The sequence below is a fragment of the Podarcis muralis genome, chromosome 11 (assembly GCF_964188315.1).
Source record: "Podarcis muralis chromosome 11, rPodMur119.hap1.1, whole genome shotgun sequence".
NCBI classification, from domain to species: Eukaryota; Metazoa; Chordata; class Lepidosauria; order Squamata; family Lacertidae; genus Podarcis; species Podarcis muralis.
Genome location: NC_135665.1, coordinates 14354495 through 14856501, shown reverse-complemented (window position 1 = coordinate 14856501; position 502007 = coordinate 14354495). Strand labels below are relative to the sequence as shown.

General features: G+C 42.6%; 6 protein-coding genes and 1 non-coding gene across 27 annotated transcripts; 3 read left to right on the top strand and 4 right to left on the bottom strand.

The window, feature by feature from the left end:
* The first annotated feature begins 31883 nt into the window (after positions 1–31883).
* LOC114606444 (procathepsin L) lies at positions 31884–40192 on the top strand. 2 transcript variants are annotated; one of them, XM_028748698.2, is made up of 8 exons: positions 31884–32042; positions 33703–33840; positions 34786–34908; positions 34991–35146; positions 35879–36103; positions 37683–37851; positions 39151–39268; positions 39670–40192. In XM_028748698.2, the coding sequence occupies exons 2-8, from the start codon at positions 33715–33717 to the stop codon at positions 39767–39769; spliced, it is 1017 nt and encodes a 338-aa protein (XP_028604531.1). In that variant the 5' UTR covers positions 31884–32042; positions 33703–33714; the 3' UTR covers positions 39770–40192. The 2 variants fall into 2 exon arrangements, with proteins under 2 accessions (XP_028604531.1, XP_028604530.2); XM_028748697.2 differs by lacking the exon at positions 31884–32042 and adding an exon at positions 32842–32970.
* Positions 40193–48831: 8639 nt separating this feature from the next.
* Positions 48832–69419, bottom strand: LOC114606778 (fructose-1,6-bisphosphatase isozyme 2). Its single transcript, XM_028749331.2, has 7 exons — positions 69109–69419; positions 63722–63884; positions 63170–63262; positions 61618–61758; positions 60415–60552; positions 53347–53466; positions 48832–49236 (listed from the first exon to the last, which is right to left on the bottom strand). Exons 1-7 carry the CDS (start codon positions 69279–69281, stop codon positions 49039–49041), a joined length of 1026 nt encoding a protein of 341 aa, XP_028605164.1. The 5' UTR covers positions 69282–69419; the 3' UTR covers positions 48832–49038.
* Positions 69420–75113: 5694 nt separating this feature from the next.
* Positions 75114–91545, bottom strand: LOC114606603 (fructose-1,6-bisphosphatase 1-like). Its single transcript, XM_028749033.2, has 7 exons — positions 91273–91545; positions 88108–88270; positions 86015–86107; positions 83866–84006; positions 80523–80660; positions 79129–79248; positions 75114–75482 (listed from the first exon to the last, which is right to left on the bottom strand). The coding sequence occupies exons 1-7, from the start codon at positions 91440–91442 to the stop codon at positions 75291–75293; spliced, it is 1017 nt and encodes a 338-aa protein (XP_028604866.2). The 5' UTR covers positions 91443–91545; the 3' UTR covers positions 75114–75290.
* Positions 91546–119194: 27649 nt separating this feature from the next.
* On the top strand, positions 119195–119266 carry TRNAC-GCA (transfer RNA cysteine (anticodon GCA)). The gene has a single exon. It is a non-coding gene; the product is annotated as a tRNA-Cys (tRNA).
* Positions 119267–121852: 2586 nt separating this feature from the next.
* On the top strand, positions 121853–302514 carry AOPEP (aminopeptidase O (putative)). Of its 10 annotated transcripts, none has more exons than XM_077936063.1 (18): positions 121861–122210; positions 128247–128375; positions 129489–130469; positions 137213–137379; positions 142039–142195; positions 145060–145308; positions 181730–181919; positions 184030–184136; positions 188608–188710; positions 188809–188916; positions 197426–197469; positions 204148–204208; positions 219031–219093; positions 219792–219875; positions 268943–269059; positions 293855–293941; positions 297789–297933; positions 301770–302514. In XM_077936063.1, the coding sequence occupies exons 3-17, from the start codon at positions 129661–129663 to the stop codon at positions 297927–297929; spliced, it is 2487 nt and encodes an 828-aa protein (XP_077792189.1). In that variant the 5' UTR covers positions 121861–122210; positions 128247–128375; positions 129489–129660; the 3' UTR covers positions 297930–297933; positions 301770–302514. The 10 variants fall into 10 exon arrangements, 3 of the variants coding, with proteins under 3 accessions (XP_077792190.1, XP_077792191.1, XP_077792189.1); XR_013394621.1 differs by having other exon boundaries at positions 121862–122210; positions 297789–297991; positions 300623–302514; XR_013394625.1 differs by having other exon boundaries at positions 121863–122210; positions 297789–297991.
* On the bottom strand, positions 299815–371842 carry FANCC (FA complementation group C). Of its 9 annotated transcripts, none has more exons than XR_013394629.1 (18): positions 371720–371841; positions 367940–368032; positions 353817–354023; positions 351413–351497; positions 349302–349396; positions 333554–333673; positions 332510–332574; positions 331011–331172; positions 326181–326337; positions 320488–320540; positions 318616–318715; positions 316707–316782; positions 316460–316541; positions 312231–312402; positions 308882–309082; positions 306885–307104; positions 304161–304280; positions 299815–302913 (listed from the first exon to the last, which is right to left on the bottom strand). XR_013394629.1 is itself a non-coding variant. In XM_077936069.1 (16 exons), exons 2-16 carry the CDS (start codon positions 367961–367963, stop codon positions 306961–306963), a joined length of 1695 nt encoding a protein of 564 aa, XP_077792195.1. In that variant the 5' UTR covers positions 367964–368032; positions 371720–371842; the 3' UTR covers positions 306609–306960. The 9 variants fall into 9 exon arrangements, 6 of the variants coding, with proteins under 6 accessions (XP_077792195.1, XP_077792193.1, XP_077792194.1 ...); XR_013394630.1 differs by having other exon boundaries at positions 299815–302808; XR_013394628.1 differs by having other exon boundaries at positions 299815–304280.
* Positions 371843–389098: 17256 nt separating this feature from the next.
* Positions 389099–501391, bottom strand: PTCH1 (patched 1). 3 transcript variants are annotated; one of them, XM_028748954.2, is made up of 24 exons: positions 501196–501391; positions 487256–487448; positions 446022–446211; positions 444159–444225; positions 443955–444046; positions 441548–441746; positions 438719–438840; positions 437016–437163; positions 435292–435423; positions 433465–433620; positions 432892–432990; positions 432302–432427; positions 422036–422154; positions 420150–420552; positions 418973–419282; positions 416149–416291; positions 410656–410839; positions 407283–407563; positions 405277–405414; positions 403052–403194; positions 398905–399004; positions 395286–395540; positions 393366–393897; positions 389099–391955 (listed from the first exon to the last, which is right to left on the bottom strand). In XM_028748954.2, exons 1-23 carry the CDS (start codon positions 501256–501258, stop codon positions 393367–393369), a joined length of 4194 nt encoding a protein of 1397 aa, XP_028604787.2. In that variant the 5' UTR covers positions 501259–501391; the 3' UTR covers positions 389099–391955; position 393366. The 3 variants fall into 3 exon arrangements, with proteins under 3 accessions (XP_028604787.2, XP_028604786.2, XP_028604788.2); XM_028748953.2 differs by lacking the exon at positions 501196–501391 and adding an exon at positions 489138–490068; XM_028748955.2 differs by lacking the exon at positions 487256–487448 and having other exon boundaries at positions 501196–501281.
* Positions 501392–502007: the final 616 nt, after the last annotated feature.

Here is a 502007-nt window from a genome sequence, read left to right as displayed (position 1 = left end):
GCCGGGAGCCAGCGCTGTCCGCAGACACTTCCGGGTCACGTGGCCAGCGTGACAAGCTGCATCTGGCGAGCCAGCGCAGCACGCGGAACGCCGTTTACCTTCCCGCTGGTAAGTGGTCCCTATTTATCTACTTGCACCCGGGGGTGCTTTCGAACTGCTAGGTTGGCAGGCGCTGGGACCGAACGACGGGAGCGCACCCCGCCGCGGGGATTCGAACCACCGACCATGCGATCGGCAAGTCCTAGGCACTGAGGTTTTACCCACAGCGCCACCCCCGTCCCTGACATTTCCACATAGCTTAGCTCTAATTGTTTTTTAACCTTTGAACTGAGAAAAGTTCAACTGCACGCAGCCACACAGCAAGGGAATGTGCAAATCGAACTATGACAGATTTCATCATGAGGACCTTGTAATGCCTGCCAAGAAATACCATTTTCAATCAAAAGACCATTGTTGCGGTGGCAATCATTTATAATAGCTTCCTATTTGTTAGTGAGAACTACCTTTTAAATAATAGGTAGTTCCATGAAAATGGCAAACCTACAGAACCGTTTTTAATTTGCATATTCTATATCATAGGAACCAACTCCTAGGGGCTGAGATCCCTTTGGTTCCCTCAATAAAATATTTGAGGTGGCTGCCCCCCCCCCCAGTTGATGAGCATTGCTATTCAAATGGGGTGCTGTATTGTGATTATGTGGGGCAGGGGCCTACCTGGGCCCCCCAACATTTTATTCAAGTTGGTACTCCTGTTCTATATCATTTTAAAGATAATTTTCCAGCAACAGTTTTTCAAAGTGGCATTTTAAAAATGAGTAAAGCGACCAGAAGTGTGATGTACAAAATGGCTCAGGATTTCTCTTAAAATTTTTTTTGTGAAGTTCAGTTAAAGACCTTTCCAGAAAAACAGATGATAGGTGAACGATCCTTTATTGTATTCATAGTTTTGCTTTCTCATTTTGTGAATGAAGAAATTATATATTGGGCAATAAATAAATAAATGATGAGCTTAGGACAATAAAACTTACTTCACTGAGGGTGTTACGTTGGTGATATTAGCAAATACCGCTCCCCTCAAAAAATGGAAAGAAAATCCTTGTTTCAACTTCCTTCTCTTTTTGAGGATTTTAAAGGTAAAGGTAAAGGACCCCTGACAGTTAAGTTCAGTCGTGAACAACTCTGGGGTTATGGCGCTCATCTCGCTTTACTGGCCAAGGGAGCTGGCATTTGTCTGCAGGCAGTTTTTCCGGGTCATGTGGTCAGCATGACTAAGCCGCTTCCGAAACAGAGCAGAGCACGGAAACACTGTTTACCTTCCCATCAGAGCAGAACCTATTTATCTACTTGCACTGGTGTGCTTTCGACCTGCTGGGTTGGCAGGAGCTGGGACCGAACAACGGGAGCTCACCCCGTTGCAGGGATTTGAACCGCCGATCTTCTGATTGGCAAGCCCAAGAGGCTCAGTGGTGTGGACAACAGCGCCACCCCGTCCTTTGAGGATCTTAGCATTAGGGAAGTATGTTTAGATGTTACCAGGAATATGTTTTACACGTAACGTTTATTGTAGTCTTATTGTGGCCAATGTGCAACTTAAGTAGAATCAATGTGTGTATCATTTAAACCTCTCTTTATGACTGTCATAATTCCTTCCCTGAGAATGTAATAATTATTAGGCCTATATTTACACCATACCATGAATGTGGGGCATTGTGGAGGGGTTTTATTTGTAAAAGCCAGGTGCCTGTTCTCAAGAAGCTTACAATCTGAAAGAATGTGAAGAATAGCAAGTATGACTTGTGCAACAATCAATCATGTGACTGAAATGTGAGGTTTAGTGTTTTTCTTTCCCAACTGTCCTGCTGAGGAACGACAAAAAGGAGCAAGGGACTGACATAGATAGTGCTGATCTTGTTAAGGTTGCAGTTTCCATCTTCTGACTCACAGCTACAACACGTCACAGTCAAACATCTTGTTTGTGCTGCTGCTTGTACTTCAGCTAACATAAAGTAGAAGGGAAGACTGATCTCTTCATTTTGTTCATTCCCTACTTCATACCCTCCAACATTTCTCCAATGAAAATAGGGGTATCCAAAGGAAGTGCCTGGCGTGCTCTAGTCCATGGGGTCACGAAGACTCGGACACGACTAAACGACTAAACAACAGCAAAGAAAAGCAGGACATTGCAGGATCAAATCGGAAACCAGGATGGCTTCTGTAAATCTGGAACTGTCCTTGGAAAATAGGGACACTTGGAGGGTCTGCTACTTTTATATGCTGAACTGTTAGGAAATTAATGTAATCTACACTGAACATAAGGAACGCGGGTAGCGCTGTGGTCTAAACCACAGAGCCTAGGACTTGCCGATCAGAAGGTCAGCGGTTTGAATCCCCGCGACTGGGTGAGCTCCCGTTGCTCAGTCCCTGCTCCTGCCCACCTAGCAGTTCGAAAGCACATCAAAGTGCAAGTAGATAAATAGGTAGTGCTCTGGCAGGAAGGTAAACGGCGTTCCTGTGTGCTGCTCTGGTTCGCCAGAAGTGGCTTAGTCATGCTGGCCACATGACCTGGAAGCTGTACGCCGGCTCCCTCGGCCAATAAAGTGAGATGAACGCCGCAACCCCAGAGTCGTCCATGACTGGACCTAGTGGTCAGGGGTTCCTTTACCTTTACCTTTTTACACTGAACATATATAAAAACACTCTTCAAACCTTCTCTAATCCACTTCCTGTTTTTCTTTTCCTACCCTTCCAGCAATCATTGACTCCAATTACATCCAGTGAATAAAAAAAACTGCTTTTCAAATCCAATGTTGCTGAAGGCCTAGTGACAACATCTACCAGGCAACTGGATCTGTGAGCCACCATGTCTCACAATGCTGCCAACGTGTTGCTTTTGCGAATTGTGGCACATTTAAAATGGCGGCTCATAACTGACCACGGCTGCTGCCCACTAAGTGTGAGTGACTGACAGGGTTCTGAAGAACTTTCCATTTGAGATATAATTTAGTACACAACCCATAGAGTGATTTCTGAACCATTGTAGAGTTTTGTTTTCTTCTCCGCCTGTAATTTATTCTGTTCTCTAGAAAACCACTAATTTTCATAATGTGGCAAATGGTAGCCAAATCAGCTTCTTGTAGATAGGGTGTGTCATTCTGCCCAGACAGATAAAAACCAGTAGCAATGCTTTCTGCTCTTTTTAAGACAATCATGTGCCGGAGCAGTTCTAAATGGATCATGAAGTAGTTTGTGACTGCTACTCAGTACTTGCCTCAACAGCTGAGAACCTGTGGCCCTTCAAATTTTGTTGTAGATCATCTCTCGTCATCCCTATTAGCCGTTCTGGCTTGGGCTGGTGGGAGTTGAAATCAAGCAACAGCTGGAGAGCTACAGCTTTACCAACCTTCTATAAAGTGTGTGTATGCATTTTGTGTGTGTGTGTGTGTGTTTATTAAAGACTCTTGCCTTTACTTTAAAAATAAGAGCAGTTTGATGCTACAACAGCAGCAAGAATACTTATTGCAAAGTATTGGAAGACACAAGATCTACCCACCCTGGAAGAATGGCAGATGAAGGTGATGGACTATATGGAACTGGCGGAAATGACCGGCAGAATCTGAGACCAGGGAGCAGAGTCGGTGGAAGAAGATTGGAAGAAATTTAAAAACTATTTACAGAAATACTGCAAAATTAATGAATATTAGAATGATGTCGGAATGAAGTTAAGTGGTTTTTAGCAGCAATGTTATAAAGGAATATGTAAAAATGGATTAACAGGTGATAATCTAAGGTTATAATATATTATGATAAAGGATTAAGATAAACAAAGAGGGAAAGGATTTGCTGAATTAACTAATTGGACTGGAATACAAAAAAGGGAGGTGTGAGGAGGTCAGGGAAACAAGCAAACGAAAGACAAGATATGGAAAGATTGATTTGTTTTTAACTGTTTTTATTTTTCTGTACTTTGTATTTTCTTTTCTTTTTTTCTTTTTCTTATTTTTGTAACATTTTGAAACTTTAATAAATATCTTAAAAAAAAAAAAATAAGAGCAGTTTGGCAGGTGGAGAAGGCACATTGCTCCTGCGTTGTGATCCCCAACACCACAACTCATCTGCTATTCACTTGGGCAGCTCCAATACAATTACACTCACCTCCACATTTGTTGTTGTTGTTTAGTCGTGTCCGACTCTTCGTGACCCCATGAACCGGAGCACGCCATGCACTTCTGTCTTCCACTGCCTCCCGCAGTTTGGTCAAACTCATGCTGGTAGCTTCAAGAACACTGTCCCACCATCTCGTCCTCTGTCGTCCTCTTCTCCTTGCGCCCTCCATCTTTCCCAACATCAGGGTCTTTTCCAGGGAGTCTTCTCTTCTCATGAGGTGGCCAAAGTACTGGAGCCTCAGCTTCAGGATCTGACCTTCCAGTGAGCACTCAGGGCTGATTTCCTTCAGAATGGATAGGTTTGATCTTCTTGCAGTCCATGGGACTCTCAAGAGTCTCCTCCAGAACCATAATTCAAAAGCATCAATTCTTCGGCGATCAGCCTTCTTTATGGTCCAGCTCTCACTTCCGTACATCACTACTGGGAAACACCTCCACATACTGTAGCCCTTATCCTAATTCACCTTCCTACCACCCTGCTCCCCAAAGGCTGTTGTTCTCAAAGTAAAATTTAAAAATGCCTCAAATGCTTTTGTGCGTTCAACATACTGTCTTGTGTGGCCCTGGCTCTCATTCCTTTGTCGGTGTAACAAACACTATTGGGATGAACAACCAGTTTAGTTTCCTCCTATTTCCATTCCATGTGGGCCCTTCCTTCGGACCATTCCACCACGTTTCTGCACAAGTGTTAAATGTGCGTGTGCGTGTGTTTAAATCCACATACACACTCCAAATGTTCACCCTACTTAGATCAGATCAGAAGAATCTTTATTTGCCTCAGCCACTGGCCATAGCAATAAAATAAATTGTACTGAAGATAGAGGTAGAAACTTAACTATACAAAATACATTTTGAAGGTTTACATCAGTAATCAAATAATAGATCTTATTCTAATTGCCCCCGCTAAAAACCTTTGCAGTTTTTGCTGTCACCCGATCAACTTGATCTGCCTGAAGAAAGGAAACAGTAGCGATGGTTGAGCGACCCGGCATGGATAATAGTAGAGGGGTAATAACCTCACTCCTCAAATCTTTATACTGCCATCTCCACAGGGACATACCAGTAATCGTTTTTCGAGCGTAATTTTTTGAAATCGACCCTCAAGTACAGCCAGAGGCAGTATATTGAATCTTGCGAAATTGAAAGCACGTCTGTATTTGGGAATTGTAAAATTTTGCAAATAGGGTACCAATTCAACCTACTTAAATTATTATGGACTGCCTTTTACATTCTTTTTTTCTTCCAGCAGTTGTTGTTGCTTAATTTGGCTGAAGCAGAGCCACAAGTGAGCAGGCTATCATGTCCTGCCTCCCCCAATGCCCATTACAATCCATGCAATAATAGCCACACTTCTAGCAGCCCTAATTTACCAGTATGGACAAAATAAAGCTGTAAATGACAAAAGGGAGCCCTCTCTCACCACCTTGTAGAACGTCACGTGAGTTGGGTGTGGATTCTGAGGAGAAACGCAACGGACCTGCGCACTAATCTGTCACCTCAAAGTACAGAGCTCCCTCCCTAAAATAATTATCCAGCTTCACTAGCTGTTAACGATGTTTCATATGTCTTCAGGCATCGATTCTATACCTCTAAAGCGGCATGCATATCCAAGCTGTGTTTTATTTACCTATATTACTCTCCTATGTGTTACTTATTCGCTGTGAATGTAAGCAGAGTATGGGATTTCCAAACACACTTTAAGCTTTCTGGAAAATAAGTATCTGTCAAGCTGTGGAGATGTTTAATGATTTTATCTGTAAGCCGCCTTGAGTCCCTGTCAGGGAAAAAGGTGGGATATAAATAGGTACGGTAAAGGGACCCCTGACCATTAGGTCCAGTCGGGACCGACTCTGGGGTTGCTGCGCTCATCTCGCTTTATTGGCTGAGGGAGCCGACGTTTGTCCACAGACAGCCTCCAGGTCATGTGGCCAGCATGACTAAGCCGCTTCTGGCGAACCAGAGCAGCACACAGAAACACCGTTTACCTTCCCGCAGGAGTGGTACCTATTTATCTACTTGCACTTTGACGTGCTTTCAAACTGCTATGTTGGCAGGAGCAGGGACCGAGCAACAGGAGCTCACCCCATCGCAGGGATTCGAACCTCCGACCTTCTGATCAGCAAGCCCTAGGCTCTGTGGTTTAGACCACAGCGCCACCTACATCCCCTGGGATATAAATAGATACATTTATGATAGTGATTTAGGGATGCGGGTGGCGCTGTGGGTTAAATCCCCGTGACGGGGTGAGCTCCCGTTGCTCGGTCCTTGCTCCTGCCAACCTAGCAGTTCGAAAGCACGTCAAGTGCAAGTAGATAAATAGGTACCGCTCCGGCGGGAAGGTAAACGCAGTCTCCGTGTGCTGCTCTGGTTCGCCAGAAGCGGCTTAGTCATGCTGGCCACATGACCCGGAAGCTGTATGCCAGCTCCCTTGGCTGATAAAGTGAGATGAGTGCCGCAACCCCAGAGTCGACCACAACTGGACCTAATGGTCAGGGGTCCCTTTACCTTTACCTAGTGATGGTGATGATGATGGAGATAAATTCTGAAATCAAACACAAATGAAAAAGCAGCTGTAGAAGTGCAGTTTCAGGAGAAAACAAGGGTTAAACCCCACCCCCCAATCCCTTTTATATCACCTCTTTCCAAAAGTACTTGATAATGCTGGAAGTGTTATTACACATGGCTGAAGTATACTACGTGGTTTTATCAAATGCAGCATGTTTGCATCACTGCTTTACATTGGTATAATGGCTGCAGGAGTGTATCGGAAAATCCAGTGGTGATGTGTTATTAATAGCAGGTATGACTGAACTCTGAATGCTCTATTATGTAGGTGTGGAGGAGATAAATTCCTAGCAGGCTGCATCCTATTTTAAAAAACTGACTCACGTTTGAGGAAGTACTTCCTCTGGTTCTTCAAGGTGAAAGAGACTTGAAGTTATTTTGCAGTTGTTTGCTTAATCAAGTTAGGCCTCCTAGAGAAGGATGTTGTTTTATATGTAGATTTACACACACACACACACACACTGCACATAGAAGCCACAGAATATACAGACTTTAGCAACGGGTGCCTCATTTTCAAGTTTCCTAACCATTTATTGCAAGAGGTAACATTAGCCATCACATAACATTTCTATCTTACAACATATTAGTCCATAGAGAGTCTTTAGTTCAAAGTGCTCACATCAGTGACCTACATGACTTAGACCCCAAATATCTGAAATTATGTCTCCTTCCATACAGACCCTCTCAAGTATTAAGATCAGTGAAGTGGGGGCAGCTTGGTAGTTGCACCACCCGCAGAAATGGGGGGGGGGAGGGAAGAGGCTAGTGAGAGATCATTCTTTGTGATAGCCCCTAGGTCAGGCATAGGCAAACTTGGCCCTCCAGATGTTTTGGGACTACAACTCCCATCATCCCTAGCTAACAAGACCAGTGGTCAGGGATGATGGGAGTTGTAGTCCCAAAACAACTGGAGGGCTGAGTGTGCCTATGCCTGCCCTAGGTGGTGGAATTTCCTTCCCCTCAGAGGTGTGGCTGGCACCTCCATTGTACAGCTTTTGTTGTATGCTAAAGACACACCTCTTGACCCTGGCCTTTGACCTCTGAGATGTGTTTTGGGGATCCACTCTATTCCCATGACTCTGATTTGTTTTAACATTGAATTTTAGACTGTTGTAACCTTACCTGGAACTGTTGGTGAAGGATGCTTAATAAATGTATAACAATAACAATAGCAATAATAATATCCAGAGGGTTGGAGGAAAACCCAGAACAGATTGGGGAGAGCTGCAGGGAGAAATGCCCATTGTGTGGACTTGAAGTCCTTGTTTTGTTGAATACTGCCCATAGAGCCAGTGTGGTGTAGTGGTTAAGAGCGATAGACTCGTAATCTGGGGAACCGGGTTCGCGTCTCCACTCTTCCACATGCAGCTGCTGGGTGACCTTGGGCTAGTCACACTTCTCTGAAGTCTCTCAGCCCCACTCACCTCACAGAGTGTTTGTTGTGGGGGAGGAAGGGAAAGGAGAATGTGAGCTGCTTTGAGACTCCTTAGGGTAGTGATAAAGCGGGATATCAAATCCAAATCCAATCCAATGTCGAGAGGTTCCTCAAAACTACTCTAATCCAAACCCCTGCTAAAGCAGGAGATCTACTTTTACAACATCCCTGATAGGTGGTCACCCGTCTTCTACTTCAAAACTTCTACTGAGACCACCACCACATGAGGAAAGCTGTTCCACTGTCAAACAGCTAGCAACTTCCGGATCCTCGGTCTTAATGTTCTATCAAAATCCTCTTTTAATTTAAACCTGTTTGTTCAGGCCTTACATTCTGGAACAACAGCAAATAAACTTGCTCCGTCCTCCACGTGAGACAGCCTTTCCAATATTCTTGACGCCATTCATACAGCGCTACCAATGATCTACAGATCCACTACCTTCACAAGCAAGACGAACAGGTTTTGTTGTGCCTCAAATTGGGATTTATTCTATTTCCATTTGGGCCTTAAAATTCTTACTTGGCTTTTAATGTGGTTGTTCACAATCGCAAGTGACTTAGGAAAAGCCTACACGTTCCTTCTTTCACGTAATGTATTATTTCGCTCCATGTTGGGGTTCTTGCCACACGGAGTAAATTGGTTGCAGATCTCTTTTATTGATCCCTGGTGGAACTGGAGAAGACATAGCTGTCAACTTTTCCCTTTTCTTGCGAGGAACCCTATTTGGAATAAGGGAATTTCCCTTTAAAAAAGGGAAACGTTGACAGCTATGGGAGAAGAATATCTGGTCCGTATGCTGGAGACCACAATAGAACATGATTGATTGTAAACCAGCCTTGGCTTTGTCTTGTTGACAATAGGAAAAAAAGGTGATGCTTCTTCTATTTCAAAATGATGCATGAGGTGAAATTGTTTTGCCAAGCTGGTTGAGCTCCTTAAGTAGCAGATTCTACTGGTTTGACTAAGCATATTCAGGCTCTTTGGTGACTCAGCAGGAACCACACCTCCGGGATTGCGCACACAGCAGTGTTTTCTCTCAGCAGGCTTGGTGGAAATGAGAAACAGACCCTCATGTATACAAAACACTTCCCCTGAGGTAATGTGCTTTTATCCATTTCCCCCCCCTCCCCAGAAACGTTATTATTAATGTAGAACAGAAGCCAGCTACTTCAAAACAAACCACCTATCTTCAGTAGCAATGTTTCCATTTGCAATCCCATAATATTAACACATTCCACCTTAAAGGCCCCAAGGGGCTTTGTTGTGGAGTGAAATGAAATACTCTGAAGAAATGTTTATCCTGCCTTTGGGGAGAAAAGTCATATAATAGATTAGCTGGCCATAGCTTGAGCATAAAATGTAAAGTCAAAATTGTCTTTACAATTGACGGAATATATTCTTCAAAAGTTCCTATTTTCCAGGGACATCCCTGATTTTGAGAAGCCGTCCCGGTTTCTGATTTGATCTTGGAATGTCTCACTTTTCCTTTGGATGTCCCTATTTGCACTGGAGATATGTTGGAGGGTATGCAGTTATTCTGCCAAATCCCAAGCCATTCGAAGGCAATCTTTTATAGGGATTTTTAAAAAAATGTTTGATGCTTTATTATGTTTTATATATGCTGGGAGCTGCCCAGAGTGTCTGGGGCAACCCAGTAAGATGTGTGGGATATAAATAGTAAAATTATCATTATGGAATGGGACGTCCCTATTTTCATGGGAGAAACGTTGGAGGGTATGGACCATGTTGCCCTCCAGATGTTGTTGGACAATAACTCTGACTACTGCCTATGCTAGTGGGACTGCTGGAAGTGGCTGTCCAACAATATCTGGAGGGGACACAGATTCCCTACTCTTGAGCCCCTAGTCTATACCCACCCTACCTAGTGCAGGTGTAAGCTGACATGACTGAATACAACTCCATACAAAATTTACCAGACTCGTGTTGTACCTGACATCTAGTTTTTGGAGATTTTCTATGTGCATTCAGTGATGTGAAGCTCTGAAGTGGTACAGCCTCAGACACACGTAACACTAAACCATGGTTTGTTTACCAAATTCTATAAAGAGCAGGGAGTCAGCCAGAGATTGTAGCCCACTGGCTATGAACATGTATATTATGAAAATCTTTGGGCACTAAAATTAGGAGTGTATATAATATAGTGGTACCTCGGGTTACATACGCTTCAGGTTACATAACGCTTCGGTGTACAAACTCCTCTAACCCAGAAATAGTACCTTGGGTTAAGAACTTTGCTTCAGGATGAGAACAGAAATCGTGCTCCGGCGGCAAGGCAGCAGCAGGAGGTCCCATTAGCTAAAGTGGTGCTTCAGGTTAAGAACAGTTTCAGGTTAAGAACGGACCTCCGGAACCAATTAAGTACTTAACCCGAGGTACCACTGTACTCAATAACCATTTTTCAAAAAGACTTTGCAGAATAAAATGAAAATAAGTTAATATATCTGAGACTCCACCTTGATCTAGGCAGCCTCTGGCAGGCTGCCCTTCTGCTATCTAAACTGCATTTTCAAATCATTTCTGGAATGTTCTCTTGCATCTCCTTTTATTTGTGTTCACAGTAAATAGTTTTTAATTATTCATGCATTCAAAGCATCTCAACATTTCTAGTTGGTTAACTGTGAAGACGGTAGCAAGTTGTAGTACAGAATAAAAGGTATCTCTGAGCTGTTTGAACTCTGCTGCATACTGCACAAAATTGGCGTAACAGTCTCGCCTGCCGTTTTATACATATTTGAGATCGTTGCGTGAAGATAAATTGCTGAGGGAGTCATAGTGTGGGATACTCTCTGCCAGTTTAGCAACCAACTAATACTGTAGGCGACAGTGCAAACTCTAGATTTATTTTATTTTATTTTATATGTCCTCCAAAGAGCTCAGGCTGGCTTACATATTTATGTGCGTATGGCGTACATATTCCCCTCGCTATTTTATTCTCACAACAACTCTGGTGTGTTAGGATGCCTCTTGCTTGCATAGATGGATAATAAAGAAGGTTGTGTCTAGAAATTAGACAACTGTACAAGGGCAATACACGGGTGGCGCTGTGAGTTAAACCACAGAGCCTAGGGCTTGCTGATCAGAAGGTCAGCAGTTCGAATCCCCGCGACGGGGTGAGCTCCCGTTGCTCGGTCCCTGCTCCTGCCAACCTAGCAGTTCAAAAGCACGTCAAAGGGCAAGTAGATAAATAGGTACTGCTCTGGTGGGAAGGTAAACAGCATTTCCGTGCGCTGCTCTGGTTCGCCAGAAGCGGCTTAGTCATGCTGGCCACATGACCCGGAAGCTGTACACTGGCTCCTTCGGCCAATAAAGCGAGATGAGCGCCGCAACCCCAGAGTCGGTCACGACTGGACCTAATGGTCAGGGGTCCCTTTACCTTTACCTTTACAAGGGCAATATGTGCCGTTGTTGCTTTACTCACTTTTGTCTCTGGCTGTTTGAAGGTTGTCCAGAAGGGAGCACGAATCTCATGATTTCAGCAGACTGGTAAATAATAAGCACAGACATGTGGTGATAATTTCGGGGATACCTGAAGATATCTTTCCCCCACATGCACTTAACTATCTTGAACTGTGGCCCTGGGTCTCATCGAAAGGATTACCGACAATGGTGACTTGAGGATGGGTAATCACAAGTAATATACAGGCGTCTCCACATTTACGTATGATCAACTCGCGTGTGACCACATAGAAGCTCTGCGCCATGAAATAAAAGAATAAAAAAATCAAACCTGAAAATGGCGGGAGAGAACCAAAAAGTCATCGTGGCTTGTGAAGAGACTCTCCCCAAAGCCCAAAGAGGGTGTCAGCGAGGGCAGAGGAAGCCCTGTGAAGACCAGCCCTGTAAATACCGGAGGGCTTTGGTTAGGCTACTCGGCCTCCCTGCCTAGCAGCTGACATGTGCGGTAGCGCAGCCAGTCAGCCTCCAGCCAGCCCCTGAGCTTAAACTTTAGTTGAAGACATAGTTCTGTGGATGGAGAGCAGGGAAAAAACAAGCATTTAGAGGCTTATTAGAGGGTGATCCCCACTAATGCAACCTACACTTATGAATGTGGGGGCCTGGAACATAACCCCCGTGTAAATGCCAGTATACGTTTCCTAACTGAGACTGATGAAATAGTGCAATAACCTATAATAAATAGCAAATGTTCTCAATGGTTCCAGGTTTTTAGAAAAAACACTTCTCTTTTGCTAAAGTTTGTATATATCAAATATTTATTCAGACTCTTTGAAACTAGCAAAATGACTATGTACCCATGCATTACCAACAGCAGAACATGTGTATTACCTGAGTCTCTTAGTCATTCTTTGACATTTTGTGCTTCACTTAACAAAACTATTTCAGGTACTCTTAAAATACTTACAGGTGAACAAATATTTGTCTAATGGGAAGTTAAGTGGGGCTGAAATCTTAGTGAACAGGGAGGATGGGAGAGGTGCTAGTTTTAAGAAGTTAGTTTTAAAAAGCGATTGCAATATTGCGTTCTTTAGTTGCAGGAAAATAACAGATTTATCTCCTGTTGGCTGAGCTGGTAAATAACTGACTGGTCAAACAAAAGGCAAGCACTTTAGGGAAGGGCAGATGGCATGTGACATCTCTGAAGGGAGAGAGAAAGAGCAAAGATCTGAATGGCAAAGGTATGACAAACACTCAGGAATGTAGACTGATTGACCAATCTTAACCCTAGTCACTTGATTTGTGTCTTCAGAAAGATTGCAATCTGTCATACATATTGGTAGTTCCTACAGAATATTTCAGCTGGTGTACATCAAGAAGGCAGTGGAAAGTTCATTTCTCCAGTTACTATCCTTTTGTATTCATCGTAGCCTACAAAAGTGGGTTTTCTTGTGCAAGTGTACACTGGTACACTAATACCCTATTTTCAAAATAATCCTTATAACCAAGAGGTTTATACTGTGTGTGAGAGAGAGAGAGAAGAGAGAGAGATTTTAAAACTGCTATTCACATAGCAGGGGTTGGGGTAGCAGAGGTCTGTGATAAAAAGATTTGCAAATCTGCTAAGAAGGCTTGAATATGAAAAGTCGCATGTGCCTATGTTCAGCCTAAGTGATCTGCAAAGCCAATCAATGGTAATAGAGTTGCTATGTCAAGTTTCTTTTTTCCAAGCAAGAATTGCAGTGGGTTGCCTCCTTACTCTCCTTCCACCTGCTCCAGAAGATTCCCCAAGTTAAATTTGAGAGCTTGGGTGCAAGGTGTAGGAAAGGTTTGTTATGCAAGCAGAAAACTGTTCCATTGATAGATATACCTTCCTCCCCGCGGAGTTTTCTTTTAACTTGGTCTGCACTGGAGAACGGTACTTTAAAGACTTTGTTTGAGGTTTTATATATAAGATGTTGTACTTCTGGCTTCTGTATTCTTATATAATCGCACTGGCTACTGGCCTTCTATCTCCATAAAAAGCTTGCTTTTCTCTGTTTATTTACGAAGAAGACAGCCAAGTACTAACAGTCACTGAAGAGTAGAACACTTTTAGAAATGCAAACACTCTCAGAAATGGAAGCAGGCCAGGGAAGTACTGTACAGGAAAGGCGGTGACATGCGATGTCAAGACCTTACCAACTGTCTCAAGAGTTACCAAGGCCAGGATAACTGGAAGGCACAAAAGGGTGTGTAAGAGGGAGTTTCTTCTAGAAGCTCTATAAAGAGGCGTGATCCCAAAACTCATGGGGGGACGGACACACCTGTGAAAAAGTGAGGCTACAATTATTCACAAGACTAATTCATGAACAATTTTCATAGGCATTCAATAACAGGCTTGAAAGTTGTCATACTTCTGCCAAAAGGTTTCAGCTGGAGACTACGAGAGGAAACTGGTTTATGGTTTCCATTGCTGGATGAATGCCTTGCCTCCAGTACCTTTTGTGATAATGACTTCTATCCCAGGTGAGGTCCTGGCCTGGAAAAGAAACCTGGCTGTTATCTAAATTCTACCATTTATCAATTTCTAACATTCACTAACTCTAGCAGAAATTGGTGCTCTTGTACCCCGCAAACTCTGTTACCCCAGATCTGTAAAAATATATATGAAAGCAAGGTTGGCAATCATGAATCCTAGCAATACAATGCTATATGTATTATACTGCACAAACAAGATGCTTGTATATTAATATTTCAACTGTCATTGACTGTGGTGAATTTCTCGAGGGTATGTGGACTGCTACTGCAGTGAAAGCACAGTCTGTGTTTCCATAGCTTTTTATTCTCTCAGCAGCAAGGATGACTAATTGGTGCTTCGTTATGGCAGGGAGCTGTTTCCCAGGCTGGCAATTGTGGCTGATGGCTGAAAAGTATTGCGCTATTAATGTCAAGCCAAATTCGACAGTGATATTATTATTTTTAACAAAAAGACCAGCTGAGGGCTTGAAATGTAAACAGGCTTCTTGGTGCAGAATAGGTGGAAAGGTAAAATAATGTTGCAAGGTGTTTTGTTTTGTTTAAAACTACTTTAGGAGCTTTAAAAATGAATATTTTTAAAAAGGTTAAAAAGTTTGCTGAATGATCTGAGGGTTGGAATATTCACCTAGAGCAGGGATGGGGAACCTGCCGCCCTGCATGTGGTGTCAATCCCAGCAGCCCCACTGAGCATAGCTTATGGTCAAGGGTGATGTGAGTGGTTTTCAACATCTGGAGGGCCACAAGGTCCAATTCCTTGCTCTCGGTTTTTTTTCAATGTTAGTCACAGAATTACAGAATCATACAATTGTAGGGTTGGAAGGCTCATTTAATCTGCAATGAAGAAATCTCTGCTACAGCATCATATTCAGAGCAGTCCCACTGAGAGTAAAGGTCATGACTAACGTAGGCAGAAATACAAGTAACCATCAGTTTTAAAAACTTAGGTTACGGTAGGGTGAGCCAACATAATACCTTCTGTGTATTTTGGACTACAATGCCCATCAGCCCCAACCATCAGAGTTGTAGTCCCAAACATATAGAGGTCACTGCTTTGGCTACCCTTGGCCTATAGGGCTGAGCTGATCTGCACTCAATTCTGACGCTCTGGACAAAATTTTATGAACTAAAGCTTCAACATTGTATTGATTCTTACCAGAAGTAGTTTCCATAGGTAAAAATTTAAATGCAGAGTAAATGCAATAATAGCTGTTGTGGAACCAGCTAGTCACTTGAAACACTGGAAATCTTTCAAGTACAGTGGTACCTCAGGTTAAGTACTTAATTCGTTCTGGAGGTCCGTTCTTAACCTGAAACTGTTCTTAACCTGAAGCACCACTTTAGCTAATGGGGCCTCCTGCTGCCGCCACACCGCCGAAGCATGATTTCTGTTCTCATCCTGAAGCAAAGTTCTTAACCTGAAGCACTATTTCTGGGTTAGCGGAGTCTGTAACCTGAAGCGTATGTAACCTGAAGCGTATGTAACCCGAGGTACCACTGTAGTACCAAGCTTTTCTTTTTTCTTTCTTTCTTTTTTTGCCTTTAATAAATTTTTAAAAAATAATTTCTAAGGCACCTTTCTACACCAAAGTGTATCCATGGTGGTTTCCCATAAAATGGCAACAGATGGTAAAAATCTGAATCGTAAATATAAGCCAACCATTGCGTCAGTCATCCAGTCAAATTTGCTAACAACCATTGGTTATCGCAAAATTGCAAACTGTCAAGTTGAGCGATGGGTTTTAACAGCAACAGCAAGAAAAAACAGGAAAAGCGTCAAAAAAGCCACTTTAGAACACTTTCAGGAATGAATCTTAGGGGTTCAGTGCAATGATACAACTGTGCTGGTGTCAACGTTGCTGAGTCTGCAGATATTAGAACAAAAGGAAAGGAAAAGGATAAGATTACAAACACTCAGGTCATGCCTAGAAGCTTCTGTTTTCACAGACCTCATGCAAGTACTGTGTGCCCCAGAGGTGTGCTTAGTTTATACTAGAAACTGGGCTTTTGGCATTGTAGCTCCAGCCCTCTGGGGGATTTTCCAGCTGAAATGACTTACAGTTTGTTATTAAGAAAGCTTTCCGTGAAGCATGACCCATTTATTCAGTGTACATCTGTGGGGATTATTTTATGGGGTTTCTTAATAGTTTGCAGAAATGGTTTAAACTATTTTTAGAATTTCTATTTTCTTAATCTCGTTGTACACTGCTTTGATGCCGTGGCAGAATGAGAAAAAAATTATGGGAAGGTAAAGGAAATTTCTAGGTAGGGGAGAAAGGAAAATAACAGCATATGTTGATGACAGGAGTTCAGCAATGGGAGGCAAGTGGGGAAGTGAGCTGCTTGTTGGGGGGGCTTGCCCCTCCTGCATGCTCCCTCCCCCCCCCCCCCATCATCTATACTTTGATCCCCTAAAGCCAGTGGTGTCCAAACTTTTTTCAAAGAGGGCCAGATTTGATGAAGTGAAGGGCCATGGGGGATTGAAGTTGTTAAAGGTTTTTTAGGATGTTACCCCAGGAAATAAACTGCCACAGGGGCCAGATTAAACTGACTGGCGGGCCGGATTAGGCCCCCAAAACGGACTTTGGACATGCCTGCCTTAGGCTCTGAAGCAGTTTATAACTTTGTAAAGCAAATAAATAAATGTTTTTGTTTGTTTGTTTAGTCGTTTAGTCGTGTCCGACTCTTCGTGACCCCCTGGACCAGAGCACGCCAGGCACCTCTGTCCTCCACTACCTCCCGCAGTTTGGTCAAACTCATGCTGGTAACCTCGAAAACACTATCCAACCATCTCGTCCTCTGTCGTCCCCTTCTCCTTGTGCCCTCCATCTTTCCCAACATCAGTGTCCTCCCCTTCATGGATCACTGCCTTGCCGTACCCCTTCATGGAAGGGGCTTGAAGAACTCAGAGAAGCTATGAACTATGCCGAGCAGGGCACACAAGATGAACAGGTCATAGTGGAGAGTTTTGACCAAACGTGATCCACCTGGAGGAGGAACTGGCAAGCCACTCCAGTATCCTTGCCAAGAAAACTCCATGGACAAAGACAACAGGCATATAAAAATAAATAAATACGTTTAATAAATAAAAAGACAATAAAATAATAAAAAGACAAGGACCTGGGCAGGTAGTAAGAAGGTTTTGCTGTTTCCCAACCAGTCTACTTCTATGAGAGACTCTACCGTTCTTCCCCACCCCCCTCATGCAAGACAAGCATTTAATTTCATCACTCCAGCGATTGTTTGTCGACCTAAACTTGTGACCAGAAGGGCCGGTTGATATGCAAAAAGGGAAGGATTACTGACAAGTTGAAAGGGTGCCTCCCATTCCAAGGGCATCTTTTTCAAGATAAGGTTACAATGGAATTTCTCAATGCGGAGCAGTGTGTCTCCAGGCCACCTTAACCAATTTTTGTAGACCATTTTTTGTACTGTGTAGTTCAAATGTAAAAGGTACCTTCCCATCTGGCGTAAAATTAGCCTCGCCTTCCACTTTCTATAAAAGGTCCCTGTTCTTTTCTGAGGCAGATGCTTAATTCCTGAAATTGATGAAAATTGAATTAAAATGACGAGTAAAGTCCAGTAAGAACCATGCGTTCAACAGCTAACTAGGACATCCATGCCAAAGAAGTTTAAATTGTTGTGTTTTAAGATATATATAATGGATACTGCCAATTAGAATTAATCATTCGCCACATCTTAACTTGTGGGGCACACAGAGAAGCGCACATGACAAGGATTTTAAGGATTAGTTAAGTAAATACAGGTAACCTAGTCCCAACCAGTTCAGGGTGTTAAAGGCTAAAGCTAGCACTTTAAATTTGGCCCAGAAATCAAGAGCAGCTGCTGGCATATGAGCCAACTCCTAGGGCCTAAGTTCTCTTCGTCGTCGTCCCAATAAAATATTGGAAGGACTGAGGCTCCCCCAAAGTTGATGGTGTGTGTTAGTGTGCGTGCTACATCTTGTGATCAGTTATGTGGGTTGGAGCTTACCTGCCTCCCCCCAATATTTTACTTAAGCTGGCACCCCTGGTGGGGTCAGTGCCATGGACCTGCCCTCACCCACCCAACAGCAGTGTTGCAGACGCATACAGGGATGCTGGCATGGCAGTTGTGCCACTGTCAGGTGTCCACTCTTGCCAGAAACAGACTTGAGAGTCGGTACAATGACTGGCGGAAATGACTGACAGAATCCGAGACCAGGGAGAAGAGTCGGTGGAAGAAGACTGGAAGAAATTTAAAGACTATTTACAGAAATATTGTAAAATTAATGAATGTTAGAATGATGTTGGATTGAAATTAAGTGGTTTCTAGCTGTAATGGTATAAAAGAACATTTTTTATAAGTAAAAATTTAATGTTATAATAACTTAAGATTAAAGATCTGGGTAGAATAAAGAGGGAAAGAAACTGCTAAGTTAATAAATTGAACTGGAATACAAAAAAGGGAGGTACGAGGAGGTCCGGGAAACAAGTTAATGAAAAATAATGTGATGAAAAGATTGATCGTTTTTAACTATTTTTATTTTGTATTTTTTCTTTTTTCTTTTTCTATTTTGTAATGCAAAAACCCTAATAAAAATTTTATTTAAAAAAAAGAGAGAGAGTCGGTACAACTTACAGAGCACAGGCATAATGTGGTCTCGCAGTCTTATTTTGGAGCAACTGTGATTTCCAGGCCATCTTCAAAGACAGCCGCACATAATACGAATTGTGCATCGTGCACGACTAGCAAAATAAGTTTGGGCCCCATATTTCCGCTGAGATCTGCCCCCTCCATAGATCTAAAGACAGCTGCTAAAAAGAATATGCATAACAGTAATAGTTTTTAAGGACCCATACAAATTAGGGGGAGGGAATGTTTTCCCCAAAACCACAGCGCTAGCATCTGGGAAGTGAGTAAACTGAAGGTCCCATGATCTCTGCAATTAGTTTTGTATTGTGCAACATTAGAACCCAAAGAAGGCAAGTTTCCATTGAGAGAGAGAACTGATTGATATCTGCATGTTGTTTCATTGTTGAAGATGCCATGCCAGACGCAGTTCCAGCCCCAGCTGCTGCCTGCTTAACTATTTATTTTTAGCCGCTGTGTAACCACGGCCTATTTTAATGTGCAAAGTACGCATTCATCTTTATCCAGCCAGGTGCCAGAAGACTATTGCAGTTCCCATTTTGCAGATGAGGAACTGAGGTTAAAATATGCCTCCAGGTGAATCCAATGTGACGAAACAGAGATTTGAGAAGAGCAGGCAGTTGTCTGTTGATATGGCAATAGTTATGAGCATGGCCGTAAAAATAAATAAATGAAAGCACTTCATAAGTAATGGCAGAGGAAAGGAGAGTTGCAGAAAGTGTTGGCTGATCAACCTACCACAAAACATTTGCGGTCCCAAGTGAAGTGGTTTGGAGATTTCCCTCAGTTTATCGGATTATCCCTATATTGGGTAAACCCAGTGCTTTTTTTCTGGGGGTATGTAGGGGTACGCATACCCCTAAACATTTTGTGAATCTTTGTACTTTTTTCCATTTACAGTATTTATTTTTCCTGATTTGAACTATAAAATGGTGGTTTCAAAATGAGAGTACCCCTAAACATTTTTGTAGGGAAAAAAGCACAAGGTAAACCCAAATTTACAGGGGGGGGGAACATTGAAACGAGTGCTGTTTGGTGGTAATATCATGTGGACTAAGTACCTGTACAGTGGTACCTCGGGTTACAGACGCTTCAGGTTACAGACTCCACTAACCCAGAAATAGTACTTCGGGTTAATAACTTTGCTTCAGGATGAGAACAGAAATCGTGCTCCGGCGGAGCGGTGGCAGCAGGAAGCCCCATTAGCTAAAGTGGTGCTTCAGGTTAAGAACAGTTTCAGGTTAAGAACGGACCTCCAGAACGAATTAAGTACGCAACCAGAGGTACCACTGTACATTAAATGAGAATGCAAACCTCTGCAAATACACTATCAATTCCAGTGTGGACAGGCCCTTAATAGCATATAGCCGGGGTCAGCAAAGTTTTTGTGGCTTGGGCTGGTTCACTGTCCCACAGATGCCGTGGTGGGCCGGTGTGTGTGTTCGCGCACACACACATGCATGCGCAAACACTATTTCTGGCACTCCTTTCAGCGCAGAAGAGGCATGCGCAGCTTCCCATTGGCTGTAGGAGCTTCCTGCAGCCAATGGGAAACTGGCCAGCATCGCGGAAGGTGGTCCCCGCTCTGCTCAGCACCGGTTTAGCATGGCGCATGGGAGCCAACCGAGAGGGCAACGTGGGTCCATGGGCTGGTTAAACGACCCCTATTGTAGCACCCTGCTTGTGGTTAACGCTTAGCTGGAATGAAATATTCAACGCAGCAATAGAGAAATTAAAATAATAATTTATTTGTCAGACAAATAAATGAGAGGCACAGTGGTATATGGTTACCAAGCTCTGGCCTGCCCTCCTGCCATTATGGCCAGCACTTATATTTCCTTAATCCAGCCCCCTTTGCTCCTCCTTGGGCTGCCTCTGTTCAATCAGCCTGGTTGGATTTCCTATTGGCTGATTGCTATAACTAATCACAAAAGATACACCCATATCCTCCTGTCCTTATAAGGGAGACAAAGAGCTATATTGTTACATCTATAAATGACAAATAAGTAGTAATATATCTTACATGTGTCTCAACAAGGAATCTTAATTACCAGCTCTCTTGCCCTCCTTGCCCTATTGCCTTCTAAAACAAATGGTTAATCTTAAATTTTTATCTTGAACAGATGTCAGAGACCTTGGGTTCATATTCTCATGCATCATCAATGAAATATCTCCTTTTGGAGGTCTTTAAACAAAGGCCTGACAACCATTTGTCATGAGCGCTCGCTGGCGTCTTCCTGTCCTGCAGGGGAGCTGGGCTGCTTTGCCCCTCTGGTCTCACAGCAATATGACTCTATGAAATAAGAATTTAGCATTTCTTAAATCCTTTGCATAATTACATCTATGCCAATATACTTAATACACAACACAGGTAGCCTCTTAAAAGGAATAAGGCCTTTTTAAAGTAGAAAAAGGATCTCAATAAAAAGCAGCTTCAAAAAGAAGCCTCTCCAGTCTACACCCCCCCTTCAGCCAGTTGTTTTCTCTTCCTTTCTCTTCTCTTGGCCTTTTGTCCTGTGGCTCAAGTTTAACGGTTTTATTTTACTATTTACCAATTCTTAATTATGTTTGGTCTATGTAACCTTGCTCTTGACCTGTAATTCCAGCTTTTACGACTTTGAGAATTGTTTTCTGCTATAAATCAAGGGGGCCCCTTGTCTTAGGAGAATGGCCAAGGTTTTCTCTGCCTGGCATGAAACATTTGTGAATTCAAGCCCTTTTTAGACTTTTTGAACCTGATCAAGATATAAGCCAATATAAGTCTTGATTAAAAATGCAGTCTATATTCAGATGCCACATTCCCCCCTTTCAAGCTCAAGGACCTTGCTTACCAAGCGTCCTTGATAGCTTGATCTTCATCATATTCCTGAGGTAAAGCTCTGTATAGGGCCATGATATGAGGTAGAGTTTCATTTGAAACCATCTTGCTAATTGTACTTCTAAAACATGAGATGATACATGGCACCATACATAAAACCATTATCACTACTGTCAAGAAAAACAAGCAAGACAATAGTATCCCTTTGAGTCCTGTGACATTAGGTAACCAATTGGTGAGCTATCCCATATCCCATCCTTCCCATGTTTGTACTGGGACATGTGCTATATTCTCCATCTTTGTAGCCAACACACGGATTGCCTCACCATTATCAGAAATGTTAAAGCAACAGGCATTCCCTGTCAAGTTCAAGACTCCACATAGGCCTCCCTGCCTGGCAAGTACATAATCCATTCCCATTTTCAGCTGCAAAATAGCGGCTCTACTTTCATCCAACTGTTGTGCAATAAGTCTCAAACTCTGGGCCGTTGCATTGGTTACAAGTTCCACTACTGCTTGCAATCGAATTATTCTGTTTAGATTATAAATAGGATCCCGTGCCCCTTGTATGAGCTCACCAGGATTCCAGGAGGCAGGATCATAATAGGCTATAATGCGCTCTGGCGGCCAATCATCAGTACCGCTCCAACTTTGGGTACTTCCTCCTGCTATACGAGAAATATCAGCATTCCTTCGTGTTCGCTTAGCTGAACTAGTGGGCATATCCACATTGGTGGTAATACCCATCCCAGGAAACAAGTCCCACTCCATTTGGAAGGGAGTTTCTTGTATGCCCATTCTCCACATATCCACCACAACCATCGGGTCTGAGGTTTTTGGTACGTGGAGTACAGAAGGCGAAATATCAAAAGAGGTAGAGAGTTCACAGTGCAGTATGTTAGATTGCCTTTTTCTGTCACAGTTATGTTCCATACCACTTTCCATGCATGAATAAAAGGAGGTGCACAGGGCAAGGTATTCCGAGTTCGATAGGTAGTACCGTGTGCCCAGGTATGACTATTCTTAATATAATCCCAAGTATAGTGACAATGAGAAGAGCCTATCATGGTAGAATCAGCTGCATCTGATGATTTATGTACACAGAATTCCCCTTGTACAGGTATAACTCGTAATGTTTTAGTTGAGTTCCATCCGGGGAAATTCTGTATTTCTGTTTGGTGTGGCATTTCGCTTACCATACCAATGGCATCTAATGGTATCGGTAATAAGGGCATACCTCCCTCTGAATCATCTGGCCCAAGAGAGCAAACAAGGCAATTGGTCCTATTTGCAACATTGGCTACCATTTCAGCTAAACCTACCCACATATTGTGGTCATGGCTGAATCCATATTTAGCAAATTTGGTCAGATTCAAGGACCCTTCCCCTTCCCAAGGGATCAGGATTAATAATAAAATCATGTTGATGTCTAGCATATGCATTCCTTCCACAAAAGATTACCTTATTGTGATAGCATAAAACTATTAGCCCCAATATAATTCCCCCAGTGACAGAAATGGGGAACCACCAAGACCAAAACATATATCCCGAGGATCCCCAATGAGTAATATCTCTGATAATTGTTCCACAAGGGGGCAGTCAATCAATTGTATAAGAGAATCTTCCCTTTCACAATCGCTGGTTCAGATGCTCCTCAAGCTTCAGGCGTGCGCAGGTCAGCCAGCTTCCAAGTTGTGGCTGCAGCAGGCCGGTCGTCTGATGTTGCCCGTGACCTAGCCCGTTCCCCGTAGGGCTAGATACAGGGGTTTTTGGAGAGAGTTAGTTTTAAAGGATTAGAGGGGTCACCTTTGCACGTCCAACTGCCTTCGGACTTCTTCAAACGGGAGTGATGAATCCAGGGGGTCACCTCAGCTACCTTCACCGCTGTTAGAATAGAGAGCAGGACGGTGTAAGGTCCATGCCACTTAGGTGCAAGTGGATCACGTTTCCACTCTTTCACCCATATGCTATGCCAGCCTGGAGCTGATGAATCGGCACGGCAATGCTGCACGGCGTGTGCTTGAGGGCCCACCTGTTAAGGAAAAAAAAAAAAACAAACAAACACAGGAGAGAGACACAAACACGGGAGAGATTGCACTTGTCCCTGTGTCACATGGTCTCCTATTTGTTTGAGGTCAGTTGGAATATCCTGAACAAAGGAGGGCGGCCTCCTATACAGGAGCTCAAAAGGTGACAACTTAAGTCTTTTTGTGGGTGCACACCGAACACGAAACAGTGTTATGGGTAACACATCTACCCTCCTGAGACTTTAGACCACGGGTGTCAAGCACAAGGCCCGCCAGACCTCGTCATGTGGCCCGTGTAGCCAGCAATTCCTGGTGTCCGTAAGGGCCGCCCCCGCTTCCCCCGCAAGCCCTTTTATCAATGACAAAGGCAGGAACGCTCCTTCCGCGCCTGTCCGGCTCTGCAAAAGGCAACCCTTTCACACGCTTGATTTGCAACCCAACCCAGCCGCGCGGTGCCCTTTCGGGTTTCTCCCTCTCCTCCTCTCCTCCCAGAAAGGCAGGCTGGATGCGGGACGGTCCCTGCACCTTTAAAGTCCTGCACATTTTCTGCAGTGCGTACAAACACCGAGGTCTAGCTGCAAAGTTAGCAAGCCTAGGCCCTTGTTAAGGTGGGCTTGAGGAGGGTTGGCTCGGAAAGCCGCTCGGGTCGCTCTGTGCGCGCCCCCCTCCAAGCAACCCACGTGCAACGGGTGCTGGCTGAGCAAGGTCGCTGCTGCAAAAAATAAATAAAGAGAGCACGAAAGCAAAACCCGCGCACCAGGGGAAGCTTGGCCGGAGGAAGCCGAGCAGCGTCGGCGTCGGCGCCTTGCTCTGCTGGAGAGATGGCGGCCGAAGTTGTGTCACCTGCTGCTGCTGCTGGCCCGTGCCACCTTAAGGGCCGGTTGTTGGTGCTGTGGAGTGGGAGGTTGTCAGCAAGCACATGGGGATATTAAAGCAGCCTGTGCTTTTCCTTTGCAGGCTTGGCACAGCCCGGCCTGGTCCCTGGGGTGCAGGGCCATAAGAGATGGAGGCAGGCTGGGCCCTCTCCCTCCTGGGTGAAGCACCTGCCGGAAGCCTCGTGGCAATCATCCCCCCCCCCGGGGCACACGCAACAGACACTGGGGCCAATGGAGCGTGGTGGGTTAGGGTGGCAAATGCCTCTCTGAGCTCCGCAGAAAAGCTGAACTTGCACCAGAGCCGCCTCTGACCCACATAATGGGCTATTGCCAGCTTGTATTTTAGGGAGCTGGTTTCTTGTTTTCAGCCTTGCAGCAGCAGTACCCGACTGCACACACTTAATGTGATCTCACAACAATCCTAGGAGGTAGGCCATGGTTATTCCCATTGTAGAAGAGAGGAGAAACGGAGTGATATAATGCCAGCAGTAGTATAAATATGTCCCCATACATGCACTGTAGATGGAGTTCTACTGGGACTCACAGATGGAATAACCACTTCTGCTTGGGCTTCATTATAGGACTCCAATGCCTCCTGAAGATATTTATCATAATCTATCAAGGAATCAAGCTCTGTGACTCCACCCCCATTATTCGTTCCACTTTCTTGCCTTGGGGTTACAACTGGTGGAGGGTTTGGATTAGGCTCCCTTCGATGTGGAGCATAGGGTGGAGGTGAAAGCACCTCTTCCTCTGGTCCCTCAAAAATGGGTTTGAGTTTATTTGGCAAGATTCCTTTCCTAGCTTCGGCTTTTACAGCCAATAATTTGCATCGTTGGACTTTGCATTCCCTTATCCATGGAGGATTTTTATTTAATGTGCTCAGCCAGGAATCTATATATGAAAATTGTTCTGGGCACCCTCCAGTTTCTTTGGTGATGTTAGACCAAAGTTTGCTTACTAAATTTATATCAAAGGTTCCCTGAGATGGCCATCCAGTATTTTCTTTTGGCTATTCTAGTTCACATAACGTTCTCAAGCGCTCTGGCGTCATTTTGACTCCATATGCCCCTGAGAAGGCTTTCTTAAAATTATTTAACATACATTCAAGAGGTGTATTTCCCCCCTTTGAACCCCCAACTCCCATTGTATGGCCCTGTGAAGTATCCACTCAGCCACTCACACACACACCTTACTGGGAAACGAAGTAGTACTCACTCCACACTTAGGTCAGCTACACATTGTACTTTCTCACACATGCAATGCGCTAGATACTTCAACCACACTCTACCTCCCAATCTTCCCTTTTCCCTACACCAGATCACCATCTGATGTACCCAGCCACCTAGCGTACTCAGTTCCCCTTTACTGAGACGCAGAAGTTTGATCAGGACTTCTCTTCCTCCCAATTAATTGGAGGGCCAAAACCCCTTAGTGCACTTACCCTTAGCTGGTTGCCTGTTTATTTCTCTGGTCCCCCCCGGTCCGTCGCCGTCAGTGGGCAGGGTATCAGACAGACGAGACTTCTGCGTTCCCCCTGGAAAAATTTACCAGTGCGCGCTGGGAAGCAGTTTAGAGATCCTCTCTCTTGTACCCTGTCCAATAGGGCGAAGGGGCTGCGTTCCAGCAGACCACTTATCCGAGTCACAGGAGCACCATAAAATGTAGCACCCTGCTTGTGGTTAACGCTTAGCTGGAATGAAATATTCAACGCAGCAATAGAGAAATTAAAATAATAATTTATTTGTCAGACAAATAAATGAGAGGCACAGTGGTATATGGTTACCAAGCTCTGGCCTGCCCTCCTGCCATTATGGCCAGCACTTATATTTCCTTAATCCAGCCCCCTTTGCTCCTCCTTGGGCTGCCTCTGTTCAATCAGCCTGGTTGGATTTCCTATTGGCTGATTGCTATAACTAATCACAAAAGATACACCCATATCCTCCTGTCCTTATAAGGGAGACAAAGAGCTATATTGTTACATCTATAAATGACAAATAAGTAGTAATATATCTTACATGTGTCTCAACAAGGAATCTTAATTACCAGCTCTCTTGCCCTCCTTGCCCTATTGCCTTCTAAAACAAATGGTTAATCTTAAATTTTTATCTTGAACAGATGTCAGAGACCTTGGGTTCATATTCTCATGCATCATCAATGAAATATCTCCTTTTGGAGGTCTTTAAACAAAGGCCTGACAACCATTTGTCATGAGCGCTCGCTGGCGTCTTCCTGTCCTGCAGGGGAGCTGGGCTGCTTTGCCCCTCTGGTCTCACAGCAATATGACTCTATGAAATAAGAATTTAGCATTTCTTAAATCCTTTGCATAATTACATCTATGCCAATATACTTAATACACAACACAGGTAGCCTCTTAAAAGGAATAAGGCCTTTTTAAAGTAGAAAAAGGATCTCAATAAAAAGCAGCTTCAAAAAGAAGCCTCTCCAGTCTACACCCCCCCTTCAGCCAGTTGTTTTCTCTTCCTTTCTCTTCTCTTGGCCTTTTGTCCTGTGGCTCAAGTTTAACGGTTTTATTTTACTATTTACCAATTCTTAATTATGTTTGGTCTATGTAACCTTGCTCTTGACCTGTAATTCCAGCTTTTACGACTTTGAGAATTGTTTTCTGCTATAAATCAAGGGGGCCCCTTGTCTTAGGAGAATGGCCAAGGTTTTCTCTGCCTGGCATGAAACATTTGTGAATTCAAGCCCTTTTTAGACTTTTTGAACCTGATCAAGATATAAGCCAATATAAGTCTTGATTAAAAATGCAGTCTATATTCAGATGCCACACTATGGGCTGCTTATGGCCCATGGGCCTTAGGTTGCCGACCCCTGGCATATAGGCTGCTATTTGAATCCAAGATCCTTCAAAACCATATTGCACTGGCATTATTAAAAGAATGAAAGTGGGATTTGCTTTGCTGCCGTTATATGCTGCCTCTACATTATGTTTGTTAAGTATGTATAGCACCTGCCAACATAATTCTGTAGAACAGTCAGCATGGCTTTAAATGCCTTCTGCTAAGTAGGTTTACTCAGAATTAAATTCCACTTAGTTAAGTGGTAATTGTTTCATGAAATGTATGCTAAGGATCCTATACATATTCACTAGGAAATAAGTAATACTTAGTTTGAAAGGACTTGTCTAAAATACTATCTTAACCATGTAGCTAGATCTTCCTATTCCTGCTTATGGGGATGTAAAGTCCAATTTCATTCAATAGGTTCCAAAAAAAAGTGGACAGAGAAGAGGCAGTGCAGTGTAGTGGTTAGTATCCAACTGGGACCTGGGAGACCAGGGTTCAAATCTCCACTCAGCCAGAAAACTCACTGGGTGACTTTGAGCCAGTTTTCTCAGTCTAACCATGAAGAAAAAGTTGGAGTATAAATGCAATACATAAATTATTTTGGCCTTGGTGGGTTAACTGGTCTTTCATTATGAAGGGTGAAGGAGTGGTTTTCTGTGGAGTGTGTGTCTGCTATGTGTGTGTACCCTAAAATTTAGTAACAATTCCATATGCTTGGCTAGCTAACAAGCCATTTTGCCAATTCAATGAGAGCCAATCCTTTTTACATATGTCCTACTACAATCATCACTGCTGTTGTGGAAATTTACACAAAAAATTCCCAGTTCAAAGGACCTTTGGTTTTCAGCTCAGACTATACAGACTAACTACGCTACTGTTTAACTTTTAATTAAAAGAAAATGTGCTTTGAAGCTTTTCAGTTTAGTTTAGGGTGAAAATCCAATCATTTCAAAGACCAGCTGAAATCCTCACATGACTTCAGAAATCATGTGCTTTTTAACATAAGAGTGGCTGAATGCTGCCAGAGCTTAAAGGTAAATGATATCTATTTGTCCCACCCACTTTGTCAACACGAAAACTTCAATTTTGGACAACTGGTAATTACTAAATAAATAATTGGACTTATTTGCCTGATATAAATAACAATAATTACCTGATGAATCTCCTGAATGTTGTTTAAAGTTTGTAAAAGTCCAAATACAAAAGAAGCAAAGGATTGGAAACTTTATATAATGTGAACCTATCTAAGGGGACCCCCTTACACTTACACTGATATAGTCTTATTGGTTTCAAAAATAATATCTGAACTTAAATGCAACTTAGTCATTTGTGGTTATTATAATTTCACTGTCAAACTTTAAATTGTGTGGTTTTTTACTATTGTTTGCACAACTGGATTATTAATGCATATTAAAGTTACACATGTGAAAGCAAATCTGTTACAGTCTCACGTTTCTACCCACTTGCAACTGTCACTAAATTTATTGAGATTTACACTAATGTTCTACAATGGTTAAGTAAAATATATGTCTGTAAAAGTAAAAAGTAAATATGTAAAATATGTAAAAAGTAAGCCTACTGAGAACTAGAGGCTGATATGTGCACATGTATAGATGTGTTTAGATTTCGGGTTTTGTGCAACGTTAAACCTTTGCATGGTTGTACACTGGTCCATGGGGTCACGAAGAGTCGGACACGACTAAACGACTAAACAACAACAACACACTGAAATTACTTCTCAACAGAAATGCTATTTTCAGTGTAATACTAATTGTATTTATCAAATGCATTGGATTACAGTTAAGCAACATCCTAATTCTTTGTGTGCCTAGTCAAAAATAAGACCCAAGGGAAGGATTGCAGAATTACAGCAAAATCCCATTGAGCATTTCCATTGAATCCAGTGATACTTGCTTCCAAGTAAACCTGCACAGGATAGTACTTTTAGAACACCAGACAGAGAGTATTATGATGTTTACCTCAAAATTTTATGCATTCATTTAAGGAAATTAAAATGCTACAATAACTTCCAAATTGTGTTTTGGAGTTTTTTGTTTGAGTACTATGTTATGCTTGAAAGCACAAAGAAATGAACATTGAGATCTCTGCTTGGCTATGAAGCTCTTTGGGTGATAATGGGCAAAAGAAAATCTCCCAGCCTCAGAGGGCTGTTTTAATATATACAATATTAATCTGCATCTGAGCTGCTTTAAGGAAGGTGAGAGACCAATGGAATTATGTAAAAAAATATGTGTGTGTACCTGTTTTGTGAGTTCTGAAGGTATTGAAAAATCTGTATCAAAACCAGTAAGTTTAAAGACGAATAAAGAATTTGATAATGAGTGAAGGACAGCCCATGACAGATGACATTATTTGCATTTTAAGGTCTCGGAGCCCCTAGCAACTTCAGCCTGAGTAGACAATACTAGACCACAGAGTCTGACGCAGGTTAAATTTAGTTATCATCACTCTGTTACTTTTATTTCATTAAAATAAATAAAGAAAATGTTTCCCTCTGTGAGGGAAAGGCACAGATGTCAATGAAAATGTTTTCTAAGACTATCATTCTACATATCAACTGCTTAGCAGTAAAATCAAGGAGAATTTTGGGCTGCACAACTCAAAATTTTATTTATTTTGAGTGTTTGCACCTCGCCCTTCAGCCAAAAAGGCTCCCAGAGTGGTTTCCATACAATCATTTTTTATTTATTTGCTACGGGGCATTAAAAAATGTTTCAGGCCTTGAGCTTGTTTGCAGGTTCTAGCAGGGGAGCGTTCGAGGAACTTCAGTAATAGTTGCAAGGTAGATATAAGAAATTAGATTTAATGAGAATAAGTTTAATTATGAAAAAAAAGTGTATTGGCAATAAGTAATATGAATTTGAAGTATGGAATAGACGGGAGGTTGGGTCTTTAGTGTTAAGACCAATAGATGTTTTATTGTTTGCTAAGAATATTAAGTGTCGATGGTTATTTTTGTAATTTGTGTGTAATTTGGTATTTGTTTGTTTGTTTTTCTTGTTGTATAAATAAAAAACTTTAAAAAAAATGTTTCAGGCCTGATCTGTAGCCAGCAGAGCTCAGAGCCCGTAGGTCAGGGGCATGGAATAAAGTCCTGGGTTCAACTTCTGCCATCTGGGGTTTCGGATAGCAAACTTGAGAATGACACCTGAGATCTTTAGGTGCTGCAGCCAGCCAGCCTGAGCAGTACTTGTTTTCTCAAAGCAACTTCTGATATCATTAACTGAGCAGGCCTAGTTCATATTGTCCTGAGTATGATGATGGGATGTGACATAAACAGGAATGGGAAGTAGGCTCTGCCTTTCTGACGGACAGTTGGGTTTTGTACAAACACCTAGACATGGAGAAAAATGGAGCCACCATTGCTACAATGCAGAGATTACCTGCCCGTGTCATTATTGTTGTGCCCATGGTGGGGGCCAACCATTGGCAGAGGGCAGCTGCCCCCCTTCAAGTTAAACAATAAAAATACTGTACAGTACTTAACTTACTGACCAATGACGTCAGTTCTGCCCCCTCCTCAACAAAAGTCCTGTCCCCCCCAAGCAAAAATCCTGTCTACACCAATTGGGCCAATCTAACCAACCCCTAGACAAACCTAGACAGCATCTTAAAAAGCAGAGACACCCCCTTGCCAACAAAGGTCCGTATAGTTAAAGCTATGGTTTTCCCAGTAGTGAGAGCTGGACCATAAAGAAGGCTGATCGCCGAAGAATTGATGCTTTTGAATTATGGTTCTGGAGGAGACTCTTGAGAGTCCCATGGACTGCAAGAAGATCAAACATGTCCATTCTTAAGGAAATCAGCCCTGAGTGCTCACTGGAAGGACAGATCCTGAAGCTGAGGCTCCAATACTTTGGCCACCTCATGAGAAGAGAAGACTCCCTGGAAAAGACCCTGATGCTGGGAAAGATGGAGGGCACAAGGAGAAGGGAACAACAGAGGATGAGATGGTTGGACAGTGTTCTTGAAGCTACCAGCATGAGTTTGACCAAACTGCGGGAGGCAGTGGAAGACAGGAGTGCCTGGCGTGCTCTGGTCCAGGGGGTCATGAAGTGTCGGACACAACTAAACGACTAAAGAACAACAACACCCTAGATGCGCCCCTGGAGACATGCATAGCAGAAAACATAAAGAAACCCGAGTTCATCTGCATTTAATTTAGTTGTAGTCCGATGTCTTGTAAACCACCGTCACGTCTGCTGCTTTGTTTTTGCGCTTTGCAGGCGGCGAGGGCTTTTGAGTTGGACGAAGAGAACCACGCCTTGTCTTGCGAGGTAAAATGGCCTGAATGCGCCTTGGCTGCGCTTCGGGGCATTGGGATCATATCTGCTTGCAACGTCTCCTTTTCCCCCCGGCATTGTTTTGAAACAGGATTTCCCTCGCCTTGCTGATTATCTTATTATAACTGCATTACATATCGAACAGCTTGTGCCTCTATCATTTCCCAGCAAACGCCACAACCGAGCCAGGGCACGGGTCCTTGTCCTCGGCCGCCCCACTGCTTCCCATAAAAACAAAACAGCACCCCCTCCCGCTCGTCCATCACGGAACAGGTCCGGGCACCGCTTCGGATCACGGGATCGGGAGTCACGAACTTCGGCAGGATTAGCCCTCGCTCCGCCTCGGCGCCGGGCAGCCAATCGAAGCGCAACAGGGGCCGGGCTTCGGCAAGCCGGGCACATTTAGAGCAAAGCCCCCGGCCCGAAACAGGCCAGAGCAGGGGCGAGCCGAGGAGGGTGTTCTGTTCCCGGGGCCGACAAGGTGGGTTTGCAAGCGCCGGCAGGTCGCCAAGAGCCTCCATTTCGCTCCTCTCCGCGGGCTATTTTTGTGTAATGGCTGAGCGCTGGGTCTCCAGCATCCCTCGCCGCCGCTAACGGGGGCCTGGGGAGAAGAAGGGGGCTCCCTTGGCTGCCCCATTGATGCTCGGAGCCACTCGGGCTCCTTCTCCCCGGTGGAGAAAGGAATCCGGGAGGCGTCGCTGCCCGTTTAACGGGGTGTTTTTGTGTGTATCCTTATCGGCGAGCGAAGGGCAAGGAGGCGCCTGGGTGCTCGGCTGAGCTTAGGTATTTTTCCCTGGGTGGGCAGCGCTCCGATGAGCCCCCTTGCCCATCTTTTGGAAGTGGGAGTAGCGGGGATTTGGGGCGCGCCCGATTTGCCTGTGCGCGTTTTTTTAGGGCGCACCCAACTGGGGTGGGTCCCAGACCCTTCCTTCCCAGCTGGCTGCTGCGCGGGTCCTTCTCTCCCTTCCAGGCAGCCCAGCGCTGGGATTTCTCATCTTCTCCTGGCTTGAGGGATTTCCCCCTTGTCCTCTTCTGAACTAGACCGCCGCGCGCTCCTGCTCCAGCGCCGTCCTCCCCCAAAGCGATTTGGCTCCGGATCAGGAGCCAAACGGGCTTGTTTACACTGGGCCTGAGCGCCCTCCCCCCTCGGCCGCCTATCATGTGAGGGGCGCTCGCGTGTCTGTTTACTGGAGCGGGGTCACGTGCTGGGTTTGGGCTTTTTTTTTTTGCACCCCCCCCCCTTGGTACTCCGCCCCAGACTGGGATGTCGGGAGAGCGGAAGTGATTCCTGGAAAATGCCTGATTACTCATATCGGTATCCAGGGAGGCTTCTGAAAGCGCCAGCTATTAAAATGCTTTTACAGACCCCTCCTGTTTTTCTTCAGCCTTCGACAAGGGCTTTGAGAAAAGTACATTTGGGGAGGGGTGGGGGGAAAGGTCGCTGTCTTAGTTATCTAACCTGCAAAGGAAAAATCGGTTTGTAAAGCAGCCAATCTAATTCACTCCGATTGAATATTTGTGCGGTGGGTGGGGGCTGTAATAATAAAGTATAGGATTGTTAGAGATGTGATTTGTGGACATCTGGCAGGATTGGGGAACCTAGGCTTAGTAGTTGCTTGAACAGGCCTTTCATATACAGTGGTACCTCGGCTTAAGTACTTAATTCTTTCTGGAGGTCCGTTTTTAACCTGAAACGGTTCTTAACCTGAAGCGCCACTTTAGCTAATGGGGCCTCCTGCTGCTGTCATGCCACCGGAGCACGATTTCTGTTCTCATCCTGAAGCAAAGTTCTTAACCTGAAGCACTATTTCTGGGTTAGCGGAGTCTGTAACCTGAAGCGTATGTAACCTGAGGTACCACTGTATCTCATTTAGTTAGTTTCTGGTGCTCGTTTTTCACTTGCCGCAGAACCACAATCTGAAACACGTTGTATATACATACTAGATGCCTTGTGTGGTAGCGCTGTTGTGCATTTATACCAAAACTTTAAACAAGTAATTTATTCTCACTTCAATGAATTTCATTTCTGTGTAGTTTGCATGGCCTCATCAGTGGGGGATTAAACTGTTTCTGTCTATTGGTTCCTCACTGAAAGTGAAGGAGAGATTCCTGTCTAATCAGATCTTTTTCTTGCCCTATAGAGAGGTTTCACCATGAAGTTCTATCTGTGCGTTTTGGCCCTAAGTTTGGAGGCGTGCTTTGCTGCCCCAGGCCTGGACCCTGCTTTGGATGATCACTGGGGCATGTGGAAATCGTGGCATAACAAGAAGTACCATGAGGTGAGTGTCACTACATAACTCTCATTGTGCATGGGCAAAAGGTGTTCAGAAAACGTGCGGTAGCAAAAGTTGTATGAATGGTTCATGTATCTGTTGGTGAAACCATCTGCCAGCCTAGGTATTTGGGTATAATTGCCACCTTAGGGGACACAGACAACACTTCAATAATCTGAGAGTTACTGGTATAGCAGATTATAGTTAAGAACATAATGAACACCTTTTTAGTCCAGTATCCTGGTCCCTCAGTGACCAACCAGATTCCTTTGAGAAGCAGGCAAGCAGGATCTGAAGTACTGTTCTCCCCAGTTGTGATTCAGAGGCATACAGCAAGCAGACAATTTGTACAGGTAGACTCAAGTGCTCTAGATACTTTATTATCAGATACAAAAAGAATTTCTCAATATTATTTTGCTGCTTGAATAAGTCTCATCTTGGGAACAAAAAAAATGTAGCTTCCTTTTATATGGGAATACCAAGCTAGCAAGAGTAGTCATGTTAAGTAGGAACTACTCAAATATTAGGGCTAATGTTTGAAATGTTTTTCATAGCAATGGTAAGCTGCTTAGAGCAGCAAAGAAAAGCTAGGCATGCTTTTCATTGCTCAATTCAGATGTCATTGCAAACCACATTTAAGAAGTCTGGCTTGGCATGATGCCTGGATGGACAAATCATGATTTGTAATGAGCCAGTAAACCAGAACTGGATACCATGATTTGGTGTGGTGCGTGACTTTACAAACCATAGCTGCTGCAGCAGCCTATGGCAGTTGGAGCCGTAGCTATACCAAATAGATTGGGAAACCAAAACAGAGGCAACCATGGTTTGCAGAGGTTCCAACCATGGTTTGTCACAAACTATGGTCTGATGTCTGAACTGAGCCTATGTCTTTAGCTGTTAGAGGCTGTTGGGTGCTCAGTTCTCCTTGTTGCTTTCTTCCCCTTTTAGAAGGAGGAAGGCTGGAGAAGAATGATCTGGGAGAAGAACCTGAAGATGATTGAATTGCACAATCTGGACCACAGCCTGGGCAAGCACAGCTACAGACTGGGAATGAATCATTTTGGAGACATGGTACGTAAATGTCAAGTTGCACAGCTAGCATCTCCTGAGTAACTGCTTAGATGGCATGCTGACTTATTTCCTCTTTCTTCAGACTAATGAAGAATTTAGGCAAGTCATGAATGGATTTAAACGCTCGAAAACAGAAAGGAAGTTTTCAGGATCACAGTTCCTTGAACCAAATTTCTTGGAGGTGCCAAGATCTGTTGACTGGAGAGATAGAGGATATGTCACACCAGTAAAGGATCAAGTATGTATCTGATCTTCTGGGTTTTTTCTTTTCCTTTGCCTAACACAAGCAGCTTAGTCTGTGGTTGGATTTCTAAGTGGTACTTCAGCTTCTGTAGGACTTAACAGCCAAAACATAGCTACGTTGCCAAGAAAAAATAGCTCCTTTACCTTACTTTAGTTATGGGAGGTAGCTGAAGAACCCGAGGACAATAAGAGCCTGTTGGATCAAGCTCCTAGGGAACTATCCCAATCTCAGAGTGACCAGCTAAATGCCTGACCACAGCAGCACTTTCTCTGTCCCCAGTGTAGAGCTGTCATTCAATGAGTATCCCTTGAGAATTGGTTGAGGGATGCTTGGCAATGGGGTCAAAAATACAAAGTGCCTTTTTCTTATTTGATGCTAGTGAAATTGAGTTGCCTTTGCTAAAGCACAGGGGATGGGGACACTCAGGCCCTGCTTTGCACCTTCCTTTGGTGTCTTTTGCCCAACTGGAATGCGTTGTACTTGAATAATGTCTCTAGAATCTAGATTATATGTTTTCTGTCTAGGGTAGCCTTAGCTCCCACCTGGCTCTCTCCTATTGTTGGACTGCAACTCCCATCAGTCCCATCCATTAAATACTAAATTGAGAAGAGTAGTGACACTGCCAAAGCAGCATTTTCTCCCGCTGCTTTACTAGAAGCATTACAGTAGCATGGGCTGAACTTCTTTCTTCTTTAAACCAATGCATTTCTCCCCATTTGCCCTCAGGGTCAGTGTGGCTCTTGTTGGGCATTCAGTACCACCGGAGCCCTGGAAGGACAGCACTTTCGCAAAACTGGCAAGCTGGTCTCTCTGAGTGAACAGAACCTTGTGGATTGCTCTCGGCCCGAAGGGAACCAGGGCTGCAATGGGGGCCTCATGGACCAGGCTTTCCAGTACATAAAGGACAACGGCGGCATTGATTCTGAGGACTCCTACCCATACATTGGAAAGGTGAAATGGCTTCCTGACTGACAGCTTCTTCCTTGTCTGTTCTCTTGTCAGATCTACCAGGTCAACATACCTCCCAGGAAAAGAAATTCCAAAAGTTGTGTTGGAATAGCTTGAACCCAAGCATACATGGGGGTTTTACTGAGTTGTTGGCAGCCCAGCAGATGAAAATGGCAACTAGGCCTCCCCCCCCCCCCCGCCCCTTCATCATTGGCCTGAATTGGTTTGAAAGCCTTGAGCAATGATAGTGTTGTGGTTAATTTAACTAGGTTGCACATGCTAGATAACCCTTTAAAGCTCTACTTGCGCAATGCAAGTTAAAAATAATAACGACAGGTTGTTGACACATCAGTGAGTTGCTGCTGGCTAATTATCTCCAAGGACTTGATAGGATTCTTAAACAGCTGAGTGTTCTGCAGATACCTGTAAAACTATATAGCTTTGAGAGTTACACTACTGAAACCATTCTTCCACAACTTCTTAATGGAACATTCTGTTTTATTTTTCTACTTGCCTCTAATACCACTTGTTGGGTGGCAGATCAGATGTAATACAACATTAAATTGCTGTTAGCTTGTTAAATTGAAGTTTTAACTTCAAGGCCCACCTATGACTTGGGCAGCAAAGAAATAAAATTCTTAACACTTTGGAAAGGGAGAAGCTGTGGCCATCGAGATACTGTCACCCCCTGACCCTCCACCATGCTGGCTGAATCTGTTAGTCTAGCATTCTCCGGGGAGCTCTCGTTTTCCCATCTCTGCTGTATATTGAATTGCTTCAGAAAGTATTTCTTGAATTCAGGAGTGCCTTTCCAATACTGCTCACCTCTGGTGCTGTTTCATTGTGGAGATGAAAGGACAGTTCTGTTCGGATAAGAACTCTGTCTCTGCTAACGTTTCCCTGTTATCCACAGTTCCTTCCTGGCATCATAACTCTGTTTTGCCTGGGCAGACGTTGCATGCATTGTAGAGATTCCTAGGGGTGGAATGTGAGACTTGTCAGAAGTGCTGTGGTGGGGAATTGATAGATGGATGGGGATTCTGTGGTCCTTCAGGTGCTGGACTACAACTCCCATCCTCTGACTATTCACCCTGTTGCCTGGGGCTGATGGGAGTTGGAATCCAGCGATATCTGGAGGGACATGGGTTTTTCCACCCATGATGTATGTGAATCAGAGTTGGAAGGGACATCAAAGGTAATGTAGTCCAACACCCTGCTGATTCAAGAAATCAACTATTCTAGCGCCCCCTGATTTAGTCTTTGTTGAAGTAATGACATCTGGGAGGAGGATGGTTTGGTCCAATATATCTTCTGCAAGTTGAAGAGCATTGTGTGTGCATGTTAAAATTGGCACCTCTTTCACATATGAAATATCTTTGGGTTTGGGAACAAGAAGTACATAGATGGGAAGACCTAGTCACAAGCTCAGATGTGATATTTTCTTGTTGGGGCACATACTTCTTGTGTCATTTGTGGTTATTTACATTTGGGTGCGTATTTATTTTTATTTGGGGTTTTCTTTTGCGTTCACCGACTTTCTGAATTCTGAACCACAACCAACATGATTGTTGTTGTTTCCAAGGATGACGAAGATTGCTTGTACAAGTCTGAATACAACTCTGCTAACGACACCGGCTTTGTGGACATCCCTGAAGGGCGGGAAAGGGCCCTCATGAAGGCCGTCGCTGCAGTAGGACCAGTCTCTGTGGCGATCGATGCAGGACACACCTCCTTCCAGTTTTATGAGTCAGGTGAGCATTAGTCTAAGGGTCTGAAAATGATTTGTAATGGACTTGGCTGAATGGAGTATTGCACAGTTTGATTTCAGTGTGGGCAACAATATTCTGGTGCGCGCTAGTCTTGCACATCCTTAGGCCATTTTATCTATGAGGTGTAGTGGGGTTCTGGGTCTTGTTCCAATATGCATGGATGGTTTTTGCAGAAGCATTGCAAGGCTTTTGCTACTTCTGCATAAAGATAAGACAAACCCCATTCCTCGTATTCTTAGTGAGTTCATGCAGAGGTTTGGCGGGGAGATAGTTGCCTTGCGCAAGCTGCCAAGGCTTATAGAGCCCTGTGTCAGTTTCTTCCACTGGGCAAAACTAGCTTAGTGCTAACACTTTCTGGACAAGGGGCACCCATCAACTGAGAGGGCAAGGACTTGGAATTCAGTGGTGGCACTGTGGTCTAAACCACTGAGCCTCTTGGGCTTGCTGATTGGAAGGTCGGCCGTTCAAATCCCTGCAACAGAGTGAGCTCCTGTTGCTCTGTTCCAGCTCCTGCCAACCTAGCAGTTTGAAAGCATGCCAGTGCAAGTAGATAAATAGGTACCACTGCAGGGGGGAAGGTAAACGGCGTTTCTGTGTGCTCTGGCACTCGTCACGGTCCTCCGTGCGCCAGTAGCAGTTTAGTCATGCTGGCCACATGACCCGGAAAACTGTCTGTGGAGAAAATCTGGCTCTCTCGGCCTTAAAGCCAGTGTGGTGTAGTGGTTAAGAGCGGTAGTCTCGTAATCTGGGGAACCGGGTTCGCGTCTCTACTCCTCCACATGCAGCTGCTGGGTGACCTTGGGCCAGTCACAATTCTTTGAAGTCTCTCAGCCCCACTCACCTCACAGAGTGTTTGTTGTGGGGAAGGAAGGGAAAGGAGAATCTTAGCCGCTTTGAGACTCCTTAAAGGGAGTGAAAGGCGGGATATCAAATCCAAACTACTCCTCCTCTTCTTCTTCTTCTTCTTCTTCTTCTTCTTCTTCTTCTTCTTCTTCTTCTTCTTCTTCTTAAGTGAGATGAGCGCTGCAACCCCAGAGTTGCCTTTGACTGGACTTAACCGTCCAGGGATCCTTTACCTTTATAGTTCTGTGGTACAGAGACTTCTCTCTGAAAAGCCTGGGCAAGCTGCCTGCAGTCAGGATAAGACATTACCAAGCTACATAGGCCCCTGGCAGTTCCTATGACTGAGCATTCAGATGGATAACTTTGGACCTAGTAGACGAGGAAAGGTTGCTGTTCTTCTGGAAGCTGATCCACTGTTTTTGACTCCTTCCTTTCTAGGTATTTATTACGAGCCGGAGTGTAGCAGTGAAGAGCTGGATCATGGTGTTCTTGTCGTTGGCTACGGCTTTGAGGGTGCAGATGAAGATGGCAAGAAATACTGGATTGTGAAAAACAGGTACTGAGACTTCTTTAATATTTTGATCTCTGGCAGACTTAACTGTTTCTATATACAAGTTTGGTTTTCTTCTGGCTGAGGTTTGGGGACATCCAGGCACCCATACTTCCCACCTGAGTCTTGAAGTTGTACAAACCAAGAACAGCTTTTCGGTTTGAAATCCGCTGAATGTATAAACTGTCCCAAAAACAGATACGCAGGGCACTAAATATTCCTACGGGCCTAATAATTTCTAGGCTGACCAAACACTTTTGGCTAGTGGTATTGCTTTCAGCCAGAGAAGGAGCCCATCTGTTATGCATTCTGTGCAAAACTACAGCGGGGTGTGTGTGTGTGGAGGTACAAAAGTAAATCCTGTAACAAGAGGCAAAGTTGTAATGTTGTGTTTTTGTTTTTTCCAGCTGGAGCGAGAAGTGGGGCCAAAAAGGCTATATCTACATGGCTAAAGATCGGAAAAACCACTGTGGAATTGCTACAGCAGCTAGCTATCCCCTAGTATAATTTTGCAGAAAAAGGAGCCACTGGAACAGCCACAGCCGTTAACTTGAGGAAATATGAACCACTGGAATAAGCTTTCCAGCTTGTTGGTCGCCAGACATCTTCTGAGGCCACCAAGCATTCCAACTTCAGAAAGACTTTAAACTGACTAGTATCTGTTTCTTCCAAGATTGTTGTTTGGGTTGTTGTTTTTTTAACCTTGAACCTCTCTGATGTTTACTTGATGGCAACATGTGCCCCTCTTTTTTCCATTTTTTTTTTTTTATTACTTGATGTAAATGTTGCTTATGTGCACAAGCTTGTAATATTGATAGCTCGCAGACTGGCTAAACCATGTAGATTTTCTTTTTTTAATTTTATTTTTTAGGCAACAACTTGCACAGAACGTTACAGCTTTTAAAATAAAACACCAAACATTTCAATGTACCTAAATGGATTTTGTGTGCTTTCTTTTGTACATGAACTTCACCCTGTATCCCCCTTCTCATTCAAATCAATTAGTTTTGGACCAATTTGTTTTCTGATGTGGTAGTAAAAGCTGCAAAATAACAGAACAGCAGTGCAAAGCATGTAATGCAATGTTTTGTATATGGGATTGGAGTTGAGGTTCTCCATCTTCAATGAGTACCTTAAAAGATTCCTAGCAAAAGTCATTACAATGCAAACCGGCTTACACCGCAATATATTTGTTAGTCTTGAACGTTCCACAAAGCTCCTTGGTAGCCTTTGCTGCAACAGACGTCAAATGATTTCACAATAGGACTATACAATTTAATGCCAGGGACCTGCCCTCTCTGCTATGCAGCTATATGAAAAAAAGTTTTCCTTTGGGTGACAGTTGAATAGGGTATCTTTTCCATCTGCTAAAATGACACCTGCTCTGCAAGCGCAGCAGAGTGAACTGTACCAGCTCAGTCTGTTGGTGAGTTATAAAAAAAAATTGAATGCTCTGCAAGCAAAGTGATATGCAGTCAGTAAACCAGTAGAGCTGGAAATCTAAAGCTAAAGAAAGCTACTGTGCAGTTTTCTGTCTTAGGAAAAATTGTTGTGTTAACTTGGGGAAAACAGTAAAGTTGAAATCTTACCCACATTATGAACTGATGTAGAATGCAGAAACAAGTAAAGAACTCCACAGTGGTGTAGTATTTTGTTTATGAATCTTGTGAAATAAAAATAAGCCCCGATTGTAATAAAACCTCAAAGCTTTTTCCAAAAAGAAAAAAATAGGTTTTTAAAAAAAACAACTCTTTAAATATTAAAATCAACAATTTTTACCCTTTTCAATATGGGGGGGGCAGTAGTGATCTTGCCTCTACAGAGCTGTCTTGAAGATTGTCTTCTAAGCAGTTTGCACAGTGAAAAGTGTTAATAAAAATGGTTGTAGCATTCTGTGACCAATAAGGCCCCCTTCTTGATGGACTGAGAACCTAATGCTGTATTATAAAAGCCTCTATGTAGTAGACAAGGTAAACTGCTGAAATGTGACAGCTCCTGTTTTTGTAGCTTTGTGTTATGCTGTCATGAAAAAAGAAGCGCTGGGTACAGTGCAAAGGAAGGCCTTCCTGCCTTTATGGATTGGGCCAAAATCCCTTTAGTTTTGGTGCTTTGCCTTTTTCTATTTGAAATTTTCTTCCTGTTCTTCATTCACTGCCCCGTGGAGATTCCCAATGAAATGGAGAGAGAGTTTGTGTATTTTCTATAGGGTGGATTATTTGGTATCACCAAAGAAAAGTGCACAGATATTGTATAAACTAATGTGTTTATGCAAATTTAGAAATAATAAAAAGTAAACCGAAATACAATTCATAGCTCCATAGTGGAGAAAACTTGCTATGTTAGCTGTGTGCCTGCTCAGTTTTTCAGTGTGCTCTCCGGGTGCTAATTGTTGATGGGTGACTTTGACGCCCCTGCTTTCCCTTATTTATAAACCAGATCTCGACTGGGCACAGAACACCCACAAGTAGGAGTGTTCTGTAAAGGAGAGCACTTGAAGTCTGCATATGCATTTACCCCAACTTTTCTCAACTATAGCATAACTCATGGGTAGCCAATGTGATCCAACAACTAGCCCAGATAGGACCTGGACCTTGTGATCATCATCTGTGGTCCTCCTTTGTGTGCCGCCTCCATGAGAGGTCCAGAGGGTGGAATGCTCTTCCCAAGGCGGCTCTCTTGGCACCTTCATTATACATCTTTAGACGCCAGGCAAAAACCTTCCTCTTCAGCCAGGCCTTAGGCTGATTAACATCTTATGTCCTTTTAAATGTGTTTGTGGTGGTGAAGGGGTTATTGGCTTGTTTGTGTTTTATGTATTTTGCATTCGCATTTGGTGTTTCTATGCTGTGAAGTGCCCTCAGATCTTCAGGCGAAGGGTGGCATTCAAATTTAATCAATACATAAAAGAATAAATAGTCGCCGGTGCTCATGACAGACAGCCATTGCAAAACTGGAAAAAAAGAGTGGCTTTACAATGGATAGCAGAGATGCAGCAATGGAGAAAGACCTTTCATTATTTTCCTGCCCCAAACTGCACACCTTCAGCATTTTAAACCCTGCAAAGGGAAGATCAGCAGCAGACTGAAGTAGATTTTAAACCAACTCAATGGGGAGATGCTGCCCTGGGCTCCTTTGGGAGGAAGGGCATGATATAAATAGCAAAATAAATTTGCATTTGATGTGTCCATTAGAGTGTCCAGTTATGCAGCCCATGTTAACATAAGGAGGGTCTGCATCACCCCAAAGAGAGCAGTTATTTGCATATGGCAATGATATATATAGAAGCAAATGTAGAAATAATTACTATAAATAGTAATAGAACTTCACCCGGGGGTGGGGGTGGAGACGCCAGGTGATTTGTATGCCTACTCAGTCTGCTAGCATCAAACTGCTCTCTCTCTTTATGGTTCCTTCTCTTAAGACAAGACTTGGACTGGTCAGCATTGAAATACAAGACACCTTCAAATACAGCTCTTCAAAACAGTAAAATAAAGTAGGTCACATGACTACCCAGCTCTCCAAAATACCTTGGCTGGTCGGCTCATAGCTTACCATTTAAATCTAGATCAACAAGGTTTCCACCGTCCTCACCTAACCAGGTGATAAGTACATTGGCGATTGAACTCTCTGTTCCTGCAAAGCCGTCTAGCCTGATCAGATGCATGTTTACTCAGAACACAGTTACCAAGAACTAAGGAGGACTTAGTTCTTAGCACATGTGATGAAGGTTGCAGCATTACTTGTACCAAGTTTTGTTTTTGTTTTGTTGGAACTTATGTTTGAGGTTTTCCAACCACCTTTTCACATCAATGAGACTAGTTTTTTTAAAAGCCCACACGCGAACGTTGATGACAGGAAAGCGAGTTATTTCTCACTAAGACAGTGGGGCTGGGGATGACCCAAAAGGTTTGACCGGAACAGGAAGTGGAACAAAGAAGACATCCTCCTACACTAGGTTTGCTTTTGTATCAGTGGATATTAAGAAAGAGAGAGCAGCTGTTGGAGGGGAAGCCTATAAATTGCTGCTGTTGGGTTTTTCAAGTAAACTGGCATGTGTCTTTCTGGAGCCTCTGCTGATAATGCATTTTTGAATTTCGCTTTGAATCAATGGGGCATAGCAAGCAGTTCTGCCCTGGGCTGGGATTAGGCTGCTCAGTGTGTTTGTTATTGAACAGCCCACGACTGAGTGAGCAGTTGATCCGGGGATATGATCTCTTTCTCAGCAGTGAGCAAACTGTTCCACTTTTGATCAGTACAGGAACCAAGCAAGAAGATTTTCGCTTGGCTTCGGTTCTAAGGTTTCATGGCCCAGCGAAGAGCACCCCATCTTTGAAAATTTAATAATTTTCATTCTTGTTCAGACGGGTTGTTGCATTTGAAACCTAAAAGAAAATGTTGAAGATTGCAGACTGAGACTGATACCAGAAGAAGAAGAAGAAGAAGAAGAAGAAGAAGAAGAAGAAGAAGAAGAAGAAGAAGAAGAAGAAGAAGAAGAAGAAGAAGAACAACAACAACAACAACAACAACAACAACAACAACAACAACAACACGAAACGAAAAAACCTGGTCTCACCTTAACCTTTTAGGGGTCAGCAAGCTTTTTCAGCAGGGGGCCAGTCCACTGTTCCTCAGACCTTGTGGGGGGGCCGGACTATATTTTGGGAGGGAAATGAATGAATTCCTATGCCCCACAAATAACCCAGAGACGCATTTTAAATAAAAGGACACATTCTACTCATGTAATCTGTGGGCCGGATTTAGAAGGCGATTGGGCCGCATCCGGCCCCCGGGTCTTAGTTTGCCTACCCATGCCTTATACCATACATACCAAATGAGCAGAAAGTACGAGGAAAAGGGTAAACAGAAATAATGTTTAATTTTTAAAAGGGCTCTGCAATGTCATGGCCCACTCATGTCCCAAGACCTACCCTTCTAGTTCTTCCCTATGGATTGCATAGAGAGATGGGATTGGGACAGAGAGCCCAAGTCACGTACAATGGATTGGGTCCAAAATATTCTGTTGGCACCCCATAGCTCAGAGTAAACCCTGACAGCAGGAGTTTGTCACCTGCCCCCGGCCCCCTGCATATTGAAATATGCCCAGTGGGCATATGGAAATTTGTGCCATGGACTTGTGCCCCACGCGCAGTAATGCCCTTGATCAGATTACCCCCTCCAACATCCAACAGAGCTCAGGTCCTACCTCCTTCCCCTAAAGGGCAAACCATATCCTTATCACTATCCATGGCATATCTTTGAACCATAGTATGGAGAAGAGATATTTTCAGTCCCATTGAGATAACACAAATGGCAGCAGCTAGGCTTCATTCATTTTCTATCAGGCAGCGCACAGCAGGAAGAAAACCTTGCCTATGTACACCTTAGTATCTTGAAATTAGCTGTGCATGAAGCTGTGCATGAAGTCACAAAACAGGGGTCCGCCAAGTTTTTCAGCAGGGGGCCGGTCCACTGTCCATCAGACCTTGTGGGGGGCCAGACTATAAGCCACCGCCCACTGACTCTCCCCTCCCTTCTCCACAGCACTGGACAAGCCCCGGTGGCTGCTTACCTGTGTCTTGCAAGCGGCAGGGGCTGGCAGCAGCGGCAGGACGATGAGCGGCGCACGAAAGGGCTCCCGAGAGGGGCTGCTTAAAATGGCGGCCATTTGAGTGCTGCTGCTGCTGGCACCAACAAAGCCCAGCCCCCTTCCTCCTCTAGTCAGGGCAGGGAGAAGCCAGGAGGAGGGAGGGAGGAGGCGCTGGCGCCACCGCCAAGGGAGGGAGAGGGAAAGAGTGTGCGCGCTGGCGATCCACGCAGTGATTCCCAGACCGTCTGTGGGCTGGATCCAGAAGGCAGTTGGGCCTGATCCGCCCTGCGGGCCCTAGTTTGCCGACCCATGCTGTACACACTAGAGAGAGTGTGTGGATGTGTCTTCTCCTGATGCGCATTACCTGATTTGTTTCTGTGTCTGTAATCCCCACACCCCTGAACTCTGATTCAATGAAGCGGTCATGTACAATGGCTGTTTGAAATGTAGGCATTTCAGTTTAACAGTTGCATCTCTGTTGGAATTGGATGGAGCTGGTTTGAGGGAAAGTACACAAACAGCACAAATTTTATTTTTTAAAAAATGCAGCGTACATGTCGATTGTGCCTAACACCATGTGCACTCAGGTTCAAACACCAGTGGTGGGCATGTGCTGGAGCCACCCTAAACTGTAATGTCTACACAGCACTGGGCTGTGCCAAAGTTCCACCGCCTGAATTTGTGTTCTGTATGAGGAATGGCAGTGTGCACTGTGGAAGCTGCCTTCAGAATAAAAATCAAGCTACATCCAAAAATTATGCGTGAGCCAATTGTGTGAATATTTTCTGCATTTGTTCTCCCCTGTGGCCATAATTTATTTTAGCCTTTTGGCTTTACATTCCTAATTCATTTTAAGGAAGTGGTTTCATATTGCCTTAATCTCATTTCCTAAACTGAAGTTAGGCCTTCAGCTTAGAATTTCAGGTCCTCTTTTATTTATTTAGGATATTTCTGACCCACTTCCTGATCCAAACAGAACCACAAAGCATCTTACACTCCGAGGGGGGAAATCACGAAGAGCCACGAAGCAGCTAGAAGTGAGTGATTCACACAACACTCCCCCCCCCAAAAAAATGTGCATTTTGACCCCCCCAAAAGTTGGTACCCTCCCACCTCGAATGCATACAATGCATATTACTGCCTAAAGAGCAGTCAGACCACAGAGTCAGAAATTACCTGACTGCACCACAGCAATCCTGGAAACGTGTGCAGCTGTTTCACCCAATTAATTGGATTTCAAAAGCAAATTCAGTTAGATTAATCGAAATGCATAGAAGCTGTTTTGCAAAAAGAAATAAATCTAGGTGCTTAGGATGAGATACATCATGCAATGCACCCACACGAAAGGCACTGATATCATGTCTGAGTCAAACATGCTTAAGACACATTTGTTAATCATGTTAGGATGCTCCATGAGAAGCAGTCTGTTAATTAAACCAATCAATTGTGATGGCCTGGGAATCCGATTCAGAGAGTGAACCGGAGGAATCCCAGCCGGCACAGGAGTCCCCGCCTCCAGGGCCGGCTGAACTGGGGCAGGGCCTTGATTCTGAGGAGCCTGCACCTGTGCTGGATCGTCAGGAGCAGGCACCAGGTGAATCCATTCTGCCTCCAGAGGTGGTTGAGGACTCAGTGCCTACAGGTGAGTCTCCCCCTGGGCCCAGTAACCCTTCAGCCTCTCCTGAACTGCAGAGGCTTAGGGCAGAGAGGCGAAGGGAACTGGTTTCTCCCAGGAGGAGTGCTCGCCTTAAGGCCAGGAGAGGCGGGGCTCCTGGGGGCCGGGACTGCCCCTGGCCTCAGAGAAGATAAAGGCCAGTCAGCCCGGTCCCAGGTTGTGGGAGCAACGTCGTTGTTGAGTACCTGTTCCTTCCCGGACCCAGACCTGACCCTCCAGTGTTCCTGTCCCCGCTCGGCTTCCTGCTTCGGACCTCGCCCCACTCCTTGTGAACTGTTTCCAGGCTAGTGACCCAGGACCGGACTTTGACTACGCCAACGGTAACCTTTCCCCCGGGACCAGCACATCAATAAATCAAGGAGCACAGTTGCCTTGACAATGAAGTAAAATAGCACATTCATCATATACTCTTTCATTCCATATAATGTTGCCAACTTTGCCTTCTTCCAAGCCTCTCAATCGTTTTTTACTTTCTGCAAGTTTGGGCTGGAAGGACTCGTGCTGCAAACAGTGGTTTCGCGTCAAAAGTTTAACCTTTACACTTGACGAAGTAGAGCTTCAGGCTTCAGTCAAACTCAGTCATCTTGGTGGTATGCTAATTGGGGCCAGCGAGGCAGAGATAATCATCTCAAGCATTCCAAAGAAGACTTGTTTGCATGCTAATGTTTTGCTGGGACTCTTGTTGGACTCTTCAGATGTTCCAGCAGATATATCTATGCATTTCCTCAGAGCATGTGCACATGTTGCTATGTTTCAAGTTCAGCTGGGCATGTGCTGGGCATAGGTTTATTCTTTTCTCACCAGCTATGGTGAGGAACGGTCCACTCTGAAATCCATTTGACACATAATGATGTGAGGAGAGTTATTCTTAAGGCGTTTGTGTGTATTAGGACTGCATCAAGCATGTACTATATTCACATACACATAGATGATATACCCAAACCCATTGTCAGAGGACCAAGGGTGCTTTCAGACTATTGCCATTTTGGGGAGAGATTCAATCACATACCATCAAATATGTTTTTAGTAGCTCTCATTTTTACATGAGACAGAACTCATGTAAAAATGAGAACTACTAAAAAACAGGGGGAAAGGGGGGTGTATATATAAATAAACAACAACAACAACATTCAGGTTATGCAATTAAATTGATTGGGGGGTCTTGTGTAACAAACCCACTCCCCCCATTTATAACTGCTGTACTTATATTATTATTCCAGCTATATACTTTATGAATTTAAGAAGAGTTTGGATTTGATATCCCGCTTTATCACTACCCGAAGGAGTCTCAAAGCGGCTAACATTCTCTTTTCCTTCCTCCCTCACAACAAACACTCTGTGAGGTGAGTGAGGCTGAGAGACTTCAGAGAAGTGTGACTGGCCCAAGGTCACCCAGCAGCTGCATGTGGAGGAGCGGGGAATCAAACCCAGTTCACCAGATTACGAGACTACCGCTCTTAACCACTACACCACACTGGTTCTCAATTTAACACTTGTAGTAAGAGGCCCAGCATTCCAATTAAGTCCAAACTGAATGAAAATGAATTTGTGAACAACTCTTAGTTAAACAATTCTATATTGGAGCCTTCCTCTGAAATATTTCTTGTTAACTTTGAGGTTGATCTGTATATATTACTGGCTGAAAGAACAGCTAGGTAGTCATTTTTCTCAATCTGGATCAAAGCTGGGTTGGGTGGGGTGGGTGTGTGCATCAAAATACAGGATGTATAAGAAACAAGAAGATAAATAGAGGCTAGATATTTGTGACTCACACCATGTGTATACAGCTTCTCAAACTAGTGGTTCGGAGTACACTGGATGTGGAATTAACGGGGTTTTATCCAAGAGTTTTAATGACTTTTGAACCAAACAGACCAACATGGCCTCTTCTTTGGAGGGAAAACACAGGGGAAGGTTGATATACAGAAGTGATCTATGTTAGCTAGCTGGAGAGAAAATCCATGCTTAGAGATATGATGCTTTTAATAAGCATAAATAAGCTACCAAACTGGAAAACAAAGAGGGGCCATCTTTATCAGAACAATGTGGGGTCATGTTGGTTATGCAAAAGTCCAGTCGTTGCGGCCTGGCAGCCAAGGACAGTTGCCTTCCGATTTTGATCAGCTGCCCCACCGTAAAATTGGGGAAATAAACATGTTACCCCACAGGTCACAAGACTAAGGGTAGTCTCATGTGGCGGAATGGAAAACAAACACCTGCAGCAGACTGATTAGCTGAACTGATGGTTTGAACATTGACAAATGTTTTATCTGAGTAAAGGAGGAAGATGGCAAATGACTCACTTGGTTCACTAATCGCCATTCAGCAGGCTGCACTTTTATTTGTGTATCACAGAAACGGAGGTGAGGAGTGTCATATTTTGCATTAGCAGAAAATAAACCATTTTATTAAAAAAACACACAAAAACGGCTTTTTCTATTGCTTGTCAGCAGGGTGGAATTTTTTCACTCTTAAGCATCACCCTTTTCCCAGTGCGCAGTGAAAAGCAGAAGATCACGAGGTGCTCTTTGCGTGTTTCTGCACGAAGCTCAGGTATTCTTGAACATCATCCGGAGAACCAACAACAAAAGGGACTCTTTGGTGAATGGACTCTGGCTTCACATCCAGCACAGCTTCTGTCCCGGTGGTAGCTACTCCTCCAGCCTGCTCTATGATGAAAGCGATGGGGTTGCACTCATAAAGAAGTCGGAGCTGTGGCGGAAGAGAAAAACCTTTATTCAGTTTAGGTGGTTGGTGGTAGTTTAGAAAGCAACCAGGGAACTTACTGTCAACTAAAACCGTTTTTCAAATTATAGACACTCTGTATATTACAATATCATAATCCTTATTATTATTATTTAAAAATACTACAATCCAGGCAACGTTAAGTACTAAGTCCCATTTATTTCTGTTGGAGAAGAAAGAATTTGCCAAAATCACTTCCCTTATCTTGTCACTACCACACCAAGGCTGGAATGGAGATTGGCCGCTCTCCTACTAGCTAGGAGCCTTAGGGTGGAAAAATTCCCATTGGAGACTTTTTTCTAAAGCTCCCAGCTCCACCAGAGTGGAATTTACATACTATTAGGTTATTTTTGGAAGGGACACGGGTGGCGCTGTGGGTTAAACCACAGAGCCTAGGACTTGCCGATCAGAAGGTCGGCGGTTCAAATCCCTGTGACGGGGTGAGCTCCCATTGCTCAGTCCCTGCTCCTGCCAACCTAGCAGTTCGAAAGCACTCAAAGTGCAAGTAGATAAATAGGTACCACTGTGGTGGGAAGGTAAACGGCGTTTCCGTGTGCTGCTTTGGTTCGCCAGAAGCAGCTTAGTCATCCTGGCCACATGACCCGGAAGCTGTACGCCGGCTCCCTCGGCCAATAAAGCGACCCCAGAGTCCGCCACGACTGGACCTAATGGTCAGGGGTCCCTTTACCTTTATCTAGGTTATTTTTTCCATATGGAATGCATTCTACCCTGGCATCCCAGCTTATTTATCCATTCTCGGACTCTTCCAAACTACTGTAACTTCTTGTTGCTAACTTAACAATGGCTCCTGCAGCTCTCTTAACTGCCCAGGAATCTGAAACCGCTTGTGTTCTCTCCAGGAATAGGTGGGCAAAAGGCCATGTTCCATCATGTACTGTTTCCCTTTGTACTCTGCATTATTTGACAAAGCAGTTTGCAGAGGTTAAAGGCATGTGACACAAACATGCGTCTGTGCCCAGAAATGTACAATACGGACTGCATTTCATAGTACAAGAGTACAGCCGGTCAAGTCATTCTCTGCCAGTTCAACCATGGCATCCTTCCTCTCCCTCCCGGCCACAAAACATTTTGTGCACTAAACAATTGTTTCTTACAGAGTTGCTAATCTTGTTTAACCCTAATTCAGTCCACAACGAATAAAATTTCTTAGTGCTGAGCATTCTGCTACTGAAATTCCATCAGTGGAACTAACAATTCCAACCACTATTTCGGAATGAGAAAACCGTTGAATTCATCGCTGCGAGAAGTGAGGTTACAGGGAACCAGGCAGAGGGCCTTCTCGGTAGTGGCGCCTGCCCTGTGGAACGCCCTCCCAGCAGATGTCAAGGCAAAAAGCAACTACTGTATTTTTCGCCCTATAGAGCGCACCGGCCCATAGGGCGCACCTAGGGGGTTTTGGGGGGGGGGGGAATAAAGAAAAAAAATTCCCCCCAGGCGCGGGGAAGCCCAAGCTTCCCCCGACCCCAGCCCCCAGAACAGGCTGCTATCCGCAAGCCTGGGGAGCCCGGCGGGAACTCCCGCCGGACTTCCCAGGCTTGTGGATATCTGCCCAAAGCCCGGGGCGCGCTCCACTGTGCTCCCCAGGGTTCGGGCTGCAGGCTGCTGTCCACAAGCCTTGGGAGCCCAGCGGGAAGTTGCGCCGGGCTCCCAAGGCTTGCGGAGAGCTGCCCGAAGCCCGGGGTGCGCTCTGCTGTGCTCCCCGGGTTTTGGGCTGCAGGCTGCTGTCCGCAAGCCTTGGGATAGCTGCAGGCTGCTGTCCCAAGGCTTGCGGATAGCTTCCTGAAGCCTGGAGAGCGAGAGGGGTCGGCACCAACCCCTCTCGCTCTCCAGGCTTCAGCGAAAGCCTGCATTCGCCCCATAGGACGCACACACATTTCCCCTTCACTTTTGGAGTGGAAAAAGTGCGTCCTATAGGGCAAAAAATACAGTATTTTACTTTTAAAAGACAACTGTTTAATGTCTGATGCTGTATTGTTTTTAATATTCGGTTGGAAGCCGCCCAGAGTGGGGAATAATTATTATAATTATTATTATTATTCATTGGGGCTTTGCTGTGGTTGTGGAACACACACAGCAGGCTGGCTGGGGTTACAGGCTGGGGTGCAATTTTTTAGGCTTAGGCAAAGTAATTTCCAGCAAAGAAATGAGAGCCAGTGTGGTGTAGTGGTTAAGAGCGGTAGACTCGTAATCTGGTGAACCGGGTTCGCTTCCCCGCTCCTCCACATGCAGCTGCTGGGTGACCTGGGGCTAGTCACACTTCTCTGAAGTCTCTCAGCCCCACTCACCTCACAGAGTGTTTGTTGTGGGGGAGGAAGGGAAAGGATAATGTTAGCTGCTTTGAGACTCTTTAGGGTAGTGATAAAGCATGATATCAAATCCAAACTCCTCTTCCTTGTAATTTTGCTCACTAATGAACTGCATGGCAGGGCTAAAATATTTGGTGGGGAGGGCAAACTTTACCAGGGCCCACCCTCTTACAATGCCAGGGAGAAGTGAACTGATGCTAAATTGGATATTCTACTTAAGGATATTAATGGAAATATTTATGTGCTGTATTTATGTGCCTATTTTCCAGATCTTGTGAGATTCACTGGAGCCAATCAGAAGCTCTGTTAGAGCAGAACCAGCAGTATTCTAAACAGTGCGCTGATGGCCTTTCTCAAGAACACAGCGATCATACTAATAGTCTGAGAGAGATCGAGTTGGGCTTCCCTAAGCAGTGACATGATCTCTCAGGAACTACCAGTCCCAGAACTCTTTGTACAGAGACAAGAGGAAGGGATGTCTGAAGCCAGGGGTAGACATTAATCAAGGACATTGATCCCAGGGACACAGTGAGACAATGCTACTGGTAGGATTTAACGGCACAAAATATATGTGAGTAAATCACTAGTTCACACATATGCAGCAAAAACAGTTAAGCCACCTAGCTATTTTATTCATCAAATGCTATCTGAAAGAGAAGTTTACTTTTTGGAGAGAATTAATGATTTTGCAATGGAAAAGTCTGTAATAAAAACAAAGATTTACAGTGATTTGGTCTATTTATAAAATGTTTGCAGCTGCATTGATCCATCAGATTTTTTAAAAACCCTTGAAGATAAAACCAACTCTAAAATTACAAAGTACTCAGGAAGCTCTATAGAACTATTCTTCAAACCAGATGTAAAAAATAATAATGGGAGAGCATGGTAGAAAAGCCCCAGTGGGCATCATGTTGTAATTTCAGAATGTAGAAAATTGTAGCACTAAAAAATAAACCTTTATTGCATAACACATAAGATTGTATGAATGGTATTGCTATATATGCAGTGGCGTAGCGTGGGGGGTGCAGGGGGGGCCGGCCGCACCGGGCGCAACATCTGGGGTTAGGGCAAATCCACAGGTTAGGGGGCGCAAATCCACGGGTTAGGGGGCGCAAATTACTTGCCTTGCCCCGGGTGCTGACAACCCACGCTACGCCACTGTATATATGCATTGGAAAGGGCCCATATTACAACTTTGTATCAGGTCCCCAAAAATGACGCATGAGCCCTTATTATGTCAATGCAATACGATCAAATGTATGTTTACTCAGAGGTACGGTCCATGTATGTTTAAGTTTGTGTATTTGCTCTGTTTTTCACCAGAGGAAAACCCTACGATCATTCAGCAGATAAGCCAATAGGATTTCCTGAGCAGAAATACTTGTGGTTGAATCTGCATTGCCAACCCTGACATATTTTTAAAGCTGAGGACTCGGAGAAAGTGTTCTGCGATCAAATGAAATAGGCTCACAAATATATAATTTTGCCTATTTTCTTAATCCCTTTGGGATTGTGTGAGAGATCTGTGGGCAACACAGTCAGGTGGGCGGCATATAAATTAAATAATATAATATAATATAATATAATATAATATAATATAATATAATAATTACTATTATTGACAAAAGCTCACACCATGACGCCATGATGCCATGATGCCATCATAAATGTGTTATTCTTTGAGGTGCCACAAAATTCTTTTATTGTTTCAATATAATTACACACCGAGTATGGGATGAGAAAAAGTTACCTTTCCTTTTGGACTCTTCTGGTTAGCTGGATACAAAAAGATCCCACCATACACCAGGGTACGATGAACATCAGCCACCATGGAGCCCACATATCTGGCTCCATAAGGAGAAACACCTTCCTATGAAAAAGAGGGATAGATATATTGGCCAGTGTCTGCACACATTGATTTGCAATGGAACAGGTGAAACTAGGTGGAGAAAACCATGCAAGGAACACCCGTCCATAAGAATACTATTGCTCACATGAAATGATGATTTGGGCTTAAAGTATAAAAGATTGGTTAGATATTAAGGATTGCTAAATCCTAGATCAAATATGGGACTTTTGCTTTTAACACCAACAATGACACTGCCCTGTTGTGGGAAACCTTTGGCCTCCACATGCTGCTGAACTTTCACCATCTTTGGCCATTGACCATCCTTGCTGGACTGATGGGATTTGTAGTTCAGCAACACTTGGAGGGCCAGGGGTTCCCCACACCTGATATAGTTGTTGCTCTTTCACCAGTTAATCTCATGTTATCCCCGTCTGCTGTAGGACAGAAATATAATCTTGTAGGCAAAGGCTGTGGGTGGATAACAATATCAGTGGAGGATCAGGATAGAAGGCAAATGGACATGTTGCATCAATTTCCCTTTCAGATGACAAAGGGAATTGATGCTAGCTGACAAACTTGGAAGGATTCAGTGTTCGTTTCCTGAAAAAGCAATAGTGTGAATTGTCATAATTGGCATAGTAACTTGTCTCCTTCTGCTTGGAATCCGAGAAGTGTATTGTTCTCTGTGATGCCACTCAATCAAACATTTCCTAAGTGCTCCTACCCCATTTTGTGGGGTAGACTCCGCAACATGAGAAAGCTTCTTGGCTCCATCTGTTGTGCTCTCGCTTAAAACCAAGAAAGTTACTTGTTCTCAGCTTTTAAGTTCCCTGGCTTTGCACCTGCATTTTAAGGAGGAAGTACCAGCCATAAAACTCAAAAGAAATGATTCTGCAGTGAGCAGCATAGCAGCATGTTCCGCTTCCCTTCATAGATACCAGTCTCCTATAAGCCAGCAACATACACAGCTGTTACAAGAGGCTTCAAAAGTTATTTGAGATATTGGGGTTACAGGGACATCTGATTGAGTTTCAATTCCTTTAATGGCTTCTTGCATAGGAAACATTCTTTTTTGGCACCTGGGAACCATTTTTACTTTTAAAAGATGAAACTCTTACAATGTGGGGCCAAGAGAGCAGCCAGGAATTTAAAGAATTTCAAAACTCAGCTCGGTGGCTTTCAGGCAGTGAATCCAGTAATTGTGATTCAATGACCTCCTGCTTTTAAACAATTCATTAGCTTCGAGTACAGATTAATTACTTAAGCTGGACTGTGTTCTTGACACAGGGAAGATGGAAAATTCAGCCATGTGGCATGAAATTTTCAAGAAGTCCCAGAATTTTACATGATGCTAGCCCCAATGAGCGGGACGCGGGTGGCACTGTGGGTTAAACCACAGAGCCTAGGACTTGCTGATCAGAAGGTCGGCGGTTCGAATCCCCGCAACGGGGTGAAAGCACATCAAAGTGCAAGTAGATAAATAGGTACTGCTCCAGCGGGAAGAGAAACGGCGTTTCCGTGCGCTGCTCTGGTTCGCCAGAAGCAGCTTAGTCATGCTGGCCACATGACCCGGAAGCTGTACACCGGCTCCCTCGGCCAATAAAGCGAGATGAGCGCCGCAACCCCAGAGTCGGCCACAACTGGACCTAATGGTCAGGGGTCCCTTTACCTTTATCTTTAGCCCCAATAACTAACTGGGAGATGATTCTCTCCCCTCCGCCCCGCCCCAGTGATTGACGCTTGAGCTGTTTGCAGCTCTAACGAAAACCAAGCATCTGATCACTATTAACAGGAAGCCCTGTGATCATGATGATTGTGGAACAAGGAGAGTTGCCACCTGGTTTCATGACCAAAGTTCTACAATAACTTTGCAATGAAATGTCTGGGAGAGCTGCATCTGTTTAATTCTGACATACTATGACTTACTGGGAGACGGGTGGTGGCAAGGACGAGAGAAGGTACCAACCCAATTGGCTACTTAGAGATTTTAAGATTCTAACATTTCAAATAAATGCTTTCTCATGTAGCACAAATTCGAAATAGCACCATCTTAAACTGGTTTGTACAGGGTGTGCTTACATCTAGGTAAAGAAACCCGTGAACATTAGGTCCAGTCGTGACTGACTCTGGGGTTGCAGTGCTCATCTCGCTTTATTGGCCGAGGGAGCCGGCGTACAGCTTTCGGGTCATGTGGCCAGAATGACTAAGCCGCTTCTGGCGAACCAGAGCAGCACACAGAAACACTGTTTACCTTCCCGCCGGAGTGGTACCTATTTATCTACTTGCACTTTGACGTGCTTTCGAACTGCTAGGTTGGCAGGAGCAGGGACCGAGCAACGGGAGCTCACCCCGTCATGGGGATTCGAACCGCCGACCTTAGGTCGGCAAGTCCTAGGCTCTGTGGTTTAACCCACAGCGCCACCCGCATCCCGTGTTTACGTCTACCTGCTTCATTTTGTTACTGGATATGAATGACGGTAGTTGAACTGATATTCATGAGAGCAAGTTATGGAACACAACTGAACTACCATCGGATTCCGCAGTATGATTCTGTGTTTGAAATATAGGTAGCATGATGACAGAGTGATGTCACTTCCTTGACTTGTTTTGTGCTTGCTCTTTTTGTTTCTTACAAATTGCACAAGCAGTCGGTTTTAAATGTCAGGTTTTCAGGTCATGTTCTGACGAATGTACCCGGAGTTTACAAAAATAAGACAGGGTAAAACAGAAGTGCCTGTATCCTACTCAACTGCTTACTTTTTGAAACCTGTGCCAAGCAATTCGGCTTTCTACAAAATCAAACCCACTTCTCTGTTTCCAAGAAGCTGCAAGTTACTGTAATGCATTACAGCACAAACAATATCCTTTCCAGTCTAAAGAGTGCTTATACATTTTGCATAAGGCTAATTTTACCTCAATCCATTCAGCTAGCAATGAAATCATTATGATCTCACTAAGAGGGATGATGCAAGGAATTTATTGAAAGGGATATCCTCAGATTAGAATAAAAAGAACACCAAATTTACAAGGGCAATTGGAGGTCATGGTCTTGGAACCCCAATGACAGGTTCGGAGGTAAAGCTAAGCTATGGTTTAAGAAGTGTTTTGTGTGTGAGTCACAGTGCAACTCACGCTTGTGTGTTTCTCAGTTCTTTGCACTGCTCTGGTGTATGCCAGAAGAGGAAAATGGAAACATCTACTTTTTAAACTTTTAAAATAACCAGAAATCTCATTTAAGTCCAAACTTGGGGAACCTATATATTCTCAAGTTTGGACATGAGGCACTCTGGTTATTTTAAAACTTCAAAAGAAGCTTTTGATCTCCTCTGTCATGAGAAAAAGGAGTGGGGAGTAAATTAATGATTTTTATTTTTATTTTTATTAGGCCATGGACTATAGCAGGAAGGAAGGGAGAGTTCACAATTCTAAAGCTCATAATGTAAAAGGAAACTATGGTTTTGCATTACATCTGTCTTGACGACAGCAAACCCAGGTATGCTTAACTTACTTGGAGGAAACCCAATTAAAAAATGTGAGACTTGCTTTCAAGTAAATATACTTAAGAGTTGGTTGTGTAAATTGACAATCCTATAGGAGAATCCTGCCCATTGTTAAGTCCTGCTTTATGCTTGTTGATAGACAAGCATAGTGTTATTTTAATAGCTTTTTGATTTTTCATGCTTTATTACTGACTTGTTAACCAGCCTGGGATCTATGTGAGTGGAGGGCCATTAAGAAATCTAATGAACAAATAAATAAATAAATACATATTCAGTGTGACAAGCTTAGAAAATTGTTAGCATATAGCTTTACTTGGTCATTTTTGTGATGTCGTTACCCAGTACAGAGTACCAACACCTCTTTATTTTTCTTTTATTTGTTGCACTGGCTTTAACACAATAGGTTATTTCATAAGCGGAATCAGGTAATACCTGTATTGAGTTTAGAGCACTCCAAAGAAAATATAGATGCAAAGAGCAGGAAGGGTGTCGTTGCTTCAGTACTTAGCCATTACAGTACTAGCAGGAAGTTTTCTACCATAGATCTTGAGTTATTTTTGTATGACACATAAATATTATGTTAGTATTTGCTAGAGCAACACCAACATACCATTGATACTTGATACTAAGGAAATGCTGCTTAGTTCTTTTCTACCTAAAATTCTTTTTAAAATTGTGGTTCTTTAAGCACAGAGACAGCTCTGGGGTTTTGTTTTGTTTTTGCTGGGGGAGGGGCTGCTCCATAAAAATCAGGGCTGCCCCTTGAGAACACTTGGGCTGCAGTCACATGTCATGAAAATGAAATAAACTGCTATTTGCCTAACTGTTAATTTCTGCATGATATTTGAGCTTTCATATGATGTAAAAGCCAAAGCTGGAACTATAGTGGAATAGAATGCACGTTTAGTACTGGTATCCAGTGCTTTTCTTCTACAAAAATGTTTAGGTGAACTCCCATTTTGACTCAAGAAAATCACCATTTTATAGTTCAAATTGGGAAAAATAAATACAGTCAATGGACAAAAGTGCAAAGATTCACAAAATGTTTAGGGGTATGCGTACCCCTGCGTACCCCCCCAGAAAAAAAAGCACTGCTGATATCTACCGTATATTATTTACAAACAGGTTTTTTTCTCTGAAAGCAAATAACATGGAAGTGAGTCCTAAACTTGCACTACATCCCACTATAGTTCCAGAAGCAGTTTTTGCATGCGGTTGAAGCTCAAATCAAAGGGACACGGGTGACGATATGGGTTAAACCACAGAGCCTAGGACTTGCCGATCAGAAGGTCGGCGGTTTGAATCCCCGCAACAGGGTGAGCTCCCGCTGCTCGGTCCCTGCTCCTGCCCACCTAGCAGTTCAAAAGCACATCAAAGTGCAAGTAGATAAATAGGTACTGCTCCGGTGGGAAGGTAAACGGCGTTTCCATGCGCTTCTCTGGTTCACCAGAAAGAAGCGGCTTAGTCATGCTGGCCACATGACCCAGAAGCTGTATGCTGGCTCCCTCGGCCAATAAAGAGAGATGAGTGCTGCAACCCCAGAGTAGGTCACAACTGGACCTAATGGTCAGGGGTCCCTTTACCTTTAAAGCTCAAATATAATGCAGAACTTAACAGTTAGGGGAAAGCTGTGAATAAACTGCCATGTGAATGCAGACTTCCTGAGTACAGGCAGTTAACATTTTGCGCAGGGTTCTGTTCCTGGCTCTCACACATGTTGGCAGAGCGAGCATAAGCCCGTTCTGCCCTCTTCTGGGTTCAAAAGGACCTGCACATCGACAGTCATGTGTCAATTGGACACACACATAACAGTCACCATTTGTACTGGTATTTTCAGTGGCTTGAAGGCTGTGACTGTTTTGCTGCCTCAGTCCTTTCCAGCTGAAGCTAAGTGAAGCTGCCTTTGTATAGGAATGTTTTAATCTCCACTAAGCACCTTACTCTTTCCTTTGCCTGCCCTTATCTGTCACATGTTGTCATGGGTCTTCATTTGCAGACACATTTTAAGAACTCTCAGATCAACAAATATGACAACATTGACTTTTGTTCCCTTCTATTTAAAGTAGATTTGAGTGCAAATAACTGAAGCTTCTGATGCAGACTTCTTATGTTGCAAGCATCTTGCAATTTGCCCATACCAAAGGGAACAACCAATGTTCTGACCTCTCTTGCTGCGATCCAGTTTGTCCCCAGTTAAAGTGCACCCTTTTAGCGTCAGTGAGAGATAAGGGAAGAGAATATGGTCCTCTGGGAGAGATAGGAACCACAAGTGTGCAATTATTTTGCATAGATTGAGGAGCTTCGTATGTCTGAACTGAGTCTAATAGCCATAGCTGTCAACATTTCCCTTTTTTTAAGGGAAATTCCCTTATTCCGAATAGGAAAAGAAAAGGGAAAAGTTGACAGCTATGCTAATAGCATATACAGCTATTTCACCTGCAAAGTGAGTGCACTTTCTGCATTTTCATATTTCAAGGCTCTGACTTTGCAATTTAAATACACATGGTTCTATATTCGCTTCTGTGGTTTGGTGTCAAATTTGACCTGAATGTTTGACTCACCTAGTTCCCAAGGATAGGGAAATGTAACAACCTAGGTTACAGGAAGAGGAAGGGAACTGCTGGGAAGTGCCTGAGAAGTGCCTTTATCTTGCCTGGGCTGGATCAGTCCCGCGGAGATCCCTCCGTGGGCCAAATCACATGTGTGTGTGAGCGCCCCCCCCCCCCCCCGATTTCCGGCGTCTGCACAGACACAATTTTCGGCGTCTGCGCAGACGTGATTTTCGGCACCGCGGAAGCGAGTCCCCACGCTGCGCTGGTTTAGCGCAGCACACAAGCGGGCAACTCAGTTCAGGGGCAGCTCATGGGTTGGTAAAATGACCTCCACAGGCTGCTTCCGGTCCACGGGCCTTAGGTTGCCGACCCCTGGTATAGCCAGATAGAGCAGAAGCAGGCAAGACAGATGATACATTAAATTCATATGTGCATTTAATGTATCTTGCATTTTTGCTTTAAAAATAACAGCCATGGAGGATCTAAATCAAGATTGCAACCTCCTCCTGAATAATCCTCACCCCCAAGCTTCCATTGGCACCATGCCACATTCCCTCTCAAAGGAAATAGCAATTGTCACGGTGTAGGATTTCCATGGTACCGGAAGACATATCCGGGGGCGGGGGGCGGAGCTGTATTTAAAATACTAAATTAATTAACTGAGGTTCTGCCCCCCCCTCAGCAGAAGCCCCCCCCCCGGTAATGTCCTGTTACCCATTATCTCCCCCAAAAAAGCTCAACAACTTTTGGGGGCGATCTGCCAAAAAAAGCTTAACAACAGTCAACCAAAAAACTAGCTATGCCCACGTAAAATGTATCCCAGCGTAAACTGTGGTTTATGTACAATGATGATATTTGCCCAGTTTCACAGACAGTAGTAGCACCCACGATAGAGTTTCAATAAAACGGTATATTACCTCAGGAAATTTCTTCTTTTGTAAATACTCTGTCACTGAAGGATCAAAGTACTTGGCATAGCCCTCATTGAGGCTGTAGATTTTCCCTTTCTTCTTTATTTTTACGTCTTTTTCCACCAGAATGAACTCGCCGAGAGCCTGCAGAATAGTTAAAGCATGTCACGAGTAATAAATGCCATGCGTTTACTTCCTTGACATTCTGAGGCTTGTCCAGTTACGACCCGAATATACAGTTACATGCTCCCTACTCTTTCAAAGAGTAACAAGGCTTGGTTGCAAACCTAAATATACCTGCCAGGGTACGAGACCAATGGAACACCCTTCCGAATAAACATGCATGGGATTGCAATATGAGTTCCTTTTCAAAAAGAGAGTCCAGGGAACTTATGGCGCATTTGTAATATTTGATTTTTTGCTGTGGAAAAAGAGGGCTTTAAAGGGCGCTCAGATATCTCCTGACCCTTTCTGTTACTTTTTTTGCTGCTTGTTTGAAGCTTGTTTGAGACTTGAGCAGCATTTCTCCACCGTATTCTTCCTTCTCGCTGGTGACATAATTTAGTTGTTCTTTTAGCTACCTAACAAGGGATCGCACTCCTGCTACGATGATATCGTGATGCAAAGTGAGGGCAGGAAGAAATGCAATCACTCAAAATGAGTGGCCAGGAAGGGAGCTACACTCTACATGCTGAAAGGGTGGGGTGAATTTCATATGAATACGAGAGGGTGGCAGAAAATACTATTAGTAATGAATGTTTGCTGAAGGCTGAATGTCAGCCGAAGGCTGATCGCCGAAGAATGGATGCTTTTGAATTATGGTGCTGGAGGAGACTCTTGAGAGTCCCATGGACTGCAAGAAGATCAAACCTATCCATTCTGAAGGAAATCAGCCCTGAGTGCTCACTGGAAGGACAGATCCTGAAGCTGAGACTCCAATACTTTGGCCACCTCATGAGAAGAGAAGACTCCCTGGAAAAGACCCTGATGAAAGATGGAGGGCACAAGGAGAAGGGGACGACAGAGGACGAGATGGTTGGACAGTGTTCTCGAAGCTACAAACATGAGTCTGACCAAACTGCGGGAGGCAGTGGAAGACAGGAGTGCCTGGCGTGCTCTGGTCCATGGGGTCACGAAGAGTCGGACACGACTAAACGACTAAACAACAACAACAACAATAACAACAACAATGAATGTTTGCACAGGTACCGGATCCAGCATGAAGCAGTCCACTCCTTGCCCCGTGGAAAGGGCTACCAAGGTTGCACTCCCGTACAAAGCATAGCCGGCTGCGACGATGTTGCGCCCAGGCTGCAAGGCATCTTTCTCGGAAGGCTCGTCTTCTGATGTCTAAGGGGAAAGTGATGGTTGCACTCAAATCTCAAGTATTTTGCTGTTATTATTAAAACGCATTTGAAGAAGAAGAAAAATAAAACCACAAGTTCAAATAGGACTCTCTCCCAGTTATGGCGCGCATTGTGCAACAGGCCCTTGTGAAAGGTTTGTATCGACACCCGATATAACGAGATAGATAAATGGGGGCATTTTTGTAAGAGGATCTCTAGTGATAATTTCAGTGACAAACTGCAAATAGAGAACCACAGGAGGAGCACATCCAGCAGTAGTTATAAAATGGCAGTAAACGGACAGTGTTATTTTTATCTATCTATTTATTTCACTCACCTCACCAATTGCTTCCCATGAATCATCCCACAGCGATTTAATAATAATTAAAAAAAGGAGCAAGGAAAGCCATTTCAAATCCAATATGTAGATAGGCTGGGATAAAAGACTTGTTGGAAAAGGAAGGCTTTCAATAGGTGCTAAAAAGAGTAAAGAGCATGCCTGTCTGCTATGCAGTGGGAGGGAGTTCCAAAGGCTAGGTGCCACCACACTAAAGGCCCAATTCTTGCATTGTACAGAATGGATTGGCTGCTGTATGGGGTTTTGTACAGCAGTACTAACACCTTGAACTGAGCCAGTGTCTAACTGGCAGCTAGTGGCAATAGAATATTCATCTAATGAAGCACTCTTGGAAACAATTCACAACGCTTCTGTACATGTTAAAATATTGTTGTTGCTGTTCAAACTTCAGAATATTGTTAATAGTTCTAGCATTTTCCAGGGCACCTTAACTTCCAATCTTGCCACATGGCAAGCCCATTTTCTCACCTAATCATCTTGTGGTGATTTTTTCTGAATCTTAGGAAATTAATATACGATCTGGAGCAGGTCACTGCCTCTCAGCCAAACCAACCTCATAGGGTTGTTGTTGGGATTCAAGTTCTAGGGGTAATTTTCTGCATCATTAGCATGGAGTTAGCAAGTATATGTATGGCATTTGCAAGGGAAACTATTTATTTGGATACCCACAACATAGAGAAGATATAAAAATAAAAAATGCTGCCAAGTTACTAATGTCCTTAACAAATAATAATTAGAGAATCACCATATTTTTACATTCCATACCCCTATTAAGAATGTTGTAGTATTGCTTTGAGACTTAAAGCTGCAATCCCATACCCACTTTCTGGGAATAAATTCTCCCAAACTCCCATTTCTTAAAAATAGTTTTTATTCATTTTTGTGTGTGTTACAAAACAAATAAAGAAGTACATCCCTTGTCTCCACTTTCAATTCATAGTTTGTTTCACACTTTGCTTGCATTTAGTGATACACACTTTTGTCATAGAGATCATGCATTTAGGGGGGTGGGGAGAAAGAGGGCTGAGCCCCCATTTTGTTCCATTTCTCAACTCACCTTCTTGTAAATAGCAAATATAGTTCCTATCGAAGCTAAGCAGTCTATGTTGGAAGAGCCATCGAGTGGATCAAAACACACGACATATTTACCCTGAAAGAGGAGGAACGAATCAAATGAAAAGCAAATAAATAAAAATGTTATCTCTCTCTTAATCTTTCAAATCTGGCTGGGGTACTACCCACTGAAACAATTTTGTATTATACTAAAATACACTGGTATAACTTTCACGGCTTCACCACCCTCCCCAGAACCCTGTGAGTTATAGTTTTCTGAGAGGCAGAGAACACTGCCTCAGAACTACCTCCACAAAACTTCAGTTCCCATGATTTCATGTACTTATCACTTCATTCAGTTTAGTAATCACACAGACCCCCATTGCTCAGTTTCCATGTATTAAATCTGTCTCCCTTTCTGGTATGCAGTTGTGTTTAGCATCTTTCAGGTAATCAGGCAAACGACTTCTTTTCTCTTCAGAAATACAATTGTGCCATCTGCTGCTAAAAGGAGAGAACAGCCCCTCTTCCCGGTCAAATCTGAATGTGTACCGACCCTTTTATCTTTTGGAGTAATAATAGCTTCTTTATTCTCCTCTGAGACCAGGACACATGTGCTGTAGGAGGACTGTAGCATGTTAATAACCAGAGAATTAGATAAAACATCAAGCTTCTTCTGTTCATCCCCAGTCACATTCACAGTGCCAGCTATTCCGAACCTATAGGAAAGGGCTTCGTTATTATAATAAGGGAACACCGAAAAGTACACATTATACTGCAATACAGTTTTACATTATTTCCTTACTATTCCCTTTTACTTGACTTTCACACTGACATGACTCAAACTGTCCCTCATGTAATTGTCTCAGACTTCCCAAACCTTTTACTAGTGATAAATACCAATTAAAACCTGTGTTGGAACTCATCTGTTCAGAAAACTCAACTGGATGCTAGTTATAGCAATACACTATAGTTTTATTTTGCTTGACAGCCTGATGATAATCTCCACGATACATGGGCGATCCTAATCTGTATTTGCACAACACCGTCAAGAGAGAATTACAATCATGATGCAATGGCTGTATGGACCTAATAGCACATGAATCAACTATCAGTGATAAAATATTCTCCTCATACCGCAGAAGAAAGCTTAAATAGAAGTTTCTATGCCCTTTCCTATGCACTCAGAGGACAGCCTTATTGATTTGATTTCGGGTAAGCATGCTTAGGACGTGAAGATTGACACATCACCATTGATTCAATGAGCTGGACCTGAGACTCTAAACACGATAGCAATAGTTTGTGTGTGAGTGAGCAGAGACAATGCAATCTTAACAGATAAAAAAAATATTGTGGGAGAGAAATGGAAGCCTCTTTCCTGGAAATTAAAAACAGAAAATATGGAGTAATAACAACAGCACAATAACAATTTGGCTGCATGACCGATTAGTCTTCAACATGTATTCATTTCTCACTAGAGGTATCTATTTCCTTTCACAAGCTTCCAGCTTATGACTTCACTCTGCTCTAGTGTTTTCATGTGCATATTTTATTGGGGTTTTTTTAATTGTGAAATATGTTGTACCCTGCCCTGGAATAAAATTTTGAAGGGCAGCATACAGATTTCTAAAAACAAATAGATAATACTACTTCATTTGGAAGTGTTCATAATATTTTAGAGACAAGGAAGGGGTGGGCAAACACCATTATAAATGTATGGCAGGGAACGTGGATTCACACATGACTTGTTCACTTGAATGTCCCTAGCATATACAACTGTACAACTCTCTGAACTTTTGCAAACCCTGGGGAAATAGAGGTCACGATCACATGAAGTAAGCCCTGCAGGTGTTGGCTTTATGGCATCAAGTTTATGCAGGCATTCAACTCAACGTGCACACCTGTGTTGAGTTAGGTTTTAGCAATCCTGCTTCTCTCTTCACAAGGACTTATTTTACTCCGTCTTTGCTCTTCTACTGTAAGCTGCAAGCAAAATTGCCACTGACAATCCACAGTACTGAGTTCCTGTGTGTACATTCTACTTATGCTATGGATGGGGCAATTTAAAGCTCATCACACATTCACTACAAACCCTGAGGTAGGTGCTGCTTTATTTATTTCATTGAATTTTTAATTATTACTAAACACCTCTGGCACACAGACTGATGACTACTGTATAGCCAGAAAAGTGTGTTAGCCATAATTAAAAAGTTGCTTTTAAAATTTGGCTCATAAAATGGCTCCCATTGCAAATGTCATATCGATATTTTAAAAAATAGAGAGCCGGGGTGGTGTGCAAACAAATCTGCAAGAGAGTTAAAATATAATTAAAAACAATGCAGAACAATGACGTCAGGCTCATCCTAAAAGCTTAAACCACTGTTTACAAATAATGAATATGTGTGGCTGATCTGCGATAGGTTCACTTTCCTGATACACCGGTGCCCATGTAAAAAATAACCACCCTTTTAAAAAGACAGAAGTCATGCTAAAGGTATGTAAACTTCTGGAGATTCTTCTACTATTTCAATTCCTCGGGGGTGGGGGGTGTCTCAGATATTTTGCTGTCTGGTAAAAAATGAACCAGACTCCCCATAGGTCCAGAATCTTGAGGAGCAGACAGAGCCCCCTAAATCCAGTGCTCTGGATCCCCCTGAGGGACCTCTAAGTCATTACCAGACAAGGAACCCCTGGAGCTGTCAAAAGTGGAGGTAGAATAGTCTCCGGGCCTTGAAAGCACCGTGTCAACAACTTCAGGTAAAGGCCAAAGAGCACAGTGTAATGTCTACAGACCCAGAATTGCCAGTCTACCCCTGAGTATGGGGTCTACTCAAGAGCAAGAAGTGCCTGATGGTCCTTCACTGCCAGCAGCTGTGGCTAGAGAGAGTGGTTTAGGAAGCCAGAGTATTTAAGGCCTCCTTCTGGAGTCTTCCTTTTGCTGGAAACAATGCAGGTTTCTGGTTCTTTATTTCTGCTTACGGTTCCCCTGCCTGGCTGAGCTCCCTGTGAGACAGAGATGGGAAGTTTTCTGACCTTGCTTCCGGATAATGTTTTGGCCCTAGACTGATGCTCTGTGCTTGAGTTTGGCTTGTTTTTTAAGATTTATTTTTATTGAAGATTTTCTTGGTTTACAAAAGCTCATGCCTTTTTTCAGGTGGTACAGTCTTTCTTACAAATACAGTGGTACCTCGGGTTACATACGCTTCAGGTTACAGACGCCGCTAACCCAGAAATAGTACCTCGGGTTAAGAACTTTGCTTCAGGATGAGAACAGAACTCGGGCTCCGGCAGCGCAGCAGCAGCAGGAGGCCCCATTAGCTAAAGTGGTGCTTCAGGTTAAGAACAGTTTCAGGTAAAGAACGGACCTCCGGAACGAATTAAGTACTTAACCCGAGGTACCACTGTACAGTGGACACTCGGATTGCGAATGTGATCTGTGCGGGATGCACGCTCACAATCTGCAGCTGCCTGTCTGCACAGGCGGGGGTTGCAATTTGGTGCTTCTGCACATGCACAAAGTGCAATTTAGCGCTTCTGCGCATGCGTGACCGCTAAAACCCGGGAGTAAACCGTTCTGGTACTTCCGGGTTTCAGCAGTCCGTAACACAAAAAAACCGCAAACTGAAGTGTCAGCAACCCAAGGTATGACTGTAGTGAGACATTAGTGTTGAGTACAGTATAAGGTTGGGGGAAGAAGAGGGGGTGAGGCTTATATCCTTTTCTATAGTGTATGTTTGGGGTTTTGTGTCAGTGTCAACCAGGTAGGTTCTCTTTCTATTCATTTATTACATTTCCTTGGTAGTGAGAGGGATTGGGGGGCAGGGTGTGGTTGGCTGCAATGGGGTTTCTTTGCATGGGGGGGGAGAGCTTGTTGGGTCAGGTAAGCCAGATTGATTCGTATGCTGTCAGTGGATTCTTCTTGTTGTCTTGATGGGCTGTATGTGACAAAGGGGAGCTGTACTGGGGTGAAGGTGTCCTCTTCTATTTGTCCCTGTGTCAATTTCAGTTTATTGGTTAGCTTTTCTAGCAAGGTCATTTCCCAGACAGTTATGGTTCAGGCTTACTTCTGACAGGTGTCACGAATGTCTGGCTATGAGGCTGCTGAGAGTAGGTGGTTATAAGCTCTGTATAATGTGAGTGGTCATTATGATCTTGGAAGATGTTCAGTAGGGCCAGTTCTGGGGTGAGTTCTAATACCTGTTTAGTTATTTTGCATATCTCTTGTAGGACTGCTGTCCAGAAGGGTTGGATTTTAGGGCATTCCCGCCACATGTGGAGGTATGTTCATGTGGAAGTGCAGCCTCCCCAACATCTTGGTGAGGTTCCTGGGTGTATCAGCTCCAGTTTCTGTGGTGTTAAGTACCATCTGTAGGTGAGTTTCAGAGTGAGTTCCCTTGAGTTTGGCTTGCTGAGATCATGCTGCATCTTGAATTCTTGGATATTTTTGTAAAAAGCTTTGTCCTCTTTGGACTGAGACCCTAGCTCCAGAGCAGGGGTCGGCAAAGTTTTTGTGGCTTGTGCCGGTTAACGGTCCTGCAGACGCTGCGGTGAACCAGAGTGTGCACACACACACACACACATGCGCAAGCGCTATTTCCAGCACTCCTTCTGGTGCAGAGAAGGCGTGCACAGCTTCCCATTGGTTGAAGGAACTTCCTGCAACCAATGGAAAGCCAACCAGCATCATGGAAGGCGATCCTTGTTCTGTTCCACGCCGGTTTAGCGCAGAGCATGGGAGCCGACCAAGCGGGCGGCAGGGGTCCATGGGTCGGTTAAACGACCCCCATGGGCCACTTGTGGCCCCTGGGCCTTAGGTTGCCGACCCCTGCTCTAGAGCATGACAGATGGAAGAATCACAGCTAAAACACAGGATCACAATGATGGGATAGGGTTCCCCTGGAATAAACAAAGGATGACAATTCCACACAAAATTCCTAGTGGGGAAATTTCCATATATAATTTTTGCTGAACAAAAGTAAGGAACAGTTAAAATTACTGTGTAACAAAGATTCTCCTTGGTGGTATTTTTCCAGCCTAATGGAAGAGCCAACCAAACAAAACTAATAATCAGAGTATACTCTCTGAAAGCTGTTTTTATACTAGCTTACATTTAATATTGTCATAATGTTAATTATAACTCTTTAACCAGAAGGGATATCCTTCAGATGTTGTTGGACTACAGCTCACGTCAGCACCAGCCAATGGTAATTGCAATGATAGGAACTGTAATCTAGCAACTGGAGTTAAGTACCACTGAACATAATAGGATATGCTTCTGAATAAAGATGCGTAATAACTGCATGTTTTGTATACTATTCTCTGAGGTTCTCACATTTTGTATAGTGCCAGTTAGAGTTGTGTTGACAATTTCTTTTTTAAAATTTATGCATGAGATGAAGAAATGAGTCACTCGTTTTAATATGAATTTTATAAGAGTGGGTTTCTATGCAATGGCCAACGTGTATGTCCATGCTGAATGAAGACAGTGCCATTCCAATCACTTCAGACTGTGTAAATTCTGACTGCACCTTAAGCCAAATTAAGTGCTTGACCTTCTTGTTTGACCTTGATGGCAATAGAATTGGGGCACACAAGAAAAGCAGCCTATTCCCATTTTTTTAAAAGTAAATAGTAATACAGGTAATTGCAGGTGCTGCCACTCCCATTATTAAAGCAGTCAGTAGTTAGCTGCAGTAGTTATTCTTAAAACTTTAGCCAAACTAAAATCAGTGACCATTTGATTGTGGAGTTTCTGTAATTTAACATGACTGCGATACTAGCCTTCTTTCATTCCAGGCACATGGAATTCCCATACTGCTATTCTGGCCATGCCATTTAGTTTAAAAGCTTCATGCTGTGTTTAAAATAAGGAATTCCCAATGCTCACACACCCCCTATTATATTTAAAACAATTCTTATCCTCCCCAATTCTGTGCAACTCACATATGAGCAAGGCCTGCCTTCCGAACCGCCGAAGAGATGGCCTTTATGGCAGTGAGCATCGAGTTCAGCAGCTGGGTCAGTTCTCCTGTGGCCCCTTTAACCCGCCGTCCTTTCTCCATGACATATCGGTTAAGGGTTAACATGTCTGTTTCAAAGGGGCTTCTGTCCGACATCTTGGCTGGTGAAAAGGCTCTGTTTTCTTCCCTAGAATTTAGCAGTTCCTTTGCACCCGCAGTGTTGCTGCTCTTCAGTGGCCGTTTTATTTTAAGAAGAAGCAGTTGGCTTGCATGCGAGAAGCGGTTTAGTGAAAGGTTCCTTAGCCCATGTGACTTACAGGCTTGGAACAGATGGGCAGTGCAACTCCTCTGAATTTTCCAGTCTGTAAGAGATCCTATTAATCTTAATCTTAACCTTCAATGCCAGCTAAAAAAAAAAGTTGGTTTGGCAAGCCTACCCAAATGTATATGTAATCATGTACATTTGTTTTTCAAACTTATTTTAACTATATTTTGATAATTTTTTGTTTAGTGTTTTGTTGCATTTTTATTTGTATTTTAACGAATATTTTATACCACTTTATGTGAACTGCTTTGAATTCCCCCCTGCTTGCTGTCCCCCTTCCCTTTAGTTTTTTTTTCTAGATGATTTTTGTAAAAATTAAAATTCTCAGAACAATAATTGTCCTGATGGGAAAATGGACCTCTGGGGTTGCGGTGCTCATCTCACTTTCAGGCCGAGGGAGCCAGTGTTTATCCACAGACAGCTTTCCAGGTCATGTGGCCAGCATGACTAAACCGCCTCTAGCGCAACAGAACACTATGATGGAAACCAGAGCGCACGGAAACACGGGTTACCTTATTTTTCGCTCTATAAGACGCACCCGACCACAAGACGCACCTAGTTTTTGGAGGAGGAAAACAAGAAAAAAAATATTGTGAATCTCAGAAGCCGGAACAGCAAGAGGGATCGCTGCGCAGTGAAAGCAGCAATCCCTCTTGCTGTTCTGGCTTCTGTGATAGCTGCGCAGCCTGCATTTGCTCCATAAGACGCACACACATTTCCCCTTACTTTTTAGGAGGGAAAAAGTGAGTCTTATAGAGCAAAAAATACGGTACCTTCCTGCTGCAGCGGTACCTATTTATCTATTTGCACTGGCCTGCTTTCAAACTGCTAGGTTGGCAGGAGTTGGGACAGAGCAACAGGAGCTCACCCCACCGCAGGGATTTGAACCACCAGCCTTCTGATTGGCAAGCCCAAGAGGCTCAGAGGCTTAGATTACAGCGCCACCCACATCTTTACCTGATAAGCAGTATATGTGATGCAAGTTAGCTATGTGAACAAGGACGATCTGTCCACAGAATACAAGTGGCATTTATTGCCAATAAGACCATTGCCAAGCACATGCTCACCAACTAGTTTGGCTGGTTTACCAGCTGCCCGGATGACTTGGTCTCTTTCCTGGAGAAAATCAACCTGGCCTCAGTTACTCATGCCCTACTTATATCCTGCAAGTAAGCTGCACTACCGCAATACATTTATGTGGGTGTGTCTTTAAAGACAATTTGGAAACTGCAATTGGTAGAAAAGGTGGGTGTCAGAATTAGGGTTGGAGTCTGATAATTGGAGCGCATCATACTAATGTTCTGTTATCCCTTACCCCAGTATTGTTTGTTTGCAGTGAGTCATTAGATTCGAAGGCTGCATCCAGAAGTGGCTAACCCTCTTTCGGGCCATGTGACATCGCATGACTGAAACTTCAAGCTGCAGCTTGAAGCACTGAATTAAAGTTCAGCCTGCAAAGGAAGAATCTTATGGCAACTGGTGAGTGACACCTGGACAGCTCTGTCTGCCAGAGTGACCCACAGAGGGTCACTACTTTCCCACTCATGAAATGTTATATATGAAATATATAATGAGAACACAACCCATATTATCTAAAGTGGCACAGTAGGCACCTGTCTTTAAGGTGCCAAATTCAGTAAGTGCCAAATTTGAGCCACAGCTACAAAGCAATTGCAGCTATGGGTTGAGTTCCCTTTTTGAATTGTTCCAGCTTGAACTTTCCTGTGCCTGGAATTATATTGTTTCACAGAGCAGTGTGAGGTTCCAGGTCGTTACCCAGAGTTCGTATTTCCTTTTCGAATGAGGCACAGTGGAGTCTGTGGTGTCTTTATGGTTTATTTACACATATGTACAAACAGAGCACAGGTGGTGCTGTGGTCTAAACCACTGAGTCTAGGGCTTGCCGATCGGAAGGTCGGTGGTTCAAATCCCCAGGGTGATCTCCCGTTGCTCGGTCCCAGCTCCTGCCAACCTAGCAGTTCGAAAGCATGCCAAAAAGTGCAAGTAGATAAATAGGTAGCGCTCTGGCGGGAAGGTAAATGGCGTATCCATGGGCTGCTCTGGTTTCATGTTGGCCATATGACCCGGAAAAACTGTCTGCGGACAAACGTCGGCTCCCTCGGCCAGTAAAGCGAGATGAGCGCTGCAACCCCAGAGTCGTTCGCGACTGGACTTAACTGTCAGGGGTCCTTTACCTTTACAACCAGAGTCTACATCTCAAAAAGGTATTGCTTCTTCCATAGCCACAGCCTTGGATTCAAACAGACCACAAACATTGCTCTCAAGTGTTGCTCTGACATTCCAGCTTGCTGCTGCTTGTGGCCCTGATCACTGCAACTTTCAACTCTAAACTCAGGCTTTGGCTTTCTCACTATCTCACATACAGACTACTCCTCTGCCAAAAAACACACACACCCTCATAACACTGTGATGTCAAGTGCAGAAAAGGTGGGTGTGGTTCAGCCAAAATGGACTGGCAGGCCAGGCTCACAAGGGCTGGTGGGTCTAATTTGTCTTGTGGACTGATGGGTTGCTCACCACTGATTTACAGAATTGCGTTCTGCTTTTACAAGTATATTTTGGTCCTGAGAATCAGGATATAAATTAAATGAACCAGATAAAATATGTTGCATGTGTTTTGCCTTGTTTCATTGGCTAGCAAAATGAATAGAATATCCAGGGCAGGATTAAAGCATTAGCCTGAGAATGGAGTCAGCAGCAGCAGTGTAAAAAGGGCAGGATGGCAAATGAAGAGCTTTCGCAGAGTCTTGAAACTGGCCCAAAGCAATTCTAATTTTAGCTCAGCAAGAGGAAAGTTGTGCCTGTGATGATTTAGCAATATCCAAAAGCACCTAAGGAGGATCTACTACAGACTTGTAGATCCTGGAGTGCTCTTGCTTTTCATTATGGTTTCTGTTCCCCTTCTCTTAGGACACTGAAGTATCTTTTTAACAAAACAGCATTATTGTAGAATGGTAGCAATGATGTTACAAACTGGACACCCATTTCTGTGTTGATGCCAATCTGGTGGCGCTTGAACTCTGCAAACTGAGTGATTCAATTTATTTTGTCACCCATGGTAAGAATCGTCTTCCAGTTGGAACCCAATAGTGAAATGTGACCAAAGCACACCACAAAGTCTTTAAAAGCTTGGGGGTACCTTGGTGTAGTAGCTTGCAAAGCTGAATTGTAAGAATAAAGAAGGATGCTTACCTTGTATGTATGTTGGCATATACTATAGAAGTGCAGCGATATGTTTGGCATTTCCCAACTAGAACATTTTTCAGCCATATTTTATGTTTACTTAGAAGTAATTCCTGTTTGTTGCAGATTATTATGGTTCAGATATGCGGTTTAATGTGCAGTCAAATCCTGCAGTTCTCAAGGAACTTATTAAACCAACAAAAACCAACAACACTAAACTCTATGGAACAATTAAATAGAATATGGATTAAGACTGCATCCTTGTCTCATATTTGCACCAATGTATCTACCAGCATTTGGGTGGTGCTTTTGTGTAGTCAGCCATGAGAAGCTGAGGGCCTACTGAGTTTTAAGACTGGTCCATATATGCAATTTTCTGATAAGGTCCATTTTTTATCTGCAGCCTTCCCATTATTTACTTCATGAAAATGCTATGGAAAATATATTAAGAATGAAAACTGCTTAACATCGTTCAATTCTATTATTCTTTCCTAAGGCCAGAGAAGAGTGGGCTTTGAAAACATGGCCCAGTTCTTCCTTAATGCCTAGTCACACATGAAGTTCCCTTTACCACTGGCCCACATTCTTCTCATTCACATTGAGGCACACCCATGTTCCTACATACACACATGTGGGTGGCATGGCTGTACTGCAGAAATGGAGGAGCCCCAGAGAATGTGGGACACCAGGAACCCATGGAGGTTGGGGGTCTCTCTCTTTGATGCATATCATGGATTTATATACTGTATTCCACCTGTATAGAATACAAGTCATTACTTATTTCTGTTATCCAAGCTAAAGCAGCTCCTACGAGATGCTATTTTCTTCCAAGTGAATGCAGATGCAAGTAGTCCGTGTTACTGACACCATCTGTAATGAGAGACACTGACCTTTCACCAAATGCCAAAGTTCTTTAGTCACTTGGAAGGACAGTAACCGGTGTGGTAAATGCTGCTCTAGGTGATCATTTGTTTTGAAATTTCCTTTGAGGAGGAGTTTCTTATGGTTTCCTCTCTACAGAAAGCAAAGGAGAAACTAAAATGTGTGCTGATTTCTGTGTGGCTTGTAGAGATTAACAGATTTCTCCATTTCTTTTATTGTTTTATGGGCACTACTGCCTATCTAGAGCTACCCGTCTTCTGGTTTGACTGATTTTGTGAGTTTGAAGTAGCTTTCAGTTACCTGTACTTATGCACACTGATCAGATCACAGCACAAAAGAGGAATTTTGATGTGACCATGCAGTTGGGAGAAACTGTACAGACCAGTGGCCTGAACAAAGTCTAGATATCAGCAACGAATGCAGTTCACCATTTAACACATTTATCTAACTCTCATGCTAAAAGGTAAAGGTAAAGGTACCCCTGCCCGTACGGGCCAGTTGTGACTGACTCTGGGGTTGCGTGTTCATCTTGCTCTAGAGGCCGTGAGCCGGCGCCGTCTGAAGACACTTCCGGGTCACGTGGCCAGCGTGATGAAGCTGCAGCTGGCGAGCCAGCACCAGCGCAGCACACAGAAACGCCGTTTACCTTCCCGCTATAAAGCGGTACCTATTTATCTATTTGCACTTAAGAGTGCTTTCGAACTGCTAGGTGGGCAAGAGCTGGGACCGAACGACGGGAGCTCACCCCGCCGCGGGGATTCGAACCGCCGACCATACGATCGGCAAGTCCTAGGCACTGAGGTTTTACCCACAGCGCCACCCGCGTCCCTAACTCTCATGCTGTTGAGCCTTAAATTGTGAACTGCCATAACTGCTGGAATGAAAACTACATTAGTTAACTTGTTTTATTATCATTTGTATGACTAGGGTTTTATTGTTTTCCATTGTGTTCTATATTCTGTTTATTGCCTTTGGCTAATATAGAAATGAAACTGAATTGTAACTGTGGCTGACATATCCAATTAAACAGATGAATCAACTTTTTCATTTGGGATCTACCACTAAATTCCAACTATCGAACTAGGAGTAATATTGACCATAGATATTTCATGACCAGGATCCTCTGTCTTATTACCTCCCTTTGGCAATTGCTGCCATAAAGGAACAATGTGTGTGCACATATGAATACAGCCATGATCCTTCATCCAGGAACCCACATGGTCACACTAAGCCATGATTTGGCTTTGTGTTATGTGTAAACTGAACCAGTGTTTAGGGCAATTGAAATAATTGGTCGTACAGAATAGGGTAGCTCTATCCCAGTTGCCTAAGGGTGGGCTATGACTTTAGCTGTAGCAGTATAATCCTGTGCTTGTTCTCCCAAAGCTGGAAATGACTACTGTTAACTGTGCTGCATGTGAGCTGAAAAAAAAGAGGCCATAACAGTTTCTGCCCATGTTCTGGATTAACCCATCACTCACATCATAAACATTCTAGTTTTTTCAGACTACCCATGTATCCCTCTGATTTGCCCTGAAATTGCAAGCTTAAGTGGATTGTGTAAGTTACAAATGAAATAGCTTTTTAGATTTGTTTTTAATGGCACAGCAAAACGCATTGAGTTTGCTTTTTATGCATAATGAAGTTATGGCTCTTTTGCATTCTATAAATTTGCTTCAGTCCGTAGTTTTGCACAGTTATGGTCTTTGGTCCAGTTGAGAGGCATTCCAATGGCATATGCAGCCGCCCTCTTCTCATTTAGTTGAATGCTTCTTGACCATGGCTAGGTATTCCTGCACATCGTCTGGAGACCCCAAGACAATAGGCACACGCTGGTGAATGTTTTCAGGCACTATGTCCAAGACAGCCTCCTTGCCTGTTGTTGCAAGACCTCCAGCCTTCTCGATGATAAAAGCCATGGGGTTGCATTCATAGAGGAGCCTCAACTGGAATTACACATGTTAAAAATAACAGATCAGGCATCAGCACTGCACTTGAGCCAAATGCTATACTCAAAAGAAGAGTGTGCTACAGTTGTATAGTGCTCTCTGCACAGGTTTTCTACATTGCAAATGTCCACATGATTACTCAGAAATAAGTTTCATTGTGTCCAAAGGGGATTGCTCACAAACAAGCATGCTTCTAATGGCAGTATTGGTGCAGGTAGGAAACTGAGGTTCTCATTCCATGTTTATGCTTAGAGAGGCAGTGTGATATCATAGTTACATCCCCTCCAACATTTCTCCGATGAGTATAGGGACATCCTATTCTACATTTGGAAGCTTCTCCCAAGTTTGATTTCACCGTACACATAGACACATCAGTCACCTTGAGCCAATTGCAACCTCTCTGCCTCACCTATGTCACAGGATTGGTGTAAAGAAAAAATGTGAGGGAAGGGATCATGTACAACACCTTCCACAGATAAAGGGAATGATATAAAATTTTAGCGGTAAGCTGCCTTGAGTCCCTATCAAGGAAAAAGGTGGGATGATAATGATGATAGAAACTGAGAATGATTAGGAACATACCAGAGAGTAAATCCTATGGAACTCAATGGGACTTAGTTCTGAGTCAAAATGCTTCAGATGGCCGTGTAAGGCTGCCCAGTCTTGACCCAGTTACCTGGGAGTAAGCTCCATTGAATACAGTGGGGCTTCCTTCTGAGTAGACAGTGTCAGATTCCATTTGCAATAAAGGATTTGACACTCCCTGTGTTTCCTAAGAAATGTCTGGTTGCAGAAGCATTGCGATGAAAGACTTTTAAAGTGGATTGGTGACCTTTTCCTTCATTTGGTGCAGGGATTTTATTTTCCATTTCTGCACTTGCACTTACCGCTTTTAATTGTCCCCTGAGACGTGGAGGATAAAGGAAACGTGGGACATTCTGGGATCAAGTCAGAAACCAGGACTGCTTTTGTAATAATGGGGTCAGTTGGAAGGGCTGAAGTTACAGTAGGAATGGAGAAGCTGCAGCCAGTTCTTGTCAGACTTGTTGACGGCACAGCATGGCCAATGGTCAGGGATTATGGTAGTTCTGGTCCAACAGCATCTGAAGGGCCATAACTTCCATATTTCTGAGTTAGTTGGTTGGATCAGAACTGCAGAGAGAGCCAGGTTAGAGTCCTCACTCAGCCATGAGGTTCAATTGATGATATTTATTTAGTCATCTCTCAGGCTAACTGAATTCACAGGGATATTATTATAAGGATAAAAATTGGGTTGGGAGAGTGGAGAGAAGGGTGGGAACGATGTATATCAGCGTGAGTTCTTGGGGGAAAGGTACACAGGTAAATGCACAACTGGTCAACCAAACTATGCAAGAGGACAAAGCCTATTAACAGAAGTAGTACTGCCTTGCTCATAAGTTGAGGAAAAGGTCCTGTTTGTGACATTCTGTGTAAATGAGTAACTGCCTCTTATCTACAGGCTGGAGCAAGCATTGAAATGTAGTTCAGATCAGTTTTTGACTGAATAAACACAGGTCCTTCCCTTGCCCAGTTAAGAGTTGGGAAAGAGTTTGCCGTAGAAACCACTGCACTTTCTTCTCAGTTGTTGGAAGTCTGAGATTATACTTGAATGCCATGTTAGAGAAAAAAACTGTGAAAACCGAATGCAACTCAATAATGGTTGCTCTTTTGTGGAGCAGGATATTCTGCTCCTTATACAGTGGTACCTCAGGGTACAGACGCTTCAGGTTACAGACTCTGCTAACCCAGAAATAGTACCTCGGGTTAAGAACTTTGCTTCAGGATGAGAACAGAAATTGTGCTCCGGTGGCGCGGCGGCAGCAGGAGGCCCCATTAGCTAAAGTGGTGCTTCAGGTTAAGAACAGTTTCAGGTTAAGAATGGACCTCCGGAACGAATTAAGTACTTAACCCGAGGTACCACTGTAATGATACTAGATATCAAAACTGGCAATTCAACAATTAAGCAGTTTAGTCTTGCTGCGGTCTCATATGTCAGATAGATAGTCTTTTCCAAATTTCCCAGTTTTAGTTTATCCAGAATGAAGTGGTAGAAGCCTGAGCGGTGGTGTGGACTGTACCACTTCAGGTTGCAGGCAGGGGATGCCATTTTTTATTTATTCTCTCATGTACCAAGTTTCCTGCAAAACTAAAAGAACTAGCACATCAGGACAAAGATTCCAGCTCGCTCCCTGGTGTGCTAGTTTACTGATTGCAGAGTATGTTTAACACCGGGGGGGGGGGCACTATAAGCACTTTTATTTTTAAATTTTGTTTATTAAATTCCTGCAGGAAACTTGGTACATCCAAGGATCACAGGGTGGTTTACAATATAAAAAAACAAATATATATATAACATACTAGCAAATGAAAACAAGAACTCTCCCCCAATAGGATACCCCTATTCATGTATCTAGTGTGTCATATCTAGTTTAGCCCCCGTTTCAAGTTGTAAGCTCATAAAATTTTAGCTTTTAAGTTCCCCGAACCCAGGGGACAGGGAAAGCTCTGTATGTCGCAGGTGATTTAGGACAGGGTGTGAGAGAGAAATAAAGCTGAGTGCCTAAAGGAGTGATGCCATAAAGTATTGCAGCCAGTATTAACATAATTAGCAAGGGGAAAGGAATCCAGTTGGTGCTTATAGATAACAGCCTAGCCCAAGCGTATTTCATTCAGGAGCCTCTGATCCAGTACACAAAGAGGCAGAGATTTCCCCCAAGGATTGCTGACATTTTACCTACCACTTATTTCAGTAAATCTTTGCCTGGAAAAGGGTAACATAATGATCCACCGAGCCCCATTTTGTGCCTTTTAGAATGGGTGCTCTACTTATGTGATAAGCCCCTTACTACAGTGGTGCCTCGCAAGACGAAATTAATCCGTTCCGCAAGTCTCTTCATCTTGCAGTTTTTTCGTCTTGCGAAGCACGGCTATTAGCAGCTTAGCGGCTATTAGCGGCTTAGTGGCTTAGCGGCTATTAACGGCTTAGCGGCTTAGCGGCTATTAACAGCTTAGCGGCTTAGCGGCTTTAAGAAAAAGGAAACAAACTCGCAAGAACTTGCAAGACGTTTCGTCTTGCGAAGCAAGCCCATAGGGAAATTCGTCTTGCGGAACGACTCAAAAAACGGAAAACCCTTTCGTCTAGCGAGTTTTTCGTCTTGCGAGGCATTCGTCTTGCGGGGCACCACTGTATTTACTTTTTGTCCAGGTGCACTTTTGATTTATTGATTTATTTAATTTCTATACCTGGAGGTCTCAGAACAGTTCACTTCCCCAGAACTCCCTGCACTTTTGGTTGGGAGCATCACCCAGTTCCTTGGATGTTACACCATCACAGCGCTGCTCGATGGTGTCTTATCTTGCATAGCAGAGACGCCAGATACGTACCGGGGGAAGCCAAATGAACACAGATAGTCCTCCCGCTCAACTTACAAAGGGAAAGCATGAGTTCTCCCTGCCTTTTGTTAAATATAACAGTGCCTTTCTATGACCTTGACCAGAGTGCCCAGACTTTGATAACTAAACATGTAGTTTAGAAGGGCATTCAGTTGTAAAACATGAAGAAAATAGCAGCATCACATGATGAATTCTTGTAAAAAAATTAGGCATGTGCTAGCTATGTTACCTTTCCCTTGGGGCTCTTTGAATTGGCTGGATATAGGAAGATTCCTCCATACACCAGGGTACGATGCACATCAGCAACCATGGAACCTATGTATCTGCTGCCATAGGGAGCGCTACCATCCTAGAACAGAAGATTGGTGAAATATTGTATAAGTGGTCTGAAGTTCTACATTCCCCAGACTGATGCGAAATGGATAGCAGCTGCCTCTGTCCCAGGCTGGGTCCAGATGGCAGCTTCCTGGTTGGGTGCTGTAGCATTAAATGAGAAGGTCAGGAGGTGTTCCCAATAAATGGAAGAAGCCCTTTTGCCCAGGCCATCGCTAGGCTCGCTATAGGAAAGCCAGCCATGCAAATGTCAGTCATGCCTCTAAGTCACACAGGAAGACAAGGAATCAGTAAATGCTGAAGCACGCCATCTGAGCAGATTGCAACAAATTACAACGTTCCTAAGCTGTAGGAAGCCAGTCAGTCTGTGCAATGATCACTCATGTGCCTGTTGTATTGTGTTTACTACTGCCCATCAGAAATTCCCAGACAGTACAGTGGTAACGTGGTTGTCAAACTTAATCCATTCTGGGAGTCTGTTCGACTCACGGAACCGTTCAAAAAACAAGGTGCGCCTTCCGATTGGCTGCAGGAGCTTCCTGCGCTCAATCGGAAGCCGCAGAAGTCGGACCTTCGGCTTCCGAAAAATGTTCGCAAACCGGAACACTTACTTCCAGGTTTGCAGCATTCGGGAGCCGATTTGTTCAGGAGTCAAGCCATTCAACAACCAAAGTACCACTGTACAGTGGTACCTCGGGTTACATATGCTTCAAGTTACATATGCTTCATGTTACAGACTCCGCTAACCCTGAAATATTACCTCGGGTTAAGAACTTTGCTTCAGGATGAGAACAGAAATAGTGCTCTGGCGGCGCAGCAGCAGCAGGAGGCCCCATTAGCTAAAGTGGTGCTTAAGGTTAAGAACAGTTTCAGGTTAAGAACGGACCTCTGGAACAAATTAAGTACTTAACCTGAGGTACCACTGTACTTATAAATGGTGTGAAGCTGAGTACTGTGTGCAGGTAACAATTCACACACCTTCCCATCCATTTCCCTAAGAAGAGTTTTCACACCAGGAAACTTCTAATGTTCGAACCAAGTCTTAGGGTTCTCTGGACATGCCACGATGGCCATGGTTCACTTTGTACCCACAAAATTGTTTCTAAGATTTGTACAAAAAAGATTGGGTTGGATCCAGAGGAGCCTCTTTTGTTGGAGAAAGTGCTTTTGACCCAACGCACAGGTGAGGGTCCCACTGTGAAGTTATATAAAGCAAATATATATGTACTAAAATAAATGTCTTCCGGAATATCTTGATAGCAAATTTCTTTGCAGGATGTGAAAGCTCACCTGTGGAAATTTCTTATTCTTGAGATATTCTGTGACAGCAGGGTCAAAGTATGCAGCATATCCCTCGTTGAGGCTGAAGATATTTCCCTTTTTCTTTATTTTTACATCCCTGTTGACCAAAATGAATTCCCCAATGGCCTAGCATAAGAAAAAAAAACAAGCATTATCATTTGTACAGCATACACTTTATTCCTGAGTAAATTGCATTCGTCATTTACAAGACAAAACAAAAAATACCGCCATGTGAATCAGTGTCGGACAAGTTAATACAGGCAAAATAGTGCATGTCTACAAATGAGGACCAACCAGAGCATATTTACCAAGTGCATCCAGTTCACTGCAATTCCCTTGTGAAGGTATTAACGAGAGTCCTGTGTGAAGGAGTGTGAGGTTTTAATTGGGTTTGGTGGAGTCACAGATTAAATTTGCTTTTTGTCTCTTAGCGTGTTAGGCTGCCAGGGTTGTAGTATGGACTGTTGGGATCTGTAATTGTTGAGCGTGAGAGCTGTGTGTGTTGCAAGGTTGGTGAATATGCACAGGTTGACTTGAACTACAGGTTAGTTAGCGAATGTGGAATTTGTGTGCGTAGAGTGGAAAGTGGTTTTATGGATTTTGATGTTTTGTCCATTTTGTATGCTATATTGTTTAATTTTGTTTTCTCTTGTAAACTGCCTTGTGTTCCTTTCTGATAAAAGCAGTATATAAATTTTTGGGTGGGAAACTTCAAGCACTTAAGAATACCTTTTCCAATATCCTGTTTACTAGGGCAAGGCCTCAAAGCAGTTTGCAGCAACCTTTATCAATCTTGCCCTGTTGAAACTAGAATGCTCATGAAACCATTTGTAGGCAATGACCACAATGTCATTTCTTCACAGTTGTTTGAAGGAAAAAATGCTACTACATACATAGAACGTAACAGTCTAGCTGCTAAAAAAGAAACAAAAATAAAGTAAAGGACATGCAACTACTTGAGATATACATATTGGAGAATGCCGGGCTCTAACAATAGAAAATAAACTCCAGTTCTTTTAAAACTGAACAAACATGGAAAAACCCAAGCAAGGCTATGCAACCTTGCTTCATCTAGAAAGCAGTTTTAATTGAAGCTGCATGGCATCAGCTATGTTGAAACATGCTTTCTATTGTAGAAGCACAAAGATGAAAAGATTCTAGGGTGTTTAAGGTGCCTCTCTTTCTGACACACACGCACACACACACAAACGTGAACACCCCACTTACTCTTTAAGACATCAGATGCAATCTGAAAGTGTACAAGAACATCTGTTAACATGGTTTTGTTGAGATGTAGATGAACAGAAGATAGTAGCCATTTCAAAACAAGGCTGAGGGAAACACGCTGCCTTAAATTCCAAGCTCCTTAAATGTGTGGTTAGCCAGTGGCTCTCCAGATGTTGTTGGGTTCCATCTCGCATCTGCCCAATCTCACGTGGCCAATTATCAGGAATGATGGGAGGCGAGTCCAGCAACACCTGGAGCATCGTGATTAGCCATCCTACACACTAGTGCTAAAACGAAAGGCAGCCTTCATGTACCAAAAGGGTTTAAATTTCCTGGAAGTCTTAATTCGAATATGATGCATAATCACTTTTCAGAATCGCTTGCATTCTGTGGGGATAATGACCTCTGTTTTCTATGCTGCTGTGTCTCATTAAACAACCTGCAGGACATGCAAAGCTTATATTGTATAATTGGGGGTAGGGAGTTAGTCAACTCTTTCCCCTTTCTTTTAGTCCTTATGAGAGCAGTTCAAGTTTGGGATATTTTAAGGAACCAAGACAGTGCAAGCACCAGCTCTTTAATGAAGCTGCACACAAAGTGTACACTGGGTTTGCACTCAGTAGGCCACTATGATGGAATCCAGCGCCCCCTAGTGGCACCTGCAAGTAACAGGCTGGCTGGCACCTTGTTCTTCCTATCTGCTCTTCAGAGCTTTAAAATAATAATTGTACCCCACCCATCTGACTGGGTTGCCCCAGCCACTCTGGGTGGCTTCCATCATATATAAAAACATAACAAAGCATTAAACATTAAAAAGCTTCCCTATACAGGGCGAGGGACACGGGTGGCGCTGTGGGTTAAACCACATAACCTAGGACTTGCTGATCAGAATCCCCTGTGAGGGGGTGAGCTCCCGTTCCTCGGTCCCTGCTCCTGCCAACCTAGCAGTTCGAAAGCACGCCAAAGTGCAAGTAGATAAATAGGTACCGCTCCGGCGGGAAGGTAAACGGCATTTCCGTGCGCTGCTCTGGTTTGCCAGAAGCTGCTTAGTCATGCTGGCCACATGACCCGGAAGCTGTACACCGGCTCCCTCGGCCAATAAAGTGAGATGAGCGTCGCAACCCCAGAGTCGGTCACGACTGGACCTAATGGTCAGCGGTCCCTTTACCTTTACCTATACAGGGCTGCCTTCTAAAGGTTATATAGTTACTCATCTCTGTGACATGCTCCACAGAGTGGGTGCCACTACCAAAAGGCCCCCTGCCTGGTTCCCTGTAGCTTCACTTCTCGTGCCAGAAGGCCCTTGGTGCTGGATCTCAGTGTCCAGGCTGAATGATATCACATCTGAATATGGAATGTCTAGCTATCCTGGCTGATAGCTATCCATGGGTGGAGCTGAAGTAGAAGAGACTGAAGGAGCTCTGCATGAATGGAGATGAGCAATGGTGGCAGTGACTTGGCAGGGCAAATAGGATATGTAGCACCCCTGGAAGGAAGCTGCCCAGAGTGGCTGGGGAAACCCAATCAGATGGGCAAGGTATAAATAATAAAATTGTTGTTGTTGTTGTTCTTTTCTAGAGGAGAGTTGGGTAATCTTTGGTCCTCCAGATGTTGTTGGCCTATGACTTCCATCATCTCTGACCATTTGCTATGGTGGCTGTGACTGATGGGAGTTTGAAACCTACATCTGGAGGACCACTGGTTAGCAACTTGTGTTTCAGAGACACCAACTGCTTCCAATTATTATGTTGAAAATTCTGTACAATTTTTATCTTGTTTGTCCTACAACAACCCTGTATTTTTTTAATTTTCATTTTACTTAAAAGAAAATAGGGATTGAAAGATTCCAAGTATTTGCAACCCCTCCATTTGTTTGATGCACAGATGCATGTTTTAGTCCTTAAAAAGTATTACTTCACTTGACATTTTTTACGGTGGAATAAGCTCTATTAATTTCCCTTAGAATAAACTCATTTCCCATTTGTATAAAACGATAAAAATATATGAAAATTTCCCATTTGTATAAAATGATAAGAATATTTTTTTTAAAAAAAGCTTGACAACAAACAATAATATTTTCATAGGCCATAACAGCATTCCTTACCGGATCAAGCATGAAACAGTTGACACCACATTCGAGAGCGAGAACAAGCATGGTGGCACTGCCATAGAGGGCATAACCAGATGCCACAAGGTTGCGCCCAGGTTGCAGAGCATCCTTCTCAGACGGTGCACCAGGAGAAGTCTTGAATAAGAGAAGAACATAGGAGGCTTCTTCATGCAGAGAAAGGCCATTGGTCCATCGAGCTTTGGCAGGGGCTTCCCAGTGTTTCAGACAGGCGTTATTCCCAGCTCTGCGTGGAGATTCTGGGGACTGAACCCGGGATCTGCATGCGGAGCAACTGCTCTACCACTTGAGCTGTGACCCTTTCCCCAAGAACCTTAAAATCTGGACATTAAAAGCTTTTAACTTTAAGCTGTTGTTCTCTTCCCATTAAGCATCAAATACGGAGATGGTTAAAGAAAGAGGAAGAGTCATTGTCAGGAGCTAAAACAGAATTCTATGAGGCTGGCACAAGTTTAACGGCTCCATTTAGTGCTGGAGAGGAGTGAGGGCTCTGTGGGACACTTGCCTTTCCTCATCACTGTAGCAAACTATTACAGTGGTACCTCGGGTTACATACACTTCAGGTTACAGACTCCACTAACCCAGAAATAGTACCTTGGGTTAAGAACTTGGCTTCAGGAAGAGAACAGAAATCGTGCTCCGGCGGCGTGGCAGCAGCAGGAGGCCCCATTAGCTAAAGTGGTGCTTCAGGTTAAGAACAGTTTCAGGTTAAGAACGGACCTCCGGAACAAATTAAGTACTTAACCCGAGGTACCACTGTAATCTGAAGTATCTCATTAGGACTTCTGCTTGGCTTGCAAACAACTTCAATATTGGTTTGTGTGACTGTTTTATCTTTTCAAATTAGGTTGAGTAAGGAATCACGTGACTGCCAGCCTCACGTATGGCCCTGCTTGTGGGTTTAAAAGTCATGCTGCTTGCAGTTGCCATATCCACTAGCGTTCTGTCTCAGAATCCCTGGAGGTGGGCACTGGATTCAGGGAACATGTGGTACAAGGCCCAATTCCCTCCCCTTTCCTTTTTAAAGTTCTGGAGCTTGGAGGTGGTATGTTGTACCTCGGGATGCGAATGGGATTCGTCTGCACGTGCGCGGGTCGCCGCTTCCGCGCATGTGTGTGACGTCATTTTGACCGTCTGCGCATGCGCGCACGGCTTAACCCGGAAGTAACGTGCTCCATTACTTCTGGATCACCGCGGACGCAACCCCAAAATACTTAACTTGAAGCACATTTATCCCGAGGTATGACTGTACTCACAATTGTTTTTTACAAGAGTAAGGGGTCCCCAACAAAAGGTAGAGACTCCTGCCCACATTATCCACCTTTCAATTTCAGCTCCAAGTGCATCCCTGATTGGCATACCCATATGTGAGTGAAAATGGAAAAGTTACATGAATTATTAAGCCAATTGTATACATGCCAAAGTTGCAATGGAGGGATATTTGAGAGTCAAGAATGACAGCACTGAGCTGGATAGGCCACTGGAAGCTCCTTTTGACCCTTATATAGTAAATAAGCATAAAATAGATAAGACCTGGCTGTCAATACACTATCTTATTTTGCTGTTTGGCTGAGGTTAGTTTTTAAGTTCCAGAGTATATGATTCAAAGACATCTTATTCTAGAAGCTAAACAATTAAAATGGGGTGTGTGCCTTAGACACAATCAGCTTGCTTATTTAAAAACATGTTAGTCCAGAACTTCAGGTCTCTTTAAACAGTTTAACTGCCTGTCAAAATAAGGTACAAGTAATATCCTCTCTGGAGTTAACAGAACTCTTACAAACACAAGTGCTTTGAGGGTTACATAGCAAGTTTGCAGGTTATGCTGCAAGATCATTGCCCTGTGTGAAAAGTCAGTTTACACCGTTAAAACCCATGGAACAGATTCCATTAAACCAGCTAACCTCAATCCACTTCAACAAAAGAAAATCTGATATAATTTTATTTTTGTTTCACACATAACATTCACTCTGTTCAGTTAACCCTTGTCCCTACTGACTGACCCTGAGAACGAAAAATGTTCAATATTAATATAAGAAGAAACCCAGTCCTCAAAGCAGTGTATTTTCATCATTTCTTCCTATTACCTCACTACTTCCGTAAGCAACCATTAAATATATCCTACCTTTCTGTAGATAGCAAAAATGGTCCCAATAGAAACAAGGCAGTCAATGTTAGATGAGCCATCAAGTGGATCCATGCAGACTATGTATTTGCCCTAGAAGATAGAAACATTCAAATATTCTTAAAATAAACTAGATATGTATAGTGCTTGTTTCACTGCTAAAATACTCCGACTGAATAATGCTTGTGAGGGTGATTTTAGGCAACTTTCACACTAATGATGGCTCAATTGCCAATGGCTCTTATGTAGATGAGGATTAAGTGAGAAAGGAGAATCGTGTTAAATATGCGTTAGGTACCCACAGCCTTTTTTTAAACGTATTTTTTATTAAAGATTTCTTGGTTTACAAAAGTATGTGCAATGTCTCTTTTTTCAAGTTACATTTTCTACAGATCAGTTTCATTTGTTGAGACATTACTGTAACATTAGGAAGAAAAGGGGGAAAGGTGGAAGGGGCCGTGGTGAGTGGGGGTGGAGTCGGGTGGCGATGTTTCTATTTTACTCAATGCATGTGTGGGGTTTTGTGTCAGTGTCGTTTGTGCAGGTTCTCTTTACTATTCGCTTGTGTGACACGGGGAAAAAATGGAAGAAGATGCCTTCACCCCTGGTATGGCTCCCCTTTATCACATACACAGCCCAACAAGACAACGACAAGATCGATAGCATACAAATCAATATGGCTAACCTGATTCAAAAACACCCAGCTACCCCACTCACACATGAAACCAAAGTTCACCACAGCCAATCACAAACGAACAACCACACCCTAGACCAAGAGGCAAGGGCTGTTGTACAAAACCGATTACTTAAACTTTTGTTAATCTGATGAAAACTGTTGAGGGCATGGATAGCCAAAGTAGTGCCCCCAATATGTTGGTCAGTTCCAAATCCCATCAGCCGCAGCCATCATGGCTCCTTGTCTTCCTCCCTGTGCTTTTTTCTGCTACCATCACACTCTCCCAAATCTACCTCCCATCTTATCAGTCCCTCACACACATTAGTAGCACATGCACAGCTTTATTGCGCTCCATAGACCCAAAATACACAGTACAACAACAGCATATATCAACAGTTATAAAGGTGTACGATCGGCCTTGCTAGCCAATAGAGGAGCTTTAGCCTGTACGTACTGATTTCTGCTGGACTCCAACTCCCAACAGCCCCAGGCATGCATGGTCACTGGTCAGGGCTGATGGGAGTTGTAGTCCAGTAACACGGGGAGGACCTCAGGCCCTGCTGTGCAGCAGTTGTGGGGTGTGGCCCTGCCACTTCTATCCTCCCAAGAAATGTGTGCCTCCTACATCAGTAACAGGATACTTTTTGAATATCTCAACCAACTGGTGATTTTACATATAGTGCTATGTGTTCGCTGAAGAGTCCATGCTGGCATATAGAAGATGGCAAGGAAAACCAGTCCTGTATTTGGTCCCATCAAAGGAAGTTGAAGTCAGGTCCATCCCGGTGGGGCTGGGTGCTGATAAGCAGACTTGCCTCAACATACCTTCTTCAAAACTTTCCCAGATAATCCAAATTAATGAATTTGCTGTAGCTCAGGCAACAGGGAGTAAGAGTTTAGAGTGAACATCATCTAGTTTAGCCCCGACAGGAGTTATCAGGAAACATGGAATACCAATCCCACATTTGACAAGATAACGGGAATCAGAGGCTGGGCAGGGCTTAGCATGGAGAAACAGGTGGATGGAAAGGGTATTTACTCTCTCTGTTCATCAATTATCTTCTGCAAAATGCCTTTTTCTGGCTGTTTTTTCTGCAGTTGGGCTCACTTCCAGCCTTGAAAAACTTGGGAGAATCAACAGGCACTGAAAGGCTTATACACACCCCTTTTGCCTACCAGTTCTCCCCACCAATGCCCTCCCTACCATTTATCAACACAAGAAGGGAGCCATTTCGCTCACAATGTCTAGCGCCACAGGTAACAGAGCAGAGCCTGCTTACGTTTTCTGACCTCAGAAGGGCACTGCCCTTTGTCCTGTTTTCTGTATCTTAGGTTAATTTTTACATGTTTGAAGAGACAGCTGTTGCTCAATGCCAACGGGAAAGCAAGCATTGGGATAGTTTTGAGAGGTACTGACTTGTTTATCTTCTTCCACTATGAGGGCATCTTTGTTTTCTTCAGAGACAATCACACAAGTTGTGAAAGATGACTTCAGCATGTTGATCACCATGTCATTGGAAAGGACATCCAGTTTCTTGACTTGGTCTCCTGTGACGTTGGTAGAACCAGCAATTCCATATCTGAACAGGGAAGAATAGATGACCAGTAAAAGATTTGTGTGTGTGTGTGTGTGTTTAAATAAGTAGGGCGCATGTCCCGGCCACTCTTGTATCAAATATGATTTAGATCCCCAAATAATTTGGTTCCACCAGGTCTTGTTATCCTCAGTGAGGGTTGCACCCTTTCTTTCAATAATTAGTTAAGAGTTCTATATTGAGACAGGGAGGCAAGAAACAATTAGACAAGTATCTTGACTTATTCATATATATTTCCAAGATGATGTTTCTTTTGTAACTCTCAAAAGAGATCACACCACCCTTCTTAATTTTCATTTTAATTCTTAAAATCTTAATACACTAGTATGTTCTCTTACATCTCTGCTAAAAACTCCAACAGTGTAAATAAAAATATTCTCACAGCGCCTGATATTTCTACAACAAATTAAAAAATAGCTGCAAAAGATGCTAGTAGTGTTATTTCCACTCCCTGAAAGAGAATTGCCTGAAGAGAGTCAACATCTAGAAGCCTCCCCCAATGTGATCCAAGCAGTTAAGCACTTTTAAATCTCACTGATTTGAACCAACAAAACTTTAATTCATGGTTAACTTTCCATCTGAAATAGATGGGACTTAAAATGGCTTATTTTTAAACTGCCAAATATATACGTATTTTTAAAAAAACGGGGGACAAACTAATTATTTTGTTGTCCTTTAAAGCCATGTCAAGGCTGAATTGAGCAAGGGAACTCATGTGTGATTGAAGCAAGCACTCGTATATGAAAAAAAAAGCGTACCTTGAACTGTAAATATTACCTTGCTCCAATGCAACAAAGCTGTCCAGATTATAATCAAATGGGGCAAAGGCTAAAGCTTGCTTCTGTATTTCCCTGAAATTCTTTTAATGCTACTATTTTGCTTATGTAACCTTGTCTTTTAAATGTTTAATATCCTATAATTGTAATGAATTCATGCCATAATAAAATAATACAGATAAAATGTGAATATCACCTAGGACCACGTAGTAAGAAATTCTGCTGAAATGTTGTCTGAGTAACACATTAACAATTATGCAGATAAGAGAGTCACAGTGTATCAATAGCACCATAAACGGCTACTGTTCAACTTTGCTTTATATTAGCTATATATTGCAATTGAGGAAAGACCAACATAACCGCCTGATAAAGAGTTTTAACGAAATATGTGCAAACAGATGTACACATGGAGAGTGACAACATCAGTGTCTCTGTGCTTCCTCTTTCCATGGAGATGGAATTACAAAAGGTTGCACTTTCATCATGACTTGCTCATGAAAGAGTAAACATAGTAAAATGGCAATCGCGCTCAGGTTTCATTGTGAGATCTGTACTTCAAGACTTTTTCGGGTTTTGGAAGGGAGGAAAAAATGCATTTATATTGTGTTCCAAAAGGCGGAGAAATATGGGACTAAACCAAAGCTTCCTAAGCAAGGGCGCTTTTCCTCTTTCCTGTAGTGCTCTGAAATACTGTCAACAAACTTTTATATCCAGTTTACTTTATGTTCAGTTCATTAATATGTGTTTCCATGGAGAGGGAAAAGCTAAACAGGAGTAAGCCACCAACACCAACAGCTTTAAAATGAGATTTAAAAATCATAGACTGTTGGTGACTTCTGGTCATTATGACTGCATGCCTCTCAATACTAGTTGGCTGGGGAACAGAAGTGGAGAGCCTAGATGTCAACTTTGCGGGTTTCCCACAGACGTTTGGTTGACCACTTTGAAAACAGGATGCTGGACTAGGCAGACCTGTGATCTGATCCAGCAGAGCTGCTCTTACGTTATGTTGTGCATACAGGTTATGAAGAAATAGTGCGTCATGTGAAGTAACCTTCATACTGGTATGCACCACCAGATTAAAATGCAGCACCAAGATTTCTATTAGACAGGATGTGAAATATTCTAGTGCATGTCGTAAATACGGATATGGTATTAGATAGTTAGCAAATGAAACTTCATTGCCAAGATGAAGTATGTGATAGAAAGAAAGAAACCCAGGGCTTGGGAGTTAATACTTGATAGATGCCAATTTAAGGAGATTTTGAAGGCAAATGGCATCATAAACACTGGACTGGGCCCTAGAGAGACGCAGATAAAGATAGGAGTGGGTATTCAACTTAAGTTTTACTCAGGAGTAGACCTATTAAAGAGGGACGCGGGTGGCGCTGTGGGTTAAACCACAGAGCCTAGGACTTGCCAATCAGAAGGTCGGCGGTTCAAATCCCCACGATGGGGTGAGCTCCCGTTACTCCTGCCAACCTAGCAGTTTGAAAGCACGTGCAAGTAGATAAATAGGTACCGCTCCAGCGGGAAGGTAAATGGTGTTTCTGTGCACTGCTCTGGTTCGCCAGAAGTGGCTTAGTCATGCTGGCCACATGACCCGGAAGCTGTACGCCAGCTCCCTCGGCCAATAAAGTGAGATAAGTGCCGCAACCCCAGAGACGGCCACGACTGGACCTAATGGTCATGACTAAGCAAGCTCATTAATGTCAACAGGTCTACTCTAAGAAAACCTTAGTTGAATACCACCCAGGGAGTATACAGAGAGCACCCGGCCCATGCAGATATTTGGGCCCTGGACTCAAGGCTGATCTCTTTCTCAAGCAAAGACAACATTTGCTGGCATCTTGGTGGATCCTGGGCTGCTTCAGAGTCCCAAGCAGAAACCTCAGGAAAGAAGATATAATATAGGGGAAGACCACTTCCAGGTTATTATGGGGGGGCGGGGGGAGCAGACTTTTCTGGACTACAGCTCTCATCATTTTTACCTATTGATTATGCTGGTCAGGCTTATGGGCGTTGGAGGACAACAACCAAGGGAACCACGCCTTCCCCTGCGCTAGGGCCCTGGGCTGCTGACCCGGGACACTTGGCGGAAGATCTGGGGTGGGGGGGCTGAGGAAGGCAAACCGAAGCGCGCCCCCCCCCCCCGCTTAGGGAGGAGCAGCGACGGGCGAATTCAAGGATGCAGGTATTCGGCGGACTCACAGGTTAGCGATGCCCGCCTTGCGCACGGCGGTGGAGATGGCCTTGACAGCCGTGCATAGCGAGTTCAGGAGCTGCGTGAGCTCCCCGGTGCCCCGGGCTTTCCTGCCTTCCTCCATCACGAACCGAGTCAGGGTGGTCACGTTCGTGTCGAAGGTGGATCGGTCCGTCATGGTGACTGGCACCCAAAGCAGCAGCGGCGGCGACGAGAGGGTTGCTGTAGCTGCGCTCTGGAGACGACAGCTTTCTCTGGAGCCCGGAACTACAGTATCTACCACTCCGGGGCGGGAAAAGTGGGTGGAAGGAAAGAGGCGTCGACCTTCCCTCGCTCAGCGGACCAATCCTGCCAGGGGGCGGGGTGGGGGCGGCCCTATCCCGGCTCAGGGGCGGGGGAAGGAACTTAGGCACCTCCTTGCGCATCCAGGTGTTGCAACGTTCCATCGCTGGACCACTCCGACGCTGCTGGAGATGCTGGGGGGAGATGCTGGAATGGGGCTGCGCTCGCGTGGAAGGGAGAGGCGGAGGAGGGGGAAAAGAGAAGCGGGAAGCAGAGAAGAGGAGGGCGGGCCGGGGAAGTGGCCAGCGAGGCGGTGGGGAGGGAGAGCCGGAGGTTGGCTCTCTGCAGCGGCGCTGGACGTATTTTTGTGCCGCCTTCTGTTTGCTTAGCGCTGGGCGGGGAACTTCCTTGACCTCGTGATAATAAGTGGCAATTTAGGCGGAACTTGGCATAGGGATCCTCTTGGGGACTTCGTTCAAGCCCTTCAAAGGCGAAAATAGAAATAAAAAGAGTGGTAAGAAAACTAAATAGGATTCGTGGGGGCTTCAGAATGTTGCAACCACTGGAGCGTCATGTATTCCCGCCTTATTCCTTCAGGAGCAACAACGTTTGAGTCGGCTGGTAGCTTCTGCATCCTAGTGGATTCAGCTACCTTTTCACAATACAGTACAGTATTCTAATTTTCTGAGATTGTTAATTTGGGGTTTTCATCAGCTGTACGCCATAATCATCACAATTATAGCAAATAAAGGCTTGGCATATCTCGCTTTGCATGTCATGAGTCTATCTCATATATTAGTTTCACCTTACTGAATTACTGAAATAAATGAACTTTTCCATGATATTCTCATTTTTCGAGTTTCACCTGTAGATCGGTAAAGAAAAAGCGTTTTGTATGCGATATAACACTGTGACGGCAGATGGCGCTGTGGAATTCCGTTTTTGCCAACAGCGATTTCTCGTTACAGTATAAAGGTTACAACGCGTTTTTCTGAAACACTCTTTGGATGCGTCTAGAACCAGCCTGTGACAGTTGCTATTACTATTAATGACTACTAGGAATACCTTCCAAAGGAAGAAGCCTTTTTACTTTCGAAGTAGGTGCCTTCCTGTGCCGAAGATCCATGGTGTTGGAAGGGCCATAGAATTGCAGGATGCAACTCTCTAAGACAGGGGTCAGCAGACCTTTTCAGCAGGGGGCTGGTCCACTGTCCCTCAGACCTTGGGGGGGCGGACTATATTTTGAAGAAGAAAAATGAACGAATTCCTATGTCCCACAAATAACCCAGAGGTGCATTTTAAATAAAAGCACACATTCTACTCATGTAAAAACACACTGATTGTGGGACCGTCCGCGGGCTGGATTTAGAAGGCGATTGGGCCAGATTCGGCCCCCAGGCCTTAGTTTGCCTACCCATGCTCTAAGATGTGGCTGTAAAGCAAAGGAGAGCCCCCCCCCCACATGGTCCCCCAAGGCAACTGTTCTGCTGTCAAACAGCTCTTTCCCTTAAATACCCCCACATCCTCCCAAAGGCCATCTCTCACTTTCATACAGCTTTTATCATTAGGACGTTCATCCTGATGTTTAGCTGAAATCAACTTGCCTGTCATTTTCACCAGAGAACATAGGAGCCAACTCCTAGGGGCTGAGGTCCCTTTGTGAGCCCCCCCCCATTAAAAATTTGAAGGGGTCAGCCCCCCCCCCAACAGTTCTTGGGCATTGTCATTCAAAGTGTTTGTGCACACAATGACTTGTGATTGATTATTCAGGGCAGAGCTTTTGTGGGCCTCCTCAATATTTTATTTAAGTTGGCCAGAGAACGAGCTGGTCTTCATGCTTTTCATGATGACAGCCCTTCAGATAGATGAAGTCTACTGTCATCATGTTTCCCCTTAATCTTCTCTTCTTGAGGCTAAGCATACGAGCCTGCAGGAACAGGTCAATGGGTGCGTCCAGTCCTGCATCCTCTTCTCCCAGTGCCAACCTGCAGGAAACCCACAGGTGGGACATGAGCACAGGAAGAGAAGAAGAAGAAGAAGAAGAAGAAGAAGAAGAAGAAGAAGAAGAAGAGGAGGAGGAGGAGGAGGAGGAGGAGGAGGAGTTTGGAAATGGGACTCCATGGAAGGGGTGGAGGGAAGTCCTGAGATTCTGGGGAAATCTCTGTATATGGATATAGATTTGGTTTTTTATAAGTTTGTACAGTCATACCTCAGGTTACAGATGATTCAGGTTGTGTTTTTTTGGGTTACGGATGCGCCGAAACCCGGAAGTACCAAAACGGGTTACTTCTGGGTTTCAGCGGTCATGCATGCGCAGAAGCGCTAAATTGCTCTTTGCGCATGCACAGAAGTGCCGAATCGCAACCTGTACGTGAGCAGGTGCGGTGCTGCAGGTTGTGAATGCTGCGGGTTTCGAACATGCCTCCCGCACGGATCATGTTCGCAACCCGAGCATCCACTGTATTGGTAAAATCAAATAAAAATGATTTAAAAAAAATAATAATGAAATGTCTAGGTGCAAAGTATAGGTTCAACTGTTATTTACTGCATGTAAAAGAAAGAGGAAGGAAGGATAAAAAGGCAGAACATTTCAGAAAAAAGAAAAGCACACAGCAGCAGCTTATTTCAGTTCCTAGCTGCCATGGGCGTAGCCAAGGGGGGAGCAGGGAGGGGCAGCTGCAGTTCTGCCCCTCCTAACAAAAATCCTCGCTATGCCCATGCTAGCTGCAAGCTCTTTTCTATTTATACAATGTAAATAAAAAAAGTTTTACAACTAGAAACTCCAGTAAACTCCCGGGACCGTAGCTGGGCAGTCTTGCCCCATTTACTAAGCTTAGCATAACACAGCAGCAGTGCCACCCCAACTCACTGAGTACCCTTGTTAATTTAAACAGCCGGCTGGAGTGTAAAACTATTGGTCAGAGGCTTGAACAGCAGCATAACTTGCCAAAACCGCTTTTTAGCTTCATATACAGCTAATTAAGGTGGTGTGGTTGTTTGCAGCCTGCATTTTAATGTATTGCAAATGCTGTAGAAATTAAATGAAGAAAAAAAATAATTGCAAATCTCCACACACTCCTTGTTTGCTCAATACTAGCTTTCATCAGTGCTGTTTTTCCCGGAAAAAGAGGTTTCGGAACTCACCAAGATCGCCTCTCCTTTGTTCTCTTAGAATGGCAATTTCACCCACCTGAGAAGTGCCAGAACTGAGCTCCCACTGAAAATAAGGCCTGGCTTTCATTTCATTATTTTCCCATTTGCAATCTTACATAGTTAATATAGTTAAATTTAGTAACCTCTCTCACATACATGGTTTTGTCAATTATGCCACGTATATACTACTGCCAAGATCACTATACCTTAACAAAAAGTTGGATGAAACTTCGCAAAGTTTAACACAGATGCAGCTTTCTAGTAATAGACTACATCAGTTAAACCTGATCCCATATAACACCATGGGTAGGCAAACTAAGGCCCGGGGGCCAGATCTGGCCCAATCACCTTCTGAATCTGGCCCGTGGACTGTCTGGGAATCAGCGTGTTTTTACATGAGTAGAATGTGTCCTTTTATTTAAAATGCATCTCTAGGTCATTTGTGGGGCATAGGAATTTGTTCATTATTATTATTTTTCAAAATATAGTCTGGGCCCCCACATGGTCTGAGGGACAGTGGACCGGCCCCCTGCTGAATAAGTTTGCTGACCCCTGTAATAACACAATGAGGATAAGCATTCATTTGCCTTTACGGTCTTCCATTTGGAAAGGTGGAATTGCCTGCATTACACAAGATTAGCAGCAGGAGGCATTGCTTTTTCATTGTATGAATCTCAAAACCTCACACCCACAGTCCTTTTCCTGACATGCCAGATACTGCTCTCAGCAGCCCACTTGTCAGAAGAGTTATTAAACCCAGAATGCTGCATGCGAGATGGGCCAAGCAAGGGGAACACTCCATGCACATTCTTTTAAAAGGTTAGGTCCTCTGTGTGTATTTCATTACAGTAAGAGACTACAGCAGCTTGCCATGTGGATGAGAGACACCAAGTGATACGCAGCAGATTTGCAGCCGCCTTGCTAATCTGAAAGTGTTTCAGCCTGTTTGCTAGAGTGACTGAGAACTGCTAGCAGAAGGACAGGAAGGTGAAGCTAAACAGCAGAAATAGTACCTTGGGTTAAGAACTTTGCTTCAAGATGAGAACAGAAATCGTGCTCTGGCGGCGCGGCGGCAGCGGGAGGCCCCATTAGCTAAAGTGGTACCTCAGGTTAAGAACAATTTCAGGTTAAGAACGGACCTCCAGAACGAATTAAGTTCTTAACCCGAGGTACCACTGTATTTTAGATTCAGGTAGGTACCCGCGCTGGTCTGTCGTAGTCATAATAAATAACAAGGTGAAAGATTTTTTAAAATTATTTATTTAAAGATGATCCAAAAAGAACTCCCTTAAGAGAATCAAGTCTTTTTGTCTTAAGAGAGTCTTGAAAAGAATCTTTCATAAACAAACAAACAAACAAACAAATAAACTATTTATTTTAGGTTAGACATCAGTATGTAAAACCAAGGCAAGTTTCATCACAGAAGGATATTGAGAAATCCTATCTGCCTTTGGTTACACTAGGCATAACAACTGACAGCTTCCCCAACTGCTATTCCAGTGCAGCAAGCCTTAGGAAAAAGGGAGACGAATAACCTTAAGAAATGAGGATAGGGCAGGGTTAGAAAATCCATAACCGAGGCTATTTATAGTGCAGCCCTCTTCAAGTCTACAGCCCCGTTGGCTTCGGTGGGGCTTAGTTGCAGGTAAGTGCCTATATAGGATGGGTAGCCTTATGCTGTGCTGGGCTGACAGAGTAGAAAATGCCAGGCAGGAAACAACAGGACCGTCCCACCAAAATAAAAAGATGTGGGTGAGCCAGTACCACATTCAGAGTCCCGCCAGCTTGCTCTGGTGAGGGCAGAGTTCTCTGTGTGTCACTTTATTTTAAAGAAAAAATAACCAGCAGTCCCTATTTTTACTATTTTCCCTCCCAATGGGAGGGAGCTCCAGACTGGCATAGATGGGAGACCTGAACTGGGTGGCAGTTGGGATATGAGGTGATCCAGTGGATCCAAGGCTTCAGGGTCTGCCACCTGCAGAAACTCCACCTGCAGAGCTCCAGATCAGCCTGAAGGCACTTTCACACTATCTTAGTTCCCTCAGCTTCCCTTCAGTTGGGGTTGGAATTTATCTGAAGGAGAGGGAGCGAAAAGATAATAATAAAAAGCAGTGCTTTTTTCTAAAAAAAATGTTTAGGGGTACTCTCATTTTGACTCAAGAAAATCAGCATTTTATAGTTCAAAAAATAAAAATAAATACAGTGGTACCTCGGGTTAAGAACTTAATTCATTCTGGAGGTCCGTTCTTAACCTGAAACTGTACTTAATCTGAAGCACCACTTTAGCTAATGGGGCCTCCTGCTGCCACCGCGCCGCCGGAGCTCGATTTCTGTTCTCATCCTGAAGCAAAGTTCTTAACCCGAGGTACTATTTCTGGGTTAGTGGAGTCTGTAACCTGAAGCGTCTGTAACCTGAAGTGTATGTAACCCAAGGTACCACTGTACAGTAAATGGACAAAAGTACAAAGATACACAAAATGGTTAGGGTTAGGGTTAGGCAGGCATAGGCAAACTTGGCCCTCCAGATGTTTTGGGACTTCAGCTCCCATCATCCCTGACCACTGGTCCTGTTAGATGATGGGAGTTGTAGTCCCAAAACATCTGGAGGGCCAAGTTTGCCTTTGCCTGGTTTAGGGGTATGCATACCCCTGCGTACCCACAGAAAAAAGCACTGATAAAAAGAATCCCACTACAACTGCCACATCATACCTGTTCCACATTTGTAAGAATTCCGTTGTTTAGTGTGGCAGCCCCTGCACTTTGGAACTCCCTGCCTATGGAGATCAAGCTTTCATTGTACTATTTTGGCGCCTGTTAAAAACATTCCTGTTTAGACAAGCCTACCCAGATGCTTATATAATTGTAGAGTTGCAGGACTTTTTTGCCCAGTGGGACTCAAACACATGACCTTGAGATTACGAGTCTCATGCTCTACTGACTGAGCTAAAGAAAGTTTGAAAGTTGAGGTAACTTTAATCTGCCTTACTATTTGAACTTATGTATCTTTTAAAGTAGGGACGCGGGTGGCGCTGTGGGTTAAAGCCTCAGCGCCTAGGACTTGCTGATCGAAAGGTCGGCGGTTCGAATCCCCGCGGCGGGGTGCGCTCCCGTTGCTCGGTCCCAGCGCCTGCCAACCTAGCAGTTCGAAAGCACCCCCGGGTGCAAGTAGATAAATAGGGACCGCTTACCAGCGGGAAGGTAAACGGCGTTCCGTGTGCTGCGCTGGCTCGCCAGATGCAGCTTGTCACGCTGGCCACGTGACCCGGAAGTGTCTGCGGACAGCGCTGGCCCCCGGCCTATAGAGTGAGATGGGCGCACAACCCTAGAGTCTGGCAAGACTGGCCCGTACGGGCAGGGGTACCTTTACCTTTACCTATGTTTTAAAGTAGGGTTGTATTTTTTAGTTAGTTAGTTAGTTAGTTAGTTAGTTAGTTAGTAAACTGCTTTGAGGTGTTTAACAACCATACGGTGCATAACTTTTATGAAAGGAATAAAGTAACAATTTTTAATTTGATCTTAGCCTCAGCTTGCAGCTGATGAATGATAATATCGACCCACCTTACGGGGGGGGGAGGGTTTGTAAAAATGGCAAGATAACATATGTACGATGTTTCAAACATTTGGAAGCACTATATAAAAATGGTCAGCCTTATTGTTACGTGCACAGGTTCAGCTTTGTGGCTGGAATCACTCTTGGTCTATGATTCAGAACTCGCGGGTTCATCAGGTGCAAACATAGTTGCTTTAGTACATTTGTAATGGCTGAGAGCGGGTGATTTTCAAACTGAATCTTCAAAATAAATCTAGTTAAACTACCAGCTTAATACAAGCATGATTTGAAAACTGAGAGCAGGGGCAGGGAAATAAATAGTACAAATGGTTGATAAAGCATTCTGGCCTCCTAGTATTCTCCCTAAGGACTATAACTGCAAACACACACACACACACACACACACACACGGGGAACAGAGGGGATGAAAAGCTCCACTGAGTGCTTTTTTGGCCACCTGCCATTCCCAGAATGCCTAATGATATTCTCAAAACAAAATAGAGCAAAATACAATTCTCGCACTGAGCTGTATCTTTTGTTTCTTTTAAAAACTGATCTGGTCTTGTTGTTTCCAAATGCTTGTTTTGGAAACTAGAAAGATCCCCTCCCGGATTTTTATTTCACCAAATGCCTCTTTATCTATAACTCAGCAAGCAAGAAAATCTCTTTTAACTATTAACAGCAGACTCTTCAAATGAAACTTCAGCACGAAAGCCAGAATGAATTAGTACAAAATTCTTGCATAGGTGTGGTCTGTGGTTTTCGCTGTGGTGCATCCCAGTTCTATGGATTAGAGGCACTACCGGGAAATTAGTCTACTTGTCAGCAAATTTGGGTGACCTAGCATTCCATACATTACCCAAATACTTAGCATGTGTTTTCTTGATCTTCACTGTATCACTTTTGTTGGATGGTTTTTGTTTACTCTGGGGAAGAACCAGTAATGGATTTTTATGAGTGAAAGGGGAAAGGGTGTGTGGGGGTGTGTGTGTGTGTGTGTGTGTGTGTGTGTGTGAGAGAGAGAGAGAGAGAGAGAGAGAGAGAGAGAGAGAGAGAGAGAGAGAGATGCAGACAGAAGAGGAAGGGAGGAGAGCATACAGAGGTGTAGCCTTCCTAAACTGGAAGATTTTCAGTGACACCAATTCTCCCTTTGCTTTATCATAAAAATCTCACAGCAAAGTGCTCATCATTACAACTGGCAGAGCACGTACATGTATGGAAGAAGGGTTTCTGCATATTGCAGCAAAAGCAGCCAAGAGACTTGGGGCATTTTAAAGACTACCATTTTTACTGCGGCATATTGTTAGGGTGGGTATCAGGGGCAGGCCAGCAAGGTGCAAGCGAAGTTAACTCTTTATTCAAAGAAACAAAACAACTCAGGCCTAGTGACACAGCAACTCTTCCCAGTAGGTCTTGCCCCAATGAGGCAGCTGTGAGGACTGAAGGTTTCTGCTTCCTGACAGCTCTCTTAAGTCAGAGGTGCCATCCACGGGGGGTGTGGGGGTCAGGGGCTGTCCCCCAAATCCAATTCAATCCTTAAAAGGACGCACCAAGCCAAATATGCTTTGCCTTGCTGCCTCCTTTTGAGGATCACCAGGGGTGCACAGGGTGAAGCGTGTTCACCCCACGTATCTCTTTCAAAAAGGTAAGGCATTTGGCAGTGAGTGGGTGGGAGATGTCAGGCCAAGTCGGTGTGGCCAGGTCAGGGAGTGGGTATCGTGCGTGTGATGTCATGCATGTGCAATAGCCCCCCCCCCCCAATGTTGGGCACAACTCAATGACACTGCTCTTAAGTCTCCTCCTCCTCTGGTTCCTTCCCTAGCAATCTAAGACTCCTTCATCTTGCCTGTCTTTGCTCTACCCTCTTCATACCTCTGTGGGTTCTGCGAGAAAAGGGGAGGGGCAGGAGAGCTGGTCATAGCAGGAGCGGGAGACTCCTTAGCTTCCTCAGCAGCCTGTCTCATCTCCGTCTCTTGGCCCCACTCCTCTCCAGCCTCAGTTTCTGCCTCTGATTCCGGATTGCTCTCTTCCACAGCCTCTTCCTGCTCACCAAACCTTTTTGCCTCTTTAGTTTCCAACACCTCCTCCTCCCTCTTCTCTACTCCCTCTGACCACTCAGCACTGTCCAGCCACCAATCCATGGACTCTGAGTCTTTTCTCCTTGGGGGTTCTCAGCTGGTGCCTCCCACCACTTCTCTGCTTCCAGCCAGTCCATGACACATATGCTTTGTGTCTCTCTCTGTGTGTGAACAGACAGTGAGGTTAGAGAGAAGTTAATTACAGTAAACAACAGTTACCAACAGTGGCCATTTAGAAAGTACTACTGGAGATAATTGGCAAGCGAATTAACACATGTAGTGTGATTTGTTGTTGTTTAGTCGTTTAGTCGTATCCGACTCTTCGTGACCCCATGGACCAGAGCATGCCAGGCACCTCTGTCTTTCACTGCCTCCCACAGTTTGGTCAGACTCATGTTTGTAGCTTCAAGAACACTGTCCAACCATCTTGTCCCCTGTCATCCCCTTCTCCTTGTGCCCTCCATCTTTCCCAACATCAGGGTCTTTTCCAGGGAGTCTTCTCTTCTCATGAGGTGGCCAAAGTATTGGAGCCTCAGCTTCAGGATCTGTCCTTCCAGTGAGCACTCAGGACTGATTTCCTTCAGAATGGATAGGTTTGATCTTCTTGCAGTCCATGGGACTCTCAAGAGTCTCCTCCAGCACCATAATTCAAAAGCATCAATTCTTCGGTGATCAGCCTTCTTTATGGTCCAGCTTTCACTTCCATACATCACTACTGGGAAAACCATGGCTTTAACTATACAGACCTTTGTTGGTAAGGTAAGGTAGTGTGATAATAAACAGTTATCCCAATTCCTGCCACAGGCAGTAAACCGAACCTTTTGATAAACTATAATTCAGCTTTTGAAGTTCCTTTGTTTTGAGAACACCTTTCTTGAAGTCTGTGCAGAGGTGCTGCTGGGGTCCCTGTGTGAGGGGGCCCATCTGTGATGCCTGTGTTCAGCTTCAGTAGCATTGCATATTGTAATGAGTATGGGATTGCTCGTGCGTAAGCTGCCGCCTCTCCAGGCCAAATTGCCTTGTTAAACCTTTCTGTCTGGACAGCCCTTCTCTTCGTGGCTGCCTCAGTCGCTAGCAGAATCCGTCAGTGGGCGTTTCCTAAACCTTTTCCAACATAAAAGTTGTTTGACGCCCAGTCTCCTCCTCCTCTCACTGCGCGGGAGCCTTATGTGCAGGGAGGGCGTGGGTAGCGGAGGACCTGTGCTCTCCCCGCTGGTGTCCAGTGAAGAGTCCTGGAGCCCTCTCACCGATTCCCCCATCTGCCCCCCTTTATCCCTGGTGTTGCGCTGATTTGCTTCCCCCTCTGCTGAGCTGCCTCTCTCCCTGCTGGGTCCTTCTCCAGCATCATTTAAGAGCCTTCCCTCCGCCTCTAGCTCCGATGTCAGTTCCCTGACACATATGTTGGGGTAGAATTGCCCTTCTGGCATTGCCACTGCTTACCTAGACGGGGCTGGGGCAGGTCAGCAGCATGGCTAGGCCACACAAGTCCACCGCTCTAATTAATCTGATCCTGCCAGTGAACCCACATGACCCCAGTCTTGCCACTGCCTTGCCCCAGCCCTGTCCAGGCAAGCAGCACTGATGACACTGTCAGGAGGGTGGCTCTGTGATTCCACACCACCACACACATGTGACTATTCCGCTTGCCGTACTTCTCATAACTCTGGGGAAATGCTTTCAATTTGAATGGCGGCACAACACTTCACTTCCTACTGCTTCACAATCTGCCACTGTTGCCGCCTCATTTGGGGGCCCTGACTGCATGGGCCTTGGATATAGTCCCCACAATCTGGCCCTCACACTGGTCCAGTGACAGAGTATGCTGGGAGACTGAAATGTTCCCTGCTTTTTTTTTTTTAATGAATATATTGCCAGTTCTGAGGTCAGATTTACAGCTATTTTTTATCTGGCGTAGACTGGCTTCTTTCTCCTGTGTAGAATGTAGAAGGAAATCACTGGCAGAACAAATTTCCGGATGTCTGTGTGCTCACAGATGCCATTTTGGGAATGTTCACTGTTAATAATGGAAGAGCTCTGCCCACACACATCCCTTCACACACATCAGTGTAGCACCCCAACACTGGCAGGTAGAACTAGACTTTGTGGCCCCAGAGATTCATCCACATGTTATTTCAACCTGTGGAGGGGTTTGTGTGTAGGCCCCTCCACTGTAGAGATATATAAATTAGTTGGCAGAGTTGTGTTCAATGTAAACTGGTTTCGAAAAGCATTACTGATAGGTTTTCAGCCACTGCTAGTCTTGTGCTTTGCATTAACAGGCAGTAAATGGGGGGGGGGGGGAGAGACACAAGAAGCAAAGTTGGGAAGTTTGTGGGGAGGGGGAATAGCAGCTTGATGTCATTGGTGATTTCCCTCTCCTCCATGTGATTTGGCCTGTCTCCAATTCTGTCCCACAAGAGTCCATTAGGGAAAAGCTCACTTGATTAATTTCACCCCTGCTATTAACATGCCATGAATGTGTCTGGTGATTAAAGAGCTGTGTGGCTAAATCTACCAGGTGAATTTGAAGTGCTTTATAATTGAATCGTGGCTGTTTGATTTTGTCATTTGTCCCTGTCCAAAGTGTGCTATGAAAATGATGACAGCTCAAGCTTAGTTTGGTATAGGAAGGTCAGGACCACGCTTCCAGGATCAGAGGCCCCGCTCCTTTGAGTACCAGTAAGTGGGGAACAGCAGTGGGTGCAAGCCATTGCGCACATGTTCTGCTGGTGAGCTTCCCATAGATTCACTACTGTGGGAAACAGTGTGCTGAATTAGATATGCCCTTGGTCTGATGCAGGAGGCTCCTTATGCTCATAGAGTAGTAGCTCTTATGGCCTATGCTTGAAGCAACAGCAACATTAATTAAGAAGGTTGAAATTGAGGCTTGATCTTAATAGGAGGTGATAGCATGTGCCACTTTATTCTGCAGCACATTGTTAATCAATCAATCTCCTTTATTGGCACAGAAAAAGTGCATTGTGTACATGGATCAGAATCACATTGTTAATCCTCCCTTAGGTAAAAACCTTATTTGTAAGCAAGGAGAGGGCTGGACTAACACTTTTGCTCTGAGATGCTTGTTGTTTTATTTGTACAACGGTTTGTTTTGATTTGTTTAAATATAGGGAAGTGGTAAAGTCCACTCTACCACCTCAGGTTTCAATACAGTGTACCTCTGGTTATGTACTTAATTCGTTCCGGAGGTCTGTTCTTAACCTGAAGCACCACCTGAAGCACCTCCTGCTGCTGCGCCACCGCTGCGCGATTTCTGTTCTTATCCTGAAGCAAAGTTCTTAACCTGAGGTACTATTTCTGGGTTAGCAGAGTCTGTAACCTGAAGTGTATGTAACCTGAAATGTATGTAACCCGAGGTACCACTGTATGCTAATTTGGCTGCTTATTTAACCCAGGCGATCATCCGCCGTCCTGATTGTGCAAATTATCTGTCGCCAACAGTTTTGTGAACTTTCAAATGGTATCCTTGCCCAAGTTTTGTGAATTGCAAAGGCTAACTGGTTTACTCAGAGGCATGCCTAGGGGTTGGCGGAAACCAGCCCCTGCTGGGGGTGCAGCCCCCCCCCCAAAATCGCTTATAAGACTATGGAGTGCATGAGGCATATGTGTCTGCCATCACAATGCTGCTACAGTGGTGAGATCAAATGCGGGAGAAGCTTCCCATCCTTCTTACACCACAACACAAAGCTGCATGAATTTTTTTGCTCTTCCTCAATGTTATATACTGAGTTGAATAGGCTCCAAAAGGCAGCAGTCTGATTGGTCCTAGAACAATAGGATTCAGAATGCAGCAGTCTGATTGGTCCACAGGAGCCCCTCAATCCAGCTCCATGTGGAAGTGAATCCGCAACCTGATTGGCCTACAGGAGAATCCTGGAATTAGCCAATCACGTGGGGCCCATTGTGTAAATAATGTATATAAAGCAGACATTCTGGGAGAACTTCCATTCCTCCTCACCACTATGAGCTGAATAAAGAGCATGAAATCCACTCTTGACTCCGAGTATGTTTCACTCAACTTGCTTTCAATCTAGATGTTTTGAGTACCTTTCTAATGTGGCTATTGCAGAAAATTGATTTCTTCCTTTTTGGAGGGGTGCTGATACACAGCTTCTTGCCAAAGGCGCAAGGGACCCTAGGCACACCTCTGGGTTTGCTTTCCGGTGCTGGAAAATTTGCAAGTAGTAAACAAAACATACTTTGTGAAAGAACTGGTTGAAGGTTACTCTTTGTTCTAAGTACAAGCACTGAGCATTTTAAGATGTTCACATCTTTCAAAATGGTACTTTAATCTTCCATTGATTAGAAAAGACTGGGAGTAAAAGATAAAAGAAGCATATGGAAAATGGCAGAGAACATTCTCTGCCTGTCAGGAGCATGAAATTTACACGTCCCAAACATCAATATCCCAGCCAACAGTTATTATGCTATATTTAGATTTTTAGCCCTTTCTCCATCTCTCAGAGCGTATCCTTAAAACATTCAAAAGTTAACATTTCATCCTAATCTTTCCCCCTTCTTCACTAGTTTAGCCCTTCTTGCTGTGTCTCTAGAAACTATTTGGAATGAAAAGAGTTTACAATGGTTCTGGAAAAAATATGCAGGATTGCGCATTCGCCCATGGTGAAATACATTGTTTTCCAAATGAAAGGACACACAGGATGAATCCTACCAACTCCAGTTATTTATTTATTTTAAAAAAGTAATTTAGAAATATTTATGTAGATTACGTACTTAAACACAAAACTCTCTTAAGAGGTATAAAAATGTATGGTGAACCCCAGTGTTCCATCTACAGAAATTGACCAGGCCTGCAGTTACATACTGTTGAATACTAGATAACAGGATAGTGTCCTCTTTCACGCCTGATGGCAGCAGATGAATAATGGGAGAGCAGGGCAGGCTGTGTGCCCTGCTCTCCCATAACACAGCTCTGCCCTTCAACAGAAAAGTGCAGCCGGGGTGTCAGGATATATCCAGCCAATGAACATTTGCCGACTGAGGCAGTTGCTTCATTCTGCCTAATGATGGGACTGACTCTGGAAGCACAGCTGGAGATGTCTCTATCCCAGACCTTGGAGAGCCACAGCCAGGACAGGGCAGAAAGATAAAAAATACTGACTGCTCAGTGATGCAAGTATGATATGAATCTGGCTGTTGCAGTAACATGTATACAGTCAATGTAGCTCATGCCCCTTTTTCTGGAGTTCTGTCTATAATGGTAGCCATTAACAAATGGCAGCATTTCAGGTTTATTAAACGGAGGCCTGAATGTCTTTTTTCCAGGCTGCCTAGAATGTAGCTGGAAGCTGTATGTACCTCGAGGGATGAGAATTATAAGCATTTCCATCTCTCATTAAGGGTCCATTGTCCATTGCTCGCTGCTTGTGGTGGCTGCAAAAAGCCAGGGCCAGTGTTTCTCATGACTATTTATTTATTTATTAGAAACATTTTCAAACTGTCATTCATCCTTATTGATCATTCCCAGGGCAATTTACAAAGGGCATGAGTCGCTTACTCATACACTCTTTGGCAGTGGTCTACAAATGCTTCAGTTTTGACTAACACATACAGCAATGGCATTTAGATATTACTTTCTCGTTGTGTGGATTATGGGCACAGAGATTTACCACCACCACCAAAACCCTGGGAGTGAGTGATCAGACTTCAAGAGTTGGTTCTTCCCATCCTGTGGTGATTGGGATCAGACCAGGGGTTATCTAGCTATCTACCGTATTTTTCGCTCTATAACACGCACCTGACCATAACACGCACATAGTTTTTAGAGGAGGAAAACAAGAAAAAAATTCTGAATGAAACAGTGGATGTATGATTTTTGTGCTTCATGCTGTGGCCACAGACATGTGATTTGACGGTGAGTTTGGGGTAGCCCAATGCAAAAATCCTGAGAATCCATGTGGATCTGTGCTTTGTAACCATGTTTTTGCACCATTGTGGCCCCAGGCAACAGTGGGTGCGTGATTTTTTTGGTGCAGGCTGTAGCCATGGACATGCTATGTGATCTGATGGTGAATTTGGGGTGACCCTGAGGCAGAATGCAGGAAAGCAGCAGCCTCCTCTACAGCTTTCCCTCCTCCGTGACGCAGGATCTGATTTTTGCCTGATTTTTGCCTCTGCACTCGGACCAGTCTGCTCCAGGGACCACACATTCGCTCAATAACACGCACAGACATTTCCCCTTACTTTTTAGGAGAAAAAATGTGAGTGTTATAGAAAGAAAAATACGGTATCTATATCTATCTATCTATCTATCTATCTATCTATCTATCTATCTATCATCTATCATCTATCTATCTATCATCTATCTGTCATCTCTATCTAATATTGCACTGTTGGCATCCATCTGTCTTGAGAGACAATGGAATGCACCTCTGGGAATGAAGTCAAACGGCTGCATTAGCTGCACCGAAGTCACCTTTCCAGGTCACAAAACTGGGTACTGTGTATGTTGGTCCTGGGCTGCCTAGATGGCAAGACCCTCCTCTCAGCCTCGCTGATGTGGTCCAAAGGAAAGCAGAGCAATATGTTTGGCGCCAGCTTGGCTTAGCAGTTGTCAGAAGGAGGCGTGTGAGGTGCCATGCAACCATCTTAGGGACTCCACTCTGGATTTATGTAGGCTTTACTGCTTAGCCTTTTCTTCTCTTGAAGATATCCCACAAGGCAGTGGAGGTTTAGGGTTAGAGTTTTCCTTCTCCTAGATCGGCTACCTTCCCAGGTTGCTCTTTTTTGAAAAGGCCGACAGCAAAGTGCCTTTTCGAGGTTGGAACTGACCTTTTTGGTTGAGCATTTACTTGCCATTCCATAGTTCCTGTTTGGACCAACCAGAAGAAGAGTCACGCATCAGAGATTGAAATCCTGTTACCTCATTGTTGGAGTTCCATCAGAATTGCACCAGCAACAAGTATACAAATAGAGAGTTATTCTCTTGGATTTATTGCAGAAGAGTTTGGATTTGAATTTGATACCCCACTTTATCACTACCCGAAGGAGTCTCAAAGCGGTTAACATTCTCCTTTCCCTTCCTCCCCCACAACAAACACTCTGTGAGGTGAGTGGGGCTGAGAGACTTCAGAGAAGTGTGACTAGCCCAAGGTCACCCAGCAGCTGCATGTGGAGGAGCGGAGACACGAACCTGGTTCCCCAGATTACGAGTCTATCGCTCTGAACCACTACACCACACTGGCTCTCTATTGCAGGAATATTTGGCCTGTTTGGCTTTGAGATACTGAGTTGTGTATGTCATTCTTATTTTGGCACTGTACATATCATTTAAAACTAAGTATTCGAAGGTGTTGTACAGTACTGTCAATGAATTTTTGTAAACCACAGAGAGTTATTTGGTTTGCTGAAGGGAAAAGGCTCCAAGTCTTACTGGGTCCCAAGCCTTTGGAAGCATCAAAAGTAGCTCTTCTGATCTGGCCTATTTAGGTCCCCACTGGTCGGTTTCCCAATGGGAACTAAATGCCTGACTTGAGCACTCTACCAGCTAAGGAATGGAGGACACCAAAAGTCTAACAGAAAGACATAAGAGGCAGGGGCATAGGAAGGGGGGGTGCAGGGGTTGCGCCTTGCCCAGGGTGTTATCCCTGGGGGGGGGGTGACAAAATGGCACAATGTGGGGGGCGGACAGCACTTACTGTAGGGCCTGGCCTGGGAGTGATGAAGTGGCTCGGGGCCCCACGCTGCCTGAAACAGCAGCGTGGGGCTTGCGTCCACCAGGCAGACTCCGTGGGCAGCTCACCGCAGCACCCTCTGGACGGATCGCCCCACCCCCTCCGCTCTGGGTGCTGGAGCAGCTAGCTACGCCCCAGTAAGAAGGCTCCTTTGGGACAGGGTGGGGTACAAATTTAATAGAGAAAGAAATCTTAAAGATTTCCAGAGTCTGTTAAAGAGGGTTAGGCATTTGTTTGCGTTGTTGTTTTGCTTTCCTTAATGACAGCCAACCCTTAATGTCAGCCAGTGAAATTAATTGGTGGTGAAAAGCTCTCTCAGTGGCTGGAGAACAAAATGGGGGGGGGGGGTTGTCTTTAGATTGCAGCATGATTGCAGCCCGGGGTATTTCTGAGTGGCTGGTTTCACGGTGGGGGTGAGGGGAAAGAGAGTGCGTGTGAAGTGAGACAACAATTAGGTAAAACCTGCCAGTCTGTGATGCTGGTACAGTTTTTCTTTCATCTTGTACCATTATGATAGCTAAAGGTCAGGATATTAAATGCCAAGAACAGCCCCCTACCTAGCTGATCTGTGTTCATCCTGGGATTGCATCTTCGAGACTGCATTGGCAATCATAAAATTTTAAAGAGCTACGGTAAATCTCTTTGCAAATATTGCCTTTGTTTTTACAGTAAAGCAGCAGATGAAATGCAGGAGGCTTGTGTATTGTTTGGAGCCTGTTAACCCTTAACAGAGCATCATGATTTATCCTCCAGTGCTTGGTGCCTTCGTGCCTTTATAATAGCCTTTATAACAAGAGGAAGCAGTGCTGGAAGGGTTAAAATCAGATCACAAGCCATTAGCCAAATTTAGTTCCCATCACCACCGGATGAGTAATTGAATTGTTCTTGAGTCAAAACATTTATCTGAAGCCCTCTGGTTGCAGCTGTCTAACATGCCAGTTTGACATTGTTCAGAGTCGTCTTTCCAAGGCTCAATTCCATTCATGCGGCAGTTGATCAGAAATTATAATCATGTGGCAAACAGGAAGTGTAGCTTCTCTAAGCAATGAAACCAAATAAATGGAAAATTAGAGATATCAATTCATCATTACTGTGCCTCTGTCTGGATTATAACTGGCAGCCAGGGAGCCCTTGTTTAAGCTATGCCTGATGCTTCAATTCTACAGAAGGCATGAGGAATCTGTGGCCCAACAAATGCTGCTAGGCTCCCCTTCGTTAGCACCAGCCAACATGGTCAATGGTCAGGGATGCAACATATGTGACTCTTACCATTGTACATCAGGCTGCATTCCATCTGCACAGAAGTCGGAGCTTTGTACACCTATACACTCAAACATACCCAGTTCTCCATCCTGGCCAATAAGAGGCATCATTACAGTTCAGGACGCTCCAGCCAGACAAAGAACACTCAAGGAAGCTCAATGAGGGGTGGCCTGGTGAGAGTTCTGTGTGCTAGAGAGAGAGGCCTTGAGGCGTTGGTCCTTGGGTCTCCTGCATAAGATGGAAGAGGCAAGAGACTATGGAACTCCCAAGGTGTAAAATGTGTGTCGGACCCACTACCCTCCAAATGTTGCTGAACTACAACTCCCATTGGCACCAGCAAGCATGGCCAATGGTCAGGGATGATGGGAGTCGTAGCAATTTCCCAGCCCCAAGCTCTAGTGGTATGGCAAAATTTGATTTGGATTTCTTAGGATCTACTACTACCATGTTGAAGGCTGTTTCGTTTTCTGCTTGAGGGATAACAAACCATAGAAGGTGCACTTATAACCTGTCTCACTGGTAACCACAAATCCAGACTGGGAAAACTCCCTAAAACTAAAGAAGCATGTGGCCTCTTACTCAAACATGCCTCAAAGCTCCAGGCACCAAAAGAACAAGTTCCTTAAGCAACGGCCTTAGTAGCTGCACAAAGCCAGGTTCCCTTGCACAAAATCTAGACTTACACAATCAGAAGCAACTCCTTTTATTAGCCAGTGGTGTTTTTTAAACGGAACTTTTTGTTTAGAGAGATGAGAGGGAAACACACCTTTGTGAGGTGGGACTTAGAAAAATAATAACCTACTTTTGTATTGGGATGTTTTCTTCCCATATTCCATGGTAGGGCACCTCAGTCATCAATATAATTGTAAGAAGCTTTTGTGCACTTTTTATCCCAGTACTATGAGCTTTTCCCTCACACTACTGTACCTATTCATTCATTCACTCATCCATTCAAATAGTTTTTGTTGGATTTTCAATTGCAAGTATAAGTCTTACAAAGACAGATGTTATGGAAATAAAAACAATGTAAAAATACCGTACACATCAGACTAGAACAATAATGCATGCAACCACAAAACCGGAGTAGAATACCTCAAAGCTTGAAACAAAGTAAGAAGAAAAAGTGTTGTCCCATTCAAGAAAGATTACAACACATTATTCTGTGTGGTGTTATTTCTTGGAAGAATCAGAGCTCTCGAAAGTGAAAACTGAGTGACCAGAGGATTTAGTTATGCCTGCTTTCTCACATAACTTAGGAAAGGGAACCCAACCACTTCAAAAATTATCCCTTTTTGAGGTGCCTCAGATAATTCTATCATGATAGGTAAGATGCTCAGAAAGCACAATTGACCAGATTCTGTCATAATTGAAAAGCCTGCCCGAGTCTTTCAGCATAATACAATCTCAGAACATACTGTTGCAAGAAGCAAAGCTACTAGTCATTTAGGGATTTAGATCACCTCCAAGCGATAGTAGAGCAAGGCCTGGATCACTGATGTCAGATAGTGTGGCAAAAACCCAGGAGTTTTCCACGTTTGTGACTCCACCACATATGAAAGAGAGATCGCCATTCTCTACATCCTTCCCAGCCTAATGAAGATATCAAGGGGTTAATCTGGTGCTGTACCTATGTATTGTGTCAAGTATTGAAGGGAACACATCACAAACAAAAATAATGTTGACTCCTTAAAAATCAACACTCAGGGCTGTTCCTCATTATTTATTCATCTGTTCTCGTTAAAATGTTTGCTCATCAAGTATAGCTATTGGCTTCCTTGTCTAGCCTTGCAATGGTCACAAATTCAGTACTATACAATACACCCTGCTTCACTTTTGTTGCTATTCCTCATTTTAATTAGCTAGCATAAACATCTTCCCCACCCCAAGATTTGCTTTTTTAGCGGCTCCTGTCTAATCTTGGAACAAGCCAGTCTCATAAATTTCAAAGCTGTTTGACTTAGCTGATTTCAAATCAGAATCAGCCCTTTTGGGGGGGAGTGGAATTGTGTCATATTATAATTTGTCACAGCTGACTGTGCTACACATGTGGAGGGAGTTGTAAATTTTGATGTAGTGCAGCTGTACAAATGGTTATGCAAGTGTCAGATTTTAACTGGAGGGCTGAGTATTCTTGTGTTCTCATTCCGGCTGAGTGCTAGATTATGCTGCAGTGACATATAGTATTCTAAAACTCAATTGTTTAAGCCTTTATATATGCACAGAGTAGGTATGAATATATTCATTATCTAGACTATACAAGTTTATTTATTTAATAAATTCCTATACCTCCCTTGACATTTCACATAAAATACCATAGATTTTAAAAAAACTTGTAGGAAAACAATTTCATAATGCAATCCTATATTATTATAACTGTCAGGGGTTCAGGAGCAGAGGGACAGGAAAGGGGGGGAATTGGAGACCGAGGGAGAGGAATCCGAGGGAGAGGTCAGCGATGATAGCCATCCGAGGTCTCTAAGTCTCTCCAGCGAATCAGAGGATTCACAGAAAGGGGCTCCCGTGGTCAGAGCTAGGGGGTTGCCAGAGGGAACACCCCAGGAAGGAGGGGCCAGAGGGGACTCAGAGAGCAGCAGCTGGAAATCGGGACCAGCTTCCCCACCGGAGAGCAGTAAGGGGGAGGAGTCCCAAGCATCGGCAGCAGGCAGCTTTCCGTCAGCGGAAGGACATGAGTCAGGGTTAGCCACGCCTGCATCAGAGAGCGAGGAAACGGTCAAAAGGAAGGTCAGGGGCAGCGCGCGCGCGCCAAGTTCAAATGTACAAGAGGGGGGCGCAATGAGCAGCCCGGAGAGGGAGCCGGGTCCTAAAGCCCGGCGAAGAGAGGGGGAGGAGTCCGAAGGGTCCGCTTCCGAGGCGTCCAGGAAGGAAGGCACCCAGGGGGGTAGTAGGACCCAGAGGAGGAAGGAGAAACGTAGAAGGTGGAGTAAGGCTAGAGTCTTAAACTGGTGTACAGGGGGCGGAGACTCAGACGAGGCTTCGCTGGTCTAGGGTCTAGACGTAGAGACGCACGCTAGGGTTTGAAAATGGGAACTAAACTTCAATAAAGACTTTGTACAGTTCTGCTGGCTAGCGTTGGTCTTCTGTGAGCTGAGACCTGGGGGCCGTCTCTGACAGTAAGCCTCGTCTCACAGTTTCATCGGTTTTCTTCGCCTCAAGCATCGCTGCGGGAGCGAGGCAGGGAGGGCAGAAGACTGGTGCCTTGCGAGCTCACAAGAGTCAGGCGAGATGACTACAGAACAGAAAATAGCTTCCCTGGAAGAAGCGGTGACACAACTCAGCGCTGAAATAATCGCATCCAGGAAGAGAGAGGAAGAAGCGGCAGCTGCCTGCAGAGATCTTCAAGCCAGGTTGGAAGGGCTTGTGAAGCAGGGGCTACCGGGACCCAGATCCGAGGGAATTGGGCTGGGGAAGAGAGGAGGCAGCATTGTATCTCATTTTGATGGGAATTTGCAGCAGTACCCCAATTTCCGAGCAGATGTGCTGTTTGCGCTGCAGCTGCTGGATAGAGACTTTAGAGATGAGCGGGAGAAAGTGGGGTTTATTTTGTCTCATCTGCATGGGGACGCGAAAGCATGGCTGCGCAATCTGTGGAGGGATAATGATCCAGCGCTCCAAAGCGCAGATGCATTCATTAAAGCAATGGACTCCTGTTTCTTATCCAACATAGACATTGACATTGCCCGGAAAGACATATTTGGGCTAAGACAAGGGAAAGCCAGCGTAAGGCAGTATCATTCCCGGTTTTTTGCATTGGTCAACGCGCTGAATTGGGATAAGGATTCTCCGCCAGTTAGAGACCTTTTTTTGGAGGGATTGAACCCACAAATCAAGGATGAGATGGCACGGGGAGAGAGACCCACAACCACTCAGCAAGTGGTTGAAAGAGCGCTGTCGATTGGGGTGAGGCAGGAGGAACGCCCATGGAGCAAAGAAGAAGGGCGTTGGGGACGCACATCAGCGAGAGTGCCCTCCTTCTTGCCTAGAGAGGCAGCGCGTGCGCAGTCCACGCCTCCACAGGGAGGGGGCGACGAGCAGATGGAGATTGGCGGTGCTAGGGCTCACTCAGCTACCAGAGCCTTAACACCGGGAGCAGTAAAACCGAAGCTGCCTAGAAGGAACAGGAAGTGCTATATATGTGAGAGTGAAGAGCACATGGCGAAAGAGTGTCCCCAGAGGATCCACAAGCACACTGCAGCTTCAGTGACAGTATTGGAAACAACTCAGCAGAGAGAAACACAGCAGGGAAACGACCAAGTCTGGCTGGAAACGGAGGCACTGGGGCCCAGCCAGACGAGTCAGTGAAGAAGTCCCCAGAGATTTTACAGCCCACAGACCCCCTCCCGCCCAAACCAGTGGTGCAGCTCACCGCATCGCTCCAGCTGCCCAATGGACTCACCTTAGAAGTGCCTATTACAATTGACTCTGGCAGTAATGCAGACTTTATAGGACTGGAGTTCATTCAACAACACAACGTAGCGTTACTGCCAGCCACGCTGCCCCTGAGGGTTGTCACGGTGGATGGCAGGGAACTGCTAGGGGGGCAGGTGGTGCAGCAGACGCCGCCGATGGTGATGCAAATTGGGAATCACCGGGAGGTCATCAGCTTCAATGTCACCCAACTGTCGGACACGCCTGTAGTATTAGGCATGAGTTGGCTGCACAGGCACAGCCCAGCATTGGCTTGGTACCAGCGCCAACTGACTTTTGGCTCCTCCTACTGTGCAGAACACTGCATTATACCCAGCCCAGAAGGGGAAGAGGAGGACCCGCAGTTACAGTTGGGCACGCTGCAAGCAGTACCCCTCAAGTATGCGGAGTTTTTGGAGGTATTCTGCGAGAAGGAGGCGGACAAGCTACCCCCTCACAGACCCTATGATTGCAAGATTGACCTCCTGCCGGGGGCGACGCTGCCAACTGGGAAACTGTACTCCATGTCTGAGGATGAACTGCAGGAACTCAGGGAGTTCATAGATCATAATTTGAAGCGTGGGTTCATCCGGGAGTCAAAAGCGGTGGGAGGCAGCCCAGTATTCTTTGTGAAGAAGCGGGACACGCCCCAACGGAGGCTGGTGGTGGACTTTAGAATTTTAAACTCGAAAACCAAGCCCTCAGCTTTCCCCATGCCCAAGATAGACGACCTGCTCGCGACGGTGCGGAAAGGACGCGTTTTCACCAAGTTGGATCTACGTGGGGCGTACAACCTGATTCGCATGCGCGACGGCGACGAGTGGAAGACGGCCATGTTCACGCCACTGGGCACCTACGAATACAGAGTTATGCCCTTCGGATTACAAAATGGCTCTCACACTTTCCAAGCCTTTATGCATCACGTGCTGGCGGGGCTCCTTTACAAGAAGTGCGTATGCTTCCTGGACGACATCCTGATTTTTTCAGAATCGCGAGAGGCGCACGAGAGGGATGTCAGGGAAGTTCTGCAGAGACTGAAGGAGCACAGGCTGTACGCCAAGCTGGAGAAGTGCCAGTTCGACGTGACGGAGGTGGATTTCCTGGGCTACAAGTTGTCGGACAAGGGGCTCACCATGGACAGCGCCAAGGTTCGCGCAGTTTTGGACTGGAAAAGCCCACGCAATCGGAAGGAAGTCCAGCGGTTTGTCGGCTTTGCCAACTTTTACCGCAAGTTCATCAAGGGATTTGCCATGCAGACAGCGGCCATCACCGACACGCTCAGCTCCAAGAAGAAGAAATTCATCTGGACGGAGCAAGCGGAGCAGTCCTTTCAGAAACTCAAGCGTCTCTTCGCGTCCGAAGAGCAGCTGCTGCATGTGAATCCCAGCAGACCCATGAGGGTGGAGACAGATGCCTCAGACAGAGCCGTGGGAGCTGTCCTGTTGCAACAAGACCAGCAGGGGGACTGGAGGCCGTGCGCCTTCTACTCGAGGAAGCTCAGCAAGTCGGAGCAGAATTACACTATCTGGGACAGGGAGTTGCTAGCCATACATGCAGCATTCAAGGCATGGAGGCACTTCCTCATCGGAGCCAGACATACAGTGCAGGTCCACACGGACCACAAGAATCTGGAGTACTGGCGCACGGCTAGGTTCCTCAACCAGAGACACATTAGATGGGCAGAGTTCTTCGCGGACTTCGACTTCAAGATAGAGTACATCCCAGGCGACAACAACGTGATGGCGGATGCATTGTCCAGAAAGCCGCAATACCTTGAGGAGGCGGCACCGTCGGCGGCCAAGCACATTTTCGCACTGGAAGCGTGGGCATGCGCATCGGCAACCGTGGACCTGGACGCCGTACGTCGCGCGCTGCGGGAAGACCCCTTCGCACAGGCCAAGATGGAGGAGGTGCACAGGGGCACAGCGAGGGCCGACGAGTTCCAGATACGCGATGGGTTGCTCCTCCACAAGGGAGCACTCTACGTGCCGGGAGACGACCTCCACGCAAGGGTCCTGCAGCAGCTACACGACACTCCCACCGCCGGGCACTTTGGCAAAGAAAAGACTGTCGAACTCGTAGCCAGAGACTTTTGGTGGCCCAAGATGCGGGGGAAGTAGCGGATTATGTCTCGAGATGTGACACCTGCCAAAGGGCCAAGTCAGTTCACAAACCGCCGGCGGGACTGCTGGAACCGCTGCAGACACCGTCTGAACCGTGGGAGAGGGTGGCCCTGGACTTCGTCACGGATCTGCCCAGCTCGAGGGGAAAGACAGCAGTGCTAGTGGTGGTGGACATGTTTACTAAGATGGCACACTTCATTCCGTGTGCGAAGGTAGCCACGGCAGAGCAGACCGCCAAACTGTTCATAGACCACGTGTTCAAAGTCCACGGTCTGCCACGGTCTATTCTCTCCGACCGGGGGCGACAGTTCATCTCGAACTTCTGGCAGAAGCTGATGGGCATTCTGAACGTCAAAGTCAATTTGGCGTCGGCGAGACACCCACAGACCAACGGGCAAGCGGAGAGGGTCAACGCCATCATGCAGCAGTACCTGAGATGCTACGCCAATCAGCAGCCCACGACATGGGTGGACTACCTGCCACTCGCCGAGTTCGCTTACAACAATACGAAGCACGTGTCGACGGGGGTGACGCCGTTCTTTGCCAACAACGGGAGGCATCCCAGAACCTTCCCGGGTTTAGAGAGAGTGGGGGAGGGGGAGCCACAGGCAGCGGAAGCCTTAGCGTCGGAGTTGCAGGAAGTCCACGAACAACTCAGGAGGCAGTTAGAACTAGCAAAGCACGCATACAAGGTGCAGGCTGACAGACACAGAAGAGTTGGGGAAGACATACAGGTGGGAGACTGGGTCTGGTTAGCAGCGCAAGCAGTGCCGACCAGATCGTTAGCGAAGAAGAAGCTAGGGCATAAGCAGCTAGGACCTTACCAAGTCCAGGCACAGGTCAATCCAGTGGCCTTCCGGTTGGCTCTTCCGGAAGGTTCCAGAATGCATCCGGTGTTCCATAGATCGGTGCTCACGCCCTACAAAGCACCTCATAGATTTCAGGAGCCAGACACAGCACCAGACCCGCTCAGAGAAGGGCCCAGAAAGGGGGGGTCGCCTAGGAGGGGGCACATCAACGAGGTCACAGAGATTTTAGACTCGAGATGGGGGGAAGAGGGAGTAGAATATCTCCTAGCCAGAGAGGGTACCCCGGCCAGTGCCAACAGCTGGGTACCGGACTATGCCTTGGAGGAGCCTCTGCTCAAAGAGGAGTTTCATGCCATCTTCCCGCACAGGCCCATGCCAGCAGAGTATTTCGACGACTGGCTCTTCACACCCACTCTTTCAGCCAGCACATTCCAGGGGTTCGCCTCGGACGAGGAACAGGCACCAGTCCCGAGCTCCCAGGTGGGTTCGCCACCAGGGTCTGCCTCAGACCACTCGTATTGGTGGGACGATCAACCAGAGGAGCAGTGGCGCAGGAAGTGGCTGCGGGGTCCTTGGCTGGGACCACCCGAAGAGGGGGAGGGGGGCGAGACGGACATGGACGTGTTGGGGGACAACGTGGGGTTCGAGCACGGAGACAGAGAGATGGAGGCAGAGGAGAGCGAGGTCGACGAGTACATGGGGGACGAACTGTATCCTGCACGCACCCCCGCTACGACGGAGCACCCAGTACCCACACCGGAAGGAGGGGAGGGGGGAAGGGGGGGCTTCGAGGGGGGGATGGATGTCAGGGGTTCAGGAGCAGAGGGACAGGAAAGGGGGGGATTGGAGACCGAGGGAGAGGAATCCGAGGGAGAGGTCAGCGATGATAGCCATCCGAGGTCTCTAAGTCTCTCCAGCGAATCAGAGGATTCACAGAAAGGGGCTCCCGTGGTCAGAGCTAGGGGGTTGCCAGAGGGAACACCCCAGGAAGGAGGGGCCAGAGGGGACTCAGAGAGCAGCAGCTGGAAATCGGGACCAGCTTCCCCACCGGAGAGCAGTAAGGGGGAGGAGTCCCAAGCATCGGCAGCAGGCAGCTTTCCGTCAGCGGAAGGACATGAGTCAGGGTTAGCCACGCCTGCATCAGAGAGCGAGGAAACGGTCAAAAGGAAGGTCAGGGGCAGCGCGCGCGCGCCAAGTTCAAATGTACAAGAGGGGGGCGCAATGAGCAGCCCGGAGAGGGAGCCGGGTCCTAAAGCCCGGCGAAGAGAGGGGGAGGAGTCCGAAGGGTCCGCTTCCGAGGCGTCCAGGAAGGAAGGCACCCAGGGGGGTAGTAGGACCCAGAGGAGGAAGGAGAAACGTAGAAGGTGGAGTAAGGCTAGAGTCTTAAACTGGTGTACAGGGGGCGGAGACTCAGACGAGGCTTCGCTGGTCTAGGGTCTAGACGTAGAGACGCACGCTAGGGTTTGAAAATGGGAACTAAACTTCAATAAAGACTTTGTACAGTTCTGCTGGCTAGCGTTGGTCTTCTGTGAGCTGAGACCTGGGGGCTGTCTCTGACAATAACTAACAATCCAATATTAAAAATGGAGCATAAAATAGTAACCAAGACCTGGCCACACAATCAGATACCCAGCCACAATTATTTTCTGCAAGCCAAGGTTTATCCAGGGATGGGTCCTGCCTAATAATGCTTGGGTATTTCACAATTTTGGGGCCACCACTGAAAAGCCAGCGCCCATGTGCTTGCCAGCCGCATATGGAAAAGTAAACCTATTCATGTGTAGATTTTGTATATAATGGCTCAGTTCACATCATGTAAAACCATGAATAAGGAATGTTAAATATGGCTGTTTTCATAAGTGCTAGTATTGTTTTAATCATTTTAATTATTATTCTGCACTATATCAGTGATTCATTGTGTACACATTATTGTACACTGCCCTCACATTTTATGAGATGACGGTAAATAAATACCTTTATAAATATTACATATATGAGCCTTAGGCTGACATACTCCTTGCCTTCTCCATCCCCCTCTTCCTGTTTGTGTGCTGAGAATCCTGGAAGAGGGCATGTCTGGCTAGAACCCTGAACAGAAACAGGCCACCTCACTACTGTACAACATTTTGCACTTTTGTTTTTTGTTGTATTGGTTACTGAATTCAGCTGCCTGAGAATCTCAGCTGTCATTTAAAAAAAAAAAAGGGAAAAGGGGGGGGGGAAGGAAGTTCCTGTCTGCTATATTATCAAATACAAATTTGTGTGTATGTTGGCTGATGAGATATCAGGAGGTTAGTAGGTGGGGACTTCACTGCCAGGACAGCCCATCATTCTTTCCCAATGATGTAAAATCGGGTAGTTTGTATTTTTAGTCTACCCTACTCCATAAATCACTGAAGGATTTAGAGAAATGTAAGTGAAACAATTAATTTTAAAGTGATGCAAATGAATCATAGTGTACTTTCTGCAAATGTCAGGCAATAGTTCTGATGCAAGGGAAATGACTTAGCTTTACAGAGCAGAACTAAAGGAGCAGGGGGTATAGCTCAGTGGTAGAGCATTTGACTGCAGATCAAGAGGTCCCTGGTTCAAATCCAAGTGCCCCCTTTTTTAATGGAAATAAAAGCAATACTCTGTTTATTTGAAATATCTGAAGCATGCTAATTTTGATCATTGCAAATGCAGTTTTAGGTTCACATGTTATTTTCTTCTTAGAGACACACATAAGCACTGTTGCATTAACGGTCACTGTTGCCTTTTCTTTCTGTTAAGCTATGAATATTTAAAGTATAAATTCAGAACAATTTCTGATGTTTGCTGAGAAGTTCCACCCTGCTGGTTAAAGACATCTTCTATTTTCAGGCGCTGAAATCACTTTACGCTATGTGTATATGCCCCAACTGTGAAATGAAAAGGGAGACTGATGAAAAGAAATATATAAAACATTCTTAGGCAGAAAGCATTACCCACCCTGATCCTTGTATGAAAACTGTATTTTAACATACTCTTTTTGCAGATCTGTTAACATTAGTATACAGGCATGTCCATTATTTCCATACAACTGCAAGGAGGAAGACAAGAGAGGAAACACCATGAGCCCGATTCTGGTTTTATTCTCAGTTTCCTTTGGATCAAACTACTGAGATTTACAGTGGCATAGGTGCAATTGTGCAAACAGTAGTTGTTTTTAATACTAAAGGCTTGTATTCTGAGAGGAGGAAACATGGATGTCTATAGAAAGCATAGTGTCAGAAAAGCAAGGAACAGAAGATAATTTTTCATGTGGTTTCTATTTGACGCTGGCGATCTGAACAGTAACCCTTATCTGAAAGATTGTTTGTATGTGTAACCAAAAGCTAAAGGCTGACTTTCAGCCTGAGCTTGCTAAAGCTCTATCTTTTTTACCAGCTGGGACCTATACAATCAGTGACTACAGTATCATATGAGCACTGATCCAGATAATATATTCTACAGCGTTTATATCTGCTTACCATACATGTAAGATTGGCTTGTTAAGAAATTGAACTGCAGCCTTCTCATATTAATTCTTACAAGACTGGCTGATGAAGAATTGATCAAGACCGGCGATATTTGGTGACAGATAGATAGATAGATAGATAGATAGATAAATTTATTGTCATTGTCCGTATATACACAGTATACACAACAACGAAAATCAAACACCCACCCAAAGACCGGGTTCACATACACATTTGCACGTATCTCCAACACTCTCATCCTATTCAGACATAATCTATAAAAACATAACATAATCCAGAATATAACATAACCTATTAAAGGCATAACATAACCTAAAACCTATCTCATTCCTTCCTACTCCCTGCTTGCTATTTCTTGCAACTGGCCCTGAGATCATTATTTAGTGCAATCAGAGCTCTTGGATAGAAACTATTCAGAAGGCGTGTGGTTCGTGTTTTCATTGTCCTATATCTTCTGCCCGAAGGCAGCAGTTCAAAGAAGTTGTGAGCAGGATGGGTGGGATCTCTCAGGATATTGTGTGACTTCTTCAAAGTGCGAGACGTGAAGATCTCATCCAGGGTTGGTAGTTGGAGCCCAATAACATTCTGGGCAATTTTAATTATTCTCTGTAAAGCTTTTTTATCCGTTTCAGAGCTGCTCCCATACCACGATAATATACTATAGGTTAAGACACTCTCGATGGTACTGTGATAATAGGACAGAAGTAGGTGCTGAGATAGATTCAGTCCCCTGAGCATTCTCAGGAAATACAACCTCCCCTGCACCTTCCTCACAACCATATTAATATTTGCAGTCCATGAGAGGTCCTCAGAGATATAAATGCCCAGGTATTTAAAACTACCAACCCTCTCCACCTCCTCGCCATTTATGTGCAATGGTAAAAATACACTTTTCTTTCTCCTAAAGTCAATTATGAGTTCTTTGGTTTTTTTGGTGCTAAGCATAAGATTGTTTTCTTTACACCATTGAATTAACCCCTGTACTTCTTTCCTATAAGCAGTCTCATCGTTCTCACTAATGAGCCCCACCACTGTTGTATCATCCGCAAATTTGATGATTGTGTTGGACTTATACAGTGGGGTGCAATCAAATGTGTACAGGGAATAGAGAAAGGGGCTTAGCACACATCCCTGAGGGGCTCCTGTGCTTAATACTAGAGCAGAAGAATAGTAAGGTCCCATTCTCACTGTCTGCGGCCTATCAGTCAGGAAATTCCTTACCCACAGACAGATTATGTATATATCAAACTTTTGAATTATTCTACTGCAACTGGTGAAAGGAGACTTTGGTTGTAATTTCTGATCATTTGTATTAGTTTATAAATACAGTGGTACCTCGGGTTAAGTACTTAATTCGTTCCGGAGGTCCGTTCTTAACCTGAAACTGTTCTTAACCTGAAGCACTAATGGGGCCTCCTGCTGCCGCTGCGCTGCCGGAGCACGATTTCTGTTCTCATCCTGAAGCAAAGTTCTTAACCTGAAGCACTATTTCTGGGTTAGCGGAGTCTGTAACCTGAAGCGTATGTAACCCGAAGTGTATGTAACCTGAGGTACCACTGTAGTGTTTAGTGCCATCGTTATTGGCCATCGTGTTGTGTTATATTTTTCAGCCTATCTTTTTCACCAGCTGGGACCTATACAATCAGGACCTATACTTCCATAGTATTGCAGTCGCGCTGATCCCAAGTAAACGGGCATTTTTTAGGTCATGTTGTGTGTGCATAATAAACGGATCAGCACAGCTGCCTGCATTTTCGGACTCCCCTGCGAGGCGTGGCTGTCACGGGGAGCTTCCTAACCGACTCCTGCACCACAGCTGGACGTAAGCAAAGCTCCCCGGACGGAATAAGGGCCGCCTTGTGGTGCCGGGGCAGGCAAGCGGGCGGGAGGCCGGGCCTACTCCCGCGAAACAGGCAAGAGGTGAGCCCGGGCCCCGGAGCCGCTCTGTGCCCTCAGCCAGCCGGGCCCGCGCCGATGACGTCATCGGGCGCCGCCTCTCGCCGTCGCGGCCGGGGTGGGAAAAACAAACACAGAACTCGGCGGTGCGTCAGGTAAACAACAGGCACGCGCTCTGAGGGGCGCGGGGCCCTCGCTGCCATGGCATGTACCACTTTCGGCGGGGGAGCGGGGGGGGGTGGGGAAGGAAAGGCGGAGAAACTAGCGGGGTCGGGCGGGGAGGTAGCTGCTGCCGCCGCCGCCACCACCCCCCTCGCTCCAGCCGCGACTTCCCCCCTCCCGAACCCGCTAGTTCGGACCGCGTTCCCGCCTCTTCTCTCCAGAGCCCTGAGGGGAGCCGCTCGAGCCGGGTGCCCTCGGGTGAGGCGACTTTCCGGCTCCCTTCGTGAGGCAGGCGGCGGCGGCGACTCGCTCCCTTTTTGCCGTGTGGCTCCTCGGGCGCTTTCGCGAGGCTGCCGTTTCCTCACGGCTTCTTCCCTTATCTGGAAGTACACGCACAACTTCCCACGGTTCTAATACCACCCAGGACATCAACAGGGGGATGAAGAGAGTCGTAGTCCCACAGCATAGAGGGCCACAAGGGTCCCACAATTGCCTTGTTGTAGCACCAAGTGGCTTCGGGACTGCAGCCTAAGGCAGTGCCGGATTTACGTATAAGCTAAACAAGCTACAGTGGTACCTCAGGTTAAGTACTTAATTCGTTCCGGAGGTCCGTTCTTAACCTGAAACTGTTCTTAACCTGAAGCACCACTTTAGCTAATGGGGCCTCCTGCTGCTGCCGCGCTGCCAGAGCACGAATTCTGTTCTCTTCCTGAAGCAAAGTTCTTAACCTGAAGCACTATTTCTGGGTTAGAGGAGTGTGTAACCTGAAGCGTATGTAACCTGAGGTACCACTGTATAGCTTAGGACCCCACTATACTTCCTCTTAATTGTGTTTCAGTTCAACAATTACTTTGATTATATATATATGTGTGTGTGAGCACACGCGTGCGCAAATGGCTTTATTAGGTCCAGAAATTACCATATAGCATATATGCAACACAAAAAATAGTGACAATTTGTTGTTGACAAAGGACAGCTGGACATATAAAGGGCCCCATTATCTTCAGTAGCTTAGGGCCTCATCAACCCTAAATCCAGCCCTGGCCTAAGGATACAACCCTAGTGTAGGCGCATGACCTAGGGCAGGGGTGGCCAACTCCCAAGAGACTGTGATCTACTCACAGAGTTAAAAACTGGCAGTGATCTACCTCCTTTTTGGGGGTTCAGGTCAAAGTTGTTGAGTTTTTCCAGGGAGGAGGTAAAATGTTGAGTTTTTTAGGGGAGCCACAGTTGTTCAGCTTCTTTGGGGGGAGCCAATGATCTACCAGTGATCTACTGCAGATGTCCAGTGATCTACTGGTAGATCACAATCTACCTGTTGGACATGCCTGACCTAGGGGTAAGGTTCAGGGAAGGGCCTTCTGAGTAAACATGCATAGCATTGCGCCAGTACCCCACCCTGTCATACAGTTAAACATGTCACGTCTTTTCAGTGTGTACAAAGCACCCATCCCTTTTTATCCCCCCTGCTGTATACATGAAATTTCTAATGCTTGTTGGGAAACCCCCCCCCTCCTTTTCACCCATGAGTGTGCATTGAAAATATGAGGTCAAATTATGAATTATTTTATCACTGTTTCAAGTCTTTTGATTGTGGAGATATCAGGATGATTATTCATCTGTGTTCTTGTGTATATAGTATTGCTGGCATCGTTTAAATTAGTATACACAAAAATGCATTGAGCATGTGGGAAATTCTCTTTTAATGACAGTGAGTTCAACAGAAGTGGTTAATGGGATGTTAAGTGCTTTAGTGCTTTGCTTTGTTGTGATTTTATGGATTTTCTTCTGCATGATCTAAGAAGCTTGAAGGCCTCCATTGGAATGGAAAGGTGCGGTAAAAATATTGAAATGAATAATTAATATCTAATCTGTTTTAAGGCTGCAAACCTGTAACCTCTTGCCTAGGAGTAAATCCTATTGAACTCAGTAGGACATACTTCTGAAGGAACGTGCCTGGTTTCTATCCATCACTCAAAGCCAAACTATGGCATGGCACAAATGTGAGGGTTCAAAAACAGCCACTTTGCTACTCTCTGATCCTTTTTGGTGCCACAGCACACTGAGCTAAGCCAAGGTTTGACTTAGCATGTCATCTGAACCTGGGCTCGTGGTTAAGTTCCCTTCAGGCTAACCACAAGCTATAACCAAGAACAAACAAAATGTTGGTATAGCATGATGTGCAAACCAGGCTCTTGAGTATGCATCTTAGAGTTGGTTCAGAAATGACTGTGTCGGCACACAATCTTGGTAATTGTGTTGTGTGATTTTTTTAATAAGCAGTGACTTGAGAAATGCTACCAGTGAGTGAGGTTTGGTGGCTGCATATACCACATCTACCTGAAGGTGGCCCATGCATATTAACAGTGCTACCAGCAGCAACCTCACATGTACTCAAGATGATTGTACAGTGGTGCCTCGCAAGACGAAATTAATTCGTTCTGCGAGTTTTTTCGTCTTGCGAATTTTTCATCTTGCGAAGCACGGTTTCGGAAAAGTTTTGGAAAAGCTTCAAAAATCACCAAAGTCTTCAAAAACCTCAAAAAAGGCTACCACACCGGGTGCTATGAGTTGCTCCTCGAAGTCAAGTTGCAACTGTATTAACGGTTTTAAGAAAAAGGAAACAAACTTGCAAGACGTTTTCGTCTTGCGCAGCAAGCCCATAGGGAAATTTGTCTTGCGAAGCAACTAAAAAAACCAAAAACCCTTTCGTCCTGCGAGTTTTTCGTCTTGTGAGGCATTCGTCTTGCGAGGTACCACTGTATAGGTATTGACTATAGCAGTGTTTCCCAACCTTTTTTGGGCAAAGGCACACTTGTTTCATGAAAAAAATCTCGAGGCACACCACCATTACAGCCCCGTGACGTCAGCGCGCAGCGTCACGCCGGGAGGGACGCACGAAAGTGTAAGATTCAATTTTCCCCCCTCCCCCTTGCCTTCCTTCTGTGCCAACCGCCAAAAAGCCAAGAATCGCGGGACCGCCGGCGGAGGGGGGGAGGGCGAGCGGAGGCAGCGGCGAGCCCCGTTCCTCCCCATCCGCCCCATTCCGTGCAAGGAGCGCGAACAGGTGTGAGAAGGGGGTCAAACCTGCGGGTCGGCGCCGGGGAACCTCCAAGCTTTGGGGGTGGGGGGGGGGGAGGCAGCAAAGCGAGGCAGGAAGGAGAGCGCGGCTTGGCGAAGTACTCGGCGGCGAAGGCCAGCAGGTCCGGCGGCCGGTGCCGCAGCACCTCCACCGTGTAGCCCTGCAGCAGCTCAGTCAGACCCGGCGGGATCTCGATGCTCATCTTGTAGCCGAGGCGCGCGGGAGACTCAACGGATGGGCCCGGGAGAGAGAGAGAGAGAGACACGACGGAGAGAGAGCGGGAGTCCCTGCTCGCCGTCGCCACCGCTACAACTACTGTGGCGGTTGGTCGTGGTTGTCGCTGCCGCCGCCGCCGCCCACCTCTATCTATCTCTCCCCCTCAGCTTTCTACGCGGGCCTCGAGCCGGAGGTGGGGGGTGGCCGCCGCCGCTTTCTCCACCTCCACGTCCTGCCTCCTCCTCCTCGAGCCCTCCGTCAGCCCTGAGGGAACCGCCGCGCTCGCGCCGCCGCTCTCTGACACGCGAGAAAGAGAAAGGAACGGAGCGGCGGGGTAGTCGGGGGAAGGAGGGGCCGGAATGGAAGCGCGAGGCGAGCTGCGCATGCCCAGCAGGAAGCGGCGGAGAGCACCACAGAGAGAGAGAGAGAAGCAAGGGAGGGCGGGGAGTGGGCGGGAACACGCTTCATGCGTCACAATAACGGACAAGAGGCGCTCGAGGGATAGATTAGGACCTAATTTGACTTTTACCAAAAAAAAAAAAAATCTTTCGAATTTTCCCCACGGCACACCAGGCAACATCTCGCGGCACACTAGTGTGCCGCGGAACAGTGGTTGGGAAACACTGGACTATAGAGTGTATTTATTATACAGTGTCTTTGTCTCTACCTTCTCTGTCTTCACTTTCCACACCTTCACTCTTGTTCTTTATGCTTTGTTACCTGTCAACTTGTTATACTTGTGATACTTTATAACACTATTCCAGTCTATACTACATTCATATTTTTTAACTCACACATTCTCAAAGGGTCCAGTTATGACCCACCAGAACCTGGTAGGAATCTTGTGTATGAGTCACCATCTTGGTAGTGCTCAGGACTAGCACACTGAATACTGGTAACTTTGTCATAGGACTGGAACTAATAGCTCCAAAACAAAAGTTTTTTTTACACAATAAATACTTTTCTTACTACATCATTGCCTATAATTCTGAATGGGTTCCTGTAAAATTTTAGTATTTAGGTTTTGTCCTTTTTGAAATGATATTTTATATTGGTGCATTATTAATTAAACTATCTATTAATCTCTTTATCTGTTTTTCTCTTATACCAGCAAAGTATCATTGCTTTTTGTAACAAGTTCCAATGACCATGTGCTTTGAAAGTGTTTTAAATAGAGTTTTAAATTACCAACAGTAGTAATTTGAGTGCTCAGCAATAGGAAGGTTATATCCCTTCTGGGTATGATATGGAGACAATATACAATACATTGTTATTGATAAGGATATGTAGAACATTGCACGAATACTAAAATATGGTTGGGACCTATGGTTGGGATTCATACATGCACAATCCCTAAAGGTAAAGGTACCCCTGCCCGTACGGGCCAGTCGTGTCCGACTCTAGGGTTGTGCACCCATCTCACTCAAGAGGCCGGGGGCCAGCGCTGTCCGAAGACACTTCCGGGTCACGTGGCCAGCGTGACATCGCTGCTCTGGCGAGCCAGAGCCGCACACGGAAACGCCGTTTGCCTTCCCGCTAGTAAGCGGTCCCTATTTATCTACTTGCACCCAGGGGTGCTTTCGAAATGCTAGGTTGGCAGGCGCTGGGACCGAGCAACGGGAGCGCACCCTGCCGCAGGGATTCAAACCGCCGACCTGACGATCGGCAAGTCCTAGGCGCTGAGGCTTTTACCCACAGCGCCACCCGCGTCCCGCACAATCCCATATGGCCCCTGAAAAGCAGTTCCATTCTGTCTAATGCCAGATAGCATCAACAGGGCAACAAACAATATCAACATAGTAACTTGGCTGTCTGTGGCATAACTAGGACATAGTTGCTGTAATTTGGGAATAAGCAACAGTATAATGTAACAAACAACCTTACTATGTGACTATGAAATCTAAAGTGTAGCATGCATCCTTACAGAACATTTTCCAAGGTCTCAATTCATGGTTTCATAGCTAACCCATTTGTAATGTTTGGGTTAAACATACTTTAATTTTGTTTATTGTTTTGTATATTTGTAAGCTGGTTTCAATTTCTGGTTGCCAAAAGTGATTGAAAACAAATCCATGGGTGCTCATTTTTCAATGCTGAACTATAAATTAATTACATAGAGCCACCCTTTTGCATTTCTCAAGAATTTCAGCTCATTTTTTGGTTTCCCTGTACTTAAAAAAGTTCCAAAGTCAGTCCCCCCCCTTTTTATAACTCTGCTCCTACATTGTCCATTTTAACTGTCAATTTGCTTCCCTTGTCCTCTCTGCTTCTCTTATTTCTTTTCTACATTCAGATTAGCTATTTGCTGTTCACATAGGTACGCATATGTAATAGGTATACTTGTGAGAAGTACCATTTCTAATGCGTAGATATCATGTTCAGGGCAGAAAAACAAATATGTACCTAGTAATATGAGACCGTGCTTTTTGCTGCTCATAACTGTATAAACATTTCTAATTATCTTAATTAGAGTAATAAACAGCATGTAGCAATGTCTAAAACCATCTTATTGATTTGTATACTGTACTAAGTGCCTGTGCTTTGTAAAACCAGCTTGCTAGAGAATACAGTTTTCTTGTGCTTCTGAATTTGGTTAATGCCTCTAATTATTACATTAGAGTCTAGTATAATGACAAAACATGAACAGACGCCATAGCTGCTTTAAAATATTGTGAATCAAAGAATAAAGGCATGGGGATATACTGACAGCAATTCCTTTCTTTGTTTTTAGATCCATTTAACAAAATCATGTTGTCTGAAAATCAACTGCCAGTGGATTTGTTTTCATGGAATGAGTAGTATCGTTATTTTAACTCTAAATGGGTCTTGTTTTGTATCATCCATATTTACATAGAAGAAGGTAATAGCAAAGAAAACTGATCTAATTGTGGAAGGGAAACACTGTTCATGCACAATGTCCTTGCCTTGGAAGGCTGTCACCAAGACTTTCAAACTTGAGGGTTTATGATGTGTGTGTTAGTTTATGCCTTATTAAAACAACTATATTGTTCTTTCATACTACCTTAGAAAATAGAAAAAAGAATGCAGTACTGTATTGATTAGAAGATAATGAAAAAACAACAAGCTCAGTAATGGTGTGCAATTTTTAATTTACTGTGTGAAGGGTAATAAATATATGTTTTGTACAATCATGAAAAACTGCTTTCTATCTCAACTGGTGTTGGTGAATTTTATTTTATGTTTACTTCAGTGTGAAGGTATTTGAATATGAATGGTAGTCTTTTGTTTGCTGTGAGAAGTCTCTGATTCAGAATGTTAATGGATTTTTTAGCTATTAAGATGTAATTATATACCTGGAGTATTTAAGTATGAAGTTGAAAAATCTCCATGAGCAATCTCAAAAGAATATTTATAATGCGCTACTTGTAAATTGACTGACTTTCTTGTAATTTACCAGAAGTGCTGATATGAGTGCAGCCCTAATGTGAAAAGTACATTAATCCCTGGAGTTACATTGTATGTATTAAATTATTGCTCTCTTGAGGTATGAGACACGTGACGCCATTTAGCTTTCAGTCATGCTTGTTACTTAGATTCATAGCATAATAATAAGCAATGCCATTCTGAGATGAGAAATTAGACATGATACATTTCACTTCTTGAAAAGGGAAAAGCAATAATACTTTCAACTTTTCTGTAGGTTTGTAGCAATAAGATCATGTTAGTGCTGCTATATTGTTGAGGCTTCTTATATTCAGTTGACATGATATTGCACTCTGTTTCACTTTTTGTTCCCCAATTGTTATGCAGATGATTTTTCCTTTTAATTTTCTTCACTGAACTCAATTCTTCTGCAGATTGCATGGTTGGTATATATCATATGAATAGCAAACTTTAATATCTGTTCTTTAAATATTTATTATTTAGCAATAACCTTCAGTGTGGTCTGGTTCCATTTTTATAGCTCTTGTTTAAATTGACACCTGACAGTTGATTGCTTTCTTCTTCACAGGGTAAAATACAAGTTGTTATGGTTCCATTCGTCGTATAAAGAACACATTATTTGAAATAATAGCCGTTTGTGACACCTGGAAAACGTAGCATACTGGCGTTCGGGAAGATAATTTAAGAAAAAACAAGGATTACAAAAGAGAAGTGACTGTGGCTGTATAGAAGTCTGGCATATGAAGATGGAGCTTGACATTACCAAAGATGATTTGCCCTTAATGGCAAATACTAGCCACATGCTGGTAAGGCATTATGTGTTGGATCTGGATGTGGACTTAAAAAGCCATGCAATTGGTGGCACTATAGTTCTGTTCTTTGACACTGACAGCAGATGCAGAAAAGGAGACAGTGAACAGGTGGAAGAAGCTTGCCATTCTCAGTCAGATGGAACCTGCTGTATTCAGGCACCTGAAGCCTGCTACGTTCCTGTGCCAAATGCAAGTGCTTGCTCAACTAAAAGTGGATGTAATGATTTTGCTGTCTGTGGTAAAGGTGAAAATGATACTTCTGATAAAAACGGTAGTCATGGCAACAAGGAACTGGCTTCTGGGATTTCTAGTTCAAAGAACTGCTGTGACATTGAGATTCATGGGAGTGAAGATTTTTTGCTGGTCCTGGACTGCTGTGATTTATCTGTGTTAAAGGTCGAAGAGGTAGATGTTGCTGTAGTTCCAGGCATTGAGAAATTTACCAGCTCTGCCAAGTTAATGGATGCTTCCAAGGATCCAAGGGATCTTAGAAATCAGATTGTGCATAAACTTGTGACATTACCTGCAGATCATTGGAAGGAGCAGCTTCAGTTTTACAGACTGTGCAGCCAGGCACCTGCTTGTGGAGAGCTTCTGTTTGTTACTGGCGCTTGGAGCTTGGAGATCAGGAAAGCAGGTGTCCAGCTGCCAAAAGACTTCCCTCGTGCCATCAGGATATGTTACAAAACAAAGCCAGAAGGAAAATCACTGAGCTGGACTACAGACCAATGTGACAGGTATGCATCAGTTTTTGGTGTACTTGTGTTCTGTGTACTTGCTATACTTGTGTTCTGTGCCTGATGGGGCAGAGTTGAATTATAAATAACAATCTCATTTTGAGGCTGAATTCAGACAGATAGGTAGCAAAGCAGGCAGAGTTCAGTGCTCATGAAAGTGTAGCAGGATTATATCACTTTAAGTCTGGAACAAGTGAATGCATTTCTTTAAGTCTAACTATTTAAATCAGGGAACAATTGATTGATGCATTTTGGATAAAAGGTATTGGAGAGAAACATATTCTGTAAAGCATTTTCACTTTACTATATATTTTATTATATATTTCTTCAATTACCTAGAGTTAAGAGGTCATATAACAAATCCTTTTGTAGTGAGGGCAAGATATGTTTTGTTAATAGTAAGTTAAAATGTTCTGGATGTGGTAGGTTTGTAAGTTTCTTTAACATGAAAAAAAACTTATTTTAATTTATCTGTTAGAATCTGAACATGGCTTAGCAGAAGCCAAACAGCGATTTTATCTTTCTATGCATATATAAACAATATAATAATATTAACATTAATAATATCATATATTATTTAGTAGTACTAAAAGCCTAAAGTTGTAAAAATCTGAAATATTTAAGAAATTAAACAGCTTAAATATATGTAGTATATCATTTTCCTGGACCACACACCTTGTCTACTTCTCTGTTGTCATTTGGCTCACCTTATCTAATGGCAGCTTTTGAGCTCTTGGCTGTTTTGTCAATCTAATGTAGATTACAAGAGACAAGCCTTTTATTTTTGTATTTTTTCATCCCTTGACACCTGGGCTATTAAATAAATGTTTGCTTAAGTAGAAAAAAATCCTTTATCAAGAGTGCAACTGGGCAAGCCCGAGGTAAATCTATGACCATATTTTTAAAAGGATACATGCATGTAGGATAAGCACTGGGGGAAGGGCAAACTTAATCTCCCTCTCCTGGGGCCATTTCCCTAATTCCTATTCTCCTGAAGCTGCTATTTCCCTTGGTACAAAACATATAAGCACCTGTATGTTTTGTCCCATGGACAAGCAGCAACTTCAGAAAAGGATGGGGCAATTTAGCTTGGAAAAATTGTATAAGAAAAATAGTTAATGCCCCTTTCTTCAGCCGTGATCCAAATTGCTTCCCTGTGGTTGCCCTTGCCATTTTGAAAACCCATGGAGAGATAACTCATGAGTCCTACTGTCTAGTTTGACTATACAGTAGTACTCGGGTTATAGACACTTTAGGTTACAGACTCCGTTAACCCATAAATAGTACCTCATATAAAGAACTTTGCTTCAGGATGAGAACAGAAATTGCGTGGTGGCGGCAGCGGGAGGCCCCATTAGCTAAAGTGGTACCTCAGGTTAAGAACAGTTTCAGGTTAAGAACAGACCTCCAGAATGAATTAAGTTCTTAACCCGAGATACCACTGTAACATGTAAATGAGCATACTATAGTGGTAACTTCATTTACTGATAAATTCTATGCTAGGAAGCACTTATCTCTTCTGAGATGTGCTCAGTACTACCCACATATACTTTGTGGCAAGCTGGGTTTGTCCTGGAATTCTAATGGGAGCAGATTGTTACAGACCTCTGTTATGTCTTGCTCGCTTTTTATTAAAAAATCCTATGCTAATATTGGCCAGTAGTGTTTCTGCAATAACAAGAGAGAAAAGCTTCCTTTCTCCTAGACTGTGCTTGTATTAGTTCTCTGAATTATGCCACACTACACAGTGAAAGAAACCGTCCTCAAATCTGTATTTTGCCTATAAAGCTCAGAGTGCAACTTACACCTGTGGCTGTATTCACCTATCTGCACACTGTAACTATATTTTCGTTGCCTTCTTCCTGGTTCCTTCCATGTCAGTGGGGGTCAACCACTTTGTCCCTGTCTGAACTGCCAAGCACCTCAAGCTTGGATGTACGGAGGAGACAAGCACTATTTTGTTCCATTCTCATACTCTTGTTTCTGGAGCAAGAAATTTTGTCCACTACTTTTACATCCTCCCTTACGGATTATGAGTTGCTACAGCTAGTAGTGAAGTCTCTCTCTCTCTCTCTCTCTCTCTCTCTCTCTCTCTCTCTCTCTGTGTGTGTGTGTGTGTGGCAGAAACTCAGAAAATCTTTGTAAATAGTGATGTGAGTCCCTTGCCTGTTAAGGTGAGTTGCTGTTGAGTGAGAGTGAAACTTTTTACAGTAATGCTTTCAACATAGGTTGTTTTTAAGTCACATCCAATGATTCCTGCCCAGTTGCCCAGTGAATTTCTACATATGCATTGGATTTTTTCTTCTCTCCTCTGCAGCTCTCAATGCATCCTCAAAGCCCGTTCTAAAGGGTCATCTAATCTTTCAGAGAGGATTTTGGGGGTGCGTGGAGAGCTGCAGTGAGGAGGAGAGGAAGACACAAGGTGAAATTCAACTTCACACTAAGGAGATCATTCTGTCAGCGAAAGGATTTTTTGACTGCCTGACATAAGAATTTCCTCTCTTCTGCTGCCTGCTGTACTCTGCTCTGTAGTTTTTCCTGAGCTTCCCAAGCAGATTTGGGGATGGTGGGGGGCATACAGGGAAGAAAGTGGGGGAGTCCCATTATGCTACTAGGATTAGTGCAGCTTAGTTGAATCTGGCCCAAAGTCCTGTGGCACAAGCACACAAATCCATTTATGTGATATTGGATGTCACCTATTGCTTTTACAATAAAGCTCCCACTTAGGTACCACTAAAGTATCAGTCATAAGCATTTTTATTGTTTAGGGAGGCATTGTGGCTGAAAAGTGGTTTAAATTAAAACCAACAACCATAAAGGCAACAACATGGTAAATTATTTTTAAAGCAGCAATAACAATTAATAATTAATTAATTCATAATTTTACATTTGGATGACTATATTCCAAACTATGGCTGTGTACACACTCCATGGAATTTTCCCATTAGGACCTGGGGATGATTCAAAAGTTTGTATATCTGGAGCCACTTTAAGGATTTTCTAGCACAGAGGGTCTGCCAAACTAGAAATTAATGTTGTACTGTGTGGGAATGTATTAATATGTGGTCCCTGAAGTGCTGTTTTAAAAAAAGACTAGGCTGGTTTTCCTTTGCATTGTAAAGTTGCCTTTGAGTTCTACCACTTCATATTTCTGGAAGAAGCTCATATGACTGAATGAACTTCCAGTAAATGAAAATACATGCACATAGAAAACTTGCATACCAATAGGGGCTCTTTTAATGTGGATTTGTGAGGGCGATCTAGGAAGATACAGAAGTAGCATTGTATATAGCAAAATCATAAAGTTATATCATAACACTTTTTGACTCTGGTAGGATAATAGGGTGAAGTCTGCTGGAGTAAAGCTCATTGATGTGGGTTTTCCAGGAAAAAAACTGAATTAGGGTAATCTGCATAAGTTAATTTGCATGGGAAAATTTTCAGTTTGGCATTGGAACCTTTTCTGAGGGTGATTTAATCCAGCATGTTTATTTTACATGTGTTTAGTAAAAGTTAAAAGTAATGAAACTGCCAAGCTTGCTTAATATGGCATTTGCGGTTGGCATCCATTCATAATTGCTAATGAATAGGTATTAGCAGAAAAATAAAGCACTGGAAAGTTTTCTGCCCTACATCACTGGTAAAGTTGGAAAGTTGTTTGACTGTATGGTTTTTTGGGACCCCCAGCACTGGCAGGAAATGTGCGAAGCAGGGTTTTTGTTTTGTTTTGTTTTGTTTTGTTTTTGTTCATCTGCTCCTGGACTGCATTTACTGCTGCTCTCCGTACAAGGAGAGGAGAGCTGCAGGATGTTCCTTGAAAAACCAACCCCAGCGGATTTGCAACCACTGGTCTTGATGCCAAGACTTCAAAGTGGGGTGGGGAGATAAATTTCTGGGCTTACGTGACTGTTATTATTCTTTATTAAATTTATATACTGCCCTTCATCACAAGATCTCAGGGCAGTTCACAGAATAAAAACAAGGTTAAAAACACAAGTAAATAGCTAAAACAGAAAAAACCCCAATAACCACCCTTCCCAGAAACACATTTAAAAGGCTGTAGAATATTAATCAGCCAAAGGCTTGGTTGGAGAGTAACATTTTTGACTGTCACCTACAAATATAAAATGAAGGTGCCAGGTGAACCTCCCTGGGAAGAGCATTCCACAAATGGGGAGCCACTGCAGAAAAGGCCCATGCTTGCGTTGCCACCCTCTGGACCTCACATGGAGGAGGCACATGAAGAAGGGCCTCAGATGATGAATGCAGAGTCTGGGACTGTTTGTATGGCAGAGGCTATCCTTGAGATCCTGAACCATTTAAGGATTTTTAGGTCAAAACCAGCACTTTGAATTGGGCCTGGAAACTAATTGGCAGCCAGTGCAGTTGGGCCAGGTTCGGTGTAATATGTTCAAACCGTCTTCCCCATCTTCAGAGGCAGCCCTACATATAATGTGTTGCAGTAATCAAACCTAGAGGTCACTGGAGCGTTAGGCTATCCATGTCCAGATAGGGGCACAGCTGAGCCACAAGCCAAAGCTGATAGAAGGCACTCCATGACACTGAGGCCACCTGCGCCTCAAGCTACACCAGATGAGTGAAGAGTACTCCCAAGCTACGCACCCGCTCCTTCAGAGGAATTGTAACCCCATCAAGAGCAGGCAACCTCCCATCCATTCGGTCTAGGGAACCACCCTCTAACAGTGCCTCAGTTTTATCTGGATTGAGCTTCAGTTTGTTTTCCATCTTTTTGGTTTTTCTGGAGTGTTTGTACTTTGTGTTAGGCTAATGAGACAGATTGGGGATACTGTTGGTGTACTGCCCACTCTACTGCCCAACCGTCTCCCTACCTGAGCTGACACATATGATATCTGACATTGCATTAAGAGGTCCTAAGACTGTTAATGTCAACCATCACACAGAGGGGCTGTGTGGGACTTCATGCTCACCATGACAACCATGGATCTGTCTAAACATGTTATTGGGTAACTTACCCAGGCACTCTGAGGTCCTTCTCTGGATTCCTCTTCTGAGGGTGATAATAAGGGAGAGGGCCTTTTCAGTTGTCTCCTACCTATGGAATGTCCTACCCAGTGAGGTCTAATGCCTTTGTTGACATGTTTTCAGTGCCAGGTAAATACTTAGCTTTTTTCACAGACTTCTGATGGACTGGGATGATTTTGGCCTACTGTTAGTGTGCTGCCAAAGCTTCTTATGGCTGTTATGAGGTGTGAGTGTAATGAATTGTAGGCGATGTTTGAAAATGTTAATGTTTTATATGATTTTGAAGCAAGATGCTGTATATTTATGTTTTTAAAGGTAGGTTGCTTGGAGACCTTTTAGTTAACAAGTGACTTAACAAGTCTAATATTTCTGTTCCATGAATTAACAGTTCATTAAATCACTGCCTAATGTAGTGTAGTCTGGTGAATAGGTGGACGTTTCCCACTAGAGTTTGTGAGGATTTAAAAAAGAGAAGAGTGGCAGTCAGTTCCATAAAGGCATTCTTATGAATATTTTTAGCTCTAGCGTTAAAGTCTCTCTGTGTGGAAGGATAACAGCATGCATCAGGTAACAGGTGGTCTGGCTGTGCTTCCTCTCCCTTCAGTGAATATCATGATAAAAGAGTGGGCCCTGCTGGGCTACTGCAGTAAAAGTCTTGAGAAGACAGAAATAAAAGGTCACTGGGCCGTGCAGCTTCCTAACTATTTCATTTAAAATTTTGTACTTAATATGTGAAAGTTTGAAAATTTGAATAGACTTTCTGTATCTCTGTAAAGAAGTGTAACCTGAATAAATTAATTAGATTGTAAACTACTCATTTCAGAGAATTAACAACATTCTAGCTGTCATATGTACAAAAACCGAATCCTGTGTCTGATCTGTTAGTCAACCACGCTTTGTTTAATCCGGACTGGCATGCTGATGAAAATTCTGAATCCAGACTAGTGCCATACAGGTGGACCTATGCTGATAGAAAGGTGGCAAAACCTGCCCCAGTTCAGACCATGAAATGGCCAGAGGCTAGTTCAGGGTAAGCCCCCATTCCAAACAACTCCTTGAATACAACCTTTGTCTATTTTCTACATATGTGAGTGGCTGCCATTCACTAGTGTGGGGAAAGCAAAGCACTGGACTTGGGAAACCATTGTGGACCCAGCCTGCCTTCCCTCACTAATACTGGGTGACCTGACCCTCAGCGACAGGGATTCTGCAGGAAGCTGCAGTGTCACTGTGTGTGGACTGCCCTGATAGTCATTGTGCTCCCACGCTGGAGAACTGCAATTACAGCAGCCAGACCATCCTTTCACACAGCCAGTCAAACCTACCTTAATGGCAGGCATTTTCTTGTTATAAAATATTTGATCAATTTATGGATATTTCCATAATATCTGTGATATTTGATCATATATATCTGATATTTGATCAGTTTGTGGATATTTCCGTACTATGAGATGATTCTAAGTAGTGAAAAAGTGTTCTTCTTTTGTAGCAAATATGTCTTGTGTTTCTGTCCTTCCTTATGGTTGCCAAGAAATGAAAGAGCAACCCAGACGTTTTTTAAATTGCATTTAAAGATGCATTTTAAAAAATCCAGTGTTTTTATTCTTTCTTCTGAGGACAGAAGGAGATGAGATGCACTGTGGGTATTGATACTTTTAATTTCCATTCCTACTGGGAACTCGGTTTTCTGCAGTTATGGTGTACATTACTTCACTCTTATCTTTTTTTCTTCCCTATAGGCCATGTGTTTATACAGCGGGGTCTCCAATAAACAACAGGGCCCTTTTTCCATGCCAAGAACCGCCTGTTGCCATGTCAACATGGCAAGCTACAGTCCGAGCAGATGCATGCTTTGTTGTTTTAATGAGTGGTGAAAATGTAGCGGAACCAACAGAATCTGAAGAAGGTACAGCATGTATTTGCCATCTGAATGTATGCTACAAAATGACATTTAATAAGTGTTTTATATCAGAACAGAGCTTCTGCTACATACAGTAGTCCTTTAACTGTACAGTGGTACCTCGGGTTACATACGCTTCAGGTTACATATGCTTCAGGTTACAAACTCCACTAACCCAGAAATAGTACCTCAGGTTAAGAACTTTGCTTCAGGATGAGAACAGAAATTGTGCTCCAGCGGCGCGGCAGCAGCAGGAGGCCCCATTAGCTAAAGTGGTGCTTCGGGTTAAGAACAGTTTCAGGTTAAGAACGGACCTCTGGAACGGATTAAGTACTTAACCCGAGGTACCACTGTATATTCGTTTTATATGTGATATAACACTGTGACACCAGATGGCACTGTGGAATCCCATCTTTCCCTATTGGATTTCCCTGTATGACTTTACAACACATTTAACTGAATCGCTTCTCTGACATGTCTAGATCTAGCCTATGTGCTTAACTGTTCTTATCCTGATTATATGCATGCTACTCAGAAGTAAATCCCACTAAGTTCATTTTGGACATTTTCCACATATAGATGTTTATAACTGGAATCTTAGAACCTTCCTCATACCCTTTAAGATATATGGTGACAATGTATGTGAATGATTTCTGTAACTGAAATAATGTTTATGAAATGCTACATATTTTAGCAGTTTAACCAATTCTGACATTATTTTGCTAATAATTTGGTAAAAAAAAGTTCTATGCAAATCAGTGCTAATTTCAGTGTCAGATTAATATATTTTAGTGGATTTTTTTTTAAAAAAAATTCAATATTATTCTGAAGGCAGGGAGCAACAACCCAAACTTAAACCAAAGACAGCAATATTATTAATTGAAGGGGATGATAAGTGGCGGGGAAACATATACAAGAACCGTTAAAATAAATCAAATCTATTTCAATGTGTTTTCGATGAGAATAAGTGATGTAAAATATATTATTATCAATCCTAAAACAATTTAAATTGCAATAATATACGTAGAATGCTATTTTCACATATAGCACTATTGTTCCAAATGTAGAAATAATGTTGCTTCAAATAATATATTTCTGCATAGCTTGTGAACAGATTGGAATCTTCCACCAGCTATTTACATGCAAAGTTTTGTTTAAAACGTGCTGTAGGAACTGCAGGAAACTTGAGTCACAGTTCAAAGTCTTGCCAGTGTTTCTGCATACCAGTTGGACCATTTCAGTGCCACATGGAAATTTGCATTGCTTCCATGAATATTTCTTTCATTTCCACCCTAGGTGGTGCTGTGTCCAAGGGAGCCACACAAGGGCATACTCTTGAGACAATAGCACCAAAAATACTAGAGGAAGATGAGAATTTAACATTAAGGGCAGAAAGGCAAAGAAAAGAGAAAAGCTGCATCAAGAACAGAGAAGAAGACAATCAAGTTTAGTTAGTTAATTTTTTTAAAGTTCAGTGAGTTCTTCGAAACAATAAAAGGAGGAATAATAAGAATTAAAATGAGAGATTAATGAGACTGCAAAAGAAAATAGGCAAATGACTGAATCCTTTGTAGTTTCAAGAAATATCGTGCACAATAGGAATACAACATAGGTATGACAAACCTAGACAGCATCTTAAAAAGCAGAGACATCACCTTGCCAACAAAGGTCCGTATAGTAAAAGCTATGGTTTTCCCAGTAGTGATGTATGGAAGTGAAAGCTGGACCATAAAGAAGGCTGATTGCTGAAGAATTGATGCTTTTGAATTCTGGTGCTGGAGGAGACTCTTGAGAGTCCCATGGACTGCAAGAAGATCAAACCTATCCATTCTGAAGGAAATCAGCCCTGAGTGCTCACTGGAAGGACAGATCGTGAAGCTGAGGCTCCAATACTTTGGCCACCTCATGAGAAGAGAAGACTCCCTGGAAAAGACCCTGATGCTGGGAAAGATGGAGGGCACAAGGAGAAGGGGACGACAGAGGACGGGATGGCTGGATAGTGTTCTCGAAGCTACCAGCATGAGTTTGACCAAACTACGGGAGGCAGTGGAAGCCAGAAGTGCCTGGCGTGCTCTGGTCCATGGGGCCAAGAAGAGTTGGACACAACTAAATGACTAAACAACAATGTGAACACAGTTTCAGAATTTCTAGCTGTGGTGAGGACTACAGCTGCTACAATCCACGAATCCTGTAGAACCGTGATAATAATAAACTATAGCTTGGATCATAGCAAGGCTTCTGTAAATGGAAGGGCTGGGTTCAGAAGAGGACTTCGTTCATGAAGGGATCAAGATCCAGTGAAGGATCACACTGCTTGAAGGGAAGGGGGAGTGTCAGTTTTTACTGACTTCCCCCTGTGCCTCCTCTCATGCTGTCCTGCAGATTCCCCCAATCCTGCAGAGCAAATTTTCCAGTGGCCCAGGGGGCTGAAGGGAGAGAGGGAATTAGGAAGGGTCACACCCACCCTTTCATTGAGGGGAGAATCACATGAATCAAGGTTTGCTCAGGGCACTCCTACTAGTGTGAACAAACTCAAGATCCCAGTCTATGTGTCAATAGGAATGGTCCTAAAATCGTAGTTATCATTTCATAACTTTAAAGTGTTCACAACAGTTCATATGCATTTTCTTAGTAATCCTTACTGAGATGAACATTAACATAATTAAGCAACAATTATCACCATACAGTGGTACCTCCGGTTAAGAACTTAATTCGTTCTGGAGGTTCATTCTTAACCTGAAACTGTTCTTAACCTGAGGTACCACTTTAGCTAATGGGGGCTGCCGCACTGCTGCCGTGCAATTTCTGTTCTCATCCTGAAGCAAAGTTCTTAACCCGAGGTACTATTTCTGGGTTAGCAGAGTCTGTAACCTGAAGTGTCTGTAACCTGAAGCATCTGTAACCCAAGGTACCACTGTATTTCAGAAGAAAAATTGAGGGTGAGAAATAGTGATATACCCAAGAGTCAAACTCAGCATGATGGGAGAATCCACATTTATTTAGCTATCAATTTACATCTAGAATTGGGGGAAGCTGTCTCTTATATGCAGAAAATGTTGTGCACACATGTGAATATAGGGACATTTCTCCATTTTACGTCACTGTGTGCTTTGGCCCTAAGGCAGCCTAGTAATTTATAATAGATGAACAATTTGAACCAGGGACTTCCTGGTTCACAGCTCTGTCTCTAAGCCACAATGATAGAGTAGTGCATAGCAGATGTGGTGGTGGTATGCAGTATGTAAGCAGCTTTTCTCTGGAATCTCTTCGTGAGGAGAGAGAAAAAGATAAAAAGAGAAACAGCTGTTTTATGAAACTTCACATGTTGCAATTTCACTCCTGATTAATGTTGCTGGTGCTGCCTGCAACCTAGGTGTTTTATCCTATTTAACTGTTTTCATTACACTGTAGTGCAGGATTGGTAAAAATATCCTGTTCTTTTAACACTGTTTGCAAAGCTGTGTACTTAAACCACTGTTTAAGTACTAAACCCCCTGTTTGTGTATCCCTATTTTTTGTTTTCTTTATACTGTTTTCTCCCTTGTCATCTTTTTTGTTTGGGATCAATGACTCTCAGTTTGGATGATTTTTCTTCAATTATTATCCCTCATATAATTTCAGTTTACTGTTTGACTTGAAAATTGCCACTGTGGCCACTTCCAGGCAACCCACTGAGCATTCATCATGATTTGTTTGTATGGAGATTAGATTACATTGGCTATTTAATGAGGGTTTATTTTTGTTTGTGGAGAGGTTAGTTGACATTGTTTTATTCCAATTTCTAGGACATTTTCTCATCACATTCCTTATTTCAAGAAGTCAAATCTTTTTGAGAAATGATTTTGTTTTGCTAGACAATTAAATTGTAATTAATTGTAATTAAATTCAATTCACATGTGCACTTATAAGTTGATTGCACAATATACTGATTGTGTTTGAAAATCACTGTGTGATTTGAAACCCCTGTCTGTAGTGTTGGTTGGATCTGTGATAGCTGCTTCAGGTGTGCAAGTCTTCATTTGGTATTTCAGTCATCGCAGTCATGCATTTGTGAACTAGGACATCAGGCTTCAAGGACAACAGAGCTGACCTGTCAGCATTCAGAGACTAAGAACTACTTTGGTTCCTCCCAGTTTACTGGATCTCAAGATTAAGAAAAAATCCATACTCCCTTTCATCTGTTATGTACAAAGACAAGTTTCAAAGAGCAATCCAGTTCCCCATACCTGAGTTAGATGATGCTTGAGAAATAGTTACATCTGATGTTTAAAATTCAACCATACTATAGAAAGGAAGCTATTAGAGGGTCCTTCTTGATTCAACCCTTAGTATCAAATTGAGTGTATTGGATTATTTCTATAGATCCAAAGCTATTAAAATGGAAACAGGTCTGATTGTGGAGATGTGAACGCTACCGTGACACTTTTGCCTGATATTTTCATGAAGTGAAAGGCTTACTTTTTCACTGTTGTACTAGATAGTAGAAAAAATAACTTCTATATAGTCATAAAGTATGATCTTTTAAAAACAGTATGGTTGAATAATAAAATAACAACAAGAAATCTAACCTTTAGGCTTGGTGGGAAGTCGAATCAGAGAACAATGTGTTGGATTTAGCAGCTCAAGTGCCAATGCAGAGCATAACTTGTGCTCTTTTTTTCATAGGTGTATTAAATTGGTTTTATTATGTGACCATGCCAATGCCAGCATCTACATTCACTATTGCTGCAGGATGCTGGGCAGAAGTTAAAAGAAAAACTTGCGCAACTGATGTTCAGAGGAATGATGGGCTCTTTCCACTGTTGTCAAAGGCGGATGTCAGGTCGGTGATTACAGTTGAAAAATATGTACTTTAGAGAGCATTCCATTTTTTTCTGTTATACAAGAAAATGAGTCATCATAGTCAAGGAACAATAGCAGAACATGTTTAATCAAAGCAAAGGGAAACCATATAAGAGAAATTACTCCAATGGGCAAGGATGAGCAAAGGCATGTTGCTTATGTTGAAAAAAAAGAGAGCATTCTTTGAGTAATAGAATTTGTTTCTACATGGATTCGCTGAAGTATGTGAAAAGTGAACTCCTAAACTATGAACTATTCTTTTGTCTTCATTATAATCCATTATAATCTTGTTTTTAAATCACTTAAGTTGCTTTTGTTCAAAACAAAACACTGCAGTTAACATCTGTATGGTTGCAAATGTTCTATTTGCATTCATAATACTAAGGAGGTGCTCCTTAAGTGGACATCCTTTCGTTCAGTAGCAGTCTACTTTCTGAGACTCTAACTCTGGATTTTTTAAAATTCATAGAGAAGCAGTACTGTGTCTTTCTACCCATGTTTTCCATCCTTTTTCCAATTCAGCTATGTCTTAAGTATCCTGTTTCTAATAGTTGCTGTTTGTTCACATATTTGTAGTATGATAGGCTCACAGACAAACATATTGCAGTTGTGATACATTTGTTTTTAATGTTTTTGAGTCTGTAACAGATCATCAATTTCATGGCAAGATTTTGTTCAAAGGATTTTGAAATACATTGCTTTTAATATGTTCTGACTGTATACTATTCAAGATTAGAAACATCATTCAGAACATCTTCACGCAATAAGAATTTATTATCCAATATTCTACAGATGATAAACAGGTTAAGAGTCAGGAGTGAGCTCTGCACTCTCTTTCCTTTCTCATGTCTGGTTTAGCTATGCCTTACTGTTCTAATTGCATCAGTGCTGACCAGAATTCTCATCTTAACAACAGCTTTAAATGGATTTGTGAACCCTGGTTAAGATGGTTTATGTTTAGCGTATTCATGTTCTCTTCAGAGCATGGAGGTATTGGCAATAATAAAGAAGAACCACCCTCCTTTTCTGATAAATGAGCAATTATAAGGTAAAGGTACCCCTGCCCGTACGGGCCAGTCTTGCCAGACTCTGGGGTTGTGCGCCCATCTCACTCAAGAGGCCGGGGGCCAGCGTTGTCCAGAGACACTTCCGGGTCACGTGGCCAGCGTGACATCGCTGCTCTGGCGAGCCAGCGCAGCACACGGAAACGCCATTTACCTTCCTGCCAGTAAGCGGTCCCTATTTATCTACTTGCACCCGGGGGTGCTTTCGAACTGCTAGGTTGGCAGGCGCTGGGACCGAGCAACAGGAGCGCACCCCGCCGCGGGGATTCAAACCGCCGACCTTTCGATCGGCAAGCCCTAGGCGCTGAGGCTTTTACCCACAGCACCACCCGCGTCCCCCTAATAGGGTGCTGTTAAAGTTGTAAATATGGGAAGGAAAGATGTGTAGTTTAAATTCTGTAGCCCTGGAACAGAAGTACATCATAATTTTTACCTATAGGGTAGGTCTTAAAAAATCTAGAAGTTATGTTTGGATTGAAGAGGAACAATCCTAGAAACAGAAATATGTATCCATGTAGTCAGTTAGAGCAATAATGTCCCTTTTGTGATACAAATGAAGGAAGAAGCTAAGAAAAGAAGTGCAACAGTGATACATATGGATTAACTTTCAGGAGAAGCTTTCTGCTTAGAAGGATATGGAAACAAGGCATTAGCCTGTGATAAGCAGCAAATGAATCAACGTGAAAGACATAAACCTAGAAAACACCATCATGGTCAGTTGTGCAACAATTTACATTGGACTATAAAATATTAGACATGGTTCTCATGGGATGCCTCAGTCTCAAATATGCCGTGCATCTGACTGGATTGCCCCAGCCACTCTGGGCAACTTCCAGCAAATTATAAAATCACACTAAAACATCAGCCATTAAAAACTTCCCTATAAAGGGCTGCTTTCAGATGTCTTCTAAATGTCAGATAGTTTCTTATTTCCTTGACATCTGATGGGAGGGAGTTTCACAGGGCGGGCACCACTATCAAGAAGGTCCTCTGCCTTGTTCCCTAAAACCTCACTTTTTGCATTGAGGGAACTGCTGTAAAGGCCTCAGAGCTGGATCTCAGCTTTTACAAAAGTACGTAACTCAAAAGCAATTTATATTCAAGCCTACATTACATTAGTACCTAATGAGCCTGAAGAACTAGGAATTAGGAATTCTTGTAGTATGTGAAGGATGTCATTCCAACTGATTAAAGTAAACATCAGTTTTCTTCTTAGGATCTTGGTTTTTTCTTATATATGCCTGATTTTTTTGCTTCATCTATTTTTTCTCTTGTATTATTCTTTATCAACTATACCTGTGTGAGAACCAACATGGATCAGTGGATGGCATATTAATTTCAGGTCTTCAAATATTAATTTAGACTTGAACCCCTTTAATTACATTGAGCATTGTTTTGTTTTGTTTTTTTAATCACTACTAAAACATATTCTCAAGGTTGTGGGATATATAATAGTTGGAAAGTGGCTGTACAGCAGAGACATTCCTACAGACCTGCAGACTCAAGCAAGTCAGCCAAGCCACATGTCACTAGACCAACTTGATGTGTAAGGGAATATTTCAGCAGAAACCCTGAATATCAGCAAAAGGTTAATCTTTATATTGAATCTTCTTAAGAGCAGCATATTTCCATGCCATCCAATTTTCTATCAATAGTTGTGGCAGTCCCATTTTTGGGTCTTCCTAATGCAGCAGGCCACTTCTGGTTATCCGTAGCTGCATTACCTAAGTATGCTCAGAACTTTACTTACTAGAAATAAGATATTATTTTTCAATTTCAGGTTGTTAGAACAGACTTGTGGTCATCTGCCATATCCTTGCCGCTTCCAAGATCCTGCTGCCACTTCTCAGGTGGTCATTCCTCATCGTGTCTTTGCTCCTCAGTGCCTTAAGAAATCCTGCGAAGAGGTTCTACTGCAACTGATTCCTCAGTGTCTCTCAGCTGCTTATGATCTCCTGGGTACCCATCCCTTTTCTAGGCTTGATGTCTTGATTGTTCCACCCAACTTTTCCAGTCTTGGAATGGCCAGGTATTGACATTTTTCTATTTTTCCATGCATGTTTACTCATCTGCTAATTCTTCTCGGAATCTACCTTGCTCTGTTGTCCTTACCAGGCAGAAGAGCATTGTTTAAAATCCTACCTATATTTGTCATACCTTCTGTACTTCAGGAGATGCAAGACCAGTAGTAGTAAATCATAGCTCAGCTGTAGCTATTTGGAAATTTAAAATGTGTTTTTGAAAATTATGACTGTGTTAAGATAAAGAGAACCAGTGGAGATAGCAAGGACCATGTCTACTACCTTTTGGCTGTTGGAGGCTAATTAATGGCCAGATAAGATAAAAGGTGGGATATAAATGTAATAATAGGCATATAAATAATGACTATATCAACTGTTTAACTGCAGTGTAAATTACTATATTTGAAATATCTTCCTTCAACATATGTATCAGAAGGAGAGCAATGATAGATACCAATTATTCCACTGGTGTTAGCAGTGTGCTGTGCTAGCTGATTTATGGGAACAAATATAAAACATAAGGCCACAAATGACACCCTTAAAATATAGGCGTGTAGTCTGGAGGTAGTGAGTCTCTTAAGTGAAAGAGATCCTGTTCTGATTTTGAGCACCCTGAAGGAATCTAGTTAATGGATGGTACAAATGATTCACATAGACCATCAGTTATGTTTCTTGGGCTCTGCAGACACAAAAGAGCTATTCAGGGAATTCTGAAAAGGGAGCACAAAATAGACCTTCCCATCGGAGCTGTTACGAGGACAGAAAGGATATGTGGAAGCATTGTTTATATACTTACCAAAGAGATTCCGAGATTCTAATACTGGTAGCTGGTGGCAGTATTGGGTTATTTGAAATGTTATGTCCTAATAAGCACTTGGGTTTTTCCATATTTTGACAGAACTACTAATAGCACTGTATTGTAAACAAGGAGATTCCCCTTCATATGATGATTTATATGTTATTTCCATTTATAGACTGCACTGAAAGATCTCGAAGAGGTTTACAACAGATAAATGCATATATATTGTACCTAGAAAGTACAATAAAACCGTGTCAAATGATTCATAACAAAATGCAGAAACAATACCATGTACATAAACATAATACCAAAATAAATAAAGCTACAGCACCTGCAAGGCAATATAATACCAAATTTCAATCAATGCAACATACATAACGGTCACTAAATCTCACTCAGCACCTATTTCACACAACCACTACAATCATTCATTACCTCCATCAACAACTCATACATAATTACTGACATGTAGCCATATTACAACCCACATACAAAGGTCCGCTGCTGAGCTTGATCTCTGAAGCACTTATAAACTCATGCTCCTAATATTAGGAGTGCTAATAAATAATACTCCTCTCCTATCTCTCACCTGTGAGGGGCCCATATCTACGAGAGCAAGCTCTTGCTCTGGTGGGTATAGAACAGGGGTCAGCAACCTTTTTCAGCCATGGGCTGGTCCACCGTCCCTCGGAACATATATTTTTTTTTTTGGGGGGGAATGAATGAATTCCTATGCCCCATAAATAACCCAGAGATGCATTTTAAATAAAAGCACACATTCTACTCATGTAAAAATACCAGGCAGGCCCCACAAATAACCCAGAGATGCATTTTAAATTAAAAGAACACATTCTACTCATGTAAAAACACGCTGATTCCCGGACCATCCGTGGGCCGGATTGAGAAGGCGATTGGGCCGCATTCGGCCCATGGGCCTTAGGTTGCCTACCACTGATATAGAACTACAGTACTTCTATCCACTTCCAGGTTCCAACTATATAATCATAACATACATAGTACTGCACAACCTCAGCACCTGATAATCAGTGCTGGTAGCAGACACAAACATCAGCTTCTCACTCAAGGTGGCCCTGAAGGTCACCATAAACTCAGATTGTTGGGTTTTTTCATATTTTGACATTGATCATCGGTTTGACTATAGTACAGACTATGGGAACCATGGTAAAATTGACTTATGTCATTACACACTTGGGAAAACAAGGTTAATGTTCTGAACAGGCAAACCGTTGTTAATGCATTTGTTTCCTTTTGGGATAGTAAGACTGTTTAACTACTTGTGGCTCATAGGTCTTTGTATATAGTATTTGTTCAAGATAATACAGTGCATGTTCAGATAAAATAACAGGTGAATTCCCAGCATGCTGGTAGGATATAGTGCAAGTGGGGAGTAATTGCATCAGAAATGAGTTCATGAATGAAACCAGAGCAAAGTAATTATGATGGAAGTAAAACCTGATTAAATTTAGAGTAAAGTGCTACATGTGAATGTGTCTTTGTGCATAAGGAAATATTTTTGTGGTTATTCTAATAATTCCAATTTTTTAATGTCTCAATTACAAGCAGGAAGTGAAAAGAAGGGCACTTTTCCATGTTTCTTGTGCTGTTACATACCGTATTTTTCACTCTAAAGGACGCACCCGACCATAGGACGCACCTTGTTTTAGAGGGGGAGAACAAGAAAAAAAAACTCCCCCTCTCTGCGCAGCGCCCCTTCAGCGAAGCGGCAGGAGAAACGGAGCCCCTTCCATTTCTCCTCCCGCTTAGCTGAAGGGGCACTGCATCTTAGCTGAAGGGGCACCTACCCTTCAGCGAAAGGAACCCGAAGCCTACGGAGGCTTCAGGCAGCTATCTTTGAAGCCTGGAGAGCGAGAGGGGTTGGTGTGCACCGACCCCTCTTGCTCTCCAGGCTTCAGCAAAAGCAACGCAAAGCCTCCGGAGCGTGGCGGGAGCGCTCCCACTGCGCTTCGGAGGCCTCGCGTTGCTATCGCTGAAGCCAAGGAGCCTGCATTTGCTCCACACACATTCCCCCTTAATTTTTGGAGGGGAAAATGTGTGTCTTATAGAGCGAAAAATACGGTAAGTGTAAGATGCTTACATATCTGACTACTTTTTGACACCTAAAAGTGTGTGTGTGTTTGTGATACACACACACACACACACACACACACACACACACACACACATGAAATTTATAACATGTTCTTCTGGTTGATGGTGCAAGATATTCTGTACATCTAATTCCTGTCAGTCCTTACTGTAACAATGCAATGACATCAGTTCAGACACGCTCCTGTATTCCAGCGCTCCTTTACTACTTTATGTATTATTTTGATGCAGAAAGGTTGCTGCGCTGTGTATTTATTTAATCATCTAGCTGGCCTATCTGCAGTAGTATAAACATAACGCAGCCTGCTGGCACAAAGGATCTGCTTTTCTGAGAATTCTAATTGTACTCCAGCCTGCCAGAGAAGGAAAGAGCCATAAATTTTCAGTCATTATCTTTAGATTTGGGATATTGTATGTGTGTGTCCATGTACGTCGGCAAGTCTGTTCCTCATTAGCCTTGTAGCTACTTCATTTTTAATGCACAAAAGTAGTACCATCTCTTATTTGAGGGGGATGGTTATCTCACATTTCAGAGTAGGAAGAAATGATGGTGCTTCTTCCGCAGAAGAGCTTAATTAGAGGCTTGAGGTTGTATTTTCCAGCGGCCACCACAGCAGATTCAGCAGCATTTTCCTCCAAGACCTGCCGACGCCTTTTAAAGGAAAATCTTCCTTTGAAACCTTACTTATATGTCTTGCATGTATCATCACCTTATGTTTTTAATTTGCTATGGACTTTTATATGGTAAGAGAAACCTGATTACTTATTTAAAAAAAATAATTAGAGGCAGCCCCGCCTGCTTCTAGATCTTAAATAGAAACTTAGGGGTGGGTTTTTTGTTTTGTTTGACAATGCCTAGGTTCTTATTGCCATCATCCAGTGGTTCCTTTCAAGTCAACAGAACAGTGAATTGAAATTCCACAGTTGCTGTTTCCAGCATTAGCCCTGTTCTCTTGCTCTGCATCACACTTCCTATTTTCAGAGGCTCCTGGTATCCACTGGTGCCTATCACAAGCAAATTTTTAGATGTGCTCTTTATGAAGCTGCAGGAAAGTGTCACAGTTAAAAAATAATAGTGTAAACCTATTTTCCTTCTCTGAATCCTGAGATTTATTGAGTTTTGAGCTTTGATTGTTTCAGCAACATTTAACTAACTAACTAACTAACTAACTAACTAACTAACCACCTTTATCTTCCAAGTATCTCAAGATGGTGTACATGGTTCTCATCCACCCCATTTCATCCTCACAACAACCCTGTGAGGTTAGGCTAGGCTAAGAGATGGTCTAAGGTCCCTCAGTGAACTTCATAGCTGAATGGGGAATTGAATCCTGGTGTCCCAGGTCCCAGTCCAACACTCTGACCATTATGTGTTTTTCTGTAGAGCAGTGATCATTTGAGTTGTAACCAATTGTCTATGTAAGATGCTAAAGCTGTTGCTACGTGCTCTGGTTACCTGCAGTGTTTTCTCTAGATGGGGCAATAGCAGTGCAGCCCTGTAGCAGCTGTTCATGCACTCCTCCTAGTGGCGCAGGAATAAAACTTCTAGCACATTTGCAAAACTAAACAGAGTCCAGTATGGTTTGACTCTCCCACTCCCTTGAAAGCGAGGAGAGAAAAGGAGATCGAAAAAAGATATACTGTATGCAGTTCTTGTCGAACACAAACTGGTTTTTTCCTGGAAAGAGCAACATTGGCTTATCCATGTGGTCTTTCCAGGCTTTCAGGTGTGGGTTAAACTACAGAGCCTAGGACTTGCCGGTCAGAAGGTCGGTGGTTCGAATCCCTGTGACGGGGTGAGCTCCTGTTGCTGGGCCCCTGCTCCTGCCAACCTAGCAGTTCGAAAGCACGTCAAAGTGCAAGTAGATAAATAGGCACCGCACAGGCGGGAAGGTAAACGGCGTTTCCGTGCGCTGCTCTGGTTTGCCAGAAGCGGCTTAGTCATGCTGGCCACATGACCCGGAAGCTGTCTGCGGACAAACGCCGGCTCCCTTGGCCTATAGAGTGAGATGAGTGCCACAACGCCAGAGTCAGTCACGACTGGACCTAATGGTCAGGGGTCCCCTTTACCTTTACCCTATAGCATTAAATTGATGGCAAGAGTGGGGAGGAGGGGAGCGTTGACAAGTGTCTGCCAAGTTTTATACATCTCTACATTTAGTAATGGCTAGAAGTAATTAATTAGACATAAGGTAGGAACGTCCCAGAAAGATAACAGCAGCTGACTGTCAGTATAATGTAGGGATAAATAGTAAGTACTATTCTTGAAGCATTCATTATATATTAGTAGCAAACGAAAAGCTATCATAGGCCCTTTGTTGTATCAATCATATGAAAATGCAGTCAGTATCTAGTTAGGACATTAACTCCAGTGTATTCCAGATGCTGGCTTAGTTTTTTAAAAGGCTTGCCTAGAGGCAGGCTTTAGCGTTCTTATTTTGGCTTTATACTGTGATATTGTTCTTCATCAAACATACAAAAATGGTTTAACTGCCATTAAAACTAGTTTGAGATGTTTAGTACTCAGCATATTCTCTGCTACTCATATAACTGTCTCAAACAGAGGGTGCCTTCAGATATAGAGAAATGATGACAGAATGCCTGATTAACATGGCGTTAATTGTTTGTGCTTCCTGAATCAAGTATACTGTTGATGAAGTCAGTTTTCTGAATGCTGGATCTTATGTACTACGCATGCATAAGAGGAGATTTATCAGCAGACTAGGGGGACCCTAGGAAATTAGGAAAATAATCCTAGTTGGGGAGAGTGGTAAAGTCCAATACAGCCTTATGAAGATTAAGCATGTTCAGCTGCCACAAAACATTGGCCAACTATCGAGGAGAGGAAGAGAAATGGAAAACTTGCTGGGAGAAGAATGGAATGGAGTATCCTCAACAGGCGCACTCCACACTTCAACATTTTGGAGTATACAAATTGAGAACTTGTACATTGCTGCATGGTACCTGAATATGGGAAGTATGAAGCAACAGGGAAGATATGCTCTTTCATATAAAAGGCAGGAGAACTAGAGTGATTGGGAAGAGTTGTATGGTCTTAAAATTGGGGTTTGGAGTAGAATTTCACTAGGGAGATACCACAGTGTAGAGTGGAATGAATTTGGGAAATAATCCTTCAAGGGGAAGGATGTCCCCTTGATTAGAGGCACAGAATCCTCCCTATCTCAAATATTCAGGGTAAGAAACACATTAAACACTTCAGCAAAATAGAAGTAACATTCCATTGCATTATAATATAACCATTATAAGTTGTCCAACATCTGATGACCACTTAAAAGCCAGTCGCAAAGAGGTTGACCTTTTGAAAAGGCTTCAAGCTTCGGATCTGCTTAGGGAGGATCTGTAACGTGGTGAGGAAGGCAGCCCCTGAGAATGCACCTTCTCAAACTTTTGCTATGTGGACCTCATACATAGGGGAAGGGGCACTAGTTAGCATGGTTTACATGCTGAAGATCCCAACTTCAGTTTCTGGCATCTCCAGTCAAGTCTGGGACACACTACTACCTGGAAACCTTGGAGAACTGCTGCTAGTCATTGGGGACCTCTCATATTAATGATAGGATAAAATTGAAATGGCTTTAGGGTGATTGTTGCGGTCAACATGTAGATAAGGGTTTTGGTTCCTTCTCTTCTCTTCTCTTCTCTTCTCTTCTCTTCTCTTCTCTTCTCTTCTTTTCCCTTCCCTTCCCTTCCCTTCCCTGTTTTTATTTTTACATAGTATTTCTAGTATCTGCTTATACCACATTTCTTCAGAAATGTGACTACTTTGGGTCTTCAGTTGTATGAAGTCTCCACCTACTGCCTGCAAATCTAGCTCATTATCTTTCCATTCTCATGTCAATTCCTGTTCAGAATCTTTTTGTTTTCTGCTTTAGAAATGCCAGAACATGTTTCAGAAGCTTAAGACTTAGATTTTTTTTAATAAACTAATATTACGGGGGGGCTCAACTGCATTATGAATACCTTTTAATTAGTGGAATTTTCTTGTTTCCCATTTACATAATCTCTCTACTTTTACATAATATGTAACTGATACCTAATGCTGTACTGTACTGTGTTTTTAATATTCAATTGGGAGCCGCCCAGAGTGGTTGGGGAAACACAGCCAGATGGGTAGGGTATAAATAAATTATTATTATTATTATTTTATTTACTGTTCTAGGACACAATTTTTTAGTCATTTTTTAATTGTGTGTGAATCACAGCTGGTTGGTTGCTGCGGACTTTTATTTGCTGACTGTCCAATCATTAGCTTGACTCTTTAAACATTCTGCAGGTCATGGATTAAGTCCAGAAGTCCTTTTTTGGGACAGTCACATTCATGTGGTAAACTGTTTTTAAAGATTACTATGACAAAGCGTTTCAAGTGATAAAAGTGATGATTTTAGGCATGCCTACTCATATTATCTGTAGGAGCATTATGAGAAAATGTTCTACCTCTTAGCTAAACCTAAAGTCAAATTTGCTACCTCTTTGGAAATGGCCCTCCACTCAGTTGTCAATTGGGGATCAAAACAAGATTTGGAGTACATCAAACACACAATATTTCCTTACCAGCATGCTGAACCACTTAGCCCATAAATGTGTAACAGATGTGTTTTGAGTCCAAGTCTATCATAGGGTGGAACACACAGTAATTACCTTCTGGTGGAGCTAAAAGAAAGATGTAGGAAAATGAGGCTGTTATGATTGAACTCAAGTTGTGAGATCATTGCAGTGATGCTTCTAATTGGATTTCAATTTTTTTATTCAAGTATTTCCAAAACTTCAACTTTTTTAAAAAAAATCTTCAAAAACAATAATATGTAGTCCCCGAAACACATTTGAACTAAATCTAGTTAATGGATAGAACAGAAATTTTTGCAGGTTTTCTCATTTCATACCCCATTATTTTTAAGAGAGAACCTCAGTTTAAATTAGAACTTTTTGAACAACTGAAATCTGTGGAAACTGCTAATTATAACCCTGTTAATGTGGATCAGAGAATTGAACAAATAACCCTATTGGATGCCATGGCAAAATGGAAAAGATCAGTTATTTTCAGTGTGTCTCACTTTCAAACAATTGACTGTCCTTTTAACTAAAAATATTTTTCTTTTCTCCCTCATGTTAAGTGGGCGGTCATAATTTATAGTCTTATAGGGAGCAGAGAAGATTAAAATATCAACAAAATATGGATTGCACTAAGATCCACATTGCTTGTCAGTGTGCAACTACACAGTCTCCCACCTAAAATAATTTCTGTGTGTTGCTTGATAAAGTTGGTGGAAAATGACTACAGTTGTTAACTTCACGTATCACTGGAGATTCCAAGTTCTGAGATTGTGAACATCTTTCGGGATTTGTTGAAATCTGAATTGGGGTTAGAAAAAAAAGTGGACAATGACATGTCTTCTTCATCTCAGACACATATTATGTCCCATTCAGATAAATCTTGTAGCTCTAGGTATCCTGCGTTTTTCAAAAGTAATTAATCTGTTAAGATAGATTTATAGACCACTTAATCACAAAACTGTTGAAGCAGTGTGCAGTACATAGTTGCTATTTGTACCTTTGGATGTGATTGCCTAACCAGGAAAAGCTTCAGCACAAGTAACACTTGGAGTGAGGGGAATACAAAGGTATAACTTGCAATCCAGAAAGATGGGTATTCACGTGTCTACTGACCACCTCACTTCTTGAAGCAGCAGACACTCATTCCACAAAGTATGAGATGCGGTTTTTGAGATTTCCTTAAGATAGGGTGGGGGTTGAGAGATAGGACTTCTGTTTGACCAGCACAAATCGAAAGGCTTTTTCTTTTGATTTTTGGGTGACATTGTGTAGTTAAGTATAAATATGCTTACTCAGCAGTAAATTCCATTGAATTCAGTGCACCTTCTGAGTCAATTTGCATAGGATTGGGTTGTACTATTTAGTGGTATATATGTTGCATTAATATCAAATGAACTGTAGAATTATTGCTTTTTAACAGGCATTTCCATTGCCTCTGAGAACCTTTTTGTAGTGTCAAAACATCCTATGAACATTACACAGACTCTTGGTTACACTTTACTTGATTATATCCCCTACCATCAGTTCCTTATATCTTCTTTTAAAGGTGTCAAAGCCTTTACTTGTTTATGGGAGCGTATGAACACTACATACTTTGGAGTGGACCTTCATAGTCTCTAAAGATCTCTTTCAGAACAAGAAATGTTCTTTCTCCCTGCCTGAATTGTAGAAAATGTGCTGAGATTGTAAATAGGGACCTTTGTGGTACTACTCTAGAATAATGGTTGTAGTCTGTTGCAATTTGAGGCTGGAATTATAGTGGTGTCTGCTAGGATCATTACAATTAACATTGTACAAGTGTTTTAAATATTTGAACTTTTATTTCAGTCAAAATTGATAAATTTTATCATGAATGAAAATCCTATTGAATATACACATATTTTTAAATTGATAGAAACTCATCTCTTAAAAAATATGAAATCTACATTGTGAATTAGTTTATGAATTATTCTAGAATATAGCAGCATGGCTAATATGTATATATGTGCAATCTTACGAAGTTCATACTAACGCTTTGCTGGTTCTGATCCTTCAAGAGGAACTGTCAATATGTTACTATTCTTTCACCAGCTTCAAGAGTAGGACAGTTATTTTAGTCTGTAGACTAGGGGTGTGAATATGGGGTGATCATTACCATCTGGGGCGAATAAACAAAGCTTCTTGTTTAAAAAAAGCATGTGTCACTACAATAGTAAGATTATCAGCCATGTTGTTGATGATAATGAGTGGTTCCAACAAAAACAAAACAAAACAATGAGGAAAATTTTGGTATATAAGTATGAAGATGACAGCTCACACCTTGGCCTTGATGAACAGTTTTATCCATAAGGGAAATCTGAAAAATTAGATTTTTCCTCATAATATTTAGAGCTGTATCTCTTTTATTATTTCAATACATTATGGATCTTTTCAGGTCAGTTTTTACCCTCTTGAGTCCAAATAGAGCAAATGTTGTGAAATGTCTAGCCCCAAACTAGGTGGCACGTATTTTTGACTTTTGTAGGGATGGGGGGCGGAGAAGGTTGTTGTGTGTGAAAACTATGAATTAGTGGTAGAGATGAAAGGATCTGCCAATTTTACTTACGGCAATTTTTAATTTTTCCATTCTTCACTTCAGTTCTCTACATTTCTGCAGCAATTTGTGACCCCCTCCCAAAAAAAATCACCATGAAAAATATTTAGCATTTTAGTGCTAGGCCACTTTCTCTCATATACATACTTTAGCAAACATTGATTGGAGAACTACATAACAAAATTTTAAAAGTGTGAATTTCAAACAGTGACTGTGTTTTAGTTCTCATATTGTTTCAAAAAGTGTAAATTTGAGATGTTCAGCTTTAAATATGAACTCAGTTGAGTTTTCCCCCCATCCCTAACTGATGGCCAGAATGGCTGATTATTTTCCTAGGGAACAGGAAAAGCTACCTCATTTATTCACTCCAGATATTAATGATCACCCCTTCTGGCCAATAAACTATCTATTAAAGCTCAGTTCTCAGGTTCTTGTGGCAGCTGGTTTCTGTATTAGGGGCCATATTCCATGATCCACAAGACAGTCTCTGTGTAGAGGCCAAGATGCCCTGTGCATTATTATCCATGCCTTGAATCCTTGTTCCCAAATCTAGCAGCTTCATGAAAAACACCTTCCATGTAGTTAGGTTCTTCTGTTTAATTTTTTGCTTTCATTCTCAGCAATATATTGCAGCATTCATTTCATGGTTTTTCTCATGGGAACAGTGCAGTTTTTAGCCTGTTTCAGTTGGCACTTATCACAGCGGCCAACTAGAAGCTGTGCAAGCACAGAACTGCTGCTGCTTGTCTTTCATTTTAGTCCCTGTTCTAGTAAGAAACGAAAGGGGGGGGGGAGAGAGAAGCTAAATTTAAAGTTAGAAGAATACAATTGGAGCAGCAGCAGATTTCAGGATATGGAAGGAAAGCAGCACTGCCACATTGTTACTCACAAACAGGTGCATTTTCTATAAGTGGGGTAACAGTTATGCACTTTGTATGTAGTTAAAGGGATGCGGGTGGCGCTGTGGTGTAAACCACTGAGCCTTGGGCTTGCCGATCGGCGGTTCGAATCCCTGCAACAGGGTGAGTTCCTGTTGTTCGGTCCCTGCTTCTGCCAACCTAGCAGTTTGAAAGCACGTCAAAGTGCAAGTAGATAAATAGGTACCACTCTGGCGGGAAGGTAAACAGCGTTTCCGTGTGCTGCTCTGGTTTCACCAGAAGTGGTTTGGTCATGCTGGCCACATGACCTGGAAAAACTGCCGACAAACATCGGCTCCCTCGGCCAGTAAAGCGAAATGAGCACTGCTACCTCAGAGTCGTTCGCGACTGGACTTAACTGTCAGGGGTCCTTTATGTAGTAAAAGGAAATTTTGCAAATATATCAAAATTGAAAATGCACACACACAAACATAGAAGAGGGACATAGCAGAGGTATTTATGATAGCAATACTTGAGTTAATAATAATCTGATAAAAACTGTTTTGAAATTGTAACTGTGACCAGAGCAAAGAAGGCAGCTGATACATAATTATAGAACAGAACTGTAGTGTTGAAGGGACCCCAAGGGTCATCTGTTCCAACCCCATATAATGCAGGAATCTCAACTAGATCATACATGACAAATGACCATCAAACCTCTGCTTAAAACCCTCAAAGGAAGTTGGAATCTAGCAATATTGGAAGGGCCACAGGTTCCCCATCCCTGCTTTGCATGATATGATTGAAATAACAGGCTAAATATGTCCTGGCACTCCCTTTGAAAGGTTTCCCATCATATGTATCAGCCTGCCTGGCCACTCATTTGCTATCAAGTGTTAAATAGAGCAACAATTTATACTCCTGTTGGTTAAGGCTAGAACTTGCACTACTGTTACTATTTTGAATGCTAATATATGATGTTACAATAACCAAGTATTTGGAAAGCTTCATTCTTTGGAGGCTAGTAAGATGGTACAGTCTATACTGTGAAATGTCTATTGCAGATCTCTCATTTGACTGTATTGTTCTTTGGGTTGGATTATAAAGCAGATAATTCTGCAATATAGTCTTATGCCCTGAGCCAGTGATCAGATTCAGAAGTAGAATTCAGACATTAATGGAATACCACAGTTCTGTAATGGCTTCCTCATTAAGTCCAATGGAGGGAGCCATCTTGGTTATGTCTCTCTCTGGGTTCTGCAAACTAAAAATTACAAAGTTAAAATTATAACTTTTTACATGTATGCATGGTGCCAGCATATCAGCTAAATTCTGTTTTGTGTTAAGCATTAGTGATGAAAATACAGACCCACTGGACTGAAGTCAGTGGATTCATTCTTGATTTATATCTCGAGTAGGAAACGGAAATGAAATGTAGCCAAAGATTTCTTAGCAGGACTGCTAACATATAGGATTTGTTTAAATTGGATGGTTTTAAGCTTTAACCGTGTTTATATATTGATGTATGTTTATATTCATTAAAGCATTCACTTCTATCCTGGACTTCAGTGCACACAATGTTAATGCATATTTTCAGGAGTAAGTAAACATTTGACATCCATTAAAAGGATGGTAATGCTTATAACAGGACATCTTTATCAAGAAACAATTTATGGAACATATAAAAAACATTGGTGTGTAAACTTCGTATACTAGATGTCTATGTGGACAATATATATATAAATATATTCTATTTTATTTACGTTTCAGTTTTAAAAGTGTTATTCTAGTTCTTTCATAATCATATTGTTTTTGGAACATTTTACTTCCTTTTCTTTCATGGTTACTTCTTTGGCAGGCTTGACTGTGTTTATGCTAGGTAATAAATGCAGGCTTCCTTTTATTCTGCCAGCCCAATAGCTCCCATTGCAAGAGTCAACAGCCAATGACCTTGTGTCAGTTACTGCTCTGCACTGTCTCTCAGGTGCCAGCCTAAAGTCATTTTCTGTTTTCCTCCATGTTTCTTGAAACAACTTGTCAAATTTGTGGAGAGGGGAACAGGAAATCTTTTCATTTCACCTTTCTCCTGTCTAGCACACCCTCTTTTTTGCAAACATACTTGAAGCTAGTGCTAGTCAGTGTTATTACTTGTGTTGGTCTGTTGCCCTCCACTTCTCAATTTGGTTTTTAGGAAAAATGATGTACTGATCATAGCTCTTTAGCCTGAGATGTGTACAGTGTTTTCTTATCGTTATCTGATATATTGGTTTCTAATCATGTAGATTAAAAAAAGAAAAGCATTGCACATAACTGTAATTCAGTGATTATGGATATATGTATATATGTATATGGATAAGTTGATTATGGAACCTCTGAAAAGGTTTGGTTGGGAGAGATGTTTACATAAAAATGATACCTAAAGAGATTCAGATATGTTTTTGCACTTGGAAGTTATCCTTCTGCATCTGAATTCTGAAATCCAAATGGAAAAATACTTATCAAAGTTATGGGGGAGAAAAACTTTTGACTTGTGACAGCTGCATTTGTTTATAGATTTCTATCTGTAAAATCCCAGTGTAATTTGATCGCATATGGACAGCTGTTTGAATTCTCATATAAAACCATACTCCAAACAGTTTGCCTCCCGCTTGACAAGAATATGATATATGTCAGAGCAAACATTTTTCTTCACAGTAATAATTACTTTGATAGCAGAAAACAGGCTTGCTAGTCTTAAAAGCATTATTTCGTATTATTATGTTCTGATGTCATTGTAACACTTGGTCCACTTTCTTGTTTGTATTCCAGCACACTTAGCAATAATTTTAAAAATTAGTGTGGATCATATTATGATTATAGCCATAGGTATAATCATATAAAGGTAGGTAACCTTCCGTAGGGGTAATAACTGACTGCATTGCTATTTTTGTATTCCCAAAATTCTTCATTCAGTGGAATCCTTTGAATTCCAGTTTTATTTTAGATATATAACAGGTTTATAGCCCATAAAGTTGCAGGTATCTGTATGCTTAAAAGGTAAATATGAGGGTTGCAGTTGGTTCCTAAATCACAGCAGAATCAGAACAGGTGACCTAGAATAATGCAGAAACTCCTGGTGATGATAGCAGTTAATACATTCCAGCTGTGTGAGCAGTTTGTAGTGATGAGGCAGGAACAGAAGCAAGTGGCAGGCAGTTGAGAAAGTATGTCGGTGAGTAGTCTGATCCAACTAAGAGTGGGGAGTTGCTCTGAGTAAATAGCTGGAGAATGTTCTGAGAGCTTATAGTGGAAAGTGAAGCACCACTGGTTCCTTAAATCTTTTGGTAGACAGAGATCAAGTTTGCAGTACTTACAGAAGTTCCTTCTGGCTAGCTGCCAGGGTATTCGAGAGGGTGGAAGTCCCAGGGCTAGCAGAGAACCCAGACTCTGGGCTTTCTTTTTCTTTTAAAGTAAATCTCTAACACTTGTAGAATGGAAGCTTATGAAGCAAAATGTGTCGGGCAGCTAATTACAGGGTGTGCTTGGGAGAAGGATAGGGGAACTCTGTTGGGGCTGGCACACTGTCCTTGTGTACAGCTTCCTCTGATGGGGCTGGTTAGGTGAAACCCACCCTGTATTTTTTACTAGATTCAGACAATATACATGGAGCTTCCAGGTTTTTTGGGAAGGTGCTTTCTGGCTCACTTTGAAGCAGTTTTTTAAAATCTTTCCTTGTGGAAAAGTGAGTGTTGCCCAGTGAAATAAATTAGAAATCCAGGATTTTTCTTCAGGTATCACTATGGAAGCCTCAATGGTAACAAGAGTGCAGCTTCTGAGAGTTCCTTGCTACTGCCCTCAGCTTTCTCTCTGCCTGTTCCAACTTGCAACTTCCTCTCCATCATTTCCATTCCCTGATGGAAGAGGGTTATTCCTCACTCTCTTATCCCTCAACAGATTCTCAAAGATAGGTCTTCACTATATTATATCATACCATTTAATGCAATTTGTAGATTGCAATATAATTCATTTCCAGATTTGCATTGCATACATTCCTGCGAATGGACATCCCACCTTTAATTTCATTAAGTGACCAAATTCTTGTTAAATTTTCATCTAGTGCTGATGTTATCCCCAAAGAAAAAGAATTTGATAGGGGGCCACTAGGGGCGCATCGGAACATCTCTCTGACCCACATGAGGTAATTAGGAGGCTGTGATGGGAGTAAATAGCCTCCCTACCCCCCCAAGGTTGTGGGGGGCTGCCCTTGCCTGCTGTGCCCTATACCACCCCCGAATTTGTGGGGGTGGGGGCACTAGGCAGAAAGCCCTTGCACGGATCTCGGCGCTCCTAGACACTGTCTCTGATCCACACCTCTAGCTGCAATAACTTCAAAAGAAACAATTAGGAGGAAGCGAATGCACATATTTCAAGGAAGGAGGGGGAGTAAAGACTGCTAACTGAAGAGATCTCTGATAAACAAGACGGGTCGGAGGAACAAGAATAAATCATGAGAAGACCCACCAAGGCTCGGTATGGCAAAGGGACTGGATGGGGGAGGGGAAAAAACTTTCCTTTCTCCCCCCCCCCACAAGTCAGAAATGCCGTTTTAATGGCTTAAGCTGCGGATTTATGTCTGTGTGGAGATAATTTTCTAACCAAAGCATGTTTCAAGAAGATCGTGGAAAGTATAAGAGCTTTGGAATGACGCAGTTAAAAATACTGTCACCATGTTGGCAAGTTCTGTTGGAGGACTTAAGTCTGGGAGGAGGAACAGAGCTGTTTTTATATTATGGGTAAGACTCCTCAGAGGGACTTAAGAGTGACAGATCTCTAAGATTAATGATGGAAAGAGCGATGTTATTTATGAAAGCGATGATACATGGAAACCATCTTGATATGAGGACTGGACGAACGGAAAAATTCACACAGGATTATAATTGGTGTTTATCTGCTTAAGGAGATTATCAGAAGAGATCATAAAGAAAAAAAGGGAAAATATACGAACAAGATGAGAGGTGGAAACAGCAAGATAAGATTGGATAGAATTATGAACATTATTTGGATTGATTTGGATATTAACGCAGTAGCAAGAAGATGATCGGAATCCCCCTTCGGAACTTGAAATATGGGTCCCCTCAACAAAAATTTAAAATTTGGCTTTGTAATTTGGAATTTATGTGATGTGATTTGATTTGATTTGACTGGTCGGCTAATAAAAATTATTTAAAAAAGAAAAGAATAGAAAAAGAATTTGATAAAAAAATTAACAGCCTGGATTTTTTTTAAATCCCAAAACATTTGCACAATTTACCTGTAACAGTTGCTGTTTATGCTTAACATCTTAAACTGTCCTTGATTTTGCAACATTGGAGAGAGAGAGAGACAGGAGAATTTGTTCTTACTCCTATTTCTTTGTATGCATGTCACCAGAGCCAAACATTGATTATCCAACTCAGAATATAATACTGTGCACTGTAATCTTGTTGTAAAGTTAATGATGTAATACTACATTAGAAAAATGGTCATTAGATTATGGGCTTTATTTAGTCTGCTAGCAGGTTCTTCGATATTTCTTATTAAATTTTGTCTCAGACATTCAGATAAAAGACAATAAATCCATTTTTGTATTATATTTAATTTTTTGAACATTTTATTGGCCAGAAGGGCACGTTATTTTTTTTTAAAAAAAATATTCAAATATATTGAACTATTTTATCAAGGTACATTAATTTTTCACTAAAATCTACCCTGCTCCATGTGTGTGTTTGTTTGTGTGCATGTCTTATAGCAGTTCCTCATAGAGACTAACAAGCTGTTTGTGCACAGTAGTGTCTCAGATATTCCTGTGTCTGGGGAATAGGTGGTTGGTCTTGAAATGTAAATGTTTTTGGTGTTTTGTGAATATTTGTTCATGTCACAATATCACAAAAAAAATATAGTGTTAACTACAGAACTGGGAACAGGTAGTTGGGGCTAGAAAGTACAGACTGCACTGCTCACATGAAAAATTAAGACATGAAATGCAGCCTCCCCTTGAGAACAGAACCCAGATAGTCAAATTATTTTTGGGAGACGCAACTTGTCAATGGACAGGAATACCTATATCTTTATTAAACATTCTAAAGCTGGAGAATTAAGAATCTGCAAAATGGACCACATCAGTAAAATTTGACTTATCCCATTCACATGATCTTATGACAATTTACTTTCACTCAGATCAATGCAAATGTGTTGACTTAACTAATAAGGTATTGTAGTGTGATTGATTTTGGCCTGCTTAGCATAGTTTGGATAGCTTTAAAAGGAGATTAGATACATTAATGGAGGGTAAGGCTATAACTGCCACTAGCCATGATGGCTCTATTGTCAAAGGCAATATGTCTCTGATTGCCAGTTGCTTCACAAGTGGAGACAGTTCTGTTGTGCTCAGTTCCTGCTTTCAGGCTTCCCATAGGCATATGGTTGGCCCCTGTGAAGACAGGATGCTAGAAGAGCCATTGGCCTTATCCAGCAGCTCTTCTTATCTTCTTACTGCCTTTATAAAGTTTACAAATTCAATTTGGGATGTGCATAGCTAGTTTGGTGTGTATTGCTATGTCTGTCACCCAGGCAACAACTGGAGAAAACTCGTCAGACTTCCCTGAAAAGGTGTCAGGCAGAAATTCTATCTTTCCTTTTCTAAGTAATGGAAATAATCCTTTATTAGCATGAGGAATAGAAACAGAATAAATTTCCCTGATTGGCTTTTTTTCCTTGCATGCCTTCTAGTCATCTATAAGGATTTGTAATGTAGTGATTCGTTCATGTAACAAAGACTGGGTGGAACCCTTTCCCCAGTGCTGAAACATTTAGGATTTTAAAAGAAGTTGATCCAGTAGATCGTACACTCTTCGATGCTCATTCAGGTCTGGCTGGAGTGTCCAGAGACTATTCATCTATTCTATAACAAATTTGGATGTCTTGAAATGGCCTGAACAAGGAGTGTTCAAGTGTGTAGATGAGTGCACCAACAATTTCAGAGACTTTCTATCAGATATCCTTTTGGTTAGAAGAAAGACTATCCTATTCCTTAGGATTTTTGTACAAAATATGTTTTATACATTTATTGTGCCCTCAAAGAAGAAATAGTCCAAAACATGCCGGGCCTGAAATAAATCTTGATTTGAGTGCATAGAGGTTTTTCCCACCTTTTTTTCATTGCAGGAATCGGGAATATCCATTTGGGGTGGTGCTACAGTAATACCTGTTTAGGGAGAATCCTATTTATTTGGAGGCTGTTGTGGGCTAAGGGGTGGCAGGTAGCACCATTAGGACTATAGCTGGATGGAAGGTGAATACCAACTTGAGTATCCCCTGTTGTTCTGTTGTTCTGTTCTCATGTACTCATGTCTTCACCTACAAACCACTCTTGATCTCATAATTTTCAGGCTTTTTGACACTTGAATGTGATGCATGCACACAATTCTTAATAGTGGGTGATTGTAATATTCACATTTAGAATAAATCTGCCACAAACCCCAAACAATGTCAAACACATCTTGATATTTTTAACCCCCTTTTACTCATCTGAGTGATCACTTGATTTAAAATTATAAATTAGCACCCATTGTTATTGCTAGTATCTACTGTGGTACCTCGTGTTACGTACTGTCCCCCTTATGAATGCTTCGGGTTACTCGCTCCGCTAACCCGGAAGTAGATGCCTCTTGTTGGAAACTTTGCCCCGGGATGCAAGAGGAAGTCGTGCTCCGGCAGCGCGGCAGCTGCGGGAGGCGCCATTAGCGAAAGCACGCCTCATGTTACGAGCAGTTTCTGGTTATCAACGGGCCTCCGGAACGGATGAAGTTTGTAACCGGAAGTATCACTGTAGTTGTCAAGCCATTGTTCCAATGCACTTTGCCACACTGCAAGATTTTTTGTAAGTACCACTTGTTCCCTCTTACACCCAACGTAGGTGGTGGCCATATTTGGGGGACACCTTAGGTATAGAGAAGGATATTGGTTTGTAATTTAAAATAAAAACTCAAGAATTAGCAGCTTCTAGAACCTGTTTATGTTTAGGGTGTCAGCTGGTGCAGTGTGAGGTATGAAGGATAATGGAAAGGGAGAGAGAAAATTGGTTGCTTTGATACCAGGCTTGCTTGTTGAGCACACTGCTTTATGGAAGTGAGTCGTGGGCAACTTACAACCACCAGGAGCAATCCCTCAACACCTTCCACATTCTATGCATCAGGAGGATTTTGGGTATCACATTCACATTCCTGTCTGAGCTATGTCTATGCTGGCTTGGCCATGTCCACAAATGGAAGATGGCAGGATCTCCAAGGACATATTCTATGGGGAGCTGGCTTCAGACACCAGGCCCGTTTGCAGAAAATACGTCTGCAACGAATGAAGGCTGGCAACATCAACTCTGCCATGTGGAATACCTTGCAGACCTTACCCCCAAAACATGCTCCTTTTGAAGCTGAGGACACATTGCAGTGTTTTGTTGCAGATTTTTAAACCAGTTGCAATGATGTCACATTTTTTTGTAGAGGCCACTGAAACAGGTGAGCTTTGCCCACAACAATTCTAATGAGTAACTTGATCTTACGTAGTCGTAAGGTTAATCACTTCAGTGGCGCTGGAGTAATTGGGAGATTTAAACCTTAGTAAGTGACCCAAAATGGGACACGTGTGGCGCTGTGGGTAAAAGCCTCAGCGCCTAGGGCTTGCCGATCGAAAGGTCGGCAGTTCGAATCCCCGCGGCAGGGTGCGCTCCCATCGCTCGGTCCCAGCGCCTGCCAACCTAGCAGTTCGAAAGCACCCCCGGGTGCAAGTAGATAAATAGGGACCGCTTTCTAGCGGGAAGGTAAACGGCGTTTCCGTGTGCTGCGCTGGCTCACCAGATGCAGCTTTGTCACGCTGGCCACGTGACCCGGAAGTGTCTGCGGACAGCTCTGGCCCCCGGCCTCTTAAGTGAGATGGGCGCACAACCCTAGAGTCTGTCAAGACTGGCCCATACGGGCAGGGGTACCTTTACCTTTACCTTTAAGTGACCCAAAACTCTCTGGAAATGCATGCATTCTTCAGTATGCCTAGAGAGTGACTCTACTGAAGAAGAAAAAAATCCTTACAAGAAGTTGTTACCTACAATACACAGGATGACTCTTTAGTCTTGCATCATATGGTAAACCAGATTTTCAATGTACAGTTGATGTTGGACCTTTCATTTATGATATCATTTAACCTTATTTCCCTTCTAGTTTAATAAATGAGGCTATTCCAAATGAATTTATGGCTCTGTATTTCTGAAAATCATGTAGTAAATATTTTTTAAAGACCTCGGTTGTTTAACTTATGTGGGGCTATTAACCCCCACACAATTTTGTTCAGAAAAAAATTGTTTTCTGGCCTTAGTTGCTCCACAGCTCTGTTTAGAATTGCATAATCTGTGGGTTGCCGTAAAGTTGTTACAAATTGGAGGGCTGATATAATATGAAATGAGGCACCTCGCCTGAATGTTGCTTTTGTTTCCTCTTCAACAAATTAGCATGTTGACATTTGTCACTGATGGATTTTATTATTTGCTGAAAGGGTTTTAGGAGAGTTTGACAGCATGAATGGTTTGTCCTACAGACTTCGAGAATCGATAAAGGCATCTTTGTTCTTTGTGCAAAACACACAACAGATATCTTATTGACTGACACGCATAAAAAGGAAGGCTTGTATAGCTGTTGCACAAAATAAGCTAAGAAAATAATTTTGAAGTCATTGCTTATTCTGTGTTCTCTCTCCCTATGTGTCTTTCTTTTTGTTAACATGTATCTCATTAATCAAAATAATGAGAATTGGTGGATGCTCAGTTGGTAAATGGAAGACATTCTATTTTATACCCTGAGCAGTGTGCATACGGTTTGCGGAAGCTGATAAAAGCAAAACACAAGCAGCATTCAATAGTATGATTGGTTTATTATGAAAAGTATCTTTACCAATGGAGATCTAAGATAGGTGTTCTAAAACTAGTTGAATGTATAAGGCAAAGATATAACAAACTAACTGTGTGGATGGAGAGAATCTTTGTATGTTAAGATGGAGTTAGACAACATTTGAGTCATGCTGCTTTGTTACTTGTTTCTTGCAGAAGAAAAGGGGAAGACAGTTTATTAGTTCCTGATGTCTTCATTGCTTGAAACTGTGCAGGATATTCAGTAAGACTATGCAGATATTGCATGCAAATCAGGCAGTTTGAAGACTTCATAATTCTATTTACTTATTGAAATGTTCTGTGGCATGGAAAGTTTAACTGGATATGATGTGATCTAGTAAAGGAAAACTATTCTTGGTAAACAGAAATTACTGCCTGATTCTCAAGACATACTAACTGAAGTGTATAAATGTAGGTGCTGGTAATGCTTTTCTTCATTGCCCCAACCCCAATTTTCTGCTAGAAAAACCCGTTGCTAAGCAGTTGAATGTTTTTTTTTTTAATTGCTTATAACAAAGAAAGCAATTCTTTTTTTTCTTTGGTTTGTGTGACTAGGCACTGAATTTTTAACAATATTTTTAAACATAACATGGGTTAGCACAAAAGGTATCTGGTAATTTAAAATTTCCCTGAATACATTTGATGTATCCCTTCAATCAGATTTCATGTCCTTTATTTCTTTTTTGTCATCTTACTAGCTAGCTTGACAGAAATAGATTCAGGTAGGTAGCTGTGTTGGTCTGATGCAGTTGAAATAAAAAAAAAAAATTCCAGTAGCACCTTAGAGACCAACTAAGTTGGTTCTGAGTATAAGAGGTGTGCATGCACATGAATTTTTATTTATTTATTTTGACAGAAGTAGACTTCACAGTTAATAAAGGTCCACTGAATCTCCCCCCTGCCCCTTTTTAAATGGCGATTCAAAGGTACATGATTTTCCTCCTGGCCTGAAGAAACGGCATCGTCTTCTTTTTATTCTCAACTTGAATAGATTCTCCCTCTCTGCTCCCTTAGATTTCTGCCTGATCTGTTTTAAGAGCTTTCCCAACATATATCAGTAATATTAACATCCATGTATGGTCAACCATAATTATTAATGTTGGTAAAGGTTAAAGCCTCAGCACCTAGGACTTGCCGATCGAAAGGTCGGCAGTTCGAATCCCTGCGGCGGGGTGCGCTCCTGTCGTTCGGTCCCAGCGCCTGCCAACCTAGCAGTTGGAAAGCACCTTCGGGTGCAAGTAGATAAATAGGGACCGCTTACTAGCGGGAAGGTAAACGGTGTTCCGTGTGCTGCGCTGGCTTGCCAGAGCAGCGATGTCACGCTGGCCACGTGACCCGGAAGTGTCTGCGGACAGCACTGGCTCCCGGCCTATAGAGTGAGATGAGCGCACAACCCTAGAGTCTGGCAAGACTGGCCCGTACGGGCAGGGGTACCTTTACCTTTTTATGGTCAACCAGTGGCGCTGTGGGTAAAAGCCTCAGCGCCTAGGGCTTGCCGATTGAAAGGTCGGCGGTTCGAATCCCCGTGGCGGGGTGCGCTCCCGTTGCTCGGTCCCAGCGCCTGCCAACCTAGCAGTTCGAAAGCACCCCCGGGTGCAAGTAGATAAATAGGGACCGCTTACCAGCGGGAAGGTAAACGGTGTTTCCGTGTGCGGCTGTGGCTCGCCAGAGCAGCGATGTCACGCTGGCCACGTGACCCGGAAGTGTCTCCGGACAGCGCTGGCCCCTGGCCTCTAGAGTGAGATGGGCGCACAACCCTAGAGTCTGTCAAGACTGGCCCGTACGGGCAGGGGTACCTTTACCTTTTATGGTCAACCAGTACTATTATTGTCAAGCAGATCCTGAGAGTTTTCCTAATGTCACCCCATCAGACTTCCATCTGATGTTCTTCACACCACACCGGCTCTCTCACAAGCTGTACACAAGCCAGATTTAAAAGTTGATTCTGCTTTATTAATGTTGGTAAAGGGATCAGTACTATGAAAATAATCGCAACATGGGTAACAACTTTTAAAGCAGCCATGGTATGTTTCCATTGTTTACCTCCCCTCTTGGGGAAAGGGGTTGGCCATAATTTAAGAGGTTAGCCCTCACGAAAGTCAGTCCAGAGCTTCCAGCAATAGCTATGATGGAAAGCTGCAAAGCACAAAATCCATCCGGAGACAAATAATAACATTCATCAGTGACAAATGTGACAAATGTCAGACTGAAACAAAAAGCCCTGTTAGGGATTATTTATCATGTTTATCAATTTAGTAAAAGTACTCGGAGGCTTACAAGGACAATGTACATTTTGATCAAAAGGCTTTAGATTGGGTTGTTGTATGTTTGTAATACCATAAATAGGAGCAATGGCAAAGATACTCCTCTTCCGTTAATCAAAAGACAGGGCTTCTATTCACCTTTAGAACAGGATCAGAGAAGTGGCAGATGTCCTTTCTGGTTAATTACTTCAGTGTCTTTTACCATATTAAACTGAAACAACCCATTTAAGTTGTGTAAGCCTCCTATGCAATAAAGGGCAGTAGTTTGGTGGTAGGGCAAACACTTTAAATGCAGTTGGTCCCAGGTGGGGCAGTGAAATACTCCTCCTGAAATCTTGAAGTGAAATGACTTACTGCAGTCATTACTGAACTAGGTGGATCAATGGGCTGACACTATATAAAGGAGGCTCCTAAGTGATGCAGCAGCAGTCCTTGTGAACTTAACCCATGAAAATACATATTAATTGTATGAACTAAGAAGCCCCAGTGCACTTTGGTATTTAATTAACTGGTTGCTACTGTAATTCCCAGTTCAACCAAAGAAATACAGGGAAGAGTAAAACTCTTTTTGGTAACCACAGAATGGTTGGAAGGTCATTTCAGATTCCTGTGTAACTGGGAGAATGCCTAAGGGCACTGACTCTGTCCTCTACCCCTCTGTAGTATGAACAAGGTTTCCTCGTGAAACTGCTGAAGTAAACTACTCCCCGGGTGACCTTGTCTACATGATATTACATATATCAAATAATTCAGATCCTAGGCATAACAATGTGAAGGAAGTAGATCAATTGTGATCATGCACTTCTATCCACAGCGAGCTTCTGCGTAGTCAGTAACTTATACTTTAAGCTTGGCCAGGCAATGTAGTGTGTAACCAGGAATGTGTGTGTGCTTCTACATACCAGTTGCTGGGAATCACAAGTGGAGAGAGTGCTGCTACAGTCAGAACCATTTTGTGGGCTTCCTGTAGGCATCTGGCTGAGCTCTGTGAGAACAGGATCCTGGACTAGATGGGCCTTTGGCCTGATCCAGCAGGGCTCTTCTTATGTTATTGTATGAGTTTGATGGGAAGAGGCAAGTAGTGTACCTGGAGCAACCTCTGACCCTGTTCAACATCAGGAAACCAGCCATAGTAGGAATGCATAGAGCATACAGCCTTTTTTTGCTGGTAGAAAACTAGGACAGGCTGCGCAGCATTGCCTGTGTAGACTGAATATCAGATGTGCTGAAATAAATAGATAAGTGATAAGCTGGTCCTGAAGCTGACAAGCGATAAGAGGAGAATTGTTATCTGTATTCTCAAGGGAGGGAATTGTAATGTGCAGAATCCGTAGAGACTGCTTTCAAAACAAAAATAGGTTTGTCTGTAGTCTCTTGCCGACTGGAATCGAAGTCCGGACTTAAAAGGCTTAGAGCTAAAATTTCAAAGACATCTGTGGGCTTTACCCACATGACTTCCTTTAACTTTGAAGTGAGTCATATGCCTAAAATCATGGTTTTGTGAATTTACTTTTTAATTCAGTACACTGAATTACTCTTCATTGTTTGGGGGGAAAGTTTCCTGTTGCTATCTAAATGTAGTGTATTAAATAAAGGGGTTAGCTGGACATTTCAGCAATGTATTCACAGTTACAAAATGTTCTCATACAGAGTCTTTCTCATATTATTTATATGCTTATGGGTGAAGTAGAGATTCTAGACCACATTGGTAACTGTGAATAAATAGAAAGGTTTGCTGTGGCACAGAGTACATTGGTGTTGCTTTGCTCATATAACATTAAATTTACAGTTCTCAATCATTTGAGTTCAGTGGGCTTCTTGGGGAGGAAGAACGGGATGTGAATTCAATCGATTAATCAGTACATACATACATACATACATACATACATACATACAAACATACATACTCCTAGGTATGTATAGGATTACAACCTAATTCACCCATATTGAATCCAACTTGTTTTGAAGGGAGGCAAACTTGAAAAAGACCAAATGTGCCATAAAATGTATTTAGGTTCATTTGTGTATTATCATGGAGCTTTTAGAGCATTTTCAGAGCATATAATGAAGGTCAAGAAGAAAGGCTGGGACTCCACAGTGAGGTTTTGCTTGTGTTTGTTTGTCTATTATATTTCCAGACTACTCTTTATCCAAAAGATCACAGAGTGGTTTATAATAGCCATATGAAAATAACAATAAAAGAGTCATAAGACAATAATTAACTTAATTAATACAATCAACTACTTAAAAATTGATTTTCTAGATCCGTTTCAATGGGGTTTAGGCCTGGTTTTGGCACAGAAACTGCTTTGGTCACCCTGTATAATGTCATTTGTTGGGAGAGAGAAAGGGGAAATGTGTCCCTGTTAATTTTCCTTGACCTCTCAGCAGCTTTTGATGCCATTGAACATGGTATCTTTCTGGACTGCCTTAGTGGGTGGGTAGCAGTGCTGTGTGGTGGTTCTAGTCCTACTTGGGTGGTTGTTCCTGGAGGATGTTGGTTGGGGCGTGTTTTTCAGCCCTGTGGAGCCTTCAATGTCAGGTTCCGCAGGGTATGATTCTATCCCCTATGCAGTTTAACATCTACATGAAACTGCTGGGTGGGATTATCCAGAGGTTTGGAGTATGTTGTCAGCAATATGCTGACGACACAGCTCTTTACATCTGCAGGTGAGGCAGTGGATGTGCAGGACCGTTGTCTTGCCTTGATGATGGACTAGATGAGAGCCAACAAACTGAAGCTTAATCCAGATAAGACTGAGGCACTGTTAGTGCGTGGTTCCCTAGACCGGATGGCTGGGAGGTTGCCTGCTCTTGATGGGGTTACACTCCCTCTGAAGGGAGTACATAGCTTGGGGAGTACTCCTGGATCATCTGCTGTAGCTTGAGGCTCAGGTGGCCTCAGTGGCGTGGAGTGCTTTCCATCAGCTTTGGCTGGTGGCTTTATCTGGACAGGTCTTTATCTGGACAGGGAAAACCTAGCTACTGTTGTCTATGCTCAGGTAACCTCTAGGTTAGATTACTGCATGATGCTATACGTGGGCTTGTCTCTGATGATGGTGAAAGAGCAGATTATTGGTTTGCTTTTGTATTTATTATGTATTCTGTGTTTTTTATATTGTGGTTCTATGTTGTGAACCACCCTGAGATCTACAGGTATACGACGATATAATAATAATAATAATAATAATAATACAATTACAACTGTCCAGCAAAAAGAGCATTTCTGTTCACCTGGTCTCATCAAACAAGTAAGATCTATATCCTCCCAAAGGAGGGCCAATGTTAATGTACCATTAATTTAAGTGTAACAGTGAAGCAGAGGTTTAAATAATGTTACATTGAAATCAGCAGAACAGGCAAATGTTTAACATTTATCCAATATGTACATGTCTATCTGTAGGATAGCTCCAGATTAAAACCACTCTTCCCAGCTAGTATTTGTTTTGCAAACAGTAATTAATTTGCTATGGCGCAGTCAATTGCAAATCCGTTTTGGGGATAGAAAACTACAATAATGAAGTTGTTCTATGAACATGGCCAATTCCTGTAGCAAAACAGTTTTGACCCTGCAACAGACCAATGATTTTTTGCATATTCAAGTTCCATTTACACAGAATGTGATCTGAATCTACTATTACACAGTGTTACAACTCTTCCTACCTCACCGACCTTCATGAGAGCAGCCTTTTCTCATTTGCTCCTGGGAATGTGCTACCTTTGAGGGGTCACTACATTCAGTGCTCCAGAACTATGTTGCCTCTTATGCATATAATGCAGAAAACATTACCTTCTGGTACTCTAAAAAGACTAAATAATATGAGCCTTGTGCTTTGTATATGCCAATTGATAGCTATCTAATTTATAAAGGGGTGTCTTTATTTCATTAATAATATGTAACTTGTTTGGATTCAGTCACTTTTAATTGATAAAAATGTATTTGTTTGCACAGAGTCATTTTGGTTGTGTGACAAGTATGATTACCTCAGTGTGTTAAAATTCACTGTTGTGAATTTTATCCCTAATCATACCTGTTTTGGTTTTAAGAACATGAATCAAGTATGTTAGGAAAACCTTTTGTCCTTGTGTGCAGTCTCTGTTTTTTGTTTTTTACCAAAGAGCTTCATTAAACTTTAAGCATATACACTAAATTAAGCTAACGTGTCTATGATGTTTTTGTTGATTAAGTAGTACACGAGAATGATCTAATGTTTTCCCCCTGTGGCTAATTTTCAAATTGGCACCTGTTACTCTCATTAGTATTGAAGCCGAGCTGTATAGACTTGCTGACAGAGAGCTGAGTCTCATGCTGGTTAAACCATGGTTTGGATTTCAGTTGCTTTTAAAGAGTTTGTTAAGGAAATCTAAGAAGTTACATCTTTAGATCTTCAATAAATAAGAAAGATTTGAGCTTGGTGGAAGAAAGTGCATTTACATTTGTGGTGGTGGTAGGAGTGGTTCCTGTGTATTCCATGAAATGGTTTGGTCTTGTGGATCAAAATTAATACATATGGTGGATTTAGAGGATTCTCATCTCATTTTATATCTTAGCTAAAAAAAGAGAATCACACTGAGAGTTCTCAGGTTCTCTTGTAATATATTCTGTTGGGTGAGATTTCATAAGATTGCCTTTTCAACTGAATGATGTGAAAAATAAACATTAGATTTGATCACTATAATGCCCCTTTTATTGAAAGATGTACCCAAGAGTGCACATGTAGAAAACAAGCTATTAATTTGTTTTCTATAGGGGTATTGGGAGCCACTCCAACTTTCTGGGAGGGATTGCTAATTTTTTGTTAACTGGGTGCGGTTTTCAGTCCTTTTTACTCCACCCATGAACCTGTTCTAGCCTGCTTTTGAAGTTGCCTGCAACTTGGGTTCATGCTGTGTTATAAATTGAAAGCATAGCACCCTGAGGCTCTCCATAATATAGGAAGACTTGGTCAAATTGTAATCTTTCTTTCTTTTGACTTCGACCAGAGAAACAAGTTAATTTTCCCTAACTGTTACTCATTATATTCACAACTTCATTGTTAAAAGGAAGTTTCAGTTTGATGCATAAAAGAACTTTGGGAGAGGACAGCTCCGAAAACCATCAAGAAAACACATTTATCAAGTCACATTTGCTTGGTGAATCTGCCTAACTGCAGCAAAATACAAGAAGTTTCAATGGTATTCTCCCATGAAAACCTGGCAATTCCACAGTGTGAATGAGTGTCAGTGAAAACACTTAAAGAGCACTGCTGGGATTTGAGATTATATAAATTAAAGGTAAAGGTAAAGGTACCCCTGCCCGTACGGGCCAGTCTTGACAGACTCTGGGGTTGTGCGCCCATCTCACTCAAGAGGCCGGGGGCCAGCGCTGTCCGGAGACACTTCCGGGTCACGTGGCCAGCGTGACAAAGCTGCATCTGGCGAGCCAGCACAGCACACGGAACGCCGTTTACCTTCCCGCTGGTAAGCGGTCCCTATTTATCTACTTGCACCCGGGGGTGCTTTCGAACTGCTAGGTTGGCAGGCGCTGGGACCAAGCAGCGGGAGCGCACCCCGCCGCGGGGATTCGAACTGCCGACCTTTCGATCGGCAAGCCCTAGGCACTGAGGCTTTGGTTAACGTTGCAACAAGAAGCATCAACTGAACAAGCTACATCAGTCCACCGCTATAAGGCTATATAAATCAAAATCCCAGCACCACCCTGTGGAGTAGTTTCACAAGTGTCTTTGCTACTGTTTTTTTGCCATGTATGAGGTCTTGGCTTCATATAACTTTCTTACCAAATGCCAGGCAAGTCAAACCTGGAGGCCGATCTGGTCTGCTTCACTGAGACTTGGGTGGATGCACAGAGTGAAGTTGGTCTCACCTAGCTGTGCCAACCTGGGTGCAACATCAGGGCAGACTTGAGGGCCAGGGAGGGGGAGTTGCTGTAGTCTCTAGAGATTCCATCTGTCTCAACAGGCTATCTGTCCAGTTGAGGGGGTGGGGATCTAGAGTTTGTGTTCCTGGCACTGAGCAACTGGGATTCTGCTTGTTTACCACCCATCTTGTTGAGCAGCAGTCACTGTGCCTGAGCTGGTTTTGGAGGTGGTGTTGAAAATCCCAGACTGCTGGTTGTGGGGGGACTTCAACATCCATGCCAAGGAAACTGGTTCTTGGGTGGTTCAGGACTTCATTTCTGCCATGACACACTGGACCTTGTTTTCTCAACTGGGCAGTAAGTGGGGGAGTTGAAAGTGGAGGGTAGTGAAATCAGTCCCTTGTCATGGCCAGATCCCTTTCGGCAGATTAACCATAACTTTTAAATGTGTTTGAGGAGGGGGTTATTGGTTTGTTTTGGTTTTTGATTTATTATGTATTTTGTGTTCTCATTTTGTATTATTATGTTGTGAACCACCCTGTGATCTTCAGATGAAGGGTGGTATACAGTGGTACCTCGGGTTACAGACGCTTCAGGTTACAGACGCTTTAGGTTACAGACTCCGCTAACCCAGAAATAGTATCTCAGGTTAAGAACTTTGCTTCAGGATAAGAACAGAAATTGTTCGAAGGCGGCATGGCAGCAGCGGGAGGCCCCATTAGCTAAAGTGGTACCTCAGGTACCAAGTGGTTTCAGATGAAGAACGGACCTCCAGAACAAATTAAGTTCTTAACCCAAGGTACCACTGTAGTAGTAGTAATAATAATAATAATAATAATAATAATAATAATAATAATAATAGCAGCATTGGATACTAGGGAATCTGTATGCTCTTCTTATGGTGTTCTGTGTTGCCCACACTGATGTGTTGTGGGTATTTGTATGGACATTGTTATGGTGCCCAAGACCTGTGGCCAGGGAAACCATACTTATGATGTAAATATTTTTGTGAAGTGCTAAACACATGCACTGTTCTTCCACTCTCCACGCAAATGGCAAGCTTTGAAAATCAATTCAGGATTCATGTGGTATACAGAAAATCCAACACATGTGGATCTCATCTTAGATTGTGGGGGGGGGGGGGAATCACCTTGTGACAGAATGGTAGCTGCAGGACAACCACAATTCCCCTGGTTGGAGGAGGGGTTGGCACATGACACAGTCACTAACTGCCCCCTTCTCAGCCTGCCCCACCCTACTCCCCACTCCTTCACCAGAGCTACTGTGATTGGCACCAGCCCTGCTCTCCCCAGCTCCTCTCTTCCCAGACACATCTTAGGTCCTTTGAGAAACAAAAAGAACCCCAAATTTAAAAACACAGGTTAAAAAACTGTTACAAATAATTCAAAACATTTTAAACAATTAGGGCAATAATAACAGCAAATAACAGCCCTACCCTAAACCATGCCCCAACCCAAGAGTCAGTTCAGCAGCCTCAGCAGACCCACCTTTCCAGGCTAGGTGGAAAAGGCCAACAAAGCAGTGAACAGGCGTCCCAGGGCTCACAGCCAATATTGTCTCTGGCCTCTTCAAAAACCTCAGCCTTTTGTAGCTGGAGTCAGTCAAGCCCCTGCCCTCCCAGGCCAGGTAGAAAAGGCCTGCAAAGAGCAATAGAGCAAACATACATTGTATCTATAATCAGTGTATCTATACAATCATTGTATCTATAAGTAAAAAAATAAAATAAAAAAATCCCATCAGATGTCAAGGAAATAAACAACTATCTGACTTTTAGAAGACATCTGAAGGCAGCCCTGTTTAGGGAAGTTTTTAATGGTTTGATTCTATTTTTTATATTCTGTTGGGAGCCTCCATGAATGGCTGGGGAAACCCAGCCAGATGGGCAGGGTATAAATAAATTACTACTACTACACTACTACTGCAGTTATTTTAAAAGGCAACTTAACTTCACAGGGTTTCCTAATATATTTCTGTTTTACATGCTAACTATATTTAAAACCAAGCATATGAGATTTCTTTTAAGTAGTATTTTTTTCTTAATTTCAAAGTATGTATTAAATTATTAGTATGGTGATATGAACTCCCAGGCTGGAGCAGAGACTTGATGTTTATATGTATACCGCCCTGAGACCTCTGGGTATAGGGCGGTATATAAATTCAATAACAAGAAGGAGGAGGAGGAGGAGGAGGAGGAGGTTGAAAAGTGGTGTTAGGATGGTCAGACTTAGCAAGAAGCAAACCTTTTTTTAAAGAAGTCATAATGAAAAGGAGTGATAATAAAATATAATGGATAGAATACGATGGGGTTTGATCTCCTGATCAAACACATTCATCAAAATATCTGGAAAAGGTAACTCAGGGTGATTCCCTTTGCTCTGTGTCCCCTCCTCATCTGTGCAAGAGAGTTAGGGTGGTGCTTGGGAAAGAAGAATTATCCCAGACTCCCTTTCCTGCTTCCGCCGATGGATGCGTTCCATCAGTGAAGCAACACCAACTGGATTCTATCTAGTATACATAACTAAACATAAAAAGCAACGACCAAAAGGAAGCCCACATGGACTGCAGCTAAAAATATGCATGCACATGAACCCCGCAAAATCAAAAGCTCTACTGAGGCAGCAGTTTGTTATGTGGGTCTTTTGTGTCCTGGGTGTGAAATCACACCAGGCCATTCAGAATCCTTGCCAAGAACAATTGGCACTGGAAGTAATATAGAACTAATATGTCCAGCTCTTTAGACAATTTATGTCAAAGTTAACAATTACCTTCTGCTGCCCTGTAGTGACACCTAATTCAGAAGTGTCTTTGATAAGTGGCTGAGGATATTGGGCTGGAGAGGCAGCTTGCATGCCTTTGGTGAGAGAAATAAAGAGGAACTTTTGAGGCTTGAGTGGGAATAAAGCCCAAGTAATCCTTTCCAAACCCCAGAGGAAGTGCTTTAAAATGAAATTCTGTTCCTGCTGACCTGCTTGCAGTGCAGTTCACATATGTTTATGTACATGCGTGCAATCTTGTTTCTTTCGCCTTCTCATAAGAGGGACATTTTTCAGCATGTGACCTTTCTATTACTTAAGCGAGTGAATCAAAAATAGGTACTTGAAAACATAATCTCTGCCTTATTTCTTCATATAAATACAACAGATGCTTAAAATGCAAACCCCTTCTGCGTGTCTGTTTATAAGGCCTGAAGTTACTTTTGTTTTGTTTCAGCCAAATGGCCAAAAGGCTGCCAGCAGTATGTCTGGAATGTTATTTACTTGGTACATTTCTAGGCTCTTTCTTTGTAGCATTGCATACACCACAGCTAGGGGTCATTTACTTAAAAATGACCAATGCAGTACCCCCAAGCTGCACAGTTATTCTTCTCAATGGGGGCTTTGTAATAAAAGGGAGTGTCTCATTATGTACTGTAGCTTCTGTGCTCCCCCCCCATCCTCACTGCCTTTTTCGTTCTTAATAATTTGATTTGGTTTGGGTGGAGGTTTGGGGAGGTGCTGTTTATTCTTGCTCTTTGTTCTCTTTGACTCTCTTTCTTTGCTAGGGCTTCAGTGTCTTGTGGTATCTTTTGTGATACTAGCTGACTTAACTCCATTTGACCTGCTTTTCTGAATTTTCATTTTAAGACGCTTACTTATAAATGTGCGAGTGTGTTTTTCCTCCAGCAGAAACCACTCTTAAAAACACTGCTCTGCAGACAGATCCAGACAGATAAACTTCTTTCAAGAGAAGTGTGGGTGTTCATACATTTTTGAGGGAAGGGTTGGGCTGCATAATAGAGGTTCTTTGGAACATGGATTAGTACATCTTGAAACTGTCTTCAGGCCATATCTGCACTTTACACACATGGGAAGAAGACTGTACCTTTTCAGTTATGCCATAATCAAGGTGTAGCCCTTGATATGCCATGCCCCTTTTAGCTATATAGTTTTTGAGCTGACCTGTGCATTATGTTACATCAAACTACAGGGACAGCTTTGTAAAACATGAGAGCCAGGATGGTTAGAGTGTTGGACTAGGATCATAGAATCATAGAATCATAGCGTTGGAATAGACCACAAGGGCCATCGAGTCCAACCCCCTGCCAAGAGACCAGGTGTCACGGTCCAGTCTATGGTTGATCAAAGTCCCAACTGGGGACGTCAGGATTGTAGGCAAGATGGAGGGGTGGGAGCAGGAACGAGAGTCCAGAAGCCAGGGGTCCGAGGGTCAGGAAGCAAGGAGTCACAAAGTCGAGGGTCTGAGGGTTGAGAAGGAGGGAGTCAGGAAGCCGAGGTCCGAGGATCAGGAAGCAAGAAGCCAAACGCAGCAAGGCAGGAAACGTGTTGCTGTGGCAAAGATCCGAAGGGAAATGCTGACCTTATATCCTTTCCCAGCTCTTGCCACCAGGTGCAGTGAGTTACCAAGCAGCCTCACTTGTGCGGCCATGCCTTGCCTCTCCAGAACAAACTTAGGAAGGCCCCAGTCCTGCGAAGCCCTACTGGTCACAGGGCCTGGCTCCTGCACACACTCCTGACACCAGGGTTCAATCCCCCTTCAGCCATGAAGCCTACTGGGTGACCTTGGGCCAGTCACTGCCTCTCTCAGCCTAACTTATCTCACAGGTTTGCTGTGGGAATTAAATGGGGGGGGGGGGACAACGTATGCCTCCTAGAACTCTTTGGACAAAAAGGTGGGGTAAAAATGCAATAAAAGAAATAATAAAGTATAGCTAGGTGAAGAAGCAGCTACTTGACGTAAGAGGCCACTCAGTAAGATACATTTGAGAAGCAGAAACCATGTGTCCTGTGATATCGGAACTCCTTTAGTTAAAATGTCATAATGGCAGGGCATATGACTTCCATTTTGACTGCTGAATATGTTTAGCTTTATTCAGGAAGGTGGCTGTCACGCTGCCTGACTACCAGTGGAGAAGAAGTTGAGAAAAACTTCGGGATGGGAATAAAATTTACAAAAGAACACCATGTCATACACAAGCTTATGAAATTTTATACTCGTAACAGCCTTTTGAGGCAGTGTAGGTAAGAGATAGTGGCTTCTACCTGTGACCTTAACTGATGTGCTGGTATTTTAACCCAGATCTTCCTGGCCCATGTCCATCATTCTTCAGATTTTTTACTTTACGTGTTCTCCCAGATTACAAGACAATAAAATTTTATCAATAAGCAATCAATGGATCAAATACATATAATGTGGGAGGGGAGGTTATTGGTTTGTTTTTGTTTTATTATGTATTTTGTATAAAAATATTATGTATTTTTGTATGTGAACCAACTTGTGATCTTTGGATAGAAGGCTGTATACAAATTTAATAAATGATAACAATAATGCAACCATATATCAGTATATATATAGAAGCAATAAAATTACATGCTTCCTTCAAATTTTCTTGTAAGCTTGTCAAAAAAAGAAGCTTTTATAGTTGTTTCACTATAGCTCAGCAAAGATGTGCACTGTATGTTCTTGTGGTAACTCAGTGATTAATTTCCTGCTCTGTGTGTGTTAGAATGTTGGGGAAGGAGTTTATTCTTGTGCAAAGGTTGTGTTAGCTTTGTACTTTGAAACTTCCTTGTAGTTTCAGTCCATTTTGCAGTTGTTCTTCACAGGGAAGTGCAATCCAGAGTTTGGGGGCCACTTCAGAAAAGAACCTGCTCTGTCTTGCAGCTGAGAGAACACAAGGCAGATTAAGGTCAACCTCACTTTATGAAATATTTAGGTTTATCTCCAGCCCTGACTTGTGAATTGAAGAATTATAGCACTCTGCTAATCCTGGTTTTGTATTGAAAATTTTGCTGGTGTGGTTTCAGTCAAGAACTGCATTTTCAATCATTTTTATGTGAGCAAAAAAGATCTCCCATGCATGCAACTTTAATGAAATAATCCCATTGTAGAATAAATGTACTGATTAAAATAAGCAAGAGTTATATAACATTGACTAGGTGGTGTTTGGAAATAACATCCTGGGTAGGAACAACCTATAAATAATGCAACAAGTTTTAGCCCCCCCCCCCGAAGATTTATCTGCCCTTTACACCCCAAATCCTGCAAATTTTGTAAATAATTCCAGAAGCACACTCACCATTCAGTTGTCTTTGAGGGAAATGTTACACCAGCAATTGGTCCTGCTTTTAAGTGTTGCATTTCATTAGTAAGATTTTAAAAGAATCTGAAATGTATTTCAGAGCGTGAAAAAAGTCCATGGTTTACAAATTCCAGCTAGCTATATTATTTATTCAACTCCATATAATGACTTGTATTAGATATTGGAAAGTGGCAAAGCAATGACTTCATTAGGCTACACAACAAAAGTGGCATGCGTAACAAAAATGATATCCTCTGTGTTCACATACACATAGCTGATCAGCCATCTTAGTAGTTCCTGATAGAAGCTGAAATGGGGAAGACATGTTCATTGTTATTGGAACTGAGCTTTTTAAGAGAAGAAAAAAGTCACAGATGCAACAATAAATAATATTAACTGAGTTGTAGGCAACCTTTCTGTATTTCAACTGCCATTTCCACAGTCGTCCTCAGATATTTTGCAGAATTGCCTATGACGTTTCTTTGGGCATCCAAAGTCTTAATTCCCAAAACCTGTATCATGCAAAAGGAGGCATTGGGTGATTTATAGAAATGGCCATATTAATTTTATCCCAGAGAGAAGCCTATAGCTTGAAACAGGGATCATTCATCATTCATTCATTTTTCCTGTGGTACTTTGCTATAGCTGTTCCCCTACCCCAATTTCTGTAACATGTTAGAACAAAATCCATGTGCACTCAGGAATTGACACCTACTCTTGCACGTAGAATGCTGTGCAGATCTAAGAACCCACTCATCGACAACTGACAACAGACACCCCCTCAACACCAATGCCTATTTTAGCTTCATTAGGTGCTCACTTTCCCACACTTTTTGTCCTAAAAGCTTAGAGTTTTCAACATTTACAATGTTCCTTTTTGAACGAGAGCCTCTCTCTCTCTTTTCTCTCTCTCTCTTTGTTTTCCCTGGTTGCTTTGATCATTTAGCCGAAAATACCTATGGTCTGTATTCACACCTGCCCTTCTTTTATTATCTTGGCTTAGGCATAAATGCTTCCACTGAAATAAATCAGCCTTGTAATTTGAAAAATATAAAACTTTGGTTTAAGTTACTTATTACAGGTAATAGCTGTTTGATGGTTGAATGTGAAACAAATGCTTGGCAGAATATTTAGCTTGAATCTCTGCCAGAAAACAATAAAGTGCAACCTAATTCCTAAAAATGTCTGAGCTATAAACTAACTGTCATGACATAGCATGCATACAGTAATAACAGGCTGACAAGGCTAATAAAGTCTACATATTGCTATAGCCGGGCAATGCATGCTGTAACAGGTTCATAATGTATTTTGTCCTTCATTCATATTATGCAGCCCACACATCATCTTCATGTCACAGAGCACATTATCTGGAGGGAGCCATCTCTGTGGAACACGCCTGTGCCATGAAATTGCTCATGCCTGGTTTGGCTTGGCTATTGGTGCACGTGACTGGACTGAAGAGTGGCTAAGTGAAGGATTTGCCACTCACCTAGAAGATGCATTTTGGTCAGCCGCACAACAGGTATGGCTCGAATAGTCGTTTTCATAATGTAGAAATAAGGATAACCTTCAGTTTACACATTTACAAAAAGAGCAAATAGGCTCCCTGTTCAAGGATGTAAGTATTGCTATGCTGGATCAGAACAAACATTTATCTAGTCCAGCACTGTGACTATTTCTGACAGCAGCTGTCCAGACCCCAGGGAATTTCACTAATAGGGTAGTAGGGATAACCTTACGCCCTTGGAATCTAGTAAACAGAGGTATACTGCCTCTGAGCAGGAGGAATCTGTTTGCAACTGTCTTAGGTAATGTCTTATCTAATCTCCTTAAATTTATCATGCCCTTGGCCATGAGCTTGGCTTGATTAACTTCCATATGTAGAGAAATCTGTTAGATGGAATTGTAATTGGTGGTACCTGAAATAATTTGCAACACTATCAAATGTTTCTGTTCTCCCTTTTATCTCTAATGCATTGGTAATGTTGTTGTTATGCACTAATTTGGCTATGTAGATGCATCCTGGCAGGTGAAGTATAAATAATGGTGTGAAAACATTCTTTATCATAAGTAGAAAATCAGTTGTTCGCTGATGAACTGGTAAATTGGTATATAATTCATTCTTCAAGACAACACTGTAATTATTCTTGTGGGTTGTGGGACAGGTATGTTATCAAAGAGAAGACAGAAAGATTTAGGGCAAAAAAATATTCTGACTTTCAAGGTTGTGACTAGCAGTATTATTATACTGAAATAATATGTCAACTGTTTTAACTGAATATTCAGTTAATTTTTCCCAGTCTGGTGTTCATATTCTTTAACATGTTATGTAGGAGTTGGAGAACCACACTTTGTAGGATGGGAACATGTAAGGCTGCCCTATACTGTCAGACCATTGATCCATCTAGCTCCTTGTTAACTGTGCAGGCAAGGACTCCAATGTTTAACTTAGTATTTAATCAAATAATTTATTTGATTGATTGATTAAAAAATGTAATCAATAAAAATGTCTCACAGATTCATTGGACAGATTTTTCTTTAGAGGGTGATTTCTAATACAAGAATATATGAGATACAAAAATATAAGAGCAAGAATGCATTCCCCCTTCTTCCAGTGCACACCATTGCACACACAGGGTGTTTGCCTCTTTTAAGATGAGGCCTATGATGACCTGTGTGAATAATATAAAAACAAATAATTGGTGCTTCTCACTTCAGCACTTATTTTCAAATCGAATTGGTTACTTAATGGATTAAATATCATAAGAATTAATTGACTAAGACGTCTTTAGCCAAATAACAGCTCCACTGAGAACCTTTTTTTGCACTCTGTTCAGTGCTGGTGCAATTATGCTTTAAAGCCTTAGATCATGGCCACCATCTTGCAGGGAAAAACACAAATGGCAAAAAACCCAGTGCCCAGTTCCACTGTTTTATGCCTTTGACCTAGTGGTTCAACTCCCTCATTTGAGCTGTATGCCCCCATGTCATATAGCAGGTGAAGGGACCTTTTGAAGTAGCACCCACAGAAGTCCAAGGGCTGGCACCGCAAGCAAATTATGTATTGATGCATGTTTAGAAGTGCTTTCCATTGCACACATACCATATAGTTCCTCTCTTCTACACAGCGTTTGGATAAGGGCATAGCTTGGTGATAGAGCAACTGCTTTGCATGCAGAAGGTCTCTGGTTGAATCCCTGGCGTATTTAATTGGGGCTGGAAATGTTCTCTGACTGAAAAGCTGGAGAGCCACTGCCGGTCAGTACTAAGCTAGATGAGGTCTAGGGTCTGCCTTGGTATAAAGCAGCTTTCTATGGATGGAATTCACCTAATGTACCCCATCTGTGAAAGATTTCTGTTTATGCAAGAGGATTTCTGCCTCTGCTCTTCTTCCCCTGCGCACCCTACGCTACCTGAAATTGTCTATGTGGGGGTCAGGAGATCTCCCAAAACAAAATATATAGTAATAATAATTTTTATTGGTCATGGTAGTAGGAGATAGGTTAGGTGCCTGCTCTTGGCTCCTCTAAAGGGTGACAGGGCTTTCTCTAAGCTGATGGGATTTCCATTAAAAACTACTGAGAAACTGAAGAAGCCTCTAACAATAACCTGAATATTTGTGTCCCAAGTAGCTGTCAGCTGATGAAGCGAAAGAGCAGCAAGATCTGAAAGCTGTACTGCGCTGGCAACGCCTTAGAGATGAGGTGCAGAACTCTGAAGGAGATCTGCAAGTGTTAAGGTACAGAAAAAGCTGCTCACTTATTGTTTCTTCTCTCCTTATCACATTTTCCCTCTCCAAAAGAAGGATATTGGAGTGTTTTGATTAAATTATTACATCTTCCAAAGGGTTTGTAAAGCAAATTCATATATTAATTAGAATATTTGTGTACCACAGTTTCATTAAAAAAAAATCAAAGAGGTTTACAACACTTAAAATACAATACAAAAATTAAAACAGCTCACTATTACAGAAAAAGTTTTTCTTTAATTGTCTGCATAATCCTGGTGGCAAATAGAAGTATATGGCAAAGGTTTGAAAATTAGAACAGAAGGTGTCTGCCCCGAATGGAAGAACACTCCACAGGAGCAGGCCAATAACACAGAAGGCTGGGTTAAGTGTTGCTGTCAGATGAGCCTCGCCAGCTGAAATGTAGAAAGAGAAGACTGGACAAAATCAAATGGGTTGAGGTTGGAAAGAGGATAAGGAAAAACAACCTAGGTTGCAATCCTATGCACAGTCCCGAGAGTAAGCTTTACTGAATTCAGTAGAATTCAACATCCTTAGGGTTGCACTGTAAGTTGCAAGCTACTTGACTTTTAAAAAATGAGGAGGAAGTCTTAAATATTGATTCCAATAAAAAAATCTTTTCTCAGAAATTACTGCTCAATGGAACATATCCAAAGAAATGGTTGAGGGGCTAAGTTTTATGAAGTTGAAGGCACTGGGTATATTTAGGCTGAAGAAGATAAAATAAATTAAAAATTAAATAAGATGTTTACTGAAGAAGAGATAATGTGATAGCCATTTTTAAATTTGTTTTAAGGCTGTCAGATAATGGAGCAAATTTGTTTCTGCATATCCCAGAGCAAGAGTGGGGCAGCCTGAAACCCAAGAGTTGCCTGCAGATTCCACCTCTGAGGGTGGGGAGCTCAGAGGTAGAAGTCAAGGTGGGTAGGAGTGGAATGGGAGCAACCAAAACAGATGGACGAGAAAGTGGTACTTGTGATTAGTTCTCACTTCTGATATTTTCCTCCCCTGGCAACCTGCTGGTTGGATAGAAGGAGAAGTGGGTGATTCTGTCTGTTTCAGTGTCCAGCCTCGCCCACTGCTGGCTTCAGCCCCACCCATCACTGGCATGGTGACTGGTTGCCCTGAAGGAATGGAGCCCTTGACAAAAAAGAGAGAAAGGTTCCCCACCCCTGCCCTAGAGAATAGGACATGAACACACAGGTTAAACTCAAAGGAGATTTCAGCTAAACATTGGGGAGAACTTCCTGATACTGTGGGTTGACAGTGGGACAGACTGCCTCGGAAGGTGGTGAAGTGTCCCTCTTTAGAGGTTTTCCAGCAGTCGCTGGATGGTTACCTCTGAGAAATGCTGCAGTAGCTAGGGCTAGGTGGCTTTTGAGGTCAACTCTTTGAAATTAATCCACTCAATCATAGACTCAGTCTATCTTTTGCAACCTGAAATTCGGCTTGTCTGTGGCTGCAGAGCAATCTGCTTACCACATCATATTAGGCTACACCACCCCATAGACTTGTGGGTGTAGAATGCTTAAGCATGGGGCTAATTTAATTTAAACCATGTTTTAGTGAGGAAATTCGTCTTTGTTTTAATCATGATTTTCATTATTTTTGTTTAATGTTCCTTTTTTATATGTGAATTTCATTCATTGGTTCTAAGCATACTAAAACATGTTGCATTGATTATTTTACAATTAAATACAGCCTTTAAGCTAGATTTTATACTATGTTTATAGACAATGTATTAAGAATAAATTCCAGTATATAAAGTTGTACGGCAAAAAGTTGAGTTGACTATTAGCTTTCAGTTTTGTTGTTTCATAAAATGTCTGCAACCCACCAATCCGGTGCATAATTATGCATGGAATTCAGTGAGACTTGTTTATAGTGTTATCCATGTATTTATGTGTAATCCTATGCACAGGATTGCAGCCTGAATCTATAATCCAGGGACCTGGGCGGGGGGCGGGGGGACTATGAGCAGAGCACAGCATCTTTTTTTAAAAAACAGTATTCCCTTATGCTGCGTTCTATGTTAATTTCTAAAGTATCCCAGTATGAAAAAAAAGTTTGTAATGCAGTTCAGGGGACTCACCTGATTGTTGTAACCCCGGCCTCATGCAACAAGCTAAACACTACACAGAGAGTACTGACCCTAATACAGAATATTTTCCTGGCTGATACAGACCCAGTAGGCAACGCCACGTGCACTTGAACTTTTTCTTGTTTTCTTATTTCTTATCCTGCTATTTCCCCAAAGATTTTAAGACAGTGTGCATGTTTGCCCCCTCATCCCACTTTTGTATTTATAAAATCCCATGTTGGGCAGGTTAGTCCAAGAGATAGTGGCTCGCCCAATATCATCAAGTAAGCTTTGTGGCTTATTAGAGATTTGAATAAACATGCTCCTGGAAAAGTAGCTGCTCGTGGAATACATGTAGTTCTAAAAGCCTTCCACGGTGGCCCGGCCCAGTGTCCATCTCCTGAGCCTTCCCTCTACATCAAGTTCTCACATTACTGTAGTTGTGTTATAAGCTACTTTCATTAATATTTATTCGTGTTATTGTATATATGCTAAATCAGACAAGTCATACGTTTGCAAGTGTGTAGCTTGACAATAGGTGCAGATAGAGGAAACAGCCTTATCGCTAGCTGCAGCCAACACAGCTGCTGATTGGCAGGATGGCTGGTTTTTTTGTGTATTTTGTTTTGTTCCATTTTTTAAAAAAATGTGAACATGGCTTGCTCTGATAGGAGGCTTATCTGGACATTAGCTTTCCTACTTCAATTGCTAAGGTATCACATGGGTTTTATAGTGCATTCATTTTACAACAGAGACTGTTTAAAAAACCTATCTTAAAAGTATATAATAAAATTACATTTAACCAGCAACATATCAGAGCAGCTAACAATAGTTTAAAAACACACTAAAACTACATAAAAATAGTAGAGCCGTAAATATAAAACATGGGAAGTTAATATTCCAACAGGTTAAAATAACAAATGTAATTTATTTAAATCTAAAATGTGTGGGCAAATTAAAAGGTATGTCTTGGTGCCACAAAGGCACTAGAATCTGCCATGCCAGACTCCCTGGGGATACATCTAAAAATGAGAAGCCATCACTGTAAATACTCTATCTTGGCTCACCAACAGCTTCATCTCTGAAGGCAGAGGGGCTTGAAAAAGGTATTCAGATTAAGATCTTAATACGAGGGAGAAGGACATGGATTACTGGACATGAGGGAGAAGGACATGGATTACATCACTCCAGCCTCATTTGATTCCTGCCACAGGTGCCACTTAGACATTTATACACAAGGCTGGAGCTAAAAGAGTTCCTGAGCTGTGAATCTGATATTTAAGGGGAGTTGCAACCTTATCCAGAACAGGCTGAGTACCACCTACCAACAATACCTTCATCCTGTCAGGATTATGTTGTAGTTTATTGGCCCTTATCCACCCTGATCCCAGATACTCATTTAGTACTACTGCTCACCCCAGATCTCCATATGACCTCAGTCAACACTTACATGTAGATGCACTAAAGCACACCACAATATAAACACCAGCTTTTGTTGGACATAACCTGGGGAAAATAGCTAGTGCAAGCATCCCTTAGCTACTTACTCTGTTACAACAGGCTCTACCTGAGAGAATAAGGTTGCACATTTCCCCCCTCCCAACTCTGTGATTTAAACTAAAGAGGTCAGGCACTAGTAAGCAATAGTTTTCTGACACAAATTTGGAAACTGGACAACCATTGATGAAGAATTCACACAGTTTGAATTTGTTCTGGATATTGTCCTCATGGGTGATAATTCAGTGGGCTGAATGTTTCAAGCTTTGTTTTCAAAAACTCTGGCTGCTTTTCTTTGACGTGCATGGAAAATTGCAAACTAAAGAAAAATAAAGAGAAAGCTTAAGTCCTTTTTTCAGCGTATTGGGCATAGATGAAAGAGCCCATTCATCCTTCCAGGTGTAGTCTTGTGAGCTGCTAAGCCTATGTTCAGGTAAGAGCAGCCAAAATATGTTACTGGATGTAATGAATTCAATATCCTTCCTTGCCGTTTCCCTCCATCTAAAGTGTCTCCATCTCTTCTAATTTCCCTTTGCGCATAGTGTGACACTCCTGCCTGTGTAGCATGTCTTAGCAGAATGCCATGTGATATGATGTCATGTCTGGGAGAAGAGTTAAGTCGCTTCACACCAGCTTAGAATTGGCTACTAGTTTAAACTTCAGCTGCTTGTGTAGCCATATATAAAGTTACATTAGAAAAATGCATTGCTGTACTACTTTTCCCACGAACGAAGTTACCTGAGTAAGTATGAAACCTCCTATATAGCAGACAATGCCTGAAGTAAAACAGAACCTTGTAATTAAGTGTTTTAATTGTGAGACTTTTTTTTAAACATCCTCATTGTATCTGTTTATCCAGATCTTGAATTATTTGTGCCCTTTTAGGCCCAAGAAAGAGAACACTGGCAAAGCAAGTGAATCTGGAGCATCTGTAATCAAACATGGCCTGAATGCAGAAAAAGTGTTCATGCAGGTTCATTACCTGAAGGTCAGAATGCTAAAGCCGGTACTCTCAATATGACAAATCAGCATTTTGTACACATAAGAAAGGAATAACATCTTGTATGTCTGGTTCGCTTCTTCCAGGGTTATTTCCTTCTGCGGTCTTTTGCAGGGAAGGCTGGAGAAGCTGCATATTTCGCCTTTTTAAAGAACTTTGTGCGGGCTTTTCATGGACAGCTGATACTCTCTCAGGTACTTGCATCTTTAACTTAAGTCAAAATAATCCAGGAGTTGAAGAACCTTTCTTATGAGGACAAGCTAAGCATTTATGTTTTAGAAGCTTGGAGGTGGGGGAGCGTGCAGCAAAGTGAGCAGAGCCCATTTTTAATCTCCTTTTCATAACACTAGAACTTTCCTGGTGAAGTTGTAGGCAGTCGATTCATAGCAGAAAAGGGAAAGTACTTATTCACACATTGCAGGATGTGGCGATGACCACAGGCAGGCAGAACTATTCAACTCCCTGATCCTCTGTGGAGGTGGCCATCTGCCCATGGGACTGGGCCAGCATAGGGTCTGCTGAATTCTGTGTGGAGTATGCTGCAGTCGTGTGGTGCCAATGTGCTTGAACCAGTTCTCTTGCTTGCAAACTAGAGCCGTGAAAGGATTCCTTTTCCACCCCTCAGCCAACCAGCATAAGCACCAGGTGTTGTGATTGCAGTGTTGGCTGTGCCACTCCATCAAGCACCAGTGTTGCCTGAGGATTGCATCTTTAAAAGGGGACTAAATAAATTCATCAAGGACAGCTCCATTGGTTGGTAACCGTCATGACAAGCGGAACCTGCAATGAAATGTCACAGTATATCCCCACCCCCTAAGAGGAATGGGCCCATTCAGAGTTCCAGCCAGCCATGTCCTCCTTCAGCATACTATAAATTGTAAGCAGCTCAGGAAGGACAATTTATTCGCTCCCCTGGTTTTCCAGTTTTCCATTCCAAGTGGTGCCTGACATTATATGGCTCCTGGAGGCCTCTGAGAGTGTTTTTTCTTGCTTTTTTATCCTCCCCCCTTTGTGTTTTTACGTTCTTCTGGATACTGGGGTTAGTTCGTTTATCAGTTGCCCCATTGTGGCTCTAAACCACCTGAGTTTATTTTTAGAGAGAACGATAGCTAAGTGCAACCTATACAGTGGTACCTCGGGTTACATACGCTTCAGGTTACAGACTCCGCTAACCCAGAAATAGTACCTCAGATTAAGAACTTTGCTTCAGGATGAGAACAGAAATCGTGCGGCGGCAGCAGGAGGCCCCATTAGCTAAAGTGGTCCTTCAGGTTAAGAACAGTTTCAGGTTAAGAACGGACCTCCAGAAAGAATTAAGTACGTAATCAGAGGTACCACTGTAGAGGCAACCTATTCCTCTCGGTATCAGTTACTAGAAGTGAAGGGCAAAGAGAATTGGAGGGCTGTTACCTTCATGCCCTGGTGGTTGGCCAGTGCTGGAAATGGGATATTGGGGTACATGGATCCTGGGTTTACTCCCACGGGGCTTATGTGCTTAACACTAAGGTGGGTGTTCCATTGTTGCTGTTGTTCTTACCTTAAGATTTTAAGAAAACTTCAGGCATAGAAAATACATTTGTCAGGGTATGCAAGATGTGTGCTCCCCAGAACTGGTGTATGAAGTATGTTATGGATGCTATGATTTAATCTAATTGATCTATCAAGGGCTTCTAATCATGATGTTAAAATGGAATCTTTTTGCTCAAATGCAGTATAGAATCATAAAATTGTAGAGTTTGAAGGTACCCCAAGGGTCTTCTAGTCCAACCCCTGCATTGTAGGAATCTCAACTAAAGCATCCATGACAGAGTAAATCCCAGATATCTTAATGCCATTCTCATGAGCCTCCAAGGATCTTCTAACTGCTCTTGGAAACAGAATGCTGAACTAGATTGACCTTCTTCTGATACAGAGTAGTTATTATGTTTCCAACTTTCCCCTTGTAAATCATCCTTAGTTATATTAACACAACCTCTATTGAATATTTCAAAAACTAAACTTTGGTTTGAATATAAGAATGAACGTACAAAAATGAATTGTAGCAACAGAAGCGGATAATCTTTTTTGCCTGCTGCTTCTATCCAGGATGGCTTTGTTAAATTCTTATGGAAACACATTTCAGTCATGCTTTGTTACTCAAGGTTGCTATTCTTTATAGAGAGAAATTGCTTCTGGAGTATTAAAAGGGTCAAGTGGAGGCTCACAGAAGCCTCTCTTTTCATAAGGTATCTTAATGTAAGGTTAAAAATTCAATCTTGGTTTACAGCATGCCATATTGTGAACAACTGCACTGTGTTGAAAGAGAACTTCTGCATGTCATGAGACACATCACCATCAGATAATGGATATTTTCATTTAGACCAAATTAAACGGACTTAGATTTTTAAAAAATCATTGCTTTCTTTCTGATATTGACATTAAGCCTATGAAATAAGAATGCCAGCATGCATTCACAATATTTTTGTGGTGACCTGCTTAAAAACATGAAAATAAGATAAAATACAACTAGGTTTCAAGCTGAACAAAATATTTCCCTGTTGTTACAAAACAGAAAAATTCTTTTTACTTCCATCCTTGACTGTAAAGATAATTGAGTCAAGATGCACTGCTGAGTGTAGAAAAGCCATATTCAAGATGAACACACACACACACACACACACACACACACACACACTTACACACTTTTTTCAAAAGACACCTAAACTGTTCCTACATGTTCTTTATCATTTATTTATTTATTTGTTGGTTAGTTTTAATTTTAACTAACTCTTGCTCCATGGAGCAGAGAGACCTACACATGTCTCCTACGTGGTCTGCTATCTAGGTACAGCTCTATATGGAGCCCACTTCACTTCAGCAGTTGAATTGTGTGCCTTTAGGCCATTTTTAAAGAATCTTTAGATTATTTTCTTGCAGTGGCTTCCATAAATAAATGCTGTCTTGGGTGGATTGGTATGTTTGTCCCTGATTTCATAAACTATGATTTACATTATGACCACCTACTTCTCTGTTGTCCCTCCTCTCTGCTTGTATGCCAGCTTTCACATTGAGATGCTTGCTTGCATTAAACCAATGTTCTCAATTTTGTCCAAAGGGCTGCATCCAACTAAATCAATGTGCACACAGAACAGCATCTGTAAAAGCAATGGAATGTGCCCTCCCTCAACCCCATGTACTCCCCAAATATGTTATGGGGGTTCCTGTAACCCACTGGAACAGATTTAATGGAAGTGCTGGGATATGTGGAGGAAGGAGACAGTGGAAGTTTCCCTGCACTCACAGAAGTTGTTCCAAGCATTCAGATTTAGATGGATACAACTGCGGAACTTTGGTGTAATTTTAGTTAACAAATCAGGTCAATAACCCAGAATTTGTCAATGTCTGCTTTCTGACTTACATGCCTTTTTCTCATAACATATAACTTGCCCTAGTTCAGCTCTGTGAGAATTATGGCTAAATTGGGATTTCAGCTTGCATCTCCTTAATCTTAAATCAAAGCTTTTTTCATTGCATGATACTCAATTCAAAGAGGGTGCTCAGACAGACCCTAAAGGATCAGACCAAAACATGGCAACATAAAACCAAAAGGAGAGATGATAAAGGCTTGGGGGGGGGGGAGCAAAGAAAGCAAATTACTTTCTAAAGATAAAATGTTAAAGTTAGAGTTCCACAGTGGGATGTAAGTGGAAATACCACAGAGAGGATGTTTTATAATTGTTCAAAAATAATAATTCAGCTTGGTAGTTAGAAATATTACTTGAATCAATGTAGAGAAATGTGGATAGGAAATGAATGAAATAAAATCAACACTTTCCCCAGTACAGTATGGCTTCCAACATTATGCATAAAAGTTTTTCAGGAGAGAAATGCAGTGAGGCTCTCTGTGTGGAATTTGTAGAAGCACATTGCCTTCCCATCTACTCATTCTCAGGCCTAGGAAGAAGGGGAGGACTCTTGTACTGCCATCAGCTAAGTAAGGATAGAAGGGAGAATCATATCAAGATGACAATAGCCTCATTATCATGATAGATTTTTCTTAGCTATGGTTACCAAAGCTGGTAATGTTTAGATTCTCTCTGAGCTCAGTAGACTTACTTCCTACCAAATATTATTCAGATTGGAGCCTTAGAAACCTATGGTCTCTAGCTGTTGGTTGAAAACAAGGCAGCAAAATGCATTATTTCAGTTGCACAGAAAGTATTAGATAGGGTAGGAGACTTGAATTTGTTTCAGATAAATCTGCAGGCTTGATGCGAAATCAATTTGCTTAGCAAATTACACAAATATTGCAAAATGTTGGAAGATCTCTGCTCATAAGGCTATTAGTCATCATTGTAAGATCATATTACGATAGAGTTGCTAATCCACCAGTCGTTTTCTTTTGCGCCCCAGCAGCCTGCTGTGAAATGTGGGTTTATAAACTGTCCAGCTGTTGTGACCAGATGAAACTTTTCAAACATGCTCCTAACCCTGAGGCAAATGTTTACTAATCAAGAGTTTGAAAAATTGTCGTCTATTTTTTTATAGCCATTGTAGATGTGGCAGAAAGCCCCTGCTTAATTTTACATTTGGTTTTTCATGCTCGGTTCCAAAAAATATGTTTAATGAGAGGTGGGGATTGTTGCATAGGGTGCTGGTGTCCCAGGATCCCCATACTGGTGTTGTGATGAGCACCAGAACAAAGGAAAGGAAAGAAGAAAAAGATACAAAAGCATTTCTTTTGTTGCCCTTTCCCAGCATTGCATCCAACTGTGCTGCAGCGGGCTGCATTTTTAACCTTTTGATTTATAGTGTTTCCTGACAGTAACGCTGTAGCATAATTCATTTAGTAAGCATGCAATCTGTGTATCTCTGGGGGGAAAGAGCATGCATTTCTTGCAGTGATGCTGGGATATAGTTCAATAACGCAAGACGAGATGGGAGCTCAAGGTACCCTTTAGATTGACAAGATCTGAGGAGGGTCTGTCGAGGATGAAATGGAATCAGAGACAGGAGGAAAAGGATTACACTAAGTTCTATATCTTCATTGAATTTTATTTTATCAGCTTTGGCATTATTTGAACCAGAATCAACTAAAGCCAGTGGAAATTTTCTACCCTGACCTTCACATTTAGGAATCTATTACTTGAGGATAAAATGCAGCCAAGTCCAGGGCTTTTTTTCTAGAAAAAGAGGTACCGGAACTTGTTGACCTTTTTTTAGGGGGGAGCCCAGCCCAGCCCAACTTGTTGATCTTTTTATGACACAAATTGCTGGGCTGCAACACCAGAACTTGCCAAAGAACTCACCAAAAAGCCCTGGCTAAATCCATATTTGGTCTCCCACAAATCTGTGGTGAGAATTGTTTGGGCATTCTCAAGTGCCATTTTGTGATATAACATCTTGGTTATGCCATGGGAAAATTATAGTCAATTTTGAGCTCATTGTACAGAGATTCTGAATGGTAGATTTGCTTATTTGGCCTGCATAGCTCTGTACAGGCAATATATATATATGCACATCTAGACAAATGTGGCTGCAAATGCAGATTTTTACGGGTTACCTAGCATAAATATGAATAAGAATCTTTAACCAAACATCAGATACAGAATAAATAACAGTTTTAAAAGGTTTTAATGTTTAGTATTCCTCTACACCATAAAAAATAATGGGATGGATTCCCAGCATTTAAAACTATGAAGAACAGAGTATAACATCTAAAGTATAAATAATTGCTTGCATTCTGAATACTAGCCTTGTTTCTAGTGGCATTTGTAGTATTTTTCCTAGATCTGAGCCACAGGTGCAAGGAAATGACTTCACATGTGAAACATTAATCAGTTTGCTTTTTTCTCCTTCATTTTGACTGCATGCTCGGTATGTTTTTAATAGTAGTTTTTGTTTATTTTAGTTGAGTAGCAAGAAAGTCTGGAATTTTAGGGCAGGATTTTTTAAAAGTCCATTCTGGTTTCTGTGAGAGAATCCATTGACTAACACCTTTCGATGAAATTTGTGTAATGAATGGAGTGTTGGTAACTATAAATAAATAGAAATGAGTATGAGTTGTTGATTCCACTAGCGCAGTTAAGGTTGATGTTTAGTTTGGTGATGAAAAATGAATATCTTGGGGATAAAATACTTCACAGATTTTAATTTTCTCATTGTAACATCTGCTTCAACAAGTAACCAGCTGTAATACTGATTCATTTGCTGAGATCATAATTTTGCATCTTATTATTAGTTCAGTCTTATTAATATGCATGCTAAAATATCTAAGCTTTTCTTTTGTGTGTGAAAGTGTTCTACAAGTTCCATTTTAACTGATCCTTATCTTCATGGAAAGTATTTTGCTAGCTACATAGAGTTTTCATAATTCGGTTAAAGTAGATATACAAGCATGAAAATGAATGTGTCTTCTTTGTTCCAAGAAAGCATACTAAGTATTGTTCCAGTTCTATTCTTTTAGAACTCAGCAACTGCAGAGTTGATTGAAGCTTTTTCTATGACTAAAACTTCATCAGGCAGACAGAAATATTTGCTCCATTGGATCATTGCTTTTGCATTTTAATATTTAGACAACTTGGGATTATTATTGTTTGGCTAGTTAGGATCAAATTTGTTTGTATTCAGTGTCTCCATCTGTCTGCCAACAGGAAGGCATATTGTACTGGTGCATTTTGATAATAAAGACTACCCGGATACATTTGACTCGGCTGGAACAAAAAGAAATGAGAACGTGTGCAACAACATTTTGTCCTTAGCAATTGTTTTATCTAGATGTGCCTTACAGAGATAAAACATTTTCATCATGGTATGCATCCCAATGATTAGCCCATCCTTTAAATGAATCAAATATGATTACTGTACAATTTAATAATATGCCAGTTCCAAACATTCCATTCTGTGTTCCAAAGTTTAGGACACACTTTAATGTGACCCTCAAAAAAACAAGTCAAAATTTGGCTATGTATATGAAGGGCTCTGCAGATAGAAGACTTACCTCCAACTGCTCTAATAGCACCCCAAAGTTCACCCATTTACTTGCTTCCATAAAAAGTGAAAAAGTTGGCATGTACCACACGTAGGAACATTGTGGTAGGGAAAACAAAAGTACCCCTCCGGAGTTCTGTAACCCCTTGGGTCCTTGCAAACACTCTCTTTAATGCTTCATAATTCCTCCAGAATCCTATCACATGATCTCCTGCACTGTCCCAAAGAGCCCTTCAAACCTGCCCCCCAGCTAATTTGGAGGGGCAGGGGCTGCAGATGAAGAGGAAATATTCAAAAATCATGTTCCTTGCCTATTCCACTGATGAATGCCACTGAATCAAAGAGCCTTCCATCACTGAGCAGCAGCACTGATCCAGCCCAATAACAATACAATAAACAAATTGCATATTTGACTACATAATAAGAATAGGCAGATTGCATCCTTTTGTGGTGGTGATGGTGAAATTGTGTTTGTCTAGATATAAATATTTCTTTTGGATAGTGCAATTTTGAATATGCACACAAAATATAAATATAGTAATATACAGTAGGTGGTTTTGTAATTGTTCTCTGTGTTTGTTAAAGGATGCTCCTCATGAAGCCAGAGGAACATCGTCTGGCTGTGAGTGCTGAACGCCGCTCCCTGCAAGGCCCTTTCCACCTGGCCTAGGGGGCAGGGCCCAGACTCACCAGCCCTACTATGTTAAATATGTATTTTGTAGTTGACCTCCTTTGTAATGTTTTATTTTGAAATCTTTAAGATAATATTTTAGTTTTCTGTTATGTTGCTTTGACTATATACCGTATTTTTCGCTCTATAACACGCACCCGACCATAACACGCACATAGTTTTTAGAGGAGGAAAATCCATAGGCATGCCACCCGTAGGCATTCCCTCCATAACACGCACAGACATTTCCCCTTACTTTTTAGGAGGAAACAGTGAGTGTTATGGTGCAAAAAATACGGTACGCTATATTTGACTTTCTTCAGATTTTTTTATTTATGTTTTATTGATTTAATATGCTGTAAACGGCTTTGATATGTTTCTTAAAAACATAAAGCGGTATAGATTATAAAATAAATAAATAAATAAATAAATAAATAAAATATTGATACTTAAGCCTTTGAAATGTAAATTATTTGTACAAGTGGGACTTGCAACAAAATGTTGCATTGTGGTGTGTTTCTGCTTCAGGTAGTAGCAATTTATCATGTCCCTCTGCTAAGTCACTACATCCCTCTCTGAAATCCTAAATTCTACATTTTCTTACCCTTCAGCAGTCAGAAATCGAAGGCTGCTGAGCACACCGAGTCCTCACTGGGCTGTTTTGGGATTTTGTCTTTTTTAAATATATATATCAAATCATGATGTTAAATAGGTATACAAATCATGGTGTTTCCCCAAACCAACTTGGTGCTGTAGTGGCTGCAGAAGGATAGGCACCCACACCTGAACTTTGGAAATAGAGGGGATGATCCACCCAGCACAAGTATGTTTGTTTATAAATTTCTTAGTTATGACTTCATATTATGTTCCTGCATTTCGTCGTCTTAATTTTCTAGTTTCCATTGCTAGCGTTCTGATTTCTTGTCATCGCTGTCTGTAAGCCTTGACATTATATTCACATGTCTATTTTAAATGTTATAAAACGGAATAAACAGTTCAAGTATTGTTAAGTGTGTATTTTTAAATTCACGTTATTAAATTGTGGTCTTTGGTTACTCTTCCAGGACTTTCTTCATTTATTACTGAGGGACATCCCACAGCTAAAACGGTAGGTCGGAATCAGCCTGAGAAAGACCATAATGGGTATATATTCAAAATGGGTTTTGCCTCCAGAATCTCTGCAGATGAAAAGCTTGTATATAAATCTTCCATCAACTTATACACAGACAACAAAATTTAATGGGTGGAATTCAGCGCCATGCTATTACAGATAGCATGCACAGACATATAAGCATATCAGTTTGCCAAATGGAACAATGACCCACCCCTTGTGCTTTTTTGCCCCTGAGCCAATTTTGGGGGAGGGAGAGAGGAGTCCCTGCTGGGCAAGTAGAAGCCCTGAAGGGGTTTGTTAGGTGAATTCTGCCCTATGTGTTTGCCATGCCTCCTATCTAATAAAATAAACAAGGGCAATTAATTAATTAATTAATTAATTAGTATACTGCCCTTCACCTGCAGATCACATCCATAGCCCCTCCCAATAGCTTACAGTGAACTGCACAAACATTGTGGGTGCAGTCCTATACAGGTTTACTTAGGAGTAAAGCTATGGGACTTACTTCTGAGAAGACATGTATAGGATTTCACTATAAGCTTAATTAGTATCATTTGTTTTATAGGCAAAGAGAAATCATGGAAAGCGTTGGATATTCTAAAACTGGAATTAGTTTGTAGGTCTTTGATTTTAAAACACTTTCACAGTTCTATGGAAACATCCAGCCTCACTGACTTACATAAGCAGGATACCACCGTGATATCAGCTAATTATTTTCATTAGGAAATCCTTTTCATATTCTTTATAACATAACTGTTATTCAATAGTTTGATTTAACCATTTTATCATAAAGCAGACTGCTGGATCACCAACAGTCATGTGTGATATAAAATTTTATTCTACTCTTAATTTGTTTCTGCTAGGATGTTTGACTATATTGTGGAAGCTTTTGTTGTGAAGCCTTGGTTTATAAAATAAACATTTTGTGAAAAACCTAAATTATTGAAATAATATGGATTTCTAACCCCCAATATTTGGGGGGAAATCGAGATACCTAGTTAATTAAATTAGTATGTTTTGATTTTATTAATATTCTTAGATCTTTGAATAAAATTGATTCTCTCATTTCTTATTTGTACCAATTTTGATTTGAAATTGGAGGCCAGGTTGGGATCTAAGAATGTGCCAGGGACATTTTAATTTTAAATAAGAAGGTTGTAATAGCTGTTTATTCAACTTCTCCCTTAAGAAAGTATGGAGAAGCTTTTAGTTTTATGATAATTTACTGTATAGCCGTGAATATACTATGCTGCCAGCTTTATATATGGTAAATAGTTACAGTGTGATGCCAAGAGCAACAGAACATGATGTTTATCTAAAACCACACTTTCACCTGCTCCCTGTAGTGGCAACCATATTTTCCCACTCATTGCTCAACACATTTCATTTGCTAGTATAATATGGGAGAAGAGTTACACTTTGTCCATCTGAAATGAAGTATGTGCATAATGACCAAATATTGTCGTTTACTGGAATGTATTCACATATTTAAAAATATTGGTCAGGATTCAAAAAGCCATGCAACTGGTTCTGTGAGCCAAAGGGAACTTTGGGCTTGGGGTTCTTGTTTTGTTTGTTTGTTTTTGGTGACACCAAGCCATTATGCTTCATGGCAGGCTTCTTCTGAAATCAAGGGGTGTTTCAAAACCAGCTTGTGATAGATGCTGCATTGGCGGCCGTTGTTCAAAGGAAAATGTCAAAAATTCCACTGGACTGGTGTGAAATTTTTGTATGAGCTTAAGCAGTTTTTGGGATCCTAGCCAGTATATTTATTCAGTCTTTTCCAATACTGAAGCTAGGAAATGTGTTTTTCTTGGAAGGGACAACACATTCCCAGTTTCCTTTCTTTTTTCAATATGCATCTGCGATCATTTTGAATCATATTCCTAAGATGACCATGAATTTTGGCAAACCTTGTCCTAAATTCAACAGTTCACCATTATTGTGGTCCCCAGCAATCACATTCTGTGTTGTAAGTATAAGGGAAATATCTAGACCACTTAATGTTTATACAAGGAATGCTGCTGCATCGTGCTGATCTGCTTGCAATAATTATGCTGGGCACGCTAATTATTTCATGTGGCTTATTCTTTCGGCATAAAGTCATTCTTCTAATATTGGATATCTGAATCCATAAAGTGAAACCAAAGAGATTATATAGAGCCATACACCAACTGCCGTCATTTTTGTATTGTTGGCTTGCACTGAATTGGCAGCATTCAAGTGCAGTGAAACTACATATATATATCTTCATATTGTTGTTGTTGTTGTTTAGTCGTTTAGTCGTGTCCGACTCTTCGTGACCCCATGGACCAGAGCACGCCAGGCACCTCTGTCCTCCACTACTTCCCGCAGTTTGGTCAAACTCATGCTGGTAACCTCGAAAACACTATCCAACCATCTCGTCCTCTGTCATCCCCTTCTCCTTGTGCCCTCCATCTTTCCCAGCATCAGGGTCTTTTCCAGGGAGTCTTCTCTTCTCATGAGGTGGCCAAAGTACTGGAGCCTCAGCTTCACGATCTGTCCTTCCAGTGAGCACTCAGGGCTGATTTCCTTAAGAATGGATGCGTTTGATCTTCTTGCAGTCCATGGGACTCTCAAGAGTCTTCTCCAGCACCATAATTCAAAAGCATCAATTCTTCGGCGATCAGCCTTCTTTATGATCTTCATATACCTATATGCTTATATACATTTAGCAAGGGTTGCTGATCCTTGACAAGGGTGCTGATCCATGCACTGGCAACTGTGAACCAGTGGTACCTATGCTCTGCAGCACTGTCCCAGCCCCGGAACACAGCACAATCTCAGTATTGGCTGCAACCAGCTGATAGAGAATGTGGAGCTGCATTGGCTGGATCCCGGGTGCAGAGGGATGTTGGGTGGCATGTCTTTGGCTGCACCAGGCCTGGGGACTTACGCCAATGTAGCCTGTCTGTGCTGGGCACCTTCAGGCTCTATGGATTCACTGGGTGCTATGCTGCTCATTTCGGTAGATCTTACCCCTTTAGTTGCTTATCTTCATTTTTAGGGGAGGAAATAATGTTTACAACTTGTGTAGCTTGTTAGTTTCACTTTCAATCTAACACCTGCTCTTGGCAAAAATGGTAAACAACTCTTTGCACACTAGTGCCAAAGGGTTTTTAACTAGTAGTGTCAAGTTATTATTTTTAACTTCGAAATCTTACCTTCAGATTATGTTCTTATTGCTCAGAATAACTGTAAAATGGGCACCTCAAGGTATCAGTATTTAACGAAAGCCATTTCAAAATATGTTGCACATACAAATACCATATATTTCCTGCATAAAAGGTATCATGAGACTTGTGTTAAAAATTCTACACCTAAAGCAACTAATAATGAAAGATAATTAAGTGCTCTGTGTAAATATGGAAGGAAAGTTTTCTGCCTTGTGAGAAATTTTCTAAAAGGTGGAATATAAAACAACAACAACAATTGTTTAATTAAATTTGTATACCGCCCTTCATCCAAAGATCCCATGGTGATTCACAACAGAAAAACATAAAATGCAAATGCAAATAAAGTTCGATCTATGTGCTTACATTCATCTTTAAATGAAATATTTTCCATAGCAATCAGACATGTGTGGTTGTAGTTTCCTGACATTTTTGTATTCTGAGGATGCCTAAGTGTTTTTTCTAGGATACTTTAAGGCACATGATCTGATGGGGAAAGGCTAGTGTTGAAAGAAGACTCTATAACTGAGGCGACCAGTGTTCTTAGTCAGTGGGTTGCCTCCATGGTTCAGCTGAAGTTCATTCACCTCACTAGACATTACTGAGCCATTTCTGCCTTTGCATGAAAATGCCTTGAAATAAAACTTTTTGCACTGCCTATGAATTTCACTTTTGTATTTTCAGAATTTTATCACAACAGTGGATGGGTGTAGTTGCTCTTCTCTTCCCATTCTCTCTATTCAAAGCATTTGTTTTAGCTATTAATAAAGTATGACTCTTGATCATCTTGTCTGTTTTCTAAGTTATGAAACATAACATGCTATGCCAATATTGAACTATTTTCTGCTTGTAAACCAGCACTTGTCTATTTGGCTATATTTCTCTATCAGTCTTAGGATGGCTTAGTGTCATAACTTATTCAAAGCAACTATGGCAATTATTGTTTTTTGTGGATTTTCAGAATCTTTAGACACCACAGGGCTGTAATTTTAATGCAATCCTGGAAAACCTACAAAATGGTTTATTTTTTCCATGTAGATACAGCCTTTATATAGGAATTATGGCTCCATTTTTTCAAGGCTTTGCAGTTCTTGGCTGCTTCCTTTCATGCAAGTTGGGACACTCAGTTTTTTGTCAAATCCTCTTACCTAATACAGCCCTCTGTGCCACATCCCATTATTTTCTGAAGCATCACCCAACCCTTGGGCAGCAGTTTTCAGGGTGAGCAGTAGACTTTAGTGAGTAGGGGGGATTGGTGACAATCCTTGACTAGTGTGAGCAAAAGTGCTTTCCTTTAAGTCAAAGCCACTATTGGATATAACACTTTGTATTTGGCACATTGGTTGGATCCAGGGGGAGCTTCTTCCATTTGAGGAATGTGATTTCTCTGTCTCAGTTGTACAAAACACACAAATTCATTATTCTTTGTTAACAGAGCCTTCTTCAGAGGCTTGCTTAAATTAGTCTACGAAGTACTATGTTCATGGATGGCACAGTATGAATCACAATCATACTCATAATTAACAATATTAAAGGGAAAGGCACACTTTAAAAAAATGAAAATAAATCCATTCTTTGTTTAAAATCTTTGTCCTAAGTTGTGTTACTCTGGTTGCATCTGGTTAATGGACAATCTAAGTGTCTGGGAAAGTGCTGGGTTTATAAGCAAATGCTAAATTACAGCTCCTTTGACATTCCAGGAAATGCTTTTTACTTTTAGCTTGCCTTCTTATCTAAATATTTATGAGGAGACAAGGTATTCCATGGACTGAAAAATCTTAAGAGAAGAGATACAGAACCAAGTTGCCCTGGATGTTGGCTGCCTCTTTAACTTGGTCCGTGTCATCTCCCTTGCGGATGTATCACTTACCCTGAACTTCCCTTTCCTTGTGGGCCTCTGCATTATTCCCATCTTTAGGTGTAAAAAGTCCTACGCTACCTTATAACGTAGCTTGGTGAAGCTAAAAGCAACACATGAAAACATGTTTTTACAGGTTCAATTGTCATAGTGTCTACTTTGTGGCAAACATGGGTTTGTTGCTATATGACAGTGATGCCAAACTTGGTCTTCCAGCTGTTTTGGGACTACAACTCCCATCATCCCTAGCTAACGGGACCAGTGGTCAGGGATGATGGGAATTGTAGTCCCAAAACAGCTGGAGGGCCAAATTTGACCATCACTGCTATATGATGTGTGAAGAGTGGAAGGAACATTGAAAGCTAATTACAGTTTTTAAATTCTGTAAATTAATCTCTTCATTGCTTCCCTTGCCTGCTTTTGTCCAATCTGCAGGGGACATGTATCTAGGAAATGCAGTTGAGGGACAGGAGTGCATGGAAGAAGCAGGGGAGAAGTTAAGCACCACTTACCCATCACTGCCATACCCTCCCCACCATTTTTTAGATGTTCAGCAGAGAGCTAGGTTCCCTGGCTTTGGCCTTTTGTCAAACGCCTAATTCAACCCAAAGTCTTCCGTTTTTCCTGCTATTTCAGCTCCTTACCCACGTATCTTAGAAGGCAATGGAAGGATGAAATTAACTAAAACAGGAGCTTCTGGTCTAGTCAGTTCCCATCCAGTGAACTTATCCCTTTAAGAACTAAAAACATATTGCAAAAAACATATTTTTTTCGGTGAGGTGTGCTACTCATTGTGGACAATATTCAGTACCCACGGTACAGCAAAATGAAAACATTTGCTAATCATATGTCTCAGAACTTATTTCTGCTTTTCTGCAGCACAGCTAGAAATATTATGAAAAACCGGGGGGGGGGGGGGGGTTTGATCACACAATGGTGGAGAAGGCAAAATGAATATATGCATATATGCCTATGATAGCTTTACAATATCAGCAGTTATTTCTAATCTGTTATCTGAACCTATTTTTATTCCCACTGAGTGTAAATATGGAAGCCTTTGCCATTTTCAGGCTGTTATGCTTCAGAAGTGCATTCTTCGTATGTTTGGAATGATTGATGTGATATAGGGGTGTTTTTGGCCAGCACACAAGATTATTATTTTAGATTCTAAAGCTAAAGCTATTGAGGTTATATTAATTAGTCTCAGGCAGTTTTTTTACTGCCCATTTCTGATTTTCACTTAAACAGATCCTCATTCCTTTCCACTGTTCTTGCAAGCTGAAGACGAAAAGCCACACAAAAAGAACACAAAAAGGACTGCAGAACACCTGTCCATTCTTTCCAAATGTTTCATCAGTGCATTTGAGCTTCTTAAACATATGTTGTCAGCTTCCATAACCATTGAATTCATCACTCGTTTTTACATGTACAGTCCAATCTGCTTTTCATTTTCAGGTGTCATGATCTCAGACATTAGTAATTAGAAAGGACAAAACCAGGCTCAAATCAGTTTGAGATATCACTGTTTAGATTGCAAACCTCGTTTCTAACAAAGTGTTGTTTAACGACATCTTTTATGTATGTTCCATGAATAAGGTTAATTTTTAATTTTCTTGGAAGGTATGGCCTGTCAGTTGAAAACATTTTCCAGAAGTGGCTTGACTGCACAGGAATCCCAAAGGTAAATGCAAAATATCTGTTCTGAATAGGATCCAGATTATGAATTTGTTGAGCATGTTTTTCAAATTACTGCTTGTATGGTAACAGGTATGGAATAAAATAAAAACCCAGGTTTAATGATATCCACTCTTTAGGCTGCACACATATGGGAATCCATTTTTATCAGTTGCAGATTTCATTTTCTGTCTTCCTCAAAGAGATCCCGCCAAGAGGAAAATCTCTTAAACCTTATTTTATTACTAAACATACTGTTCACTGGAAACTGTTCTATTGCAGTATTGTAGTGATGCTTCACATCTTGTTTTAAAAAGAGGAAGGTATCAGTTTTGTGGATTACTTTTGCCAAAGAGGGGGGAAATTAAATATTTGTTAAATTTTAAATTTATTGACTGTTTCGTCTGTAGTGAGGGTTGTTAAATGGTGTGCAACCTTTCTGAACATTGTACTAAGTACAGAAAGTTTTGTGTAAGTCTCCAAAATTCTTATTAGAAAATTGACTTAATTCTCAAGCACTATGTGGTAGTAAGATATCAATTATATACAGGATACCCAACCACCTATCCTCTGCTAGATGAGAAATTGCTTATGCGAATGGATGTTGTGCTTATGGTTCCTGATTTTAACTCCCTTATCCAGCACCAGATGCTCTTTATGTGGTTCCCATTGCTGGACTGGGAATTCCATACACACCCTTTAGCAGATTTCTGACATTGTCAGCTTTGACAGAACCAGTCAAAGAACTGAAACCGCTGAACAAGTGATTGACAATGTCTCATCTGACAGCGTCAGTCAGCTGTTGGGTGGGTAGGTATATATAGATCAGTTTTGGAACTGAACTATCTCTGAGCTCTTTCAAACAGGTCTTACAATACTAATTTCTTTATTGTGTCCTTTGGGGGCAGAGGATGCTGGGTGTTGGGCTGTAATTATAAATAGGCTATTTAGTCTTATACTGTGTATATATATGTAATTTGATACTTGCTTGTTTTATATACCACAGACTAAAGTATCTAGGCAGTGAACCTAACGCATCCATAAAACAGCATAAAAGTACTTAACATTTGGACAGCGAGCCACAATAATGTGTGTATTAAGCTATACATCAGAAAAGGCTCGTGTAAACAGAAGGGCCTTAAAAAGGCATTCAGAACAAAGTACAGATGGTGCTTGCTTAATATTGTATTGTATTGTTTGTTTGTTTCTCAGGTTTCTCACCTGCCCTTCAACATAAGGTCCCAGGGCAGGTTACAATAATAGGATGTACAGCTACAAAACCACTGCAATGATAAAATCTCTAAAACCATTCCAAATGGAACAAGAACGATTAATAGTCAAGGATTTCCACAACTGGTTACTTTTATATTTCTAGCTACATACTTGTAGATCCTACATAATGCATAGATCCTGCTTTGTGTGCAATGGTCCCAGGTGCATTTTTCTGGTCCCAGCCTCACAAAGAGTCTCAAGACTAGTGTTGCGTTGGCGGTGATGGCTGGTGTGGCAAACCACGCCACACTGCTGGTTGAGGGGGCAAAGAAGGAGAGAAGACCATAACCTGAAGAGGAGGAAGGGTGCAGAGTTCAGAGGCCTCACTTTAATCCCTCCATCACCTAATGAAGAGTCTCCCTTCAAAAATTGCTCAGTTTGTTTTGTCTTCAATGTAAGCAAGCACCATCAAAACTCCTCACAACCATCCAGTATATGGGACCATTTAATATTCTGTAAATACTAGGTGTTACAGCATTAGCAAATCTAAGTAGCATCAGTAACATGGATGGAAACACTGAGAGCCCCGTGTAAGAGCAGTTTGGGTAATCAATGGTTTTTTGTTTTTGTTTTTAAAGAAACTCATCACCCAATATAAAAGAGTCTTTTCCCACATAAACTATATTCTGGCCTCACGCTTGATGGTGCAAATCTTGAATAATATTTTGCTAAAAATAAAGCCTGCTGTCATGAATTAGGGAAGGTGCTGTTTTGTTAAACCTTTCCCACTGCATTTTGAAGGTTTCTTCTACAAATTTGGACATGTTGTACTGGTCTCCCCCCCATACAGCAGCAAGTTTGTCTAGTGACTGGGTCACAGCAAGGTTTTCCTGTGCATCACATTATATGCATGTGCTGAAAAACAAGCAATTGTGTGAGACACAGAAGATTTCAGGAGGGCCTTTTCCTGAAACCTGCTGGGCCTGGGTTAAATAAGGTCAACTACATTGTGTTGTTGAATTTGCTGTTTATCAGATCAGGATGTACTGCAACCTCACGAAGTGACTCACCACAAGAGTAGCTTTTCATCCTCCACTAGCCTAATAATGACTTAATGCCAGCAATTCTGGTCTGTGAGTGTAATTGACATGGAGTAGTTCAGAAACAGCTGATTTTAGAGCTGGAAAGAACCTATTAAGCAATGGTGCAGCCTTACATTCCCCAACACTCCTGAAATCAACCATTCCAGTTTTTTGTTCTTGTTCTCCTGTTTGCTCTTAAACATTTCAAGAGCTGTGGTTTCTTTGCATTCTTTGAAACACACTAGAACAAGCCTTAATCATTGAACAAAGTTGTTCCCCCCCCCCATTCAACATACATTTTCTCTTCTGTCATCTGTTTACTAGTGCACCACCCAAAGTAATGGATGATGTTAAACTATGCACAAACAATGGCCATGCCCACTTTAAGCATCTCTCAGTTGTTCAAACAAGTCACAACCAACCCAGCCCTATAATCAGTTCATATAGTTGACTAAACCTCTTTGGTTGGCCTATGTTTTCTTCTGTCTCTGCTGGAAATGCTGGTGGTTTTTTGTTTTGAAAAAGACATGAGTATGTTTGCTCTTTTTTGTTTTTGTGATCATTAATAATAATAATAATAATAATAATAATAATACCCCACACATCTGGCTGGGTTTCCCCAGCCACTCTGGGCGGCTTACAGCATATATCAACACATAATAAAACATCAAACATTAAAAACTTCCTGATACAGGGCTGCCTATTAAATAATGTCTCTTCAAATGAGGGGAAACATTTATCTTCCTCATGCATCCACGCCAGCTCCTTTCTCTTGAATTGCAATCCTTTCCCACTTTTTGCAGAGTTTCACATTGCGACTTTTCAGTTTAGAAAAAAAGGTAAGGGGGACATGATAGAGGTTTATAAAATTATGCATGGTGTGCAGAAAGTGGATATAGATAGCACCCCCCCCAATAATACTAGAACACAACGTTATCCAATGAAGCTTTACACTTGCTTACGTCAAATCACGTTTTCCATTTTAATGATCATACACCTAGTTCAGAATGATCTTTTTGTAGTTCCTCATAATCCCCCCCCCCTTTTTGTTACCCCCATGAAGAACTTGATGTCATCTGCATATCTGGCCACCTCCTGGCTCAGCCATAGCTCCTGATCATTATACATAACTTAATACTGAGACTTGGGGGAATACCCAACTGAACACCCATCCATTCTAAATACTCCATTTATTCATGTTCTCTGCTTTCTGTCCCCTGACCAATTACTGATCCTTAAGTGGATTTCTCCTATTCCATGACTGCTAGGTTTACTCAGGAATCTTTGATGAGGGACTTCATTGACAGCTTTTTGAAATCCTGAGTACACAGCTAAGTACACTTGATTAATTGTATTTATAGGCTTATTGTCATTTTAACAGGTTAGTTAGGCTAGACATATCTTTACAAAATCTATGCTACCTCTTCAGCAAGACTTGTTCTTCTATGCCAGGGGTCAGTAACCTTTTTCAGCAGGGGGCCGGTCCACTGTCCCTCAGACCTTGTGGGGGGCCGGACTATATTTTGAAAAATAATAATGAACGAATTCCTATGCCCCACAAATAACCCAGAGATGTATTTTAAATAAAAGCACACTTTCTACTCATGTAAAAACACCAGGCAGGCCCCACATATAACCCAGAGATGCATTTTTAATAAAAAGACACATTCTACTCATGTAAAAACACGCTGATTCCCGGCCCGTGGACGGTTTAGTCATGTCTGACTCTTCGTGACCCCATGGACCAGAGCACGCCAGGCACTCCTGTCTTCCACTGCCTCCCACAGTTTGGTCAAACTCATGCTGGTAGCTTCGAGAACACTATCCAGCCATCCCGTCCTCTGTCGTCCCCTTCTCCTTGTGTCCTCCATCTTTCCCAACATCAGGGAGTGTTCTCTTCTCATGAGGTGGCCAAAGTATTAGAGTCTCCGCTTCAGGATCTGTCCTTCCAGTGAGCACTCAGGGCTGATTTCCTTCAGAATGGATAGGTTTGATCTTCTTGCAGTCCATGGGACTCTCAAGTTTGCCTACCCATGTTCTATGCGCTTGGTAACCATATCTTTAAAAATGCATTTTACTATTTTTCCTGGAGCAGACATCACATGAACTAGTCTGTAATTTCTTGAATCTCCCAGGCTTCCTTTTTTTAAACAGTATTACACTGGCCAGTTTCCAGTCCTTAAATATGGAAGCTAATCTTAGGGACAAGTTACATATTTTTGTTAGAAGATCACTGGTTTCACATTTGAGTTCTTTAAGAACTCTTGGGTGGGTGCCATTGGACCCAGTAACTTGTTTGTTTTAACTTGTCAATAGCCTCTGATTTGTCTTTTGAATTGTCTCTCTAAATTGCCCCTATTTAGGTTTATCTTCCCATGGAAGGGGAAGATTTTAACTATTTTTCCTTTCATTCTTTATATTATTTTTAATAACAAAGTAAAGACACCTTATATAGCAAAATAGTGCAATTGTAAATAAATAAATAAGTCAATAATTAAAACCTGCCAGTGGAAAAGAAACTGGCACTGAGAGAAATTAAAGAGGCTATTAGCCACTAATCCTTCAGTTTTGGCCAACAGGAAGCCATAAAATGAGCTGAACCTGCAAATGGGAAGCTTTAAATTAGAATTAGAAGGGACTTTTGCTACACTGACTTACTTGGGAATAGAATGATCTTTGCCATGATAAAATACATTCATTGTTGTATAATAGTGGTATATTAAGTACGCCAGCCCAATATACTTTACTGCCTGAGATAGAACAGCAAATGACACTCTCCCCAAGTCAAGTTATCCAAGACTGGCCAAGTTATTTTGCTACCTGAGGCAGAAAATCCTACAAGCACATCTAATCAATTAAATAATCAACCATTTGTCACCCTTTCATGACATCCCAGACCAGCTGTTTGGGGATAACTCTTCATTCTGCCTAATAGTAGCATCAGCTCTACACTGTTTATAGTTCACTTGCAACAAATTATGAATATTCACTAGTATATGAAGGCTCTAATCTAAAGCTGTATATGAAGGCTCTAATCTAAAGACTTCTGTCACCATTTTTTAATGAATGAAGCATAGGTAAATGGCATTCTTCCAAATATCAGGCCCAAACATTTCCCTACTGATGCTCACAATGATCTTTATGTTCTCTGTTAATGGGAATCTATAATCGGGCTGCAGTAACTGGTTACAGATCTTTTTAGCAAATCTCTGGTTTTGTTTGGGCCTCTTGGACATTTCAGCATGAGTAGGAAACTGAGTTAGCACTGAGGTATAATCAGCTATTATTGTCTAATTATGGTTATTAGAAATCTGTCCTCCAGACTTTAGGGAATGCATTTACCGAGTAAGGAAAATTCTTAAATTTTTAAAACGCCCAGTTAATTCAAGGTATATTTTTTTGCTGGAACATATACAGTTCATTTTATATTTTTTACTTTGAAAGTTTCAACATAATATAAGTGATGTTGAAAAATATTTCTTGAATTGCTCATAACCTTGGCTGTTTCCTAGTCTGAGAGAATGCCTAATGAATGCATTTTGAGAATGTCAGTACAATCCTTTACATGTGTCTATTCAGAAATAAGTCTTATTGAGTTCAGTTGGGTTTACTGTCAGGTAAATAGGCATAGCGTGGGACACGGGTGGCGCTGTGGTCTAAACCACAGAGCCTAGGGCTTGCTGATCAGAAAGTCGGTGGTTCGAATCCCTGTGACGGGGAGAGCTCCCTTTGCTCAGTCCCTGCTCCTGCTAACCTAGCAGTTCAAAAGCAAGTAGATAATAGGTACCACTCCGGCAGGAAGGTAAACAGTGTTTTCGTGCGCTGCCCTGGTTTTGCCAGAAGCGGCTTAGTCATGCTGGCCACATGACCCAGAAAAACTGTCTGAGGACAAATGTTGGCTCCCTCTGCCAGTAAAGCGAGATGAGTGCCGCAACCCCAGAGTCGTTCGCGACTGGACTTAACTGTAGCTCAAAAGCATATTTTCACAATATATAAGTTATATTTCAAAGTTGTTGGGGGTTTTCTTTGTTTAGTTAAAATTGTGAGATGTATTCAGCAGAGAAGTAAAAGCCATTCTGGATCACCACTCTTGCTCAGATTTAATGTTTGCTATTTCTTCTCATTCTTTCTCGTGCCTTTCAGAGACTTTGGTTTTGAGCATGATTTATCTGCACACAATGAGGACAGTTAAACTGAAGCAACCATCTAAAAACTTCATTATCTGTGTAGGTCAGGTACATTTCCCCAAAACGGGTAATACAGATTTTCTGCCTAGTAAGCATATTTTATAACCCATCGTTTGGAGACTGTTTCCCTTTTTTCTTCTCTACTGAAGCTTAACAGTTAGTCTACCCAGCGCCTTAATTTTGAAACTTAAACTCACCTACACTTAATTTTTGCACCACTACACTGTGGATTTATACACTGAAGGTTACATCCACTGGTTCCATGGCCAGAAGGCAGCTTGTGCACACAATCTTTCTCTTCCTCCTCTACAGCTCCTGTAGCCGCAACACCTCTCCAGAGGGTTGGGGACCCTCCTGACTGCTTTGAGAATTTTCTGATACCAGGCAGAGGAATCTTGCAGACAGCAGAATACTTCTTCTACAAGGTTCTTCTGCCCGATTTCAGGAGATCCTGCCTTCCCTGCTGCTCAGGAGGGGCCCCAATCTTCTGGAGAGCCTTTGGGGGGGGGGCTCAAGAATGGCGAATCTAGTCCAGCATTCCGTTTTCACAGGGACCAACCAGATACATATAGGCAACTGGTTTTTAGACTTCTTACTGCCTGCAACTATAAAGGCAGAGCATAGCTCTGAATTAAGCTACTTTCCAGCATCCCACTCCTGGATCCCTTTTTAAAAACCAGTGTTACAATGGCTGATTTCCAGTCCTCAGGTTGAGTTCTTTGAGAACTCTTGGGTGGCTGCTATGTGGACTTTGTGGTTTGTCAGCTTTTGTTTTGTCTAACAGACTTGTCAATTAGGTCACCACAATCTGCCTCAGACTGCCCTCCTGCAAAAGTTAGCTCAGGCACTGGGATCTGCCCTATATCGTCTGTTATGAAGTCAGGTTCAAATAATTCATTCAGCTTCTCTGCTGAATCTCTTATCCTCCTTTAGTACACCTTTGACTCCTTTGTCATCCAAGGGTCAAACTGCCTCCCTAGATGTTCTCCTGCTGTTAATATATTTAAGGAATGCCTTGTTGTTCTGAATGTTTTTAACAATGCGCTCCCCCCCAAAAGTTTTTGTATCCCTTACTGTCTGCTTGCACTTTTTCTTTTTGCCTAAGTTTGTGCTCCTTTCCCCCCTCTTTACTTAGACAAGACTTCAGTTTTTTTGAAAGAAGCCTTCTTGCTCATAACTCATTGGGCTCTGCTTGTTAACCATGCTGGCATCTTCTTGTTCCTCACCTTTCTTGATCTACAGCATACACTCCAGTTGATCTTCTAATGCCATGCTTTTAAAGAACTTCCAACTTACAAGTGCTTTGAAGTGCTTTAACCCTCTTACCTTCAACTTGCTTTTTACCAATATCCTCTGCTTACTTCATGGTGGGTTCATTGTTGCTTTTGAAACCAAATGTGACCATACTGGATTTTTCTGGGCAATTGATCATTTACATGTGTATTTAATTTAAGAGCATTCTAGTCACTGCTCCCACTTAGCTCAAACTTCCATCGCACACCAGGTCCTGGAACACCACTCAAGATTAAGTCCAGGGTCACTGATCCTCTGGTCGGTTCCATGACAAACTCTTCCAGGGCACAGCCATTTAGGGTATCTAGAAATTTTACTTCTTTGTCATGACTGGAACACATACTTAACCAGTCTATGTGGGGGTAGTTGAATCATCCAGTACTACAACATTTCCACTATGGGATGTTTACTTGATTTCATTCTTCATTTTAAGGTCTCACTTCCTGTATATCCTTCCCTATTCTTCCTCTGAAGCTCATATCCAGATATACCCATGTTGCACCACGTCTCCCTGTTCCAGCAGGTTTCTGTTAATGCCCACTATATCAAAGCCATCGTCTAAGACCAAGTCCTCCAGTTTACCCTTCTAAGTTCTCTGGCACTTAGGTTATCACCTGTAGTGTGTGGGCCTCTCTGAATTGCTATTCTATGTCCCTGCACTCAAAATGCCTAGCTCTACAGCTTCCCCATTTACATTTTCATCAATGTTATCTTCATCACAAGGGAGACTGGACCCTCCTCAGCTCCTCTCAGCTTCCCCCCTGCAATCAGAGGGAGGAGAAGAGGGAAAAGATCAGTTGTGCAAATTGCTTTCCATTTGTACAATCATTGGGTACAATCCAGAATTTAGATTTAGCACACTGAAGCAGAAAATCTAGTTATGAAAACTTATTGTTCCTCCCCCCATAAAACAATGAGGTCCAGGAATAAAGGTATAGTACACCTGAGGCAGCATTACTCACAAGAGCCCGAAATGGGAACATGTCTTCTCTTTCCTGAATAAGCCTATGAACTGGATCCCTAAGGTGTTTATGGTAGCTTTAATAAAGCTTGAATATTCTTTGTGGTTCGCCTTTTCCTGTTAATCACACTGCTAAGCACAAAAGCTATGTTATGTGCAGAATGGTTGAGTTTATCCCTAGTAGAAAGGAAATATGTTTGGTATCTACAGAACAATAAGAGTTTGCTGCCTGGCTGGTCAATGCTGGATCAAGTTCACATTCCCAAGCTCCCTCTCTCCCACCTACATATGCAAGGGGTGGAAACACAGAGGAGGGAGGAAAGGTCCGTTCTTGCACAGGGATGCGAGCTGAGACTTTCCTAATATGGACACAGCTGAGCCTGCATTATATTAAAAGCCTATTTTAATCTGGGCCTTGCAAAAACATCCCAAGAAAAGCAAAGAGATTAGCTACCAATTAACTCTTGCACTGTTTTCTTTGGCCATCCAAAACAATTCAAGGAGAAGAGAAATATGCTGCCCCTTAACTGCTTTTATTTTAGAACACTTCAGCAGTCATGTTCTTCCTCGTTTACTGAAGTTCTCACACAAATATTCAGTGTGGACATTTTCCTCTGTATACAGTAATAAACAGTAAAAAACACACACGTAAAAAAACAGTAAAAAAAAAAAAGGAACAATAAATTTCAGCCACTTGGCTGATGATTTATAAAGTATATAAGGTGGCTGTAGAATTTAATGTGGTGGCGAATAGCCACTCCAGGCTCCTAGCTTCTGTTCTCATTGTCCTAAGAAGCCAGAAAATACCTCCCAGGATTCAAGCAATATAGCTCCACAGGGCAATGCATGTCTGCTCATTTCAGAGAAACTCTTATGATGGCCATTTACAGTAAATACTTACACTCCACCCCTTTCTAGCTCTTTGCCAAGATTTTCAGTCTCTGGAGACTTCTGTCATGCCAATAAAAGAGGGCAGCTGAGTTCACTTCAGACAGCGTGACCTTCCTCAGCACTGACTGTTTTCAGCATCAAAGATCCTTGATAGATTGAAGTGGAGATGGTGCGGTTGCAAATACAATAGGTATAAAGAGATGCCTGCCAATGATAGCCTTCTATTGATTCTAGAGATGTTCGTTAGCAAGCATGGCCACAAGCACTTCAAAACACTTCTGTAGTTGTAATACAAATCTATTATTTCCAAATTATAAAATACAGGCATTTGGGTTTTTATTATTTAGTTGGGATTGGCTAATAACAGTAAATGACGCTGGTCATATGTGACCCTGTTTAGATGGCCACCATGCTACAACCAAATGTTTATACAAGCTTAACTCTTATTTCTAAGCGTGATTCTTGAGTATGTTTGTGGGAGATCATAGGCACATACAGAAAATGTTGTTGGAATTGTTATTTTATTTAAATCATTTTCATGCTGCCTTTCTACCTAAAGAGCACGCAAGTCAGCTTACAAATTATGTACAACAGTAAAGGGGGCATTTAAAATTACACTGAGTGACATGTGTTTTGCTTTTTATATGTAGAGCACTTAAACCGAGTACTTTGAAGGGAGGCAAGGCTCAGAGTCCAATTATAACTGAGATGCAAATGGGAAAGGGAGCTGGAAAACTACGGTATGTGATGTGCTGTATTCCAGCCACTCACAGTTTACTGCATACTCCTCAAAGAAAGAGCTACATGTGGACTCAGGCCTGGCTGATGACAGATACTACCCAACAAATCCTTGGGGAAAAGCCATACCTTCATGGCATAGCATGTGTTTTGCATGCTGAAAACCCCAGGTTGAGTCCCAGTTAAAAGGATCAGGTTGCAGGTGGTGTGAAGATGATGATAATAATATTACTTATATCCTGTCCATCTGGCTGGGTTGCCCCAACCACACTGGGTGGCTTCCAACAGAATATAAAAAACATAATGAAACATCAAACTTTAAAAACCTTCCAATGCAGGGCTGCCTTCAGATGTCTTCTGAAAGTCATATAGTTGTTTATCTCTTTCACATCTGATGGAAGGGCGTTCTACAGGGAGGGCACCACAATTTCAAATTGATATTTTATGGTACATTTCAAGACTGTTTGGCATTCAAATAATTTTCACTTTTTCTTAAGACTAAGAATATAAAAAATAGGCATGCCATCTGTGCTCTTCACTTTGAGGTGCTGTATCTTCATGCGATGCTAACACACATCCCCGTTTAATGTGATTACCCATCTCATTCACTGCCACTGTTCAGTATAAACTGGTGATCTTCCCAGAGCCACCTGTTTGGCTGCTATTGAGAACAGGATGCCACACTAGATGGACTGTGTGGTCTAGAAGGGCAGCTCTTATTATTGGTGCGTCGTCATAGCCGATCTAGAATTCATATCTCCTTTTAGAAACAGCCTTTTCCTTGCTGCAAGGCTATTCCCATTGCTTTGATTCATACGCATATCCAGTTATGTCTGAATAATAACCACACTGTTATCACATATTGGGCCAGAACTGAGACAGTGAAATGCAAAAGGACTGTAGTAACCCTAAGGATCAGGTTGTGAGGCTTTAAACCTGCTGGGCCACAGGAAGCTGCCTTATATGGAGACCGTTTCTGGCATGCAGTTTTTCCATGTCCTACCTGCAGAGCCTGGGACCTTCTGCACGCAAAGCATGCTCATATAACCTCTGCCCTCTGAGCAGTTCCTAGCACTAAATAAAGAAATGTTAACAGTTCGTTTCCCAGTACGTTTCCGAGAACAATTCAAAGTGTTGGTGCTGACCTTTAAAGCCCTAAACGGCCTCGGTCCAGTATACCTGAAGGAGCGTCTCCACCCCCATCATTCTGCCCGGACGCTGAGGTCCAGCGCCGAGGGCCTTCTGGCGGTTCCCTCATTGCGAGAAGCAAAGCTACAGGGAACCAGGCAGAGGGCCTTCTTGGTAGTGGCGCCCGCCCTGTGGAACGCCCTTCCAGCAGATGTCAAAGCGATAAACAACTACCTGACATTCAGAAGACATCTTAAGGCAGCCCTGTTCAGGGAAGTTTTTAACGTGTGATATTTTAATGTATTTTTGGTTTTTATGGAAGCCGCCCAGAGTGGCTGGGGAGGCCCAGCCAGATGGGCGGGGTATAAATAATAAATTAGTAGTAGTAGTAGTAGTAGTAGTAATGTATGTAACTTTTCTGTAGCATTTATAAGATAGAAAGTGATTCACACCACTGATTTGCATAATTTGAACATGTTGCATTTGTCTGAATAAGGGAAACCTAGAAACTGCTTGTTCATGAAGCTTACCAGTCACTCTGGGGCCACATTATGCGAACTGTGCGAAAACTACTTTTTCTACAAGCATTTTGAGTACAAATGTGGTAATAATTAAAAGACCAAACTATAGGGGTGGGGGCTAATCACATGAATTCCAATTAAGTGGTTAAGACCAATTTTAGGTGGGTCACGTCAGAAAAGTAGTTTCCATTTAGCACAGGTAAAGATGTATAAAGAGCACCCTCCAGTTAGTGAGGTTGGGTTAACTTACTCAAATCTGCTCAGTGAGCTTCATGCTGGAAAGGTTCTTCAGCATCCAAATGCAGCACTTTAGCAAACTGTGTAGCTAGAATATTCAAAGTGGGACTTGGTTCATGATGGGTTCTTTGTTGTTTTGGGACCTGAAAGCATTGGTAAATCGTGTACCAAACATATGCTTTTCAACACCCTTTCCTTTGATTACTGCCTTTTTTCCTATTACGTAGCTTTTGCCCATGAAACGGCATAATCGTTAACAAGTAGCAGCTTTCAGTTACTACTTGTATCCTATTATATGTAAAAATAAAAAGCTGAAATAAGATTTTCTACTGTGATATCTCCATTAAGTCATTCTTCTTTGAATAATATATTTCACGGTAGTGTTGCTTCTATTTAAAGCAAGGAGTTTGATCTTGGCTTTGATCTAAAGCTTTTGATCTTGAAAGGTTATTGTGGTAATAAAGAAAAGGGCAGGACAGTATCTTTTTAAAAACTAAAAGCAGTAAAGTTAAAGAGGTGGTCAAGATTTAGTGTGCTCTCATTTGACATACATTTATGTTGTGACATCTGTTTGTAAATGCATCTGAATTCTATGTAGGAGAAAGTCTGCTTTGCCTGACTTTTCAGAAGTACAGATTTCTTTTTTGACCTTTCAGGGAATTCCTAAATGCACATGTAATTTAAGTGTGCCAAGTATAATTATTCCAGAGTTATGTTCTTCTTTGCACATAGAACGGGAAAATATGAAAGCACAGCCCTAAATGTGAAGTTTAAAAAGTCCAGCTCTTCGTTGCCAGTGACTTCCAGTGGTTTGAAGTTTTCCTTGAAGTCATCAGTTTAGCAAGCAAAGAACCCTGAGTTTTCATGAGTATCATGAGTCTAGACATGTTTACTTGGTAATGCAAAGTTCAGTTGCATTTACTCCCAAGTAAGTGTGCACAGTATAGGGTTGCAGCTTTAAAGCAAAGCACTGGCTTTGCTGATCTGAGGCCTGATGGAGGAGTCAGCTGTGGAATGCCCATGACTAATAGAAATGGCAGGATTCCAGTTGCAAAAAGCAAACTTAATGCTTGCTTTTAAGATGCACTTCAGAGTCTCCATGGGATTCATCTGATACAGTTCTGGATTCCACAGAGGTCAAGGAGGTATCTGGAGAGGGGAGTTTTGAATTATTATTTGCATTGCAATGTATTTTCAACAGTAAGAAAGTTAGAAAGTTTGTTAAAATACTTCTGGTTGGAATTAGGGCTGATAGCAGCTGCCTGATGATGGCAAATAACGCATTACAACAAGCATTCTAATGCAAAATTGAATGGTATAATATGAAATACGTAGCTCTTGCTTTTCTCTCCTCCCTCTACTTCTGCAGCCTCTCTTTTTCCAATCTGTATTTTCAGCTTGTATCCGAAACATATTTATCTGTATACTTTATAGCAGGAAATGATTGTTATTTTTCTCCAGCAATGTGAGATTAATTGAGCCGAGCTCAAGCGAGAAACCGTATTTTCCCTTTATGGGCGGAGAGCTGAAGTTGAGAGAGAGAGATTTGCCCCTGGTTAGCAGCGCTTGCTCACTGTTCGGGGATTTCTCTCTGTAGTTCGGCCTGGACCGCACAATTGTATTCCAGGCTGATCGCATTGACTCTGCTCAATCCTCGTGTGCATGCAAGACCCGACAACCTGTCGTCTGCACGCAGTTTTAGGGAAACTTCGGAGGGAAGGGGGGGGGCAGTTTGCTGGCAGTGAACGATTTCAAACCGAGCGTTTTACGCAAGGCAAGTGGAGCTGGGCGTAGAGGAGACAGACAGACGGACGCTATAACATTTGAATAGTGACGTGAGCCGCGACTGCCGAGCTAGCTGCTCGAGAGTAAGTCCCCCCCACCCCTGTACCTTTTGGCGACGGGTTGAACAAAGCCGATCGGTCTCTGTATACCCTTAAGGCAAGCTCCTCCTCTCCTCTGATCTCGGAGGCTGGAACACGAAGCGGGAGGGGGGGATCCCTCCTTCTCTCGTAGGTGTTTCGTTTCCTAAGGAGGTCCCTTGTGCTGCGTTGCAAAAAGAGGCACGGCGGCACTTCGCTCTTTGCAGCCCGCGCATGCAATCGGGAAGGGGCGTCCATAGCCATCCCTTAAACCAAGCGAGAATTCTGCGCCCAGGGCGAACGCGAGCAGATCCCAAACCGCGCGTGCAAATAGGAGGAAGGCGCACCAAACGGAGCGCGGGGAAGTTGCTGGTCGAGTCAAGGTAGTGCTTTCTTGCGCGCCCGCCTCTCCCTCGTAGCGAAAAAGAAACGAGAAAGAGGTGGGCCAGGCTAGGACTTGGGAAATCTCTAGGTGAGAGGGACTAACTAGCCCGATCCCCGAGCTCTTTTGGTTTGCTGCGCGGAGGTAAATCAAGAAGCGGAGCGGTGAAAGTTTTTGCGCCAGATCTGGGAGCCTTCTAAAAGAATCTGTGCATCCGATCTCGGGGGATTTGGAGGCGAGGGGCAAGGAGAGAGCGGATCGCAACCCCCCCCCCAAGCGAGCTGCCACCTAGAAAACCTCAGTAAACTTGCACTCTATTTGTCTTTCCCATCTAGCCTTTGCTGGAAGAGAGTCAGGCTTGGCAGGATTGTCGGCTAGCCCAGCAAGTGAACGAAGAGGTAACACGCTTATTTTGGTTAATAACAGCGTTTTCTAGGCTTACTGTTGTTTTTCCTATCCGTGCCTGCCTTGAGTCTTTGCTCTGTAATGTTCCCTTCAATTTATATAAAGAAGAGCGTCACTTTAAAATCTGCTGTTCCTTTATATTAACTCTGATAATACAAGTATGCCTTAGCATACTTCACATAATAGGTTATATTATGTGCAGCTGAAGGTGTGAGAAATGGGCAGCATTTTTTAATTTTTTGAAAAAGTGCAGCCAGACCCATAGACGCTACTTGGAAAGAAAGTCCCATTAAGTCAGTGGTACTTGTTTTTAGAATGCTCTTAGAATTTTGTGGCTATACAACAAACTGTTTTGATATAGCCTGGTCTTTTCTTTATGTTTTGAGTAAGAGTGCTACTGCTCTTGTCTGCATTTGAGCAACACACACAATTTACTGCATTAAGATGGGGGGGGGGCGGCGGTTGGAATCCCTTTAGACGAGGCACAAATTACTAAATGGATTATCCAAGAGCATGATATTGCAGACTGGAAAAGTGCTTTTCACCCCCCTCCCTCCATTTTCCTCTTCTTTTCCTTTTCCGGTGAAGCAATGGAAAAATGTGTCTTGAGTCTGTTTATAGTTTCTTACTCATGCTGAATAGTTGTACTCAGGTTGCCTCTTAAGAAAAGCTCTATGATTTTGACCCGTAGGTTGTAAAATGGATTCAAGTAAATCAGAGAGCCAGAAAAAGCAGCAAAAGGAAAAGGCGATGCGAAGAAGTTGGTTTCCAAAAGGTATGGGCTCCAAGCGGGCATCTCTTCTATATAATAACCCAAGAAGTTAAAGACAGAAACTTTTAAACGAAACGGAAACAGTACAACATAAACCATAAGTCTGTGTAAGCATTTGCTGAATGAAGTATCATTTTGTCTAGCAAGATTTCTATAGAATACTGTTTGATACACTGCATTCATACTCATTGTGCTGTCCTGATGGAATGGAGAGCGTTTGAGATAGTGTTTAGAGAAAATGAGCACCTTCTCAGTAATTTGGTATTGGCTCTTTATACACCCAGATAAAATGTTTCTGCCTTTGAGAACAAGTCTGGTCGATGTCTTAGAGATACAGAAATGAAGAATATAGCAAATAGGTATATTGCAGGTTTCAAAATAGACAGAAATAATTTTTTGGTGGCTGCAGGTATAGCTTTAAGGTGTTCAACAGGTTTGGTGCAACCCAGTCCTGCTTCTATGTAAGTCCATATTAAAAAATAAAAATAATACAACTATTGTAAGCAGTTCTTAGCAGATTGTATTAGGAAAGCATGAAAGTTTTGCCTGGTGGGTACTTTATTACTATTGTTTAGTTTGAATAACATTTCGTATTTCAGCAAATAGTATTGCCACAAATACGTTGAGTTGTGCTATATGTTTGCCAGGATATTAGTTATGGATGGCCTAGTCCATGACTAGTTAAGCTGAAATATTTGGATTTAAGGTGGTTTGCAGCACAATCTTGTGCATGTTTTACTCAGACGTAACCCCACCTTTTAGTGGGATTTACTCCCTAGTCCAAGCGCCATTGAAGTAAATGTAGCTGGCAGCCCCCTCCTAGACACATTTACACGTAAGTCTTACTGATTTTTCTGTGCACAGAATATGCCTCTGCCTGATTTTCAGCAAACCCCATGTCCTCTGCAGACACCTGCACCATGGCCCAACTCACCCCATTCTGTAGGGTTCTCTGACCCTCAGGAGAAGCTGTTTTTTGGAGGGGGGCGGAGGCTGCCAGGGAAGGAGGGTCGAGAAAGACACTTCCTACTCACCCCTTCTGCCATTAGTTTTTTGGACCCAAGCCAAAGACTGTGACTTAACTGTTTTGTGAATTGGACTATTGTTGTACAGTGTAGATTGATGAGTAAGTATCTTGTCGTGTGTTGAATGCCTTAAAACAAAACTGCTTCTCAGAACACTTAGCAGTAAAAATCCAATGTTGGAACACGCTAGAACTTCTGTAAAACTATTTTTTCTCTTTTAGAAAAGGGCTTTAGGGTTTTCTTTCTTTCTTTCTTTCTTTCTTTCTTTCTTTCTTTCTTTCTTTCCTCCTTCCTTCCTTCCTTCCTTCCTTATTATTTTGGAAGGATTAAAAAGGCAATGTGTTACTTTGCAGCCTGATGATTCATTGCTGGTTTTGTAGCCAAGTTCTTGCTGATAGTATGGCTGCCAACTCCTGGGTTATATTGCCTTAGTATGGGCATTACTGTATTCGACAAATGTTTGCGGATCGTACAGCTCCTTGTGGTGTAGTGGTGGGAGATGGACAATGGAACAACTGAGGAAATGGATGATTATAGTTCAGTTTCATTTTTGTGAGAAAAGGTGTGAGGGAATGATCCTCTGATTCTCAAGCAATTTGCTAATATTAAATTGCAGTCTGCCAGGATATTACAGATTTAGCATGTACGCAGAAATGGATTCGTATTTCCAAGGTATAATTGCTTCAGCTGAAGGTTGCTTCTGCCTGCTGTCACTGTAAACAAGTTTGTTTCCTAAGATACTGGAGCATTTTTTGTACAGATAAAATTAGTAAAATATTATAATTATTGCAGCGAATACTAACAAGAAGCAACTAATGCTTCGTCAAGTTCCAGAATCATTAATGTTACAGGTGATACTTCAACGCGCTGTTGACTAATGGATATGCTCTTCTTTGTCACAAGAAAATTAAATGAAAAGTTCAGATTTTTTTGGATGCTGGAATTCACACCAAATACCTGCTGCTGTTTTTAATGTTTGCATGCTTGAAGTGACTTTGGAACCTACACTTCGCAAACTCCAAGAACTGATGTGCATTGATACTCAGACCCAGGAACAACCTTCCTGCTTCATTTAGGCGACAATCCTAAACCATCTTAACGTAGAAAAAGGCCCGTTTAATTCCGTGGGACTTAATTCCCAGTAGATATTATTGCAATTGCAACCTAAGGCATTCAGGTATTCCATGTGATTTGGTTGCCATTTTGTAAGCCAACTGTTTGAAATAGAAGGGTTTTTTAAATGGAATAATTTGTATTACAGACCAAGCACTGAGATTAAGGCGTATGCTCTCTCAACTTATTGTTGGGTGGCAATGCAGCATGATCTTTATTTCTTTATATAATATTATTTATCCTGCTTTTCTCTCTGAAAACAGAGATGACAAAAATAGTTCTTGGATTTGTTTGTTTGTTTGTGTTTTTTAAAAAGCATTACACTACTACTAAAAAGAATCCATTGATTTGGGGGGTGGGAATTAGAAGAAAAATGGCAGCAGAATATTAAAATTAATGTTCAAAGAAGAGCCATGACTAAGTGAAACAAATGAAATAGCAGACAAATCAAAGACTCACTGGAAAGGAAAAGTCTTCAGGCAGTGATGGGACACTGGCAAAGTTCGGACACAAACTAATTTCCCCGTATATGGAATTCCACATGCTGGGTGCCGCAGTCATAAAGGTCCCACTCTCCCTGGCACATGCTGCTTTAAAACTCTTCCAGATTTGTAGTGTGTAAAGGCAGTCATTTTTTGTGGGGGGTGCAGACAAGAAGCAGGTCATAAAAATAGATTCAGGGCATTCAAAAAAAGATATTAGCAGTTAATCTGGGCTCAACACAAATATAGCTGAAAGACTGAACAGTCCTGGCCGTTTTTGCTGTGAAAGTCCTTTGTATTCTCTCTGACTTAACGCTCCCCATCATGTGTCGTTCCTTTATAATCACAACAACATAATCACATTACTTTTGCCGTTACAGTGGTACCTCGGGTTAAGTACTTAATTCGTTCCGGAGGCCCGTACTTAACCTGAAACTGTTCTTAACCTGAAGCACCACTTTAGCTAATGGGGCCTCCTGCTGCTGCCACGCCGCCGCAGCACGATTTCTGTTCCTAACCTGAAGCACTATTTCTGGGTTAGCGGAGTCTGTAACCTGAAGCGTATGTAACCTGAAGCGTATGTAACCCGAGGTACCACTGTACTAACCTGTGTGAGACACCATGAAATCAAAGTTGCCACTGATGCGCCTTGAGCATGAAGCCTCTTTATGTCAGGTAACTTTTCTTTCCGTGGAGCAAAAGGTATTCCATTATGGAGATAGTTTTGCAACAACTAGGTAAATTATGCTTTTCAACCATCAAAGTTCACTTTTGGATTTAAAACAAAGCCCTGAAGATATCAACCATTGGGCAGTGTCTCCCTAAATAGATGCAAAACCATGTAATGAACTGCTGAAAATAGAGACAATTTTTGGATAATTAGCTTGTTTACACCTCTTTATTTTGCTTCCTTATGCTTCATTCCACTCAAAGTCCTGCCCCAGGATTTTGCTTATTTTTACCTCTCACACATAACTACTTAAATTCCCCTCCTTTTACTTTCCCATTTCATTTGACTCCCCCCCCCCCCATTATTTTTAAAAACTTTCTTATATTTGTTGTGCCTTTTCCTTGCTTTTACTTCTCTAATCTAATACAGTGGTACCTCGGGTTAAGTACTTAATTCGTGCCGGAGGTCCGTCTTTAACCTGAAACTGTTCTTAACCTGAAGCACCACTTCAGCTAATGGGGCCTGCTGTTGCTGCCGCGCCGCCGGAGCACAATTTATGTTCTCATCCTGAAGCAAAGTTCTTAACCTGAAGCAATATTTCTGGGTTAGCGGAGTCTGTAACCTGAAGCGTATGTAACCTGAAGCGTATGTAACCCGAGGTACCACTGTATCACTGTTTCTGCTTATTAGTTCCCTTCCCCATCCTCTTTTGTCTCTTTAATTTTTTTCATACATAGCCTGCTACTTCTGTCCTTCGCCCTTTAAATTTCTCTCCACAACTCGTCATAGAGAAAAGTCTAGTACAGCTCTGAGGGCCTGTGTAGGCTGAGGAGGCAGCTTATAAAATTAATAGGTACATTTTTTAAAAAAATTAATCTGAAAATGCCAAGGGAGGAGCAAAAATTGAAATCAAATAAATGGTTGACAAATATATTTAAAACCCTCAGCGGTCAAATAAATTACCCATGTACAAAAGAGCTGTTATTAATGAATGTAAGGAAAGCATTCTAGGAAAGGGCTAATGGGTATATTATAAGATTAATGACCCTTGAAAGAACAACAAAGCTGTTTGGAACATGGAGGACTTCTTAATTTGTGCATTTAGTTGTCCTTTGACTTCACGAACAGTGGGATACGTGATTAGCCATCATATTAAAGAGGTTAACAAAATAAAAGGTATTTTCTCTGTGTGTAGAAATATGAAAGAAAAAGAATAAGAAGAATTAATATGCTATATATTTGATAGATATTGCATGTTACAGAGTCTCCACATTCTGCACTGAACGCAGTAGATTTTAAGGCATTTTACATCTAATCCATGTGGCATTTTGGTATACCATATTTACTTGAGTCTAATGTGCCATCGAATCTAATGCACACCTCAACTTTCAGAACCTTGAAATCAAAAAAAGTGTTTGCTGGCAAATGTACGGTAAATGTGCCATCAAATCTAATGTGCACCTTGATTTTTGCAACGTAATTTAGCCAAAACAGGTGAGAATTAGATTAGAGAAAATGCGGTATTTCTTTTTTTAGACTAATAGTCTAATTATTGCATGCATGTGATGCTGGTTAAATGTGTTGGCATTCAATAGTTCGTGTTTTGAAAAGCACACTGTTTTTGGCTCATTAGTAAAATTATAGCATGTAATAAAGCTGTTCAGAAACCCTTGGAGGAGAAGCTTATAGCAGATACCTCAGTCATAGTTCAGAGCTACCACTTGGCATAGTCATCTTCTCAGGCTTACCTAGGGGTTGGTGAAACGGGCCTTTGACAGGGACACAGGCCTGTATGTGTGTGTACCTGTGTGTGTGCCTGTGCAGAATCAGCTATCAGACTATGAAGTACGATGTGTTTGTGAGTGGCGATGTGCTGCTGCTGTCGCAGCAAGAGCAAATACAGGAGACATTTCCCGTTCTTCTCAAACCTCAGCACAAAGGCGTTCATTTGTTGTTGCCTTCTTCCTCGCCTTGCCCTCACTTCACCCTCGCTTCAAGTCTTTGGACCTCATAAAATTAGCAATTTCTAATGTGGCTATTGCAATAAGCTGATTTTTTTCTGGAGGGCTGATACAGCTGTTTACCGAGGGTACAAGGGAGCATAGTTATTCCTCTGGTCATCTTGACACCGTATCTGTTCAGAATGCATTTCATGGCATGCTAAGTGCAGTTTCTTTCCCCTCTGCTTAACAACAACAAACTTCTCTTCAGATCAGATAAAAGTCAAGGCTAAAGAGAGCCAGGGTGGTGAACTAACCCTGCCCCCTAGGTCATTGGTGGTGAACATTGGGCACCAGTGTGATGTAGTGGTTAAGAGCGGTAGACTCGTAATCTGGTGAACCGGGTTCGCATCTCCGCTCCTCCACATGCAGCTGCTGGGTGACCTTGGGCTAGTCATACTTCCTTGAATTCTCTCAGCCTCACTCACCTCACAGAGTGTTTGTTGTGGAGGAGGAAGGGAAAGGGGATTGTTAGCCGCTTTGAGATTCCTTCGGGTAGTGATAAAGCGGGATATCAAATCCAAACTCCTCCTCCTCCTCCTCCTCTTCTTCCTGATATGGCAACTTCCCATAGGTAGAGAGATTTTGACAAGGGGAAGCATTCAAAGATGCATCTCCTCATCTGTATTCTGAAGATGTAGCCCTTTGGGGCATGTTCTAGGTTACATACACTGTGGTGTGTAGGTTGGTTCTGAGTTGCCCTTGGTTCCTTCACAGTTACTCTGATCAAATGAATGTGGAAGAACAAGGTGCTGTGTAAGTGTGTACATGAATAAAAGACTTAACACCAGGTTCACAATATGGATGGATCTATAAGATTAAACGTAGGTGTTGTTTTTTGGTTCACTTCGTTTTAACTGTACCTGACTTTCTGTTGCAATTCAAGGTACATCGCACGGTTATAGCTCTTAAGAAAACCAGTCCCAAATTTATGTTGCACCTAATGGCATCATCAGCGAAACAATTTTGAACACCCTTTGGGGTATTATTGAAATACTTAGCTATTATATGTCCACATGCATGTATGTGCATACCTACATAAACACATAAATCTGAGATGGCCATTTTTAAAATTCAGAAAATACAAACCAGCATGGCCATGTGTTGGAAGTAGCTTGGAAGTTTACATAGAATTGCATCACTTAATTAGTGTGGTTTGTTGCCAGCAGCCATTTCCCTCCTGCAAAGTGAAAGATTAAGGCCACCTAATGCAAAACACAAGTTTTCCAAAGAAATAAAGACAACAGAAGTGCTGTGTCTTTTATTTGAAGGAAAAATTAGCCTCACTGCTACAGTACATCCTTTTTATTTGGTGGTTCCTCTCTTTGGAGACATTTTAATGAGTTACATTTATATAAGAACATGAACAACTATTAATCTTATGCATGATTGTGCCTTAATACTATTACATATAAGTATGTTTCATATATGCAAATAGCTGTTCTAGGAGACCTAGTTTAGGGTAATGCTTTTAAGTCTAGAAGCACATTTGTTCTTTATAAAACTTCTGAGATGTTGCTGCTGGTGTAGAGTTTCAAGTAAGTGGAGAAAAATAGAGAAGATGCCAGGACTGGGAAAGAACCACACATGGCCTCTGCAGAGGTCTTTAATTGGTCCTATAAGCTGCAAAGGTGAGAGAATGTGTTGCTAGCAGTGGGAAATTAATTCAGCCCAGCCATGAGTAGGACATTGCAGGCCATTCTGTAGGTAGGTTTGCCAGTACTGAGGCTATTCCAGAATTTTAGATTAAGTATGATTCTTCCTGTCTTAGCAAGACAGTATGAGATCAGGGCAGCCTTTCTCAGCCTGTGGGTCCCCAGATGTTGTTGAACTACAACTCCCATCACCCCTAGCTAGCAAGGCCAGAGCTCAGGGATGATGGGAGTTCTAGTCCAACAACATCTGAGGACCCACAAGTTGAGAACCGCTGGTTCAGGGCAACATGGTGCCTGTGGTCTTTAGGACCAGGCTTTATGGCTGATGTTCATGTCTCATCCATTACAATGCTCTTGAACTTACTTCAACAGGACTGCTATGATAGTGTGCAAATTATGTCCATACAGTGTCTGGAAGCAAGCTCAGTGTTATGAGCTGTATTCATGCTTCCTAATTTTTGTAACAACAACACAACAACAACAACTCCTTAAGTCTTTTATTTAGTTGTATTCCAGTTTTAACCAAATGGCACTTTAGGAAGAGTAGCTTAAGATTAATTTCTACTGATACTTCCACGCTATTTTGATGTTGAATTTCCACTAAAAAGCAAATGAAAATTGATCAGAGGTACCTGCTGAAACATAGGACATTAGAAAGCTTACAGTGAGAACAAAGTAGTAAGCAGACCATTAAAAGCCTTAGTTTGGAATCATCCATAGTTTTCATGTAAAACCTGGACACGTTCCTGAATCCATACACCAGTTCTTAGGAGATTTATCTACTTCTGGGTATGAAGACCTTTAGGCCAGTGGAAAATCAGAGTTTTTGCTTTAAGCCAGAGATGGGTAACATGTGGCTCTCCAAATGTTATTGGACTACACCTGCTATCACTCCAGCCCATTGGCCCTGCTGACTGGGCCTGATGAAAGTTGAAGTTCAACAGTATCTGGAAAGCCACAAGGGTCTCCATCCTTGCTCTAAGAAATAGTGCCAAATTGAGGCCAGAATAGATGCTATCAAGAGAATAGATGATAAGGGCAAAGGTCGAGTGGCAATTTTTGGAGAAAGGAGACTGGTTAAAAATAGGGTAACTTAGCGCTATACAGTGGTGCCCCGCAAGACGAATGCCTCGCAAGACGGAAAACCCGCTAGACGAAAGGGTTTTCCGTTTTGGAGGTGCTTCGCAAAACGAATTTCCTATGGGCTTGCTTCGCAAGACGAAAATGTCTTGCGAGTTCCTGCAGGTTTTTTCCCCCTCCCCCCCTTTTCCCCAAGCCGCTAAGCCGCTTATCAGCTGATCCGCTAAGCCTTTTATCAGCTGATCCGCTAAGCCTTTTATCAGCTGATCCGCTAAGCCGCTTATCAGCTGATCTGCTAAGCCGCTAATAGCACTAAGCCGCTAATGGGCTTGCTTCGCAAGACGAAAAAAACCGCAAGACGAAGAGACTCGCGGAACGGATTCTTTTCGTCTTGCGAGGCACCACTGTACTCTGTTAAAATAAAAGTGTCACACTCTCCTGGAAGCCAATATGCTACCTTTTGTTGTCCTTCCTTCCATGCTGTCTTGAGTTAAGTCTGACTATAAAACCATGACTGTGGCCTGTGATGGTTACCCCAACTCAAAGTTAAGAAGGTGTTCTTGAAAAGTACCATGGCAAGCCCATGCTGAAGGAGAGTGCTTCCAGAAATACGTTGTTGTGGAAGCCTTGCTGCTTCTGCTTAGAAGCCTTTCTACATGGTCCACATGTTTTCAAAATGCTAGCCTGTACTTTTTCTCCATTGAATCTCAGTTTACCCATTCCATGGAAAATCTGTTAAGCTATTTTACATCCGCAGTCACACTGGTGTGAAAGCTCATTAGTGCATTTGTTTTGGTGGATAGTTTTTTATGTGTGTGGTCTGTCACCACAACCTAGCCCTTTTGTTTCTGATGGCCCAAACAATGGAAGGGTTCCTATTTCTACTGAAATTTAACAACCGGCTTCAGAGGAATTGTTCTTTCAGGATCTCCACAGTACATCAGTGGTGAGGATAGCAAATGCCTGAATAACAATGACTATCTGAGCAGAATGCCAATCACATACACATAAAAACTGGATTTGAATGACCCGTTTGCAGTATAAACATTCCCTGCATAAACTCCTTTCCCAATTGTTGCCACGTGACACCATATTCCTATGTTAATGGAACTAGTTAACTAGGTAAAGGTAAAGGGACCCCTGACTGTTAGGTCCAGTCGCAGATGACTCTGGGGTTGCAGCACTCATCTTGCTTTATTGGCTGAGGGAGCCGGCATGCAGCTTCCGGGTCATGTGGCCAGCATGACTAAACCGCTTCTGGCAAACCAGAGCAGCACACGGAAACGCCGTTACCTTCCCGCCGGAGCGGCACCTATTTATCTACTTGCACTTGACGTGCTTTCGAACTGCTAGGTTGGCTGGAGCAGGGACCGAGCAACGGGAGCTCACTCATATCTTAACTTGAGCAGGAATATCTCATATCCATAAAAGAAAACATGCATTTCTTGCTGTTTATCTTCTTCCTTTTTGGGCTGTGGAAGTGGAGGCGGGTCCACCTGGGTCCAACTCATATCTCCCCTTCCTCAGTTGTCAGCCCTGCTGCCATTAATTCAGCGCAATCTCTGCCAGTTTACCATTCCCAGCTGTTTTGTGTTTAGAATCCATAAGTTGGAATGATTCATTAATTAAAACATCAGTAGGATATATATGGCTTATCCAATCATCAAACTTACATTGCTTATGTTTGCTGCATTATATCCCTTTTATCATAAATAATATCAATTCTATGTAGTATTGGGTAACACTGTTAAACTTTCCAACATTGTGGTTTTTCTTCCCCTGGGAAGGGAGGGTGAAAGGGTGATGATGAAAACATATTTTGGACTTCCAAGTTCTGTTGCGTATCTTGTACATCAGTTATTGCCTGCAAACATCCCACGTACAAATTTGTTTGAAGTGTTCTTTTAAAATAGAGATGGTGCTGTTCCAGTGATTGAAAGTAGATTGTCTTTTCATTTGTTGCCTCTTGTCTATTGCAGATCAGGGAGCATTCTTACAATTATTTCTTAGATTTTCTTTAAAAATATATATCCATTTTGATTTTCTCACGTACTGGGAAGCTGAAAAGCATTTAGTTCTCTATGTCTCTTGACTGATGTCAGAATCCCACATAAAGCAAAACTGAGGTTGCTTTGTTGCAACCCTTTCTGCTTGAATCAGGAAGATCAGAAACAGTTCCTTCCTTACTTGTTTACATTCAATTACTGCTCCGTCCTGGATCTGTACTTTTATCTTCCCCCCTCCCTCAAATTCACGTCTGGTGTAATAGATTTGTGCATTAGATTATATTTTATGGGCAAGATCTGTGTTTACTGAGGTAACTTTATTGTAGAGAAAATAATGGCCTTGAAAGCAAAATGTGTGGGTCTTTAGTAAACATCTCATTAGTGGAACGGCATTCTTTATCAAGCTCAGGGCAAGCTAGACATTACGTTACTCACATAGCTTCCTTTTAAGTACAGGATTTTTCTTTTGCAAATAGGGGGCTGTGATTTGGATCGGGCCCCTAGCATGAGAAGAAAGAGGACTTTAGTCTCCTGTACTCACTGCACTCTTGATCTGAATTGAGCTCCCCACACCTGCTATTTGGTGGGCGGAGGGCAGGTTCCCACTTAATGTAATAGTAGGCATGTGGACAGTTCTGACGGGGATCACACTGGAGCGGAAAGATAAAAAACTCTGCAACACTCCATGCCAGGGAACTCTCCTGCCTGCTATAAACCCTGAGCTTAAGGGCAACTATGTGTTTAATGTAATGTGTAGTTTGACCTGCAATTCAATATCTTGCTTTTGGGTTATGAAACTGCAACTCAAATGCCCTTGTCAGATAATAATAATAATAATAATAATAATAATAATAATAATAATAATAATTTATTTGTACCCCGCCCATCTGGCTGGGTTTCCCTAGCCACTCTGGGCGGCTTCCATAGAAACCAAAAATACACATGTGTGAAGACAGCCATTTGGGCACTACAGACAGTTTGCAAACCCTTCAGCATACAACATTTTTTAATGGAGGTGTTTCACGCATTGATTCACTTATTGGCTAAAATGATACTGAGTGATTGTATGCTTGTGATATAAACTCCTAAATCCAGCTGACTGAAAGTTGTGAGTAGCTTGTTCTTGTTCTCTCTGCAGGCAAACATAGGGGATTCTCGTGTCTGATTTATTAAATGGATTTAGCCCCATTCATATGGAAATCAAATCTCAACCAGTTCGTTTATGCTAGGAGACAAGACTAGAAAGACAATCCTGGTTGGACAAGCGAGTGTAGCTGATTTCCTTAACATGATTACTTATACACCACATTGTGGAAAACACAAATAAGGTTGAAATTAAGAGTTCCCAATAGCTAGCGGAACAAAAAATAGTTTAAGCGCCAACTCTTCTTATGTGTTGGCTTAGAGAGATAGTGAGATGTGGGGGTGGAAAATAAAGCAAAGCTTTGCATCTGTACAAACTCCACTAGGAAGACACCTGTTGTCTTGGTGTTAAAAGTGCTTTCTTTATTGGCTTTATGAAGAAAGTAGGGCATTAAAGCCATGTACAGGTAAGAAGCATTTTGGCAGGTTGCGTATGTTGCATTGCTGGTTGATTCCAGGAGATCTGAAGACAGTCTCTGTCTCTCTCTCTCTCTCTCTCTCTCTCTCTCTCTCTCTCTCTCTCTCTCTGACTCTCTCTCTCTCTCTGACTCTCTCTCTCTCTCTCTGTGTGTGTGTGTGTGATGGGGGGGGGGGGGGAGAGAGAGAGAAAATGTGTGTAATGCTAAATATGCCCTTACATGGCTATCCCTAATAGTTTAGAAGCTAGTGCAGCGAGTGTGGCCTTTTTCCAGTTCGTTGAATTTATTACCACCTTGGCTTAGTTGGAACAATGGGAGTGGACTAGAGTGGATCCCCCCCCTCCCAGCACTGTCCCTTTTTGAAAGTATTGGCAAAAATCATACAGTAATCCAGCTGAGTGTCTCTAAGAGTTTGAGCAGAAATTCTGGCTTTCATATTAAATTAGGCATGGTTACGAGGCAAGAATCATTTGAAGTATTTGTGCAGCATGTGACTGATGGAGCAAGCAACTGTGATGCAAAACATTCCCATGTGCTCTTGTGGGGGGTTGTGTAGTGGATGGGTGTCTGAAATGTAGCCAGACGAGAAAAGCTTTTGTGTGTGGAATGTGCTAAAGGCATTTTATTCCAAAATAAGGATTTCTAATATCATTTTAGCCAAGGTCACACTTACTGGAAATAGTTAAACCCCATCCTTCATCTCTTGTTTGAGCTTTCTAATGAATTGTTTTTTTAACATAGAGACAAAGACATTGAAAAAAGTACATAGTTGATGTTTGGTTTTTTATGTTCTGTTAATATAACCATTAGGCCACATTTTAAGTTAGTGGGCAGTATTCTCTTCTGTCCCCGCTTTTAATATGCTTATCACAGCTTTGTGTTGTACAGAGGATGGGAGAAATCAAAGTATTCCTATCCATCAGTCCTGTTATCCCTTCCCTACTTCTCTACAGTTGGTGTGAATTCAGGATTCAAGTGCTCTCGTTCATTTCTCATTCATGTCTCCCTTCTGTCCTAGTCATGTGAGCATGCCCAATTTTCCCCATACCTGATTCAGAACTGACCTGTGTAGTCTTGGTGTACTACCAACATGGCCAGTGTCAGCGCCCAGTGCTTCTGGGCAGCTCTCGGGGGCCCCAGAAGGGTCCATGCGTTGGTCTTTTTCATAGGAATATACAGTGGTATACAGAGTATACAGTGGTACCTCAGGTTAAGTACTTAATTCGTTCCGGAGGTCCGTTCTTAACCTGAAGCACCACTTTAGCTAATGGGGCCTCCTGCTGCTGCGCCGCCGGAGCACAATTTCTGTTCTCATCCTGAAGCAAAGTTCTTAACCTCAGGTACTATTTCTGGGTTAGCGGAGTCTCTAACCTGAAGCGTATGTAACCTGAGGTACCACTGTAAAGCTTTCTGCTTTGTTGTTCTGACACTTCTCAATTCCTGGTACTGAAACTAGTTGGTTGGAAATGTATCAGTATGAAACCATGCTCCTGCCCACTTATACATGAGTGAACTAACCCTGCCCCCTAGGTCATTGGTGGTGAACATTGGGAGCCAGTGTGGTGTAATGGTTAAGAGCGGTAGACTCGTAATCTGGTGAACCGGGTTCGCTTCCCTGCTCCTCCACATGCAGCTGCTGGGTGACCTTGGGCTAGTCACACTTCTCTGAAGTCTCTCAGCCCCACTCACCTCACAGAGTGTTTGTTGTGAGGGAGGAAGGGAAAGGAGAATGTTAGCCACTTTGACACTCCTTCGGGTAGTGATAAAGTGGGATATCAAATCCAAACTCCTCCTCCTCCTCCTCCTCTTCTTCTTCTTCTTCTTCTTCTTCTTCTTCTTCACGTGTGCCAGAGGAGGCACTCAGAGCCCTCTCTGTGGGCACACACGCCGTCGCCCCAGCACAGAGTTCGCCAGAGTTCATTACAGTGGTACCTCGGGTTAAGAACTTAATTCATTTTGGAGGTCCATTCTTAACCTGAAACCGTTCTTAACCTGAGGTACCACTGTACTAGAAAGCCAGGGGGACACAGAGCCAGGCTGCTCCCCTCCCCCTCTCCACGCGCGCCTGAGGACATTTCTCACATCACCCACACCTCTGCCCAGCCCAGCTGCTCCCGCTCCATTCTGCGCCCCTCAACTGAGCCAGGCGGAGCTGGGCGAGCATATCAAACAAACTGCTCCTCATGCTCCATGCATGTATGCATTGTTGTTTTTTTCTAAACTCCAACCTCAGTACAGTGGTACCTCAAGTTACAGATGCTTCAGATTACAGACGCTTCAGGTTACAGACTCCGCTAACCCAGAAATAGTACCTTGGGTTAAGAACTTTGCTTCAGGATGAGAACAGAAATTGCACGGCATCAGCGGGAGGCCCCATTAGCTAAAGTGGTGCCTCAGGTTAAAAACAGTTTCAGGTTATGAACGGACCTCCAGAACGAATTTAGTTCTTAACCTGAGGTACCACCGTATTCAGGTTAAATTGCCGTGTTGGCACTTTACGACCAATAAGTGGGTTTTGGGTTGCAGTTTGGGCACTGGGTCTCTAAACGGTTCGCCATCACTGCCCCAGGTGCTGTCCCATGTACCAGCCCCACTCCATAGGGCTCCTTCAGTGGGAACGTGTATCCATGCAGAGAAAGCACACACCCACACCCCCGACATAGAGACCATTAACTTTGAAGCTGATTACAAGTTGGCCCAGGGTATGGTACAGGAGGCAGGGCTGGGGGCAGCCCACTCATGGATGAGAGCCTCGTCCCGTATTAAATATCTGAAGAGGGCTTTATTTTATAACACATATACAGATACTTCTGCATTCAGAAATTTTTTTAAAAAATGGTTGTGAGCAGTTAAACATTTGGATGTAATTTTTTTTAAAAAAATCAAAAACATACTGTAGCTTTTTCTTTTGATGTAAAAGGCAAACATATATTATTTGAAACAGGGCATTTCTAAGAATGTGTTAATGAGTTAACAACTTTAAGTGGTGTCTATCGCACATGGCATTGGCTACCCACTTGTGTGTTGTTTCTGAGCAATTAATTTCCTAATGTGCTTAAGAGGTAGTGATCACATGGGGACTAAGCACATGGCAACCGTTCTAGTAATTTCACTTAGTAAGCTTACCAAGTGGAAATTGCCGTTATCATGTGAATAACAGAACAATGAACCTGCCTTTGTAGGCTTTTCAAAAATATTCACTTTATTTGAAATGATTGAATTTCACATGATTGATTTCACATGGACATTTCATATGGTTGTTACCACATTGCCTCCATTTCAGAGGCATAAGAAATTGATCACGAAAGTTGAAGAAATGTTGCAGTGAGCTTGCCTAGGATGGCTCAGTATTGCTGACACTGAGAATCTAAACTAAATTAATGTTTGAATGAATAGTTTATACTCCTCTAACAACTTCAGTATGTTGAAGTTGTATTTTCACTGCCTGATACAAGTAGTACTGTTTAAAATATGCTTTCTTAAAGTCTTCTGTAAAACATAAGTGCCTGTAGCCTTAAGACTGGGACAGACTGCACTGACATTTCAACTTACAGAACAATTTGTGTTCACAATCTCTGTCTATTGTATGACTGCAGATGAGACAGACTGACTGACTCCAGGAAGCTTGGCTGGGGTAAAGGGTGTAGAGCATCGTTCAATCTCGCATGCAACTCCCTTTTTGTGTGACATGTTGCTTGTTTCTAGCAAATAATTCTAGTTGCAAGAAACCTGGTAAGAAACAGAGCTTGTGTTTGTGGGTGCTGTGTTTACTGTTCTGCCTCTAAATGATGTATGCAGCAGCTTCTCTCTCACTTTGTTTCAAAAAAATCAATTGCTATAAATAAAATAGCATCCAAATTGGAGAAGTATTTGAAAGTTAAAGTATTTTTTGGCATTTAGCACAGCCTGGCAATGCTGAGAGTGTAAAAAGAGGTCACCAGAGCAATCCTAACTCCCAGTTGGTACTGCTGAGATAGAGGTGTTCCTCCTCTGCTTAAAAAGGACCCCTGACCGTTAGGTCCAGTCACGAATGACTCTGGGGGTTAGATGGAAGCAAAAGCTCCTGCTCCACCCACTGAAACTACAGCAGAGTGTCTGCTACAGGCAGAGGTGTTCCTGCCAATGGTAGTTATCGTAAGGCAGGCATGGCCAAACTTGGCCCTCAAGCTGTTTGGGGACTACAGTTCCCATCATCCCTTACCACCGGTCCTGTTAGCTAGGGATGATGGGAGTTGTAGTCCCCAAACAGCTGGAGGGGCAACTTTGGCCATGCCTGTGGGACTCAAAACAGGACATTGCAGGGGTAGGGCTCAGGTGGAACACTCCTAGCAATGAACCTGCTGGATTCTAAGCTTGCCCATTTCTCAGACAGGGGCTTTCTGCTGCACCAGCCTGAAGATGGTGCCACAAAAATGCCTAAAACAGCCCCCTGTTGCTCTGCGTGGTGTGATCAGCGGGACTTTGAATGTAGCGGTGGATCCAGTTTTAAGTTCTGCCCGGCTGCTCTCGCCTGAGGTTTTGGATTGTTCTGTAGATGTTTCTAAATGAACATTCAATAATGAATAAAGAAGGAATTATATTGACAGAAGCAAGGAAATGCTGGAAAATAACACCAAGCAACAACAAACTAGGGCATACAGTATATGAAACTAATTTCTAAAATGAATTTCTAGTTCCAGTGACTAGACCTAGTATAGTGCTCCTTTGCACCTTCATATTGACTGCTGTTCAAATGTTTTCTTGTGGATTATGGAATAGGTGTTCTCAGGTGCTAATGCTTCATGTCTTGTTTAAAATCTCTGGCAGTGTTTCTGGAAGCATTTACAAGAAATAGAAAAGGCTGGGCTGAACAAAGAGTCAGACTTTCTTACCCTCTGAATTGAAGAGGTCAGTTCTTTCTTTGTGCCTGCACATTTTAAAACCATAAGAAGAATGGTTTTAGGCTGAAAACAGTCAGTGCTGGAAAAATGAAAGTGCACTGTGATATTGTATGCAACGGCTAAATGTGAACTTTTGAAAAGCACAGTATTTTGAATGCAAAGGGCACAGTGTGATTCAGAGGCCTGTTAAATCAACTTAGTGCTATTTAAATTGCTGCAACTACTGGAGAAATAAATAAAGAAATATACAGTGGTACCTCGGGTTACATACGCTTCAGGTTACAGACTCCTCTAACCCAGAAATAGCACCTCAGGTTAAGAACTTTGCTTCAGGATGAGAATAGAAATCGCACAGTGGCGGCGTGGCAGCAGTGGGAGGCCCCATTAGTTAAAGTGGTCTTCAGGTTAAGAACAGTTTCAGGTTAAGAACGGACCTCCAGAACGAATTAAGTACTTAACCCGAGGTACCACTGTATAAAGAGGTACTGGAGTCCTTGGCAAGGTAATCAAAATTTTACTGGTCTAGGATTCTGCAATTCTGAGTTGAGAGAATTTGCACAGTTAAATATAGCCCTGAAGAGTAAAAAAAATATCAATGGTTGTGTTTCTACTAGGAAAAAGAAATAAGTTTGTAATTCTAAACACATTTAATAAGGCTGGAGTGTTTATCTTCTCCATCCCAAATAGGCCACATTTTACAGCTATCTATCGGGCAGTCACTTTGACATCACTTTGACATCTGGTGACATGTTATGGCATAGTTCAGTGCATGGAAGCCACACCAGTAAGCTAAGCATCATCTACAAAACTATGCAACCCCTGATGACCATCTGAATGTCAGGGGTTCTGTGAACAGTGATAAAAAAGGGTAAAAGACCCCTGGCAGTTAAGTCCGGTTGTGAACGACTCTGGGGTTGTGGCGCTCATCTCGCTTTACTGGCCAAGAGAGCTGATGTTTGTCCGCAGACAGTTTTTCCAGGTCATGTGGCCAGCATGACTAAGCCGCTTATGGCGAAACCAGAGCAGCGCACAGAAATGCCGTTTGCCTTCCCGCCATACCTAATTATCTACTTGCACTTTGATGTGCTTTTGAATTGCTAGGTTGGCAGGAGCTGGGACCAAGCAACGGGAGCTCACCCCGTCACGCGGATTCGAACCGCTGACCTTCCGATCGGCAAGCCCTAGGCTCAGTGGTTTAGACCACAGCACCACCCACGTATCACGTATACGTAAGCCTTAATGGTCAGCTGATTCTTGGTGCTTTGTGTACAGGGCAGTGAAAACCCCCAGCTAACTGTTGGTGCTTGCTAGCATTGTGCACAGGCTTTGCAGCTGCTGCTGATCTGCAGTACCTGCAACCCCACTTTGGCCAGCCACGTATTCACCTGCCACACACCTGACATCATATATTATATATATTGTTAGGTGAAGGGCCAGTGGGTGTGACTTGGTCAAAATGGCCTTGTGAGCCAAGTGGGCAGGCTTGGCGGGCCTAATTTGACCTGTGCGCTAGAGGTTCCCCCCTTGTCCTCCTTCCAATTACTCTTGTCAGAGGAGCCAGCATCACATTTAACAGAGAAACTATGAGCAAGCATTTCCCAAAAAACTTGGCCTTGATACTAGCATCCTCCCTTACCACTGAAACCACACAGCCTGAAACCTATAGGTGCAGAGACTTATCAAGAGAGGTAATGCTGTTGGAATGAAACCCTGAACACTGAAGCAAACACCATATCTTAGTTTTCTTCTTAGCTTGCTACTCCTTTGTTCTCCTGTAGACTTTGCGCCTCTACCAAGTGATGCTAAAAAGCTTAATTTATTTGCAAAGAGCAGAGGTGAGGCATATGATTTCCTGGCCATGGGAGAAGGTGAATCTGGGGTGACAATGATCTTGCATCCTGGAAAACAGTAATGATCTTAAAGCTGTTTTTCAGTAAAGTACCCCAATCATTAACATGGACTTAGGGAAAGTTGTTGCTCCATATGGAAAGACCCATTCATGTCTGGGATATCGTGTTACACTGGTTAGTTTTTTCATTTGCAGAGAGCCAACTATTGCTGTTCTCTGATGAGATTGTGTATGTGAGTGCCTAAAGGGAAAAAGTTGGAAGAGAAACACTAATCTCTGAATAATTGCACAAAAGGTGCACCCAGGGCTCAAAACTACCCCAAATCTGAGCTGAAGTAGCAGTTTGGTTTTTTCTTGTATTTCATTTTTAAGAGGTGAAAATTAATCCCAATTATAAAACAAATTATATATTTATAGCTTGATTAAATGCTGCTGCAATACAACACATAATTTAGATTTATATACCTATGTATTACATTTTTACCCTGCGATCAGACAAGCAATATAGCACACAACAGTTAAAAACCAGCACAAATGTCAATTAAAATGCAACACAAATGTTGGTGTGAGGAGGCCAAACTCAGACCTACAGCAAGTCCAGCTATGATGGTAATAGCTGCTTCTTAGCTGGGGCACTTTTAGCATGGAAGAACATTGAGAAGGTGAGGGCATTTATCTTCTTGTTTGACAGACCACTATGATGCTGTGCAAGCCCACTGAAATGGTTACCTCTTACAGATTTCTCCAAGATCTCCGAAAGAAAAGGCTAAAACATCCCCCTTCAAAATCTCTGGTACTAAAGCAGTCTATACTAATAAAAAAAGATATGACAAACTCATGAGCAAACATCTGTGTGCCAGACACACACATAGTTTTGTGTGCACCATTATTCTGTCTATTTCAGATGTTACATACTTTCTTTCAAGCAGATCCAAAAGGTAATCTGTTGAGAGAATGATATTTCAATTTAGAGAAAGTGTTTCCTTAAAGCACTGTTCTTTCCTTGTTTCTCTTGATGGGCTCTGTGCAGGTTTTCCACATGAGTGGTGTGCCTGCTATAATTCTGTTTTATAAAGGCATTTCAGTGGAGAGTCCTTTATTCCACATTGTCAAATATCTTGATTAATCTGTGTTTCCTATTAATAATTGTTTTTTTGGTATGTAACTGGATTCAGATTTTTGGGATGTTTTGAAGCTAGTTAGCTAGCTACTGGTGCGTTGGAAGTTGCCTTTTACTAGATCAGACTATTTGGCTAGGACAATACTAACTTAGTATTGTTTACTCTGACAAGTAAGCAGCTCTCCTGCTTCCTAATTTAACAGGTAATGCCAATATTGAGTCTGGGACCTTCGGCATGCAATGCACCTGTTCTGCTACTGAGCTATGGTTACTTCTGAGGCCTGATCTGTTCATTGCTTCTTGGACCAATACAGTGGTACCTCGGGTTAAGAACTTAATTCGTTCTGGAGGTCCATTCTTAACCTGAAACTCTTCTTAGCCAGAGGTACCACTTTAGCTAATGGGGCCTCCTGCTGCTGCTATGCGATTTCTGTTCTCATCCTGAAACAAAGTTCTTAACCCGGGGTACTACTTCCGGGTTAGTGGAGTCTGTAACCTGAAGCGTCTGTAACCCGAGGTACCACTGTATAGGATTCCTCCTTTGTAAGGCATAGTTTTCACTACATTTGTAAGCTTCTGTCCAGAACAGGCTATCTTCCCAACTTGTGGACCTAGGAATTGCTCACCAACACTACCTCTTGTCTGATCAGGTTCCAAATATTCCCCATACATTTCTTCTAGCTGCCAGGGAGAAAAGTTATGGCCTTTTCCATAAGGCGACATTTTTGTGTGTACAAGAAATGAAAGAGCATTCAGTCATGTGATTCTCCATCTGACGTCTGAAGGTTTCAGCCAGACACATGTTTTTCACCTGAAGGAGAATTAGGGTTCCTGAAGCAATTGCACAGCCACCCTCCTTCCAACAGAATTTTGAAACAATGAAGACTACTGCATGCTTAATAGTTTATTTTCCAGGGTACTCTCCATGTTGCTTTTCATTGTGGGATCTTGAAGGTTATGTCAGGAATCCTTGTAGCTAGCGGGGCTGACAAATCAATAAATTACGCCAATAATAACTTGGGTCCAATCCAGAGAGGTACTTTAAGGGGCTGTGGAACTTTGGTCTTCTTTCCCCACCCCCTTTAAGCATCAAACCACTATATAAGATTATAAACTGCTTGGAAGCTCTCCTGAGTTTCAGAGGAGACACATGGGAGACTGCCTTAAAAAAATAATAATTAAGTACAGACTCTCTTCAGCTATAATAAACTAGAGTGGCCAGGATTCTTTGAGGAAGCCATCACTGGTAAAGTGGTATGAGAGTGTTTTCAGTGCATGATGTGGACGTGATCTGAGATTCCTGTTGCTGTTACTGCTGGCAGCAACAGTGCAAGAGGCCTAATCTTGGCACCAGGTGTCTGAGGAACATTTTTTGAAAATATTTTGGGAGTTTATATAGCTGGAAATGGTTTTTGTCCATTAAAGCTATGCTCTGCCTCTACAGTTGGAGGCAGTCATGTTTCGGAATACCAGTTGCTGGAAATGGCAGGAGAAGAGAATACTCTTGTGCTTGAGTCCTGCTTGCTGCCTTGGAAGGTGATCCGAAAACTACAACTAATCCAGAATGTGGCAGCTAGACTGGTGACTGGGAACGGCCACCGAAACCACATAACACCGGTCTTGAAAGACCTACACTGGCTCCCAGTACGTTTCCGAGCACAATTCAAAGTGTTGGTGCTGACCTTTAAAGCCCTAAACGGCCTTGGTCCAGTATACCTGAAGGAGCGTCTCCACCCCCATCATTCTACCCGGACACTGAGGTCCAGTGCCGAGGGCCTTCTGGCGGTTCCCTCGCTGTGAGAAGCCAAGTTACAGGGAACCAGGCAGAGGGCCTTCTCGGTAGTGGCACCCGCCCCGGGGAACGCCCTCCCACCAGATGTCAAAGAGAAAAACAACTACAGTGGTACCTCTGGATGTGAATGGGATCCATTCTGGAGCCCCGTTCGCATCCTGAAGCGAATGCAACCCGCGTGTGCACGGGTCGCGATTCACCGCTTCCGCACATGCGGGTGATGTCATTTTCAGCATCTGCGCAAGCGCAAAACCCTGAAATAACGTGTTCCGTTACTTCCGGGTCGCTGCGGAGCGCAACCCAAAAATGCTCAACCCGAGGTATGATTACCAGACTTTTAGAAGACATCTGAAGGCAGCCTTGTATAGGGAAGCTTTTAATGTTTAATAGGTTTTGTATTTTAATATTCTGTTGGAAGCCGCCCAGAGTGGCTGGGGAAACCCAGCCAGCTGGGCGTGGTATAAATGAATTATTATTATTATTATTATTATTATTATTATTATTATTATTATTATTCCCACAGGCAGCTGGTTGGCTACTGTGAGAACAGGATGCTGGCCTCGATGGGCCATTGGCCTGATCCAGCAGACTCTTATTATGCTATTAAGTTTAAGAATTGTAGCTGCCTTTCCTGCAGCAGAAGCCACCAGCTGAGTTCCACCTCAAATTATCAATTTTACTCTGTGCACAAATTGATACTGGCACAAGTCTTACTTCCCCACCTGCACTGCAAATATATTAAGCATGTAAAGAATTCCCTGGTCCCACTGAACATGGCCCCGGAATTTATCTCATCATGTTTTAAACTTTCCATAGAGAGTTTACAATATAAAATGACAGAAGAGCTCGGCACCTGCAGTTGACAGTGATGTTTACAGGAGCTAAGGGTTGTTCAGTGTCTTGCGATTCAAGTAGCTAATTTAAGAGATCAACATCTTGGTCTGTGCAACTTGGCTAAGGCATAGGAAGAATGTGTCAGAGTTGGGATTAGCCCCCTGATGGGTTCTTTAAAGGCTGTTGTTCTTCATTTCATGCGGCTGTTCCCCCTTTTATCTGGAGTTCTTGCTGGCTGCTCAGCAGAGGAGCTGGCTCAGTTACAGTCTGTTTGGTTGGATGCTTGCAAGAGCTGTAATGCTATCATCAAAAGTTTAGGAAGTAGTGCCCTCTAGTAGTCGGCTCATTTGGAATCTTACTGGAGACTAACCCCCCCCCCCCTCTTTCAGTTCACCTTTGTCTGTGTGTGCATCTCTCTCTCTGTGCGTGTACAAGCATATAAAAACTTCAGTTACCATTAGAAGAATCTAAATGGCTATAATCACTTGAAAATGTAGTTGCTTCAGGCTTTTAAATGTAGTAATCTATTTATATTCGCTGGCATATTTTCAGCCAGAAACCTTGTCTTTATAAGGATAAAGTTGTATCTCAAAGCCTCCTCGGTTTAAGTGTGCTATGCACAGTTTATTTGCTTTCTACACCAGAACATCTGGCTGCTTCCTTATAAATGGAGTGGATTTGTGTGATACGGAGTAAACAGAGTTCCATAATCTCTGACTCAAAACCTCTTCTGGGCATCTTTTATAATTCCTCTTGGAATGATGCCCTAATTCTATCATGCATAAGAAACAATTGATTGTTCTGTTGTTGTTGTTTAAAACAAAAGTGTGTGTTTCACATTTAATGACATTGCTTTCAGAAACTTCTCACCCTAGGACCGTTTTGGATATTGTGAGAGGAAGGGACAGGAAGTGTGAATCACTTGTACTTCCTGTTCTTTGAATTTCTTTTTGAAATCTGAAGGAGAACTTGTATTATCTCCACTTCAGCTCCTGTTCAACTGTAGCTGTTCCTGATATATTATGAACCCAACACGCAAATCATACCATAGTGTGAAATGCACAAAATTCAGACTTTGGGTAAATAACAGCATGCGGCAGGGATTCATGTCTCCTATCTCCCATCTTGTTCATGTCTGAACTGCACAGTGTTATTGTGTGGTGTGGACTTAATATTCATTGTGTCATAAAACAAATGTTTACAATGAGGTGTGCATACTGTTTTAGTATCACAGGGTGAATTGATATTCTAGAAAAAGACACACACACGCAGACACACCCCAGGAATTTGGGCATCTGAATCCAACCCAGAGCCATCAAAATTAAGGCGATTGTTTCTTTAAAAGGAAAATTGCACATTTTATGACACAAACATCGTTCTGTTGCTATAAATTGTTCCCTGAACATTGTGATAGATCAGAACTTTCCCTTCTTTTATTTCCATTATTCCATTATTATGACTTGGTTCACTTTTGGCAATTGCGCTGGTGTTATAAACTTACTTCTTGCCTGTCCCTTATCTTTGTCACAGTGAACCCCATTTATCCCCCAACTTCCTTGTATGGTGTACCATATTCTATATAGTAAGAAGTCTGTAGGAGCACCTGGTTTTGGAAGGTCTTGCATCTAAGCCACAAGTGCAGCCTAGACAGAAGAAAGTTGAGGTCCTAGACTATGATGGTAATAATCTGAAGAGAGATCTACCCGTATTTTTCGCTCCATAAGATGCACCTTTTTCCTCCTAAAAAGTAAGGGGAAATGTCTGTGTGTCTTATGGAGCGAACGTGTGGTCGATCACTGGCTCCCTTTCCGGCCCCGCCCCCTTGCCCAGGCTTCCATTGTTGAATGTTCTGCAGACGGAGGCTGTTTCCCCAGCGACATGTGATTGGCTGATTAGATTATCTGTCTGGAAACTGTAGAAACTGCTCCCTTTCCTAAAGAAGCGGAAGAACTGTGAGTTGAACCCCATAAAACCGGGTTTTTCCCCTTTGCAAAGTAAGCTCATCAACTTTGAGCTGATCCTCAAAAAAGGGGGCTTTTCCCCTTTGGAAAAGAAGCTGCACAACTTTGAGCTGATCCAGTGGCGTAGCGGGGGGGGGTGCAGGGGGGCCCGGCCACACCGGGCGCAACATCTGGGGGGGGGGCGCGGAAGAGACTCGAGTGCTAAAATGCACGGGTTAGGGGGTACAAATTACTTGCCTTGCCCCGGGTGCTGACAACCCACGCTACGCCACTGAGCTGATCCTCAAAAAACTGGGGCTTTCCCCCTTTGCAGAAGAAGCTGCACGACTGTGAGCGGATCCCCCCCAAAATGGGCCTTTTCCCCTTTGCAAAAGAAGCTGCACAGCTGTGAGCTGATCCCCCCCAAAAAACAGGGCTTTCCCCCTTTCCTCCTCTAAAAACTAGGTGTGTCTTATGGTCAGGTGCGTCTTACGGAGCAAAAAATACGGCGCTTGTCAGGAGGCTTTCTTTCTGGTAGCCTGAGGTCCCTTTCTTCTGGTCTCTTTGCACTTTCTTTTGGGAAGGTGAGGATGTCAGAGAGACAGATGAAATGCAAAGCAGCTATCTTTATGGCCACAGCTGGTATAACAACAATATTTTAACACTAGTTCAGTATGCAGTACTAGCCTGAATTAATTAATCATTTTACAGTCGTTACCAAAGTTTATGTTGGCTTAGTCCTTAAAACCTCACATTCATTATCCACTTTTCTGTTCCATGGGTTTCGCCACCACCACCACTGTCCTTTTCACTGGCTTTAGATGCTAATCCTATATTTATTCCTTCAAATTGTCATTTTCCCCCAAGAAGGTGAGTTTCCCCAGTGTGTTGTTGGAATTCTTTGAAGTGCAGATGTTTCTCTGTAGTGTTCTTACCACCCTCAAAGCTTGCCATTGTGACGACATCTTTCTGGCTAGACATCTTTTCCACCTTCTGTGTTTTACATCATTGAATCTCTTGAGATGCTGTGAGGAATCATTTGCAATATACCTGGGTGTGGTCAGATGAAAGGACAGTCAGTGCTGAGCTTAACTTCTGAACCCTGAGATAAGCACTAAATGGTGACATGGCTTCAGAATGGTGTTAGCAGCAGGGCCTGTGGTTCAAAGCATTGGCAAGGGAATGAGAGCTGGAGTGGGTGAGTACTCAGGGCAGGGGTGCCAACTTGAATAAAATATTGTGGGGCGGCCAGGTAAGTGCTGCCTCACATAATGGATCACACACACATCATTTGAATGGCAAATCCCATCACGGGGGGGGGGGGGCAGCCCCCTAAAATATTTTATTCAGGGGCGAAGGAACCTTGTTGTGTGCAGCCTACACTTTGGGCAATCTCTGGGTTCTAACCTTTTAAAAAAGGTTTATTAATGGTACTTTAACAGAAGGGACGCAGGTGGCACTGTGGGTTAAGCCACAGAGCCAAGGACTTGCCGATCAGAAGGTCGGCAGTTCGAATCCCCGCGATGGGGCGAGCTCCCGTTGCTCGGTCCCTGCTCCTGCCAACCTAGCAGTTCAAAAACATGTCAAAGTGCAAGTAGCTCAATAGGTACTGCTCCGGCGGGAAGGTAAACGGCGTTTCCGTGCACTGCTCTGGTTCGCCAGAACCGGCTTAGTCATGCTGGCCACATGACCCAGAAGCTGTACGCCAGTTCCCTCGGCCAATAAAGCGAGATGAACGCTGCAACCCCAGAGTCGGTCATGACTGGACCTAATGGTCAGGGGTCCCTTCACCTTTGTTAACAGAACAGAATGATGTAGGTATGTTTGTCAATCAGTTTGCCTATGACCAAGCTTCATTCAGTGATGGCGAAAGAAAGATCCCATGTGATAGCCAATTGCATTCATGCATACTTTTCTAAGCAGCAATACAGTTTCCTAGTCAGTCACAGCAGCATAACTATTATTGATAAATAATGTAGTTAATATCAAGACTTGTATTTAATATTGGAAAGTTTACATAATAATATCCATATTAAGAAGTGCAATTTGAATATATCATGTTAGACACTTTAGTCTGAGTTCTATGCGACTTCTGCCAGCTTACTTGTAAATGTAGGGCCCCCACCACACGGTGCCTTGGCTGAGAGGTGCATGGGAGACGTGAGCAGCACAGTAAGTAATATTCTTCACCAGACATTGGAAACTCGGCCCTCCAGATGTTATGGGACTCCAACTCCCATCATCCCTAGCTAACAGGACCAGTGGTCAGGTATGGTGGGAATTGTAGTCCCAAAACATCTGGAGGGCCGAGTTTGCCTATGCCTGCTCTTCACCTTCTAGGCTTTCTGACATGGAAATTTCTCCCCAGTCCTGATGTACATAATTGATTCATTGTATATGTTAAAATATAGAGAGAATGCGCTACTGGTCAGTGTTAGTTGTCTCCCAGGTCTGTAGCCCATTTTGTGAGTGTGATGCTTCAGCTTCTCTTCTTGTGGATTGTATAGTAGTTGTTTGAGAAAGAGAGTTGTCATTTTGGGCCATTCATCAGGTTTTGCATGGGCTTATGGGTGCCACTCCTAGTTACAGTTAAACATATATTATTGATATCCTGTTGTTAGGATCTGGCTTGTGCTAGTTGAACTCTGGTGCAATTTATCTTCATTTCATAATGCTTTCTCCTTAACATCTGAATCTGAGTCATCATGTTTCAGCTGTTCCCATTTAGCAACCTGTTTCTTCCAAAAAGACCAACATTTCTCTATATTGCATAGTTTCAATGCCACTTCACTTGTGCTTTTCAACTGCACAACATACTTGCTTCACTCAGCACCCTAGAAAATTGCATTCACAAGAACCACATCTCTGTTCCAGGATCTGTGATAGATGGATGATAGCCATCTGTGATGCCCCACTTGCGAAACAGACTTCTGTGATTACCCCTGCCTCCTGCCCTCTTCTTATCTTTCACATGCCTCCAAAATTTGCTCTGGAATGTTGCTGGACTTTCCTGAACAGATTGTTGGCATGTGAAGAACTCCAGGGGGAATGGAAAGAATGGAAATCCCTTTTTATCATGGATTTTTTTAAAAAAGAAAATTGCAAATTTAAATTTAAATCCTGGCAGTGGAGAGAGAAGCAAAACCACAGTCCATTTGATGATGGGGACAGGCTGGGTCTAAGACAGGCTGAGTATGGAACGAATTGGGCTCTGAGCTTGGCTAACACAGGATGAGTGTCTTTTGAACCCAGCATATCCCCCAAATGATCCTTTTTTACTTTGAGGGAATTTTCATCTGTGAAATATTCACAGGCCCATAATGGCAGACAATGTCCTCCAAAGTTACCTTTACCTCATTCTGTTTAGACAAAGACACTGTTTTTGGCTGGTTGAGCCATGTCATAATAACTAGGATAGCCAAACGATGTGATCGCAGCAAGTGATCTGAGAAAGTGAGAAGGTGGAAATGGGTGTGATTATTCATTGGAGGAAAGATTGGTGTGTCCAAAAGGATGCGCAGGTGTGATGAAGCAGTGAGTGCTGTGCAACACACTGTACACATAAACCCCAATCCAGCTCCACCGACTGCAAAATTCACCAGCTGTTTTGCATGGAGCTCCAGTGTATGTGCCAGTTTGGCATATATTCTTGCACCTTTATTTTCACTGGCCAGCAAATTAAATTCCTAAAATTAATGTAGCACCATGTATGCTACCCAGCTAGGATACAAATGTTACAAAGAGGACATAAATAAATCTTGATTGTACTTCTCTCTGAACCTAAAACCAAGCTGAGTATAGCTCACTGTGGTTCTTGTTTATAGTATTGACCTACTGTTTTCTTTTCCTCTTCAATTGTATTATGTGGTTCTTTAACAACATATTTATATTTTCCACATTCCTGAAAGCTGTTCAAAAAAACCATTAAAATAGGGACTGTCTTGACACGCATCTGGCACCCTCTGTCTCATTAAAAGCAAATTTCTAAGTATTGCTAAATATTTAAAATGCTTTGTAAAGTTTCCTGTCTGGTCCTAGGGATTTCCTTCCTTTTATCTTCTTAAGCATGCTTTACCTTGTTGCCACTCAAAGGCTTTGTTCAGAAGTCTTCTATTTTTGCTAAAATATTCTCATTTTCTACATTAAAGAAAGATTTTTTTTAAAAAAAAGCTTTCATAATCTCTCCATCAGTCATCATGCCACAATCTTGATACTTGTTTTCTTTCTGCTTTTCCTTTCAACCCATGTGCTCTGTTTTGGTTTAATTTCCAGACTTTTAAACATATTTTGTTGCAGAATATTTAGCAGTCTTACCTTCCCCTCTCATCTCCATTTTCAGTTTTGTCTCCTCCTTTAACTTGCCAGACTTGGGTGGAATCTACACACATATAAAAACTGTTCTGAACATGCTTTTTTTTTTTTAAAAAAAAGCATTTTTAAAAATACTTTGAATTTTCCATAAGGCCATCTAGTGTCACATTGTATATTGCACTTCAAACACACTTAAAATGTTTTATTTGTGGCTGTATAGCTGAGTGCTTAGTTTCTACCATTTTAATAATGTCTTCTGTTTTGTTTAACACCCGTCTTTCTAAACTCTGACCATCTTCATTTTACTCTTTCCTTGGGTCTGTCCTGTTTTGCTTTTGCACTCTCTCATTTCTGCATGGGTGTAGTGCTTTTTTTCTTAAAAAAAAGTTAAGGGGTACTCTCATTTTCCTATTCATATTGAAATACTGTCCCTCAATGAGGCCAAACTTAGATTCACAAAATGTTTAGGGGTATGCATACCCCTGCGTCGTCCCATCTCCCCGAAAAAAAGCACTGTGCGTATCCTTTCCCTATTTCATTCTTTGAAGAACAATATTTTTTCTCTTTATCACTTTTCAGCTGGAAAAAAAAAGTATTACCCTTCAACTTGAAAATCTGTATTTGGGGTAGGGGTCGATGTCACAGTGGGAAGAGAGACCAGATGAGGTGGCACACGCAGCCCCCACTCAAAAATCCCAGAGCGCCCACATTCAGCTGGGCACACTAAAATCATGGAATATCTTCAGTTATAACAAACTGTTTATTGCAACATACCAGGGACCAAAAAATAAATAAAAAAATGCCAGTGTAATAAATCACATTTCCACCAATGTTTTAATTCATATCTTTCTTGAGCTAGTGTGCATATAATTAAAACACTGCTTTGTAGCTAAGAGAGCAATCCAAACCCCAAACCTGCTATGGTGAGTGAGAATCCAGAGGATCTCCAGCTCAGACAGCCAATTCCCAGCACAGCTGGGCTGTATGGGCATAATTCCTTCATTCAGACTCAGCAGGGCTGAGCCAAGACTGACAGATCTTAGGCCACCATAAGCCTTGGGAAATGGGCATTCCAGGGGAGTGAAGGAGCAGCCCTGGGCTGGATCCTAACCCCATTCAGCGCAGACTGGCAACTCAGCAGAACCCGCTCCTGAACAGAGTTTGGATGTGGTGTAACCACACTGGCTTCCCTTACTTCGGATTGTTCCATTTATATTGCAGAGGGGAATGATAATCCAAAAACACGGGTCATGCAACAGAAATTACATCTGCCTAGAGATGGGAGAACAATTGTGAAATTATGCAAGAGTTCTAAGGGTCCAGAACATTCAAGAAAGAAGGACTAGTAGTTACTGGATAGAACAGTATTTCCTTGTGAGTTGAAAAGTAAATGTCCATGTCATTTGGTTGACCGTCTAAATATTCATTGTTTGCCCAATAATATTTGTATTTGTATATTTGACCTCAAAAGCCAGGTCTTTTTGAACCTAGTTAAGTTATAGGAAAGCAAAATTTAACTCAGAAGTTGACTGAATCAGTTTTAAAATATATCCGGCATATAGCCTCAGCATGCTTATTTGCATTTAATCCATATTACCTTTTAAAATAGGTTGTTTTTAAAAGGATTTTAAAAATGATCCGATTTAAATGTTTCAGTCTAATTTTTAATATATACTTTTTAAAAAATAGTAAGCCACAAAATGAGCATAAAAAAACGCTCTGGTGTCTTTATTTCTTTGTGAAAGACTTCACTTCTCGTATTATGCTCTCTTGAAAGAAGATGTTCCTTATTTAAGATAAAACAGCAAGACATTCTATTACACTAAGTCAATGTCTATTCATTAACTACTTGGTTCCCAAAGTGTTTGGGGCAAATCTAATGTTTGATCTGAATATTATGCACGGCATAACTCATCCACCGAATCTAAGCAGTGACAAAAAAGCAATCATGTCAGAAGTTCCATAATTATAGCAGACTTCTAGCGCTGTCTTTTTTGTAGTTTGTTTTGATTTTCTTTGCCTATCTTCATTCAGCCACCACAAAGAGTAGTCACTATCTTAATTATCACAGAAAATGTTGTGATCATCATGAAAATAAACAGAATATGTTATGATAAGAAGTATATGAGTTCTCAATGCAGGAAAGTAGTTTTCAGAAAGTTTTTGAAAGTGCATCAAGTGAAAAAAAGTGGTGGGTCTTTTTTATGGGTGACATTACTCTGGAAGTTGTAACACGCATTTTTAAAATAGTGTGTTTGGTTCAACTAACTAAGCGTATTTTCTGTTTAGTTGAGTTACCCAACTGGGAAATGACATTGATCTAATTTTACTATATTAAAAAAGCATGATGTGGAGAAATGTTCTATTTACTACACTGCACGCACACAATGTGATACATTTTGATTCAGCTAGCTGCAATAGTATTTTCCATGAATGAATTTGCTCTGTGAGTTTTCAGACATTAGGTAATTCAACCTTTTCCTGTTATTTTAAAAGGTGTGATTTATGTACAAATTTCGGTTTTACTGTAATTTCCCCCTCTAAGAATTGCAGCCAGTTTTCACCTCACGAAATTTCCTTAGCTCCCACGTCCTGTCTTGCTTTAATAGTAGAGCTGGATACCATTCTCAACTTTTATCTTGAGGTTTGCAGTAGGTATGTATAATAACTTTTACATATTTAATGTCAAATCACCAAGGGCTAAAATAGAGCAAAAAATAAAAAATGGTGAAATGTCCTGATCAACATGATAATCAACACAATAATAGTAGGCTAATTATTTTCGGACTTTCAAAAATATTTTTTTAAATGCGACTAGAGCACAATTGTAACTCTAGTCGCAATAATTGTAACAATAATTGTAATTATTGCACCCTATCTAAACATCTTCCTTTAAGTTACCTTTCTATTGCATAAGTATTTTTCAAGAACTAGGTGTGCTGTGTTTTGTACCTGGGAACATATTAATTCCCCCTCACTCACCCCACAATATAATGTTTTCAATGCTATTGTTTATAACTGCTCCATTGAATTGTGTGAATATCATGAAATAACCTATCAGCATTGGTTAAACTGGTTAATATTGATAAGCAACACAAAACCTTGTACCACAAAGACCATCACTTCTTGTTCTTTTATCATCATAAGCATTATTCATTATTAATAATGAATTAATTGGTGTATTTTTCAGTTGCTGGTGGTTGTTTCCTCCTTTTATAAAAAAAATGGGTGTTTTCAAAATGTTAAGAAGATAAGAACTGATTATCTTTCTTGATACTTTCAAGTTATAGTTATCTGACTTTCTTGTTGTGGTTTGCTTTTCATTAATGTATTTGTTGTATGACTTGTATGTCGGCCTAAAAGGACTTAAATAAAAAGATTTTTTAATATGGTAACTATTCCATGTGCTGTTTTGTAACTTTTAATTTCAAGAAATGAATGTGCTCGTATTGTTATCCACACTTAGATTGAAGCTTCCAAACATTCAAAGGTAAATTACCGTAACATTTGAATCTTGCTCAGTGTAATTTTAGTGAGATTATTTCCAGCTATAACGCACATGCACTTAGGGTGGTAGGAATTGTGATGACTTCCTTGTACTTCTGTACTTCTGCCTCTTGTGAAGAACCCCCAACTTATGGGAAGAACAGGGGACATAGAGACTGTTGCAGGAGATGAAATCAGGAAAGACCATATGTTTATAGGGAACAAGGCCGGTGGCACTTTGAAGACTGGCATTAATCTGTTGCTTTCCCTCCTTTATTTTATCACCGATTATGAAAAGGGCAGACATTGAAATATTCTTTTACAGATTCCTGTCTGAATGTGCTGGTTCTGGGCTGCTCATTTCCTGCAGTTTCTTAAAAGAACCAATTCATTTTGCTTTCCCTTAGCACTTTGCTCTATTATTCTCTGGAAGGCATAAGGCCATTTTAAAATCGTTCGTTGAGCTTTGAGCACTTTACCCTAATATTCTCTGGAAGGTATGAGGCCAATTTTAAAATCGTTTGTTGAGCTTTGCAAAGAAGTCAGCAAAGGCAGTAGCCCACATCAATCTTACTAGCCCAGTTCCAGACTTACCTTCACTGGTCGCCATGCAGTTATATAATCCTAGGGTGTGGTTCCAGGGCACACAATTAAACCACCTTGCCAAATCTAAACAGGTGTGGATCTGGTCAGTGCCTGAGTAAAAGACCACCTGGGAGCCCCACGCATGTGACAAAAGGAAGGCAGGATATAAATGTACTAAATAAATAGGAAACAGGGACAGTATGGCATATGGATGCTCTGTCTTGAATTCAAGTCTAAGCAGACTGAGCTAAATAGGTATCTACTGCAAGAATACACATGCAGGCTTCCAGAACTTTCTAGCTAAAGATAAAAATGGTTTAAAATGCATTTAAACTTGCCAGAACACAATGAGCCTTTTTTTTTTTTTACTGGTAATTTAGCATAAACAAAGATTTAAATCCAATTCCATCTAAAATTGAATTCTATGGATAATAGCATAATAATATAAATCCTTTATGTAACAGTAGATAAAGTACAGAATTGTTCAGTATAACCTGGCTTTGTAACAAATAAGACTGTTGAGGCTGAAATAATGTGCAGCTACATGTTCATTTTTCTGTACGCCATTCAGGAATAGCTAAACTAATTTCAACTTCCTGAGTGGAAACAAAATCATGTCTAAATCAGATTAGGAGAAGCCTGCAGTAAAACGTATTTTGCACATGTTCTAGACCTCTTCACTTAAAATTATTTTTTCTAAGACACTCATTTTAAGTATATGTATAAACTATACATACGGGACCTGTATGTTACTTCTGTGTAGAACAGCTAGATCAAAGGCAGCAGTTCTGCCTGAATCTCTGGTTGTTGCCTGGCTGAAGAGACCACCTATAGGGAGAAAGGGTGTAATTCAATTTCCATGCCCATTCATGCCCATTGGCCAACAAGCACAGCAATTGTGACTGCAGCTCCCTTTCATGTGCATGACTTTCACTAGGAACAAAGAGAATTGACTCATTTCACATAGTGAGAGTTGTTCTCTCTCTCCGCACTGCTCTTCCCAGTTTACTATTCAGTTAGAAAATAAACTTGTGTAGTAGATGAAGAGTAGAAATTGGGATATTCACGCCTAGTCTTTTCACCCTGTCTTTTGAATTTTGATTTGTATTTGCAAAAATTGCTGTATTAAGTGTGATTAGTACCATATGCCGTTTCATTTAAGCTGGAAAGATATGCTGATAAAAAGGATTCTGATGTAGTGCAATTGAAGAATGGATTCTGATAACCTCCAGCCCAGTGAGCTTGTACTGAGTTAAGAATAATAGAAATCTTCACTGCTTTATTTTCTTGATTAAAGATTCTTCCTGATATTTTTGGTTAAGATCTCCTAACAGTTGTCTATTTAACTCTCAGAGGTTTGTGTCATTGACATGAATTTTCTATTAAAGGCAGCCAGCATATTTTTATATCTGATGTACAGAATGCATTTAAATTTCATTTATTAACATCATTAAATAGAAACTACAGGCAGAACCCAGAAGGCTGAGCAGTAAAGCACACTCAAAACATGGTTACCTTGCTCTTCAGAAAAGGAAAAAACCCAACTATAATATTTGTATTTTTATATTTTTAGCTATCTATAAAAATACAAAATGAGGCTATGAATTCTTGGTTATTTCCCACCCCAGAACACAGCATATAACAAACCCAGCTATGATTATGCTTTCTTGTCTTTTCAGCTAGAAAACAAGCACCCCCTATATTATGCAGCTTTTAAATAAATAAATTTGTATTAATTTTTAAGTGTACAAAAAGAAAGATGCACTTTAGTGTAAACCATTTAAAGGAAAACAACATCTAATTACAAAAAAATTAAATTTGGATGAAAATTAGCTTTCTGGGCAGACACATAATAAATGTCTTGATTAAGGGATTTACTCAGATAAGTGCATCAAATAAGCATCTGAATCATTTTTTAAAAAACAAACAAAACCACACGCGCACACCCAATTTTTCTGTTTCAGGGTGTAGGAGGAACAAAATTAAGAACACTATAAAGGGAGGTGTGAACACTGATACCTCGAGTCATCCAAATCCACTTAAAAGTTGGAGATGGAGACAGTCAGTGTTCCTGCATATATATCACAAAATCATACCATACCAAAATAATTTCATCTTTTTTTACTTTGGCCTCTAGGAAATATGGGAAGTAAGGGAACATGTCCCATACTTTTGCATACCAGTTATCCAGAAAAATCAAGAATTTTGGAATTGTGAATTGTGCTGCAATAAAAGTGTCCCAACTGATTGCTGGCTATACTGTGCATGATAGTGTCATGCTCTGTAAATTATTTAAGGAGTGTCAGTTGTGGAGAGGGTGTCACCTGACATTATATAATACTGTAGTTCCAGTTTCATGGGATACTGCATCACCAAACTGTTTGGGCATTCCCACACTGCAGCTTTTTAAGCACTATTGAAAGCGTGTTCCCTAAAGCTAGTCCAATTTGTAATCCAGTATCTGAATTTGGTGCTAGCAGAAATTACCTGGAGTTTCTCAAAGGTAATCTCATGTACAGAACTCCTTAGTAGTTCATTTGCAAGATGATGAGGCCAAATAGACCAGTATAGCCAGGCTACCTTTGTCTAGCAGAGGGTCATAGCTGGCATACCAGCCTTAGCTGGTGAAAAGCTGTGCATACCACAGACCCTTTAAAACAATTAATATTTTTAATTGGTTTTTCCATGTATACACCCTCTAACAATGTTTCTCTAACAACTTTCCATATTTACGCCCCTCAACCCCTGGACTTCCCTCATATTCCCATTTTGTTTTATTTCCATATTACTCACCCTGCGTGTTGTTTCTCAAAATTTTCCCAATACATATAGTCTTACTTTTTGTTACATACAGTGGTGCTTCGCAAGACGAAAAGAATCCGTTCCGCGATTCTCTTCGTCTAGCGGTTTTTTCGTCTTGCGAAGCAAGCCCATTAGCGGCTAAGCGGATTAGCGCTATTAGCGATTTAGCGCTATTAACGGCTTAGCGGCTAAGCTGTTAAAAGCCTATTAACGGCTTAGCGGTTTTGAAAAAGGGGGGAAAAGCGGGGGGGAATGGCGAGACTCGCAAGACGTTTTCGTCTTGCAAAGCAAGCCCATAGGGAACTTTGTCTTGCGAAGCGCCTCCGCGACGGAAAACCCTTTCGTCTTGCGGGTTTTTCGTCTTGCGAGGCATTCGTCTTGCGGGGCACCACTGTGCTGGGGAGAATACACACATATACACACTTAGTATTGGCACCTGACATAAACAAAAGGCCTCTAGTTATCATCTAACTGATTTGAGTGAAAAGCCATTAGTACGTAATGCATTTTTTTAAAGCTTGTGTTTTCAGAACACTTACACTCTCTTTCTCTCCCTATATATAACATGTATGTATTTTTTATGCTAATTTTTTTACTTCTATGCCTCCAGTCAATTCACTTGGTAGAAGAAAGGTAGTTGTTTCTTCTCGTTAATTTATTTCAAGTACTCTAGCATTATTTTAGTTCACAGAACACTCCCATAACAAAGCAAAATAGAAACAAACTAATGCTCATTTGCTAAAAATATAAATTCTAGGCAATGCTTTTTTCTGGGGCAGGGGAGAAGGAAACTCAAATGCACCAAAAATGTATCAGTTTCAACAAACTTGTCAGTAACCTCTAACCAATGTATTTCACTTCTAAAGCTAATTTTAACAAAGTGCTTTAAAATTACTTTATATGCAACATTTTAAAGAATGTTTTTCATGAATTGAGTTTGTTCTGGCTTTTAAGTCCCTACATACCTAATACAATCTCTTCCAAATTCAGATTGGTTTAATTTTCTTGGACAGGTCTAAGACAAGTTTGCAGTCTTCTTATTTCTGTGGGTACAATCCCCAGAAATGTTTTTACTATGAAAGCTCTGTCATAATAAATGGAACTTGTGTTCTGCCCAGCATCTTTTAACATTAATATAGGAGATGTAGGAGATGTTCCCTTCTGCTTACAGGCAATGTTTTAAATTTTTATGTTACTTAAATAGTTCATCTATAAAGAGTATGATAAAAGTCAAAAGAAAAACCTACTGATGGAAACCTTAATTCACTAAAGTGATGACAGTCAAATAGTTTTTAGTACCAACTTTAAGAACATCAATAGTGCTGGTTTGCAGATTTCTTTGATTTTGTATGAAAAACAATGTTACCGACCTCTTAGAATGTTATAGAAATGATTCTGTAAGTAACTATTAACACCTCGAGAATAATATTCTATAGCATCCAATAATTAACACCTGCCAGTTATTAAAAAATCTAGTTAAATCATAAAATAGGCTACCAAAGTATTCTGTAAAGGAGATTTTTTTGGCAATTTTATCTGAATTGACATTGCCAGAGTTTCCAAGAATTGTACATATAGTCTGGAAGCATTTGGATTGTTGAGTTCATAATTGCAGTAGTAAAATTAAAGCAAAAATTGATTAGCCTAATCTAAAGAAGACAGTTCAAGCACTGAAAGCAGGTGTAAATCAAATGTGCACTTGGTTGTAGGGGACATACATCTGTATTGCTTTCAATGGGATGTACATTCAGATGCACATCTGGGTTCAAACTGAACATCCACGTTTTGTCTAAACTGCTTATTTAAAATATTTATTTAAAATATCTCCTAGTTGCTCTGGGAAAGCCATGAGTCTTGGAGCCACTTACAAGATAATATTAATAAAATTATTCAAGCTGCTAAAATGAAAAATAAGTTAGCACTTTGTATCATACTAGTCAGTGGGTTTCTTTTCTTCTCCATGCTGAATGCATTCAATTTCTACCAAATAGTATTTCTCAAAGTTTTCAAAGATAAGATTTAAAATAGCTCTTGAAACATTTAGCCATTATTGCACAAACTACGCAGATTTTAAGAATATTTGTTTGTGTGTGTAAATTTCTTACCATATTCCTGTTGTAAATTAATCCTATATTTAACTTTGTGGGCAGTGTATGTTTGTGTTGTGTTAGAATGAACTGTTGTATGAACGAGTGATGCAGTGAAGAGGAATAGGCAGAAGGTGGATAAAGGGACAGGGCATAAAGAAAAGAGAAAACATAAAACATAGCTTATTACATTCTTACAAGTTGATGGAATCTCTGCTTAATTGTTGTGGTTGGCGTTCTGTTTAATTTGATTTTAGAAGGTGGTCGCTAATACTTGAATGTTTTATTGTGTTTCGTATAAAAATTTCTGAGCTAATCAGGGATGGAAAATATCTGGAATGGACTCTAAAAATACACAGAATGGGAGTGGAAGGCAGACTTCTGGACATTTTTCGCATATTAGATCATTCTAGAGAATATAAAATAATTGGGGACTAAAGTTCATGATTTTTTAAGTGAATTGCCACAGTGTTCAGGTTTTAAGGTTTTTTTAAAAATATATATTTTTGTTGTGTTGAAAACCAAGTTGTCCTTTTTGGTCAAAGGGGGTGGCAGGAATGTGACCTGGGTGCCATAACATATCTATATTTAAAACTATATGAAAACTGAGGCTTAGGCAGACATTTCTGATGCTAAGTACCATTGGGGGAATTGCTCTGGAAGGCAAATACCAAAGCATGGATTTTCCTTAGGACTGTAGCTCTCCACACATTCTGTGATTTTGATCATTATCACCGCCCTTCAGCTGATGTTATATGCAAGTTAAAACCAAAGATGCACTTCACGTCATTACATATTTGGCTCTGAAATAATGGGAAGTGAAACATGGACAAGATGGTTGTACAGTGGTACCTCGGGTTAAGTACTGAATTCGTTCCGGAGGTCCGTTCTTAACCTGAAACTGTTCTTAACCTGAAGCACTACTTTAGCTAATGGAGCCTCCTGCTGCTGCCGTGCCGCCGAAGCACAATTTCTGTTCTCACCCTGAAGCAAAGTTCTTAACCTGAAGCACTATTTCTGGGTTAGCGGAGTCTGTAACCTGAAGCGTATGTAACCCGAGGTACCACTGTAATATCAAAAATTTCTTACTAAATAGCACAGCAAAACAGTCATAGGATATTGTGCTTTAAAATGATGGAAGCTAGTCTCCAGTGTTGCAAACTCAGGAAAGAAGGTGTTAAAAAGAATTCATTTTTAAAAAGTCTTTGCTTGCTTTACAGCAACCTGAGCTTTTTATAGCAAACCTGTAGTGCATGGGATGGTACTGAAAGAAATTATTTTGTCTCTATAGGTATCTTCTGACTAAATTAACAGCACTTCAAATGAAAGTGAAGTAACTTGTCTCTATTCTAATTAAACACGAGACAAACACAGTGAGCTATCCGTGCCTTTCTTGATTTCCCACCTTCTCCCCAAAATAAGGATAAGTATGGCCCAATTGCAATGTAGTTTTCATACAAAAACAATATTTAACTTCAAGTATCTGAAAAGTGTAAAGAAACTGGGCTCATTTTTGTGACAGCATATCTGATGTTAATATAAAACCTCCTTTGCACTGTAGTTTAAAAAACAGCAAAACCACATCACTGTTCAGCCAAATTCTTGTCTAGAAAAACTCACCCTGGATTAAATGTTTACGGATGAATTATTAAACCTCAAAAACATGAGTTTGTAGCAGAAATTTCTTCCAAATCCTTGAGGTAGCTATGGCAACACAATTTGTCCCCTCTTATTAAATGGTAATATTATTATACAAATTCACTTAAATGTCATCAGCTCAACTAAAAAGGACTACCAATAAATTCTGTTTCTTATAACAGGATTCATTAAATCTCTTTCACATCATTTTTTTAAAAAATCTGTTTTTAAAATAAAGGTTATGCCTACATAGACAGCTTGTGATATACAGGGCAATCAACATAAAATCTATGTGTATAGGACATGCATTAAAGGTTGGGGTAGAGTCTATTATCTCTAAAATGGAATTATTATGCTCAAGGGTAATGTTCTGATGAAATGTTTCTTCTTGAATGTTAGGGCTGGAGGAAAATGCCATATAACCTGACCAAACCTGCTTAGAAGCCACCTGGTTTCCATTTTGCTAGCTCAACACTTCGTTAGATCTTATAAGTTTAATCATTTATGACATTTCAGTGCACTTAGATTGCATTGCGGATTTCAGATTTCTCCTTAAGTAGATCTTTCCATTATGTGAATTATCGGAAATATATTTTACATACTCTTGAGAACTTTGCCTGTTGAAGTCCATCTGGTCAGCTGCTAGGTATAAACCAGCCTCTTCTAATACATATTGCAAAGAGGCCTAGTTGACTTATTTCTGCTATCCTTTATGAGAGTTTCCTGATCGGTAGTAACCTCTACTGACGCATCTTGACACATCATGATATATTTTCCCCCATGTGCATCTACTATAGAAAGTCATGTCATAGAGTTACAAGCTTGGTGGATCAGGGGAATTCTATGGACATAGTGTATCTTGATTTCCCCCCATAATATTCTTTTGGAAAAGCTGGTAAAATGTGGACTGGACGAGATAACTATTAGGTGAATTTGTACCTGGTTGACTGACCAAACCCAAAGAGTGTTTGCTAACATCCTGGGTTCATTGTTGTTCAGCGCCATCCAAGTTGTTTACAAAGAGGGTACTGAGGGGATGCTCATCCAATTTGCAGATAACGCCAAACTGGGAGGTATAGTCAGAGTGACAGGATTCAAGATGACCTTAAAAGATTGGAGAACTGGACCCAAATGAAGAACCAGCTGCACAAATAAATGAAGGGGGACACCTGGCAAACCAGTAGTACATGTGGAAAGCTATCTAGGGGTCTTAGTTGACCACAAGCTTTCCATCAGTCAACAGTGTGATTAATGCTATTCTAGGCCACATCAACAGAAGTAATAGTGTCCTGATCAAGGGAAGTCGTAGTTGCTCTCTTTTCTGCCTTGGTCAGACCACACCTGGAGTACTATGTCTAGTTCTGGACACCACAATTTAAGAAGGATATTGACACACAGTCTGCCCAGCATATAGGTGACGTGCCACAATAGCTTCCTGTCACAAACCTCTTTCTAGTGCATTTCAGATCCCTTTTTACGGGGTTAGGCTCATTTTAAGGCACTGAAAAACAATGTAGCTAGTAGAAAAATATCAGTAATTCTGAGGTGTGAGATAAATTGTCCATTTATATTCAAAAGATACATTTTTCCCTAAATGAAACCCCCCAATCTTTTCTGTCATTTCATACTGTGTATTAAATATAACATGGCACATTACAAACCAGAACCAGATTTGAGTCAGGGAGACCTGGTTTCGAATCCTCCCTCAGCTGTAAATCAAATGATGTTTTCACACTGAGACCCAAGGTAGTTCAACCTTCAAGTCCAGGTTTGTAATGGAGGTGTAAAACACTCACTGACTAGAAAGCTTGTTCATAGTGAAAATGCATCTCTTCCCTGTGGGCACAGTGTGAGAGAGGCAATTTAAACTTCTTGTGTAAAAGAAAACAAACAAAGCCAACCTGGTTGACTGCGCAAGTGATCTCTCATATTAACCTAAGGTTGCTGTGAAGACAAGATAAGGATGTAAACACTGACTTGAACTCCATGCATGAAGGGTGAGATATAAATGTGATAAATAAATTGGTAGACCAGAGTTATTTGCCTCAGACCATTTCTGTTCTTTTAGTTTCATTGGAAGTCAGATACACAGCTCCAGACTTCTTTCTGCATATGCGTCCTAATTCAAATCCGTATAAGTTTTTCCAGTACAGTATTTGAATCTTTTAACTACAGTGTATCAATACGCTTGTTAGCAGCTGGTTTTCTGGATACTTTTATTAAATTCATATGTTGGCTAAAATGAGCATATGTTTGTCCCTGAAGGAGAACTGCTTGCATTCATTTGAAAGAAAGGAGCATAGATTAAAACAACAGCATTCACAAATATCATTTGAGGTATACCGTGACAATGTCTTTCTAAATGTGTTTGCTGTTAAAAAAGAAACGGCGCTTTGAGTTCTTCGTAATATTTCATTTTCCTTTATTTTTTGTCCTTGTGAGGAGAAGCAATTGTTTTAAGAATGTTTTAGTTTAATTGCAGCCAGCAGAAAACAGCCCTGAAGGCAAAGAGTTTATGACTAAAGTGTCTTAACGGTCTCCCTTTTATACTTTTTGGTTTTGACTGAAAGTACAGGCTGTGAAAGATACCCTGAGCCTATAAACCCTGTTTTTTTGGACCACTAGCACTGCTTTCTTATCTGTATTTAATGAGGAAGCTCTAACTAAAGGGAGCCATTCACTATCAAAGCTGTGGGTTAGCTGCCCCCACCCTCTCATTCTTTTTAAAAGAGAAGGGTAGGAAGGCATTTAGTTTGGGAAATCTTGTAAAAGAAATTTACTGAGAAAGCATTCTACACAAACGCCCCTTCAAGCAGGGTAAAAAAGTGCTTGACTCTGTTGTGTCTGAAGCTAGAAGGCTTCTCTTTGTAATATTCAAAGGTCAAATTCTCTAATTCTGTTTTGGGACTTGTTTGTGTTGAGTTTTAGCCAGCATTCTCCAGTACACAGTAGTGAATTTTTTTTTATTTTTTTGAGCCTCCTCTTCTCTCCCCACACCCAACTGCTGTTTTCAGTCAGTATAAACAGTTCCTTTCCACAATAACATGGTCAAATATAGCAGAGAACCAATTTCTTGGAGAATTGACTCCTCGTGCATTTCTTAACCATTTTTGGAAAGAATTGATCTATCTGTAGATGTAGGAGAGGGAGGCAGTAGCTGTAAATTGAAGTGACATCATATGTATTACTACCATTGATCCGCTTTTAGAATACAGCCAGGATAAAAGGAAATGGCATCAGGGAGGAAGTATGCTCATTTAGGCACTGATCCCAGTGTGATAATGGAGTAATAATAGAAATCACGCCACCGTCAATTGGTTGCTGCATTAGTCCAGGGCACATTTCCCTTTGAGGAGGCTTTCAATGACTTCATTCAAGTGCAGGCTGTAGCAAATGGGATATTCAACATACCAGCTGTATTCCTTTGGTGATTTGTGTCCTGGCTTAGGGGCGCACTGCAAGTAATGCTGCTGGATGCTCAAGTGCATTTATCTGTGTCACATTTTTATGGCTGTTGAAGGTCAGTAGTCAAATGTTTCAATGACATTTTTTCCTAGCATAAATTGTGGACCTGGCATTTATTACATTATGCTAATACAAGGGTTGACAAATAGTCTCTTTTAGGGTGGGTGGTCTTCTGGGACGAGAGGCCAATGACCTTGTAGAAAGCAGCGAGAAAGCTTGGGAAGAGGCAAGGTTGGTTTTCACTGTGTTTTTTTACAAGTTATTGGGAAGAAGGAGCCAGGCAGGAGTCAGATAATGCTTTACAAAAAAAAATAAAATCCTGTGCTTGCTTTGTGGAAACTTTCTCAAAACAATTGGCAGCTCAGCACTTTATGGCAAAATAAAGGACAATGATTTTGACATTTTAAAATTTAGCTTGTTGTCAGAGATGAAAAATTGCAAATGTACATGTCTTGTTTCTTACCCAACAGTTGCATAAACTCAGACTCAGTATTTGGAGAACCCAAATCTGTGCACGAGCTGTTTAGTAAGAGCATACAGAGCTGTTTTATATGACAGACAATCTGTCAATCTAGCAATAGTCTGGTGCTGTGTTTCCTATCTTTCGTTTGACTGCGTCTTTTTATATTTGTTGCTCTTTGCAAACTTTGTTTTCTTCTGAGTCATCTTTGAAATTTAAAGGCTAAGTAATGCAAACTCCAAAAAGCAGGGAGGGTTCATGATCCTGTAGAGAAGTAGAGCACAATTCGGCATGTTTTGTTTGTAACACAGTAACAATGATTTAAAACCTTAATAGTTGCAGTTATAGGATTATTTTACTTTAAAAACCAGAGTCTAGTAAGGGTTCCATTTCAGGGGAAATGGCTTTCTAGCTGGCATATGGTGCTGTTCTTTGGAATGTTACAAGATACTTCAGTGTGCTCAATCACAGCGTAATAATTTATGTCCTCTCCCTAGTACGCTTACTTGAAAGAACATTTGGTACAAACAATCATGGGAAAATAACTTTATTTTTATGGGATAAAGATGGGTTAGGCTTAGAAGTGTCTGCTTCACATTGTGTTTCAGCAAAACGCATTTCATACCAGCAGAGGTCGCTGTATTTTTATCATCCACACCTCAGTTCTTTTTAACTTGCTTTGCTTGTTAAATTTTATGGACTACTTCCTAGCCAAAGCTCTCAGAAATGACCATTGCATATCTTCACTCCTGTTCAGTTGCCTCTAGGCTTTTACCAACACTTTGCAGACGTAAAGGTCTCAAGGGCACATGTACCTCCTCATTAGCTTTTATATCAGAAGCAGCTTAGTCACAGCATGTATGCCTAATGGATCGGGTCTGGACTTCGCCTCATGCGGCCAGAAAGGCTCCTTCCATCCATGGAAAGCTTTTGATCCAGCAGAGAGATCCTGCTGGCAGATTAGGAACCTCCTGGAACAGTGTAGTACAGGCACCCCCAACCTTCGGCCCTCCAGATGTTTTGGACTACAATTCCCATCATCCCTGACCACTGGTCCTGTTAGCTAGGGATCGTGGGAGTTGTGGGCCAAACCATCTGGAGGGCCGCAGGTTGGGGGTGCCTGGTGTAGTAGGTGGTGTTGGAGACTTATGGGGGAGGAGTAAATTTGCCCCCTGCCTCCCACCCTGCTGATGGGATGGTAGGAGAGTCCCCAAAGTGGATCACTGCTCAGGGAATTCTCCCACCTCTGTAAACAATGTATTGATCCAACCCGTTGTATATGGATGATTTTCACTGAAATCATGAAGTAAGCTCACTTGTACAGTAACACTTTTAGAGTTGTGGTGTTGAGTCTTTATCTTCTACAGCAGGCAGAGCCTGTCTAGGTCAGACATGTTCCCACTTTTTTCCCTGGTAGATCTGAAAACATTCCACCACTTTTCAACAGCTGTAATTGAGTCTCACCTTAATTTGAAAAGTAACTATCCCACTTTGAGTGCTGACAGCAAACAACTTGTGTTGCCTTCTGTGGAAGTACTCTGACGTAGGTTATTTGAAAATTGTGGCATTCTGCCCAAAAGGCACTTTCAGTGGTATTGTTGACTTTTGGAAAATATAAGCAAACAGCTGAGAATAGTGTGTGTTGATGACAAGAAAGTGATAGGAATACAGGAGATACATATCACATGGTTGCAGTTGTTTCAAATTGCTGCTGCAGATCAGACATCATGCATGGAAACATTTGGTCACATAAACAAATTATGTGTCAGTGGAGAAAGTTGATAAATGAAAATCTTGTCACATCAGGTAAACTGATAGTTTTAAGACAGTTTTTCTTAATGTGATTATTTGATTGTTTTTGCTTAAATCAATCTATAATGTGAATATAACACTATAGTGATTGCAATGTGCATTTCCTTTCTTTTCTGCATTGTATTCTGCACTAACTACAGTGGTACCTCGGGTTAAGTACTTAATTCGTTCTGGAGGTCCGTTCTTAACTTGAAACTGTTCTTAACCTGAAGCACCACTTTAGCTAATGGGGCCTCCAGCTGCCTCCGCCCCGCTGGAACACGATTTCTGTTCTCATCCTGAAGCAAAGTTCTTAACCCGAGGTACTATTTCTGGGTTAGCAGAGTCTGTAACCTGAAGCGTATGTAACCTGAAGCGTATGTAACCCGAGGTACCACTGTATTCACATACTGGTGTGAGAGGGTATCTTGAGAATGTCACAAATGTACCCTATGTGAAAATGGACCAAGGTTGTCCTCAAGTACTGGAAGTTTATTGAACTGATTAAAATCTATTGGAAAAGGGTCCCTCGTACGCAAAGGAACCAGAGGAGAGAAACACATTTTTCAGTGTGATTTTTGGTGCAATCCTATACGTGTCAACTCAGACAAGTTCCACTGGTTCAGTGAAGCTTACTCCTGGGTCCATGGGTATAACATTGTAGGCTTTGTTGTGTCTATACAAGTTCAGTCCTGGAATCAGTATAAGGCCCAGAGGCCTATAGTCAAGCATTTGCATTAGTATTCTGTCTTGCTTTATTAATGTTATTAGGTACTTATACACCCTTTAATTTTATTTTAGTTACAGATCTGTCAGCATTAACTCTTAACATGAAATTAAGAACGGGGGGTGTCACTTCTTGGGGGAATGCATGAAAAATAGCCAACTCTTTGATCTTCCGTGTTTCTAGATTTTCACAGTTGTTCAAAGCCAAAGGCTTATGCCACGAAATACAGAGGCTCAGTGAGGTAAAGCAAGGACATGTGGTTACCTTGCTTCTACATTTCTTTGCTTTTCTTGGCTAAGGTTAGATCTTTAATGAACTTTCTTTTAAACAATAGCTCCTTGTATGTGTAGCATGTAAGGTCTTTGCCAAAGATACATTTCAAAAGAAACCGCAACTACCCTTCAATTTCTAAATCTTTGGTGCTGTTTCCTTTTAGAAGTGACATTTATTAGATGGTGTTATGCAGCATTTGAAATTCAATTTACATTCAGAAGTAATTCCCTTGCCAAGACATTAATTTCCAAGAAGTCTCCCCAGCTTTTTAGTTTTAGTTTAGGTTCCCTATATCTTCAAAGCAGTTAATCTTTAACACCAATTGGGAGAGCCAACATGGAGCCCTCCAGATATAGTGGACAGTAGCTCTTATTGGCTCAGTCTTGCATATCCAATGGTCTGCATTGGGAGTCAAAGTCCACAACATCTGCAGGACACAATGTTGGTTGGGCAACCCCTTCTAGGTGGCGCTGAGGTTTAAACCACAGAGCCTAGGACTTGTTGATCAGAAGATCGGCGGTTCGAATCCCCGTGACGGGGTGAGCTCCCATTGCTCGGTCCCTGCTCCTGCCAACCTAGCAGTTCAAAAGCACGTCAAAGTGCAAGTAGATAAATAGGTACCACTCCGGTGGGAAGGTAAACGGCGTTTCCATGCACTGCTTTGGTTCGCCGGAAGCGGCTTAGTCATGCTGGCCACATGACCCGGAAGCTGTACGCCGGCTCCCTTGGCCAATAAAGCGAGATGAGCACCACAACCCCAGAGTCGGTCACGACTGGACCTAATGGTCAGGGGTCCCTTTACCTTTACTAAAGTTGAAGTAAACTTAAAGGGGGGGGCATAAAAGGCTATGTTTAAAACATTGCTGCCTTTAACAACTATTTATTTTATGTTTTCTTACTGGTACATTTCTGATTTCCAAGAAACAAGTAGTTTGCTTCACGATCCCAAGCAGAAGCAAGTTCCATTGAGTTTAGTGTAATTTGCTTTGTAGTATGTGTGCTTAGGGTTGCAGCTTTAAACATGCACATGTATGTATCTGTGCTCACATATATTTAAGAAATATATTTTAAGTACAGTATTTTAATGCATCATCACACAAACACTGAGAAGCAGGGGTCAGTTTCGGATGACCATGCCAAGCCAGTCAGGTTCATGCACCACCACAATGGTTTTGTTTTGTTTTGGCACTATTATGGCTAGTAAAATGCTTGGGGGCACATGCATCCAATAAGCTCAGTTGAGGCTGGAGAAGCTGAAAGTCATCTCGGACTAGGTTTCTCAGTCAGCTGCCATGTACTGAAGTAGTTGTGTAAATTGGCCCTTTGAGACGCCATCCAGAGACTCAAAAAACAAATCATTCTATAAACCTGTACTCATTTATGGCATGTCATCTCTTCAATTTAAGGAGACTAACAAAGAATGGTTGCAGGTTACAAAGTGATGAGAAATTTATATTTACCTGAGGACATGTAGAGGCTAGCCAATGAGCACAAAATCATCTGTCCCTTCATGGCTTATTCACACACAAGAGACTCTTAATTAAATGAAAATGACTCAGGACCACAACACCTCAAGGACCACAAGAGCTCCAGAGGGTGGCAACCCGGGAAGGGGCCTTCTCTGCAGTGGCTCCCCGTTTGTGGACTGCTTTCCCCAGGGAGACTTTCCTGGCACCTTCATTACATATCTTTAGGCACTAGGAGAAAACATTTCTCTATAACCAGGCCTTTGGCTGGCTGGCTGAAGATTCTATGGTCTCTAAATGTGTTTGTGGGAGGAGGGTTATTGGGGTTTTTTGTTTTGGTTTTATTATGTAAATTGTGTTCTCCTTTTGTATCTTTATGTTGTGAACTGCTCTGTGATATTCAGATGAAGGGCAGTATACATATTTAAAGTACAACAACCAGACTGGTGAGGAGGCCCAAAGCAGATGGAAAGAGAAAACAATGATTTCTCCCAAGATAGGGAGTTAATTCCATAGTAATTTCTATTGCAAATGAGCTTAATCTTCAGGGTTTGGGACATTTGAGTAACCGAAAATGTCTAGGATAATCAGCTATTACCCTCTTCCTTTTTTTGTTTTAAGGGTGATCTCACAAGTGACACCAGTGAAGAAACTCAGAATATGGTTAGGACTGCAAGCGATACAGGGTTATTCTAAGAATCTGGAAAGTGGGCCTTATGCTTAAATTTGTTGCTGTTTTTTCATCTGGTTTGACAGTTAGGATTTTAAAGTGCATTATCTGTACAGTATTGATTTTAAGTGGGAGTTTGTGGGTTAATGTAATCAATCTATCCTTACAGAGTCACTGTTCTTTATTTGTTAGAATTTGATCCCCGTACCAAAATACAGCAAGTATGGGTATACTAGGCAAAGGCGTCACACAAAAAGATCTGGAAGCATTTCAACAGTTGGTGTTCAGATGTGATAAAGTGGGATTACTGAGTAATATCATGCTTCTCTTTTGCATGCACAAGCTTATTTCTACACTTGGCATTTTTTATTTTCTTTTTCATGCTGTACACTTGTAGAAAGTAAATGAGAAAACCTTTATAGGACATTCAGGACCCAGAATTTCCAAATCAAATGATATCTCCTGGTAGATGACATATATTAGTACTTTAGTTTTCAATGAATTATTTATTTTTCCATCCGATAAAAACAGAGTAAATGGAACACTTAAGCTCCATCAGACGTTTTCCTTCAGATTACCTGAACCTAAATTCTTAGCTCTTTTTGTCTGTAAACACAAGATGGCTGCAGTCTTTGGCACACTTACCTGTGAGTAAGGCTCATTGAACACAGTGGGACTTGTTTCTGAGTAAATAGGCATATAGTTGCACCATAAAAGATGCAAGTATACGCATATTTCATCAATTGTACAACTGAAAGGGAACTTGGGCAACTTTGCACTAGAAATGTACCATCACAATATATACTTGTCTGCCACCAAGCTTGTTTTTGTTTCTCAGTCATACAAATGAATGCTTCATATCACAAAACTGACAGACCTCTGTCTAGTTCAGCAGCCTTCTGTGTTTCTGAGCTTTCGGGAGCTGATGCAGTTTAACTTGCACTCTTGTTTTTCTGCCTTTATCAAAACAGAGTCACAAGCATATGTATTCCATAAAGCATGGAGCCCAATAAACTTTAAAAACATTTCATTAAGCTAAATATGGTTTTCATCTAATCTAAATATTGAATGAGAAACCACAGTAGATAAGTTTTGATTAGCCTTTTGGAAAGAGTCTTTTGGAATATAGAGAATGTAAGGCTTTTCAGAAATGAACTACAATAAACCGTCCCTGAATTTCAAGCACATGATATAATTACGCAGGTTATCTCAGACTATTCACTGTCTAGTCTCTTTTAGTCAAATTATACACTAAGCAAATTTTTTTTTAAAACCCTCACAAGCTATTTATTTTCTTCTAGCTTTCCCCAGACCAGCTGGTCTTACTTCTGGAGTGCCTCTTGGAAAAGAAGACATTATGTTCAAAAATGCTGGAGTGCTTACAGAAAACTTACCACCTCCGTGAGCAGGATGCAGAGGTAATCCAGTTACAGACATAGTGAGCTCATAAACTTGGCAAAAATAAGGCAGTAGTGGGGGAATATCCCCATTATGCTACATCAAGAGTTAATCTGAATTTTTTTAACAAATGAAAAAAGTCTAAATCTATCCTGGAGGCAGTACAGGCAGTACATAGGTTGCCTTTACTACTTTCAGCTGTGCAACTATGTTTTTAATAAACTTTAGTTTCTAATTAAGCATGTGTGTACATGTATGATCCCATGGTTAGGTGACTACAGGCAAGTCTTCAGCTTTGTCTTTTGAGTTTGAAAAATCACTCACTAAGAGGTTTTCTTTTTTTAAAAAGTCTCACATTGGTATTCAATGCTTTCTGTGATCCAGTACCTGCTCATAATTGTCCAGTGCTTAATTGTTTAATGCTTGTGTTCAGCCATGATCAAGAATTGTAGTGCACAAATGTTAGGCTGAGCATTTGTTTTTATCTTAATTTTTGGTTTTTATTGGTATAACAAGCATACAAAAGACATAGAGATTACAACAAATCATTGAGTCTGCCTCCCTTTCTCCCCCATTGGCCGGGGGTATCTCATTGTATATCCACATAATTCTTCTTTTTTGATCCATACAGGATAAAGATTTAACATTTGTGAGAAATTAAAATGCCGTTTCAGTGATATGAATTACAAGCAACAGTTGTTTCTTAGCCAACAAGCATTGTAATTATAGCATATATTGTAAATGTGATAATTTGTTTCTGGCAACTGAGGGACTATGAGGGACTTCTGCTGAGAAAAAAGAGGAAGAAATGCAACGTAATGCTGGACAGGGAGCACCCAGCACATATAGATTTCACTCTTGCTGAGCTCCCCCTCCCTCAACCCACTGAGATTAGAAAACACTGATAAAACCATTCCTTGTGATTATAAGGTAAACCTGAAAATCACAATGGAGCTCTTGCCCTGTGCTCTCTCCCTACTCAAGTGTTTGCTATTGCTTCTCCTATCATCCCACCTGGCTATGGTAAGCTTACAGACAGTACCATTATTTTCAGCAGATACATTTGTCTGGAGCATTGTTTAATGTTCAGATTGCCAAAATGTTTTATGGGCCCCTGCTTTGAATGGTGTCATCTGGTAGCTATCCTTTGCCTTCTTCAAGAAGCCCTCAGTACCTTCATGGCATCCTGCTTTTCCTCTGTTTTGGGGATTGGTCCAAAGCTAAAACCGGTGATACATACATTTTCAGAAAGAAGAATTAAATAGCTTTGAGAGCTCGTTGATTGCATTTCAGAAGTAGTTGCCAGTTGGCCACTGCCTGTCCTGGCATAAAGAAAAAAGATTTCAAAATTTGACTTTTAACTACTTGTGTATGAAGACAAGAGAAAGTGTCTGTAGGAATTTAATTTTAAAAAAATTATTGCTGTGGTTAGAACTGAATATGGCAGGGGGAGTAGCCATTATAATTGCAGCAATTTGTTTTTGCAGGTTCTGGAGTGCTAGCATGAGCTTTTGTAGATCAGAACATCAGATTTAAAACCGCACAATTCAAAAATTTCTACTTTCTCCAAGGAAATGCTCAGTGTAATATGATAATAGTTTATTTCAACTTTTATTTGTTTGTTTATATGGTGTTCTGAATGCCAGATTTATTTTTACTTAGCCTTGAAAGTTTCACTTTGCTATTTATAGGAATTAAGATATATTTAGGGTATATTTTAATCACACACAAATACCAGAGAAATGTCAGGACTTCTATATCTGGAAGAGAAATAACTGAGGAGGTAAGATCAAAGCTGTAACTCCTCTGTTGCAGTTTCATGCCAGAGAACCTAGGCCTGTGAGATTTTCACACCCTGCTGATATTATTATTTCCCCTTTCTACTATAAATTGTGTCAAATTCATGCCACTGAACTTGTATGCAGTTTTGGCCTTTGAAACAAAGTTATAACCTCTGTAGCAGAAACACTACGTCGGCTTTATTTTGCAAGGTGAAATCAAGGGCTTAACTAGACCCTTTAAGAAGGGCAACTAAGATAACATTACCATGAACGTTTCTGCAGCTACTGAATCACAGGCACCTACGCCCCTCAAAAGGGAATGTTGGTTTACGTACTGTCGCCTGTCGAAGCGAGGGGCTTTCCATATCCAAATACAGTTAGCACTCTGCTGAAGGTTTTTTTCCTTGTAATGTTGGCAAGTTCTAGGACCAGTGTGGAAGTTTTGAGTACAGTGGTACCTCGGGTTCCATACGCTTCAGGTTACATACGCTTCAGGTTACAGACTCCGCTAACCCAGAAATAGTGCTTCAGGTTAAGAACTTTGCTTCAGGATGAGAACAGAAATTGTGCTCCGGCAGCAGCAGGAGGCCCCATTAGCTAAAGTGGAGCTTCAGGTTAAGAACAGTTTCAGGTTAAGAATGGACCTCCGGAACAAATTAACTACTTAACCCGAGGTACCATCGTACAGTGGTGCCTCGCAAGACGAAATTAATCCGTTCCGCGAGTCTCTTCGTCTTGCGGTTTTTTCGTCTTGTGAAGCACGGCTATTAGGGGCTTAGCGGCTTTAAGAAAAAGGAAACAAACTCGCAAGACATTTTGTCTTGCGAAGCAAGCCCATAGGGAAATTCGTCTTGCGGAACGACTCAAAAAATGGAAAACCCTTTCGTCTAGCGAGTTTTTCGTCTTGCGAGGCATACGTCTTGCGGCGCACCACTGTATGAGGGTTTTAATCAACAACATTCAATTTGAAGAGGGCGAGTTTCCTGGTTATAAAATAAAAATCAAGTTGTTAGGGGTACTGCTTTATTCAGGATGTTTTGTGCCGTTCAAACCCCCCACTCAGCCACGGTGACCTTGGGCCTGCCACTGCCTCTCACCCTAGTCTGCCTCACAGGGTTGTTGCCAGGATAAAATTGGCCAGGGGGAGAGCCATGTACGCTACCTTCAACTCCTGGGGAGAAAGGTGGGATATAAAAGTAACAATTTATCAATAAACTAAAATGTAGAAATGAGAAGATCATGTAGGCAGGCTTCAGGTGGTCACTCAGAAATTGTTTTACGTTACCGTAATTTTCTGCTGCAAATGTTGAGGTGTACAGTGGTACCTCAGGTTACATATGCTTCAGGTTACATACGTTTCAGGTTACAGACTCCGCTAACCCAGAAATAGTGCTTCAGGTTAAGAACTTTGCTTCAGGATGAGAACAGAAATCGCGAGGCAGCGGGAGGCCCCATTAGCTAAAGTGGTGCTTCAGGTTAAGAACAGTTTCAGGTTAAGAACAGATCTCTGGAACAAATTAAGTACTTAACCCGAGGTACCACTGTACTCAGAGATAAGTTCCACTCAGCAGATTATGCTTTTTTTAAAAGCAGGGATTGGTAAATGAGACACTGAAACAGAGGAGAATATTTTCTGCAGATGTGTTTGATTTTATTTATTCTGCTGACAGACGGTATCTATCCACAAGAAACTCCCCTTTGTTAGGAGGGGGATCACTGGGTGTAGAACATAAATGCAAATAACCAGGGGCTATTTGTAAGAACAGAAGATCAATGAGAAGGGAATGCACGCTGACAGCATGTGTTCTGACAAAACCTGATGAGCTATTGGGAAGGGCCGGAGATCAAAGAGGGAATGTAGAACTTTAGGTTTCGGATGACATGCCGCCCCGCCCACCCAACCTGCCTCCCAGAAGGTCAACAACGTTGTTACAACACATGACCCACAACACCGAGATTTAGACACACGTCTCGCCCATGCAGTTGTACTATGATTAGCACAAGAAACAGAGCCTGCACATTTATTCATGCTTTAAATCCTGTTGCTATTATTTTTTTAAAAATAACCACGTGGTACGGCATTCAGGCATACGCCACAGCCATTATTAAAACACTCACTGTGGAGCAAGGATACCAAAATAAAAGGCCACTGCAGCCTCACTTACGAAGATTTGCCTCTGAATGTATTTATAATAGTGTTGTTGTAATCTACGCTGAATATGCTTACATGCACTAGCAGACCTTGGGTATGCACCAGTGTCTTCTGCATGTGTTGCTGTTCAAAACGTTGATGGCATATAATCCATGTGGATGGTAATTTGACATTATTATAGGGCCCTGATCAGAGAAACCAAGTCTAAAGGGGCATCTCGTATAGCCCATATTCTGCATTCAGTTAATTTTGGTCTTGCAACACGTTGTATTCATGTACCGAGGTTTAAAAAGTTAATATTTTTTACAGAGGCTGTGTGGTTCTAAACAATACATAATTGGAACAGTCTTGGCTTTACCACAGAGGACATTTCACTGCCAAAATTTTTTGCAAGGAGAAAAACAATTTTAAGGCTAATTTCCTTCCTTTCCTGCAAGATAGGTCAAATCCGAAGTATGCTTTTAAGGCATTTTATCTGAACTATCTACCTCTTTCTCAGTATTAGCAAAATTGGCTCTAAAAATTATTTTTAGACTATATTAGAGTTTACAAAGTGGACTTGATTAATGTTTCATTTGTTCTTTTGAGCTTCTAAGCTTGGATTTAAAGCAGTAGGAATATGAGCAAAATGAATATAAATGTATACACTCCGGTTTTGGACACTATAATAGAAACAAAGAGTGAGGTGCTCAAGACTGAAGAATGAACCTAAGTGTGCCCTCCCATGTACAGTGGCACCTCGGCTTACATACGCTTCAGGTTACATACGCTTCAGGTTACAGAATCTGCTAACCCAGAAATAGTGCTTCAGGTTAAGAACTTTGCTTCAGGATGAGAACAGAGATTGTGCTCTGGCGGTGCGGCAGCAGCAGGAAGGCCCCATTAGCTAAAGTGGTGCTTCAGGTTAAGAACAGTTTCAGGTTAAGTACAGACCTCCGGAACGAATTAAGTACTTAACCCGAGGTACCACTGTATGTCAATTTAGAAGCCACCCAGAGTGGCTGAGATGCAGATAAGAAAATTATTTTTAAAATATTAACAATATTATACAAGAAGCTTCCATAGTGTTCAGTGAGACTTGCTCCCAGATAAGTGTATGTAAGATATTAGCCTATCTGTTTTGTTAGACTTCAAATAGTTTTCAGGTACGTTTACCACTTATCCTGCCCAATGCTTGCTATCAGAAACTTAGAGGATTTTGATTGTTTTTTTCTAGCTCCTAGACTAGATATCTTGCCTGTGAAATATTGTTGAAATACTGTTACAGTTCTTTTGTAAGATTCCTACTATCTTGGGTTTTGATGGTGGGGTGGTAGTGGAATCAACTTCAAAGGAATTTGCAAGTTGCCTTGCTAGTAACCATGTTACAAAAGAGGAAATTTCAGCTTGTGTGCATGCTAGGTGCATCTGCTGAAACTTCTGCACAACTGTGAAATGTGCAGAGGCTGTGTGCTTTTGCAACTGGTCACCTAGATTAACCATCAGTGTTAATCTGTTGTATGTTCCAGTGAGGTGGCTTGTTCTTGGAAAGAATTACATATTGATCTTTTTGCTTCAGATTTTCATCAGAGAATGAATTGACATTTAGAGAAGCTTAGAAAACAACTTTGCAGTGCCATCTTGAGCGTGCTTAGTTAGACATTAGTCCTGCTTTGTCCAGTGGGGCTTATACCTTAGTAAGTGTGCTAGTCTTAATTGTATAAAAACCAGAGAGATTGTGAATGACCCACTGTACAGTTTCTGTATACCGTAAGCAGATGTTAGAGGTGCTTAAGCTTGCACATTGGGATATTGAAATTGATTATTCTAGTTTAAAAGATCTTACCATTTTAGAGAGCTTTGACAGAAAAACCCCCGAGGTGTGCACTAAAAACTTAACAACCCTAAACATGAAATGTTGCAGAATAATTCAGAAAGCATCAGAATAGCTTAATATGAGAAGTTTTCACACTAGATCGGCTTCACCTGTGAGCTGTGAGTGCTTGTCAGAGTAAGGGAGGATTCCTACATCACAATCTGCTTAATTCAGAAAGGAAGGACCAGCCCTGGCCAAGATAGATAGAACTGATGGGAATTGTAGTCCAAACCATATGGAGGCCACCAGGTGGGGAAAGGCCAGTGCAGACAGTTCTGATCAATATGAAGTATTAGCCTGATTTCATACAAGGCAGCTTTTACATTCCTAATCCTCACTCCTTTCTCCTGTTGCACTACTTTTAAGACTAGAGATCAGTGAGTAACGCTGTGTTTTTACAAGGTTTCTACTTCTCCTAAGTCCTTCTGTAGAAGGCATTAATTAAAGTGTGTTATGGGCTCACGTAACAACCCCTTTCATTTTTGTTCAAGTGTGTTTGTTCCTTGAAGAGTGACTTAAGTGGTTGGTTTTTTACATATGGATATCCACTGTTAAAAACAAAAATCCATCCATGATATACATGAATTTTGAGGGCTGCTGTTTTTGGGTTACCCCATCTCAAAAATGCCAGACTAGGGATGAAAAGTGCGTAGGTGTGAGCAATAAATAAAGTACAGTGGTACCTCGGAAGTCGAACGGAATCCGTTCCGGAAATGTGTTTGACTACCAAAACGTTCAGAAACCAAAGCACGGCTTCTGATTGGCTGCAGGAAGCCCCTTCAGCCAATCGGAAGCCACGGAAGCCCCGCTGGACGTTCCAAAGAACGGATCGCAAACTGGAACACTCGCTTCCGGGTTTGCGGCATTCGGGCGCCAAAACATCTGAGTACCAAAGCATTCTGGATCCAAGGTACAACTGTATAGTAAAAGGCTTACATGGGAGAAATGCCTGAAAAAGTTTTTAAAGGTTTCTCTGCTTAGCAAATGGGATCATCGAGAGGAAGTGTAAAATCATGGAATATAATAGTGATGGAGAACCTCTGGCCCCTGGGCCTGATTATGTTCACCAGGCCTCTTCATTTGACCCATGTCATGGGGTCAAATATGTTAGGTGCAGGACAGGTAATCTGGTGGGGCCAACGTGAAATGGAATAATTGGGAACACGCTACATGCATTCTGGATTCTTCCCTTAAAGCCATTAGGACAATTTGGTGCTCTTTGAATTTGACTCTTGTTTATTTCTTTGTTTGCCCTGTGGCAGCAGAAAAAGGCACCAAATTTAAAAACACTGACTCACAGCTGGAAAGGGAGACCAGGAGTACCCTCTAAGTGCCCTCTGGAACCTTCCTTTACAGCCTGACTTGAATTCAGAGTCAGAGGGTGGTACCCAGGGAAGCTTCAGTAGCCCCTTGTTTCGCATGAAGCTTAGGTTCAATCCCCGCCATCTCCACTTAAAAAAGGATCAGGTAGCAGGTGGTGTTAAAGACTTATGTCTGAGATGATGGAGATCTGCAGCTTGTTAACCAGAGCAGGTGTTAACGGACTAGATGGGCACATGGTTTTACTTGGCCTAAGAAGTCTCCCTTGTGATTTACTTTATGGTGCTGTTGTAAGAATTACTTAGGGCAGAACCAGGCTCTCTTTTGCTCTTTGATGTTCCCTGCCCCTGTGAATGTCAGCCGGCTAAGAAAACTCAAAGCATTGTACGATTAGAGAGCACCTTTTTGTTACTAGACATTACTGAGTAGAAAGAAGAAATACGAGGGTAGCTGCATTCAGTGGCAGTCACACTACTGTAACATCTACTTAACTCAGAAATAGTGCACGTGAAATCCTTTAAGCGTCTAGGAAAAGCACTAATCATTTAACTATTACTGTTTAGGTCAAATAATTACTATTTGTAAGAAACACTAATTGTTAGGGGTCCCACTGGTAGACTTCCACTAGGGCAGTGAGACTTTACCCATCTCTTCTCCCCTCCCGCTGCACTCTCCATAGCAGGTCGTAGGGGGAGGAGAGGGGATGATAATAATAATAATAACAACAATAACAAATAATTATTATTTATACCCCACCCATCTGGCTGGGCTTTCCCAGCCACTCTGGGCGGCTTCCAACAAAATATCAAAATACCGTAATACATCAAACATTAAAAGCTTCCTTAAACAGGGCTGCCTTCAGATGTCTTCTAAAAGTCTGGTAGTTGTTGTTCTCTTTGACATCTGGTGGGAGGGCGTTCCACAGGGCGGGTGCCACTACCAAGAAGGCCCTCTGCCTGGTTCCCTGATCGTTTTGACTGGCAAGCTGAAATGTTCGTACCGACAGGATGATTTCAATAGTACTATATTGAACTCCTCCCTATAAAATTATCTTGTATTCATCATTATACTAATAAAAATAAAATAAATAATAAATTAACACAGTAACTTCTTATTAGTAATAATAATAGCCTTTCCAACCACATGGGGATGTTTTTGAGATAATGCAACTAACCCTGGGTTTTAGGTCCATTGTCTTAACATTTTCTCGGAACTTCCAGATGTGCTGGGAGCCAGAACTGAATTGTTATGGTAGTTGCTCTGTAAACAGAATCATGGGTGGTAGTTTTAAAATACAATTTTGACCATAAGCTTCTGGGGGAACATGCAGCCTAAATGTATGCATGCTTATCCACCGCAAATCCCGCTGTGTGTTCATTTCCAAATAAATGTGCTTAGGATTGCAGCCTTAGTTTAACATTTTGCCTTATTTCCCTCCTGCCTCCAAGAGCATTTGCATTTCTAAACTGTATTAAATATACATGGAAACCAGAAAAGGACTTTGCAGTTATCCCCAGTCAGCAATATCTTTATGTTAAACAGATCCCATAGATTTTCCTAGATTTATTTTGTGTACTTCCTTGTAGTTGGGGAAAGATCTTGCAAAATAATGCAAACAAATATGCAGAACAATTATAGCTTCAGCCGTAAATACGTCAAGATTGGTAAGAACGTAGCTTGGAAGTGACTCAGACTTTGTGAACATTTATGCCTGCTTCTGCATTAATGAAGTCTTATGTGAACTGGACAGTGGCTTGCAGAAGGTACACACTGTGGACTTGATTTCTGTGATTGGTGGAGCGAGGTGAAGGATTAAAAAAAGGGTGGATTTCATGTGATTGAAACATAGCATAGCAGTGGGCCCAGACATTCCTGAAGCTCAGGTCTGCAACCTAGCATGCGCAGGACTAAATATCTGAGCTGACCATTTCAGAACTATTTGAGTTTAAACTTTGGTAGAAACATTTAAACCAGTAAATTGTAGAAAAGAAAAGAAAAGAAAAAGTAGATTTATAGCCTATTTTCCTGTCCACTGCAAAGGAAGAGACAGCAATATAATAATGTTACGTATTTTTTTGTTTATTTAAAAATGTACTAATTCCCTTTTCAACCAAAAAGGCAACCAGAGGGGAAGAAAACATAATACAGAAACAATTTAACACTGAAGATCCACTAGATAAGGAGGTATTTTATCAACCTTATACATATTGACAGTTCTTCTGAGGGCAAGAATTGTCCCATGTACTTAGCAACCGTACTTCAGATGGCAGTAGCACGTAGAGCAGGCTTCACCAGAAGATCTTCATTGGCTAATTATACAGATATACATCACTATTGTCTAATTAATCCAAACAGCTAGGAGATTGCTAGAATCTCAGTTAGAGATGAGGTGCTGAGGATAAGAGGTTTTTCAATACTGAGCTTGGATCACCTGTACTCTCCAGTCACACAGTAAAGTATAAACCAAGATTTTCCATGTTCCTTTGCTTCCCCATCTTACTGAGTGGTATGACCATGTTACCACCATCTGGTAAATGTTGCATATGAATCGCCTTAGTACTTTCCACAAAATAAAACTGGCTCTAAAATTAGCTTTATTTTCCTTCCTGTATATGTTCCTGAGTCCTTACTCCCCCCCAAAAAGAGTCTTCATAGCAGATGGAAAGTTACTTTGGTACATTTTTCTTCTTTCATCAAGTTGGTTAATAATGTTCAGTTTCATAATGTGCAATGCATACCAAGGCCATCAGATGGAATATTTAGAGAGAGAGAGAGAATGGACTGAAGAAATATAAGTGCTTTTGCAGAAGATGTGAAAAATAGAAGTCCATATATCATATCCAGGGGTACGTAGCCTTTTTCCTACAACAGCTTCATTGTACATGGTCCTGTAAACTGATGGCCTTTTATTTAACAGACCAAATGAAGTTACCTTACTTACTCCAAACAATGTAGAGTTCTCAGGTTGTTGTGTTTTTAAATAAAATTTATTTATAAGCAAGTCACTTTTATCTATTTCCCAAACCATGGAAAAACTAGCAGGCATACAACATGTTAACCACATAGCAATGCCATTGTTTGCCAGCCATGCTTTCAAGTTTAGTGTCTTATCTGCCTTCCTAGCTATTCTGCAGGTTGTGACCACGTCGTGTTTAAAAACAGCACCACACCTCTTTGTAGCAGCTTCATGTATAACATGTTACACAACAGAACGAAAGTCAATTACCATGTTGCCAAAAGTGATGAGTAGAGTTCCCCGTCCCTTGGGAAAGTAGGTATAGTCTTAAGAATTTGCCTGTGGCTTTGCAGGGAACAGTTCTGTAAAACAAGGTGCCTAACTGCCTTTTGATGCTGTATGAAAATTGCTTCTCCTGCTATAAACAGTAAGTCCTCCCATCCTCCCTGTTTCTTTCCATGCACACAATTTTTTAAAGTTCCTTAGCCGCCTTAACTGAGTCAAGGTCATATTGGATTGCAGAGTGAAATACCAGCATGCTTTGTGTTGTGCTGTGAATTGGGGAAATATCTACAGAACTCTTTATCAGTCTGTGTCTCTTAGATAGGAGATTTGCACAATGACCTCAGCAAAGCAAAGGCAATCAGCTATTTCTTACAGCGCCTACCTGCCCACACTGATATTCAGAAAGAGGCACTGTGTAAAATCAAATAGTTGATTTGTAGTGGGCAATAATGTTCCTGTTTTTCAGAGGGGAATTTCTCACTTAATATATTTATATTCTTAGTAAAGCACATCTCTGTACTTTATTAAAAAACTACTTTTATGACCCTGTAGTAAATAAAGGTTCATGCATGGTTGTGTAATTTTAGTGGGGGGTGGGGGTGGGAAGAGACCTATAGAACTTTAAAGTGAATTTTGGGTTATTTCCCCCTTAATTTCATTGTAGGGGTAGCTAGCCTGCATAATACATCTAGCCTCTTAGAAGTCTTTTTGTAGCTCCCAAAGGTACCCCCCTTTTGTCAGGAGGGGTGGTTTATTTTATTATTTTATTTTACTTTACTTTAGTGGTCAGTCCAGTCTTCCCTCTGTAATTAATAGTTAATCTGCTTTTTTGGGTGGAGAACCCTTTTGAAAATTTCAGCTGTCCACTTCCTAATGGAGAGCATTACCACAGCGCTTGGGAACCTTTGGTGATGTCTGCTGGAGAGAGCTCTCTCTCCATTGCTCTCTGCTTTAGTCACTAGGTGGCACTGGTTACTGCTGGCACCACAAGGTTCAGCTGTTTAAGATATGACCTCAAGATCATTCTGAAGAGCAGCTGAGGCGACCACGTGCAACAACAGCTGCCACTTGCAACAATAATTGATTAATGATAACAGAGGAGGAGGAGGAGGGAGCTATGGTGAGTGGAGAGGTTTCAGTCTCTCCTCCCAGACTGGTGGAATGATAGGGATGCGATTTCCCTCCCCCCCTCCCCTGCCCATCAGAGGCATGCAGTGTGCTCTGTGCGTGAATGAGAGATTGTGTGTTGTGTTCCTGTGTATGTGTCCATGTGCGGATTGGTGTGTACTGCATATGGTGTGGCGAGTGCACACGTGTGCTTACATGAACGCATGCATGCTGCGCAGCCTTTGGAGGGTTGGCTAACCTTGAATGTAGTTCCCGGACTGAAAAAGGCTTAGCCACTCCTGCTTTGTGCGCATAAGGGATGCCATGTATTGGAGAAAGCTGCTCTGTTTTCCAATAAAGCCTTGTTCACAGTCTGCCACATGTAATACAGTCGTACTTCATATCCTCTCTTAAAAGAGAACTGAAACAGTTCCAAATATAAATTTGACTTAACAGTCCAAACTCAAATTTTGAAACTTCACATTTCATGAATACACTGGTATCTCAGGTTAAGAACTTAATTCGTTCTGGAGGTCCGTTCTTAACCTGAAACTGTTCTTAACCTGAAGCACCACTTTAGCTAATGGGGCCTCCTGCTGCTGCTGCGCCGCCAGAGCACGATTTCTGTTCTCATCCTGAAGCAAAGTTCTTAACTCGAGGTACTATTTCTGGGTTAGTGGAGTCTGTAACCCGAGGTACCACTGTACATGATTTGTAAAGGTAAATGTTTAAATGGCAATAATCCTCTTGAAAATTAATGCTAGGATCCAAGGATGCTGTTACTTCATTGCCTTAATTGAAAAGGCTAAACACGGTTGGAAATACATCATGTCCTCTGCTTGAGGGATGTGAGAACATAAGAAGGGTTATACTGGATTAGACCAGAGATCCTTCCAGCTGGTCACTTCATTTCGAACAGTAACAGCCACTGGGAAATCACAAGCAGTGCATGAAAACAATAGCTGTCTTCCAGTATTTATCCACATTGGACTATTTTGTGGAGTTGTCTGAAACTATAACTATAAGAGAAGTCTTCTAATCTGTGTGAAAATGAACACTGGAGAGCCAGTGTGGTGTAGTGGTTAAGAGCGATAGACTCGTAATCTGGGGAACCAGGTTCACGTCTCCACTCCTCCACATGCAGCTGCTAGTCACACTTGGGCTAGTCACACTTCTCTGAAGTCTCTCAGCCCCACTCACCTCACAGAGTATTTGTTGTGGGGGAGGAAGGGAAAAGAGAATGTTAGCCGCTTTGAGACTCCTTCGGGTAGTGATAAAGCGGGATATCAAATCCAAACTCTTCCTCTTCTTCTTCTTCTATCCTTTGAGACAGAACTATAATCATACAGTTGGGGAGGGTGGGGATTCTTAGCATGTAAATGTCTTCTTCTTGTTCCACAACTGACCAAATTTTTGCAGAGAGCGTGCCCCACCTCTGGTAGTGGAATAAAGAACTGTGCAGGTACAGTTTCCAGACTATGCTCTGGTTTCCTAATGAGCCACTCAGTCTGCTTAACAGTGAGAGTCTTCCTCACTAATAATCTGATCCATCCCTCCATCTGCAAGAGTTATTCCGTCTGGCTTTTGTGTGCTTTATTGTCCTGCAGAGTTTTCAGTATATTAATGGTAAAAGTTATACCTACTCTCGGGAATAGTTTATGGAAAGTCGACAATTACCGAGACACCAAGAGATCACAATGATGTGTGTGGTATAAATGTTTGGAATAGGGCAATAAACACAGCTGTGCCTCAGAAAGCTCCCTCAGTATGTGGAACGCTGCTAAAAGAGCATATATGTGTCTCCTTATTTGTACGTGGCAAGGATACGTGTTGCATTTAATGCTCTCATTTCAATATGCTGTGTTAAATGTAGGACACCCTAAAGGTAATAGAACTGCAGGCTCTGTGTTGCGTCAGTGTCTTGTGCCTCATTATTCAGTAGGAGGAGGATGACATTACGGGGGGACGGGACGGGGAGACGGGACAGCAGACACAGAAAGGGAAAGTTCTTTCTTCAAGAAGGTATTTTGCAATCTGTCTCCTCACTCCAGTCCTTATTGTGAGGCCTGTATCCCTTTATCTGTTTATAGTGAAAGATAAGTGGGACTAGTGGATCCTGCAGCAAAATGTGGGAGCGTGAGGGAAGGTTCATTCAGGCAAAGGGAGTCTTGCAAAAGACAGGAGTGTTTCACATATTACAGGTTCTGCCCTGTTTTGGCGTCTGCCTATTGATATCATTTGAGGTTCTTAGTAGTCCAGAAGCCTTTGGTACCTGTTGGGTTATAACGGCGGGGAGGATGGCAAGGTGTGCTTTTGCCACTGGGCCAAGAAGAAACCATTGCAAATCTGCTGTTTTTAACTATTTAAGTGGTTTACAAAAATATATATAATTCTTTATTATAGGTAAAAACAGGTATTTTAAAATATTCAAAAAATGATAATTAACAGTTGCTAAAAAGAAATAAAACACATGTTTTGTTGAATGGTTTCTTTAAATGTAAAGGTTCATCATTGTTCCACTCGATGTGTATATCTTAAAGGGGCCAGAGCAAGGGCCAGAGCAAGATAACGAGACCCAACTTTAAAGCTGTGAAACATAGCAGGTGCTGCTGAGTTGTATTTGATTAAGGTGTGTCAGCATTTGGGTTTAGTATATAAGGAGCAGCACCTAGCTCTCCCATTACCCTGGGGTTTGGGTTGGTGGTTGGGTCTGGTTTGGTTGTTAATGTATTTAGTGTAAATGGAGTTTTTGTTTTTCTTATTAAAACCTTGTTTAAGTTATTTTTGAGTCCTTTTCATTTTTAATGCATGATCTCCCCAGCAAGCTATTTGCAGCGCTACCATACTGCAAATAGCCAACATCTTTGGTTATGGGCCCAGCTGCTGAGTGGATGACTGCATATTTTTGGACTCTGAGAAAGGTTTGAAAACTCCTTCTCCTGTTAGTGTAATTTTTTGTGGGTCTGGAAGAGTTCCAGAATGGTTGACCGGGTTCCTGAAGCTGAGAAGGCTCTGGTCTTCCCACAGCTAACAGATGAGAACTATAGTTTATGGTCTTTTCGGGTGGAGGCGCTCTTGACCTCTAGAGAAGTATGGACCTATGTAACTGATGACCCTCCTGACCCTGTAACTAATGCTTGGTCGAAAGGAGATGCAAAAGCCAGGGCGATAATTAATTTGGCAGTCAGCGACCAGCAAGTAGTCTATATAAGAAATAAGAAAACTGCCAAAGAAATGTGGGACAGTCTTGCAGCAGTGCATGTTAGAAAAGAGTCAGCATCTGCATTGTCGTTTTTCAAGCAGTTGTACCAGACGAAGTTGCAGCCTGGTGGTGATTTGGCAGCACACTTGAGACGTCTGGAGGCAATACGCGGCGAATTAATTCGAAGGGACATGGTGATACCTGATATTCAGTATGTTTTTATCATCCTTTGTTCCCTTAATGAGGACTTTGATGGTATAGCTAGCCAGATATCTGCTGTTCCACCAGCACAATTAACTGTGGAAGGGGTAACGGCAAGATTAATGGGCGAGTTGGATAGAAGGGAGGCTTGTGCCATAAGCACTCCTATTTCCAGAAAGAATGAGGAACGCCATATGCAAACCTGTGGTGATACAACTGCATTTAAAGCTGCAAAGCGTTGTTGGTTCTGCAATAAGCAAGGACATTTTGCAAAGGACTGCAGAGCCAAAAGAAAGCAAAGTACTCCCAAGTCTGTTTCTGTTCGTCAGTTACGGTTGTCAGCCCAACAGCAGACATCGTATAGTAAAGACAGAAACGAGCCGCGAGCTTTTCATGCTTGGACTACAAATCGTAAAAGAATTAAAGATGCCAAGTGGAAGTCTTTTATTATAGACTCTGGAGCATCTCAGCACATCTGCAATGATCGAAGCTTGTTTATTTCTTTCGAAGAGGAAATTGGTAATGTACATTTAGCCAATTCACAAGTCTTGCAGTCGCTTGGCAGAGGTACTGTTAAACTTGACTCTTTAAACATTACAATAGCAAACTGCATTTACTGCCCGTCAGTGGACAATTTATTGTCAGTAAGGTGTTTTGCTCGTCAAGGCATAACTGTGCGTTTCTTAAAATCAATGTGTGAGTTTTTTGATGGGAACAAACGTTTATTGTATGCCCGGGACTCTGATGGTTTATATAGACTGTATTTTCGCACCTACTCCCAATCGCCTATAAATTGCAGAGCAGCACAGTCAAGCCAGGGGTTGAGGAATGTAAGGCCTCATTCCGGGTGTGTCCATGAGGCGCACAGAATTCTGGGACACCTGAATTTTGCTGATGTAATTAAGACAAAGAATATCGTTAATGGCCTCAACTTAAAACCATGTAAATTCTTTATGCAATGTCTATCCTGTTGCAAGAATAAGATTAAGGTTGCACGCAAGGGTAGGTGCTCAGATAGGAAAGTAACTGAACCATTTGAGCGTGTACATTGTGATTTAGTTGGGCCACTCCCACCATCATTAGGAGGTTCTAAGTACTGGCTTACTCTGATAGACCAGTATAGTAGATACTGTTGGACTTATGCAATAGCTGAGAAGTCCCAAGCATTTGAAAAGTATAAAGTTTTTTGCAACTGGGTAAAAACGCACTTTAACAAACCAATTAAGAACCTATTTTCTGACCGGGGCGGGGAATTTGTTTCTGAGGATTTTGAGAAATTCCTGGAAGCGCAGGGGACTACTCATGAGTTATCTTGCCCCCGAAGTCCCTGGCAAAATGGGCTTGTTGAAGTTGTGCAGCGTGACCTACAGGCAGGGGTTAAAACGTATCTGCATGATGCTAATCTGCCCAAAGACTTTTGGGCTGAAGCACTTAATGCATTTTGTTACGTTAGAAATCGCAGTTATCATACTGGTTTAGATGTCACCCCCTATGAGAAACTGTTTAAAAAACGCCCTAATCTGAAATACCTCCGCATTTGGGGTTCAGATGTAATTATGCATTATCCTGCTAAGCAAAAATTGGGTGAACGTAGTGTCCAGGGAAAATTAATGGGCTACCAGCAGGGGGCGTACAGAATTTACATACCAGCAACTGGCAAATTTCATATTACCAGAAGCATGATACAAACTGTAAATTGGAATGGAGTTGCTATCTTCCAAGATACTGATGGTATAGATAATACTGAGGAAGAAGAGGAAGAAACAGCAGAAGAAGCAGCAGGAAATAGTGCTTCTGAATTAATGGGAAAAGACAAAAAGCCTGTTGAGTCTGATAAATTGTTTGATGATTTAAAGTCACAGGCACCCGAGGGGAGGTCAGATTCTCTTGAGTTTTCTGACCGTGAGCTTAGCCTACAGGCACCTCTTCAATCTGACAATGATTTACAACCTGAAACTAGTGGTTTACTTAGTCCCATTAAGTCTGAGAAGTCTGACTCTCCTTCTGGACTGAGACGTTCAGATAGAAAGAGACAGAAGCCACAACGATTTGCAGATGAACATTTTAATACTGTGTATGCCAATAAGGTAGTTTTTGAGCCAAAAAGCTACAGTGATGTTCAGAAATTACCTAAGCAACAAGCTGCAAATTGGTATAAAGCTATGAACTCCGAGATAGCTTCTTTAAAAGAGCATAACACTTGGTCTCTTGTACCACAAACCCCAGATATGAGACTTATTGATTCGAAATGGGTTTATAGAGTTAAAACGAATGACAAAAATGAAGTTGTAAGGTACAAAGCAAGATTAGTTGCTAGGGGTTTTCAACAAATTCCAGGCGAAGATTATGATTTGTGTTATTCACCAAGCGTAAAATATGAAACAGTTAAGCTTTTGTTAAAAGATGCATCACAGCGTGGACATTCCGTTTATCACCTAGATATAAAAACTGCATATTTGTTTGCAGATTTAAAAGAACAAATTTTTATGCGTGTTCCTGAAGGCATAGACGCCGCTGAAGGTTTGGTATGCAAATTAAACAAATCCCTTTATGGTCTGCACCAAAGTGGAAGGAATTGGCACCAAACTTTAGCAAAAGAATTGCTGGATATTGGTTTTTCACAAGGAAAGGCAGACAATTGTGTGTTCATAAAGGAAAGGGCAAACTCTGTAACAAAAATATGTGTGTATGTAGATGACGTATTAATTTCTACAAAAACTAAACAGGAATATGAACAGGTGGTATCACAGTTACAGAAGAAATTTGATGTAGTGGAATTAGGCATAGCTAAAAATTACTTATCCATGCAAATTGAGAAAGGCAAAAATGGATCTTTTCTGGTTCATCAAACTGCAAAAATTGATGATCTTGTTGAAATGCTATGTTTAGAAAATGCAAATGGGAAGGAAACACCTATGGTGTGTGGTTTCACCTTTACAGGTGAAGACAAGCCATTTCCTAACAAAACTTTGTATCGTTCTGCTATAGGCAAGCTAAATTTCATTCAAAGAATCTCAAGACCAGATATAACTTATGCTTTTCACTTTCTGGCAAAATTTGTGGAAAAGCCTACTACACAATGTTTCTCTGCTCTTAAGAGAGTGGTAATGTACCTTAAACATACCAAACATTATAGGTTGCAGTTTACAACATGTATTGACAAAGGTTTTGAAATTTTCTGCGATGCATCTCATGCAATGGAACAAAATAATTGCAGGGGTGTGTCTGGTATGGTGTTTTGTTATAACGGTTGTCCATTTGAATGGAAGTCCCAAACACAAACCATTATTTGTCTCTCCACAACAGAAAGTGAATTATGTGCATGCGTTCAGGCCACTCGTGATGTAGAATGGTATCTGCAAGTGTTTGCAGACCTACAGATGCAAGTAACACTACCAGTAAAAGTTTACCTTGATTCCCAGAGTGGACTTGCTATCCTGTGCTCAGAGACCAATACGCAGCGCACTAGAGTCTTAAGGTTACGTTTAGAATTTGTAAAGCAACTAATTGCTGATGAAATGGTTGTATTTGAATATGTTCCTGGTGACAGTCAAATTGCGGACATTTTTACAAAAGCACTTCCAAAGGTTACACATGAAAAACATGTACAAAGTATGCTTTCTGTTTTTGTTCCACAATGATGAACCGCAGGGGAAATGTTGAATGGTTTCTTTAAATGTAAAGGTTCATCATTGTTCCACTCGATGTGTATATCTTAAAGGGGCCAGAGCAAGGGCCAGAGCAAGATAACGAGACCCAACTTTAAAGCTGTGAAACATAGCAGGTGCTGCTGAGTTGTATTTGATTAAGGTGTGTCAGCATTTGGGTTTAGTATATAAGGAGCAGCACCTAGCTCTCCCATTACCCTGGGGTTTGGGTTGGTGGTTGGGTCTGGTTTGGTTGTTAATGTATTTAGTGTAAATGGAGTTTTTGTTTTTCTTATTAAAACCTTGTTTAAGTTATTTTTGAGTCCTTTTCATTTTTAATGCATGATCTCCCCAGCAAGCTATCTGCAGCGCTACCATACTGCAAATAGCCAACATCTTTAACTTCATGTCAGGGTAGGCTGGCCTAAATAAAAATATTTCAAGCTGTTGCCAGAAAGAAAACAGCTTGGTGTTAATAGGCAGGGAGTTCCAAGAAGTGTAGGTGCTGCCACACTAAAGGATCAGTTTCCTGCAAGCGCAGAACAAGTATTAAATGGTGCCTGTTGATGGGAGACATGGCAACCAAAGTGGCAGTCATAGTCCCACAATTGCAATCCGTGTATAGACAGTTTCAAGGTTGCTAAGAAACAATAGTCATGTCTGTATATAGTGACCCAGAGAACTTTTTTTGTTTGTTGGTTTGTAAAACCTTTTATTGTTTTTTATGCTGGCTTTTTATGCCTTGTAACTAACTGATGGCTGCTGTTTTATAGATGATGTTACATTTACAGTCGTACCTTGGAGGTCGAACGGAACCCATTCCGGAAGTCCGTTCGACTTCCAAAACGTTCGAAAACCAAATTGCGGCTTCTGATTGGCTGCAGGAAGCTCTGGCAGCCAATTGGAAGCTGCGGAAGCCCCATCAGACGTTCGGCTTCCAAAAGAATGTTCAAAAACTGGAACAGTCACTTCCGGATTTTGAGCGTTCAGGAATCAAAACGTCCGAAATCCAGGGTGTTCGGGATCCAAGGTACAACTGTATATTGTTTTTTATGTTTCTTTTGCAAGCTGTCTTGTGAGGACTTTGTACTAAAAGGGCTGGATGTAAATATTCAAAGCAAAGAATAAATGAAATAGCTATACAGAAATAAGTACTGATCTAAAATTGTGTTAGGACTACTCATTAATTCGGAAACCAAGAATGGAACTCTGGGGAATCCATTAGTCTTATTTCCAGGAACCGCCTTGCTGTTTTGCTTGGCTTTTATCAGTCTTCTCCAACCTAGTGCCTTCCATATGTTTTGGATGACAGTGTCCATCATTTAATGGTTCTGTGCATTAAATGTATCTTGGGGTATAGAATATATTCAAGTTCCCTTTGATATTTGCTGATATTTGGTTAAGAGCTCAGCTCTTGTGTGTGCAAGAGAAGCCAAAGTCAAAAGCAGATCCTGGTTCATGCTGCTTCATGACATATCCCTGGCATACGTAGCATTATTTAGTCCAGAATACCATTCAAGAAATTTGGGTTGGAATGTAAACTTTATATAATCACCAGTTTTGCATAACACTTCAAATTGTTTGTCTTGTTCACAGGCCTTTTAAAAGAATTTTTCCTCTGAGATTACTGACCTGAACAGGGCAGTTGTGACATACATGGTCTTTTTATTATATCATAATTGCCTCTCCCAGATTGAGTATTGCTGGAAATTTCATTGAAAAGGACCAATGTCCATGCCAAAACAAAAAATCCAAGTAAATGTCAGCTAAAAACATATGTCAAGCCCTATATTTTTAACAGGAAGCATAGGAGGCACATATTTGGTTATTGTCAAACACACGTCACAGCTATTTCTACAAGAACTGCAGGCACAAAAATATAAGTTGGAATGATTTTATTATTTCAAGTGGCAGGGATGGGGAGTTGCTATGTGAATACTTTTTGCTTCCCATTAAACACGTCTTACCTTTTGTTTTCACACATCTTCCCAAAATGTGGTAAAAGGAGATGGGTGTTTGGTGAAAGAAGGAAGGCTTACCTATTTCCAAGGCAACTGGTCCATTGCTTCCTTATCCAATCACACATTGACTAATTGAATCAGAATGTGGTTGGTACATTCCTTCCTCCCTGCCTTCAATGTAAGGGCTGTAGGTAGCAGAGTTTGCCCTCCGTGATGCTGTCACAGATCCAGATCACAGCACTGTGGCATTTCATGTTCATCACGTGATCTGTGATTGGTTGAGATCATACCATGAAGAAGCCCTTTTATAATCCATACATTCATACAGGGACACCCAAATAACAGCAGGTGGGAAAAGTATGGCTTCAAACAGGAACAGCAGGTGTGTGGGTAGAAGAAGTTTCCCATTCACTAGTTTCTCATTGCAATTTTGCAGCAAAAGAACCCAACTTCACAAAAGTTTGGCGTAGCACAAATTTTATTTAACTAGACCTTCAAGGAAACTGATACCATGGTGCTAAAACTATGATCTGTTTGCTCGAAGTGTGGGGCAAATCCAGGTGCCTGTCCAGGTCTGAGCATCAGGGATACAAGCACATAGAACTTTTAATCCAAACTTTTCTTCCAAAATACCAACCCAGCGTATTTGGAAAGACTCAGCAACCTTTAAGTGTGTATTATTGACCCATTTTTGATGGGCTAGTTGCCTTAATGGGGAATGATCAAATTATAGGAGCGTTTTAATTTTGTTTCATTAAAAGCACCTTAAAGAAAACCTTGGGGGGGGGGCTGCCAGTTAAAGACTGTGATTTGTTTCCAACAAAATCATCACATTAGCACAAGGACTTAAGCAATGTGCAATGGGATTTCCTCTCTCTTCAGAACAGATATTGGGGGGGGGGGCAAATAGAAGTGGATGCAACTATCTCATTTTCAGTCTACATGAAATGTACTAAATAAACTTAAAACACTCACTTGTCAGATCCATTGATTCAAGTGGGAATTCCTTCCAGACAGGAAGTAGCTGCAAGCTGCATTCAGATGTAATGTTTATGATCTTCCATGGCTTGAAGGGTCAAGAAGGAGCACTGTTTTTGCTCTGTGCTTCCTCTCATGCTCCCCTTTTCTTCCATTCGTACATCCTCATTTGATCAGGCCTTTTTTACACTTACACAGACTATAGCTTGAGTGCATCCTCCAAACAAGAATTGCAAACCAAGATAAAACTGTCTGAACATAGCCACTGTATGCAGTGGGGTTTTCTCCCAGGTAAGTGTGCAGATAATTCCAGCCATATGCACGCAGCTTTATATGACGGAGCAAACATTTGAGTATACTATAAAAATACACCTGTATTTTAAAGCTATAAATTTTAACACCCAAGGCTGAATTCTTGTACTTTCCCACAGAAATCATGTCTACAGCTGCAGCTCTGTACATAAATTCTTTGGGCGTGTTGCATTAAATTCAGAATAAACATGCATAGGATTGCACTATAAATTGTAGGTCAGTGGTGAATATTGATGCTGTTTTCACTTGCAGGGCTGGCATAATGTAATGTTTTGTGATTTAATGTGTTGATGTGTGGATGTAGCAGTTGTATGGAACATTCCACAATAAATGCTTATTTGCAGGAGCAACAATTTCTTTTATGTGTTCCCCAACCCCACATTAAAGCTAAATCCTGCTGCAGTAATCATCATCTATTTGTAATAGACCTTGCTAATCAGTCTTGCTCAGTCTGTAGAGTTGCTTATCCTTTTAGATAAATCCTTATTATGAGCCTACAGTGGTCAGTTTTGATCATTTACTTGGCTTATTTATTATATGTATCTGATACGGTAAAACAGCAGTAGCCCAGCCTGTAAAAGAAAAATGGCTAACTACTTCAGCACAGTCCAGATAGACTGTAGCACAAACCATTATAACAGTTATTTCAGATTTCAAAGTTTGACACCATTTCTTGGCAAGGATGGCCCTATCAATAGGCAGTATGTGTTTTGGGGAATCATGAGAGGAATGCAAATTGATTTATATAATTTTATTATCTTTGCATTTTGCTGCGAGGGAAATGGGATGTACTTGGGATTTTCTCCCACAGGTTCTAAAGTAAATTGGCTGCCCTTGGGTACTTTGACTTAAGGTATGATGGGAGGTCCATTTACTGCCCCACCTAGGACAGCAAAACAACTTGAGTAATCTCTTGTCCTCCAGTCTGTATCTGTCTCTAAGTGTTTTCAAGACTAAACTTGATCAATCAGGTGCTTGACCTTGTGTTAGATCTGCAGACATTTATCTTGTTACCTGACACTCATGCAGAAAGACATTAGTTTAGATCAGGGGTCACCAACCCAGCAGCCTTTATCGGTATCCCCAATAGGGACTCTGGACTCGGAGCTGTCATTTTTTTGAAAAGACTCTTCCATTATAGGGGGAAAGCGTTTCTAGCCCTCTTATTGTGAAATAAAATGTGCAGCTAACCTTCCAAACAATTTCTGTTAAATGAGCTAGCCTGGCTACAAAATCCGCACACCAATTCCTGCCTTCTTCTGTTCCCCTTATGGTGCCACCTGATGCAGGCCGTGCCACCTGTTTGCACGGCAGGGCCAGCCTTGGCATCAGACCTTCTGGCAGGAAACTGTTGGTGAGGAGTTATTATGCTAGATAATCAGCACAGGCAGTGTGCTGGGCTATAGAATGTCACCTTAAGTATTCTTCAGATTATTATTTTTTACACTCCGTTGCATAATGGCTTTGCTTTCTCTATGATGCTTTTGCTGCAACACTGTTTAAAAGCATTAGGGACTGAAATGGATATCCCTTTCTGTTTAATGTCTGAGGAGGGGCCATATTAGCAGTACTCTCCCCTTTCTCCCAAAGGCTTAAAGATACTGGCATCTTCACTGTTTGCCCCTGCACTAACATGGAAACTGCTTCCTTGTGGTGCCATACCATAAGCCAACTGTTGGGTTAGGACCAACATGATCGAACCTGTCCAGTTGCTTCATTCACACACATTGTCAGTGACCTGATTGCACAATAGGACAGCAGCTCCCATCTTGGTTTTCATCATTCAAGCCATTTCTGTGAAAGAGTCCAGGCCCACTGCCCAGACTCATTGACAGTACCCCCTTCCCAAGCAATGTTGCGGAATAATCACCATTCCCCCTCCCTCCCTCCATGGATTTACCTCCCACGTTTTAATTTTTTTCATGGCTGTGCTGCCTCTTCTATTTTTGTGGTTTGTGTGTATGTTATAGGGACGTAGGTGGCGCTGTGGGTTAAACCACAGAGCCTAGGACTTGCTGATCAGAAGGTCAGCGGTTCGAATCCCTGCGATGGGGTGAGCTCCCATTGCTCGGTCCCTGCTCCTGCCAACCTAGCAGTTCGAAAGCACGTCAAAGTGCAAGTAGATAAATAGGTACCACTCCGGCGGGAAGGTAAACGGTGTTTCCGTGCGCTGCTCTGGTTTGCCAGAAACGGCTTAGTCATGCTGGCCACATGACCCAGAAGCTGTACACTGGCTCCCTCAGCCAATAAAGCGAGATGAGCGCCGCAACCCCAGAGTTGGCCACAACTGGACCTAATGGTCAGGGGTCCCTTTACCTTTATGTATGTTATATACATTGCTCTTTCTATTCTGTAATGTTATAATGGGCTGTTTCCATCTTGGAAAGGCAACTTATCAGTGCTATGAATACATAAACCCCTGGTGGATGCTGACCAGCAGGGCCATTTCCATTCCTTTCACCATACCTGCCAGTCATATAAAGCTTGGGCTTCCAAGTATAAGCTGGCTGTGACAGCTCCAGTCACTAGCAGTGTGCAATCGTACTTAGCTATGAGTGATTGCCAAAGAAGAAGCAGCCCTCTAACACTGATGGCACAGTTTCTTCCTCTGAGCAGTCTTATCAGCCCCAACTGTGCAGAGAAAGCTATTTCATCACACTATTTTGCAATATTTCATTTTAAACACTGACCTGTTAAAAAGAATCAGTTTGAGAGATAATAAATAATTTAATGAAATAAGGCATTTCAGTATAAAACTATTTTGTAAGTTATTATATATCAATACAATTCATTTGCCAGTGTTCCTATCTATATATATTGGTTATTGTAACAATCCTGGAGAGGGGTTATTTAGAATTTCAGTGTTTTTCATTAAGCCACATTTTATGTTTAGTATGTCTGGTTAGTATTAATGGTCTGTCAGGGAGAAGTGCTTGATGGCCAAGTTCTGAAGATGGCAACTGGTGTTAAAAATAGGAAACTGCGTTTTAATGAGCTTTATTTAACCAGTTGTAGTTTCTGAAGCTAATCTTTTACTTTTCTTTCTCATTTGCTAAAGGTTCGACATCGATGGTGTGAGCTTGTTATCAAACATAAATACACAGCAGGGTATGTTGATGTTGAGAAATTCCTCAAGGAAGACCAGGTCAGTACTATTTATTAACATTTGCATTTAGCCAGAGTATCATAGGTATGTGAGTGTTGGTATCTTGAAATAAGGACAGATGAAACTGCTTATTTTATGAACAAATTTCCTTGATTCGTTTTTGTACAAGAATACATTTTTGACTGGAGCACTACAACATAAAATTTGGAGGCAAGGAAATTTCAAAGGGTAGCTGCATTTCAATTCCGCGTTTTGTTTCGTGGTGTGAAATGTAGTTCACATTAAAAATGTGAGGCAAACTGATTTCTCCCCCACTGCTCATTGGAAATTACCCTTAAATGGTCCCACCAATAAATCCTATTGTACAGTGGTACCTCGCAAGACGAATGCCTCGCAAGACAAAAAACTCGCTAGACGAAAGGGTTTTTTGTTTTTTGAGCTGCTTCGCAAGACGATTTTCCCTATGGGCTTGCTTCGCAAGACGGAAACGTCTTGCAAGTTTGTTTCCTTTTTCTTAACACCGTTAATACAGTTGCCACTTGACTTCGAGGAGCAACTCATAGAACGCGGTGTGGTAGCCTTTTTTGAGGTTTTTAAAGACTTTGGTGATTTTTGAAGCTTTTCCAAAACTTTCCCGACACCGTGCTTCGCAAGACGAAAAAAATCGCAAGATGACAAAACTCGCGGAACGAATTAATTTCGTCTTGCGAGGCACCACTGTATTTGTCATAACTTGTGTGGACCACATCAGCAGCCTTCTGATAGCAGCGTTGCTACTGAATGGGGGAAGGGGTGAGGCAGCAAGGTCTGGGCTAAAAACGCTACTAGAGACCCTGAGGCAAATATTTGGCTGGTTACTTAAACTCTGCACCCCTTAGCCTAACTCTTGGTCACTTGCAATTCTCCTCTGTTTCTGACTTCAGCAGTGGCCAGCCAAAGGTACTTAGGATTAGACAAGTTCAGCCCCTAACATCAGAGCAGCTCAGTTCAATAGTAGTTGGACATTGCTGGGCCCCTGAAAGCTGCAGAATCCACTAGCTTGTAGCAATATACAGATATCTTGCCCTGAGCCCATGGGATAAAGTATCATCCAGGTTATTTCAGTTGCTTGGTTTGTTCCCCTGCCTGCATGTCCAGACCTTAAATAAGGACACTTTACAACATTTTAGCGTAGATTAATTATATTAAAACCATGTTTCAGATTTTTTAAAAGAAGCAATATTCATGCCAATTGGAAAAATAATTATGTCTCAAGTAGGCATAGTGTCATTATGATTTTGAAATAATTTTCCATTTGTTTTTCTATGTATAATACTTCCATGAAGGGTTCCATGAAGCATTGTGCTTTCATAGAAGTAGCCTCTGCAATTTTCCAGATCTCCCTCTTCAGAACACATATACTGTATATTTATATTTGTGGCTGTTTGAGGAGTAGAACTCCTGACACCAAAGCTGCAGATAACTATTGGTCCTTTATTTCAATCATCTCCAAGAACGTGTGCAATCTATGGAATGATAATGCATGAAACTGAAGTCTTATGTGTTTTCCAGTATTGAAAGGGGACTTGGTTGTTTCAAAAGTCTGAAGAAAATGCAAATGCAACCATTAACATTTAGAGTAACAGAACCAGCAGTGTTTACTAAATTTTGATGTTTGAGTTATGGCTCATGGAATAGTCAATCAGAATGAGAACTCTCAGTGTCGGTTTTACTTTCCAATTTGGCAGTAAGTGGTAGGTTGGTGGAATCTTACCACGGAAGTAACTTGCCAACAGAAGGGCTTTTTTCCCAGCCGGAACTCACCAGAACTCAGTTCTGGCACTTCTCAGGTGGGCGCCATTTCCATTCTAAGAGAACAAGGGAGGTGTTCATGGTGAGTTCCAGCACCTCTTTTTCCAGAAAAACAGCACTGACCAATACTGTTTCCCCTAGATGTTAAATACATACTAGTCAGTCAGTATTTGTAACAGAGATGTCCCCAAAAGTTTTATGTCTATTGTTCTATTGCAGTTTGCAGAGTAACTGTTAACTATTCTACTGAAACTAGTGCAATTTTCATAGCAAGAACACAAGAATCACCTTGTTAGGTCAAACCAGGAGGCCATCTAAGACAACAGTGGCTAGCCAGGTGCCCCTGGGAAGCAATATTTTAGGAAATCATGAAGCTAGTTCCCCACTCTGGATTGTTCCTAGCATACTGTTTGATACATGGAGGTTCCAGTCATTGAGTTAGAGCTATGAACTATTAATTTGTCTCATACTTCCTTCATCACTGCAGGGGTGGATCTATGGACTTGCAGCTGTTGGGCTCCAATCCCCATCAGCCAATACCAATACGATCAGTGGTTAGGGATGATGGTTGCTGGAGTCCAGCTACAATGGGAGGACCACAGATTCCCCTCCACTAGTGACTGGTATCATAGACTGTGGTGAATCTTGACTACAGCTTGTGGTTTGTGTAGGACAGGCAAATCATGAGCCTAGGTTTGTATGTAACACTAAGCCAAGCCATGGTTTAGCCCCAGGTAGCAGAGCAGCAGCAGGACCAGAGGAAGAGTGCTGCAGGAAGCTGTACATGTGCTCATTTTCACTAAGACAATTTGGATTAGTGTTACACATGAACTGGGACACTGCATGCTTTTGAATTTTAATACTTTTCAGTTTCTCCCCTTATACTTTTACAGTGTCCATGATTTTATACAGTGCTTCCTTGGCATCCAACTATAAGCAATGCGTTAAAAACGCCTGTAGTTTTTCAAAAGTTAGAAGTGCCTATATAACCATCTATTATAACTCCAGGATCTTATTTTGAAGTGGTTCAAACCAGTTTAGATCCCATCCAAATGCATATGGAGCTAGGGTTTTTATTAAGTTTCTGTGACCATTCTGTTGCCTAATCACTCAGTTTGGATATATGCTGTTGCAACTGCTCACAATTTGAGGATTTGCCATCATAAATAATCTAGAATCACATGCTAATTTGACTTTCCATTAATCTCTTTTCAGATCATTTTTAAAAATTAAATCGCACTGATTTTAGTAACAGCGCCTTCAGAAATCCAACTGCTTATACCTCTTCATTGCAAAAATTGTCTATTTTTACCCTCTGTTTTCTGTCTTTTAACTAGATTCTGGCCCAAAGCCAGTGACTGAAACTAATAGAGTTGTTGAAGTTTTGAAAAAATGACATAACATATTCATATGTATTAAATGCACAACTGCATGAGAAAAAGTGAAATTTTAGTTAATAATATGGCTACCTAAGTTTTGCAAAACGTGACTTCTTAGCTATATGCCTCCCACTTCTAGAACCAACTCTGCAAGTTCTAGAAAATGGAAATAGATATTAGTCTGTATCCATAATAAATTGCTTGCTTGCTTCCAACTGCAATCAACCAGATTTTTAAAATTCCCCATGGTTGCAGCAGGCATGATCTTGTATTTTCAGGATAGTACAGAATTACTGTCTGGGTGCAAAAAGGTTCTGTAAAAATATTTCAGTAGAAGACTTAAGTTTTATTCCAGTGAGGCTCACTTGGCTATAAAGATTTTGACTTTTCAATCTCAACTACAAAAAAAATGTTATAACATATTATATAGAATATTATTAATATTCTGAGTAGACCAATTGACATTACTGGGCATGGCTAACATAGAACTATTAAATTACAGTGGATCTACTTTGAGTAGACTATAGTAGGAAATAACTTTGTGGGTTTCCAGTTCTGTTATGCTTTTTAAAAAGTCTTACAAAGAACCCTGAAAGTTCTTAGGATTAAAACTTGTGCATGTTTAAATTGTAAGTTTGGTACAGCTGCTGTTACCTTGAAAAGCATCACACTGGAATTGATTATATTATAGGATTATTGTTTTCTTCCTCTTTCAGGCAATGGGTGTCTACCTATATGGAGAGTTAATGGTGAATGAGGATGCAAAACAACAAGAAATTGCACGTAAAAGTTTTGCCACAACCCGTGACCAAATGGATGCGTCCTCCGCTAAAGTAGTGGCAGAGATGTTGTTTTGATGAGGTGGTTTTTCTTTCCCAGATAGTTCATTTCTCAGGGGAAGAAAATAGTTTATGAATGAGTAAGTTTATTTATCAAAACCTAAAATCTCTTAAAATCCTCAAAGTAAAGAAAGCTATCCAGAGAGGGAGCTGTGTTAAAAAGTAGGATGATAATAATAGGGTAAAATCATAAAAGATGGCCAAGAATGTTTCAATGTAAGTTTTTGAAAGCAACTAAAAAGTTTTTGAAAGCAACTAAAAAGTATCTGTATTTCTATGAGCAAGCAAATATTTTGAAATCTGGACTCTAAGATTGTTATAGTGTATCATATGCAAACTGTGATCAAAACATAGAACACTTGAGGCTGAAAAGAATCCGCACAATTTTTACATATGTTTGGAGCATGTGAGAATGGCAAGTGTTATAGCTTATAGCTTACATTCTTACATAGTTGCTGGTATCTTTGACGGGAGCTCCCAGCAAATAAAAATTACCTATGCTCTTCTAAATACATGTAATATTTGGATATATCTGTGGAGGAAATAGGTAACTTTTTTATTGTATTTAATTGGTTTAACATGAACCTTTTTAATGCCTCATTTGAGGCAGGATTGCCAAGGGAAAATAACAACTTTATATCAAGTTGAACATCATTTTGCTGGCCAGTTTTTGGAGTACCAGGTGAGGGTTGGACATTTCTTATATATGGCTTTTGGAGCAGCCTGAACCCATTTATAAATCATCGGCGTTCCCTCAGTTTTTATGTGATCAGCATGTTGTGTAATGCTAAATAGAACTGGTCTTAGCCATCCTATGGTGGGCATTTTGACAGCCTGTGATGCAGTTGGACAAACAGCCTGTGATGTGGTTGGGCAAACATCCCTTAACGTTTAATCAATGCATTAAACAGCAACTATTTTAATACTGTCGTAAGTGGATAATTTACTCTGAAATATTTCCCCTTTTCTATTTGGTTTATTGTTATACAGAGTAATTAAAGTTTAGTAGAAGGATCCTTTCCAGGCTAGTATTCCTAGGTTTTCATTTAATGAGGTTAACAATTTAAAAGACACAATTCATTTGCATTGTTCACATAACTTTTAAACGAGGTAGTATTAAAAGACCAACCAGTAACAAAATTGTTCCACTAGAAATGAATGCTTAGGAAAGGATGCACCAGGATATAAAAAGTGTTAATTGTGTCTGTGTATTTTTATTTTTTGTACAGTGGTACCCCGCAAGATGAACGCCTCGCAAGACGGAAAACCCGCTAGACGAAAGGGTTTTCCGTTTTGGAGGCGCTTCGCAAAACGAATTTCCCTATGGGCTTGCTTCGCAAGACGAAAGCCCATAGGGAAATCTCCGGGACAGCGGGGAAGCGCAGCGCGTCTTCCCCACTGTCCTTGGACCTCTTCCCGCCGCCCGGCTTCGGAACGGAGCTCTGAAGCCAGGCGGCGGGGCGGGAACTCCTCCTCCCGCCGCCCGGCTTCAGAACGATGCTCCGAAGCCGGGCGGCGGGGCGGGAACGCCTCCTCCCGCCGCCCGGCTTCGGATGGCTTTCCCGAAGACTTGTGGTGGGAGGAGGGTTTTCCTTCCCACCGCCAACATTCAGAATGCTGTTCTGAATGTTGGCGGTGGGAAGGAAAAACCCTCCTCCCACGCAAGCCCCGGGAACAGAGGGAAAGCGCTGCGCGCCTTCCCCTCTGTTCCCGTACCTGTCCTGAAGGCTTGCGGTGGGGAGAAAAGCCCTTCTCCGCACCGCCAGCCTGGCAAGCGGTTTCCCTAGGAACGCATTAATTGATTTTCAATGCATTCCTATGGGAAACCGTGCTTCGCAAGACGAAAAACTCGCAAGAAGAAAAAACTTGCGGAACGAATTAATTTCGTCTTGCGAGGCACCACTGTAGAAAGGGCTGCTCTGGTTATGAGGTTGAATATGGAAAATCTTGTTCTTCATATGGGGGGGGGACAAAGATATACCAAATAAACTGGTGGGCTTTGCTTACAAACATATATTCAAGCTTGGCTTCTGGTTAATGTAGACTATAAGGAACTAGCAAAATGTGATTTGATAACGTGTTCAGTTTCACCTTAATTTATTTAGAACAGAGTCAGAAATTCAAATTTCAAATGGGTTATTCTTCTACTGTGTGAGCAATTCATTCAATCCACCACCCTAATTTTTTTTAATTAAAAATAACAATTTATATTAAGAACACTTAACTCTGTTGGCAATAGAATACTCTTCATACTGTTTTATGAACTTTTTTATACTGTTTTATAGAGCTGATAAGTATGATTTGTTTTGAGTAGCCCAAATGGTGAGCCAACGAATATTCTAGCATGTAAACGAAATGAGTGAAAAGATTAGCTTTTTCAAGTTATCTTGATGGAAAAGAGAAAAGCCACCCACATTTCCTTCGTTTTGGTTGTTTGGGTTCCTGGCATGCTGATTTGTGACTTAAGATTAAAATCACATTGCCAGGGATTACCACATAACCATGACATTGGCATCTGTAACTGCATGTAGGTATGGCAATCTCCTATCCATACTGTTGGAACCCCTGAATCTACTTCTCCTAAAAATGTACAGACAAGTCACTGAAGGACTTCAGCTGCTATTGTAACTATGTTCAGATGAAGACCTCTCTAGCGAGGTGCAGAGCTTAGCTGATTGGTGAACAGTGACTGATTTCCTCTTTGTTCACAGTGGCTAAGTTCTGCACCTGAAGAGAAGGTGAGATGGAAAACTCTCTTAAAATGTTGACTGCTGCTGTAGTAGTATCATAGCACATGTTTTCCTGGAATCTAGGTTGCAGATTGTAACAGGCGAAGAAGCTGTGGGAAAGATGCAAACCCTGTACCCTTCCTCCTGCCAAGAATGCAAAGAATCCACGTGAGAAAACACCCTTGCTTGGCTACAGTATAGAAGTAATCAATAACTGTGGAAGAGCCTAATGCTAAAAAGTATTGTATTTTATAAAAGAGTGTGCCGTTCTTAAAGCAGCCCCAATGGGTGCAAAGTCCAGTGTGTATATTATTGATATTAAATGGCTGTTTCTTATTGGAACTGTCCCCTTGCAGCAGATACTGTTCCTGGCTGTCGATGGACCCGTCCTCCGGTGCCTACTGAGCTGATATCAGTTCTGATTTTATATACTGGCTCAGTTCAGCAGGAACAGGAGTCGAGCCCTAAAGCAAAAAAGATTCTTTTCTAAATGCACAGACGTCTATGAAAACCTAACTCTTACTTCATGTCTGAAACCAAAGATAGAGCAGACCAGTACTTTGATGTGGATCACAAACAAATCCTTACATGGACTACATGCCATGCTCCTGCAAAAGGAGCTAGTAGCTTTGCCAGTGGGTGGGTGAGGTATGTGTAGGCTGTGTCAAGTTAGGATTACTCCTTCAATGAGGAAGCATCCTGGCTACTTCATTCTGGCATTCAACCTACTAGTTGCTATTTTCTGAACAGGGGAAGAATGTTTTGTTGTTGCTCTTCTTTCCAATTAAAATATATTTTCAAGGAAGCTGTGCTAGCGGTCACAGAATAATACTGTGGTGTGACTTTTTATACTATGCTGTGGAATACTGGACCTGATGTCTTCTCAAGTTACATTCAGCCTTATGACAGAGCATGTGACATTCACATGGATATCAAGTTCCAGTTTCTACTCCATTACATCTGTTGCGATTCTCTCCCACTTCATGCATACAAGGAAAATGAGATTGAGAGAGATGCCCGCTTTCAAGAAGGATAGTAAAGAAAAGCCATCCCCTACATTACTGAACTTTTTTACAAGCATTCCTTCACTGTGACAGAGTAATAAGTTTTACCACTGTTTCCCTTGCAGGAAAGATCAGAGACTTTTAATGTATCTTCTAGCAAAGGCTGGTGGTACTAAGATTTCATTGACCTTGGACATCAAAGGAACAATTTATGTGACTGCTAAAACAATCAGCTGACAAACATTTTACCCCATACTTTTCTTTGCCAGAGGGTAATGGCAATGAAGCAGGAAAAAACTCCAACATCCCCTCACTTCTGTAAGTGTCTGTGGCGCCAACTTATTATCTGCCAGAAGACACTTTATTGTAATATTTATCATGAGGTATTATGCAAACCAGGCCAGAAAATCATCGGAGACAGATTTATTTAAATAGGTATTTTGTACTACTTTTGCATTTAGCAAACTGATAATTAAAATCTGCTGCAAAATTTAAAGTTGGTTTGGAGCAAACAAGTAATTACTAATCTAAATTGTTAATATTGAGATTGTGGACATTTTTATCATGTTTAGCACAGCTACAGGGGAAAATAACTAGATGCAAAATGGACTCTTGGGGGATGTTTAATCTGAAGAAAACTGAAGTGACAAAGATGTCTGTCTTTCTCAAGGTCTTTTTTATGGGTAACTTATTGCCACAATATTGTGAGCACACCATTAAAACTCTTAACCATGAAATAGTGACAAGCTGGTCACATCACTTTGCTATGAATGAAGCTAATCATGTTACTTACTAATCACAGTAGTTGTGGAAGTCCTGTCTTGTAAAATAACGGCAATAAGCTTTATAAATAAACAATTTTGTAAATCACGCATGTGCCAAAGTAGTATTTTCTCCTTTGTATTTCATCTCACAATTATCAGTTGGTTTACTGATGACTACAAAAAGAGGAGGAGAGAATAATAAACCTTTATGAATGCACAAAACTAGAAACTCTCTTCCTGCTTACCTTCCTTAGGGGCATTCACCAAGTGCCCATACGCACACAAGAGAGCTTCTCTGTCTGTGGTGTCCAACTCAAAAGAGTTCAGTTCCCAAACTCTAATTAGCTGAAATATGCTCCGACAGCAGTCCTGGATTCAGTCTTCCAAATTCAGGAGAAATCTGGAGTTTGTATGGCACCATACTGAGTTACTGCAGTCACAGTTAATGTAGACCTTTTGATGTATTCAAGAAAGGATCCGCTGCATTCATGAAGCAAGTTATGCTCTATTTCACAGGGTTTTTTTTGCAGAAAATAACAAAGAGAAAGCAAGTAATTCTTTTGTTGTTCAAGTGTGAAAGATGCAAAAGCTGAGTAAGGCGACTCAAATGTATTTGCCACTGTACATGAAGGAGCTGTTGCCTTTTTTTCTGTCCTTGTGATTTTATTTTGATTTGTTAAATGTCAACATATAAATTATATTGCTGAGCATCTCTCTCAGTGCAGCCTGTTAACCTAGTGAAAAAGCATTGCCTTAAGTACAGCACCATTGTTGTCGTCATCCTCTATGGATGTTCATGTTTAGCTTATTTCACTGTCAAACAACAGGGATGTTGCCCAAGGGTTACAGTTCCTACATTGAGTTAATAATTCCCCCTCGATTACATAGATATGCCAACTTCCATTTGTTAAATAAAATAAACTTTTCCTCCCAAATATCATAACATCTCTGGTGGGCAAGAACACATTGTGCTGGCTATTATTTTGACATAACAATAGATTACGCTATACTATTGTTAACTATATGCTGGTTTGCCAGATTGGGTGGATCGGTAGTCTAAGGCAACTTCTTTGTCTCTCTGGGTTAGAGCAGCACCCTTTTTTACCATGTAAATCTCTGGATCATGGTAGTGTAGAAAAGGCAATACATCAGACATTGAGGAAGAATTCTTATATAATTGCTTAAGGCAATACAATTCATCAAATAAACTGAACTCTACAAGAGCGTATGCTACAATAAATCTTTACTTTTTAAAGGGCCACACAAGACACTGTTGTGATGAGCTGACACAGGTTAATTTTGTGGTGTCTCGCAAGTTAAGAGTTAGTTCTATGACACGTTGAAATTGAGAAAACCAATCCAGAAGTTATGCCAAATAACACAGATAGAATTGGTAAGTAGGGCTGGGCGATATCTGGTTTTCAACATCGTGATATATCAGCAGCTAAACATTGCGACTGAAGGCTGTGCTTCGCCAGCTCAGTTATTTTGAAACTGTTCTCACAGTATGGCCTACAAACCAGTGTTGGACGATGTATGAAAACATTGCCCAACCCTACTGGTAAGGTCTTTAGAGACTGTTGATGCAGTAAATTACGAATCCTAGGTTGCTTCTTCATGCACTTGTTTCTTTTCTAACAAAAATGCATTGAAGAATCTTAAGATTTCTACCACAAATTGGAATAATTCAACTTCATGTTGAGGCTATCAAAATCTAAATATAAAAGCCCATAAGGCATTACAGTAGTGTACCTATTTCCTTCTTCAGAACCAGGAGGCTTGCTTGAAGAAAACACTGCAGAGGACTTTCATTTAGCTAATGGCAGTGTAGTTTCCAAGAAGACAAAATGAGAGCAGAAATAGATGCAAGCTCTGCAAAACCATCAGGAAAAAAGAAGCAAGCATGTTTTCCAAACATAGAACTATTTGCCTGACCCAGTGCATGAAGGAGTTGTGACATAATTTACAATTAAAATTTACAAGAAACATGGAAAGTGGAGCGATGTCAAAATAGGAATAATTTAGGAATCCACAACACCATCCAGGGAATTACTGTAGTGACTTTTTTTTTTTATCCCACACTGTAACAGATGAGCTTAATTGGTTAATAAAGAGAACTACTATGATTAAACCAAAACAAGCAAAAAGCAAATTTAAAATAAACGGGAAAAACCAAATTCTTAGCAGCAATGAATTCATGAAATTGTTTTCTTTTTCCTCTCTTACTATTATTTAAAGCAAAGCAATTGCTTGGTAGGGACTATAGTACTGAAGCTTTGCTGCTGTCAGCTGAAAGTAGCCTGGGGTGTTTTGAGTTGCTTTGAGGGAGGGAGGCACAGCTTCAGCGTGAGTTAGCTGTATGATGTTGGGCATTAAAAGGCCCCAGTCAGTTTTGAGTACACTTAAGCCCTTCAGAAAGCAGCTCTAGAGGTTTTAACGCCTTTAAAAGAGTCAGACAGATGGCTGAAGGAAGATAGCCAGAATAAGCAAGGGAAACTCCTTTTTGGCATTTGCTCTCATATGGACCACCCTAATGCAAATTCCTGGAATCAAAGCTAAGGTAGCATTTGAAATTGCAACCATGAACACGTCTTTTTAAAAGTTCAGGCAAGCATTTGAAATAAAAAACACATCAGTTTTCAGGCATTAGGCTGCTTGGTAGGTGGACTTAAACAGACCCACATGTTGATGTTACTGAGAATTATGAGCACTTGAAGCACCTGCCAATATGCTGTTTTTCTAACCTTGGTGAAGACTGCAATGCACAGACTGCAAAGCGTCCAATAGTTAGTCTAGGAGCTCCACAGGTGTAGAGCAGTAGGAATAGTACATTCTCTAAATAAAGGGAGGAAAGCAATACTGCCCTGCCTCTAAATTAATATACGTATTGAAATACAAATTTTTGTAGAAAATCATATTAGAATATGCAAAGTATAATGAATAAATACACTTGTATAAAAGTTTATAATTTGTATGCATGAGTGGGAGGAGCACATGCCAATTAGAGAGCACAGGGAGAGAACTCCCCATCTTTCATCCAGCATGATTTATACATTGTTGGAAAGCTCCCTCCTCTGGCTGCCTCAATTAGGTAGAACTTCAGGCCTGTTCCACAATCTTGTGATCCAAGTTGAACCCATTAAATTCCATCCCAAAACACTGAGCTGCGCACTGAACCCACTAATTTGTAATGCAGAGCCTTCCAAACTTCTCATGTTGGGCACACACTTTTTAGACATGCATCATTTTGCGACACAGTGATTCAGTTTTGCATAATTTCATGAAATGGTAATTCACTTTTACTAGCAAACCGGAGGTGAAACTAACCCCTTTCTAGCGACATGCCTGAACACTGCAGCTGATGCACTAATGTGTCACAACACACAGTTTGGAAAGCTCTGTTGTACTGGCTGGTTTCCATATGGAGATGTCTGCTGACAAAATACCCAACATCTGAAATAGCCACATTATAGTTAGAATGGTGAAGGAAGTACTCCCTTTTCTAGATGTTTTATTGCAATATATTCCATATTTTAAGAAGTATGTGTGTGTAAGAGTTTTATTATCCACACTTTGGGACAAGTCTTGAATGGAAAGCTTGCCAAGTGAACTCAGAAATGAGTAAACATCTAAGTGCGTGCTTTCTGGGAAGTATGTCCTTTCTGTAAATAAAAAATGTGAAGGATTTCCAGACCAATCTACGATTTCTTCCCACTGAAGACTCTTAAGCTGCAAACTTGGGAACATTATGACTTGGTGCTTCTAAATATGTGAATTGACTGGTAGGGTGTAAAGAGGCTTGTGAAGGAAAAATCAAACAAAATTTATTTCTAAGCTGCACAAGTATTTTCTTGGCATTGCTCAAAGGCGGCCTGTGGTTTAGAAAGGTCTGTGGTGCACATTGCCGTAGTACACTTGCTGACTAATGCTCTTTTAACAAAATATAGATCTGCTTCCTTGGGGGGGGGGGGGGTCAGAAGAAATATAAGAAGGTGATTGGTCACTAATCTGACACAGGGATTTACTTCAAAAGTGATCATTAACAATCGCTTGTGATAGGGCTTATATTTTACAAAGCAGCGTCTCAGAAACAAGCAGTTGTGTAGCTCCCAGAGTATGGAAAGATACCATTAATCACGTAGCTTTTCTCACAAGTTCTCTCACAATGCAAAGACAGAAAAAGATTGATCCAATCCATGCTCAAATATCACTTCAAATTTACTGGCATTCAGCTACATAAGGAAAACCCTCCAGTACAATTACATTTTGTTTTCAGCCTTATGACTTTTGGGACAAAGTTAATTAGAAGAAGGTCCTTTTATGATGCAACCATATTAAATCAGAGAGTGACCTGAGAAAGGTCAGATATAATACTGCTCACAACTTCTATATCAATATTTTTAACTTTAGCATTCAACTGTACATACACATAGACACAAAACGCTTTCATATTTAAGGAAGCAAAAGACCAAATACCTTCTCTCCATCCTCCATCTGGCTGTTCTGATTAGTTAGACTGACTATTGGGCCAAGCTGAGTATCACAAAGAAAACTAAAATCCACATTTTAGTTTTAGGAGGAGATCATTCACCAGCTTTACAGTCCTTTGATATTTCATTCCAAGTTGGCCGACTCTATTTGCAAGACGAGTTAGAAGACCAGTAACTTCTGGGATTTCACTGTCTGCAACTACAAACTGAAAGGGGAGAAAAAACAACAGAATTGAGAAAGTAGAAATGCTAGTATTTAGTAGAAAATTACACTGTAGAAGACAAAGAAAAAACAACCAGGGAAACCATCCCAATCTACAGCACGAAGAGAAAAAGCTCTTTGGGTTTTACAACAGAACAGAACAGTCTTCAAGCTGCACACAGACAGGCAGCAAAGTGACTAGGGAAGTCATCCCCAGTGCTTCTCTCACTTCCACACATAACTTGGGAGAAAAGCCCATTGTAGCATTGCAGGCACCATCACCTCGCTACCTTCAGCAGCACATGGGTCAGTGAACTGACAGGGATAATAATCCCCATCTCTTTTCCACCCTGCCCCCCATCTCAGAAAAAAAGCCCTTTGGGGCCTTGCAAGAAGGCAGGCAACTTTCTACCCCTCTAAAAATAAAGTGATATTGGTGACCTAACTCTTTTCTTGGTTCTGCATTCAAACTAGAAATGAGTTCCTCTTCACAGAGGAGGGGGTTCCACAATGCAGTTCGCAACACATATTTAAAAATATTTTTAGGAGCACTCAAATTTTCTGAGTTCAACGGTTTTGAACCCGAAACAGCCTCGGCCCAGTATACCTGAAGGAGCATCTCCACCCCCATCAGTCAGCCTGGACACTGAGGTCCACCTCCAAAGGTGTTCCGCTGGTTCCCTTGCTGTGAAAAGCATAGTTACAGGGAACCAGGCAAAGGGCCTTCTTGGTGGTGGAACACCCTTCAGATGTCAAGGAAATAAACCAGTGTTTCCCAACCTTTTTTGGGCAAAGGCACACTTGTTTGATGAAAAAAATCTCGAGGCACACCACCATTACAGCCCCGTGACGTCAGTGCGCAGCGTCACGCCGGGAGGGAAGGGCGCCGGGGCGCTGCGGCTGCCGCCGCCGCTCCCGGCAGGCATGGGCCCAGCTGAGGCGGCGGCGGCTGTTGTGGTGGCGGCGATAGCGGGCGGAGGAGGGGGGGCGGCGGGGCCGAGGTGGCTGGCGGCGGCGGGGGAGGCGGCGGCGGGTGGAGCAGGAGGGCGGCCGAGGCCGGTGAGGGAGTAGGGTTGCCCGGGGCTTGAGGAGCCGTCGCCGGGAGTTGCTGCTGCTGTTGTTGCTGCTGCTGCCCGGACATGCCGGCCTCCTCCTCGTCCGCTGTCTCGCGCTCCTCCCTTTTGCGCGCGCTGCCTCGCCGCCGCCCCATTGGCCAGGTCCTGTCAGCTGATCCTGTGTTATTTCCTGTGTGTGTGTGTGAGGGGAGAATGGAGAGAGAAACCTCGGCACCACCACCGCGGAGCCGCCCCCGGCTCGACGCGGATCCTCACCGCCGCCGCCCCGCCTCTCGCCGCCCGACTCGCCCGCCTCCCTCCCACGGCACAGCAGGCAACGTCTCGCGGCACACTAGTGTGCCGCGGAACACCGGTTGGGAAACACTGAAATAAACAACTATCGGACTTTTAGAAGACATCTGAATGTTTGATGTTTTAGCATGTTCCGATATATGCTGTGAGCTGGCCAGAGTGGCTGGGGGAAATCATCATCATCATCTTCAAACCAGAATTCTCCCCGCCATAACTTTAATCCAGGTGTAGGAAAATGGTATACACCACCTTTTGGTTTGCTCCACCATGTGACACAGAGGCTGTGATGAGTGCACACACAACTAAGGCACAAGCAGGGGCTTCCTTGTTCACAATGGACGTTCTGCAGAATTTTTATTTGTTCACACTGGTAGGTATCTTGCTATCAGTAAAAAAATGAAGAAAAATACTTACATGGGTAATAAATTCTTTGGCTACTGTGTGTCCAGTAGGAGTAAACAGCAGAAAGCTGATAATCAGGTGTGTAACTACCAGGTTGCTACTTGATTTGTTTTGTTCTGTTCCACTGCTAACTGCAGTCTGCAGATCTGTGACAGAAATAGTTGGAGTTCTGAACAGGTCAGTCAGATGGTCACATGCAGATCTTGCTTCCACCTGTTGCAAGGAATAAAAGTTTGCAAAGTGAAAGATACATTTGTTTTCTTGAGATTTGCAGAAAAGCACATAACTGATTCCTGAGCCAGTGATGGAGGGTCACAGAGGGAGAGATTCTGCATCGTTTACTTTCTGGACCACAAAGAGCAGAATGAAGATTCCAAAAGAACTAGAAACTCCCCGCTTTTGGTAGTCTTGAAATACTAAGCACCGAGGACCATGATACAGGGTTTGACCTCTCTTTTTTTGGTAAAAGGAAATGGTGAAAGTCACAAAGTGGAATGAAGTTAGGTTGTTCTATTGTGGGAAAGAGAACAGAAGGCTCTTTGAGAGCTCATGACAATACAGCAGCTACAAATCAATTAATCCCCGTGCAATCTGACCTCATCTGATAAAAAAATCTGATATAAATCCAGGGGGGTTGGTTTCCTTCTAGTATTGTTTAAAATACATCCCCCCCCCCACCTTCCCGTCTTGGAGCAGCCAGAACAAACAGCTTCTGGAGCCAAAACAGAGGCAGGATTTGAGAGTCTGTGCATTAAAGGAAATTATTGGCTAGATCCTAAGAAGTATTACCTAAAAATATTTGCTACATAAAAGGCATGGCAGGAAATGGAAAATATCTCCTTCCTGGCAACCCTAAACACACTAGTTTTAAGCAATTTATTTCCGTATTGTGTCTTTCCCCCTCTGTCAACGTTTATAAATATGCTTCCTGATTTAAAAATGTCTATATCATTGGCCCAACGAATGCGGCAGGCTGCATTCTGGACCTTGAGCAGGAAGAGGGTAATCTGAAAGTGGGGGATATTGACATCGCCCCTTGTCATGGTCAGATTGAGGCTTTCAGCACCTTCTCCCCCCTGCAGAGGTGGGCCGCCATCATAGGCTAATGGGTTTCCAGACAGCTATAGGGGATTTTCTGGCTGGTATGACTGGTGCTTCTGTCAAAGCCCTGGCTGGGACATCCAAATAGCTCAAGCCATTGACATGATCACCCCTGAGTGTCTTTCTCCCACTTCATGGAACCCATTTAGCCCCCTGGTATACCCCAGAGTTTAGGATGAGGAAAAAAGTTGGGAGACAGTTTGAACACAAGTGGAGGAAAACTCTGGTCGAATGAAATTGAACGCTGGTGAGGACTAGTGGCAGGGAAGGTAACAAAGTAGGCTGGGCCAGATTAATGCCTCCTTGCAATATGGGGTGGTCCCTGCCAGCTTAAAACCACTCCTCCAGAATCCCTCCCTGGTCTCAGAAAATCTTCAGGTCTATTTCCATTCTGTAATTATACATAAATTGATTTCAACATTAATTTAACTTCTGGCACCCCCACAACATGTATATAATGGCTGCAGTTTCACTCTTTTTATTTTGCCTACTCAGGGGTTAAAATTCTCCTCTCTGTGGAAACTGCTGCAAAACCACATGCTTAAAGAGTTTTTTTTTTCTTTTTTATCCTTAATTTCAGTTTTGCAGCTGAAGAAAAAGGGGTGTGGGAGGAGAGAGTATTTACTGGAAAGGGTCAAGTTAGGGCATGAGCGGTTAAAGAAATTAAAAGGTGTAAACAGAACTAACCCCTGGCAGCATTTTAATGAGAGAAGACTCCGTAAGTAAAGGAAGTGACAATTAAAATTTCCAGAGTTTACTATTATTTTGTGGTGCCCATAATGAAGGTGCCAGGCTCACCTCTGTAGTGCAATTTTGCATCAAGAGAAGACTGCAGTCTAGTGTCACTGCATTTTTTACTACTACTGTCACTACCATTAGAAGCAGAACTATTCCCTGAACTTCAGGGAGGCCATTAATGTACAGAAAACTTACTGTGTACACTCTTACTTGTGCAAAACACAAGAGGCACATAGAGGTATTAATAAGCACACATACTAACATGGAACATATAACTGCTATCACTTAGCAAGTCACCTGAGTCACAGCTGCAGCAGCTCCTGGTTCTATCCCTCTTTGCCTGTGGGCAGTGAGCACATAGTGCACAGTCAGGCAACAGACCGCCCAGTTGCCAGAATTCAAAGGAATGCCATGGGATAAAGTTGATGAGAACATCCATAATGGACTAATGCGAAGAGTGTACATTACCCTAGAACAATGCCAGTTGTTGGAAAGGGAAAGAAATAGCCCAACATAATTGTGTTTCATTTATTTTTAACTTAAATTATTTTAGTGAGCTTTCTGGATAAAAAGTCAGGATAGAAATCAACTAATTGGCTAACTGAATAATAGCTCCCATGTCTTTATATGAAAAGGGTACTTGGCGGTAAGTCAGGATGCCTGCAGCTCCTTTGTCACAAGATCACTATGATTTCTAAAGGTATATTAGACAGGAAAGGTTAACCTAATGTCACTGCTATTGGTGATAATGGAAGAACTGTCTCGTTACCACCACACAAAGTTTTAACGTGATCATACTGTGAGACCGCCAAGAGCTATACAATTTTACTAGTGAATGATTCAAGAGTGACAACTGACGGTGCAGAAAGCTAGCTGAATAGAGATTATTACATTATAAATGCTAAATGGACAGCTAGCATTTTATTCACCTGCCCTACTAATAGTCTAATCCTCAGAGCTGCCCTACTAATAGTCTAATCCTCAGAGCTGCTATTTTCCACTACTGATACAGCAGAGTTGCTGTGGCCAGCAACAGACTTAATAGAAAGTCTTGTGACTGGAAATTTTAATGAATGGAAGATCCCTAGAAAGAATCTCTAAGCCTTAAACCAGGAACAGAGGACATCTGGGCCACAGGCCAAATTAGGCCTGCTAGGGGTCCTAATTTGGCCCAAAAGGCCATTTTCTCCAAGGCACGGCTGCCTGATGTCATATGAAACCAGGTATAGGGCAGGCAAAGCCATGACTGCAAACGCACTCCCAATTACTCCTTGGCAAAACTGCGTTGCATTCAGTGCCTTTTAAATTTCCTGCCAGAGGCAAGGCCCACTTTCCAAGCTCCTGAATGGAGCCAATCCCTGCAGAAAGTGGGGTTTGCGATCAGCACTGGATTTCAGTTACAGCCTTTACAGCCTTAGCTTAAATAACAACTGGGGCAAAATATTTCTTCTACACCAATGCCTCACATTTCTGACATATGGCCGATTACTGAATTCTCGCACGCATAGATAGAACTACCCACCATTGTTTGAGTTCTCCGCCGATTCTCTTCACCTGGATAATAGTAAAATGCCAAAAGCCACAACAACGCATCTGAGGATTCCACTTGTGACAACAACTGCTCTGCTGCGATATCAGCCCATTCTCCGAAATGAACAAACAAAAACCAGTTCTCAAAGAGGTCTCCACAATACCTGGAATAGCACAAAATGTATTTCAGTTTTTCCATTAATTATAATTTTAAATTTCATTATAGATTCCCAAGAGGTGCTCATTTGGAACCTGTGCAGTCTTATCTGCACATGAGGCAAGGCAATCCATGGCAGTACAATAATAATATTTCATAATAGGAAAAGTAATTCCTTCAGCAGAGAGGTATCTAGCAATTAATTTCCAATATGCACTTAAATAATAAAAAAAATAGGTCACAAATATTTTAGACATTTTTCTTAAAACTGCACTTTGAAAACTGTCTTCTGTCTTGAACAACTTTTACATGCAAATGAAACACAAACTTTTGTTTCTCATTTCTGTTATGAGATTACAGTGGTACCTCTGGTTACAAACTTAATTCCTGAGGTCCGTTCTTAACCTGAAACCATTCTTAACCTGAGGTACCACTTTAGCTAATGGGGCCTCCCACTGCCAGTGCGTTGCCGGCGCACGATTTCTGTTCTCATCCTGGGGCAAAGTTCTTAACCTGAAGTACTACTTCCGGGTTAGTGGAGTCTGTAACCTGAAGTGTTTGTAACCCGAGGTACCACTGTATAGTGTTTGAGGAGCTGACCATAGTTATTTATTTATTTGTATTTTATTTTAAATATTTTAGCCACTTTTCAGATCAACTATCCATCCAAAGCAAAACAAAAGATAAAACATAACATAACACAACTCTTGACATAAAAAATATAGAAAACATAACTGTGCAAGGGCCATAGCTCAGTGGTGGACCATGGGCTACGCATATAGAAAGTCGCAAGTTCAATTCCTGGAATTTCCAGGTTAGACTGGAAGTGACTCCCTCCTGAAACCCTGGAACTCCACTGCTGGTCAGCAGAGATGATACTGGTGGGGGTGCACTGCCCAGAAGCACCCGGTTCATAGAGTTGGGGCATTACTGGACCTGTTGCTGCTTATATGTACAGTACAGACAACAGTAGCCAGAAATGCTTTTTACCAACTCTGGTTCACAAACGCCACCATTTCCTAGAGAAGGCTGACTTGACCATGGTAGTTTGTGTCCAAATCACTTATGTTATGCTAGTTTATTTTCACTAACTTTCACTTTGTATCTGGACTCAATTCAAGGTGTTAGCTTTTATCATTAAGACACTAAATTTAATTTGCTCCATACAGTATTTTAATGCAAACTTGCCCAATTTGCACTTTCTGAAATATGCAAACTGAAATACTGCTTAAAAGCAATGCAGTTCCCCAACCAAATAAGAGTACAGTGGTACCCCGCAAGACGAATGCCTCGCAAGACGGAAAACCCGCAAGACGAAAGGGTTTTCTGTTTTGGAGGCGCTTCGCAAGACGAATTTCCCTATGGGCTTGCTTCGCAAGACGAAAGCCCATAGGGAAATCTCCGGGGACCTGTTTTAAATTGCTGGCGGTCGGGAGCAAAGACTTTCGCCCACAGCCGGCCTTCAGAAGAGGTCCTGGACCTCTTCTGAAGGCTGGCGGGGGGCAAAGGTCTTTGCTCCCCCCCGCCTGCCTTCCCGGGACAGCGGAGACTTCTCTGCTGCCCCGGGCGATCTTAAAATGCTGGCGGGCGGGAGCGAACGCTTCGCTCCCGACCCCCAGCATTTTAAAATCTTTGGGCGAGTGTCTGCAAGCCTCGCGCGCCCGGCAGGAGGTCCCGCCGGGTGCGCGAGGCTTGGGGCGGCAGCCTGTCACCCGAAGCACGGGGAGCCCTTCGGAGAGCTCCCCTTGCTTTGGGCGAGTGCCTGCAAGCCTCGCGCGCCCGGCAGGAGGTCCCGCCGGGTGCGCGAGGCTTGGGGCGGCAGCCTGTCACCCGAAGCACGGGGAGCCCTCCGGAGGGCTTCCCCTGCTTCGGGCGAGTGTCTGCAAGCCTCGCGCACCCGGCAGGAGGTCCCGCCGGGTGCGCGAGGCTTGGGGCGGCAGCCTGTCACCCGAAGCACGGGGAGCCCTCCGGAGGGCTTCCCCTGCTTCGGGCGAGTGCCTGCAAGCCTCGCGCACCCGGCAGGAGGTCCCGCCGGGTGCGCGAGGCTTGGGGCGGCAGCCTGTCACCCGAAGCACGGGGAGCCCTCCGGAGGGCTTCCCCTGCTTCGGGCGAGTGCCTGCAAGCCTCGCGCACCCGGCAGGAGGTCCCGCCGGGTGCGCGAGGCTTGGGGCGGCAGCCTGTCACCCGAAGCACGGGGAGCCCTCCGGAGGGCTTCCCCTGCTTCGGGCGAGTGCCTGCAAGCCTCGCGCACCCGGCAGGAGGTCCCGCCGGGTGCGCGAGGCTTGGGGCGGCAGCCTGTCACCCGAAGCACGGGGAGCCCTCCGGAGGGCTTCCCCTGCTTCGGGCGAGTGCCTGCAAGCCTCGCGCACCCGGCAGGAGGTCCCGCCGGGTGCGCGAGGCTTGGGGCGGCAGCCTGTCACCCGAAGCACGGGGAGCCCTCCGGAGGGCTTCCCCTGCTTCGGGCGAGTGCCTGCAAGCCTCGCGCACCCGGCAGGAGGTCCCGCCGGGTGCGCGAGGCTTGGGGCGGCAGCCTGTCACCCGAAGCACGGGGAGCCCTCCGGAGGGCTTCCCCTGCTTCGGGCGAGTGCCTGCAAGCCTCGCGCACCCGGCAGGAGGTCCCGCCGGGTGCGCGAGGCTTGGGGCGGCAGCCTGTCACCCGAAGCACGGGGAGCCCTCCGGAGGGCTTCCCCTGCTTCGGGCGAGTGTCTGCAAGCCTCGCGCACCCGGCAGGAGGTCCCGCCGGGTGCGCGAGGCTTGGGGCGGCAGCCTGTCGCCCGAAGCACGGGGAGCCCTTCGGAGAGCTCCCCTTGCTTTGGGCGAGAAGTCTCTGCTGCCCCGGGCGATCTTAAAATGTTGGCGGGCGGGAGCGAAGCGTTCGCTCCCGCCCGCCAGCATTTTAAAATCGCCCGGGACAGCAGGGGCTTTTAAAATGCTGGCGGTCGGCAGCAAAGCCCTCCTGTCCCCGGAGCTTGCGGGGCGGGAGGTGGGAAGAAGGGCTTTTTTTCCCACCGCCAGCCTTCAGAACAGCCTTCTGAAGGCTGGCAGTGGGAAAAAAGCCCTTGTCCCCCCCCCCCAGCCTTCAGAAGAGGTCGGGGAACAGACTGTCCCCGGACCTGGTCTGAAGGTGGTTTCCCTAGGAACGCATTAATTGATTTTCAATGCATTCCTATGGGAAACCGTGCATCGCAAGACGAAAAACTCGCAAGAAGAAAAAACTTGCGGAACGAATTAATTTCGTCTTGCGAGGCACCACTGTATATAAAAATACACATATTAGGTGAAAGTATACATGATAGTGAATATATTAATGAAAACAACATACAGAAATGCAGTATTGTAGGGGAATTTGCTTGGAGGGGGAAAGTGTTTTAAGAGAAATGCACACTAAAAGACTGGCAAAATTTCATGAGGACATCTTTAACCCCCACAAACCAGAAACCAATACAAAAATGCAGCAAACTGAGAACTGGAAAATTGCGCAATTGAAAAATCATCACTGGGGAACAGCATATCTCAGGAATCATTTCCTTCCCATATGATCCTGGTCAAGGATTTTGCTCACCTTCTGAGCCCAATCTTGCTGTCGTTACACTCAAGAAAATCTGACTTGCAGCAATGAGAGATTATGGTGCAAACCTCCCATTCCTGCTTTGGCTAAACTCATTTTGTTTTGGCCTCACCCGCTACCCAAAAGATTAGCCACCAGGGAGTGCAGTTCTTAGGCTGAAAAGGGTTCCCCACTCATGGTTCCAGGCAAACAGACAGCTCCACCTGCTGTCTTTTTGTGCACAGAAGATGCTACCCCACTGAACTAAATGGGAAGCCCTTGTAGACAAGAGTGCTCTAAGACAGCAATCTATGAATGGTCTGGGCTACTAATGTCTTCCCATTTGTTTAATTTCAAGCTTGCCTTGTTGCTGTTGTTTTTTAAACCAATCCAGTAATAAATCAAAACTAAAGGGAATGAAATTTAAACTATCAAGCTATCCCAAGCCAATGGCATTCCCAAAATAAAAGGAAAAGGGAAAAAGCCAAAAAAAGAAACCATTGCTACTGTTGCTTACCCATTACACTTTGCTTCTACTGTTGCTTTGAGCATTTCTGCAATGTGGGTCAAGTGTTGATGCAAACCAGTAGCTGGCAAGTCTAAAAGATAAATATTAGTAGGAGCCATTTGAAGTGAAAACCAAAATATGCACTATTTTGTATTACAGAAAATTCTTAATAAACTAGAGGATTTGTAATACAGTACATCAATCTCAAAAATAAACACAGCTGGTAATATGGAAAGCACTTCATAGCTGATCTTACCTGAGGGATGTTTAAGGAAAGCCATCACAAGTGAATGAGGATTATTAGGAAAGTAGGCCTTCAGTGGAAACTTAAGCTAAAAGAAAGTCAATAAAAGTATCACTTATGGACTAGTTCTTAAAACTTGCCCCATCAGAAAATATGCAAATACAGCACAAAACATGCTATTCATATTGAAGGAAAGGAACCCTACAGATTGCATTCTTACAATGCCACAAACCTCACAACTTTGCTCAAAGTCCTCCTAGCCAACTTTTTAAAAATCCTTTCCATGTCAACATAGAACTGGTGAGTTGTAAGGGGTGATCTAGAGGGGAAAAACCATGATCCCAAGCCGAGAGTTGTATTTGATCCAGGGATCATTATTTGTTTTGCAATCAGTAACCCAAAAGCAAACCTTCCATGGTTTGTCTTGGTTTCCTTCCCAGAGTGAGCTGGGAGGAATGGAAAGAAATGCACAGTAAACTATGGTTTATGGCTAACCAAGATGTGTGAATGCAGCACACATGTAGATAGTCTAGCTTTGCAGCATTTTTTGTGAGAGTGAGTTTTTCTGTAATATTACTATCTGGACTTCCTGAACATATCTGCCCACAACAATTGCATATGGTTACAAGACTAACATGTGGTACCCACAAGGCTGAATGAACAAAACAACATTTTGTTTCCAGCAGAAGTTGTCCATATATTTTATATCCATATACACAAAGATTTGGAGAAATTCTGACTGTTTTGCAGTCATCCTCTACATCAAAGATTTGTGCAGAACTCAAGACATGTACGGTTAAAGAGCTGTAAGCACTCCTGCCTGCATGCCAAACCAACACCCAAGTATTTCTCTTCTCTAATAAAGAGTGAAAATGAAATCTCATGCAAACAACATATAGAAGATCAAGTTAATGTTTTAAAAAGAGCTCAACAACAAAGCACACAAACAACCTCTACAGCATAGTTGGCTCCTAGCCATTTGAAGGGTGTGTGGGATCTTGGATTACGTTCTCCACTCAGTCGCCCCCGCCACCCTGAGGCTGCAAAATGTGCTGCTGCCATAGAAATAAAGCTGCATAAAATTAATGGGTGTGGCATCTGTACATATTAACTGAGACAGCTGCAATTTCAACTCTAATTTATACCTTTTGAAACTAAAAGAGAGATTTAATCACAATGCTAATTAGTCAATTACTGTACTAGTTCCAGTAAGACCCATCTTTTCACTAACTAACAGTTCCCCCAACAAAATTTAAAAGTCACAATGCAGTATTTGGTTCTCTGAAAAGTTTTATGGGAGTAAAGCCTGACAAGATTATGTGGCCCCAAACTAAAGCATCAGACTACGAAGCATGGATACTTAGGTTGCCTAAAGGAAAACGAAGTAATCCAAATGGTACTACAAGTACAAAACTATAGGGAAGAATCAGACGTTACATGAGGGTGTTAAGAAGTAGGGTCAAGTTGTTACAGTTTTTCTAGGTGTAAATCTAGAATAAATATTTATTCATTAATATTTGTTGAGAGAGAGTGTGTTTGTGAGAAAAGAGAGATCATTAACTAGTAGACACCCTATGAGGCGGAAAGGCACACTAGATTCATGATGTAGTACAGAAATAAAAAACATAGTTTTGTCAAATGGACAGTTTATCATAACTTGTACAAGTATATAATCTACAATTGTGAACTAATGCTGTGAAAATAATTTGTGGATTAAGCCTCCTCCCCCCAAAACCCTTCTAACATTTGATTCCATTTAAGACACCTCAGATTTATCTTGGCATTTATTTACTACAGCAGCAAGGCATTATTTTGCTCATTGTATTCTTTTAGCACTTTGCAACCTAAAATTGTTCTTTTTATACTACATTTTGAAGCATCTCATTTAAAAAATAATAATGAAAAATGGAATTCAACTAACCTGCTTATTATTCTTGTGGTATGCTTGAACAAAGCACTGTGTAAATACCTGCATTACGGTCATTACTTCTGGTGCTCCATCAGTTTCCAGCAGTGCATTCCTGAGCAGCAAAAAGTTTAAGTATGACAAGTCAGATTATGAGTGTGCCAATCATGCAACCATTAATTGAGAGAAGGTAAAAACAAATGAGAGCATTCTTCCCATGCCTTGGGCTGTGGTCTTAAACCTATCTAGCTATTGTGCAACCTGGGAAATAAAAACACTAACTTCACTTTGCTTCTTATTCTGCTTCTTTTTTAAAAATGAACATACAAATACCATTCTGCAATATAATTGCTGTTATTACAAATCCAATGTCAAGCTACAATTGTTTTACCTTGTTTTGGCAACTGCAAACCCTCCAGCTACAACTGTAAACACAGTATCTAGTTGCTCAGTTTCTTACATATTAAATCTCATACTAGAGTTTGCTCTGGAAGCAGGGACATGAAAGGAAGAAATGGCACAGCTATTGTTTGGTGGCATCAAACCTCTGAGCTCATCCCCTGGCTCTGGTTAAACATGTTTCCATCTTCCCTAATCCTCATTCTCCCAACTCTTCGGCATATCTGTTTTTGCTGTCATATTAATGCTGTTGATGCGCAATAGGCATTTTGTATGTGGATTATGATTTATTTGTGTGCACTAGGACATTTCCGCTCTCATTCCCCCATCTTGATTTGTAAGTGGTTCATTCTTTTCAAGTTTACTTGGAGAAAGCTTGGGCAACCTTCCAACATTCATCATAAGCTTTGAAAGAACTCATCTGATGTCTCCGTTACCTCTCCTCACCTGGTCTCCAAAGGTGAGAGCTCACCCTTAGTTCCCATGCTTCCAGTCTGCAGTGCCTGCATGCTCATTGCCAAGGAGAACTCTGGACACTGGTTTTGTTTTTAAAAATCTTCCTTCTAAGGAATTAGGAATTTCCCCAAATTCCTATCAACAATGGAGGTTCTGAGCATCTCATAAGTTCTAACTGCAGATAAAAACAACAGGAACTTAGGACAAGTTCTCCTGCTGCCAGTCTTTGCTGCTACACGTTTCCTTCCCCATTCTGCAGCTTAGTGTCCAGAAAGTAGGGAAAGGAGAGGAATGGGCAGCAGAAAACTCTATAACTGATGGAGGGTTACACCACAAGCAAATCCAAAACAGGGAGGGGTAAATGGTCTTGCTGGAAATGGCTCAGTGATTTCTGAATTGTTGAGTGGGGGAAGAGTTCACTTTTAGCACGTCCATATTTAGCAAGGGATTTGCTCCTAAAGCTCCCTCTCAAGTTCAGAACTCAAAGGCAGTCTAATTCTTGATTTGATATCCCTTGAAACTATCTGAAATGAAAATAATTGTAAAAGAAAACCACTTCCCTCAAGATCATTCAAATTTCTTTTCCTGAATATTCCTTGCCACTTTTGAATTCTACAACTTATTTAGTTTTCATGGGTAGATAAATTTCAAAAGCCAGTATCTTTGTGGCATGTAGTGGAATCAAACAATTAAACAAAAATGGATTCCATTATACTTGGACATGAGGGTTGCTATGATAAAATGTGTATGTAAGTACCTCAAGCACAGGCTGGTTTTTCTACTATCAGTTATACAACATCTTGGATTTAATTCTTTGCCTTGAATAGCCAGCAGTGGAACTAAGCTGCGCATGTTGTTCTGTGGATCAGATTCTCAATATTAAGAAATTCTTCATAATTTTGTGAATGCTATCACAAGATGCACCATATTTAAAATATGGAAACGCTGGGACATTCTTATGCAGTTCTATATTGTTTACTGATTTGGGATGGATAGGCAAAATCCTTCCACATAAATTGTCTGTAATCTTACTTGAAAATTTCGTCTATAGTTCTGAAGACAGCCGGATGACATGCAGCTTGGTCCTGTTGCAAATAACAAAAGAACAAGTAAGGTAGTTTAGACAAAGCTTGTATCATAAACTCAACACAAAGCAACAAGACAAACAATAGCTGGTCACCAAAGCATGTAACTCGAATATAGTTCTCGATAGAGTGGAGCTGATAGTCCGAAACAATAGTAGGGCACCAGCTTGGAGAAGGCTATCTTAGTCCAATAACTTAAATGTGCTTCTTCTCTCCCATGATGCAGTGACTTCAGGGGAATGACTGAGACTAACAGCGACGTTAAGCAAGTGAGGATGGTTTGTTATAATAAAAATGGAAACAGGAAATTAATGATGAGAGCCTGGTTGTTTTCAAGCTACTGAAATTAGTAAAAAAAAATTAAAAGATGCATAACTTCTAGAGACCATGATGCAATCCACTACTTTTCCCCCCCAAAAAGAAAAGTGAATCCAGTAGGGTCACAATTTATATTACTGTTAACATGTTAAAAACCTAAACAGCGGGGGGTGGGAGGGACCCTTTCCAAGCCTGTTGTGTTAATTACCTAGTCTTTGAATTTCCAAGGACAATGGTTTAAACTTTCTAACTTCATGGAACACTCGACACATTAACTTACCTGCTATGGAACCCCTGCGTGTTGCTGAGGATTCTGAGTGTTCTAGGGTGTACACTTTATTCTTGTGGGCTATCATACAGGGCTTGGCAGAATGGGGAAGAAGCATTTTTCAGCAAATTCCCCTTTCTTGCAGCCCCTCTTTCCTAACCCTTAACCAGAAATCTGCTCTGGAAGGCTAAAGCAAATTGGAAGGGGGCTTAGAAAGAGTATTAATTGACCTAAGTTGATCATGGCCATACATTTCCATGGGTCTATTCCGAGCAATATGGCCCCATACTTGTGGGTGGCTGTTACCAAACCTTTAACAGGTGTAAAAGTTTTCCCCAAAGTACCATTGATTTTCCCAGGGTTCGTTTTTCATATCCTTTATAGATTTGAATTTTATTTCAAAGGTCTATGTAACCAAATTCATAGGAGGCAAGTAAATATCTGAAATGATGCTGTCATGAGACTTGTTTTGGGTGTTTAACAATATGATTTAGTAAAAGTCCTGTATCAATTTGGTTATTAGCTAAAGGCTGTTTCATCTGAGATTTATCAGTGACTGTCAGAGGTTATTTTTAACTTTTACTATTATTCTCAAAGTTAAAAATTAATGAATATCAGCATTCAAAAGATACTAATATTTACAATACACAAATTCACCTTATTGATGCAAAGTCACTTTCTTATACTTATTTTTTTGTTTCTTTTTAAAGAAAATCAGCCACAGGATAAAAAGATGGGTTAATGGCTTTCCAGACAGTTTTTATGACTAGCTGCCCCAACTTGGAGCACTGAGCAAACAGAAATTGTTCCATCCAACTTTCATGTTGGGAAAGCTCCACTCCAAGTGCTCAAAGCAAATATTCATGTAGCCAAGCCAGCTACACAGGGGAAAATATTTTGAGGAAGTATAGATCTCACAAAGCATAAAGGCGGAAATGAGAAGAGAACCGTTAGTCTAAACATCTTCTCATTTTTCCTCACATGTCACTATCATATTGAAAAGATTACATGTCACCTCATTTTCATGTTGTACTCCAGTGTTTTGCCATATAGTTGCATTTAAGTTATCATATTAAATGTATGCCACCTAGTGTTCATGACTATTCACAGCTGGCTTTATCACATATTTCTAAAAAAAATAAATACAGATTGTTGAAGAACTGTCATTTCCAAATTCCTTTTGAAAGTGAATTGGGTGATATATGTTAAAGTGACAAAATGTAGGCAGGAGGTGTAGTGCCTTTCTTGCATACAGTAACTGCTCGGTTTCACATATTTGTACAATTTGGAGGCTGGTGGTTTTCATATTATTAAGGTTAACACCACTATCTTTTTTAACCATACCATAGAATCTTATTTACTAGACAGCCTTTAACACCTCCTTAACTTTAGCAATGGCCCTGCATTTTTACATTTCTTTGCCAAGAAGAGTAGCACGCGTGCACACACACACACACACACACACACACACACACATTTAAATACAGTAAGGAAAAAGTTGATCCATAACAAAATGTTACACTGTAGAGTGCTCCCATTCAGGATTCTAGCCACACACACACCCCAATAGTCAATTATCATTGTGTGGTCACTGAGCATCCTCAGTACTTGTGGAATGGTTTTGTGGTTTCCCACCACGGAGTCCCCCCGCTAAATATTTTTTGCACTTTTTCAAATCTTGTGGCTCCCCCAAGCCTACTGATAGCTCCTTTGTGTGGGTGGATGGGCCACATATGGATCAGCACTCGGAGAACTGAGATTGGTAATAAAAGTGTACAAGTGGGGCCCTGCAATGAAATGTTGCACTGTGGGTTGCTTCTGTTCAGGATCCTAACCATTCCATTCACACATCCCCTATCCCATTTTCCCTTTCTCCTTCACATGTATGTTTCATGGCCACTGAGCATGCTCAGTTCTGACAGCTGCCTTCTTACACATGGGTGGTTAGTTTGACTATGCAAGTGCCAAAGTGAACTATGTAAGTTCAAATTCCTTTTCAGCTGTGAAGTTCTCAAACTAATCTACCTCATAAAGTTGCTGTGAAGCTAAAACACCAGGCTTTGCTGGACACAAACAACTTAATAAGTAAGCTTGATCATGGCCATACGTAATTTTAGTTTGCAGAGTCTGCAATATCAAATGCATTTTGGAACCAGTCAAGAATTCTGTGTAAGATTAACTAATAGCTTGGTTTAGCTAGCAATAAATTGATGTCACGTGGACTTGCACTGCACTGCAGTATCACCTGCATTGATTTTTGGTATTCTACAACTTTCTGTTGAAGTTAAGCTTAGCTGACGTTTAGTCTCAAACACTGATTGTGTTCTATTTGAAATGTTACAGCGAATGTTTACATGCTCAAAGGGTTCTTAATAGAAGACAGAAAATCTCTTAAGCAATACACAGTGTTAGTGGAATCTAAATAAAAAGCTGTCAACTAAAAGAATCTGACAAAATCTGCACAAAGTGAAATGTGACTTTATTTAAACTAGCCTAAGAGCATCAGAAACTGGCAGGTGCTTTTGCTTCTCAGTGCCCCTAGCTCTATCTGAACTCCATCTTTTACATGGGTAGCCAGGAAAGGGCAGAAAATAAAGCCTTGTGCTACACCAGGTTGTAGTGCATATTTAGCCAGTGAGCTATAAAGGCTTTTTTGTTCTCCTCTTCCCTAGTACCCATTGTGAAGGCACACTCATACTGCTGTCAGCTCAACTCTGCACCAAACACTGAGGTCACAGGAAAGGAGAAGGACCAAGTGCTCCTCTTACCGATGGTGGCACCTGTTTCAGAACTCTGAGGCAGAGAGATCTCTTCCCACATCTTTCAGTCCTGTAACGAAGCCACCACTGTCACAGCAGCGGCCACCCACTTAGTTTGATGCAGACAGGATACATGGCAAGTGTGTTTACCAGTCTATTTAACAATAGTAGCAGCTTCAACTAAAGATTCCAAGATGAGAGACTAGGGAGAGATCCCTACCCCGAACTGGTTACTTTACATTAACTTTTGTTGAAATAGCTGCTACCATCAGAAAGCCGGGACACTTTGTCACTTCTCTAGCAACACAACAAAACAGCAAAAGGCTCATATTTGTCAACTCCCAAAATCCACAAGATTGGCCATTTTTGAATGTTGTTTTCTTCACAGTTGTGGAGCAATAAATTATCTCGGGGGCAGATGAACACCTCGGGATCAGTTTCAGATCTTTTGACACAAAAGAGGCAAAGATATCAAGACTGAAAAACAAAATCACATCAAATCGAAAGCTGGGAACAGACTGTGTTCCAAAAGCAGTTGCTCAGCTGATGTCCATCCCAGCAGATATGTACCCATGTGTGGGCCACGGTCTCGTTTCTCATGCTATTATGCAAACAATTTTCATGCTGTTGCAAGTTGCACAAGCATCGCCTGCTGGTGTTACTGAACAGAGTTTGCCACAGAAGACCAGTGAGTCCAACAGAATGCTTTTGCATTCATGAGAAAATCACTTTGGTGATACCTGTGGCTGGGCATCAGTGCAAAAAGACTGCAACATTCATACAACTAATTTCTGACAATACCTGTAATTGTTTCCCTTCCCCATGCAGTTCACACAAGATATTTGCCTGATTATTTTGGTATGTTTTATGCAGACACCTTTAACCATCTGGAAAAAGAACTAATGTTACCTACTCCTGAAAAGCAAAACAGTATTTATAGAGGACATTTCACTATGTGCAACCTGTATAACACTTATCTTTTGTTTTTATACTTCCTAGTAACTATAGAATTTCCATTACCAATTTCATTTTTTCCCAAGGGATGGAAACACAAGTAACAGCACACCACATAAACTAGAAGTTACTAGACCATCACACTTTAATTACATTTGGAGCCCTAATATAACAGTGTTGAGTATCATATTTCTTCCATAATAAAGCACAGCAGTCTTCCACTACCAAGACTAAACTTTAAAAGTTGCTGCTCTGTATACTGCTCAATGTTGTATTCTACAAGATGTGGATATATAACATTGTCCTACATCATTCAGGCAAAGCCCTATTGAAGATACATTCATGGTTGCATTAGAAATATTATCAATTACTGTCCTGGTTGCTTATTTATTTAAAATAATTGTAACTTAAAATAACAGGCTTATCTCTGGGATTATTTCTTTGGTTCTTAAAGGACTATGGTTCTCTGAATATCCAATGGCAAGCCAAAATTATGCCTATAGACTGGAACTGTTCAGACTTCCTTTTCACTTGAAGCAGTTTCATGGCAGGCTTATAATGTGAAACCAAGGTCAAAAGCACTTGGAATCGCAAAAATCTCTTGCCTGGTTATGAAACTGAAGTAGTTCTTCCTACTAGATGGGTGGGAAGGTAACCTGGAGGGGAGGCATATAACTGCTGAGAAACAAAAAGAATCCTTGCTGCCAAACCGCTCTCTCTTCCTACCAATCTTTAATTGGCTGCTCTGGGTGATAGGGGCCCATCCCTCAGCACCAAACAACCCTAATTACAGCCCAATTAGAGGCTTTTTTTGACATATGCATTCACAATCAGTTTTAGCCAACAATAATATTGTGTTGTTAAAATGTATAACAGGAAGTCAACTCATCAATAGGACTCCATGAACTGAAAACAGTTTAGCCCTGAAAATCTTTCAATAAAAACAATTTTAAAATTCTTACTAATAATACTGCACTCTCAGATTAAATCCTTAAAGCCATGGATCATTATGCTATTTACTCTTCTACTTATTGCTAGGACTATATGGCCAGGTTGGCACATAACGCTAAACCATGGTTAATGTAAACCAAGGTTTAGAAACTACCACCAAAGTATGGTTTATGAGTGTGTTTTATTCACAGTCAAACCATGAAGCCGCATTCAGATGAACAAATAAACCATGACTTAGTATTGCATATGCACAAAGCCTACAAGTACCACTTGGACTGCTTGCTCCTGAATATACTTATATTGTGTATTTTAGAAATATTTAAAGGACCTTTGGTACAACAGGAGCAGCAAAATCTTAATAGTTTTCTAACGCCAGTACATCCCACTTACCAATAAGGAAGATTTTATCAGGCATGCCATCTCTTCCAGTGAACTTGGCTGAGTTGAGATTAGAATTTCAAGATTCTGCAGCACTGCTTTCTCCAGACCAGGCAGATGGCGAAGCCACAACTGCAGCACAGCAGATTCAGGCAAGAAAATCTTTTTTCTGTATTGGAAAAATAAATAAAATGTTCATCTCAGCCTACTATGAAACAGATGTCTTGTGACTGGCAATGCCCACCTCAGTAGCCATGCTGTGCCATAACAACGTAACAACCCTGCTACATCAGCCAAGGCCATATCTGGTCCAGCATTCTGGCTACAGTGGCTTACCAGGAAACCCAAACAGGACATGAGGGAAATAAAGCCATTGTTCATGCCCCCCAAAAATTGTAATAGTGGTGGCCAAAAACAGTCTCAAATTTCCAAATGGGCCCAGGAGGTTGGGAACCCCTGCTCTAAGTTTCCAGTGTCTGGTGGTGAATGAGATTTTCTCCTCCTCCATTTTAATCTTAGAGTCCACATTCCTGGCCACAAAACTGCCCTCCTTCCTTTAAAAAGAACATAAAATGCAAGTCCAGAATTTCCTTTTTCATTGCTCTTTCATAATTGTTTCCAGTTGCTGTGCTAACTGAAGCAAGCTGGAATTAGAATAATTACAGAACAGTAAGAATAATAATTAGCAACCTTTTCTTCATTTTATGAACAATTTCCAACTTACTGCGTGCACACTATGCCCATGACCAGAAACATTGCTCTGTTCTAATGATGGATGCTAATGTGAACTTTTTCTATGATTTATTTCTGTAGATCATGGCATTGCTGAAGTTGGCATAGTTTAATATAAAAACATACCCCTGAATTTTAAACTATTTTAACCCTTGTACTGGTCCATATCTTAAATATGACCCGGAAGGCATGAGTAAATATTCCGATCTCTGAATACCTAAAATAAAGATCAGCACATGAATCCCGTGTTACCAGCAAAGTTTAACTATCACCTCTTATAGGAAAAAATGGAGTTTTGCACAGAAAATGGAACCTTCTGTGAAAAATAAAACCCCCCTTTTCACTCTACACTCTCAAGGACCAGCCTCACACTTCACTGGATCATGGACCAAGAAAGGGAAGAGAGCGACACTGTAGGCTTGTACGTATAGTACATTGAAGGGGAGAACCTAACTCTCAAACAAAACCATTGATTTAGGTTCTACTTACTTCAGGACAGGTATACCCCTTCTCCACCCTTTCTCACATCACTTTATTGTGGGTACTGTGGCAAACAATCACATTCACTCTCCAGGCTTTTGGAGTTAGAACATCTTTTTACTCTCAAGATCAAGGTGGTATGCTGCCCACTTATACTGTAACTTTGCTGTCTAAAAGCAGCAGCCATATACGGTTACTCTTATTTCAAGGAATAATCCAATCTTTATGTATTCCTCAGATGTGTGAACTTTTTGTGGGCACAAGGATGGGGAACATAGTCATAGTGGACACACATTTAATCTAACAGTTTAGGTTCTTAAACCTCTTGAGAGAGTGTGTAGGAATACATACGGGTTCTGCTGTACACCTTGTAACATTGCTTAGTTAAACTTGGATGTAATTAGGGTGGGAAATTAGGGTGTGATGGCTTGTTACTTTTCATTATATTATCTCTAGTTATAAGATCTCACCTTTAAGTTATTTCAGACAGGACCCTTCAGTGCATATTGAAGGTCCCTGCTTTTCTTATTCCTTTAATCTCTGCTGACACCATTTAATTCTATATATTACCTTCTTTACCAATTATCACACAGTACCTAAGTTTAAGCTAAGGAACTAATAGATAAGGAGAGTTAATATGATTTATTAATATTTGTAATAGCAGATATTAGGATTATTAGCATGCTGCGTGATAAATGATACTTTGGTTGCTATCTCCCTTGCATTAGTTCTCTTCCGTATTCTAAACCAATAGCCAGTTGCCCTTATCTTCTTCCCTCACAGGCTTTTTTCAGATGACTTAACCTAAATTCTTCCTTCTGGTCAGTGGCTCACTGCTTCTTGTGGACAACTGTGAACAGGTAACAATCTGACTTTCACACTTCCAGGAAATGTTGCTGCTGTCTCCCACTACGATCTCAGTTTCAGATCGATTTCAGCTCATGGTCCCATACCGAAGGTTGTGATATATTCTATGTTGGCTTCATCATGAAGTTGTTTGAATTATTCAAACATTACATAGACATAGACTGCAGTTTGAGGGGTACATCCAGTTTTGATAGAACATACTTTTCTTGTGTGGTGTACTGCTTGCCTCTCTCATGGTGCCCTTTGGTGCATAAAATGCCAAGAGGCATACATTCTTCCCAAAACAAAGCAACACGTCTTCTTGTTTGGGGTGTGGTCTGGCCCCTAATGCCATCATTAATGCATACACTGCTGTTTTGAGATAGAGGTGCATTGAATCGGGACTTCCTTGTGGCAGGGCAGGTGCTCCTAATAAAGTGAGCTTGCCTTTCCCTGTGGATCAGCCAAGCCCCCAAATAAATGTGATGCTATGTGACAAAACAGAGTATCTTTAAAACTTACTATGAAGTAGATCACTACACAAAATCATAACATTGGTTGGCCACAATGACAATATAGAGTCTGAGCCCCAAAATGCAAAACAACTCCTTTGTACTCAGTGTTGCCTGCTCTGTCAGATCCTTCATTTCGTAGAAGGCAAGCCACCCACCATTTCACAGAAGGAAACTTCTCTCTCTGCCAGCCAACACACCGCCCCCTCCCAATGAAATAGCTTTCTTCCTCTTGCTGTTCACATCTAGTTGGACGCTACCCACAGAGAGAACTGTTCTCTTTTACAAGTGTGCTGACCAGTTAGAACCGTGGTGGTCTTAAACAGAAAGCTTGGACACTGCAGGAAGAATGAAATGAAACTTTATACTTTGTAATCTGGTGATGAAGGGATTAGAGCGTCTGGCAGGTGCCCTGGTAGGTCTCTGTGGGTGCACCCAGGAGCCACATTCAGAAACCCAGTCTTAAGAGTGCTTCTGTATCATCAGCATCAAAAATATAAAACCCACTGGTGCAAAAGGCAGCCCAACAATGAAAACATCAGTCAGGAACCAGAAGACTCTCCTTTCCTTTCCAAGAGGCCCGTGCAGAGCTTGTCTGAAGCCTGAACAGGAACCTTGTTAGAATACAAGTTATAAACTCAAACAAAAAAGCAGCCAGTCCCTGGTGGGGGCCCCCAGACAGCTTAGCCCTCCAAGGCCTGGGGCAAGTGTACCTGGCTGCCCACCACCACCACAGGCCTGCCTTTCAGGACATTCTGAGGACAAAGGAGAAGATGCTGTAAGAAAGAGAGAAATGGATCTCCCTTCAAGTAAAGGTGTGGACGGAAGCATGAAATGCAACAGGAGCACATAGGGTGTGATTAACAACTCCCCTTTGCTTAAGAACAGAAATTGTCAATTAGAAGAAAATGTATGAGTTTTCAAAGAAGCTAAGTAATAATTCAGGATTTCTTAGGAAAAAAATGTGCTAATAAATAATTTCCCTGGGGTTTTTTGGCAAGGAGAAACCATTCACTATGTTCTCTCTTGTGAGTGGTCTTGCATATTTTTCTATGCCAGAGACTCCTGTAATTCCTTGCCTGAACAATAAAAAATGCATTCACCTGCCCTAAACACCTCAGTTGAAAGCTGGGTGGCAGCAGGTGGAACAAATTCAAAGACTCACCTGAATCATCACTGCAAAAAGTCTCTGCAGGGTAGAATTAAGTAATGTGATCACTAAGAGATGCAATCCATAAGGAGAACATGCTCTTCCTGATCCACAAAATGCAATTCATGAGCAGAAATAAATTTGTTCACCTGTATCAACCATATAAGGCACGCGGGTGGCGCTGTGGGTTAAACCACAGAGCCTAGGACTTGCCGATCAGAAGGTAGGCGGTTCAAATCCCCGTGACGGGGTGAGCTCCAGTTGCTCGGTCCCTGCTCCTGCCAACCTAGCAGTTTGAAAGCACGTCAAAGTGCAAGTAGATAAATAGGTACCGCTCCGGGGGGAAGGTAAACAGCGTTTCCGTGCGCTGCTCTGGTTTGCCAGAAGTGGCTTAGTCATGTTGGCCACATGACCTGGAAGCTGTATGCTGGCTCCCTCGGCCAATAAAGCGAGATGAGCGCCGCAACCCCAGAGTCGGTCACAACTGGACCTAATGCTCAGGGGTCCCTTTACCTTTACCTATCAACCATACAGGAGACACAAAAGCCTGTCAAAGAGGGTAAGATCAAACAGCAGCCAGACATTCTGTGAGCCCATGTGCACTCCTATATGGAAGCATGTATATTAGCTACATAGAGGTGCTATGGAATGGATATACAGTGGTACCTCGCAAGACGAATGCCTCGCAAGACAAAAAACTTGCTAGACGAAAGGGTTTTTTGTTTTTTGAGCTGTTTCACAAGACGATTTTCCCTATGGGCTTGCTTCGCAAGACAGAAACGTCTTGCAAGTTTGTTTCCTTTTTCTTAACACCGTTAATACAGTTGCGACTTGACTTCGAGGAGCAACTCATAGAACGCGGTGTGGTAGCCTTTTTTGAGGTTTTTAAAGACTTTGGTGATTTTTAAAGCTTTTCCAAAACTTTCCCAACACCGTGCTTCGCAAGACGAAAAAAATCGCAAGACGACAAAACTCGCGGAACGAATTAATTTCGTCTTGCGAGGCACCACTGTATGCTGTTCCAATATGGTAGATATCAGAAGAAATAAACATGAAATTTCAACAGATGGTTAACCATAATTTCAATGAAAGGGGAACTGGGGTGTTTTCTAGGCTACTTACTGTAACACAGCCTTATTCACCGCTTCTAAAAATTCAGCATGGAGGACCTCTTGTGATCTGTCTTCATGATAGCTAAGAAGCGCTTCCAGCAGTGGCATTACATCAGGCAAAGTAATAAGAGGTATACAGAGAAGGGATATGGATTTTACTCGTGAAGACATACTGGAGAAACAAAGTAAGGTTTCTTTTGTAGGATGAAACAGTTATATTTTTACTTTTCTAAAACATTAAACACAGAGAACTAGAACAAATACCCACTTGTAGCTAAAAGGAAGACATTTTTTATCCTAAGGACTAGCAAAATAAATAAATAGAATAAAAATAAAAATAAAATAAATATTTATTTGAAATGCAGCTACATTCACAACACATTACATACCTCAACTACATTCATATGTTCAGGCAGGGTACACTCTTGCTCTGACAACAATAAACACTTGGACTTGTATAGAACAATGCTCAAGAGAACACCAGAGATATATTACCCATGACAGAGCTTTCAGCAGATTCACAGTGAAGTCCTAACTCAACAGAAATTTTGCTATTGACTGACATCAGGTGTGCAGCTGAAAGAAACATGAACTTTCTCTGGCTCTTTTCCATGATTCTGTGATTTGTGCACAATGCAATCTAATTTCCATGGTTTCCAAGTGGACAGACAAAAACTGTAAAATCAAGTCTCCAAGCAATAGGAGTATAGTTTCAGTAATGGAGATTACTGGAGAAATGCCCTGCATTATTGGAGTAGTAAAATCTACATTTAAAGAAAACAAAGCTCATACAAATCTGCAAGCGTATATACAAGATGAGCTGCTGCATGACTTAGCTGCAGTGGGGAGCAGTAAAGTGCTACACCTGGAGCAGAACATTGCCTGCATGGCTATGGCTTGATATGGGAACAGATAACATTGTTTGAGCTGTGAGGCATGTGAAATAAAATATGCAAAGACAACCGGTCTGCCGCTGCCACTTGAGGCAGAGCTGGTATTAGTTGTGTGAAGTGCTTTCCATCAACTGCCGAACTATGACCCTATCTGAGATAATCTGGTTGCAGTGATCTATCTATGCTTTGGTAACCTCAATATTAGATTACTGCAATGTGCTTTACCTTGGGTTGCCTTTGTAGACAGTTCAGTAACTAAATACTGCAGAACGTGGTCCCCCAATTGCTCACAGGCTCAAGGGAAGATTATCATGAAACACTGATTGGGGTGAGTTGCAGTTGAATCAAGTAAAATACTGAAGGATGATGCAATGTTCAATTAGCTAGTACATATGTCTGTGATTTTAGCTGGGAGAAAGGCACCGTTGCAGTGCAGGTTGAGGATTCACTGTGAGCTGTTTTGCTAAGTAATATACTTACTACAAAAATAATGTTTAAGAACAGTTTGAAATAGACATATTTAATGTTTTTTTCAGTATAAGTGCTTTTCCACAAAAGAAACAGAACATTCATTCTAGTCATCTATATACTAAAATCACAGAAAGATAATACTAACCTTTGTTGTCTGTTAAGTCCATTAAACTGATTTCTGCTGAGTTCTGTCACTAACGATAAGACCACCTGTTTAATAAAGTCAATCACATGTTACAAAGAAAGACATATTTCAGTGAAGGTTGCATCAGTAGTATTTTCTCGTAGTATTATGATGTGGCAAGATTTGGTATTCTATCAATTGGAATGTTATTAATGAAAAATTGATAAAAATTATTTACAAAAAAGTAGTATTTTCTCGTTGTTATGATTTGCATCTCCAAGTGAATTAATAATCTCTGTACTTTTTGTGACTTATGGTCTTGACCATAAATCAAGAACTGAAAAGAAATCATGGGTATTTATTTTTTATTTTAAAAACTTATACAGTGGTACCTTGGGTTAAGTACTTAATTTGTCCCGGAGGTCCGTTCTTAACCTGAAACTATTCTTAACCTGAAGCACCACTTTAGCTAATGGGGCCTCCTGCTGCTGCCACGCCACCGGAGCACGATTTCTGTCCTCATCTGAAGCAAAGTTCTTAACCTGAGGTTCTATTTCTGGGTTAGCGGAGTCTGTAACCTGAAGCGTATGTAACCCGAGGTACCACTGCATCACACCTAACTCTCTTCAAAGAGACTGAAGGTGGCTAACAAGTTGTCCCTCTAGGCAGGGGAGGCTAGAGTGCTAAGTACTTTCCCCCTTCTCACTGTCCTTCTACTCTCTGCAAGGTGAGGAAATGGTTATCAGACATCCTTGACAAATAAACTCTAGCTAAGAAGTTGTTAAGTGGCTGACTTTCTCTTAATCTTGTGTGATTTCTTATATGTTCTTCCATCTCTCAAGCTTCTATGGTAACATAATGTGTCAATTGGATTAGAGAATGGCTCTGAACTAACACACTGAATTTACAAAGGCATTTTGCATGCTTCTGAAGCACTCCATGAAGGCAAAGATGAAAAGGGGCACTTGCCAACAGTTGCCATGGCAAGCATGGTAAGCACATTTGTAGGCTCCTGATACAATCGACCATGCTTGTAGCTAAAGGTTAAATGTACTAAGTACTCACATTTTCAATTAATTTAGAATAGTAATCTGCAGACGTGAACCCAAGAGTTGAAATAAAGTTGTTGATATCAGTGTCATGATTTCTCAGCCCAGAAAATGAGAGCAAGTGGCACAATGAACCCTAGAGGAAAAGTCAACAGGAGAGAGAAATATCTGATTAAAAACTAAGCAACTTCTGTTATTGTCATAGGCAGCAGGAAAGCAAATGCATCGATTACAGGCTACATATAACTTGAATTCAATTCAACATCTGTACCTTCAACACTAAGTTAATGAACCTACAGAGGAGGCAATGAATCTGAAACATTTTATCTCAAATAGGGAGGATTTCTATTAAAAAGAAGAATAATTAAAAGAAACAAATGGAAATTAGCAAGTGTCAAATCCTTTCATGAATCTTGGGAATGTATATAAAATTACGTAACAAATGCTCAGATAAAATATTTATCACACATTTGAAAGGGCACAAATATGCCAACATGATTTAAATGGCAGAATCAAATGGGCTATAAGAAACACAAAGACTGAAGGGCAGTGTTTGGGGAGATTATGTGGGCTGCTATTCCAGCCCCACTGAGGAGATTCTCCTGCTGTTCTATAGTCACAGCTTTCCCCTTCTATGGACATGGACACACTTATCATTTGCACAGCATTATTGTGTGACATAACTCTGAGATGCATCATCCTATGGATATGTGTAGACTATGAAGAGCCTTAAAGGTTGTGGGGAAAGGCTTTCCCTGATAGGACTTGAACAGCCACAGACTTTATGAATGATGTGTGCTGCACATCCCCTCTGGAATCTGCATCTGATAGGCCCAAACTGAGAGAGTTTGAGAGCTCCTCTTAGGGACTCAGACCTCTTGTCTCTTGCGTTGTGATTTAAATAGAAGTGCTCTGGCAACCCTTTACAAGGTTCCCTCTTCCCTGCGAAGTTAGATCTCTTGTTTCTTCAAAATTACAAGATCCTAGAATAGTTTGTGATCCTGCACAGGCTTCTTTACAGTGACTTTTTACAGAAACATCCATGTCTGCATGTGTTCTTCAAGCCCAGTGTCTCCCACAATTCTGTATTAAGTAGATCAAGGCTGTGGCATATTGCATATTCTAGATCTGACTCCATAACTAGTATAGTAGTATGAACCCAGGATTATCCATGTATAAATTATTTTTCATTTGTGTGTGTGTGTATTTGAAGTGAATTGCTCAATGAGTCATATATATATTAAACACATGCAGTTTTGTTACACAGCGTGATAAAATGGAATACATAACAATATATAGGAAAAGAAATATAGCTTCCAAAAAGTAGAACCCCAAAGCCTTTCTTTCTTTCTTTTTTACTGTTCCAGAGCACAAGTTGAACAGACAAAATAAATACTTTCATAGATCTACTGTAAAAAAATAAAGAGCACAAAGTATTTGTTCTACCCACAGTTCGCAGAAAGAAAACTGTTATACTGCCATCTAGTGGCTTAAATCTTAAAACAGGAAATAGCACTTTGGATTTAAAGCAAGACTGATCATTATAGTGGCCAAACTTCAAACCAAAAAAACAAACACAAACCAATATATTTTTATGATTTGTCCTAATTTCAGTCATTAGTCTTCTATAATTGCTTTGAAGGTGCAGATCAGCTCTAATTTTTAAAAAATGTTAGCGTTTTCTAGCCCAATTCAAGCCTGCACAAATTGTTATTCTGCCACTACATAGAATGCTGAGTACCATACTAATTCCAATGGCTTGGTCTAACCGCTAGCCATCAAAAGGCCATTAATCAGGACCCTCCTGTCCACCATCAAACCCAATGAGAACTCAATTTCTATCTAGACCTTCACTTATTGGTAGAACACATGCTTTGTCCAGAAAAAGTCGTATGTTCAATTCCTGACATCTCCAGACAGGACTGGAAAACATTCCTTTCTGAAATCCTAGAATTCTTATTGCTGATCAGTGTACACAATACTGAGCTAAATAGAGCAACGAGTCAGTAAAAGGCAGCTTCCTCTTAATTTTGTATAAGCAAAGAATAGGCTTAAAACAATGCTATGGATAACATGAAACCTTGCTCTTCCCTCACATTTTCTCATTGTTTCTAAGTGCTTTGGAAATCAAAGGCAGATAAATAAAATCTTTCATTTCCTTTTCATTTATTATGCGCATGTTCCAGCTTGTCAATACAGTCGTACCTTGGTCCTAAAACAGAATGCATTCTGGGAGTCCATTCGACTTCCGGAACTGTTCAGAAACAAAGACGTGGCTTCTGATTGGCTGCAGGAATGTCTTGCAGCCATTTGGAAGCCGCAGAAGCCACACCGGACGTTCAGCTTCTGAAAATCATTCGAAAACCGGAACACTCACTTCCAGTTTTCGATTGTTCAGGAGCCGAAACGTACAAGTTCCAAGGCGTTTGGCAACCAAGGCAGGGGGTTGGACTCGATGGCCCTTGTGGTCTATTCCAACTCTATGATTCTATGATTCAAGGTATGACTGTATCTTTCTTAAATTGTGGTGCCCAGAATGACACAGTATTCCAGGTGTGGTCTGACAAAGGCAGAATAGAGAGCAACTATGACTTCCCTTGATCAGGACACTATACTTCTGTTGATGCAGCCTAAAATAGTATTAGCTTTTTTGCTGCTGTATCACACTGCTGACTTATGGTAAGCTGTAGTCTACTAAGACCCCTATATCCTTTTCGAATGTACTACTGGAATGCAAAGTGTCCCCCATCTTATATTTGTATAGTTGGTTCTTCCTGCCCAAGTCTAGAAGCTTACATTTGTCCCTATCAAAATTCCTTTTGCTAGTTTTGGCCCATTCTCCAATCTGTTAAGGTCCTATTGAATCCCAACTTCTGTCTTCAAGAGGCATTGGCTACTCCCAGTTTGGTGTCATCTGCAAATTTGACGAGCAATACTTTCATCCAAGTTGTTTCTAAAGATTTGAAACAACAATGGATTCAGGACAGAACCCTACGGCACCCCACTTGTCACTTTTTTTCCAGGATGAAGAAGAACTATTAATTAGTACTTTTGGAGTTCAGTCAGTCAACCAGATACAAATCCACCTAACAGTTATCTTGTCCAATGAAAATTTCCGAACTGTTGAAGTCATCAGATACCTCTCTCAGCCTCTTCTTCCAAACAGTGGCAAACCAACAAGGAATGTGTGCTCACAATTCCTTAAGGAAAAGCTGGTAAAACCATTAGCTGACTGGATGGTGGGTGGTAATGGGGAGAACATTCAGAGCGCAGTTCTCAAAGTTTACAAAGAAAACGCAAGTTATCACATTAAAATAATGGAAGTCATCCTTCTACCTTAGGGCAGATGATTTGTCCATGTAGCCCAAACTATACTATTCTAATTGGCCGAGGCTCTCAATGGTTTCAGGCAGAGATCGTTTGCATCACCTGCTGCCTAATCTTTTTAACTGAAATTGAACCTAGACCTTCTGCATGCAAAGTGCTATACCACTGGGCTACAGTCTCTCCCAATCTTGCACTTCTCTGTAATTACACAAAGAATCTTGCTATTTTCAGTCATGTCCAAAGTAGGTCTCTCAGATTATAGCATTCACATCCTGAAGAGGACCACTCTGAAAAAGGTGAGTCATTTGCATTTCCTGTTTTTCCTCCTTGTCAATAACCCTATTAATTCACTAGTTTAATTCACATTTACTTTCACCAACTTCCTAAAAAAGCAAGATTAAAGCATGCATTTCTGAGGTCTTTAAGACACTAAAATCTACCAGTTCTTAACTTTCTCCTTGAAATGTTTAGAACCTCTTAAATTTACTGCTGTCTTTCTGCCTCTTTTCCTTTAAAATCCTGCTTACATGATTCTGTGTCCCCCATGCCATTTAAATGAAATTAGTAACAATAAAACACTAGTATTTGGAAAAATCCATTTCACTACAAAACAAACAGAAAACTAGGGAATTATAGTGGTTCAAGTAACTGAGAAGGAAGCCTGCTCACTTGCAGACTGTCTCAACACCCTCTGTTTATATAGCCTATTCCATGAGCAGGATGCTGACATAATACAGCTTACTGATTTTCCACACTCTGATCCAATCATAACAAAGTCTGCAGATCCTAATTTTGCTTACAAGACCTCTTGCATGCTTATTCATTAGTCCATTGGGGGAGGGAATGTAAAATCAGTTTTCTACTAACCAAAATACATTAAATAATACAATAAGTTTCAGAATACAGCTTGCACTGCACAATTATATTTCCGCTAATATTTATTAAGGTCCTAACAATAAACTTAACAAGAATTTATTATCAGCATGTATGCTGATACAACCAGAACATTAGGTGTTGTTTCCCGACAAATATTATCCATTTGAAAACCTTGAACAAATTAGGGTTTGAAAGTGCATAATTACAAATGCTGAACTCTTGGATTTTACCCTCTGCTGCCTTACAGGGTATTGTAGGGAGAAGAAAAGGCTAAGGAGTAAACCCTACACAAATCTGGAGTGGAGTCCCTAATATGACTGGATGGTGCATTGTATGCCTCTTTCTGGCAACTCCTGCAGCCAAGCTGGTGCCAAATGCATTGCTCTGCTTTCGTTTGGACCACATCAGTGAGGTCAAGATGGGGGTTTGGTGTCTGCACAGCCCAAGACCTCTACACACTTTCATCAGTTCCAACCAGTATGGACAATGGCAAGGGCTGTAGGATGACAAAAGTTGTATTCTAACAACATCAAGTTTCTCATCCATGATGTTCGCAATGAGAAACTAAGAAGGAAGATTCTTTGTCAGAGGAAGGCCATCTATGTATCCAACTCAAAGTCTACAAGTCACATGAACTAACTTAACAAGTTAAATATCTCTTTGAGAGAGGGATGCCAAATATATTTATATATATACCAATCCAAGGATCATCTAGTCCAACCCCCTGTAATGCAGGAATCACACCTAAATAATCCTTGACAGAGGGCCATCCAAATTCTCTTTAAAAACCTCAAGTGAAAGAAATATAGTGTCCCAATCAAGGGAAGCTATAGTACCACTCTATTTTGCCTTGGTCAGACAACACCTAAAATACTGTGTCCAGTTCTGGGCACCACAAATTAATTTAATAAATAACAACAACAACAACAACAACAACAACAACAACAACAACAACAACAACAACAACTCATTTACAACCCACCACCACCACCACAACAATTCATTTACAACCCACCCATCTGGCTGGGTTGCCCAAGCCACTCTGGGCAGCTTCCAAGACATAAAAATATAATAAAACATTAAACATTAATAGTAATCTGATCCAATATAAAAGTCACAATAACTTTAAACAATTTATATCAAACAAAGAAACATTTAACAATCCATCAGACTCTAATAGTAAACAGTAAAATTAAAATCAGCAAATAATAATTAAACAGTTCAACCACAATAAAAATAACAGCAAATCACAAAGCATAAAATACCACAAAACATACAAAACTATGTAAAAGGATCAAATTGAGAAACAAAGATGCACAACTTATAAAACTATTTAAAAAATATATCCCTGAATTCTTTTCTTCCCAGCTGCTGCTGCTGCTGCTGCTGCTGCTACTGTTCTCAAAGTCATAGTCTGGGAAAGGCTAGGTGGGGCAAGGCAGGTGGAAACACCATTGCCTGATGAGGAACAGAAAGTCTCTCTCCCCCCACAGTTCTTCCTCTGGAGCAGCTGTCTTATAAAGGCTTCCAGGGTTGGAGGGTGGAGCAAGACAGGTGAAAAGCAGTTGCCTGATGATGAACACAAAGTCTCTTTACCCTAAAGTTGCAAGAAATGATAATGCAACTAAACATCAGGAAGAACTTTCTGAAAGTAAGAGCTGTTTGACAGTGGAATGGATTTGACAGTGGACTGTGGACTCTCCTTCCTTGAAGGTTTTTAATCAGACTAGATGACCCTTGGGGTTCCTTCCCACTCTACAATTCTATGAAGGAGAGTCCATCACCTTTTAAAGTAGTCCATTCCACTGCCAAACAGTTCTTACTATCTGAAGGTTCTTCCTAATGTTTAACTGGAATTTTTTTTCAGCAATCAGGCATCATATTTGGCAAGAGAGTTAACACATTCATTTGAGGGGTGGAAAAAAATTAATGGTAGTATGTTTACTTCAAAGAGAGTCATCCCCCACCCCGGAGTATGCCCTGTATAATTACAACTGACAAAAACAAGGAGGACAAAGAAAGTGGAGGGAAGCAACCTATCAGAAAAACTGGCATAAGCAAAAAAAGTACTAAGAGGCCTGTGTAATGCTGTTTACTTCAGAACTGTTACCATCAGTGATGCAGAGGGAAAGACTGACAAATATCTGCATGCTGTGACCACCCACATTATGGGAAGCACTATGATTAAAGTGAGTTCTGTGTTCCTATATCTGCCAGCACAGTCTGCTCCATGCTGTAATTATTATATCTGCAGTCATCTTTTAATTACTTTCACATGTTCTAGCATGTATCCTTACACTAACTTGAAAAGGAATGAACATTCCTGTTTTAAAGTACACGAACAATTATACAATATATGCTGGATATTATTCTTTGTTTAAAAAGAAACAAAAATCATTTTGACCAACAATTACTGTATACTGTAACATTATGAAAAAAGCAGCATTTATAAAGTACCTAAGGTTTTCTAGGCACTGTGAAGAGTAACAAACAAAACAAACAAAACACTCTTTGCCTGAAAGCTTACAGCCTAATATGGATGATACAAAAGGAAAAAGACGTGGGAAAGAAACAAGACAATTCAGGCACTGTTTCTTATAAACATACATAAATGTTTAATGCCTAGGCAGATTGACCACTAAGGGAGACTTGGAAAGAAAGGCAGCTAATGGTAGCTGGCCCCAGATGGGAAGGAGCTGATACAAGTGGGATGTGCTGTCTAACCTCTCCCTCTGCAGCAGCTAACTGTAATGGCTGCAAATGAATGACAATGAGCACTACCAAAGAATTTGCTTTAATGCTTGCATGAATAAGCTACAGCATGATTTAAGCATTTCTTTGATCTCTTTTTATTTTACAAAAATAAAAGACTAACAGTGCAATCCTTCTTTGAGTACTCAGAAATAAGTCAAATTGCATCAAAGAAGATCTACAAAGTGGAAGCCTTTAAATGTTGCTGCTGTTTTAAAAACAACTTGCAAACACTGCTAAAGAGAAATATATAAACCCTTTAAATATATACATACATGCCACTACAAGAAAAAAAGTATAAGCAGTGGAATTAACATATATGTGGAGATAAACAAAAAGAACAAAAGCCATGTCTTGCTTCACAGTTCATCACATGAGATGGGTTAAAGTACATGGGGGCAGTACCCAATACAGCTTAAAATGAAAGAGAACTGCCACTTGGGTCCTCCTGGGCAATAACATCCTCTCATATCCAGTGACAAAAGATCTATACTACAGGTGAAACTCGAAAAATTAGAATATCATGGAAAAGTTCATTTAGTTCAGTAATTCAACTTTAAAGGTGAAATTAATATATGAGATAGATTCACAACATGCAAAGCGAGATATGTCAAGCCTTTATTTGTTATAATTGTGATGATCATGGCGTACAGCTGGTGAAAACCCCAAATTAACAATCTCAGAAAATTAGAATATTAAATGAAATCAGCAAAACAAGGATTGCAAATAGAGCAATATTGGACCTCTGAGAAGTAGAAGCATGCATATGTACTCAGTACTTTGTTTGGGCCCCTTTTGCATCAATTACTGCCTCAATGGCATGGATGCTATAAGCCTGTGGCACTGCTGAGGTGTTATGGAAGACCAGGATGCTTGAATAGCAGCCTTCAGCTCTTTTGCATTGCTCGGTCTCATGTCTCTCATCTTTCTCTTGACAATGCCCCATAGATTCTCTATGGAGTTCAGGTCAGGCGAGTTTGCTGGCCAATCAAGCACAGTAATCCCATGGGCATTGAACCAGCTTTTGGTACTTTTGGCAGTGTGGGCAGGTGCCAAAGTCCTGCTGGAAAATGAAGTCAGCATCCCCATAAAGCCTGTCTGCGGAAGGAAGCATGAAGTGCTCCAAAATCTCCTGGTAGATGGCTGCGTTGACCCTGGACTTAATGAAGCACAGTGGACCAACACTAGCTGATGACATGGCTCCCCAAATCAACACAGACTGTGGAAACTTCACACTGGACTTCAAGCATCTGGCATTGTGTGCCTCCTCATTCTTCCTCCAGACTCTGGGTCCTTGGTTTCCAAATGAGATGCAAAAGCTGCTCTCATCAGAAAAGAGATTTGGGTGCTTTGCATGTCATGAGTCTATCTCATATATTAGTTTCACCTTTAGAGTTGAATTACTGAAATAAATGAACTTTCCCACAATATTCTAATTGAGTTTCACCTGTAGGTCCTTTTCCTGGCCTCCACTTAGCAGAAATTATTATTTTCTTGTTTTTCTATAACTCTTTCTTACTGAGTCCTGGTACACCAGTTCCATGCCTTGCAGCAGTTCGAAAGCACATCAAAGTGCAAGCAAGTAGATAAATAGGTACTGCTCCGGAGGAAAGGTAAATGGCATTTCCGTGCGCTGCTCTGGTTCGCCAGAAGCAGATTAGTCATGCTGGCCACATGACCCGGAAGCTGTATGCCGGCTCCCTCGGCCAATAAAACGATATGAGCGCCGCAACCCCAGAGTCGATCACAACTGGACCTAATGGTCAGGGGTCCCTTTACCTTTACTTAAGGAGCTGAAGAAAGAACTAGAACAGCTTGCTTCCAAATTGGCTTTCCCAAAGGTTGCAAGATATGAAAAGCAAAGTGGAACAAGGATTACAGAACAGAGCTGGATCTTGTTCTTTCACTCCACAATATTTGATATCAAATTACTTCAGCTAAGTAATTTAGACCCACAAGCTAAGAAGATAGATCTTGTGGTTTGTCCATATTATGATAAAATATGGCAATAGCATTTATGAGATACTCAGTTATCTTAACTTTTGAACTTCTGCAAGAGCGCAATACATCTTAGATATGTGGAAGTTTTATTTTTTAAAAACTAAAGCAGAGACGTATTCTTACTTTTAATAGTAGCATGTTGCTTGATAGCAATCCCAGATTTATTTTTAGTGGATAAACAGTAACAAGAGTTTTCAGTAACCTCATTAGAAGCCTTTGGCGATTAAAGGAAACCTACAGGTGAACAGTACATCAACTATCCAAGCAGCTCAGACTAGATTAAATCAGCATATTAGTTCTAATCTCACTGGCTGGGAGGAAGATGGAAAAGTAGACAACTAAGAACTGGGAGTGTTGCTTCAAAATCAAGGCAAGGCTCTGGGGCCCATAAGCCTATTTTTCCAACTGCTGCAAGTGATCCATTAAAGGCCCAAGAACAGGGCTGGCCAACATAGCACCCTCCAGATGCTTTTATTATTATTTATTAAATTTCTATACCTTCCTTCATCTCATGATCACAGGGCAGTTTTCAATATAAGAACACAAATATACATACCATAGTAGCAAACAATAACCCTCTCACAAACACATAGTTTAAAAAGGTCACAGATTGTTTAATTGTTCAATTGAAATTACCATCAGCCTCAGATGGGAGTTGTAGTCCATCAGCATCTGACGGACACCATGCTGGCTGCCCTTGCTCTAAAAGAACAATTTCGGGCTTCTTTTTCAGCATTGCCCAAAGAGGAACAAGGCAATATGGTGAATATGTTATCAATTCTACAAGGTAAGCTTTTTGCCCAGTTGCCCTGCCAATCACACTAAACCTTGTTGTTCAGGTGGTGCAGTTATCTAAACTTCCAAATGTCCATGGTCATTGCCACTGCAGAAAATTACAAACACAAGGATTTCAAAATATGAATAATTAGGAGGTAGCCCTTAAATAACATAAATTTGTGAGTCATATAAGCCATCAGCTCAGGAAAAACTGGTGGGACTATCAATAACTGGAACCTTTTGAACTTAGATCCCAAGCCTCATCCTATAAAGTGAAGTGCTAGTCCTGCTAACTCCAGAAATGTCAAATAATGCTAGGGAAACAAACAGGCTCAGGTGACAAACAATTTAAAAATAGGGCTGTGATCCATAGTATACCCTACTGTCCCATAAAGATTGGAAGGGCACAGGAATGAGGAATGTTGACACTCCATGCACATTAGAAGTAATCTTCCTTGCTGTCCTGAAGCCCCTAAACCAGTGAGGGTTTTTTATATACTTTAACACACCTACTGCATCCTCTCCATGGAATGAAGCACACGTTGCATATTTGTCTGAAATTATGCATTCTATCCACTTTGGCATAACACAGATGACAACTCTTGCTACTATTAACATAGCAGGAGTTCCTAATTTCAGACAGAGTTGTTTGTTCTTCCAAGTCACTTCACTCTGATACATGCAACTCTAGACCTAGTCACTTGTTCATGCTACTTTATCCATAACAGAGAGAGAATGCCATTAAAACAGTTGTTAGGTCAAGGGGTGGGGCAGGGGACAACAGCAACAAATCATTGGAGACCATCACTAAAATAGTCTATGCCTAACTGGCAGGGACGCGGGTGGCGCTGTGGGTTAAAGCCTCAGCGCCTAGGGCTTGCCAATCAAAAGGTTGGCGGTTTGAATCCCCGCGGCGGGGTGCGCTCCCGTTGCTCGGTCCCAGCACCTGCCAACCTAGCAGTTCGAAAGCACCCCCGGGTGCAAGTAGATAAATAGGGGCCGCTTACTGGCGGGAAGGTAAACGGTGTTTCCGTGTGCTGTGCTGGCTCGCCAGATGCAGCTTTGTCCCGCTGGCCATGTGACCCGGAAGTGTCTGCGGACAGCGCTGGCCCCCCGGCCTCTTGAGTGAGATGGGCGCACAACCCTAGAGTCTGTCAAGACTGGCCCGTACGGGCAGGGGTACCTTTACCTTTAACTGGCAGTAGCTGTCTACTTTAGGAATAACAACCTGTTACAATATAAGAAAGTACATTTAGGGTGCAATCCTACACATATTTACATGGGATAAAGCTCTACTGAACTCAGCTGGGTTTACTTCTGAGTAGAGATAGACAGGTTTGAAGTACTTAAAAGTACACAAATTTACTTATTACCACAAATCTTTTCCTGCATGTTCAGTCTCTGTATTGACTTCAAATACACATGGAGCAGGACCACTGGATGTGATCCTGCTCTCCCTGTCATGTGTTCAGTCTGCAGGTAATGTTGCAAGCAAAGGTCTAAAATAATTCTTCTTACCATCAAGAAAAAGGCATGAAACCAGTCCCAAAAGATTCCAATAGTTTGGAATATAAAGCAGGTTCATCACAGAGGCATTTAAAAAACTGGCTTAGTCACTATGCAGAAAGAGAGGTATACTTCAGTTGTGAGAAAGAAAATATATTAAGCTAAAATTCCACGAAATGTAGAAAGTATGAGGCATAATACGTATACAAAGATATCTGACTCACTAGGAAGGTTTTTATTATTACTAGCTATTGGCATGGTACACACAAAAGGCAAAGCCACTGAAAGACATTGGCAGCAATGCAGAAGGTAAGTGCACTTTAGTCTCCGATGGGAACAGAACTGGAGAGGACAGTTAAGTGCTTAAATTCTTTATTTTATTTGGGTTGAATATGCTTAATGTCCTGTGTCTGGTGCTCAGCCTGTGAGACTGCCATTTGCAAGGTAATATAATAACATCATCTGACCATAATGTGTACTGTCAAAAAAGAAAAAAACCCTACCTATGTTCACCGGAGCAAATTATTCATTAAGGTTTTTTTGATTACCAAATAATTTAGTACTATGGCTATTATGAATCATCACCACAAAGCAGCATGCTAAATGCTTATTACTAAACAAGCTGAACTATTAGCTCATTTATCTGAAAGGCTTCCTCATGAAAAGGGAAACTGTGGTTACAGAAATTAAAAATATTTCTTTTGAAACCTGGGTTTGATTAAGAGCAGAGGTGAGGGACCTGTGGCCTACCAGGGGTTGCTTGACTCCATCTCCCATCAGTCCTAGCCTGCATGGCCAATGGTCAGCAAAGGTCACAGGTTCCTCATCTCCAGTATAAAGTATCTAACACAAAGAGAAAATAACAAAACAAACCCTAAGGCTATTCTAGGCCATTGCTGCCTGCTACAAGAAAAACTACTGAGGAGAAAATAGATTAATGTGGATTACACTTAGAGCAGAATGAACCTTTTTATCTGAAATATTGATTTAAGAATTAAGTGTCTATTCCTGGAGTTTAGGTTTTTGTTGTAGTTTAAAAAAAAACAAAAAATTTCAGCTCTCTAGACAACAGCCTATACACAACAGTAGAAAACACATGCTGCAACGCTCCAAAACTTTCATGCAAGGTAGACCAGATGCTGATTAAAACAGAAACTCTATTCATTAATAGAGTGGTTTCACCAGGCCATGGCTGATTTCATAGCTTAGCTATCTGAGGAATACATCTTTCTTCACTACATCTGGTTAATACATGAATAAAAAATCTGGATAGATCCTTCAAGAACACTAAAAAAATTCATTTTGACATCATGCAGCACACCTTCAATTTCCAAATACTCTTATCTTTAAGACAAAATGAAATGTTAAATCCTTAAGGATTTTATAAATTAATTAACAACACTAGATTTGAATTTAAAGAAGAGCAAGCAGACCTCCATTTGAGCAATGGGAATATGGCACTCCTCTCCCTCACTGCAACCCTCTTCACCCCATTAAATTCCACTTGAAGTGACCCTCTGGAACAGCATGAGATGGCATGTGCAGGCTGCAGTGAGAAGGAGGAATTAAGAGGTTTTTCTTATCCATACCTGTTACCATTTATCAAATATCAGAAAAAATCGTCATGGCAGAGATGCCAGAAGCTAGATCACAGCAAAGATGCCAGGGCAGAATTAACTGGATTGCATAATGCTACACAATGCTTAGAACTGAAATTTATCATCGTCATCGTGGAACGCATATAGGCAACCAGAAAGAGGTGCAAATACCATTCCATTTCCTCCCTATGCAGTATTTTGGAAGGAAATGGAAGAGACAAGCACTCTTATATTTGGCAGCTGCTATTACACTGGGAAGCCTGCTTAAAGGATGAAGAAACAGCAGGTTGTGTCATTACAAGTGGACCTTTTGCTGACAAGACTTGAAGACTGAAACAGGAGGTGGCAATAAAGAGGCACATACAGTGGTACCTCAGGTTAAGAACTTAATTCGTTCTGGAGGTCTGTTCTTAACCTGAAACTGTTCTTAACCTGAAGCACCACTTTACTAATGGGGCCTCCTGCTGCCACCGCGCCGCCACTGGGCAATTTCTGTTTTCATCCTTAAGCAAAGTTCTTAACCTGAGGTACTATTTCTGAGTTAGTGGAGTCTGTAACCTGAAGCGTCTGTAACCCAAGGTACCACTGTACTAAGGTGTGTCCTGACACCTAGTCCAGAAAACACCAACTCACAAAATGTCACCAAAGGATTTTTTTAACAGCATTTCTAAACCAACAGGGTGAGCCTAATCAGATGATACTTTAGTGATACAATTATATATCTTTGGAGAATGGGGAACAATTTGAGTAAGAAGCAAATTACATCTGAAAATCCAATAATCGCATAATGCATATTTAGGCTCTATGCTAACAATGAATATATTCAGTTTTTTAAAAAATCATTACAGCATTGGAGACACAGGAACATAGGAGCTGACATTGGCCCATCCAACTCTGTACTATCTACACTGACTGACAGCAGATCAGCAAGGGGGAATGTTCCCTCCAGTGTTTAAGTCCCTTTGCTAGCAGTGCTCACTGGAGGAAGGAACAACTCCCTCCAGCAAATGCTGCTAGAAGAGGGACTCAGGAGCAGCAGTGGTTTCACCAGTGATATATACTGCTGAGTGGAGCCCACACCGTGGTCTGCTCCTCATACCGGTACTGGGCAATATATCGCCCAGGCCTAATAGACAACAGATGTTAGGCTATCCCTGTCCAGATAGGCATGCAACTAGGCCACCAGCCAAATCAAGGCCACCTGAGCCTCAAGCGGCGGCAGCAGATCCAGAAATACCCACTGCTTCTGAGGGAGTGTAACCCCATCAAGAGCAGGCAACCTCTCATCCATTCAGTCTAGGAAACAAACCACTAACAGTGCATCTGTCATATCTGGATTGAGCTTCAGTTTGTTTTTCATTAAATATTTTTAGGCGCCAGGCAAAAATATTCCCTCTTCAAACAGGCCTTTGGCTAATTAATATTCTACAGCCTTTTAAATGTGTCTGTGGGAAGCAGAGTTATTGTTTTGCTGCTTTGCTCTACTTATTTACTTGTTTTTATCCTGTATTTTATTCTGTGAACCGCCCTGAGATCTTACTGTCTAATAAATAAACAAATAACTGATCCAAGCACCTTGTCCATATCCTCGAAACTTACTAACTGAAACTCATTCAACATAGCAGGACTAGACAGTGCTCTGGACACCTTTCAAGATTCATCTGCTGTAACAGAGTCAAGATCCCAGTGGATACAAACAATTTGATCCTTAAAATGCTTTGCAAACAAGTCACAGCAAGCTACCATCAGTTCTGTAAAGACTCCCAAATGCCTGATGCTGAAGTAACCGTCAGATTATAAACTGCATTATTAAGATCTCAAATGGCATTACTATTAAAACTGTTCAAATGTAGAAACAGCTACCCTGAGATACATACAGAGAACCTCTAGCAGCAGCAGCAGCAGCAGCAGCAGCAGCAAAGTCCATACTTACTTTACAAATAAAACTTATCAAATTGTTCAGTTGTGTGTAACCCAGAAAAATAGTATACATTTCTCACACTGAAGCAATTCTGCCTTTCACACTCCCATTATCACTGAAATTTAAATGACTTAATGCATAGATACACATGCAAGTATTATTTTGTGACACTGTTAAGAAGCAAACAGTTCTCCAAAATTATTAAACTGAGACAGTATGTCAGAAGGATTTTATATGTGACTGAAGAAAAATATTGTTATTGTGCCACTCATGTTTTCACAATATATTCCTGCGGAAAAAGGAGTCTGTTCCATGAAAATATAATTATGAATCATGCAGCTCAACCTCTGCATAAAACAGGCTCAAAAAGGGAACAATGCATGAGTTTAAGTATTTTTCTAGGTTAAGGAGTAAATACGCAATACGAGTATTTTTTAAAAACCTTAAAGGCCTACAATGAAGACTTCAAGCAATTGTGGATTCATTTAACTATAAGAGTGAACGAAAAATTTTTTTTTAAGCTGCACACAAATATTTTCTTTCACTGTCTTTGAATAAAACTTGGATACAATTAGTTTCTCCCAAGACTAGAAAGATTAAACAAAAACAATAGAGCAAAATTATAGAGCATATATAAATTGTTTTCAAAACAAACAAAGGCATTCCTCCAGATTACATTATTTTCCCCTAATTGAAAGTTTGCTTTTATAGTGCTCTCTTGCTTACTGATTTGTAGACTTTGGTCTTCACTTGAAGTTGCCAGTTTAAGCTCCACTGTATTAAGAGCTATTAAAATTACTTAAACACCACATCTTTCTTAACATTCAAAAGGAGAGACAGCACAGACTGTATTTTAATTAAAGTAGAACATATTTCAACACAATGTGAATGTAGGATGTCTCTAGAGTGGTTTCTAAAAATGACATACTGTCTCTGTGCTGTAGATGCTGCACCTTTAAATAATCAAGTTAATTTAAAGCAGTCAGGGAGAGGATTCATTTGCTTACTTGTATCCAGCTGTTGGCCTTCAATTCCACAGGGTTCTGTGGTTCACCACTGTACAGACAACATAAGCACCACATTAGAATCTTCTGGCATTCGTCTGCAGATAGCAAACCAAAGAATATTAAAAAAAAATCAAAGCAGAGCAAGAGCAATCTTTTGTTCATGTTAATAAACAAAAAATCCCAAGGTCTAAAGCCAGTCTTTATCCTTATATATATATTTTAATTTTTTATTTCAAAGTAATTCCATTAATCCCATTTAAGAATGGTTTAATAATGTAGGAACCTGTTAATATTGTTTTCAACAATGCTTTTCAATGACATACTGGAAGTGAAAGGGGCAGAATTCCTAATATATTGAGGACCTCCATGCTAACAACAGTCCCTGAACTATGGGAGAATGATTAACTCATCATATAAACAGTCCAGCATAATGTTTTTTATTACAAGCTATATCAAGTCAGACCAAGCTGGCTTTCTGCCATGTAGATAACTTTATACTCCAGCCAGACAGCTTCTAAATGCAAAACATCTTAGTAGGGCTACTAAAAGACAACTTTCAATCTCGGCTCTTGGTGCCTATAAGGACTGCGGCAGGTTATAATGGGCCTTCTTAGAAAAAATGTTAGGAAAAAAATGAATATGGGATAGATATTTATTAAAATTATTGCTCAGTTTCACCAAGCCTTCATAGCCGTAATTAGAATGAATGCATTTAATAGGGGTAAATAATTTTAATGAGGGAACAAAACCAGAGGGCCCCCTATTTCCATTGCTCTTCGCAATTTCTAAAGAGCTACTAGCTAATGTGTTGCATAGTAAAGGATGTTAAAATTAATCAAGTCATTAGATTGTGCAATGATGAAACAATAGTCTTGCTACTATCACCTACAACTAACGTATCATCAGAGCCAGCAAATTTATAGCCAATTTGCAGCTCAATTATCTAAAATCAGAAGTACTCTGGGCATAAACCTAGCCATTCGGTAAGATGCTTCTGGGACTGTCAGTACACACAAATCTATGAAGTAACTTAGACCAAGTTCTCAGGTATTTATATGCTAACTAAGGAAGCTTAATTAAGGGTGAGTGATGAAGAAAGTTAAATGGGACCTAAAGCACAGGAGGTGGGGTAGATTATGGCTGGACCACATTATGGCAGTAAATACAACAATTCTGCCCAAAATCATTTTATTGCTTTGAAACTAGTTCACAGGTGGTACCTATTATCTTATATTAGGTTTAGCTCATATTAGCAGCTCCAACAGAGGTAACTGGTGAAGAGGGAAAGGGTTCATAATTTCATATCTGGTGGTCTTGTGTAGTTGTCATAGTGTTTGGGGGGAAATGTTTATGCTGTAATGTATGCGGTAACAAGATAGCGACATGATGGATCTCCAAACTAGCTTTACTATCTTTAATGGTGCTGTCAAAGAGTTATTCTTGAAAACATGTATCATATTTATTCCTGCATATTTAGTAACGGCTGAACAACAAAATCCTCTAGTCTAGGGTTTCCTAAACTTGGGTCTCCAGCTGGTTTTGGACTACAAATCCCATCATCTTTGAACACTCGTCCTGCTAGCTAGGGATGATGGGAGTTGTAGTGCAAAAACAGCTGGAGATCTAAGTTTGGGAAATCCTGCTCTAGACAATTTTCAACAGATCCTTGGTATCAAAAGTGATAAATGACCCTTTTAGAGAACATGAGAATAGTCTTTTGCATTTGCTAGTTCACATTAAACTACAGTCTATTTTAACTATGGTTCAGTATGACATGCAAACCAGGCCAGCATAAAGATAGCTTCATGTGTTCCAGAAAATACAACTCAAGTCTCGGTGGTTTCAATAGGAGTTAAGACATTCTAACTGCAAGTGGATAGGAGGACAATAAGATCTTTTAAAAAATATTTTATCACTTAAGGTATTATTATTTTAGTGCAGGGATGGAGAACCTGTGGCCCTCCAGGTGTTGTTTGATAACTACACTCATCATCCCTGCCAATACCAGCTGGGGCTGATGCGAGTTAGAGTCCAATAGTCAATATTCCAATAACTAACAAAATAAAAAAATCAAATATTTTTATTTCACAAAGCTGATTTCAAAAACTCACCATAGCCAATGACAAAGGGGTTCCAACAAAGTCTTCCCAATAATTGACCAATTAGTGGAAACTCTTGGATTGCACTAGTACAGTTCTGAAAAAGAGAATAGTAAACCAAAAATGTGTCAAAATGTATTGGGGGCCCAAAATAAGAGGGTTTTGGAGAAAGTATCTGTAGAGCAGAGCCTCTTCAAAGACAAAGCTTGTGTTCCATCATTGTTGAGCTCACCCTAAGAACTTTGCAGATGCTTTCACAAAGATGGCACTTTTTAAGATTGCACTGATCATAATGGAGAAACTTTGCGGGACACAAATGCAAATTCAAAATAGGTTAAGCTCCCACCATACACTGGGGGGGGGGGATGGAGAGCATGTGGACAATGTGCCCCTCCCCTGTCCTGCATAGAAACTGCTGGCCAAACACTACGCACTTCAGTATTCTTTCTTGCAAGATGCAGTTAAAAACATGTGAGACAGTAACGAGAACAGTGATGTAGATTCAGTGGCCTTCCAGATATGGTTGAAGTCCACCTACCAGCAGCCCCAACTAACATGGTCAATGTTCAGATTATGCAAGCTGTGGTCCAGCAACATCTGAAGGGCCACAGAATCCCTATCCCTGTTTTAGGACACGAAAACCTCATACAACTCAAGGTTAGAAAGCATGAAATCCACATGTAACGTGAGATAATCACATGTTCATGACACTCAAACATAATCTGTAGTTGACCAAGAGTACCCTCTGGGTGTATCAACATACAACATAGTCCACCAGCTTCCTGCAATAAAGCTTCCTGTATGCCTGAAAGTGCAAGAACACATTGAAGGCTGCAATACATGGCTGGAGAGTTGCACCTGGCCTGCCTGAGGGCAAAAAGAGGTGGGCATAGTGGCTTCCTTTCCAAAACTGGCAATAATTCCTCATCATAGATCAAACTTCTTTCATAAATATTGCAAGACCTTTCTATTTAGCCCACTTTCTGTGTGTGGCTAGGATGATGCTTATAAAGCGTGCGGTTTTAATAGTTGTTACATGAAGAAAAAGAAATTAAAAATTAACACATGGTTTTGATATATTGCTATTTTCCCTAGCTTTCAAGATGGGATGGATTAAGTCAAATAAATAAAAATAACAAATTATTCAAAATGTCATGCCTCTTACATCATACTATGGATTATACTAAGGATTGAGTAGAAACTACAGTACAAAGAAGTCATGAAGTTTCTGTTACTGTTTGCTATATTCTACATGACATCATACTTAAGTCAGTTATAACCTGAAATTTAACAGACACTAAAGCTACAAAACCTAAACAACGTTTAACCAAATGGAAAGCAGCTTTGCTATAAAAGTAATGCATGGTGTAGTTTATAAACATTCTTACGCAATCAGTCCATTTTTTCCATTTTTGTAGTTTTACTGTCTAATAAACAGAGGCTTTTAAAATGGTACTAACCTAAGATAATATATAAGTAGCAGAAAAGAAAATTGTCACAAGCTGCTTCAATAAATGTTTCAGATTCATCCCATAACTGGAGCTAGGCTTGAGCAAGATTTTATAGAAAGGTAGAATATAAATTCAACAAACAAATAAATGAATATTGGGCAAATACATAAGATGAATCTGTGGCCAAGCTTCACAAGACATTCATTATAATTAGGCATTTCAGGGGGTGGGAATCAGTTTCACAAACACATAATGTAATTCATCACTGGTCTATAGCTTATTTTTCTATAGTCCATCAGATATTTGACAATTATTATCTATAAACATTTTTCTCACCTTTTATACTAGTAATGTAGGCTAAATGCTGTAGCAGTAAAATACATTTTCATGCATACAGATATAGCAAAATGCCCCAATGACTAATAAATTGTTTTCTAAAATATGGTAAGGAATTCCAGGGCAATACTAATTTTGCACAGGCACAACTAGAAATAAGAAATATTTGCTTGTGATCCAACGATGGTGGCCTGAAATTTCTTTGAATGCCACATCAGTAGGGTTACTGTGTCAGCAGACTCCTTAAGATTTAAGAGATAAGTTATAGTATTGCATGTTAAGAGTCTTTAAATAATCCAATTTATGACCTGAAAACCAGAATCAAATACTTGTTTATTTTAAAGTATTTTTAAAAAGGTTACTGTGCTGAGTAGGAAATCTCATGTGAGAACATAACCAATCAAAAAGAAAAAGCTCCTTTCACAATAAATCAGGAACACAGGAAACGCATTCCTGTTTGCATTACCTGTGGCTGTTTCACCAATTTGCTTCTGTGATCCAGCAATACATTAGGTCAATGCTACAAGGCTCTCTGCTACTGTTAGCTTTCTGTCTTGTCAAAATGTGGGGTGCAGAACGTTTCTGTAACAGTCTTCAAAACAGTTCATTCTTCCAGTTAATTCACTTACCATATGTTTCAAAGCTCCATAAATCTGTAGTAGAAATTCCTGTAATTCAGGCAAGTGAAGGCAGACATCTTGCTGAGATTCTGAAGTGCTTGTCTGACCCCATTCAATAGTCTTGTGCAGCCAAAAGTCGAAGCTGAATTTAGTGACTCTAGTATCTTTGGCCATCCCCTCACCTTGATAGTTAAAAAGAGGTATGAGAAAGCTCTTCTGTGATTAAAAAAAAACCAGTAACACTTTGCTAACATTTAACACATGGTGAGATACATGATTAAAAATGTTTGCAGTTTGCATGATGCATGTGAATCTATTGGCTCCTAAAATGGAACATTTCTGTGTAGAAGTGGAAGAATAATAATCATTACAATATATTGAAAAAAACTGTTATCATGTTCCTGCATTTTTACTATTTTCTAATCAATAATTTGCTAAACCAGCAGTGAAACAGCATTCTGGTATGAATAGTTAAGGAAACAGACACACACACACAGAGGCATGTACAAACTGTAACCTTTGGGAAACAAATACACAGTCCGAATTCTATTTTTTAAACTTAAGACACCCTTGGGCTGCAATACTTCACCCAGAAACCACATGTTTGGAACAAGAGCAATACTGCTAATTCCCAGAATTCACAAATCAGAAGTCTTTTAAAATATCATAAATCACAACTTTCCATGTAAGATACATATCTGAATGTTCTATGACCACATCAGAATTCAACCACAAATTAATGTTTCACATGGAGAGAAGGCAGGTTATCCTTTTTCTTACTTCCTAGAAATTGCAATAACCTATTCAAAGTGCTGATTTTGACCTATAAAGCCTTTAACGGCTCAGAATCGCAACACCTCAAGGACTGCTTCTTTCCATATAAATGTACCCGGACCCTGAGATCATCTTCTGAGTGAGGCCCTTCTTCGTTTACCTCCTCCTCAAGAGGCCCAGAGGGTGGTAATATGAGAACAGGCCTTCTCTGCTATGGCTCCCCTTCTGTGGAATGCTCTTCCCAGAGAAGTTGCCCCGGCACCTTCATTATACACCTTTAGGTGCCAGGCAAAAACGTTCCTTTTTAACCAGGCCTTTGGTTGATTTGATTGACATCCTATTCCCTTTCAAAATGTGGGTTTTTGGGGGGAGCAGGGTGTTATTGGGTTGTTTTTATTTTGATTATGTATTTTGTGGTTTTATATTTTGATTTTATTCTGTGAACCACCCTGAGACCTCCAGGTATAAGATGGTATATAAACTCAATAAATAAATTAATAATAATAATAAATTCACTTTCCATGCCCCCCTAGGGCAGATTTATTTGTTTACATGATGGTGATGTGAGACATGGGCATAGTCAGGATTTTTGTTGTGCGGCAGGACTTTGTATGTGGGGGGCAAGGACTTTGTGGGAGGGGCAGAACTGACGTGATTGGTGAGTTAGTTAAGTATTTCTATTGTTTTACTTGATCTAGGGCAGGGGTCTGCAACCTTTAAGACAAAAAGAGCCACTTGGACCCGTTTCCGAAGGGAAAAAAACCTGGGAGCCACAAAACCATTGCAACATTTAAAGCATGTGCACCGCTGCCCTCCGATCTGACAGCGGGCGGGAAGGTGACGTCGGGACGGTGCGTGACTAACGCACGCACCGCCCCCATGCGATGTCACAGCCAGTACAGCGCCCGCCACAGTGGGGAGTGTCGGGGCGCACAATGCACCTCCTCCCCTCACTAGTATCCGCCCCAGAGCCGCGGCAAAGGTGTAAAAGAGCCACATGCGGCTCCGGAGCCGCGGGTTGCAGACCCCTGATCTAGGGGGGTCAGCTGCCCCCCTTGGCTACACCCATGATGTGAGGAACCCACAAGTTGCCATTTGGTTCATGACAGCCAAGTTTCTCCAACACGTAAGATCAAGATCACAGCTAATGCTAAGCCAAAAAAATTTCTAAGATGTAAGCCAGAAAGTAACAAAGATTGTTCATGCCATTGGAACAAAAATCTGTATTGCAGAAAAACCACAAAAAACTATGCCACATGGTGGAAATTTATTGTATTTACCAAGGATACAGGGCCGACGAATACTCTGCCAGTTGTATAAGGTGTAGTAGTACAGTAGTCTACACCCGTTAAGGTGTAGACTACTGTATTACTACTGCTACTACTAGCTAGGGCATGTATACAAATCAAGGTATGACTCAAGACAAATTAATGTGGTATGTATGTGTGGCAAAGAAAAGGAGCTTGGAGTTGCATTTTAAGTAGCAAGATGGAAAATTCTGAAAAGCAAATTAAATGAGAAACCTGAGAGCCAGTTGCCTGAGAGCTCCTAGCTCTTTTTTTAAAAAAAAAGTAAACGGGGCCCTCCAATTCACATTGGGGCCATCATACTCGGGGCTCGTGGGTCTTTTAAAATCTATTCACTCTTGCAGATACCCATCCACTCAGGTGCCATTTGCTTTTTTAAAGAAAACTTATGGATAAAATGATTTTCCCTAACCAAGAAACTAGGAGCTTAAGGGGCATGATGAGATTTACACTGGGGAAAAGCTTAACAAAGCCCTCCCTAACATCCCAATCTCAGAGCTGCCTAATTAAAGATACAGGAGATCTGATCACAGTTCTCAAACACTGCTTAGAACAGGGATCAGCAAGGCTTACCGGGCATGGGCCAGATCACTCCCACAGACATCCTCCGTGGGATGGACTGGAGCAGCACAACGCCAAAAATCACATCCTGCGCATGTCCGCAGCATCGGAAATCACTTCTGTGCATGCCCAGATGCCGAAAATTGCGCCTGCGCAGAAGCAATTTTTTGTGTCTGGGCATGCGCAGAAGCGATTTCCAGAGCCCCGGAAGAGAGTCCCCATGCGGGGCTCTGGAAAGGTTGGTTCGGGGGCACCTCATGGGCCGGTTAAGCGACCCTCATGGACTGCTTCCAGCCCATGGGCCTTAGGTTGCCGACCTTTAGCTTAGAAGAAGCAGTGACTGAAGAGCATGCTTTGGGGCAAACCAATACTTCCTTTACAGATAACTGCTGCTGATACCTGGGTGTCATGACCCAGGTGCGGACAACACTACCTCCCTAGATTCCTACCTGCTCACCCCCTCATTTTGGATATTTGTTAACATTATTACAAAAGGTGCAATAAGCCCCCAATGCTGTCTCATCCAAAGGGAAATTAAACTCTGTAGCTCTACTCCTCATCTTCTTGCCACTCAGGGAAGTGGGGTGCATAAACTTTAGGCTCTCTAGCTTTGGCTACTAGGGGTAGGGACAAGATCAAAGGGACAAGAGAACTAGGGCAGGGCTCCACATCCTATGAGGCAAACCCCCCTCCATATACCCTATAGTCGCCACAGGTTATCTTTTTGTGTGAGGTTAAACTTTGATACGTGGAGACTCAGGCAGAAGTTGAACAAATAAGAAAGATTACAAATACAACAAGACACTAAACACTGTCTTTCTTTCTAAGCTCAGAGACTCCTTTCTCTAGCTATAGACATTTTCCTCAGAGTGGATGTTACACACAGATCAGAACCAACTCTCCAGCTCTCTCTCTCTCTCTCTAGCTCTTCTCCTCAAACTATCTCCCTGTCTGAACACTCTCTTAGAAACAGAAAAAGTGCTGTCTCCACCCCCCTCTGGCTAGCTGTCTTCATAGTCAATCAGAGGCTCCAGACCCTGCTGGAGTTTCAAAGTACCACACCACCAGATTCTCGTCTAGCTCAGATGTCTGTCACATTGTACCAGTTTCATTAGGTGGGGGGCATGATTTGTAGACAGCCCTGGTGAATCAACAGAAGGGAATATTTATATTCAGAAATTTGTTGCTGCCAGAAAAAGAAATAGAAAGCAACACCTTGCTTAGCAACCTATATGTAGTTGCCAATCTTGATGTTGGCTGAGGTTTTTTTAGAGGTAGAGAAACAACAATAACAGAAAACAGTATTTTTCCATACATTTTTATGAATTTGGATACTACTCAAAGTGGGGAAAGCAACAATTCAACTTGGTGGCTAGTGTTCAAACAATGTCTGCATTATATATATATATCAAAGGAAGTATACATAAAGGCCATGTTGTTTTCATTGCAATTACTATTAAAGTTTTTTATGGATCTGGATTAAGTCAAACTATAGTTCCTATTCTTTATTAGTCAATTATTGGAGGGAAAAAAGATAATGAGCATTCAGTTGCTGAAGGGCCATTGCAGCAGTGAAGAACAAAAAGCATACTTATTTATCCTATAAAACATGGTGCTTTGTGCGATGGAGGCTGCAGGTGGCAATTGGTGCGACGAAGGGTGGTGGCATAAGAGAAGCACCTCTTTTTCTAGAAAAACAGCCCTGATTCTATGATTCCTTGCAAAGAACAAAATGCACCATGAATAATATCAAAACTGCATCAATCAGAAGCACAACTAGTGCACAGGTGTAATATGTAGACCATAAACTCTTCACAAGTAAAACAATCCTTTAGATGTGGCTCAAGCAGTTCCTCTAACTGAAGTGAATTAGTTAAAACTAGACCTTCAAATTCTTACCTTCTTAATGCAACAAAATGTTAGAGATTTAACACCGTGTTCTATAAAATGTTTAACCAATGGTGCATGAAGCTCTGGGTCCTAATACAACTTTGTGTTCTCCTATCCTGAGCTTAATCTTTCTTGTGGTCAGGGAAACAATTATATGCACATTGAAAAAGGAAGGTCAGGTGGCTGGCTCTATGGACTTAAATGAGGATAAAGAATGGATATCTGTTATTTTAAAATTCAAAGATATAATCTTCCAAGGAGTTATGCCGCGCTTCTTGCCATTATGGCTATTACACTGTATTAAGATATATGTGAATGGAATATTGATTATTGCTGTCACTGAGAGTCTTTACAGAATACATGGAAATTCTATGAATCTATGGAATAGAGCAAGAAACTTGATTAACACTGTAAGGTCAGGTGTACAATGGAATTATTTGGTACTTTAAAGGTAAAGGTACCCCTGCCCGTACGGGCCAGTCTTGACAGACTCTAGGGTTGTGCGCCCATCTCACTTAAGAGGCCGGGGGCCAGCGCTGTCTGAAGACACTTCCGGGTCACGTGGCCAGCGTGACAAGCTGCATCTGGCGAGCCAGCGCAGCACACGGAACGCCGTTTACCTTCCCGCTGGTAAGCGGTCCCTATTTATCTACTTGCACCTGGGGGTGCTTTTGAACTGCTAGGTTGGCAGGCGCTGGGACCGAACGACGGGAGCGCACCCCGCCGCGGGGATTCGAACTGCCGACCTTTCAATCGGCAAGTCCTAGGCGCTGAGGCTTTAACCCACAGCGCCACCCGCGTCCCATTTGGTCCTTTAATAGCATATAATTTTACATGAGTTCACAGAAACAACTAATAACCACTGAGTCCTACAATTTTACATTAGCAAATATATACATTTATAAATTGAGATAAGATTAGATTTTTTTTAACAGATGACTGCAAATTCTTGCAATCTGGATATAATTACTTTTGATCTTGACACAACAAGGGTGATATTGGGATATAATTTGGTGAGCAGAAGATAGCTTTTAGTTTAACAATTCGGAAAAAAAATGGCTGATTTGGTTTTTCATTAAACATATTTTCCCCAAAACAATGTGTGTGTTTTTGGATAATCTGAACTCAGCATAAAGGATGCTGAAAAAAGCCAAGGCCACTGAAGAAGGCTAATAAGCCAAAACACAGTTGGCTTTTCAATTATCCAGAAAATCTGAATGAGTAACATTAAGAACATCTTAAGCTAGCATTTCAGCCATATAAAGAGGATGCCGATGCTTTATATAAAAAGCAACACTATAGTGAAAATTGGTTGAGCATTATGACCTCCATGTTTTAGTAAACATATTTTCCAAATGTGATCTTTTACCTGTCTCTCAACAGTCTCGGTATTGTGCAACTGGTCCAGGGAAATATGTTAATTAGCCATTAGAGATTTGCATTGTTTAGCTCTGCTACTAATTTGCAGCTGCTCTACTAGGCACTTTTAAGGAGTCTGTCATTTGACACTGTCAGTTTTATGCACCTGAACATGCACAGTAATGTTCTCAAAAATGTATTTTCTATTTACCTCAGAGAGCTTAAACTATCCATCACCTGTAAAAACTTTTTCTTTATATATTCTCAACAAGGGAGCTGTCAGATACCCTCATTTGCTACAGGTGAAATCTAAAAAAATTAACATGTTAAAAATTAACATGCGATAGTAGTGAACTGAGTTTTACTCAGAGAAGGCCCACTGAAATTAATATGACTAAGTTGGGTCCATTAATTTCAATATGTCTACTCTGAGTAAACTTAGTTGAACGCCACTCATTGTCTTTTTCATAAAGAAGGCTTAAGTGTGTGCTTTAGAGAGGGAAAGACAGAGCATTTCTATCACTGCACATGGTGCTTTACAATGTTATTTACCACAGGAATTCTCATGCTAAGTGCTCCACTTGAATTTGCTATGTGCTAAGGTTTAAGGCAACTTAAACAGATATCCAAACAGTAAATTATATTTACTACCAATACCAGTTCTGTTAGCACCAGAGAGTCTAGGGTCTTACAATGATAAATTAAAAAAACAAAAAGCAAGAGACCCAAGGGAACTATGACTTACTTTTGAAAATAAGGCCATATTCACAAACAGCTTCTGGATACTTGGCAAAAAGAGACTTCAAATGCTCTTTACTGTATATGACATCTTAGTAGTAAATGAACATGGAAACCAATGAGGAAATCCCTTTTTCCATTTCTTCATTATAACTTTCTAATATACCTATATACTTCCCAAGAGGCCAAGAAAAGCAATGATTTCACTCATTCCATGTATACCTCTCAAAGAAGTCTGCCACTTCCCTAGAGGGAAGCAAAGAATTTCTGCATTACCAAAACTAAGTGAAATCAAGGAAGGAACTCAACACTATGCCTACAGGCTGTTTAAGCAGCACACTGCTTAAAACAAACGCCACTCAACCTTGATGGCACTCAAATGAAAGAGACCATCTGAACTACAAAGTCTTTAAATTCTTTAAAGACTAGTTTAAAGACTAGTTTCAGAAATCCCAACACTTTACCAGTCCTGACACCCCCCCCCCCCCAATTTTCAGAGAGTCAGCATCCTAATTTAGTCTGGCAAACTACACATTACATGCAAGCTTGTGTGAAAGAAAACTGTATTTTGAATAAACAAAAAAGCTTTGCAAGTGATTTTGAACGGAGAAAGGGTTGGGGAAACATCACCATTTCCCTACTCCAAATCCACAACCCTAAGCTGATTCCCCATTCAACTCTTTTAAAAAATAGGTCCATTGAGCGAATTCTGGCCAAAAAAAAATTGAGAAGGGTGATTGGGAATAGGGAATGGGAAGTAGTTTTCTGCCTCCTCTTGAAACTATGAAAAAACAAAACATCACAACTGGAAGAAAGCAGGGAGGGAGAGGGAAGGAGGGAGGGAGAGGAATGAAGATTGATCTTTGCTTAATCATTTCTATAAGATTAGAAATAGCAAAATGCCTTTAATAACTTAAGAGTGATAAAATATTCCAGAACAGTATCCATGTTATTTGCAGAGCACAAATCAAAAGACAGGAGATCCCAATTGTGTGTATTATTATTATTATTATTATTATTATTATTATTATTATTATTATGTATTTTTACCCCGTCCAACAAAATATTAAAATACAATAGTCTGTTAAACATTAAAAGCTACCCTAAACAGGGCTGCCTTCAGATGTCTCCTAAAAGTCTGGTAGTTGTTTTTCTCTTTGACATCTGGTGGGAGAGCATTCCACAAGGCGGGGTGCCACTACCGAGAAGGCCCTCTGCCTGGTTCCCTGTAACTTGGCTTCTCACAGCGAGGTAACCGCCAGAAGGCCCTCGGCGCTGGACCTCAGTGTCCGGGCAGAATGATGGGGGTAGAGACGCTCCTTCAGGTATACTGGACCAAGGCCATTTAGGGCTTTAAAGGTCAGCACCAACACTTTGAATTGTGCTTGGAAACGTACTGGGAGCCAATGTAGGTCTTTCAAGACCAGTGTTATATGGTCTCGGTGGCTGCTCCCAGTCACCAGTCCAGCTGCCGCATTCAGGATTAGTTGTAGTTTCTGGGTCACCTTCAAAGGTAGCCCCACATAGAGCGTATTGCAGTAGTCCAAGCGAGAGATAACTAGAGCATGCACCACTCTCGTTAGACAGATAGGGTCTCAGCCTGCATACCAGATGGAGCTGGTAAACAGCTGCCCTGGACACAGAATTGACCTGCGCCTCCATGGACAGCTGTGAGTTCAGAATGACTCCCAGGCTGCGCACCTGGTCCTTCAGGGGCACAGTTACCCTATTCAGGACCAGGGAGTCCTCCACACCTGCCCACCTCCTGTCCTCCAAAAACAGTACTTCTGTCTTGTCAGGATTCAACCTCAATCTGTATTGAGTCCACTCCTGTACTGTTAAATGTATATGGGGCCTAACTCATACCGTCTGCTTATGGAGCTTGGGAGCCAAGATGGCAAGCACAGAATCCCACTTCCCCTGTATTCAGTGAACATGTTTTGAAAGTGCAAACAGAGCTAGAATATTCTCTTGGAAAAGGCCTTTTCAGTCTTCCAAATGAAAGCAAGACTGTGAAGACTGACTTGATGTACCACACAGATGCCGAGCATGAAAACAATAGAATCCTGCTTGTGCTGCCCCAGCAGCAGCTGAAAAAGGCTCCATAGGATCAGGTTGCCTGACACATTAGACCTTAACTGAGTTTGTTAGCATATATTATAGATGGGAAAGGTCACGTAACCTATGCCATTGACAATGAAATACTATTCCCTCTGGTTTATTTTCAGTTACAATTAAGTTCCTCCAATTAATGCCTACACTACTGCATGGGTAGACTCCTCCCCTCCCCCCATATTAACTGTAACCGTTGAGTCTGTATTCCTATTACATTTCATGCTGCTACAAAATTACCACTGACTGAGGAGTTCTAGACAATTATAATTCTCCTCCAGTTACTCCAGCTGCTTTTGGGGAGAGAACAAAATAAAGCCTTGCTCCTGCCTCAGAACCACCCAGTCAAGTGCTTGTTGTTCTATACTTTTAGGAAGTGGGGAACCCTGTGGAGTTTAGGCATGGGGTATTTGTTACATCTTTCAGAGGCTGTAAGCAGCATTTCTAACATGGAACGGATTAACTTTATTCCATCAAGTAAGCTATCTGGATTAGTGTCTGAATTGTAACATTATAGTCAGTAACTTTTGTCAAGTTTTAAAGGCAGTTCCCTACAGTACACCCAAAAGCTACAATCATGGGTTGCATAGGATACAGAGACTATCTGTAACCTCAGATATTGTGAAAGCCTTGAGTCAGTAAGAGAGAGGATACAGAGGAGCACACTAAATTAAATCAGCAAATGAAGTTTTTCAAACTTCACAGAAAAGAGTCCACAAAGTAAGCATCTTCAGAGTGACAGTAGTAAGAAAAAAATGAAAAGCAAAATTAAAAGCAAAGGAAACCATTCCTTTGATGTGGTCTCCTTTATCACATTCTAGTTTATTTTAAAGCACTTTATGATGTATAGAAAAGAACATAAAATCGAAACTATATATTAACATGTAGACTGAACTTCCTTTAATACCAAGAACATGAATTAGCTTCATGTGTTTTTGTACATTAAAAAATGTGAATAAAGAATCTGAAAAGCAGTGAAAATGGGAAAGCCAAATTTTCTAAGGTTGCAACACATGCATCTCTAGTCTACAACACAATAAATGAATTTGAGACAAAATAAAGTAAAACAAAATAGTAAAACAAAAAAATTATTTATTATAAATATACTGTTTTAATTAAAATGCAAATTTTATCGAATAATAAATGTCAAGTTGTTAATAGAAGTGAAGTCCACTGAAATTTATAGATGGAAAGTACTATGTAACTGAAAGAAAAAAGTGCCAAGAATGAAGTACAACATTTGAAGTCTTCCCTCTCAGTGCAGGAGCTATACTAGGATCAGAGGCAACTGACGCCTCTAGGTATCTGCCAAGATCAATGCTGCCAAAACCTAACACTAAGCAACTAAATACTATGTAAAGTCTACATTGTAGTGTCTGAAAATAGCCAGAAAATAAAAAGCATTCAAGCCAGAAGTGCTAAGATATATAACTATGCACCTGCAAGACGGTGTTCCTCCTTTGAGTACAGGAACAACCCAAAATAAAAAGGGTGTTAGTATATATTGCTGGGTACTCCTTAAAAGAAGGGTCCAAGGTCTCCCTGGATGTACACATTTCCTCAATCCAATGGCATTTACACATAGCACCATCAATATTTGTTTGAAGTCATTAAATAGCTGCCCCACGGAAGAACTGAGTCTAAGAAATAGCAGCCTACTCAAGTCTGTATGTGAATATATAGCCAGTCAGGGAACTGAAGCAAGATGTAAAGTAAAGGTAAAGGGACCCCTGACCATTAGGTCCAGTCGTGGCCGACTCTGGGGTTGCGGAGCTCATCTCGCTTTATTGGCCGTGGGAGCCAGCGTACAGCTTCCGGGTCATGTGGCCAGCATGACTCAGCCGCTTCTGGCAAACCAGAGCAGCGCACCGAAACGCCGTTTATCTTCCCGCCAGAGCAGTACCTATTTTTCTACTTGCACTTTGACATGCTTTCGAACTGCTAGGTTGGCAGAAGCAGGGACAGACCAATGGAGCTCACCCCATCGCAGGGATTCGAACTGCCGACCTTCTGATCAGCAAGTCCTAGGCTCTGTGGTTTAACTCACAGCGCCACCTGAGTCCCTGAAGCAAGATGTACTCTCTGCCAAATACCTGCATGATCATACAACTTTTATTTCGTCTTTACTGGTGGATCCTGACCTTAGAGTTATAATTAACCAATCATTGCACCTCAACCTTTGAGTAAGACCTAGACAAGTACCGTAATTTTATGTTTTCCACGCTCAGAGTCCCTGCCACATACAAAATATGAACACTGGACATATCCACTATACCAATCTTGCTGTCAGCAAGAAAGGTTCTGCTCTTCAGAACCTGGTACAAGCTGCAGTCTAGATCTCTTTTTGAAAGGGTTCTTAAACCATTCTTAAAACTCAACCTTAAGAATAAAACTCAGTGCCCCTGGTTGGCAGCTGTGAGAACAATATGCTGGACTAGAAGGACCACTGGCCTGATTCAACAGGCACTTGTACAGATATTACAAGTATTCCGTGCTCCTATACTGCAGCGTTTCAGTTCTTAATGCCTTTTTGTAATCCTGTGGCACACTGTGGGGAAATGGTCGGTCTCTAAGCCATTTCTACTGCTACATTTGGTCTCCCTTTAGTGAGCACAGTCTCACTCCTAAGACAATTACTATCTCTTTGGATGTTATCTCCTTTTAGAGTTAAGCCAAAGGCTTTCTTTGCAAATGCACCTGGTACTGGGCACACAGGAACAAGGCTGGTGCACTGTCAAGTCCAATAGGACAGACTGCACATAGAATCAAAGAATTATGGAGTTGGAGGGGATCACAACCCCTTACAATGCAGGAATCACAGCTAAAGAATCCCTGATAGATGGCCATCCAACTTTTGTTTAAAAAACTCCAATGAAGAAGAGTTCACCACCTTCTGAGGCTGCTAACTTTTGTCTTCCGGGCTTGCTTATTTGAGTGCCATGAGTTTCACAGGCAGTTCCAGCAGTAAAGACAGTGGTCTTATTTCTCATCCTTTTAGCATCTTAGTTATGTCTTCTGAGGGATGCCTGAGGGCATTAACCTTTGGGTGCATATGCACCAACCCATAATGAGCTCACTCAACATATTAGGTCAAAACTCAACCAGATGCAGTGTAGTGTTAACGTTTGTGTGTTTTCAATTTGATGTAGATTGTGTACAGATGGATGGTATTAGGCAGCTAGTGAACTATTATATTAACAACAACATTTATTTGCTGGCCTTTCCTATTTCCAGCCAATGCCCATTGTCAGCTGCCAGAACTTCTCTCTCTCTCCCTTCAATGGATCCTCACCCATTTCTCATTCAACAGTTACTGCAGTTTTGCACTTGGGGATTGTATTTCTGAGCCTCAGCAGGCAAGCTCAGCACCTATTTATTTTGGATAGTGGCCATATCCTTTGTGGCATGGGAATATAAGCAAAATCTAGAGCAATGAAAAGCTGGTGATCATCAGCCTATTAAGTTGGTGACCTGTCTCTATTATTTTGTTGCAACTAGTTCTGCCATGTTCTTGTGTATCTGCACATGCTAAAATCTGGACAAAGCTCCCAGGTTGAAGCCATAACCTCTCCTTTGGCAGTGTTTCACAATTTGGACTAGTGCCTATGGCAGTTTCCTGGCATCTGCATAATCTGGTGTGAGATGTTAGAGAAAATGGAATGGTAGGTTGGGGGGCACATTGCCTCAAAGGAGTGGAGAAAAGCAAACAGGCCATTGCACTTCTTCACAAATGGGATGGCAATGGGATGATTCAGCATTTGGACAGTTCTCACAAGCTTCCTGATTTCCATTGGCCAGGCAATGTTCACCCCTCAAGCATGGACAATGACATTTGGCTGAAGGATATTCATTCACACTTCCCCAACGCATCAATGCAGCTGCACTGGTGAAACAGCGTTCAATTGTTTGGCAGTGGAGTTAGACTAAAAGAGCTGTCTTCCTCCTGTAACACTTGAGTCACATTTTATGCCATTCCACTTTTCCCAGGTTCCCCAACTATAGGTTGAGGTTCTTCTGTCAAACAGGCAGGCTCTCAACACCATGTGTGCTCCTGTCCTTAGGCAACCAAATTCATTGACGCTGTAGCGAACAAAATATTAGGCTGTTTTAAACCCAATATTGTTTTCTTTTCCCTCACTTCAGTAGGATTCCTGCTAGGGCTGGGTGATATCTGGTTTTAAACATCTTGATATATCACCAGCTAAACACTGCAAGATACTGACATATCACAATGTCTAAAATAAGGATGGAGCTATGTAGAGGCATTGACTAGCTTTTCTGTTTTTCCCTGCATGACAAACACACACAAACCATGATTCATGATATATTTCCAGGTCAAAAATTATGAAACCAATATCACAATATGAACTTCAAACAAGTTTAGGTCATTATACTGATATATCGCCCATCCCTAATTCCTGCTGCAGGCAGATTTAAAAAAAATAATAATAAGATGTATCTACACACCTACTCCAGACTAAGTAAATTCCAGCCAAATGTTTCAAAACTCCTTAATTTCAGTTGGAAGCAGCAACATAAACTTAACTCTCTTCACTAACATCAGTTGCACTTACATGAAAATATTCTTTAAAATGAGTGATTTAAGACCTGATAATTACAAAATGAATTAAGCATATCAGTAAAACTATTTCTACAGTTACAATAATTTTCCTAAATAAATTCTCTAAAACCTCCATGATCTGGAGATAGAAAAATAATTATGAGATAAAAGACCATTTAAAGATGATTTAATTAATTCAGGATAAAACTATAACTAAACCATTTATACAGTGTACATCAAATCCACATTTCAAAAGTATATTTTCTGTGCAGAAAAATAATGAAGGAAAATAATGGATAATAGAGAAACAATTTTGTCTAAAATAACCTCCTTTGTGAAAAAGTGGCTTAAGGACTACAATGTTTGGGTTTTTTAAAAAATAAAATAAAATAAATGCCAGTCCACAAGAGGGCAAAAACTGCAGTATTTATTTAGCAAATCTGTTTCCATCCAAAAGATGGCAGTGGCAGATCAATCATCAGCCTGAACTGTATATTGCCAACAAAATTGGTGTGGGGGGAGAGAAAAATTTAAGAAACCCCTTCACGAAGTATGTTACTGTTGCTGGCAAGATAATAACTTCCCAAACTTCTCTTCAATAACTGCTGTACTATGGAAGGGATCACTGTCACCAGCAGAACATTTGAAAATACTAAAACCCCAAAACACTGCAAAAGATCGAAATGGGGAAAAATAATGACCACACAACATTCAGGGAACAATTCTATCATTCTTTAATCATAAAAATAAAGAAATGGAGTTTCTGCTTTCTGAAAACTAATCTTCAGCTAAAACAAAAATAATAGACTGAATTAAACCATTAAGGTTACCTCTGCTGAAGCGATTCTTGACATCAACTTAAATCTGTGAATCAAAATCACCAAACGTGCTCATTTTGTTTATTGAGGCATCTTACTTTGCACCTGCAGATCAGCAAAATATACCAAAAGTTATACATTACAAATAAAAACAGTCTTCAAAATTAAAGCAATTGTTGATATATCTAGTCTTTTTGCTTCCTTTGCAGGCCGATCCACAGAAGTTTCACTTACTAAGTAACTGTGTCAGGTTATTAAAAGTAAAAGCAGGCCCCCCCTCCCAATCACTGCTCAAGAGGCTGACAACAGAACCACATCCTCCTGTTTGCAAATGAGAAAAATGTAAAGTGCTGAACTTGGGATGCAGTTTATTAACTTACGGCATTCATTACATTTTACAATATTTCAGCTCTCCTTTCCTGTCATATTAATGTTGCAGGGCATTCCCCAATAGCCCCTAACAACCAGCCTCGACCAGGAGCCTTGTTAGCAAAGGCTAAAACTGGTAACAGTGTGGCAAGGAAAGCTATCTTCGCTACCTACCCCCCCAAAAAAACCTTCCCCCATTGTGCTCAGTTCCGATTCTGAACCTGAATGTGTTATATAGCAGGTAGAGGGGAGCTTTTTAGTGTGGGAACCAGCACCCTTTCTCCTCCTGAAACCTCACCATATAGTGCATGGAAATAAGTTCTTTAACTTTGCAGCATGAATTCCCCCAGCCTTTTCTCCAGTACAATGAACTTTTTAGGGGCTCAAGTAATTCCCTCACACCCCCATTTTCTCTCAACATTTGACTTTTAAAGCCACTGAGCATGATGTGTCAGTCCATTTTCGGTGGCTGTTTTTCTTTTAATTTACTAACTTACTACTTTCCAACATACTGGGGGGACTCCCAAGTATGCAGGTACCTCCTCTTAACTGTGGGTGGCCCTGTTACCCTGCCCAGCTGACAGGCACCAGATCAACAGAATCAGCTATAGATGGAATGATGCTCATGCTGACTATATGTTGTGTGCTATCATTCACCATTTTAAACAGTTCCAAGACCGGTGGGACAGATGTCTGCAAGAGGACAGACGTGTACACAAAGACTGCAAAGAATGTAAGCTCCTTGGAGAGCAGGAAATGAGTATGACACACACTACTTGCCTTGAAGCAACACCTCCAAGCTCTTAAAGAGCCAGCATTTAAGTATATACTGTACAGTATATGAAAACCTTTCATGACAAGCTAGTCATGAAATTCCCTCTTCTATACACCTAACAAGGTAAAGGTAAAGGGACACCTGACCATTCGGTCCAGTCGTGGCTGACTCTGGGGTTGCGGCGCTCATCTCGCTCTATAGGCCGAGGGAGCCGGGATACAGCTTCCAAGTCATGTGGCCAGCATGACTAAGCCACTTCTGGCGAACCAGAGCCGCGCACGGAAATGCCGTTTAACTTCCCGCCGGAGCGGTACCTATTTATCTACTTGCACTTTGACGTGCTTACGAACTGCTAGGTTGGCAGGAGCAGGGACCAAGAAACGGGAACTCACCCTATTGCGGGGATTCGAACCGCCAACCTTCTGATCGGCAAGGTCCTAGGCTCTGTGGTTTAACCCACAGCACCACCCGTGTCCCTCCTAACAAGGGTACAGGAGCCCTAAGTCTGACTGGGCCTATAGCAGTCTTGTATATCATATATTAGCCTCGTACAGGGGTAGGCAACCTAAGGTCCGTGGGCCATATGCAGCACAATTGCCTTCTCAATCCAGCCCACGGATGGTCAGCGTGTTTTTACATGAGCAGAATGTATTTAAAATGCATCTCTGAGTTGTTTGTGGGGCCTGCCTGGTGTTTTTACATGAGTAGAATGTGTGCTTTTATTTAAAATGCATCTCTGGGTTATTTGTGGGGCATAGGAAATCACTCCCCCCAAATATAGTCCGGCCCACCACATGGTCTCAGGGACAGCAGACCGGCCCACGGCTGAAAAAGGTTGCTGACCCCTGGCCTAGTAGCAAGAGACAACCAATAATTCCATGCAAGCAAGTGAGCAGGCTGGCAGAGGAAGGGTGGACTGGTTCCCCCATCCCATACACAACCAGTAGAGAATCTGGCAGAGGGAATACTGCTCCCCTACACAGTGCAGAGAAATGCAGGTTACTGCAGGAAGAACAGAGCACTCCATACTGCTGGCTGAGGAAACCCCAGGGTGAAATCCTCCTGAATCAGTACTTTACCTTCTGTCAGTAGTACACCCTGGCAAGCTACCCAGGCAGCAATGGAAAGAAGCATTTACATTTCCCCACAATACCTCCAAGCAGGGTTGCCAACTTGAATAAAATATGGGGGGGGGGGGGTAAACCCTGCCCTGCACAACTGATCGCATGACTCAGCGCACACACACCATTTGAATGGCAATGCCCATTAACTTTGGGGGCCACGGCCACCCCCCAAGTATCTTATTTCGGCCCCTAGGAGTTGGCTCCTATGTCACTGCGGGAAATAAAAGTGGTGACGGATTCTCCTTCCTTGGGAGGCTTTTATGCAGAAGCTGGGTGGCTGTCTGTCATGTATGAACTAATTTGAGATTCCGGCATTGCAGAGGGTTGGGCTAGATGACCCTTGGGGATCCCTTTCCAACTGATTCTATGACCAGAACGAGCCATCCAATATCCAATGCTGCTCAGTGACCCAGGCCAGATTTTTATTTAACCAAGTGTGTGGGGTGGTGGTGTTGTTGTTTTTTTTGGGGGGGGGAATAAAAGTTGGCATCACTACAGTGGTACCTCGGGTTACATACGCTTCAGGTTACAGACTCTGCTAACCCAGAAATAATGCTCCAGGTTAAGAACTTTGCTTCAGGATAAGAACAGAAATTGTGCTCCGGCGGCGCAGCAGCGGGAGGCCCCATTAGCTAAAGTGGTGCTTCAGGTTAAGAACAGTTTCAGGTTAAGAACAGACCTGCGGAACGAATTACGGTAAGTACTTAACCCGAGGTGCCACTGTATTGGGCTTCGCCAATTGCAGGTCGTGGCCCTGGCTGTTTATTCTCTATTTTCCCCTTTTTGGGCAGGCTAGCCGCTTATGCTCGCTTGCCCTTCAAAGCTCGCCCATACGTAGCCGCAGCCACATTCACCCCACACCCGCTTTCCCCCCTCTCTCCCTCAGGGCTATTAACGTGGCTACTCGGGAGTAAGCCCCAGCGGCTGCAATGGGGCTTTGCCGGCCCCGGCCAAGGCGGGGGTTTCCTTCGCCTTCCTCCAGGGCCGCCAGAGCCGCCGCCGCCTCGGTCGCCTCCCTCAGGCGGCGCGCGGCTCCCCTGAGGAGAAAAGCGCGGGAACTTGGGCCAGCAGGGCCGCTGACGAGGCCAATGAGGGCGCCTGGCCCAGAGGAGCCTTGTGAGGGGGGCCGTTGGCTTCTTCCCGCGCCGCCGCCCCCCTTAACTTCGCACTTGCAATTTTATTTTTTTATCGCCCCCCCCCAGCCCTCCTCCCCTCACTGCCTACCAGGGAACCGAATTCGCCCCCCACTTCAAAATGGGGCAGCCACGCCAAGGGGAGCGGGAGGCGCTTTGCACACCTGTGAGGGGAGGGAGTGTGGAGGGGGAGGGGAGAAGCCCCGTCGCAGCCCCGCTTGTGTCCCGTCCCCCCCCCTCACAAAAAAGAGGGTCCTTCCTCGCCAGTCCTTTTACACGCGAGTAAACACGCGCAGTTTCAGGCCCGCTCTCTGTTCGGCCGTATATTTTGCGCGCGCGCTCGGGCTCGGGGCCTTTTTCACTCGCTCTTGCTCGGTTCAGCGAGACTCACCGCCGCCGCTGCTGCTGCCTCCGCGCGCAGCAGTTCAAAGCTCCGGCGGGGCGGCCTCTTCGCAAAGGAGCTTCGGAAGGGAGCTGCGAGTGGCAGCCGCGGCGGCCAATGAATGAAGGCTCGGCCGGGTAGTGTGTGTGTGTGGTTTTTTTTTTTGTAGTTGTTCTCCCCCCGCCCAGGCCTGTAGCATCCAATCCTTAAACGCAGAAGGCGGGATTTCTCCGCCGCGGCCTTTAACCCTTCATAGGGACGCGGGTGGCGCTGTGGGTAAAACCTCAGCGCCTAGGACTTGCCGATCGCATGGTCGGCGGTTCGAATCCCCGCGGCGGGGTGAGCTCCCGCCGTTCGGTCCCACCTAGCAGTTCGAAAGCACCCCTAAGTGCAAGTAGATAAATAGGTACCGCTTTATAGCGGGAAGGTAAACGGCGTTCAGCTTCGTCACGCTGGCCACGTGACCCGGAAGTGTCTGCGGACAGCGCTGGCCCCCGGCCTCTTAAGTGAGATGGGCGTACAACCCTAGAGTCGGACACGACTGGCCCGTACGGGCAGGGGTACCTTTACCTTTAGCCCGCCAGCCAGGCAGAAAACAGAGGCCACGGGGCTTGCACGGATGAGAAGTAGAACCTCCACGTTCAGTGGCAGTCAGTGTGTCCCTGAATGTGAGCTGCGGGGAATTGAGAAGCGAAGTGGGCGGATACAGTAGGGGAAGGCTGTTCTTCATGTCTTGTTTGAAGACTCTCAAAACAAAAAAAATTCCTTCCAGTAGCACCTTAAAGACCAACTAAGTTAGTTCTTGGTATGAGCTTTCGTGTGCATGCACACTTCTTCAGATACACGTGTTGCATGCACACGATAGCTCATACCAAGAACTAACTTAGTTGGTCTTTAAGGTGCTACTGGAAGGAATTTTTTTTGTTTTGACTATGGCAGACCAACACGGCTACCTATCTGTAACTTGAAGACTCTCGGGAGTGTTGGGTCTTCCTTGGGAACAGGATGCTGAACTTTAGGCTGGTTCACAAGGGCGAGGATAATCAGCAGTGACTCTTCCCTCCTTCTTTGACCCTTCTCTCTCTCCCCCCCCCCCCCATTCTGGGATTGTTATTCTTTTTCTTAATCATTTTATTAACATATCTACATTCAGCCCGAATGGTTAGAAGGTCCGGAGAGATTTCAAATCCTCAGGAGCATGAAGCTCTTTGGGAATTGGGGGTGGGGTGGGGTGTCAATTCAGTTCACCTTTGAAGGCAAATCAGTTTTTCCAAAACCATAGGAGAACAGAAACTTAAGCCATCCTTCAAAAATTCACTTCTCCAAATTTTACCGTACAGTTTTCCAGCCAAACCCATATTCTGGGTTAGCGGAGTCTGTAACCTGAAGCACATGTAACCCGAGGTACCACTGTACTGGAGTAAAGTGTGCACATAGTCCTGAAAATAAGATACAAACATGCATGCCATTACAGGGAATTGCTCCATTAAAATATGTAGATTAGGCAAAGTTGCATACAAACATGTATCTTAGGAGAAATTTACAGTTAACTGCTGGTAAATTTACAAGAGGGTTTTTGTCATAAAAAATGCAAATTGATGTGGAGGACAGAACTTAAGATGCAAAAAATGAGAAACCGAGAGAACCTGAAATCGACAGATTCTATTATCCCTGCTTTGGGCTAATTGTTCACTTTCCGCCTGACCTACCTCACAGGGTTGTGGAGACGATAAAAGAGGAAGCAGAGATCATATATATATCACTCTGAGCTCCAGCTGGAACTGCTGTTGTCAGTTCTTCCACCCCATTCACATAGCACCCCCCCCCCACTCCCCATTCTTTACCTTCTGAGGTCCATCAGCCTGATCCTTAATGAGTTTTTTTTCCCCACTAGTGAGTAGTTTTAGGACTCACTCTGATATCTCAGACAACTAATAAAGCTAACATCCAAAAATAAAATGTGTAACTGGTTGTGTTGTTTTGGAATCATTTTGTAAAAATTCTGTGTCAAGTACCGGTAGATTTAATTGCTTTTTAGACTATAGGTGCATCACAGCTTTGGACAAATATAAAATTATATGTATATTGTTAATTGACAAAATTTGGAAGTAATGTTGTATCCCGAACTCTGGATTGACTCTGGATCAGTGTTTGGGAGGGATAGGTCCCAGATTAATCGTGGTTTGTGCTGCTGACTACTTTTTCCTGCGGCGAGTAGCTGGATTTGTTCTTCTTGTCACATTTGGTCCTTAATTACCTAAAGGATGCCGCTGAGCCAATGTAGGCACTGATTCAGCTAGCTGCTGTTTGCAGAAACTCAGGAATACGAGCTCCTTGCAGCACAGAGGCTCTCTGCCAACTTCAAAGGGCTACCCTTCTCCAAACAGTTTGGGAGGCCCATAGAGAAATGCTGAAGTGTTCCCAGGGTTCCATCTTTTAATAAGAGATGCACAAGGACTATAGAAATTCAGAGGTTATGAACTCCAGCAAAACACGCTAGCCAATTTGTACTGACTGAAATTAAATGAATTGGAACTGGCAGCTTTCCTGACATGTCCCTTTTACAATTAAGGTATGCATTTGTTTCAACACACACTTGTTCAAAGAGGCAAAGCCTTCCATCAGAGTCAGATGGAGTTCAGGACATGCCTCCTCTCACAAGAAATATATACCATCTTACATGGCAAAGCTTTCTGGTGAATTAGCATGCAGAAGTAACTTCACGAATGATTTCCCACAAAAAAGACTATGTAATTAATATTGCATTACAAAGCCTGCTTGTTTTGTGAGGCTACTTCCTAATACATTTGTGTTTAAAAGTCAATATTGAAAAGCTGCATCTAACGGTAAACATTCTCATATAAACCCAGGGTCCTTTTGTATACTCTGGTATTATTGCAGCCTTGTATAAGTACAAAGTAGGGGACGCGGGTGGCGCTGTGGGCTAAACCACTGAGCCTAGGACTTGCCGATCAGAAGGTCAGCGGTTCGAATCCCCACGATGGGGTGAGCTCCCATTGCTCGGTCCCTGCTCCTGCCAACCTAGCAGTTCAAAAGCACGTCAAAGTGCAAGTAGATCAATATGTACCACTCCGGCGGGAAGGTAAACGGCGTTTCCGTGTGCTGCTCTGGTTCGCCAGAAGTGGCTTAGTCATGCTGGCCACATGACCCAGAAGCTGTACGCCGGCTCCCTCGGCCAATAAAGCGAGATGAGCGCCGCAACCCCAGAGTCGGTCACGACTGGACCTAATGGTCAGGGGTCCCTTTACCTTTACCTATAAGTACAAAGTAAGCATAATAGGGTGGGGGCAAGTTGATGCTGCAAGTTCCTGGGGGGCCTTTTGGCGCAGCTATGGGGTACCTGGGACCCTCCAGTTGGGACTCCAACTTCCATCAGTCCAGCGTGGCCTATAATCAGAGATCATGGGAATTATAATCCACAGGTTGCCGATCCCTGGTTTTGAAGCTGTGATGAACTTAACCTCTCCTCTGTGTTTCTGGGTATGGGGCAAACAGCCACTGCATAGCTGGAAGCTTTTACCACTGCTTTTATCAAGGCAGCCGTTAGCTAAACAAAAATGGCAAGGAAATTTAAAAAAATAGTGCGAAGATGAATCCCAAAGGTCTCCCTCCCTAAGCAAATTCTGGAACACCAGGTGCAACATCCTGCATTTTAGGAGATTTTAAAAACATTTCCAAATGAAAAGTATGTATGCAAAAGAGAGAGAGAGAGAGGCCTACCTGATATTTATCTTGGATTCCGTACTATAAAAACTTGCCAGTAGCAAATTCCAAACACCCAAACCACAGTTTCTTATACGCTCTCATGTGGTCCCCATCTCTCTCTCTCACACACACGTACGCTATGGAAAAACATTCAAAAAGCCAGCATCAACATTATAAAAAGAACCCCCAAAGCAGATTAGCACCTCCCTTATAGGTACGAACACTAGGCTCTTATTCCTCCCGTCCATTTATTTATAGCCAAGTGGCCCAGCCTCAAATGGCCTTCAGAGCTGTACCCCTGCCTGGCACTAGTTCCAAACCTTTAATGGCCAGGGATGGTTTACAGTGCATTGACTCTGAATAAGGCCTCCCTTCTGTTTTAAAGATGTTGAATCAGTAAGTTGCTGTGTTTTATTGCAGCAATCAGTTGCAAATGTCCAGGTTGCGCTGAACTTTCATCAAGGGACAGAGTATCCAGGGCACAAAAGGTGGCAGCAGGGGGATTGTGCCCCTGGCGGTGCCTTTACTTTTCGGAGGGGTTCAAGCACATACTGAAAAGGTATGCTTGCATGGCTAAAGTAGATCATTCAACAAATCCAATTTAAAAAAAACAACAACAATGGACTTTTTGCAGTTAGAAAATTGATGGGAGAAAGGCACTGTAAAGTGTGGGCTGAGTTTTTGGTTAAGGGAGGGGGGACTTTTCGGCAGAATCATTGTGAGCGGTGATACCAGGGCCCAATAATAGTTTAGTACAGTGGTACCTCAGGTTAAGAACTTAATTTGTTCTGGAGATCTGTTCTTAACCTGAAACTGTTCTTAACCTGAAGCACCACTTTAGCTCATGGGGCCTCCCGCTGCCGCTGCACCGCCGCTGCACAATTTCTGTTCTCATCCTGAAGCAAAGTTCTTAACCCGAAGTACTATTTCTGGGTTAGCGGAGTCTGTAACCTGAAGCATCTGTAATGTGGATGTGCTATTGTCCCCCGATAAAAATGCTTAAGAGCTTAAGATGAAGAATGAAATCAAAGAAGCATCCAAAAAAGGAAAAAGGAAATGTTGTAAGAATGTGTGACTACAACCACCCTCACACAGACTGGCTATTCTATATGCGTTCCAGTCATGTCAGAGAGATAACACTTATAGATACTCTAAATCAGTGTTTCCCAACCGGTGTTCCGCGGCACACTAGTGTGCCGCGAGACGTTGCCTGATGTGCCGCGAGATGTTGCCTGGAGGGAGGCGGGCGAGTCGGGCGGCGAGAGGCGGGGCGGCGGCGGCGAGGAGAGGCCGCCCAGCGCGGGGCTCTCGCCGCATGCCTGCCTGGCTGCCTGCGTGGCGCTGACGTCACGGGGCTGTAACGTGCCCCACATAGGCACACGCAGGGCGGCGAGCGAGCTCCCTCCCACATCCCATCGCCGCTCGCTTCGGCCGGCCTACCGGGCTGTCGCAGGCAGAAGGCCTGCACATGCGCGAGGTTTTTGCGCCTTCGGGATTCCCTTCACGCCTTCCTCTTCCCGGGTCCTTGAGAGCGCGGGAAGCGGCAGCGCGAGACCGGCGTTGAGCCTGGTAGGTATTGCGCTTGCCAAGGCAGTCATTTGGGAAATGAAAACTTGCAAAGCAAGCAACCGGTTCAATCTGAAGTACGTGTATGCTTAATATCCTGTATCTGAAACCTGTTCTGCCCCCTCCCCCACACTTGGTGCCATTTTCATCTACACATGCAGCAGAGTAAGTTGACCCAGAATAGTACCAATTCAGATGGCAGATGGGAGAATGACAGTGCTGAATGCTTTCCCATGTAGAACAGTCCCTGCAAATAAAAACCTAGCATATTTGGAAGAGGGATGCTAGCCTAACCATTACCTTCTATGCTGTTACTATTTTTTTTAATTTTTTTTTACATAAGTAAAAAGTGACCTTTCCCCATCTGGCATGGTGGTGTGCCTCAAGATTTTTTTCATGAAACAAGTGTGCCTTTGCCCAAAAAAGGTTGGGAAACACTGCTCTAAATGACTGCAACCTCACAAAAAATGCGCGAGGGAAGGGGTCAGGTACAACACCTTCCACTGATAAATGGAATGGAATAAATGTTTAGCTGTAAGCTGCGTTGAGTCGCTGTCAGGGGAAAAGGCTCCATTTGTTATATGGTCCAAGCACAGCTTCTTATAAGGAAACCCTGTGTGCCTCTCAAGCACAGTGCAGTGGCCGGATAGTGCCTCAGACACCAGGCTTCCCATCTGCTCAGGCCATTGCCAGAGATAACACAGGAGGAAAGAACCAGAGAAGGTCATTTGTTTGTTTTCCCTGGCATGGAAAAGCTTGCAGCTCCTGTTGCTTTGTGCCACGGCCACTGCTGCCTAGAGCAGGAACGCGCAACTGGTGTTCTCCCAGTTGCTGTCCATAGTCCAGTTCCCATCTGCCCCAGCCAGCATCACCAGAGGCAAAGGAAGATAGGAGTTGCAGTTCAGCAATATTTGGTGGACCACAGGCCACCAATCCCTGGCCCACTGCAACCAGGGCAGTCAGAGCGCCAAGGGTTCCTTAGCTGCCAGGGCCTGCACTGATTGGCTGACCAAGTGGGAAGGTCCTACCGAGACATTAAATTACTTGATCAACAAATCATTGGGCTGAATGCTCAGGCACGAAGCTTGCAACGTGATCTTAGGCCAGTAACTACCACATATCCTAACTCTCAAGGAGGTGTCGTGACAGTGAAATGGATCAATGATACCTATGCTGCCTTGAAATTCTTGGAAGGGTGGACTTATAAAATGTAATGAATAAATGTGGAAGCAAAATGTGCCCCATCAGTTGCAATAACATCCTGTGCCAACCTGGTACCTTCCAGATGTTTTTGGGCTACAATCCTGATCAGCACAGCCATGCTGACTTAGTCAGAAAAGGTAACTTTTCTGTGTTATGGAGGCTAGGAGACCATAGCTTGTTAGGTGAATGGACTGTGAATAGTCCAAGCTGATCAATGAGAACTAATGACAGAATATATTTTCCTGATAGCTGACATTGGAGTTTGAAAAAGTGGAACCCTACAGGGGGGGACAGATAAACAGTCTGGAGCCAGTTTTGGGAGCGTGATTTGGGGGAGAGAGCTGCGAGTTGGCTGAAGGTCCTGTCTCTAGGAATCTGATGCAAGACTGATGGATAGACCACCTGCTGTAGGAGCATCTAATTGTTTCCATTATGCAATGCTTATAAAATGAAACAGATCTTCCAGAGGCACCCTAAGACTCCATTGCCCTCTCACTCAAAGAAAATTAAGTTCTTAGACTTATCATTGTTCAGGAAATCAGTGGGTACTTAATGATAGGTTCATAAAGAAATGCAAATCAGGTAACAGTTTGATAAGCTGCCATATGAAGATTATGCAAAGAGGATTAGCATTTACACATGACCAAAAAAAAAGGGGCAAATATTTACATATGCTATTTTAGGAATAATTACTATGAATAGAAGTGCAATACATTTCATCGTATTGGGGAAGACCTGTGTGCCTGCTCTGTTGGCTGTCCAGGTGACAACCACTGATGGGCTCTTTCTTTTGATTTTCTCTTTGAAGTGGACTTGGACCAGACAGCTCTTCAAACAGAAGATTCCTTCAAACAGAGGTCAGTTGTCTGACAGCTCATCAAACAGATCAGCCTCTGTAAAGTAGGGTGTTTGGCCACACTACACTGAAATACCCCTTAAAGCTAAGGAATTAATAGATGCCTGGAACCACGTGAGGGAAGGCAGGGTATATCTACAATACAATACCTGGGGTAGGTCAGTTGATAGTGCAAAAGGCTCATAATCTCAGGGTTGCAGGTTTGAGTTCCACGTTGGGCAAGAGTCCTGAATCGCAGGGGGTTGAAATAGATGACCTTTGGGTTTCCTCCCAGCTCTTTGAAATAAATAAATAACGGGACTGTTTGTTTGCATCTACTGATGTACTGAAACTACTCTGCTGTTTTGCTAAACCGCTGGCTGGTTGTGGTGGAAGAGAATTGTTAATTTAGCACAAATCTCAGTGATACTCCTTGTAGTCTCAGTTCGGCAATGAAATGTTGAAAAACAGTTAACAGTTCCCAAGGAGCCATAACTGATGAACGTGTAAATCCTTCGTACTTCATGGACCGCTGAATCAATGGACTGTAACGGTTACTGTGGAGCGTTGCCGCCTGTTAATGAATATCCGTGGAAGATAGCTTAATGGTGAGCTGCACATATAAAACCTCTTTGGATCACTGCTTAGAAAGCTCGGTTTTTCCAAAGTGGCCTCAGCGTGAAAGTAGGGACATTTGCCTAGGTAAAATGCCATCTCCCTGAAACCTGCATGCCCGGTCAAGTGTGATGGTGGCACATATTTATTACAGGTTTTTCAATATCACATCTTAGGCTAACCTCTCAAGAAGTTTTCCACAACGTTCTAAAACCACCATAAACCAGGAAAACAGCAATGAAGAATAAAAGCAATTGCCAACATACAATGGAGGATGCTGCCACCATTGGGCAGAGTCGGGCTGTGAAGTGTGGCATGCTGTCACAATCAAACTCAGAGGAAGCCAATGTGGTGCTGTCCACAACCAACATCCCTGTCCCTTGGCTATGCTAACAGGGGCTGGTGGGAGTTGGTGCCCAACATGTGAAGGCCATTGCATTGGCTATCCCAATCTAGGCTTACTTTTTACACAATAAAACCCCTGGACAGTTAAGTCCAGTCAAAGGCAACTATGGGGTTGTAGTGCTCATATCGCTTTCAGGCCAAGAGATCCGGTGTTTGTCCACAGACAGCTTTCAGGGTCATGTGGCCAGCAATGACTAAGGCACTTCTGATGCAATGGAACACCGTGACAGAAACCAGAGCGCATGTAAATGCTGTTTACCTTCCTGCCGCAGTGGTACCTATTTATCTACTTGCACTGGCGTGCTTTCGAACTGCTAGGTTGGCAGGAACTGGGACTGAGCAACAGGAGCTTCTGTTTTGATCCTGGAATGGCACTATTTTCCCCACCAACACCGAGCTCGGGGAGGACAATGAGCTGGCGCTTGCCCTGAGTGCCAGTGGCGGATGCCGTGAAGGAGCATCCCATTGCCTCTCCATGGCCGCTGCTGCCGACCTCCTCCCTTGGGCAGCTCGTAGTGGTTGCTGGAGAGCAGGCGAGGAGGAAAAGAGGCTGCCGCCCTGAGGCCCAGCTCCGTGAAGTGCGCTGGCTCAGAGGGGCAGGCAGAGGACAGGGCTGCTCTGGGCAGGAAGAAAGAGGGAGCACAAGGAGTCTTACTTTTTTAAAAAAAATAATGCTTTGTGCATCCACCTCCATCGTTCTGCCTGGACACTGAGGTCCAGTGCTGAGGGCCTTCTGGCGGTTCCCTCGCTGCGAGAAGCCAAGTTACAGGGAACCAGGCAGAGGGCCTTCTCGGTAGTGGCACCCGCCCTGTGGAACGCCCTCCCAGCAGATGTCAAAGAGAAAAACAACTACCAGACTTTTAGAAGATATCTGAAGGCAGCCCTGTTTAGGGAAGCTTTTAATGTTTAATAGACTATTGTATTTTAATATTCTGTTGGAAGCCGCCCAGAGTGGCTGGGGAAACCCAGCCAGATGGGCAGGGTAAAAACAATAAAATTATTATTATTATTATTATTATTATTATTAAATCATGCCCCTTTCTAAAATTTAATTATTGGTGTGTGTTTTTCTTTTTGTAAATCTACCAAAGAATAAAATAAAATAAAATGGGGGGTTGAGAGGGGTCCATTGCAGGAGGAAGTGAGAAATGTCCCTTTATTCATCTGAGGAATATTGGAGGGTGTGCAGGAAAGGGATATTGGCTTTATGCCCTGCTTACGATTTCCACACTGGCTGGACACTGTTGGAAGCAGGAGGCTGGGGGAAAAATCAGGGGTGGGGAACCTCTGATTCTCCAAAGGCTATTGGACTTCAACTCCAGCCAGCATGTCCAATGATCCCATGATGGCTGAGAGACGTAGGCCAGCAACCTCCTAGGTACCCCATCGCTAGACTAGATGCACCTTTGTTCTAAGCCAGCAGGATTTGTGTTTCTCTCCCTAACCCCCTTGACATGTCTGATATGCAAAGAACGGCAAAAGCACACCAGAATAGGCAAGAGGAAGAAGCAGGGATCATTAACAGCCCCTTCTTCTCCCGTTATTGTGTCATTTTGCTGCATAGCTAGAGATTTTGCCTGACTTTTACCAGGCTCCACAATATCCCCCTTGAAGCTTTCAGGTTTCAGTAACTGAGAGCACACACGACTTCCCCAGAGCTTTTATTAGCTAAAATCAACTTTGTAAAGTTAGAACAGGAAAGTATTTTTAAGCCATTTATGCCACATTTCCTGGCATGCATCCTGTTCCACTAATGGGGTCCACTGCGACGGCAACAAATAGAGCAAGAATTTGTTCTGTGAGTTACGGGGCCTAGGAATTGTTCTCATTATTTGTGCTGGTCATTAAAAGCAATTAAAGTTTGGCACGCATGTGATTGTTCGGATATAACCAGCCTCTGTTTCAGATTCTCCTCAGAGGTGTAACTTACCTGGACTGCTAAAAAGGGAACACCTGTTTATACATCAATCCAGGGCCGTTTCTCAGTGAGCAGCATTCCTGGGGCTGCTATATACATTATGCCAAAAAAATTAGCCACATGTTTACTTTAGCCCTGAACAAATATTTCTAGTCTCTGACGAAAATTTGATTAAATTCTTTAGCTAAAGTTAATTAGACTGTAAGTAAGAAAATATGTTCATAATAAACATAGGTAGGCCATAATAAATAAAGCCATGGGGTTTGTTCCCTCTAGTCACAAAGTTATGTTTAACATAAAATGGGATAGTAAATACTCTAAGCGGAAGGAACTGTCTCCAAATTAACCTTTTCCCCAGTCTGATGATACTAGAAGGAATTATTTCAGCCATAATTGTTACTAGAATGGCCAGTGTGGCATTTTCAGCTAATCAGGCCTGGTAATTATATTTTCCATTGCATCAGCCTCATTACGAACTACTGTAGTTTATGCTCCAGGCTTTCAAGCTATAGATTGCTTACTTACATCTATTTAGTTTTCTTGTATTTCTTAGGGGTCTTTCAAGGCAACTCCCAGAACAGAATGGCTTGTTCATGAAACAAATTCCTTGCATTAGATTTGTCTGGTGTTTAACACATGGAAAGAATCCTCTGTTAATATCAGGTTTTTTAAAAAATTAACCACGGGGTTTGTTCCCCCTAATCACCACTAGAGGCAGTCTTCACAAAGAGTATTACTGGTCTATTTGTTCCTTAAATACTCAGGGCACAGGGTTACATTTTGGCCACATGTTTCGCTCTTACACTCACAGAGGAATATATATATATACACTACAGTACGTGGGTGTGTATCATTAGGGAGAGAATCTGCATTGTATGCAAAAGGTCCCAGTTTCAATCCAAAGCATCTGCAGGTGAGTTTGGAAGCATTCCTTGTCTGAAATGCTGCAGAAGAAGAGGTAAAGGAAGAGTTTGGATTTGATATCCCGCTTTATCAATACCCGAAGGAGCCTCAAAGCAGCTAACATTCTCCTTTCCCTTCCTCCCCCACAACAAACACACTGTGAGGTGAGTGAGGCTGAGAGACTTCAAAGAAGTGTGACTAGCCCAAGGTCAGCCAGCAGCTGCAGGTGGAGGAGCAGGGAAGCGAACCCGGTTCACCAGATTACAAGTCTACTGCTCTTAACCACTACACCACACTGGCTCTCTCACACCACACTGGCTGCAGAGCCACTGGTAGTGTGGCCAGTAATGAGCTGGATGACCCAATGGTTGGAGACAGCACCCTGTAGACAGATATTCATCTGGGATTTACTTACATAACTGGCCGTGTTCGTAGGTCCAGGTCACCAACTTACCCAACAGGTACAATAAGCACTATGGGTTGTATTGATTTCCTGCATGAAAGCCATTCCAGCTTCTGACTGAATTCCAGGCATGTATAGGTGTATATATTTTTCTGACCATGATGCCTATGTCATAGGTAAGATACGAGCTATAGTTAACAAGTTTCTCACTAGTCTGTTTTACCCTAGGTAAAGATAAAGGGACCCCTGACCATTAGGTTCAGTCATGGACAACTCTGGGGTTGCAGCGCTCATCTCGCTGAGCAGCACACGGAAACGCCGTTTACCTTCCCACCAGAGCGGTACCTATTTATCTACTTGCACTTTGACGTGTTTTCGAACTGGCAGGAGCAGGGACCGAGCAACGGGAGCTCACCCTGTCGCGGGGATTCGAACCGCCGACCTTCTGATCGGCAAGCCCTAGGCTCTGTGGTTTAACCCACAGCGCCACGTGCATCCCTTGTTTTACCCTAGTTGCCTCCAAAGGCATTATATACAGATAACTCACAACTTACGCTTATTTAACTTGTGCGCATTCAGATTTACGCACTTGGCAAAAATGTTTAATAAATTTTAAAAGGGGCAGAAAGGGGGCGAGCAGTTAGGGGTGTGGGAGAATTATTTTGGCAATCCCACCAGCCATTAAACCCAAAGTGTTTTAACAATACATGATTTTGGCTTTCGGCGCTATCCCTAGAATGTAACCCCAGCCTAAGCTGAGAGTCATCTTTACTAAGGACTGTAATCAGTGACTGTCATTATTCCTTTAATCATATTGCTGTACTGTGTGTCCGTTTTGGTTGCCTGCCTTTTTTAAACATTATTTCAAAATAAAATTCTAGGTGCACACAAAAATGGGACATGTCTGTGAGAGAATATTTTATAACGAATGGCCTAAGGATAAAATGCTTCCCTCCAAAAAAACAATTTTCCTGTTAAATGGCCTAGTTTTTTACCCATTATGTCGTGAGCCACCTGTCACGTTTCAAGCATTCTTCATGCACACAGGCCTGTATCACCCCTTATGGTTCAGTCTACGAGGAACAGTGGTGGCATCAGAAGAAAATAAATGGGGAGGAGATGCAGAAGGGGTAACACATATTTCTAGGTAGGTGAGCTGTGTCCCACATTTGAAAGAAAAATGACAATATACATCAGTGGAGGGGTTCTGCAATAGGGTTGTTGTTTAGTCGTTTAGTCGTGTCCGACTCTTCGTGACCCCCTGGACCAGAGCACACCAGGCACTTCTGTCCTCCACTGCCTCCCACGGTTTGGTCAAACTCATGTTGGTAGCTTCGAGAACACTATCCAACCATCTCGTCCTCTGTCGTCCCCTTCTCCTTGTGCCCTCCATCTTTCCCAACATCAGGGTCTTTTCCAGGGAGTCATCTCTTCTCATGAGGTGGCCAAAGTATTGGAGCCTCAGCTTCACGATCTGTCCTTCCAGTGAGCACTCAGGGCTAATTTCCTTAAGAATGGGTGGGTTTGATCTTCTTGCAGTCCACGGGACTATCAAGAGTCTCCTCCAGCACCATAATTCGATCAGCCTTCTTTATGGTCCAGCTCTCACTTCCATACATCACTACTGGGAAAACCATAGCTTTAACTATACAGACCTTTGTTGGCAACTGCAGTAGGGTAGCCAAGTGGGAATGCAATAATTTTGTTTGGGGTGTGTGTGCTTGCCCTCTGCTCCCCCTGTGGTGGCACCCATGGCGAGGAATAGATCAGGTCTCTCTTCCAAGCTCTCATATTTTACTTCCACTTTTTTTGGTAGTGTAAAGGTGTCAATGCTCCTCCCCTGTTTGGTATATGGATTATGTACCACATGACTGCAGGTGCAAAACGTCTGCTCACGTGACCATGCCAGATTAACAAAAAAGAGCTCTGCAGGATTCAGACCAGACACCCATCTGGTTCAGAATCCAGCCAGATTGGAAGATCCACCAGGCCCATCAACTCCCTTCCCTGATTCCACAGGGAATGCAAAAAAAAAAAAAAGAAAAAAGGGGAAAAAAAAGCAGTTATACCCTATGAAAATTGGCCCTCTACTGACCATCATGAATGAATATAGAATCATAGAGTTGAAAAGGACCCTGACGATCGTCTAGTCCAGGGGTGGCCAACTCCCAAGAGACTGTGATCTACTCACAGTTAAAAACTGGCAGTGATCTACACCTTTTTGGGGGGGTTCAGGTCAAAGTTGTGAGCTTTTTTAGGGGGGAGGAAAGCCCTGTTTTCTGGGGGTGCGGGTCAAAGTTTTAGAGCTTTTTTTAGGAAGGAAGAAAGCCCTGTTTTGGGGTGCAGGGCTAAAATGTTGAGCTTTTTTTAGGGTACTCAAAGTTGTTAAATTGTTGAGCTTCTTTGGGGGGATCCGGTGCCCTACCAGTGATCTACCACAGACATGCAGTGATCTACTGGTAGATCATGATCTACCTGTTGGACGTGACCCCTGCAATGAAGAAATAGGCAGCTGTCCCATACAGGGATTGAGTCTGCAATGTCAGCATTATCAGCACCACACTCTTGTCAGCACCATGCTCTAACCAACTGAGCTTGCTCCTCCAAGTAAATTTCAGATACCCCCTTTAACACAGTCTCTCAGATTTCTTAGGTTGCACCCTGTTTGCCGCCCCAGCAGAGCTTAATCCATAGTCCTGTTGCATGGCAGCCACCTGGAGGAAAGCCTCTGAAGATCATCTTAACAAATGGGCAGATTCATGAAGATGACTGGGTGGATCTAGTAAAGGTAAAGGGACCCCTGACCATTAGGTCCAGTCGTGGCCGACTCTGGGGTTGCGGTGCTCATCTTGCTTTATTGGCCGAGGGAGCCAGCATACAGCTTCCGGGTCATGTGGCCAGCATGAACTAAGCCGCTTCTGGCGAACCAGAGCAGTGCACGGAAACACCATTTACCTTCCCGCCAGAGCAGTACCTATTTATCTACTTGCACTTTGACGTGCTTTCAAACTGCTAGGTTGGCAGGAGCAGGGACCGAGCAACGGGAGCTCACCCCGTCGCGGGGATTCGAACCGCCGACCTTCTGATCAGCAAGTCCTAGGCTCTGTGGTTTAACCCACAGTGCCACCCACGTCCCTGGGTGGATCTAGACGCAGGTTAAAAACGCTATAAATAAGTCAGAAATTATATCAACAAAAGAAAAGAAAAAGTCTGTGTAAAAATCCATATAAACTCTTTTGCTCTCTGGCGCCATCTGGTGTTGGATGTTTATAATGCATTCAAATCGTATTATTGTGACGAATGTAGTTGAGTCTGACTAGAGACCAGGCCTAAATTTGTACTATAAGCTTTTATGGGCAAATGCCCATGTTGCCAAATGCAAGATAAAATGGTCAGTGTCTAATTAAAATTTATGCTGCAACACATATAATTTATTAGCCTTGAAGATGCTACAATGCTATTGTTTTGGCTGCAACATACTAACATGGCTTATGCTTTGGATCTGGTGCCAAAGAATCCAATTTCTTTGCATGACATATGGTTACTACAGAATCTCCTGCCATAAAATGTAGTGATAGGCATCAAATTCATGCAGGATAAGGTTATAAATGTCTACTAACCACGATGGTTATGTACTGTCTCCAGTATCAGAGGTAATATGCCTCTGCAAACCAGTTTCTGGGGCTCCAGAAACACAGAGTCCTATCGGCCTCATGTCCTGTTTCCGGGCTTTCCTTTTTTCCTTTTTTTTACAGTACAGTGGTACCTCAGGTTAAGTACTTAATTCGTTCCGGAGGTCCATACTTAACCTGAAACTGTTCTTGACCTGAAGCACCACTTTAGCTAATGGGGCCTCCTGCTGCTGCTACACCGCCAGAGCACAATTTCTGTTCTCATCCTGAAGCAAAGTTCTTAACCTGAAGCACTATTTCTGGGTTAGAGGAGTCTGCAACCTGAAGCGTATGTAACCCGAGGTACCACTGTACTACAATTTATTAATTTTTATATTTACATTTTATTTTGACAAAGTAATAATCATAAATAAGAATAAAAATGTGCACTCCACCCCTGAGACCATTCCATTGTAACCCTTCCAACCTCCCAAAATTTCAACACCTCTTGCGATGGTTTGACCCCTTTCCATTTTAACAGTACAGATTCTACAAACACCTTCCATATCTCCTCAAAACAATTTATCCTGCATATTCCCCCTTACCTTAATTGGACATGTTAATTTATCATTAGTAGCCAGTGGCGTAGCGTGGGTTGTCAGCACCCGGGGCAAGGCAAGTAATTTGTGCCCCCTAACCCGTGGATTTGCGCCCCCTAACCCTAACCCCCAGATGTTGCGCCCGGTGCGGCCGCCCCCCCCCTGCACCCCCCACGCTACGCCACTGTTAGTAGCTATATCCCACACCTCTTTGTACCATTCTTCCATTTTATACTCTGCTTGCCCCTTCCACTTCTTAGCAGCTATAATCATTTGTGCAGCTGTCAATAAATTTGTGAGTGAATCCATCACAGCCTGCAAACCTTCCACCACTTCGTAAATTGTTAATAATGCTGCCTCTGGACTCTTGATCAGCTTTAACCCAGTGATTTCTGTTATCTCCTTGAACACCCTTTGCCCAAAGAATTGTACTTATTTACACCTCCACCACATGTGAACATAATTTCCTGTTTCCTGGCATCCCCTCCAGGCTTTGAGAGCCAGTGTGGTGTAGTGGTTAAGAGCAGTGGACTCGTAATCTGTGAACTGGGTTTGATTCCCCGCTCCTCCACATGCAGCTGCTGGGCGACCTTGGGCTAGTCACACTTATCTGAAGTCTCTCAGCCTCACTCAACTCACAGAGTGGTTGTTGTGGGGGAGGAAGGGGAAGTTAGCCGCTTTGAGACTCCTTAAAAAGGTAAAGGTACCCCTGCCCGTACGGGCCAGTCTTGACAGACTCTAGGGTTGTGCACTCATCTCACTCTATAGGCCGGGAGCCAGCGCTGTCCGGAGACACTTCCGGGTCACGTGGCCAGCGTGACAAGCTGCATCTGGCGAGCCAGCGCAGCACACAGAACGCCATTTACCTTCCCGCTGGTAAGCGGTCCCTATTTATCTACTTGCACCTGAGGGTGCTTTCGAACTGCTAGGTTGGCAGGCGCTGGGACCGAGCGACGGGAGCGCACCCCGCCGCGGGGATTCGAACCGTCGACCTTTCAATCGGCAAGTCCTAGTCGCTGAGGCTTTAACCCACAGCGCCACCTGCGTCCCGCATTGAGACTCCTTAGGGTAGTGATAAAGCAGGATATCAAATCCAAACTCTTCTTCTTCTTCTTCCATAGGAATCTGGTAGACCATTGTGAGAATAGGATGTTGGGCAAGAGAAATCTTTGGTCTAATGCAGTAGGCCTCCTCTTTTATGTTCTCTTTGCCATTTCTGGTGAGTAGAGCAGTCTCAGTCCACCAGGGACAAAGTTTTGGCTGTGCACTTGGGGGACCTACTTTAATACTGAGAGGTAGTGTGGTGTAGTGGTTAGAGAGATGGCCCAACACATGAGAGACCAGGGTTCAAATTCCCACTCAGCCATGAAGCTCATTGGGTGACCAGGCTGTTGTGAGGATAAAAGAAGTGTGGGGTGGAGAATTAGGTACACTACCATGAGTTCGTTGGTGGAATATAAATTAATGAATGAGTGAATAGCATTTTAACCTAACAATTTGCATCATCTAAAAAGGTTGTCTATAGCATTGCCTGACTCAAATGAAACGATACGACTCTCCGTGTTTTAAATAAACATTCCACAAACAACCAAATACGTAACCAATAAGTTATAATATTTTTTATTCATGTTAGAATTTCTATCAGTGTTTGAACATTAAAGTTTAGAGAGTTTGTACACATTTTCACTCATGATTTAAAATTGAGAACCATGCTAGATCGCAAAATGGCAACTAAAACAGTTCAGAATGACATGAATATCCACACTCTCTTTTAACACTGTTAACATTTTCTTTCTTTGCAAAGGGGACTTGTAATTTAAAATGTGCATTGTATTTATGTCTCAGTAATGTTCCAAAACATAATGGTATCATCATTACATATAAACTCTTTAAAAATATAATTCTGTCAAAAGAATTGAGGGCTACTATATACACTACAAAAATAAATTTTCATATAAATAAATTATATGGCATACTTTTATCTTTGTAACTGAAACACAACCCATTTCTGCTCAAAAGAAAGCAGGGAATGAGACCCAGTCTGAATATTTTTTTTTCCTTTTAACTCCTCACTCTAAAAAGCTACAAAATGAGTCCTTAATGTAAATGTTATATACTCTCTTCCTATTTAACATTAGTAAGCATTCTATACAAATAAAGATTCCATTAAAAAGTAGAAACATAGCTGTAATAGCGTTTCCAATAGAAATAAAATCCCTGCATTGTGTTTGTTATAAACTGGCATGACAAATACTGTAAGAAAACATTCTTATGATACAAAAATATAAATATCAACAAAAATTAAAGTTTTTTATTTAAAAAAACAAACAAAAAACAGAACAGCCAGCCACTGAGATCTCTTTTTGCCAATGTGACAAGAAGACAGATGGTCTATTCTATGCACCAAGGAGCAGGCACCCCACAAAAAAGAGAGGGGGGGGGGGGAATCACACACACACACACACACACACACACTAAGGTGAAGGGGCTATTGAACATCAAAGCCTTTTCCACTTTCTGCTTCTCTTCCTGTTTCAATAATAATAATCGTGGGGCTAGAGTGCAGAGTGAGTGGCCCCAAAGCATAATCCGTGGGGCGCCACCATGACCTCTGCCTCTGCAACTCTTGGCAGTGAAAGGTAGCTAGCAATTCGTAGCGTCCTGTTCTGTTGCAGAGCTTTTGTCCTTGTTTTATCGTCTGACATTGTGACACTGCTAGGGCCCAATTGGGCCCTTTTTCCCACAAGCGTTTTTCACGTTGGACAGGAAGCTGGAGCTGTAGATTGAGCTTTGGTGCCCTTCTAAACAGTAGCTTATGTACCACCGAAACAATGCGGTGCCTTCTTGCTCAAGTCTCTCTTTCCACCACTGGTCCTTCCGGTTCAAGCATGATCAAAACAGGGCTGTGCCTCTCCTAGGGTTAATAACTTGGAGGTATTAAGAGACCAATTCAACTACTTCCTGAATGGAAGCTGCCTTATATTTACCCGAAGTTTTCTGAAACTATGGGGATATACGGCACTATGGCAACTATACCAGTTGTACTATGTTCAAAATGTAGCAACAACTGTCTCTAAAAAACTTTTACCTATGCAATTAGCACACGCCAAGGCTTTCACCAGCCTTTAGCTTCAAGCAACACTTTATTATGCGTTCTTGTCGTATGATTCACCGGGGATGAAAACCTTCATCGCCGCTGAGAGACACAATTCTAACCATAGTACATATCAGCAAAGAGGTACAGGCAGATTAGGTAGTTTCCCTAAAATCAAATTTGGTACAACAGGAACTTGAACCCACAAATGCTAATCCCAGTCTGTCCACGCTTCTCCTTTATCTCTGTTCTTTGATGAATGTCAGTAGCAGCTGTTAAGCTCTTAGAATATTTTCATTAGTTTGTTTTTTAAAAAAAGTTAGGTGCAATTCTACATGTGCTTACATACATACCCAGAGTAGACCATTGAAATCAATGAGCTCCATCAGTCAAGACTAACTTGATTTCAGCTTGAATACCACTCATGAAAGTCCCACTAATTTCACTGGAACCTACTCACAAGTACACATGTGCAAGATTGGACCCTTAGCCACCATGGGTTGGTTTTCAAGGTCAAGGAAGATTACACAGTAAGCACACACTTCTGAGAAAATCTCTTGCACACGACCCATTGGATTAGCACAGCACAAGAGCCATATATTTGAACACACAAGAAGAATTTCAGTGGGGCACGTGATGGAAATTCCCGCTAGTCGGTGCTCCATAAAGTAACTACAGTATACAACTACACACACACACACACACACACACACACACACACCAAAGGCCCCCCCCCAGCTACACTTATCAAGGTTAAACACACTGCTCTTCATATCTGCTCGTTTTTTTTAAAAAAGGGAAAAAAACAGAAAAATAAAAAAATTATCACGCATAGCGTGTTTGAAAGTTAACAGAAACATATCACTACCACAGGGCTGTGATATGGAAATTTTTAAAATACTTTAACACACGCACACACATATGTACCTTTACAAAACAAACACAAACAAACAAACCCTAATACATTAGCAATATTTGCATAGAATTATACATGTAAATTATACAATATTTTAAGCAGCAGCAAACATATGCTGAAATTTACGACTAGTTTAAGCTTAGTTGTGGCACAGAGATCAATGTACATACAGAGCACAAACAAAACAGTCCCCACTCCGTTAAACAGGAGTCAAAATAACTCCAGATTATACTACTTTACACGGTTTCTCTCGTATATTACATATGTGTACATCTTTTAAATATTTATAGAAATATTTCACAAAATAATACAATAGGTTACAGTAATGGTGAACTGTTGCCCTGATGCAGCATTGTCCTTCTTCATAACTTCAGGCAGTTTCTCTTCAAGCAGTTCTGGAAAGAGGAGGTGGTTCCCCGTCTTTGGCCTCTTCTTTGCTTCAGTTATTTCCCTGTACAAATAGAGACAAAAAAAGGAGCCCCACTGTTCACCTAAAGTTCAGCAAAGATAAATAAATCACCTCAGCCCCAAGCCATCTGACAAGTTCTGCAATTAAAAGCCATGAGGCCTATGTTCTTTTCCCAGCCATGTCACTGACTTCCTGTGGCCAAATGGTTTAAACAGGTCCTTTTTTTTTTTTTAAAGGGCCTTGTTAATTCTTAGTTTTTCCATTTCTGGATGTCTAGCTTGATGTGCTTTTTGCCCAGGTTCACAATCACAACGGGCAGATGTGGGTCTCAGCTTTTGTCAAGTTAGCATCAGCATCTGAACTAACTGAACATCATTTCATATCTGGGTTTTGAGTTTTCCTGAGTTCACTACCCTTAGAATCTTACAGAAGAAAAGAAATCACAGGCAATTCAGTCTGTGTACTTATTCTAAGGCAGATTACACTAAACTATGCATATCCTAGCTTTTCACAGATGTCCCTAACAAAAGCAATAATAAAGGCAAAAGTAAAGTCTCTCAAGTTTAGTATATCCACCATTAAAATCTCTAATAGTGAAAACTTTTCTTCCATCTACTTTCCCGTTCTATATATCTACTGCTTCTTTGTCCTTCCTAGGTTGTGTTTGCACATAAACATAAATGAGAAAGCATGGTCAGCTGAAAATGGAAGTGGAAACACAAAGTTTACTACCTTTCTGGGACTGTAGCACTTTAGGTGCTGGACAGCATGATTGACTGTTCCCCCACATTAACGACTCCTTGTCTATTGAAAGCTACCACATTTGATAGAATATCTTAGAAGCCTTTCCCCCAATATTCTAGCTCTCCACAGACAAGGAATTTCCAGTAACCAATAAGTGTAACGGTAAAGGTAAAGGGACCCCTGACCATTAGGTCCAGTCGTGACTGACTCTGGGGTTGCGGCGCTCATCTCGCTTTATTGGCAGAGGGAGCTGGCGTACAGCTTCCGGGTCATGTGGCCAGCATGACTAAGACGCTTCTGGCAAACCAGAGCAGCGCACGGAAACGCCGTTTACCTTCCCGCCGGAGCGGTATTTATTTATCTACTTGCACTTTGACGTGCTTTCGAACTGCTAGGTTGGCAGGAGCAGGGACCGAGCAACGGGAGCTCACCCCATCGTGGTGATTCGAACCGCCGACCTTCTGATCAGCAAGTCCTAGGCTCTGTGGTTTAACCCATAGCGCCACCCGCGTCCCTTAACCAAGAAGTGTACAATCATGCAATTCCTCATGCAATTGTATGGTATAACCCTAAAAATTATTATGTGTCTGACAGCCTTCTGATTTCTTATCCCCACACAACCTTCCACAAATCATTTTCTTCACATGGAAAAATTCTCATGGGATTCTAGATCTTGCAGCTAGAATTGGTGGAGGCAGAAACCCTTACCTTAATCCGAGCTGCCGCCACGAGTTCTCTCTTCACATTCAACATCTTGCACTTCTATTACTTCTACTTTAGAGTTCCTCCTCTCACAACGGACATTGAAAGGCACGTGAGGGTCCTCAAATTGTCCATGGTCGCTTTCGTGGTATCCCTCGTAGGATGGAAAGCCTCCTCCGCGAGTACTGTGGCCGTGCAAAGGAGGATGCACAGCGACAGTAACGGATGCTGAGGCAGTCACAGTAGTGATAGGCTGGCCGTACGCAGGCACCGACGTGCCCGTGGCAGTGAAGGCTGCGTTTCTGTTGTTCTGAGAACGAGCTCTCTGGCTGGAGCAGTCCCTGTTACTAGGGCAGGAGTGCCCATCAGTAGACGTTTCAAAAGCATCCCTGCGCGGCCGGTAAGGGGGTGGCCGGAGTCCTTCCCTTGGTTCCCTTTTGGGCTGCTTATTTTGATGCCAGGTTTTCTGGGATCCAGACTCTTGGTAAGCCTGTGATCTTGGGCTTGGCTGATAATGCCTTGTATCCGGCTGAACCACCTGGAAGGAAATGGGGCACGGAAATCTTTAATAAGGCTATGGCAACAAATGATGGTAGCTCCTCCACAACCAGAAAGAACAAGGTGGCTAAGCTGCTTGAAGGGGCAAAAGACTGATTCCCTCAATAGAGGATTGGTTTAAGCAAATTATGTGAATTCATAAAGTTGGCTAAAATGACAGCAGCCATTAGATTTCAGTCGAATCAAAAACTTAAGAAGGAATGGAACTGTTTAGAAGAATATATGACAAAACATTGTTCCAAAACAAATTTATTGATATGCATGGACTAAGTTCGCAAAGGAGTGGAAAAAATTATTGTAAGATTGTTCTGGGGGCCAAAGTAACTAATATATATTACACAATAACAAGTTCAAAATATATTAAAGGATGCCGTGTTGTGGTGGAGGGAAGTCACAAAAATAGAATGAGATAGACACAGAATGGAAAACAGGAATTTTATCAATGTAATAATTTACACTGTATCTTCTGTATACCTTAGAGCACATATTCCATGTTATAACAATTAAATGAAATAAAGATATTGTAGAGTTGGAAAGAATAATAAAAAAGACTGGTGGTTTATGTGCCATTCTTTGCTCTGATAAGATTTGTTTTCTTTTTTTTCAAGCCAACCTATTTTACATTATTAATTTCACCAAGGAAACTTAGTGGGTGTGAGAGAACCTGCCAGATTACAAACTTGCCCTTCTGTCAAAAGAGGCAATATTACCAGAGCTGTATCAAACGCATCCCCATATCCCAAAAATCTGCAAATAGGGGAGAAATGTGATACAAAGAACTATGCCTACGTTTCCTTTTTTAGTACTGAATTGGCACCAATACTTCCATTCTTCCCTGAAATGCTTTTGAGGTTCACATCAAGGAGAGCCAAAAATTAAGGGATAATTTTCAGAAAGGCAGCATTTATGTGCTCCTTGAAATCATGTGCCCAGATATGCAACAAGTGTAGATAAACTTTAGTGTGAACAAGCTGCTGCGGCCATTTCCATAACTGTGGATACTGTAAAAAGGGCACCTTTGGTAATAGGAATGTTTATGACTATCCCTGTGCAAGTGGTGATTTGCTTTTTAAATGTTCCTTAAGTATGCAACTCCAAAGAGAAACTGGGCACTGGTGTGTGTGTGTGTGCGTGCATGTGGGAAAATGAATCTTCCCTAAATTATGGTCACATGTTTGGGAGATCAGCCTGGATATCTTACTGTCACAGGCTTGAAGTTTCAGACCGGACTCTACCCTAAGACATGCAGCAATCTGAGAAATGTGGATCTACACCTATGTTGCAGTACCTATCAAACTAGTTAAGGAATGGAATGTTAGATTTATACAAGAAAGCTGGAAAAGAGAAACAGAGATTTGGGTTACTTACAGTGGATCTGGCAAATACTGGATTTTCAGTTGCTTCAACAATTACTTGGCGGACCGGGGCACCAGACCTTTGAGTGGACTCATACTGATGGAGCTCCTCACTGATTCCAGATACCGTGGTCTGAGAACTGTACTCAGAATCAGAAGAATCTGACCCATTCTGTGCATGACCAGGTGGTATGGTGAACCTCACAATGCTTGGGGGAGGCTCAGAAGATGGCGTAGGTAACCTGCTCCTTCCATCGACTGGGGAAACCTAGGAATGACGGTTTAAAAACTCTTAGTGGGTGTCAGTAGAAGCATCTGGAGAAAATAACTTTACTTTGGTGAAATAAGCTCCCATCACTTCGGAGAGGAACTACAGTAAAACTGCTCCCATTTTTTAAATGTTTCTAATATCAAAGCATGCATTAAATGTCTGCATTTAATACCTTTTATCAAACTGTGTCTTAAAATGATTTTTTTATTCTAATCTACATTAGCAATTTATTTCTAAGTCTAGTACGTAGCCTCTTAACTTTTAAAGCCCTAAATGGCCTGGGGCCAGAATACCCTAAGGCAGGGATGTCCAACCAGTAGATCGTATCTGGCTGATCCTGGTAGATTGCGGGATCCTTATCGTGTACAAAAAGTTATGGGGGGGAAGCTAAAAAACTCTGCAATCCTTCCCCCAAAAAGCTCAACAACTCTGCGCAATCCACCCACCCCACGCACACTCCTCCCCATTCCAATGACAATGGGTAGATCACTGCCAGTTTTTTTTATACTGGGAGTAGATCACAGTCTCTTGGGAGTTGGAAATGCCTGCCCTAAGGATTCTCTCCTTACACACTATTCAATGCACTATTCAGCACTGGAGACTTGCTCAGGGTCCCTCTGCCATCTGAGGTTTGGTGGACGGGCACCCAAAATAGAGATTTTTAATTGTGCCATAAAAGGTAAAGGTAAAGAGACCCCTGACCATTAGGTCCAGTCGTGACCGACTCTGGGGTTGTGGTGCTCATCTCGCTTTATTGGCCGAGGGAGCCGGCGTACAGCTTCCGGGTCATGTGCCCAGCATGACTAAGCCACTTCTGGCGAACCAGAGCAGCGCACGGAAACGCCATTTACCTTCCCGCCAGAGTAGTACCTATTTATCTACTTGCACTCTGACGTGCTTTTGAACTGCTAGGTTGGCAGGAGCTGGGACCGAGCAACGGGAGCTCACGCCATTGCGGGGATTCGAACCACCGACCTTCTGATCGGCAAGTCCTAGGCTCTGTGGTTTAACCAACAGCGCCACCTGTGTTGCAAAAGATCTACGTTATGTCCCCCACCCCATATCCCACAAACTGTTCTTGGCTGAGGGCAAACCAATTCTTGGGGTGGAGGGAATGGTACGATACTGACAGCGAAAACAAACATACAAATTGAATGAAATAGGCAAATCTGTTTAACCTGAGTTAATTTAGCACAGAATTCATGACTCCATATGCATGATCCAAAGCTGTCTACCTCAGGGAGACACGAGCCCAAATGGGACTATTTAAACACACACAAAGGCCCAAGGGCGTTGCAAACTTTCATTGCAGTTGCTCACCAGGGGCCTGCCACAGCTTCCCCCTTCCTCCGTCCCAACTCACTTTGAGACAGGGAAGCGACAGCTTCAGCTGCTTGCTGGCCGCCCCCTCTCCCCCGCCACGAATTGGCCTGGGACAAATGACACACCACACACAATTTCTACTGAAGAGGTCTTCCAGGAGCCTTTTTCTCTCTGGGAATCATGTGCAGAGTGTCATTTCCCCCATTAGGATGCTGGAACTCAACTGGACACTCGGCTGGGGCCTGGAACCACCAAAAGCCACCTCTACCTGCCCTTGCCTGCATGCATGATAAATTGTCATGGGGCCTTGTGACAAAGGAAGCAATGGGTGGTGGCAGCAGGAGCAGCTTACAGCTATGGTAAGGTTACCAGATATTTTTCAATGAATCCGGGGGCACTTTTCAACTTCAACAGATTTTGTATGGGGGCTGATTTGTAAATCCGGGGACTGTCTAGTAACCTTAATATGGGGCAAGCATGGGCTCACTTGCAGCAGGCCCAAATCCTACTCATAAGCACTCTATTGGGGGTGATCAGCTTGAATGAATGGCAGTGTGGTATACTGGGAGACCAGGGTTCAAATCCCCGCCCCCCACAGCTATGAAGCTCACTGATTGACCTTGCCTAACCTACCTCACAGGGGTTTCTGTGAGGATCAGATATGGTGGGCACCGTGAGCTCTTTGGACAGAGCAAGGTGGGATGGAAATGTAATAAATAACTAGACCAATCATTCCTAGCACTGGCACAAGGGTTTATTTTCTGTTTTGGAATACTCCACACATATGTGGGGATCTCAGCCAAACCTGCACATTTAAAGCACTATTATACCACTTTTAACAATTTTGGCATTCTCCAAATAACCCTAGGAACCATAAACGTTCAGGCCGAGAGTTGTTGTTAGGAGATCCCAACTCCCCTCACAGGGCAGGGTATTTCCATAATACCCTGTGAAGAAGGATTGGTTGTTAGACCACTCTAGGAATCACAGTTCTCTGAGGGAAATGGTAAAGAAGGCTGATCGCCGAAGAACTGATGCTTTTGAATTCTGGTACTGGAGGAGACTCTTGAGAGTCCCATGGACTGCAAGAAGATCAAACCTCTCCATACTGAAGGAAATCAGCCCTGAGTGCTCACTGGAAGGACAGATCCTGAAGCTGAGGCTCCAGTACTTTGGCCACCTCATGAGAAGAGAAGACTCCCTGGAAAAGTATTTGATGTTGGGAAATATTGAGGGCAGACGAGAAGGAGAAGGGGATGACAGAGGACGAGATGGTTGGACAATGTTCTCGAAGCTACTATCATGAGTTTGACCAAACTGTGGGAGGCAGTGGAAGACAGGAGTGCCTTGAGTGCTCTGGTCCACGGGGTGACGAAGAATAGGACACGACTAAACAACTAAACAACAATAACTAGGGAAATGAACGTCTCCTTACAACTCTCAGCACCCTTTACAAACTGCAGATCCTAGGCTTCTTTGGAAGAAGCCATGACTTTTTAAGTGGTGTATGGTACAGGTGTTTTCTTATAACGCATGAACACAGCATTCCCCTGCCCATAAAAAAGAAATGGGAAGCACCTGCCTACAAGGAGCTCCACAAGAGTGACCAGATTGTGGCACCCAATAATAGATGCAAATTAAATTTGGGGGTATCTCACTTCCCATACTTGTAGTTTATAGTTTCTGAGCTTTAGTAGGTAGTGTTTCTTGGTGGTCTGTTGTGATACTGCGAGAAATAAGTACATGAATGGATTTGGATATCAGGAAGAATGTTGTCTTCTTCGCCTGATGGCAAATGTCATGCTCTTGAGGTCAGCAACCATGCTAGGCTGCTTTTTAGCACAAAACAGTTAAAGAAGTTAGATTTGCACAAGCACATCAGATTTCAGATGCTCCAATGTATATGCAACAAAAACTGCACCAAACTGCCAAATAACAGTGCAACATACTTAGAAGTAGCACAAGTGTAAAGTACATAACATAATAATTAGTAGCAGTGAAAAGAACAACCACAATTTGCAAGTAATACAATACTGACCTCAGGATATGGTCCGAAAAGGGAAAGGAGAATGGGGAGTAGCACCAGTCCATTCAAAGCACCCAAGATTGTTAAAATTGCCAAAACAGCAAAGAAATACCTGGAATATTTCAACATACTATGTGTTAAAAAGCTGAAAATATGATTTAGAACTGTAAACAAAAATATAAAACACCTTTTACTAAACAAACAAACACACCAACACTCAACATTGTTTTTTCTTTAATGTACAAAGTCAGTATGCAGGGTTTTCAACCCCCCCCCCCCTTCTTTTTACCTTTTGGATTAGAGAGGCTACATTCCACAACCCAAAGTGTTAGTTCAAAAAGGGAAGAAAGAAAGAAAGAAAAAACGCTTGTTAATTTATCGAAATCTTGCAGCATGTAATGTTATTTATGAATGTGTTACACAAACACAAAAATATGGAATGCGAACTGAATGACTGAACAGATTGAAAGCACAAATACAATGAAAAGGGGCCCCCATTAGCAAAAAAGAAAAAAAGGGGGGGAAAGCAGCAGAAGCAAACAAATGAAGTGAAGGGTGTAGAATTTAAACAATTTAGCCTAGAAGGAAAAAGAAGCCTACTTCTCCCAGCAGCTAATCCACTGTGAAATGCTTCTGCGTCTAACAGCAGAATCTCTAATTAAATCTCTAGTGTATCAGGTAAGGCTTTCCCTTGCCATTCATTAATCACAACTTTCCGCCTTGAATTCTGTGAGTTCCAGTTTTACCAAATAGCTCAAATTGCAACCTTTTTAGACACAGGAACCAGCTTTTTGCAAAGAAAATTCAGGGCATTCTATGGTGAGCCTGAGCATTGTACTGAGAGAGAGCACTCTACAATAGCAGAGCTGCATTGCAGGCTAATCTTTTGTTGAACAATTTAGCATCTCTGAATGCTCTTGTTTTGTGTCAGCCAATTCAAACATAAAGGCTGAAGTACTATGGAAGAAGAGGAGAGTGCACGAGTGGTTGTCCTTTCCCACCATTGAGGGCTAAGGTCTGGTATCCTTCATGAATACTGTGGTAAACCTGCCAGCAAGAGGAAAGCCTTACTAGTTGGGTATCCAGCATTTGGGGGGGGGGGGGATGACAGAGGCTAAGCTCAAAGATGCATTTTAAAGCTAATGGATTTCAAGGCTTTGGGTCTTGGGCAACAGTTTGAAGAAAGGGGAAGAAGGGGGCAACCCCTTTGCCAATGGTTTAAACAGATCAAATCTTATTAACGTGCAAAGCTACAACTGTCATGCTATTACAGTAAGATATAGGAATTTCTACCCTGCATTAGCACCCAAAAACCCCAAATCATGGAGGGTTAATGGCTACTAGCCACAATTGCCAAGTGCTAGTTCCACTGTCAAGGTAAAGGTAAAGGTACTCCTGACCATTAGGTCCAGTCGCGGACGACTCTGGGGTTGCGACGCTCATCTCGCTCTATAGGCCAAGGGAGCCGGCGTTTGTCCACAGACAGCTTCTGGGTCATGTGGCCGGCATGACTAAGCTGCTTCTGACGAAACCAGAGCAGCGCACAGAAACGCCATTTACCTTCCCGCCGGAGTGGTATCTATTTATCTACTTGCACTTTGACGTGCTTTCGAATTGCTAGGTGGGAAGGAGCTGGGACCAAGCAACGGGAGTTCGCCCTGTCGCGGGGATTCAAACCGCCAGCCTTCTGATCGGCAAGCCCTAGGCTCTGTGGTTTAGACCACAGCACCACCCGCGTCCCTGGGAATTGCAGCTGGGCAGAGTGCTGCCACAGACACGTCCCGCTTGCAAGCTTCCCGTGGGCATCTGGTCAGCCACTGTGAGAACAGGACTCTGGACTAGATGGGGCACTGGCCTGATCCAGCTGGCTTAGCTTATGTCCTACACTAATGTAAACTAACTGGGACAACACCATCAACATGAGGCATTGGAGACATTTGCATCCCATCTGTCTAACTCTAGTATAAACAGGGCGATTACAGATTTGACCACTTTGAGTATACAAAAGCTCTACCCGGATGAGCTATTGGGCTAAAAACCTACTCCTTGCCATTATAGTCTGGCGCCTTCCCCAGGCCAAGAAACAAGGCTCAAGCGTTGCTCATTGACTTGAGAGCCATCTTTTAAAAACAACAGCAGGGAAGCTAAACCCTGGTTGTGTTAGACGACGAGAAGGCCAAATGAATAAAGACAGCGTTAAAATACCCATTTATTTCATTTTATAAAATTTATACGCTGCTTAATTGTTTTTTTTTAAAAAAGTTCAATTCTAATTGGAAAATGGTGTTACAATCCTTATTACCTAAGTAGACCATAGCTGCAATCCACCCAAACACTGGTAACATCCATTTGTTTAGCGCAGGGTGTGAGCAAAAGTCCCACAGAGATGAATGGGGGACAGTCAGTAGCAGTGCCTGACGGATTGCAAACTTTCTCCAGCTGTTCTTTACTGTGCATATACACACTCAGTCACCAAGAGAGAGCAGTAGCACACTAGGTTGGGTTCAAAAGGATTTGTGGAAGGAATCCTTCCATTTGGATCCAGCAGTGGGTCGTCCCCCCTTTTGCCAGTTACCCCTTCTCTGTGAAGCCCACTTCTCCACCTTTCATGCTGTTCCACAGATTCCACCCACCCTGCACAGAGCAGATTTTCAAAGGGTGCAGGTGGCTGTTTGGGTGGGGGCGGGGAGTTCAGACCCAAGAGCACTTTGTTCCATGAGCCAAACTCTGATCTGTAGAGTCATCATTTCTCAAAATGGGGCTGGGGATGCATCACCAGGAGGCATGGTGCAGGTACTAAGTAGGTGAGGGAAATCGTGGGCTTGGGGAGGTTGGAGTGGCACCAAGGTGTATACTAGTTTATAGGTTGAGGCAGATTAGAAAGAGGTTATGATTTCATAAAGCCGTGAGAAACTACAATAATATATGCTTCCGCACTGCAGTTCCCCCCTTTATTACAACTTCACACACCTTTTTTGGTATTTGTATTAATTATTCTTCATCATCAATCTAGCTGCTGTCTGCCTTAATTGCAGCTCCTACTAACTTGCTCTTTTGATTTGCTTTATTTGCCCTGCAATTCTGCAAAATAGGCAACATTTTTTGCCTTTCTGCTCAGTGACTTTGCACAGACTGTTTGGAGCAAAACAGGATCCATTTCATCACGCCTCTCAAATTCCCTCCCAAAGAAGAAAAAGAAACCTTGCTCTATGCTTTTATCTGCTGTATTCACATTCTTAATTAAAGCCACAAGAAAACAGGCTCCCTTTAGCTTCAGACAGAAAGGCCTTCAGGCTTCACTGTGTATTTTATGTTCCATTCCGTGATGTTATAGGTGCCTGCCTGCTCACATTCTACCCTGAACTTTTTATTTTGGTCAGCCAAACTGTTCTATAATCTTCAGTGGCGGGGGTGAGGTAAAGGGAGTTTCAGTTTCAGGATGTTTATAGTTTTTCAGGCTTCTCCACTCAAAGTACTCTGCATGTAAATAGTTTGGGAGAGTGCTTAGGTTAAAGGTCGCCTCCAGCTAACCACTCTTTGGGAATAACTTAATGTTGCTGTTGAACAAACTATGGGCTGCATAAGGCCTTTCCTGAGCAGGAAGCTTTTAAAATTATTTTTAACAAAATCCAGTACTTGCAATAGAAACAGCTACTAAAATGAAACTAGCAAAGTAATAAAGCAGAGTAAAAACGAAACCATGGCATAAGCAATCACATCACGCGCAGCACTGCAGCAGCAGGTAAATGGAGAAGCATGACAGCATTCCCATGAAAATGAACCTCACTTATGTGATCAGGAAAGGGCCACAGCTTTGTGGCAGAGCATGTGCTCTGCATATAAATGGATCAAAGTTCCCCAGCACATCTCCAGACAGTGCTGGGAAAATCCCTTACCTGAAACCCATTTTGCTGCTGCCAGTCAGTGTGGGCAACTCTGAGCTAGAGGAACTTGCACTTGCAGCTTCCTGAACTCACCGTGTTCCAGCACAGCTCAACATCATAGTCTAATCCCAATGAAATAGTGATTCTCTTAACCAAATTTCAGATTATCCAGTAACCATTATAGGCGCCCTTGCCTAGTCAGATAAATGAGGCTCTGCTACATTCATTTAATTTTAATTAAGCAAAGGGAGAGGCAGGATGCACACATGTTTTACCTGACAATAAAGTCAAACTCGGATCCTGCAAGCATTAACACACCGAGCAGCGTAGACACAGCTCCATCCAACACAGGTGCAAACATGTGCTCTAAGGCAAGGACAGCCCTGCGGTTCTTGTCTCCTATGGCAGTCAGAAAGGCCTGGGAAAGAATGAAGTTCATGCCATCAGAATAGTGTGAGCAGTTTACGAGGATTCCTAAGGGGGAGGGAGTCCCCAGAGGAGAGGAAAGATGCTACAAGGACAATTGACAATTGACAGTTCTTCTTACAATACATATATATGAATAACTGGCTAACGAGGCTTAAGGCAGACATTTATTTTGTAATCAATCAGAAGGCTTAATCTGTAAAGTGAGAGGTGTCAGAATTCAACCCTCCCTGGGAGGTTAAGCCCCGTGACTGCAGCAGAGTCAGCCCAAGACATCTCGCCGCCTGAAGCAGCAGCAAAAAATGTGGTCCTCCTCAACACCCCTCCGAGACAAGGTGTGCAGTACCTAAGCTAGTCAAATTGTTTTGGCTGCTGAGGCAGAAAATGCCACAAGTGCCTCTCTTCTGCTCTAGAGTAAAAACAAAGCGATAATAAATAACCAACAACTTCTTACTTTGTGCTGGTGGTTTGGAAGTTGCTAAGGCAGCAATGCTTCCAACACCTCTAAGGTAATATGAAAAGTCCCAAGCCACAGATGGAGAGCCTGCTCTGCTGCCCCTTCTGTAAATTACAAAAAGGCCCAGACTCCGGGTGGGGTCACGCTGGCATGGGGAGCAGCTTGGGGGGATGTTACCCTCGCATAGGGATGAGGACACGGATCTCACTGGCAGGCCAGATCATTATCTCCTGTACTCTTCAAAGCCAAAGTCTGACAGGTGAGTGGAACCATCCACATGGTCATTCACCTGGTGTCACAATGTTGTCAGGTGACTGTTTTTGCCCGCGCGGTTCTTGCAGAGTGCTTTGAGGGTACCAACACTCTGCGTCACTACAGACATCCAAGTCTTCAGTGACAACGTGAAATACTGAAATACCCCCAAACTATGCACCGGTTTCTTCAAGGGGAGTACAACTCCATCAAGCACTGGCCATTTACCTAATTCCTGGACCAGGCACTACAAAACCACAGCATCTCCATCTTGTCAAGATTCAGGTTCAATTCATTTAAAGGTAAAGGTAAAGGTACCCCTGCCCGTACGGGCCAGTCTTGACAGACTCTAGGGTTGTGCGCCCATCTCACTCAAGAGGCCGGGGGCCAGCGCTGTCCGGAGACACTTCCGGGTCACGTGGCCAGCGTGACATTGCTGCTCTGGCGAGCCAGAGCCGCACACGGAAACGGCGTTTACCTTCCCGCTAGTAAGCGGTCCCTATTTATCTACTTGCACCCGGGGGTGCTTTCGAACTGCTAGGTTGGCAGGCGCTGGGACCGAGCAACGGGAGCGCACCCCGCCACGGGGATTCGAACCGCCGACCTTTCGATCGGCAAGCCCTAGGCGCTGAGGCTTTTACCCACAGCGCCACCCGCGTCCCTTTCAATTCATTTACCTGTGTACAATTCGTTACGGAAGCCAGGTGCCAGTCCAAAGGTCTGCATGGCCTTATCTAACTCTGGTGACAAGGGCAAGAAGCTGGGTGTATTAATGCTTTGTAATTTTTGTAATTTTTGTAATTTTTGTGCAATTTGTGTTTTAAGTTATTACAGTATTTCTACTCAGAAAGAAGGAAGTGTACAATCACCCTATTAGAGCATTGCTTCAGAATGTGGATGGAGTCTACATGATTGAATGCTCCATTCTTCCACATCAAAGAATTCCTTGAAAACTAGGAATACATGGGGAAGAGCTCTACAGTCATACCTCGGGATGAACACGCTTCAGCTTAAATATTTTTGGGTTGCGCTCTGCGGCGGCCCGGAAGTAACGGAGTGCGTTACTTCTGAGTTTCGCCACTCGCGCATGTGCAGATGCTCAAAATGAGGTCACACGCATGCGCGGAAGCGGTGGAACGCGACCCGCACACGTACAGTCACGTCTTATGTTCGCTTCAGGATGCGAACGGGCGGGGCTCCGGAATGGATCCCGTTTGCATCCAAAGGTACCACTGTATTCCAATCTCCATTTGGAGGAACTAGCTGTCCACATGCAAGGCATATTTTTTGGCAAGAAGGGAGCATTTTTTTTTCAAAAAAAGGGGTTTATCAAAGAACAAAATGAGATATTCAGCTTCCACTTACCAAGGCAATGTGAACAGTGAACTCCACTCCAATTCCAACAGAAGCAATCAGGATGACTACAGGCACGGCACTCAGTTTTATCCCAATAAGACCCATCATGCCAAAGAGTTCCACTGTCATCAGAGCCAGCACCACCACCTAAAGAGATCCAAATGGCAATTAGCAACTTCCCCTCTTATATACAGAACAGCAAACCAACCTGGTGGCTTCCAGATGTTTTGTACTACAATTATTAACAAGCACAGCCAGCTGGCAGGGGATGATGGGAGTTGTAGTCCAAAACATCTGGAGAATGGAGAGGGAAAGGGAGAATGAAAAGGTGAACCACTGGTATTTATTATTCTTAATTACTGAAATAAATGTCTAGGCTCTTCAGAAACCACGAGTTAATAGTTTTCTTTGAAGCCAGGCAGAAATCGAAGTATACAGGTTTGCTTCACTTATTGTTTGGCAATACAGCCTGAAATCATTTGGGCCATTCTCCACTTCTTTCCTGAATTCCACCTCCACTTACGTAGTCCCAGTATAGTGATTAACACAAGGAAAGATACAGCATGTGGGCTCCCCTCACCCACCCACCCAGACAACCTTTTGACCAAATTACAGAGTAAGTGAAGATGACTTGGGAGTAGTTAATGCATGGAAAACAGTGAATGCCATAATCAGCTGATGGGTGTCGGGTTACAAAGGGCCTCTTAGCTTTGAAGAACTTGGGGGGATTGGCATGGACAAAGCAAACAGTTAAAGTTAAGGGGAGGCTTTTTTATTTTTCTTCTTTCATCTGCCTCGTAAACAAAATTAGAGGCAGGGGGTAGAGAACACGAAAAAGGCATCGAAACAGAAGAAGGAGAAAGCCTGAAGACTCGGTTAAAAAGGTAAAATCCCTTTCTGAAAGCAAACTCCACCCCCTATAGGCACGGCAATAAATTATTTTATAAGCTAATGACTCGTGAATGATAACATGCACAGCCTATGACTTCTGAAAGCTACTCCAGACTAAACATTTGCCTTTTAACATACCTGCTGTACGCACATCTATAGGACAAAACCTGGTAATTGCTTTCTACCTCTGCCCTTTTATAAGCTATGGGGAAGTTTGTAAAGTTTAGACAGCATAACATCAACATTCCTTTTGAAAAAGAATGCCCGTGCGCTGAAAGATCACCAGCGCTTTCCAGAACATATAAAAAACTAGTTTATACAATTTACATTCATCAGACTATTTTTCCTATACCCTGCAACCCTGCCTTGCACTATTCTTCCCCCATGAAACCCAACTTTGGGGATCCAGGCAATTTTTCACACTGGTCCTCTCTTGAGGAAGTTGCACAGGACTCCTCAGATCAAGCCAGCAGCAAAGAGCAACCGATGCAGTCAGGTGCTGGGCCCTGAAATCCTGTGCGGCTCTTTGGGTTAAGGCCATGAACACTTCCAGAGCTCAACAAAGAAACCAGCTCCAGAGAAATGTCAGGAAGGACTTCACTCTGGGGAGCAGCTCGGGTCCCTTGCCTCGGGCCCCTGAAAACCTTGGGACTCGCTTGCAAAAATAGCGAGTGTAAGAACAAACTCTTATTTTCCAGCTATTTACTTGGAAGTCCACGAGATTCATTTCCAAAACAAAAAGTAACAGGTTTGTGTCCAGAACGTAATAATGAATTGCTTATGAGAAAAATAAATCTTGACGCAAAAATCACTTAGCTCTCTAGAATAATATGCTTTTTAAAAAATCGTTTAATAATTCCTCTTTCTTTTACCTCTAGGTATCAGAATGAGGGCAAAAGTTTAGACACTTTTATTTTTATTTTAAACTTAAGCAAATAGAGGAGGCCAAAGGATGAAGGTTATTAAGGCTTATACCTTTTTCATGAACCCTACCCCCTCAAGTTGAATAAATATATCACGAATGATGCAATATGCATACCCCATCAGTAGCCAGACATAAACAAAACCTTCCTGGCTGTAGCAAGAGCTATGCTGAAAGGAATTTTGCTTCAGCAAACACTTACAATGATCCCAGCTGTCCAAGGGTTCAGAAGGAAGAGGGCACACACCAGGAACGTACACGCCAGAACCACGCTGATGGACAGAAGGAGCCAATGACGGAGACCAATATATTGTTCCCAGAAGAGAAACGGGTATCCATTGGGGTAACTGGGAACCCCGAGGCTGGTGTAGTTATTGCAGATTGCTCTCACTTTCTCAATAGCTTCCACAAAGTCAGAAGTGTCGCGCAGTCCATTGAGGTAGAAAGGAAACTGAACGTATTCAATAGGCTCAGCTTCTGGGACTGGGAAACGGGAAAAAACACAATGCTTTAACAAACTTATGCTGGAAAACACTGTATCAGAATACAGAGTGAAACAGACAAATGAAGCAGTTTGGCTCTCTGGTGCCAGAATACCAACATGGATTAATTTGCATTAAATGGTACATTCAGATACACCAAGAAAATGCAGCAGAAGCAGTACATTTCATTATGAAGAGGTGTACAGTGGTACCTCGCAAGACGAATGCCTCGCAAGATGAAAAACTCGCAAGATGAAAGGGTTTTTTGTTTTTTGAGCTGCTTCGCAAGACAATTTTCCCTATGGGCTTGCTTCGCAAGACGGAAACGTCTTGCAAGTTTGTTTCCTTTTTCTTAACACCGTTAATACAGTTGCGACTTGACTTTGAGGAGCAACTCATAGCACGCGGTGTGGTAGCCTTTTTTGAGGTTTTTGAAGACTTTGGTGATTTTTGAAGCTTTTCCAAAACTTTTCCGACACCGTGCTTCGCAAGACGAAAAAAATAGCAAGATGACAAAACTCGTGGAACGAATTAATTTCGTCTTGCGAGGCACCACTGTAGTACATTTCAGATTTCATACAGGCAAGCCTTCCCACTATCATGCTATACATTTGGGAGTTATAAAGACACCCCAATAGACATTGTAATATTATAGAAGCATCCCTAAAACCAACACCCTTTGTGGCAAGAATTCCCTGTTTCCACATTTGTTTTTTACTCATTGGATTTTCTGCAGACAGGTTAAATCCTGATTAAAAGTGCTGCACGAAACAAACATGGCTACCCCTCCAAAAGTTCTTATAATGTTCAATAATGGTAGTGTGAAAATATAGCGAGTGGTGAAAGGAGAACTCTGGAGGTTCCAAGAAAGACCATCTAGATTAAATTGGTATGGGGAAATATAATGAGGCCATGGATGTTGCGCAAAATTTGCAAGCATGAGCAGCACTGAGTTTACAATAAGCAGCCGTTTAGAAGCGCTTTATCCAGTATTCGCTAAAAATCAACATATCAGAAGGCTAGTTTACAGCTGGAATAAAGTCTTCCTTTGGAATTTGCTATACAGTCTCATGGCTAGTCCACAAAATCTTATGCCACACAATAAATCACTGGGTGATATCCAATGTTAGTCATACAAAGAGTAGGTCCTCTGAAATCACTAAGTGTACACTGAATTATTGATTGATTGATTGATTGATTGATTGATTGCATTTCTATCCCAGCTTTTTCTCCATAAATCTCAAGGTGTCTTACATGGTTCTTCCCCTCCGCATTTAATCCCCACAACAACCTTGTGAGGTAGGTTAGGCTGGGTGTGATTGACTGGCCGAGGCCACTCAGTAAGCTTCATGTTCAAGCGGGGATTCAAACTCCAGTCTCCCAGGTCCCAGTCCAACACTCTAACCCAGGCATAGGCAAACTCGGCCCTCCAGATGTTTTGGGACTACAACTCCCATGATCCCTAGTTAACAGGACCAGTGGTCAGGGATGATGGGAGTTGTAGTCCCAAAACATCTGGAGGACCAAGTTTGCCTATGCCTGCTCTAACCACTACACCACACTGACTTATCTTTGACTTAGTTGGATATCACTCTAGTTTTTAACATCCCACAAGTTATCTTTCATTTATTTTTATTTTGCCTCAAAGCCTACTGTTAAATTGGGATAATCATATAAATACAGCATGTACCATCATTAATGATATCAGTTAACAAAAAATGTCAAGGAATCGAGCCTTAACAACCTATGTTAAGAGTATTTTAGCTTGCAAGGTGTGATACCACCCACTGCCATACAAAATGGGCTTTAAAATAGCCAGTCCGTTGTGCTGACTACACTAGTATTTGTTGATAGCCGTCTACATAAGCCTGAACAGTAGCAAACAAAGACTTAACATTTGAAGATTTAGAATGGGTTTAACAGCTGACTGGAGAGAATCGCAAAACCTCATGTACTTTTGCACTGCCCTGCTAGAAGGGCAATACTTCTGAAATCATTGCATAGCTGACAGCATGGAATCCCAACAGCATAAAAAGGAAGCAGTGAATCAGGGCCAGCACTTGTAATCAGTTAAATACTTTGAAAGCTTAAAGCTGGCCAGTACATTTCTTACATTTTCCCTGGTTATTAAAAATGAGCTTTAAGAGCATGCTACAGTCAATCAAAGAAAGATTAAATACTTCAAATGACTATTTCAGGAAGTAGATCATTTTTATCCTTCAGTGACTCAACACACCCAAATTTTCCATGCTCTCTTTTTAAAAAGCAATGCTAAGTCCCCAATACCACCCACTCCTCCCTCGAAAAAGCCATCACACAACTAGCATTAGGTTCTTGCTGCTGCTGTGTGTTCCAAACACTGCAGGGTCATTCCGTTGACTTACTAAACATGATTTGCCCTATTATAATCTCAACTATAAATTTTCATTAAGACAAGTTTTGGCTGGCTGCCCAAGAGCTTTAGGGTTCGGATTCAGTGAAGCACAATTTGCTTGTTATCCAGTTGTGTTTCCAGAAGTACTGGTCCTCTTCTCTCCTGACTCCTGCCACCCAATAACCAACCAGCAATTCACCCAATAAATCCAGAGCAAAAGCAAATAGAATCAAACTGGGATTGCTATTCGGAACGGGTGACTTGGGGACGGATTGCAAGAGCAGAGGATCCTCTTTATACAGATCTCTTTCCCACCCAACAAGCACCCCAAACTGACAAAATCAGAGTGAACAAAATATAACTCCCAATTATTAAAGCTCCACATTTGCAAAGGCAGCACACCACGGGGAACTGAAGGCTCCCCTTCCACGGAAAATGAACAGGGCACATTAACATGAAACGAGTTTTAGACCTCTGATATAGACTATTAAAGAATTCATTTTTCAAAATGATGAACTGCTACCGACGCATGGCATTCTTCTACTACATTACACAACCACAACCTGTCTCCTGAGTTTTTACTAAGAAACGCAATATATTGTTCTGTTTATGGTCTGACTCCTGGGCAGTGTCAACTGACTGGGGAGTTGCTGGGCCCTGAGAGACGGGCCGAGGCACTTATATAAACCATAAGGCATTAAAAGGGAAGCGTTCCTTACTTCTCAACCTGGTTTCTGGCATATAGTCTGCTTTATCGTGGACCCATTCTGGACGGTGGGGCCGGATGTTGGCTTGAGAGGCAGCATATGCCACAGGGTCATTGCTAACCCAGGCTGTCAGGTAGATGTAGAAGGCATTGGGGTTAATGATTCCATCTGCATCCACCAGGCGCTGTTTAGTCAACTGCAAAAAAATAAAAATAAAAATGGGGAGGGAAGGAAGAGGAAAGAACAGTTTAGGATGGAATTAGGACTTTTGTTCAGAATGTCAGGACTTATGCCCAATTCTTTTAACACAAGAAGGAAAGGCATTATGCAACAGCATGTAAAATGGAATAATAGCCTTTGAAAGAAGACTTTATACTTAGCAGAGATGTCATAAAGAGAGTTTTGTTTATGGTAGAAAAACTACATTTTTATATTCAAGAGGTTTCATATAGCGGAAAATGCTTTGCATGCAATTCATTAGAAACATTAAATCAACAGAAGGTTCCAGATGAAGACTGAGCCAATTAAACCTAAATTCTAAAAATGTTGTCTGCAGCCAAGAGGGGGGAAATGACCAAACTGGAGAAACATATTTAAAGCTAGTTTTGAGAGAAAAAAAGAAAAAGGAACCGATGGAGGTCGGGGCGGGGGGGGGGGGGGAGAGAGAGAGAGAGAGAGAGAGAGAGAGAGAGAGAGAGAGAGAGAATCTGGCAAGAGTCCTATAGACGTCTGTGTGCAGTTAACCTCTGTTGTTAACACTGAAGGAAATGCCACCCAGTAAATGGAGGAGAGCTATAAAAATAAAACAACATCTGTATAAATTTTGCTAACACTTGCCTCCTATGACCTATGTATTCAGAAAATGCCCAGCACCCAAAACCAGATGAGTCCACTCTTCCAGGGGTCACGTGGGTAAGTGAATTTGGAGAATTTGAATCGGATTTTCTAGGAACAAAAGATGTCCCGCCAAACAACTGGGGTGATATACAGAAAATGCCAGGAAAAGGGCGACACACAAGGGGTTTTGTTTTCTTTTGTTTATTTTTCATTCTGCCCCAACTCTCATTTTCAGGTCTTTCTAATTATGTGAAAAACAACAGTGACAGCAGCCTAAAAAAAAAAAAAAGCAAAGCTGGAATCTAGAGATCTGGATTCAATTAATCCACAGGATATGCAACAACTGTATGTCTTCAAATTGTCTTTGGAACTGCAGAGAACAGCTCACAGCCTCTGCGGAGGCAGCAGCACACTTTTATCCCTCCCAGGCAGAAGAAATTATATCAGGAGCCATGGGCAATCATTTGTTCCATGCTGCATTTTGCATTTGCTGCCAAACCAACCAACCAACAAACAAGTCTCTTAGGGCACCTGATTATGGTTCTCTCTCCTCCCTGGATTTGCATATTGCATAAAGATAAGTAGTTGTTGTTCATATATATATGGGACGCGGGTGGCGCTGTGGGTTAAAGCCTCAGCACCTAGGACTTGCCGATCGAAAGGTCGGCGGTTCGAATCCCTGCGGCGGGGTGCGCTCCCGTCGCTCGGTCCCAGCGCCTGCCAACCTAGCAGTTCGAAAGCACCCTCGGGTGCAAGTAGATAAATAGGGACTGCTTACTGGCGGGAAGGTAAACGGTGTTTCCGTGTGCTGCGCTGGCTCGCCAGATGCAGCTTGTCACGCTGGCCACGTGACCCGGAAGTGTCTGCGGACAGCGCTGGCCCCCGACCTATAGAGTGAGATGAGCGCACAACCCTAGAGTCTGTCAAGACTGGCCCGTACGGGCAGGGGTACCTTTACCTTTATATATATATATATATATATATATATATATATATATATATATGTGTGTGTGTGTGTGTGTGTGTGTGTGTGTGTGTTTTGATGTTTTATTATGCTTTTATATTTGTTGGAAGCAGCCCAGAGTGGCTGCAGCAACCCAGTCAGATGGACAGGCTACAGATAATAATAAAACCATCAACATCATTCAATATTACCCAATACCACTTTTGTCAAAGTACTCTAAGTACCGTGCTTTTGAGTCTAGCAAACAGCTCCTGAGAAGGTCATTGGAATGTTATTTTCTGCCTGAAAGCAAAGCAGTGGAGTTTGGAACGACACAGTTCCCTTTACAGACTTTTAAACACTTCCCTTAAGGGTCCTTAGACAGAAGAAGGCTTTGGCAGTGTTTGGCATGAACTTGTAGCGCACGTGAACTTGTACTCCACGCAGGGACCATGTTCCAGTTCCCAGGCTGATTGCTGCTAGTTCAAACCAGCAGATCAGGACTGGTGGCATGGAAGCCAGAATTAAACTCATGAGGGCACAGCAGCAGCAGCCCACCCAGACGGCCCAACAACTGATTCCTTGAGGTACTTCCTGTTGTACCTGGGGCGGGAGGCGGTGGTGGATGTTAGCACTTCTATTGAGAATTATTCTATACGATTCTAATGAGAAACTGCTATCTACATCACACATAAGTGTAACATAGCATAACTGGCCCTCCCAACTTGCCCATGGCAAAAAATGTAAAATAAAACTGTACAAACAGCTACAAGCTGCAGCTAAAACATGGGACTACACCACTATCCAAAGCTGCTTAGCCTATGGGAATATTCAGATACTGCATCAGTGCTTCTACAAAAAAGTAGACCATATAAATACAGGAAACACCCTCTGCCCAAATCTTATGAGCATATTCATATGCAGGGGTTTTTCATGATCAGGATAGAGTGTTATTCAGCACACACTCAGGAATGGGGAAGCAATTTTGGAGAAAAGAAGAATGATCTGTCAGGAGGTATCATTCCTTCTCCCATTTAGCTTGGGATGCCCATGAACAGATCTGAGATTTTTAACATCATGACGATTTCCCCCGAATAACTTCTCTTTCTATTCAAAGTGTTCAAAGGAAGTCACACATATACCAAGTTGGGGGGAGGAATTAAAAATAGTGTGCAAGTTTATCACCCACCCTCTCCCCCTACTTCTGAGTACCATATTGTCTTACACTGAACGTAACCAAAAGACTTTATAATCTGAACCAAAAGAAAGAGAGAGATTGCATGTTCTTTTGTATTTCATGAAAACATTTAATATAAATTGTTGTTGTTTTTTAAAGGAAGTGGGTCTTACATGTACAGGGGTCTTACTGAAACCAATGGGACTTACTTCTGAGTAAACCTATTTCTTTCTTTTTTAACCAGCTCGCTTGGGAGAACTTAGAAGCTGAACTCAAAGCATTGGAATGAAAGCAAACTATGCCAGATTTGCCGCTCATATTGGTGCAAAGCAAGCACAGTTCCTCTCATTCATAAGACTGTATGCTGGTACAGAAGACGTAAGAAGCCTCTAGATCAGGCTTCCTCAACCTTGGCCCTCCAGATGTTTTTGGCCTACAACTCTCATGTTCCCTAGTTAGCAGGACCAGTGGTCAGGGATAATGGGAACTGTAGTCTCAAAACATCTGGAGGGCCAAGGTTGAGGAAGCCTGATCTAGTTGTATGCAGAGTGACACTTCATCTATTGGTCAGAGAAATGCAGAAGTCTCCCACAATGCCCTCATTAACATGCATTCCAAACCATGGGCTAGCATGAATAAGCACCTATGTTGGCTTGTGGCTGCTTTGCTCCTCACCACTCATTTTGTACCGCACAGTGCTAATCTATGGTTGTCCAAACCTGGGCTCATGGTTTAGCTGTACCCTGGCTACAGCTTGTGCTTTGTCCGAACAGAACTGAACGATGAGCCTGGGTTTGGATAACACACACTAAAGCAAACCATGGCTTAGGTCACTACAGCGCAGTAGCAAAATAACCAGGTAGGAGCAAAGCGGCTGCAACCGCTTCTGTACATTCACACTGCCATGGTTTGGCTTAGCATTTTGTGTGAACCAAGCCCCACTGGAGTTCAGCAGATTTGGGATCAGGGTGCATTTAAACTCATATTCCTTAGTCATGACTGGGACTAGCACAGAAGATGTGACTTTAAAAAATGTTCTTAGACTGTGTCATGTAATACTACAAACAGAGAAAATCACATACATGCACATTAAAAGAGCTCCTTGGGCCTACAAAACCAGCAAGATAAATTATGCATTGCAGAAGAAAAGAATGGATGCCAGGATGTAAACCTATCTAATTTGATTACTCTCATATCAAATAAATGGTTAGGATCTCTTTTTCAAAACACAACATCCTCCATTCCTAGGCCTGTTGCTGCTGCTGATTTTATTTTAAAGTAGTAGAAAAGAACAGGAAACAGAGAGAGAGAGAAAGGCCTGCTGCTTGACCATCAAACCATGGTTAGGGGACTGAGGGAGCTTGCATGGAATCTGCCCCCATCCTTTTTCATGCAGGCACCTTCAAAACTGCAAGGGTGTTGGTCTATGGCACTATGGTTAGTGTCTGAATATTTTCATGAACAATTGTTAGCTTTGCAACCACAGTCAGAAGCTGGCTTGCAAACTGTAATTTAGGCCAGAGTTATTCCCACCACGAGTCCCCAGCAGTTGCTGAACTACAGCCTTCATTACCCCAACCAGTTTGGCAAAGGATGATGGGAGTCGTAGGTCAACGACATCCAGGGATCAAGGTATGAAGAAGGCTGACTTAGGCTAACTAACTATGGCTGTGTTAAGATCAACGCACAACAGATGCCAGAACAAATCCTGGAAACATCGCCAGGCTGTGGGCTTTTCTGGAATGGCAGTTCCATAAGAAGGATGAAAAAGTGACAAAAGATTACTTGTATCAGGGTTCAGTCTGACCGGAAGCCCAGGGAGACTTCATATAAGGAAGCAACATAGGGGCCTGCAGAAAACCCTAGAGCAGCAGGGGATTCTGAAGGGCCTACTGAGATAGTCTGCGCCATCTGCCAGGAGAAGGTAGGTTGGAAACAGACCAGTAATTATTCAGGTTGAGGGGATTCACAAATGGTTTCTTCAACAAAAGTATCACAATTGTCTCCTTCAAGAGGGCAGGAATTACTCCCACCTCAAGGAAGGTCACTTCATGACCAAACCAGTAAACTCAATACTAATAGCCAGGAAGGTTTTTCAAATGCACAAAGAGATCAGCCAGACATTTCCAGTGATTCTGTCCACATCTCTAGGTTAAATCAACTGAAACTAAACAGAAGCGTAGTTCTGCACTTGAGGTGTCATTCAGTTTGAAGCAGATGTAAGTAACATTATTCACAAAGTGCTCAGAAAACAAATCACAGCAAGCCACCTGGGTTGTTCAACCTTGTGGTCGGGTCGCGATAAGCCTTAGAAATGGCTTCTCTGGGCATTATTGTCCAGATTCAAAGGTAGCAGAGAAGTCTCATTCTTCATTGCCACCATTGTAATGAGGAATACATTTGAATAAGCTCTTCCCTGTGTGTGGTGGGATTCATCTAGAGTTTCCTGTCACCATTACTCAAACAGTAAAGCAGGAAGGAAAATTACTTCCCATTTGCATCATTCCATTTAACCAAATAAGAGTTAAGGTAGCATTTTTTAAATTACCTGGCTAATATCAAAGGGTTTGTCTTGGATGCCCGTTTGAACCAAAAGCTTGTAAGCCAGAACAGCATCTTCGGATCCATTTCTGTAATTGTTGTATGTGATCTTCCCAGATTCCCAATCGCGATCAAAAGCCTCCTGAAGCCCTGTTGGAAGGTGAGGGGACAGATTGTTGTTGTTATTTTTCACCCAGCTTGTAAACCAAAAGAAGAAAAACCTTTCTTTCAAACTGCTAATGAAGAGATCGCAGGATCGTGAAAGTTTTCAGCCCTCGAGTAAGTGCTGACAAGCAACGTGCAACACCACCATCACTTTCTTAGAGCTCTTTCTGACTCTTAGTTCTGTCCACTCCAGCCTCTTCCTCACAGGCCTGGAACGAGCAGAGCCTGGCTAGAGTACTGTGACATGCTTCCCAAACAGATGTTTGGGAGGGTGCCACATGCCTGAGACACTAGCCTCCCAGAACTCCAGAGGCTGCATAACCTGCCTTTCCCATCTTCCAGCTAGGCTGTGGATGACTGCCAGGCTGAAGCTCCAGACAAGACCTCCTGTTGCTCAGAACTGGCCCAATCCGCCCACACCCACTTAGCCAAATACTACCACACGTGAAAACATTCTGGCATCATAACACTGCTGTGTGTGGCGGAACACATGGCTTCTATCCAATGGAGAGAGAGAAAGGCAGCTGGAACTCCATGTGTATGCAGTGTTTTGAAAGACTTATAGAGCTGTGTATTCAGGCATTCATGTTCACACATGGGCTGGGGAACCCCTTTGTGTGAGCATATAATATGCACAACTTTAAGTTTGCAACAGCCCTTTGCTATGAAATCTCCTAATGCACAATATGGCTCCGTTAACACTACATGCATTGTGATAAAAACGAAGAGAAACAGATCAGGAATTTTATCCTAGATATGCCCCTCTAATAAAGGGAAAGGAGGGCACAGATTGCAAACAGTAACTCCAGGAGATGAATTTGCTCCCTCTGTTCCCTAGGAACAATATATACTTGCATAGCAACAGTTGCAGCAAATCAGACTTTTTATTTAATAATAATAATAATAATAATAATAATAATAATAATAATAATAATCAAAAGGAAGCAATGTAAGAGTGTTATAGAACCATCTCACCATAAATCTCAATTCAGCACAGGACTCACACATAGACACAATGCCCCCCCAGCCAACCCCCACCCCCAAATCAAGCAACCATTCATCAGCACACATTTCCAGATAATAATACAAAAGTGATCTCCAAATTGAAAGGAACCAAAACACTCCTCACTTATTATGTTGTGCAGGATCCATTCAGGCTCCTCAATGAGCACTACAATTCATGGAGGATCCTGGTGGATTGTGTCCACTGACTATGACTACAGAGTTGGGGAGGAATTCAGACCATTGCCTAAAATAAAGCTCCACTCACTCACTCCCCTGTAAAATGAATTACACAATGGGAAGGAGACACCCAGCGCTGTGTTGTTTCAGCTACCACTAGGTGCTGAAGCCATAGGTTACACGACAACATGACCAGAAATTCCACCACAAAGCCGGAGGAAAAAGAAACCCACACTCCAACGTTCAAACTTCAAACAGCAACTCAGCTCCTTCTCGAGCACAGCGTGAGTGAACACGATTTTGTCAATTTGTTCCATCTGTTCAACTTGTGTAGCTAATACAAGTTGTGGGATCTGCTGCCAGCACGTGTAAAGATCACAGCCAACACCTATTCACTCTCAACTGTTATTTCCCTCTTTGCCACCCCTTTCAAGGCTGGGTGGGGGGGGGGGGGAAGGGTGGGCAAAAATACCTCACAGCACAAATTTGGATCAGATTTAGAACAGTAAGCCGCAGCCCAGCACAAGGAGGCTGTGTGAGAAGAGATGAATGAACCACATGTCTGAGGAAGGGAAGGAAAGGGGGAGAGAAGAGGGGAAAAGGGGGGCAGATAATCCACCGACCCACCTCACAGCTGCACTGAGAGGCTGTAATCAAAACCATCATTACAGATCTGATAGGTTAGCTACAGCTATAAAGAGATAAGAGCGATGGAAAGAGAAAACATGGCCTAAACGACACAGCCCTAGGCTCTGGATGCTCAATTCCCATTTACAAACCCTCCCTCTGTTTCCTTTAAAACTGCCTCCCATGTAGAAAGTTGCAATAAACCTCACTCCTGAAGCCGAACGGGTTCAGAACAAAAGCAGCAAATGGAGCAAGCCTGCCAAAACACGGCACATCCAGTCCCCGCAACACCTGGCCAGGAGCACAGAGCAACTATTGAAATCTAGTTATCCTAATACCATGTAAAAGAATTCAAAGCACCAACTAAGAAAACTTGAGTTGCTGAGGGCAACTCGGAATAAGACGAATTTAGGAAGTGGAAAAATACAAATCCCCTCCTTCCCGTAATTTTTTTTTTTTGTAAAAAAAAAATAAAAATCCATTCCAGTACATTAAATGATTGGGAGTATGTGGGGTTATGTTATTAGTGTGTGCCTATACACAGTGTAACATGCCCTCAACCCCTTGGGGATAGGACAAGCTATAAATCTAACTAACTAAAATAAATGAATGAATGGTTAACTCATATGAAACTCGCGTAGGTGTACACCACTCAACCTGTACCAGGAATATCGTTTCTAACAGGCCAATCCGAAGGAAAGGAACCTTAATAAATAAAATGTAAAGGGATACTACAGGAGGGAAGCAGAAGAAAGAAAACCACTGTAACGGGGGGGGGGGGGGGGGAATAGAACGAGAAAAGAGTACATTTGCAGAAAATCTGGATTAGCTAACTGAGTTTTTATTTTTCTCCTTACCTTGCAGCCAGTCTCTAAAGTAGTGCAACCACATTTTGGGAAGCTGCTTGTTCTCTTCCAACAAAACATACGTCACGTTGCTGAAACTTTTGTGAAGCTCATAAAGTAAGTGCTGGATGTTGGGATAATCCGCTTTCTGCGTAACGACATACATGTGGTAGAATGAGAAGTACTTGAACTGGGCTGCAATGAAGTCATACTCCCGTGTCTCCCGTGGCACAATGTCTGTAAGATCAAGTCCATCTCTCACACAAGTAGTTCCATAAAGACTGAGGCCAAGTAAGGCCAGGAAAAGAAAAATGACCACAAGCTGCAAAAAAGGAGAATAAAGAAGGGTAAATGAAGAAGTGACATCATTCAGAAGAGTTTCATGCAACAAATACTACATAGAGTCAGTGCTTTTCTTCTGGGGGTACTCACAAGTACGCAGTACCAGCACCTTTTTCCCCCTAGAAGGAAAGCACTGGTTAAAAGTGTGCCACTTACTCTAACAACTTTATGGTGAGTACTGGCACCTTTTGTTCTAGAAGAAAAGCACTGCTTACAGCTCCATCTCCCTGCAATGTCAGCAAGTCTAGAACCATTTCTCTTAGCACAAAATGCCAAGGCCAAATTGCAAATCACCCTCAGCAGTGCCAAGATCCTGACTGCCCAACACACCAGATTAGAGTAGTCAGTGCTGGATCTATGCACAAGGGAAATAATACAGTCATACCTCGGGTTACAGATGCTTCAGGTTGTGTTCTTTCAGGTTATGGACTCGCCGAAACCCAGAAGTACCGGAACGGGTTACTTCTGGGTTTTGGCAGTTGCACATGCGCAGAAGCGCTAAATCGCACTTTGTGCATGCGCAGAAGTGCCGAATTGCAACCCGCGCGTGCACAGACGTGGTGCTGCGGGTTGCAAACGTGCCTCCCACACGGATCACGTTCGCAAGCTGAGGGTCCACTGTAATGGGAATTCTAGGAACTGTAACTCCTTGAGGGGAGAAGAGTCTCCTCTCAGGATGCTTAACAAAAGACATTTCCCCACTTTTCTTTGGGGAAAGCCGTGGCTGTTCAAAGTGGTATGATACTGCCTTAAATGGTAGAAACAATCAAGCCGTCTTTAACCAAGAGGCAGGGCATGCAGTGCTCCTGTTGCGAAGAAACACACAAGACAAGCACAGAGACGTTACCTTTGCTTTTGGTTTTAGTAGGAACGGAGCATACTGCTTTTCAGCAAAAGAGGAGAGTGTCCATTTTGTACAGGGTGGCTCCAGACAATGCAGTGTAGATTCTGAGAACTGGGAAAGGAGGTCCCTGGATGACCTGGTACTTTCTGGGCTCTGGCAGCTGAGGTTATCTTGTGTCACTGTGACGGGTTGTACAGATATTTCTGAGCGAGGTTCTGCGGTGGTATAGTAAACCTGGGTATGAGGGTCGTATTCAGTGCGAAGCTGGACAGTGGACTGCATTGTGATTTGGGTTTCGTGTGCAAAATTGTGGCTGCTGTATGGTGGTGGAGGGCTGTGGCGTGTGCTGTCACCAGCTTCTGCATATGCTTGAGGTTCAATCTGAATCACTCTGCTAACGCACGGGCTGAAAGAAAAGGGGGGGGGGAGCATTTATGCACATGTTTATGGTAGAGTCTATATAAATAAGTAATTTAAAAGTATATGCAAGGTACCATCAAATATGCACGGCATCTTACAAAACATAAAAGAACAGGTTGCTACCTAAAACACTGATTTTACAAAGCAGCAGTTGGGGTGAAGGTTGATACTTTCTTGCCAAGTATCAACCTTCCCCAAAATGATGCCCGCCAGATGTTTTTGCACTACAACTCCTATCAGTCATACACTGGCCGTAGCTGATGGGAGTTGTAGTCCAAAATATCTGGAGCATACCCGCTTGGGAAAGGCTTCCAAGGACAATAATTAAATAATAGATTCATAGAATATGCAATGCAAAGCCTCTCTCTCTCTCTCTCTCTCTCTCTCTCTCTCTCTCTGTGTGTGTGTGTGTGTGTGTGTGTGTCTGTTTCATACCATCAACTGTTTAAACATATTTTGATCAGTTGGTTGTCTGGCTTTTAACTGATCCATGTAAATATATCCATATGTTTTAAGTTTCTGGGCTCTATTCAAAGTGCTGGATTTAATCTTTAAAGTCCTAAATGGTATGGAACAAAGATACTTAAGGACTATCTCCTTCTATATGATCCTGTCTAGACACCAAAATCAACCTGGGAGGCCCTTTTTGTGCATCTTGCCTTTCTCAGAGATTCAGGTGGCAGGGATACATGAAAAGGGCATTCTCCACTGTAGTGCCCAGCTGATGGAACTCCCTGCTCCAGGAGATTCACCTGGCTCCCTCTGCCACACTGCAAAATGTCAAAGTATATTTCTGAAGATTCAAGTGCTAAATAATTTAAGAAAGGAAACCTTGCTGGAGAGACACAACACCATTAATATTTCCTTTTTCATAAAGTTTGGGTTCATGTCGAAGATAAAACATGTCTACAAAAGCAGGTGTAACAAGCCATTATTTGTCATATTTTGACACATGCATATGCAGTAAGGAACATAGAGAGGGCTTCCAATGGATATATACTCTGTGCAGTACACACAGCTAATTGGACACATGTGCACTTGTCATACACATGCAGTGTAGATGTAGCTTTACTATAAGGAAAGTGATAGCCATACATGATTTTGTCATATGAAAAGCAGCTCTAATTGTGAGAAGGAAATCCATATTTCATTCTGCAAAGGATGCCATGACCCAGCTTTGGATACAGAAATTGCAAGGAAAATTCATCTGTGGACTTATACCAGCATTTATAACATGATGGCTTCTTTGGAAACATTCTACATGGCAGCTCTAACCATGTAGACAGCTTTATCAGCTGTATTTTCCAGCCATGTGGCAACAATGCTTGTTTCTCCATTCATGCAGAGGTGACAGGTATCTTGGTCTCCATGAGCTTGGAGCACAGGAAGTTTGATCATGGCCATGCAATCAATAATAGCAAAATGTTATGTTGCTAAAGACAGTCCATGCAGTCATCCTATCTGCTCACCTTGTAAAACAACAGAATATATCCAATCTCCGATCTTCACGGCGGTACAGATCCATACTCAAAATAGCAGGGAAAATTAACAGAACCATGGCAAAGTTGAAGACCACAACCACAGCAGCCTATAGAAGCAAACAGAGAAGGACAGGGAATATCAGCAGAGCTGGTATATTTACAACATGGAGGATACGTTTTAGGAAAGGAAAAAAAAACTTCTTTCATTTGGCAGCCCAGTTTGGCTCATTTGTGCTCAAGATTTTGCTGGAATGGATTAAAGGAGTATTTTTGCATTCCTAATGGACCATGAGATTTTTTTTATAATCAATATTCTTTGTAGTATTTCATTACATATACCTTTTGATGGAGGCCTTGTATCTACCTCAAAAGCTTATGAAGAAAGATATAAAGATATCTGCTAATGATTTAACTCTAACATTATTATTTTTCGCAAATTAGCAAAGCTCAAAAGACAGACAACTGCAATGTGGCTAGAGAGACAACCACTGACTAAGACTATCCTTGGAAGCCCCATTAACCACCACTTTAGTCCTTCAAGAAAGAAATCCACTAACCAGCACATAATTTTTAAAACAGAGTTCCAGGATGGCTTCTCATGCAGGTACTGTCCAAACCAGACCAACTTCACTTAAGCAAGGTATCTGCATCATGTGGCTTTAGACTCTGCCCTAATGTGGAGGTAAACCTGCTTACTGTCACCTGGAAATCAAACTGCTTTCAAAAGGGATAACTACAGGGGCCGAATCAAAGGTTGGCTACCCTCTTGCCCTCTTCAAAGCCCCCACAGAAAGAAAGAACCAACAGCAGAGGTAGAAAAGCCATCACCAAGGTGGCAACAAGGTCAGGGGTGCATGAATGCAGCAGTGGCCTGAAGCCAGTTTTCATATGTTTTTAGGGTCATTGTATTAACAGAGAGCATCCTTGAGCAGTTGCCCATTTCCCCAGCACCCCAAGAAGCACTGGACAGTTGGCTCAGCCTGTCTCACTTCAGTTTCCAAAACAAACCGATGGATCACCGCTTTGGAGCATTGCGGGAAGCCAAAATGGTGCCCATCACCGCCTGAGAGTGGGCTTTGCTGAGGGCTCCTCAAAACTCAAAACTGTGTTGGATGTGTCACACAACCCATAGCTGTCAATGTTTCCCTTTTTTTAAGGGAAATTCCCTTATTCCGAATAGGATTCCTCGCAAGAAAAGGGAAAAGTTGACAGCTATGACACAACCAGTTACAGAAATTGCCAACTCTCAACAATTCTCCCTTTAGTACAATTCTATTCTGCTGAGTGCTCGCTGGGCATGCTTAATATATTGTGTTTTGCTATTGAGTTGCATTAAAGTTTCTTTTCACTGGCAATTTCCTTGATTACGGTGAACAGCCTTTGCTCGACAAAACGCCTTTAAAAAATAAAATAAAATAAATGAGAATGTAGTCCCAGCACAAAAACTGCAGCATATCAGTAGGAAATCTCAGAGGAGTCTGCTGGGGGCTGGGGACAGGACACCCAACTATTAGCCCTGGGAAAGGGCCCCTTGCGTCACCACCCACCCTTTCAAATAAAGAAGCATTTAGAGAGGAGTGTGAACCCAAGGGCCTCAAGGTTTCCCCCTTGGAAATCAACAAAGGTGGCGGAGGCTGCGGCCTTAGAGTTGTGGCCTAGTTGCCGGCGCAGGAAAAAGGTCTGCATTTAACCGAGAGCCGGTTTAAAAGCAAACAAGCCCCAAATTCTGAAATTTTGTACAGAAGTCCTGTGTATCTCCCTCAGCTACAGACAGAACTTGCTTTAAAGGGGGGGAAATAGAAGCCCCTAGTAATCCGCCGCTTCAAAAAGCAGCTGCTGCTGCTGCTGCATGTGTTAACTGAAATAAAATAATGGAAGTCTGTGCTGGAGTCACTGAGGGAGAAAGCCTCATAGGCTGGGGCCCTGCCCAAGGTATGCGCTGCTATTTGCCATTCCTCGCAGACCACCCAAGGCGAGCGGGCGTATTGTATAGCCAGAGATGATGAGCAGATGAGGAGGCCTGTCGGGCCGTCTTTCACCTTGCTATCTGCAGCTCGCTCCTAATGGCATTCAGGGGTTGCCTTTTCCTCCCCTCGAGCCCTCCTCCTCCTCGCTCCCAGACTTTACAAGTAAAAATTAAAGACTTTTTGACAGAAACAAAGGAAGCTGAAGGAGAAGAGGGGTTTTAAATATTTCAGTTTAAGCTGGGAGTAAGATAACAAATGAGTTTTTACAGCCCGCATTGTTTCTCCCACTAAGCGCACTCAAAGGAAAAATGGGACACTGTGCATCATTAAGCAAGCGCACACAGAGAAAGTCATTTGTGTTTGCATGGAGGGCTCTCGCTACAGGAAAGAGACCACGGCATGCTTCTTTGCTAGGTAGCTCATGAGGGAGGAATTGAGAGTGGAAATCAGTCCTAGAAATGTATATTCTGTGGCGAGAATTCTGGTCACTGCGTTAACAGAAAGCCTTCTCAGAGGGCATCACCCACTAACCCGGCCGCAACAAAGGATGAAATTGGGAGACCATCTCAGGCTTATGGGCAAAATCACAGTGTGCAGAAGCAAGGGACACCGTCATACTCAAAATAAACCCATTGAAATAAATGGGCACGGCTAACTTAGGTTCATTAATTTCAATGGGTCAGAACTGAGAAAAACTTAGTTGGTGCCATGTTTAATGGAATGGATTTCCCATGTAGGACATTATATTCTGTATGCAGTGAAGGTAAAGGTAAAAGACCCCTGACAGTTAAGTCCAGTCACGAACGACTCTGGGGTTGCAGCACTCATATCGCTTTACTGGCTGAGGGAGCTGACGTTTGTCTGCATACAGTTTTTCCAGGTCATGTGGCCAGCATGACTAAGCTGTTTCTGGCGAAACCAGAACAGCACACGGAAACGCCGTTTACCTTCCCGCCGGAGTGGTACCTATTTATCTACTTGCACTTTGACGTGCTTTTGAACTGCTAGGTTGGCAGGAGCTGGGACCGAGCAACGGGAGCTCACCCCGTTGGACATTATACTCTATATAATGACCGACTCTGGCGCTCATCTCGCTTTATTGGCCGAGGGAGCCGGCGTACAGCTTCTGGGTCATGTGGCCAGCATGACTAAGCCGCTTCTGGCGAACCAGAGCAGCGCACGGAAACGCCGTTTACCTTCCCGCCGGAGTGGTACCTATTTATCTACTTGCACTTTGACGTGCTTTTGAACTGCTAGGTTGGCAGGAGCTGGGACCGAGCAACGGGAGCACACCCCATCATGGGGATTCGAACCGCCAACCTTCTGATCAACAAGCCCTAGGCTCAGTGGTTTAGACCACAGCGCCACCCGCGTCCCTATATGCAGTGAAAGGGAGGACATATTATCAATCCTGCCTTGTCCTGAAGTTCAGGAGTGGGGGAGGATCAGCCAAACAGGCTCTACTTTTCCAGGGAGAGCTGTATTGTCTAAACAGGCTCCAAATTGCCTTTCAAATGAAGCATTTGGTACAGACAAATCCTGATGCTGTTCTATTCAATACACACCGTGATGAGCAACTGTTAAGAATTACATGAAGTTCTGGTGCAAAAACAGAATCACCTTTACTTAGAAACATACAGTTGACCCAAGTGTTCGAAAATCCCATTATTCTAGGCGCATTTTGCGACAAAGGATTTCATTAGCATGAGCAATTTCTGAGCTCTGGGCGCAGTACTGTGTCTAAGATTTCAGATTAAAACTGCAGAGTGGAAGGAAAGGAGGACCTTTTTCTGCCTCCCCATTTCCAGCCAGTCTCTGAAGACTGGAGAAAAAAGCCTCTTAAGATTATTAGCGGGGGGGGGGGGGGGAGCAGGGAAAGGACCTAGACCAGGGGTCTGCAACCCGCGGCTCCGGAGCCGCATGTGGCTCTTTTACACCTTTGCCGCGGCTCCGGGGCGGATACTAGCGAGGGGAGGAGGCGCATTGTGCGCCCTGACACTCCCCACTGTGGCAGGCGCTGTACTGGCTGTGACGTCACATGGGGGCGGTGCGTGCGTTAGTCACGCACCGTCCCGACGTCACCTTCCCGGTTTTGCGGCTCCCTTTTTTTCCCCCTTCGGAAACGGGTCCAAGTGGCTCTTTTTGTGTTAAAGGTTGCAGACCCCTGACCTAGACCATGTGAACAATGAACATAATATTTTAGCTGCAGTTCGTTCATTTTCAGCTTTGTATTCTTGTTATTAAAAAAAGTGTGCCTAGACATTCCATCGTTGCACCCATAACCTAGGTTTAAGGTGCCATTTAGCTCCTAGCTTTCATTTCTCAGTTTCTAACACTGGTTCACCTACTGGCCAAGAGGAAATTTTGGACCTAGATCAGGGGTGTTATCTTATACTAAATAAGCACTTGCTCAGGGGGCACTAGATTTGAAAGGCCCTGCTATGCCAAGCATGCCACTGCTATGGATAGATTCACTGCTGGAAAGCTCTGGCAGCAAAGCCATTCTGTTGGTGAAAATATGCAAGTGCAATGGCAGAAATGGGGAGCAACCTTGGGCAAGACATGGGTAGAATGGAGCGGGGTGTGTGTGTGCATTTCAATTCATGGCTGTGCCACAGCCCCAGATTTGTCAAAAAGAATTTCCCTCTTGTTGATTTTAATGGAAGAGGAGGAAATTCAAAAATTGCCACCCCATGTCAACAATTGCCCCATGTCACGTTGCCATAGCAGATACGGAGCAACTTTGCACCCCAGCACAGCAGCGCCACTATATAAACCCCAAACAAGAGAAAACAACTCAGACGACAGGGACTGAAGGATGGAGTTAAGACTTTCTGGCAGTATGTCAATCTCACAAGGGGGAATTTAGGTGCTGGGAAAGGGCACTTTAGCACAAAACAGCCTGTTTCCAGAAAACACACAGGAACTTAAGTGCATTGCTAACATTTCTCATACTAGAACCCTAACAGGTGTTCTGCCTTAGGACTCCAAGCACAGCCAGCCACAACTCCAAGCTTTACTCCATTCTAAGAAGCAGAGGTGCAGGACAGAGAACCTCACACAGGTAAGCAAGGGAACGTAATATTTAGGGCACAACTGCTACAACCACCTCCCTTGTTGCGTATGTTAACACTGTGTCTTGTCTAAACTGTATCGCTCCCACAAATTCACACACACACCTCACATTAGTGGGAAGCAGTGTCCTCCCTCAAACACAAATAAGCTCTCTGTTGGCAAATGCCGGATACTGCTTTTCACTGTGGGCCAAACTCTCCTGAGCATTCTCTCTAATTTCCAGACTGAACATACCTCATAAACATAGCTAGACTGGATAGTAAAAAAAAAAAAAAAGGAAAGGAAAAATAGAGATTATTTTTTCCTCCTTTTTTCACTTTCAGCAGTATTTTTTTCCTTTGGCAAAAGAGCAATATGAACTGTTATTTTTGAAAACAGGCACAAGTAATGTGTGCACATATTCAGAAGTGAATGTGTCTAGATTCATTTCAGGAGCACCAAGTTATATACATCTGCAGATGTTGAATCGAAGCTGATAAAGTACTAAAGAATTCCAAAAGGAAGCAGTTCACATATGGGTGTTCAGAAGAGGGTGACTGATTGCTGTACACAAAATAAAAGTATAACTACAGATACAATTTGAGGATCTGACTTCCACACTGGCGGCACTCGGTTACTGAGCAACAAAGGCTAACCCAGTGAAAGTTTCAGAGAGATCCATCATTCACATCTGAAACATCAGCACCTCCTTTGATAGTCATTTGAACTGAACTAAATCAACAGCCTGGTGGTATGGAGAATGTACCACCTTGCCTGAAACAAAAGAAGTTCAGAAACAGGCATTGATATGGAAGACTGAAAGTTGGGTTTTCACCCTGTCAGGAAGCCATTTATTCTCTCTAAGCAGCTGGATTATTTTACAGATATTGAGCCTCAAAAGCCAATGAAGCCTTGATTGTTATCTTATAATGTCTTGAGGAAAGTGAACAAAGATAGAGAAAGGTCAAAGCAACACTCTGTTTAAGCCCATCTGCTGGTTAGGCTCCTATCGAGATGAACAGAAATAAACATTGCTGAAAAGAAAAAGAAAAACCTGTTATATTGCTGTGCTTTCTTAACTTTGGCAGCGGAAGGTCTTGGAGACAGACAGGAATTCTTCAATAAACAAATCTGAATGAGACAAAGACAGGGCGAAGGACTGTAAATGTGGATAAATCCACGTTTAAAAACAGACCACCCAAAAGCCGCTTGCATGGCCAGCTGATTTCGAATACTGTAATTAAATGCATCACCTGAATTTGGCCACACCTGGCAAAGTCGTAAGGAACAAATAAGAGATATATCAACTGCTGACAAGGGGTTCCTTTCTTTCTCTTTTTGCTATTCTTTGCTTTTTTCTAATATGCTTGATAACCATGGATTTTCAATACAAATCCTTTGCATATAATTCCACCTGCCACATATAACGTGATTAGGGTGACATGCTTTGTATTACAGCACATGAACATAGTAGTTGGACATTATTACTTTACTTAGGTCTCAGTGCAGCAGTTCTTAGCTCAGTAGTACAAACTGGTTTTTTTAATCCAACGTTTTAAAAAGTGGTTTGGAGCACAAAGGTCTGCAGTGACAAACCTGAGTGGTGCACAAAAATGTGCCTATTATTTACGAGAGAAAGAACAAATCATGACCAGATGCATGAAAAGATGGGCAACTGAGATATGCAGTAAAGCACAACGATAGCACACAAGAATAAGCTGATGTTCCAAGGGGCCAAAGCTTTACTAGAGACTGGTTTTTAAGTTTGAAAATCTAAGGCATGTCAGTTTGAAAATCATTGAGCACCATGCAAATATGCCCCAAACCTGACATTCCAAGACAATTCAGAATTGCTGAGAATATGCTTCAATCCATTTTTTAAAATTCTTTCTTTCGGAAGAATTACAGATTTAACAACACAAGCATGCCTTTCATATGCTGATTTCATTTGCAGCAGAATTATTAGTTGCACAGTAGATCAGCTTTCAAGAATGGCGGCGAGGATAAAGAAGTGAGCATTCAACAGCCTTGTAAGGGGGGGGGGGGGTGGAACCCAGGGTACTATTCATGATTCAACAATATACACTTGCTTTAGATTACATGCTTGTGGGCAATGCCCCCTCCCAAGAGAACAGGGCTCTCTTGCTGCTACTGCTTCTGATGTGGCAATGAGGTTGAGTGCAGCACACATTTCTCCAGATCATGGGACTGCCTCTGTGTGGACATGGCGGGAAACTCATCCGCAAAAGTAGATGTTATAACTATGGAAAATTGTGCTCCATACTAAAGGTAAAGGACCCCTGGACGGTTAAGTCCAGCCAAAGGCTCTGTGGTTGCGGCGCTCATCTCGCTTTCAGGCCAAGGGAGCCGGTGTTTGTCTACAGGCAGCTTTCCGGGTCATGTGGCCAGCAGGACTAAACCGCTTCTGGCGGAACACCCTGGCAGAAACCAGAGTGCATGGAAACACCGTTTACCTCCCCGCTGGAGCGGTACCTATTTATCTACTTGCTCTGGCATGCTTTTGAACTGCTAGGTTGGCAGGAGCTGGGATAGAGCAACGGGGGCTTCACTCCGTCGTGGGGATTCAAACTGTCGACCTTCCGATCAGCAAGCCCAAGAGGCCCAGTGGTTTAGACCACAGCGATTCAGAGCCCATAGTTAAAGTAACAAAATTAGAAGTCCTATACAGACAGCGAAAGGGAGAAAGAATGGGGGGGGGGGGGGGACAACTGCCTTTGCTACTCTGAGGGGACTCCAGAATATGAGCACAGGCTCGCAATAATTAGAAGAGATCTCAATAAAAACCTGACTTAGTGCTAAAGATTATAACTTCTTCTCATAGCACTGCTTACAAACCACGTGTGTGTGTGTGTGTGTGTGTGTGTGTGTGTGTGTGTGTCTCCCACAATAGTTGCAACACGTATTAAGAAAAATTGTAATTCCTGCTTCCTCTAGTTAGGTCAAGGGTCAAGTAGAGTGAAAAATGATTGGTGAGCCAGACAGAAAGGGAAGAAAAATGACTGCTGAGAAAGTACAGTTACCAAGTCTTTACCAAGGTCAGAGTGAGCTATAAATCCTCTGTGTTGGAGCTGTGCCAGCAGGAAAGCCTCCCAGAGCTCTTTTCAAAGAGCTCTTCCCTAGCAGTACCCACCCATGCTTTTTAATTTTGTCTTTGGAAAAATATAAATATCATGATTATGACTATGAAGCAGAAAGCATGACGAGGGCACATGCACACCTACATACAAACCCTCCAAAAATGTTCATGTTGACCACTAGTATTCATAGAACACATATACACTCTGCAGGTGGCACAAGGGCTCTGTTGAAGAGATTTTAGATTCAAAAGCATCAGTCTATACATGCAGCGGCTTTTGTTTTATCAGCTAATGGAAAGGAAAGAACTTCATGTATAAGCTCCATTCCTCCACTACAGAAGAAATAGGGATGTACCAAGAACGGTCACAAAAGCATCATGTTAACCACATGAGCATACTCTAGTCCCAGGAAAGAGATTTAATTGCAAATTCAGTATTTGACACTTTTATAATGCAAGAGTCAACTCAGAGCCCATTCACATATTATAAATTAAGCCTGATTTGTATCAGAGCTAACCTATACTTCTGGAGTACAGATCTGAGCGGGGCGAAGTGGGAGAAGAATATCCACAGAAACTTCTGCAAGCCCAGAATTCTACATTCCCAGTGCACACTGCTTAGCACAGTTGGAGAAGAGCACTCCTGGAAAACATGGGTCAGCAATGCAGTGCTATTGCTATTACAGTGTTCTGTAACAGCAGGGCTTTTACACATAGGTGTAGCCTTCAGAGTTCATGCATTCAATTCCAGTGCTAAAAAGAATGTGGCACAATCTCAGATACTGGGGCAATTGTTTAAAGTGAAAAAGAGCAATGATCAATGTTGTTTAGCAACATTTTATAGCAGTTTGAAAGCACGTCAAAGTGCAAGTAGATAAATAGGTACCACTCCGACGGGAAGGTAAACAGCATTTCTGTGCACTGCTCTGGTTCGCCAGAAGAGGCTTGGTCATGCTGGCCACACAATTTCCTCTCTGGTGGACAGCTCCCTTAATAGAGTGGACAGCTCCCACCAGAAATCAGTATCAAAATACTACCGCAGTAGTACGCAAAGAGCTAAGTGACTAAACAAAGAACCATAACCTTTTCTTTGCACAGCCTATATATATTTTTTAAAATCCTATCTCTAACCTATTTTTCTAAGCCTAACAATGAAAAACAATAGTTGTAAAATATGAAACAATCCAGGAGTCAACCAAACCATAAATAAAAATAGCATAAAAAGGAAGGCTGATTACATAATAACCATCAGAACTGAACATCAAAATACAGCACAATCACACCTTACATGTGTTTAACTTGTGCACTTTCAACCTTGCGTGATTGAAGGCTGGTTGAAACTGGGCAAATTAAATGCACACAAGTCAAATTAAATACACACTTTAAAAGCTCTTTTTGCATTGGTTTTTCCCAGCGTTGGAAATAACTTTCAAGGTCTCTCTGCCTTGCTTATCAGGCATGTCCCGCTTTCTCTCTAAAAGCACTCTGCCTTTCTTGGGGGGCAAGACTTGCTCAATGAGGGCTCCAGAAGGGTAAGGATGCGTGCCATCTTTGGAACATAAGCCCCGCACAAGATGCAATCGTACTGTACCATTCGAAAGTGCCTTCTGTTACAGAAAAGCTCTAGCGCCCCAGTTACTGCCAAGCATGCTTTGTGTCACTGAGGGATCTGCAGTGGGGTCGCAGATGAGAATCACAGAATGCAGGAAGGCTAAATCCCTGAAACATTTATTAAGCCAACGATGCCCAGGAAGGTTTTTCCAAGGGCTGAATCAACATTTTCTCATTTAGGACTGTACCATGTTTCAAACAAAGGCATTGTGAAATAAGGGCAACATAACCGCCAAGTGCACTTTCTGTCCACCATGTACGTGAAAACAAGGACACTCTGTGAGTGACGCACCTCTAAGATTACTCTAGGTGTCTACACTAACACTGATAGAACTGTGATGAGGATTATTCTCAACCCAGAAAGAACCACCCGATGAGTTAATTGCTGGTGGAAAGTTCTGCTCTGTTCTCCCAAGCACCATCGCCTTGGATCACATTACATCTTAGATGCCAACATCAAACCACAGTCAGCTTGATGAGGATAAAGAACAATTCTGGTGTTAGCAAACAACTTCATAAACTTACTTGGAGTGAAAATGCCCGTAGAGCTGGGATGGGAATTAAGGCAGCCATGAAGAATGCAGTAACATTACTGATGGAAGTAAGGGCCACACTCGCCCCAGTGCGTTTCAGACATTCTCCTGTCCTGTCCTGAAAAATACATATAAAGTTGTAGAATACCATACTACTGCATACTGGAAATATAGACCATTCAGACAGACATGCACAGTTATAGGACACAATCAATACTATCCATAAAAAGTGGCAACATGATTGTATTCTTAACGCCATACCGGCACTAAAAATACATGTTGAAAATAAAATTCTGCAGCGCAGTAGATTTGGCATGAGCTACCCATCAGTTATTTCACAAGACTCTAGAAAATGAGTGCAAAATTTATCCAGAATGATACATTTTCGTCTGTATCATTTGTTACTGTGAATGATACGAAAATAGATGTTTTCTTGTTGCCAGAATATCTGATCTAAGAAATTTCACTCGGGACAAAAAATTAAGAAGGCATGATTAATCCTGGTTACCTGCATTACGAATCATACATACACCTCTAGCTCAGATATAGTGGTTTGCATTGTCCCAAACAATTGGCTGTTACCTCAAATGGAATTCTCTTGTTCTGCCCAGTTTCGCTAAATGCATGTGCCAAAAGGAAGACATCGTCTACACCAACTCCTAAAGCAAGAAAGGGTAAAACCTGCACGAAAAGGAAAGAAGAACCAAGTGTGTTTATAGGAGGCTTATGACTCGCCTGAGTAATTATGACCTGCCAGCTAATTGAGATAATTTTCCAAATTTGTTCACGCAGATTTCTGTTCCCCTCTAATGCTTGATACACAACCCTGATACAGAAAGCTCTGTTCTTTTTGTGCAAAATCCTAAAGCGAAATTATAGGCCACTTGAATCTTGTGGGATGTTTCTACCTATGTATATATCTATGCTGAAGCTACAGTTCTACTATTTCCTTAAAATGCAGATAACAACCACACATTCCCCCTTCAGTCTGCATGCTGACTAACCACAGGTTATTCACTCAGCTTAAACCAGTGAAATGTCCATTGCTTGGCATGCTAGCATAGGTACAACTCCAGAGCTCTTTACATTCCTTCCCCCAGCGATTCATCCTGGCAAATAAATTGACCAAACTCTTAATAACTATTCATTCAGTACCTGAGTTGTGGCAGCATTAAAGGAAATCCCAATTAACGAACAGAGGCCCAATCCTGCAGCTACAGAGAGTGCAACCAACAAGACTCCTGCCAGCCCCACGGCACCCTGGGATTTAGCACAGTCCCACCGCAGCATGGTTAAGCAGGCATAGGCAAGCTGAAAGCAGAGCAAAAGAAAGTTGGTTGGTTGGCTGGGTCTTTTAAAACAAAATTTCAGACAAAGCAAGCCACATTTTAACATTTCCCCTTTGTAGCCAAAGGTTTCGCCTATGAAATGCACTTTTACGTGACACAGATATTGTAAGGCACAGTTTTGAGCCAGAGCAACGGTCCCTTCTCCTCAAATACTATCAGAGTCTGAACTCAGATTGACAAGTCTCAGGCATATCGGGTCCTCCCTTGAGAAGGGCACGTGTTGCGGTGAGATCTGGCAACCAAACCCTGTGTTGTGGGTGGGTACGTTTGGATAGCCACAACACCCAATTGGTAGGTCCCTTGATGCTGGGCTTAATCAGGCCAATGGGATGCAGCCTAAACGGATCAAGGGACCTATATATACCTATGCACATGACCCAGAGCTTCCTCTTTCGGTGCGTGCATCGGAACACCCACCCACCTCTCCCTATATTTAGGGCTTGCGCGCTTGACCTTGCTATGCCGCCGTGTGTCGTCTGTCGTTGGGACAGGGGCACAGCAGGAATTTTCCCCACTTGGCTGATTGGCTGGTGCCATTTGGGTTTCACCTGCTACGTAGCAAATCATCACAACTTGTAAGGTTGCGGATAGGCTCTGGTTCAGTTGATAGGGATGGGGGAACACTCTCACCATCCCTATGTGAAGGGTATTCCGTTAAAGGAATCCAGGGACTCGATGGTTTGGTCAACCCCTGAGAGGGGGTTGTGCCCGTGCCTGAGTCCAGGGGAGCATTTGGGTGGTGGAGATAGCCTGTTCCTGGCTTTCCGCCTATCCAGGTGTTCACCCTAGGCTGACCTATGCTGGTGCCCTGGGTCAGCACTACCTGCAACGGTGCAGAGAGCTAGTCGAACCAGAGCCTATGCAACCACTCACTTGCTGTAATCAATAAAGTTGTGGCCTAAATTCTGCCAAAAACCAAACCAAAATTTTGAGCCTTGTCTGAATTTATTTAAGGGGAAGGTTTAAAGGTCTGACCACGCCTTTTCTGCTAGCAAAGATGGTTTAACTCGGGGGAGCGGAGCATTTTTCAGGTCACATTCCTTCTTCGGCAATCTTTGGGGGGGCGGGGTCTACATGCCAGTGGCCACCATGGTTTGGTGACAAAACTGGGTATGGCCAGAGGGGGAAGTGACTGTGACCTTTGTACAGTAGGCTGCATTCCAGTCACACATAAGCCAGGGGTTCCTACACACGTCCCCCCCCTTCACCCCCACCCCAACTTTGTCCCTCCAGGAAAGCAAGAATCATTATCAGAGTTCACAGACATATTCCAAATCGATAAAAACACTCAAGGACTGTATAGGAAAGAGCCAGCGAGGCGTTCATCCTGGAGAGAAAGGGGAGAGGGCTAGGAAGAGTTCAGAGAGTCAGATAGTTCTAGATAGGTTGTGGCCTGAGGTTCCCCAAACATTGGCTTAGCTGAAACTGCAGAGATCAAGCCTGTCTTCCATCTATCCCACATGTGCACTTTCTCAAATGAGCCACAGGTTCTCTTAAGATACAGACATGAAGGAAAGAGATTGCCCCAAATGCAGTTTTTAACGTGACTGCAGGAATGCTTTTATGATGGGTTGCTTTAAAACGAGTCGCAGGAACATTATGAAGAATCAAAGCAATATTGTGTTCATTTTACCATTAATAGGTAGCCGCTGGCAACTCTGATAACGCTGACATCAGAAAACGATTTTAGGATATCTTCCAGGGTAGTTGTAGTAAAGGAAAGCACCTTCTGTGTAGAGTTTTGTGCCACACTCTGATGGACGATCTGTGAGAAGGAGATGGGAACAGTGATCAAGGAAAGGAGGACAATACAATGCGTTCCTGCAGGGGATATGATTTAAAACCAGCTTTTATTTGTTTGTGTATGTGTGTGTGTGTGTGTCTCTCACACACACGGATATGTCATTAACTCTTTGTTACATAATTGCCATACTTGGTAGAGAGGCTCAGCAGGCTGCTATAGATCAAATAAGATTGTGTGCCCCAGAGGAGAGGAATATGGCAATTTATTTGAAATAGTGAAACTGAAGACGGTTCACGCTCAGTCTGCCCTGCTTCCCCCACCCCCGTCTAATTTTTTTGCTCTCTCGATCCAAGAGTCTACAACTGATTATTTGTTATATCAGTTGTGCCTCTAATCTAAAACAACAAATTCTTAAGAGCAATCCTCTCTTTCTTCATTGGCTGGGCACTTTAGAGAGGTCGCAAGCAGCTTAGCAGAGGTCAACCCCTGGGAAACAAAGGCCAGATAATGTCACATGACCTCACCAATGGGACTGCAGCTGTGAACAGATTCTATGGCTGGCTAATGTGTTCCAGACACCTTTGCTGGATAACCACGCTGACCAAGTGTTTTTAAAGCCAGCCGAGCTCCTTAAAAGCTATGGCAGTTCACTGTCGGATCAGCAAATCAGAAGAGCGCACCAGGATTTAAAATTCACGAGTGAAAACAAATGCTGTATGTCTCTTTAACGTCACTCACAACAGGCAAATTCATCTAGGCTGAAAGCAAAAAGGCAAGTTTAAAATCCTTCGCTGCTACTGTTCTAAACAGAGGGCACACTTATCCCACAAGCCAGTTCTACTGTATGGAGCTTCAATGAAGAAGTATTCACTGCCATGGATGCTTTAGCTGAGATTCCTTCATTGCAGCGGGTTGGACTAGAGGACCTCTGGTGTCCCTTCCAACTTACAATTCTATGAGTTTATGAACACTATGACCAGGGATGAGGATGGGAGATGGACTCCCAACAGTAGCTTTCCCATCCCTTCTATAGACCATGGACATTTGCACAAGCATACTAGGAAAGCCTAGAGACATCATCTTACCAACAAAGGTCCGTATAGTTAAAGCCATGGTTTTCCCAGTAGTGATGTATGGAAGTGAGAGCTGGACCATCAAGAAGGCTGATCGCCGAAGAATTGATGCTTTTGAATTATGGTGCTGGAGGAGACTCTTGAGAGGTTTGATCTTCTTGCATGGACTGCAAGAAGATCAAACCTATTCATTCTTAAGGAAATCAGCCCTGAGTGCTCACTGGAAGGACAGATCGTGAAGCTGAGGCTCCAATACTTTGGCCACCTCATGAGAAGAGAAGACTCCCTGGAAAAGACCCTGATGTTGGGAAAGATGGAGGGCACAAGGAGAAGGGGACGACAGAGGATGAGGTGGTTGGACGGTGTTCTCGAAGCTACAAACATGAGTCTCACCAAACTGTGGGAGGCAGTGGAAGACAGGAGGGCCTGGCGTGCTCTGGTCCATGGGGTCACAAAGAGTCGGACACGACTAAACGACTAAACAACAACAACTAGGAAAGCTAACCAGAAATGGTTCACCAGGTAGGTTTCTTGTTTTACCTCAACATACATCCTTTGCCAGGCTTCCAGAATTGCCGCTGCTTTGTCTTCATTCCAGTTGATGTGCGAAACATACTCATACCCCTTGAAGTGCTCGTACATTTGCTTAGGAGTCATTAACTGAAACATGGTTTGTAAAGCCTGGGCACTGCAAGAGGAAGGGAGGTGGGAGTTTAGAAGGAGGAAAGGGTTTAGGGCAGACATTTTAAATGAAGACGTTTACAGTGCCTGGCGTCCTAAAACGAGCACCCTGAAGGGACCTTTGGGTCAGCAAGGTTGGAAAAGATCTCTGCTTGAGACCTCGGAGAACTGCTGCTCATTGGAAAAGCCAACTCAGGAGCAAGTGGATCAAGGGGCTGTCGAAGCAAAAGGAGGCTTTGTACGTTAATACGCTTCACCTCATTTCTGCTTCATTTTCATTATGTGTTGCTTTTTTGTGGCTGAAAAACACCTTGAGTGTTTGTCAAAAAGCTGGGGAATAAATGCCGGGAGATAAAACAGAATAAAGTCACAAATTATCTCTAGGCTCTGATAGCCACCTGCTTAAAGTCAAATTTGTAACAAATCCTCTGTAAGACAGGATGCCATGCACCTGGGGGGAAAGTCTTTTCTTTTTTTGGCTTTTTACTTTTTAAATGCTGTAGCTATAAATATTCGTTGTTCAGTATTTTTATATTAATATTGGTATATGTGATTTACTACTTTAAAATATTGCATCGTTTTAAAATAATTTGCATTGTTCGATGTCTCAAATTCATGTTGGAGAAATAAAGCAAATTATATATATAAACTGGTACACATCCACTGGAACTTACAAATATTGTGAGCTACTTATTAATTTCCCTACTGCCAGAAGGGCCAGCTATGGTATTATTGGGGGTCACTTTGTTCCAGGGACTAGAACTATTTCATTTGCAGTGAGGTTATATCAGTGAAGACAGGATCGTTACCTTAAACCAGTCCCCCAATTTTTATACATACGAGACAGAATGCATTTAAATCATGTAAGGTCTATGTAAGCGTACCCTGGGCATACAGTGATGAACATTTGAATGAACAACAAATTCTATTTTCCCAGCTGAATTGCTGAAAATCTTTCCATTATTAGATGGTGAAGGATGCTCTCTGGCAACTCAGTTTCCATAATACATCGCTTGCTTTTTCTTCTCCTGATCCAAACATACATACATAACTTTATTCGTATACCACCCTTCCACAATTCAAACTATGCTCAAGGCAGCTTACAACATGAAAAAAATACGTATGTATTTTTGCGTATGAAACAAATACAGAGGCCTGCTGCTACAGAGACCTTATGAGTGAAGCGTGAGCAAAAGCACTGTGGCTTAAATGTGAACTACACTTTAATTACAATTTTGTGCCCTTCCAAGTTGGCTGAACCCGTAATATAGCAGTAACTCTAGATGACCTACAGCCAAAGTGGAACTGCACTGTACAGAAAGCATATATAACTAGTACAAACTGTCAAAACGTTCAAATAATACGTAGTAAGAAAGATTACTCTAGAAAGCAATTAAATTGTCATGGAAACATTCAGCAAGAAGATTTCTTTCGTCACGACCTACCATAGACAACCCAGCTTAGCAACACCTTGCCCACAGGTAGCAAAGGTTTTCAAGAGAATTTTATTTTTTTCCAAAAGAAAGAAGCAGGATATATGAGACAAGGCCACTGGTATTTACCTGACAAGTTTCCCAGTACCATTTTTAACTGTGCCACCAATGATCAGCTCTTCCTGCCAATGCATATATTTTTTTGATAACCCATGGCATCCTCCACTTAAAACAAGGGCCACGTCTAGAGGCTAAAAGGCAAACAAAAGATGTTACAGAGCCATAGGCCAATAAGAAAGCACAAGACAATAAAATGAAACAGGACCACTACGATGAATTCAGAGACTCCCCAAAGACAAGTTTGCTAGCACACAGAAATCCTGCAGCAAGCTCTGAAAGGCTTCAGGGTGTGGGTTAAGCAGTAGTCAGGAGCATACTTGCACTGTAAAAATACTTCTTATTTACGTGGGGTTATGTTCCGGGGATTGTGCCTAAAGCCAAACCGTGTAGTCAAAACCCCTTGTGTTCAATGACGGGTGAGATTGACAAAGTCATTTTTCAAAGGAACCCTGCCCCCCTTTTATTTATTTTTCACTTTTAATTTGCCACATGCATAAAGCTGAAAATGTACAAGTTAAATCCACGCAAGCTGTGGGCTGACGGAAGAAGCACATGTCAAAGACCTTGTCTTTCAGCCGTGATTCATTTACATGGCGATGTACACCCAGACTAGGTCTTAGGCTTCTAATAAGTGTCAGGACTAAATAACCATCAGTTATCAAATTAAACACAGTCCTTTGTAATTCGCCCTCCAGTAAACACCCTTGGAAAATACAGTTGCCGTATCATCTGGAATACCCATTCTAGTACCCCCTCACACTGGAAATGATATTTGCCATGGAAATGTAAAGCCTATTCTTTAATTCAGGCAATTAAAACTCCTCTTGAAGTTGTATAATTAATGGTCAGTTGGAATGGACTTGGGCTGGCCAAACGACTCAGGGAAGTGTAACAGAGCTTTAGCACTCTGACTCCCTAGAGAGGTGAACAGCAACAGAACTTTGTTCTTTAGTATATATTTTGCTCCTTTGGGTGCAAATGTTCCGGTGGGTTCAGCAACTGGGGACTGTCAACCAAAAACAAAAAAGAAATTGTTGACTACTTCATTTCCTTGGTAGCTCCCAGAAAAGGTAGAGAATATGACCGAAACCGCCAGAACATTCTCCATTTGCTGAGGGACCAAATAAGAGCACGGTTCTTACTGTTTACATTCATATACCTAGGGAGTCAAGGAATCTGTAAGGTCACATTCCTGTTGCCTTCCATGGAGTATAGACCTCTGACACTGGACTAAATTGCTCCTGTCTCTAGACTGCAGACCAAACAAAATATGGAGAACTGGAAGCAAGGGAAGGCCCCATTTTGCCTTGAAGCTTAGTGACCACAGCAAGGGAGTTCATTCAGTTTCAAATCCTATGCATCTATGGGCACATCAGTATTCTTTTAGGGACTCTTCCTTTTGTTGCCCCTCAAGTTCTCCCCCAGAAGCATAAATCTCTGCAATGGTGTGCATTGCAGAGGGGGCTGCAATAGGAGAGGGGCAGAATCAAGCAAAACCAGCAGCCCACCCTAGTGTGAGTGGAAGTGACTTCTCTTCATACAAAGGGAGCTCTGGATCCAAGCTACTAAAACCATAAAACAAAGTCAGTTCCACAATCATAGCTCGGTGATAACTGAATGCAAGACAGTTATTTTTAACATGCACAACGAATTTGGGATTCTTTCATCCAATAATGCGTGCTTCTAAAACACATTCATTCTCCTCCTCACTTATCCTCTCTCTGTTCATACACATATGCATGCAAATTTCAAATATTGCCACTTATAATTTAAATCAAAAGCAGCCTCTATTATAAAACATGTTCCTGAGCCAAAATAGAGAACCAATTCGTAGGAACAGTTGGAGGAAGCTGAACAGGGATACACATTTCACATGGCAGTCGCAGTTAGCACTTAGTAGACATAGCTGGTGAACTGCCCTAGTGGCCTCACGAATCTAGTCACTTTGATATCCTAGAATCCCTTGCTTTGCAGGAGGGCATAAACAAAGCTGAAGACAGTACTGCGTGTCACTACAAACAGCTGGGAAAATCAACACACCCAGGAAGACACTCATACGGAATAGTTTCATCTCTTTCTCAAGATTGCCTATTCCCCCGCTCGCTCGCTCGCTCGCTCTCTCCTTCTATCGTGCCCACAATTGAAAATCCAAAAAGCACAACACATATTCAGGAGACACCGGGAGCAACAAGCAAATGAAGATCTATGGAGACAGACAGAAAGCAGTCTGCAACCCATAAACAAACACATGCAATGGAAATTCCAACAGGCGTGCTAAATCAAAATGCGGTGAAGCCATGGTCTGTTTTACAAAGCTGAAAGGAGTTCTGAAATAAAAATCTTCTCTCTGAGGACGTGAAACAACACTGTAAACAAGACTGGTCAAGACTGTTCTGCCCAGGTGGCAATGCCAGCCATTTATTTATTTGGCACATTTGCACACAACTCTTCTTCTGAGGAGCTGAAAGTATCACGTCTGAATTCCATTTTATCTTTTTGGGGTTTTGTTGTTTTCTTTTGTTCTGGAATCCATTTTATGTTTTGTTTATCATATCTTCATTTGCTTCCAGGACTCTTCATCCCAATCACATCATAATCATTTATCATTTATCTCAAGTTATCATGAGGTAGAGACACTTAAAAAAAATAATCAATATGAAAGTTATTATCAGATTTCTAAGAACAGCTGTAGGCAACACATTGCCCACATGCACCTATAAAATGGACTTTCAGGAGGGTTAATTGAAATTTATTTTTGCAGCTGGCTTAGAGCATTGTAGGGTTCTACCATTCCTTCCACATTTCCTGAGTTAGCCAACAAAGGCCAAGCTAACTTACTTTGGTTGAATTTTTGTTGGGTGCTGTGATAGGACAGTCAGGATCATCAGGATTCAGGCAAGGTCGATCCATATACCCATGTCCAACGTCTGCCTTATTCAACATTTCTTCCCAGGTATCTACTTGCGAGTTTATTTTCTTTAACTCCTCCAAGAATTCTAAGGGGTCAAAGTTGGTCCACTGCAAATGGGGTTTCCCTCTGGAGAAACAAAAGAGTAGGAACATAATGGTCAAAAAGGCATCAAGAATCTTCACACTGACTCACAATATACACCTCTCCCCCTCCCACCCCTCCTTATAAACATCAAAAGCCCATACTATGGATATGAGTCACCCTAAAAGTGAATTATGCCCTATTAACTGGGTAGAACTTACTCTTGATTCTGCCTATTTTAAACTGTGCTACATGTGATATCAATTCTTCAGTAGCCACTGTTGAAGACGGTTGAGAAATCATATCTTAGGGCTGGTTTCATACAACAAATTACTTGTTCGTGTGAATAGTCCCACCCAGCCCAAAATAAATGTTTTTTTTCTGTAACATCTGAATGGGGAGGTTACAAATATTACCTAAATGCAGTTTCTAGAACTGCGATGACACTATTGTAGTTGGCTGTGGAATTACAGAGACTAAGGTTGGCCGATATTCTTTGATATCTAACTGCCACATCATGTGTGTGGCCAGGGATGTTCAAATGGACAAGAAATTTAATGTCTGATCTTGCCTTTCAATACTTTTAAAATTGGGATTACTGACTTCTTAGTTACTTTTAAAAGGAGAAAGAATTTCATATCACATAGGAATTGCTTGCCTCTGAATACACGTTTCATATGTAATCAATAAGGTTCTCGCTTTTTTATACTTAATAGTTACTGTGTGCCTTCAAACTCTTGTGAACTTAGCCATCGACTCAAAAATGCCTGAGCCCTAGTTGCTGCCACCATCATGACTGTCTTTCTATTTCTCCTACCTCCAGTTTTGATTTCATGATGTTGAGAGACTATAAAGGCTTTTGGCTGCCTTATTTTGCGGTTCAAACTACTGTATCTGCTTAACCAGGCTTAAGTCATTATTCAAACTCTCCCAACCAGAAAACACAAACCCCCTTATTCCCCCATCTAAAAAAAACAAAACCCCTCTACACTGAAGGTTAAGAGATGGCCATTGCAAATTGCTTTTACAGAGACATGCAAACCAGGGCAAAGACAATAACACAAAAGCTAAGTCTTGCATAATTAACCAAAAATGTCTAAACTGATTAAAAATTAACTCTTTGATGGACACATTACGTTACATATAACAATCTTCCAAAAGAGATACCTTGTGCCACTGAACAATCAGATAAACAAAGGATTAGTTTCTTCCTGAGATTATTATTTTTAATTCAAGGCGACAATTCACATACTTTCAGCCAAAGAGAATTGTCAGGCCATCGGTACTATTGTACGTTAGAATTAAGAACAAGGAGGGAGCAAAGCTTATTTCCCTCAAAATAACCTTTGTTGCTGCTGGGAAATGCGTTCTAAAAGTATGATGGAAGTAGCTTGAAAACAGATTCAGATTCATTGCATTCACAGACATTTGTTTTCAAGACGGTGAATGTGTTGTGAAACCATTTACACAACACTTTAGAAAGCATCCCTGGCCAGGCCCAGAAAGACAGAGCTGCTCTATCTTATTTTCCTTTTCTTTCCTTTCTTTTCTTGCATGGGAAAAAAGTTGAGTTGTTATTTTCAAGGTTGTTGGCTTTTAGAGGACATTTGTGCAAAGATGTGTGAAAAGCTGAAATGTGACAGCACACTTCATCTGAGAAGAAGCACTGCCAAAACTCAGGACATCTACCAGGCGACCGATTTTCCAGAAATTTGCATACTTGTTTCCTTTCCACGGCATGCACCTTAAAACACAGGGCACACAGATTTTCAAAATGACGCACAAAACAACCCTGGAAAACAACCCTCGATGAAGTTCAAAACTCAATCACATCAGTGTCAATGCTAAATTGGTTGTTAAAGAGGAGGACTAAAGGTTGCAAATAAAAATTTGTCTGTTGAGATAATATTTATAAGCTGGTCCATGGTCTTTGTGGAATGGCTCAATCATGAGGCGGCAGCTGAATGCCTGGAGGAAGCAACATCTGAGTCAGGATCAGACACACATGGATGTGAAACTTTCGTGAAACCGCTGCAGCTGTACCCGGGGTCTGATGTGACTATGCAGCTACATTCCTGCAGATGGAGAGTCTTGTCTGAACACACCTCCATTATTAAGACAAAACCCCCGTCAAAGTCACATATATGTGAATTCTGATATTTTGTTGCCAGTGCAGCATAAGAGCAAATCATAATAATGTGAAAGGCTACCATGCAGTCCAAGCTGGTTTATATTGTAGAAAACAGCACTTACGGTAGATATGCAGTTCCCGACTGTAACTTTGCACCCTCCCAGAAACAGTCCAAAGGTGTGATAATTAAACAAGGGTAAAGATGTTCTATGATCTGTCAAAGTTAGAAAAAAAGCACACGCCAAATTAAGAAACGATAAAGAGTTCAATGCAAAATTATTATTTACAGAGGAAAGCGTGTGCAGAATACAACGTATTATGTGTACCTTGTCCATGTAACCTTCTGTGATCGGTTCCCCTGATTTATGGCATAAGTGTTCCAATTTCCATTGTCTGTAAAAAATTAAGAGCAAATCACACCAAAACCATAAATACACACATTTATTTTTTCAATGTCCCCCACGTAGGTGGTACACCTTTAGGGGAACTGTAAAGCACAGATGAAGCACTCTTAACTCCTGAATAAGGGGCCTGTTGTGCAATCATCAAAACAGGGCAGTTTTTGTTTGTTACAGAGAACGCTACTTTGTAAACAGGGCTTGAATTGTGCAGGAATGGTTGGGAACCCTATGTCTGGATGTGTCTGCAGTCAAGTATTCTGTCCAATGTGGTATGATTGCCTTGCCATCCCCATTGCTCAGCCCAGACACTGAGGTCCAGCTCCGAGGGTCTTCTGCTGGTTCCCTCCCTGCGAGAAGTGAGGTTACAGGGAACCAGGCAGAGGGCCTTCTCGGTAGTGGCGCCCTCCCTGTGGAACACCCTCTCTTCAGTTGTCAAGGAAACAAACAACTACCTGACTTTTAGAAGACATCTGAAGGCAACTCTGTTTAGGGAAGTTTTTAATGTCTGGTGTTTTATTGTGTTTTTACTATTCTGCTGGGAGCCAGCCAGATGGGCAGGCTATATAATAATAATAATAATAATAATAATAATAATAATAATAATAATAATAATGTTTTGCTCATTTGGAGGTTTATTTTGCAGGCATCATTTTTGCCATGACACACCCTGTCACTCTTCTGGCATGCTACAATTTGAATTATATTGAATTATATTAGTTAACCTCTATGGAGCTAAAATCCTGAAAGATTATAGTGGCATATGGTGTTGACTTGGTTGTTCAATCAATGCATTTCCTTCACCCTTTGGAAGCAATGAAACTGACTGCACACACAACCCTCTCTCGTTTATCGGACACCAACTTAAAGACTTTTGAAAAGCAAAACCTGGAATACTGTACTGTAGACAAATTGTTTGGAGTGACTATTATGTTACCAATTGGTGAACACTAAGGACTTTTTGCTACTTGGAAACGCATTAGTGTGTCAGGCAAAATTTATGCTGCACATTTATCTACGCTGTATCGAAAACAGCTTCTGACTTTGAAATATGACAGACTGTAAATGCCTCAAGATTAGGTCCAAACCTGTGCTATTAACCTTAACTAAAAACTTTGTTTAGCATCACAGATTTTCATAAGGCAGTATTTATATATGTCAGCATACCAACAAATAAAAAAAAATTAAATAAGGGGGAAGTTCTGTTTTCATTTATATCAATACCAAATCTGTATGAGTACCATAGAGGCATGAACGATTATTTTCTGAAACACCTTGTTCAGAGTAACTTCAGACATTTTAAGCTAAGTTCAACACCTGGAGATTCCAGGGCGAAAACTCGTTCTCGAGGGGCTGCCTATCCCCTTTCCCCCATTGCCAACTGAGATGCTAAATAGGAACCAAGAAAGAGGCATCTGTGGCTAAAAGAATTAGACAGACAGCCACTGTGAGGCTGAAGGCACCGGCCCATTTCCGCTTGCTTCCTTCAAAGTGGCCCTCCAGGAACACGAGTTGCTGGGAGGGTTGTAAATATTGAAAAGCAGATGTGCAAGTCCGCCGCAATCCCATTTACTGTACTCCCACTGCATTGCCGAAAGGGGAAAGTTGCGCAGCAGAGATGCCCATCTGAAGCTTGCGTTATCTCCTCTGCATGAATTCGTCTTCACGTGTTAACAGCAGGAGGATTCAAAGTGGGACCACGGCACTCCTGCACCTCCTTGTCAGGTCCTAAGCTATTCTTAGTTCCGGGAAGTTAAAATAACATAGTCTTTTCTCTCCATTCCACCTTACCTGTTGTACATATACACGTGTACCCTGCTGGCTTGAAGTGCAGAATCAAGGTGCTGTCGGAGCGCCTCTGCTGTTAGCACATTAGCGCAGTCCTCTTGCGGTGTCTGAATCATGAGTTGGGGATTAAACATGGCCTCTTCTCCAATCTTCTGGCGCGTGTAACTTAACTCCCGACTCACTCGTCCACCAACTGACAGACAAATATTTACAACCTGGGATCAGCCAACAATAACTTACTCTGGATTCACATTCTAAGAGCTCACAGGCCACCAATAAACTTTCCCATATGCATGGAATGTTCTGTAGCCAGTTAAGAACTGAAGCAATTTTAAAGAGAGCTAATTTCATCTACAGTGCAGCAAAAAGACAGAAATTTCCCTTTATATAAAAAAAAATAAATCAATTAATTGTTCCTACTTCACAAACAGAGGTGTGTGTTAAGTTGATTCCCGCTAGACACATGGTCTTTCAGTATCACACCCAAATTTCCACACGTAGAAAGTTTATTAACAAAAGGAAAAAAAGGAACCTTTCCCTTGCAGACCAGACCAAATATTTCTCTGTTACAATTTCTTGCACTTGTATAAACAGTCTGCTGCAATGGCACATTTCAAGATAAATGACTTCAATTTACACTCTTCTCCTAAATAATTTGGCAATGGCAGAAGGGGAAATGTTTATCTTCCATAAAAAGGAGGTAGGAGGGAAAGAGTAAATGAGCATTAGTATGTCTTGCTGCTGCTAGTTAAAACATAGAAATACTGTTAAGTTAGGGTCACATAACGGTGCAGTTTCAGAGGAACAGAGTCAGCTACACTTAAGCAATCAATTCCAAGTGTCTAGAATCGCTACAGTGAGCTAGGATGTACCAGAATTTGGATTCCAAGGCAAATTTTATCTTTAGAAAGTCAAGAAACCTAACAAGGAGACACATTTATGCAGCTTCTAAAGGAAGCTAAAATGAAGTCAGAGACTGTGCGATCCTATACAGCTCTACTCAGTCTCATGGTTTTCAGTGGGGCTTACTCCCAGGTATACAGGATTACGATACGATAATCTTTATTGTCATTGTCCCATACAGAACAACGAAATTGAAAAACTCTACATCAGACATTCAAAAACCAACAGGCCTGCTATCCCAGCCTGGTTAGCCCTCCTGGTTAGCCCCCCAAAAACTCTGATACCCCATAATTAAATACAATATACTCCCACAGAGACTACCTTACACTGTGTTTAAAACCAAAATCACATTTGGTTATAAACTGTTTCTTAGGCGGCTAGTCCTAGTCTTTATAACCCTGTACCTTCTTCCAGAGGCAGACTGCAGCCATAGAGGAAGAAAACAAAAGGAAACTAAAAATAAAATGACAAATTCAATAACAGTCACAACTGCTTGTATCTCGAGAACTGAGCACCATGATCCAAAGATGCACTGGGACTGTTCCATCCCCACCTCATGCAAAACCATCCCTCCATCGTCTCTAGAATGGCATGTGATGCAGCTGAACAGCAGAGGTAACTGCAGAAACCAGTAGCACCGCTGTCCACAAACTGAAATGCACTCTGGGCCAGAGCCCATTTTTTAAAAAAGTAAATGGTTAAAGCATCTTTTAAACCAGGGATGAAGAACTTGTGGCTCTCCAGATGCTGTCAGGCCCCACGTTTAATTTATTAATAGAGAGAACAAAGGACACAATTGTTTGTTGATTAAGATGAAACAAAAACATTGGATAATTGGTTTTCACCTTCAGTTTTAAATTTTCATCTCAAAACAATGTGTTTGCAAATAAGCCCCTCGCCTTCATTGCTAGGTAATTTATGCTTTTTGTAACAAAGTTTACATGGACATCAGTTCTGAAGCTTTAATTCAGCTTACAAAGACACCGGTGGGATTTTGATATTCCAACCTACAGTTCACATGACAACAAATCTCTACATCCCCATAGGAACAATACATGCTCTGCCATTCCATCCCCAAATCTATACCTTATTTTATTTTTTGGAATATATGGAATTTAACACTAATTTCAGCCAAGAGGTCCAGTCTTCTGCAAGACAAAAGACAGCATTCCTCATCTCTACTGAAAGTGACCAACTGTTTAGTATCAACAGAAATTATTGCTTCTTACTCAAGGTGCTGTCAAACTATATTAATCTCACTTAACAAGGCAAATTTAGCTAATCAGCATTACATCATAGTCAGCAGGAAAAGCTGCGCTCTTTCCTTTCTCCATAAACCCAATAAGTGAATAGTGACAGATAACTAGATGGGTTTTAAAAGCGTTTTATTCCCATGAAAATGAATTTCGTCAATTACGTAGCATTGTATATTTTAGTAGCATATATATATGTATATTTATATATACACATAGTGGATTGTTTTCGAGCTTAAAAGCTGTAATGTATTTAAAATTACATTTAATACAATTAATTGTATTTAATTGCAATGTAATTGTTCACAGTTCTTAAAAAAAGTTGATATAAATGGATCGGAAGTCATAACACCCCCCCCCAAAAAAAAATACACAAGAAGGAAAGAACTATGTGTGAATACTGTCTTTCCTGTAGTTTTTTTCTTTTAATCTTTAAAGTGTAAAGACCTTATAATGTAATGTAACAGACATCTGCTTGATAATTTTTCCAAACTGTTTCCCCCAAAACTCTGCTCCAGTTTTTCAAAGAACAAAAGACCTCTCCACAAGAAAATGCCACTTTATGTGACACCTTTAACATCAAGACTGACACATCAGCCTCACACATCTAACACACTCTGATCAACCCAGGAAGACGAGCGAACCTGTACACATATTTCTATCCTTTTCTTTTGTCATTCCTAAAAGCTGTTCACAAACTATTATGAAAATTCACAATTAAAACAGCTATCGCAGAATTGTATAGTTGGAGGGGATCCTGAGGGCCATCTAGTCCAACCCTCTGCAATGCAGGAACCTAAGCTAAAGTATCCATGACAGATGGCCACCCAACCTCTGCTTAGAAACCTCCAAAGAAGGATAGTCCACGACCTCCAGTGGGAGTCCGTTCCACTGTCAAACAGCTCTTACTGTCAGTATAACATTGTTAAGTATAATGTCTGGAAAAGTTCATCATTACAGTGGTACCTCGGGTTACAGACGCTTCAGGTTACAGACTCCGCTAACCCAGAAATAGTACCTCGGGTTAAGAACTTTGCTTCAGGATGAGAACAGAAATCGTGCTCTGGCGGCGCGGCAGCAGCAGGAGGCCCCATTAGCTAAAGTGGTGCTTCAGGTTAAGAACGGACCTCCAGAACGAATTAAGTTCTTAACCCGAGGTACCACTGTAATTTGTATGCTCCATACATTTTCTGCTATTTAATTACAGTGGTACCTCGGGTTAAGAACTTAATTCGTTCTGCAGGTCCGTTCTTAACCTGAAACTGTTCTTGACCTGAGGTACCACTTTAGCTAATGGGGCCTCCCGCTGCCGCCGCACGATTTCTATTCTCATCCTGAAGCAAAGTTCTTAACCTGAAGCACTATTTCTGGGTTAGCGGAGTCTGTAAACTGAAGCGTCTGTAACCTGAAGTGTCTGTAACCCGAGGTACCACTGTATTATATTTACCTTCAAGCACTTACTGGTAACACTGCCTGGTTCCAAAAGACCAAGAAGGATGACATGAAGAGCCAACCTCCTTGGAGTACAGAGTTCCACAATGCTGGTGCCGCTGCTGAAAAGATTCTGTCCTAAGCAACTACCCAGTCAAAGGCGACTCTGGGCTTGCGGCGCACGGAAATGCTGTTTACCTTCCCGTCACAATGGTACCTATTTATCTACTTGCATTGGCCTGCTTTCAAACTGCTAGGTTGGCAGGAGCTGGGACAGAGCAACCGTAGCTCACCCGTTGCGGGGATTCGAACCGCCAACCTTCTGATCGGTAAGCCCTAGGCTCAGTGGTTTAGACCACAGCACCACCCGCATCCCTTTGCTCTTAATATATGGGTGTACATTAATATAGAAACCTTGAGCTTGTTTGGAGGTTCTAGCAGGGGAGCGCAGCTATCGTATACCCTTGACCGAAGAACGGTACACTCCTTCTATCTGGGATGGTCGTCCTCTTCCACCGAGCGCGCAGCTTCGGGAGGGACGCACATGGAGCGGTGAGGGAGGAAGGGGACACCCGCCTAGCCAGCCAGATCAGCCGAATCAACCCTGGCGATCAATGGGGTGACAGATGTCGCAGCCAGATCGCCCTCACATTTAACAATCTACACAGTGAACTTAAAGGAAATGAAACCACTAAAAATAAAATCAATAAACTCCAGGAGTGGCCAAGGGTAGAAGAAGAGGAAATTAGAGAGATAGTTAAAAATTTCAAATCGGGGAAATCTCCTGGGCCAGACGGTCTACCAATAGAATTATTCAAGACCTATATAGATTGGTGGGCAGAACCCTTAGCTCAATTGTTTACTCTCATAGATAAATATGGGATCATACCTGAGATATGGTTAAGATCAATAATTATCCCAATCTTTAAAAATGGCGACCCAAAAGAACCAAGGAATTATAGACCGATAAGCCTATTATCAGTGATAGGGAAAATCTACGCTAAGCACCTTTTATCTAAACTCCTTACCTGGATGAAAAATCTAAATTTACCAGGGAAAGAACAAATAGGTTTCTCCAAAGGTTGCTCTACATTAGACCACTGCCTTATACTTATGCATTTGGTTGAAAAATACAGATCTCAAAGGCAATCTAAGATATATGCTGCTTTTGTAGATTTTCGTGGTGCATTCGACTCAATTGACCGCCCAAAGCTGTGGAGGAAACTCGCAGAATTAAAAATTGATCAGCGCTTATTGATTCTAATACAAAATCTATACTCTTCCAATACCTGTCAAGTCAAACTTAACACCAAAGGTCACCTTTCATCAGACATCCCAAACTCGAAAGGGGTAAAACAAGGGTGTATTCTTGCCCCTTTTCTATTTAATTTATTTTTATCAGACTTGCCAGATCACCTTCAAAAAATAGAATCACATGCCCCTAAACTTAATCAGAAACCAGTTCCTCTGTTATTATACGCAGACGATGCTGTTCTACTATCATTAACGAGCTTGGGTCTGAAACGTCTTATATCTTCTCTGATCCTTTACTGCGAATGTAACAAACTCTCTATAAATTATGAGAAGACAAAAATTTTGGTCTTCTCGAATGGTTGGAAATTAGAGAAATGGAAAATAAGAGGGCAAGAAATCCAACAAGTGAAAATCTATAGGTATCTGGGAATCTTATTCCAGAGCAATTTAGGGTGGGCAAATCATCGCACAAATGCCATAAAACAGGCAAAGTGCACCTCATCAGCAGTTGCCCGTTTTTATTATCAGAAAGGCAATCAATTTATTCCTGCGGCCAATCAGATATTCCAAACAAAAGTGCAATCCCAGATATTCTATGGAATCCCGCTATGGGTCCAAGCATATAACAGTGATTTAAAAAAGATTCACTCCAGCTTTCTGAGACGTATTCTTGGACTCCCAGCTGTGATCAAATATGAAACAATGTGTGCAGAAATAGGCATACACACAATGGAATATTGGGCCTGGTCCACCTCAATAAAGTACTGGTTACGCTGCCATTTTCGCTGCCCTCCATCAAGTCTGCTCGCTGATTTGCTCAAAGACTCCTATAAATCAAGATGGTATCAGTACCTCGAAAAAAAGATTGAATCTTTAGGCATCGAGCTGGAGCCCCTGTACAATTCTAATGAGCAATACATTTTCCATAATATCCTAACTAGACTAAAGGATGTCGAGAGACAAAATATTATGGCAGCTGTAAACAAAATTTGCTCCCCCATATTCTATGATTTAAATATCTTAGACAGCAGAGCCAATTACGTCACTAAATTAATAATCCCAGCCCAACGTAGGGCTTTTATGCTGGCCCGTTTGAATGTTTTTCCCTCAGCATTTGTCAGGGGAAGATATCAAAACATTCCTAGAAACAAGAGATTCTGCAGATGTTCTATGAATGTCCCGGACACCGTAGAGCATATTCTCTTTCATTGCCCATTGTACAGTACGCTCCGTCAACGCGTGCTGTCCCCTCTTTTGGGTGGTCCGGAACCCCAGCAAGGTGAATGTGTGGGATTCTGCCTATCCGACGTTGACCAAAGGGTAACGGCGGGGGTAGCCGAGTTTTTGGTAGCAGTTCTCCAAGGAGCAGGTTAACAAGGAAAACCACTGACTCTACATGCATATATATATATATGTATGTAGCCAACTGCTGCCTTTTTATATATATTTCAAGGCTTTTATATCTTATTTTCTCTTCTATGGTTTTATTTGTATAATGCCTAATAAAGGTTTGATAAGTAAGTAAGTAATATAGAAACCAATTCCTATTTAGGGATGCGGGTGGCACTGTGAGTTAAACCACAGAGCCTAGAACTTGCCGATCAGCTCCCGTTGCTCGGTCCCTGCTCCTGCCAACCTAGCAGTTCGAAAGCATGTCAAAGTGCAAGTAGATAAATAGGTAAACAGCGTTTCCGTGTGCTGCTCTGGTTTGCCAGAAGTGGCTTAGTCCTGCTGGCCACATGACCCGGAAGCTGTCTGATGACAAACGCCGGCTCCCTCGGCCAATAAAGCGAGATGAGCGCAGCAGCCCCAGAGTCGGCCACGACTGGACCTAATGGTCAGGGGTCCCTTTACCTTTACTATTCCTACTTGCTTAGTAGTGCAGACTAGCACAAGCATGGCCAACGTAGCCAAGTTCCTTTCTTGGAGTACGCCATATTCATGGATGGTGAGTAAGTGAATTGATAGGCCTAAGCACATATGGCAGTTTGGCACAGTGTGCTCCAGTGCTAACCACAACACTTGTGATGCCATGGAAAACTAGTGGTCTGTGATCAAATAATTCAGACAGTCTGCTTGGGTGAGTTTGGTAGACTCTGAGCAGGGAGAGACGGCACCCTGACAAATGCAAACATACATAGCAAACAATCTGCCCAGAACAAAAGCTGTTGCGAAAGATTCTGTTAAACACCACAATGACAGTGGTTTTCTTCTTCAACTTTAAAAAAAAAATCCTCCCCTTTTTTATTGTTTCTTCCACTAGGATGGAAAACAATGGCATTTTTCATGTTTGTGTGTTTAAGTTGTAAATAACGACATATAAATTATATGAAGAGATCTTAGTAAAAATGCAATAAATCAAAAAAGGTAACTACAGTGGTACCTCGGGTTAAGTACTTAATTCGTTCTGGAGGTCCGTACTTAACCTGAAACTGTTCTTAACCTGAAGCACCACTTTAGCTAATGGGGCCTCCCGCTGCCGCCGCGCCGCCAGACCACGATTTCTGTTCTCATCCTGAAGCAAAGTTCTTAACCTGAAGCACTATTTCCGGGTTAGCGGAGTCTGTAACCTGAAGTGTATGTAACCTGAAGCGTATGTAACCCGAGGTTACCACTGTACAAAAGTACAATGCAATAAAAAAAAATACTTCTTTACACTGCAAATGAAGAATAAATTAAAACATTCTTGGGAGGTTTCACGTTTCTAGAGCTACTTGGTCGCATCCTGAACTTCTTCATTGAGGCCACAACCCACTTAACTATGGAGCAGATCAATAACAACTCAAGATAATATCAATAAGGAGAAATAGATGGCGTGGAAGTCTACATTTAGCTGACCACAACCTCCTTATGTTGGTTTTAAGCCGCGTTTTCTCAGGAAAGCAGGTAACTTGTGAAAGTTATTATAGTTCTCTGCATAGGAAAGTGGGAAATAACATCCTGGCCTTTCCTACCAACTGAAGACTTTATGGAATACAACTATCATCGGTTTTATTATTCCCATTTACACCCTGCTTTTTGACCCTATCAGGGATCAAGGTAGCTGACATGGTTTTAGACAAAACTTGCAAAGATTACAAAACCACTTACTTAACAGCAGTAGCCAATTAAAAACTCCCACAACCAACAACACTCACTGCTCAAGGTAACGTCTGAAGACTCAAACCGGATGGCCAAAAGTTTGGAAGAACAAAACACTTCAAAAGGTGTTGTTGAACTCCAGCTCCCATCAACCTCCAACCAATAGTCAGGGATTATGGGAGTCTAACAACATCTGGCGGGATATTGAACTCGCTACGATAAAGGGAGTTCCACAAGTATAGCACCCAAAACTGAGAAGGACAAAAGGCATATAGCAGGCAGCCCAGCCTCTAATTTGGGAAGCAGAGCAGGATCCCACCCAAATAACTCAACAGACTTCATCTACATGGGGGGGGGGGGAGGCTCATATGAGTAAAGAGTGGGATCAGGGCCGTCTTTAGCAGATGTGGCACCAGAGTGCAAATATCTGCTCAGCGCCCCCAAATTACCACAGATAGTGGGTGTGTGAAGCTGTTCACTGCCAGCCACTGGGGGGGGGGCGCAACTCCCCTCCCATGCCACTGCGGGAGAGCAATCCCCGCAGAGGCTTGGGAGGGAAGCTGTGTGCCTGCTAGCCATATGGTTGACAGGGCACAGCTGGCGGGTGTGCAGGGAAAGGGGAGGCTGCCCGCAAAGCTGCGCAGCTCCCGCACTTGCTGGGGCGCCCCTGAGAGGCCGGCACCCTAGCGCGACGCACCACTAAGCCCTATGGGAAAGACGGCTCTGAGTGGGACCTAAATTTCATGACCAAGAGAGGTGGTGACTGCTAAAAATCGAACTGAAATTTCTGTGCACGCAAATGGCAACATAGATGCATGCAAGCACTATCAGACAGCAGGTGTGGCTTTTGCATTTCACTGTTAACAGTCCGGTGTGTGTGTGTGTGTGTGTGTGTGTGTGTGTGTGTGTGTGTGTAAGTGGCAGTGTACTTAAAGCGCAAAGCTTGGATGGTGCCCCTTATTCACTGGCAGAAAGAGGTGAAAAGAAGGGGCCAATTGTATCTCCAATTGGATGGAGGTTCATAACTGAGGTGCCCGTACAGGGAAAAACCTGCTACACATCAGCATACAATAGGAAATGCACATCACCAGTAGGGCCTCCTCCAAAAATCTAAAAACCTAGAGAGTTGATCCATCAGGTATTTTGAGCCCTATTACACTGAGCTCTTCAGGTATTTGTGCACTCAAAACTGAAACTGGTAGCATATTGGCAGCAAGCACAGATCCCAAAAGGTTGGTGTTGCATGTGGCTTTACTTTGAGATACTGTGCAGCAGCTGGGCTACAGCATTCTGTACTGGCTGAAGCTTCCGGGTCCTCTTTAAGGGCAGCCCCACATAGCCCCACTGCAGGGATCAAAAGCGACATTACCAGGGCATGGATTACAGACCAGGTTATCTTAGTCAAGGAACAGTCATAGCTGATGAACTAGACAGAGCTAAGAATCAACATTCCCAGCTACTGAAACCATTGGGCTTCATGTGATAGCTTGGAACCCAGGACCATTCCCAAGGGATACATCTGTTCTTTCCACTCCCATCTTGTCAGGATTTGATTCCAGTGTAGAGGTCATTTAGAGCATGCTTTGCCAAGCAGGTACCCTCCAGAAGTTGTTGGACTACAGTTCCCATTAGTCCCAGCCAGCTATGTAGTCCTACAACATCTGCAGAGCACCAGGTTGGCAAAGATGATTTAGAGAAATAACTAGATACTCCTTGAGACAACATTGTAGATGTTCTCATTTTCACGGCTGCAGCAGAGGAAAATGCTAAGCAAGCATGCCGAGGTGTCTTGCTAATGTACAAGTCTTCATCTTGACAGGTTATATAAGTTATACGCCTATTGTAATAGCGTTTTGAGGGTCTCATTCCTGGCAATGGGCAGGTTGGAATGTTACTGCTTTCCATTAAAATTTGCCACACCGCCTTATCCAAAAGGATACGACTGTAAAAGACAGCATGTGAACTGTTCTGGGTCCAAGCTGTCTGTCTCTGGGACCAGAGCAGCAGCCACCCTTTCAACCTCTATGCACATTAAAAACATACTCGGTTAGTTCCTGGGAGTTCCTGGCTGCAACGTTCCCTGGCAGATCCATTCCCCTACGATGACATCAGTAGGCTTTGAATTTAGCCAGGGAGCGGGTGTGGGAGAACCCAGTCATTACCTCAGAACGCTCTGATCTAGGAAAGAGCCTTCGAGATACAGCAGAGGCTAACAAGTTGGTCTGTCCACCAGAACTGAAGTGCAGACTAGACGTGTGGGCCGATCGCACACATCTTTCGCACACATGCCCCATGCAGAGGTGGGGGCCTAGATCCCACTGCTTTTCGGGGGTTTATGCCCAGCTCCTGTACAGGAAATGTGCTAGGCAGGTTCAAAATTTTCTGAAAGCAGCAGAGCACAATGAGGAAAGGTCAGTGAAAGTGTCAAGTTCTGCACACTTGTCACACTTGTCCCCACAACACACACACACACCCCTTTGTGTGTGGATACATGCTTAAAGATACACGATTGTCCCACACCACACAACTAATCCCGCCCTTCAACTAACCTGAGACTTGGCTATACTGTATGGCTCAAATAAAATGTTTTGAGTGTGTTTTAAGTGCAATATACAATTTGGCACTAGATGGCGATGGTGAGCCTTATAGAAAATTCAATGTATTTTTTAAAACACTTTTTTAAAAAAGGCATTTTCAGAACGGTTTTTATATGTTCCAACCTGGATGACCCTGCTCACGCAAAGGCATCTTGCTGCTCAAATAATGGTGGAAATTTATCTTGTATTAGGATAGCATACATATAAATGCCCTTTCTAGCAAATAGCCAATCGTATTTGGAGGGCAGTTTGTGAAATGCTAACCCTCTCCTCTACAATGAGCACAAAGAACGATAACTGTGATGTGGACACCTGCCCAGAAAAAGTTGCATTATTTCTCAGACCCTTGAACAGCTGCCAGGTGCCAGCAGCTTCTAGTCATTTCTAACCTGAGGCATATTTGAACTCCTGACCTAGAGGTGAAAGGCTCTGTATATCCTATTACCAAGCCCTAGGCCACACTCTGTACCTCACCGATACATAAAAACTGTTTTAAAACACCAAGCACCACACACAATAGTAAATTACATTTGATCGTAAAGGAGTAGCAAAAAGCTGACTCACAGAATGGGGCTAAACTCTTAACAATCATTTGAAAGCACAAAAGAGACCTCTCTGGGGTGCAAGCTTGGGCAGTGTGTATGTCACATGATGATGATGATGATAATAATAATAATAATAATAATAATAATAATAATATATTATTTATACCCTGCCCATCTGGCTGGGTTTCCCCAGCCACTCTGGGTGGCTTCCAACAGAATATTAAAAGACAATAACCTATTAAACATTAAAAGCTTCCCTAAACAGGGCTGCCTTTGGATGTCTTCTAAAAGTTTGGTATTTATTTTTCTCTTTGACATCTGGTGGGAGGGCGTTCCACAGGGTGGGTGCCACTACCGAGAAGGCCCTCTGCCTGGTTCCCTGTAACTTGGCTTCTTGCAGCGAGGGAACCGCCAGAAGGCCCTCGGCGCTGGACCTCATCTCTCTGCCTCTGTTCTTGTCATAGCGTAGCATTTGGAAGAGGATGGGAAGCATGAAATGTCTTTATAGATGTAAGATTTTGTTTTTAAATGGGTGTTGGACCCATCTCCACCCATTCCCTTATAACCTAACAGCCCAGAAAACCTGTCTGCAGAAAGCTTTATGGTACCAGTTTGGTTTTAGGTGAAGCCTCTCTGTTTCTTTCTAGACTAGAGAGAACATCCAGGGAATGTCCTTATGCCCACTGCAATAATTCCAGAGCTAATACAGAGTTGCATTAAAGACAGTAAACACCTCTAAAACACCTGCCTGGAAAAGGCTCGTAGACAGAGGTTTCAGACTTTATGTTAAAGTACTACCCAACCCCCTCTCCCGTTGTTACATCTACAACGCCTGCCTCAATAAGACGGGTAGACGTGGGGTTTTGAGGGTTAGTCATTGGTTTTAAATTAGTACTAGAGTGTGCGCACATCCAAAACATGTGGATATCTGGATATGGCCAGTCCTTAGACATTGTTTCCTTGGGGCAGGCTTCGTCAAACTCGGCCCTTCAGATGTTTTTGGCCTACAACTCCCATGATCCCTAGCCAGCAGGACCAGTGGTCAAGGATGATGGGAATTGTAGTCTCAAAACATCTGGAGGGCCGAGGTTGAGGAAGCCTGCCTTGGGGGATTAGACATTGGTTAACAATCTCTCTCAGTCTTTCACTTTCTGAAGGACAAATGAAGAGAAGAAGAGGAGTTTGGATTTGATATCCCGCTTTATCACTACCCGAAGGAGTCTCAAAGCGGCTCACAATCTCCTTTCCCTTCCTCCCCCACAACAAACACTCTGTGAGGTGAGTGGGGCTGAGAGACTTCAGAGAAGTGTGACTGGCCCAAGGTCACCCAGCAGCTGCATGTGGAGGAGCGGGGAATCAAACCCAGTTCACCAGATTATGAGACTACCGCTCTTAACCACTACACCACACTGGCTCTCATACGACTGGCTCTCTAATACGATGATGATTCTCATGGAAGAGTTATAAACCATTTCTTTAGTACAACAGTAGGGGCAGAAATCTAACATTTTGACCAAAAAAAAGTTCCATATGTGGTAGAGAGAATTAATACAAATTGCTCTAATCCCTCCTTGTTGTCAATGAGACTTCTTTGTCCAGAAGATCACATTTTAATGCTTTAAATAATGGTATCATATAGTATTCGTACGTTTGCTCTTGAAAACGGGACCTCCAAGCACAGATTGTCTACTGAGTAAAACTTTTCATTAGCTACTGGGAGAATTTAGAGTAAATAAGGATTAATCCTTTCTTCCATATATGAAATTCACACAGAGAAACACATATATCCCTCTGGAGGAATAACAGGAAAATTGCTGCTTTGTCCCATAGCAATAAGCTGCTCCCTAGACTGGGCTACGCAGTTAACCTCTGAATGGCCCTTCTGTGAATGTGTAATTGTTTTCCTGAGTGGTTAAGAACAGTAGTTGTTTTTTAAAAAAATCAAAGCTATTTTCATTGGGACACTTAAAAAGCAGGTGTTTGTGACAATGTCTTTTTTAAAAAAAGATGCAGAATATCTGAGGAGAATAAACAAAACTTCATTTTTAGGTTAAAACACACAGAGACACACTTCAAAACACAGGAAAACTTCAGATCCAGGCAGACGAAGGAGAATGAACATATTATGGAACAAGGTACAGTTTCTTTCAAGTATTCTATGCCAGCTGCTTGCTGTACCATCTGTTGTTGCCTAAGCAGCTTCTTTCTGAGTGGCTTTGAAGCAGAACTGCCCTCACTGTTGGACACAATCAGGTCAGGTCAGCCGTCCACCCCCACCCCCACTCTCTACCTCCACCCCCAAACCTGCAGCCTCTCACAGTTTCCCTCCATCTTGATAGTTCTTCCTGGACACCAGCTCCTAGGATGGAGCTGCCTCGGTCAAGGCACCCATTTCTCAAACTAATAATCTAAATCTAAGGAAGTTTGCTTGTGCGTTACGTAATGCAAAATGCAATATGGAAATCCTTTTTCGGAAGCATTGCAAGCAAGGGAGTGTAGTTTTCCAATGCGTTCATGGGACAGGGTTGGCGGCATTGGTTCGCTTTTATGTTTGCTTTATTAGTACGGTATATGTGCTGCCGGCGCAAGCACTTTATGTTTGCTTTACAGTGGTACCTCGGGTTACATACACTTCAGATTACATATGCTTCAGGTTACAGACTCCGCTAACCCAGAAATAGTGCTTCAGGTTAAGAACTTTGCTTCAAGATGAGAACAGAAATCGTGCTCCGGTGGCACGGCAGCAGCAGGAGGCCCCATTAGCTAAAGTGGTGCTTCAGGTTAAGAACAGTTTCAGGTTAAGAACAGTTTCGGGTTAAGTATGGACCTCCAGAATGAATTAAGTACAGTGGTACCTCACAAGACGAATGCCTCGCAAGACAAAAAACTTGCAAGACGAAAGGGTTTTTTGTTTTTTGAGCTGCTTCGCAAGACGATTTTCCCTATGGGCTTGCTTCGCAAGACGGAAACGTCTTGCAAGTTTGTTTCTTTTTTCTTAACACCGTTAATACAGTTGCGACTTGACTTCGAGGAGCAACTCATAGAACGTGGTGTGGTAGCCTTTTTTGAGGTTTTTAAAGACTTTGGTGATTTTTGAAGCTTTTCCAAAACTTTCCCGACACCGTGCTTCGCAAGACGAAAAAAATCACAAGACGACAAAACTCGCGGAATGAATTAATTTCGTCTTGCGAGGCACCACTGTACTTAACCCGAGGTATCTTGTGTTCTTGTTTTGTGTTTTTATGTTGTGAGCCGCCCTGTGACCTTCAGATATGAAGGGTGGTATGTTAGCTAACATAATCCGAATCCAGTTCACTTTTTGCAAAATAAAGCGAACTGGGAACTTTCGTTCGTCTCGGATAGTGCTAATCCTGCTGCAAATGATATGATGATAGCACCAGACTCTAACAGCACCACCGCCACCATCTACTACTGCTGCTGCTAATTATTATTATTATAATTATTTATTATTATTATTAAAACCCACCTATGTATAAGAAAGCATGCAATTCAGCACTGGCATCAGTTTAAGGCGAAATTACGAAGCCAAGTGTGTTAGCTGCAACCTTCCAGAATCGCGCGCACACAATAAGGACTCACACACACTGTGACAGCGCATTCAGCTTGTTGCATAACATTAACCCCAGCTCACTTCTCTCAGCTTCTGTGGGGCTGACATCACCTCTCAGCTCTAAGCACTCTTCTCACCATTATACAGCCAAGTCCCCTTTTCATTGGCTTTCCCCTGGAGGCCGCATGGGGCAGAACACAATGGACGTCCCCAGCTTCACACACAGGCTCCCCCAGCCAGCGAGGAACATCACACTGGACTGATTTATTTTCAGCACTGTTCCTCCTCTCTGCATCTGTGCAGAGAAACACACATCACTGGGAGCCACTTTCATGATTTTGTTGCGATCAGGATTAGCTGGATTAGGAGTTGATTCATAAGGACCCCCTGTGGCTGTGAGGAAGTTTCATCACAAGGTCAGAGTGGTGTGAACTATATTCTGTCAACACCACCAACTTCTCATAGCCAAGTACACACACACAAAAGGGGGACAAAAGAAGAAAGTTGCAGATCTAAAATATGTGAATGAAACAGTTGACAGCAACAAAGAGATTTGCAGAGAATTTCCCAACAGATGTTAAGATATGTATGCAGTCAGCACGGATTTCCTTTCATAATAATAATTTTTAAAATGCACACACACACACACACACACACACACACACACACACACACACACAACAAGACCCCTGCATTAGTCATTTCTAATTTAGAAAGAATTTAGTGGTTTAGGAGGTGGGAGGAACCTGGGGAATAAATACAGCAACCCACACGCAAAACCACAGAGGAGCTTTCTGGCACTTCTTCTAAAAACTGGTCATGCAACTTGAAGATTGTTGTGCTGTTGAGATTTTATTGCATATAACGCTGTCACCTTCAAGACTGTATAATTCCAAGCCCCTTATGTGCAATAACTACCACAGACCTCTTTTAAAGAAAGAGAGAGAGAGAAAGTGATGGTTGGAATGCGAGAGCCAGAGGAGGAAGATAAACATTGGAGCTGTGTTTAAATCTACAGTTATGAAATTCACTTCCCTCTGCTTCCCCCCCCTCTCCCGCCCCCAATTTCACTCATGCACAATCAGACCAGTAACATACTTGGAAACAGTATGCAGAAAGGCAAAAAAACCCCCTATTTTTAAAAATAGAGAGAACACACACACACACACACACACACACACACACACGAGAGCAACCTCCACTTGCACAGAACTGGACTGTTCAATCAAAGCCTTATCTGTTATATTTCTGCCTGTCCTTCTCCTCTGTTTAGCACATTCACCAACAAGAGAAAAGGAGGCAAGCAATGGAGGCTTTGACCTGCAGCTGTAACACAATACTTTCACACAGCCCTGTCGACCCCTGACATAAATTTTACACCGCAGCTGGCATTTACACACTTAGCATTACCATATGTATAGCCTACTCTGTGCTAATTATGCTAATCACCTGTCTAACTCTCTACTGCGAAAAAATGGTTGTATTTAGCAGTCCACTGCCTACAAATGGAGCTTACTGTGTGGCTGAAATGTACATTCAGACAGCCCTGAACGGCAAGATTTTTCCACGTTGCTGGCTTCATTCAGGGCACAGAAAAATTTATTCAAGTCAACTGGTTTCGGTCCGCAACAAAAAAGTTACGAGAAAAAAGTGAGTGCGCTCCTGCCCTAACATTCTAAGTCTGCTTGCAAGCAAAATGATAAATCAATTGGTGTGGGAAACAAAACGGGAGAGAGATTTCTTTTGCAAGCCATGTGAAACTGTAGCCTATTTAAGAAAGAAAGAAAGAAAGAGAAAGAAAGAAAGAAAGAAAGAAAGAAAGAAAGAGAAAAAAAAGGTCATCCTAGTTTCCCAAATCGCTAGAAGAAAGCTGTTAATAGATATTTAAGCCAGATCACAATTCTCTTAAACTGATACTTCTTACAGGCTTCCCAGTGCAGGCACCAAAAGTGTGTGATTTTTGTTTTGTTTTCAAACCTTACGCATGCTACTAACTGACACCACAGTATCATTTCTCATTATTTACTTTCCTGGAGCGCACCAATGTGCAACCATCAAGAGCCTTTTGTACAAGTGTAAACTAGAAATAACTTCCCAAGAAGATAATTGACTAAAGCTGCTACAAAAGTGAATCAAAACAGAATCAAATCTGAAAATAAGTGAAATTGGAATAAGGTGCAATTCAACAATAACACAAAGCAAAAATACACAAACATTCACAAAGTGTTCTTCCTCCTCACAAAACAAAGCAAGGTAGTTAAGCTTCCTAGCAGAAAGTGAAATAGAAAATTGGGGTGGTGTTTTTGAGTCATGTTAACAGAGACAGAAAAGGGAAAAGAAGGCCGAAATTATTTCCTTTTCAACTCTGTATTTTTCCTTCAAATAAGTCTCCCTCAACCATAGCTGGCACTTGGCTTCTTTTCCTGCAGGTATTTAATATAATTAATCATATACAAATATGTTCTAACAAACCCGTTCATGTTCCCACCCACCAAAGGAAGCTCAGATATAACTAGAGATTTCCCAACAGATAACCCAAAACTAATTCTAAGAATGATTTCACACTTGGCTGTTTTCCCCAGACAAGCATAATGATGCATTTGCTTACTTTCAGCAGCCAATCTCGCCACACGAGAGAGATGCTGTATTACAAGCATCCCATAATGCTCCTAAGAGTCTTGTGCCTTTGAAAAGTGCTCAGAAACTTCAAAACTTAAAATGGTCCAGAGAACAGATGCTAGACCAGGGGTTAGCAAACTTTTTCAGCAGGGGGCCGGTCCACTGTCCCTCAGACTTTGTGGGGGGCCACACTATATTTTGAAAATAATAATAATAAATGAACAAATTCCTATGCCCCACAAATAACTCAGAGATGAATTTTAAATAAAAGGACACATTCTACTCATGTAAAAACACGCTGATTCCCAGACCATCCGTGGGCCAGATTTAGAAGGTGATTGGGCCGGATCCGGGCCCCCGGGCCTTAGTTTGCCTACCCATTAGCTAAACTCTATAGAGCAGGGATGTCCAACCAATAGATCACGATCTACCAGTAGATCCCTGGCTGGTCCTGGTAGATCATGGGATCCTTATCGTGTACAGGGAAAAAGCTAAAAAACTGTGCAATCCTTTCCCCCCATAAAAGCTCAACAACTCTAGGCAATCCACCCACCCCATGCACGCTCCTCCTCTCTCCAATGACAATGGGTAGATCACTGTCAATCCTTTTAATACTGGGAGTAGATCACAGTGTCTTGGGAGTTGGACATAGAGCATTGGGAACCACCACCAGATTGTGGCCTGATCCCAGGTGGGTTGCAACAGCAACACTTAGCACCAAACAAATCTCTGGTGAACAAATAACAATAAAAAGGACTCCACAAAGGCATGTTTAGGTTAAGGAGCTCATCCCTGGTCTGGAAAACTTGAAGGTTACTACCCTAGACTGGGATGAGGCATGCGAAGCATATTCCTCCAGTGCTGCATCATCTACCCTGTTTGCCAAGTTGCCCAATTCAAAGGCAGCCTTTGACTTTCCAGGCCCAAAACCAGGGTAGCAAGTGTGATGCTTTGTATTTAACATCTTAAATAAATAATAAATAAATAAATGTTTTGGTTCTGGCAATTTTTCAATTTGTCTGCTGCTTCGTAAGGAGTTGCCTCCTAAAAAGCAGGGTGTTGGTTTTTTTAATAAACAAAAATTAGTAAGTGTCGTTGGGCTACAACGCCTATTGTCTCTGACCACTGACAATGCCTGGAAGGAGATGCTGAGGCAGAAGTGGTTCTCCAGGTGAGGCACAGCTGCTACATTTGCTTCCCAGCACGTGGGTCACTATTGCTTACTGGGAGGAAGAGGGTGAGGCAGCTTGGGGATTTGCATGGTGCAAACACACCAGCAGGAACTCTTGACTGGCTCCACCGATGTGCTTGCACAGCACCACCCACCCTGCTGCCTCTCCCTTCCTATTTCTGGTAAGCTAGACCGTAACTGGTCATGTTGTGCGGATGCCTGATGATCGTCTTCCAAAGCAACTACTCTATTCCGAACTTAAAAATGGAAAGCATAATGCTGGTGGTCAACAGGAGAGGTTTAAAGACTCTCTCAAGGCAAATCTAAAAAAATGGAGTATAAACACTGACAACTGGGAAACACTGGCCTGCGAGCGCTCCAGTTGGAGAACAGCCTTTACCAAAGGTGTCATGGGCTTTGAAGACACTCAAACTCAGGACGCAAGGGAGAAACGTGCTAAGAGGAAGGCACGCTTGGCAAATCCACACTGTGATCTACTCCTGCCCGGAAACCAATGTCCCCACTGTGGAAGGACGTGTGGATCCAGAACTGGCCTCCACAGTCACTTACGGACTCATTGTTAAAACCATGTTTATGGAAGACAAGCTTACTCAGCTATGAGTGATCGCGGAAGAAGAAGAAGAAGAAGAAGAAGAAGAAGAAGAAGAAGAAGAAGAAGAAGACAGTGATCCACCTGCCAGGAAGCTAGTGTGGTGTCCCTGCCCCACCCAGCAAGCCACTTTTCTGTTCATCATCATCATCATCATCATCCTCATCATTTTTCATTTGTATACCATCTTTCTATCTTACAATACTCAAGGCGCTTTACAAGCTGAAGAAACAAAAAATGTACATCTTACAACAATCTAATGCAATACAGAAATGTGATAATAAAACAAAACTTTAAAATAAGCAACCGACATAAAAAAGTAACATTCAACAATCATTAGAATAGTATAAAATAATAATATCAACATATAAAAGTTAAACAGAAATCCACTCAACAGTTACAATAAATGATTTCTAATCTATAATCAATAAAACAATGGCAAGCCACAGTACAGTGGTACCTCGCAAGACGAATGCCTCGCAAGACAAAAAACTCGCTAGACGAAAGGGTTTTTGGTTTTTTGAGCTGCTTTGCAAGACGATTTTCCCTATGGGCTTGCTTCGCAAGACGGAAACGTCTTGCAAGTTTGTTTCCTTTTTCTTAACACCGTTAATACAGTTGCGACTTGACTTCGAGGAGCAACTCATAGCACTTGGTGTGGTAGCCTTTTTTGAGGTTTTAAAAGCTTTTTGAGGTTTTTGAAGCTTTTCCAAAACTTTCCCGACACCGTGCTTCGCAAGACGAAAAAAATTGCAAGACGACAAAACTCGCGGAATGAATTAATTTCGTCTTGCGAGGCACCACTGTACATAAAACAATACAATACAAATTGAGAGGCAGAGACTAGAGGGTGGAGCAAGGCAGGTGGAAGGAGGCCTTGCCTGACAAAGTCTCTCGTCTCAAGGGTACAACCTTGGCTTTTCTTGCCCTACGTGGTATGGGACTGTGATAGCTTCAGAGCCAGTTCTTTTATTTGTGCAGGGAATGGAACAGATAAGAAACTGTGGCAGCCTCTCTCGCTGCCCTGCTTGGAAAAACTGCATTGGAAATTAAGCTTTCAGCAGAGGGGTCTTTGTGGGGGTGCTTCCAGAAGGCTGGAGACACTCCCCCTTGGCCAGTGGATTTGGAGGTGCCTGCTTATTGCTTTCCTTCAAACTTTTGCCCACCTTGGAAGCGGAAAGTCTTCCTTGCACCTTTTAGGCACAAATATCTTAATTAATTCCAGATGGTGCGAGTAAGCCATCCAAGGTTTCTCATTCTGCGCATGAGGAATCCCATGACTCTAACTGTCCCCAAATCCCCAGCCTTTGGGCTATCTCCTAGTAAAAAAGGTAAAGGTAAAGGACCCCTGACAGTTAAGTCCAGTCGCAGTCGACTCTGGGGTTGCAGCGCTCATCTCGTTTTACTGGCCGAGGGAGCTGACGTTTGTCCGCTTCCGCAAACAGTTTTTCTGGGTCATGTGGCCAGCATGACTAAACCGCTTCTGGCAAAACCAGAGCAGTGAACAGAAACACCGTTTACCTTCCCGACAGAGTGGTACCTATTTATCTACTTGCACTTTTTTGCGTGCTTTTGAACTGCTAGGTTGGCAGGAGCAGGGACCGAGCAACGGGAGCTCACCTCGTCGCGGGGATTCGAACCGCTGACCTTCTGATCGGCAAGCCTAAGAGGCTCAGTGGTTTAGACCTACACAGTAGTAATTCACAGTAAGGCAAAAGAAACAGTAGTACTGATTCTCTTATTTGGATTAATTTTTTTAGAATTTTACATGGGTTCATCATAATTTTAAAACCAATTTAGATGGTTTTTAAAGGGGATTCGACAGATTCATGGAGGATAAGGATTATCGATGCCTACCAAGCATGTAAGAGATATCTGACTGGCCAATGTGGAAACCAGAGTGCTGGGCTAGAAAGGCCTTTGGCCTGTTCCAACAGGGCTCTGCTTTATGTTTAACTGACACATGCAAAACCCTGTCTTTCAAGGGCGGAATGGGGTGTTAGGGAAGCACAGTAAGGGCTTAAATGCATAGATCTTCATCCCCACCACATAAAGTAGCACCAAAACGATTGCGCTGTTTACACTCACTTATTATGTGTCATTGTATTGATATGCTATGATAACACACATTTCTGCTCTGCCTTTACAACCCTAAGCAGTTAAATTTATATTTAATTGTTCTATTTAAAAAATCTTTCCTTTTTTTTTAATTAACTGAGCACAATCAGTCTCACGTTTTGCTTTCCAGCATCTCGGTTTCAGTCAATACTTCTTTGCCAGTCCAAAGTATTAATTTATCTGGGCTTTTGCAGCTCCAGAAATCTAGCTGTGCAGCCAAGAACTCAAAACAACACTACAACTACTGTGCTCTTTTCAGAGTAGAGATCTCTCCCCCCCGCCCTCTTTTTTTTTTTTTTTAAGGAGATGGACCACCCTGCTCTCATGGCACAGAGCACTGTTTACATTGCAAGACTCGACTGTGTAATACATCTGGCATTTTTGGGCAGGATTCCTGAGTTAGAAGCCAGAAGCCCTTAAGCAATGATTTAAGGGGAGGGGGGGGAACCCTACAAGTTGACTTAACAGTGCTCATTCCTGATGTGCCGCACTTCACTTCTGATTATTGACCGAAGAAGCACAAATATGCTGGTTCGGTAAACAAAGGGTGGAAAGGGAGAATACGTTTCTTTCAGGGATTTTTTTTTTTTTTTAAATCATCAATGAATGAAGAAGGGCTTAAAAGTATTTGGGTGTGTGCCACTAAATATGCAACTTGAAAACATCTGCTTCTACTTGTGGATACCTGCTTGGGTATCCATTGTGGGAAGAGGGGAGCTTGTTTTTGTAAAGGTTTGAAAGGCGTCACTGGATCAATAAATCTGCAACACAGATACCACCATGGTACGTTCCCTGCACCTGTGCTCCCTGGTGTATCTGTTTCAATACGCAAAACGCTAATACTTTTTGAAGTTACCAACCCCACCCCTTATTAAAAAAAAACTGGAATGCTCACTTAAATAATAAAAAAAGACCAGTATGCTCTTATCAACTCAGCAGATCCCTTGCAACAGATCACCTTCAGCTCTCTGCATCTCTAATCACCTCCTGCTTTTTCCTAAATTCGATCTCATACGTCCTATCAAAACTAATGAAGAGTGATTGACATGGAGCAAACCTCTCTGCTAAAAAACAAACACAGAGCACAATGCATTATTATTATTTTACAAAATTAAGTCTCAGTGGATATTTAAGCATCTGTTTAAGTCATCCATTGAAATCAATTACACTTCAAAATACTCAACTTTCTCTCTGGACAGCGTCCTCTGTTTGGAACAGGAAGTGTCCTTCCCTTGGCATACAAAAGTAGCATATAAATCCAGTGCCTCAGCAAAGAGACCTAACTCCAACATAGATTTAGGCATGCTTAAGCCCATTGATTTCAAGTCTGTATTGGGTCTAGGTCAGAAGAGACTTGGATAAACTTTGCCAATAAAACAACTTGTGTGCTGGCACACAGATATGATAGTATGTTGCTCAATGTAAAAAGGTATAATCAAAAGCTGAACATGAGTTTTACCCATCCCTCCACTATATAAATCTACTATGTACCTGAAGTCAGTGAAAAGGCTGAATTCACTATGTACCACCTGAGAGTCTCTGCTAAACCTGTTTTACCAGCAAACCTGTTCTATCAGATAATTAGATTTTAAATATCCAGTTGTTTTAGCATTTCCTAAGTTTTTTAGATGGGATTTTGCAATAAAACGCAGTGTTGTATTATCTGTAAGGCACTTGTTGAATGGGGAGGTTTTCAGCATTTGGGGGCAATATGGAACCCAAGGACAAGAAAGTTTCTGTAGCCACATAATCTCAATGGGATGGGCAAGAATTTAGAAATGCAACTCATATCTATGAAGCAAGCAATATACCTCGGACCATGAATTCACAATCTACCCCAAGATGCACAGGGGTAGGGAAGCTGTTGTGGGCACATTAAAGCTGGCATCCTAGTGGACATGGTTTTAGCAGGTCACAGAAAGGTCAGCTTTGAAGGAGAAATCCATATGAAATATAAACATGGCATTGTGAAAACCAGACAAATCTCTCATAGCTTCATCCAGCCAGCACTAATCTAGGCATCAGTTTTGGAGCATAATCTAAACAAAAGGATCAGTCAGTTCAGACATCTGGAAGTTGTCATATTTTGGAGTCTCTTAACAGTTGAGCACATAACCAAAGGATCCAGTTGCACTTTCAAACCTGCTGGTCAAATATACTAGCAGGAATAAACAGAAAAGAACCATAATCTCTGATGCCACCAAACACAACGTTCAGTGTCAAGGGAGAGGACGCATAAGGGTGAGACTGGTAGGGTTGACACCCAATAAGAAGTTTTTCACGAGCCTCTGTGGGCAAATCCATGAGACAGAAGACCACTCCATGGAAAGAGAGAAGTCAACCAAGCAGATATTATGTAATTAAATAAGCTCCAGAATCAGATAATAATCAGCTGCTGTAACCATCTAAAACTTGAAGTCCCCAGAACTTGTTGGACTACAACTCTCATAATCTCCAAGCAAGCTTAGCCCAATGGTCAGGGATGATGGGATTTGTAGTCCAACAACATCCAGGGACTCAAGGTTGATGGAACAAAGCATTAAAAGAGGCTGCAATCCTAGCTGCACTTACCTGAGAGCAAGTCCCAGTGAAATCAATACAACTTACTTTTGAATGGACAGGGTTAGAGTTAAAGTGTAGATCTCACAATGGAACCTGATCCTCACAATGGAACCTGATCCTGATTCCAATCATGGCATGATTGGAAACATACTACGGGCTCACATTATCCCTCCTACCCTATGATTCCTGTGGATGCCCTCTTCTACTTTTCAGGTTTTCACTAACCAGTTTGCCCTGTCATCCAAAATAGCAAACTACCATCAGTGCATTGCGTCCAAAGAACGGAAGCATAGTTTGTAATCCCATTTCAAACCATGTTTGGAAACCATGAATTAGAGGCAAGGCAAAGTGTGAAGAAAATTGAAACAGGTGAGAGAAAACCAGGAAGTGCTGGTGGGAGGAAACAAGCTAATGGAATGTTCTGGAACTACAAACTATGGTTTGGAGGAGTAGGTTCATGGCATCTGTCCTAGGCAAATAACTGCTCTGTAACTGCAGAGCACTCAAGGATAGAACCACTTATTCAGTCCTTATCAAAATGTCTACAGATGTTTGTATGCGAGTATCTAATCTGTAGCAAACAGTGCAATTCAAAAATGCCTCTCTCAATCTTTTTCTGCAAACATTCTGTGGAACGCAAGAATCAAACCAGTAGAGAAAGTAGAGGTCAAGGCAACGTTACTTTTCTCTGTCTTGTAATCAACTATGCATACATTTCAGGAAAAGGACATCAGTGCGTGGATCTGCATAACCCAATCTGTTCCAGAAATTAACCACAGAACACTAGACACTGAAAACAAAAGCAGGATAACTTGTTCAGTTTCAATGATAGCCACCATATCATCTTGCAGTTTAACTCCCATTGTCAACTGCTTTCCTGTAACAGAAGCTCAGAGTGGTAAAGTAACTGATCCATTAAAATCACCACCAGAAAACGCAGGCTGGTGCCAATGCAAGTGAACATAAGAACATAAGAGCTCTGCTGGATCACACCAAGGGCCCATCTCATACATTGTCCAACTAGGTGGCTATGGGAAGCCTGTAAGGATGGGAGAATGTCTAGCAGCCATTCCTCGATGGGGTTGTCCAACCTTCTTTTAAAGCCATCCAAAGTGGTCAAAGCAAAGTCCATAGTTTAACTACGTGCTGTGTGAAGTTGCGTTCTTTTGTCGTGTTCTGAATCCTCTGACATTCAGCTTTGTTAGATGACCCTGGGTTCTAGTATTGTGCGAGAAGAACTTCTGTCCAGTTTCTCTGTGCATAATCTTATGCATGCATGATCTTAAACATTTCTGTCACGTCTCCTCCTTATCTGCCTTTATTTCTAAACTAAAAAGAACCCAAAGCTGTAACCTTTCCTAATAGGAGAGTTGTTCAATCATTTTATGCATGCACCAGTTGCTGGTGTAGCTCTACAGAGCCTACCTGCCTTGGTGGGGCCGCCACTGAAGGGGAGACCCAAAAGGGTCTCGTCCCTTTGGGGGCTGTACTTCAGGGGTGGAACGAGGGTGTGGGCCAGCTCCCTTGTGCTAAAATTGTGGTTTCAATGGGGATGGGGTCTTAACTTGGGTGGTTGTTACTTATTTGGGGTGGGGGTTGTTTTTAAATTGTTCTTAAGTGTTATATTAGGGACGCGGGTGGTGCTGTGGTCTAAACCACTGAGCCTCTTGGATTTGCCGACAAGAAGGTCGGCGGTTTGAATCCCCACGAAGAGGTAAGCACCCGTTGCTCGGTCCCAGCTCCTGCCCACCTAGCAGTTCAAAAGCACGCCAAAAAGTGCAAGTAGATAAATAGGTACCGCTCCGTTGGGAAGGTAAATGACGTTTCCATGCACTGCTCTGGTTTCGGTGTTCCGTTGCGCCAGAAGCGGCTTAGTCATGCTGGCCACATGACCTGGAAAAACTGTCTGCAGACAAACGCCGGCTCCCTTGACCAGTAAAGCGAGATGAGTGCCACAATCCCAGCGTTGTCTGCAACTGGCCTTAACTGTCAGGGGTCCTTTACCTTTACATTTTTAAGTATTATATTCTAATTTGTAATGTGTATTTCTGGTTTTTTTGTATTCGTATTTTCTATTTTTATAAGGCTGATTAATATTCTACAGCCTTTTAAATGTGTTTATGGGAGGGGGCATTATTGTTTTGTTGTCTTTGTTTTCACCATCTACTGCTGTTTTTACCTGGTATTTTTTATCTTGTCAGCCGCCCTGAGACCTTGTGATGAAGGGCGGTATGTAAAGCAAATGAAATGTCTTTACCAGGCTAAAGATACCCAATTCCCTCAACCGTTCCTCATAAGGCTGGGTTTCCAAAGGGCAAAGTCCTGTTCTTGATCTCATGCTGTACTTTCACAATGCAGCCTAAAGTCTGGGAGAATCCCCTGCTCCCCTCTCCATCTCCAGGACTACGGCTGGGCAGGAGGGTGGACAATTCCACAAAAGCAAAAACAAGGCCTTGTCCCATTTTGGCTCCACACGTCCTGGAGGACACCTAGCACTTGGGAGCCAAATAGAGACGCAGAGGCTTGCAGAGATCAAGCAGCACACACAAGAAAATCCCAGGCTGTCTCTGAACCATGGTAGTCATTCTCCCTGCTTCCCCTGCCACAACTGCATGTTTACTGAGAATTCAGAGTGTTAAGTTGTGGGTGAACATATCAGACAACACAGCGATTCTTCAAACAGCTCTTGTTTATTCACAGGCCAGAACAGAACTGAACTGAAGGGTTCAGCCAGCCTGCTTATATAGAGCTCTAGTACAACGTAACTGTAACAATTTTTAAAAACTATCCAATCACTGAACGTCACTTTCGATCCCTTATTTGCATAACTATCTACAGTATCCCCCTGCTGGCCCAGGGTGAGAACTTCAGTACATAACACAGAGGATCATCATGTCTGCCAGAGGCTATCTGAGCACACACTGAGTCAAGAGAAATTATGAAACCCAGTTTCTTTGTATTCTCAGGGGCTAGAGGTACCTGACAAGGGTGTGTACCAGTTCTGTTGTGGACCAAACAGTAAGGTGAACTGAGATTATTCAGGGGTCTTTTGAGTTGCTATGATATCTGTATCTCCCCCTGACTCAGGTCATGGCCTTCACAAAGCCTTGAGTCACTCTGTTCTGCTATTTTCTGTCCAACAAAACTCTTATGTTTCCAGTATACCTCTATGTTTCTCAATGTCCAAGGACGTTGAAGATATGCAAAACGTTGCCTGTGGTGAACTGAAGAGCTTTGGGTTGTTCCTTTTGTTAAAAAATAAATAAAAATCTTCCACTGATCTGCTTTACGTTAAAAACTTCATTTGCTCTGCTTTGAAATAAAAAAAAATATCGCAGAGCTTCTCAGGCCAATTGGAGACCTGTAAAATCCTATCAGGGGACACACAGAAAGACTCATGTGAAGCTGCAAAGTTTTTAAACAAGTTCAATTAGGAATATACACCACTCTGCCCCCTTAATTACAACAACCCCTATGCCTTTCCCATCAAGGATTAAGGAGGAAAACGAATCCCCTTTAATTTCCCCACAAAAAGCCCCCGTACCAATTTATCTGCAATTTGGCAGACATGATCTACTCTGCAGAGACTCCCGTGACTGTAAATTTCATCCACTTTAGCCAAAAGGAAGAAAATGAGGATGGGAGAATCTGAGAGTTTGATTTTATACAGAGCGGCTCATAACTTGGAACACAAATCAACATGGGCCTTCACATCTCCCAGAAAGCCATAGCTCTACACTAAACAGAAGCCACAGATAAAATGGTATGGGCCAAGGTTTATTTTTCTGACAGTGCTCACCGGTACCAAGTCTTGATACCTCCTTTTTTTGCTGCCCATTGCAGCCATTTTGTGCTGGCACCCGCAGCACTTTTATCAATATAGGAGTACTGGGACCTCATTTTTTATCCAAAACACCACTAGTGGGAACAGTGGAAAGATCAGTGATCAGTTCCTAAAAATGACGCTTATCATCCAGCCCAGGGGTCAGCAAACTTTTTCAGCAGGGGGCCGGTGCACTATCCCTCAGACCTTGTGGGGGGGGTGGACTATATTTTTTGGGGGGAAATGAACGAATTCCTGTGCCCCACAAACAACCCAGAGATGCATTTTAAAGCACACATTCTTCTCATGTAAAAACACCAGGCAGGCCCCACAAATAACCCAGAGATGCATTTTAAATAAAAGGACACATTCTACTCATGTAAAAACACGCTGATTCCCAGACCGTCTGCGGGCCGGATTTAGAAAGCGATTGGATCAGATCCGGCCCATGGGCCTTAGTTTGCCTACCCATGGCCTAACCCTAATTGCTTTACTTTCACATCTTGCCCCGAAATCACCTCTCCAGGACCAGCTCCACCTCACTTCCAGAGCTCCTTGCTTCTCTTCTCACATGTCCTCACTTGCACTGCAATATACCCTTGCAAGCCAAAACTGCTTTCCTTTTCCCAACCCAGACAGCCTGAACATCTCTTATCATCCAAGTCTTCTACAGTGGTCAAACTGTAAAATATACCCTCTCCTCTGCTGCAGTATAAAAAAAAGGTAAAGGGGACCCCTGGCCATTAGGTCCAGTCGTGGCCAACTCTGGGGTTGCGGCGCTCATCTCGCTTTATTGGCTGAGGGAGCCGGCGTACAGCTTCCGGGTCATGTGGCCAGCATGAGGCGAACCAGGGAAGCACGGAAACACCGTTTACCTTCCCACCGGAGTGGTACCTATTTATCTACTTGCACTTTGACGTGCTTTCGAACTGCTAGGTGGGCAGGAGCAGAGACTGAGCAATGGGAGCTCACCCCATCGCGGGGATTCAAACCGCGACCTTCTGATTGGCAAGTCCTAGGCTCTGTGGTTTAACCCACAGCGCCACCCGCATCCCTTCTGCTGCAGTATACTGATCCCCATTTGCCTATACTCTGCATACTCCTGTATACCTGCACTGGTAGTTTAAAAGGCACCAGAGAGAAGCTGATGCAGAAGTACACAGTAGCAGCTGACCTGCTACTTTTTATACCAAAAAGGGAGTTGACTTCTCAGTCATTAAGACGGTTCAGTAACTTGTGTAACACCGGTCCTGAAAGACCTACATTGGCTCCCAGTATGTTTCTGAGCACAATTCAAAGTGTTGGTGCTGACCTTTAAAGCCCTAAATGGCCTCAGCCCAGTATACCTGAAGGAGCGCCTCCACCCCAATCATTCAACCTGGACCTGAGCCTTCTGGCGGTTCCTCACTGCGAGAAGCGAAGTTACATGGAACCAGGCAGAGGGCCTTCTCGGTAGTGGCACCCTCCCTGTCGAACACCCTCTCTTCAGATGTCAAGGAAATAAACTATCTGACTTTTAGAAGACATCTGAAGGCAGCCCTGTTTAGGGAAGTTTTTAATGTTTGATGTTTTATTGTGTTTTTACTATTCTGCTGGGAGCCGCCCAGAGTGGCTGGATTATTATTATTATGCTTATGATTATTTTGCTGCTTTGCTCATTTGAAAGTTTATTTTGCAGGCATCATTTTTGCCATGATACACCTTGTGGTCGCTCTCATTTTGGGGGAGCTCCCAGAGTGGCTGGGGAAACCCAGCCAGATGGGTGGGGTATAAATAATAAATTTATTATTATTATTATTATTATTATTATTATTATTATTATTATTATTATTATGTGTAGTAGAGGTGCCACTGATAACACTGGAAACACCCAAGGGCTTGATGCTTGACATCCTGTGAAATTTTACTTCCACATCATCTGTGAACAGCTTGAATAAACTATGCTCTTGTAAACCAGGATTATTACCCTATTAGATTATGAAAGAATGCTCTCTGGCAACACAATGTACCGTTTCCATACATACATAATTATATTTGTATGCTGCCTTTCCACCCATGCTCAAGGCGGCTTACAACATGAAAAAAAGACATAAGTGAAACATAACAAAAGTAGTCATAAGCAATAAATAAAAACATCAAAAAATATGCAACCAAACTGAGCAATTCCCACAGATATAAAATAAAGATATAAAGATATAAAATAAAGATACCAGCAGCAACAACCCCCTCCAACAACAAAAACCAACAACACACCAAACAACACACCCTAGCCCAAGAGTCCGCTCAGCAGCCTCAGCTTTTGTAGCTGGAGTCAGTCAGGGCTCCTCCCTCCTCCCAGGCCAGGTGGAAAAAGGCCTGCAAGGCAGGGAGCAGGTCTTCCAGGACTCACAGCCAAGAGGGCATTGTATCAAATCTGATACCTTAACATGCAATCAAACCCAGTGAATTAATTGAAATATTTGTGTAAAAATTCCTGTTGCAACTGGAAGTTGGCAACGCTTAGGAAATAAATACCACAGTCTCCTCCACTCTTAGAGCCAAGTTTGCCATCATCCCTGCATTGTGTAAGAGTGTGAAGAAAACCAAATGGGTAAGCTACAAAATGCTATAGCCAACATGGTGCCCTCTGTATATTGAGACTCCAACTCCCATAAGCCTCAGCTAGCATGGCCAATAGTCAGTAATAACTTGAGTTTTAGTCTATTAAGGTCTGGAGGGTACCATGTTTGCTTTCCTTGGTACAAATGAATCTGTTATTGTAATTTAGCAATAAAGTTAATTATATGCACATATCTGCTTGAATGTTAGCACAGCTAATTCATATAAAAGAAGACCCAAAATATTCCATTCGCATAATGAAATATTCCTTTCTGAAATCGAAGAGCACCTATCAGTTCTAAGCCACTTCCATACTTCACATGTCAAGCTCAGGTACTCAAGAATCATTTGGACAAATGGTTAGCAGCCAATGATAGAAGAACATAAAGTATTCCCTTAGTCTTGCCCTACCAACAGCTCTAATATAAACTTACCCAGATGTATCTCAAACTGGTACAAGTTCACTGTGGAGCCCAAATGCGCACAGAATCTCATCCATCCCTCTTTCACGCATCCTGCTAAGCTCCCAACTCCAACCTCCCTTAATGTTGCAATCGCGAAGCAGCCCAAAGCTTAAGGGTACGGCATCAGTTTCTCATTTTTATTTATTAAACCTTTGTATTGCCCACCCAAAAAGGTCCTTGGGCAGGTTACAAAGCAGAAAAGAACAATGTCACGATTGGTACTAATTTTAAAAACAACCCAAGAGTCACTAACACAGAGACAATGTAGAATTACTTTCAAAGGCTAACCAAGCAGAATCCCCAAAAGGTTGGACAAAAAGGTGCTCCTTAGCATGCCCTGTAAATCTATAGAATTGGCACCAGGTACACATCTGAAGGGACGCGGGTGGCGCTGTGGGTTAAAGCCTCAGCACCTAGGACTTGCCGATCGAAAGGTCGGCGGTTCGAATCCCTGCGGCGGGGTGCGCTCCCTTCGCTCGGTCCCAGCGCCTGCCAACCTAGCAGTTCGAAAGCACTCCCGGGTGAAAGTAGATAAATAGGGACCGCTTACTAGCGGGAAGGTAAACGGCGTTTCCGTGTGCGGCTCTGGCTCGCCGGAGCAGCGATGTCACACTGGCCACGTGACCCGGAAGTGTCTGCGGACAGCGCTGGCCCCCGGCCTCTTAAGTGAGATGGGCGCACAACCCTAGAGTCTGTCAAGACTGGCCCGTACGGGCAGGGGTACCTTTTTTACACATCTGAAAGGCAGGGAGTTTTGGAGTCTGGGTGCCACCACAGATAAGGCCCTTTTGCACACAAACACCCCACAAATCTCTAGGTGGTATTGTTAACCTCCCCTGTTGATCTTAGCTCCCAGACTGGTTTCAGTCCTTTGAAGATAGATATTTCCCTAATATCCCAAAATAAGAAAATTTAATGACTTGTCCAGAATAAAATGCATAAATTAGCATCTATTATCACTTAGCTACAAGAGACAGCACATGCACCAATTTAGCATGTACACCAATTAACTGTAGCTAGTAAAGGTAAAGGGACCCCTGACCATTAGGACCAGTCATGGCCGACTCTGGGGTTGCGGCACTCATCTCGCTTTATTGGCCGAGGGAGCCGGTGTACAGCTTCCGGGTCATGTGGCCAGCATGACTAAGCCACTTCTGGCGAACCAGAGCAGCACATGGAAACGCTGTTTACCTTCCTGCCGGAGCAGTACCTATTTATCTACTTGCACTTTGAGGTGCTTTCAAACTGCTAGGTTGGCAGGAGCAGGGACCGAGCAACGGGAGCTCACCCCGTTGCGGGGATTCGAACCGCTGACCTTCTGATTGGCAAGTCCTAGGCTCTGTGGTTTAACCAACAGCGCCACCTGACGCATTTATTTTTTCTTAGAAGTCATTCTAGATCAGTAGTGGGGAACTGTTCCCTTCCTCCCTGGACAGCTTTATCACACTTCTTTTTCTGTAGCTACAGGGCAAACTCTTATGCAATGCCAAAGACAAAGCACACAAAAAGAGGGTGTTCATTTGCATGTGCTGATTGATATGTATAGCTGCAAAACTAGAAAAAAATCACTATAATTTAAATAGTACTTCTCGCCATAAAGAGAAAGACTGTGACCAGGGGATTTCTGTGCTAGCTCAGTGATGCTGACAGACAACTTCAAGGTCTCTGACCTTCCTTCTTAGAGTTTTTATATTTTAAAAGCATTTGGACTAGACAGCCCTTTAAATAGAGGACTGTCCTTCAACTTTAAATTAGGGAACAGTCCCCTTCAAAGTAGGGCACTTCACCACCCATTATTAGACACCGACACAAACGTATTGTTTCTGATCACAGGTGACAATCTTTTATCCAGCTTTTTGAGATAGTCATTTGAGCACCTTAAGAGTCGATACATTTTAATAGGAATTCCCAATATCATACAGGTGGATCCAAATATCATACAGTGGTACCTCAGGATGCAAACGGGATCCGTTCCGGAGCCCCATTCGCATCCTGAATAGAACATAAGACGCGCCTGCAGGTCGTATTTTGCCGCTTCCACGCATGATGTCATTTTGAGCATCTGCGCATGCGCGAGTGGCGAAACCCAGAAGTAATGCGCTCCATTACTTCCAGGTTGCCACAGAGCGTAACTTGAAAACGCTCAACCTGAAGCACATTCAACCCGAGGTATGACTGTATGTTGGATTCGGACAGGGCTGAGGGGCCCTGTGGCCCTCCAGATCTTACTGAACTCACAATTCTCATCAGCCCTATGCAGCATGGTCACTATTAAGGGATGATGGGAGTTGTAGTTCACCAACATCTGGAGAGCTAAATGTCCCTTACCCATGGAAGAGGAGCTACAAAGTGCGACAGCGACATTGCAATCCTCTGCATGTTTACTTAAAAGGATGCCCTTCTGCTGTGTCCAGTGGAGATCAATCCCTAGCAGGTGTTTAGGATTGCAGCTGGGCCTAAATGCAAACTTGGAAGATATAGGGAGGAAATGAAATACAGTGGTACCTCGGGTTACATACACTTCAGGTTACACACTCCACTAACCCAGAAATAGTGCTTCAGATTAAGAACTTTGCTGCAGGATAAGAACAGAAATGGGGCTCCGGCGGTGCAGCAGCAGCAAGAGGCCCCATTAGCTAAAGTGGTGCTTCAGGTTAAGAACAGTTTCAGGTTAAGAACAGACCTCCGGAATGAATTAAGTACTTAACCTGAGGTACCACTGTATTGGTAGTGGCAGCTTTAAGACCAAGAAAAGGGTACCTATCCAACACTGCCAAGAAGTGATTCAGGAGAAAGACACTCAGTACCAGTAGGTTTACAGAAGTCCAAGTGTGTTGGCGCAAACTGGAAAGTAAGAAAAGGACATTACAAGAATGATTTTGAGAACTGCTTCGTTTGGGTCTCCGATTTCCCCGCCTCCTTTTTTCTTCTGAGAACTTGCCCACCAGGTGGGTCTTTGCAACCCTTATATAAATATTTCAACTCTAATAGCTTTAAACAGACTTCACTTTGGAGTCTGGATGATCTTAAAACTCATTCAAACTTTATTCTCACAATGAAGTTTGAATTAGGATTTTGCAAGTTTATATTTCACTTGCAGCAGGCTTCAAGGGCATGGTATCTTCTGACACTGCCTTCCCTAGTATTCCAACAGACATTACATGAAACAGACTGGTCCCTAATATAAATACTGACAATTTCTTGAGAGGCAATAATTTTCAAAAAGCTTTAACAACAAAAAATAAAGTGTCTTTATTGCCAACGGCCAGGGACATCTATTTTAAGTCATTTGAAGTATTCACCTTATTTGGCCAATATTGTTCAGCATATTCAAACTTTCAACCATGAAAAGAGAGAGGAGGGAAAGAAGCTGCTACTCTGAATGTACTCTTTTCAGTTTAGAGGTCAGCAACTGCTGGCCCTCCCAAAAGAAAGAGATGAGGTGGAAAGAGGGGAGAGATGAAGCTGTGGTAATAGGACTTAACAGGGAAGACTGGTAGGGCAAAGGAATTATGAAATTGTCCCCACTGCCCTGGCTTCTCAGACTCTGGCCTGGTTCCCATATCATGGTAAGCCAGCTATGGCTTACAGGTATGGCACAAACCTGCCTTGCTCTTCCTTAATTCCTTTAGATCAGCACGGTTCGGCAGCTAATCCTAGGTCTGGCTCAGCGTGATGTCAAAACGCAGGATTGTGGTTAAGCTCTTTCCTCTTTAAACACAATCCGTAGCCAAGAATAGACTTTAAGGAGTAAGAGTTTATCCACAATCCCGGATTCAGACGACATGCTAAGACAAACCTTGGCTTAGCTGCCACTCTTTGCTGAGCTAGAAGAACCGGGGAGGAGGGAAAGTCGCCAAAATCTTTGCCCCAGAAGCCAGCTGAACCATTATGTTCAAACATGGCCCCTATCTCACTCCGACGAAACCAGCTGCTGACCAGTTTTAAAGAAAGTGGCTCAAGGACAGCAATCTAGACCACCTGAAGCAAAATTCTCTGCACACTCCCTTGGGATACCAATGAGAATTTCTTCAGAGTTAACACACATAAGGATGGGACTATTAACTTGAACAGTCCCATAAGTTTCAGAGACACTAGCGTGTCTTTGAGGAGGGAAGTCCTACTCCTTCTACGCAAGGTCATACTCTATATGCTTGGAACAATTAATGTACACAACCTCACACAATTATTGGATCAGAATCCCTACTTCACCCAACAGCAGGAATTTTAAAAAGGTGATGGAAGTCCATCCTTTTGGCGACCCCATGAATACAGCATTCTTTTGTTAAGGTCTAACCAAGACTCTCAAAGATGAGCGCTGCACACTATACAGAAGCAAAGGGAAAAGAAGCAGAGGTTATGCTTCCTCTTTTCAGTCTTCTGGCGCTATGTGCAAAGGAGTAACTTGCCCTTTCTCCCTGGATGAAATAATCTGGGGGCATGCATCTCGCCACGTGGAGAAGCTAGAGTTCCTCCCACCCTTTGTATGGTGCACACAATGAAACCATGTGCACTGTTGTCTCCTGCCTATTTCTTCCATCCTGTAATGTGTGAAGTCATCCTAAGTCAGGCATGGCCAAATTTGGCCCTCCAGCTGTTTGGGGACTACAATTCCCAGCATCCCTGACCACTGGTCCTGTTAGCTAGGGGTGATGGGAGTTGTAGTCCCAAAACAGCTGGAGGGCCAAGTTTGGCCATGCCTGTCCTAAGTGATTCTCAATACACAATTTACGTGAGGGGTTATCTTCGGTGGATATAAAGCCTAACGCCAAAACTACATATAGTCAAAACCCAGTGCTTTTTTCTTTAAAAAAATGTTTAGGGGTACTCTCATTTTCCTACACATATTGAAATACTGCCCCTCAATGAGGCCAAACTTAGATTCACAAAATGTTTAGCGGTATGCGTACCCCTGTGTACCCCCAGGGAAAAAGCACTGTCAAAACCCATTGGGTTCAATGGCGGATGGGATTACCAATATCATTTTCCTGGAACCTCGTCCTCCCCCCCCACCATTTATTTTATTTTTTTAATTTGCCACATGCATAAAGCTGAACACGTACAAGTTAAACGCACATAAATTGTGAGCTTACGGTATTCAGCTTTAGTCCAATTCTACTACAGTTATACCACAGTACTGTGTAGAAAACAGACAGCTTTATTTGAAGCACAAATCCTCATTCTTTTATTTAGATACCGACATTATCTTCCTTCATATTACATGATAATTAACCACACTCTGGGCAGGGGCCATTGAGAGCATATCCAAAACAAGTTATACGGTAGCTTGTACAAAAGGGGGCGGGCTTGGAAAAGACAGTAGCCCCCATGATCCATTGTAACGGATTGCTTTGAAGTCATTTCTGCACCAGTAAAGTAATTTTTATCCTCCCAATTCCTCCACCTGACCTGTCCCATAATTTGCCCAACCTACCCTTTATTTTGTCCGACCAAAGGTGGCAGCCCTACAGCCACCCCAGGTTCCCCATTTCTGACTTACACAGTGAAAGAAGCAGATTTTTCAAGCTAGCATCTCCCACTCTGTTTTTCAATTGGTACTCTCCTCTGTTTATACTTTTACCCATGGAAATATGCAACTGCTACTCATCTAGTTTATTTGCATATCAGTCCTGTTCATGGCCATAATATTTATATAGCACTCTTTACTGAGGACAATGCCACCAGGCCTTTTGCTGTTGCTGCCTATGGCTCAGTGGGATAAAAGGAACGAGAGCCAATTTAAAAAGCTAAAGTGCCTGCTTGTTTTAATTAACCCTCCTAGAATCATATGAACGCCTAAATTTAGAGTTACAATTTTTATATTGGGTGTCATATTGAGATTTAATAAACTGCATAAAATGTAGTGCTTAAGTGTATTAGATAACACACACACAAAATAAATGTTGAGGTCAACTTCATTTAGCTTTGATAGTAGAAAGCCAAGATGGGTTGGGGAGAGATTCTTCTCTCAGTAACATAAAAGGAAGTCAGAACAGTGGCAAACCAAGCAGTTACTTTATATCATATTTTTTTCTTCTTCTCCCAGGAGTAATATTTATATTATGCATTCAATCACGGAGGAATTGTCACTGCAGTAATCAGGAGGTTGCAGGCATTAAACTGTCAAGAGAAGTAGGTGGTAAGAGATGGGGCCATCAATCATGGAGGATAGATTACGTGTGTCAGCCAAGACAAGACGACTTCAGACCTAAATCCACGCGCATTCTTGTAAGCCCAATTGCAGTCAACTAGATTTATGAACATGCAAATGAGTTCAGGCCCACAGCCTAAAATAGCTGGAAACAGAATTTTTCAACATCTAGTCAAAAGTTGTGGATATTCACGTGCTGCAAATGAAGAACTGAACGAACTGACTGTACAGTGGTACCTCAGGTTAAGTACTTAATTCGTTCTGGAGGTCCGTTCTCAACCTGAAACTGTTCTTAACCTGAAGCACCACTTTAGCTAATGGGGCCTCCCGCTGCCACTGCGCTGCTGGAGCTTGATTTCTGTTCTTATCCTGAAGCAAAGTTCTTAACCTGAAGCACTATTTCTGGGTTAGCGGAGTCTGTAACCTGAAGCATATGTAACCCGAGGTACCACTGTATAGGCTCTGCTGAAGGACTCCCAATGAAAAGCAGAGACTAAAAAAGCTGATTAAGAGCCCCATTTTGATCAGCCTTTGAAGGCACTGGCTTACACATTGCAACACCTAAGAAGTGTTCCACCAGATCAGACTGTCCAGTCCCGTATCTTGTTCCTCACAGTGGACAACCAAATGCTTCTGGAATATTCCAAGGAGGGCATGAAGACAATAACCCTCAGGAAGCCTGAAAGGACCCTTGGGGCAGTTTCCCCCTTTATCCACCCTTCCCTGTGCCCTGAAGTGAGTGAAGCACAGCGAACTTATGCCATCAACTTCTAAAGAGACCATCAGCTGGCCTGACAGAATTGTCACTTGGCATCTTACGCCATTTATTTGTTTTGCTATTTTAAAATTTTAAAGCCTTGGCAGAAAGGTGGTATAAAAATAAAATAAGTACATGAAATAAATACAATAGTATTCATTGATAGACCCATCCTTAATTCATCTGTCTAAACGGCTTTCATAGCTAACAGCCTCCTCGCCATGTTTATTTATGAAATTCGCTGCCATTATTTAGTTCTGCTGTTATGTAAAGCAATACTTCACTTTGTCTGCTCTTATCTTCTGCCAGTCACTTTCATTGGATGAACTCAAGTCATAGTATTATGAGAGAAGGAAAGAAACTTCTCTTTATCACTTGCTTCACGCCATGTCCAGTTTCATAACCCTATACCACACCCCCATATTAGCAACTATTTTCCTTAACTGAAAATCTCCAAGTATTGTAGCTTCCCCTCAAAGGGATGGTGCCCCGATCATTTTCATAGCCCTTTTCTGCTTTTTTCTCTAGCTGTATGATATCCTTTCGGGGTTGTGGCAACCAGAACAGCACAGAATATTCCAACACATTTGACCACACCATAGATTTGTACAAGGACATTCCAGTATTGACAGTTTTGTTTCTGATCCCTTCGCTAGTGATCTCCTAAATGGAATTTGCCTTTTTCACAGTCACAGCTCACAAAGTTGACATCCTCAGCGAGCTATTCCTATTAATCTATTTGCTGGTTGACTACTTCAAGTTCAGACCCCATCAGCATATATGCCAATATATATGCTGTGTCGAGATTATTTGCCTCAAGGTGAATCACTTTACACTTACTTATATTGAACTGTTTTTGGCATTTTACTGCCTATTCACCAAGTTAGGAGGGATTGTTTTGGAGCCCTTCATAGTCTGCTTGGGCTTTCACCACCCTGAATAATTTGGTATCGCCTGCAATCTTGGACACCTCCATACTCATCCTTATCTCTAGACAATATCTGAAAAAGTTAAAAGCACCAGTCGCAACAGAGATCATTTGGGAAGTCATTTCTCGTGTTCACAGAGCTCCCAAATGTTATGTGCATTATGTCTCCAGCCCCTTTAAACATATAGACCCAGTAAGACACCCCCCATGTGTTTGCCAAAATGGATGAGCTGTAGCTCGGTGGTACAATACAGCCTTGGCAAGCAAAAAAGACAATCCTTGAGAAAGAGTCCTTTCTGAAATCCTGGAGAGTCACTATGAGGGAAAATTGCCAATACTCAAGTCAACGGACCAATGGTCTTAGCCAGGCTTCCTCAACCTCGGCCCTCCAGCTGTTTTGGACTACAATTCCCATCATCCCTGACCACTGGTCCTGTTAGCTAGGGATGATGGGAGTTGTAGTCCCAAAACAGCTGGAGGGCCAAGTTTGGCCATGCCTGGTAAGACAACTTTATTCACTACCTGCCCTCATATACCACGGATTGTGTTGGCTATAGGATATTGAAGCAACTAGGAAGTCCTAACTGTTGTATTGTGGTGTAGCGGTTTAGAGTGTCAGGCTAGGATCTACGAGGCCAAGGTTCAAATCCCCAATCACTAGGTGACCATGAACCAGTCACTGCCTCTCAGCTTAACCTACCTCACAGGGCTATTGTGGGATTGAATGAGGAGGGGGGGAGAACCATGCGTGCCCCTTGAACTCCTTAGAGAGAAAGGGTGGGATATAAATGCAATAAATTAATGTCCTTTCCCACAAGTAAGTGGTTCATAATCGCATTAAGGTTTCCTTTTCAATTAAAAACTTGATGGGGCCCCCATTGTCATCAGGAACACAACTTACGGGGAAGGGAGGTTTAAGTGAAAGTTGCCTCCTTGTGTGGTGATCAATATAAGAAAAAAAAGCTCTCATTGACATCAATGGGATCCACAATGCTACATGTGGGAGGGGAAAACATTTTCCACTGATATTGTGGCTGGGAAGGCTAGATTTGAGTCTCCTTCTCCATGGACTGCATTCCTGAGGTAAATTCCTATAAACACATCAGCGTTTTTGTTTTAGAAATCCCATTACATGATTGCTAATCACTTTGTTAGTGTAATGTGTAGTTAGGTCCCGAGTTATTATTTCTAGAACTATGGTCACCGTACATCACTTACAGGCCCTGTAATACACTGCAGATAACATTACATGAACATACAAATAAAATTTCTTTATGCTTGAAATTCCACAAGCGTTAAGGTTTGTTTTCTAAAGGCTCTTAGGTTGTTCCTGCTAAAGAGAGCAGTATGTTTGGCACTGGAATCGATAAAACAGGATTGGGGTATATATTGCCCTCCATGTCTTGCTGGACCCATCATCTCTGACCATTGGGCATGCTAGCTGGGGCAGATGAGATTTGGAGTCCAGCAATATCTCGAGGGCCACCTCTGTTGCGAAAGTACACTTCATTTCTCATCCCCTCACTCTTCATGAGGCAAGCCAGGCTTCCTTCTTTTATCTGAGGTAGGATGATGAGTGGGAAGAATTAAATGACTCAATCATTGTTTTCTGAACATGAATATAGCCATGGTTATTCTAAAGGCCACCACATTACCAAATGTAAACCAGAAACTCCTTCACCAATCATTTTAGTTGTATTAGTATTAAACACCAGGCCTGCCACAGTGCATCTACTCACCAAACTAGACCTATTTTACCCAAAGCAGGGCTGCATTCTCGCTCAAGAAAAAACCTGTTTCTGAATAAACTGCTTAGTCTATAGACTTTCTTCCCAACATGTTTTTTTTTTAAAGAAAAAATGTTATTCACACCAAATACCTAGGTTTTGGGTAACTCTTGAGGAAAGCATCCCATTTTTAAAAACAAAAAACAGCAATGGAAACCTTCAGTGAATAAGGGCATCCAAAACACTAACCAATCCATTTCTCAAATGCCACTCAGGAAAATCAGATAAATTACATATACACAGACACACCTTTTCCACATTGTTCAAAAAGCAGATGTTCAACAACTAACATTAAAAAGTTTATCTTGTTTTTTAAAAAAACCATTGCCTTTAAAAACAACAAGCCCCCCCCCTAACTTTCCCCCCTCCCCGCACCGGAGATCAGTAATCTCCTTTGCAAACATTCCAACCTAGTTCCAGTCTGTGCTTCACTTTTCCATTTTTTTTTTTTTTACCTTGAGACAAATGTTTTTCCCCCTCAAAGCTGAAAGCTGTCCAAAAAAACAGGACCACACACAAGCACAGCCCTACCGAGCTGTGCTGATCACGTTCCTCCTGTTCCTGCTGCTGCTGCTAAGGACACACACACACACACAAAATGGCGGAGGGGGTGGGCTGCTTTCCAGACAGACTTTCCTTTCATGCACTTGAGAGGAAAGAAATAGTCAACTCACACAAGCAACCCCCTGCCCTAACACCATGATCTCCTCCTCGCAGGACACACAGGCAGAGACAGAAGGAGATTGTTGCAGACTTGTGGGGTACCCAGCGAGTCTCCCTTCTCTCTGCCTCTCCTTTTTTACCACACACCGTAGCCCCCCCTTCCCGCTCCCCCCTCCCAAAACATTACCCTCCAGAATAGATTACAACTTGTGTACATTCCATCTGGCCTGCAGCCAGCATGGGCCGAACAATGAACTATTCCCCCCTTGGTGAGAGGAAGAAACCCACACACACCCCGCTCCAAAAAATAAACTTCAATTTATAGCAATAAGGCTACGGATCAAACCTTACCTTCTACCCAGAGCTCCTCCACATTGGTTTCGAGATTGGCTGCTCTTAATCCCACAGCAAAAGCCCCGAATATCAGAAGGCCAACCACCAAAAATTTCCCACAGTTTTTCTGAATGTAACAGCCCAGTTTAAATAACAGTCTCTGAAACTTTGCTCTTAGCCACAGTGGTGATTTTCTTCCAGTAGCCTTTCCCTGTAAAGGCAAGGAAAGGTTTTGTCAATGAAGGGCCTGTGGAGAATCACACACACACACACACACACACACACACACACACACACACACACACACACACACACACTGTGGCGAATTATTGCCAATGAAGAACATAATTATACCCACACAAAACAATGAGCATTTTTTTTCAAGCATCACAACGTGACAGTAACTTGACAGGCAGTCAAGTATTAGGCAGTCACCTCTACAAAATATTTCCACACACACACACACACACACACACAGTTGCTCACGTACAAAACAAAATACATTGTGAGGTGGGGTTTCTTTTCTTTTTTAGCTGATAACTACCCTGTTCATAAATCAGTTCAGAATGCTGGATTACATCACAACTGGAATTGTATAAATGTACACACTCCTTTATCTAAAGCAGCCTAGTCCCTTGCCTTCTCCCTAAAAAAGCCATTCAATTAATAATAATAATAATAATAATAATAATAATAATGTCGGTAAAGCGGACATGGAGCATGTGATTTTCAACAGACCTGTCAAGGGGTGGGGGTGGGGGGCTGGGGAGAGAGAAAGAACATTTTCCTGTCCTGTCCTGAGGGGCTTTATGGGGTGGGTGGCAAGAGGAGCCCACTTAATCACAAATTGTTGCCATCATTCATTCCCTGCCTTCCCCGGCTCCTTAAGCCCCCGCTTCGTAGTAAACTCTCGGCCCACGTGGTCCACAGAGCCCTTAACATCACAAGCTAATAAGAGTTATTCATTTCCATACGGTTTGGGGACGCTGTGTGATCTGAATTAGGAAGCCATCTGTAAAGTTACGAGAATATTTGTGGACGGAAGAGGGCAGCCACATTTCTTGCTCCCACCCCCACCAAAAAGCCAATAAAATAATAATAATAATAATAATAATAATAATAATAATAATAATAATAATAATCTGCTCACTGAAATGAAACGACCGGGCCGGGGGGATGCTGTTCACTTTGAACTCCCCGCCCCCCTCGCCTTCGGTAATCCCTGCAAAATTCCCTTTTCCAGAATCGGCAGTCTCAAGGCGAAGCGAGAGAGCGTGCGCGCAATCTTTGACCAGAACCGGGGAGATTTAAGGTAGCAATTTGTTTACAACTTTCACTCGGCTCTCTTGCCGCTGGAGGTGAAACACGACATTCGGTGAGATTTCTTTGCTATGGAAACTTAACCCGGTGAATAAAAGCAAAGCCTGTGTGTGTTTGTGTGTGTGTGTAAAGGGGGCTGGGGGGGGTGTTAGGTAGGAATGTAAAGTATTGGAATTGATTTTTTTTCTCCTCTGAAACGTTTACAGAGCTTGGACAGAAAATTAAATCCGAAGGGAAGAAAAGGAAAGAAAGAGATGTGAAAAAAAGGGGGGGGGGAAGACCCAGAGATCACCAAGGAGGATGGGAAGGAAACCGAGAAATCATCCCGGGTAACTTTAATTAGAGATGTGCAAAGCACAAACACAGACCCCAGGAAAAAGTGGCTTCGAGGCGGGAGGGGGAAAACAGGACTCACTCTCTCTCTGCCACTAAGGAGCCGCGGACACCCACACACCCCCTCGCACACATGCATAACTAACATTCTCCCAGCCTTTTATTGGCGACTCTTCCCTTTCAACCACCACCACCCCTTTCGGAGAAAAGGAAATTCCGGCGAGGAAGCCCCAGCTCGGGGAAGCACCTTGGCTATCTGCTCCAAGGCGAAGCCTGCATCACAGTAGCTCGGCCGCTGCAGATATTCCGGATCGGGAGGCGCGGCGCGTCTGTTCCCGCCGGTCCTCCTCCGCCTCCTGCTGCCGCTTCTCCCCGGCTGATCCGGCTCTCTGCAGCCGCCGCCGCCGCCTCCTCCTCCATCGCCGCTGCTGTTCTCCGGCTCGGAGGCATTAACAGCTGAGGCCATGTTGCCGCCGCGCAGCCGGGGCTGCCGCCGCCGCCGCTGCTGTTGTTCTGGCGACCCAGGGGCTGCGTCCCGCGCGGTTCCCCCCAGCGCGCTGCTGCTGCTGCTCCGGGGCGATCCAGCGGGACCGGGGGTGGGATGGCTTGGGGGCGACGCTCTGCTGCTGATGACAGACCACTTCTTCATACCGCGTTGGCTGCTGAAGTTGCTGCCCTAGCTGCTCCCGGCGAGTCAGACCCCGAGCCTTCCATTGCAACATTTCGTGAGGATCCGGAGGTCGCCGCCGCCGCCGCGTCCCACATCCAGTGTGCGAGGGTGAGCGGGGCCAGGCGCTCTCGGCGGGCTCGCCTTCCCCCCGCCTCGTCCTCTCGGGCTGCGGTCGCTCTCCAGGCTCCTCACCGTCCGGCCGCGGGAAGAAAAGCCAGACTCCCCCTCCGGTCTCCTTTTCCTCGCCGAAGCAGAAGGGGGCTTGAAGGGAGCCTTGATCTCAGCGCTGGTGGCGGCGGCGGCGGTGCTGCTGCTGCTGCTGCGGCTTCTCCTCCGTCTCGGTGGGCTGTATCATTCTGTCTGGGTGCAGCAGCGCTGTCTCTTAAGATCTCCCCGGGCTCCCCGTCTCCTCGAGATGCGTGTGTCTCTCGCTCTTTCTTCCTCTGCGTGTATGCAGCAGCAGGCAACAGCTCCCTTGCTTCAATAGCTGAGATGAAGGAGGGGAGGAGGAGGGGGGGAGAGAAGGCACTCTCTCCATTTGGATAAAGAGGAGGAGGAGGAGGGGTGAAAGGGAGAGGGGAGAGCGCGGGGAGGGGGGGCCGAGAGAGAGAACTGAAATCCCGCCCCTGGGGCTGTCAGATGGCTTGGGTTTCTGGCCTGCGATTGGCTCGGCGAGGGCAGAAATTACTCAGCAAACATGACTATTATTAGCTGCTTAGCAACAGCTCACCAAAGTAGAGAGACCACCCAGGCAGGCGAGCCTTGTGTGTGCATCTCCAACTTCAGGGGAGCCGTAAAGAGAGCCAGTCTTCTTTGCATGCAATACTTCCATTAAGGAATGCTTCTCTTTTTTTCCTCTCTCTCGCTCACTCCACTCATTTCTCTCTCTCTCTCTCTCTCTCTCTCTCTCTCTCTCTCTCTCTCTCTCTCCTTCCTCCTTTTTTCTTTTCACGAAAGTGTGTGTGTTAAAAGCACAAGGAAAGACCGTGGAAGGCGGCGGCGGAGGGGGGTTTAAGGGGGGGGGAAGAGTTGCGTTTTAAAAAACTAACATACTGTACTGAATTTCCTCACGATCGACCTACTAAAATAAATCTCGGTTTATTTATTTTTCCCCCTTTAAGAGGAAAGCGGGACCGTGCGGGTGGGGGCAGCGCGGAGAGAGAAAAAGGAGGCAGAGAGACTTTAGCGATACCCGAAGCCTTTAAAAGAAAATCCCTTTAGAGACACTTTGGCCTCAAGCTGCAGCGAATACTGGGAGGTCCAAGATGAATTCCTAGACTTGCACAAATAATGACAGGGGGTGGACACTGCGGTGCGCAGAGCCAGATATTTCTCTCTCCTCCTCTTTTTTTTTGTGAACCGAAAAGAGAAGCCCGCGTTCCTTACAAGAAAACAGGCAGCTGTATTAAGAAAAAGACCACAATGAAACCTTAATACTTGAAATAACAGATTGAAAAGCCGAAAGCAGGCAAGTTGCTCGCTTCAGGGCTGGGGGCGGGCGATCCAGTTTTTATAATCCTTAAGAGCAAGAGTATTGCTGGCGGGCGCTTTAAAGCTCCAGGCCGCTATAGAAATAATTGCACCACCTCTCCACATTTCCTCGTGTTGTTTTTTAACATCAGTCGCGATACACGCGCGTGCGCGCATATATTAAACCGCGTGGTGTGGTCTTTATTTAATGTGGGGTTGTTGTTTTTTTTTGCGGGGATAACACGATTACCGTCCTCGTACGTGGTGTAACCGGAATATCATGTTTCCCTTTTACTTTTCAAATGTTTAGTTTGCTACTCTATAGAGCGAAATTTCGCCCGCGCGCGTCCTAGTTACTCGACCGCCGCCGCCGCGACCCCGAGCAGAATTCAGAGCGTGGAAATTCTGCCCTGCAAAAAGAACGCGAGATCCTCGTGTCGTATGTATGTCCTCCTCCTCCTCCTCCTCCCGCCACCTCCGTGAAGCTGCGTTCCCTCTCTCTCCCCCCCCCCCCTCCTTCCACTTTTCGGCTCGGGAAAGTTACAAGAGTTTTAGTGTTGGTGGAGGGAGTGAAATGGGAGAGTGTTGCTTTAAGGAGAAAGCTTGTGTGTATTCATTGAGGGAAAGACCGGGGCGCGGGGGGGGGGGGGGGATGGCAGCACCGCACATTCAGAGAAAAGGAGGCCGGCCCTGGGGGGCGGGCTGAGGCTTTCACGTGACTGACTGGCTCCAGGTTGTGCAAACAAGGCTGGGCTTCCCCTCCGCACGAAATCTGGCTGCCGCAGGGCCGCCTCTTCGCTTTAGCGCGCAGAAGGCGAAGCGCACGGGAGTCCAGTCCGGCTCCGAGCAGCAAAGCGGGAAAGGAGGCACTGCGCCGTCCCACCCCTTTCTCCCCCCCCCCCCAGGAGAGAAAAATGCCAGACAAGCCATAGTACATTCCTAAAGGAGGGCTCTCCCCTTCACGCTGCCCAATAGCAAGCCGCGACCGTTCCTGCTAGCCAATGGCGAGGCGACAGAGGACTTTTCCATTCAGTTCTGCGCTACATTTCGGGGGGTGGCGTTTTGCTGCGCCAGCCGGGCTCGGGGCATCAGAGCGCCGGATTCGCGCCGGCCTGACCCTGATCTCAAATGCTCAGCGGCTCGCTCTGCAGATCTTTCTCCGAAAAGCAGTTGTTGCGGCGAAAGAGATGTCAGGTTATAGGTTCCTCTCTCCGCGCCTCCCCGGTTGGAACCAGCGGCGATCACGCGAAAAAGCGCGCTGGTTTCTAAAGAAGTCTCGTTCCTCCCAAGGCACGTGTTGACTTTTTGCAGAGAGGCAGTTGCAAGGCGAGGAAAGCTCCTGCTAATTATAAAAATCCCATAAGGATAATTAAATTGGGATGGGGACACTAGCTGGGAATTGCATTAGGGCTGCGATCCGCAAACCGCTTCCTCCGGAGCAAACACTTAAATAAATCCCAGTGGAACTTCGACCTTGCTTGTCGACCTCAGAGAGTGGTTGCTGGTTTCGCGGTGTCTATTGTGCAAGAAGTGGCAGTTTTAACCATTTGCAGGCTACCGATCCGCATCAGCTGCTAACGCAACGCAAGGGGTTTGTGGGTTGGTCTGAACGTGACCATTTGTGCTCTGCGAGCAACCCCTCGCTGGGGAGAGGCTGTTTTAGTGACAGAGCGCGTGTTCAACCCTCACTGTCGCCAGATATGGCTGAGAAAGAATCTTGCCTGAACCCTTGCAGAGGCGCTGCCAGTCAGTGTCGGCAGTGCTGAGTTACATGGTCCAATGGTCCAAATCGAATTGTTACAGTACCGATGAGACAAATACACCAGTCGATGGCAAACCTTTATTCTGAATGTGGCGGTGATTTGGAATCATTAACCTACTCCAGTTTCACCTTGTCAGTCACTAATGCGGATTAAAATGCCACCCACACACGCGAAAGCACGCATTGGAAATCAGGCTGTGGTAGTTACAGCACGTTAACCAGTCTCGAGTAAGGTACCAGTACTTACTGCCTGGAATAAAATTGGCGTGATGCATGTGGGAAGACAAAAGCAAAATACTGCTAGGTACAGGACTCGCGGGATAAAGCCGTGTATAATTCCCCGAAGCAACAATACCTAAGGGGTATCCCATAATAGCATCCCTTGGTTGGCGTGCTACCACCGTCCTCTCATTCTCTGCCAGCTTTTCAAGCATCAATAAATTCTCAGTCCTAGAACAAGGTTTACTTCCGAGCTAACATGACCAGGATCAAGCTGCAAAGAAATCCCTTCCCGGGGCGGGGGTCCGTGGCCCTGCTCTCCCTTTTGCATAATTCCCCATTACAGGCTAACCCCTCCCCGCGCCCTTTTCCTTTCCAAAGCCCTCGCCCCATGCCGGTTAAAATGTTGGTCCCCAAACACAACCTGGCGGCTCAAATTTAACAAGCCCTATCTTAATATCCTCCCCCTCCCTCTGCCCCCCTCTCCCTGTGGTCTGGTTAATTTCATACACAAGAGATGAATTACCGAAGGGATCTAATTGGCCTTGTTTCTGCAATATTGTGTGTGTGTGTGTCTGTCGGTGTAAAAGTCTCCTCTCGACGTGGGTGGTCGGAGCGGAGGACGTCTCCAATTTGCCTCCTGGCTGATGCGCACGAAAGAGCGCGGCCGCCTTCCTCGCGAGCACGTTGCCCCTGATCCATCTGTCCTCCCTTCTTTACATTGGTCCGCATTGTTACCTTTAATATGCATGGCCCGCGCATGTAGCTTGCGCCTGGCCAGCTGGATTTGTCAACTTCAAGGAATCGCGAGGCTCCTCCTGCGGATTTAAGGGAGACGGAGCGCTGCCTTTGTGTGTGTGTGTTATCGGGCTCCGCGGGCCCGGCCTGCCTGCCTGCCGTTCTTGCTTTTTCCACGTGGCCTGGGAGAATGGAGGGACGATGCAAGGCCTGCAGCGGGCCCAGGCCAGCTATCGCTCCAGCTGGCCTTTTCTTTCTCGCCTGGTTGCAGCGGGATCTGCATTTCATTAGAAACCTTCCCTTGGCGCCACAACAATCGCCCTTCCAAGCAACCTCGGTGCACCGGGACCAGCCACCATAGAGAAGTCCTCCTAGGTGGCGGGAGAACTTCCAGAGTTTCGATCTGTCCTTGCCATGCCGAGGTCGTAAAGCGAGGCCTTGCAGCATCCGGTTACATTCAGAAAAAGAGACGACGTTGAAATAAACCACCTGCCTTCACGTGGGGGCGGGGAGGGGAGAGGGAGGCAAGACGTGAAGCTGTTCAAGGAGTTGGCATGAGTGCGTTTGCATCCTCTTTCGTGGTGCAGCCTGAGTGTTTTGTTAGAGGAAAGTCCCCGGCCTTACTCAATGGGAGTACAGGTAATTTGCAAAGCTTTAAGCGTGCAGCGTGTTTTTTTGTCGCCCCCCCCCCCCCAATATCCCCCCAACCTATCACAACAACCGAAGAATTAAGTATTTGTTCCTACTTGAGAAAAGCTAAGAGAGAATGTCAGTGGCAGAGATAGGACTGTCACTGAAATGAGACCTGGAACAGACAGGTGTGTGCCTCTGTGTGTGTTACAGAGACCACCACATTTTTCTCACCTTGAGAAGAGTCGCTCTCCCTTCGTCTTAAACAATGATTTGAACCAAGGTTGGCCCCTGCTCAACCTGTTGGCAATTTCAGGGCAACTCCGGATAAATACTAATAATGAGCCGGATTCAGGCATCCCCATGAAATCAATAGGGCTTGAGTTAGTAATGACTAAGGAGTCATTACATTTACCTCCGAGTAGGCATACTGTACATAGGAGGAGGGATTTAAGGCAAAAAAATCGGGACTGAGCAGTTTTAGATGTGGGTACACGCGTGTTTCTGTGCATGTATGAACAAGGACACGCGTGACTTTCCTAACTTAGTACAGGCCCGCTTTTTACACTTGAACAAAGCCCAGACTTAGTGTGTTGTGATGAGGTTCACCTTTGCCTGGCTGGCTTCCACTTCGGCATCCTGGGCGGCTGCAGCAGTAGCAGCAGCAGCAGCGTCCGCGGAGAGGCTTTTGCAAGGAGCAGCCGGGGCTTGGGAAAGGCCCCCGAACGGCAGGACTCAAGCCGCCCTCGCCTCGGCCCCCGCCCGCCTTCCTTCTGGGTCCCCTCCTCGGCAGCGTCAGAAAGGGAACCGCTCGAGCCAACTTGTCAAAATAATGCGGCTAATTACCCCTGATCTCCTTTAATGGCAGGCTGCTTCGCACGCCACAAAGGAGCGAAGGAGGGATCGGCAGCGCCTACGCGCAGGAAAGCAGGCGGGTCGCCCCGCCGAGATCTCCGGGCAGAGAGGGCCACCAAAGGCCCCGAGAGCCCTGAGTTCACCGGGGAGGGAGGAGGGAGTTCGTCAGGATGGGAGGCCCCTGGGCTAAGGAGCATGGGAAGGGCATCCCAGTTAGGGAGGAGGCGCCCGTGCAAACGGAAACCCTCGGGGCTGGCGAGCCAGACCCCACAGATAGGTTTGTACCAGGGGCAGCATCACAATTTCCAGGAAAACTTGGGACTGCCTCTCTTCATTCTGAAAGAAGAGCTTCTTAATGCAACCAGAAAAGGACTTTTTAAAGCCTGAGTTTCTAGTCCTCAAGATGGTTTTAGTGGTTTGCTTGTTTTTAAAGATGAGAGTAGAAAGGCTACAAGATGGAAAGAAAGGCAGAGCAGTGTCTGTGGAAGACTGATTTTTTTTTTTTTTTGCCTGTGCAGCTTTCCAAAGGTACACATAATATCTTTCACCTGGCAAATCCCCCATATGACTGTACAGTGATTAAACTATAGGAGCGCTGTTATCCTGTGTATGTTGTAGAGAAAAAATGAGAAAGGACACCACCACCAGCAGCTGAAAGGGTGGTCCCAGATTTAAAAGCAGGATGCATCTGAGAAGGTTGACAGCTATTACTCTAAGGTCTATCCAGCTATATGGACAGTACACAGGTGTATGCCCTCTGCCAAACTCCAGAGTCCTCCCTCCACCTTCCACTGAACAATTTTACCATCCTGAGGATTAGAAACTCAGGCTTAAAACAATAAATAAATATCGCAGTGGTGGGAAAGCTGTGCCACCCCCATCGACTCTGACTCCCATGGCAATTGGTCAGGACTGATTGCAACTCTGGCAATACCTGGAGGGTCACAAGTCCTGTCCCACCCCCCACAACATAGTGTCTTTTAAAATGAGAAAAACCAGTCCCAAGCTCTCCTAGAAGTCAGCCTTCTGACTGGGGGCTTCCTACCTCTCCAAACCCAGGACTTGGTGCTGACAGAGACTATTTGGTTGTGGTTACTTTGTATTTGGGGACGCGGGTGGCGCTGTGGATTAAACCACAGAGCCTAGGACTTGCCGATCAGAAGGTCAGCAGTTCGAATCCCCATGATGGGGTGAGCTCCCGTTGCTCGGTCCCTGCTCCTGCCAACCTAGCAGTTCGAAAGCATGTCAGAGTGCAAGTAGATAAATAGGTACCGCTCCGGCGGGAAGGTAAACGGCATTTCAGTGCACTGTTCTGGTTCGCCAGAAGCAGCTTAGTCATGCTGGCCACATGACCCAGAAGCAGTACGCTGGCTCCCTTGGCCTATAGAGCGAGATGAGTTGGCCACGACTGGACCTAATGGTCAGGGTCCCTTTACCTTTACCTTTACTTTGTATTTGGGGTTTTCAGTGGTGCTATTTTCTTTCTTAATAAAACATAACATGAAATTATCTTCACATGATAAGCTGTAAGATATGACCCGTAGAAAAATGAGTGATTCTGTTGGAGGGCCCAAAGTCAATATCTCCAACATTTATCTTTGTGTGTCTCAGGTATGACAAATCTTCATGCATTTACGTACACACGCCCACACCATCCCCAAATATGCATTTTGGGAAGAGAGATCAGTTTTCCTTTTTAGTCTGAAATTTATCACTGTGAGCCTCTCTTAAGTGAAAGCCAAGAAGAGGGGAGATGTTTGAACTTTTAAGTGTAAGGTAAACAGCTGGTGTTAAGCAGTCAGTTATCTCCTAGCTTTTCAAGAATGAAAGCAAAGGAGAGGGAGGCAGATAGTAAAAGAAGAGACCACAGCAAAGTGAAAATGCTGTGAAAATTTGCTGTCCAGCATAATCAGCTCCATTAAAACTAAGCAGTTGCTTTTTTCTTGACTGTACCACTTCAGGCTACAGGAGTGGAATCCATTTGTGTTCTGCTTTTCTAAGAGGAATGTGGAAAATCACAATGTTGAAGTGATGGGATAAACCAATCTCTCTCACCCATACTCTTTTTCTTTGTAAAGGGGAAGTTTACTTACCGTATTTTTTGCTCTATAAGACTCATTTTTTCCCTCCTAAAAAGTAAGGGGGAATGTGTGTTCATCTTATGGAGCGAATGCAGGCTGCGCAGCTATCCCAGAAGCCAGAACAGCAAGAGGGATCACTGCTTTCGCTGCTTTTCCCTCTTGTTGTTCTGGCTTCTGAGATTCGGAATCTTTTTTTTTCTTGTTTTCCTCCTCCAAAAACTAGGTGCGTCTTATGGTCTGGTGCATCTTATAGAGCGAAAAATACGGTATTTCTCTCTCTCTCTCTCTCTCGTGTGTGTGTGTGTGTGTTGAGGAACTTCATTCAGACATCGCATCTTCCATCTGTAGCCAAGGTGTACCACTTGAATCCATCGTTTGTATAGACTAGACTGCCTCTCATCAGCTGACACAGGTTCAGGGGTAAGGGGCTTAATGTTTTCTTTCCTGGACCAGTCCACCGATTTATGCATTATATAAACAGAATGAGGTAGGAGGACTGGGAAGCAGTAAATTTTTGTACCATTTCAGGGTACAGGTGGAGGGAATCATATTCTGAATGCTCTCCAAAACTTCTCTTTTAGTTGCGTTGGAAGCAATTTTGAAAGTGGGGAGGAATATTCCCTCTCCTCAGTACTCTTATGCAAAATTAGCCTCATTTCCCAATTCCTGCATATGGTAAGCTAGCACATCAAAAGACAAAAAATGTAATTCTTTTTGATAAAGGTAGTGGTTAAGAGCGGTAGACTCGTAATCTGGTGAACCGGGTTCGCGTCTCCGCTCCTCCACATGCAGCTGCTGGGTGACCTTGGGCCAGTCACACTTCTCTGAAGCCTCTCAGCCCCACTCACCTCCCAGAGTGTTTGTTGTGGGGGAGGAAGGGAAAGGAGATTGTTAGCCACTTTGAGACTCCTTAGGGTAGTGATAAAGTAGGATATCAAATCCAAACTCTTCTTCTACCCTACCTGCAGTCTAAAACAACATAGTCTCAAATTCTAGCACTTCCTAGAATAAGGCCTGAAACATACGTGAAGCAATCATCTAGCTGAAGCTAAGCAGGCCAGAGTCTGCCTAGATAAGATACTTCATCAGAACCACGTTTATGCTACTTAGGGTTCCATGATGGAAGAAAGGTGAGATATAAGGGGGAGAAACTGCAGGAGATGAAGGGTTTTGTGGCTCTCCTTGCAATGTCTAAGAATCCCGGTTTTAATCCTGTGCTCTGCTAGAGAAAAAACTGAAGTTACACTGGTCAACACAGGAACATGGGAGGCTGCCTATACTGAGACAGAACATTGTACCATCTAGCTCAGTAGTGTACGTTGAGTAGAAATGGGCAGCTGTTTCATTCATTCTCAGCCCTCTCTGCATCCGTGGATACTCTACCACTGAACTATCACCCAATGGGTCATAGTTTTTCTCAGAAGAGCTCTTCTCCATCTTGCATGTTCATCCTGCCTCCCATTAGGCAAAAGGCAGGTTTTAATGCCTATGATCTCTGCCAAAGAGCAAATTGGTCACGGTGTGTTTGTGTGTGCGTGCGTGCGCAACGCCTTGCAATGCAATCCCATTGACCCACGGCTGGATCCACACGTTTACTGGAGATAGAGGCACGAGAAATGAAAAGGAAGTAAAGCAATTCAGTCTCAGTGCCTGCCTTTCTTTCAGGCTGCTAATCCGGTTTAGACATCACGCCTCCATCTCTGAATGGACTGCGGCAAAGGCAGAAGAAATAAAAGGTGGGTGGGTGTGATAAGGATAAAATCAGTGAGGACAGAGATATTTTAATTCATAGATCTCTGCCCTGTCAGTTTTCCATCTGCTGCATCCTGAAAGCAATTAGGAAAGGGAAATTAAAAAAAAAAAAAAAGGGGGGGGGTTCTTCCCCACTTTCCTTTCCAATACTCCCAGTGCAAAAGGCAAACCTCATTTCCCAGTGCCTTGCAAGAGTATTACAATCCTGTGCCACAGTCTGTAAATAAACAAATCAAAAATCAGATTGATGAATCAGAAAAGTTATTTCCTTTTTACAGAACCTTACTTAGGTGTGTGGATGTGTCCATTAACCGAAGTCTCTGGGGATGGCCCCCCGCTCTGGTTTTATTTTTAACTACCTTGAATCTGTACTGCCAGATTTTTATTTATTTATTTTGTAAAGAAACCCATTTTCCAGGAAGAAAGCCCAGACTGTCCTATGGAAGCTTCTGCAGACAACAGTTCCATTGATTTCTGAAGGACTTGGAACACAGGTACACACCGTGCCCTGTAAACTGTGGACTCACAGTTTGCTTGAGGAAAACAGAAAAGAAGCATGGGAATGCAAGCCCACTGTTGAGAAGTCCCCTGTTCTAAACGGGGTACCAGCAGCCAAAGAGGAAGACAGGTTGCACAAAAGCCAAGGTTAGGTTGGAAGGCTCCAGTATTTAGCATGTTTAGAACGGTTCCCAAACTACCCACACCGGCAGTGTGGTCCAGAGTAGAGGACCCTGGAGGAGGATGTCCGGGTTCCAAGCCTTGAGGGCACCCACAAAACTCCCTGTGTGGCCCTGTCACTGCCTTTGCAATAGGAATAGGAACCTTTGGCTTGCCCGACGTTGGACTACAACCCCCATCAGCCTTAGCTATTCTTAGCCATGCTGGCTGAGGTTGATGGGAGCTGTAGTTCATCAACACCTGGCCAAAGGTTTCCCACTTGCTCCCCACAGCATCAGCAGTGCTAAAGAAACAGTGGCCCTGTCAGGGCAGGACTCGGGGGGAGATGTCTGTTCAGCAAATTGAGCAGGAGGGTCCCATCCTGTCGAGGAGACAACTGTTAAATCCTAAACTGTAAGCGTCTTAAACGGGACGTCCAACGGATCACAGCCACTACTAACGAGCAGCGACCCGTGGCTAGATCACGCACGCAGGGATCCCTCTCTCTCTGTCTCTCGTTCTCTCCCGTAGCCCTGATCACCACGACAGTAGATTGGAAGACACGTCCGGAAAGAGCCCATCTTCCCCCACTGCTCACTACGCTTGCTCGGAAGCAAGCCCCATTCTGACGTGCAGGGCCCCACAACAATCGTGTTTGAGTCCCTCGCGAAGCCAAGATCAAGCTACAAGCCGCTTACTCCAGAGTAGCCTCAGAGAAGTCGGGGCGGGGGGGAGAGGATGCTGCAAAGCTCGTGGGAAAAGAAGAGCCCCAAACTAAGTAACACGAAGTTTGTGTTCAGACAAGGATTGCAAATCAATCAGATCCACAACTTTGCAAACTCGCCTCCCCTTTTTATTTTAAATGCCAGTTAAAGGTAATCCTGGGTGGTTTTTTTTTTTTTTTGCGGGGGGGGGGGGTGAGAGAAGGCAACCCCAGCAGACACACACGACTTAATCCTCCCTGAAACACAACAAAATCCAACGCGCTGTCCAGCAAATTTTTCTCCCAGGGAAACAAATCTCTCTCTCCCTCTCTTTCTCCCATTCCCGGGGAGGGGGACTCCTCGCGGGCGGAAGGCAGGGTGGCGACCCTATCCAAGCGTGAAAATAGGATCCCCGAGACCTCCTTGGACGCGAATTATCACCGATCAGTTCCGTCCTCGCCACCCCCAGCGGCAGCCGCCCTCCTCGCCCCCACCGGGAAACGAGAGGCTGCCTGCCTGGGGGGCTGTGGGTTCCTGCAGTGACAGGAGCGAGGCGAGGCTGCCTCCCCTCCGCCTCCTCTCCCCCAAGCAAAAAGCCATCCTGGCTTTCCTTCCTCTTGTTTCACCCCCCCCCCCCGTGCCAGGATTTGCCCTCTGCCAGGAGATCTCTCTCTCTCTCTCTGGATCCCCGCTCCCACCCAGGGGTGCCCCCCTTCCTGTTCCATTCCCCAGCCCAGAGGCCATTTTCCGTTGCATCTCTTACTCACCATCTCCCCGCTGAGCCCCTCGGTGGGGCAGGGTGAGCTCCCGGTGGGGCTGGCCAATTTCATTCAGTGCCGTTGCTGCCGCCGCCGCCGAGGCAGAGGACTTCGATAGGAGCACATCGGTTTTCTTTTTTTCCCTTTTCCTGCTTGCCTTCAAAGCTCTCTTCTTGCCCGCCGCTTCCCCTCCACCTTCTCTCCCGCACCTCCTCCCGGTCTCCGAAAGGGAACAGAAAGTGTAAAATAATAATAATAATAATAATCCTCCTCCTAGGTTGCAGGCATTCTGCAGAGTGCTGAGCGGGCTCACAATTGCATGCCTGTTTCTATTAAGCGCTCCATCGTCCTCTCCATGTGGGTGGTCTGGCTTTCTCAATAGGCAGGACCTGTCAGGGTCACGTGATGGATCCGAAAAACTTCACCCTTTTTACAATAAACTCCAGGAAAGCAAAGTAAACCAACGTAACGTGCTATCAGCGCAGACCTCCTTGGGTAAACAGGCAGGCCAGCTTCCCCGAGATGGTCCCTGGAGCAGATCCCAGGCATGAAATTGACAAAGTGGTAACAACAGCCCTCTGCCCCCCCCCCTTTCCTCCCTCCCTACGACCCTTTTCTTCTCCGCCTCTCTCTTTCCCCCTCTATGTTCATTTGAAATCATCACCCATCTCAGCAGAACATACAAATCTTCTTTCATTCTTGGGCATAATTCGCTTTAGCCTCGGTTCCTTTCTTGTCGTGTTGGGAAGCAGAATAAAGTTGTTGGTTTTTGTTGTTGTTGTTGTAAGATGGGGGGGGGCAGGTGCTGGAATGCAGAGCCC

Bases quoted from the DNA above. Each gene is read 5' to 3' on its own strand.
- LOC114606444 (XM_028748697.2), top strand. From the start codon at position 32,857: ATGCCTGATTACTCATATCGGTATCCAGGGAGGCTTCTGAAAGCGCCA. The intron at 37,852-39,150 runs GTGAGCATTAGT...CTTCCTTTCTAG, and splicing joins CTTCCAGTTTTATGAGTCAG to GTATTTATTACGAGCCGGAG. The intron at 39,269-39,669 runs GTACTGAGACTT...TGTTTTTTCCAG, and splicing joins TACTGGATTGTGAAAAACAG to CTGGAGCGAGAAGTGGGGCC.
- LOC114606778 (XM_028749331.2), bottom strand. From the start codon at position 69,281: ATGTCGGACAGAAGCCCCTTTGAAACAGACATGTTAACCCTTAACCGA. The intron at 63,885-69,108 runs GTGAGTTGCACA...CCTTTCCTATAG, and splicing joins AAGGCAGGCCTTGCTCATAT to GTTCGGAATAGCTGGCACTG. The intron at 60,553-61,617 runs GTACCTGTGCAA...ACTATTCTGCAG, and splicing joins ACTGCTTCATGCTGGATCCG to GCTCTCGGCGAGTTCATTCT.
- LOC114606603 (XM_028749033.2), bottom strand. From the start codon at position 91,442: ATGACGGACCGATCCACCTTCGACACGAACGTGACCACCCTGACTCGG. The intron at 79,249-80,522 runs GTGAGCTTTCAC...CTTCTGTTCTAG, and splicing joins AGAATAAGAAATTTCCACAG to GATGGTAGCGCTCCCTATGG. The intron at 75,483-79,128 runs GTAACATAGCTA...GTGTAATTCCAG, and splicing joins CAAAGAGCCCCAAGGGAAAG to TTGAGGCTCCTCTATGAATG.
- AOPEP (XM_077936063.1), top strand. From the start codon at position 129,661: ATGAAGATGGAGCTTGACATTACCAAAGATGATTTGCCCTTAATGGCA. The intron at 188,917-197,425 runs GTACTTGCATCT...TTACTCTTCCAG, and splicing joins GACAGCTGATACTCTCTCAG to GACTTTCTTCATTTATTACT. The intron at 219,094-219,791 runs GTAACACGCTTA...TTTGACCCGTAG, and splicing joins CCCAGCAAGTGAACGAAGAG to GTTGTAAAATGGATTCAAGT.
- FANCC (XM_077936067.1), bottom strand. From the start codon at position 367,963: ATGTCAAGAATCGCTTCAGCAGAG. The intron at 349,397-351,412 runs GTGAGTTTTTGA...TGCTATCTGCAG, and splicing joins CCCCTTTGTCATTGGCTATG to ACGAATGCCAGAAGATTCTA. The intron at 320,541-326,180 runs GTAAGTGGGATG...TATTTGCAACAG, and splicing joins TGATAAAATCTTCCTTATTG to GACCAAGCTGCATGTCATCC.
- PTCH1 (XM_028748953.2), bottom strand. From the start codon at position 489,539: ATGAAGAAGTGGTCTGTCATCAGCAGCAGAGCGTCGCCCCCAAGCCAT. The intron at 444,047-444,158 runs GTACACATAATA...TAACTTTGACAG, and splicing joins CAGAAGGTTACATGGACAAG to ATCATAGAACATCTTTACCC. The intron at 416,292-418,972 runs GTAAGGAGAAAA...ACCTTCCAACAG, and splicing joins CTTTAGAGACTGGCTGCAAG to GGCTTCAGGAGGCTTTTGAT.